The 482,440-nt window shown below is 37.5% G+C and overlaps 1 protein-coding gene and 2 long non-coding RNA genes across 6 annotated transcripts; 1 reads left to right on the forward strand and 2 right to left on the reverse strand.

Annotated features, from left to right (window-relative positions):
• AHR (aryl hydrocarbon receptor) lies at window positions 40,520-84,604 on the forward strand. Its single transcript, NM_001303026.1, is given in 11 exon segments — window positions 40,520-40,695; window positions 52,049-52,236; window positions 66,641-66,744; window positions 70,555-70,644; window positions 70,855-70,978; window positions 71,648-71,775; window positions 73,418-73,620; window positions 74,540-74,649; window positions 75,266-75,407; window positions 78,490-79,750; window positions 82,068-84,604. Coding segments are annotated over 11 exon segments (2,550 nt in total). The 5' UTR covers window positions 40,520-40,630; the 3' UTR covers window positions 82,203-84,604.
• On the reverse strand, window positions 56,404-73,411 carry LOC102159096. Its single transcript, XR_001298986.2, has 2 exons — window positions 73,214-73,411; window positions 56,404-56,631 (listed from the first exon to the last, which is right to left on the reverse strand). It is a non-coding gene; the product is annotated as an uncharacterized LOC102159096 (long non-coding RNA).
• Window positions 81,215-405,987, reverse strand: LOC110255481. 4 transcript variants are annotated; one of them, XR_002335848.1, is made up of 6 exons: window positions 341,593-341,930; window positions 339,329-339,383; window positions 314,019-314,128; window positions 222,645-222,861; window positions 220,864-220,972; window positions 81,215-81,279 (listed from the first exon to the last, which is right to left on the reverse strand). It is a non-coding gene; the product is annotated as an uncharacterized LOC110255481 (long non-coding RNA). The 4 variants fall into 4 exon arrangements; XR_002335849.1 differs by lacking the exons at window positions 339,329-339,383; window positions 341,593-341,930 and adding an exon at window positions 405,761-405,987; XR_002335846.1 differs by lacking the exons at window positions 339,329-339,383; window positions 341,593-341,930 and adding an exon at window positions 319,572-319,676.

The following is a 482,440-nucleotide window of genomic DNA, read 5'->3' on the forward strand; positions in this document are numbered from 1 at the left end:
GTTTGTGACTATCTTTACTGCTTTTAACCAACAATTGCTCAACTCTGTACTTAACCCTTAATTATACCATTGTGTGCCAGCTTGTAAGAATCAAGCACAAGTATCAGGTTTAATTTGTAACCTTTAAAGGTCATTAAAAACAAAACAAAACAAAATGTTCATTGTAAGAATAAATTTTAGATGAGCAATAAGCTGGCAAATAATAAAGCCCTGATAATGAAATACTAAGAATTCTCAAAAATGAGAGCTATATGTTTTTATTAAAAAATAGTGTATCTATATCTACTTTTACTTTTTAATGAGAGGAACAGAAACTTCTGTCTTCGATTCCTTTTTTTTTTTTTTTTTTTTTAGGGCCACACCCATGGCATATGGAGGTTCTCAGGCTGGGAGGTCGAATCTGAGCCACAGCTGCTGGCCAACCCCACAGTCACAGTAATGAGGGATCTGAGCCACCTCTGTGACCTACACCACAGCTCACGGCAACGCCAGATCCCCAACCCACCAAGTGAGGCCAGGGATCGAACCCGATCCTCATGGATACTCGTAGGATTCATTTCCGTTGCACCACGAAGGGAACTCCTCAGTTCTTAATTAGTAGATATTATGGAACTTTACTAAGTTAAAAAGTTTTTTTAATTTCCACTTAAATGAAATATTTTGCTCATTTAAATTATGGGCAAGAAAGTGACTCAAGGTCAAAATCCAAATATAGGTTCTGCCATCACTTTGTCCAAGTCAGAGATTTTGATCTTCTTTGTCTTGAGGTGAATTTTCAGTATGAAAGCTAATTATCATAGTTACAATTACATCCTCTTAACATGGTTACACTAACCTTGTTTTGAGGAGAAAGGTTCCTGTGGTATCTCAGGAAACTTCTAAGTGTGGATTAAAAAGTTATAACTTCCTTCTATGTTTTTCGTCTTTTTAGGGCCACACCCATGGCATATGGAAGTTCCTGGGCTAGGGGTCAAATTGGAGCTACAGCTGCCAGTCTACAGTACCACAGTCACAGCAATGTGGGATCTGAGCTGCATCTGCGACCTATACCATAGCTCACGGCAACATCAGATCTTTAACACACTGATCAAGACCAGGGACTGAACCCACGTCCTCATGGATAATAGTTGGGTTAGTTACCACGGAACCATGACAGGAACTCCCATAACATCTTTTATTTAAGCACTTCCTCATATTTTTCTGTTGTCAACTTGCTAATAGAAATAGTCTTTTACAAAAAAATAATAATTTATAATTAAAAAGGAATTTCAACCTATTTGCTCTCCCCATTCGATTGTGGTGTAATATAGCGGAAGACCCCACCACAGAAAAAAATATATGAAAAAGCCTGTATTTATTTCCCTGGCATGATGAAATTTACAGAGGGCAAATAAGTAGTTCAATTATTTTGGTTATAAAAAAAAAAAAGAAAAGGTTAGCTCTCTCCATAAAGGCAGTGCTGTGTTAGTTGAGAATGCTTTACCATTGTTGTTGATGGATATCGTTTACACATGCTGGTGTCTCAGAAAAGACTATTGTGGTCATAGTACTCCTTTCTGTGCTCTTTATGCATGTAGAGTGTTCTTTGTTGTGGTTGTTACTCAGAGCCTGTAGCTACTCATAACCCAGTCCTGTAAATGTTCAGTGATTCCCGTCTTAGCTCTTTTCCTATGGCCACCTGTCAGCTGCTCTGTAGGCTGCTGTGGTTTCTCAATTCTACATTTCTCCTATAAGCTCACCCAGAGCATCAAAAAGTACACTTTGTCCCTTACCTTCATACTTATGGCTATTGCTCCTTAGCCCACTAAACAACCATCTGGATATCTGTTGACATGCATGTATTGCACATAGATACTCCATTAAAAGTGACAAAGTTTTAGCATCATTTCAGTGATAACGATATTCACAGCAAATAAATCAAGATATACACCATCCTATAATGACATGCCACCCACTCACTCTGATAACCTTAATATCAGTTAACATTTATGTTCTGTGTTCTTATTGGATTTGAGGTACTATATGTGGGAAATCCTCAAGTTAACTATCTTTACTCAGAATGGCTAGAACCCAGGCAAATACATGTTATATTTTTCTTTTCTCTAATCTTAGTTTTTGAGTATATAGGAAATAATCTGATTGTGTTCCACTTACATGGTTTAATCTACATTTTTTGTAAACACACCACCACCAGTCATAAAAGAAGAGCTAATATTAATTGCATGTGCTGATTACTTCACATGCACTATCTCATGGCAACTCTATGAGGAAGGAGTACTACTATTAGGAGTCCTGATTTACAAGTAAGCATGGAGGGATTTATTGAGCAGCAAGGTTAACTGGACTACCCAAGGTCATATAGGTAGTAAATAGTATAACCAGACTTTGAACCCAACTTTTCTAACTCCAGAGCCTAGGCCTCTGCTTGGTCTCCTTTTAACCCCTGCTCTCTATAAATAATGAGCTTACTATGTGCTAGAAACTCTTCTAATGCTCTATATGTATTAATCATTTGATCTTTATATTAACCTTTAAAGTAAGCACAAATACTTTGTTTTATGTAGATAAGAGAACTGAGGCATAAGGAGATCGGCATGCTCATGTTCACACAATTTGTGGGTAAATAAAACTGGGAGCATAAGCATTTTAATTGCAGAATCTGTGCTCTTAACCACTATGTTATATTCTCTTTGATCTTTGAAAAATGCTCACAGCAAAAACATATCATTTCTAGTAATTAAAATCTATGTAATGAAGATATACTTTCAAAAATAGAATGCTTTTTTTCAAATATATGTTTTCAACCTCTATTGCCAATATATTTTTAACTGGATATTTCCTAGAGGTGGCAAAACCTGTAAATCTTTATATTATATACATTTCACATATGTTCAGATTCCTCCCAGTTTTTCATGATTAATGTTTTTCTAGTCCTACATTTACCTTTGGCTTATTGATTCTAAACAGCAATCAAATTAAAAGAAGAGAGATATGTGGGGACTGATAATGGAATTGAGGTGTATGGCAGCTTCAGTTTGGGGAAGGATAAAGAAATCTCAATTAGAAACACAAAAATGAGTTAAAACCCATAGGTTATTAACACCAAGGGTCACATTCACAGTGTGTGAAAATTGATATAAACATGCCAGCGATAGCAAGAGAATGATTCCAAATATGGTGCTCATAATACTAGGTGTAGTAGCACCTCATAATGCTAGGTTCAACAGTGAACTTATTGTAATGCACTGGAGAGAAACATTGTAGCTTTAATGAGGGTGACTATTTGATCCATGCTTGTCATCTCCTCCACTCCCCAAGTCCTATATTATCAGGTAATGGCCCTGCTGTAAATCACGTGTACATACCCAGTGTCAGTAAGTGCTCAATGTTGGGCACAGGGAAGGAGCTCAGTAAGTACTAAAGGAATGAATGAATGAATGCAGATATAAGAGCAGCTGAAGTTTCAGCATACATAAACCTAAATTCAATCTCTTTTGTGTCAGATACAAAGCTTATGGCACCAAGTTTCAGTCTATCTCATCAGATAATGGCAAATGTTGCTGCTGCTGCTGCTGCTGCTGCTGCTGCTGCTGCTGCTACTACTACTACTATAACTCCTACCTTGGTGGTATGGCTGAGTCATGGCTAGGAAGACAACAGTGGCCTGAACTGATGGAATCTGGGGATATTTGTCTGTGTTTACTGATCAATCCAAAATCAAATAATCATTCCCCATTAGCAACTCTGACCCAGTGGATCACTCCTTCCTTCTAGACACAGTTTCTTCACTTAGCTTTTCAGGATCCCATACTTTCCTGGGTTTTCCCGTGGACTCCTTTAGCCAATTCCTCCTCTTCTTACCAACTTCTTGAACTTTTATTTTTTAAAATAATCTGTATTTAGAAGGGCAGACTTTTTAAAATTTAAGAAAGTCCACTTTAGCATTTTTTAAAGTGTGCTTTGATATCTCATCTAAGAAATCTTCACCTAAGATCTCACAGATTTTCTTCAAAATATCTTTATCTTTAAAATATTTTTTTCATTTCAATGTAGCTTTTAGGTCTATGATATATTTTGAGTTAACATTCTCTTATTGGGGGGAGAAATGAATCAAAGTTCATTTTTTTTGCATTTGGATGTTCATTTATTCCAGGATTATTTCATGAAAAGCTTATCCCTTCTTCACTACATTGTCTTTGAATCTTTCTCAAAATCAGTTTTCTAAGAGAAGGAAAAGTCAAGCTACCAACTTAGAGAAAATATTTGGAAATCACATATTCAACAAGGAACTTGCACTAGAATAAAAAAGGAACTCACAAAATACCACAGAAAGAAAACAACCCAATTAAAATATTGTGAAAAAACCACTATACACCATCAGAGGGGGTATTCAGAAGTCATGGGAACACAGAAAAAATACTCAACATCATTAGCCATTGGTGAAATGCAAATTAAAACCATGATGAGTTACCAGTACACACATGTTAAAATGGCTAAAATAAAAATTAGAATTTTAAACGCTGATGAGGATATAGAGTAGCTCACAAGTGGCTGGCGGGAATGTATTAAAGAATAATATTGAGACTGTGACAAAATCTTCCTGCCTTGACTTCTTATAACAAATACACATAATATTTCAAAACAGCTTTAACTTTATAGTATGTAGCTGTCTTACTTGCAGTATTAGTTTAACAAGAAAATCTATTTTAAATGGAAAGATATAGCACATATCAAGATCTGTATAAAATACCAAGGCCATACTTTGGATATGATGTAAAATATAATAATAACTGGGATATTTAGAAAAGATGGTATTGATGATTTTTTTCCTTGTTCCTTATGGGAATTATTTGAGAATGAATAGTTCTTTAGAACTAGCAGGACAAACAAGATCCTCCTCAATGCCAAATCAGGGAACTTTTCAAGTTCAAAAGGACTCTTCAGCTATTGCCTAGAGCCATTTCCTCATTTTTGATGACAGCAAATGAGTGGTTCATTTTCTCTTTTACAGTATTATGCCCTTTAGCTAATTCTGAATAAAACTGCTACACTTGTTTAGTGAGAATTTTTTCAACATTCCTTTATGAACAAACCCACTGTTCATAACCAGCCACATAAGTTCAGAGCCTAAAGACAGCTTTCAAAACACAAATACAAAATAAAATGAAAATGTAATGATGTGGAATCTCCATATTAATTTGCCAGTGATCTATCTTGAGTTGTTTCTAAATCCAACATTAGCTTTTCAGTGACAGCTTAGGCTGTGTAGTGAGACATTAAAGACAGATTCTGAATAATTCACTCATGTTTCACAGGCCAAAGGTCAACTCAAGGTTTAAAACTTTTACTTGAGACCTTCCAGAATCACATCCTGCTTTCCACAGGGCAAGACATTACTAGTATGCTGTTAACCTCCTGGTAAACATTGCCTAATGTATGGCTAAAAATTTATACAGAATATAAAGTTGTTGTGACAAATATTCAACACTATCACCATATATAGCCAGCAAGCACCATTTCTCCTGACTGTATGCATTTGGTGCTGTTTTTGTTGAACAAAATACTTTCCAAACATAAAGCTTTGCTACTTAAAATTCAGGCCAAAAAAAAATCTTTTCCTGGGGCTGATTTATATCTAATATTTCCACCAATGTCTATGTGTCAGTTCATTGTCAACACACAGACAAAGCTCATGCATAGACCATATTTATTGAATTATTTCCTAACACAGTCTCATTGTAATGCAAAATGGTTAGTGCTTAGAAAAACATATAAATCAATTATCCTAATCTGGAGCTTGCAGGAAGAATGTCAAATGAAATTTTAAGGTTTTATTTTATCTGCATATGAAATTGATAGCTGAGATATATGAGTTTATCAAGGACATTTTTCACTTGTGAATTTTACAATGCATGGTCATAACAAAAATCTTCCTCTTTTGTTGGGTATGAGTAACTTCTCTTGACAGTCTTATCTTTAGTTCACTATAGTAGTTCCTAATCCCCAACTTAGAGTATAAGGTAGGAAAGAAGATGTGGAAACAGAATATTTCAGATTTGAAGACTTTGAGTGTGAGGTACTTGTGGGACTTTCAAGTGGAGATACCCACAAGGTACTTGAACCTATGGATATAGTGGTTTAGGAGAGAAACTGTGGCTAAAGGGGCAGATTTGTGTCAGAAGCATTTTGGTGCTACAAGAAGCTATGTAAGTGGGAAGAGAAAACCAAACATGTGAAAGAGTAAAGATGTGAGGAAAGAAACCTTAGGTACACCAACATTTGTGGGAGGGTAAAAGAGAAGTTCATGAACAGAAGAGAAAGGACAAGAAAGGGACATGGTGTCAAAGAAAGCAAGGGAGGACAGAGTTCTTGGAAGCCACATTTGCCCACAGCAAATGGGACATCAGGGAAGATAAGTACCCAAACGTCTCTATTTATTTCAGAAATCAAGAGATCATGGGTGATAAGGACTGAGAGATTTCAGTGGCACAGTGTGATTAAGCAATGAACAACTAGTGGCAGTCTTGTAGTTATCCTGACTTTGTAGAGAAAGAAATGCCATAATTGCTGTAAGCTGTGGTGTAGGTCACAGACGAGGCTCGGATTTGGCTTTGCTGTGGCTGTGGTGTAGGCCAGCAGCAGCAGCTCCAATTAGACCCCTAGCCTGGGAACCTCCATATGCTGCGGGTGTGGCCCTATAAAGACAAAAAAAAAGTTATAATGATTTTTAAATGAGAAAGAGAGGTGATAGCTATACAACATTATGAATGCACTAAGTACCACTTTAAAATGCTTAATTATATGTGAATCTTATGTCAATAAAGAAAATGTTATAATGATAGAAATTTTAACTTTTTACCGAAAATTGTATTTTTGCTACAGACATCACATGTGTTGGTAAACAATTTTGAAATATTTGTATTACAGTTTAAAGGACTCATTAATACTACCATTATTATCCATAAGAGCAAAGGAGCAGAAAATAAACTTTGTGGAAATGCCAGTGTACACCTGTTTCTTTCTGCTCAGAATATTTCCCAAGGTCTGCCCATTCTCAGAGTCCAACTCATTGACCATTTTTTTATATAAGCTGTCCCCATAGCCTAAAAATAAATCCCTTTTTGGCACCCCTGTCAGAACACTGAGGTTCTGCATAGTTGTAATTGCCTGTCCCTCTGCTAAATGGAAAGTTCTTTGAGGGCAAGATCCTGCTTTCTTCCTCTTTATATTTATCAGTATATAGTATATGCTCAGTTATCACTGGTTATATTGAAATTTATTGATTTGAATTCCTTAAAATTGATTATTCTTGATCAATTGACTTTGCAAAATCATTGTTTCATTGTAATTTTTTCTCAAATTCTCCATCCATTTGGAATAAAGAAATTGGACATAAAAACCTAAAATTGGACCTGGCTATTTCTTGAGGTAATATAAAAATTGAGCGGTTGGAAAGATATTTATTTGTTCATTATCTTTCTTTAAAAAGCATGCATTTCTTATTGCTTTACTTTGAAATTAGTCATTGGCCATTTGTTTCTTATTATAAACAAAAATATTTTCCTAATTTCTCTTCTATGTCTCTTTAGTCTACACATCATAGTCAAAGCAACTTAATTTTCCAGCAAATACCTATGGAATATAAAGCATTGAGCAATACCCTGTTGATAAGAGTCACTGTTCTTGAGACACTTAGTTATGGTCAATATAGATCAAACACACACTCATGAACTCATCTAAGGAAAGTGGCAAAACCATTATCCAAGGTAAAATTATAGACAATAGGAGGAATTAGTCCTAACCAAATTTTTTATAAAATAGTTTTCTTCCATACCTTATATCACATTATTTACCATGAAACAAAACATCAAATGGAATGAATCAGTATGTGATGCCAAAAACTGAGCCTTGAGAAGTGGCTAAGTTTAAAGTTGTGCAGATCCTGCATAGACAGGGAGAGAAAAAGGAGGTCAGTATCCTGAGAGCCAAGGAAAGAGATTCCTTATTTTGAAAATGGGCAAAAATAATCTGGGTGTCCAGGAAAAGATTAGAAAGTGCTGAAGAAGTAAATAATGACAAGGTGCCTGTCATGGAGTTGCAGATTTATTTACAACCTCATAGATTTGAAAAGAAAATACAGCTTCTTCCTATCTCTGTAACAATCAGGTTGTCTTCATGACATACACCTGCAAGGCAGGAAGAAAAAAATTTCAAATTTGGTCCATCCAAAAATGAAATCCATTATAATATTAATCTCAAATGAGCAGTATCTTAGAGGCTCTCTTCTTTGTCCTTTTCCAAAACGGTTTTTAGAGTTTTGCAGTGTGCCCTTTATTTGACATTGTAGATTCAGTGGAAAAAAAATGCCTCTGACACCTCTGTTGAGAAGCAGCTGAATGGTCTACTGCCTGAGCCTAGGGGCACTGAGCAGTGTTGAGAAGCAGCTGAATGGTCTACTGCCTGAGCCTAGGGGCACTGAGCAGTGTTCAGGCATCTGCTGTGGAACTTGGGGTCTGGACACCTTGAATTTGGTCAAGGCATAGTGGTCTTCCCGCAGACTCAGCCCCACCATAAGCTTCCAGGTACTTGACAACACAGCTACTGAACCTCGACTATTGAGCTCCGTGGAACAGCTCCCAGCCTCACTCTGCTTCCACATGCCCCCCTCAAGGCACACAAGCAGGATGTTCTGATAGGGAATATACAGAAAGTAGATATAGAAGGAAGCCCAACTCAGGTCTTCTCTCTGCCTAATGACTCTCCACCAGCAAGTTATTTGCTACTTTGGGTCCAGATTAATACAAAGCCTTTGAGGACATCCTGGCTCATATCAGACACCTTCTCCCATTAGGACTGGAGCCTGGAAAGGGGAACTCTAGCTGTAAGTGCCTCTCTGCCTTCCTCTACCTGCCCCTCCCTTTCTCTTCCTATCAACCCTTGGGACCAAAAAGATTTTCTCTCTTCCTCTTTCTTTTTGACTAGAGCTTTTTTTTTTATTTTTTATTTTTTATTTATAGTCAATTTTGCTAGGCTGGCTTTTAGACTTTTTAAAAGGAGAAATAAAATAATTTAGAAAATGTCCTCAAAGTCTGGCTTCAAGACTGTTGTCTACATATTGCCTTTGGGAAATTTGTCTTTTCTTTCACCTTTCTGCTGCAACTCTCCTCATCTCCCTTCACTCCCAAGACCGTCTAGGGAAACAGCTATTCACAAGGAAGTAAAAAAACATAAGCACATTACATTTTTCTAAATGTGACATCCATTATATGTAGTCTCATATAATACAATGCTAGTGGGAAAATGTCTAGATTATATTTCCATGCTTTTTGAAATTCTTTTAAAAGAAAACTAAAGTTTGTTTGACCTTTGAAATTCTACTGCCAATTTTTAAAAATTTATTTATTATTATTATTTCCACACACACACTTTTTTTTCCCACTGTACAGCATTTCTTTCAAAAAAATTTTATTTAAGAGCAGATTGGGAGGTACAGAGATTCCCCATGTCCTCCTGCCCCCACACATGCATAGCCACCCCTATTATCTGCATCACTTACCAGAATGGTAGATTTTTTTTTTTCCCCAAGGATAAACCTACATTGACATATCATAATGACCCAAAGTCCATAGTTTACCTTAACATTCCCTCTTGGTGTTGTATAGCCTATGGATTTTAACAAATGTATAATGATAATGTATCGTCACTATAACACAGAGTATTTTTACTGCTCTAAATTTCCCCCACACACACACCTTTTTCTTTTTCAGCTACACCCAAGGTATATGGAAGTTCCTGGAATCAAATCTAAGCTGCAGCTGCAACCTGCACCACAGCTGTGGCAACACTGGATTATTAACCCACTGCGCAACAGCAGGAACTCCTAAAATGCCCTTTTGATTATTTTTTCTGTGTTTGCATATTTTCTTTCTAGGTAACATTCCCTAGATTTACATTCCCTAATTTTCTGGTGTTCTAAAAACACAGTGTTTACTTTTACTATTAAGTTCATATTAATTTCTGCATCCAAAAGGTAAAATCTGAGTTTATATAAGTTTCGAACCAAATGTATTAGCACTTAAATGTCCCATTTGAGCTTCATTGTGTTTATTTATTTTCTTTATGGCACTTCGGTTCACAGCAATGATTTTAATCCAAAATATTGGCCTTTCAAAGTGCCAGTTCTACCATTTGTAATCCATACCCTACTTCTTCATAGAACACTGTTTGGTCTTATCTGTAAACTTAAGATGCCTTTTATTTCCCTGATAGTATTTGATTACATTTACCTATTGAGTTTTTAAGTGTTAAACAACATCTTTGTGTTTATATTAATAGGTGGTTCATTTTTTCTGAACTCCTTTTGGTAGAGTTGGTGATTCTACTCCAGTTCTTTTTAAACTCTTAAATTAAATTATAGATACATTTTTTAGCAAAGGAAAAAATTTAAATTTGAGGTTATACACTGCAAGCTCTAGAGTAAGTGAACCAAAAATTCAACTGTGTGACTTAATCATTTTAAAAGTGGTAGGCACTGTTTTGACTAGAAGTACAGTCATACCAGTGGGAAAGGATGTTTGAACTAGAAGGTATAGACATAAACTCATTTTAATTTCTGGGCATCATCCTTAGCTGTTTTATCAGATTACCATGTATAGCAACTTGCCATTCTGTGGTTAATCACTTCTAAGACTATAAATGTCGAGAAATGCCAGACTGTCACCTTAGACTCCAAAGTGTGAATGTTTTGTGTATATGTGGTTTCATACCCAAGTGAGTCATTCTGCCAAGAACCTTGAGAATATCAGTCCCGTCTAGACATTTCAATCTTAGTGACTGACACACCAGCCCTAGCATAAGATTATGTATCATTAGAAAGAGGATGTAGGTTTAAAATGGTTCTGTGCAAATACAGATATTTTATTCTTTAACCCACAAAATCTTGACTAGCCATTTCCTCTGCAAAACCTTTCCATTCCATTTTTTATTATCAATTGTATCAACAATAGCTCATCAGTAAACCTCTTATCTTTACAATAATCTCTGCCTGTCCTATTTGTATTTCCAGCATGTACTGTGATGCTTGCTTTAGTAATGTCATTAAAAATCTGTTGAATTAACACTGACTTCAAGAATTTACAGGAAAGCCATAGTGTTTGCACCTCTAGTATTTATTCCAACTGTTCTTTTCTTCAGTCTTTTCCCTAAGTATTTCTTGGAACTTCTAGGAATTAGTCACTGGTTTACACAATGTCGTCTTATTTTATTAACTAGCAGATATTAAATAGTTAGAATATATGAATGTTACTGTTATCAGATTCTTTGTTTTATAAGACAATCAAGTTAAATGCAAGATATTCCTCAAGTCTGGGGAAGTATTTTTGGGAATATCAGTCAATTTAGCATGAATAAATCTGCTTGTGATAGTCATGGTGATTAAAATGGAAGTTTGGAAAATACTCAAAGCTACCCCTTAGGCCCTAATCTCTAGAAGCTTTTAAATTTGGAATCAGCTGGTAAACACATTACGAATCCAACACACTTTTCGTTAAATATTTTGAGAGCAAGATATAGAAGGATATATACTAAAGATATAGCCTACCCAAAATTAAATGGATATTTTTTCTCTTTAGTGAGAAAAGGGCTAATTCTTCATTGGATGAGGACACAAAATTCCTTTGAAATCACCAAGAGTAGCATTCTTTAGAAGGATAGATATGAACACAAAAATTATAATGGTAGGTATAGTAGATGCAAACTATTGCAGTTGGAGTGGGTAAGCAATAAGATCCTGATAGCACAGGGAACTATATCTGGTCACTTGTGATGGAGGATAATGTGAGAAAAAGAATGTATATATACATATGAATATGACTAAGTCACTCTGCTGTACAGCAGAAATTGACAGAAACACTGTAAATCAACTATAATAGAAAAAAATTAAAATCTTATCCAAAAAAGGGGGGTAGGTATGAAAATGTATAGAAAGGAATATCCTATTTGTGTGGGGGAAGAGTATGATAGTACCTTTTGAGTTTTGAAAATATAAAAGAAAAATTGCCTAGTGCTTTAACTAGACCAAAATTCAGGCTGCTCTTCAGCTATATTGGCTGGTATAGAGCTGTTTCCCTGCTTTATTTCCCCTGCGCATTTTCATGGACAGTAGCCTCCTTAAAATCAGGCCACTAACTGGCAAATGCCCAGGGGTCTCCAGTTGTTAGGGCTTGCTTCGGTTCTGATTCATCTAGGCCCTTACAGCGTCCCCTGCTGGGATGTTTTTGCTTAGGTCTGACAAGCATGATGTGTGGCATGATTTAAGGCAAACCTGAATGAGTGTTCAGACCAGCACTCCAGGGAACAGACAGGACAGAGGACCCTGCCCCTCCACTGCCACTAGGCCAGCGTCCACACCTGAGGGACAGCTTCACTCCTCTCAACTCTAGTGCTCCACAAGAGATCTCCACTGCTCCCCAGTGACTCAGATATGACTCCTTTGTGTTTGCAAGCTACCTGCCCCCAGAAAGCAGCACCTTGTGCCTGTGGCATCTGTCTACCTCCTGCATATCCCCACAGTGTAAGCTCCATACTTCACACCCATGAAGCAGCAGGGCACAGAATGATCATCAGTCTACATGGTTGAGGTGACTTTGGTGTCAGGCAGGGGCGTGCCACACCCAAGCAGAAGTAGTGCCGCTAGCTTGGCCACAACTTGCTAAGACTGACCTTAATTCTCCCTTGAGGGCATCTCTTTAACAGACAGAGTATCAAGACAGGAACAAGCCTTCTGGACTGCCCTGTGCAATACACAAAAACACAACAAGTGGAAGACATCCCCCCCTCCCCTATACTTAAATAAAAACCTGTAAACTAAATAAACATTCTTTCATCTAGGGAAAACTTTTTTCCCCCTCCTTTTTAGTATTTTCTCAACTTGCGCCCCCCCCCTTTTGGTCCAATTTTTCCCCTATAATGTCTGTGTCATCCTCATTCTTAGCTCCTTGTCTTTAGCCAACCATAGCAGACGGATGGCCTCCCAGAGACACCCAACGTCCCAACTCCCGAAATCTGTGAGTCTGTTATGTTACATGGCAGAAGAGGGTAAAGGTTGCAGATGGAATTAGTGTTGCTTGTCAGCTGACTTTTTTTTTCAATTTTATTGGAATAGAGCTGGCTTACAAAGTTGTGTTAATTTCAGGCATACTGAAAAATAAACCATATACATATGTAAAGCATATACATATATCTATTCATTTTAAGATTCTTTCCCTATATAGATTATTACACAGCATTGAGTAAATTTCCCTGTGCTCTGCAGTAGTTCCTTGTTATCTATCTATTATATATACAGCATTGTGTAGATAGTAATCCCAACCCCCTAATTTACCCCTCCCCCGCCAGTGTTTTCTTGTCATCTAACTTTAAGATAGGTAGATTGTTTGGAATTATTTGAGTGGGCCTGATCTCATTACAATCTTTTACAGAGGCCCTTTTCCTGCCTATGCTCAGAAAGAGAGATATGATGACAGAAGAAGGGCCATAAAGATGCTACTTACAAAGGATTTGCCCTGCCATTGCTGGCTTTTAATGATGGGGGAAGGAGCCCATAAGCCAAAGAATGTGAGCACTTCTAGAAGCTGAAATAGGTGAGGAAATATATCCTGTCCTTGAGCCTCCATAAAAGCATGCAGCTGTGTTGACATCTTGACTTTTAGTCCAGGGAAACCCGTGCTGGACATCTAACCTATAGGACTATAAGCCAAGTAATTTATATGTTTTCAGCCATCACAGTTGTGGTGATTTGATACAGTGGCAATAGAAAACTCATACTCTAACCCTGTCCCTCCCCCCATACTAAAATAAAGAAGTTTATGATAATGATTCAGTTCTCTTGAGTCACATTCTCTGGAGCCAAGAAAGCAGAAAACTCCCCCTCAATTCCCTTTCAGTTTGATAGACTTTTGCTTAGGTGTTAATCTCGGTCTGGGCTTTCCCTGACAACATTTTCTGAAGTTCCTGAGAAAACTGTCAGGGTGAGGCAGGCTTTGACACACAACAGAAAAATAGTAGACCCTTCGATGCTCTGCAAGTCATACATAAGTTGAAAACCAAACCTCTTGAAAGAGAAATTCATACCCAGCTCCTCATCTCAACATCTGTTAGTTTGGACTTGCTTCATCATGAGTGAAACACATTGGAGGCCTTCCTAGAAGCCAGGGGGAGCTGTGTCTATGGGAAAGTCTGGACCTGATGGATACCTGAGAGTGGCTATGTGTAGAAGCAGAAGTTGATAGCTGTTCAGTTTTCTCTCCCATCAACTCTGATTAGCCTAGTTCAACATCATCACCTAGATTCAGGTGTAGAGAATCAGAAAAGGGTCTGATCGGGCCACCTTAACATAAAGGCTAAAGGAGAGTACCATCCAAGACCAGAGGGGTGGCAGCTTTGCTGGTTACTAGACCAGACAGTGTCAAAGAAGCCAGGTAGGAAAATGTGAGGAGGGGTTGATGAGCGCAGATAAATGTGCCTTTAGGCATTGTACAGATCTTGGGAGTGAAGTATTGGGGTCGAGGGGCCAATTTCCCACATTCAAGCAATGGAGGTTTAAGCAATTCTAATTCAAATATTTCAGGAGAATCAAGATTTTTTTTTTTGTGGCCCACAACCTAGTAAGGTATAGATACTGGTTATAGTTTGGGGTTATGGCTAATGCAAACTATATCCTCATGACAAACTCTAGAGTTAAATTACATTTGGGGTGTTATACTGATATGGATAATGGACTTCATTTGGATGCAATATCCCCCAAATAGCATTTCTGCTTTGAGGGAACCAATTAACTATGATGTGTCTGAAATTAAAGAAATAAAACAACACTTCCTTTCATATTCTCTGACCTGTTGTGGAGAGAGCTTAGGAAGATTGTCAGGAAAAAAAAAAAAAAAAAGAATGCAGTCTTACTAAAGCTTGCCGAACAAGCTAATTACTTGAAATCATCAAGTAGATTCTAGTAACAAGGAATGACCTTTAAGTCCCTTACCTTGTCTGGTAAAATTTTTGAAAGATTAAGTACTTTTTTTCAGAGACTGGGGAGTGGGTACTAAGACATATGACCTGAATCTAGGCTTGGTAACATTCCTATGGAGAGACCATGTCCATTCCCTTCCTTTCCAGGCCCACTGATGATGGCTTTCCTTGTTCCCTTATTGGATCAAGTAGTAAGAGCTATACCCTTGCTTCCAATGTTTTGTTCATGTCACCAACCTACCCATGGGCCATCAGACTCTTTTCCTAAAAGTCAAATGTGACTTTGTCTTTTTCCTGCTCAAAATCCTTTAGTTAGCTCCTGGTCCATCAATAGTATCACCTAAACTCTTACAGTTGAGATTTACACTTTTCTAATAAATAGTTCTTACCTTGCTTTCTATTCCTCTGTCTCCTACAGTATCACCCCTCTCTCCACTTTAATTCCATTATATCTATCTTAACTGCAAGTGTCCAAACATTTCTTGTATCCTGCCGCTTCCATAAACAGAAGAAAGAGCTTGATGTTTTCAATGGGAAGATTCAGATTTTAGTCCATCATTTATAAACTGTGACTTGGGGGAAGTCACTTTCCCTCTCTTTTTCTTGATTTCATCATCTGTAAAGTAGGAAACTAAGTTGCACACTTACCTTACAGAGCAGCTGTCAGGGTCATATGAGAAGGTAGGTGAAAGCACATTTTACATTGTAAATTAACATCTGAATGAAAGCTATAAATATGGCCATTCTCCTTCCCTATTAGGTACTTAGTTCCTCTAGGTAATTACCCTGAGTTCATTTTGCTATCTTCAAAATCTCATAATTGGCTTTCAACAACTGTGTAACAAATTGAATTGAAACTTACCGTATTATAGGCTCCAACATTTACACTATGCATCATTAAAAGTTTGTACAGCATAGGATTATGGAGGACAGTAGAATTCTCACACTCTTCCAAGTAAATCTGAAAGCCTACAGATGAGAACTCTATTTCAGTAGTATACCTTCCGTTTTCAGATTTTAATTAGGTCAAAGAAATTAGCAGTGTGATGGTAAATTCTATTATCACTGCTTTTCTGACGTTAAAACTGATCATATTATTTACAAGAATTCTAGGAGCCACATGATAGGTAAATATGTAAACACGATTGCTTTGTAGAAATTTTCATACCTTTTATCAGTAATAAGATCCATAATACATGAAGTTTCCAAGATGCATTTTTTTTAAACCAAAGGGGGCAAAATGAAGAGAAGGAGGAAAAGAAAAAGAAGAAAGGCGATTCCTTTGTTCATTCCTTGCCTTTTGTAGTATGGAGACCCTTCTTTCCTTACAGGTGACAGCTGGGCAGGAAAAAAATCAGAACACAGGTTTTGAAAGCTAAAAGTTTTCTTACCAGTTCATCACCTCCAAACTTTTTGTTTTACAGAAAGAAACCAAGGTGATACAGGAAACATGTAAAGATGATTTTAAACTAGCGGTTTAAAATCTGATAATGGCAGATGAAGTTTTTGCTAAAGGATCTGACAGTTATCTTCAAATATATCTTCCTTCTAGAAAAGCAGACACTGCTGCTTCTGTTTCTTATAATGGTATCTTTATTTCCAAGGGAGTCTCTCCAATGTGACAGGAAGTGCTCTTCCTAAAGCCATGAATAATGGCCTCTATGCTTTGTCAGGCACTGTAGCGACAATGCCTGGAACAATACCCTGGTGCCCTCGCAGAATTAATGAGCCTCCAAGGCTACTAATTTACTAGGAGAGAGTAGCTTAGAATTCAGGAAGATGCGATTCTTCTTTATTATATCAGTGCCCTTTTATTTTGTTAACCTAGTGCCCCTAACATTTCCCGCCATTATACTTCTTTCCTTCCTTTTATTCCCAAAGTCCCTACATGAAAAGTGTATGCTTTCCACATCCCTTTACCTCTCACCCCTTAATTTGCTTTTTTGGCTGCTTTCCATAAACCAATATTCTCTGTATCAGGGACTTTCCTTCTAGACAAAAATCAAATGTCTTTTTCTTAATCTTCCCCTTCTTGAATTCTTTGTCAGATTAAACATGTTTGACTATTGCCCTTCCTGAAACTCTTTCATCACTTGAATTCCAGAATCTTAAATGGCAAACTCCCTGACCACCCCAACCACCCCTCTAACCGACAGGTCATTCCTCTGTCCCCTTTCTGTGGATATTCCTAAAGCTTACTGCTTTTCTTACTCTCATCTTGTGACACACTTACCGATGTTGACAGTCTCAGTGATCACATCCACATTAATGATCCCCAAACCTGGGTCTCTAGCCTGGATCTCTAAATGAGCATTCTAATCTTGTAATCCCAGCTGTTCTTTTAAGCTCTTGCCATATCCCAACGTCTCTAAAACCAAACTCGCCCTCCCACTGACTAAATCATGCCCCATTTCCAATATACCATTAAAAATAATTTAAAAACTACCAATTTCTAATTTCTCACATTTCAAATATATATTTCTGCTCCTACGTTAAAAATATATTTGGGGACTTTCCACTGTGGCATAATGGGTTAGAAATCCAGCTGCAGGGGCTCTGGTCAATTTGGAGGCAATGGTTTGATCCCTGCCTGGAGCACTGGGTTAAACAATCTCGAGTTGTCACAGCTGTAGCATAGGTCATAGCTTTGGCCTGGATTCAACCCCTGGCCCAGGAGCTTTCCATATGTCATGAGTGTGGCCATAAAAAATAAAAATAAAACAAAAAAATTTGAAAAATTACAGCATTTTTTTATTATTTATTTATTTATTTTTTTTTTTTAGTGAATGCCTCCATTTCTATGCCTGCTGTCATCACCTGAATCTATCCATTTGTCTATTATTATTCCCTGTTTAATCTGCTTCCAGACAAATTTACTTATAAATGGTCTATATGAGAACACTTCAGTGCCATTTTTCACTGGATTGGTTTTTGTTTATTTGTTTTCTTGTTTATTTTTTTGGCTGCTGCGTACAGCAGCCTGAAGTGGGCTCTCAGTTCCCAGACCAGGGGTTGAACTAGGACTGCAGCAGTGAAAGCACCAAATCCTAACCACTAGACCGCTAGAGAACTCCCTTCATTGGATTGTTTATTACATGATTCTGAGAATATTAAGCAGTTCCACTTACCTGGCTTAAGGCTAAATTAATCATAATATGCCTGACTTCTCTGTAACAAAATGGGAGGATCAGTACAACAGAAACCAATCCATCTTTTGTTTGTACTTATTTGGGTTGGGAGTAACTCCTTGAGGAATTAAGAAGGTGGGGAAAAATATCCTCCTGCAGTGATGGTTTATTCAATAATGTCTTGATGCCAAGGTCATCCTTACTTGTAACAACTATTAATTCATGATCTAGATTTTGCCAGAGTTACTTCCCTTCACACAGCTCAGCTTCCAACAACATAGCACTTTGCTGCTCTGCTTGGAAAGGTTGGCTTCTGTGCCAAACGTATGTGTCGTTCTGTGGACTTTATAAATGCGATCTGTTTTAAAAGCCAAATGTGGGTAATTGTTTCAGGGAATAGGCATCTATGTTGTAACCTTTGAAGAATGTTAACAATCTATTATTTTTCTTTACAATTTTTAAGTCCTCTTGCTTCATATGTTTATTGATTTTTCAACTTTTGGATTCAGTAATTTGACAAGTACTTTTGAGATGCTCCTCCTGGATGCCAGGTATTTTGGTTCGGAGAATAAAATGTTAAATAGGACAGCCACAGACGCTGCCTTTAGAGAGTAGAGAAAACAAATGCTAAATGAGCAATGACAAGGAAGTTGAAGGAGTATCCTGATAAGGGAAGTACTGAGTATTGTGGAAGCATATGGTATTAATATTACCATCTCAGTTCCACTACCTGTTGGCAGTGAGATCTTAATAAAGTTACTGAACCCCTCAAAGGCTCATTTCCTCATATGTAAAATTGTAGCCAATAATAATATTTGCTTTGGAGATTTGTTATGAGATTGATTTTTTTAAAAAGCACTTAGTACAGTGTTTGGCACATAGTAAGCACCCAATAAATGTGAACTGCAATGATAAAAAACAGTTTTATATTATAATATCATTTTATGGTGTTCATTTATATTTCTAAATTTTAAATTTGTTTTAATTTCTTTCTGTCTTAATTCTCAGCACCTATATTTTTGATTTGTGACTCAGTGTCTATAAAGCTTCTAGATGTCTGTCCATTTATTAAAGCCCTCCGGCATTCTTTTATCCAATGAATATTTATTGGGTCCCATTCTAAAGCAGACCCTGTGTCAGACCCTGGTAATAAAATACTGGGCACAACAAAAAGGACCCTTGCCTTGAGGGAGTTTACAGTCTTTTCAGACCATAAGCATTGGAGCATCACATGGAGAAGTACAGGAAGACAAATGTCCCAGCATGTGCATAAATACATTTAATGATGAGAGATAACAATCTTTGACCAGAGCAATAGTAAACAAGGTTCATGGAAATGTTATGCTTACTGTTATAGCCCCAGATCCTAAAATAAACAGAGTAAAGATCAACCTTAAAATTCAGGCTGTTGTGTTTACAATAACCTTTTGTTTACTTGCTCTATGAAGTAGCCAACAAAAATATAAATTACAATTTAAGAAAGGGCTCTATTATATAAATAATGAGTTTTAGATATGGTCATGGTCTTTAGATGTTATATATGTATAGTAAACACTCTGTTCGCATTAGAAACTCACTATTCTATTTCAGTCTAACCATGCCATCCATAGCACATATGGTTTTTCCAGTGAAGAAAAGTAGGCATCTTAAGAAATACACTGCTGGGAACTTCCACTGTGGCTCATTGAGTTAAGAACCTGACTAGTATCTCTGAGGATGTGGGTTTGATCCCCAGCTTCCCTCAGTGGGTTAAGGATCTGGTGTTGCCATAAGCTGTGGTGCAGGCAAGCAGCTACAGCTCTGGTTCAACCCCTAGCCTGGGAACTTCTATGTGCCACAGGTGAAGCCCTGAAAAGAAAATAAAAGAGAAGAGGAAAGAAAGGAAAGGAAAGGAAAAAAGAAAAGCAAAGAAAAGGGAAGAAAAGAAAAGAAATACACTGTTGTGTTCTTTATCTCTAGACCCTAGTACAAAGTTCTTAAGTCAAGGATATGAGTATTGGAATCCATCTTTGTCGTAAGACCTGGGCTGGTTACATAAATTCCCAGGGCCCAGTTTTTTCATTAGTAAAGTGAGGTTAATGACAGTATTTTCCTTAAATGGTCAGAAGAGAATGTGGCACATATGGAGAACCCAGTAATACTAGTGATTATATGTTAGCTGCAAGCTCTGGCTAAGTTCAAATAAGGAAAAATGAAGGCCATTGAGGCCATTTTAGGATAAGATTTAGAGTGATGAGCTTTCCTGGTTTGCCAGACACTGAGTTTCATCTGACATAGAACTTTCAGTGCTAATGGGACCGTCCCAAGCCGAAAGGGACACTTGGTTACACTAAATCCAGATTCGCATATGTAGAAGGCAGTGTGCTGATCCACAGGGATCATCCCCCATCCAAATGACACCATTAATCTGACACTGGAACAGCTAATATAGTTTCCTACTAGCTAAATTGCATGGATCAGTGATGAAAACTGTGATGAATTAAGGATCATAATAAATCTAATCTGGGGTACTGAAGGTTTTCAGCTTTCACTTTTTTAACTTTGATGGTTAACAACCCTTTGGTGTTTTCCATATCCCACAAGCAGAAAGCCCAGGAATAAGGTATAGTTCCTCAAACACACTCCCCTAACAGGTTACTAGGGAGATCTGCCTTTAAGTCTTGTTAAGTATGTAGTCTTCTAATTCTACTACCTCCTAAAATAGGTTAAAAAGTCAGAATTTAACACCAGTGCTTTAGCAGGTGCTTAAAAAATAGCTTTAAGGGAATAGAGTTGAAGGTGAGAGAAGGACATGGGTGTGATCCTTATATGTGTGCTAAGGGCAGCAGCATCAGTGTAGGTATAGGAAGAGGAACAATGCTAAAGTAATAAATGGCTTTCTTGCCTTTTTTCTTATTATTCCCATGAAAAATCTACATTTTATAAAAATGTCCTGCTCATCTTATAAATCTTAGACTTTTTTTTATTTTTTTTACTTTTTGTTACTGTTATTTTTTATTAGGGTGTAGTTGATTTACAATGTTGTATTATCTTTGGGTTTATGACAAAGTTCCAAAACATTGAGTAGACCTCCCTATGCTATGCAGTAGGTCCCTCTTTGTCATTTCCCCTTTATAGAGTAGTGTACATGTGCCAACCCCATCCTCCCAATTTATCCCTCCCCCTCTTAGTTTCCACACTGGTAACCCTAAGTTTGACCTCAAAATCTTTGAGTCTGTTTTTGTCCTACAAACATGTTCTCGTGTATGATTTTTTAATTAGATTCCACATATAAGTGACATTATATGATATTTGTGTTTCTCTTCCTGGCTTTACCTAATATGATAATCTCTAGGTCCTTGCATTTGTTGTTGAAAATGGCTTTATTTCATTCTTTTAATGGCTGAGTAATATTCCATTGTATATATGTACCACATCCCTTTTATCCATTCATCTGTCTACGGACATTAAGGTAGTTTGCATGTTTTAACTATTGTAAATATTGCTACAATGAACCCTTAGGCATATGTATCTTTTCAAATTGTGCTTTCCTCCAGATAGATGCCTAGAAGTGGGATTTCTGAGTCATATGGTAGTTCAATATTTAGTTTTTTGAGGAACCTCCATACTCTTCTCCACAGTGGTTGCACCAGCTTACATTCTAACCAACAGTGTAGGAGGGTTCCCTTTTCTCTACACCATCTCCAGCATTTATTGTTTGTAGACGTTTTGATGATTGCCATTCTGACTGGTGGTGAGGTAATACCTCATTGTAGTTTTGATTTGCATTTCTCTAGTAATTAGTGATGTTGAGCATCTTTTTATGAACCTCTTAATATGTTTTCTAGCACATATTAGATTTTCACCAAAAAATTGTTGTTTGTTTTTGTTGTTTGTTTTTTTGGCCATGCCTGTGGCATATGGAAGTTCCCAGGCCAAGGACTGAATCCATGCCACAACAGTGACCAAAGCCGCTGTAGTGATAGTACTGGAACCTGCTGCACCACAAGAGAACTCTGAGATTTATTTTTTTAATGTTCTATTTTTTTTCTCTCTTCAAATCAGCATTGATTGTAAATTTACAGATTTAAAGAGAACTGGAAACTTCCAGAGTAAGTTGTCACACAGATGAATTTTCAGGTTGGCATTTATCAAATCTAACATCGAACAGTCCCCTTTGCAAATCTAGCTCTGGGACATAACATTGCCAGTTTCCTGAGTTCAGACTTCTGTAGACAGAGTTATTGCCAATTGTTGTAATGTTGAGATGGAAAAGGCAGCTACCATAATTAGCAACTGTTCCAGTAAGTCATTCTCCAGCTGTCTAGGAGTCACAATCCATAGTCTTAAATAGATCTATCTTCAGTTTTATTATCTTAAGGTTATATGTGTCATCTGTTGGTTTGGGGTAATTGAACCAACATAGAACCTAGTATGGGTAATTGTTTTTCTCACAATGCACTTAAAAAAAAAAAAAAGATGCACAATTACTGATTTGGTTTTGTTCCGCAAACTCAGAATTCACAAATAATTTTGTGTTTTAACTATAAAATCATTCACATTATTGTATTTTCAACATTTAAGTTGGATACCAGAGTCCAACTGAGACTCTTAGAGATGTACAGAGGTCAGTTTGCCCTCTCTCATTCCCTGGTTGCCTCTGAATGGAAAGCTGCTATGGAGAATGGGAAAAAACTAATTGTTGGGGAAACTGAGTCTATTTTCATCAAATTGAGAAAGCAAATGATTGACCAAAGCAATCAACTTAATGAGGTTGTTTTCACTCTAAGCATAGATACACTAACTTGAAATAATTACAGAAAACAAAGGAGAAAAGGAGAAATGCTACATTAAGAAATCCCACACAGGAACATGTACAAGATAAGACACACCTTAGTTCTGAGCTTCCTACTTCACAAGGGAAAAAAGAGAAACATGATTACTTCACTTTCATTGTTTGGAACAATGACTCTCCAATTAGTACTCCCTAAGGGTGGTTAAATGCAAGTAGCCAGGACCAGGACCTCTTAGTTCCAAGCCAACAAGAGCAACTCTACATTAACCTATTTTCCATTTAGGGATAAGTCACAGCCTTTAGATTGACAATCTATGTGACTTGTTTTGATTTTTAACTTTATAAATGACTCATCTAATTTAAAGAATCACATAGTTCTAGAAAAGAAATTTTTTCCTGGTTCAAAGTTCTGGGAGTATGGAATATTTCAAAATATTACAAGATATGGAATACTTAAAAATATATACCAGTCTTTCATAAAAACACAGAGGCATATAGAGTAACATTTATTTCCAAAAGTGTTTCTTGGTTTAAAAAAAAAAAATCCATGGCATGACATTAAAATGTGATCCTGTAAAACAATGACAAATAGCCTTTATTTTTGTATTATAATAAGCTCCTAACTGGTCTTATCTTTTTCTATTCATTTCCAAAATGCTACCACTCATTTTTCTAAATATAAATTGTACATCACCTTCATTAATAACTACTCAGTGAAAATCTGTGAACTTGTCAAGCTAAGACTGCTCTAAAAAATAAAATCTAATTAAAAAAATTAAATTCATGGACCTCATAGCCACACACACAAAAAAAGCCTTGCCACAGTTTGTAAGGCCCCTTATGTTCTGCTCTCAGACTATTTTTCCAGTTTCATTTGACAATAATTTCCTCAAGATAAGTAAAGTTTGTTTGTTCATTTGTTTGTTAGTTTTAAAGCCAGATTGACCCTTCTAGACCACAATCTTAAGACAAACATCACAAATTCACATAGCAAACTTTAACATGGACAAGAATATAGCTTCAGAAATTTCATTCAACCATTGCTTTCAAGCACCAACCTACAAACTCATGGGAATTTGTTCATATGCTAGAGAATATCTGGCAGCACAATTATCCTCTCAGCCCCCTTTTAATCCTATGACAAAGTGGAACCAATTCTAATTCAAGGAACACACCATGCTTATCTATGCCACCCTGACTTTAACATGCTGTTCCCTTTACCTGGAATTCTCTTCCCCTTTCATATCTTTCAGATAAATTTATATTTCATCTTTCAAATGCTTTCTCAGGTGTCACATTTTCTTTGTGATTTCCATGACAACCATCCTATCCCCCAACCCAAAGGAAGCCAAACTTGTTCTCCTCTGTGAGTTACAGTTATTTGTATGTTGTCTCCTCAACTGGATTAAAGTGAGCTTTTGAAGAAGGGAGATGTTCTGTATTTATCGTCGTCTTCTTAGCACACTTATTTCCTAGGACACAGTAGCTTCTTTATAAAGATTGTACAATTATTGAAATACACAAGAAAACACATTTCTGACTCTAGTGGATCCTCTATCCCCAATCTAGCCTCTTTGATTAATTTGTTTTAGTTGTGTATAAACGGCAGAATGAAAATCAGATCTGGCCTTAGTCCCCACAATGACTATACTACCAGTTAAAACAAGATAAAAATGTCCAAAATGGGTTAAACTGTCTGATTGCTAAAGCATTTTTACCCAAAGAAATGAGCAGAATTCAATCAATTGATAAAAAATATCCTCATTCCACAATAGGAACTAGTTAGAAACATGACTATGTTTAACCTTTCTTAGCATTTCTTTTCAAAGGAGATAGAGATTGAGACTATAAAATATGGAAAACATATTTAAATTAGAAAGAAAGAAGGGGATTAAGATGGCGGATTAGAAGGACTGGAGCTCGACTTCTCTCCTAAAAACAACAAAATTTACAACCAAATACTGAGCAATCTTCAACCAAATGGATCGGAAACTTTCAAAAAGATATCCTACTCCAGAAGACAAGAGGAGGCCACATCAAGAGGTAGGAGGGGTGATTATGTGATATAAGCAACACCATACCTTCCCACCATACCAGGTGGGAAGCCCCACAGACTGGAAAATAACTGTTTCACAGAGACTCACCTACAGGAGTGAGAGTTCTGAGCCTTACATCAAACTCCCATGCGTGGGGGTCTGGCACTAGGAAAAAGCCCCCGGAGCATCTGCATTGAAAGCCAGTGGGCTTGCATGCAGGAGCTCCATGGGACTGGGGAAAACAGAGACCCAATTCTTAAAAGGCATACACAGACTTTCATGTGCACTGGGTCCCAGGGCAAAGCTAAGTCTCCATAGGAATCTGGGTCAAACCTGACTACAGTTCATGGAGGACCTCCTGGGAAAACAGGGGTGAATGTGGCTTGCTGTGGGGAAGGACACTGGAAGCAAAGCTCTCAGGAATATTCATCAGCATGCCTTTCTCTGGAAGTGGCCATTTTAGGAGAATTGGGCCCCACCCATCAGTGCTGAAAAGCCCCAGGCCAAACAAAAACTGGGATCACAGCCCCGCCCATCAGTAAACAGGCTGCATAAAGATCCCCCCAGGCACACAGCCACCTCTAATCTCACCCAGAGACAAAGCCCCACCCACCAGAGGGATAAGAATCAGCTCCACCTACCAGTGGGCAGGCAAAAGTCCCTCCCAACAGGTACAAACTTCAGCCACAAGGGGGGGCAGCACCAGAAGTAAGAGAGGCTAAAATTCTATTATCTGGGAAAAGGTCACCACACCAAAAACCTATAAAAATGAAAAGACAGAGAACTCTAACTCAGATGAGGGAGAAAGAAAAAAATCCCAGCAAATCAGCTAAGTGATGAGGAGATTCTCAGCTCCAGGAAAAAGACTTTAGACTGTTGATGCTGAAGATGATGCAAGACATTGGAAATAAACTGGAGGCAAAGATGGATAACTTACAGGAATCACTGAGCAAAGAGATACAAGATATAAAACTTAAACTAGATGCAAAATACAATAACTGAAATAAAAAATTCACTAGAAGCACCTAATAGCAGAATACAGGAGGCTGAAAAATGAATAAGCAAGGTGGAGGACAGATTGGTATAAATCACAGATAAAGAACAGAAGAGAGAAAAAAGATTGAAAAGAAATGAAGAGAGTCTCAGAGAACTCTGGGACAACGTTAAATGCACCAAATCCATATTATAGGGGTGCCAGAAGGAGGAGAGAGAGAGAAAGGGACGGAAAAAATATTCTAAGAGATAATAGCTATAAACTTCCCTAACATGAGAAAGGATCCACTCACTCAAATCCAGGAAGCACAATGAGTACCATGTAAAATAAACCCAAGGAGGAATACACCAAGACACATATTAATCAAACTGACCAAGATTAAAGACAGAGAAAATTTTGAAACCACCTAGGGAAAAGAAACAAATAACATACCAGGGAACCCCAATAAGGTTATCCACAGATTTTTCAGCAGAAACTCTGCAAGCCAGAAGGGAGTGGCATGATATACTCAACGTGATGAAAGGGAAAAAATCTCCAACCAAGATTACTTTACCCAGCAAGGCTCTCATTCAGATTTGAAGGAGAAATCAAAACCTTCACAGGTAAGCAAAAGCTAAGAGAATTCATCAACACTAAACCAGCTTTACAACAAATACTAAAGGAACTTCTCTAGGCAGAAAAGACAAGACAGCAACAGGAAACAAAAATACCACACATAACAAGGCTCACCAGTAAATGTATATATACAGTAAAGATAGGAAATCATCCATGCACAATTATGCCACCAAAATCAGAAATCATGAGAAGAGGAGAGTACAAATGCAGGACACTGGAGATGAACTTGCAATTAAGAAGCCAACAACTTAAAACAATCTCATTTATATATATAGACTCTTACATCAAAACTTCAGAATAACTGCAAACCAAAAATCTACAGTTGATACACAAACAAATAAGAAAAATCAACTCAAATATAACACTAAAGATAGTTATCAAATCACCAGAGGAGAGAAAAAAAGAAGGCAAGAGAAAAGAACAACAAAAATAAGTCCAAAGCAATCAATATCATGGCAATAAGAACATACATATCAATAATTACCTTAAATGTTAATGGAATAAATTCCTCAACCAAAAGACATAGACTGGCTGAATGGATACAGAAACAAGTCATATATATACGCACTCCACTTCAAGAGACCCACTCCACTTCCAGGGACACATACACATTGAGAGGATGGAAGAAAATATTCCATGCAAACAGGACTCAAAACAAAGCTGGAGTAGCAATACTCATGTCAAACAAAATAGATGTTAAAATGAAAGAATATTTTAAGGGACAAGGAAGGTCATTACCTAATGATCAATGGATCAATCCAAGAAGATATAACAATTTTAAATATCTATGTACCCAACCTTAAAAAGAGAAATCGACAATAACGCAATAATAGTGGGGGACTTTAACACTCCCAATGTTAAAGTAAAGAAATGGACAGATCACCCAGACAGAAAATCAATAAGGAAACACGGGCCCTGAATGAAGCATTAGACCAGATGGACTTAATAGATATTTATAGGACATTCCATCCAAAAGCAACAGAATACACATTCTTCTCAAGTTTACATGATATATTCTCAATGATTAATCACATCCTGGGCTACAAATCAAACCTTAGTGACTTTAAGAAAATTGAAATCAAATCAAGCATCTTTCCTGATCACAATGCTATACGACTGGAAATCAACAACAAGAAAAAAAACCTGCAAAAAACACAAACACGTGGAGACTAAACAACATGCTACTAAATAACCAATGGATCACTGAAGAAATCAAAGAGGAAATTTAAAAATACCTAGAAGCAAATGACAACGAAGATACAACACTCCAAAACCTATGGGATGCAACAAAAGCCATACTAAGAGGAAAGTTTATAGCAATACAAGCCCACCTCAGGAAAGAAGAAAAAGCTCAAATAAACTACCTAACTTTACATCAAAGCAACTCGAGAAGAACAGACAAGACCTAAAGTTAGCAGAAGGAAAGAAATCATAAAGATCAAAGCAGAAATCAATGAAATAGAAACAAAGAAAACCATAGAAAAGATCAATGAAACGAAAAGCTGGTTCTTTGAAAAGATCAAAAAAATTGATAAACACTTAGCCAGCCTTATCAAGCAAAAATAAGAGAGGACTCAAATCAATAAAATTAGAAATGAGAAAGGAGAAGTAACAATGGACATCACAGAAATGCAAAGGATCCTAAGAGACATATAGATATGCAACTATATGCCAATAAAACGGAAAACCTAGAAGAAAAGGACATATTCTTAGAAAAATACAATCTTCCAAGACTAAACCAACATGAAATAGAACAGATGAACAGACCAATCACAAGTACTGAAATTAAAACTGTGATTTAAAAACTTCCATCAAACAAAAGTCCAGGACCAAATGGCTTCACAGCCTAATTCTATCAAACAATTAGAGAAGACCTAACACCTATCCTTATGAGACTATTACAAAAAATTGCAGAGGAAGGGATACTCCCAAACTCATTCTATGAGGCTACCATCACCCTGATACCAAAACCAGACAAAGATACCACAAAAAAAGAAAATCACAGGCCAATTTCACTGATGAACATCAATGCAAAAATCCTCAACAAAATACTAGCAAACCGAATCTAACAATACATTAAAAGGATTGTACATCATTATCAAGTGGGATTTATCCCAGGGATGCTAGGATTCTTCAATATCTGCAAATCCCATCAGTGTGATACACCACATTAACAAACTGAAGAATAAAAACCATATGATCATCTCAATAGACACAGAAAAAGCCTTTGACAAAATCCAACATCCATTTCTGATAAAAACCCTTCAGAAAGTGGGCATAGAGGGAACCTACCTCAACATAATAAAGGCCATATATGACAAACCCACAGCAAACATCATTCTCAATGGTGAAAAGCTGAAAGAATTCCTGCTCAGATCAGGAACAAGACAAAGATGCCCACTCTCACCACAACTCTTTAACATAGTTCTGGAAGTCCTAGCCACAGCAATCAGAGAAGTAAAAGAAATAAAAGGAATCCAAATTGGAAAGGAAGAAGTAAAACTATCACTATTTCCAGATAACATGATACTATACCTAAAGAATCCTAAAGACTCTACCAGAAAACTGTTAGAGCTCATCCATGAATTTGTCAAAGTCGCAGGATACAAAATTAATACACAGAAATCAATGGCATTTCTATATACTAACAATGAAAGAGCAGAAAAAGAAATTAGGGAAGCAATCCCATTTACCATCACATCCAAAAGAATAAGAAACCTAAAAACTACCTAAAAAGACAAAAGACCTGTACTCTGAAAACTATAAGATACTGATGAAAGAAATCAAAGATGACACAAAATAGATGGAAAGATATACCATGTTCTTGGATTGGAAGAGTCAATATTATTGAAATGACTATACTACCCAAAGTAATCTACAGATTCAATGCAATCCTCATCAAATTACCAAGGACATAGTTCACAGAACTTGAACAAAATATTTTAAAGTTTGTTTGGAAGCACAAAAGACCCAGAAAATCCAAAGACATCTAGAAAAAGAAAAATGGAGCTGGAGGAATCAGGCTCCCTGAATTCAGACTATACTACAAAGCAACAGTCATCAAAACTGTATGGTACTGGCACAAAGACAGAAATATAGATCAGTGGAACAGGATAGAAAGCCCAGAATTAAACCCATGCACCTACAGCCAACTAATCTTTGACAAAGGAGGCAAGAATATACAATGGAGAAAAGACAGCCATTCAATAAGTGGTGCTGGGAAACCTGGACAGCCACATGTAAAAGAATGAAATTAGAACACTCCCTAACACCATACACAAAAATAAACTCAAAATGGATTAAAGACCTAGATATAAGACCAGATACTATAAAACTCTTAGAGGAAAACATAGGCCATACACTCTCTGACAGAAATGACAGCAATATCTTCTCAGATCCACCTCTTAGAGTATTGACAATAAAAACAAAAATAAACAAATGGGACCTAATCAAACTTAAAAGTTTCTGCACAGCAAAGGAAATTTTAAATAAAATGAAAAGACAACCCACAGAATGGGAGAAAAATCTTTGCAAATGAATCAACTGACAAGGGATTAATCTCCAAAATTTATAAACACCTCCTACCTCTCAATACCACAAAAAACAAACAACCCCATCCAAAAATGGGCAGAAGATCTAAACAGTCAGTTCTCCAAAGAAGACATACAGATGGCCAAAAAAACACATGAAAAGATGTTCAACATCACTCATTATTAGAGAAATGCAAATCAAAACCACTATGAGGTACCACCTTACATAGGCCAGAATGGCCATCATCCAAAAGTCTACAAACAATAAATGCTGGAGAGGGTGTGGAGAAAAAGGAACCCTATTACACTGTTGGTGGGATTGTAAATTGGTGAAACCACTGTGGAAAACACTATGGAGATGCCTCAGAAAACTAAAAATAGAACTACCATTTGATCCAGCAATCCCACTCCTGGGCATCTATCCAGAGAACACCATGACTCAAAAAGACACATGTACCACAATGTTCACTGCAGCACTATTTGCAATAGCCAAGTCATGGAAACAACCTAAATGTCTGTCGACAGAGGAGTGGATCAAGAAGTTGTGGCACATATACACAATGGAATATTACTTAGCCATTAAAAGGAACGAAATACTGGCATTTTTAGCAACATGGATGTACATAGAAATTATCTTGCTAAGTGAAGTCAGTCAGGCAATGAGACACCAACATCAAATGCTATCACTGACATGTGGAATCAGAAAAAAGGACACAATGAACATCTTTGTAGAATAGATACTGACTCAAGACTCTGAAAAACTTATGGTTTCCAAAGGAGACAGTTTGGGGGGTGGGGGGATACATTGGGGATGTGGGATGGAAATCCTATAAAATTGGATTGTGATGATCATTGTACAACTATAAATGTAATAAATTCATTGAGTAATAAAAAATAAGATTAATGGGAAGACTATTTTTTTCACTTATAAGAAAGGCATCATTCAAACTCATGGGCATTCTTAGGACCAGAGATATATAATATCTAGATGCTTATAGAATATGAGATTATTGCTTCCTGTGTTGTTTACCCAACAGAATCAATATTTCACAAAATATATTTAGACCAATGTTATTTGAGTTAAATTAATGAGAGCATTTTTTTTTTGATTTTTTTTTTTATTTTATTTTCCCACTGTACAGCAAGGGGGTCAGGTTATCCTTACATGTATACATTACAATTACAGTTTTTCCCCCCACCCTTTCTTCTGTTGCAACATGAGTATCTAGACATAGTTCTCAATGCTCTTCAGCGGGATCTCCTTGTAAATTTATTCCAGGTTGTGTCTGATAAGCCCAAGCTCCCGATCCCTCCCACTCCCTCCCCCTCCCTCCCCCTCCCATCAGGCAACCACAAGTCTCATCTCCAAGTCCATGATTTTCTCTTCTGAGGAGATGTTCATTTGTGCTGGATATTAGATTCCAGTTATAAGTGATATCATATGGTATTTGTCTTTGTCTTTCTGGCTCATTTCACTCAGGATGAGATTCTCTAGTTCCATCCACGTTGCTGCAAATGGCATTATGTCATCCTTTTTTATGGCTGAGTAGTATTCCATTGTGTATATATACCAAATCTTCCGAATCCAATCATCTGTCGATGGACATTTGGCTTGTTTCCATGTCCTGGCTATTGTGAATAGTGCTGCAATGAACATGCGGGTGCATGTGTCTCTTTTAAGTAGAGCTTTGTCCGGATAGATGCCCAAGAGTGGGATTGCAGGGTCATATGGAAGTTCTATGTATAGATTTCTAAGGTATCTCCAAACTGTTCTCCATAGTGGCTGTACCAGTTTACATTCCCACCAGCAGTGCAGGAGGGTTCCCTTTTCTCCACAGCCCCTCCAGCACTTGTTATTTGTGGATTTATTAATGATGGCGATTCTGACTGGTGTGAGGTGGTATCTCATGGTAGTTTTGATTTGCATTTCTCTTATAATCAGCGATGTTGAGCATTTTTTTCATGTGTTTGCTGGCCATCTGTGTATCTTCTTTGGAGAAATGTCTATTCAGGTCTTTTGCCCATTTTTCCATTGATTGATTGGTTTTTTTGCTGTTGAGTTGTATAAGTTGCTTATATATTCTAGAGATTAAGCTCTTGTCCGTTGCATCATTTGAAACTATTTTCTCCCATTCTGTAAGTTGTCTTTTTGTTTTCTTTTGGGTTTCCTTTGCTGTGCAAAAGCTTTTCAGTTTGATGAGGTCCCATGGGTTTATTTTTGCTCTAATTTCTATTGCTTTGGGAGACTGACCTGAGAAAATATTCATGATGTTGATGTCAGAGAGTGTTTTGCCTATGTTTTCTTCTAGGAGTTTGATGGTGTCCTGTCGTATATTTAAGTCTTTCAGCCATTTGGAGTTTATTTTTGTGCATGGCGTGAGGGTGTGTTCTAGCTTCATTGCTTTGCATGCAGCTGTCCAGGTTTCCCAGCAATGCTTGCTGAATAGACTTTCTTTTTCCCATTTTATGTTCTTGCCTCCCTTGTCAAAGATTAATTGACCATAGGTGTCAGGGTTAATTTCCGGATTCTCTATTCTGTTCCATTGGTCTGTCTGTCTGTTTTGATACCAGTACCACACTGTTTTGATGACTGTGGCTTTGTAGTATTTCTTGAAGTCTGGGAGAGTTATGCCTCCTGCTTGGTTTTTGTTTCTCAGGATTGCTTTGGTGATTCTGGGTCTTTTGTTGTTCCATATAAATGTTTGGATTGTTTGTTCTAGTTCTGTGAAAAAATTGAGAGCATTTTTAATAGCTGCTTTTCATATCATAAATATCCATTCTCAAAAAAAAGAAATAATATTAAATATACTTAGTACAGTTTGAGTTTCTCAATGACTCTATGAGGTATGATTGAAATGCGCATATGTGTGTATCAACTAAGCTTCAGGACAGGAAACGGCATAAGCTCCAGGTACTTTAAATAGATAGAAATTAAATACAGGGAATTGAAATCTTAAAAGTAATTGGAAAGGCTAGAGATGAAGGCCCTAGGCTTGGCATCGAGGAATGTTTCCAGAATACCGCAAAACTGATATATTAGGGGAACTACTAGTTCAGTCAGAAAGGTGAAGCATCCAGAATTAACTACAGAATTTGCGTTCAAAAGCACACAGCTGCAGCTACAAGTAAGAACTGGGAATTCACCACGGCTGTTACCGCAACAGCCTCCCAGAAACCATGAAACACAGAATTTGGCGTCTGAGAACCCATCACACAAAAATCATGTCTTCACCATCTCACTTATTAGCAGAAACAATTCAAGCAGCAGGAAGATGACCTCCACTTGACTTCTGCCTTCTAATTCTCAACCAGTGCATCAAATTGGCTGAACCTAATTTGCATCTGCAACTTTAATTATACAGGAATCTGGGAAATGCAATTTTTAGCCTTTGAGCGTCTACTGTACAGAAATGCACTCTCCAAAGTGGAGAATGGTTGCCATCTGGCCACATCCACCTTACGCAATTCAAAGACTTTAGAAATTTCTTATCCAAGGTCACAGAACTAGCGAATGCTAGAGCAACAAACTTGAATTCAAAGATTTTTGGCCACCTGCCCAGTGCTCTTTCCACTACATCAGTCTACAGCACTGATTACTCTCTGAAGACATTTGCCAAAGGAGACATATTTTCAAATCTTGTGCTAATTATATTTTTCAATGAAGCATTAATTCAGGCATCTGTGAATATTGTTACCTTTTAGTCTTATGTCAAATCTAGTTCTTCTTCCAAACTCAGACTTAATCTTATTTTACAGTACTTACAGTTAAACCAACACTGCAAGGGTTTAATACCTTTGAGTATTTTTCTCAGCAGGCTTGCTGCTTAATCCATTTAATGTCAGAACAACACAAACCTTCTTATTAAAATGGGGGAAAGGACATTATTAGAGTACATTAGTGGCTTTCTTTCTGCTGGGTAAGACAGCCAATATGTCAATATTTGTACCTTATCTTTATTTTAATTTGTGTTTTCTGCAAGAAAGGGTACAAGAAAAACATTTTAAAACATTTAAAATGTGAGATTTGGGAAGCTAAATACCCTTGAATTTTAATCATGCATAAATGAAAAATAGAAGAATGAAACGTCTCTTTGAGGAATCTTCCTAAGTATGTACCACACTACTGAAATTAAAAATACGGAATATGCAAATATAATAACTGGACAAATCAAAAAATTTTAATGCATCTGTAATATCTCACTAATGTAAATTAAATCACTGTGTTCATTCCAAATACTTTTAAAGCAGCTTTGGGACTTTTTTTTTTTGGGGGGGGGTCTTTTTATGGCCGCACCTGCAGCATATGGTAAGTGCCCAGGTTAGGGGTCGAATTGGAGCTGTAGCTGAAGGCCTATGCCACAGCCACAGCCATGTCAGATCCAAGCTACATCTGCAACCTACACCACAGCTCATGACAATGCTGGATCCTTAATCCACTGAGCCAGGCCAGGGATTGAAACCTCATCCTCATGTATATTAGACGGGTTCGTTACCACTGAGCCATGACAGGAACTCCTGGAAATACATTTTTATATTACATTTAAAGATCTAAGTACAGAAATCTCTTATCTACACATTGAAAGAAAATATAAATTACTAGATAACATGTAAATTTAGGTTTTACAACAATACTATGTTAAAATTAAAAGAAGGTAAATTCATGTTATGCCACAAATTCAATTTTTGCCCAGGTTAACATTTAACTCTGTGCTATTCAAGAATAAAAAGAGTCAAAGTTTGAATTTTATATCTTTCATAGACTTTCCATCTACTGTTCAAACACTCTAGCAGGATTCAGATTGGTATTTTTACTAATACAGGTGTACATTGTGGTGCTGGTGGTGGTGATAATTTGTTCCAAAGAATTATGCACAAAGTTTGCATAAATCTGAACATTACAAAAGTTTAGTTTAAATAAGTAAATATGGAAAAATACAGTATCTAATAAATTAAAATTTGAAAATTCTGTTCTGTGAAGTTTAAAGATTGTTTACATTATAAACAATCGAGTTGGTATTCCATTACATACCAGCATACTCCAAAATACTTATTGACTTCCATGCTTTTTTCCAGAAACACATTTGCTCTATGTGATCCTTTATTTATAGACTCAGATAACCAGAATGAATTCAACACAAAGCAGGGAATAAAGGAATGTAATAGATTTGTCCAAAAGCTGGAAATAAATTGAATCCTTCTAACCCAACCCACCAGGGCTCCTTACCACTGTAAAGACAGATGGGAAGTCAATCTATGTTCAGTCAGGAAAGCAACTCAAAGTTTAAAGTTTTACAAGGAAAATTCTTCCACCCTGCCTTAGGAGGGAAGGGTGGAGAATCCCTGCTACACAGGACACTCCACCCTCAGCTACATCCCCTTGATTAATTATGTAACCAGATCTTCTTTATCATTATCAACTTACCAATCAGGTAGTGCCAGATTTTTCTGATGCTTGGTATAGAGTTTGATTTAGGAGGGTCCTACAGACCTTACTTATTCTACTTGTTTTACATAGCATTTCTGTGAGAAGATTTAAATTGGAGTCCAGGTTAACATTTTTTCCCAACAGAAAAACAAGCTATTAGTATAGCATGCAAGTCTTACAGATATAGATCTTGACTACTGATGCATTATAACATCTTAGGTAAGTTAGAGAGTATAAGCAGAAAGTGGATAAAGAAGACATTTCAAATTTATAGTTGAAAACAAGTGAAAAATATTGTAAAGAATCAGAAACTATTAGCATTTTAGTACATATAACTGACTGGTGGATACAGCCAAATGAATATTGTGTTTAGCTTAAACCAGCTAAATTCTTGAAATGCGCAATTAACTATACATATATTCCTCAGTCCAAAGATGCTTTAAAATGGGAGTTTTACAGACATTTCATTTGAGTCTTCTTTCACTTATTTTTCATCTGTTACCTGGAATATCAAGGGTTAGAGCAAGTTCTAAGCTTTATCTCATTTAAGAGCTAGATAATTAATATATCTGTCCTGGTCTCCCTTAAACACTGAAACAGTTATCAGGCTTCAAATAATTATCCTGTCTCTGAATTCTAAACTTGAGGATAGATGAGTATTTGTCTTGCTCTTTTTTTTCTTTTTTCATTATAAAAAGTTTTAACATATGGAAAAGTTGAAAGGATAAAAAACAGATACCTGTATTCCCTTCACAATTGTGTGCATGTATAAATATACATATATATGTGTATTTATACATTTTTTTTCTTAAATAAGTTGCAGACATCAGGACATTTCATACTTAGTTGCAGCAGGCACTTCCTGAGAATACAGATCTCCTTCTACATAGTCACAATATAACTATTACCACTGAAAATCTTGATGTCCAGGCCACAGCCTACATCAACTAAATCAAAATCACTGGAAGGGGCATCGGTATTTTTTAAAGCTCCCTCGTGATGAAAATTGAGAATCACTCTCTACAGAACAATTAAATTCAAGTTAAACATTTCCACAAAGACTATAAGGCTTTGGGGTTTTTATTAAATACACGTAAGAATGTGCTAATCTTTTAACGTTTAGCAGATCTAAATTATAGATCTTTAGGATTTTTTTTTCTTTTTTTTTTTTTTTTTTTTTGGCTTTTTAGGGCCACACTCGCGGCATATGGAAGTTCCCAGGCTAGGTGTTGAATTAGAGACACCACAGCCACAGCAACGCTGGATCCTTAACCAACTAAGCAACTCCAGGGATAGAACCCACATTCTCACGGATTCTAGTTGGGTTCACTAACCACTAAGCCAGGAAGGGAACTCCCTACTTATCTATTTTATATATAGCAGTGTATTTATATTAATCCCAACCTAATTTATCCATCCCCCTCCGCCCCGCGCCCCGCACGTTTCCCCTTTCCTAGCCATTAATCTGGTTTTGAAAATTCAAGTCTGTCTCTGTTTTGTAAATAAATTATTTTGTATCTTTTTTTTATTAGATACCACATATTAGTGATCTCATATACTTGTCTATCTGACTTACTTTACTTAATATGATAATATTTAAACCGATAACATTCTTTTCATGAGTTAAAAATCTTGACATTTCTTATAATAAAGCACTACCCCTAAGTAAACAGAAATACTTTTCACCAATAACAAATTGTTCCTACTTTTTATGGTAGTTCCCTTATCAGTTCATATTAGCATTACCCTAAAAAGTCTTACCTTTTTTTGGCTTCAGACAATGACATTGTGTAGACTACCCAAGCAAGAATAGAGGCACTAAGCATTTAGAAATAGACCTTAGATATTTATGCCTGTTCTTTTATGTTAGAGTCAAGGTAACAATTTGTAAATGGTTTATTTTTAAGAAATGAATCAAACCAGTTCAAAGTGAAATACATCACATATTTTTGACTGGAATAGAAGTTAGGAGATCTGAAATTAGGCTCTGATGAGCAGACAATTTTATCTCCCTGGGGCTGAGGTTTCTCATCTGTAATGGAGGTTTTAGCTATGCTAAAGATTTCCACATTATCCCAGTTCGTGGTACTCATAGTGTCTCAGAAATGTTTTCATGGTGTTGAGGCTAAAAGAAACACCTAACAATTCCATTTATTAAGTAGTTAGGTCCAAACTTATTATGTAGGTCTGTCCTTCTGAAACAATGGAATTACATTGGAAACTGCTATCCTCATTTCCTGTTCCACAATCATTTTCCCATGGTCCTTGTTCTTATAAAAGCAAGTGACAAAAACCCTACCTTGCAAAGATATGATGTCCTCAAAAGGAATGAGTACAATTTAATATTGAAGTTCTGAATACTTAAAGCTAGTGATTTGCATGGTGTCCAACTGAAGTCACTATGTTGGCCTTGAAACTGTTAAACATCCCATGAGAATGCCCGTTGGAGTCTATTGTGGTAACCTTGGGCTACTTCAGGACACAGCGTGTGGAAGGTGGTCTATGCTCTAAAATATTTGGTATAGCTATAATGTGTGATCCAAGATGTGGAAGCAGAGTATGAGTGAAACAGATCATTCTGAACGGCTGGGGTAAGAAGCTGCAAGATTGAAAGGAAGGTAAAAATTGTAATAAATATCTGTCCATATGAGGTGTACTTTTCTACCCATGTCACATACAAAATGTGACTCAGAATTCAGCTCAAGCTTCCTCATGGCAAGCTCCCCTGGCCAAGTCAAATTCACCTAGTACATATTCTCAAAATAATCATTTCATAGTACTTTTCACAGCAGCAATTATACATTTATTTGCATAACTTCTTGATAAATTCTTCTCTCTCTCATTAGAATGTAAGATCTAAGGGGCTATGAATATGTCTGGCATCACCACTGCATCCCATAGTCTGGTGTTTTATAGGAGCTAAAACCTTGCTGAATGAAATGAATGAATGAACTTACTCTTACAGAGTAACTTTGCTAGTACTCAGGAGACAATGCTAAACAAAAACAGAAAAGTAATATACTCTCAGGGAATATTGCAATGGAGAGGTACAGGATTCAGTGTGGTCTCCTAGTAGATTCTTAGCACATATCCATTACTCTCAAAATATCTCTTGAATGAATAAAGTGTGGAGGGGATAATACCCACAAAATTTGGGTTAGGAATCACAAATGATATGGCATTTGAGCTGGGCTCTCTCTGTTATTATTAAAGAATAAGGTGGAGGGAGATGAATTAGGAATTTTGCAAAGCACAAAATTTAATAGTATTTGCTGGAATATTTAGATATAAGTGGAAAGAGAGTTGAAGATGTTTCATAGGTGGATTAGAGAAAATTTTCAGCTAAAGAAAACAATGAGTTCAATTTATCAACATTGTGAATCTGAGGTAAAACTCACCAGGTGGAAATGGCTTGATGACGTTTGAAAATGTAGGAATGGATATGGTGTGAGATGTCATCTGGATGTCCCAGTCTGGATGCCTTTCTGCTCCTGACAAGCAAATGTACTCCTCTCACTGTGCTCCCTACTCTGGTTAACAGCGCAGAAGGAGTCAGAAATCTTGGGGTCATTTATGATCGCTCTCTCTCTCCATGTATTTCCTTATTGTCCATCTTTTCTTCCTTTTCTCCATCCCATTGTCACTTCCCTGGATTTTACCTGGACTATTTCAACTCCCTTACTACTCTCCCTGCATCCAATCTTTCTCTCCTGTAATCCAGTTTGCACTTTCCTTCCAGAGTGACTTTTGTGAGACACCGGAATGTTGCTTTTCTGCTATGCATCTTTAAAAGGCTTCCATTGACTACAGAATAAAACCTGGACTCTTGACCAAGACTTTATGATTTGATCCTAGAATTCTTGAATCTCATTTCCAGTTTTCTCTCCAACCATACCAGACTACTTATCCTTAAATGTCTCCTGCAGCTCTTCTTCCTTTCCACCTTATTGAAATCTCAGTATAGAGTAACAAAGTTATTCTGGCTGGGCAAAAGATATTATACTGTTTATTGTGGAGACAAAAAACAAACCAAAACAAGAAGACAAGAAAACGCCTTGCCTTCAGGTTGAACTCAGATGTGGCCTCCTGAAGCTTTCTCTAGGAATATTTATAGTTCCACTGGTTATCTGCCAGCTGACAGTAATTCTTAGCCAAAAATTGAGTTACTGTCTCTTTTATAGGTAAGGTTAAGTTCACTATTTAGCACATCTGTCCTTGAGATTGTCTAGTTACAAACAGTTTGGCTACAAGTAATTTGTTGTCAAGTATCTTTCTGAGTATCTTTCTGGGTTGGAAGTGTGTCCACATAGCCCTTACCTTGACCTCAATAAGATGGCTACTGGGGGGTGTCATTACGTCTTACGTCATCACGTGTCGGGAAGGTGGTTACTAAGAGAATGTAATGAGGGCGGGGCCAAGTAGGACGGGGCGGGGCTATGAGGAGCTGGGCGGGGCTGGAGAGGGGTCGGGGGCTCTTCTGCTATTCAGCCGGTGCGAGCAGCGGCGGGAGGCAGCGCAAGGCGAGGCCACTCGACGCTAGGTGCCGAGAGCGTGTCCGCGACCACCGGCTCGGACAAGAGGCAGCCGCGTAGCCAAGCGGAAGCTGGTGGTACCGGGAGCGGAGGCCGGAGCCCAAGCTCCCAGGCGGGAAGCACCCAGGATCGGGGAAGCCCCGGGAGCAGCGCGGCGGCGCCTCCCTGACCCAAGGGGCCGCAGCGACGGTCACGGGGCGCGGCGCCACAGCGCGCGACCCAGGCCGGGATTCCAAACAGGCAGCAGAGGCTCCTCCTCCATTCAGGCCGCCTCACCTGCGGGCAGCGCCGCGCCCCCTCCGCTGGTATAGACGGCACCTGCGCCGCCTGGGTCACCGGTCTCCGCCCCTCGCCCCCCGGCGCCAGGCCCCGGCGGCGCACCTGGACGCGCGGAGCTGCGAGACCCAAGGCTCAGGCCGGGTGCGGCGTCTTTGCCACCGCCCAGGGAGCGCGCAGGTGGAGCGGGCGCGGCTGTGTGCAACCGGGCCCCGGCCGCTGCCGCCGTCCGGGTCGCCGCCGGGTCTCGAAGACCGGGCTGTCTGCGCTCGGGGAGGAGCCGCCGCCAGCCAGGCACCATGAACAGCAGCAGCGCCAACATCACCTACGCCAGTCGCAAGCGGCGGAAGCCCGTGCAGAAAACGTGAGTGTCCGGAGTGCAATCTCGAGGCGGGGTGGGCGCTCTGGTGCGCGGGTGTGGGAGGCGGCCCCACCCCGCCCCCAAATCCCCGCGGTCAGGGGATTAGGTCCCTTCTAGGCGCAGTCGGTGGAATCGAGATTTGGAGGCGGGTCGAAAGACCCGGGCTTTGGATTTTTCCGTGTTTAATTATTGCATTCAAAAAATTGTACCGCTCTCCAGCGCACACCCACCCTCTCACACCCCACTCGTTTGCTGCACTGTTCACTGTGCTGTGGTTCTATTATGTTGACAGCTCTGGTCTGCCTTGTGGGGTTGGTGGATTAGTTAACCTAAGCTTGTCTTGAAATCCCCTTTCACATTTAATATCCTCCTCGCTTAGGTTAGAGGACGGTCACCATTCTCACTCCTGGTAGGGCGAGATGCTTTAAAGAGCTAAACACGTGCTTTCTGCAAGAAGGGGGCCGAGTGCCTCTGAAGGTATTTTTTGGTCCAGTGCAGCGGGCTTTCTGTTGCACTCTTATTTACTTATTTGGCAGTAAATTTGTATTGCTCAGCGTGAACATATCGGTAAAATGTGTAGAGATGGTAGCAGGTTTGAGAGAGTAGTAGACAGGATACAGGAGCGGATTTGTATTTTCAGCCACCTTTTGGGGGAGCTTTCTTATAACTTTGGAGGTGGTTTTAGGGTCTGTAAAGTAAAAGATTTGAAGCTGGAATCGTTGAAACAGACGTTTTCATTCTTAGCATCTTTCTGTAATTCCCTTTCCCCTCCACTTCCAAGTTTTGTCAATTCTGATAGATTACAAACTTGGACTTTTTGTTTGTTTTGGTGGTATATTTGTGTGAGATGGCAAATTCTTTAAAGTAATTGTTGTCAGGAAAAAGAAAAATCTGTGCTCGAGACAGATTTACTTTTGTGAGTTGGCAGTATTCATGTGTTTATTTCTCATTATTATCCCTGAGTTATTTTACTTCACATTTTTCAAAATTTCAGAGACAATTTTAAGAACACACTCATTAAACGTTTACTCAAAACAAATCAGAAGTGTGCATTTGGCTTAAAACTTAATTTAGGTCACTAGTCCAAACCAGAAAAATAATAGATTATGTTTAGTATTCAAGACCAATTTAAAAGTTTCATTATTCTGGAGTTTTAATTTCCTTTTAGAATCTCAGTGATTATAGTCCTTCAGATATAGACTTGGCATTAACAAAGGATATTTATCTATAAATAGACTGATTAAAATTTGGAAGTCTTATTCTACATGTGGCTGACATTAGGATTACTGCTGAGTCAGCAGTTTTCTATCTTAGTTCTGTTGACATTGGTTTACAGTACTTGCCCTTTATAGAGTGGTTTCTTATGTAAAAATTTGTCTAATTTGAGTTAGACAAATTGTCCTTGATGGTTATTTAAAATTGAGAGGCACCACAAACACTTCATCTATGTATTTATTAATATAGTAGTACACTTGGCATAATATATAATAGAAATGTCATGGGTTTTACATACATGAACAGAAAACCTGAATATCTCCCTGATGGATTTTTAAGTTATTGCATTTCAACCAGTGTTACAAAAGGATCCAGATGACTTTTTAAAAAAACAACAACCAAGTGTTTTAATTTTGTTTTCATTGTCAATTTTAACATTTTTTGACTTTTCATTAACATCGTATTGAAGAATTTCCCTTTAAGCATATTACTGTACATTTTCTTTCATATATGTAAGATGCACCTTTTATTATTTTATCTTAACATTTTAATATATTTTCTAAGACTTCAGTACATTTGCATTTAATAATCTTATGTAATATAGTACAAGCGAAGCATTTCCACATTCACCCTTGTTTTATTTTAGTGTAAATGTTTATCAGATCTTTTTTGAGCATCATGCATTGCCTCTAATCATATAAATGCATTAAAATTTCACTACATTGCTCCATAAGAAAAGCCTAGTGCTAACATTTACAGAATCACATGAAATTGTTTATATAGTTTTTACTTTAGTGAAAAATGGTTAACTTAAAATGCACTTAATCAAAGTTCAATTTAAGAAGGGAGCCGTAAATCCAATATCAATGAGGTTTTTTAGATAAATTACTAGTTTGTAGCTAATAGGCTCTATAGTATGTTGCCACATTGTCAGAAAATTTCATCTTGTTTGAGCTGAAAATGTTATTGAGATTTAACTTTGACCCCTTAAATGAGCCATTGTGTTTTACTTAAAGAGAAAGTATGTTGTAGCATGATTATACAAGTGTTAATAAAGTGGTCATTTAAATATACAATTCCATTAAATTTAGAATCAAGTAGGTGACAGTTTTAACCTGAAGCTCTTCCACTCTCAATTGAATTTACTACCCTGGATAAACTCCCCCTAGTGGCAGAATCCAACATTGACATTATCTCAATGTGAAGTACATCTTAAATGTGTTAAATATAATCCCACTAAAGTATCTTGTACATAGTAGATGCTCAATAAATGTTTTCTTTCTTTTTGGAGTAATGAAAGTTAGAAAATGAGAGGATCTGAAGCAACCTTGCATCCAATACATGTTCCTAAAGCAAATTTCAAAGATACCTTTAGGAATAAATTCTACTTAAACTTTCCTTAAAATAACACTGCTCAAAAAATGTTAAATTTACTTACAAATATTTTTTCTTAAATCCTGTTCTCATTCTATTTTCTTTGGAGATGAAAGCCTTTTGCCTCATTTTTAAAATAAATTTGTCTCATGGAGATAGGTTAAAAACCCACTATTTAATAGAATCTGGGTTTTTTCACCCTGATGTAAAAACTTTGGATGTATTTTTTATTTTTCAATTTTTATCAATACGTAAAAAGTTTTAGTGGTACTTCAATTTACCATACATCTATAAAATTAGTACCGAATGTTGGTAAATATTAGGTGCTGAGTAAATTAAACCTACACTTAATAATTATATCAGCAGTAATTGGTGATGCAGCCAGCCATCATGAATGTCAGAATTAGAAATAACTTCTTAGCCTCAGTTGATCCTTTTTACTTTGTTCACACAAAGTAGCCTTAATATAAAAGCATTGTCTTCCTTGCTGTTGGCTGTATTACTGTTCATTCTGCTTAAACCTAATGAACCTCAGGTATATAATATCTACTTGGTTGAATAAAATTATGTAGTATCTTACTGAAAATGTTTGATATATAAATGTATTTTGATACCATTTCCTGAATAGCTTCTAAAATAAAAGGACAGGTCTTTTCAGTTACATACTTTTCTCCACTGTTGTTTACCTTTCAGATAGCTTTGTTCAGATAGTTTGTTTTTAGTGACTATAGAGGCTCTTACATATTGGAACTATGAAAGTGTTCAGTTATTGGTAACATTTATCAAAAATAAATATTGAAAAGAGGAAACAGTGAGATATAAATTGAAAAGGTACTAGATCTAAATTAAACATCAGGTCTAGTTTCCTTGCTTCTATAGATCTGGGCCAGTGATTGACCAATAAGGCAGGACAGTGAAAACTACCATTCTCACAACTAAAATTTGCAGAAGAAAAGTGCTAATGATATAGGTGAAACAGAAACATAAATTCTATTCTTTAAATAATTTTAGTTTACATGATCATAGAGTAATCAGTTCTCCTGTGGGACAGTAAGAGGCAGTATATGATTATGTTCTCAATTATGGATAATGAAATGTGCTACTCCACTGGTGAATAAACTTACACAGTACATGCCTATTGATGCATATAATTTAGACAGTTACTTAAAAATTAGTACCATGCAAATCTTTAACAACAGTACCTTTCTACTTCCACACTTGTTTTACGATTGGTTTTTCTTTTTGCGTTCTGGTTTAGTGTATCCAAAAGCTGCTGTTTGCTGGCACTTGTGACGCAAGCGTGCACAGTGCTTTACAGACATTTTATTTCATCTTATAATAGTAGTATGAAAAAGTATCATTATTTTAGTTTTACAGCTAGGAACCGAAGATTCAAATCTCTAAGGTAGTAACTGAAAAGGCTAAGTTTGAATATTGGATTTCAGGTCGTTTGGCTCCAAAGCTTATGTTCTTAGCAACTTCACCATACTGTCCTGGTGAATAAGTTCAGTGATGCATAGGTTTTATCCATATACTAAGAATTTCCTTAGCGCCCACTGTTTCTTCTCAAATAGTGTTCTGAAATAAATTTAGTGTCCCATATATGATTTGTGGTTGCTTATCTCCATACTTGGAATCATGCCCTTTCTTACTAGTCTTTCCTCCTATTTTCATTCATTCGCTACTACCTCCCCTCCTTTAAAACTTTGTTTTCAATGGCTGCATAGTACTCCCTTCCATTAATTCCCGCTATTTGGAGGAGGAAATTCTTTTATTTCCAACCTTTAAATATTTCAGCTAGTACTTCAGAGAATACCCATGAGATATGTGCATTTCTATGCAAATTTTTAGTTCATTCCTTGGGAAAAATTCCTATAAGTGGAAGTCTGAGGTGCAAAGGTATGGCTAATCTTAAGGTTGAGCCAAATAATGTGCCTTGAAACATGCTCTCAGATGACTCTATTAATAGTCTATGGGAGGAATTCCCATTGTGGCGCAGCAGAAACGAATCTAACTAGGAACTGTAAAGTTGCAGGTTCCATCCCTGGCCTCGCTCAGTAGGTTAAGGATCTGACATTGCCATGAGCTGTGGTTTAGGTCGCAGATGCGGCTCGGATCTGGTGTTGCTGTGGCTCTGACATAGGCTGGCAGCAACAGCTCTGATTAGACCCCTAGCCTGGGAACCTCCATATGCTGAGGGTGCGGCCCTGAAAGGACAAAAGACAAAAACAAACAATCAAAATAGTCTATGGGAATGCCTATGCCCTTGTATTTTTGCTTTAAAAATATTGTCAGCTTCATATGCAAAAAAAAAAAAAAAAAAAAAAAAAAAAAGGTGGTGTAGGTAATTGAACTTCTCTTTTGGAATTATGCATGTGGAATAATGGTTGAGTATGTTTGCAGATTTTTCTACTTGAGGTTTCTTTTACATACAGACTTCCTTGGTCTTAAATTTTCAGTTTGCTCCTTTACCTTATTTTCAATGAAATGCTGTTTTGGAAGATATTCATATTAAATAACATATGTACATTAAAAAGTCAGGAGTATGTGTATAATGTTAAATGTAGTCTACCAGGTACTATATGTTGATGTTTTATGATAATAGGTATGGTTATTAGTGCTGTTTTTTCACTCCTTCATCTTCCTAGTTTTAGAATTTATAATTTTATCACAGTTTTAGATTAAATTCACTTACAGTGTTTCATAATTTTTTAATAAAACATTGTTTCCTGTAAATATTGTTTCCTGATGAGTTAAGTAACATACTGTGATTACATTTTCCTTCCTGATCACCATTGTTGGTGATTTGGATTTTTACCTGTTTTTCATCTTCATGTTATTTATATGTGTGCTTAGCTATCTTTTAGGTTTATCCAAGACAGATTTTGTGTTTCTATCTTTGTTTTTCTTGTTGGGCATGATTTTATGAAAGAGAAGGGTATTTGCAGAAAGTCACTTACTCTGCCATCATGAAACTGGAAGCTATTCACCTGTCTTTAAGACCTGATTTAGATGCCACATCTCCATGATATCTTCTCCCATTACTCTATCTGCACATATGCTCCTACTTTCCTGAACTCTACAGTATCACCCTTATGGCACCTGCATTATTGAACAACACATTATGTTTGATTTTTGCCTTGTTACAGAATGAATCTCCTCCTAGTAAGAAAGATAAGCTCTTTAGAGATGATTCTGTCTTTCATTTTGTCTTTGTAGCAACCAGAGCTTCCTATTACCAAGCACATAGTAGGTACTTGAGAATATTTACCAATTTAAGGATTGGCCGCCTCTTTAAATTTTTAATGTTTTAGTGATTTTGGTATGGTAGATGTATTCTACGTGGGTTCTGATGGAAATACACACACACAAAAATGTGTGAATTCAAAAAAGAAGAGAGAAAAGGAAACATCTGTAATAATTTGTTTTGAAGATTGTGGAAGTAACAGTGATTTTTAGGGCATATTTCATGTTCCACATTTTCATTGTTAAAATCTTGTGCTAAGGATTATATGCTATTTATACCTCGTCACTGCTCCTTAAGTACAGCAAAAGAGGGAAAGGTAAACAGTGGTTAGAGTGGCAGTAGAAGAGTTACTGGAGAATTCTGACTCATTACAAGGGACTTCTAACCAGAATTCTCTCAGGTTTTTGTAGACATCTTTTTTTTTTTTTTTTTTGCCTCATGTAGGGAAGTAAAATATCTGGCTGTATTCAGCTGAACAATGAAATTCAACTTTATTCGTATCACAGATCACCACTCCAATATCACTTTAAGCTTGTAGTTTATGATTATAAACATTCAACCTTTATATTCAGAGATAAATAGGTATGTGCTGAAGCTGTGGAGAGGACATGAAGAATGAATGGCTGTAAGAATTGGGGTTAATTGGGTGTAGGTGGTATGTTAGATTTATTGAAGAATATTTTAATTTCCTGGCTGTTGGAGTAAGAGTCATACCTCCACAGTAGATGCAGAGAAGGTGTGCCCAAGTTCTGAAAAATATGAACGTGAGGACAGCCAGAAACAGGGGCTAGAAATAAACAAGCTATTGGTAAGTAGTCTGAAGCAGTGAGAATAGATTAAATCACCCAAAGTAGAAAGCTGATAGAGCAAACTTAGTACTGTGATAGGTAATTTCTATTAGACAATGTCACCTTAACCTCATAGGATTATTGGAACTATTCCTTTGCAAGTCATTTTGAGGTTTTATGGTAAATGTTGTATAAAAAATGTAAACTTTACAGTTATAGTAATTGATGATTAAACTAGGTTATTATATTGTTCACTTTTCTTTCAAACGCTGGGCACAAGTGACGAGCCAAACAGAAATTTTAGCCTGGGATGTTTAAAAGGCTTTAAAGATATCACACAAACTGGCCTTGGTCTTGCCATTGGGCCTGTTACCACCAGTATTTAAGACATGCAGGGCTTCTAAAACGGAAGCGTGGCATGCAGTCAGCTAAAGTTTTGATTTCACAACAATTTTGATTTGCAGGTTGGGACAAGATATTTGAAGTTAAGGTTTAAGAAATAATAAATTGCTCCTTGGCCTGATCAGCATCTATAGTCTCTCTCTTTCTGATGTCTGAACTTGACAAATCCCAAATCCTATCTTATGGGGGGACATTTCATTATATTTCAGATGTAATCTTTTATTTAAATAGATGGCAGATCTGCTTCCTTAGCACAGTAGGCACCACATCAGTCTCATAATAGATGGCAGTATGGCTTGGCATAGGTTTAAAGACAGCACAAAAGTAAAAGCACTAGCATAAGTCAGGGCAGGTTGTAAGTGATGTAGAATTACTTTCTATTTTTGAGTATTTGGTGCATCTTTAATATGTGCGGATAGGTAAGAAGTATTTTCACAGAATAGTTCTGAGTAGTTCTCACAAAATCGGTGAAAAGGTATGTCACATCTATTGCTTCAGCTTAAAGCTGAATTTGAAATGCCAAATCCAGTGGATCCTTCTCAGCCCTGACCTTATTTAATTCCTTTGTTCATTTGACTTTGTTCTGTGATCTCTGAAATAGTCTCTGCTTATCCTTTTCATGTCTTGCCTGTCATTCCTCCTCCATCCTCTTTGCCCTCGCCCTTTCCTCAACCTTAAATATAAATATAACCTTAAACCTTAAATATAAATGAGGTCTGTCGTCAAGTCTCTTTTCTCTCTGTTTGGCATACCTCCCATTAGGAAAAATCTTTGTTACCCTACGTTACAGATCCCAGTCATTTGCAACCTCTCCCTTACTTCCTCTACCTAGGAAGTCAGCAAGTAGTTCAGTTCAGTGAACATTTGAGTCTGACTATGTCCCACGCTGTGTGGTAGGCACAAAGTGCTGTGTTTAAAAATCTCAAGTCAGGGCTTACTTCTTATCCCTACTATCACTCCTTTTGGTCAGGCTCCAAACATTTCTTTCCTGGATACTTCTAGTCAGCAAACATTCCTGGAGAGTCTATTCAGTATCAAGTACCATGCTGAGCACTGGGGGTACAAGATGATTAACTTTACATAGTAATAAGAGCGACAAACAAGTATATGCAGCATAGGTTACATAACACTTGACTTAGGAAATTGGATCTCACACTAAATATTCCATAATGTGCGTAATTATACATTAGAGCTGTGACCAGTTTTGCATTGTGTAAAGACGTAGTCTCATCTAGGATAGGGTTGAATGCTGCAAAGAGCCAGCACAAGATGGGCAGCATATCACATGGAGAAATACCTCTAAACCTCTTTCTTCTGCTGTTATTGTCATTTCTTTCTGTGTCATAGTAGCTTGTCTTGCGTCAGCATTTGTGTTATTCTCTTCTCCCCAGTGTTGTATAGTCATTACTGGAAAGCTACCAAGAGTGCAATAGTGGATTTCATTTTCAATTATGAGAAATGCTATCTCCACAGAATATTCCTTAATGGAACGGTTGTTTAAGACTTTTGCATAAAAAGTATAAAGTAGTAGTATGGCAGGAGTCCATTGGGAGTAGGTCGGGGAAGACTTTGCAGATGTGATCTAATTGAGCAGTACCTCGAAGCTGGTGAGACAGAGCAAGGGGATTCTGTGGAGTCACAAAAGGAATAGGGAGGAGCCATAGAAAGATCAGATGAGTCTGGTTCTCTAGGTTCGGGAACATGGTCTGCATGGAGCTACTGAAAAACTTGAATCAGAGGAGTGACAGATTTATATTTCAGAAAGAAGTGCTGGCTTCAGTGCCATGTGCCTTGCATTACATCCTCTCCATCACCATAGTCAGCTTGTTAAAACACAAGACTGGTCATATAGGAGTTCCTGTCATGGCTCAGAGGTTAACGAACCTGACTAGTATCCATGAGGATGCAGGTTCAATCTCTGGCCTTGTTCAGTGGGTTAAGGATTCAGCGTTGCTGTGAACTGTGGTGTAGGTCACAGACATGGCTTGGAGCTGGCATTGCTGTGGCTGTGGTGTAGGCCGGTGGCTTCAGCTCTGATTCAACCCCTAGCCTGGGGACCTCCATATGCTGCAGGTATGGCCCTAAAAAGACCAAAAAAAAAAAAAAAAAAGACTGGTTATCTAAAACCTGGCTGAAAACTTAAGATGACTCCCAGATACCAAAGGTCAGTTCGATACCATTTCTGAGGGGGCACTTGTGATTTCCTCTTTCATGGACTTTTTTTCATCAGATACCCACAAGGCTCACTCCTCCCCTGTTCATGTCTGTTGATGTTGAGATGTTCATGAAACATCACATCAGAGACCTTCCCTGGCTGTCTGTCAAAACCAGCACCCATCACTCCTTACTTCCTTATCTTGGTTTATTTTTCTTCTTAACACTTACCAGCTTGGAAAGTTATGTGCTTGTTCATTTATTTATTCATTTATGTATTTATGTATCCTCCCATCAGGATGTAAGCCTCAGAAGAACAGGAGCTTCAGTACGTTTTGTTCACTACTCAGTGTTCTGTGCTTGGCACATGGTGTGTGTGGGGAGGTCACTATCTGTTGAAGGAATGTGGCCCTGGCCAGCTCCGTCCTTGTCTCTCTTGCAGCTGGTGCTTCACAATTCAAAGGCCCTGTGCCAGGTCACCATTCCTCACCATGCTGCCTCCTGCAGTCCTGTTCATCTTACAGAACCCAGCTCCATCTCTTCTAGCAGTTGTTCATTGTACTTAGCTCCTATAACACATTTTGAATATGTGGAAGAATGATTTCCTAAACTGCTAGGACATGATAGTTGCAAATAAATATTTAACAGATGATGAGTCAGAGGAAAATTATTCAATGAGGTAGACATGTATTAGAGATAAAAGTTGAAATTCAGTTGATTAATTGGAGAAATGCAGTAATTAGGTGTGACTTGAATTTGATTATACATGTAATATGATTAGGGAAAAGAGCTAGATAAATAGTCACCAATTTCTATTAAGTATGCAATTATTTAAATAGTCTGGAGAAAGTATCTAGTGGAAAGTATGCCACTTTACCAATTTATTACTCTTATTTTTTTGCAGGAATAACATGAGGTATAATAGAAAAAATAGAAACAGACAAGTTCTGAAGAAATTACTGGTTAGGGACAGTAAAAAATGTGTTAAATTTTCACATTACTTTCTATAATTTCTTTGTATAAAGCATTACTTCTTCATGTTGGCTCATACCATTAAAAGCATAAATTATCTAGAAATGTTTTGATTGAATCAACTTAACAGCATTATACTCAAGCCAGTTTATACTTTTTAAGATACTGTAATTTAATTTGAATTGTCACAGATGTGTTTGTCTTCTCAATAAAACTGGAGGAAAAAAGTCTTTGTCAAAAGAATTCTCTGAATAATTATTTTTCTGGCAAATGGGAGGGTGTAGTAACATGATCTAAAAATTATGTTGTTTGGTTTTTAATATCCTCTCTATTTATATTCACTTTAATGAATTTCTGTTATGAAATCCTGGCTAAGGCCTTTGTAATGAAGTTCAATTTCTTATTTCTGAACTCAAGTTCTACTCCTAACCATAAATATCTTTTCACTCAGATGAAAATTGTGCTGAATGTTGGGATTATATTGAATTTTTTAATTGAGTCACAAACTATGATAACTAATAATTAAGTCAGATTACCCACCAGTTACAAAAGCAAAATTTATCATTAATCACAGTTAGCCTCTAAGATTTGTCACCCAACAAATATCAGTAACTAAAGTCAAATATTTTCTTGCCTTAATGTTGGATTTGCCCATTAGATGGCTGGAGGACCTTGCAGAGGGGCTGGACCAGGTTTGAGATGTTTTCACTGACAGGATGAAAGTATTAAATATTGGAAGCTAAGCATCATGAAGATAAGTTTTTATTTAGGGTTGCTCCTATTTATAGCAAAAGTGACTTTTCCAAGATGATTCTTGTGGAAGATAGCAAAGGAAGCTTAATTTTCACATAACTTCTTGCAGTTTTCTTTTTTCCCCTGTAACAATGGCTGTGAGAGGTAGAAAATCCTAGTAGATTTTTTCATGGAAATCATATACAATAAATATATAAGGTGTATAAGATGTACTCAGCATTTTCCTGTGATGGGTTCATAAGTTTTTAATAAAACATGAAGGAGTTTACCCATTCCTTTGTTTTTCTTAATTAAGGTATTCAAGAAGCATTTTGAAAGGATTTATATGAACTTGAAGTAGATTTTAGATGTTTGTTTTGTTAAAAAAATATTCGAGGAGATTTTATAATGCAATAGAAATTTTTGCTTTATAGATTTTAATGCATTTTATGGTGCTTTGTTTGTTTTTCAGTGTCAAGCCAATCCCAGCTGAAGGAATCAAGTCAAATCCTTCAAAGCGGCATAGAGACCGACTTAATACAGAATTGGACCGCTTGGCCAGCCTGTTGCCTTTTCCACAAGATGTTATTAATAAGCTGGACAAACTCTCAGTTCTTAGGCTCAGTGTCAGTTATCTAAGAGCCAAGAGCTTCTTTGATGGTAAGACAGAAGGGTTTAATTTTTCTGTAATCACTTACAAAATATTTAGGTTGAGTATGGCTGTTTCTGTTTCTCTGTTGAAAACTGCAAAAAAAAAAAAAAAAAATCATAATGTGAAAGGTTTTGCCTGTTGCTGTATGGTAAAACTTAAATAGCAAAGCCAAAACTTGAATGTTTCTAAAAATCAGTTTTCCAGATTGATTTATCAGATGCTGCCACTTAAGTGACATGTAGTGTCATCTTTTGACAGTCATAACACTCAATTAAGTGTGACACTTTTCCAGTACTTCTCTTTCCAACTCATTTTTTTGAAGTCTTTTAACTACTAAGCTATATTTTACTGGGTTTCATTCAGCATGTTTCATATATACATCATTTTTATTTATCCTTTCAAAATGATCTATACTTATACTGTGTTATATTAACTGTGTTTTGCTCCAGGAAAATGTAGTTTAAATTTTTTTTTTCCCCACTGGAGAAATTAGAGTCAGTAGAATTGGATTTCAGTCTCCATTGTGCTGCTGACAAGCTATCTGTCTTGAGCCTCTAGGCTTCCCTGTACCTCAGTTTACTCAGCTGTAAAGCTAGGGATTTGAATTAAGTGATATTTACCTTCTAATCACCTGGTATTTCAGAGTCATAAAATATTATAAATGGAAGTTTTTGTTTGACAGTGATGTTTCATTGTGTCTTCTCATGTAAAACAATTCTGTTTCTCCTTTTGTCTGTTTATATGTCAGAAATATAATTTTTAGGAACTGTTGAGTATTTTCAATATATCATGTTATTTTACAAACAGATAGTAAAGCATTGACAATAAAATCTCAGTGGCTTATGCCACTGCTACTTCAAGTCTAACATGCTCACAAATCACGTAGGGCTTCTGATGAGATGAAATCTTACTTAGTCGGTTTCAGCGTAGCATAGATTTTGCACTTCTCACTCGATGTCAGATGATGCTGATACTGCTGCCCTTGACACATTTACAGATACTTGAGTTTGCAGTTTGTGTTTAAAATATTGCAAAACACTTATTTCCCTTTGGGTTTATGTTTGGATGGTTTGCTATGTTTAGTCTGGACATCTTTTTATTTGTTGGTTTGTTTGCTTGCTGTATGTTCTTCATTTTGGATAAAAGCTATAATTTAACCATTGTGATCTGGGCAGTATACACTGATTTGAGGATAATAATTTTAGGGAAAATTATGTATTCGGAGATTCATAGTAGACACTTAAATTTTCTCTATTCTGTCTATAAAAATACTTCAAATTTTCAATTTTCATGTATACCAGACTCCTCATCTTTGAGGTGGGTTGTGTGATGCTCAGCGGTGTATGTGTGTGTGTGTGTGTGTGTGTCTGTGTGTTTCAGTTATATAGTCATTTTTATGATAAAGCTGGAACTAGAACCTGGTTTCCAGATTTCCTATATGACTTTTGCTGACCATATCTCAATTGTTTCTCTTTTCTAGGAATCATTTATATAGAAGAATCGTAAGGACTTTTTCCTAGATTTGTGATTCTCAAAGTGTAGTCCCCAGACAAGCAGCATTCATGTCCCATAGGCATTTGTTAGAAATGTCAGATCTTAGGCCCAGCCTAGACCAACAAAATCAAACTCTGATGCTTTGTCAAGTTTGGGAGCCCCCGTCATAGACCGTAACCTCAAGGTCACTCCCAGCTTCTTGGGATGCAGTCCTGATGTTCAGTATTTATTTACATGCTGTGCTGACTGTTTGACCTTGGGGTGGGAGGGTGCTTCCATAACATGTAAGATGCGGCCTCTGCCCTTAAAGGGTTTCTAGTCTAGAAGTCAGGGAGGCATGGTAAAGATGTATTGACATAAGTCATTTTGCCTTTTCATTTCCTGCTCCTTAATAATGGGAAACCAAATTATTATATATTAAAAAGAAAAAAAAATGTACATGTTGTTCCCTGTTTAGAGGCAGTGGAGCAGAACTGAGGCTGCTTGGAGAGTGCTGTTTAAATACTAACATACTTTCTGCTCTTTAGGTGTCTGTGTGTGTGTGTGTGTGTGTGTGTGTGTGTGTGTATACCATTATATTTAATATAAAAAGCTATATATGCATATTTTTATGATTAGTTTTGTATCCTGTTTAATACCTTGAGTAAAAGTGATTCCAAAGTCTAATTGATAAAGAATGCCGTAGTTTAGCAGGGCTCATTATGGAGTTCTTGCATGTTAAGTATTTTATTAGCTCTTTATCAGGGAGTTTATTTTTTATTCTGGTTTAGTGTATTTGACAGTAGAATCTTATTACTCTATTTGTGTCATTCCTTCATTGATTATATTATCTTTAATTTTAGATCATTTGAATTACTGGTCTTTAGTGTACATCACGGCATCAGAAAAACCTGAAAAACTTATTTTAAAATACACATAAAAGGCATACCCTTTTTATGCTGATTCTGTGTAGGTTTAAGTAGAACCCAGGAATCTGTATTTTTATAAGCATCCTAGATCAGTCTAAGGCAGTGAATTAGCCTAGTTTTGATTATGCTCTGAATTACTTAAAATTCTTTTTCTTTGCCTTTAGGAAGACATATCCAAATGTAAAAAATTTTAGAAAGACTATAAATGCGTTTTCTAGGGTTTCAGTGGAGTGTGTACTCAAAGCAGTTTCATAGGGGTTGTTCGGTACAGCAACAGATTTTGATGGAAGGTGAGGGAAATAATCAGTGAATAAGATCCCCAGTGTTCTAGGAAGGCAGTGCAGTATTTTGAAAGAACACAGAGAATAAAATTTTCAAGTAATCCTTATGACCTGAACAAATACTAAATGCAAACGAGAAGACGTGAATCAATCAGACAGTGATCAGGATTTTTGAGTGCTGTTAAAACCACTCTCCCACTATTAGAGAAAGAGTATAGCGCAGGGAAGGGAAGCTCTAAGTGAATAACAGGATGCAAACAGGGGGTGTGTGAATTCCTGCGGAAAGAACAATATAAACGAGTAATCATACAATCTTGTTAGAAAGGAAACTCAAGTTTTACTGTAACAATAGATATTTTTCCAAGAAAATACATCTATTTATTGCGAGTTTAAATAATCCACCTTGGATGGGATCTTCTTAAAATTTGGAGACATGACTATGCTTCTATGACTATCTGAAAAGCAACACTTAAGTTTTAAGTACAACATTAATCTTTATACATTTCTAATTAATCAAAACATTCTAAAGTATAACTTTGAAACACTTGAATCAGACTCAGTCCTTATCGTAAAGTTGGAAGCCATTTCTTTGATACTATTAAATTGAAATGATTTAAAATTTTTTTATTATAGTTGATTTACAGTGCTCTGTCAATTTCTGCTATACAGAAAGGCAATCCAGTAAAAATTTCATAATTCAAGACTATGCTTTATTCTAAATACTGTGCACTGTGCTGAATTCATGAAGAAGAGAAAGGGGAAAAAAGGCTTATGCCCTCTAATAGCTCAAGGTCAGGTGTCTCAGAAACTATGAATTATACAGTATGTGAGATCCTTTAAAAATGTGCACATTAAATATTTATAATGCAGCATTTAGGGGGCATTTTCAAGGAAGGGAAAAGGACTGGAAGTTTTGCTACTTTTTAGTTTTAGTTTCAAATGAAGGAGTAACTGGGGGAATCTTTGAATGTTTCATCCACGAAAACTCTTGAACTGTATGGATACCAGACAGTAAAGCTCAGAGAATTGTTTTGCAGTTTGTACTCTCTACTTATTTTACAGATGATGAAGTAATCATTATAAAATTTTCATTTTCATAATGTAATGCTTTATTGTTTGATGCGAATGTGTCATATGTTGCCTCTTTTGCTCCTTGAGAATATTGTGTTTACTGCTGCACCTTAAACAGTGAACAATGCTTGTCCCAGAATAAGCGTGCAGAAAATGTTTACTAACGCAATTGTACCAACAAATATGGTAAACAATGTAAAATTCTTATTGAAGTAGTATTTTTCTATTTCTAGATAATCTTTCTGTTTATAGCCAATTATTGTTTCTATTATTTTATTTTCCGTTTCTAAATATACAGATCAAGGAATGTTTGTATTTAGGAATTATAGCAGTAAGAAATTTTTTTAGAGTCTTTACTAGATTGATTGGCTGGCTCATACAGTGAAACATGTAGAAGTATTTAAGAATTCAATCTTTTTTGAAGATCTTTTTTGTATCACTGTCCCTTTCTGCGTGCTTTCAGTGCTGTCCCTTTGTTCTTTCTCCATCCTCTTTGCTCCTTTGCCTCCACTTGGTGTCTTTCATCTTGATCCTGGGCCACTGGTCATTTTCTTCTTTGCTGGATATTCCTGTTGTATTTCCCAGCAGTCTGGCAATCTGGATGTATCTTTAATCTTTGTCAGTGTAAATGGGATGTACAAATACTACTCTGGATTTAAAGGGAAAAAAAATCACTCACTTTATTAATTTGAAAGATTAAAAATTTCAGATGACGATACTTTTTGATTTCTGTGCAATGGACATGTTTAGACATGTTGAAGGATTAATAACAACAATATCTTAATAGATGAAATGACAGAAGCTATTTAGGTTCTCTTCAGTTTCATCAGTAACATGGCTCTCCTGGGTTACCTTCTGTTCTTCCCTGCTTCACTTTTTAAAGACTTCTAAATTATGTTTCTTTGAAGTATTTCTATAGTCTTTTCTATTTTTAGAAAACAAAATTTAAAAATTCAAAATTGCTATTTTCTGATGTTGGTAATTAAATATAATAAAGTGCAATTTTTGCCTCTCTATAGATTAAATCAAAGTAGAGGGGAGCCTGAAGACAGTTAAGTGACCTAGGCGAGCTATGAAGTGGCAAGTTGGTGTGGACTTAGTCTTGCAGATACAGACTGAAAGCCTAAAGTGTTTAACATCATGTTCACACTTTTCCACCAAATTTCAGCATGTTAAAATTAAAGCATCCTTTTATAATTAAAAAAAAAAAGTAGAACATGAAAGGACCCAAGTCCAAGACAAGTTTTAAACACAAATATCATATTACCTCTGAGATGGAAACTATTGAATAAATAATGACTATGACCAGTAATAGTTTGTTAAGGGAGACTTAGACATGGGTGGTTATATCCCACCTTTGAAATTGGTTGATATGACAGGATTTTTGCTCCTCTATTGTGTCTCTTAATCCAGGATCAAACAGTAGATATTAAGCTTGTTAACCAACCTGAATCAGTATAGTAATGTTTTATCCTTAGGAAGAGTAATTTCAACAGGTAAAAATTTGAGTTAGATTTCATTATCATTTTTTAAAAAACATTCATCATCATGTGTTTAAATTACTGTATTTTTTGATAGCAGTCCCCAAAATTGGCGAAAATGACTGACTAATCCACATTCTCTGTTGAGACACAAGTATCTGAGGAAAAAAGACAAAGAATCTTTTTCTGTGAGATAATAGTAAGGGTAAAGAATATTAGTATTTTGTTAATTCAGTAAAATATTCGGAGTAGTTATTGTACCTTAAAATGTAGTCATTAACTATGAATCTTTTACTCATTGTGTATCATGAATTATTCTTTATGATATCCTTATAATTGAGATGTACAAATTTAATTTGTGGAAAGGAAAACTTAAAACACCAAAAAGGCGATTTTGTCTGCGTTCCATTAATCCTGACAGAAGTGAGCTTGGGGATCTGAGTTTCTAATACCAAAGTCCTGCATTTGCAACTGTAATAAGAAATAGCTTTTGGTTATTTAAGAAACTAGATAATGTAGGAGCAATAAGTCGTGAATCACTATACATGCTTAAAATAATCACCGTTTTAATTAAAGAGTGTAAATATTTTACATACTGAAATATTTAAATTCGCAAGCTCTAAAGGTGCAGTGAGAGTAGAGGAGGACAACAGTTAACTTACTTTATGTGTTCATGTAATATTCACCCTCATTTGTTTACCGTGGACCTTTGTTGATTTTATTTTAAATTAAAAATCATATGTTCTCTTTTCTTGCTTTTATAGATACTTTCATTTCTAGTTCACTAGGATTTCAGAAGAGAGATATTGTGTTTATTCATCTTCAGCTTGTGTTTCTCTAGATTTCAGTCCTGTTTTGGTATCTGTATAAGCAGAATATTATCTTGAAAAACAAATATATGTATGCATGTATATATGCGAGGAACAAGCAGTAAAAATGAATTAAATAAGAAGCCCTTTCAAGAGTTGATGCTTTATAAAGTTTATATACGTGCTTTTACTTTCCCAGGATTTGTATACTAATTTTATCTACTTTTTTTCAGAAATTACTGTATGCCAAATAATTTACAAAAGTTTCAGTATCACAAAAAATGTGATTTCTTAATTGTAGAAATGTCCACAGTAGATTTGTTTGCCTAAAAGATCAGCACATTTGAAATCATCAAATAGTGTTGTTTCATTAACCCAAGGTGTTAATCCATTTTAGATTGTAATTTAGAATTTAGAATTCATGTTTGAAAACATGAAACTAGTTCATGATGCCTTCTATAACTAAAACTAAACTTTAGAGATTCTTTTAAATTTTAATTTATGGACTTAATATAACCAAATCTATGCAAAGTGAAACATGAATGAATAAAAAGAATGGAAGAACATTCTTTATTGAGTCAAAGTGCAGTGGTATTCAAATCCTGGCTCTTACATTTAATAACATGACCTCTTTGAATTAGGAATCCCTCTTTTCCTCCGATGTTCTCATGTACATTATAAGAGTCATTAAATTCCTTGAATGAATGAATGAACACATAAGTAAATAAATGAAAAAATAATTTTATATTTTATGTGATACTTTCATGAGTGTTTTTTACTTTGACAGTATTTTTAAAAAATACAGTGAAGGAGTTCCCATCGTGGTGCAGTGGTTAACGAATCCAACTAAGAACCATGAGGTTGCGGGTTCAGTGCCTGCCCTTGCTCAGTGGGTTAACGATCCGGCATTGCCGTGAGCTGTGGCATAGGTTGCAGACGCGGCTCGGATCCTGAGTTGCTGTGGCTCTGGCATAGGCCTGTGGCTAAGGCTCCGATTCACACCTAGCCTGGGAACCTCCATATGCCGCGGGAGCGGCCCAAAGAAATAGCAAAAAGACAAAAAAAAAAAAAAAACCAGTGAAAAATACGTATCAGAGATTCAAACTAAACCTATACTCACTATATCCTTTATTATATGTTTTCCTTCTTTCTTGTCTCTTTTAAATTTACTGCCTTAATGGGTTTTCTCTTTGATCACTACCTAGTGTTATATGACTATAGGATTCTTGATCCTTAATTGCTTGGCCATAAACAATTCTAGTTGGTCACAGATTTATGGCTTTTGCTTTTTTTTTTTTTTTCCCCAAGGAAGATTATCATTGGGGGAATATTAAAGCCAGCCAGCTTTCAGCAATTTTCTCCCCCCCCAATACAGATTTTAAATGTCTATAGTTAAATTGTTTGTTTTTTTTGCTGAGGCTTTGTTGATCTGGGAAATAGAGATATATAACATCTGCCATGTCATTCTGTTGTAGAAGCTATGTTCACATATTATATAAATAACTTGAGAGTCTGCAATGAAACATAGTTACATTACCACTAATCATTTTTATTTAGTGTTTATATTTATGTGTTATTTTTAATGGTTTAAATTTTTTAATCCTATTCTTATGTATTCGTGACCTTGATCAACCATTTTTAATCAGTAGCTGAAATTAATTTATTCATAGCGGGAGATTTAGATTTTGAAGTCATCGTAATGTCCTTGGAATAGTATTTTAAATCAGGAAAGTAAATAAAATATTCCTGGGGAAAGCATATAGAATAAGAGGGAAAATACCAAAGATGAAATGTTTTAAGGATGGGTAGAGATAGAGGAGAGCAAATCTGTGTGTGTGTGTGTGTGTGTGTGTGTGTGTGTAATGTGAAAATGTATTGAGGCAATAATGAGTTTGCTTAAAGATGACTTCATTTGGTGCTTCAAGTTATTGAATTAGAGGGTGAAAGAGAAAATTTCACATGAAAGTGTAAACGTAAATGAAGTTAAAGTCCGTACAGAAAAATAATAATACTTCAGGAGGTAATTCCTGTTTCTTGGTTGTCCACTGATGACACAAAGCCATTCAGGTGTCAGCAGTGTAAATTGAGAAGAGAGACCAGCAGTCAAATTGGATCAACTTAATGACCCTAAAATTGTCTGTACTGAACTCTTCTGGTTTCTTCTAGTCTTAAATTTGCCCACATAATGTGGGAGTGCCTTTCTGGTCAGTTTTACAGAGTATTCTGTTGTCCACTGGATTTTTGATGGTGTCTGGTTTCCAGTGTCTATAATCTCTAAGTGATGGAGGCAGCTTCCCTCTCTGTCCTGGCCCAGTAGGGGGAGATTGTGTTAGTGACGAGAGCACCGGCAAGCAAGAGACTTGGAGGCTAGTTCAGTTAACTAACCCATGGCCTTAGGTAAGACCTTTATTCCACAGTCTTCTCAGCACACACGATAAGAATCCTTGCATGCCTGATGCATTAAGTTTATAGTGGATTTATCCTGAAAAACATAAGAGATTTGTGAGCCAGATTTTAAAATTAAGCTTGTATTCATTTGAACCTTGAACACCATGAGGGTTAGTCGAACGTTGGTATATAACATAGTCTGCTCTCCTTATCCATCGTTCCTCCATATACAAAACTCCACATCTGTGGATTCAGCCAGCTATGGATCATGTAGTACTGTAGTATTTATTGACAAAAACCTTCATATATAAGTGGACCTGCCCAGTTCAAACCTTGTGTTGCTCACAGGTCAGCAGTACATAATAGAATTTTTTGTTATTGCCCTGTCTGTTTTCATTTTTATAGAATTGAGTTAGAGTTACCTACTGAAGATATTCGTATTAATAATGAACTCTTTAAGCAGAGGAATGATAATTTTAGAAAATATGAGGGAATGAATGAGTTCCAGAATGTTTGTAAGTTATTTCCTTAATCCAGATTTTCTAAGTCACTAGTTCTCAAAATGTGGTACCTGGGGACTTGATAGTAATGGAGACAGTGGTGCCCCATCCTAGACCTACTGAATCAGAAATTCTACAGGGTGGGGGTCCAGCAATGTGTTTCAGTAACCTCCTAGATGATTCTCATGTCTGAAGGTTTGAGAATCATTGTTCTGATTGATTAAATTCTGCTACTTAGAATGGAATTTTAATTCCATTCTTGTTTACGAGGAGGAAACAAAATGCAACTCATTCCCCACCGAAAAGGTGAATTCATTGCTCTAGTTGGTTTCATTAATCCAGGTGACCTCACATTACAGTTACAGTAGAATTGCATATAACTAAACATAAAACTGGCTAAAAATGTGAGTAACATCTTTGGAAGTTTGTTTCCATTCAGTTGAGAGTAAGAATAGATCTAACTTTGAAGAACATTTTTTAACTTTAGAATGATTTTTTTCTTTTTTAGATCTGCTAAAAAGTAGTAATCACCAGTTTTGCAGTCTTCATTCTAAAGATCTAAACTAACATTTGCATTTTAAAAAACTGAATTCACTTTTTTTCTGCCTTGGTGATTAAAAACATCTAGACAGAAAAAAAATCTATGAATAATATCAGAAAGCAATGAACTGTGTGTGTGTAATCTTTGTCTCCTAGAAACTTAGAATATAATACAGTTTTTTAAAACTTTCATTTCTTCCTTCTTTTCTTCGAGGGGACAATGTTTCATGTAACCAGCAGACAGACAAACTTCATGTTACTAAGAGGAAATATCTGTCTTTTTCCTCAAATTGTCTAGAAGAAAATCTTTTTAGGTAAACTTATATATAAGATATACTTATGTAAAACTTGGGAATTATTTGTAAGTATTGATCCATACTAGACTTGGAATAGCCTCCTTATATTCAAGAAATACTACATTATTTAACCCTTTCTAAATGATAAAAGTTTATGAAGTCTCTTGAATTTTACACTTAAGTGATAGCTTAGTTCTCTCTTATGCTTATGTCATTATAGGGATGGGTCCTGCCAGATGTAATAAAGGGATTGGTAAATATTATTATAGAATAAATTTAATTTAAACCAACAATTAGAGGTTAAAAAGACTTATTTTTTTTCCTGGCAAGATACTTACCATTTCCTCTTTCTGTTTAAATGCACACTGTAGTGACAAGATACAGAATATAGCTTACCACATGCCAATATTTGTTCTCCATGAATTTCTCTCTTGAACAATTCAGGTCGTGTTTTTTCAAGGGGAAATATGTGGCTCGTAGGGGAAAATGGGAATATGAGCTTAGATATATAAGGAAGGAAAGTGCAGTATTAGGAACTATGGCTATGGTTAAATGCATGTGGGAATAAGACTTGATAAAGTCTTAAATCAAGCTGTAATATATTTATACTCTGAATTCCACAATCACTTACATTCTTGTATAATTGTTTTCTTAATCTCTCAAAGAGGAAATAGTTAAAATATTTTGATGTTTTATTATCTTAATATTCCACTGAATGCTGAAAGTCAGATGCTTCCACCTTGGAAGGTGTTTTGCAGATGGGGGAAGATTTTAACAAATGTCTGTTCAGTGCAACAAATGCTTCCCAAGTAGTAGAACTGGCTCATGACTTTGCTTCAGATATTATGTTTTGTTTTTATGAATTTCCATGTATTTCATTCCAGTGGTACAATGATTAAAGTGTCTTTTGCATCTGATTATGCATATACTTTGTGTAACAATTTACAAGTTTGAAGTACCTTCAGACCTATGATGTATGGTCATCACAGCAGTACTCTTAGCCACTCATTAATACTCCCTGTTTAGAGATGAGAAAATACTCCATTATCACTAGAGTGTAACTTTTAACCAGCTTTTCTTCACGGTTTGAGGGTATGTAAACTCGGCATATAGCCCATTATCTCTGGCCTCGACTGCCGGCTATAGAATCAGGCATTATCCAGGTACTCTACGTGTTATGTCAGCCCTCACAAGGACATATCTCTGGAGGTATCATTATCTGGATTTAAAGATGAGGAAACTAAAAGTCACAGGTAGTTATCATGGGGGAGACATCTGGGAGGTGGTTAATAATAGCTCAGACACTTAGGATCAGGCGACCTGGGTTCTTATTGAGGTTCTGCCACTTAAAGCTAGAACCTTGGGGAAGTTTCTTCACCTCCCTAAGTCTCAGTTTCCTAATACAGTGAAAGGACGATAATGTCAATCTCATAGAAACATTATGCAGATTAAATAAGATATAATAACATGCAAACTGCTTGGCATACAGTGTGGACTCTAAGTGTCACTGATTATTACTAAGGAAATTATTTAAGGCCACTCAGCTGGTAGGATGTCATTTCCCTCATTTTATTACTCTTCTGTTGCTTTCTAATCAGGGCAAGAAATGTTACACATGAAAGTGAATAGTATTAAAGCATCTTCTAGTAATTTTAATAAGGGAGAGGTGGTAGGTTTGAGATTAAGAAGTAGAGTAAAAACTTCATGGAAGGGCAAAATTATATTATTTGGGTCAAGTGGCTATGATATAAATTTTCTAAACAGTAGATGGGTACCCTTCTTGGACCCATAATTGAACAATATTTACTTAAATTCTTAACTGATTAATAACCTTAGAGAGCAACAGAAATACTCATTTATTTTTAGAAGAACCCTCTACTGATCCTTCCCCAAAATGCACTTACCACTTTTCTTACTTTAAGCAGTAGTTATACACATTAAATATTGTCCCTCCAACATTTAGAATTGTAAGTAAGCATTGTTGTTTGAAAAGAATTTATTTTTTCTCTTTAAAGAATTAAAGTTCCTCTAATACTTTATTTAAGCCCCATCTGATACTCAATATTTTTGACAGTCTTTTCTAGTTTTTAATTTCCATAGCTTATATAAGCTCTATTTAAAGGCAGAGTCTATGTCTAATTACATTGGCTAATATCCCTAGTACAGGATAGAAACAAATAGTAAATTACGTACATGAATGCCCTCTTTCATTTCTTCTTAAGCTTCTCAGGATTCCAGTAACTCTTGTGGGAACTGACATTAATGCCGTTGCTTAAAAGTTAATTTTATGAGTTCCCTGGTGGCTCAGTGGATTCAGGATCTCGCATCGTCACTGCTGTGGCTCAGATTTGAGCCTTGACATGGGAACTTATGCATGCCTCAGACACAGCCAATAAAAAGTTTTTTAAAAAGTTAATTTTAAAAAATCCGTAAGAAAATTCATATATATAGAATATATATGTGTGTGTGTGTGTGTGTGTGTGTGTGTGTGTGTATTTTGTCCTTTTGCCATTTTCTTGGGCCGCTTCCACTGCATATGGAGGTTCCCAGGCTAGGGGTCGAATCAGAGCTGTAGCCTCCAGCCTACACCACAGCCACAGCAACACGGGATCTGAGCCGCATCTGCCACCTACACCATAGCTCATGGCAATGCTGGATCCTTAACCCACTGAACAAGGCCAGGGATCAAACCCGTAACTTCATGGTTCCTAGTTGGATTCATTAACTACTGAGCCATGACGGGAACTCCAAAAATTTGTATATTTTTAATTTAACACTTAATATCTATCCATTTTAAGGATGAATTGCTTCTTTCATAATGTCAGCATCTGGGTTTTCTTGTTTTCTTTTTAATAGCAAATCTTACTGATATTTGGAGTGAATCTTAAATTGTGCCCCATGTTGGCACTTTTGGAAAAGTAGTAGAATGTAGTTAACCCTGACATTATGAAGTTTTAATGCATTCAAGTAAGTTAATACACCAGAGAGTAAGCAATAGCAGAACTTACAGGGTAGAAAAGACCTCTCTGTCTTTTACCTTTCAACAAAAGAAGATTAAGCCTTTCCTCTGGTATTGGTTAACTGTTAGATAAGTTCATTTACCTCACACTATTTTTTGGCCTAAGGAAATCTGTTCTGTGGCCTTTTAGAATTGTTATATTCAGAGGCCAGACCTTTGGCCTTTTTTATGTTTCAAGTTATGCAAAGGCAAAAACTTGGCATAAGATTGCAGAGTGACACATGAACTGATGATTTACCAGAAAATACATTTAAAACATGAAAATGTTTTATTTGTGAAGCTTTGCTCAAAATGAGAGAAAATCTGGTTATTAATAAATCTCCAGTTTATAACTGAGCCAAATTATCCTTTTGCCCAAAAATCTAGTAAGAAATCTTGACTGTCAAAGTTGTTTTTTCTTAATGGTTTCTCTTATTTAAATATCATAGGTTGACAAAAAAGATCAGAAAAATAGGTATTGCAACAGTGTCTAAAAGTTTATACTTTATAACAGGGCAACCCATAAGCTCTGGGAAATACTGCTAATAATTAAAACTACCTCACATGTATTGTAATTATCCTGCACAACAGCCCTGCAGGGTGGTCTCTTGTTTTTTTTTTTTCAATTGTCATTTCACATTTCAGGGGATGGACTCAAAAAGCTTACACATTTAGTAAATGGCAGAGCTGAGATTTGAACTCAGTTCTGTCAAGTACCAATGTCTACGTGTTTTATCTGAGAAAATACTTGAAAGTGCTTCTGAAAATGCTAACTAGGTAAATGATAACTATTATTATATCTCTTTAGCTGTGCTGCCCCCCAGACTGTAAGTACATACACAGTGAGGGAGAGAGTTGGGAAACTGGGGAGGTCTAGCCTTACAGCATGATGCCTCCAACAGTAAGCTTCCCACTGGCCACCAGACTCCCCTTTAAGTAGGTAAGCCATAGGCAGTTAGACAATGTTAGTGAAAGAGAAGCCGCTTGACAAGATGTAATAAGACCTGGGAATACACATAAAAATACATGTGCACATCATTTTTGTGGATGACTTTAAAATAGTCTAGTGGGACAAAAAAATATAGACTTGAACAAGAGGGATCCACATCACAAAGATGTTAATTCTCCATGAACTGATATATAAATTTTATACGAACTTAATAACAATACTAACAGTTTTTTACCCTAGGACTAGACCAGAGGAATCTTAAACTTAATGGACATGTATTTCTTAATTAGGAATTTGGTTGATTCATTCTCCTCGCTACCACTAGTTCCCAGATGTTAAGATAAATGTATAGAAAAAATATTTTCGTAGGTTAGGTTCTGAGGAACCTTATTTTCCTAGATAGACAAGAATCTGAGAAGTGTTTAACGGTGTCATGCAATTCTTTGAAACCTCCTACAGACTTAAAAAATAATTTTGGATGAATTCACTGTATGATTTTGGCATAAGACTCTGACAGGTAACATTGGAAACCACCCTTTGGCAAAGGATTATGTACTTAGTCATTGTAGTACCAGTAAACTAGTATTGCAAATTGTTTGATGTATAGAGGGTTTTTTTAAATTATTATCATAGCTCTTTGAAATTACTTATTTTAAAAACTATCTACTATAGCATTGTTTGTCCCCTTTTTCCATAGTTTCATTAAAGTCCTCACCAGCTGACAGAAATGGAGTCCAGGACAACTGTAGAACAAAATTCAGAGAAGGCCTGAATTTGCAGGAAGGCGAGTTCTTGCTACAGGTAAAATATAGTAAATATAGTTCCTCATCATTACAACAATTCTAAATGGAAAATAAATTGTCAGCCTTTTATGTATTTCCAGTTTATTTAGGATTCGCCCAGAATTTTGTACCACTTTGATCTGAACTGCAATAGTGGTGTAATGCTAATATATGAAAAAATGAAATTTTATGATGTTGATTTTTTAGAGGCCTAGTTATTTCTTTAAATAGCAAGAACTCCAAGAACTTCTCATTGAAGACATTCGACTTATGTATAAATATTCAAGATTATAGTTCCATTAAAATAATTAATTTCATTTGTTTAATAGTTTAAAAGGATGCATTTGTAGATTACTCTCCAGGAAGAAATAGCACATACTATAGGATTTTCTCAGAACCATACCTGTCTCTTAACTCTTACGAAGCAGATGACCAAAAACATTGTAGGCATGTGTAAGTGGCATATTTCATTACATGCATTTGCTGTAATGGCATGTAAATATATTTCCAGATGCAGTTATTAAGTAGTTACCACTTAGACGTAGAGGATGTTTCCAGAGGCACAGTATACCTTTTGGCTTGAAACTTGGAAGAATTTTTTTCCTTTGGTTTTAACAAAGGAAGCACGTAAAGAAAATGTTATACAATATTTAACAAAAACTTAAAAAATATTTATTTTCTCAATTAGCTTACATTTATTACTACTTAATAAGGAATTAAAAATAAAACAATAACTGGTATTTCAATGTCTATTACTTACTTTAGCTGGTAATTTTAATATATTTAAGCATGTTCTATCCATTGCTACTTAATACTGTACTTATTAAAATCTGAAGTTTCTTTTTTCTTTTTTTTTTTTCTTTTTGCCTTTTCTAGGGCCACTCCTGCGGCATATGGACGTTCCCAGGCTAGGGGTCCAATTGGAGCTGAAGCCTCCAGCCTACACTAGAACCACAGCAGTGCCAGATCCGAGCCTAGTCTGTGACCTACATCACAGCTCACGGCAACGCTGGATTATTAATCCACTGAGCGAGGCCTGGGATTGAACCTGCAACCTCATGGTTCCTATTCGGATTCGTTAACCATTGCGCCACAATGGGAACTCCTGAAGTTTCATTTTTGAACTAACAGCAGTAGAAATTATAAATAACAGTATTAATCACAGTTTATTTCCTTACTAAATGGTAAGTGAACCTCAACATAATTTTCTGGTAGATAGGGCAAGCCTTTTGACTAAAACTGACCAATAATAATCTCTTTTATTAATATGTAATTGTCAAATCAATTCCTTTTTTTAATTTACTAGTGTAGTAATTCATTGTAAGAAACTTAAGATCATATTAAATAATCTTAATTTATTAAGATGGTAATCCATTAAGATGGTCCCACATGGTATTTAAGATTATTTAATATATATATTAAATTGCATATATATTAATTGGTATGTATATATTATTTTATTTTGTTTTATTTCTGACAATTAGCATTTGTCTAAAAGTGTTTCCTGTCATACCCTAAATTATCTTTGTGTCACCTGGCATGCACCAGTGAGCTTATTGGAAAGTACTGAATTTGTTTCACTGTTCAAAAAACATGATGTTCTACAAAATAATATACATATGATCAGTGGATACTATTTTCGAGAAGGAAGGTATTTTCAAGATGAAGGAAATACAGTAATGTATATATACTGTTACTGCCAACTAAAATTAATGAATGCTCAGTTTTAGAGGTGCTCAGTCATGTAACATTTAAGTTCCTGGTGGGTGCCATCATCATTCTTCATCCTGAGGAAATTGCAGATATCAAGGCATAATATCTGAAGTCAAGGATCTTAGATCCCAGTTGTGATTACATGAGTTATAGCCATGTAATAACTGGTCAGTGACACATAAAAGCAGCACATCATGGTAGTTAAGTGGGCAGACTTTAGAGCCAGACTAAATTTACCCCTGGCTTGGCTTTTTCCTGGTTGTTTGGTTTGGGCACATTACTGTGCAGCTCTTTACTTCAGTTTCCTCAATTTTAAAAGTGGACCATGGCACCTATCTCGATGGCTGAGGGAATTCAAGTGCTTGAATACATAAAAAACATTTAGAAAAGTGGCTGTTAAATTGTAGTGCTCGTGTAGGTCGCACATGCGGCTTGGATCTGGTGTTGCTATGGCTCTGCGTAGGCCGGCAGCAACAGCTCTGTTTAGACCCCTAGCCTGGGAGCCTCCATATGCCATGGGTACGGCCCTAGAAACACAAAAGACCAAAAAAAAAAAAAAAAAAAAAAAAAAAAAAAAGTGCTGCTCTTTATAATCTTTGTAATCAAGTTCTCAGAAGTATAGTGTAGACTAGGGGTCTTGAAGTGGAAAGGGAATCAGACTGAAAAGGAAGATGGTCACTGTGTTTCTTTTACCTCATCTGACAGGGAGGGTAGGCTGAGCATCATAAGCACAGGGGCAGCATCTTACTCATTTTTGAATCTCGGTGCTTAGCATGTGATTGTTTGGTACGCAGTAGTCTATTAAGTGGTGAATATACTACTTGCTATCATTGATATATCTCTTTATAGTTCACAAAGCATGATCATGGAAATCTTTACCTGCTCATTTCAACAACCTTATAGTAACGGTGCCTTACACTGATTGAGTGCCACCTCTGTGCCAGGGACTGAGTTGGATGGACAGTCATCATGTCCATCTGATAAACTGCCTGTTTTTCACACGGTGACTCTAAAATATGAAGGGGTAAACAACAATGCCACGCAGCTGGTAAGAGACAGAGAAAAGAATCCAGTCCAAATTTTGTCTGACTCCAAACTGTATGTGGTCCTTTAACCAAACCCCTACCACATCTCCTTTTACATGAAGAAGAGTATTTCAGAAGGGTTTAACCATGATCACAAAGCAAAGAGTAGAAGGAGTACTGAATTTAACTCAAGCAGAAAATAGTGAAGGCTTTAGAATTAAAGCAGATGATAACAATGAATATTTAAGGGGACTCAACAATTTTTATTGCCTTAGAGTATAGAGATATTAATTAACATTGGACTTGAACAACCACTAATAGAATAGAAAAAGAGAGTATAACTTCTAAACTAAAAGAAAGAAATAATAATAACAACAATAATAATAATTGGCGCAAAGCAGGCAAAATGGAAAGAAAAAGCAGCATAGTACAGGGGGAACAAATAGAAACAACACATAAAATTAAAGTGTTGAAACTAAATATACTAATTAAATTTAAATATACTACATTTGCTGTATGCTTATCTTGCATGTATATATTTGCATTACATGTATATTTTATGTATAGTCCATTTGTATACTTTTTCCTAATAAAATGTTTTTGAATATTTTATAATATTTTGAGAGTATCCAAATTTCAGACTGCATCAGTGCTTAAACTATCTTTGCACAAAGATTTTCTCCGTCAAATTTCTCTTTAGGTTCTAATCAACATCTTTATACACTGTCTTCCTTTGAAAAGCAGTGTGACAGATTACAATAAATTATGTTTCTATAATTTGCTTAAAAAACATGTACAGTAATTTAAAACAAAATCTAAAGCATTAGTGAGAAGAAGAAATCAATACTAAAGTTTTTGGGATTGAGTATTAAATTAGCTCTAAGCTTTTCTTTGGCTAAATCAAATGGAATGAATAGATTCTTTTCACTATTGTGGTGTGTGGTGTTTTTCTGTGTTGGCGGGATGTAATAATTTTAACCATTTTAAAAGTTTTTCATCAATAAAATAACAGCCTTAACTGAAATCCATATTGATGGGTAACAGTATTGTTATTTAGTCATTTATTAATTTTATAACTTTTTCCTTTGTAGGCTCTAAATGGCTTTGTGTTAGTTGTCACTACAGATGCTTTAGTCTTTTATGCTTCTTCTACTATACAAGATTACCTGGGATTTCAGCAGGTAAATATATTTTTCTTGGTCATTAAAATTTTCTTTTTTAGAAAGTTAACTCCTACTTTTTATTTATCTTGGATGCCTGGAGCGCTTTACATTTGATTTGCATTCATCATCACTAATAAGCATCCACTAATCTAGCTAAGTTTTGAAATTAGCCATATTTTTTAAAAAATCAGTACTACTTGTTAATTTTCTTGTATCTTTTTCCTTCAGTCTGATGTCATCCATCAGAGTGTATATGAATTGATCCATACTGAAGACCGAGCTGAATTTCAACGTCAGCTGCACTGGGCGTTAAACCCTTCACAGTGTCCAGACTCTGGACAGAGAATTGATGGTAAGAATGTTTACCAAAAGATAGCATTGTGATATTTTGATATAGTTCTTTATCAGGAAGCAGGGAACATTTAGGGGCATAGAACTCCATGGTGAAGGTTGGGAAGAAGTGGAAAGACGAATCTGTAGCTGAGGGCCAGAACCAGGTCACAGAGAGCCTCATGAGAGATAATATCCATTGATGATGTCAAGTGAGAAAGTCTTGCCATATACTCAGTAATATATTTTATAAAATAACTCTTATGCTATTGTGGAGAAAGGGAAGGAATGTACACAGTTGATTCTGGCATGTGTGTAAACTGTTCTGCGTTTAAAGTGCACCAAATATAGAAAAAGCAAACTAGCATATACAAGGATGAAAAAAGCCTTTTTTCAATGCAAGCAGTTTTTTTCACTCATCTGTGAAAGAGTTATAAAGGAAAATAGGCCTTAGAAAATATATAAATTGTTGACAGTGGTAGCTCAAGAGAAATAAAACTAAATAAGTAAAGTTCTATATAGTAAAAATATTATTCTATAAAATGTAATTTATTTTAACTTTCTTTTCTGAAATGGTTTTTGTATTCAGAATATAGACTCTGGTTTAGAAATTGACACAAATTTCAGTTATTCAAATATTTAATTTTATAGCAAAATGGACAGTCTGTGTGTATTGCTATTATTTCTACAGAAGCGAGTGGCCTCTCACAGCCAGCAGCTTATTATAACCCAGAACAGCTTCCTCCAGAAAATTCTTTTATGGAGAGGTGCTTTGTTTGCCGACTAAGATGTCTTCTGGATAATTCATCTGGCTTTCTGGTAAGGTACAAAATCTTATGATATTGGCATTTACTAAGTTTTAGAAAATAAAAAACAAAAGTGAAACATATTTAATTTGGTTATATTTGAGTTTGGGGTATAAAAATATACTTCATTAAATAATTTAATGAAGGAAAGCAACTTTTAGAAATCTTTTTAGATTTTTTGACATATCTTCCACGACTCAAAATCTCTATCCTTTAAAAGTATGCAGTAACAAAGACTGAGTGCAGTAACATGGAACCTGCATTTTGCCCTTTTTTTGAACTTTTTAGGTATAAAATAGAGAATGATGTAGCCCTTCTTTAGCAGCAGACTGCTTTCAAGCTTTGGATTGAATGGCTGCTAGAAAGAAAAATTACCATGGCCTTTTCCAGAAGACTGGAATAACTGGCATGTAGAAAAATGGTTGTCTGTTCATGACTGCAGCCTCCTCATCTGGTATGAGACACGGATGTAAACTCCTGAGTAGGATAACCAGAGAGCTGCTCAGGCAGGACGCTAAGGGAGAAGATGGTTTTGCCTTTTGGTTGTCTGTATCCTTAAGATGGTGTACTCCCCCAGGCACAAAAGAAAACACAAAGCATGTTGTATATTACTTTTGTGAATTATCAGGAATTTGAAATAGATGATCACATCTTAAACATTGGCAAACAATGATTTTTGATGGTCTGTTTATATTTGAAGATAATTTTCTGACCCACAGTAGAATTGTACTTTCCTAGTACTGATGATGAGTTAGTATGTATTTCTGAGGTGGGATTTCTTTGTGTAGATGGGGTTTTTCTTGTGCTGCTGTGATTTTGATGACAGGGTCATCTCTTGGCCTGGTCAGTACTGTTTTAAGCAGCCAAGTTGATCATGGTCATGTTTAAATTGTCTGTTTCCTCTATCTTCTAAACTTAGTCTTTATCTTTAATAGAGTTCTGCATTCTTTATATGGTTTCATGATTCATTTCAGTGGTTTTTTGTTTGTTAGCCTTTTAGGGTCGAGCCTATAGCACATGGAAGTTCCTAGGCTATAGGTTGAATACGAGCCACAGTTGCCGGCCTATGCTACAGCTTATAGCAGTGCTGGATCCTTAACCCACTGAGCAAGGCCAGGGATCAAACCCACATCGTTATGGATACTAGTTGGGTTTGTTACGGCTGAGCCACAACAGGACTCCAGTTTTGTTTTGTTTTGTTTTGTTTTAATTGTGTTTTATGTCTATGTAAAAGATTACCATGAGTTTTGATATACTCTGAGTTGTGAAATATAGCTCATGTGTATTTGAAAATTAATGTGTACCATATGACTATTCAGTTGTTTAGGTGGTTTTGAGTGCCCATTGGGCATGGACTTGTGCTAGGCATGGATGATAGGGCAACTGCAAGCTCAGAAAACTACATACATCTTGCTCTTGTGACCTATTAAAGCAAGGAGTGGATCACTTACCAAACCCTTGAGGATGGTCCCCATTACCTTTTAGGATATTTCTAACAGGCTTCCTGTGGAGAAAGGAATTAAAGAAGCATTTGTCAGCTTCCTGAACTTTTATGGAATTTTCAAGAACACTGGAAATGGCTGTGATTGAGCCTTTTAAGAAGGAACCATTTTAAAGTGTTAATTTTAATGAATCATTGTTTTTTGTTTTTTAAGGCAATGAATTTTCAAGGTAGGTTGAAGTATCTTCATGGACAGAACAAGAAAGGGAAAGATGGATCAATACTTCCACCTCAGTTGGCTCTGTTTGCAATAGCTACTCCACTTCAGCCACCATCCATACTTGAAATCAGAACCAAAAATTTCATCTTTAGAACCAAACACAAACTAGACTTTACACCTACTGGTTGTGATGCCAAGTAAGTGAAACTTCTTCAGGTTTATTTTACAAAATGTGTATTTTATTGCAGTAAGTCTGTCTTAGCATATACATGTCTTACATATAGTGTAACTTATTATAGTAGCTATTATTTCATACTTTGCAGCATAGCCTTTTAAAATAAAATGATTCTTTTTTTTTTTTTTTTTTTTTTGTCTTTTGTCTTTTTAGGGCCACACCCATGGCATATGAAAGTTCCCAGGCTAGGGGTCGAATCTGAGCTATAGCTGCTGGCCTACGCCAGAGTCACAGCAATGCCAGATCCGAGCTGCATCTGTGACCTACACCACAGCTCACGGCAACACTGGATCCTTAACCCACTGATCAAACCCGCAACCTCATGGTTCCTAGTCGGATTCGTTTCCACTGCGCCACGACGGGAACTCCTAATTTTATAATTGTTACAATATTCATTGTGATTTCTGTATTATAATGTGTTTATATAAATAAATTCAGTATCCTTATGACATTTATTATTGGCCTTTTTATATTTTTAATTTGGACAAATTGACTTTTAGTCCTAGAAGTTTAATAACTGAAGTATGTTACTGCTTTTCTCCTTCCCAATATGGGAATGCAGGTAGGTTTGAGATACCCTACCCTTCAAAATGAAGCATAGTATTCTAGAATTTAATTGAAGATTTTGTGTTTCACCTGTATAGTCCATTAGAGTCATCTTTAGCCATAATTTTCATGGTGTTCCGGAGAAAAAGAAGTCTCAACATGAAATTTTCAGCCATAAGCAAAAAAGAACAGAGAAATGTTTGTTTCTACTTGCTAGTGTGAAATTCTGAATGTCAGCATTGTACAGAAAATAGCACATGACTGAAAAATTTATGTTGGCTACCTCCTTATGTTAAATTTTAAATTCATTCTTATTCTCCCTTTTTTTTAAACAGAGGAAAAATTGTTTTGGGCTATACTGAAGCAGAGCTGTGCATGAGAGGAACAGGGTATCAATTTATTCACGCTGCTGATATGCTTTATTGTGCTGAGTACCATGTACGGAGTAAGTTGTAGCTCCTTATGAACCTGGCTGCAAAAACAGTTTATACTCTAGTGCATGTTTCAGATTGTTACTAATGTAATGTGTTTAAGGGAAACTATTTGGATTAGCTTCTACTCAGGATCATACTACTGTGATTAACCTTAGTTACACTCTTTATTCATTAACTGTTCTACAGCTGCCACATAGGAATATAGTAGTTTACTATGAAAAATGCCTACTTGACCCCATATGCTCAGGAGTTTTTTTTTTAATAACATCCTTTTAAATTTATAAATTTATGTTAATATATATTATACTTTAAAATTGTATACTAAAATATTAAGCTGTAGGAAATGAACCCTTTTTCAGATGAAAACAATTTTATCCCAAACTCTATATTCTCTCTATAGTTGGTTTCATGTGGTACTAGAATTGTCTTACTTAATCTTTCCTTGAACAACTTAAATAATAAATTTAGTGTGAAATAGGAAAAAACTAACGATTTTGAGGCATTTTAATATTCTGTGCTTAAAAGTTGTCTATTATCTTTGGTGATATGTGAATTACAATCAGAAGTATTACAGAGATTTTCTTTGTTGATTTTGGATTTGATAATTTTAATTTCTTTTTATTTTAGTGATTAAGACTGGAGAGAGTGGCATGATAGTGTTCAGGCTTCTTACGAAAGACAATCGATGGACATGGGTGCAGTCAAATGCACGCTTAGTTTATAAAAATGGAAGACCAGATTATATCATTGCAACTCAGAGACCTCTCACGTAAGCATAAAGATCCACAATGTTTCATGTTTATATTTTTTATTTTACTCATACTTTTGTTTATAAGTCCTCTTATATGAAAGCCTAACAATAAATTCTAAGAGAATTTACACTGGAAAAAATTGAAAAGCTAATATATATAGAAAGAAGAAGACAGGTGAAGGGCATTGAGAAAACATAATTAACAAACTTTATTAAACAACTAAGTATGTAGAGCTACAGAAAAAGAATAATCAAAACTCTAAGGGTTTATCCAGGGTGTATAAAGCAAAGATGAAAAGCCAGTGCCATCTATAACTAAAATAAAAATATAACAGTGCTTTGTTTAGCATGTTTGCTAATAAGCAGGCAGTGGTTTTTAAGTTTTTCATATATTCTATAAAGGAGTATTTTGTCCAATACTTGCATTGCAAATGTTTCTCCACTCTGGAGAACTGATTTTTGTATGTGGCTTTGAGGGTAAGGATCAAGATTAATTTTTTTCCCCTGTATGGATATCTATTTGACTAGTAACATCAACTGACAATATTGATGTCTTGAAAAGACCGTCTTTTCCCTGCTCTACTGCATTTCAATCGGGATTTTATCTGTGTTTCTGTTTCTGAGTTCCATTGGTCCAATTGTCTATTTTTGTACCAAAGTCCATTGTCCTAATTATCCCATATCTTGATAGGGCTTGATTTCTGATTGTATGTTCTCCATCTTGTTCAGAAATTTTGTTGTTCTCTTTCAGGAGGAGAGTCTTAGCCCTTCTTTACCCTTTGTTATTTCCATATATATATTTTTAGAAATCACTTTTCAATTCCTGGAAAATCTGTTGCGATTTTTGAATGGGACTACATTGAAACTATAGTTTCTTTGAGGGAGAATTAACATCTTTATACTATTGAATCTTCTAAATCCATGAACATGGTGAATGGTTATATATGCATGGTATACATGTGTATATATGTACCCATGTCTTTATCTAAATAATGGGTTGTGTTTTTCTTACCAGAGTCTTATATATTTTTTATTAATTTTATTCCTAGATATGGTTCCAGATAGTGTATGTGCAATTTTTAATATATAAAAAGTTGATTTTTTAATACCGGTTTATATCCATTGACCTTAAGGTAGATATAAATTTTTTTAAGGTTTTCTACTCTATACCATGTTGTTTGCAAATAGTTTTTTCTTTTCAACCTTTAGACAAAAGTGTTGTTGTTATTTTTAATTCTCTTATTGTACTGGCTAGGCCCTTAGAAAAATGTAACGGAAATAATGACAATTCATTTTTTGTCTTATTCTCAACCATAAGGATGAAAGCCTTTAATGTTTTATCATTCTGTATGATGTTTTTAAGTAGTATTTTGTTATTTCTACAAATACTGGGGATTTTTTGTTTGTTTTAAATTTAAAAGCTTCCCTTCTCTTTATTCAAAGTACAACCATGAATGGGTTTCTGATTTTATCTGATACTTCCTCTACATTCATTAGCATGATGATTTTTCTCCTTTATGCTCTTATTTTCTTTTTACTCTATAAATTTTATAGTGATATTCTTTTAAGAAACACTTCCTGATATTAGGAATTCATGCCCTCTTTTAATCAATATTTTTAGGCATTAATTTTACTGGTCTTCTCAAGGATCCAACTTTCGGTTTGTTGATTTTTTCCTGTTGTACATTTATTATCCATTTCATTTATCTGCTCACTCTTATTTCCTTCCTTCTTCTCTCTTTGGGTATATTTGAATTTTTTCTTTTTTTTTTTTAATGTATGCACTTAAAGGGAAACTGGTAGCTTAAGTATGGCTTTTAAAGATGGTTTCATGGTTTATCATTCACCTAAAAGTATGTGCTAGTATTTATTTCTATTTTTTTATTCATAAGTTATTTTTTTATTTTTAATTTTTTTTGCCTTTTCTAGGGCTGTTCCTGTGGCATATGGAGGCTCCCAGGCTAGGGATCTAATCGGAGCTGCAGCCACCGGCCAGTGCCAGAACCACAGCAACACAGGATCTGAGCCGTGTCTGTGACCTACACCGAAGCTCATGGCAATGCCGGATCCTTAACCCACTGAGCAAGGCCGGGGATCAAACCTGCAACCTCATGGTTCCTAGTCGAATTCGTTAACCACTGTGCCATGATGGGAACTCCTTATTTATAAATTATTTAGAAATACAATGTTACATACTTTTCGATGTTAGGGGATTTTCTAGTTGTCTTTTTGTTAATTGACTTTTAGCTTAATCCTCCTGGAGTTAAAGAACAGTCTCTGAATGGTTTCAACCCTTTGAAATTTTTGATGGCTTATTTTATGATCTAATATATGGTTAGTGTTGGTGAAAAATCCCAGATGCTCTTGCTCTTATCAAGAATACATATTCTGTTGTATGAATAGTGTTCTTTATGTATCATTAGTCTGGTTTGTGTTTTTGGCCATTTGATATTTTGTCTGCTTGTTCTATTCGTTATTGAGGTTGTTTTGCTTTCTTATTACTAATGAGGTAGGACATCTTTTTATATCTTTCTAGGACATTTTTCTGTTGTAAATTAGTTCACATTGGCTTGCCTATTTTTCTGTGGAGTTGTTTGCCTTTCTCAGACTCATTGGAGTTCTTTACCTGAGATGGAATATTAAAGTTTACGTGTGTGTGTGTGTGTGTGTATGTATGTGTATATATATATATATATATATAGTATATGAATCTATAGATATTACATTTTTCCATTCCCTAACTTGATTAGGAATTCTTTTATGTCAGTCTTCCTTTAGAGCTTCTGGGTTTTCTATTTTATTTCAACATGCCTCATTTTTATATTTAGATCTTTATTTCACTTGGAATTTATTTTTTCAGGTAGGGATGGAAACTGAGTGTGAAATGAAGTTTTACTAAGTTTTTTGGAGAAATTCTAAATTATTTAATTTTGTCTAAAAAAAAACAATTTTATATACTTAATCAGAAAAATTCCTCTCAAAGTTCATGGTTCCCACTATCAAACACAACTATAGTGTATTTTGCTTGCTATTTCTCTTTTAAATGTTCATTATACAACTCATCCTAATATATGCAAAACTTTCTTGTGCACAATTTTAGAGATGAAGAAGGAAAAGAACATCTACGAAAACGCACTCTGAAGTTGCCTTTTATGTTTGCCACTGGAGAAGCTGTTCTCTATGAGATAACCAGCCCTTTTACTCCCACAGTGGATCCCTTACCAGTCAGGACTAAAAGTGGTGCTAATGGAAAAGATTCAGCTACAAAGTCATCTCTAAGTAAGGATTCCCTCAACCCTAGCTCCCTCCTGAGCGCCATGATGCAGCAAGATGAGTCTGTTTATCTCTGCCCTGCTTCAAGCAGTACACCTTTCGAAAGAAATTTTCTCAGTGAGTCTCTGAATGAATACAGTAGTTGGCAAAACAGTGTTGCACCAATGGGAAGTGATAATGTCCTGAAACATGAGCAAATTGGTCAGTCCCAGGAAATGAACCTGACACCCTCTGGAGATCATGCCGGGCTCTTTCCAGATAGTAGAAATAGTGACTTGTACAGCATTATGAAACACCTAGGCATTGATTTTGAGGATATTAAACACATGCAACAGAATGAGGAATTTTTCAGAACTGACTTTCCTGGTGAAGATGACTTCAGAGACATTGACTTAACAGATGAAATTCTGACCTATGTGGAAGATTCTTTAAATAAGTCTACCTTTGGAGGTTCAGGTTACCAACAATCCTTGGCTTTGAACTCAAGCTGTATGGTACAGGAGCAACTCCAGTTAGAGAAGCAGCAGCAGCAGCAGCTACAGCACCATCAAAAGCACATAGCAGTGGAGCAGCAGCAACAACTGTGTCAGAAAATGAAGCATATGCAAGTTAATGGCATGTTTGCAAACTGGAGCTCTAACCAACCCGTGCCTTTTGGTTGTCCTCAGCAAGACCTACAGCAAGACCTACAGCAGTATAATATCTTTCCAGACTTACCTGGAACCAATCAAGAGTTTTCCTACAAATCTGAGATTGATACTCTGCCTTACACACAGAACTTTATTCCCTGTAGTCAGTCTGTGTTGCCACAACATCCCAAGGGTCCACAGTTAGACTTTTCTATAGGGAATTTTGAACCAGCCCTGTACCCTACTACTTCTTCTAATTTAGAAGATTTTGTCACATGTTTACAAGGTGCTGAAAACCAAAAGCCTGGACTAAATCCACAGTCAGCCATGGTGACTCCTCAGACATGCTATGGTGGAGCTGTGTCCATGTACCCGTGCCAGCCGGACTCTCAGCATAGCCATGTGGCCCAGATGCAGTACAGCCCAGCAATGCCAGGCCCACAGGCCTTTTTCAACAAGGTAAGGGTTTTATCAAACTGAATAAACACTTTCTGTGATTTTCCATCCATGATAAATAGAAATGAGTCACACATGTTTCATGTCACTGAGTTTAATCTATTTTCTGTAGCATTCATGTGACCGGGCGGTGTTAATTATAGATTTTATAAGCCATTACTTTGTCAGTCTGTTACAAATACAAGTATGTCATAATTACCTGAATTGTAAAGGAGAAAGAATTAAGGACTAAAACAATATGACTATGGCCTTAAGGTCCCAGGTGAAATTAGTTAAAAATATATATTGTTTAGAATATTCTTAATTTTAAAAAATTATGTGGCCTTTTAAAAATTCAGACATCAAAAAGATACTGAATTTTTAAAAATAATATCTTCAAAGCTCAATTTTTTTATTGGCATTTAGTTGATTTACATTTAGTTTCAGGTGCACATTTCATATACATGGTTTGACTGTATGTGAGCTTTTTAACAGAAAATGGCTGTTAAGTTTTTCTCTGCCTCATTCCTAACATCTTTCAATTACATTAAAATTTACAAGCAGTCTCTGACAGCATTGCTGTTAAGTACACATGGGTAGGTAAATTGAGTACAGTAAATTGTAGAAAAGTTATGAAAAATTGCATTTTAAATAGGGCATTAGGATGAGTTCTTTACAGTGTTTTCTTCCCCACTGCTTTGTATTATTTCTTGATGGATAATAAGAGTGCTAGACCAGAGTTCCCACTGTGGTGCAGTGGGTTAAGAATCCAACTGCAGCAGCTCTGGTCAGTGAGGAGAAATAGGTTTGATCCCTGGCCTGGCATAGTGGTTTAAAGGATCCAGTGTTGCTACAGCTGCAGCTCCAATTTGACCCTGGCCCAGGAATTCCCATATGCCATGGGTGCAGCCATTAAAAAAAAAAAAAAAAAACTAGACCTATATATTCTAAGGAATTATTAAAATTACAAAAGTTAAAATCCCATGTGTAGCTCATATATTTCTGTTAGCATTGCTCTAGACAATATATTTAAAGAGAACTGCTAGTGTACATTGTGTTACAATGGATGAGAGTAAATTATTCAAAACTTACCATCTTCTGGGCTAAGATTACCTTGCCTTTGAAAACCTGACAAAGTTTAGAAGTAATCTATTTTGATTTCTGAACACTGATGTTACACAGATTTTAGAAAGGTAAATTTCATTCAAAGAATTTAAGGGTATGATTATAATCCATTATTTTCACTAACTAAAAATACAAAGGCTCTATAATCTATAAAAACCCTATAGAACTTTCTTCTTTTCAGTAGCAGTTATGGAAATCAGACTAATTTCATTGTAAGAAGACAAGAGCAAACATTTTATTTTGGTTAGTAGTACGTATTATTGAAAGCCTATTAGGAATTAAAAAAAAATGGTTCTAGAAATCATACCTGCAGTGTATTATGTTAGGAATATTAAAAAATTTCTTGCAAATCAGAACTGACCTCTTTTGGAGAAGTTCTGGGTTATCTGTAGTCCATTGCAGTAATCCTCAATATAATTCATTGGTACCTAGAATTTAGATAAAATCTGGTCAAAGCAAACCAACTTATGACAGAAAATATAACTATGATTCAAGACTGGTGCTCTCTGATCCATCGATTCCGATCCAAGCTAAAGGCAATTCACTAATCAAATACTATCAATGTATGGAGTGCCATATCTGAAGTGAGATAGTGATACCTCTCATCTGTACCATCTAATGGAGAAACCAAATGGTTATAAATGCAACTGATACAGAGTGTGTGCTCTGAATGTCTTCATTGACTGATTTAAAATATAGCAGCAGTAAAAAAAAAAAAAAAAGAAAAAAGAAAAAAAATCCAGGAGTTCCCGTCGTGGCGCAGTGGTTAACGAATCCGACTAGGAACCATGAGGTTGCGGGTTCGGTCCCTGCGCTTGCTCAGTGGGTTAATGATCTGGCGTTGCCATGAGCTGTGGTGTAGGTTGAAGACGCGGCTCGGATCCTGCATTCCTGCATTGCTGTGGCTCTGGCGTAGGCCGGTGGCTACAGCTCTGATTGGACCCCTAGCCTGGGAACCTCCATATGCCGTGGGAGCGGCCCAAGAAATAGCAAAAAGACAAAAAAAAAAAAATATATATATATATATATATATGTGTGTGTGTGTATATATATGTGTGTGTATATATATATATATATATATATATCAGCAGTGAAGGAATTTGAAGTTTAACAACATGCAGGACACAGATTTTAAAGATTCGTTTTAATATATGTAATGACTGAAGATATTTGAAAGATCTCTTCTAAGAAGTTGCATTGCTGTTTTTGTTTCCAGTTTCAGAGCGGAGGAGTTTTAAATGAAACTTACCCAAATGAATTAAATAGCATAAATAACACTCAGACTACCACCCATCTTCACCCGTCAGAAGCCAGAACTTTCCCTGACTTGACATCTAGTGGATTCCTGTAATACCATGCCCACTTTTCACCTTGGTTTTTGGATGAGTTTGTGAACCGTTACTGAGTCATCAACCTGTCAGTGTTGGACATCAGCAAGTTCACAGGGAAGCATTGATGTGTGTTGTTCTGTTACTCCAAACCAAATTTTAAAGTTTTTATAAGAGGAGTAAATTACATATCTATAGTCATTAAAATTGAAAGTGTGGGCCCACAGAGGAGTGAGACCCCATCTACATTTTACAGTATTCTGAAATAATAATATCACAGAATCTATAAAACTTCAAGGGGACTTTGTGACAGTTTTAAATAAGTCAGAATAAAATGAACTGCTTTGAGTTTTGAACTTATAGATTCTTATTACTGTACCAAATATGAACTATTTCATTTTTAGCTTCTGCTTCTATCTCAGATGTTAAAATGAGTGGTTTGGTGCTTTTATAAAAAGATATTCTCAGTACTCTCCTCCTTCCTTGGTCATGTAAGTGCCTCACAATTTTTTCTACCTATAACACTGTAGGAGTATATTTTATATAAAATATACTTTCTCTTTTTAAAAGTAATAATATTCGGCACACAAATATTATTAGTATTTCTTAAATTCAGTCATTTTTATTAGTCCAGGCATGTTTTAACTGCACTACTCACCCACTTTCTTCAGGTAAAGGACAAATAATGATTGAAAAGATAATTATTTATTATATAATCTAGTTGCTTCTAGACTTTAATGTTGCCATGTGCCTTACACTGAACAGTTTTGAAAGTAAAAATGTCCTTCCAAATTATTTTTAATGATCATATAAATATTAAGACAGCAGCACTAAAGTTTCAACTTTTCAGAAGTAATAAGAGATAGACCACCATTTGTCTTTATTGAAAACTCCACCCTGATAGTTGACTGTTGCAGTATAAAAAAAATCTGCTGTTAAATGTAGCCCTGTTTATTAACTGAAAATGAAAAGAAGCAGTTTTATTTTTAGCTCTTTAAGAATAAGGCACCTATTTCAATGTGTATAAATTCTTTAAAAACTGTTTTAGCTCTATAATCCTTTAAGATGGTATAGTATATTAACTATAAATTTCACTTCTTAGTACAGTGGAAACTTTGTTTTTCTCATATTTGAGGAGTGTTAAGACTGGATGTAGTGATGTTTGGTGTAAAGTATTGAGTGAAAAGAATGGTGTGTTGTGTAGTTTATAAAGAACAAAATTATTGGTAAAATATTTCTGTCTTTCATTTAAAGATAGTGCATACCTTCTATATGCACATAAATAATTTGAGTCACCATATTTTATTAGTGTCATTTTCAGAGAGCAAATAATGAGTCCAACTTCTTTTAAAAGTTGGTATTAAGGCAACCATGCAGTTCTCTTAAAATATGAGGTTGTTTCTATTATAAAATGACCTTTATTGTCAGTAAGGCAAATTAATCACTCTACTAATAATTTTATCATCCTCAGTTGACTTGCAAGTGCAACCATGGCCTTTCTTTTATTTAAACATGAGATCTGAAAGGCTCAGTCACATTTTGCATGTAAATAAAACATGGAGTTCCAACCTGAGATATAGTATTAAAATACATTTTTTTTTCGTAAATTAATGTATATAAAAGTGACTTTGGACAAAATATCTATGTCAGTTCTATGCATTTTCAGTCAAAACGCTGAACCTGTAGTCAATATGTGTTGAAAAAATAGATTTGTCTAAAACATTTCATAATTTGTTTCCAGCATAAGGTGTCACTAATGATTAGACCAGTGGTCCAGATTAATACTCCATTTTTACGTTTAAACCTTACATTAAAAGTCTTCATATAAATAATTTTTGTTAGTTTCTTCCACACATTACTGGATGAATTGTTTAGTGAAAAACATAGGCTTTTTCAATTGTGAATACGATGACAATCAATTATACACTTATTATAAAATTTTTAAAAATTCAAAGAAATATTGTATATTTTTATCTATATAAAGTAACTAAAGTTTATCTAATAATAATAATAATAAAATCACATTAAACCAAACACACCTTTGTCTGTATTGCTAAGTGCCAAACAAAGAATGCTTTATGTACTGCTATACCAAGGGATTTATTTTTAGATGATGTATACTTCTAAGGATGTGGATGTGTTGATTTGATCTTTTCCTGTGGCAGGTGGTTCTTCCAGTACCTGAAGATTCCCCAGTGTTCCAATGTATTATAGAGCTTTCAATCATTACTGTGCACATAGTGTTTTTCAGTATTACTCAACTTTAGGTAAATGTTTTCATGGGTGTTCTCTCCCTCAAGATGTTACTGCTTACATATGCCATGCATACATTTTTGTTTAAAGTATGATTTATAATATCCTTATCAAACAAAATTGTATACAATAATATATATGGTAATAAAATAATCACCAAGTATGAATAATATGTTTTAATGAATATTTGTCTTTCTGGTCCATATAAAGGAATTGACTTATTTGCAGTTTAGTATTATAGGATTATTATATATATTATAATTATGTTAGATTAAGTCAGTCTATAGTATTTAAAGAAAGAGTAAGTCAATAATTCATAAGCTTCTTATCAAGTTCCGCCCCTGGATAATTTGATCTTTACCTGATGACAAAAAAAAAAAAAAATACTTGTAACTTCATAGATGAAAATGCTTCTGAAATGAACTCTTCTTTTAAACTGTGTATTATCAGTGATACAGTCATGTTAGTATCTCAGATTAAAATCCAGAATTCTGTTTTAATAGACAATATTTTAAGAATATTTATGAAAAAACTTGAGAACAATCCATGTTATAGTTCAGGCTTAAATTAGAAAAATTATTGTCCAAACTTATGTCTGATAAGTATAAATGGCATGTTAAGCCTTTGGTGTTCAATTCATAACTATTAAACATTCACCAAGAATTCTGAATTTAGAATTATTTGAAGAAAAATTCCTGAGAAAAGTTGTCACTCCAGTAACAATTTTATACGAATTTTATGTTCATTCTAGATACTTTTGTCAACAACTCGATATAAACGTAGCAGGTTAGCATCATTCTTATTTCTGAACATATGAGAAAGACTAACCTGTCTTTTGTCTAATAAGTGTATATATTCAACTATTTGAAAGATCGAAAATGAAGTTCAGATAATTGTATTTCTGATCTCTGCTCTCAGTCAAATGACATCCATCAACATGAATGACTTCACCCTGACTCCTTGTCACCAAGCCTATCAAACAGTGACCCAGGGACAGGCATTAGCTACTCCTAAGACTAGGAAATCTCTCTTGAATCTTGTTCCCAGTGTCTGCAGATGACTGCTTCGAGTTCTACTACTAACCGAATTGAGACCATCAAAACCCCACAGCACATCCTAAATGTGCCTGTACCTTTCCTGAGTAATACCACTGTCCTCTGTCTCTGAGGCTGACCTCCAGTGTGTGAGCAGAAGCCCCCCCTGCCTCCAAGATAACCCCCCTCTCTTTTCCTCTCTTTCACGCAGCTGCTCCAGTGCCCTTTTCCAGGTACATTGCTCTCTGCTACTGGCTTCCCTATGTACAGGTCATCCTCTATCCTAGGGAAAAAAAATGACTTGATTCTGCATCTCTTTTCTTATTAAATTACTTCCTGGCTTCCTTTCTCTAGGTTGATCTGAAATCTTTTGTTTTCTTCCCTTCTATTACCCTGCTCTGTTGAAGTTCACTCAACTTCCTTCTTACTGGAGGCTGATTCTTTATGATGCTGCGACAAAATTTTACCCTCACTGAAGCTTTTTCTTCCCTTAATTTCCATGCTGTCAGTTGTCCTGCAACCTATCATTTCTTCATTTTCTTTTGTTAGCTACTCTCTCCTCCTTCCTACCTGGCCACAGGCTTCGTTCTGACCACCATGTGTGGTTCTCTCTACATATTGTCCCTTTGGAAACTCAGCCATTCTGCACTTATTACCTTTATGGTAAATCCCCTCAAATATGTGTTCTCACCTCTGAAAAGGGGCAAGATAAAAATACACCTTATCTCTGACTGACGTTCATTCCTGGAGCATCTTTTTCCTCTTAACAATAGCATAGCAAAGCTAAGCACACGGACTTGCAAGTCAGACTGCTGCCTTCAACACATGCGATGTCAATCACTGGGAAGGTTTCTTATCCTCTCTGAGCCTGAGTTTTTGTTTCTGCAAAATAACAGGTAATACTTGTCTCACTGGGTTGTTGGAGGGCTTAATAAATAAATTTATGTAAAAATAGTTTTCATTGGCCAAAACTGGAACAACTTCAGCAACAAAATAATAGCGTTGGATTATGACCCAAAGAATAAAATATCCATGAGTTCATCCTGATAGAAATAAATGACTGAATAAATAAATGGGGAAGAAGGGGAAAATCTTCCTTACAAAAGAATCCCAAATGTAGATAGATAGCTATGCCTTCCAATAGATGGAGCTTCCTACCCCTCCCCTTGAGTGTGGGCTAAACTCAGCCACTTGCTTCCAAAGAAGAGGGTACAGAAAGGGAAAAAAATTAGAAGTTTCCACTGTAGAACTCTGGCAAGCTCTACGTAAACAAGTGATGGCTAAATAAGTGATGGCGTTTGACACCAATGATAGGTCGTGGTGTTCTCCCTGATACAATGCTGTTCTCTGTTCTGTGGTATTAACACATAACCCTGTGTTACCATGAGAAAAATGTCAGGAACTCCCAACTGAGAGACATTCCACAAGACTCCTGGGATACAAGTGTTAAGGTCAAGAAAAGCAGACTAAGACACTGTCACAGATCAGAGGAGACTAAGGCAGCATGACAACTACATACAAAATACAACATGGTATCTTGGATTACATTCTGCAATTAAGTGGGGGGGGCATTATTGAAGAACTGAAGAAATCCAAGTTTGGTTATTATTGTACCAATTTCATTTTCTAGTTTTACCTATGTACTCTAGTTATATAAGATGTTAAGTTTAGATAAACATGAATGATGGGAATAAAGGAACTCTGTCTTTACAGACTTCATGTCAACTAAAATTATTCCTAAATAGCTTACTTTAAAATTATTTCTATATTTAAAAAACACAGTTTTTGATGGTCACTTAGCAAGTTTGTTGATTGTCACAGTTTGTTGATTGTCACATAGCAAGTACTCAATAAATGTCTGCCTTTCCTATTTCCCTGTGATACCCAAACCACAACTTCTCAGTTGGCAGTGAATCTATACTTTGACATTAGTCCTCATTCTCCCTACTGTTGATTTCATGAATGTCTTGTTTTTAGTCTCAGGTTCAGTGTTTCTTTCTACTTTAATCTCTTGATATATCATCCTTATCCTTCTAGCCTTGTTTCCATAACTCCTACACGTCAATTAAATAACCTCTTTTTCCAGTCCAGCTAAGAACAGTCCCATCTCAAACTTAGAAAATTCGTAAGTGCCTTATTTTTGTCGACTTTGAATTTCCTCTTCTAATCACACCATCTTTTTTTTTTACTTTCCCAATCCTTTTTTCCTTGTTCAGCTAGCTCTTTGCCCGCATTTTGGCCTCTAGTCCATGAGTACCTATTGTTCTTTTTCAGTCCTTTCAGTCCCTCAGTATCAGTATTTCAGCAGTATGTTTGCTTATAACCTGGAATTGCTCACTTCCTTATTGGTAACTACCACTCCAATCCATAGGCCTGGCCAAAAAACACTTTCTTTTCCTGATAAGCAGTTTTGTTAGAAAAAGTGAAAAAGCTGAAATAATGGCCTCACCACAAACTTGCACCACATCTACAACAGAGACTGACAATTAACCTAACACCATAGAATCTCCCCTTCTTTGTAAGACAACCCTGACTTTTCTGTGCTCACATTGAAGAAGAAAGACTCTGTTTTCCAGCCTTCTTTATGGATAGGTGTAGGTAATGTAAGTACTGGTCAAATATATGAAAGCTAAACTTTTGTAATACTTCCAAGAAAGCTGCTTAAAGAGACCCACAACTACAAGGAGCCTTTTTTGTCTTTCTGCTTTTTTCTCTTTCTGGCCCGCACATGTGGGTATGATGAATGGAGACCAAGCCACTCTCGTGAATGGTGAAGACAAGAAGCCATCAACTAGGATGGTGAAAAACAGAATGAGCCAGGGTCCCTCATGACTTGTAGCCACATCTTTAGAACCACCAAATGAACCCTGCCTGCCCACCTCCTGACTTCTTTTGTGGAAGAGATAGACTTCTGCCTTGGTTAACCCATCTTTCTATTATCTACCTCTTCCCCCGTGTAGTATCCTCTTTTCTCACCGTCTACAACGACATTATCTCCACAATGACACTATCTCCAACTTGACTCAAGACATTCTGATATAATCTTCAGTTTCCTCTTTCTTGACTTTTACATTTCTATCTATCAACTGTCCTCCCAAATTTTCCTAACGCTCATCTTTTTCCTGCATTTTCAGTCACTGAATGTGTTGATTTCTTTAGCATGGAAGCATCATCGATTTTCTTCTAAGGACAATAAATCAAACTACCACTTCATTCTTTTTTCTTTTTCCATCCTCCCATTCATTCGTTCATTCTTGTTTTACATCTGAAGAGAGCAGCTGGCTAAGACTTGCTTTCTTCATTACCGACCTTTTATTTCTTAAATTCTCAGAGTCTGGATTTAGCTATTACCAATTTTTATATGCAAATGTTCTATTACCTCAAGAAATCTTTCTTACTTGATACACTCTTATATTTGGTCTCTCCTTCCTTCTATAACTACAGGCTTTTTTTTTTTTTTTAAGGTTCAGTCTGTGTCCTATTGCCTTACCTCTCCATACTTTTCTCTTTATAATCTGACCTAATCATGTCACTGTATATAACTCAATGTGTAGCCTAGACCTCTCTTTGGAGTTCCTGGTGTGGTTTGTACAATATGTAATATAATAAGGTTTTTAAAAATATCCCACAAGTACCTTTAAATTGTCTTTGAACACAACATGTTACTGGTGTTAGGTAATCGTCTTTGAATTGTCCCTTTCCCTCCTAAGTCTAAATGATTCTCCTATCACTTTAGTTAACACCTGCATCTCCATCTTCTAGGAGAGCAACTCCAAATCCTCACATCTGCTCCTCTCTGTTACCCCAGCAGTCAGTTCCATGAGACAATGGAATTATTTGCCTCTGTACTTACACTCTGTATGATTTTAGACTGAAACCATCATTAGGAAGTCAGATGGGATGATCTTCCAACTCACAGTAAGGGAAGAGAGACCATGGGAAAAAAACTTCAGCCAGAGATGGAAGAGGAATGTGTGGGAGGGACTGGTGGTAGAGACTGAGAGATGTTTCGAAATTAAAAACAAAAACAGTTTCAACAAGCAAGGGTTGGGAAGGTTATGGGGGGAGCAGAGGATCATTCATTCATTCATTCAACAAACATTTGGCCAAACTCTCCTACAGGGAGCCATTCCAGGTTGATATTAAAGCACCCAGCTAAATAATCTCTATCTTAGTCCCTATGATCCAGGTCCTCGGGACTTAGAGTCTCTAATCTCAAAAGAACCATAAACAGTATATCTTACTGAGTATTCATGGTTCAGCTGCATCTAAATCTATGAGGAAAATTAAATTTTCGGACACCCCATGCTCACTGAACCAAATCTGTGGGTCTGGGAATCTTATTTTTAACAAGCTCCTCTGATGATGTGTATGTACACTAAAATATGGAAACCACCAGGATGGTCTTACCACCTAAGTGATAGACTAAGGATGCCTGCCCCAGTCTACACTGTACCTTGAGTGACCCCAGCTGACCCTCTGATAAGCAAAATCATCTTCATAGGTGAACTGCCCTACTCTCCTGGTATGTGACTTAAGGCTATCAGCATGTGTGCTTGGATAGAATTTAAGCCCACCAACAGCTTCTCCGTCCTGTTGAGTTTAGGCTTTTAAAACTCTCTAGCAGAACCAGTACTGGCTTCCTTCCCCTACCTCCAGCCTTACCACCACCATCTTGGACAGGGTCCTCAGCCTCTGGAGACCAGCTTCTGACACAAGTGCCTCTACTTCTAGCACAATTTTTCAAGAGGGACAGACAGAGCCCTGTTTGTAGTGTCTCAAGTATGTAAGCCTCCACTCCATGAAACAGCTCACAGTTTAAGACCAACAAGATTTGTGACAGAACGCAAACTCACATGTAGAAGAATTTATAAGCATCAGGGATTAATAGATTAGAAAAGACAAGACTGGTCTGCGATGTGATTACCTACTTCGAATAACGAATGCGCTGGCACGGCAGAGGAAAAGATGACTGTCATTTATGGTTTAGAAGTTAATCAAGGTCAGTGCTAACAGTTACAAGTTAACAGATTTTACCTCAATATGAAGAAGCCTCTTTATTATTGAAAATGCCTGGGGATGAAAGAGTCTGGTTTGAAGTGTAATGATCTTCCTGTCTCTAGAAACACTGCTTATAGTTTATGCTGAGAAAATCAAAATTCTGTAGGTATTACACTTTATCACTAATGTTTCTCTCTACTTCTGAGAATCTAGAATTCCATGTAAGATGTGAACTTTAAGATGATGTATTTCATGCACCCATTTTATGCTTGAAAAAAAAACCCCAAGGCCCAGATAGTATCCTGTGTGAGTTTCAGTTAGATGATGAAATGATCTACATTATCTGAGTTCTGTTCCAATGTTTTTTTCCCAACAGAAAAAGATGGCTTTATTCTCCACTGAGGGAAAGCAAAATATTTGAATAACTATTTTTTAACTTTGATGTATGAAATTTTTGGTTTCCTTTTAATCAGAATTATAGTTCCATCCTCCTTTCTGATAAAGCTAGACATCCTCTTGCTTATGGAATGTCTGAAAATGTATCCTCAACTCCATTTCCCCATCAGACTGTGTCTTCAAAAATACTTAAACTACATATTTGTTGACATTTTAGAGTACTGAAATCTAATTTGGGGACTCTGGCCTAAGAGTCCTGAGAACTGAGACTGAAATCTGTTTCAGAAGTAGGTTAGCATGAATTCAGACTAAATCCATATCTATTTCAAGGGTATTAATTTCCATTGTCTGTGAACACGTTTCCTTTCTTCCTTATTAAAACAACTGACACGAAGAAAGTCCAGACAAGCTGCCTTTGAATATTGAATGATTCATTACACTTAAATGGCAATAGAACATTTTACCTTAATGTCAAGAACTATGAAGGGTCTGAGATGTTACTAAATATTCAAGCTAATAGGTTAACCAGCCTCAGAAGGACATATGATTCCTAGGTCAGAGGCAAAGGGCAATTTATTACTTAGGGCAGTAACAGCAGCCAGAGTGTCAGCATTTGTATCGGTTCCTCACAAGACAGATAATCCTTACATGCAGTTACAGGAAAGGAACCCTGAACATAGGGAATTCATATCTTTCATGATGGGGGTACATGCCCTGACCCTTTGCTCTGAAGGGACACTGTCACTACCCTCTAAGGCTGTTCACCACACAAACATCCTTGAAAAGACTGTTCAGAACAAAAGCTGTCAATGCCCTTGCATGCAACATGTGCAGAAATACAGGAGACCCCAGGAAAATGAGCTCTAGCACTTCATCCTGATGGGTTCTGCTTGCTTTTGGAAGTGAAACGTTCTTTCTTCATCTCTTGATGGCCTCCCTGTTCTGACTGCAGAGACAACTGTTATTTCAGAGGGAGAAAAGGGCAAACTTGAAACACTTTCTATCCTCAAGTTACATGATTCTGAGTCTCTATTGCAATAGCTCTCAAACCCTGACTTTAGATCTCTGCTCCAAGTCTTTGTAAAGAGCAATACTCTGTGATGCTTAAGATTCAAGGGAGGGGACAATGGGTTCAAAGTCAGGTTCTGCTGCCTTGCTAGAGATGGAGTATGAAGGGCTTATTTAACCATTCTGTGCCTTTGTTCCTTTCTCTGTAAAAGGAAGATAATACAGTACTTTTGTCTCATAGAATCTTGATGAGAACCAAATGACATTGTACATGCACAGTGCTCAGTCACTGGCACACGATAATAAGGGTTAAAGAAATTTTAGCGCTTATTGATTTTGTAGTCTGTATTTGTTAGGGGAAAGACTGACTTGGTATAATGAAGACACCAAAGAATGAGTTGTTTCAAAAATAGACTTCTGCCACATGTAAGCAGACTCTTTTCCATGAAGCCATCCAGGCTGCTTGAGACAACTCTTCCAAAATCACTATGCTACAAAAAATACTTTTCCAACTCAGAGAAAGGAAAGGAAAGAACTCATCCAGGAACTCATCAAAAGTTGCACATATCACTTACTTCTGGCCATATTCAGTCATACAGTCACACCTGGCTGCAACCATCTCCCCAGCAACAATTCTAATTTTCATGGGAAAGGAAGAAACAGAATTTGGTGGCAACTGAAAGGACCCAAAGGGGAAAAAATAGCACATCTCTATTCCATTTGAATTTTGAAGCTATTCAAAAATAAGAAAAAAGTGTCAACAGAGAAAAATGTCATTATTAGAAACTATAGCTTAGAAGAGTCAAGGAGGAATTGAGAATGCCATTTCCCAGTCTTTAATCTAGACTTTAGAGTAGACTCTTATGGGAGATTTTCAGCTTGTTTTTCCATATCACTCCCTTTTTCAGTTCCAGAGAGAGATGAGGGGGGAAAGAGGCAAAATTCCTCATGCCCAGAACCACTGATAGATTTGTTTCACATACTTGAGGAAAATGGACAGTGGGGTCACATACTCAGCTTTTCTACCATGGGAAGAAATAAGGCATGAGACAAGAGACTAGGAGCACTCATCTGTTCACATGGAAACTCAGGCAACATGAAAAAGATTTCTCTGTCCAAAATATGACCACCACCACCACCATCATTGTTATCCAGGTAATATAATTCGGCAAAAAACTTCTGTTAAGGTTTCCCACTGCCCATTATTTTGTTCACTGAGATGCAGAACAAAGTCAGAGTTTAGACTTAGAAAAGGATTCATCTCTTCTGGCAAAACACTGTATAGTTGGTTTCATTTACCTCTTTGTGCTGCCAGGAAGCACAGAAATCAGTTTTGTACTTCTAGCAGCTTCCTTTTGCCTTTATTTTAGGCAAAGTTATTTGTGCTTCAGCCCAACTGCGATCCCTGCTTCATGACTTCTCTCTTGGTACCATTACTTGTTTTAAGTTTTCATGGAAGCTGCTACAAATACTTTTATAGCAGGATATAAATCATCCTTATATAGATGCAGCCAGTAAATGCAGTGATGTAGAAAAAAGGTTGAAGAGGAATGCGCTATACATGAGTGCTTTTGGATAAAATGTTGGCCAAATAAAGTTGTAAGCATTTACAGGAGATCGATTGGTCAGGACAGAAGTAACCTTAAGATGAAGGGATGGACAATGGTTTCATTCTCGTCTGCATTTCCAGCGGCTGTGACATTTTTTTCATGATCATTCTCTCTGCCACTGCTAATTTACAATTATTTTCATGGGAGTTCCCATCGTGGCGCAGCAGAAATGAATCTGACTAGGAACCATGAGGTTGCAGGTTTGACCCCTGGCCCCACTCAGTGGATTAAGGATCTGGCGTTGCCATGAGCTGCAGTGTAGATCACAGACACGGCTCGGATCTAGCATTGCTGTGGCTCTGGTGTAGCCAGCAGCTGGGACCCCTAGCCTAGGAACCGCCATATGCTGTGGGTATGGCCCTAAAAAGACAAAAAATAATAATAATAATAATAAAATTATTTGCATTGTCCGTGAAATTCTCTGCTTTGTGACCCCTCTAATATTCTCAGTCATGGTTGTCTTATAGCCTCTATTGTTTCCTAACCTGTGGATAATCTGCTTTCTTTTCTGGACCTGAGTAAACTAAAAGGGCCTAGACTTAGGAAAGACTTGGGAGAATTGATGTGTGGGTATATGAAAAACACTCCTATAAATAGTGGGTGAGACTGTGCAAAGTTGGAAGTGCTTTCTTTTGTAGGTGGGGTCATTTTGAAACTTGAGTCGTTACCCACAGGCTGATGAGAAAACTTAAGTTACACACTTAAAGATGAGAAAACTGAGGCCAAAGAGGCAACATTGCCTGTGCAGGTAACACAGGCAGTAATGGGTACAGAACCTAAACTTTGTATCTCCTAATTAAGAGCACGTATGAAAAGTAAATCCTGTAAGTCACCAGGGCAGCACCTTGCCGTGGTGCTTAAACCAGCCTATCTCACTGACTCTACATTGAGAAGGTGAATATAACCATCTCAATTTTACACACAATGAAACTTTTAAAAAAAGCAATCAAGCACAGCATTGTAAATCAACTAAACTTCAATTGTATAAAAAGCAATCAAAACAACCAAGATGGTTGTAATAGATAAAAATACCCCCCCAAAGATGTGCATATTCTAATCTCCCAAATGGATGGCAAGAGGATCTGCATAGATGCTACTGAGGTAAGAACCTTGAGAGTGAGGTTATCCTCGATTACCCTAGTGGACCCAATGCAATCACAAGAGTCCTTATAAGAAAGCAGGAGGGTCAGAGGCAGAAGAGGAGATGCGACAAAAAAAAAAGGAGAGAGGAGAACAAGAAAGAGAAAAAAGAGACAGAGAGTTAAAGATACTCTGCTGCTGGCCTTGAAGATGGATGCCATGGGCCAAGAGATGCAGGCCCCCTCTCAAAGCTGGAAAAGGAAGGAGACCAGTTCTGCCCTAGTGCCTGTAGCAGGAAGGCAGCCCTGCCAAAAACTTGATTTTGGGGCTTCTCATCTCCGGTACTGTAAGATAAGTAATTTATGTTGTTTTAAGCCACTAGGTTTGTGGTAATTTGTAACAACATCAATAGGAAACTCATACAGTGGTTATAGATTTTAAGAAGGCAAGGGAGGTATTTGCTAAGAAGATATGTATTCTTAATCCTATATTATAATCATAATTCAAGAAGAGGGGAAGAGCTGTTCTCTGTACCTTTCTCTCTGGTCATTCTTTAGGAGAGGCCAGGAAGGACTGGCAGCATTTCCCATCCCTCCTCTCCACCCGCAGACCCATCTTCCTCTGCAAAATCAGATGATAATGGTGCCTGATGAGCTCCAGCCTCGCCTTGGCATTGCAAAGAAATGTGGAGAACATGGCCAACAAACATGCAGTTGCATTACAGATTTGCCTTTTCCAGATGGTTAGCTCATGTCAGAAGCCAGGAAATATATTGCTTACAGCCCTGCATGTGTTTCTGAAGAAGAATCCTGATAAATGTGTCTGATCTTTGCAAATAACAAAATTGGCATGATTCATAGGAGGAAAATGGCTCTACTCTAGTGTAGTAAATTAGATATTACTCAAGCCATGTTAGTTAGACATCTTTAAATGTTTGTTCTTACTTTAAAATTAATGAAGCTAATTTAAGGATGCTGTTACAACTATGCATCTAAGGTGCTTGCATACTGGAAAAAATATGTTTTTACTGACCATGACATTATCACACAGTAGGGGCTAAACAAACATCAATAAAAGAGAATAAGTGACCCAGAACTGTCAGAAAGCTTTTTTTTTTTTTCTGAACACGTTGTAGCATATAGCTGTTCAGTGCTTTAGTTGCATACCAATTTCACATCCGCAATCAGAACTGATTCCAACTACTACACAATAAGGTGAGTTTTTGAGGAAAACAAACATCAGAAAAGATTACACAACACCACACAGCCAGTAACTCATAGCATCAAAACGGTGATAAGTCATCTGACCTCCAAGTTCAAAATTTTTTAAAAAATATCTCAGGTTGGTCTTTAATAGCATACAACAATCACTGAATCACTGTTTTAACTACATATATCAAGCAATTCAAAGTTCCCTTGTAGCTCATATGCTACTCTGTGGATTAATCCTCAGACAGTAAAGCAGGAATACTTGTGTGGAATTTGTTGAGGACAGACTATTGAGGATTTCTTATAGTTGAAGAAACTGAAGCTGGAATGTGAGTTAATGCTTATTTTATCTAAAGTGTACCTCATTTGTCCAATAAATTAATATAACTAGTTTTGAGAATGATTTGGCCATTGGGCTGACCTGTCTTTGAAAAGGTTTCTCTCCTTCCTTCAAAGGAGATATGAAACTAAATGTCTCCCACTGAACATTCATTTCAGGTAGGATATTCAACATGGTTCTTTGCTCTTGACAGGATTTCACCTTTCCTAGAAAATTAATGTGTTCACAAGGGTCATTTACTAAATTTAGTCTTACATTTGTGCAGCTATCAAAGAAAAGTTCTAAACTGCAAATTGGACTTTTAAAAAATTACAAGAATACCTCACTTTAAAGGCAAAAGAGATGAGAACACCAAGATAAGAGATTTCCCTATTTTCCTTAAATTCACAAACCACGGCATATGGAAATTCATTTAAAAATAACCTTATCAAACAGATTATATAGTACAGAAAAGAATTTTGATTTCTGATTCCCTTGCATGTTATAAACATCCACTATATACATTTTCATTCGTCTTTTGGGGTTTTGAGGAAGCCATACTTCCATTTTATACTGGTTTGAATACCAGAATCTTATTCTGGCTATGGGTGTGCAAGAGCTATGAGTTAATGCCTATTGTTTTGTTTTCTAGAACATTCTTCACAATGACATTTTTTAAATTGATTTTAATCTTAATAGCACATTGAGTCAGTGTTGTCAGAAACTACAAGATTTTTTCAGGGATGTTTTATAGAATGTTAGTCACATCAAATGCAAACATGTGGATGTGATGATCAAATAAGTTTAGGAAACACTAGGCAAAGAAAAGCTAATCAGATTCCTTTATTACAGATCTGTAATATGTTACTGTGTGTTGGGGGGTGGTGTCATAATTTTTCAAGAGAGGGAACTGGTATGCAATATTTTCCAAACTTATTTGACACTGGAACCATTTTCAGACCTCATCACATGACATTAGTATGCCAAGGAAAATTCTTTGAGAAAATGTGATCAATGGGAAAAGATCCCAGATTCTTCTCTTCGATTGTTCCTATGCCCCAGCATCCTTATTTTATAGATGCGATTTGGAATACCTATGATGTATCCACTCACATTGAAGTTACCTGTCGTTTCTCTGCCTAAGCACACAGATTCCTCTAATTCGGCCTTTCACTATGTGGAAGAGTTTAATGTTATTTCTACACTTGAGGTACTCACTGTAGTATCTCATCTTTTTATCACCTAAAATATATTACACATTTTTCTTTTGATCCAGCTTGACCATCAAAAAACTCTTTGTAGTTTAACCATAACTATTTTGACCACATGTAGAAAGCACTTCACTGAGTTTAATTTGGGAGGTTTTGATCTTAGTTTTTGTTGAGGGGTAGCAGGAGAAGCAGTCTTATGAGATATATTATGGTAATTACTGTAGGGATTGTATTTAAGTCTCTTAGAAAAGATCCATATGCTTTTTTTAGTACTTGAACTAGGAAAACAGCATGTTTTCTCCTCATCAAACTATAATTGACTGTCTTTATTTTGAACACCAGGAAGCTTAAAGCCAAGTCAGGGCACAACTGGATCAATGATTTATGATCTGAGAGACTGCACATTTGTGTTATATTTTCATCTCTCCCTAACTTGTGTTAACCTCTCACTCTCTATTTCCTCTACTGTTATTTTGCATTTATTCATGATATACTATTTTATTTTATGTGTGTTTGTTTTAGTTGAATTTATCTTTTTTTTTCTTTATGGAATGATGCAATAAAAAAACAAAACAAACATTTAAAAAAAAGGAAGAAAAATAATTCTGGTTCCAATCTTAATTACTAGAAGCTGTGGTACAAGACATAACTGATACTGGGCAAGTATTTAATATTCATAGTTCAATTTGGAATACATGTCAACGAAGTTCATGGTAACTGTATTTTTTTTTTATGGTGCCAGCATACACATTAGAGGATCAAAGTTCTTCAATCCTCCTTAAATGCTTCAGTTAAAAATCCATGAATATCTAAAGTTTTGACATAACCAAGATAGTTATCAATTGGGATGTCAACCAAGACAGCAATATAGGAGGGACCCGAATTCCCCTCCTCCTGTGGACACACTGAATCCATGACCACACCAAGAATAATTACCTCTCAAAATATGTGAAACTAGGAAACAACTACTACACATCAGGCAAATGAGAAAATACCCCACATCAAAATAGATCAGAAAGGCTGAGATATATGTTTGCCATAAACACTACCCCTGGTCCAGCACCATTTAAATGGAAGGGAACTCCTAACTCCCAGCTTTCCCTTGAACCAAGGGTTTGCTCCAAAATTTAATACCTAATTTTTAAGAATCTCAACTGAAGGGCAGCCCTTCCCCAACATATAGCTCTTAAATCAATGAAGCTTGTGTTCAATAAGCCTATAAAAACAAAGGAGTAGTTTTTAATGGATGTGTAAGCATTTGATATAGAGCTACTCTCTCAGAGTTCAGTACAGAGGAAGCAGGCAAAATTACCCATCTTATTGTCTTGTCCAAAAGGAGTCCATCTGCACATTTTGAAAACTTCTGCCTGAAGTTTAGGCTTTTGATTTAACACACATTTAGGGGCTAGCTTCAGTAGTCCCTGGAAACCAGGGAAACTAACAAACACCTCTCTTACTGATTCCTGGTAGCATGCTCCAAGTCACCAGTATCTCCCTAGAAGGAGCTTGTACATATGTGTTCCACTTCGTGCAGCTGCTGCCCAAGGTTGCAAGTCCTTGGTTATATCTGGCTCTGGTAGCCAACAGGGCTTCTCTTCGCAAATCCAACAAGACTGTGACAATCACAGGTATCTTCCTATACCATGGACCCAGTACAGAGGAATCAGGGGGAAAAAATGCTTATCTCTAGTTTTTCCCTGAAAAGACTTAACTACGCACATTCACTTCTGCCTGAAGGTCCACATTCTAGGCACTGAATGTGACCTTCCCTCTTGGATACTGACAGGTCTTGGCACACCGTCAACTACTAGGAGTCACTAAGAATAAAGAGGGAAGCTTGGACAATTAAAAAGTCTGAGGAATTTAAAAAAAAAAACAGTATCTCATGCTGGACTGAGGGAAGAGGTATCTCCTATATAAGACCACTCTGTCAAAACTGGAAAAGGTGGTCCGATCTTAATGATTTCTTTCTTTCTACTAATTTTGGGTTTTCTTTTTCTTCTTTCTCTAGTTGTTTTAGGTGTAAGGTTAAGTTGTTTATTTGATTTTTTTTGTTGTTTCCTCAGGTAAGTTTGTATTGCTATAAACTTTCCTCTTGGGACTGCTTTTGCTGTACACACATAGATTTTGCATCACAGAAGATCTAAATACATCTCTCCAAAGAAGACATAAAGGTGGCCAAAAGTTACATGAAAAGATGCTCAACATTACTTATTATTAAAGAAATGCAAATAATCAAAATTATAATGAGGTATGAACTCACACTGGTCAGCATGGCCATCATCAAAAAGTCTACAAATAATAAAAGCTGGAGAGGGGAAGAAATAGTGGGAATGTAAATTGGTATAGCCACTATGGAGAACAATATGGAGGCTCCTTAAAAACTAAAAATAGAGCTATCATATGCTCCTCTAATCCCACTATTAGGCATATATATGGACAAAACTATAATTTTAAAAGATCCATGTACCCCAATATTCACTGCAGCACTATTTATAATTGCAAAGACATGGAAGCAACCTAATGTCCATCGACAGGTGAATGTATAAAGAAGATGTGGTATACACACCCAATGGATATTACTCAGCCATAAAAAAAGAATGGAATAATGCCTTTTGCAGCAACATGGATGGACCTAGAGATTATCATACTAAGTGAAGTAAGCCAGACAAAGACAGATATCATATAATATCACTTATATGTGGAATATTTAAAAATGATACAAATCAAATTATATGCAAAACAGAAATATAAACAGAAACACAGAAAACAAACTTATGATTAACGAAGGTAAGAGATAAATAAGGGATTTGGGAGTAACATATACCCATTACTATAAATAAACAGATAATCAACAAGGACCTATTGTATTAAATGAAGAACAATATTCAATATTTTGTAATAAAATATAAGGGAAAATAATTTGGAAAAGCCAACTGAATTACTTTGCTGTACATCTGAAGCTAACAACATCATAAATCAGCTATACTTCTATAAAAATAAAATAATTAAATGAAATTAACAATTTTTGTAGGATTTTTATTTTTCTATTATAGTTGATTTACAATGTTCTGTCGATTTCTGCTGTACAGCCAAGTGACCCAGCCATATATATATATGTACATATATATATTCTTTTTCTCTTATCCTCCATCATGTTCTATCATAAGTGACTAGATATAGTTCCCTGTACTATACAGCAGGATCTCATTGCTTATCCACTCCAAATGCAATAGTTGAAAGAAAAAGAAACTGGGAAAGGTGGGTGTTTTATCTCATGCATAAAAACCAACACTGACAGTCAACTAAAATGAAGAAACAGGAATATATTTCAAAAAAGAGAATATGATGACTCTCCAGTAACAGATCTTAGTGACACAGATATAAGTAATTAACCTGATAGAGAGTTCAAAGTAATGATCATAAAGATGCTCATCAAGTTAAGGAGAGCAATGCATGAACAAAATAAGAATTTCAACAAAGAGAGAAAATGTTAAAAAGTACAAAAGAAAAATCATATAGTTGAAGAATATAATAAGTGAACTGATAAATTCAATAGGGAGGTTTAATAGCAGACTAAAACAACCAAAAGAAGGGAATAGCACACTTAAAGACAGGACAGTAGAATTCATCTAATCAAGGAAAAAAAGGAAAAATGAATAAAAAGAATAGAGATAGCTTAATAAAATTATGGGATGCCAGAAAGCAGACTAATATTCAAACTACAAGTGATCCTAGAAGGGGAGAGAAAGGGCCAGAAAGCTTATTCAAATTAATAATGACTGAAAACTTCCCTAACCTGGAAGAAATAGACTTTAAGATTCAAGAAGCCTACAGAATTCCAAATAAAAGGGATAAAAAGAGACTGATGCTGAGACATATTACAACTAAATTGTCAAAAGTTTAAAACAAGGAAAAAAAAGCTTAAAATCACTGAGACAAAAATCAACTTTTTACATATCAGTGAACCCTATCATCAGAATTTTTGTAGAAACTCTGCCAGCCCATAAGGAGTGGCATGATACAGTCAAAATGCTACAATCAAAAACTGCCAACAGGAATTCTCTACTGCGAAGTTATATATCTGAATTAAAGGAAAAATAAGCTGTTTTCCAAACAACCACAAGGTAAAGGAGTTCATCACCACTAGACCAGCTTTATAAGAAAAGTTAAGTGGGATTCTTCAAGCCTAAACAGAAGGATGCTAATTAGAATCAAAACAGATGATAGTATAAAACTCATTGGTAAAAGTAAACATATAATTAAATTCAGAATAATTTAATTTTGTAAAGGAGATGGATAAATCACAACTCTACTACAAAGATTAAAAGACAAACATATTAAAATAACTATAATTACCATAAGTTTTAATGTATACACATAGTAAAAATATATAAATTATGACATCAAAACAAAAAATATGGGGGGAGTTAAAATTTAAAACTTTTGTGTGCATTTGGAGATGTTAGCTTAAAATAGACTGTTACAAATATGTTTTATGTAAAGCAAAACTTAGATACACAGAAGATAAAGTAAAAGGAATCTAAGCATATCACTATAGAGAAACATGAAATCACAAAGGAAGAAAGAAACAAAGGATTATATAACAACCAGAAAATAACTGACCAAATAGTAAGTCCATACCTACCAATAATTACTTTAAACAGAAATGAACTAAACTCTTCAATCAAAAGACACAGAGTGACATGACCCAACTCTCTGCTGTCTATAAGAGACTCACTTTAGCCTTAATGACAGTACAGGTTGAAATGGTAAAGATGGAAAAATATATCCCATGCAGATAGAAACCAAAAGAAAGCAGGAGTATATAAGCTATACTTATATCATAAAAAAATAAACTTTAAACCACCAACTGTAAATAAGAGACAAAGAAGGTCATTATATGATGGTAAAGGGATACATTCCCTTACCGATGCCATGAATTCAGCCCCCCACCCTGAAAAGCAAGACAAAAAAGAGAGAGAGAAAACAATCTCATTTATAAATAGCATCAACAAATAAATAAATGAACTACTTAGGAATAAATGTAACCAAGGTGAGAAAAGATACAAATACTGAAAACTGTCAGATACTGATGAAAATAAACTGAGGATGACACAAAAAATAGAAAGATATTCTGTTCTCATGGATTGCAAGAATATTGTTAAAATGTCCCTACTACCCCAAACAATCTACAGACTCAGTGGAATACCTTTCAACATTTAAATGGCATTTTTTCACAGAAAAAGAAAAAACAACTCTACAATATGTATGGAACAACAACAAAAAATCCCAGATAGCCAAAACAATCTGGAGAAAGAAATAAAAACCTGGAGGCATCACACACCTTGATTTCAAATTACATTACTAAGCTATTGTTATTAAAATAATATGGAACTGGTATAAAAACAGACATTTAGATGAATGGAATGAGATAGAGAACCAAGAAAATAATCTTTCATATAATGTCAACTTACATTTTAAAATGGATCCAAAAATACTCAGTGGGGAAATAATAGCCTCTTCAATAAATGGCATTGGGAAAACTGGACAGTCACATGCAAAACAATGAAAGCAGACTCCTATCTTACAACATAAACATAAATTCAAAATGGATTAAAGACTTCAAAGTAAGACCTGAAACTTTAAAGCTTCTGAAAGAAAACATAGGTGGTAAGCTCCTTCAGTTCAAACTTGGCAACGATTTTTGGGATTTCACACTGAAAGTAAGAGCAACAAAACCAATAACAAACAGATGGGACTGCAGCAAACTGAAAAGCTTCTGCCTAGCAAAGAGGACAGTCAAAAAAATGACAAATCCCATATCCAGCAAAAAGTTAATATCCCATCTATACAAGGAAGTCATACAACCCAATAACAAAAAAATCAAATAACTCAATTAAAAATGGAGAAAGTACCTGAATAGGTATTTTTTCTAAAGACTACACACGAATGGCCAACACGTACATGAAAAGCTGCTCAGCAGCACTAATCATCAGGGAAATGCAAATTGAAACTGCAATGAGATATCACCTCACACCTGTTAGGATAGTTATTATCAAAAAGATGTTTAAAAAAAACTGGCAAGAATGTGGAGAAAAGGGAACCCTTGTACACTGTTACTGGAATGTAAACTGGTACAACAACTATGGAGAATAGTATGAGGCTCCTCAAGAAGTTAAAAACAGAATGGCCATATGATCCAGCAATCTCACTTCTGGGTATGTACCTAAAGGATATGACACCATTATCTTGAAGATAGATATATATTCCCTTGTTCATTGTAGCATTGATCTCAGTGCCCAGAAAGGAAAACAGCCTGCATTCTTCAACAAATGAAGAAAATACTGTATATACATACAATGGAATATTCTTCAGCCCTAAAAAAGGAAATCCTGTCATTTGCAATAACATGGATGAACCTGGAGGACATTATGATAATTTAAAGCTAGACAGAAAGACAAATACTGCATGATATCACCTATACAATGAATCTTAAAAACAAACATACAAATAAGAGAGTAGAAAAGTGGTTTCCAGGGTATGGGGGATATAAGGAGAGATTGGTCAAAGGCCACAAACGTTCAACTATAAGATGAATAAGGTCTCAGCATCTTACATATAACATGATTACGATAGCTGATAATTCTGTATGATATAACTGAAAGTTACTAAGAGAGGAGAACTTAAATATCTCACCAAAAAAGAAAAAAAATTAAAAATACAAATAAAAATGGGACAGGTTAAAAAAAGATATTTATGAATGTATAAACTGACCTCTAGAACCATCCATAGATTTTCCCCACTAGCTGTAAAAAAAAAAAAAAAAAAAAAAATTGCCCTTTTTGTCTTGGTGTGGAACAGGGTTTCTCACTCATGGCACCACTGACATTTGGGGACAATTTTTCCTTGTGGGAAGGCTGCCCTGTGTATTGCAAGATACTTAGCAGCTTCTCTGGACTCTAGCCAAGAGATGACCATAAAAGCCACATCTCTAGGTGTGAAAATGAAAAATTTCTCCAGATACTTCCAAATGTCTCTAGGGATTGGGGGGGCATAGGTGGGGGTAATCACTCTTGGTTCAAAACCACTAAAAGAAGGAGAATTTCCAAAAAGACAGTTTCCAGTGTTGGAGATGGTCCTGAAAATGAAATGGTGGTTTCTTGGAAATCCTACCTAACTCCTATTTCTTTCTTTTTTTCCAAAAGCCCCCAAGCAATTAGGTAAGTAGTGGTGTTTGTGGTTGATCTGGTATTTTTCATCTTATACTCTCTTGAATTGTACAAAACAAGAAAGTCAAAGTACCATTTCCCCAAATCACTCTCAAGAGGTAGCTCTTAAAAGAAGCTGAATTGCAGACACTTTTTGTCTTTGTCAGTTATGCTCAAAGATCTTTCTATACTCAGGCTTTCTATTTTCTGGTGCAGGCTGGAAGAAGGCACCTGGGTGACCAGTGCTTTGGAACTCAAGTGGGGTGACCAGGATCAAGTAGGCATTGCACAGTATCCTACCTGGTACACCCAGGCAGAGCCTGCTTGTGTACCAGGGAAGCAAAGAATGCTTCTGCAAAGAGCAAGTCCAAGTATCAACCAAGAGGCACACCCTGACTTCACTAGGCTCTTTCCTGGTTGGAAGTAGACTGTTTCACAGAAAAATTCAGTGACTATTGATTGATGTGGGTCTATGCTCATGTGCATCTATGGTATGGACTGGCCAGAGACCCTCTTTTTCTTTTGTAAGTTTATATAATTTTTCCCTTATAGTTATTTTACAGTGTCCTTTCAATTTCTACTGTACATCAAAGTTACCCAGTTTTATATATACATATAAAAATATATATAATATATATATAATAGTATATATAATAATATATATAATATATATAATAGTATATATAATAATATATAATAGTATATATAATAACATATTATAATATATATAATAGTATATATAATAACATATTATAATATATATAATAGTATATATAATAACATATTATAATATATATATTCTTTTTCTCACATTATCCTCCATCACATTCCATCACGAGTGACTAGATACAGTCACCTGGACTATACAGTGGATCTCATTATTTATCCACTCCATATGAAATAGTTTGCATCTATTAACCCATTAGTACCAAAACAGACCTATAGACCAACAGAACAGAATAGAGAACCCAGAAATAAACCCAGACACCTATGGTCAATTAATCTTCAACAAAGGAGGCAAGAATATAAAATGGGAAAAAAACAGTCTTCTCAGCAAGTGGTACTGGGAAAACTGGACAGCTGCATGTAAATCAATGAAACTAGAACATACCCCCACATCATGCACAAAAATAACTCGAAATGGCTTTAAGACTTAAATGTAAGACAATACACCATACAACTCCTAGAAGAGAACATAGGAAAAGATTCTCTGACATCAACCATATAAATGTTTTCTTAGATTAGTCTCCCTCTTTTTCTTGAGTTTACATTCACTGGACAGCTCAGGCAATTATATTTTCTCCAGTATAAACATCATTTATATTTCCTACAGTATTACAGGTGGAAAAGAATTTAAAAGATTCTCTTATTGCCACTCCCTCTTTTCAAAAATGAGGCCACTAAAGCCCAGGTTAACCGCCTTGCCTGATATAACATAGCTGGCCATTAAAAAAATGCCTACATGTTGTGAAAAGAATAAAGTGCAGTTTATTTACATGCTCAAAAATTTGGGAGTTCTCGTCATGGCACAGCAGAAATGAATCCAACTAGGAACCATGAGGTTGCGGGTTTGATCCCTGGCCTTGCTCAGTGGGTTAAAGATCCGGTGTTGCAGTGAGCTGTGGTATAGACTGCAGACGCAGTTCAGACCTGGTGTTGTTGTGGCTGTGGCGTACGCCAGCAGCTGTAGATCTGATTAGACCCCTAGCCTGGGAACCTCCATATGCTGTGGTTGTGACCCTAAAAATAAAAAAAAAATAGGACTTTATTACTACAGAATGAGGATCATATAGTAGTACTTCTTGATCTGGAACAGGCATAGCAATCTACCCCCATCTCTCACCCCTGTCTTGTTACAATGCAGATTCTAATTCAGTAGGGCAGGGAAGGGCCTGCTAATGAGCACCCAGGTGGTGCCCAAGCTGTTGGCCTATGCTTGTGAATATTAGCAATATCGGCGTTGACTTCTGCCTCTGGCAGGAAGGTATGCAAAACTTTATCCCAAGAAATAATTCTTGCCTGCTATGGTAAGTTGTTCTCATAAGAAAATTATTTTGCTATGCCTGAGGCAAATGGAATTTCTTGTGAGGGTCCTTTCAGAAAAAAGGCAAAACTAAGAGGATGGGTAACTTTAAATGTCTTCTATTTGTGTAAATGCACAAATTGTATTCCTGAGTGTCCTTGGCAGAGGAACCTCATAATTGAGAAAGTTCATGTCTGTGTCTCCCACTCAGTCAGAACATGTTTTGCTTCCTCTTAAGTAATAATCAACATTGCAAAATTGCAACTAAGCAACTAGCAAAACCTTTCCAGGAAATACAACTGCTAGCTGTCACTTACAACAAGTTCCCCTCCCTAACCCACTTTGCTCTCTCCTGTAGACGCTCATCCATGGGTTTCTCAACCTCAGCTCCACCACGAGTTTGGGACTGGTTGTTCCTGGTATGGAAAGCTGTCTTATGCACTGTAGCATGTTAGCAGCATCTCTGGGCTCTGGCCATGTCTTAGTTAGGCTGCTATAACAAAACAGCCTAGATGGGCTGAATGAAACACGAAGTACCTATTTCTCATAGCTCTGGGGGCTGGAAAATAGCAACCAGGGTTTCAGCATGATTGAGTTCTTGGTAAAGACCTTCTTCCTTAGACTTAGAGATGGCTGTCCTCTTAGACCTTCACATGGTAAAAGAAATCAAGAACTATTTCTCTTCCTCTTTTCATAAAAACAGTAATTTCATTATAGGAGTTCATGACCTAATTACCTCCCAAAGGCCCCATCTCCAAATACCATCCCTTTATATTGTGAATGAATAAGGTATGTGAACATATGAATTTGAGGGGAACACCAACAGTCCAGAGCACCAGTCCACCAGATACTAGGAGCACCACTTGTGATAACCACAAATGTCTCCAGAAATTGCCAAATGTCCCTTAGGAGATATAATCACCCCTAGCTGGAAACCACTGCTTTAAAAAGTAATAAAACTATGCTGGAAAAGACAATTGGCTTAAAACATAAAATTATGCAATTTTTAGATCTGAAAGGAATCTTAGAGCTGTTCCTGCATCTTGGGCTTATACACTGATTTTAAGTCAGAAAGGTGGTTATCATTATCGGGCACATTTCTTTCTGTTCGAATAGTGAAGTAAAAGGTATTCTCAATGTTCCATTTTTCAATGGCACCAACTTCACTTAAGCAAAATCTCAGATTTTAGGTCAAGATGGGATCTTTGCCAATGTGGTAGAGAGTGGGGAGGAATCAGTATTTGTCTCCATTGTCATCAGTACAAGCTTAGAAAAGGTGAGACCAGAGCTCTACGGAGGCACCAACATGTCCTTGGATTAGGGACTATCCAGCTCGGGTGTGCAATGTCTTCAGACTTCCCTAGAGTGCAAATGTACAACGTTACTTTATGACAAATCCCTACTCACAGCTTCTTAGCCCTCTAGTTAGCCAGCTAAACTCTGCAGCAGCTTGTGTTTACACTCAGCGACAGTCGGTCAGCTTATAATATGCACCCTGGGATTTTGAGAGAGGCTTTCTCACTGCATATTAGGGACAAATGTTTTACTAATACTCTATTGACAAAAGAGAGAGCGTGATTAATTAGACATGTGCCTTTTGGTTTGTCTACCCAAGGAACTACTTGTTATTAGATTTGTTAGCTCACTGTCAAGAAAACTCTGAAGTAAAACACATATGTTAAGTCCTTTAAAAAACTCATTGCATGTTCAGAGATTCTCTAACATTATGAAAACGGGATGGCCTTGAAGTATGTCAGTGTCAACATGAGTTATTTATGGTAGCTAATATTAATAGCCTAAGGCCCCGGCACAAAGCCAGATTAAAGGGGCCCTTTCCCCATCTCCTCTACTGAGAAGAAAAAGGAAAAGCTGGTCTCTCAGCTCTAATCTGAGGATGACATCGCCTTGCAATAAAGAGTCTGCTGCCCTGCAGCTGCCACCACCCCCTCTACTCATACTTCACTAATATTTCTTTTACACCCACCATGTGCCAGATACTAATCCAGGCAACTCCACATCATTTACCTTAATTTTTACAACCCAGTAGATGTGGACACTATTAGGTACTATAAGGAAAGCATGAAGACTAGTAAGAACAACCTATTTTAGCATTCCTTGTGCTTAAAAAAATTACTTTCATTTTTAAAATTTTTTTAAATTTTCATTTTATCTTTATATATCCCTTACTTTCTTGCTTTATTTATTTGTACAGTAGATGTGCTCCCAAAATGGGGAAGTGGATTGCAATCTTCTAAGGTGACTCACTTTCAAAATGTTTTAGTATGGCTCAATATTTAAGATTCATGAAGTAAATGTGTCTGGAATTAAACAAAACATTCCTTGGTAAAATGACTAGTCACTCTTTATCTGATTTTTAATTCTGATTTGTTCCTTAAAAGTTTTCTCAAATGTAGACCTATACCATATTTTCTCAAGCCATCAATGAAATCTAAACCAACAACAGGTCATACTTTTACAGTGGTAACGTAGAGGGTGTAAGAATCAAATATTAACACTAATTTTCAGATCTAAGGGAAGGTACAGCTGTATATCTTGCATGTTTTTATTAGTTTCCTATTGCTCTTATAACAAAATGCCACAAACATCATGTCTTAGAACACCACAAATGTATTTTCTTATTGTTCTAGAGGTCAGAGATCCAAAATCAGGCTCACCCATCTAAAGCCAAGGTGTTATCAGGACTGGTTCCTTCCGAAATAAAAGAAGAAACTACTTTCTTGCCTTTGTGAGTTTCTTGTGGCCACATGCATTCTTTGGCTCATGACTTTTTCATGTCACTCTGACCTCTTGCTTCTGTTTACTACTACTCATCTGATGGCCCTCCTGACTCTTAACAAAGACTCTTGTGATTATTTTGGGCTCACTCTGATAATCCAGGCTAATCTCCCCATACCAAGATCCTTAATTTGATCACATCTGCAAAGTCTCTTATCACGTAGTGTAATGCATTCACAGGTTCTGGGGATTAGGGCTGGGTCTTTGGGGGACCATTATTTATTTTATAGCAATGCTGAAACAAACGTCAAACTAAACTTAGTAAAGAATTGGTGGGGAGCCAACTAATTACCTAAACCAATTTAAGTAAATAAGAAATGGGCCTGGAAAATATTAACTGAGTGATTAATTTTAATCTGATACAAATCTGGGATTTTCCATTGTTATATTAAATCCAGGAGCTAGGCTTCCTGAAAAGATAACTGAGATGCCCTGTAACTGGAACTAGTTCCATGGAAATGAAATGAACGCTAAAGGATGATCCAAAAACCCCAGAACTTTGCTCTATTTATCAAAGACATTGATATATAAGAGCGACATAGAACTTTGGCCTTGAGCTATTTTCTAGTTAGGTTGATTAGCTAGATTTGAACCATTCTTTTTACCCAAGACCCCATTTATAACAAATTCTATACATTTATGAAAAAGGGTTTGGAATTAGAATATAGTGCAGATATCTTCTCACTGAGAAGTCTGCTCTGATCACCTGAGCCAGCTCACTTGACATTCTGCTTGCTATGTAAAGTGCACTTTAAGGAATGCAGTCCTATTATCTGCCAATAGATGTAAAAAAAAAAAATCATTGCAAACTATGGTACATCAGCTGGACTGGTTTATCAACTATTTCAATAGGTCCTATTATGATAGGCATTTTGTACTTTGAGAAAGATATAAAGATAGATTTTCTTCTTGAACCTTTCTTGAACCTAAAAGCACATTTGGTGTGAGCGACACTGGAAGTCCATATACCATGAGATACAACCTCACACTGGTCAGAATGGCCATCATTAATAAGTCCACCAATAACAAGTGCTGGACTAGGTGTGGAGAAAAGGGAACCCTCCTGCACTGTGGGTGGTAATACAGCTGGTACAACTACTATGGAGAACAGTATGGAGGTATCTTAGGAAACTATACATAGAACTCCCATATAACCCAGCAGTCCCACTCTTGGGCATATATCCAGACAAAATTTTCCTTAAAAAAGATACATGCACCATATGTTCATTGCAGCACTAGTCACAATAGCCAAGACATGGAAACAACCCAAATGTCCATTGACAGATGATTGGATTAGGAAGATGTGGTATATATACACAATGGAATACTACTCAGCCATAAAAAGAACAAAATAATGGCATCTGCAGCAACATGGATGGAACTAGAGGCTCTCATCCTGAGTGAAGTAAGTCAGAAAGACAAACACCATATTGATATCACTGATAACTGGAATCTAATATACAGCACAAATGAACCTTTCCACAGAAAAGAAAATCATGGATTTGGAGAACAGACTTGTGGTTGCCAAGAGGGAGGGGGAGGGATTGGGATGCATTGGGAATTTGGGGTTAATGGATTCAAACTATTGATTTTGGAGTGGATTAACAATGAGATCCTGCTGTTAAGCATTGAGAATTATGTCTAGCCACCTATGACAGCATGATAATGAGAGAAAAAATAATGTAAGCATGCATGTGTAACTAGGTCACTGTGCTGTACAGTAGGGGAAAAAATTGTATTGGGGAAATAACAGTATTAAAAAAATGACCAAAAAATTAAAAATAAATAAATAAAAGCACCTGTGGGGTGTTGGTCTCTTCTTCTGGTTTCTGAGAGGGTTTGTGTCTGCCTCAATCAATAGAGTTCAATGAAGGGATCAAGATGGACTGTCCAAGGTTGGCAAGGCTGTTGGACATCAGGTAGAACAATGGCTCTAAGAGCCTTGAGCTGACACATAAGGCAAAGCTGTGAAGGTGTGAGAAAGCCCAGGCCACATGGAGAGCCCACCTGTGAGGCACAGAGGCAGCCCTAGCTGTAGCCAGCCTTCAAGTCATTCCAGCCCAGGCACCAAGTCATTCTGAGGGAAGAGGACTCCAGATGATTCCTGCCCACTGTTGCTCATGTCACCACACCATGGAGCAGAGATAAACCATCCCTGTCCAAGTCCCTTACCCATCAAATCTGAGAGCATCAGGAGATGCTGGTGTTTTATGCTTAGTGCACTAAGTTTTGAGAAGGGTTGTTACACAGCAATAAATAGGTCTTTAACTTAACTACAAATTAATGTAATGGGAATGTAAATGAAACTTTTATGTTCACCTGGAATTGTGACTAAATCCACAAAGCTAGAAAAGTGAGATGTTATATCAATTATAACGAGTGCTGCCCCAAATAGGAGCAGACTAAGAAGCAGCAGAATAAGCCATTCTACAGTCACTCCAACACCAGGGTATTTGAGGACAGGACCAAGAATAAGGTTGGGATAAGGTAGAGGAGAATTGTGATGGATGATTTTTGATTTGTAATAAGGCACTTTCTCCTTCCCTTCCTAGGGTCCTCCGCAATGAATCCAAACCAGATAAAAGGCGGTTCTAGGAAAATCATTCTGAGATACCAGTAGAACCTACCAAATGGGAATGCCTAAGATTGAAGCAGCTACACTTGCTTTAGCCCAGTCATCTGTGTTCTGGGTGAGAAGGAGGTGGAGAGAGGAGGGGGAGAAGGATTATTGTCATATCCTGAGATGACAGTAAGCACAGAAGATGATATAAAACATCATTTCCCACTAAGAAGAAAGAAATGTTATCCCACCTGCACAGGTCCTCAACCTAGGAGGGGTGGGATTTTTAAAAAAATGGATGCCAAGTCCTTCCCCAGACCCAATGAATGAGACTCTCTGGGGGTGAAGTTCCAAGGTATTTTTAAAAACTGCCTGGATGATTGTAAGATGCCAACAGGCTTGATTTATAAGTACTAGCAAAATAAGCTCAGAGAAACTGAAAAGACTAGATTCAGTGGAATGGATTAAAAATGCTTGAGAAGGTCAATGTCAGCATTATACTGGGCCAGGAATGGTATAGATCCTGGGCCTTGGTCTTCTGCTTGTTAGCCCTCCACCCTTGGCTTCTGGGACTCAGATATTTGTCTTTAAAATGGCACTATGATGACACCTACCCTCTGTGATTGCAGTGAGGAACAATGAGATAATTCATATTAGCCATGAGCTTTTCCTGGTAATGTTTAAATATTCAGAAATGAGCTGTTATTCACAAAAGGTTATCTTGGAAGTTTACACTGAAATACTGCCATGTAATAAAATCTTTTTGGATTTTCAAAGCACTTTGTAAACGTATTTTATTTCAGCTATATTTTAGTATCCAAACAACCATGCCAAACTGACGTGCTATTTATCAGATTTTTTTCAATATCAGGAAAAGCTGGGCTTTGCCTAAAGACTAGTCTGTTTTCATTTTTCTTTTATTTTCATTTGGATGCTATGAATCTTGTGGTCAATTTCCCTCTTTGCTTTGGCCATTAGAAAACTAATGTGACCCAAATCTCAAGAACTAAATAAAATTGACTTTATTATTTCCCCCCTGCCTTTCCTTTTTCTTTCTTAAAATCTCAGCTTTTACTTTATATTTTTACATACATTTTACATATGTACATATGTACATTTACATATGTACATTTTACATATATACATTTTATTTTATAAAAACATCTATGTTTTTGTAAGATGACTTCAATACTTTGTGGAATGGGACCAGCATAAGTTAATTACATTAGAAGCACATTTCCATGATGGGATCCAGGCTAACAGGTAATTGGTTGGTTGAAAAATGCAGTTAAATGCAGGGATTCATGAACACATGATATATACACACCTTAATTTTTTTTTTATTTTAACTAAAAACACATAAATGTGCATCCTTGAATTTATCTTTTGATTTAGAACCAATCCTTTGTCTTTAGAAATAGATCTATTAATGGAGCTTGGCACTGTCTTTCTTGTACCTATCATATCTCTAATTAACCACTAGGCCCATATTTTTAATGGAATGGGAACTCAGAGACACTTGTAAAGAAAGCAAAGTGCAGAATCTCTCTAGAATTTTAAAACATTTTCCTCCCTAATCTCTAACAACTTTTCTGCCCACCCTTAGTTCAAATGCAGTTTTTTAATGCATTCTCAAAACATTGTAAAACTTTGAACAGAATTTTCATAGGCTGAGCAAATTTCTTCCTTGTTGCAATTATTTCACTTATAATATTTATAATTATAGGTTTGAGGCAACTAAAAATGAAGCTCAGCCAAGACAAAACTCAACTGCTTGGAAACAAAAGTACATAAAACCTATTAATTGCGAATGGTCTGTGTGTTTTAGACAGAGTGGAGACATGGAAAAGTAACTAAATGAATAGGCCTATATAAAATAAAAAGATAAACTTAGCAATGAGAACACTCAGATATACCCAAATATATGGGCATATAGAGGATCATGAGTGGATTGTCATGGGTTACTGTGTAGAAATCCATATGTGTGCCTGTGTTTTTCTTTCTTCCTTTCTTCCTTTCTTTCTTCTTTTCTTCCTTTCTTTTTTGGTTTTTTTAGGAATCATACCCACAGCATATGGAAGTTCCCAAGCTAGGAGCTGAATCAGAGCTCTAGGCAGGCCTATGCCACAGCTCACAGCAACACCAGATCCTTAACCCAGTGAGCAAGGCCAAGGATCAAACCTGTGTCCTCATAGATCCTATTCATTTCTGCTGAGCCACAACAGGAAATCCTGTGTTTTTCCAAAGATTATTTTCCTTCCCTCCCTCTGGTATTGCTCTTCCAAGGACTTGGGAATACCTTTCATTTGGGTGTAATTTCCAGAACTGATACAATTTGTATATTGGTGGCATACACTTCAAAGGGTATTTCCTAAACTGTTATTTGTTCTTTAACATATGTGGGAATATGTGATATTTTTCCCAAAGTAGAAAAATAAAGAAAGAAATAAAAGGGTTATTCTTAATAGAGCACATTCTTCCTATTCATGGCTCTTTTAAAAAATTCTTGACGGAGTTCCCGTCGTGGCGCAGTGGTTAACAAATCCGACTAGGAACAATGAGGTTGCGGGTTCAATCCCTGGCCTTGCTCAGTGGGTTAAGGATCTGGCATTGCCGTGAGCTGTGGTGTAGGTTGCAGACACGGCTTGGATCCTGTGTTGCTGTGGCTCTGGCGTAGTCAGGTGGCTACAGCTCAGATTAGAGCGCTAGCCTGGGAACCTCCATATGCCTCAGGAGCAGCCCAAGAAATGGCAAAAAAAGGAAAAAAAAAATCCTTGATTGTTTTATCTCAAAGTACAAGATAAATAAGTATCTATTTTGAAGACTGACATTGTAAAACAATGGAGCTTCTTAAAATCAGAAGATAGGTTTAACATTGACTGAGCAATGAAAATTGCTAAATATTAAGGGAAGAGTTAAATTTCTACCCCTTCTGCAGCCAAGTATTACAGGCAGCAACATGTCACCAGAGACTTTCTGTGATTCACAAAAAGGAAAATTCATGGGAGGGTGGGAGGAGGATCATAGTGATGTGGGTGAAATTCTTCGAGGTATACTCACAGTCAAAATTGTACTCAAAATCACAAGTATTTAAGGCAAACGATTTTCTCTAATGGCCATTAAGTCAATCAGTTATATTTGCAGTAATGCATAACATTACAGATTTATTTAAAATATCATGGAATTTGGACCAAGAATATGTACCTATAGGATCGTGAAATACACATGTTAAAATCATCAAGTTTAAAAAAGTAATTTAGGAAGTTCCCGTCGTGGCGCAGTGGTTGGCGAATCCGACTAGGAACCATGAGGTTGCGGGTTCGGTCCCTGGCCTTGCTCAGTGGGTTAACGATCCGGCGTTGCCGTGAGCTGTGGTGTAGGTTGCAGACGCGGCTCGGATCCCACATTGCTGTGGCTCTGGCGTAGGCCGGTGGCTACAGCTCCGATTCGACCCCTAGCCTGGGAACCTCCATATGCGCGGGAGCGGCCCAAGAAATGCAAAAAGACAAAAAAAAAAAAAAAAAAAAAAAGTAATTTAAAAGAAAGTTATCCAAGGTTACCAAATAATGAAGCACTCTTACCTTTCTTCTACTAACTTCAAGACCCCTATATTCTCTGGATATCTATACGCAACCACCACTGCCCAACTTAATGATCAATGTGACGAGCTGAAAAGGGTATTTGTAGAAATATAAGTTATTTGATGATATTAACTTGAATCACAAAGTTCATTCGGGTAAGTGCCCATCTGTCGGCTCTGACAACATGGTCAGCAGATTACAAGAAGGTTCTAAGACCTCCTGGGCAGCACATCTAACACACTGTGTTTTACTATCTTTCAGCACACACAGCTTGTAGGATTTATCATAACACCTCTATTCTAAGATTTAGCTCAAAGCTCTTTCTTCCAATGCAATTTTCAGTATTTTAGTATTCTATGGATGGCACATTTCCAGTAATAATATCTTTCTATTCATTATAAATTAGCATACACATACCCAAGTATTTTTTTATTTTCTTTTTTTTGCTTTTTAGGGCCATACCCATGGCATATGGAAGTTCCCAGGCTAGGAGTCGAACTGGAGCTGTAGCTGCCAGCCCATACCACAGCCACGGCAAAGCCAGATCCGAGCTGCATCTGTGACCTACACCATAGCTCATGGCAACGCCAGATCCTTAACCCACTGAGCAAGGCCAGGGATCAAACCTGCATCCTCATGGATACTAGTCAGGTTCCTTACCACTGAGTAATGGTGGAAGCTCCTACACACCCATACATTTTAAACATGGGGAAAAGCATGAAGCCTTTAGGCAAATTATATACTAGTTAGGCAAGCATATTTATTTTTCCTGCCAGAGGCCAAAGGATTAATGTGAGTATGTTAACTGGCTAATGTTAAATATTAATATTAAGAAAGAATTGGTCATTAGTCACAGAAGGAATGTCAGATAAATAATTAACATTATTTGGATTAGAGCCTAATGAATCAGTCATGGACTGAAATGTTATAGTGACCTGATCTTAGATCTTAGGATTTTATTTTATATATTTATTTTTGCCATGCCCACAGGAGATATTAGAAGTTTTAAAGCACAGAAACACCTAGGAGCATTAGTCTTTTGCCCTCCAGGAAATGCAGTGAAGGATATAATGGAGTACAGCGAGTTAATAACAGAATTTTGATTTAAATTAAACAGGGAACAAGCTACACTTTACTAATATTTGATCCATTGTTTGACACCTGTGCCAGGACTCTTAGTGCCTTTCTGCAGTCACAGGTGATGAACTACCTGTGAGTGTATGAAGGCTGGGAGGGATCTCCATAACCCAGTAGCATCCTTCATCATTCATTTATTCTATTTACTACTTTATTTTGTTCATGTTTCCCAATTACTTTGACTCATTCTACTAAGTTTGGGGAACGAATAAATTTTTTTGAATCTTCTTGACTTTTTCTGAGTAATCTTTCTCAAAATAGATCTAAATCAGCAATTTTTAATGATTCTATGATTTCTCTGAAATTTCCATTATTTGAGGAACACAATATTTTATCATGCCCTCTGAAAGGGCAAACCTTTTTCACTTATAAGTATAATAAGTGCAATAACCCTTTTTAGCACTTCAAAATAACACCAAATGTTCTGTCTCTTCCATTACTGAAGATGTTAATCTGATGCCTTTTTATTTGATTTCCATGTAATCCAAGCAAACAGTACTCTTCAGTATCTGGCCCACCAAGACTGTGAGGTCTTTTGGTCTGCAAAAATCACTCTGTCTGCTTTATAAACTGCTTTAAACCACAGATTCATTTCTTCAGAGAAATTGAAAAAAAAAACTTTTTAAAACAATAGATGCATCTGAAAGAAAACTGAGAAGCTGACATGTTTAATATAAATCTTCTTACAAACCTTCAATTTTAATTAAAGTTTCTACCAAGTAAGCCCCTTATGACTCTAACTCTATCCTGTTTTTTATTAAAAGGTAAAGTCTGACAGAACTTCAGACATCAGATAAATCCTAAAAATCCCTTAGGCAGAGCCAAATGAAAGGAAAATTTCACAGAAAGTGATCCCAGCCTTCCTCCAAAATATCCATCTTTTCTTTCTTTTATATCCCCAAAGGTGTACTTGATCCAAATCCCACACATAACTTAATTTTAATTTTGTGGTACAACTGCTCATAAAAATTTAGCCCACTAGAGGTCAAAGCCTCCTCCCTCTTTCCCAAAGAATGTTTGCATTGTTAACTTTTTGTTATTTGCAAAGGAATAGTTCCTTTCTCCATAAACCTTCTGCGTCTTTAGTGAATTAACCAGCTGTGTGGTTCTAATCACATTTCTCTTTACTGCCACAGCAAACAACCAGTGTTTAGAGATTAAGTCAAACTGATTTAAATAAAAAGAAACTTAGGATAGCTCTACAGCATGATTCCAAATGTGTATTTCCCTTTGGATCATTTATTAACCTCTTATCAGAAAATAGACCAAAGACCAAAGTACTTATTTCACTGAGAAGAAATGTGATGATTCAGTAAGTTGCTCCCTACAGAATCAATAGAAAGCAGATGTCTTATTTTTCCTCCCTGGCAATCACTGCTATATATAAGCCTTTTACATAAGATCATGTTTAGCATGTTTGTATCTAAATGTGGTTTTGTGTTACTGGCAATCACATATGAAAGATAGCTGTCCCACTCTTATTTGATTTTTAACACCAAGTTAAGTGAGATTCATTTCATTTATCACAACATAGAGCCAAAATAAATTTGTCCCAATCTATGCACAGCCATCAGGTTAGTCCAGACCTAGTTTCTTCAGCAAATGTGAAACTATACCCTTATGCTTCCCTAGACTATCTTACCCAGGTTAAGTAAATTACTTCCCAATCAAAGAAAACAGCAAGAATGATCTAAACAATAGGCTATTTCCATCATATGGTTAGCAAAGCACGCCCTACTTTTTTTCTAGATTAAGACCTTATCTTTGTTACTGTAAATGATCATGTCGGGGAACTGCCACATAAATTTTGTAAAATTTGGTTATGATATTATATTTCTTTTTTTCTCATTAAAAATTCATGCCCCAAACAAAAAGACAACAAACAGAATGGGAGAAAATCTTTGCAAATGAATCAACCGACAAGGGATTAATCTTCAAAATTTATGAACACCTCCTGCAGGTCAATACCAAACAATAAACAAAAAGCCCCATCAAAAAATGGGCACAAGACCTAAACAGGCAACTCTCCAAAGAAGACATACGGGTGGCCAAAAAACACATAAAAAAGATGTTCAACATCACTAATTATTAAAGAAATGCAAATCAAAACCAGTGTGAGGTACCACATCACATGGGCCAGAATGTGGGAATGTAAATTGGTGCAACAACCATGCAAAACACTATGGAGAGTCCTCAGAAAACTAAAAATAGAATTACCATTTGATCTAGCAGTTCCACTCCTGGGCGTCTATCCAGCAGGAACCAGGACTCAAAAAGATAGATGTACTCCAGTGTTCACTGAGCACTCTATACAACAGCCAAGACAAGGAAACAACCTAAATGCCCATCGACAGAGGAGTGGATCAAGAAGAAGTGGTACATATACACAATGGAATATTACTCAGTCATTAAAAGGAAAGAAATAATGGCATTTGCACCAACATGGATGGACCTAGAGATTACCATGTTAAGTGAAGTCAGTCAGACAGTGAGATACCAACGTCAAATGCTATCTATCACTTATATGTGGAATCTGAAAAAAGGACACAATGAACTTCTTTGCAGAACAGATATTGACTCAAAGACTTTGAAAAACTTATGGTTTCCAAATGAGACAGGTTGGGGGATGGGGGGATGCGCTGGTGATTTGGGATGGAAATGCTATAAAATTGGGTTGTGATGATCATTGTACAACTATAAATGTAATAAAGTTCATTAAAAATTCATGTCAATACAGGAAAATGAAACAATCACAGGTAAGCAAATACAATAAAGTAAAAATTAATCTGTAATGCCATTAGAAAATAATAATTATTAGTTAGCATTCTGATGCCTATATTTATAGACCTTAAAGTCCATTCCCATTCTAAGGCCTGTCCTCTGCCATTTTTTTCTGCTTGAAATATTCTTCCACAGATCTCTATGTGTGTGCCTTATTGAGGTTTCAATGGTTTCAATTCAAATGTCACCTCTGTGGAGAGGCCTCCCCAGACTTGTCTAGGCAAAGCAGTCCCTTCCCAGGCTCACTGTCGCTTTTTATCACATCACTCTCATTTTATTTTCTGTCTATTCCATAGCACTACATGAAATTCCTTTGTTTGTGGACATAGTAGGTTTCTTGTCATTTTTATATCAGTTGTTATCTCCAGAGTCTACAACCAGTGTTAGGCAAGGCACATGTTTGTTTTTCAGGAAATACTTGTTAGCCTGTTAAATGGAACCAACCATGCCATGAACATCTTTCCATGTCAGAAAATATTTTCCCAGAACGTCATGTGGTGGCTATATCCAATGGCTATGTATAAATAGGTGTGTATGTGTGTGTCATAAATTATTTTTATCAATCATTCTAAAATTTCAGAATTTCAAATGCAGGACATTTTTTTTTTGTCACTGCTTTGCTTCTAAATAGCTTTATTGAGATATAATTCACTTACTTATCTAATCTCACACAGAGATAGCCAATTCCCCCATTTAAGTATACAATTCAATGTTTTTGGCATTATATTATTAAATTTCTTTTTTTAACCACTTTGAATCATTTTTCTTCCAGTTTTATTGAGATACAGCACACTCTCTCTCTATATATATATACAGAGAGAGAGAGACATACAGCACTATATAAGTTTAAGGTGTACAAGATAATTTGATTTACATGCATCATAAAATGACAATAATATGTTTAGTGAACAGCCATCATCTCATATAGATTCACAATAAAAGAAAAATACTTTATCCTTGTCATGTGAACTCTTAGGATATACTCTCTTTTATTTCTCACTTGACTTTCATATACAATATCCAGCAGGTTTCATTATATTTATCATGTTGTACATTATATTCCCAGGACTTATTTAATAATCTAACTAGAGATTTTTACCTCCTGACCACCTCTATAAATCCCCCACACACTTCTGGTAACCACAAATCTGAACCCTTTATCTGAGTTTGTTTTTGAAGTCTGTGACCTATAACACTGTGTTAGTTCCTGGTGTAAGACATAGCGATTTGATATTCTATACATTACAAAAATGTTCACCACAATAAGCATCTTGATAGCTTCATGTGCATGCATAACCAGGATTATTTACTTACAAAAAATTCCTAAAAGTAAGATGGCTGTATTAAAAGGCATGATATTTTTAAAGCCTCTGGCAATATGTATTAAATTATTCTGCAGAGTATGGATCTAATCAACACTCTCACTAGCGATGAAGGCAAGTGCTTATTTATTACAGCCTTGTGAATCTCTGAGTCCTCTCATTCAAAAATCCTCGCCATTGCTATTTTTAATGTGAAACTGAGTTGACATTACAAATATTTCATGTTCATGTTTGAATCAAGGACACAAGGAAAAATGATCTGCCATAAATTTCAGTATTACTTCTCAGCGCATTTATGATGACATAACATTTAAATGAACATTCTTCTGCTATCAAATGGACTTTTCCTTGGTTTTATACAACTATCTTTGTTAGTTGCAAAACTGAAGCTGAATTTAATTGTCTCCAAATAGGCTACTTTAAGTAGTAAATATTATCCAGTGCATTTAAATCCAGTAATGTTCTAAATATAGATCTCATTATTTTTGTTTACATCTAAAAATCATACACGGAGAAATAATCTTAGGCTAGAAACCAGTTTGGTTTGGCTAAGTATTTGGTAATGATTGCTAAATGTCTAAAACTGTTCATAAGAAATACAGCAACACTAATAACATCTGAAAATTACATGGATTTCTTGAGAAAATTAAGTCTATTTTCTGACAAACCTAGGAGAAACAAAATGGAATCCATTTAAGTGAGTTCTCCTTGTATATATACCTAGAGATTTGCCCAGTAATTTATTGACTCAGTGAAAGAAATAAGCACTGAAAGAACAATCTGAAACATGACTGATGTAAAAGACTGTCCATGGAGGATACCAAGAAACACTGCTGTTAAACCCTGAACCCAAAGCTACTTTTAACTCCTAAAAGTAAATACCAGGACCAGAATATATACCCATAGCAAGAATGTTAATAGATCTCAAGGTAGTACACAATAGACTAAATTCATGTGCCTTGGGAAAGAACAAGCACAGAGAGTCACAGAGAACTGTCTTGATAGAAGTGGAACTAGAAACTGAGCTGAATGTAGAACTAAATCAGCACTGCAGCCAAAAAGACAAGCAGGAAGACAAAGGGGTTTCTTGACCAAAGGTGGAAATGCAGGAAAGAGTATTCATTTAGGAGACAGAACATAGGCCATGAGGTATGGGTAAATACGGAACAGGCTCAGGAAGCTGTTGACAAGTCAACCCCAGAAGACCCTAGCTACTAACATGAGAAAGTTCACAAAGAATGTATTCATTGTGAAGAATTAAAGGGCAATAGCAATGCTGCTTATTTTATGGTTTAATATTTTTAGGTAGAATATCTCAATGAGAGTTAAACTTCATTTATCTTTCTCTAGAGAGATGGATAAATATAAAATTAAAAAAAAAAACTATAGAACCAATTGCTTTCAGAAGATATAAGACCTTCTACTATGGATTCCAAAGAGTCTCTTCTATTTTTGTCCTTCAAGTACCATAGATTCCAACTAATCCAAGTGATTTGTTGGCAGATTTTCCTTTCACATTCTTGCTTTGTCCTCATTGTCACAGTCTGAAAAGTGAACATCTTCCCAAATGCTTAAATCTAATTCAGTTAGGTCTTAGCCAAATGCTTCCTTTTTGTGAAGCATCTCATCTACCCTCTCTGGATCAATCTCCTATTTTCTTTGTGCTAATAGTTAATATATTCTGTGCTAAATGATATTTTTATGTTCTTAACTTTAGTCCTCTATTGAATTCTTAACCTCGTGATGGCAGATATCATGCCCATTTTTCTTAAATCAAGTGCTTCAATAGTTTCCCTTCTTTTCAAACATATAATCACTGTAAAATGCTGGAAAGATAGAGTCAAAGATTGCCCAATGTTCTATCAACTAAAGACATATATTTACATCATTGGGTATTGACTTTCAGACTTTTTTCCATGCATTTTTACAATTATGATCTTCCCAAATATAAACTTGTAATAGCAGCTAATGTTAAGTACTTAACCATAAACTAAGTACTGCTTTAGCATTATTCATACATTAAATTTCTTCACAAGAACGATATCAATTAGTTAGCATTTTTATTCCTCTTTAGAGGTGAAGAAAATGGCCCAGAGATGATATGTGACTTGATTAAGGTCACAGAGCTACTGTGTGGTGATTTTAAAAATGGCAGGGTGGAGATACTGCTGCTTTCAAAAAGACTCAAATATCTTGTTAAGAGGAAGCAAAATGTCCCATCATGTTGATGCGCCATAATTTACTTAACCATTTTCTTGATATTGACATTTAAATTGCTTTTATATTTGTCATTTAAAATGGTTCACTGTAATTATCTTTTTGGTGCCCTAGACTTTAAAAAAAAAAATAAAGTAACAAGTTTACTATTGTTAAAGGTATGAATATTCGAAGATCTATAGTGCATATTACTAAATTGTTTTGAAAAAAAGTTTTAAAAATCACAGTGCCTGGAACAGTTTTTAAAGAGAACTCTAGTGACCACATTATCACTAACACTGAATTTTTTTAAATAACTTTGATTAATTTCATGGACAAGCATATATTTATATATCTTGATATCTCTTCCATTGCTAGTGAAAATGAATACTTTAATGCAAATCGCCTATTTATATCTTTTCTTTTGTGAAATCCATTCCAGTTCTTTGATGATTAATTTATAGAACATCTTAGTATTTTTATTATAAGCTTGAATAAACAGTTGTGTAACATATTATGCCCAGTGGAATTAATATAGACTATGTCTACGCTTGTTAGTTTAACTATGTATTTCAGTTATTTTCAGACATATAAAAGTATTAACATTTTCATCTTTTTTTTAATTTTAATTTTTTTACTCTTTTTCAATCTAGGAAGCTTTTTCTTCTTCAGAGACCTATGAAATATTCATGTCGGAGTTCCCGTCGTGGCGCAGTGGTTAACGAATCTGACTAGGAACCATGAGGTTGTGGGTTCAGTCCCTGCCCTTGCTCAGCGGGTTAACGATCCGGCATTGCCCTGAGCTGTGGTGTAGGTTGCAGACGCGGCTCGGATCCCCCGTTGCTGTGGCTGTGGCATAGGCCAGCGGCTACAGCTCCAATTCGACCCGTAGCCTGGGATCCTCCATAAGCTGTGGGAGCGGCCCAAGAAATAGCAAAAAGACACACACACACAAAAAAAAATTCATGTCCATTTTCTTTTAATTAAAAAAGGAGATAAAATTGGCTTAAAAATAATTCTTATTCAACCTCTAGTCAATTTATTGATTTGGCAGTATGGTTGAGAAAATGATCAAAATTTAAGAAAAACATATTTATTTTCTCTAAATATTTAGCTATTTAACAACAAGCTCTGTCTTAGCCACAAATGTGCATTGGAGAGGGTAAAATAAAGAAGCCTTACAAAACCCAAGTATAATGAAAAACCTTACTGCAATTGGCCTAGGTCTTAAGTTTTATGTCACTGGATGTGATTTTAAAAAACTAAAGTTACCATGCCAAGACTTATGCTAGTGCAATATACTGTTGAATATCACAGTTTTTGGACAAGAAGAAATGGAAGATTTCTTTTAAGAGATGAAATAACATAACTGAAGAAGTATTTTGTAGCTTTTGTAAGGGAAAAAAAGTGGTATAATAGACAAGGGTTTCTTGTCCTTCTCTAAGTTTTCTTAGGATGTATCCCATAAGTATTTAGATTACAATGTAATTCAGCCATGGTGGCTTCAACATTCATACATAACTTTCAAAAAATAAAAGCTATATGACTAATACTTAAACATAAAATACTTTGTGTAACGTCTATGCTAAAGTTTAACAATACTCTATTTGGAGAGGAGACAAGACAGCAAAGTAGAAGGACTTGAATGTACCTCCTCCCATGAAAATGCCAAAATCACAACTAACTGCCTAGATGCAAAAATCCTCAACAGAATACTAGCAAACCAACTCCAACAATACATTAAAAGGATCATACACCATGGTCAAGTTGGATCTATCCCAGGGATGAAAAGATTTTTCAATATCCACAAATAAATCAGTGTAATACACCACATTAACAAAGAATAAAAATCATGTGATCATCTTAAGAGATGCAGGAAGTTTTTGACAAAATTCAACATCCGCTTATGATTAAAGCTCTCCAGAAACTGGGCATAGAGGGAACCTACCTCAACTTCAGAAAGGCCACATATGACAAACCAACAGGTAATAACATACTCAACGATAACATCATAATCAACAGTGAAAAGCTGAAAGCATTTCCTCTAAGATCAGGAACAAGTTAAGGATGTCCACTCTTGCCACATTTTACTCACATGTTTTGGAAGTCTTATCCATGGCAATCATACAAGAAAATGAAATAAGAAGGAGTTCCCATGGTGGCTCAGCAGTAATGAACCTGACTAGTATCCATGAGAACATGAGTTTTATCCCTGGCCTTGCTCAGTGGGTTAAGGATCTGGAATTGCTGTGAGCTATGGTGTAGGTCACAGATGCAGCTCAGATTCTGCATTGTTGTGGCTATGGGATAGTCTGGCAGCTGCAGCTCTGATCTGACCCCTAGCCTGGTAACTTCAATATGTCACAGGTGCTGCCCTAAAAACACATGGAATGAAGGAAGGAAGGAAGGAAGGAAATGAAATAAAAGGAAACCAAATTGGAAAAGAAGTAAAACTGTCACTGTTTGTAGATAACATGATACTATATACAGAAAATCTTAAAGATGCTACCAGTAAACTACTAGAAGTCATCAATGAATTAGGTACAGTTGTAGGGATCAAAATTAATATACGGAAATCTCTTGCATTTCTATACACTAAGGAAAGATTCCCATTTACCATCACATCAAAAGTAATAAAGTACCTAGGAATAAAACTACATAAGGAGGCAAAATAACTGTTTACTTCAAAATCTGTAGGACATTGCTGAAAAAAATCAAAGATGACACAAACATATGGAAAAATGTACCATGTTCTTGGATTGGAAAAATGAGCATTATCAAACTACCTATACTACCCAAAGTAATCTAGAGATTCAACTCAATCCCTATCAAATTTACCAAGGGCATTTGTCACAGAATTAGAACCCAAAAAATTTAAATATGTATGGAAACACAAAAAGACCCTAAAAAGCCAAAGCAATATTGAGAGGAAAACAAAACTGGAGAAATCAGGCTTCCTGACTTCACACTATACTACTACTAGCCACAGTCATCAAAACAGTATGGTGCCAGCACAAAAACAGAAATATAGATCAATGAAACAGGATAAAAATCCCAGATATAACCCTACACATATATGGTCAATTAATCTATAACAAAGGAAGCAAGAATATGCAATGGAGAAAAGGCAGTCTCTTCAATAAGTGATGCTGGGAAAACTGGGCAGCTACATGTAAAAGAATGCAATTAGAACATTCTTTAATACCATTCACAAAAATAAACTCAAAAGGATTAGATCTAAATATAAGACCAGAAACAATAAAACTCTAAGAGTAAAAGAACACTCTTTGACATATATTGCAGCAATATCTTTTCACATACACCTCCTAGATTAATGAAAATAAAAACAAAAGTAAACAAATGTGATCCAATTAAACTTAAAAGCTTTGCACAGCAAAGGAAACCATAAACAAAATGAAAAGATAACTCAGGGAATGAGAGAAAATATTTGCAAATGATGCAACCAACAAGAGATTAAGCTCTAAAATACACAAACATTTCATGCAGCTCAGTATCAAAAAACAAACAACTCAATCAAAAATAGGCAGAAGATCTAAATATACATTACTCCAAAGAACACATACAGAGGGACAGAAAGCATATGAAAAGATGTTCAATATCATTAATTTTTAGAGAGATGAGTCCCAGGGCAAAGCAGAGGCTCCATAGGAATCTGTGTCAGACCTGACTGCAGTTCTTGGAGGATCTCCTGGGCAAACAGGAGGTGACTGTACCTCATTGTGGGGGAAAGACATTGGAGGCAAAGCTCTCAGGAATATTCATCAGCCTGTGTTCCTCTAGAGGTGGCCATTTTGGGAAAAATCTGGCCCCACTTGTCAGCATTGAGAAGCCCCAGGGCAAACAATAATCTAGGTGGGATCAGAGCCCCCACCCAACAGTCAACAGGCTACCTAAAGACCCCCCCCCAGGCACACAGCCACCTCTAATCTCACCCAGAGACAAAGCCACACCCACCAGAGGATAGGAATCACCCCCACCTACCAGTGGGCAGGCACCAATCCCTCCCATCAGGAAGCCTACAGCAAACCCCACAACAACTTTAGCTGCAAGGGGTGGCAGACACTAGAAGTAATAGAGGCTACAACTCTGTTATCTGTAAAAAGGTCACCACAGCAAAAACCTATAAAAATGAAAAGACAGAGAACTATAACTCAGATGAGGGAGAAAGAAAAAAAAATCCCAGAAAAATAGCTAAGTGATCTGGAGATTATTAGCCTCCAAGAAAAAGATTTTAGACTGGTGATGCTGACGATGATGCAATATATTATAAATAAACTAGAGGCAAAGAGTGATAATTTACAGTGAACACAGAGTAAAGAAATACAAAAGCTAATCAAGTAGAGATGCAAAATAAAATAACTGAAATAAAAAATTCACTAGAAGCAGCCAACAGCAGAATATAGGAGGCAGAAGACTGAATAAGCAAGGTGGAGGACAGACTAGTGGAAATCACTGATAAAGAACAGAAAAGAGAAAAAAGATTGAAAAGAAATGAAGAGAGTCTCAGAGAAATCTGGGACAACATTAAATGCACCAACATCAATATTATAGGTGTCCCAGAAGGAGAAGAGACAGAGAAAGGGACAGAAAAAAATATCCCAAGAGATAATCTCTGAAAAGTTCCCTAATAAGGGAAAGGAACCACTCACTCAAATCCAGGAAGAACGACCAGTACCATATAAAATAAACCCAAGGAGGAATACCCCAAGACACATAACTGACCAAAATTAAAGACAAAGAGAAAATTTTGAAAGCAGCTAAGGAAAAGAAACAAATAACATACAAAGGAACCCCAATAAAGATATTAGCAGATTTTTCAGTAGAAACTCTACAGGTCAAACAGGAATGTCACGATATACTTAACATGAAGAAAGGGAAAAAACCTCCAACCAAGATTACCCTGAAAGGCTGTCAATCAGATTTTAAGGAGAAATCAAAACTTTACAGATAAGAAAAAGATAAGAGAATTCATTAACACTAAACCAGCTTTACAACAAATACTAAAGGACCTTCTCTAGGCAGCAAAGAAAAGGCCACAACTTGAAACATAAATACCACAAATGACAAGGCTCACCAGTAAAGGCATATGTACAGTAAAAGTAGGAAATAATCCATGCACAAATAGGATACCAAAAACAGAAATCATGAGAAGATGAGGATATAAATACAGGACACTGGAGATGCACTTGCAATTAAGAGACCACCAACTTAAAAAAATTTCACACACACACACACACACACATGCACACATACATACTCGTATATTAACACTTCAGGGTATGGAGATCCCATCATGGCTCAGTGGTTATCATATCCAACTAGGAACCATGAGGTTGCAGGTCCGATCCCTGGCCTCACTCAGTGGATTAATGATCTGGCCTTGCTGTGAACTGTGGTGTAAGTCACAGACAGAGCTCAGATCTGGTGTTGGTATGGCTGTGAAGTAGGCTGGTGTCTATAGCTCCAATTAGACACCTAGCCTGGGAACCTCCATGTGCTGTGGGTGTGGCTCTAGAAAAGACAAAAAAAAAAAAAAATTCAGGGTAAATGCCAACAAAAATCTACAATTGATACACACACAAATAAGAAAAATCAACTCAAATATGACACTAAAGATAGTCATCAAACCAGAAGAGGAGAGAAGGGAAGAAAAAAGAGCAACAAAAACAAATCCAAAGCAGTTAAAAAAACAGCAATAAGAACATACATATCAATAATTACTTTAAATGCAAATGGAACACATGCCCCAACCAAAAGACATAGACTGGCTGAATGGATACAAAAACAAGATCCATATATACGCTGTCTTCAAGAGACCCACTTCACTTCTAGGGACACATTCAAATTGAAAGTGAGAGGATGGAAGAAAATATTCCATGCAAATGGAAATCAAAAGAAAGGTGGAGTAGCAATATTCTTATCGGATAAAATAGACCTTAAAACAAAGAATATTACAAAAGACAAGGAAGGACATTACATAATGATCAAAGGATCAATTCAAGAAGAAGACATAACAATTGTAAATATATGCACCAAACATAGGATCAACTCAATAAAAAAGGCAACTGGTAACAACCTCAAAAGGAGAAATAGACAATAACACAATAACAGCAGGGGACTTTAGCACCCCACTTATATCAATGGACAGATCATCCAGTGAGAAAATCAACAAGGAAACAGAGACCCTAAATGAAGAATTACGCAAGACTGACTTAGTAGATATTAATAGGACATTCCATCCAAAAGCAGCAGAATACACATTCTTCTCAAGGGCATATGGAACATTCTCTAAGATGGATCACATCCTGGACCACAAATCAAGCCTCAGTAACTTTAAGAAAATTGAAATCATGTCAAGCATCTTTTCCAACCCAAAAGCTATATGACTGGAAATCAACAACAAGAAAAAAACTGCAAAAAGACACAAACATGTGGAGAATAAACAATATGGTACTAAACAACCAATGGATCACTGAAGAAATCAAAGAGGTCATTTAAAAATAACTATAAGCAAAGAATATGACACTCCAAAACCTATGGGATGCAGTCAAAGCTGTTCTAAGAGGGAAGTTTATAGCAATAAAAGCCCTCCTCAGCAAGCAAGAAAAAGCTCAAATAAACAAACTAATTTTACATCTAAAGCAGCTCGAGAGAGAACAGACAAGACCCAAAGTTAGCAGAAGGAAAGAAATCATAAAGATCAGAGCAGAAATCAATGAAATAGAAACAAAGAAAACCATACAAAAGATCAATGAAACAAAAACCTGGTTCTTTGAAAAGATCAACAAAATTGCCAGACTTAACAAGAAGAAAAGAGTGTGGACTCAAATCAATAAAATTAGAAATGAAAAAGCAAAAGTAATAAGGGACAGCAAAGAAATACAAAAGGCAGAGGGGGTGGCATCTTCCCAGAGGACATATGAAAGGCATGTTGAATGTATATTCCAGCATAAATGTCAGAGACATGTTAACTTGCTACATTTATCACAACTTCCTCATTCTGGCTTTCAACATGAGCCCAGCCTCTCTTTCCAGCACTCTTTCTCTTGAGACTCTGACATTGCTTTTCCAGTTCTAGCCCATCTCCAACCTGCCCCATTCTCCTGCATACTTATTTATGCATGGTTTCCTTTTTCTAGAAATTTCTTTCTCATTTTTCTGCATTTGAAATCTTTTATGACTTTCAAGCTTATCTTCAAAACACCTTTCATAAAGCTTATGAAGAAAAAAGAGTTGGGATGCCAAGTCCTAAAATCCTTTATGGGCTGCCAATGGAATATGACAACACCTCTGCTATTTCCAAGGGTTGTTTTCATGGGATTCACTCCCCTCAAAATCATAGGTTCCCAATCTCCAAATAAGGATTAGTAACAAATCTTCATATCTCTCCTGATTTAGCACACAGAGCTGGGCCACTTATAATTCACTTTATTCTCTTATCCCTTCAGTATAATGCCAAGAATCAGAGGTGCCTCCTTTTCCAAACAGCCCTATAATAGATGCTGCTTTAGAACCCTAGACACTCCCATAAAGGCCACATCAGCCATGTGAGATGGAAGAAATCACCACAAAGAGGAGATTTAAATTCTTCCATCCTCCTCTGGAATTAATGAATGATCCACTTATTATTACAGTATTTTAAATAAGCGTATTTGAGGACTTCCTTTTTTCTGTCCTGCACTCATTCTTGTATCATTCTTCAATTTTTGGAGAAAGTGGTTTATTTATTGATTCATGTTACAGTGTTGATTGTGAGAATAGGAACAGTTAGTTCTTCCCTAGAGATTAGGGAGTGACACCAGCAAAGCCTTTTCCTGATCTACCACCTGAAAGAGAGATATTTTACCTCTCTTATACACTTACATTATTTTGCCTATAAAATTGCTATGTCTCTATGCCTACATAGGAGACCATAAAACATAAATTCTACACAGGCAGGATCTGTCTTTTCTTACTGGTATGTGTATCCTCTGTAGATACCAGCATATAAGAGGTATTCACTAAATATTTGAGGGTAAAGTAATTAAAATGTTCCTACATTGCAATCATTCTTTAATATAAAATAAACTATGACTTTCTTGAACTGTATTCAAAAGATGCATTTACTGATGTTTCAGGAAAGCTTTTCTATAAAATAATCTCCCTTTAAGACTCTCTCAATATATGCAAACAAAAATTTACAGTAGGACTCAGTGTAGCAAGTTGCTTGTCACCTCATTATATATAATACTTAGAAGGTCTGTTATTCTTGAAAGTTCTTATGAAAGTGCATGGGCCAATTTCATTCTACAACTCTTTTGCCAAGTTCAAAACCACAATATCTTAGCAGCTTTTATTTTTCTTCCAAACACCATAAGTTATTATACTATATGATGCATAACACACTTGCCAAAGCATTTCAGCCAGATTCTTTTGTTACATAAGCATAAAAGCATCCAGTACTAATAAAATCCTATTTTTCTTTCCACTTTTTTTTATAAATTCAAAGAAACAATACATGTTTCTAGGCTTTTGGGTTTAAAAAAAAAAGCAAAAGGCAATCACTAATATTTGAAAAATATTGTGGTAGGCCAAAATTTAACACATGTTCCTCAACTGACAAATTTCTTCATAAATATAATTCACCTGGAATTATATCAGTTTTATAATAATTTTTACTGGTAATAATCTGCAAATTATCTCTTATGGATCCAACATAGTAACTCTTGGTTTCTCTTTTGTTTGTTTGCTTGTTTTTCAAAATGTAGTATATTAGAGATAGTCCTTTGCTCTCTGTTTTGTTTGCCCAGCTACAAGATAATCCTGTGTGTCTGAATTTTGTTTTCTGTAAACAAGTGTAGCTTAACAAGCAGTAGTCTTAATCTTGCCTAAAGATTCTGAATAAGTTTAAGATTTGTACACTGTATCAATTTAATTATACATACTTATAGGAAAATACTAGGTTCTCTTCCTTACTACTTGCACCATTAGTCTGAAAAGTAGACTTACTATAAGATAATAAGCAAGTTCTATGGAACTAGTAATGACAGGAAAGTTAGCAACAGCAGAAGCTATGTACTCAGGAAGAGCTAGAAGATAGGGTTAAGGAAAGAGAAGCTACCTTCTCTTGATCTGCAGTGAATCAAGACTTATTTTCAATTTTACAAAAATTGATTCATAAATGTTTGTACTGGCAGCAAGGAATGTTAATCTGTTAGTGAATTAATATGGAAATTGAAATATGTAGTCGTCTTACTCAAGTTTTTCAATGAAAGGATGGAAACATTCTCTAAGATTCTCCAGAGCCATGTTAAGAAAGAGACATCGTTTTCTATGCCTTAGGAAGTAGTTTCCATCAATAAAGTGACCATTTTGAAGTATGAGTGACTACTTTGCTGAATGTTTAAAGCTGAAGGCAGAGTCAATATGCACAAAAATCACCAGTGAAAAATGAAGAGTTTGGCCGACCTGCTCCCTGGTCTACATGATAAAAGTCATCAGTCTGAGTGGTTTTGTTTTCTACTTGACCATTACCAGATTAAGCTGGGGAGGCAATGTGGATAATAGAGTCAAAGTTCAAAGTAGTCATTATGGTACAATAAAACCTGAGGTTTCAAGTCTGGGCTGACCCTGTCCATCGTATCCCAGGTAATCACAATAAAGATGACCAAAATTTCAGGTTGAAATTCTTCCAGAAGAGTTAGATGACTAGTGACATCTCCTTAATTAACTGGTTATTTCCCGTCTTAGAGGTCCATCAATAACTATGGTAGATATCTCATATTGCCTCACTTCACTATAAAATTCACTGTAACTTCACAGTTTGCTGTGAGATAACTAGAGGCAGTATGAGGTAAAAATGGAGGGGAATTAGAAGCCAGAAACCATTTTTATTTGAAACAAAGTTGATCAATTAATTAAATTAAGATAATGGCATGTATCAATGTGCTAGGTTCTGAATATACAATGGGAAATAAAGAAGATATAGTTCTGACTTCTTTTTGTTTGCTTGTTTTAGGACTACACCTGTGGCATATTGAGGTTCCCAGGCTAGGGATTCAATTGGATCTACAGCTTCCAGCCTACACCACAACCACAGCAATGATGGGTCCTCTACCCAATGAGTGAAGCCAGGGAATCAAACCCGCAACTTCATGGTTCCTGGTTGGATTCGTTTCTGCTGCACCACAGTGGGAACTCCCCTGTTTCTGCCTTCTTTTAACTGATATTCTAGTAGAAGAGATCAACTTTCAACAAGTACATTCAAAAATTAGGAGAAAATATCATGAGAGAACAGCAGTGAGGGACTTACTTCAAATTGGGCGGTCAGGGATAGCTTTTCTGAGGAAGTAACTAAGAAAAATGAGGAGAAACCAGCTATAAAAAGAGAATATTTGGGGATGACAAAAGGCTAAGAGGTGGAAATCTTCACCTGTGGGGAAAAATGGCTGGGAAACAGGAGTAGAAGATCAGGAGCAAAGGTCTGGATTGAACCATGAGGGGTAAAGAGGTTAACAGCCAAATCATGCCAGATGTTGATGGTTGGAGAAGAGGCTTTGTATTTCATCCTGAGTAAAACTGGAAACCAAGTAGAGCATGGGATCAACAAGATACAATTTATATTTCTAAAGAAATTACTCTGGCCACTGAGTGGCATATAGAGAAGGCAGGGGGACAGAGTCAAAGATGGAAGGTGTGTGTGTGCATATGTGCACATAATACATGGATGTGCCCTGTATTTTCTGCAGTCAGGATGTTGAAATTCCTCCCAAGTCATTCAAGAAAACACATTTGTTTTTGAACAGTTCAAAATGGTAGATAATCATGTCAAAAAGTACTTAGAGAGGAAAGCCAGGAAAAATAATTTTAGGGCTTAGTTTCCAGGAATTTCTCCCTTTTCAAAAACATCTATACTTTTCTCATAACCAGGATAGGTTGACTTTGATGCATTATGCATAGTTGTGTGTCATATATTTATATATACAATTCAAGGTGCAATAATTCATTTCCTCTCAGTATGTTTTCCATAAAGGAACACACATTGCTTAAAGCTGAATATATTTTGGGGGGGCAGAATTTGCCATTCTTGCCTTTCTGACATTAATAGGTAGCATTACTACTTCTCATTATATTTGTCAGATAGGGCCTGTGAAAATAATGTGTGGGAATATTTTTTGAGAGGCAGTTGTTCAAAGTACATTCTTTATCCACATCATGGTGGTGTCAGTTGAGGGACTTTCCGGGACTCCATATACTTAGACTGATAGAACTTCTAGAAGCTTGCAGTTTGGAAGGCATCAATAGTGTGGTTTAACTCAAGAGTGTTAAAAAGAGTAATGGGGGGGGCTGGCAAGATGGCAGAAGAGTAAGAGGATGTGCTCACCCTCTCCCACAAACACATTAAAAAAAAAAAATCTACGTGTAAAATGATTTGCATAGAACATCAACTGAATGCTGGCAGAAGAACCTAAACCTCCAAAAAGAGCAAGAAACTCTTGACAGAACTGTGTAGAACAAAAGAAAACAGAGAGAGAGAGAGAAAAGGAATCAGGATGGGTCTAACACTCCCATGAGGGAGTTGTGAAGGAGAAAGGGAACCTACATCCTGGGAAGCCACCTAACCAATGGAAAGATCAGCCAAGTTGGAGGGAACTCCAAGAAGCCAAGAACAACACAGCAGCAGGTCTGAGATCCAAAAAGCTGAGTGAGAAATGCATAGACCATCTGAACCACTGGCACAGACACCACAGACTGAGGTGCTTGGTGGGGGCTGGGTGCTGAGACTTAGGCTTCAGAGGTCAGTCCCAGGGAGCCATGGAGCAGGCTAGGGTTGGTGGTGTGGAGACAGCCTAAGGGACTAGGGAGCAGTGCGCTGATGGGGGGGTGGTATGCTAAGGGAAGAAGAGTGGAAAGCCATGGCAGAGGGAACCTGGGAGAGGGCCCAGAGCCACAGGAGAGGCAAGGCACCAATGTTGGGAAGGGGAGAGGAGGAGGAGTGGCAGGCCACCATAGAAAAAGCCTTGGGCCCCAGTGTGCATGCTTGCCCACTGGATCACAGAGAGCTGAATGCTCCTTCCAGTGCCTGTGCTCCGCCTGTGCAGAACCAGCCCTGCTGGCACCCTTGAGCACTCCCTGCACCATGCCCAGGCTGTGTGGATCTGGCCCACCAGCACCTTTGCACACTGCCAGTACCCACACCCAGCCTTCTTGGAGCCAACACCACCAGACCACCCTGGACTGTGCCAAACTACAGTTTGGGGGCTTCCCCAAATTTACAGAAAAAGAAGAACACAAGCACGATGAAGAAGCACAGAAACCATTCATTCGCAGTTAAAGCAACAGGAGAATTCACCTAAAGAAATCAGCAATGTCTTTTGGTTGGGGTGTTTAGTCCATTAACATTTAAGGCAATTATTGATATGTTCTTATTGCCATTTTATTAATTGCTTTGGATTTGTTTTTGTTGCTCTTTTTTTCTTCCCTTTGTCTCTTGTTCTCTCCTCTTCTGGTTTGATGACTACCTTTAGTGTTGTATTTGAGTTGATTTCTCTTATTTTTGTATCAATTGTAGATTTTTGGTTTGCAGTTATTCTGAAGTTTTGATATGAGTCTATATATATATGAGATTGTTTTATGTTGTTGGTCTCTTAATTGCAAGTTCATCTCCAGTGTCCTGCATTTGTACCCACCTCTTCTCATGACTTCTGATTTTGGTGGCATAATTGTGCATGGATGATTTCCTATCTTTACTGTATATATACCTTTACTATTGAACCTTGTCATGTGTGGTATTTTTGTTTCTGGTTGCTGCATTTTCTTTTCTGTCTAGAGAAGTTCCTTTAGTATTTGTTGTAAGGCTGGTTTAGTGTTGATGAATTCTCTTAGCTTTTGCTTATCTGTGAAGGTTTTGCTTTCTCCTTCAAATCTGAATGAGAGCCTTGTTGGGTAAAGTATTCTTGGTTGGAGGTTTTTTCCATTCATCACGTTAAGTATATCATGCCACTCCCTTCTGGCCTGCAGAGTTTCTGCTAAAAAATCTGCTGATAACCTTATCAGGGTTCCCCTTCTATGTTATTTGTTTATATTCCCTAGCTGATTTCAACATTTTCTCTTTGTCTTTAATTTTGGTCATTCGATTAATATGTGTCTTGGGGTACTCCTCCTTGGGGTTATTTTATATGGTACTGGTTGTGCTTCCTGGATTTGAGTGAGTGGATGCTTTCCCATGTTAGGAAAGTTTATAGCTATTATCTCTTGGAATATTTTTTCTGTCCCCCCTCTCTCTCTTATCTTTCTGGCACCCCTATAATATGGATGTTGGTGCATCTAACATTGTCCCAGAGTTCTCTGAGACTCTCTTCATTTCTTTTCAATATTTTTTTCTCTTTTCTGTTCCACATCTGTAATTTCTACTAATCTGTCCTCCACCTCGCTTATTCATTCTTCTGCCTCCTGTATTCTGCTGTTGGCTGCTTCTAGTAACCCTTTTATTTCAGTTATTGTATTTTGCATCTATTCTTGCTTAAGTTGTATGTCTTGTATCTCTTGGGTCAGTGTTTCCTATAAGTTATCCATCTTTGCCTCCAGTTTGTTTCCAATGTCTTGCATCATCTTTAGCATCAGCAGTCTAAAGTCGTTTTCCTGGAAGCTTAAAATCTCCTCATCACTTAGCTGATTTTCTTGGGTTTTTCTTTCTCCCTCATCTGAGTTATAGTTCTCTGTCTTTTCATTTTTATAGGTTTTTGCTGTGGTGACCTTTTTACTTCTGGTGTCTGCCACCCCCTGCAGCTAAAGTTGTTGTGGGGCTTGCTGTAGGCTTCCTGATGGGAGGGATTGGTGCCTGCCCACTGGTAGGTGGGGGTGATTTCTATCCTCTGGTGGGTGTGGCTTTGCCTCTGGGTGAGTTTAGAGGTGGCTGTGTGCCTGGGGGGTCTTTAGGCAGCCTGTTTATTGAGGGGCAGGTCTGTAATCCCACCTGGATTGTTGTGTGGCCTGGGGCTTCTCAGAGCTGATGGGTGGGGCCATATTTTCCCAAAATGGCCACCTCCAGAGAAAGGCTGAATAATCCTGAGAGCTTTACTTCTAACATCCTTTCCTCATGACAAGCCACATTCACCCCTGTTTTCCCAAGAGGTCCTCCAAGAACTGCAGTCAAGTTTGACACAGATTCCTATGGAGCCTCTGCTTTGCCCTGGGGCCCAGTGCACATGAAAGTCTGTGTGCGCCTTTTAAGAATGGGGTCTCCATTTCCCCCAGTCCCGTGGGGCTCCTGTGCATAAGAGAATGGGATTAAGATGGCAGAAGAGAAGGATTGGAGCTCAACTTCTCTCCTAAAATCAACAAAATTCACAACAAAAGGCTGATCAATCTTCAACCAAATGGACCAGAAACCTTAAAAAAGATATCCTATTCGAGAAGACAAAGAGGAGTCCACATCAAGAGGTAGGAGGGGCAATTACGTGATATAAGCCACCCCATAACTCCCAGGTGGGAAGCCCCACTGACTGGAAACTAACTTGTTCACAGAGACTCACCTACAGGAGTGAAAGTTCTGAGCCCCATATCAAACTCCCACAAGTGGGGATCTAGCACTGGGAGAAAGAGTTCCTGAAGCATCTTGCATTGAAGGCCAGTGGGGCTTTATGGATACAAAAACAAGATCCATATATATGCTGTCTTCAAGAGATCCACTAACTTCTAGGGACACATATAAATTGAAAGTGAGAGGATGGAAGAAAATATTTCATGCAAACAGGAATCAAAAGAAAGCTGGAGAAGCAAAACTCATTTCAGACAAAATTGACTTTAAAATGAGGAATATTTTAAGGGACAAGAAAGGTCACTACATAATGATCAAAGGATCAATCCAAGAAGAAGATATAAAAATTTTAAATATCTGCATACCCAACATAGGTTCACCACATTATATAAGGCAAGTGCTAACAACCTTAAAAGGACAAACTGACAATAACACAATCATAGTAGGGGACTTTAACACTCCACTGATAGCAACGGACAGACATCCAGAGAGAAAATCAATAAGGAAACACAGGCCCTGAATGAAGCATTAGACCAGGTGGACTTAATAGATATTTATAGGATATTCCATCCAAAAGCAACAGAATACACATTCTTCTCAAGTACACATGGAACATACTCTAAGATGGATCACATCCTGGGCTACAAATCCAACCTAGTTAACTTTAACAAAATTGAAATCATATCAAGCATCCTTCCTGACCACAACGCTATACGACTGGAAATCAACAACAAGAAGAAAAACTGCAAAAAACACAAACACGTGGAGAATAAACAATATGGTACTAAACAACCAATGGATCAATGAAGAAATCAAAGAGGAAATTTAAAAATATCTAGAAGCAAATAACAACAAAGATACAATACTCCAAAACCTATGGGATGCAACAAAAGCCATACTAAGAGGAAAGTTTATAGCAATACAAGCCCACAACAGGAAAGAAGAAAAAGATCAAATAAACTACCTAACTTTACATCTAAAGCAGCTTGAGAGAAAAGAAAAGACAAGATCTAAAGTTAGTAGAAGGAAAGAAATCATCAAGATCAGAGCATAAATCAATGAAATAGAAGCAAAGAAAACCATAGAAAAGATCAATGAAACAAAAACCTGGTTCTTTGAAGAGATCAAAAAATATTGATAAACCCTTAGCCAGACTTATCAAGAAAAAAAGAGTGAGGACTCAAATCAATAAAATTAGAAATGAAAAAGGAGAAGTATCAACAGACATCACAGAAATACAAAGGATCCTAAGAGACTACTATATGCAACTATCCACCAATAAAATGGAAAACCTAGAAGAAAAGGACAAATTCTTAGAAAAGCACAATCTTACAAAAGAAAACCAAGATGAAATAGAAAAGATGAACGGACTAATCACAAGTACTGAAATGGAAAATGTGATTAAAAAATTTCCAACAAACAAAAGTCCAGGATCAGATGGCTTCATAGGCAAATTCTATCAAACATTTAGAGAAGAGCTAACACCTATCCTCTTAAACTATTCCAAAAAATTGGAGAGTTGGAGTTCCCATTGTGGCACGGTGGTTAATGAATCCAACTAGGAACCGTGAGGTTGCAGGTATGATCCCTGGCCTTGCTCAGTGGGTTAAGGATCCAGCGTTGCCTTGAGCTGTGGTGTAGATCACAGAGGTGGCTTGGGTCTGGTGTTGCTATGGCTGTGGTGTAGGATGGCAGCAACAGCGCCATTAGAAGAACCCTTGACTGGAAACTTCCATAGGCCGCAGGTGTGGCCCTATAAAGAAATACGACCAAAAAAAAAATTTCAGAGGAAAGGATACTCCCAACCACATTCTATGAGGCCACCATCACCCTGATACCAAAACCAGACAAATATACCACACACAAAAAGAGAAAACTACAGGCCAATTTCACTGATGAACATCGATGCAAAAATCCTCAACAAAATACTAGCAAACCGAATCCAACAATACATTAAAAGGATTGGACATCATGATCAAGTGGGATTTACCCCAGGGATGCAAGAGTTCTTCAATATCCACAAATCCGTCAATGTGATACACCACATTAACAAACTGAAGAATAAAAACCATATGATCCTCGCAATAGATGCGGAAAAAGACTTTGACAAAATCCAACACCCATTTCTGACAAAAACCCTTCAGAAAGTGGGCATAACGAGAACCTACCTCAACATAATAAAGGCCATATATGACAAACCCGCAGCGAACATCATTCTCAATGGTGAAAACCTGAAAGAATTCCTGCCAATGTCAGGAACAAGGCAAGGATGTCCACTCTTGCCACTACCATTCAGCATTTATTTGGAAGTCCTAGCCACAGCAATCACAGAAGAAAAAGACATAAAATGTGTCAAAATTGGAAAGGAAGAAGTAAAACTATCACTATTTGAGATGACATGATAGCATACCTAGAAAATTCTAAAGATGCTACCAGAAGACTGTTAGAGCTCAGCCATGGATTTGGCAAAGTTGCAGGATACAAAATTAATACATAGAAATCAATGGCATTTCTACACACTAACAAAGAAAGACCAGAAAGAGAAATTAGGGAAGCAATTCCGTTTACCATTGCATCCAAAAGAATAAAATACCTAGGAGTAAACCTACCTAAAAAGACAAAAGACCTGTACTCAGAAAACTATAAGACACTGATGAAAGAAATCAAAGATGACACAAATAGATGGAAAGACGTACCATGCTCGTGGATTGGAAGAGTTAGTATTATTGAAATGACTATACTAGCCAAGGCAATCTACAGATTCAATGCAATCCCCATCAAATTACCAAGGACATAGTCCACAGAACTAGAAAAAAATATTTAAAGTTTGTTTGGAAGCACAAAAGACCCAAAAGAGCCAAAGCCATCCTGAAAAAGAAAAATGGAGTTGGAGGCATCAGGCTCCCTGACTTTAGACTGTATAGAAAGCAACAATCATCAAAACCATATGACACTGGCACAAAGACAGAAATATAGATCAGTGGAACAGAATAGAAAGCCCAGAATTAAACCCACGCACCCACAGCCAACTAATCTATGAGAAAGGGGGCAAGAATATACAATGGAGAAAAGACAGCCCCTTTAATAAGTGGTGCTGGGAAAACTGGACAGCCACATGGAAAAGAATGAAATTAGAACACTCCCTAACACCATACACAAAAATAAACTCAAAATGGATTAAAGACCTAGATATAAGACCAGAAACTGTAAAACTCTTAGTGGAAAACATAGGCCAAACACTCTCTCACATAAATGACAGCAACATTTTCTCAGATCCACCTATTACAGTAATGACAGTAAAAACAAAAATAAAAAAATTTGACTTCATTAAACTTAAAAGTTTCTGCACAGCAAAGGAAACCCTAAACAAAACAAAAAGACAAACACAGAATTGGAGAAAATCTTTGCAAATGAATCAACCGACAAGGGATTAATCTCCAAAATTTATGACCTCCTACCTCTCAATACTAAAAAAACAAACAACCCCATCAAAAAATGGGCAGAAGATCTAAACAGACAATTCGCCAAAGACATATAGATGGCCAAAAAACACAAGAAAAGATGTTCAACATCACTCATCATTAGAGAAATGCAAATCAAAACCACTATGAGGTACCTACCACCTTACACCAGCCAGAATGGCCATCATCCAAAAGTCTACAAATAGTAAGTGCTGGAGAGGGTGTGGAGAAAAAGGAACCCTATTACACTGTTGGTGGGATTGTAAATTGGTGCAACCACCGTGGAAAACACTATGGAGATGCCTCAGAAAACGAAAAATAGAACTACCATTTGATCCAGCAATCCCACTCCTGGGCATCTATCCAGAGAACACCTTGACTTGAGAAGACACATGTACTCTGATGTTCATTGCAGCACTATTTTCAATAGCCAAGACATGGAAACAACCTAAATGTCCATCAACTGAGCAGTGGATCAAGAAATTGTGGTACATATACATGATGGAATATTACTCAGCCATTAAAAGGAATGAAATACTGGCATTTTTAGCAACATGGATGGACCTAGAAATTATCATGGTAGGTGAAGTCAGTCAGACAATGAGACACCAACATCAAATGCCTTCACTGATACGTACTACCTGAAAAAAGGACAGAATGAAATTCTTTGCAGACTAGATCCTGACTCACAGACTTTGAAAAACTTATGGTCTCCAAAGGAGACAGTTTGTGGGGTGAGGTGATGCTCTGGGGGTGTGATATGGAAATCCTATAAAATTGAATCGTGATGATCATTGTTCAACTACAAATGTAATAAATTCATTGAAAAAAAAAAAGAGAGCATGCAGAAAAGGAAAAAAAAAATTAAATGGTCTAAATTCCCCAATTGAAGACATAAATTGTAAGACTGGGTAATAAATAATACCAAGGTGATAACACCAAAAAATAAAAATAAAAAATAAAGCAATCCACAATGAAATAGACCTCTGCAGTCTGACAGACTTTGAGTTTAAAAAGGAGATAGTGAAAATACTGAAGGAATTAAGAGAGGATATGAACAGTAATGCAGATTTCCTCAGAAAGGAGCTAGAAAATATAAGGAGGAGCCAAGATAAACTAGAAAATTCCTTTGCAGAGATACAAACTGAGCTAAGGACAATGAAGACCAGAATGAATAATGCAGAGCAACGGATTAGTGACGTGGAAGATAAAATAATGGAAATCACACAATCAGTATAGCAAACAGAAAAGCAAATGAAAAAAACATGAAAGCAATATAAGAAACTTATGGGATATTATAAAGTGGGCCAATCTATGCATAATAGGAATTCCAGAAGGATAAGAAAAAGAAACTGGAATTGATAATATATTTGAAGAAATTATGGCTGAAAACTTTCCAAATCTAAAGTATACTGATATCAAGATACAGAAAGCATAGAGGGTCCCAAACAAGTAGAACCCAAACAGGCCCACAGCAAGACATGATAAAAATGGTAAAAGTTAAAGACAGGATTCTAAAGGCAGCAAGAAAAATGCAAAGTGTTAATTATAAGGGAACCCCAATAAGGCTATTAGCTGATTTCTCTACAGAAACACTACAGGCCAGAAGGGAGAGGCAAGATATATCTAAAGCACTGAAAGGAAAAAATATGCAACCTGGAATACTCTATCCAGCAAGAATATCATTTAAAATAGAAGGAGAAATAAAGAATTTCTCCAACAAACAAAAGCTGAAAGAATACAGCAAGACAAAACCCATTCTAAAAGAAATACTGAAAGGGCTTCTCTAAATTAAAAAAAAAAAACAAGGAAGATTTAGGCTGGGATGGAGGAAACCACAATTGGAAAGCAGTCACTTAAATAAGCCAGCTTACAGATTCAAACATGAAGATGTTAATAAAAAAAAAAAAAAGACATCAAAATCATGCAATGTCGGTAAGGGAAGTTAGAAGAAATAGATTTTTTTTTTATCTTGATGAGTTTGAGCCTATATGATTATCAGGCTAAAGTAAGCAAATATAGGAAGTTGTTAACATACTTAACAAAGAGGGCAACCAAAAATGAAAGCCAAACATTACATTCACAAAAACAGAAAAGAAAAATACTCAAGTGTAAAATAAATGGAAACCATCCAACCAAAAAAGAAAAGAGAAACATAGAGTCAACTGGAAAACAAGGCTTAAAATGGCAATAAATTAATACTAATCATTAATAACCTTAAATGTCAATGGACTGAATGCTCCAATCAAAAGACATAGAGTGGCATATTGGATAAAAAAGCAAAAACCTTCAATCTGCTGCCTACAAGAAACTCACTTTAGGGCAAAGAGTACATATAGATTGAAAGTGAGGGGATGGGAAAAAAGACATTTCATGCCAATGGACAAGACAGGAAAGCAGGAATAGCAATACTCATATCAGACAAAATAGATGTTAAAACGAAGGTCATAAAGAAAGACAAAGAAGGACACTATTTAATGGTTAAAGGATCCATTCGAGAAGAGGATATTACAATCATCAAATATATGTCCCTAATATAGGAGCACGCAGATACTTACAACACATATTAACATACATAAAAGGAGAAATTGATGGGAATTCAATCATAAACTTTAACACCCCACTCACATCAATGGACAGATCCTCTAGACAGAAAATCAATAAAGCAAAAGAGATCCTAAAGGAAACAATAGAAAAGTTAGACTTAATTGACATTTTCAGGACATTACATCCAAAAAAATCAGAATACACATTCTTCTTAAGTGCACATGAAACATTCTCAAGAATTGATCACATACTGGGGCACAAAGCTAACCTCAACAAATTTAAGGATATAGAAAATATTTTAAGTATATTCTCTGACCACAATGGCATGAAACTAGAAATCAACCTCAGGGAAAGAAATGAGAAAAAACTTACTACATAGAGACTAAACAACATGCTACTAAAAAACCAATGGGTCAATGAGGAAATCTAGAAGGAAATTAAAAAATACCTGGAGACAAATGATAATGAAGACACAACCACTCAAAATCTATAAGATGCTGAAAAGCAGTGCTCAGAGGCAAGTTCATAGCAATAGAGGCCTTCCTCAAAAAAGAAGAAAAATCTCAAATTGATTACTTAACCCACCACCTAAATGAACTATAAAAAGAACAAGAAAAAACTAAAGTCAGCAAAAGGAAGGAATTCATAAAGATCAAAAAGGAAATCAATAAAATAGAGATTCAAAAAAACAATAGAAAAATTCAAACCAAGAGCTGGTTCTTTGAAAAGGTAAACAAAATTGACAAAGCTCTGGCTATACTCACCAAAAAGAGGAGATAAAAAACCCAAATGAAATAAGAAATTAAAAAAGAGAAATCACAATGGATACTACAGAAATATAAAAAACCATAAGAGAATACTATCAACAATTATATGCCAACAAATTTTACAACCTGGAAGAAATGGACAACTTTCTATAGACTTAGATAGAGCCTGCCAAAACTGAATCAAGAATAAATAGATCAACTGAACAGACCGATCACTAGAAATGAAATTGAATATGTCATAAAAACACTCCCTACCAATAAAAGTCCAGGACACGATGGTTTCACAGGAGAATTCTACCAAACATACAAAGAGGAATTTATACCCATTCTCCTTAAACTTTTCCCAAAGGTTCAAGAAGAAGGAACACTCCCAAAGACATTCTATGATGCCACAACCACCCTAATTCCAAAACCAGACAAAGACACCACCAAAAAAGAAAACTATAGGCCAATATCTTTGATGACTATAGACGCAAAAATTCTCAACAAAATTTTTAGCCAACCAAATCCAACAACATATCAAAAAGGTCATACACCACGACCAGGTGGGATTCATCCCAGGTTCACAAGATGGCTCAACATATGCAAATCAATCAACGTCATACACCACATTAACAAAAGAAAAGTCAAAAACCACTTGATCATCTCAATAGATGCAGGAAAAAGCATTTGACAAAGTCCAACAGCCATTTATGATAAAAACTCTCCCCAAAGTGGGTATAGAGGGAACATTCCTTAACATAATTAAAGCCATTTATGACAAACCCACAGCAAATATAACACTCGATGGAGAAAAGCTGAAAGCCTTTGCACTAACATCTGGAACAAGACAAGGATGCCCTCTCTCACCACTGTTATTCAACATAGTATTGGAAGTCCTAGCCACAGCAATCAGACAAACAACAGAAATGAAAGGCATCCAAATAGGAAGAGAAGAGGTAAAACTGTCACTGTATGCAGATGACATGATACTAGATATAGAAAACCCTAAGGACACAACTCAAAAAAAACTTGAACTGATCAACAAATTCAGCACAGTAGCAGGATATAAGATTAACATTCAGAAATCGGTCGCATTTCTGTATACCAACACTGAAATATGAGAAAAGGAATACAGAAATACAACACCTTTTAAAATTGCACCCCCCAAAATCAAATACCTGGGAATACACCCGACCAAGGAGGTAAAAGACTTATATGCCAAGAACTATAAAACATTCATCAGGAAATTAAAGAAGATATTCGATGCTCCTGGGCTGGAAGAATTAATACTGTAAAAATGGCCACCTTACCCAAAGCAATCTACAGATTCCATGCAATCCCTGTCAAATGACCCAGGACATTCTTCACAGAACTACAACAAACAATCCAAAAATTTATATGACCCACAAAAGACCCAGAATTGCCAAAGCAATCCTGAGGGACAAAAACCAAGCAGGAGGCGTAACTCTCCCAGACTTCAGGCAATATTACAAAGCCATAGTCATCAAGACACTGTGGGACTGGTACCAAGACAGACATACAGACCAACGGAACAGAATAGAGAACCCAGAAATAAGCCCAGACACCTAGGGTCAATTAATCTTTGACAAAGGAGGCAAGAACATCAAATGGGAAAAAATACAGTCTTTTCAGCAAGCATTGCTGGGAAACCTGGACAGCTGCATGCACATCAATGAAACTAAAACACACCCTCACACCATGCACGAAAATAAACTCACAATGGCTTAAAGACTTAAATACAGGACAAGACACCATCAAACTCCTGGAAGAGAACATAGGCAAAACATTCTCTGACATCAACCTTAGGAATATTTTCTCAGGTCAGTCTCCCAAAGGAACAGAAATAAAAGCAAAAATAAACCAATGGGACCTAATCAAACTGACAAGATTTTGCACAGCAAAGAAAACAAAAAGACATCTTACAGCAAGGGAGAAAATAGTTTCAAATGATGCGACTGACAAGGGCTTATTCTCTAAAATATACAAGCAACTTACACAACTCAACAGCAAAATAGCCAACAACCCAATTGAAAAATGGGTAAAAGACCTGAATAGACATTTCTCCAAAGAAGGCATATAGATGGCCAACAAGCACGTGAAAAAATACTCAACATCCCTGATTATTAGAGAAATGCAAATCAAAACTACCATGAGATACCAGCTCACACCAGTCAGAATGGTCATCATTAATAAGCCCAAAAACAACAAATGCTGGAAGGGGTACGGAGAAAATAGAACCCTCCTGCACTGTTGGTGGGAATGGTAGCTGGTACAAACACTATGGAGAACAGTATGAAGGTACCTTAGAAATCTATACATAGAAATACCATCTGACTCAGCAATCCCACTCTTGGGCATATATCCAGACAATAATTTCCTTTAAAAAGACACAAGCACTTGCATGTTCATTACAGCACTATTCACAATAGCCAAGATATGGAAACAACCCAAATGTCCATCAACAGATGATTGGATTAGGAAGATGTGGTGTATATATACAGCCACAAAAAAGAACAATTTTGTGCCATTTGCAGCAACATGGATGGAACTAGAGACTCTCATCCTGAGTGAAGTAAGTCAGAAAGAGAAAGACAAATACCATATGATATCACTTATATCTGGAATCTAATATAGGGCACAAATGAACCTTTCCACAGAAAAGAAAATTGTTGACTTGGAGAATAGACTTGTGGTTGCCAAGGGGGAGGGGGAGGGAGTGGGATGGATTGGGAGCTTGGGGTGAATACACGCAAATTATTGCCTTTGGAATGGATTAGTAATGAGATCCTGCTGTGTAGCACTGGGAACTATGTCTAGTCACTTATTATGGAGCAGGATAATATGTGAAAATAGAATGTATACATGTATGTGTAACTGGGTCACCATGCCATACAGTGGAAAAGTAATTGTATTGGGGAAATAATTTTTTTTAAAAAAGTAGTGACTTAAATATAAACAGTTTTATTATATGTATAAGCATTTGTGTGTATGTATATGTGTGATATCATTGTGGAGTCAGAATAGAAGCTGGGAAACGTGTGTTTGTGGTGTGCATGTCGTGTATGTATGTGAGTGTGTGTGTGTGTGTGTGTGTGCGTGTGTGTTTGAACAAAAAGATCTAAAGAAGAGGATTTAAAGAAAAGGAAAGCCCTTTCTCTTTCACATATTGAGTCATTTTTTTAGCCATCTGGAAGAACATGATTCTGTTTTCAAAGTCTACCAGCAGATCTACAAAATCCAAGTTTTTTGTTTGTTTTGTTTTGTTTGCTTTTTAGGTCCACACCCCCAGCATATGGACGTTTCGAGGTTAGGGGTCAATTTGGAGCTACAGCTGCCCTCCTATGCCACAGCCACAGCAACATGGGCTATGAGCCGCTTCTGCAACCTACACTTCACCACAGCTCACAGCAATGCCGGATCCTTAATCCACTGAGCAAGGCCAGGTATCGAACCTGCAACCTCATAGTTTCTAGTCAGATTCATTTCTGCTGTGAACTCCTTTTTTTTTTTTTGCACAAAAGCCAAGTGCTGAAACTGTGGAATGAGAAGTTAGAACTCCCCATGTCTCTTTGGTTTCATTGTATCTCGAGGATAATTGATGTCACATTTCATGACGCGTGATGTTCAAAGATGATGAATGACAGGGAGCCTATTCCAGTGTCAGATCCTGTTTTAGTGGTCTCCAGGATCTCTTGGATTTGGGAAAAGAAGGAAACAAATGAATCTCACAGCATAAAATCTTCTAATTAATTAGAAGGATGTGTAGAACAAACTTAAGAAAAAGGAAGCATTTTTCAACTTCAAATCCCTCTCTGGACACATCTCTTTAGGAGGAAGCTCTAGTAACAGGATCAAGATATTATTTTTTTCCCTGCCAAGGGTAGCAACAGAATTTTCCCAGTGGACAACTAATCTAGTCAATTCAAAGACAGGACCTTAGGATATATTACCCATCACCGTGCTTTTAAAATCTAAGTATGTATTTTTAAACTCTAAATACAAAATTGTCTCGATGGTTCCATTTTCAGATTAATCTAAGTCGAACAGATCCTTTGAGGCAGAGCTTAAAATCTCAGGCTTAGAGGTCAGGCAGCTTCCATTCAAATCCTGGCTTAGCCACTTATTTGCTGTATGACTGGGCAAATCGTTAAATCTCTGTCTCTGAGTCTTCAACCTTTAAATAAGGATAAAAATAGCACTGACCTCCTAGAGTTCTTAGAGGGATTTATCAAACTATTTCATGCATAGCACTTAACACAACTCCTTAGTCATTATATTCACCCAATAATAATAATAAATATTAGTATAATGAGAATTAAGGTAACAAGTATTTATGATGAAAGAATTAGATTATTTCACTTTGTATTAAATAATTTGCGGGGCCTAATATGTCGATGTGACTTCAAAATATGTTAAGTTATTCTCAAGTAGAATGTAGTACCCGCTGTGGTGAAGCAGATGAAAATTACATGAACCACCAGAAGTTTTTGCTTCTTTCTTACAGCCCATCTCAGTTTCCCATGGCAATCCAAGCAGCACTTACAATCGCAGTTGAAAAGCAGTTTCCTTTCTATGGAAGTATCTTGAAAAATGCCCAAGGGACATTTTGTCATGATGCAGAAAAAGTTTTTTTTTAATTTCTTTTCCCATCACTCCTATAATTATCTCAGCAGAAAGACAGCTGCCTTCCCTTTCCTCAGTTTGACCCAAACTCTCCCCTAATATACCCCACTGTATCTTCTTTCTCTGCACTGAGGCAGGTATTCTAGCTATTGTTTCCTATTGAATAACCCTCTGTCCTTTCTTGTCCAAATCAAATCAAGCTACAATAGACTATTTTGAGTTCATTCGCTCACATCCCTCCCCTCTTCTCTCCTATTACTCAACATCTACACAATATAAGTGAAGAGATGTAGAGATAAGACCTAGTAACCTGAATACCAAACTCAACCTCCACCTCAGCAGAGAGAGGAGCTGGTGAGACTATGATGACCAGATTTTTTTTCTGAAGCATATGCCCTGCTATTTATTTCTTGGCTCCTTTTCTCCTAAGGCAGACCTCAGAACATAACAAATATGAAAGAAATGTGATCATTTTGTTATTTCGCTCTCACATGGTATTCAAATAAAGTGACATGGAAAGGTCACTAAATTCTTCCTATCCTCAAAAAAGGAACACGATAAGCAGTCTTGAAGAGTGCACCCAGCTTCCTTTCCAAAGGGCACAGCAAACAGGGTTGCACACATCCTTCCTGTTGCCCCAGGTGCTGAAGTTGAAAGTGTTTGAACACTTGGAAATCCTGAAGATATTCTGTGAGGTGGCTATAAAAAGACTGGTCTTGACTTCTGTCAATATAGTAGCAGACACTTCAATTTTATTTTATCTTGAGAGGAAGTTCATTGAGTTGGCTCCCCCCGCCAACACACACACACACCCACAACACCTCAACTTCTCTCTCTCTCTCTTTTTTTTTATACCTGTAAATTTTTTTCTACTTCTGTCTTTCAGGAATAGGTTTTTAGTGGTTCGGTCATTTCCTGCACTTTTGCCTGAATGTGGCCAACCTCAGCAGCAGAGGGTCATGGAAACATCCTCCCCCTATTTTTCTCAGAAAACGTGAGAACCGTTGATTGGAGTTATGAGGGGGAAGTGGTTGGTGCAGAGAGTTGGCCAAGGAGAGAAGCAGAAAGTTTTTATTGATTTAAAAATAATAACAGACCCTATTTATCATTTGACCATGGCAATGTAAGGAATGAAGTCCCTCTGCTTTCCTTAACCTCAAGCAGAAAGTGAGAGTGATGATGGGTTCTAGGAAGCCAGTGTGTTGGGGTTATTTTTCTTCCTGCCTCTTGTCTCCATTGCCTAGAGATATAACGTTGGCTTCTGTCCTTATCATTTTTTTTTCAAATTAAGCAATTCTGGTGAGATGATTTCTTTCATATATACATCAATGCTTTATTAAAATGAAGATCTTAGCAACATCAGTCATGAGGCTCTTAGTTGTAAACCCAGAGGTGAGAATAAAGCCTCAACATTAAGAGGAATTTAGAAATTGCAAAACACATTTAACTCTTTCCTCAGGGGTGAAGCATGAAACATCTCTCACATCAGGATTATTGAAGCTGTGGGCAAAACTGCAACTTGTGCTTAAGCAGGATGTGTTATTCCTTGGCCATATTTAGGCTTTTCTCAATTTCATTTTGTGGTTGGAAATGAGTGAACTAGTAAGAGGTTTGATTAAGTGCCAATGTGGTAAGAACTGACAGCTGGTAAATAGGGAAAGAGTTTCCCTTTCAGCCATGTTGAATTTTAGGTGCCTTTTAAGGGAAATCACCAGGGAGAATTTGAAATTTTCGCTTAAACTCAGGTGACAATTGGAGCGGATGTGTGGGAGTCATGAAGGGAACATTTGGTGATTGACCCCCAAAATTGCAGGTAAGGAGCTCAGATGGAGGGAGAAGAAATGGTGAGTGGAACACACACAATGGAGGAAGAGTACCACTTAGAGGACAGATCAAGTGAGGAGCCCATGAAGGAGCTGGAACTGAAGGGGAAACTGGGTTTGCCTGCTTCTGGTCCCGAGGACGCTCTGTTTAGCACAAGCTTAATCCCAGTTGCCTGCCAACAGAGCAAGTAGTAAGTCTAGATTTCAGCATTTGATCTTTTCACTGACTTTCCCTATCTGAGTTCAAAGAAAAATAACATCAAATTTATAGATTTTAATCAAAAGGACATTTTAGGTGCTCCCCACAAGTGGGGGCATTCACACTCTTCTCTGGGTGGATAACTCTGCTTTGCTTCTGTCTTAAATAAACCTCTTCTCTGTGTGCTTCCCCACACATGCTATGCTTCTAATAAACTCGTTCCTCTTTTACAAAAACAAAATAAAAGGACATTATACTACAAAACACAAAAAGGTAAGTATCCTAGCCATTTATTCACTGATAATTCAAAGCAAATAAATCAACTGTGAAGCAGGGAGCAACAAAATCAGGAAGTGTTAGGATTTTAAAGAACAAGCAACTTCTAAAATGGGCTGTATTTTTAGAATAGATGAGTGAGAGAGCAGGCTTGAGACACAAGAAGTTCTTGTAATAAGAAATAGAGGTATTGAGATGTATGTCCAATATCTCATTGAACAGAAAGAGGATTAAGAAAACGTCCTTTGTTTGGTAGCATTTCTTTGTAGATCTTAGTAGGATATCAGACAGCATGAAAATGACATCCTCAAAGTTGATAGTGGTGAGAAATAAATTATTGCCTGCCTATTAGTAAACAAAAGATATCATAGTCATCAGTGATTACAGTTACCTCCAAGGGTGAGCCAGTGAGCCCTGAGGGAACTCAGGAAGCAAACAAAGAATACCTGCCATCTAGCAGCAGTTAGATGCCATCCACTCCCAACAGGTGAGCTCTGTGAAAACAAACAATACTGGCCCCACAGACCTGAGGGGCACATCAAAGGAATGATTTCAGTAAGCCCAGACCTTTACAACTTCCCATAGGTAAAAAACTGCTCAGTTCCTTAGCTTGAGCTATCTGGTTTTCAGTTATTAGCTGTAATCTTTTTCGCACAACTCCTGTGTATCCAAGTTCCCCCTTAACTACTCAGAGCAGTTTTCTCAGGGTTACTTGAGATGCTACCTCCCAGGCTCAAGTCCTCAGTTTTGTCCACCGAATAAAACACAACTCTCAACTTTTATATTGTACATTTTTTTTTTCAGCTGACAGTGGCATATTCCAAATCAGTCTGTGTCAGTGGGCATACCTACATAATACAAGGGAGGTTTTAGATCACATATAAAAGGAGAGTCATTTGTGGAGAAAATGAAAAATAGTTTCAAAGTTTGCAAAGGGAGAAAAGATCTGATGAGTATTTATCTGGGAATTATGATGTCACTGGTGACCTGAGCAAGGGTAGATTCTATAAAATGCTAAGGGCAAACTGTGGTTACAGGAAGGTGAAGAGTAGACAGAAACTTCCTTTTCCAACAATATTGGCAGAGTAAATATCCTGAAAAAACTATCCTGTTGCAAAGCTCCTAAAAGTAGTAGCTACAAAATTAAAAACCTATTTTAATGCATGACCAAGTTGGAAAGAGTAAGAAAAACTACCAGAGTCAGCAGAGGTCAAAAGTCCTGGGGAGAACCAACTCAAAAGAGTTATAAGCATTGATACCATCTGTTAATTCCAGTAATCTAGAGCTTTGGTTTTGACCTTGACAAACCCAGGTCTCCATTGGCAGGAGACAAGGATTTCCATTCTGGAGCATTATCAGTGAATATGTGAATCAGAAAAAAAAATTTCCTTAAATAAAATATTCCTTGAATAGAAAAAAAAAAACAAAAAACACTGGGAATTCCTGAGCCCAAGTTAGTCCTCATACAAGCCAGGGTCTCACATCTCACTGCCAGCCTAAGTCTGAAAACGACTCAAGAAACTCTGGTCTCAAAGTTTCCCTAAGTGCCTGTCAGTAGCAAATAATAACTTTCTCTTAATGAATCAACAGACCAATAAAGCCTCAGAGAATTTCCACATGTAAAGTCCCTATATCAACTTAGAATTAAAAAGTACAAAATCAATAAGGAAATAAGGAATAGGAATAAATGTCAGCAAAACAATAAACACACAATCAGATCAAGAAAGAGTTCTGGGATTTCCTGTCATGGCTCAGTGGAAATAAATCTGACTAGTAACCATGAGGTTCCAGGTTTGATCCCTGGCCTTGCTCAATGGATTAAGAATCCCACGTTGCTGTGGCTGTGGTGTAAGCCAGCATCTACAGCTCCGATTCAACCCCTAGCCTGGAATCTCCATGTGCCACAAGTACGGTCCTAAAAAGCAAAAAAAAAAAAAAAAAAAAAAGAGTTCTGCATGATGGAAGGGTGGTAGTATGAGAGAAAAAGAATGTATCTGTATGTATGATTGTGTCACTATGCTATACAGCAGAAATTCTACAGCACTGTAAATCAACTATACTCTAATAAAAATAAAAGGAAAAAAAAGCAAGAGTTCTGATATTGCAACAGTCACATTCACAATATGAGAATAGTGTGTAATACACTTAAAGTAAAACAAAAAGAAATCAAATGTATGAATTATAGAAGTGACTAAGATAACTGAACAGCTGGAATAAAAAATCATGCAGTTCCCGTCATGGTTTAGAGGTTAACAAATCTGACTTCTGCGTCCTTCTGAGGATGCAGGTTTGATCCCTGGCCTTGCTCAGTGGGTTAAAGATCTGGCATTGCCATGAGCTGTGGTATAGGTCACAGACATGGCTTGGATCCTGAGTTGCCGTGGCTGTAGTATAGGCCAGCAGATATAGCTCTGATTCAACACCTAGCCTGGGAATCTCCGTATGCCGTGGGTATGGCCCTAAAAAAGCAAATAAATAAATAAATAAACAAAAACTTCAGAATCAACTATAAAACTAGTTTTGACAAATATTAAATATTAGTTATGATATGAGTCACATTTTTTCACCACAATAAAATTAAGTTTGAAGGTTATGAAAAGACTCAATTTTAGAAATTTAAAAATTCTAAATAACACAAAGCAATCAAAATGGACACTAGAAAATTTAAGAACAATTATGAAAAATTCTGTACCAAAACATGAAGCATACAGGTAAAAATAATTCAGAGAGAAATTTATAATCTTATGTAGAAAATGCTTAATGTAAAAATTAAGCATCTAACTACTTTGGAAAATAGTGACAAAATAAACCCCAAAAAACTAGAAGAAAGGAGTTTAACAAAGGTAACAGATATTAATCAAGTAGAAAATAAATCATCAATAAGGAGACTCAACTAAACCACATCTGTTTTTTGAAAAAATAAAACCAAGATGTCTCAACAATATTAGCAAAGTTCAAGGAAATATAGCTTCAAGAGAAACAGACCAGAAAATAGCAGCATGTTACAAAATTTTTGGTCTCTTTCAGCCACACCTGAGGCATATGGAAATTACCAGGCCTGGGACTAAATCCAAGCCAAAGCTGTGACCCATGCCACAGCTGTGGCAACACTGGATCCTTAACCCACTGTGCAGGGCCAGAGATCCAACTTGTACCACCTCAGAGACAACACCACGTCCTTAACCAGCTGTGCCAAGACAGTAACACCCAAGACAATTTTAGATTTATGACAACTAGATGAAATAGGCACATTTTCAGAAAACTGTCTCTTACAAAAATTGACTTATCAAAGAACTAGAAAACCTGTGAGATCCTATAACCACTGAAGAAATTAAACTATTGTCTTCATTAAAAAAAATCAAGTACATAGTTTGACAATAAATTCTACTAGATATTTAAGAAGCAAATGATTTCAACAGCACATAAATTACTCTAGAGAATAAAAAAAATAATGACATATTCCCCTTTTACTTCTTTTATGAGTCATTACCGTAATCTTGATTCCAAAACCCAATAATCAAAGTTTCAGAAGTTATAAACATAGCTTCAAAAATCCTGTACAATGTAATGGCAACCTGAATCCAGCAATATATTAACCAGACACAAACACATTACTATGTTGTCTTTATCCAAGAACCAAATGTTAGGTAACATTTTTAAACTATTGATATGAATTAAGAGAAAAATGCTAAAAACCTATAAAATCACATCTTTTTTTTCAGATAAAATGGACACAATATTCATTCATATTAGAAAGTCTTAGTAAACTTGGAATTGGAGGAACTTTTCCTAACTGGCAAAAGATTATCTGTAAAAATCTCATAGGAAACATAGTCATTGGTAAATGGTGACATCATTCTCTTTAAAGAGAGGAACAAAAGAAAGATGCCTGCTATTACCACACATATTAACATCGAACGGAGGATCCCAGAAAGCACGTGAGAATAAGAAAATGAAAAATATGTAAGGATGAGAAAAGTATAGAAAAAAATCTCATCTGCAGAAGATGTGATTAATTTTCTTCATAGAAAACCCCAAGTAAAGAAATATTTAAGCTATCCAAATTAATAAAAGAGCTTACTTAATTCAGTAACTATGTAAGGTCAATAAACAAAAGTTAAAAAGAAAATGTAAATTGTAGAACCAAATATAGGTAATTAGGAATCAAGTTAGCAAAGTATGGTCAATCCTTTTATGAAGAAATTTATACTTCCTGAAGTATATTTTAAGAGATCTAAATTGAGAGATATAAATACGAGATTCAAAATGTCAGTTATTCCTAAATTGATATACAGAGTCAATCAAATTTCTTCCAAAATCAAAACTGAATTTCTCTTGAAATTTAAAAGACTGATTTGAAGATTTAAGGAGAAGAGTTATTTAGAGTCAAAAAGAAACAACAACAAAATAAAAGCGTAGATACTTACCCTAACTGCTGCCATTGCTTCTTTGATGCAGAAATAGACAAAGAGACCAGTAGAGGTGAAGAAAAAACCCTGGATTATACCAAAGCTTTTAAGAAAACTTGATATATGATAGATTCAGCACTGAGATGTGTGAGCAAAAGATGAATTATTCAATAGTGTGCTCTAGAAATTAGTATCTGTATTTTTAAAAACTAAAAATGGATTCCTACTTCACATTTACACAAAAATCAGCTTTATGTGGATTTAATAATAAAATGTCCAAGTCAAAACTTTTAACAATTTTAAGTGGCAAAATAGGAAGAGATTTATGATCATAGAGTAGGAAAGGATTTCTTAAACAATGACAACAAAAACTAAAGAAAATCTGATTTAATTAACATTAAGAACATCATGGGGAGTTCCCGTCATGGCGCAGTGGTTAACGAATCCGACTAGGAACCATGAGGTTGCAGGTTCGGTCCCTGCCCTTGCTCAGTGGGTTAACGATCCGGCGTTGCCGTGAGCTGTGGTGTAGGCTGCAGACGCGGCTCAGATCCCGCGTTGCTGTGGCTCTGGCGTAGGCCAGTGGCTACAGCTCCGATTTGACCCCTAGCCTGGGAACCTCCATATGCCGCGGGAGCGGCCCAAATAACAAAAAGGCCAAACAAAAAAAAACAAAAAAAAAAAACAAAAAAGAAGAACATCATGGTATTTATCAAACGACACCACAAAATCAAGGAGGAAAAATCTGCCACAACTGGAAAGATATATTTGCAATCAGTATCACTGAAAAACAAGTATCCAGAACTCATAGATAAGTCTTACCTCTTAAACAATTTTTGAAAAGAAAAAAAAAGGGGAGTGTAAACATAAATCAACAAGAAAACACTAGTGGCCAATTAAAATATAAATGAGAAGATCTTCAATCTCATTAATTATCAAGAAAATGAAAATTAAAGACATAATAACAGCTAGATTTGCATGTAAGGAGCTTGGAAGATGTCACTCCATCTGAGCAACAAGTAAAAGGCCGAACTGATTGAAAAATTAACAATCCTTGGATCTATAAAACGGGAGAGCAGAGGGGGAATCACTGCCCCCAAGATTAGAGACACAGACTGGGAAATAAAGCGCATTGTCACTTACCTGAGCAGAGACTCACTAGCAGAAACACCCATGGGAACCAGTGCCGGGTAGAAAAGGCTGAGTTGTAACTGCGGAGTTGATGGAGGATCAGTGTGCATGACTCTGAGAGTGAAAAACTCCAGGGGAACCCAGTCACAGAGGGTACTCACAACATCATGAGATTTACTTCTAGAGCTCAACCGGTTCCCACGGTGAAGATGGGAGAACAATCCCCCCATGCTTCTGGCAAGCGGAGAAGAAAAGGAACCATTTTGATGTAAACCAGAGCACCTTTGTTCTCAACAAGGCCTGACCTCAGGGGAAGCTAGTTAAGCAGAGCCTAACCTTCTGGGTTTTAGGAGTACCACCTGACCTAGGGGGCAGGGAAATCTCAACTTCTTTCAGGTATACCTTCCACGTGGGAGACAGGAAATATCCAACTCCAGCCTACTCTAGTCATGCTGTTCCACCTAAGGAAGAAGGAGAAACCAGAAACATGTCCAAAGGTACAGGCTCACTAAAAGACTGAGACCTAACCTACTCAAGAGTAAGAAAAATAAACAGTGCCACTTAAATTGAGCCAAACCTTAGCAGACTCTTCATCAAAGAAGGCATACAGATGGAACATAAACAAATGAGAAGATACTCACATTATATGCATCAAGGAAATGCAAATTAAAACAGTGAAATAGCACTACACACCCACTAGATTGACCAAAATCTGAAACTCTGACAACACCAAATGCTGACAAGGATGTGGAACAAAAGGAACTCTCATTTCTTGCTGTTGGGAATGCAAATAGTTCAGCCACTTTGGAAGAAGTTTTGGTGGTTTCTAAGCATTCTCCTACTACATGATTCATGAATCATATTCCTTGGTATTTATACAAAGGAGTCAAGTTTTTACCTCCACACAAAAATCAGCACACAGATGTTTATAGCAGCTTTATTCATAATTGCCAAAACTTGGAAGCAACAAAGATGTCCTTCAGTTTGAATGGATAAACTGTGGTACATCCAGATAATGAAATATTATTCCATGTTAAAAAGAAATGATCAAGCCATGACAAAAACATGGAGGAAATTTAAAATGATAATTTAATTAGTGGCTAAAATTAATATTGCCAGGTGAAAGAGTCCAGTCTGAAAAGGATATATACTGCATGATTCCAAATGTCTGACATTCTAGAAGAGTCAAAACTATGGAGAGAGTAAAAAGATAGTGGTTGCCATATCACTTGAATCATCATAATGGATATATGTCATATATTTATCTAAACCCACAGAGCGAACCTAAAGTAAACCATAGATTTTAGATGATTATGTTCCACTCTGGTGGTAGATATTGATAATGGGAGAGACTATGCTTGTGTGGGAACAGGGGGTATATGGGAAATCTCTGTGTCTTCCCCTCAATTTTTCTTGAACCTGACATGTCTCTAAAAAAATTGAAGTCTTAAAAAAGTTTAGAACATAGTGAAATATGATTTTTACATATATCAGATTTACAAAATTGTCCTCTTATACTATGTGTTGTTGAGAATATGAACAAATGGGAACATTTATACACTGATGGTGGTAATACTGACTGTAACAATAATTTTGGAAAACAATTTTGCAGTTACGTAGTAAGTATGGATGTGCTTCTTCTGTTGGAACTATGAATTTCACTTCTACCTTAACCTCGAGAAATTCTCAACACATGGCATAAGAAGATGTATACAGGAATCTTGGCAGCAGAGTTGTTTGGTTAAAACAACATACAAAACAAGTTACAGAAGAATACCAACAATATCGTTGAATTTACATGAAATCAAAACTCATAAGACTAAATCATATACTATATAGGTAGGTATAAATCACGAAGAAACAAAAAACAACCAAAAATTCATGATGATGCCTTTATAAGGGAGGGGCATGGATTAGGAGGGGAAACACAACCTATTTTAAAGACAATATTCTATTTCCTAAGCGGAGCTATGGATACATTTAAATTATCATTTATATATTTTGCATACATATTATTTTCACATATGAACTATTTTATAATAAAATATTGGTAAACCATGGGTGCAAGGTGAAGGCACGGAGGCTGAGAGTGTATGTTCCTTTTGTGAGTGTGTAGACACGTAGGCATGAAAGGAAGAAAAAGGAGAGAAGTAGCTGAAGTAGGAAACAGATGAGAAAAGCAGCTTTGTTTCCTTGTTAGAGAACTACAGTGTTAATAAAGTGAAAAGAAAAAGCTGACTACAGAGGAGAGAAGGTAATTGATAAATCAGGTAACTGAGGTATAGGGTAACATGAGAACCAGATGAAGGTGGAGAGAATAGCTTTCACCAGAGGTGGGTGTTTCTCTTCCCACTAAAACCGAAAGGGTTAGTTTACGAGACATGCAGATCTTGGCCAAAGGAGGTCAAAAAGTCAAGAAGGTGCTGGTTGATGATCGCTGTTTTCTCGTGAACTCGGATTCCAGTTATCTGTTGAAACAAATAAGTAATACAGCAAGTCGGGGCATTGTGGAGACTGACAGAAGTTAAAAGTCATTTCTGTGAGGATGGGAAAGAGGATGAGGGTCTGCATTAAGGGTCTGCATCAAGCTGGAGGCCGTGACTATGTCATCACATCAATTTGCTCCTTCTCTCTAGTTGTGCAAAGATTCTCAGGTGTAAGAGTTGAGGAAAGGTCTAGAAGGAGCTAATCCTTGTGTGTTCCTCAGTAGATGCCACAACAGGCACACCTGGGCTCAAGTAACACATGAGTGAGCCTCTAGAGTTCAGGCAGATGCAAGTCAGAAACAGAAGGCAAGAGAGGGTAGATGAGAGGAGGTGGAGGAGGAGGAAAAGTGTTGGTGGTCTTGATGTGGCCAAATAAGTGGAGTGCTGGAAATAAGGGGTTGAGAGAAATGTGGGAATAAGGAAGGAACTACTGAGAGTTTAAGAATCCAGAAGAGGAAAATAGGAGGATAACTATAAAGCCCAGGAGGAATCTGTGTGTGGTGCTGGTCCTTGGCATTGAGGGGGTCACGCAACTGTGAAGAAAGTGGGTTGGATGGGGTCATCTGCCACTGACAATGAAATCAACCAGAAGTATCGGTGCCCAGAAAGAAAACAATCAGAGTGTGAGGTCCTTGATGAATGCAGAGGAGTGACTAGGGTGTTGGCTAACAGGAGCCAGAAAGAAGGTGGGCGATGGCAGCCAGATGGCAGGAGCCCCAAAGTAAGATAGGTATTCATCTGGGGAATGAGAATGAATGGTTTGAATCTGAGGAATGAGAATGGATGCATTGTGTTGGGAAGCTAAGAGGCTTTGATAATCACCTGTTGCACAGGGTACACAAAGTGTGGGGAAATAACCAGATTCCCTCAAGGATCAAGAGAATGTCAGGTTCCAGCTCTACAATGTTTTCAAATGTGTGCCAGGCCCTGCCTTCACTCTTATTTTCAATTTTTAATTTTTTTCCCTAGCTTTCCTTCCAATTCTGATTTATCTTTGCACTTTGCACTTACCTCACTGATAGCACCTAATCACTATGTACTGTAACAGTTATATATCTGTATTAGGCACAAGATTGCACTCCGTTTAAGGACAGAAACCATGTAATATGTACCCTTAAGTCCACAATATTTAGCACAGTGCTCAGTATGTGAAAAAAAGACTGTGTGGAGTTCCAGCTGTGGCACAGTGGGTTAATGATCTGGCATTGTCCCTGCAGTGGCATGGGCTTGATCCCTGGCCTAGCACAGTGGGTTAAGGATCTGGCATTGCCCCAGCTGTGCCATGGTTCCTAGCTCTGGCTTAGATTTGATCCCTGGCTTGGATTTGATCCTTGGCCCTTGAACTTCTACATGTTGCAGGTGCAGCTGAAAAAGAATTTTTTTTTATGCTTTCAGGGCAGCACCTGCTATGTATAGAAGTTCCCAGGATAGGGTCTGAATCTGAGCTGCAGCTGCCAGCCTACACCACAGCACATAGCAACACTGGATCCTTAACCCACTGGGCAGGGCCGAGGATCGAAACTGCATCCTCATGGGGATACTAGTTAGGTTTGTAAACCCTAAGCCACAATGGGAGCTCCGAAAAAAAAATTTTAATTTAAAAAAATTTAAAAAATTTAAAAGAACTGTGAAAGCCATGGAATGACAAGTGTGTGTTTGTATTTGTGAATGAGTCTGTGTGTGTGTGGGGGGGGTGTGTTTCTGTATGAGTTGTTAGAGATAAAATAAAAATGCCACAGAGAGCAGTTACAACATTTAACGACCTGAGAGGATTTTGTATAAGAAATGTCAGGTTGGTCTTAAACTGAGGAAAAAATCAGCAGAATAACAGTAAACCATCATGGACATGATAAAACCAACACAATCACTTTGTGAACAACAATGAAGGGAAAATGCCAACATGGTCCCCACTGGTGTATTCTGAAATGAATAATCATCTAAATACATCCTGTTAAGTTTTTAAGTTTTCTATAATTGAAGTAGTACAGACTAAGAACTCAATAAAGAGAGCTTTGTATTTTGGTGTTGGAAATTAGAGTCCTATGAAATCAAGTTCATCTTTAAAAGTAGGTTTTAAGAAAACTAAAAGGATTGATAATAGTAAAGTATATATGGAACAGATGTTGCCTCAGGCAGGGTCCTGGATAAAACTGTATTTTGATAAGAGTTAATGAAAAAGGGCGGGGTCATTTTGCAAAATGTATATACGTATTTTCTATTCTGTAGTGTGTAACTTCCTTTTAATTTCATACAGAGTTGCACAGTTTTGACAAGTATTAAGTAGGATTTGAATTTACATTTAATAGGTCATATATCTACAAAAAAATGTTAGATGAGATTTCGGAAGTGCAAATCTTGCTTTCTGTTCAGTTGAAGAATTTTCTATTTCAAACAATTTGTTCAAGTCCTTATAATTAAGTCTGCCTAGAAGATAGCCTAAAGAGATAATAAATAATCATCTAATAGTATTTATGGGAGGTAAATTTGTAAGCTGTAAGTTACTCCATGGTATTGTATCATCAGATACTAATACCCTGGAAAAATTAAAAATAAATAGGAAACAGAATAGACGCTGTTCTCTAACACTTAGGAGGTTTGCGGAATTCTACAAATCACAAGACCTTATTTTTTGTCTTAATATCCTAACTTTTTTATATGAAAAACAAAAGGAGTTTAAGGAAGACATCTGGAATCTGATATTTGGCACAAATGAAACTTTCCACAGAAAAGAAAATCATGGACAAGGAGAACAGACTTGTAGTTGCCAAGGGGGAGGGAGTGGGATGGACTGAGAATTGGGGATTAATAGATGCAAATTATTGCCTTTGGAATGGATAAGCAATGAGATGCTGCTGCGTAGCACTGGGAACTATGTCTAGTCACGATGGAGCATGATAATATGAGAAAAAAGAATGCATACATGTATGTATACAGTATACAGTATATAGTAGAAAATTGACAGAACACTGTAAACCAGCTATAATGGAAAAAATAAAAATCATTATTAAAAAAACCTGATTGATGGCAGAACTGGGCAAAGGTCAGAACTTCTGTGCTCTCCAGGCCTTTATTTTCCCTTCTCCTTTTCTTTGTATTCAAAAACTGAATTCATTACACCAACGCTTGACATCTATGCTTATAAAATATCTTGGCTTTTACACACAAGCAAAATGATTTTTTAAAAATTAAAGTTTTATTATAGAGGTATAGACTTTAATAGAACCAATAAGTAAAGAATACAAAAAATAATGTTTCAGGTGTAAAAGTAATTGTTTCATTAGAGTAACAGATCCAGAACCAGAAATCATATTAGCTTAGACTTAAAACTAAGCAGAGAATTGATATTCATAAAAGTTTCCCAGGAGTTCCCATCCTGGTTCAGCAGAAATGAATCTGACTGGCATCCATGAGGACAGAGGTTCGATTCCTGGCCTCACTCAGTGGATTAAGGATCCAGTGTTGGTGTAAGCTGTGGTATAGGTCACAGACGCAGCTCAGATCTGGCGTTACTGTGGCTGGGGTGTAGGCCAACAGCTACAGCTTCCATTCAACACCTCGCCCAGGAACCTCCATATGCTGTGGGTGTGGCCCTAAAAAAAGCCAAAAAAAAAAAGAGTTCCCCAATAAAATATTTAATTAATATCCCCTCTACCAAAAGCAAAGCACACATTTTTCATAATAAAGAGTTCCGTAGGTGCAAAAATATTCCAGTATTATAACTTGTTTAAAGGACTGAATGCTAAAATGTTGTACCTGAAGTTATACAGAAACAGAATTAATTTATTAGAGAACCTCTTCGGGTGGAAAAGGGCTGGATGCTTACATAGAGCAGATCCTTTCTTTTGACTTCCCCTAATGGCCACATAAACCCAGAATTTCCTTATCTCCTTTCTTCTCAAATTAAAAATCTCAAAATAGAGTTGAAAGCAAAATTCAGAATTTCAAACCCACAAAAATGTTCTGGTTTGGGTGTATTTAATCTTGGTAAACTGTTAAAAAAATATCTGATTAGGTATTTGGTTTAATTTGGAACTAACAGCAGACTCCAAACCAGAAAAATCCATCAAGTTTAACATCTGCTTCAAATAAATTTTGGCTTAAGAAAATTTTAAAAGCCAGTTTTTAAAAAAGTATATGATAAAGCATTACATATACGATTATTTTCTACCACTGAAATGAGGAAAGGTTAAGAAAGCATCCAATTCTAATCTTCAAGTATTAAGTATTTTTTACCTATGTATTCCCATCTTCTTCCAAGAAAGAAGATAAAATGTGGTCACTTCTTGCAGCTGAAAGAAACTGCCAGCCTAATCTTTGCTCCTCGAATTCCTCTCCTGGTGCAGGAACAATTAATAACCTGTTCTAAACAAAGCTATAGGGCTCTCTTCTCTTCTTCCTACTATAAAATAATTCCTAAGAATTTGGCTTCAGGAAAATTCTCTCAGGCTCTTATTCAAAAAGAGTCACTAAGTCCTTTATTATGTACTTGGTCCCTTAATTGCAGAGCAAAGTGTATTTTACAGCATAAGAAGTATATAAAATAAAGGCCAAGTACTTGATGTCAGAACATAACATTTTTTAAAAAACCGTTTTTCATCAATTATCTCATCAAACCTCCTGTAAATAAAGTAATGGGCAGAGATTCAGAGCAAAATTCTCTGGGATGTTGAGTTCCCTGAGATGAAAATTGTAGCTTACTCATTGTTTGATGGCAACAACAGAGATCCAGATGCATACATGTGCTCGATAAAGAGTAAATGTAAAAGTAATGGAATCTTACTTGCTGATTATGGATCTGTGGTGTCATCTTCAGATAACTGTTCTGGTAAGGACTGATTCACAAGCATCATTTGGTGTCTCCCTCTTTTAACTTTGCACACTGCAGATCGCACCAGTGAAGAAGTTTTGTGGCTGCTATGTTTTCTATTCTGTAATTAGTTTATTCATTCTAAATGCATCTTCCTTTTAAAAATTTTTATTGATTGATTTATTGAGTTGCTTTCTAGGGCCACACTTGCAGCATATGGAGGTTCCCAGGCTAGGGGTCAAATTGGAGCTGCAGCCACCGGACTATACCACAGCCACAGTAACTCAGGGTTCGAGCCGCATCTGACCTACACCACAGCTCACAGCAACATCAGATGCTTAACACACTGAGCAGGGCCAGAGATCGAACCCACATCCTCATGGATACTAGTTGGGTTCACTACCACTGAGCCACAATGGGAACTCCTAAAATGATATTTTTCTACAAGAAAAATTGAAGCCTGCCTCTTTTTTCCTTGTTTTCAGGAAATGTAAGGTCTGCATTTACTCTTTGCTTTTCAACAGGGTGTGTTGATAGTTAATAGCACCTTCCACCACCCGGTCAATGCCATTGTTATCCACTTCACCCAGAAGGAAGTATAGGCCTATGCTTTCCTGGGGCTAGTCAGTTTCTATTCTTTTCCTTCAATTACTTCCATTATTTCCAAGGCTACAGACACTTGGTCTGTCTAATCCAACCTATATTTCAAACCCATTTCTTCTCTGCCCGCCACTACCACAGGATGGTAAAAGGTAAAACTCAAATTTCTCAGCATTTCTTTCAGCTGTGAGTGGTCACATGACACAATTCTGTCCAGGAGGGCGCAAATCTGTTCTGAGCCCTCTGTTCCCATCCTCCAGTCTGGAGCATGTGCAATAGAGGGGCCCTCTTACTAACGTGAAGATTAAAATCATATGCTTAAGAAAGGCAAGGCAGAAAAATGTAACTACTCTAGGTCATGGACCATGTTGTGGAAATACCATACCAGCCTTAGAGGACCTATTGTAACTTCTTTTTAATGTAAGAAAAAAATAAAGCTCCACTGTGATTTTGGTTTTATATTACATGCTTCTAAACACCACTCTGATACATTAGAATAATGTATTTTTGATATTGAATTCAATAATATTAGGGTAATTTCCAAAACAAAAAGTCACAAATGATTTCTTTCTAATATGCAAGGCAATAGAAATGTCTCATTAAGATAATTTTGTAAGAAAAGGCAGTTTTCTTTGATTTGTTGCATATAGGTACCAGAAAATTATAGCAATCCTCATTTATCTGAAACAATACCTGTGGGGCTTCTAAACTCAGTTTCATAAATCCAACTCTGGAACATACTGAGAATTATTTCAAAGGATTATCGCATCTGCATCTGCATTCAATCTATTATATGTTATTTTGGTTGAAGTGTATAAAGAAAACCTCACCTTATATTCATATGTACTTGGAAAAGGGAGGAATATTTTAATAACTACTTCTTAAAAGTTAGTTGAAGTATGGGATCTAAAACTGTATCAGTGAACATTTCCTACTTTGTTAGCATTAAAAGCCACTGGTCTCTCTTGCACTTTGAATGGACATTTTACCCCTGCATAATTTTGTATCATCATGCTCTGGATATTTAGAAAATATTGGTTCAATGGGTTATATAGCTCTTCCGAATGTCAACCCATTTCATCATGTAACATTTAAAAATCACATTTAATAACACTGAATTTTGTCAGAAAAGTCTTTAACTATTGGGATGCTGTTAAGCACATAGCGGTAGAAACCAGTTTTCCAAAATTCTTGTTTTCAACGGAAAATTCATATTTTATCACTGACAACAAATATTGCCCATTGTTTTCCTTGAAGTAGCAGGCTCACTACGATCATTTTCAAGAAAATGTTGAAAATCCAGATCAGCATAACTACAGCCTTCTGTCAGTTATTCTTTAAAGTAAAAATGAGAAAACTAATAGTTCAGCTCAGATTTCAGTCAAGAATAACCTTGTCCCTAAAACAATCATCATACTTGGCATACTTCAGGTTTATTTCCTATTGTGTCAAAGAGACTACTAAGAACACATGATTGCAAGGACTAAGATTTAATAAAGTAATATTTGTTGTTTCCCCATGGATAGTTTAAGTGTGTATTTTTACCCCTCACCCTTTTTTTTGGCAGTGAGTATATGGTAGCAAAAAATACAGTAACAACTGGTAGAGTTTTGTGCTACTGTCTTGATTCACACTAAGGCACTAGAAGTTTTATTCACTATTGTTTTTTGTACCATCATGCAAATATCACACAATGAAAAAAGGCTAATAATGTCTTAGTATTGTTATAAAAATAGTTTTGAATCCCAGGGATACACACCACATTTTGAATACTACTCCCATATACAGTAACGAATTGACAAATAATTAAACCAAAAATATACAATATATCAAGAAAATCTATTGCCCTAGAAACCCAAGTCATTCACAAATCAACAAGTGTCTCTGCATTCCTGTACTGAAATGATTGTAATTGTGTTCCAGAGATAAGTCTTTACAATATTTGTCTTTTAATGTAAGTAATATAGGCTAAAATTTGGAAAAGCATGAAGAAAAAAGCTCCCTTCTACCACCACCAAAGATTAACTATTGTTGATATTTGACCTATTTTCTCAACATTATAAGTTTTAACGTACCATTACAATTCTCAAAACATAACTTCTGTTAAAATATTGTTTTGAAGTGATATAATACTTTTCCAAAAATTTCTATAGAGTTAGAGAATCATGTTATTTTCAGTTTTTTTCTATTATAAGTTTTGCTCCCAACACTATATATAGATGCACATTCTGGCCATTTTTAGGTGTTGTCAGACATTTTAATTCGGTAATGTCCTGATATGTGCAATGATGTTTCCTGACTTTAATTTGCATTTCCTTCATCAGTGGTAACATTCAGCAAGTTTTTCATGTATGTATTTGCCATTCATATCCTTTCAGGTGTACGCTATTAGAATTTTGGTACACTACTCTCACACTTTTATAAAACCTATTTTCTGAAAAGTGTTTCTGTTAATATGCCATTTTGTATCAAGATTCTTTTTTTTATAAAACCTATTTTTTCCTATAGAATTAATAGAATACAGCTCATGGGAAACAGAAAAAAATATGAAGAAAACATGAAAGTTATTCATAATCTGACCACTAAGAAATAAATACTGCCAAGTCCTTATTTTTCCACTCTTGACTTCATGCAATTTTCCATAATTGAGTCAATACTGTCTATTCAATTTAGTGTTCTACTTATTTTTTTGCTTCAATACCATATCATGAGCATTTTGCACATTTTTAAGTATTCTTTCTACATCACTCTTTTATCTTCCTATGTTACCCACAGGAAATTAAAGTTTACTTAGGGAAAATACATGCAAAATGATAAATAATACAGTACTAAATTTTTTAAGGTATATGTTGGAAACCTTGAGAGTTTATAAGATGTTATGTAAGGTCATTGAGAGCTGGCACCATCAAGGAAGAGCCATGGACATGAAAGATGTGTTGTGCCTTGAGGAGATGGCAGGCATGTGAACCAGGGAGCAGAGAAGACTGAGCAGATTTGGCAGGGTGGCTAGGTCTGCACAAGGATTCAGAGAGGAGAACAGCGTGATGGGGTCACACTGAAAGAAATGAGAGGATCCAAATTTCAGACAACCATTCAAGGCTGGCAAATGGGTGGCTGCTCTCTGTAAAACCAAAATGTGTTTGGGATTACATAAAATTTCGTGGTTTGTGGGAGAAAGGCTGACTAAACTACAAAACCCTTTTTAAAATTTTATGTATTTATTTTTTATTTCCCCAATTCAGTATTTTTTTTCTACTGTACAGCATGGTGACCCAGTTATACATACATGTATACATTCTATTTGCTCACATTATCATGCTCCATCGATCTCAATGCTAATCCATTCTAAAAGCAATATTTTGCATCTATTAAACCCAAACTCCCAGTCCATCCCACTCCCTCCCCCTTGGCAACCACAAGTCTATCCTCCAAGTCCATGATTTTCTTTTCTGTGGAAAGGTACATTTGTGCCCTATATTAGATTCCAGGTATGAGTAATATAATATGGTATTTGTCTTCCTCTTTCTGACTTACTTCACTCAGGATGAGTGTCTCTAGTTCCATCCATGTTGCTGAAAATGGCACTATTTTGTTCTTTTTATTTATTTATTTATTTGTCTTTTTAGGGCCACACCCATGGCACTGCAAATGGAGATTCCCAGGATAGGGGTCTTATCGGAGCTATAGCGGATGGCCTACACCAGAGCCACAGTAACACAGGATCCAAGCTGCACCTGAGACGTACACCACAGCTCAAGGCAACAAGAGATCCTTAACACACTGAGCAAGGCCAGAGATCAAACCTGCAACCTCACGGTTCCTAGTGAGATTTGTTTTGGTGTGCCATGAAGGGAACTCCTATTTTGTTCTTTTTTATGGCTGAATAGTATTCTGTTGTGTATATATACACCACATCTTCCTAATCCAATCATCTGTCGATGGACATCTGGGTGGTTTCCATATGTTGGCTATTGTGAATAGTGCTGTAATGAACATGCAGGGGCATGTGTTTTTTTCAAGGAAAGTTTTGTCCAGATATATGCCCAAGAGTGGGATTGCTGGGTCATATGGTAGTTTATGTATAGATTTCTAAGGTACCTCCATACTGTTCTCCATAGTGGTTGTATCAGCTATCATTCCCACCAACAGTGCAGAAGGGTTGGCTTTTCTCCACACCCCCTCCAGCATTTGTTATTTGTGGACTTAGGAATGATGGCCATTCTGACTGCTGTGAGGTGGTATCTCATGGTAGTTTTGATTTGCATTTCTCTAGTAATCAGGGATGTTGAGCATTTTTTCATGTGCTTGTTGGCCATCTGTATATCTTCTTTGGAGAAATGTCTATTCAGGTATTTTGCCCATTTTTCCATTGGGTTGTTGACTTTTTTGCTGTTAAGTTGTGTAAGTTGCTTGTATATTTTAGAGAATAAGCCCTTGTCAGTCGCATCATTTGAAACTATATTCTCCCATGCTGTAAGATGTCTTTTTGTTTTCTTTTTGGTTTCCTTTGCTGTGTAAAACTTGTCACTTTTATTAGGTCCCATTGGTTTATTTTTGCTTTTTTTTAATATATAGTGATTTTTATTTTTTTTCCATTATAGCTGATTTACAGTGTTCTGTCAATTTTCTACTGTACAGCATGGTGACCCAGTTACACATACATGTATACATTCTTTTTTCTCACATTATTTTTGCTTTTATTTCTGTTCCTTTGGGAGACTGACCTGAGAAAATATTCCTAAGGTTGATGTCAGAGAATGTTTTGCCTATGTTCTCTTCCAGGAGTTTGATGGTGTCTTGTCCTGTATTTAAGTCTTTAAGCCATTGTGAGTTTATTTTCGTGCATGGTGTGAGGGTGTGTTTTAGTTTCATTGATGTGCATGCAGCTGTCCAGGTTTCCCAGCAATGCTTGCTGAAAAGACTGTATTTTTTCCCATTTGATGTTCTTGCCTCCTTTGTCAAAGATTAACTGACCCTAGGTGTCTGGGCTTATTTCTGGGTTCTCTATTCTGTTCCGTTGGTCTGTATGTCTGTCTTGGTACCAGTCCCACAGTGTCTTGATGACTATGGCTTTGTAATATTGCCTGGAGTCTGGGAGAGTTACGCCTCCTGCTTGGTTTTTGTCCCTCAGGATTGCTTTGGCAATTCTGGGTCTTTTGTGGGTCCGTATAAATTTTTGGATTGTTTGTTGTAGTTCTGTGAAGAACGTCCTGGATCATTTGACAGGGATTGCATTGAATCTGTAGATTGCTTTGGGTAAGGTGGCCATTTTTACAGTATTAATTCTTCCAGCCCAGGAGCATCGAATATCTTCTTTAATTTCCTGATGAATGTTTTATAGTTCTTGGCATATAAGTCTTTTACCTCCTTGGTCAGGTGTATTCCCAGGTATTTGATTTTGGGGGGTGCAATTTTAAAAGGTGTTGTATTTCTGTATTCCTTTTCTCATAATTCAGTGTTGGTATACAGAAATGCGACCGATTTCTGAATGTTAATCTTATATCCTGCTACTGTGCTGAATTTGTTGATCAGTTCAAGTTTTTTTTGAGTTGTGTCCTTAGGGCTTTCTATATCTAGTATCATGTCATCTGCATACAGTGACAGTTTTACCTCTTCTCTTCCTATTTGGATGCCTTTCATTTCTGTTGTTTGTCTGATTGCTGTGGCTAGGACTTCCAATACTATGTTGAATAACAGTGGTGAGAGTGGGCATCCTTGTCTTGTTCCAGATGTTAGTGCAAAGGCTTTCGGCTTTTCTCCATCGAGTATTATATTTGCTGTGGGTTTGTCATAAATGGCTTTAATTATGTTAAGGTATGTTCCCTCTATACCCACTTTGGGGAGAGTTTTTATCATAAATGGCTGTTGGACTTTGTCAAATGCTTTTTCCTGCATCTATTGAGATGATCATGTGGTTTTTGACTTTTCTTTTGTTAATGTGGTGTATGACGTTGATTGATTTGCATATGTTGAGCCATCTTGTGAACCTGGGATGAATCCCACCTGGTCGTGGTGTATGACCTTTTTGATATGTTGTTGGATTTGGTTGGCTAAAAATTTTGTTGAGAATTTTTGCGTCTATAGTCATCAAAGATATTGGCCTATAGTTTTCTTTTTTGGTGGTGTCTTTGTCTGGTTTTGGAATTAGGGTGGTTGTGGCATCATAGAATGTCTTTGGGAGTGTTCCTTCTTCTTGAACCTTTGGGAAAAGTTTAAGGAGAATGGGTATAAATTCCTCTTTGTATGTTTGGTAGAATTCTCCTGTGAAACCATTGTGTCCTGGACTTTTATTGGTAGGGAGTGTTTTTATGACATATTCAATTTCATTTCTAGTGATCAGTCAAAATGCTTCTTTATGTGGAGTTCCCATCATGGTTCAGTGGTTAACGAATCCGACTAGGAACCAGGAGTTTGCCAGTTTGATCCCTGGCCTTGCTCAGTTGGTTAAGAATCCAGCATTGCCGTGAGCTGTGGTGTAGGCTAGGATCTGGTGTTGCTGTGGCTCTGGTATAGGCCAGCAGCAACAGCTCTGATGACACCCCTAGCCTGGGAACCTCCATATGCCACTGGTGTGGCCCTGAAAAGCAAAAAAAAAAAAAGCTTCTTTATGATAGTACACAACAGAGAAACACCTTGTGCACACTGCCATTCCCACAAAAGACAGTGAAAATACTGTGTTGCGGCTGGAATTGTATAGGCCTCCTTTGGTGAATTGCACATATTGATTTTATGCTAGCGACTGATACATGGAAGTTATTATTACCACTCTTTTTTATCAAAGCAGGTTTTTTTTTTTTAAATAAATAAACTAAGTCTAGATTTGCCTGTAGTCAGCACTTGCCTCCCAAGTCATAGGCAAGGAGTTTAAGCTCAGGCCTTTGGATCTCATTCTTGTTCTGTATTTAAATAATGGATCTTAGCCCTGGCTACACATTGAAATCAAATGTGGAGCTTTTAAAGCATTAAATCTGCATTTCCACACCGCCGGCTCTGAATTTCTGATTGAATTAAGTCTGAAATGATACTTAATCACTGCTGGTTTCAAATGTTCTGTGGATAATTGTCTTGCACACCCACGTTTGAGAACCTCTGCTTTAAACCACCACTGCCTTACCAGCATGAACACTGGTGCTCCTTGGATGATTGTGGACAGCGTCAAGGCATTTTCTCTAAGACTTACATAGTTTTGAACTCTTAATTTGGTTCATTTTGGAAACACATGTTCACCTTCTCAAATTTATTTTTCAAGAAATATGTCCATGTGATATGGTTTCCAAACCTTTCAAATATGTGACTGTCTTTTTTATTTCTTCATACAAGAAGAGATAAATATGGATTGTGGGGGAAAATTTTTTACTCAATTTTACAGTTATTTCTCCACACTCTCTCCTGGCATTTATATTTACAGAAGGCAAATCTGATGCAAACATTTTTTCCTTTTTAATTTGGATTGTTTGTTTATTCTTGAAGTTTGCAGGGTTTTCCAGCCTTTCTAGCTTTCATCTCTTCATTTTTTTTTTTCATCTTTGAGGCATGAGTACTAAGAACATCTCAACTCTGAATCAATGTCCTTCACTGACTTCAATAACAGTTTTAATACTCCTACTATATTTAATTCTAAATTCCTAAAATTTATGCCTTGCTTCTCAATTCACCTTTATGACTTCTGGTTCTTTTTTTCATGGAGTGCAAGTGGACTGTGTCAAGCAAGATAAAAAATACTTCTGTTCTTGGGTTAGTAGTCATTTTCTTCAATATATCTTCCTGTATTTTGTTTTTTCTCCTTTATTTATTCTTAATGGAACAAGCTCTGTCTGGACTCAGTGTTTGTTAAGTGATAAGAATGTGAATTTCCTTTCATGATATTGAGTGTCTATTGGAGTCTAGTTATATAAATCAGCTAGAAGACAGGTCAGTGACTATACATTCTAGCCCAATTCTTAGTTTCTAATAGGCACTCTTCATTGTAATGATTCTTATTGTATTGGGCTGATTTGGGCTATTATCCTTCCCAGATTGTGCTGTTCTGAACAGATTTAATAATAATAATAGTCCAGTTAGCATTGTTGCAAGGGCTCCTCATGTCTTTGCCTCAGCATTGCATACTTTTATTTGTAGGGTTTATATCTCCATGATGGAATACAGTAACACTATGATCTTTTCTACCCTCCTCCAGTGGACAGGATGTCCAGTCAAGTTTGAATTTCAAATAGAATTATGACTTATTTTTTAATGTAAGTATGCCCCAAATACTTGTAGGACATACTTACACTAAAAAGATATGTTCTTGTTCCCACTCACTATTTGAGCCAGAGTTGTATGAAAACACTATTCATAGTTTACATGAAATTCAAATTTAATTCAGCATCATCTATTTGTATTTACTAACCCTGGCAGCACTTCATGTTTCTCCACACTCCTCTCAAGTTGTTTTTCTGGAAGCGTCTATCTCTAATTTGCATTGGAAGAGCTGTGCTGGTGGTAGTGTTCTTCATAAAGAAGTCCACCTGTGCAGGAGAGGGACAGCTGTTCAGTTTTCTTGCTGATATTGTTCTGAGACTTTGGAACCAAAAGACAAATGGTTTAGAGATCTATTTTCTTCCAGCTGGGTAGCTTGCTCTGTTGCAAAGATCTGGCAATGATCGATCTCAATTGCGTTTTTCAGTCCTATTCTGTCCATCTTTCAGTTGGATGTAAGAGCTTCCAGATTCCGAAAATTCTAATTTTTGGTGACTTTTTTTAGCTTTCATATTTTTGTGTGACATGTTAGGAAAGGCTCTTAGCCAGAAATTATTAGAAATCAAACTCCTGGCACTCTTTAGAGTGTGAATAGATGTTTGCATGCTTGGATTACAACTTCTGAAGCATTCTCAGAGGCTCCAAATGAAGAAGACAGTTATATTTGGCCAAATGAACCCTGCCACAATGAACACTGATATCCAAATCTACCTCCACAACAGCAAAGCAGTCTTTTCTGGAAAAGGCAATAGGGTTGTTGGGCACAAGATTATGTTGCCTAAGGTATGTATTCCAGGTCATGCTGTGGTTCAATATTTACACTTTTGTCCCTGTTGAGTCCACAAATGTGTGTTGTAGTGCAGGTAGGCCCAGTGTTTTTTTTTTTTTTTTTTTTTTTTTTTTTGTCCCAATAAGGAAGAGCCTGTCTAAGGTCTGCTCACCCCTTGTCTGTTTTACAGCTACACAATGCAACAGAGGTATTTTTTACAAGAATTTCTTCTTCCTGCTACTCTGGGGAAATGGTCAATCATGCCATCCCTAACATCACTTAAAACACACTTAGAGGAAGGGCCATCTGCTATTGGCTGTCTGGCAGTCCTTGGAGCATATAAAAACAGGCTAACTATAAGAAACCATCTTAAGAATTGGTCTTGACACTCTTAGTTCAACCAGTTCCCACCTATCAGATCTTCTTAAATAAGTCATGCATTGAGCTCAGTTCAAAGTCTGACAATGGTTATAGATCTTGCTTTTGTGTTCATATGCAATGCTTCATGCTGTGTTTCATCTTCCCAAACATGAGCCAACACACCTGCTTTGCCTGTTTCATTTCTTCCAGCTGGTCTCCCATTTGTCTTGATTTATGCTCAAGGTTTTTGCCTTATTGATTTATCAAGGAGATCTCATCATTTATTTCAGGAAGATTATCTTTTACAACTGTGCTATTTGGTCAGCAGAACACAAATTTGGTGTTAACTGTATTTATGTGGTCTCTGTGGAACAAGATGATTGCTCTTGTAGGTGAGAAATGTTATTCTCTCTAAGAGATGGGGCTGGATGAGCAACTCGTGTGCAGAGTCTTCTCTTCCATTGCCCTTTGTCAGAGGTGTTGAGATCAACTGGGGTGATGCCACACAACCTACAACCCTCAAAGCTCTTTTTTGAACACCCTGCAGTGAGGATGGGCTCTTCTGAGAAAGCAAACCTGTGGAGGAGAACCCTTAAACTAAAGAGGATTTTTGTTTGAGATCCAGATGTGAAGAGAATAAAGAGTTTTGACTTAGATCCTATAGGGGCTGAGTGTTCTCTGGTCCCAGGCCCACTCAGTTTTGGATTTTGTTCTGTTCCTATTCCAAAGAGGCTCACTGTGTTTCCATGGAAATATGCTCTACTGAGCAAGAGGGAAAGCTGGAAAAATCCTAATATGTAAATGACCAACCCTCCTAATATTACCGTAAGTGCCTCTCCTTTATTCATATGTAAAATGAAATTGGTAATTGTTTCTTAGTTGAGGTAAAGACTAAGCTGCTGAAAGAAAAAGACCTCAAAAGGCAATGACTCAAATTAGCAGTTTGTGTCCCTTTATCTCATGGAACCATTTTAAGGCAGGCATGCTAAGGGGGGTGGGCGAGTCTGCTCCCTTCAGGAGCATGGTTCCTTCCACCCCCTATGTCCTCTTCTACCTTGGCAAGGACACAGCTGGGGCTCAGCAAATCCAGCCAGCATGCGTAAAGAGGGAAAAGAGGAAGTCCAGAACAGGCAATTTCCTGTAAGTCAGTCACACACACACACAGGCCTTGCTTGTCACGCACATCCCGTTGATCACGTGACTAAGTTCTCACCAGTGGGATGTGAGCAGAAGAGTGGGAGAAACTGACAAGCGTGGTCTTGAATGGAGAGGTCACATGTGTGCCCAGGAAAAAAGGGGAGACGAGGATTTCAAGGGTGAATAGCTATTACATAGACATCAAAAATACCAATATCAAAGCAAGACGAAAGATTAATGAAGATAATATTTTTAAAGGGCTAAGCACATCCTAATATAGCACATTACTGAGGCCAGATATTCAATCAACCAAGATTCTCTCCTACCTCATTTATGTTCTTATAATTATTAGGAAAAGAGGAGGGGAAATTAGAAACATGATGTACTGCTCTAAATATAGACATGAGGACAATGGGGAGAAACAAGCCAGGTCTGGGAATACATGAAACACCAAATTAAGTGACTCTCATTCCCAAATAGTTTAATTAACACTAAGTGTCACAGTGAAGTCTGAGTATGGAATAATTATGAAATCTCTAGAAATTGACAAGAATGAGGAGTCCTTCCTATTTGGTTATAGGAGCTATGACTTATACTTCCTATTTCTATCACAGTCTTTGGACATTATAGATGGTAGATAATTGCTAGTTTATTATTTGCTATGCAATCACTTCAGCATTGGACGTCCTAAGGTAATAAGCTTATGATCAGATTAGACTCTTACTGAGGCTTTCTCAGTTGAATAGTTCAGGCATGAATTTCTGAGTCAGGCATTGTCCAAATTACCATGAATTCTCTTTCTGTAACTCTGGAACAGTCTAAGGGTTTGAATGATATGTACTGGATAAAACTTGTGAAATGTCTGAGTCATACAAAATCCATTAAAAAATTTGTAAAAATGATGGGTTATTATTTTCTTCTTTATGTTTTTCTGATATTCCCTATCCTTAAGAAGGAGAAAATTAATGTGGGGAATTGAAGGATGGAAAGAAGACTTGATACAATCATGCCATTTAATAAATCTTCTAACCACAAATGTTACAAAAGGCTTTTCACATTGTCTTTAATAAAATAGCCCAGTGTGCCCATTAGGTGACCTAGGGAAGCAGGTATGATGGTAGTCGTTTTTGCAAGTGTAAATCTAAAGGAATATATGTGGTGCCCAAGACAGTGGTGTGAACATGAGTTGAAACTGTAACATGTCCATTCAAGGACCCAAAACTCATGAAATTCATTGTTCTCAGGAACATAATGAGTGTAGAAGACTGACATTTCCTTTGCCATTGTTTCTTTCTTTAATGCTCCCTGGTGCCCCATATTCTTCCAGGAAACAGCTCCCCACTCCTTCCTCTTAACAAACATCAAAAGGCCTAGAAGCCATTTGTGTATCTATCATGTGTACTCTGTGGAGACCGAAATCAAAACTTGTTTCAAGTTCTCAAATAGGAATTCCGGTGGGCATGGCATGGCTGCTCCAGGATATGAAAGGGAAGGCCATGGTATTCACTTTCCATATCCAGCAAATTCTAAAGTAACCACATATCAGTAATAGATTTGCCTTTTCAATGTGACTCTATTTCTAGAGTTTCCTGTCCTTATAGTTTGTTCAAACACGATACTACATGCTGGGGGGTCCCTGACAATGAATTTTGAGTACAAATAACTACAGCAAGGTGAGAGGGAAGGGACAGTGGAGATTTCCAGTTATACATGAATAGCACTTATTTAGCAAGTGTAATTTCAAAATAGTGTTGCCATGCACTCCCTACCTTAGCATTTGTTCTTACCCAAATCTCATTTTCCATAAACTGTTAGCAAAGGTAATTTTGGCCAAAGCTCAGTAGCAATACTGGTCAACAAGTACAGGATGTGCTATCTTCTTGTCCTAAATACATTAATATGATTTAATTTACCAATGATGGAGGTAAGGGCAATGAAGTAAAAGAGATGCTAATAAAACTAGAGCTTCACTTATCCTACCATTTTGAGAATTTTTTCTTTTCTTTAAGACTTTGGTGAAACATTTAATTTCCTATTTCCGTTTGTCTATAACTCAGCAATGCAGTAGAACAGAGGGAGAAAGTATAACTAATATGTCATATATTAAAATAAGGTAAATGTATGTTCCTGGTAATTATCTGTGTGGAACCCATTTGAACCAATGTTTATGGGTGTTATTTGGCCACAAGAAATTTCAATCTTAATAATTAAATTAAGTCTGGCTTTAAATACTGCAATGCTTCCAGTCAACACAAGTTTAGTTAACTTACAGCATTACGTACTTTATGAAACACAAGTTTTGAGCATTGTTAATAGGTATTACACAAAAATTAACCAATTTAAACTTTTCATATATGCAAAAAGCTACTGTGAATATACTCTGGCAAATGAAACATGAATCCAAGAAAGAAAGAAAAAATAACGTGGAACAAGGATCCAGTAAAACTAATACCTGTCTAAAGAAATGTTGAAAATGAGGCTGTGCAACTTAATGCCTAAGTTAAAGGATTCTTTAAAAAGAAGGGTAGCCAGGAATTTATTTCAGAACAGGGTGGAATTAATAGACTCTGTCTAGAAAAGGAAACATGTACCTGAAATTCATGAATATCCTTAGATTTAAGTATGAAAATAGACTCCTGGTGCATCTTCCCTAAAAGAAAAATATGGCTAGGAACAGGGAACCATGTTCACATTAGGAGGGGAGAGGTTCCTGCTTGGTCACCAAGGAGTCAGCTACAAATTATAAACATGCAAAATAGTGCAGACTGAGTCTGGAAATTTTTACATCATTTTATATATTATCTATAACGTAAAGAATGAGTTGTTCTTTTTCTAGACAGGGAATTATTACTTTAAAGATAGATCATTTCTTTCCTTTTCTTGGGACGTGAGGACTTAGATTGTAGAGTGATTGCTATGGGTTTTCTAACCATACTTCTCTTAAAGGCAATAGTCCCAGGGAAAAACGAGAACAGCACAGGTCCTGACCTTGACAGCCAGAAAAAAATCCTATCAAAATACATCATTATTGGAGTTCCCATTGTGGCTCAGTGGGTAAAAAACCCAACTGGTATCCATAAGAATGCTAGTTCAATCCCTGGCCTTGCTCAGTGGGTTAAGGATCTTGCATTGCCATGAGCTGTGTCTACGATATAGGGTTAGGGTTAGGGTTAGGGTTAGGGTAGACAGAGCTCAGATCCTGCACTGCTGTGGCTGTGGTGTAGGACAGAAGCTGCAGCTCTGATTCAACTTCTTGCCCAGGAACTTCCATATGCTGCAGGTGTGGTCCTAAAAAGAAAACAAACAACAAAAAAATATATCATCCTTCTCCAGTCCCAAAGGCAGCCTGTAGGAAATATATACAGAATTGCTATTTTTGGATGGTGATTCTGTTTCATTTTTATACTGTTCTGTAATTTACAAATTTAGTATGATGATTATTTACATTTTTCCTTTGGAAAGGTGAAAATAATGCCTTACTTTTTACAAGAAGAACCATGAAATACTTAGAGGTACATTGTGAAAAAAATTTTTTTCTACCAAGATGAAAAAGGACCAAAAAAAAGTTTACCGTAATAATGTTCAAAATGTACATTAAAGAAAATCAGCTAATTTTTTGGTCACAAATTTTATAAGATAGATTTAGGCATGGCTCAGATATGTTGAGATACATTATGGAATGTGATATTCTGAAAAAAAATTATTTGGTCTTCTATCAGTATTACCTAGGGTTTCATGCTTGACTGCCTCTTTCTCCAGCTATGCTATTTAGTAGAAATTCTCCATGCCAACAATCTGGTCAAAATCTACTACCTCTAAATACTTAAGATTTTCCCTAATTTCAAATGTCTATCTTTCTCTCTCAAAAAATGTACAAGGGCGTGGTAAGTGCCCTGACATCCTTTCAGAATGTCATGAGAAAAAAGGCAAACCTTTTACAAAAAAATGATATGAAAACTCAGATAGCAATGTTGATGAATAGCTCCTTATGATCTGCAGTGCTCCTGAGAAAAGATGAGGACACAACAATCACTCTTTGCCTGGCAAGCACTTGACACAGAGCCAGCTTTACAAGTTTAACAGAAATAAATGACAAAATAAACACTTGTAAAGAAAATATATATTCTAACCCTTTGAAGACCCAACTGTTTGGAATGCTTTGCCCTTCAAGTGTGATGACTGATAGGATAAGTTTGCACTCTACTGGGAATGGAGGGGAGACCATGCCTCTAACCCTCAGATTTGAAAGGATGTTCCTTTGCCAGTGCTTCAGGAAGCCTAGCTCTGGCACGACCTCAATTATGTGTGCTTCATTCCATTTCTTTGAAATGATGACTCCACACAGACCCCTATGAACTTCATCCAAAGAAAGAGAAAAATCTTTCTACTTGGCCAACTGTTTAATCCATCCATTCTAAGCCTGCCTCCTTCTGGCTCCTCCCTGTCCTCCTTCAGTATCACCATACAATGAGCCCCTATGCTACGCCAAGCACTCTGCTCAGTGCTGGCATCAGGCACTTGCTCAGGTGTCCATGTTGATATCTTAAATTCTCTTCTTTAGTCTTCCTCCCAAGAAAGTACTGCTTTTGGTTTCCATGTCCTCAGAAGTCTTTCTCTCCCTTGCCAAACTACTCATACCTTCAAGGGTAAGATTAGAGGGTACCAAGGATGGCATGGTAGAAAGAGTGTAAACTCTGTATCAGAGAGACTTATCCTTAGAGACTTATTCTCAGACCTTGGCTATTCTGTTCACCAGCCATATGACCTTAGATGAACTCTCACCCTCTCTCATCCTTAATTTTCTCACCTACTGTAACTGTTAGGATGCCTACTTTACAGAGCTGTTAAGAGGAATTTAATGAAATATAACCCAAATTGTCTCGCCTAGTGCCTAGAACATGGGAAGCAATAAATGGTAGTAATTCCAATGCCTAAGAGAGGGTTTCCACATCATTTGATATTGGCATATTCAGAACCACTACCTGACTTTTTCATGCCCCCTTCTGGGAACATGCATTTGGTAGAAAGCCTACTCCATATGTATTGTAATAAGGAATAAATAAATGAAGTTCAGTCTGGAGAGTGAGTGTTTCTCTTCATTTTTATGAGCTTCACTTAAAGTCCCTTTTCCTCCTCTTTTGGTGTATAAATTAATTGCAGTTTTATCTCAGCCCCATTCTTTCATTAAAAGGATTAATTTTGGTCTCTGCCTTTTTTAAATTGAAAAATACCAATAAATTCAAATTAGCCATAACTGAATCATGGTTTTCCTTCCTTTTGCCATTTCCTTGCTTTCCATCTTCTTATAATTTAAACTTTCCACATCTGAGAGTAGGAAATGTGAGTTCCCAATTTTTCCACTGCTTCAATAAGCAGGCTGGAAAATGTTTTAATGGGCTGCTTGAATCAATGAATTTTAATGACTTCCCACTTCCTCCTGAACATTTTCACATTTAGCTCTTGCCTTTTCCTTCAGCATTTCAGTCCCAATCTGAGAGGTTATTAAGCCTGTGATAGTGACACTGGCAAAGCTCTTTCTAAATTTAAATGGTAGCAATGATATTTTGCTGCTAAAATTAATTTTACGTCATCATTTCCAAATAGAAAAACTCATAAAACATTTCTTTCTTTACTCCTAAAGATATGAAAGGTAACCTTTAACTTGTCTGGAAATGCTTTCTATCCCAATAGGTATCCCATTTTAAAAATGTTTTTTCCAAATGTAAATCTTACACAAAGACTTTTCTAGAAAAGGTGTACTCTGGGCATGTTATGTTTTTGCCAAAGTGTCCAGCCTTTGCTTTCATCATATCAGGACTATGACTTGTGAGTTTCCCTTTATCTGTAAGAGAAAGTTGACCTTTTGAGCTCATTAAACTTCCTGGTGAGTCAGCCCTCTTTCTCTCAGGCTTGTATCCTCCCTCAGGACCAACTTCTCACATTCCACCGATTCAGCACCTGCCTCTTTTTCCAGGCTCTTTTTCAAACCTGTTAGACTAGCCCCATCCTTGACCCAGTGATTTCTTTGTGTGGCTAGTTAGTTAATTTTTCATTTATGAAAATGACATATAATTTATCATCCCACTAAAGCATATTAAATGAAAAAAATTACTAACAAGGGTTACTAGAAATGATAATCTCCAGGAAGGCAGTAATGGTGAAATAATAAGAATTTATTTTATCACAAAAATCCAACATTCAAGCAGCTACAAATAGGTAGCGATTTCTCTTTTTTTTTTCCTCTAGGAATTTGGCTTGAAATTATCCAGGATCTACTTTTCTTTATGTATTTCCAGTTCATGATAGTAGAATGGAAATAAGTAGAAACAAATTTTCTACAGACTTTCCAAAGTTTACTTATGGGTTTAGACTGGAAAGGGAAAAGCAGTAACAGGTATTGATTAATTTATTCAGCAGTAGGACTTTGTTGTTTTATTACTTCCCCCTAGTCTAGCATTTACCTAGTTTTGCTTTTTTTTTTTTTTCCTTTTCATGACTGAAAACTCCTTCAATGAAACATAATGTATATCACACTTCTACAGGAACACATGTCACCCTTCACCAAAATTTTTTTTTTTCTTTTTAAGAAAAAGATTTTTTAGGAGTTCCCATTGTGACACAGCAGAAACAAATCTGACTAGGAACCATGAGGTTTCGGGTCCAATCCCTGGCCTTGCCCAGTGGGTTAAGGATCTGGCATTGCTATAAGCTGTGGCATAGATCGCAGACACAGCTCAGATCTGGCGTTGCAGTGACTGTGGCTTAGGCCAATGGCTAAAGCTCTGATTAGATCCCTAGCCTGGGGACCTCCATATACCACAGGTGCGGCCCTGAAAAAAACAAAGAAAAGAAAAAGAAAAATATTTTTTAGAATTAAGGAGTCTTCATAAGGCCTAATCAGAAGGTCTCATTACAGTCCCAAGAGAAGAATGGCAACATATACATCTTCAGATGAGATAATTATTTTCACCTTGAATCCTCCATCCTTCAAAAAATAACTTTTCCCCTTAGTGAGCACCATTTCGTTTTTAAACTGAGTGTATCTTCCAACATTTAATACTTTACTAAACATGGTTGAAATCCATTTGACCTATGAATCATGTTTATCCCTTATGTGTATTTATACCTCTTTTAAAGCTTGGGTTTATGTTGCAATTAAATGAATGGAATATACTTGCAAATCATTACAGGTGCAAGATGCAAATACTACTTTGAAAATATAAATAATTAACTCTTAGGGAAGGTGAGATGGTTTCAAAGGAAAAGTATTGGCTAGAGTTAGGAGATCTGGATTCTAGTTTTAGTTTTGCCACTCACTAGCTGTAAACTTGGGCCAATCATTTAATTTCATTTAAATGCAGTTATCATAAAGCCATAACATTGTATCCTTTCATTGCTAAAACTATAAAATGGTAAAGATAGGTACCTATCTCTTTCCAAGTGAATCTGTCCAACTATCAGAATACATTGACTGATTAAAATTTTATGAGAGAACTAAAGAAACACTTTGCATTTTAAATAACATTTCTGTAAAATTTGGAAAAATGTGTGAAAACAAAGTGGTTCTTCATATCACTGCTCAGACAACTACTTGTAAAAAAAAAATACATGTGCAGGGATCAGAAAGAAATCCAGACATTGAAAGAAATGAATAAAATAAATGGATTCATCTGCATCAGTCACCAATTCCATTTCCTGAGAGAGAAACTCTGTTGCCATTTTGCTGTGACTCCTTTAAAATCATGACACACTAAGAAATATACGTGCTGCCTAAGTATTTCCTAATATAGGCAGATCCTATTATGAAACTACATGCATATCATATTTTTAAAAGGGAAATCATTGTTTTAGAGAACATTTTGAAACATTAGACAGTGGTTAAAGAGCATTCACTAAAATGTTTTCAAATACCTATCCATGACTGCAAATATTTTTTCCTGTCCCATATACAGATAGTAAGGAGAAAGTTATGTTTAGAAACAGGTCAATGGGTTTTCTCAGATAAACTTCCCTCTTAAATAGGTGTAGCACATGCGGGTTTGGGTTTTTTAAACAGTTTTGATTATGACATTTAATTTATTAGTCCAAATTAAATAACCTATGATTATTTTTCTTCAAAAAGGTAATTATTTTCCCCAAAGTAGAATGAAACATATAAAGAACAACCCATAGAGCCAGAGCTGGAACACGTTACCGGGGCCTCAATGCACGAGCACTAATAGTACAGACTGTTCTGTGGGAAAGGTCTCATGTGTTCTCTGAAAAAGCAGGCGAGTTTCTGAAAGCCCCACAGGAAGACCTGAGTGGTAACAATAGAACCATTTGTTCTGGAAAACTGACCCTGAAATGAATTACACTCAAGGTGAGAAGAAGCACTCGGAGTATCTGTGGGGAGCCCAACATGTATGTCACAGCTCCTCAGAGCAAATTTATAGGGCTCTTGGAGGTTACATTTGCAATTCATGGTGGCAAGATGAGCTCAATATTTGACTTAAAGGAAATTAGATTCACCAATATTTAGCTACTGCAAGATTCACATTCTCCAAGCAAAAAGTAAGTGAAATCTTCATGTCAGGGAGCAATGAGAGTGTATCAGTGAAGACACTACGTGAGTCATTTCTTCTGTCAAATCTGTGTCAGTGCCCAATTATATTAACTGCATTAGAAAAATAAGGTTTAAATACAAAGAAAAACTCTGCTTGTGTGTATTAAAAACCACTCATAAAAAGAATCCTTCTGCCAAGAGTCAGTCCACTACTATATTCATAAACATATGGCAGCTCATCATCCTAAGGTCATAGGGTCTAGAGTTAGGCTTCTGGGCTTTAAATCACAGCTCTGAACCTCATTTGCTTTGCTATCCTGGACAGGTCCCTAACCTCTCTGACCCTCGATTGCTTCATCTGAAAAATGAGGATAACAACAGTAGCTGGCTCATTGGGTATTTGTAAAGATTAAATATGTTAAAATATTCAAAACATTTGCCTGCCACAGAGTAAGTGCTATGTAATACCCATTATTATTTTTATTCTTATTCAATGGGTCTATCTCACGAACATGGGAAAGTTTCAAATAAAAATAACAAAAATATTTTCCATCTGAAAAACAATTTATTCAAAAACAATGTCACTGCTGAGTTAAAAGGCAAAAGTGAGAGATTTTTAAAGTGTTAAAAAGATCAGTATTTTGCAATTCCATTCTAAAAATATGTGCAAGATATTTTTAAACATTTGTAAACGCTTATATTGGGAACTTAGAAATCCTTTTAAATGAATCCATTTTTGCATAGAAATCATATGCATACAAATAGAAAGATACTAGAAAAGAAATTGTTGAATTAATTTTAAAAATATATTTTAAAACTTTTCCTGGGAATTCCTTAATGAAAAGGCAGCAAGAAGATAATGAAAAAGGACCAAACAGATGTTGGTTTCCCCTGAAATTTGCCAAACTTTTACAGCATCGTTACAATAGATTTCCATTTGAGTCTCCATAGTTTCAAAGTAAGTGGGACATTTGGATCCAGAAGAGAGCAGAGATGATTAAAGGGTTGGAAACCCGGGCTTATAAGGAAGGGATCACGGAAATGATGTTGGTTGGCCAAAAGAAGGAGAAGGCTGTGCGTGGCTTAATTGCAGTCTTGGTGTGTCTAATACACCTTATAAAGGGGTTGGGGAACAGATGTTGTTGCCCAATGAAAACAGAAAGAGATGGAATGGGAGCAATTTAGCTGTGACTTGAGAAAAATCTTCTTATAGAGTTAACGCATTTTTTTTTTTTTGTAAATAGCTATTGAGGAGCTAAAACTTCGGTCTTGCAACCAATATTTATTCAATTCTTCCTCTGTCTTAGATACTGTTTTAAGTGCTAGGGATTAATTAATAAATAATAATTCACATGTAGACATAGAAATATATATACTGAGTAGGATTTTCCCTTTGTCCCAGAATTGTCCTTGCCACAGACTTGGTGACCTGTGTCTACTAGAATGTAACAGAAGAGAGACAGCTGAGTGGGGAGGGCAGAAGTGGTGTGTTCCTGTGTTCCTTCATCTGTTGTACAAGAATGCACAAGTTTACTGAGGACATCATTGAAAATGCTTAGGTGGGAGGTCTTCAGCTGATATGCTACCAAAGACTGCTCTGGGAGTAAGGGGAGCCAGCAGCAAGATCCTGTAGGATGTACCACAGAAGGTGGGAGAGCACTGGGCTGCAAAGAATGCAGATGGATAGTCCAGCTCAGGAAATTACTCAGTCGGCAGGTTTCCCTTGTAGACCTACCTTCCTACCCAAGAACTGATTCAGCAGCCACCATGTAAATGCCTGCATCCCAGAGGCACCAACATCAGTCTTGGATTAGCCAGAGAAACAGTAGCAACCAGAAACAAAAATGGACACAGAGGCCAGTGATATTATGAATAAAATGTTTAAGCATTGCTTAAGATGAAGGAGTCATCTATTATCTATCAGTCAGAAAGATATTAATGCACACATCTCTAAGCTTCTTTCTAAGAAATGTTGTTCTTAAAGTTCTTCAAGATTTAGATCATTGTTCCTCCATCTGTGTCAGCTAGAAAAACTAAATGATAATTCACATAGTTGGCTTTAAGTGTATTTGTTGCATTCTAATGATTTGAAATTTGAAAATCAAACTACGTGATTTACTATTACTCAGAGTGTCTGAGTAAACAAAATACTGTTTTCTTTCACAACAGTTCTCATACTCTGGCAAACATGCACTTGGCTGTTGGCTTGAGTGGCTAATGTTGTTCAGTACCCCTGCTAATGCCAGAGGCTTGTATTTCCCCCTCAACTACAGTTTGGCTCAGAGCTAAGTCCTCTCTGGGCATTTCCCTGAGTTGGAGGGAGCCACTAAAACTAAAATGCTCTCTCACAGGGTGCATCTGCATCCAGCAGCTGACTGGCACAGAGTGGAAGACTTGGCCCTCTTTGGAGCCTCAATTCAAGATAGTCTGAAGGGCAATCAGCTCCAGAACTCCCCATGAGATTGCCTGAGGCCTTCGTTGCCCCTGAACGTCACCCCAGTTTCTCTGGCTCTCTGCTCTACCTGGCACTCTGACCCCCAGAGCACATTCCAAAAAGCCCCTTTCATGCAACTCTCTGTCTCAGAGTCTGTGTGCTGGGGAATTTGACCTAAGACAAATGACTATATTTAGGAAGTAAGCAACAAATTAGTGATCAATATAAGAGTAATAATTGTGGCTATTAAAAATTAATATTATATAAATTCTAAAATGTAAGCTCATTTCCATCTTTTACCTCAGTTCCATTAATGTAAGAATTAATTCTTTGATCTAAGTTAGGAGGGTAGCAGAGAAATCAATTTAACAAACAAATCTTCTTAAGCTCTCTATGACCAACTCCCAACTTGGGGAAAATTAAGTCCAGTGACTATTAGACTAAATACTATCACAAACTAGCAAATACAGGAAATGCCCCACCACCCCATCTCCTTCTTCTCTCCCAGTATTTCCTCATCTGTGTCTGTTAAGCAAGTGATGATTCATCAGAACCCAGAAGTGGAAAGGCATTGCTACTAACTTTCAAAAGACATAAAAACTATTCCTTCTATTACACAACAAGATAGAAATTCTTATTTATTTTGTTTAATTTGAAAAGCCTTTCTTTAGAGTATTTTGTCTACTTTATTATACAGCCAATGGATATTACTGAAAAATGTGATTCTGTTATAGTGTTCTGGCTTGTATAACTATAAAGAAGTTTTCTGAAATGGCATCCAGGCCTGCTTTCCCTTGTAAACATCACTGGTGAGGGAGCATTCTAAAGTGTGATTTGGAGCTGGCTGGATATATTTTTAGAAAACCTAATTGAGGAAGTTTTTAGGTTGGATTCCCCCTAAAAGCAGACCCTGAGACAATGATTTCAGTCCAAATGGTTTATTTGCGGAGTGAAGCCGTGGTAGGAGAGTGGGGAAGGAAGGAAACCAGCAGAGGACATATTAATGAACAGATAAGTACTCAATAAAAATGGAGCTCAATCCTCCTACAGAGAACACACTTCAAAGTTGTCCCACCTAAGATATAAAGAGGCTGGAGTATTTATCTACCAACTCCTGACTGGTTGATTAAGGGATGCTTACAGGGTGGTTCACTACCCAGATCTTCCAGCTTTCCCTATACACATATGGACCAAGCTTGCTGCTCCTGCCAGAGAAAGCTCTTAGGCAGAGAGTTGCATGCATTTACATTAAGAAACTGTCTTACTAGAAGGGCATTGAGGGAATAAGAGTGGGATATCAACAGCACCCGCTAAAGTTATGCAATACTTTGCCTGAAAGCCTTTGAAAATAAATAGGCCTCTGACAAGACTAAAATCTATCCCTTTTGGGAGATAATAGAAGTGATTGTTAGACTTAATTGTAATTCTAATACTCTAGGCATCTAGAAAAATTAAATGCTATTGATAAATAAAAGCAAGCTGAATATATTTTTGATAAAATTTCACAAATAATTTTATCAAAAATATATTCAACATTATTTATGAAAAGTGTGCTATGAAGAAGTAATACTGTTAAATATCCATACAACCCAAAACCGTCTCTAGATTCTATGCAATCCCTGTGAAAATTCCAATGACATTTTTATAGACATTAAAAAATAATCCTAGAGTTTATTTGAAAACACAAAAGATGTTGAATCACCAAAGCAATCTTGAGAAAGAAGAACAAAGAGGGTATCATACTTCCGGATGTCAAACTATACTTCAAAGCTACAGCAATTAAAATAGTATAGTATTGGTACAAAATTAGACACACAGAACAAGAATAGAGAACCCAGAAATAAATCCGTGCATATATATTCAACTAATATTTGACAAGAGAACCAAGATTACTCGCTGGAGAAAAGAGAGTCTCCTTAATAAATGGTGCTTGGAAAATTGGGCAGTCACAAGCAAAATAATGAAATTAGATCCTTATCTTTCACTACCCACAAAAATTAAATAAAAATGGATTAAATACTTAAACATAAGATGTAAAACCATAAACTTCCTAGAAGAAAACAGGAATTCTTAACACTGATCTTGGCAATGAGTTTTTAAATAAAACATTTATAGCACAAGCAACAAAAGCAAAAATAATGTGGGACTACATCAAACTGAAAGTCTTTTGCACAGAAAAATAATCAAAAAAATGAAGAAGCAACCCATGGAGTGGGAGAAAATATTTGCAAACCACATATCTGATAAGGGGTTAATATTCAAATTATATAAAGAACTCACACAACTAAATAGCAAAAAACAAATAACCTAATTTAAAAATGGGCAAAGGAGCTGATTAGTTTTTCTTCCAAAGATTATATTTAAATGGATAACAATACATGAAGAGGTGTGCAACATCACTGATCATCAAGGAAATGCAAATCAAAACCACAATGAGATATCACTTTTTATGTGTAAAATTAGCTACTGTCAGAAAGACAAGAAACAAGAAATGCCAGTGAGGATATGGGGAAAAGGGAAGTCTGTACACTATTGGATGGAATATAAATTGGTGCAGCCACTATGAAAAACAGCATGAGGATTCCTCAAGAAATTAAAAATAGAACTGCCATTATGATCCAGAAGTGAGTATATATCTGAAGGAAATTAAATCAGTCTCAAGTACTTCTATGTTCATTGCAGCATTATTTACAATAGATAAGACATGGACACAACCTGAGTGACATCAACAGATGAATGAACAAAGAAAATATACACACACGCAACTAGAATATTATTCAGCCATAAAAAAGAAAGAAATGCTGCCATTAGTGACAGCATGGATGAAACAAGGTGTGCTAGATGTAATAAGTTAGACATGGAAAGACAAATGCTGTATCATCCCTCTGAAAAAACCAAACTCAGAGAAACAGAGAACAGACTGGTGGTTGTCAGATGCAGGGCATGGGAAGTGGGGAAATGGATGAAGGTGGTCAAATGGTACAAACTTTCTGTTATGAGTTCAATAATTATGGGGATGTAATGAATAACATGGTAATATAGTTACCAATACTGTACTGTATATTCGATAATTGCTAAGAGAGATAATTGGTAACTATAGTTACCAATACTGTACTGTATATTTGATAATTTCTCATCATGAGAAAAAAAAACTTCTAACTATGTGAAGAAATGGATGTTAACTAACATTATTGTGGTGATCACTTTTAAATATATATATATATATATCAAATCATGTAAATCATACATATGTAAGTTTGTACATCTTAAACTTATATAATGTTGTAGGTCAATTATATCTCAATAAAGTTGGAAAAAATTATCGCAAACTATGAATATTCACAAAAACATGTACTCAAAATTTAAGATAGGAAACGTTCATTTCTTAACATGTTATGATAAAACTAGCTAGGGTCTAGTCCATGATAATTTAATATCTTTAATTGTAAGCTTAATATAAATGTGAATTGATTTTTCCATTGATTTTATAATTCAGCCTTAGAAATCAGTTTTAGTAACATAGCTAGGATTTTCCTCGTAACATGGATACATTTTTCTTTTCTTGTCTCAAGTAGAAAAGTGCAAATTTTCCTAACTTTATAAGTGACAGCATGAGGTTGACCCCAAGGAGGGGCATGTGCTGTCCTTAACTCTCTGTGGTGCTGTCCTCAAAATCAAGATAAATACAGAGGGTCAGAGACTGAGAAGCTGGGAATTAGGCAGGGTAAGGCTGGAAGTCTATGATTGGCACATACTTGCCTGGCACCCAAGTAACCAGCAGACCAAATGCCACCTCAGGAGAGAATCTTTGTGTTATCATACGGCCACCCCTCCAGCTGACTCAGAAAACAAGTCTGCTGGTCCCACAACATGTCGGCATCACAGTTTGTAAAGCACTTCTATTTAGATGGTGTCTAGCAGCTAACAAAGTTCTTTTACACACACTGACTTATCTCATCCTTTAGATATGCGGAGTACAAATGATGAGATCCCTTTTACTGGAGTAGAAACCATGATTTAAAAGAGATTCAATAAATTCCTCATTGGTAACCAAGTAGTAAGTGACAGAACTAAAGCACAGACTTTATTTCAAAGAATAAAGAAAGGAGATAGTATGAGACTTAGAGGGAAAGCATGTAACCTACTCAAATCCTACAGCAAATCTTTGTATGAAAAGCTATATGAAGTTGGAGCTAGCAATGATTTGAAATAAAAATAGTGTCTGTGAAACCCCTCATTGGAAAGGCTGGAAGGAAGATAAAAAATACCTATGTGATAGATTCCACTTCCTGCTTGAATTTTTTCAACGTCATCATATTGCTCACATTATATTGAAGAAAATTACTCAGCATGGTTTCCAGACTGGCCTGCACTTCAGGAGCCATATAGAACCACCACACTGCCTCAGTGCCCCTTTCCTAGCTCTCCAGGAATGCTCCAGCCACCCTATCTATCATCCCAGTCACATTTTATCACTCATTCTATTTCTTCTGTGTGGGATATCCTTCACATCTTTTCTCCACACCACCACCTACTCATCTTCACAAGTTTAATTCAAAGATCATTTTGCTGGAAATGTTTTTTCTGACTTGCTTCTTATCCCATCTTCATCCCAGCCCTAAGCATCTATCTGCGGGTGCATTTACCTATAGGGATGGCACTTACTCAATGTAATTGATTCTAATGTGTGTATTCAAATCTTACAATTGATGGCATGTAAGTTCACTTGACATCCTTTTCTTTGGTGGTAGACAAAATAGTGCATCTTAAAATCAATGGTTTCTTACATTCAATAAAATTTATTTGCACTTGTTTGCATCCTTACTTCTTACCTGATAGTAAAAAGAACTTGAGGTCTGAGATAATTTCTTATTTACTTCATACCCCCATTATCTTTCAGATTGCTATGTATATCATAAGCTTTTCATAACTGTTTGTTAAATAAATAAATAAAGAACCCAGATCCCTAAATAGTTAAGTTAAATAAGCTTTCTTGTTCTGTACTAGGGTCTAAGATAACCTTGATAGGTCAACTTATCTAATTTTAAAGGGTCAGTCTAAGATACATGAGCGAAGATTCTATGATTTGTAAGCCCTGTTACATCATTTGAACTGAAAATCACAAATCCTTTCCTTTTATATCATATATCCTAGAAGCTTCCTGGAATTAGTGTTAAAACCCCCAAATCTCTTGGCAGAACACCATGGTTTTCAATAATGGACTTAGAAATGTAAATGTAAATAGTTATTGAAATGCCGGATCAGTGGAGTCAGGCAGGCCTGAAGTAAAGTCCAGGTTTTAGTATTTATTATCATGTGACCTTGTTGTTTAACTGAGCTGAACCTCAGTTTTTCCTCTGTAAAATGGGACCATACAATTCATTTCTCAGGATAGTTATCAGGATTGATTACATTAACAAAGATAAAATATCCGATATGGGGCCTAGTACAGGTATTCAATTAGTTTTAGAACCATCTTTACGTCCCCAGTACCTGGCACATAACAGAATGAACAACAAAAATAATGAATGGAATAACCCACATGGTCAAGTAAGCAACATAGACTTAGAAATCCTTGAAAAATCCTATTAATTAGGTACTAAGCTATTTGTTCACATTAGTGATGTTAAAATGTCATGGATACAAATTCCTGTATAGTATTTATTCTCCTTGGCCTTCTATCCATGCATGTTCATGTATGTGTGAGTCATTTTAAATTTGGATCTGGCTTTACCTCATCTTCCTTCCAAAACATTTTTACTATAATGAGGTAGAATTCATGACAATTAGACCATGTATTTTCCCACATATAATTTTGGGAACTAGTCTATTGTGTTTGCTTCCAGGCATAGTAATACAATAATCTTTATTTCCCATTAGCTATATCTCAATAAGTCTATCTTATTTCCTCTAAACTTTTCCCATAGGCTTTAAAACTTTCTTTTGAACTTTCTCCAAAAGCTCAAAGTCCTAAGTTGCTTGGCTATATTCTCCTTTCCCTTTTCTCATATGCTTGCCTACATTGGGTCTTTGGGAAGCAGAGAGTCACTCTACCAACTGATGAAGACTAGGCTAGGCATGGAGCATAAGGAAGCCCTTCTAAAGGGTGTGCAGAACTGTGGGAGCAAGGCAGGGAAATAGAAGAGATGAGGAAGGATGGAGAAAGGGAAAGCAAGAAAGAGATTGAAGATTGGTTAAGGGAAGTTGGAGAACCTGAAAAAACAAGGAAAAGAAGCACTAATTATCATGATTTGTTGCCAAGCAAAGACAGAGATCAAGATCAGCAGAGAGGAGTTTTGGCCAGTTTCTGCTTTAAGAGGATAAAATGGAGGGGAGTCACTTTACACCAAGAAGTTTAACAAAAAGCCAGATGTAAAATGTTGAAGTTTCATCACATAAGTCCGGCCATACTGGGTTGGGAAGAAAGTTCTTGGTATCAGTACTGGAAGGGATGAGGATCCCTTTGACTCCTCAGGAATCTAGAAACAGAATCCCAAAACAATAAAATAGACAACTATCTTCTGATCTTCTGGCTCTTTTTGGTCATTTTGTAAACTTGACTGCTCAAGGGAGCCTAACCTTAGTCTTCAAAATCTATGTGGATGGAAGGCTACCTGGGTCAAATGCTCTGATCAAGTGGCCTTTTCTACACTTCTTATAGACACAACTTTCAAATATCCTTTCCGCAAAAGCCCTGTGCTTTGATTAACATGTTTAAGTGCTATAATTATCGGGTATTTGAATGCAGATTAACTCACAGACCCAGATAATGAATCTTGTTCTGTCATTTTTTTTTTTTTTTTTTTAGCCAAAAGTTGAAAGAGAAAGCTTAGAAGAATGTGGAGAAATTCAACTATGAAATTTTGATAGCCTTGGGGCATAGAGACAACACAAAGAAATAATAGTCATTCATTCAAAGAGCACTCATGGCCTTGGTGGAAAGATCAATGCCAAAATTCTGTGATTAATTACAGTTGTTGAAGAAGCTAGAAAAAAATTCACTGTGGTTCTCAGGCTAATTAAAGACAGAACAATTTGAATAAAGTGTCCTAGAATCAAAAGTGAGGTTTCCTGGTCAAATTCTCATGAGATTTGTTGCTACTTCGAATTTTAAGACTTCGTCTTCATTCTGAAGAAGAGTTCACCTTCATCCTGGGGCGGGGGGGAAGGCCTGACTGAATATCTACTGATACCGCATAGAGAAGGTATCAATTATTTTGCTATTTAAAGTGAGTAATGAAACATGAGAGTTGTGATATTTAGTTTTTCTTGCCAGAGAGATGCCATTTCACTGTAACCTCCTGAAATGGTAAAGAGTATTACACATGTGATTAGTAACTTTCTAAAGGTGAGAAACAATCAAATCACAAAACAGGGATGAAATAATTGATATGAAGAACCATCTAATTATACTAATAGGGCACCTTAGCTTCTGAAATCCAGACAAAGCCAGGGTCTGTCTGCTTGAGACCTACTCAAAGAGCTGGCATTTTAAACACAGACAAGGCTGATGACCAAGTTCTTAAAGAACCACAACTTCTCTTCCTCATATTTCTAGGGAGCCTATTGGAGAAGACAGGACTTATACCATAAGCAGAAAAATAAAGTCTTCATTATTAGGCTTCAGGAGGTAACTTGCATTAAATAGTGGTTGTAGCCATTGCCTTCTCTACTGGGCATGGAAAAAGGACGTACATTACGTCAGAGATTTCTTTTTCTTTTTTTGTCTTTTTTGCTATTTCTTTGGGCCGCTCCCACGGCATATGGAGGTTCCCAGGCCAGGGGTCGAATCGGAGCTGCAGCCCCTGGCCTACGCCAGAGCCACAGCAACGCAGGATCCGAGCCGTGTCTGCAACCTACACCACAGCTTACGGCAACGCCGGATCGTTAACCCACTGAGCAAGGGCAGGGATCGAACCCGCGACCTCATGGTTCCTAGTCGGATTCGTTAACCACTGCACCACGACGGGAACTCCACGTTAGAGATTTCTTAAAGTTCTGATTAAACTGAAAGTCAACTTTATAGAACACTAATGCTGAGTTTGAACCTACCACAATTCTTGAAAGCATCTCTTCCTAACACATTACCTATAATAGGTAAAGGAATTAAAGCAGTATCCTTTGTACACATAATAACAATATTTTCCAGACTTTCTGCTACTTAAAGGATGGAAATACCCCTGCTATAGTTCAGTTACTTTGCTAGAGCATAGTTAAATGGGATTTGAATAGTATTCCTGTTCTGCTCACTTTTTTGAGTAACCAAAACAAATAAAATATATGTACGTATATAGATAGAACTTGTGAAGTCTTAAAGGCCAGACACAGTGGAAAAGCCATGTAGTTTCAATTCCAGCAAAACAAACCATATGACTAATTAAATATATATGTTTTCCATTGATCTCTCCACTAATTGCTGAACATTTCTACACATATTTTCAGCTAATCAGCAGTTAGTTCAGGGTCACTCTCATCTGACATTCTACACACTACATATCTTTCTCACCTGTTGCTGAAATGAACCCTTATGGTTTATAGCTTTTGTTTACAACTTAAGCTTCATGCCCTTTTATAAACTCATAAGTCCCTTTAATAAACAAAAAAAAGTACCACTATGAGAACACTGTGTGTTGTAAAAGTGGTCCTATGAGTATGCTATTTTTCTCTTTTCTATGCCATAACAAGATAGAAAACAAATCCAAGGCCTTGTGTCTTTTCCTGGAAGAACTCTGTATGAAATTGAGAGGGTCTCCCCCCCAACCCCACCATCAAATGAATCACCACACTGCTAAGCCATGTCCTACTCTCCCATCCAGTTACTTCTTTATTTCTTCCTCCTTTGTAAAGTTCTCCCCCCAAAAGTCAGAACAAAATGTAGATATCCAGATTTGCTTGCCATTTCAGAACTATCGCTCTCTTCCTAAGAGAAGGAAGGAAACATGAAAATGAAAAAAAGGTGGTCTAGATCATCTTAATCTAGAACGTTTAGAGTGGGGCCACCTGATAAAGGCAGAAAATTATTTCCATATTTTCTATAATTATAAATATTATGTAGTATAGAATGAACAATCTATAAATAAATCAGCAAGTTGAATTTGAACCTTGATGTATTGATTTAGGACAATTACAGAAGTGAAAGAAGGCTATTTAGGCCAAATTTTACCTAACAAATTTTTTAGTATAGCAATACTATAATTTTATGAAACAAAGAAACTTCTTTCAAAAACACACGGAAGTTTTACTTGAAGATTAGCATGAGCTTAAGGTATACATAAATATAAACCATAGGTTTATTATTTTTTGAGGTTCTAAAAGATCAATAATATGCATTTGCTTCTTCCCTGCCTTTTTCTTTTTTTTTTTTGGTCTTTTTTTAGGGTTGCAACCAAGGCATATGAAAGTTCCCAGGCTAGGAGTCGAATTGGAGTGGCAGCTGCCTTCCTACACCACAGCCACAGCAATACCCAGATCCCAGCCTCATCTGCAACCTATACCACACGTTACGGCAACACTGGATCCTTAACCTGCTGAGCGAGACCCGGGATCAAACATTTATCCTCATGGATACTAATCGGGTTTGTTACTAGTGAGCCACCATGGGAACTCCTGTTGCCTCCCCCTTTTAAATAATAATGATTTTATTTTAAGACCTGGTTTGGCTGTAGGCAAAAAGCTGAAGACTTGGAACATAGGAAAGTGATGTGTTGGCTCTCATCATTTTCCCATAACTCATGAATATTAACTTTTTCCAAAAGATTACCGCCCTTGGGAATTTGAGTTATTCTTTCCTAAATCTATTATTTTGCATGTATTGTATTTCCTCTCATTAAAAGAAAGCAACTGAGACTATTCACATAAACTCAGAATTTTTTTAAAAAAAAAAAGGTAAGAAAAAAAACACTTCTAAGTTTTTTCAGCTCCACTGTACATATGCAAGCTGAAGCTAAAAAAAACCAAAACTCTTAAGTCCAGTATTAACAATATGACATTATTTTGATAGATCCCAATAATTGCTTCTGTTGTGTCTTTAATTCTCTTCCTAAATGACCTTCTTATTTAAGCAGTTTATCTTCACAGTGTGTACACACTGAAAACCAATTTCTCGCCCCTGGTGCAAAGAATGACAGTTTGTCCAGACTCACAGACATAAAGAACAAACTTGTGGTTGCCCAGGGGGGAGGGGGAAGGAAGGGAATGGACTGGGAGTTTGGGATTAGTAGAGGAAAATTATTTCATACAGAATGGATAAACAACACGTTTCTATTCTATGGCAGAGGGAACTATATTCAATCTCCTGTGATAAGCCATGAAGGAAAATAATTTTAAAAAACTATGTATATGTATAACTGAATCACTCTGCTACATATCAGAAATTAACACAATATTGTAAATAAACTATACTTCGATAAAATAAATTTAAAAAAAAAATGGTGGTTTGTCCACAAGTGAAGTTTGACACTATGTGAAACATCAGGTCATTGATAAAGAGGACCTGAAGTCCCCTTTGTTACTTCTGAATCAGTATTGCTCTCCTGGCAAGCAGACAACTTCATTAGAGAAGTCAGCCAAGAAGAGTCTTTAAATGGAAGTTGTGCATACGAGCAGCAAATGCATTAAAATGTTGCTGACGGGCATGAAGTGCTTTGATCTGAAGATGGAAAACTCCAAAGCAGGAAGGATTTGAGGCATTTTGAGTCTGATTGACTCTGTGGTTTCTCCAAGCTGTAATTCTATGGGCTAAAATAAAGGCAGAAATGACATTTTGAGACCACAGCTTGGAGGGAAGCATGGTAAATTTCAATGAAAATCCAGTTGGATTGTGAAGTTCGGATCTTAAAGAAGCAAAGGACATGAGAAAATTAATACTGACTCCTGAAATTCCACTGTTTTTATTTAAGAGGTTGAAAAAAAGTGAAGATCCTATTTATTTATTTTTATTCTTAGGAAAAATATTGAATCTCTCTTGCCTAGAAGCATGTGGTAGATGCTCTTCAAAAAAAAAAAAAAAGCAGATTTTGTTCCTTTTAAAATTTAAATGTTGGAAAGAGGAAATTAATGAATAATAATAGCAATAAAGTAGAGAGGGACAAACACATACATAAGTAATGATTTCTTACACTATTATCTTCACAAACAGGTTTATTACAGTGGCCAGTCAATGACAAACCAATTTCACCATAAGTTTGTTTCAACGTGTAATGAACTGAAAAGATAAATGAATGGAGTTCCCATTGTGGCACAGTGGAAATGAATCTGACTAGTATCCATGAGGATGCAGGTTTGATCCCTGGCCTCTCTCAGTGGGTTGGGGATCCAGCATGTAGAAAGAAAATTAAGGATATTTAAGCAGAGCTTGAAACACAAACAGTATTTTCTCTAAAGAGAAATGATGGGATATACTGAATTAAATGAACAATGACATGCCAAATTTGAACACCTAGAAGAAATGGACTTTATAGAAATATACAGCCCATCAAAACTGAATCAAGAAGGAACAGATAATTTGAATAGACCAATCATTAGAAGTATAACAGATTATGTAATTTAAAAAAAAAAAAAAAAAAACTCTCTACAAACAAGTCCAAGGAAAGATGGCTTCACAGGCAAATTCAACCAAAAATACCAAGAACTTATACCAGTCCTTCTTAAAATTTTCCAAAAGACTGAATAAAATAAAACTCCCAAAGAACTTCTATGAAGCCACCATTACCCTAATACCAAAATCATACAAAGATAATACAAAAAAGAAGATTATAGGTCAGTATCTTTAATGAATATAGATGAAAAAAATTTAGTGAACCAAATCTAAAAACATATAAAAAAGATCCCAAGTAGGATTCATCCCAAGTTCACAAGGATTGTTCAATGTACACAAATCAATCAATGCAATATACCACATGAACAAAAGAAAAGCCAAAAACTACAGATCATCTCCAGAGATGAAGAAAAATCATTTGATAAAATTGAACATCCATTCATGATAAAACCTCTAACCAAAGTGGGTATAGAGGGAACATATCTCAACATAATAAAAGCCATTCATGACAAACCCACAGCCAATATAATACTCAAGGGAGAAAAGTTGAAAGTCTTCCCCTTAAAATCTGGAAAAAGGCAAAAATACCCACTCTCACCATTTCTATTCAAATCATATTAGAAATCCTAGCCACAGCAACCAGACAAGAAAAAGAAATAAAAAGTATCAATATTGGAAGGGAAGAGATGAAATTTTCACTAGATGCAAATGATACCATATATAGAAAACCCTAAGGAATCCATGTAAAAACTACACACTCTGATAAACAAATTCAGCAAAGTAGCAAGATACAAGAATAACATTCAGAAATCAGTTGTACTTCTGTAAACTAACACTGAATTATCAGAAAGGGAATGTAAAAAAATACCTTTTAAAATTACACCCCCCCACATAATACCTAGGAATAAACCTGACCAAAGAGGTGAAAGACAGAATAATAAAACATTAATCAAGGAAATTAAAGAGGATTCAAAGAAATGGAAAGATATCCCATGCTCTTGGATTGGAAGTATTAATATGGTTAAAATGTACCACTACCCAAAGCAATCTACAGATTCAATGTGATCCCTATCAAATTACCTATGACATTTTTTACCAAACTGGAACAAATAATCCAAAAATTTATATGGAACTATAAAATACCCAGAATTGCCAAAGAAATCTTGAGGGAAAAAAAACAAGATGATTAAACAGGACACATAACTCTCACAGATTTCAGACAATACTGCAAAACTACAATAATTAAAACAGTGTGGTGTTGATATAAAAACAGATGTATGGATCAATGAAACAGAATAAAGAGCCCAGAAATAAACCCAGACACCTATGCTAAATTAATCTTCAACAAAGGAGGCAAGAATATAAAATGGGGAAAAGACAGTCTCTTTAGCAAGTGGTGCTGGCAAAACTGGACAGCTGCATGTAAATCAATGAAACTAGAACACACCCTGACACCACACACAAAAATAAACTCAAAATGGCTTAAAGACTTAAACGTAAGACATGACACCATAAAATTCCTAGAAGACAACATAGGCAAAATGTGCTCTGACATAAACCATACAAATGTCTTATTAGGTCAGCCTCCCAAGGCAATAGAAATTTTAAAAAATAGTATGCAAATAGAACATAATCAAACTTACAAGCTTTTGCACAGCAAAGGAAACCATTAAAAAAAAAAAACCCTAAGGAATGGGAGAAAATAATTTCAAATGCTGCAACTGTCAAGGGCTTAATCTTCAAAATATACAAACAACTTACATAACTCAACAACAATAAAAATCAAGCAACCCAATGAAAAATAAGACCTAAATAGGTGTTTCTCTAAAAGAGACATGCAGATAGTCAGTAGGCATAAGAAAAGATGCTCAACATCATTATTTATTAGAGAAATGCAAATCAAAACTACAATGAGGTACCACCTCATACCTGTCATAATGGCCATCATTTAAAAGTCTACAAATAACAAATTCTGGAGAGGGTGTGGCAAAAAGGGAATCCTCCTACACAGCTGGTGGGAATGTAAGGTATTGCAGCCACAATGAAAAACAGTATGGAGGTTCCTTAGAAAACTAAAAATAGAATTGCCATATGATTTAGCAATCCCACTCCTGGGATCTATCTGGACAGAACTTTAATTCAAAAAGATACATGCATCTATGTATTCATAGCAGCACTACTCACAATAGCCAAGACATGGAAACAACCTAAATATCCATCAACAGATGAATGGATTAAGAAGAAGTGGTACATATATACAACGGAATACTATTCAGCCATAAAGAACAAAATAATGCCATTTATAGCAAGATGGATGCAACTAGAGATTATCATACTAAATGAAGTGAGGAAGAGAAAGACAAATACTGTATGATATCACTTATATATGGAATCTAAAATAGGGCACAAATGAACTTATCTACCTAATAGAAAGAGACTCAGAGACATAGAGAACAGACTTGTGGTTGGTAGGGCTGGGGGCAGGAGAACAGATCAAATGGGAGTTTGGGGTTAGAAGATGCAAACTATTGCATTTAGAACACAACTAGATCCTGCTGTATAGCACAGGGAAATAAACCCAAATTCCTGCGACAGACCATGCTGGAAAAGAATATGAAAAAGAATGTGTGTGTTGGGGGGGTATAAAACAGTCACTTTGTTGTATATCAGAAATTGACACAATATTGTAGATCAACCATACATTTATTTTTTAAAAATTTAAAAAGAATTTGGCCTCCTGAAGCTGTATACCTGGGTTTTGAATTCTTGCACTGCAGAACTTACTAGAGGTAGGACCTTGGCCAAGATACTTCAATATTCTTTGCCTTAGTTTTCACAGCTGCAAAAGTGCAGATTTGAATAGAACTTTCTTCCAAGATTTATTATGAGTATTAAATTAGTGAAAATAGGTATAAAGTTCTTGGAATCGTACCTGGCACCCAGTAAGCACTCAATATATGCTGGATGTTATTCTGCTATAGCCATGCAGGATAGTAAAAAGAAGAGCATGGGCATCTGGCTTTGGTTCTTCAGTTAGTCAAATTCTCTGGACCCCCTTTCAGCCATTTGTAAAATGAAAGTGTTGGGAGAGCTCAACTCTAAATTTCCTTTCAATTTTAAAAAGTATTGTTTTTAAAACCAATGGGGGTGGGGGTGGGGTGCTACACTGTGCAAAATTTTGTAAGTAGGAAATGATACTATTTTATCAGAATATTTTTAAGGCATTAAATTACTTTCACAAAGATGCATTTCATGGATTCCTGTTAATTCATCTTGTATTTTCTCCTCAACCAAATCCTGTTTTGATTTCACTTGCCAGTGCTCCACTGAAGTGGCTCTGGTCAAGGTCATGATGATTTCCATGTTGCCAAAACCACATGTAGGTGGGTGCCTAAGAAGTAGTTTTGAAAAAACGGACAAATGGATGAATGAGATTTTCATCAATGAATGTGGCTCATTTCAATTATAACTTACTTTCAAATATAATTTACTTGTATGGGAAAAAGGGTCATGGTAATACCAGCCTATTTACTGGAAATTTTACTTTCAATATCAGCATATGCTCTTTAGAGTAGAAATGCATAGTCAGAGTTCTTTACTCAAAGCTATCTTTGAAATAATTAAAGTAAATAATTCTAACTATCTTTCAAAAAATGCCTTTGCAAACATATCAAAATTGTGCCCACAATGACCAAATGAACATTGAGATTTTTCTAAATTAGTCAGATTACCTCCATAGAACTATAATAAGCAATAAGAGAAAAAATTATGATAAGGAGAAGTAGAGTCAAAATTTCTTTTTATCTCTCTCTTGAGGGCATGACTATTTGGATAACCATTGCTTAAGAACAGCTTAAAAATAAGTGCTTTTTTCTTAAACATGTTGTGTTTTCCTCCAAGAGTGAAATATTTGAGAGGTGTCCATAGAAACTATATCTAAAGTGTTCACTTTATTGTCAGTTTGTATTTTCTTTTTTTTTTGTCTTTTTAGGGCTGCACCTGCGGCATATAGAGATTCCCAGGCAAAGGGTCCATTAGGAGCTATAGCTGCTAGTCTATGCCAGAGTCACAGCAATGCCAGATCAGAGCTGTGTCTGTGACCTACACCACAGCTCATGGCAATGCTGGATCCTTAACCCACTGAGCAAGGCCAGGGATCAAACCCGCAACCTCATGGTTCCTAGTTGGATTGTTTCTGCTGCGCTACAACAGGAACTCTCAGTATGTATTTTGAATAATTTCCTTTATAGGTAGAAATAATCGCTTTATCTTTTAAGTTTTATTGAGATACAATTGACACATTATATTTGTTTTTAAATGTACAACAAAATGATTTGATATATATATATTATAAAATGATTATAACAAGAAGTTAACATCCATCACTAAATCATTTTTAGATAATAAAACAATACTTGATTAAGAGTCCCTTAATAATTTAATCAATTGTTTAAATAACTGCCTTGTTTAAATGTAATTAGTTTAAGGGCGATTATACACAGATGTTCTAATTCTTGGGTGGGTCTTCTCTTCCTGTAACTCTGAAGTGACACCTTTACTTTTCTCTACATTCTCACCTCCTCTGTCTTCTGTCTGTGCTTTTTGCATAACTAACTTCATTTTCTGATTGCCTGAAGCAAAGCCCTCGTTGGTATCCAAGGTGAAATAAATATGACTTTTAGACAAAACTGGACTCCTTAAAGTTTTGAGTTCACAATTGATATAATGATGAATAAAAAGAAAAATACTTATCCAATCACTAATGCTCATTTTTGCATGAGATAAATAGTCATGACTATTTTTGTTAAAGGTTGTATTTGAATAGTTATGACTAAATTTAAATACAAAAAGTAATTATTACCTCATCTAATACTGTATAAATTCCATGTGGGCAATGAGAAATGATACAGAAATATATTTATCACTTTGAAATAATTATTAACCTAGTTCCCTTGTGAATAGTAACAAACTAAAAACAAGACCATCAGCCCTCAAATCACCAGAGACCTAATTACAGTTTCAACTCTCCTCATCATGGAATCTTAAACCAAACAGTATCCTTCTGATCACCCTCAGTTGTTTAAATAATCTTCCTTACAGAGGGCCTCTACTGTCTCCTATAAAGCAAGTAAACTTGCAATAATCAATCTGCTCTTGCCTGCCTAGTACAACTTCCTTGTTCCCGCCCCCTTCTGCCTATAAAATCTCTTGCCTTGTATAGTTCTTTGGGACTCCTTTGTATCTCCTAGATTGGGTGCTGCCTGATTCATAAATCCCCCAATAAAGCCAATAAGATCTTTAAAAGATACTCAGATAAAATTTTTAGTGCAACCATTAATATTGTCATTTGAAAAGTTACAAAACTATCTCACAAACATTCTCTATGTGATTCTCACAATTTCATGAGGTGAATAATTTTATTCATATCCACATTTTCTACCTAAGGAAACTGTGTTCTATGAAAGCCAGGATTTGAGGATATTTTTGCAAGGCTAGACTGGGTGCGTACACTTAGATCATCAGGTAGTTGGTAGAATCAGTACTTGTACATGAGACATGAACACATTATTATTCAGTTTCAAGATCAGAGTGTTGATTAACTACAAATACAGGAAGAGTGATCAGTAATAAGGGTGACAAGCTAATAAATGTAATTTACCTTTTGTATTTCAACTTCCACTTTTATTCTTATCAGAGGAATATTTTCTGTCAACTTTTTTAAGGAAAAGGCTAACAGATACTTCTATATTAGCCATAAAAATACTTCTATATTAGCCATAAAAATACTACCTCAGATTCTGTAGAGTAAGACTTAGAATGGCATTTTGTCAGAAATTAAATTAAGCCTATTGTTGGGGGAGGACCCTTATTTACTCTTTACATTTACATTTTTATACATTTTTTTAATGTAGGAAAGAATTCAAATAATTTAAATTCTCATTCCATAAGAATGAAGTAGAAAGGCATTGTCTGTAGGTTCTGACCAGAGTTTATTTCTCATGGTAATATGTATACACAGTTAACCCTTGAGCAGTTTGGGCATTGGGGTACCAACCCTGAGCACAGTTGAAAATCTAAGTATAACTTGCAGTTGGCCCTTTGGATTTCCAGTTGCTCATATCTGCAGTCCCACATCTGCATATTCAACCACCTTGGCTCCTACTGTGCTGTAGTATTTGCTGTTGAAAAAACTTGCATACAAGTAGACCATGCAGATCAAACCTGTGTTGTTCAATGATCAATGGTATGTAAGAATTGGGATGTTTGATTAATGGTTCCTAATGACTTTGCAGAACTTCTTACCACTTGGACATAAAATACATTTGCCTCCTCTTAGGACTTAATAAATACATAATATGAGTATTTACATCATTTGTCTGTTTTTCCTGTTTGTTTTTGAGTTTGGGGTTTTAAAGAGGCAATGTGGCCCAGCAACTGCCCAGTGACCTAGGATGGCTATGCTGGAAATTTCTGCATAGTCTTTGGCCTTAATAACAAGCCCTTGTATGATTAAGCTCCTACAACTACTTTCAGAAAAGAACTTTCTTTTCCTTCATAACCAAGCATTCAAAAGATGCTGGTCTGGCACTGTTCTCACACTTAGACTCCAGACCCACAGTGTGGCTTGGACACGATACTGCTCTCAACCCAAACCTGTCATTGTCAAAGACTAGAGGTTCATTCAGATGATGCTTGAACAAGCAAGGTGTTACTATTTTTTCAATTGATTAATAACTTTCAAGACAGTGGATGAAGAGGTTTTAATCTAGGAATCTCCCTGTGAAAGGTCAAAGTCTTATACAGTTGAGTGATTTTTGATACTGCCCATAAAAATGTCATCTCTTTTCTAAATAGTTTTCAAAAAGTTTATTGGGAGGATGTGATATTTTAGGATGTGTTTGAGTAATAAAATAAGAGAATGCTTTTCAAAGTGGAAGACCAAAAAAGACATGAAGAAAAAAACTGTCCTAAGCATAGATAAAACTTGAGAAAAGCATCTGAAGCTAGAGTAGAATTATCAGACAAGGACAATAAATTACCTAAGACAAGTGGACTTTGAAGAATATGAAAAATGTACACTTATTAACAAGAATAAGGTATTGATTAAAACATTCTAAAACACCTTATATTTGGAACTAGCTATTTTCATTTTAATTTTAGCATAGCATTGAAAAAATGGAATGCAAGAAGGCATTTGAGTTTAAATATTATAAAATGATGTTTGCACCCCTTCTAAAATAGACAATTTTTATAATACATAAATGACAGGAAACAAACCACCCCAATAGAAGCATGAAATGCATGTGGAATGGCTGTCAACCAAAATGTGTGTGTGTTTACCAGTAACTTGAAGTGATCACAATCATTTAACCAAGGGCATATTCTCCTTATCTTTTTTGACTTGGATATGTGAAGAAAGATGTAATTCATATGTTCTGCGTTCACTTACACTTGAAGTTTTAAAATGGGGCTCAAATTCTGTATTTGTATCCCATGAGCTGGTTATTTCTGTTGAAAATGTCTCTTTTCTTGATTAAAGAAAATTCATACTAAATTAGAATCCAAAGCTGTTAATTCATAATATCAACTCCTAGTCTAGAATATACATATTCTATTCACATATGAGAAGATATTCTAAGTTCTATGAACAATCTTCTGGCACAACAAAAGGACCAGGTCTTACATTTTCTGTTGCTATCAATGACCAATGTACACCATGACAACATAATCATATCATAAGGACTGTTTCTGCTTAGCTTCCTATTTCAACAATCAGCATATTTCATTATATCTATCTTATGAGACTCCAGATACAGAAGTTCTTCCTTTATGCCTCTTATCAAGGTTTATGAAATAATTTTTGTTTGTTTTTTGTCTTTTTAGGGCCACACCCATGGCATATGGAGGTTCCCAGGCTAGGGGTCTAATCAGAGCTGCAGCTGCTGGCCTATACCATAGCCACAGCAATGCCAGATCTGAGCCACGTCTGTGACCTACATCACAGCTCACGGAAACACCAGATCCTTAACCCACTGAGCAAGGCCAAGGATCAAACCCACAACCTCATGGTTCCTAGTCAGATTCGCTTCCACTGGGCCACAACGGGAACCTCTGAAATAATTTTTATTTTCACCAAATACAGGGAGCACTATCACTTGCCCTAAAAGAATCAAACAGAATACAAAGCAATATAAAACAAAAACGGTTTTACTTTTCATTAATGTACACATCTCTTTTTATACACTATATCATTCCTTGGTTTCCAGATCAGCTTCTCTTGTCTATTAACTGATGAATTTCCATTTGCAATAGTTTATGTCATTTCCCCCCTCAATAAAGGTCTTCATTGTCAATTTTTGTGGTAAAAAAGCAAAAACAAAAGAAGAAAGATCACAGTGCAGCACTGGAAGCCAGATGTCATGGCCTTTGCTCACAGCTCTCACCAGGCCGAGCTTCCAGAACCATAATGGCTCATTATCTGAGATGAGACATGAGCTGTCAGGGGCTCCTATAACCCTAACAGAAGAAGTTTCTGCTGTGGCTGGTTCTCTGGTAGCTTTTAATTCATCCTCCATGATACCAAATGCCACTTTGGGTGGTAGCCTGTTAGTGTTGACACTTGTTTTTGTATGCCATAGTTTAAAGAACCACACTATGGAATAGCGCCAGAATGTGTCTCGTAACATTTAGTCACAATAAAGGCACTTATATCCCTCTAATTTTCTTTTTGTGTGAATATTATTTAAATTCAACTCTCGTAGGAAATTTCAATTATACGATACAGTGCTATAAAGTATAATCACCTAGTTATGTATGAGATCCTTAGATCTTATTCATCTTATAACTTAAAGTTTATACTCTATTTCCAGTCTCATCCTATTTCTTCCACTGTCCAGCAACTTTTCTATTCTCTGTTTCTATGAGTTCAATTTTTTTTCTTTAAGAATTCTAAATGGAAGTTCTATCACATAGTATTTGTCAGCCTCTGTCTGGATTATTTCACTTAGCATAATGCCCTCCAAATTCATCTATATTGTAAATATCAGAATTTACTCCTTTTTCAAGGTTGATTAATATTCCATTGTGTACATACGCCATATTTTATCGATCTATTCATTTAGTAACAGAAACTTAGGTTGTTTTAATACCTGGGGCTATTGTGAATAATGCTGTGAACATGGAAGTAAAGATATGATAATGATAATGATTTCATTTTAGGGGATATACACCCAGAAGTAGAACTGCTAGATCAGATAGTGTTTCAATTCCAAATTTCTTTAGAAACTTCCATATTGTTTTCCATAATGGTTGTACTACTTTACACTTCCACCAACAGCGTACAAGTGTTCCCTTTTCTCCATGTCCTCGTCGGCATTTTCTAACTCTTGTTTTTTGATAAAATCCATCCTTACACGTGTGAGGTGATATCTCATTGCATTTTTTAATTTGCATTTCCCTGATGATTAGTGAGGTTCAGTGCCTTCTATCTGGATATATTATTTAGGAGAAAAAAATGTCTATTTAGGTCTATTGCCCATTTTCAATTGTTTTTGTTTCTTTGTTTGTTTGTTTGCTATTGAGTTGTGTGAGTTTCTTGTATGTTTGGATATTAATCCCTTATCAGATATTGGTTTGCAAATATTTTCTCCTGTTTCCTCAGTTGCTTCTTCCTTGTGCTAATGGTTTCTTTTGCTCTTTGCTTTTTAATTTGATATAGTTCCATTTGCTTATTTTTGCTTATTTTATTTATTGCTGCTCCCAAATAGTCTTAAGAAATCAGTGGATTCATACCTTTGACTTATATACAATATAGCAGAGGGCTCAAGATATGTAACCAGTCCTTAGAACAAACAAAACTGTTCTGGTTATACTTTACAACTTAGTGAGTTTAATTAAGGTTATTAGTTTCTGAGCTGTTTTAGAAGCTAGGAGTAAGTCCACTGCCTTCTCCCTTGGCCGTTTATTTAATAAGATTAAAATTACATAAAAATTAATTTTCTTGAACCATATGTCAATGCTTATCAAAAGTGTCATAGTAATGTCTTATTAATAAGAACAATATAGATATTCAGGATGTTGTGAATTGAATTGTATCCTCCCAGATATACACTCAAGTACTAACCCTAGGTGCCTGTGAATGTGATCTTACTTGGAAATAGCCTTCTAAATGTAATCAAGTTAAAATGAGAGCAAGTTGAATTGGGGGGGGGGTCTAATCCAATATGACTAGTGTCCTTACAAGAGGAGGAAAATTTGGACATGAACATAGAAACACAAAAAGGAGATGAACACATGAGGAGGGAGACAGAAATGGAATGCCTAGGGCTACCAGAGGCTGTAAAAGTAGAGAAAGGATCCTCCTCTAGAGGATCTGGAGGGACTATGGTTCTCCCAACACCTTGATTTTGAGGTTCTAGCCTCTAGGACTACGAGAGAACAAATTTCTTTCTTTCTTTCTTTTTTTTTTTTCTTTGTCTTCTTTATCTTTTTAGGGCTGCATCCACCACATATGGAGGTGCCCAGGATAGCAGTCTAATAGGAGTTGCTGCCAGCCTATGTCACAGCCACAGCAACACGGGATCCAAATGGCCTACACCACAGCTCATGGCAACACCAGATCCTTAACCCACTGAGCGAGGCCAGGGATCAAACTGGCAACCTCATGGTTCCTAGTCGGATTCATTTTCGCTGTGCCACAACAGGAACTCGCAAATTTCTATTTTTTTAAGTCACCCAGTTTGTGGCACTTTGAGATACTCCAAGTAGCTGGAGATAGAAGTCTTTCACTTCTATAGGAGAGCTCTGGTGGTGTATTACAGCGTAGCAGTGTCCACTACAGTGTACTGTGTTTGCAGTCATAAAATAAATAAATCCATATTTTAAAAAGAAATGAACATATTTTCTGATGAATAAATTCCAAAGGCCTTATACAGAAGATGTACAGTCAGGACTGAAAGTAATGCTACCCAAAGTCAATGTTGCAAAGAACCTTGCTCCAAAAATAACCTTCCAAGAAAGGTTGTCCTCCAAGCTGGCTATTTGCTAAAGATTTCACTATAAGGACTGCTGATCCTACAGACCACTGACTATGAAAATCATGTGCAAATATCTGGCATTTCTAGATTTTGGGCTATTGCTTTTTAGGCCTGGCTTTATAATATGAAAAAAAAAACATGATAACTATTCAAATTAAATAACAAATTGCCATGGGTTTAGCTGCTTGGAAGCAGAGATCATTTTAGATGGATCTTGATAACTCAATGGCCCCCCACAGTATCTGCAGATGGTAGGTGCTAAAAAAGAGTTAAGTAACATGCAGTCATTTGATATGTGTAAGTAGTTGGTTATACATGAATAAGATAACCTGTAGCTAAAAGCTGAGTCAAAGTATTAATACTTTACATTTATGCAGACATTACAGTGTAAAAGTATATTCACATACATTATTTAATTTTCAAAACATTTCTACCAAATGCATGTTATTGTCTCTGTTTTATGGACAGGAAATTAAGGCTCAGAAAGTTTTAAATGATGTGTCCAGGATCACATAGCTAGTGAATGGTGTAAAATCAGTGGGTAGGAGAGAGACTCACAATCCAAATCTCTGTGCCAAATTTTATTCTGTCTCCTATAACATAATCACTTTTTGGGGAAATGCCTACTCAGGTCTTGACAAGACTATAGACTTCACTGTAAACTGTTATGTTCCTGGACACTATTCACTTCAACAGTTTCTGTCCCAATTTGTCCACTTTAATTGGAGTTAAAAATATTTGAAGCCCCTTTTCTCATTTGAACAATGTAAGAGTACATGTGTTAATGCTTACATCGCACCAGAAAGGAATAGTCTCTGTTTTAAATCCAAGAAATTAGTTTTATAATTATATAACCAAAATTCTAACCAGATGGAGTTCCAAATGAATTATGTTAACTCTCTTCTTTCTCTTTCATTCAAATTACAGAAATTTTATGCTAATTTTATCTATACTGTTCTATTCCGAACATACCAGCTATTCTAATTAAACATTTTAAAGCCATCATTTATCATCATTTGATATATAAAAATCATTGTACTAGACTGGGTGCTTTAACTGCCCAGAATTTCTCTATATGCAGGAGCAGATCCACTAACACATCACTCAAAATGATCACCATGAGATAGCCCTGGAGCACTCCAACTGTGCCTTCTGGACCCAAGCTTGTGAATCCCAGTACTATCTCAGGAATCTGGAATTTGGAATTGAGAGTTAGAGACTGGAGGTCATTAAAGCTGTATAACATGACTTCAACATACTAGGAAGGAAGTCAAGAATCCCAAGTGACCAAGGTCCCTAAGAACTGGCCTAATGTGAAATTGGTTGCAAGAGATTCTGAAAGACCAGATAGAAGTAAATCAATCAACAACTAATTATAAAAAATTAAGCCTGGCCATAACAAGACTCAACCACTTTCACAAATGAAATAAAACTATTTAGACATTTTATAATCAATGCCCAACTTCGACTACATAAACTGTGCTATAGAAAACAAAGAACAATAAGTCACATTTAACACTACTGAAAGGTACACTTAAAATGGTTAAGATGAGGAGTTCCCTTTGTGGCGCAACAGAAACAAATCCGACTAGTGTCCATGAGGGTTCAGGTTCAATCCATGGCCTTGGTCAGTGGGTTGGGGATCCAGCATTGCCATGAGCTATGGTGTAGGTCATAGACACAGCTTGGATACCATGTTGCTGTGGTTGTGGTGTAGGCCAGCAGCTGTAGCTCTGATTCAACCTCTAGCCTAGGAACTTCCATATGCCATGGGTGTTGCCCTAAAAATCACAAAACAAAAAATTAAAAAAAATGGGGTAAGATGAAAAAAAATGAAAAAAATGGTTAAGATGGTCGATCTTATGTTTTCTTATCACCACCCCCTTGAAAAAAGTCACAGAGAAATTACCTTGTTAGTTAAGAATACAGTATTTATCCAGTCGAGGTTATCTGTTTCCAACTGATGAGAACACAGTTAAATTTATTAATCATGACAAAGGGATGAGGCACTTAATGTAGCTCTGAATAATAATAAAGTTTACTCTTAAAGAAATCTGTAGATATTAGCAGTGGTGTACCGATAAATGTTTAACAATCATCTCTCAGATAACAAAACAGTGATGATTTATAAAATTAAAGTTGGTTTTCATGGTATAAATATTTCCACCATGCCTATTTTAAATTACCACATCAGTAATCATGGAACTGAGAAGAGATGAATGAGCATAATCAGCTCTTATTCATAAGTGGCATTCAGAACCCCATAGTGAGACAAGGCAAAACAGAACCACCCCAAATGTCTTCTGTGTCTTCATTTCATTTGTGTCAAGAGTTCAAAATGTAGGAAAAAGAAAAGGGAACTAATATTTATGAAGCATCTACTGTGTGCCAGATCTATTTTAAATTATTTCATTATAAAATGTCATGGGGGTATCAGCCAAGATGGCAAATCACAACCATACTCATAATAACTATCAGTGAAAAATTTCAAGACCGACTAGAAAAAAAAAATCTACAACTAAAGACACAAAGAGGAAGTATAACAAGGTGAGTTATGGGGCAGACTCACAATAGAGTCATCCCATACCCCCAGGCAGGCAACCCACACTGGAGAATAACTATATAACAAAGGTTTTCCCAAAGGTGTGAGAGTGCTGGGTCTTTTATCACTCCCTAGCCTAAGGGTCTTGCACTGGGAAGATGAAAGCCAGCAGAGCTTAATTTTAGGAATCCCAAAGGACTAGGGGAAATAGAGACTTTACTCTTAGAGCCCACAAACTCTTACACACTCAGGGCTCAGGGGAAAAACAGTAATTTGATAGGATCTTGAGTCAAACCTACTTGCTGGGATCCTGGAGAGGCAGAGAGTAGCTGTGGCTCACCCTGAGGACAAACACACAGGTGACAGCCATTCTTGGGAGCTGCTTCTACTATATGGACACTGATGCTGGTGGGCACAATGGTGGAATTCTGTCTCTGGATCATTAGCACCAAGACCTGGCCCCACCCAGCAGCCTATTGGGACAAGCGGTGGGATGCCTCAGGCCAAGCAACCAACTGGAGGGGATACAGCCCCACCCATAAGTAGACAGGCTGTTTAAAGACCTCCTGAGCTCACAGCCACCTCTGGACATAGCCTTGCCCACCAGAGAGCCTAGGACCCAGTTTTGCCCACCAGTGGTCAGCAACAGCCCCAGAATCTCTTGGGCCTTGGCCTTGCCCTTAGGAAGCCTTCTCTAGCCTCTGGAGCAGCCTCATCTATCAGGGATCAGATAGTAGACACAAGAAAACCACAATCCTGCATCCTGCCCACAGTGGGTCAGACCATTCTCCTTGACCAGCTAGGCCCTGGCTCTGCCCACTAACAGGCCAACACAAGCTTTGGGATATGCTATATCCAACTCTGTCAGTAACTGACCCTCCCCCAACTATCTGATACAAGCTCCAAGATCCCTGGGGCCTGCAACCAGACTGTAGGAACTGGCTCTGTCTGCTAGTAGTCTAGTACTTCGAGGACCTGGATCTATCCACCAGTGGATAAGAAATAGCCCCAGAACCTTCTAGATCCCGACTCCACCCACCAGTGAGCCCACAGTAGCCCCAGGGCCCCCTTAGGTTCTGCAGGTGACTGCCTCATGACCCAGCTCTCCCAACCAGCAGCCAGTAGTCTTTGCACAAAGCAGAGCCTGGCAACCAGCTGGACCAGGGTCCAAACAAGCCTATCAGGCTGTCCGTAAAGCCAGACCACCACAACAGAAGGACACATGCAGCCCTTTTAGGGGGAAGCCTTAGAGCATACAGCTTGTTTGATGAGAGGGGAATGTGCTACTGGGATGCAAAGGACTTCTACAGAAGGCTACTTCTTCAAGATTGAGAAATGTAGCTAACCTACCAGATACATAAAAACATCAACAGTAACTTAAGCAAAATGAGGTGACAGAGGAATATGTTCCAAAAAAAGAAACGAGCTAAAACCCTAGGAAAACTAAGTAAAGTAGAGATAGACAATCTACTTAAGAAGGAGTTTAGGGTAGTGATTATAAAGATAATCAAAGTAGTAATTATAAAGATGATCAAAGTAAGCAGGAGGAAAATAGATGCCCAGGGCGAGAGGTTAGAAGTTTTGTAAAAGGAGTTAGAGAACATAAAGAACAACTAAACAGAGATGAAGAATACCATAACTGAAATGAAAAACACAATAAAATGAATCAATAGTAGACTAAATGATACAGAGGGACAGATCAGTGGGCTAGAAGACAGAGTAATAGAAATCACTGTTGCTGAAGAGAAAAGAGAAAAAAGATTGAAAATAAATGAGAGCAGTTAAAGAGACTTCTAGGAAAACACCAAACATACTAATATTTGCATTATATAATGCAAGGAGAAAAGCATCCTAACCTGAAAGGAAACAGTTACACAAGTCTAGGAAAGATTCATATAGGATTAACCCCAAGAGGAACACACCCAGACACATTATAATTAAAATGACAAAACATAAAAATAAAGTGAGAATATTAAAAGCAACAAAGGAAAAAACAATTAAAACAACAAAGACAGTCATCAAATCACAAAAAAAAGAGAACAAAAGAAGAAAAAACAAAAATATCTAAAAAAAAAAAACCCTTCAGAACAATTAACCAAATGGCGTACATATCAATAATTAGCATAAGTGTAAATGGACTAAATGCTCCAATCAAAAGATGTAGAATGGCTGAATGGATATAAAAAGAAGATCTATATCTGTCTAAAAGTGTTATTTCAGATCTAAAGACATACAGACTGAAGATGGGGGATGCAAAAATGTTTTCCATGCAAATGGAAATCAAAAGAAAGTTGGGGTAGTAATACTTATATCAGACTTTAAAGTTAAGACAGAATAAGAGACAAAGGAGGACACTGTATAATGATCAAAGGATTAATTTAAGAAGAGATAACAAGTGTAACTATATACGTACCCCACACAGGAGCACCTAAATACATAAAGCAAATATGAATGGATATAAAGGGAGAAATCAACAGTAGCAATAAAAGTAGTGACTTTAATACCTATGCACATCAATGCAGATAATCAATAAGGAAGCACTAGCTTTAAATGACACATTAGACCAGATGCACGCAATAGATGTATATTGAACATGCCACATGAAAAGAGCAGACTACACATTCTTTTCAAGTGAACATGCAATATTCTCCAATATACATTACATGATAGACCACAAATAAAACCTCAGTAAATTTAAGAAAACTGAAATTATATTAAGCATTTTTTCTGACCACAACACTCTAAGACTAGAAGTCAAATATAAGAAAAAAACTGCACAAACCACAAACACATGGAGGCTAAACAATATGCTACTAAACTAAAAGGATCACTGAAGAAATCGAAAAATACCTATAGAAAAATGAAAACAAAAACATAATGGTCCAAAACCTATGGGATACAGCAAAAGGAATTATAAGAAGAAAATTTATAGTGATATAAGCTTGTGTAAAGAAACAAGAAAATTTTCAAATAAACATCCTAACCTTACACAACAGAACTCTGCAAGGATTTTTTAATACCCACAAATCAATTGATTTTATACACCACATTAACAACTGAAGAATAAAAACCTAGTAATCATCTCAATTGATGTAGAAAAAGCTTTTGATAAAATTTATCATCCATTTATGATTAAAAACTCTCTGGAAATTGGGCAGAGAGGGAACATATCTCAACATAATAAAGGTCATATATGACAACCCCACAGCTAACACTGTACTCAATGATAAAAAGCTAAAAAATTCCCTGGTCACCTAGCAGGTTAAGGATCCAGTGTCATCACTGCTGTGGTACAGGTCACTGCTGTGGCATGAGTTCAATCCCTGGCCTGGGAACTTCCACATGCCATAGGCACAGCCAAAAAAAAAAAAAAGAGAGAGAGAGAGAATGCCATACTAGAATGTTTATACTTTATAGACCATGATGGAAGATGATAAAGAAAGGGAATGTATTTATATGCACGACTGGGTCACTTTGCTATACAGGAAAATTGGCACAACATTGTAAACCAACTATAATAAAACACACACACACAAACTGTGATGATCATTGTACAACTAAAAATGTAACAAAATTCATTGAGTTAAGAAAAGGGACCACTATTTTCCACAATGAGCCTTGTAAGACTAAGTTTTTAAGTTCTATAAATGTATGACTTCTAAAAATAAGCAATAAAATGAAAAAAGAAAAAAAGTGTGTTACTAACACAAAAATGTTCTAAGATCAGGAACATTAGAAGTATTTCTACTCTCACCACTTCTACTTAACACAATATTAAAAATCCTAGCCACGACAATTGGAGAAGAAAAGGATATAAAAGAAACTCAAATTAGAAAAGAAGAAGTAAAACTGTATTGAGTATGCGCTCAATTAATGATGCTGAATCACTAGGAGTTATTTCCCGCTGTGGTGCAGCTGGCTGAGAATCTGACATTGTCTCAGAGGCAGCAGGGGGTTCGATCCCTGGCCCAGGAACTTCCATGAGCAGGATCACCTGAAAAGCTTGTAAGAAATGCAAATTCTCAGGCTTCACATAGACCTTTTGAATCAGACACTGGTAGAGTCCAGCCATCTGGGTTCTATAAGCCTTCTTGATGGTTCTGATGCATGCTGTAATTTTTTTTTTTTAATTTTCCCACTGTACAGCAAGGGGGTCAGGTTATCCTTACATGTATACATTACAATTACAGTTTTTCCCCCACCCTTTCTTCTGTTGCAACATGAGTATCTAGACATAGTTCTCAATGCTATTCAGCAGGATCTCCTTGTAAATCTATTCTAAGTTGTGTCTGATAAGCCCCAGCTCCCGATCCCTCCCACTCCCTCCCCCTCCCATCAGGCAGCCACAAGTCTCTTCTCCAAGTCCATGATTTTCTTTTCTGAGGAGATGTTCATTTGTGCTGGATATTAGATTCCAGTTATAAGTGATATCATATGGTATTTGCCTTTGTCTTTCTGGCTCATTTCACTCAGTATGAGAGTCTCTAGTTCCATCCATGTTGCTGCAAATGGCATGATGTCATTCTTTTTTATGGCTGAGTAGTATTCCATTGTGTATATATACCACCTCTTCCGAATCCAATCATCTGTCGATGGACATTTGGGTTGTTTCCATGTCCTGGCTATTGTGAATAGTGCTGCAATGAACATGCGGGTGCACGTGTCTCTTTTCAGTAGAGTTTTGTCCGGATAGATGCCCAAGAGTGGGATTGCAGGGTCATATGGAAGTTCTATGTATAGATTTCTAAGGTATCTCCAAACTGTTCTCCATAGTGGCTGTACCAGTTTACATTCCCACCAACAGTGCAGAAGGGTTCCCTTTTCTCCACAGCCCCTCTAGCACTTGTTATTTGTGGATTTATTAATGATGGCCATTCTGACTGGTGTGAGGTGGTACCTCATGGTAGTTTTGATTTGCATTTCTCTTATAATCAGTGATGTTGAGCACTTTTTCATTTGTTTGTTGGCCATCTGTATATCTTCTGTGGAGAAATGTCTATTCAGGTCTTTTGCCCATTTTTCCATTGATTGATTGGTTTTTTTGCTGTTGGGTTGTGTAAGTTGTTTATATATTCTAGAGATTAAGCCCTTGTCAGTTGCATCATTTGAAACTATTTTCTCCCATTCTGTAAGTTGTCTTTTTGTTTTCTTTTGGGTTTCCTTTGCTGTGCAAAAGCTTTTCAGTTTGATGAGGTCCCATGGGTTTATTTTTGCTCTAATTTCTATTGCTTTGGGAGACTGACCTGAGAAAATATTCATGATGTTGATGTCCGAGAGTGTTCTGCCTATGTTTTCTTCTAGGAGTTTGATGGTGTCCTGTCATATATTTAAGTCTTTCAGCCATTTTGAGTTTATTTTTGTGCATGGTGTGAGGGTGTGTTCTAGTTTCATTGCTTTGCATGCAGCTGTCCAGGTTTCCCAGCAATGCTTGCTGAAATGGCCATACTACCCAAAGCAATCTACAGATTCAATGCAATCCCTATCAAATTACCCAGGACATTTTTCACAGAACTAGAACAAACAATCCAAACTTTTATATGGAACAACAAAAGACCCAGAATCGCCAAAGCAATCCTGAGAAACAAAAACCAAGCAGGAGGCATAACTCTCCCAGACTTCAAGAAATACTACAAAGCCACAGTCATCAAAACAGTGTGGCACTGGTATCAAAACAGACAGACAGACCAATGGAACAGAATAGAGAACCCGGAAATAAACCCTGACACCTATGGTCAATTAACCTTTGACAAGGGAGACAAGAACATAAAATGGGAAAAAGGGTCATCTTTTTATTTTCCAAAAATAATTAAATATGAGGAGTGACCACATTCTAATAAACTTTTTATTTATGGCAGGGAGTAGTAGGCACTCAATATAAATGAGATCATTATTGAAATTACAATTTCAAAGTCAACTATTTTAAAACTTGCCATTCATTTATACTGGATGGTTCATTGGTCATAAATGAATATTTGTAAGAGTTTAAATGTTAAAAACTGAGTTTTCTACAAATTAGTAAAACTGAATTATGATTAATATCTATTGAAATCAGCCTTTTATGTTAGCACAGCACTTCTGTTAGCATAGCATTCAGAGAGTACAAACAGTAGTGCAAGCTGCTAAAGTATTATATTAATGTAATGCAGAGTGTCCTTGTTTCGATAATCCTTCTTCCCAAGAAACTAATCACAGTTCATTTGAGTCCTACTTCTCATGCCTTTGAGGATGGCATGGGGTTATGAGCTCTGCCTCCATGTCCTCTGTCTTCTCTACTTTAGCACAATTATCAACTGCCCAATCTTATTGGAGGCTTGGAAAGAGGCTTTTGAGTCAATCTTGAAAAGGGCCACTTAAATTCTGACCATTGAGCCCCTTGAAAGCAGGATCACCTTGGTGACTACCAAATCTCTCCAAGCTTTTACATTCTCAACTATCCATTAAAAACAACATCGCCAATGTCATACAGAGTCTGGGAGGGGGTTAAATGAGGAAACAGAGCAAAGAGCCTACACATGCTCTCCTCCTTCTGTGCTGAAAGTCTGGAGCAGATGTCCCTCAGCGGACTTTACCGTTTTTAGGTCGAGATCTTTTGGGAATCTGAGGGTGTCTAAGGTCCTGCTGTGATGAGGGAAGCAGGTCCATCCTCACAAAATGTGGCAGATGATTTCAAGGGTTTCAAGGACCCAGAAGACTTAAGGCACCAAAGACCAGTGGCTAGGAAACCCCTGGATGCTACAGAATATCTAATGAGGAACAATGGATGTAAATGTGGAAAACAGGTAAAGGATAAAAAGAGGAAAAATAACTAAAATCTAATAAATAAATGAGAAAAGGAAAAAAAAAGGCAAGATGTGAAAACTTGGTTCGGTCAGAGAGAATATGTAAGAAATAAAGATCAACGTGTTGCTGCTGTACCCAGTCTAAGTTGAATACTTGTTAGTCATGGATTTAAGTAATTTGCAGAGTGCTTAAATAGTTAATTGTGGCCTTAGAAACATTTGACAACAAAGTGTATGCTAATCTGAAATATAATCAAGTTGTAAACACCAAATTGACCTTCCAGATGTCAAAGATGAATAATTCAAGTCAGCCCTTTCTCAGCCCCACCATCTAGTACATTACACTGATGAGGCTTTGCCTTCCTTCTCAGCTTCTCCATTTAGAATTAGGGACCATGGTTTCTGGAGGCTTCTTTGAACCACATACACAAACAAATTAGCTTAATTATTTACTGCTTTCCCAACTCAGATGAAATGATTCTGTTTTTGGTTTTTTTTTAATTACTTCCAAAAAAAGACAATCTCAATGCCAAGCAAGAGCTTGCCCCTGGTGCATCTTCTGCTACTCTGTTGCTCTGTCAGCCCTGATTCAAGGTCAGATTTTTGTATATCTATTTTCCTTCTCTCCTCTATTCCCTGAGGTGAGGCCCCACCTAAAGGAAGGGGCCAACCTAAACATGCACTCTAAGGACTGGTGTCAAGCAGACCTGAACACACTGGAATTTCCCCTCTGGACAAGGCCTCGTTCCCTGTTTCCAGGCATAGGTAAAATTCTCTATCAGCAAAGCCACCAGGATGGGCTTTTACGAAAATTTTTTTTTTCAACCCAGTTCTCCACCAGGATGATTTTTTTTTCAACCCAGTTCTCCACCAGGATGATTTTTTTTTCCTCCAGTAGTCATTTGGCAGTATCTGCACACATTTTTGGTTATCACCACTGGAGGGGAGGAGGAGTTGCTATTGGCATCTGTTGGGTAGAGCCCAGGGATGTTGCTAAATATTCTGCAATGCACAGGACAGTCCCCCATAACAATTTACCAGATCTCAAACATCAATAGCCCTGAAGTTGAGAAATCCTGCTGCAACCCCAAAGCTAGAATATGAAAACAAATTTTTTCTGTTTTCTTTTTACAGGGTTGAATCAGAACTTCAGCTGAGGCCTACATCACAGCCATGACAACACCGGATTTGAGCTGCATCTGTGACCTACACTTCAACTTGTGGCAATGCCAGATCCTTAATGCACTGAGCAAGGCAAGGGATCAAACCCTCATTCTCACAGACTCTATGTGAGGTTTTTAACCAGCTGAGCCACAATGGGAAATCCTAGAGTATGAAGAATTTGACAGGACTGTTTTTATGTGTGATTCTCTTCAGTCCATTCACATCATATAGTTTTTTTCTGAGTACCTTTTCTTAAACTACATGCCCAAATTCCTAATAAACCCAGAAAACCTATTTACATGGGCTATCTAGCAGGATGGAGGGATCAACATGGAACCCTCCCACTCTCCTCACTTAATCTGGTGCTGAGGAAGGAAGACGGCTGGAAGGAAGGCAAGGAAGGAATCCCAGGTGTATTACTCAAGGGCCAGTTGAGTTTGAAAGGGTACTTAAGCTTCCTGAATCTCAGCTCCTCACTAAGAAAATGAAAATGGTTCTCATAAAGGTGTTCAGATTAAACAATAAATAGCCGTGTCTGATTGGCTGTTTGCCAAAGTGGGTACTCAATAAATGCCATTATTGATGTTTCTTATTAATGGATCCCAAAATGAAATGGAGCAGGACCCTATGGTCCTTCCCCCACCATGTCCTCCACCTGCCTTTCATCTGGGGGAAAACTTTAGCCAAAGAATAAGTTTAATTATAAAAATGAGAAAATACAGAAGCAAAGGAAAACAGTCAAATGAGACCAAATAATAAGAGTTTAGTGATTAAGCAAAGTCAAGTACCTTTAGTTCCTTCTCAAGGGCAATAGATAATATTCTGAGCCATGTCCTGTGAGCCCTCTTGTAGATACTGAAACCCCCACCAGATGGAAGAAGTTAACTACATGGTGACCAGACTGTAGCCATGACATCAGCTGCCATGATTCTGAGAACCGGCCTCAAAGAAATGGGAACAAACTGACCCTGGAACTGAAGATTAACTGTACTTAACAAAATCAAGATGATACTAATCAGATACCACATGACCAATTTCAAGATGACTGTCAGAGCTGAGTGTGCTGCTGATGCACATAGCCCTCTCTCTCTACCTATAAAAACTTTTGCCCACTGATTGTCAGTGGTGGGGGGAACTGGCATTTGGATAGAAGTCCACTCTCCACCTACCCAGTTGCCAGCATCTGAAATAAAGCAAACTTTCCTTTCCAGTCTTGCTTCTTTAGTGGTTTTAGAGAATCAAGCAGCCAGATCCCACCTTCAGTAACAAAGCTGTATTTTGCATCATAACCTGCAGAGGTCATTAAAATTCACATTCTCAGGTCCTAACCACAGAGGTTTTGATCTCCTATGGAAGGAGTATTTATAGAGAATATGCATTTTTTTTTAAGACCCAGAGATTCTGAACTACATCGTCTGCAGCCCATGTGTTGAGAAACTCTGCAGCCTAGGAGTTGGCAAAGAACAACCTCAAATATTCTGAACCAGATGCTCTGATTCCTTGAAACTCTATAGACGAGGCAAAACTATAGTATTTCTTATTGCCTTCTTTTTCTCTGGAATCTAAATTCTGAGATAATCAATCTGAAGAGCCTCACTTTCCCCAAGCATATACCCTCCTGTCTGAGAGCCATCAACTAATTCATTGAGGTTTCCATCTCCTATTCCATAAGAGAAAGAGAACACTTGGCCACATGGGCCCATAGATGAAAGATTAGGAGAGAAAAAGTGGCATAGCCTGACTTACCCTCAGAGAACATTGTGGAGTCATGGAAAAATCTGTCATTAGAGTTGAAAAGAGTGGAGTTTCCATCTTAGTCCTGCCTTTTGCTTGCCCCGAGCCTCAGTATCTTCAGCTGTAAAGAGGAATGAAAATATGCACTTCTGTTATTAGCAGGTGCTCTCAACTACCTATTCCACATGGGTTAGTCATTCTGGAATTAGATCCTCCTGTATGTGGCAGACAATACTAGTTATTCATCCATTCTCCAATTCTTGCTTGCTAATGGAAGCCCATCATTTGGCAGGGACAGAAATGTACCCAGATAAAAAGCAACATACCTTACTCTTACTGGCATCTAGGAGTGGCCTGTGCCATAATGCTGGCCAGTAAGACCTAAGATTAATCCAGTTGAGGGTTTCTAGAAAAGTATTCCTTCCCTTTTTTCCTCTTCTCTTTTCCTCATGTTCTTCCTCCCTCTTCTTCTTCCTCCTATGAATATACTTTCTATTAATCAGAGTGTGTTTGTGAGGGTGGAGGTGAAGGTTTGTAAGTAGAGGTGGATCACTTCCATCCAAGAAGACAAAGATCTGTGCTAAGGATGATGGAGCAGGAAGCCTGGGTCTTTGGGGGGTCCTTAACACACTTTTGGGCTTTTCACCTCCAGACTTGATCCTACATGACAAAAATAAGCCCCCTATTTGTTCAACCACTATTGTTAGAACTTCATACTACAAGCACAATCCCTACCCAAACCTCTGCTTTGGAAGAGAAGTGCTTTGTTCCAGAAAGAAGATTGCTTACACCAGCAAAATTCAGCCTCCCGGGGTTAAACCTCCAACTTTTGTAGCTCTCCTATTTGCTGGGAACTTTCTAACTCAGATCTATCCTCTGGAATATTCTCTTCCAAGTCATAGCCTGTTGGGTGATCTTCTGACCTGCTGTTGACCTAAATGCTTCAGTTTTCTTTCTTTGATTTTTTCCCGCCTACTCTCATTTACCTTCCTGACTCTGATACTATCCTTCAAACAGAATAAAATGGTTGGATTTCCATTAATGAAGCTGTTTTGGTCCTCATGGCTGAGACTAAGAGGTGGAGTGAGGTGTAAGAGTGCAAATTTAGGGAAGCACTGTCTCACAGGTCCTGCAAGTAAAGAGTCAGTGTGCTAGAGTAAGTGCCTCCTTAAATTCCCTCAACTAGCCTCATCCTAGTGGCCCTCTCCCCATGCCTCTCCAGCCTTGCTAGCTACCAGCTTCTGGGCTGAACCCAACCTTCGATTTCAGCGTCTATCGAACTGCAGTTTATGACCACAATCTTTTGGTAAGATTTCTGTAATGGATATGGTACTTTAAAAGATGGTATACAATAGAATAGAAAATCCTGGAAAATGTCCATTTTATAGAAAGAATGCCTTACATAGTAAGGGAAGTACTGTTACTTTTCTATCAGTTATACATATAAGTATGTGTGTATGTTATGTATGTATGTATGTGTAGCACTGCGCCATGAGATAAAATGTACTGCTTACTTTGAATTATGGTCCAGCAGTTGGGGGAGAAAAAAAGGTTATTTTCTTTGCTCCCAGCTTATATCCCTTTTGATCTAGGTTTCTCACCTTCACACTAGATATCTGCAAATTTTCACCTGCAAATTTAGCTTATATATGCTCATAGAATATTTAGCATATGTTAGCTACCAGGAGCTTAGGTATGTGCTGAATAATGATTCCCAGAGTCATTATTGTTTGAAATGATGGAGTCCTTTGCAAAGGTATGGGAGAACTCCTCAGGAGTACTTAACAGCTTACCTTCCTCTTTTATAAAGATGTTTACCTTCTTAATATACCCATATGTGATCCTTTAAAGAAATCAACTTGAGCAAATTCCAGGGTTTGGGATCACAAAGTAGGTCAAGCCTGTATTATTACATTAGGAACTTTTGGGAGCATCAGTCTAGTTTTCCAAAATCCAGTTTCCAGAAGAGCCAGTTCTCAACTTTTGTGAAACTTGAAGTTTTTCAGCACACTTAGAGGGAAAAAAAAAAAAAAAAAAAAAAAGCATCCTTGAGTCTTAGAATGACTCATATAAAACAGCGACCTCTATTTCTGCTAATATTTATATTGGTGCTAAAGATTTTACAATGGTTTATTAGAGTTTATGTGATCTATCCCATCTGAGAAGCCAAAATATATGTAGGAGACATCTACCACAATTCAATATAATGTATAATGAAAATGAAAAATGACATGTAGCCTTAAGACTACAACCAAGACAAAGAAGGGGAAAAAAAGTGTATGGAATTGTAGATGCAGCAAATATATCAAAGAGTAATCCAAATAGCTGGTGGGAGGTAGAGTACACCATTGGCTTGTTTGCAAGATGATACTTAATGGAGCTAATTTATCGCTCTTGCACTTTGACATATCATAGCCAGTCATGTCCACACAAAGTACCAGGGACAGGAAGATACAAAGAATTAGAGACTTATTACTTTGGATTTTTGAAACTTCATAGCCCTTCAGGGGAAGTTATATCTAGTCCTTAAATAATAATTCCTTGCTGCCTTAGTACGCTGTAGAATGTGTAGAAACAATGAGTGAATTTTTGAGCAAGGGTATGCAAATTTAGATATGTTTTTGGTTATTTACCTACCGGGCTACTTTAAAAACTGCCTGAGTCCATTAAGAAGTCCAAAAACATTTACTGAAGTGTCTTTTCCATTTACTTTGAATCATATGGAAAATGAGAAAATTCAGGTTCATGTATTTTATATTCATTTATAGTAATACATTAAAATGTTATTAGTAAATAATTCCTCTGTAGAGATCCATTGCATTTGAAACCATTTGGAAAATAAGCCTTTTATCTTTCAAACAAGAAGTTTTGTTTTGCCAAGTGTAAAAGTCTTGAACACAAACTCATTACAAGTGGATTTTTCTTCAATGACACAGCAAATGTTAATAATACAAATGTAAGTTGTACTTTAAGGAGTAAGACAGAGGTGGAAAAATTTTTTCTCCTTAACCTGTTCATTGTTTCCCCTTCTTTGCTTCCATGTTAGAGAATTATGAGCAAGGATGATGCAAAAATCATTACCACTGAGCTAAGTAGCCTTGTATGACTATAGCCTCCAAATTTAATTCAACAAACACTTATGCAGTATATGCTAAGTGCTCCACACATTAATTGATAACCTATATTATGCCAGGCACTTCACAATACACATTTTGAGCTGCTTCCTTTTAGCCAATGTTCATAACTGGATTAGACACTCTTCCTACCCTCATAAAGTTCAAATTCATTAACTAATCACCATTTAAACAAATGGTTAAATCTTTTACCTTTTCTTCTATGTTTCTTCGCTTTCAATTGAATACTAAGTAGGTTACAAGATATTTCATTTTTGGAAATTTATTCCACTTGTCCCCAGACTGGATGATTCACATTGTCTTCAAAATGCTTTTGGGTTTTGATCACACAAGTCCTGACAAAAATGTGTTCTTCAAAATTGCCAACATGAAAAGACAACATGACATCTGAAGATGAACAACTGTTCAATTTCAGTGTATTCATCTTCAAATGTCAATCTTGCAGTCCTCTGGATTTCAGTTTCCTCCTACATAAAGGAGGTTAGACCTAGTGTCAGTGATCACCCCTCCAACTGTCATTCTATAGATCTGTTTACATGGCTTGTTTGATCACACTGGACATTTGTTCATAAGAATCTATGAAACAAGTTTGCCAGAACCAAACTTTTAAAAAGTCCTTGTCCTATAACATACTGTCACATCTGCCCACAGGCAATAGAGATCCTTTTTTTTTTTTTTTTAATTTTTTTTTTCCCACTGTACAGCAAGGGGATCAAGTTATCCTTACATGTATACATTTTCCCCCCACCCTTTGTTCTGTTGCAATCCTTTTGTTGTTAAGAGAGAATTAATGTAGTCTTCTTGTTCTTAGTAGTTTACATCATCTATGATGATATTTAGGCTATAAAAGCTATAAAAAGATTCCCAGGAAAATATGCCAACTTGTGTAAGGACCATGCAAAAGGATTAAATCTCCTGTGTGTAGGGTTATGTTTATGTCTATCTACATACACATATGTACATGTATATCTCTACGCACAGCTCTCTATTTATTTTTTATGTGCATATGCATGTATGTCATATAGTAAGTGCCAGGACTTATTAAAGGCTCTATCTGCATTTTCTCATAAAATCATCACAACATATCTACAAGATAAATATTTTTTTAAAAAAAAAAGGAGTTTTAAACACAGAACATAATTTGCCCAAAGACACTAGTGAGAAAGTGACAGAGCTAGAATTAAAACTCCAGTTCATACAACTGTGAAGGAAGAACACCTACAATTTATATATATATATATATATATATATGTAGAGAGAAATAACTTGTAACTTAAAAATTGTTGAAGTTGAGTTGTTAAGAGATGATTGAAAGAATGTTTCAGTAAGAAAATGTGCCAGTCATGAAGATATAAATTTACCCCTGAAATATTGCTTTGAAACTCTACTACTATCCTTATGCTGATGGAGAAAGTATTTCTGTTAAGGTAAAACTAATCAGAATTGGAATACACTCATTAGAAAACCATATGCAATATGTTGATCATCAATTAATAATTTTCCCCTTTAGTAACAAGAACGTCATAACCAACAAAACATCTGTGGTGATACGGTGAAGTTATATCTAGAAACGTATTAACCACAATACACAATTATGACGGTTCCTCACCCTATACTTTCTTTAGTAAAAATGAAAGCAATTCACATTTCACATGTTCAAATGCCAGTGCACAAAATAAGGACCCCCCAAAATGTCAAAATTAATGGATTACTTTGGATAATTATGTCTTGTTCTCATCATTTAAGTTGGTATTCCCTAAGTATCTTGAGATAGCCAAACAACACTATTAAATTAACAGTAAATAGAATCAAATCTTACTATGGAATATTTTATCACCATCTAGGACTTCCATACTATCCTTCTTGGCATTTATTGTGGGGCCAAAAATTCAATGCAATGCTAGATGAATAAACACATATTTTATACAACATCTATTGTGTTTAAATTTCTGTGCAGTTGTATTTACATTGGTTATTGACAGAGATTTTCCTAACCATAAACATTGCATTAGAACATTTTTTTTTAGGTTGCTGCTTTGCTTTCCAAATTTTTGAAAGCATTTCCAAAGGATTTTGCTATAAGGATAAAATAGAAACATACATATGAGCTTTGGGGATTTTTTGTTTTGTTTTTCTCTTTTTAGGGCCATACCTGCAGCATATGGAAGTTCCTGGGCTCAAACTGGAGTCAAATTTGGGGTCAAATTGGAGGTGCGCCTGCCAGCCTACACCACAGCCACAGCAACGCCAGATCTGAGCCACCTGCAACTACACTGCAGTTCACAGCAATGCCAGATCTTTTAACCCACTGAGCAAGGCCAGAGATCAAATCTGAATCTTCATGCAAACTAGTCAGATTCTGAAATAAAGTCTAGTTAACCAAAGAGTGGTGCTCCATTTGTTTCTATAGTTAGGAAAGGACTGTTCCTATCAGCTGTTACATTAGGCCACCTCTGGCAGGTTACTCAGTCTTTAGGTAAGAGTTTCTCAATGAGAGGTGGAGAAACTGCTATCCATCTCATCCCAGGCATACTGGAATCTTGAGGTTGGAAAGAGCAGCCATATACTTTAAAAATCACGTTGAGTTTTACAATAGATTGCTTAAAATTCTTCTTAGTATGAAATTACACACTGCTAAATTGGCAAAATCTCAGCTGGAATCATTATTTATAGATTTTGTGGTTTCAACTAGAAGGTGAAGGATAAATCATTTCTAGGAGACCATCTCATTATTTATAATTTTTAATAGTCATGAACATACATGGATTTAGCAAGAAGGATTAAATTTTTTTAAAAAACATGTCTTTAGATGACTTTTAAGTCAGCGCTACACATTCTCTGTACTGTGATTTATGATTTAGGCTATGCACCTCGACACCTGAATATATACCATCAGATGCTAAACAGACTGTCTTTTACTCTCATATTTTGCAAGATCTCTGGGAATTCTGGCCAACTGGAGACTCCTGAGATAATTCTAAAACCTTCTTGAAAAAAACCAAAAAACAAAAATAGAACAATTAAGGAGCAGATTATGAAAATAACATCTGCCAAGGAAAATATATCTTTGAGATTCCCTTTGACTAACACATCTCTGTGTCATTTGAAAGTGAAAGGAAAATGAGATTTGGAAGCCCCACCCCACCAAAAAAAAAAAAAAATCACAAATGTTTTGGTACCTAGTATACTGTGGTACTGGGCCTGGACCAATTACACCAACTTACGAGATTCCATTGTGAACATTTCTACCCCGCTGCTTGAAATGGGAGTCTTCCTTCATACCATAGAAATTATTAAATGCTACAAATCAATCACCTAACCTCCACCTCCAAGCATTATTATTAAATATTTGTTGACATTGATGGAGGAGATGAGAACTGCCTAATAACCTTTATTTTTGAGTCTTCCATGTAGTAAGAATGCCGTGTCTTACTGTTAGTTTTATTTGATAAGTTTCTCTATAATTTTTATGACGGGAATTTCATTTTCAACCTGAGTGAAATGGTGTTCTGGCAATATTTTTCAATCCCTAAAGATTGAAATCCTTAAAGGATTGAACTTCTAATTTTATGCCTCGAAGAGAAAGATTTAGATAATATGAGCGTTTAGCCAGGAATTACCAGCTGTTCCGTGTTCTCAGCTTTTAATACCGGCAGGGTTTCCCCAGCAGTGGTCTAGTATGCTTTGAAATGTAGTGACAATACTCATGTATCCAGTCTTTTCCAATCTTCTGGCCCTTGCCCTTTGAGATATATTGCATCCCTTCTCTCACCCTCAGCCTCAAAGCTGTGCATCAGAACCACTTATACACTTTTTTTTTTTTTTTTTTTTTTTTTTTTTGCCACACCTGCAGCATGTGGAAGATCCTGGGCCAGGATGTGACTTCGTTTCACAGATGCAGCCTGTGCCACAGCTATGGCAATGCCAGATCCTTAATCCTCTGTACCACATGGGTACTTCCTAAATTTCTCCTTTTTAACAGCTTTATTGAGATACAATTGATAGACAAAGAACTGCATATATGTGGTCTATAATTTGCTGAGTTTAAACTGTGCAAAAACCATGATACAATCACCATTATCGAGGTAGTAGATATATCCAATACCTCCCAGAGTTTCCTTGTGTCCCTTTTGGGTTTTTTGTTTTTGTTTTTTTTGTTTGTTGGTTTGTTGCTTTTTAGGGCTGCACCCATGGCATATGGAAATTTCTGGCTAGGGGTTGAATCAGAGCTGTAGCTGCTGGCCAGCACCACAGCCACAGCCATAGCCATGCAGGATCTGAGCCTCTTCTCGACCTACACCACAGTTCACAGCTATGATGGATCCTTAACCCACTGAGCGAGGCCAGGTATCAAACCCTCATCCTCATGGATACTAGTTGGATTCATTTCTTCTGTGCCACAACGAGAACTCCTCTGTTTTTTTTTTGTTTTGTTTTGTTTTTTTTAATTGAGGTATAGTTGATTTACAATGTTGTGTCAGTTTCAAGTGCACAGCAAAGTGATTCAGGCCATACACACACCCCCACACCCTCCCCACACACATATATGCTTTTCCAGATTCTTTTCCATTATAAGTTACTGCAATATATTGAATATAGTTCACTGTGTTCTTGATTTTGATAAGTATACTTCATATGGGATCTACCTCGTAGCAACATGGGAAATCAGCATGGAGTTTTCTGAAAAAATTAAAAATAAAACTACTCCATAAACCAGTAATCCCTCTTCTGGGTAAATATCGAAAATAATTAAAATCAGGCTCCGAAGATTATCTTCATTCCCATGTTCATTGCATCATTATTCACAATAGCCAACATGTGAAAACAACTCAAGTATCCATCTACAGATGAACAGATTTTTTTTTTAAATGTGGTATATAGATACAATGGGATAGTAGTCAACCTTAGAAAAAGAAGGAAATCCTATCATTTACAACAATATGGATGAACCTGAAGGAAAGCGCTAAGTGAAAAAAGCCAGTCACAGGGAGTTCCCATTGTGGCTCAGCAGAAACAAACCCGAGGGATTTAGAATAAATTCCATCCTCTTTTTACATATGATTCTATTGCCAGAATAAAATCAGTGATGGTCCTTATGCATACAGGAGTTTCTATGAGCTGTATATAGAATTGTAGTTCACACTTTCCTGGAACATAAAATTAAAAAACATTATCCAGAATCAAAAGTGGTCTTTACTACCCTTAGAAATGATAACAATCTAACACTTCTTCATAGGTGAGTAATGAATGATTTTTTCCAAAACCAACAATCAACCACAAAACCTTGGCTAGCCTAGAAAAGATATTAAGGCTTGAGACTATTAGGACAGGCTTATAATAGCACATGTTGCAGCTCATATACACACACCAGACCAATACGTGGTCAAGCACAGCACTTTATTCTACCTAATCCATTAAATAAATCTTTCTCTTGTTTGTTAAATTATGTACTGTTTATCCCCCTAAAGTAGCTTACTTTGCATCCTGGCACATACTATCCAAGTAGGAGATCTTTCTGTTCTCATTAAAATCTGAAAGAGACCAGAATATACCACTTTTGAAGAAAAGTAGGGGGGAAATATCCTAAATGCCCATGGGCTATATTTCTAGGGTCTTGGCCCCAAGACAGCAGAATATAGGAACAAACACCTGTTTGTGTGTGAGAAAGCTAGAGCAAAGTAAGGCCAGAGAACAGAGACGAAATGTGTAAGCAGGTTTCTAAAATCCAATGTATCAAAGCAATTTAATGTTCTGGCCCAGAATCCTTCATGGTGGCCCAATGGCTGATGATACATTATCTAACAAAGTGCAACAGGGAAACTAAGTGCCCCCCAAGCCCCCATCTTTTGGCAAATAACAAGATGACTACCTCTCCATTTCCAACTACAGTGCAGTTCCCGAATTTGACTGTGCATTGGACTCCCCTGGGGAGTTTTAGAAACTAGTGATACTTTGGCCCCAGCCGCAGAAAATCTGATGGAATTATGCTGAGGTTCACCCTCAGAGCAGCAGGACTTTTTAAGAGCTCCGAAGTTGATGGTAAGAACTAGATAAGTTGAGAGTCACCGATGAAGAGGAACTAAGAAATTGTCTAGGTGATATTTTTCAAACTGTAATGCATGAAGTCACCTGAGGATCTTATTAAAATGCAGGGTTTGATTTAGGTATGGACTAGGGCCTAAAACTCTGCATTTCTAACAAGCTCCCAAGTGATGCGGATGCTGTCTGGGAACCAGGCTTTGATCACAAGGCTCTGGAGCAGGGATTACAGAGATTCTGAAGCAACCTCTGCCATCAGCTGGGTACTTTAGAATGCAAATCCTCAGGCCCAACCCCAGACATACTAAATCAGAAACTGGTGGAGTGGGTAGGAGGGGGGACAGCAATTTGCAGTTTAACAAGATTTCCAGGTGATTTTCTTGTGACCAAAGTTTGAAACCAATGATCAGAGACTTCCAAGTATGGTTATTAGATCAGCAGTGTCGGCATCACCAAGGATTTTGTATGGTTAATATAGGATTTCAGGCCCCATCACAGATTTACTGAATCAGACTCTGTATTTTAAAAATATCCCAGGTGACTGTTATGCATTTTGAAGTGTCAGAAGCACTAGAGCCTCACTACAGTTCTTCCTCAAGTGCCTTACCTAGAATAATTGATAATGAAAGACTCATGTGGAACAAAAAATTTAAAGTATTGATTATAATTGTGATAATACATGGCAGATTTGTTTGTAATTACTAAAAAAAAAAAAATATTGTTTATAGTGACAAGTTTTAAAATATGGCAGAGCCTAATCAAGCAAAAGGACATCACACATGATCTCACCACGGGGTGAAAACTATTGATAACTCTTTATTCTTCCATCCAAACAGCAGTGTTTCTAAAGAGAAAATAAAAATAAATTATTGAAAGGGATCAATTTATCTGCTCACACAGAGATGTGGCAATGATTTAACTGAAACTTACACCCATCAGATCTGCCCATTGTGGCAAAAATATGAGTCTTTTGTTTAGGATAATGTTGGTTTCTGAAGGAGGTAACCTTGCATCCTGTTCCAATGGTCATCTCGGGAATATTCAGAATGTTGAAACCAAGCTATCCTATGCTGCTTCTCAGTTAGAAGGTCAGAGCTCAACAGAAAAAAATACCAACCAGTAATGAAAAACAGGGCGGCCTCTTTTAAGTTACCAGCAGTGAATAAATTCCCAGCAAGTTGAAACACTGATGTGGACTGGTGACCTTTAAATATATAATGAGTAAATAGTTTGGGGGAAAAAGAGTAATTCACATGGATCTCAAATGAACTTTCTTTCAATCTGTAATAGATCAGCTTGTTTTCTGTCAGAGGTCAGACTGTTAAAATTTTAACAATTTTGGCTGCCTAGAACTGCTACAGCCAGAGCTGTCAGATCAGAAGCCTAGCAAAAGAAAGAAACTAGAACTTTTTTGTAGGATCCAAGGTTCCCAGCTCCTTGATGCTAAACCAGACCAGTGAAAGCTAAGAAATGAAACATGTTTTTTTTTGTTTGTTTGTTTGTTTTTAATGGTCCTTTTCCAAGACTGTTTTCAACAGGCACTGTATTCAGCAGGCCCTGCCCACTACCTTAAGAGACTCCTCGATTTAACAAGAACTTTCCTTTACTTGAGAGAATATGTTTGCTTCAAACTCCAAAGTAAGAATTAAACTATACCAGCTGTCTACCAACATTGAGAGAAGCAGCTGGAACAGCTGAGAAGCAGCTCATGTTGGAAAAACTGGACACAGTGGTGGAATATAAATGAAATGAAAGATGGAGAATTTGAGGTGGGAGTGAGGGTTAGGATTGAGCGCTACAGTAGGAAGATTATGCTACCGGCAGTGCCTCGCAAAGAAACAAGGCTGATTGTTCTAGTCTCTTCAGGGAAATGTGGAAACTGGGTCTTTTTTAGTGAAATGGTGACGTGCGTGTACATATTGGCATATGTATTTTGTTATAAAGCACTTTTCTTATACTTCTTCATATTCCTTTATATTATGGTAATATGTATTATTTTAAATTACATGTATAAGTAGATTTGTATATTCCACAGCAAATTTCATTTCCGACAAATAAGAGGAGATTACAAAGGACTGTTAGACAAAGAGGTCATTGTGTCTGACAGAACCTGTGAAATTATTAATTACCCTATCACCAATATAAAGATAATTACATGTGTGACTACTTATTATTATTACCTCAATACCAAAAAAAAAAAAATGATAAATAGTTTTGCCTCCCGTTTGGAAGATATGCTTGGGATACTCTAATTGAAAACCCGTCCATGTAATACATAAAATACTGACTGCTGGAAACCAAAGCCAAAGCAACAGAGGCTAGAGGACAAACAAGAAAGAACTGATATTAATGCAAAATGCTATGAGCCAAAGAAAACATTATTACAGTACAAACCTCAGGTTGAAAGACCCAGGGATAGGTTTTGAGGTACAGCTGAGCTCCATCTCATACAAAGAACTTTATCTAGAGAACTTTAAAGTTAATATCAAAGACATATTTATTTACTATGGTTAATGTGGAGGTTAGCTAGCATAAAATTAGTCTGGAAGGATATAGTTTTCAAGTGGAACAGAAACATTACCCTGGAGTTAGTTTCCAAATGGAGAAAAATTTAACAAGCCCCTTTTATAACTTCAGAAACTGGGAGGTACTTTCACATTGTCACCTTATCCATCTCTGTTTCTTTTCGTCACTCCTATGATTAAGTACCTTAATCATGCAACATAGCAATAATATGTTAAACGCTATCAAACCATGTTCAGATCTAAGTGACATGAGAAAGGGTGTGTCCCAGGACCACTTTGCTAACTTGAGTATGTTGTAGAGTACCTAGGTGGGTGCCCCCTAGTGACCAGGCAGCATAACATAGGAAACTCAGACCTATTTTAAGTCCATACCTTTGCTAGGTTAGGACAGAAGAATACTGGAATCCAAACAGGAACTTCTCAGGAACAGGGTCCTTCAAGGCCAAAAAAAGCAATGGAATCAGCCCCCATTTTTGAAATACCTAACATGGTGACCCACTACATTGAACACAAGAGCAGAAAGAGATTTTTAACCAGATGAAATTTCCAAAGGCCTCTAATTGGCAACAATGACAATAACCACATTTCCTTACCCAGTGGTTCTCAATTGAGCTCTATAGTGGAATCACTCAGAGAGCTTTCAAAATAAAATCTGATGGCCATGGAGTACCTTCAACCAATTAAAAATCTCTGTGACCTTTGTACTTTCAAAGCCCCCTTAGGTAATTCCAATGTTCATCCAAGGTTAAAAATTACCATCCTAGCCACAAACCAGAAATGAAGCTAAATCCAAGGCATTGTAGTAATAAGCTTCACAAGTCACGTGTAGTAATTATTATCACTGTTACCTAAGGCTATCCAATATTGCCCTTAAATTAAGTTCAAAATTGGCTAGTTTGGCCATTGGATCAGATGGGAAAAATCAGCTAAATAAAACACAATTCTTGAATGGAAATTTAGCTTTCTGCCAACTGCATGTTGGAGTATCTGTGGCCCAATTTCAAATGCAAACAAAAGATTTTTTTTCTAACTGAATCATGACATTCATAATATATGGCTTGACTGACTGTGCTTTAAAGATTCCTTTTTGCTTAAAAGTACTCTGCGGATACTTAATGTATTTCCAGAACAGGACTCTGAATGTCAGGCTTAACTCTTTAAATAATCTGTGGGATTTGGAGCACAACTCAGAACTACCTAGGTTTTAATTTTGTCGACTCTAATAAATTAAGTTTAATGTTCTGATTCAATAATATATAGTTTTTTTCCCCTTACCAAGGCATTTGCCCCTGAATCACTTAGATTCATATGGTGATACCATTTATTTTCACCATTTAGGCCACATTTTAATGGCAAAGAATTGCACAATAACTGATTGTTTTGTGTGGTACACAAGAAGTACCTAAAGTACTAAGCTTTTCACAAAGGATAGCACAAAGTTTAACCATCATCCATCAAGTGTGAAGAAATCTCTCCAGTAGAGATCAAGAGAATACCTACTTTCTAATACAAACATTACTTTCCATTTAAAAAACTGCATTTTTAGGAGGTATTCACTAAAGGGAAATTGCTGGCCCTAGAGGCAAAGATGTGATAAGATAATGATTTCTACTCTGTCGTTTCAGCCAAATGGTAAATAAGTCACAAATGAAATAACTTTGGCACTATTAATTCTCAAAAGCAGATTTAGGCAGAGACTTCAATAAGCCTGAAATCAGCACTTAATTTTTCATTTTCTCTTTTCTGGAAGCCTTCAATGGAACAGTTTCAATTCTAAATTTAAGATACGTAGCCAAAAAATTGATTGAAAAAACATGGTGCATGAAAAGATGTTTAGGTAGATTTAAAAAAAAAAATCTGAATATGAACACTGCTTAGAAGGAAAATGAATTTTACACCATCCTTCTTTATCCTTTTAATAGAAAAAGACTCATTTCTTTAGACTTTGAAACAACTTGGTACCTAAAAATACACACTTTTAGTGTTCAGTAGATATTTTGAGAGGTATTGACCAAAGCTTAGAAGTTAAGAACTACATTTCAAATAGAAATAGTTTGCATAGTTTCAATATTCTCTTTTTGTTCCCCATTTCTCTCAGTGATATTGGATTTTAAAGTTATGCTGCTTTCTGTCTTTATAGTCTCAGATATAGATGATTTTTATCTTTAAATTTTGAAATTCAAAGAAATAATATTGCAAGCGATATGTGTTTTCTAATTTATACTTATTTTCTAAGATTTCAGGTAACCTCTTCCTATTTGAGTGATCAAATTATTCATCTGGTATTTCTCAAAATGAAATTAATATTTTAGGTTCAAAATAGATTCATGACATAAATATGATAAATTTTCTAGTAAATAATTCTTTCACAGCCACAAGATCTTAAGGTGCCATAAGTGAAAAAGCATTTGTCTTTCAATTCATTATTTTGCCTGTTAAACAGACTACTGACCAGAACTGAAACCAGGTAGAGAGGAATCAGATGTCCAACTGGATATGTGAGTGTTGTTAAAAGATAAGTTTTAACTACTCTAACCTAATCTGAACACTTGTGAACCAGGTTTGTTAAAGTTAGAGCAAGGTTGAACTAATTTATGTTGGACTGAACAATTTTCACCAATTTTCTCTTGGTTTTAGCCTTGTCCAATGTTTGCCTGTTAAAGGAGACATATTTGGTCTGTGAGAGTGGTGAGCAGGTATGGGAATATACAGATAATACCAAAAAAAAAAAAAATGGGGAGGAGGACTATATCCATTATTGCTTGTAAAGAGACTATGTGAAATGCAAGAGATTATCAGAATTCTGGAACCGAAAGTCAAGTCAGGAAACATGCAATGGATACTTACAGAGAAAGGACCAGATGAATCTGAAAATGGGGAATCCAAGAGGTAGAATAAAATTCAAACAGGGAGGTTGGGTTGATAAACATTGACCATCCAAAGGATATTATTCTAGGAGCAGCCAAATTGGGGGGTGGAGGTACATGTCTAGGCTTTTAAAGAACATGAAACTAAACATTATCCTTGAATGGAGGGTGGGCAAAAATGTACAGATGCTTACCTGGCAAAAAGTGGGTTAAAGTGTGCTTTTCACATGAACTCCTCTGTTCAGCACCCCTCTTGTTCCCACAGGTGCTATGTCTCTACAGCCCTGGGAGCCCAAGGGGCTGGCCTAAACCTTCTGGTTTCCTCTTAGTCTCTGTGGCAGGCTTTAGGGCTGCAGCAACATAAAAGAGTCCTTTTGGGCAGAGCAAATAATTCAGCAGGACAATAGTAAGATCAGGCAACATAAATCAGGCCCAGGTACCTATTCTTAACATCGTGGTAGGGCTGGGCTACACAAATGAGACAAAAAGAGATGAATATACCTCATCTTCTGAACCAATGGCTTCTCCCTCAATGTGGGGGTGCCAGCAACATGTTGGATACTAGAGATTGTGTGAATCTTTTTGAAGTACTGGACACAATCCAGGTTCATTGAACAAAGCAGGGAAGTTATAGGAGATATCTATAATTCCAGAGGAAAGGTCTGTTGTGCTTCAGGACATAGGAAAATGTGTAAGTATGAGTTTTGCAAACTCTTCCAAGTGTTTCCTCTGAAATAAAGATATGATCAGGAGCCCAGGGTTCTAAATAATAACTTTGAGGATGCTGTACAGCTAAATGCTTCCTGTAGGAGGTATGATGTTTTGTCTGAGATCAATAATGTTCTACAAATGGGGTACACTGGACCTCTTTGGTCAGTCACCACCATGATGGTAATAAGGTCAAGAACTTGTGTGGGAAGGGAATTAAAAATAAATTCTAACAGTACCATCCCTCAAAGTGCTTGGGACTCAGGAATATGAGTGGTTTTTCAAGCATGCCTTTCAGAAGCAGCTGAAATCCATGTTAAGCTGGTTCAGCAAAGTGAATTATGACACAGGAAGTGTGCTAATGACCCTGATGGTGCAAGTGACCTTTCCCTTCAGGCTCTTTTAAGGTGGCCCTGGAGCTCTGTCAGGCAATGTAGTCACAGAGTCCGTATGGTAGCATCACTATCACTGTTGTTTACCCAGCTCCCAAAAGGTCTACCAATACCTAGGCTTGCTTTAGAACTGAGACTTCAAAACCAGGTTAAATAGCTAGGACTATTTTGAGATAAGCTCATCCTACAATTGAAATGTTGAACTTAAATATTAACTTTAGCTAGTCCCTCAAATGCAATCCTAGGTTGGTTGTTGTTCTTGTTCTTGAACGGGTAGCTTCTCTTTAAGAGGTTTTTGTAGATGATATTGCTGAAATTTTACCTCCAGGGAAGTATTCACTAATTCAGAAATGAATGAATTGGAGACAACAGTCAATGCATAATTCTCTAAATGGCTTCACTGCTGGCCTTCTATGGAGAAAAAGTTTTTATCAAACATTCCCAGATTTCAAGATCTTTCTAAACCACAATTATTCTTAAGTGTCACTTTCAGTATAATGTTTACGACCTGTTGCCCATTTATAGGAAGTACACCCATGTGGTACCATTTATGCATGACATGTAGGTTTACTACAATAGATGTAGCCAAATGGGACTCAAGTCAAGGTGAAATTTTATTCAAGGACATTTGCTTAAATCAAATCATTTTGCTTATGACAGAATCATTGTATGTTGATCAAATAAAATGATCCCAAGCTACTCCAAGTAAAAAAAACTTGTTCATTGTTCCTATCTCAGTGATATCCATTCCATTTTAGAAAAGTTTGTTTTTACTTGTCTAGAGAACTGAAATGAAACTGCCGACTTCCAGCCTTGGCATAATTGTTTTGTTTTGTTTTGTTTTGTTTGAGACCCAAACCAGTCTGTTCCACTTCCATTATACAGGAGATAATGAGAGGAAAATCAAAATTTTTAAGAACTACCTATTTGTGAAATGAAGTAAACATTATAATTTTGTAACATGAATTGGAACTGACACAGATGTAATTTAAACCAGCTTTACAAATTGAGAGGAGCTAATAGATAAAATTAATTTCTCTTTTGAAAATGAGAGTAAGGGCTAAGTGTAAATTTTAGGGGCTTTTACTAAGTTTAAGTTTCATTTTGTTCTCTCTCTTCGCCCAAAGAAACCAGTTTTTTGCATACTGCAAATATTTGAGTATGTGTTCAAATAAAGATTGCATCAGTCATATGTTTGGGGAGCTATCGGGGTCAGCTTCGCCTGACTGGAAGTGAAGGGTGGGGTCATGATAGGAAAAATACAAGGAGTGAGCTTCATGGCCAAAACCTCAAGGCTCTGCTCTCCTGAAATCATCCAACTGGGAGCCTCAAAGCCCCAAAATCCCCACCAATACACTTCTAGTCTGGGAAGAAAAACTGACCATGAAGTCAAAGAACTGTTCACAACAGCCACAGACCAAAGGGTCCCAGTTAATCTTTTTTTTTTTTTTTTTTTTTTTTTTTTTTGTCTTTTTGTCTTTTGTCTTTTGTTGTTGTTGTTGTTGCTATTTCTTGGGCCGCTCCCCCAGCATATGGAGGTGCCCAGGCTAGGGGTTGAATCGGAGATGTAGCCACCGGCCTACGCCAGAGCCACAGCAACGCGGGATCCGAGCCGCGTCTGCAACCTACACCACAGCTCACAGCAACGCCAGATCGTTAACCCACTGAGCAAGGGCAGGGACCGAACCCGCAACCTCATGGTTCCTAGTCAGATTCGTTAACCACTGCGCCACGACGGGAACTCCCCAGTTAATCTTTGAATTCTGTCTTTACTTATGATTCTAACCATTTTTTATATTCTCTAAATTAATTCATATATTCTATTTTACAACTTTATTTGGTTTGGTCCTCCAGCTAATAGTATTTGTTTTTCAACTCTAAATTTTATTTTCTTTAATCTTTTAATTTCTAGTTTTTATTGTTTCATCTCTAACTTTTTAGGATATGTTACCAATTATGGGCTTTTATTTTTCTACTTTAAATAAAAAAAGTATATATTTTATGACACTTTATCTCACTGTTCTATTGTATTGTCTTGGATATTTTATTATATGCTTTAAAAATATAAATCTTTTTTTCTTTTAAATGTTGCCCAACATTTATAAATGACAAGCAGAAATACTGACTAACAGGGGCATCTGGGTCTAGGGCCTAAGTAGGGAATGTTAAAAGATATTTTTTTCCTTTTATGGGTTTTACAACATCTCTTCCAGATCTTGAAAATGATTCCTAAATTCCCTCCCTAGATCAATCTTTTGATTATAAAATTGGTCTGAAAGGAGAGTCTGACTGCTATCATTACCGTGGATGTGGGTAACTGAATCAATCTCCCAGCCAAAAATATACCCTAAGCATAAAGATAGTGCACCTCTATGGACAGCACACAGGAATACCTGAAGGACAGCATCTTCTTCCCTCACAAACTCGCCAATCCGTTTAAGGAAACTGAGAAAACTTCATGATTTCTGTTCCACAAAACTGCTAGATTCAGGGTAAATTCTGGGAACAAATCACAGTTTACCAGAAGAAAGAAGGCCGTAGTCATGGGACCAGAAGGATTTCAGGCAGTTCAATCCAAGGAGAGAAACTGGCTCACATTTCCCCAGATTAATCTTTTTTACTTCTATATAGAAAATGTCCTCACTGTTACTCCCTTGCTGCTTACATAACATGATCACTTAGAAAATTTAAATGACATCAAATACTAAGTAAGATATTACTTGGTATTCCACCTTGAAATGATCATCAGTAACATTCAGTGCCCATCTTTTCATGCATCTCCTTATGCAAAAATATCATAAACATATTTTAGATAAATGGCATTATTTCTTATATGCTTTTTAAAAATGTAGTCTGTCATCTATTTCCTCCTTTTATTTTTTTTTCCTTATCTTACCCCTTCTATTTCATTCTATTTTCCCAACCTCTGATTACATCGTTTCTGACTAGTAAACCACATTAAAAAAAACAGCTGATAAACTTCCATGTTTATATATATATGTTCATAAACATATATACACATGTTTTCACACACATAGACATACATATGCATGTTGATCAGTAAGGAAAGGCTAAGTCATGCTGCTGTGACAAATGACCCCAAAATATAAACAACAATTATTTATTTCTTAATGATATATTTCCATGTCTAGGAAATTCTGCTCCAAGTTATCTGTACTCCTAGATCCTGGCTGATGGAGAAGTTGTCACAGTTGTGGTGGAAAGAAAAATAATATGACAACACTGGTGTCAGTCAAAAGATATCCTGCCCTAGTCTACACTTTTTTGAAGGCATTGATCTTGCCTTCCCCAGGCCATATGCCTCTTATTGGGCAAGCAGTATGAAAGACCAAAGGTTAATGTTCCTTTTGAGTCCATGCATCCCTCCCAATCTGTACTGTGCTGTAGGTACTAGGATCCCAGAATTCCTGCTCAAATGGCCTCTGTGGGAGAGCCCTCTTCCTGCATTCATCTCTCTGAGGGTAGTCAAGGCAGCTAGGAGCCTCTTAAGCTCAAGAGGTAGCCAACCGTTAGATGTTTTCAGGGAATGCAAATGGAACTTAAAAATGTTGTGGGTTGGGTGTTCAGAGAAATGAGATCAAGACCCTCGTGGTATGAGTCAAATGGAAATTAGCCATCCTACTTTCCTTTACTTCAAGATAATAGTCAGTGTGTAGCACAACTTAATAAACCATACATTTTCCTCTGAATTCAATACTTTTTAACATATAATGAAGATCACTTCTTGATTCTCTATTCTGTTCCACTGATCTATTTTTCCATGTTTATGCCCAAACTATATTGATTTCATAGGTAGTTTTATTCTATATTCTAATATCTGATAAGGCAACTCCCATTTCATTATTAAATTTTTTCTCTTTTTCCAAAATGTTATTGGATAATCTTGGGTATTAATTTTTCCACATAATTTTAAAAGGCATTTTATGCAATTCATTAAAGAAATTCTGTTGGGATTCTAATGGAAATTGTATTACATTTACATACACAGAACACTGCTATTTTCATGTTATTAGTAAGTATTCCCATGTAAGAATATAGTATGCCTTCTACTAATTTAGTTTTTTTAATGACCCTTAATAAAATTCTATACAACTGGCTCTGAATCTTTTCAGTTAAATTTACTGTTAAATAGTTTTCATCACTATTATGAAAGGTTTTCCCATTTCCACATTTTTATTCCTAACATAAAGAAAACATATTGGTTTTGCTTATATTAATTCTGTCTCCATTCTTATCAAATACATTTACTTTCCAGTGACATTTCTTTATAAATATATAATATCATCAGCAAGAAAGAGAAGTTTCATATCTTGTTTCTCAATGTTTTACACATTTTATTGTTTTATTACATTTTTTAGAATCATCAATACAGTGGCAATAGCTGTCAAATTATTTAGTCACTGAATTTAATTTAAATGTATTTTAATATTGCACTATGATAAAGATATTAGCTGTTGGTTTCTGATGAATATTACTTATTTCATTCAAGTAAATTATTTTTTACACTTTCTTTACTTTGAATATTTTTTAAATACCTGCTGGACTTCAGCCCTATAGTCCTTTTTCTGCATAGTATGACATAGGGTAAAGTTCAGCTGTGAAGAGCAACTAACTAAAAATCACAGTGACTTAAAAATATAGAACTTTACATAAATAAATGTGGTAACCCAAAGGCTTGTATGACAGATCCACAATCAATGGGACCTAAGCTCCTTCTATCCTACTGTTCTGCCACCTCAACAAGTAGCTGCAGTGACATAAATGCCTCAGGGTCAAGTGCCACATTTGTATTCCATCCAGCAGGAGAAAAGAAAATGGAAAAGTAAAAGAAACAAAGATACTACCAAAAAAAGCAAATTATAGGTTAGTATCACTTACGAACATAGACAGAAAAATCCTCAATAAAATACTACTAAACAAAATCCAACAATACCTTAAAACAATCATGCATCACAATCAGGTAGGATATATCCAAAGAAGAAAGGATTTTTAATATACATAAATCAATCAGTGTGATAAACCACATTAACTAACTGATGAGTAAAAAAATCTGATCATCTCATATAGATGCAAAAAAACACTTCTATAAAATTCAACATCGATTTATGAAAAAAAATCTCCAGAAAGTGGGCAGGAAAGGAAATTACTGCAACATAATGAAGGCTACATATGACAAATCCACAGCTAATATCATTCATAATCAACAGTGAAAAGCTGAAAGCATTCAGCAACAAGATAAATATGTCCACTCTTGCCAGTTTTATTCAACATAGTTTTGGAATCAGAGAAACAATCAGATAAGAAAAAGAAAGAAAGAAGAAATTGGAGCAATCAGAGAAGAAAAAGAAATAAATGGAGAAGTAAAATTATCACTGTTTGCAACTGACATGATACTCTACATAGAAAATCCCAAAGATGCTACCACAAACTGCTAGAGCTAATCAATGAATTCAGTAAAGTTGCAGGATATCAAGTTAATGTAAAGAAATCTGTTACATTCCTATACACTAACAACAAAAGATCAGAAAGAAAAATTAAGGAACTATTCCATTTACCATCACATCAAAAAGAGTAAAATATCTATGGATAAACCTACCTAAAGAGACAAAAGACCTGAACTCCAAAAACTAAGACAGTGATGAAAGAAATCAAAGATGACATAAACAGATAGAAAGATATATAATTTTCTTGGATTGGAAGACTTGATATTGTCAAAATGACTATCCTACCCAAGGCAAGCTACAGATTCAATGCAAGTCCTATCAGATTACCAATAGCATTTTTCATAGAACTAGAAGAAAAAAATTAAATCTGTATGAAAACACAAAAGACCTTGAAAATTCAAAGCAATACTGAGAAATAAAAATGGAACTGGAGGAATAAGGCCCCTTACTTCAGACTATATTACAAAGCTACAGTAATCAGAATAGTATAGTACTGGCACAAAAACAGACATATAGATCAGTGCAACAGATTAGAGAGCCCAGAAATAAAGCCAGGCACCTGTGGTCAATTAATCTCCAACAAAGGAGTCCATAATATATAATGGAGAAAAGACAGTTTCTTCAATAAGTGGTATGGGGAAAACTGGGCAGCTACATGTAAAAGAATGACATTAGAATATTTCTAACACCATATACAAAAATAAACTCAGATGGATTAAAGATCTAAATATAAGAGGAAACCATAAAACTCCTAGAGGAAAATGTAGGCAGAACATTCTTTGACATAAATCACAGCAATATCTTTTTGGGTCCATCTCCTACAGTAATGGAAATAAAAACAGAATTAAACCTAATCAAACTTACAAGATTTTGCACAGCAAAATAAACCATAAACAAAATGAAAAGAAAACCTATAGAGTGGGAGAAAATATTTGCAAACAATGCAAGCAACAAGGAAATAATCTCTAAAACATACAAATAGTTCATACAGCTCAATATCAAAAAATAAACAACCAAATCAAAGAATGGGCAGATCTAAATAAGACATTTCTCCAAAGACATACAGATGGCCAAAAAGTAAATAAAAAATGCTCAATATCACTCATTATTAGGGAAATGCAAATCAAAACTGCAATGAGTATTTACCTCACACCAGCAAGAATGGTCATCATCAAAAAATCTACAAGCAATAAATGCTGTAGAGGGTGTGGAGAAAAAGGAACCCTCCTATACTGTTGGTAGGAATGTAAATTGGACAACAGTAAGGAGGTTCCTTAAAAACTAAAAACAGAGTTACCATATGATCCAGCAATCCCACTCCTGGGCATATATCCCAACAAAACTATAATTAGAAAAGATACAAGCACCACAATGTTCACTGCAGCACCATTTGCAATAGCCAAGACATGAAAATGACCTAAATTTCCATGAAGAGAGGACTGTATAAAGAAGATATGGTATATATACATAGCAGAATATTACTCAACCATAAAAAAGAATGGAATAATGCCATTTGTAGCAATGTGGATGGACACAGAGATTATCATACTAAGTGAAGTAAGACAGAGGGAAAGAAAAATACCATATGATATCACCTATGTAGAATCTAAAAAAAAATACAAATGAACTTATATACAGAATGGAAGTAGACCAACAGACATAGAAAACAAACTTAATGGTTACCAAAGAGGAAATTGGGGGATAAATTAGGAGTTTGGGATTAACATATAAATTACTACATACAGAATAGATAACCAAGAATGATCTATTGTATGGCCCAGGGAACTATACTCAATATTTTGTAATGACCTATAAGGAATAGAGTCTGAAAAAGATTATGTGTGTGTGTGTGTGTGTGTGTGTGTGCGTGTGTATTTATGCTGTACACCTGAAACTAACACAACATTTCAAATTAACTATACATCAATAGAAAAAAATAAAAAGGGCAAGTTTTCTTCTTTGAAAAGGCTTGCTAAAAGATGAATACACTACTTTTGTTTGTGTTACATTGATCAGAAATTAGTCATATGGCCTTGCCCTAAAGCATGGGAGGCTGAAAGGTAGTCTTTCACTTTTTTTCCCACCTTATATGGTTTTAAATGAGAATTTTATAGGATTCTACTTTTCTCTCCTTGCTTAGCTTATAGATAATATTTTTCTTTAATTTTTAGTGGTCCTATAGTTTGTAATATAGATTTACAGCTAACCCATATCCACTTTCAAATAGCATCATACCACTTTGCGGGTGGTGTGAGTACCTACAAGTAAAAAAATAAACCTAATCCCTCTCACCTGTTCCCTGTATCATTGCTACCATTTTTTTCACTTACATAGGCATATATAACCATATTAATGGACTTATACACACATACATAAGATACACACATAAGCCTACATAATTGAACAAAGTGTTACAAGTTAGATCAGTTAAGAAAAATAAAAATAAAAGCTTTTATATTACCTTTGTATATTTTACAAAGGTAAAGGTAAATATACCTTTGTATATTTTATATTACCTTTTATATTCCTTCAATGTTCTTCCTTACTTTATGTGAGTATGAGTTTCTGACATATTTTTCTTCTCCCCAAAAATCTTCTTACAGTATTTCTTGGAAGGCACGTTTAATGTAGGCCGCAAATTTCCTCAATTTTTATTTGACTGAGAAAGTATTTCTCCTTCACTTTTCAAGGATAATCACAGAATTTTAGATTGGTGGGATTTTTTTCCTCCCAACACTTTCAATAGTTCTCTCCACTGTCCTTTTGTTTACAGTTTCTGAGAAGTTGGACTTTATGCTTATCTTTTTTCCTTCATAGGTCAGTTATTTTTTTCTCCTACTTCTTTCAGGACTTTTCTTTCTCTTTGCTTTTCTTCATGTTTGAAGAGATATGCCTAGGTGTAGATTTATGGCATTTATTTTGTTTAATGTTGTCTGAGCTTCATGGATCTGAGGTTCAGTATCTGACATTAATTTGGAGGATTTCTCAGTCACTATTGTTTCAAATATTACTTCTCTTCCTTTCTTTCTACTCCTCTGGTGTTCCTTTTACGAATATGTTCCACCTTTTATAGTTGCCCTGCAGACCTTGGGATATACTGTTTTTCAGTCTTTGTTCTCTTTGCTTTTCTACTAAAATATCCTCTCACTCAAAGATTCTTTCCTCAGCTGTGTCCATTCTACCAATTAGCCTGTCAAATGAATTCTTGATTTCCATCAGTGTTTTTAATCTCTAGCATTTCTATTTGGTTCTTTCTCAGAATTTCCATCTCTCTGCTTACATTGTCCATCTGTTATTACTGCTGTCTTTTTATCCATGACAGCCTTTGGCATATTAATCACAATTATTTTAAATTCTAAGCTTAATAATTCCAACATCCCTACCATGTCTGGTTCTGAGGCTTGCTCTGTTTCTGTAATTGTATTTTTTTGTCCTTTGTCATGCCTTGTCATTTTATCTTTGATAGCTAGACATGATGTGATGGATAAAAGGAAGTGCTGTCAATAGACCTCGGGTCATGTGATGGTGTGGTGTGTGGGGAGGGGGAGTATTCTATGGTCCTATGATTAGGTCTGTCTTTCAGTGAGCCTGTATCTCTGGACTGTGAACTTCCTAAGTGTTTTCCAGTTTGTTTGTTTTTTCTCTCCCCCTTAGGTGAGACAGGATGGCTAGAGTGGGCTGAAGTTAGGTACTTCCTCCTTGCCAGACCAGCTAGGCTCTGGTTAACTAGTTTCCCCTGAGATCAGGCCTTCTAAAGAACATATTGCCCTTGGTTTATTTTAAAATGGTTCCTTTCCCCTCCCCCTTCCAGAAGTATGAGAAATTTTTCTCCAATATTTACTGTAGGAACCTGGTCAGCTCCTAGAGCTAAATCTCACAATATTGTGGGGGCTCCCCTATGAACGGGCCCACCTGGAGATTTTACCTCTCAGAGTTGTCCACACTGAGCCTCTAGCAACTCAACAATTATAGTTCAGGCTTCCCTACCCCAGCACTGATTCCTGTGGGCATTTCTGATTGGCAGTCAGTAAGCAAGGCATCATGTGTTTACCTATCTGTATTCTCTGCCTCCAATTCTGGGGGCAGTGCTTTGCCCTTTGTCCTTCTTTCTCTAATGGATCCAAGCAGAGACGTTCATTTTTCAGTCTGTTACTTGTAGAATGGAGTAGCAACTTCCAAGTTCCTTATATAAAGAACCAAAAACCAGAAGTTGGAAATACATTCTGTATTCCTAGAAACCATGTACTCAGCTGAAATTTGTATTTTTATCATCTTTGACAGTATGGAGGACACATATTGTGGGATAGCCAACAAGTATCCACTCTATGACATTTGAATCTTTATCCTTTGTTCATCGTAATAAATTATATTGACAGGTTCTCTGATAATGAAAAGTCTTGGAACAAAAGTCATATTGTGTGATTTTCAATATATATCCCCCCAAAATACATTACAAAATTTGACTGAAGAAGTAGAAATTATGAATTTACCATTACCAAAGAAGGTATTAACAACATTTAAAGTTCCTTCATTACAAAAGATCCCAGGACCACTTGGTCTTATGACTCAGTCCCATTCATACTTTAAAAAATTAAAACAGGCAATGCAAATGTCATTGAAATCATGCCATATCATAAGAAGGAAATATTCCCAAATCATCTTATGAAAACAACTTTGTTTTAATACTAACAAGTTGTTAGAGATTGTTTATAAAAACTGTAGATTTATCTCAGTTATACATTTACATGCAAAGCTTTTAAAGACAATAATTACAATATCCATAATAAAGCTGTTGGTTTGGGAGAGGAAGCACCCACTAGGAAAGTCAGGTGTACATTGTAGTGATTTTTTCATAAAGTAGGTCTCCTGAATGCTGGTGGAATAACTTAAGCCATAGCCATCAATTTAGAACTACAGCCTCCCTAAAAGACTTTGGAAAATTGGACCCAATTTCTCAGTTTTTATGATATGATTTAACTGCTGTAAGCCTCAGTTTCTCCATTTACAGTATCAGAATAATAATAGTATTCTTGAGGCAATTAAAGAAGATAGTGTACGTAAAGTATCTATCATGTGTTTGGTTTCTAATGACTGCTCAATATCACTTCTCATAAATGGTAATTTCCATTTCCTATAACCTAGAGAAGTAGAATTTGCAACACAAATGGCTTATCATGTGAAGTTATTTAAAACAACTTCCCAAGAGAAAAGTAATTGCTTTATATCCTTGTTTTGATTTTCTTCACTTTTCTATCTTCATAAACAAAAACCCATTGAATTGAGACAGACATTTGTAAAACAATTTTCACTTCAATCAAGACTTTCTCACCTTTTCTTCAAAATTATATACAGCTTTCAAGTGGGCATAAAATAGAATTATAAACTATAAACAGGAGATGTCTTAAAAAGGGGACATTGAGGAGACCCCTAGCCTGGGAACCTCCATATGCCGCTGGAGCGGCCCAAAGAAATAGCAAAAAGACAAAAAAAAAAGGGGGGGGGAATTGAAAAGATAAAATAAAATCATGAATTATGTAAATAAAAACTCTACATACCACAGAATCCTATGAATTTACAGTGGTTGGGCATGTACTTATATAAAATCACTTGCAATAAGTGCTACAAGATACTAAACACCATGCATTACAAAACTGAATTTTCTGAGCTTCCACTGTGGTACAGCAGGTTAAGGATTTGACTGTAGTCACTGTGGAGGTATGGTTCAATCCCCAGCCCAGATCCAGCATTGCCGCAGCTGTGGCATATGTCACAGCTGTGGCTTAGATTTGATCCCTGGCCTGGAAGCTTCCATATGCCATAGGTGTGGCTGGGGGGAAAAAACAAAAAAACAAAGCTGAATTTTCTGCTTTGGTTCCTATTGCTTTTTTTCTGGCTACACCCAAGGCACATGGAAGTTCCCAGATCAAGGATCAAATCCAAGCCACAGCTGCAAACTATGCCATAGCTGTGGCAATGCTGGATCTGGTCAGGGGATTGAATCCTGGCCTCCACAACAAGGAGATTCTACAGAGATAATGCAGATCTTTAACCAGTGAGGCAAGAGCAGGAACTTCTTGGTTCCCAGTTTTTAAGAAAGGAGGTTTTATGTCTTAATTGGCATTCTCCCCTATAAAAGGCACATGAAGAATATTTTGATGTCTGTTAGCAAGTCAAAATCTTACAAATTCTGAATGTGCAAAGCACCAACACAAACACTGACTTCTTTTCAAAAATCTAAACAGAATCAATAATTCTTTAATTTTCCAAAACTACCTACAGAGGTAACTAGGATGATTTGGATTTAGAGGGCTGTTTTATTATGGGCCATTTTCCTACAGGTAGCTATATGAATTGATTAGAAAAACATTTAGCTGATGAGATTTAGAAATATAACAATCTGGAGTTCCCGTCATGGCGCAGTGGTTAACAAATCCGACCAGGAACCATGAGGTTGCAGGTTCGATCCCTGCCCTTGCTCAGTGGGTGAACGATCCGGCGTTGCCGTGAGCTGTGGTGTAGGTTGCAGACGCGGCTCGGATCCCGCGTTACTGTGGCTCCGGCGCTGGCTGGCAGCTGCAGCTCCGATTGGACCCCTAGCCTGGGAACCTCCATATGCCACGGGAGCAGCCCAAGAAATGGCAAAACAAAAAAAGAAAAAAAAAAAAAGAAAGAAATATAATAATCTGAATGGTAACTAATAGAAAGTTCACTTACATTTAAAATCAAGAAAAACGGGTTATAGCAGGCTTAATGATGAAATTCCTTCTGCTCACTACCACCCTTGATGCGTTCTTAGGCCACAATTAAAGTGACTATTCCTTACTCGTTCTGAACTTCGCTAAAGCCATCTCCAAGTCTGGGCACAAAACTGGAATGCGAAGGCCCTAAGGGTAGGGATAGCTGTGATGGATCAAGGGACGCACAAAACTCTACCTTCAGATGGTTGGTGAATTTTGTCCTGACTTCTTGAGAGAAGTTTATGCTCTCTCACCTATGTTTTACTAGGATTCAGCAGATTTCAGGTGAAATCACCCTGCTGCTTTGCCCTTTTACAGTGAGAATTCTGCGGCAAAATTTGAAACACTGCTCTTGGATTTCTTTTAACTATGCTTGGCCTTGGTTACAGGAACTGAATTTGAATATGAAGCAAGTTATGAGAGGCTAACGTAAGATCCAACTATTAATGCATCTATAAAATTTGCACTTTAAAAACCAATGCAAGAATGAGTCATGCAGAAATGGGATGCAAATATCAAATTTCTCTTGTCTTTTCTAGGGCCACACCCATGGCATATGAAGGTTCCCAGGCTAGGGGTCCAGTTGGAGCTACAGCCGGCAGCCTACACCACAGCTACAGCAACGCGGGATCTGAGCCACGTCTGCAGCCTACACCACAGCTCACGGCAACGCCAGATCCTTAAGCCACTGAGCGAGGCCAGGGATTGAACCTGCAACCTCATGGTTCCTAGTCAGATTCGTTAACCACTGAGCCATGATAGGAACACCCCAAATATCAAATTTCAAAGATTGTTTTAAGCCCACTTTTTTCTTTAGCTTATAGTTTAAGGACTAATACACTAATGTTGTTTTAGAGCAGAAGTTAGCAATTTTTTTCCTTAAAAGGCCACATAATCAATAATTTAGGCTTTGCAGGCAATACTGCCTCTTTTGCAACTGCTCAATTCTACCATCATGGTTACATGAAAGCAACCATAGACAACAGCTAAATGAATGGGCATAGCCCTGTTTCAATAGAATTTAATTCCTAATCCAGCAGACTAGATTTGACTTGCCATCAATATTTGGCACACACCTATTTTAGAAAAACTCAGTCTATGAACCTCCAGTTACAAGACTGATCTGTATATTTCTAACAATAAGATAGTATTGACACTCTAAACTGTCAAGGAGCTGCATAGTTATTCATCATCAAAATATTAAATTGTTTGAAATGCTGGCTAAGAACTCTAGACCCCATGTAATAGCAAGCTTACCATTTAATGGTATCTCAAAGACACTGCAAGCTATATGATTTAAGAGAGAAATTATACAAAATAATGTTGAAAAAATAAAGAGGCCTAACCCTTCATATTTAGTGAGTTAAGAGCATATACTTTCCTCTGAAGCAATCTAAAGAATGATTTTTTGCATATCAAATTCTTTCTAATGTTTCATGGAAAAATAGTTTCATGAAAAAATAAAGGTAGCTAAATACAGTTACAAAATCCAAATACAGCTGAATTGACACTGAGTGGTGGGGGCTTCCACTTTCATCTGACTGCTCAGGAGAGAATATTTATGGAGCTTGTAACTAACATTGGCTGTTGTTATGATTTCCAGTGTGACATAATTGCGGCAAACAGCTTGTACAGAGACACATGTAAGGTCCTGCAGAATTTTTTTTTTCTGCTAGCTCATTTGCTCCATGATTTTTAAAAATTAGAGTAGGAATCAATCTCATGGGAGAAATGGTTCTACAGGGAGCTACAAAGATTTTGAAAGAAAAAAAGGCACATAAACAAATTATTGACAACTCAAAAAAAAAAAAAATGAAGACTCCAAAAAGCTTTTGCATAAAGGCACATCTATTTCTGATGGTGTGTAAAAACAACACCTTATTTATTTACTTATATTTTACAAAACAAAACAAGCTTTCTGTAGTTATAAAGCATTTTTAAATGTCTGTCTCCTCTCTTGTAAACATTCCAGTGTCTTATTGACAAGAGCACCAGAACTATATTCCAAAAAGCTTTTTCTATTCAACTGGAATATTTTATGGTTAGATGCCCAATTCATCTGCTATAGTTTAGCTTTATGAGGCCCAAATGTCTGCTTCACTTAGCTGTTATACCTCTAAATGGACCAGTGCTCTTTAAAATTTAAAGAGTAAGAGATGGATGTACACAAGGAAAGCAACATGTTTTCTAATATACTGTTGCATCATAAAAAAAAAAACAATTAATAGGAATGATTATTCATGAAACATGTTTTCTTCTAAATTGAACTACTTTTTTCATTTGCCTTAAATGTATGACTTTGCTTCAAGTTCCACAGTTTTTTTCATGTTCAGTGGTGAAACCTGCCTTTCCATGACATTTATACCTTTTGAATATTTAGAAACTGCTACCATGCTCTTAATTCTTTTCTTTGAATCTTGATTCATATTTCCATGGATATATGGATTTTCCACAATAAGATAGAAGCATGTAAATGACAAAGAACCAACCTCTTTCTTTGTTTATAGATTCTAAAATCCTTCATCTCATTTCAAAAAGAAAGCTTTTGACTCTACCAATACCTAACAATTAACTCTCATTTTTATCCCTTCAAAAGCTGACAGTTCATGTACTTTAAGGCAGCTTAGCAAATTTACAATATATAAATACTGGGAGAATCAGACTCAATGCCAGTACTTGTAAGCTATAGATGCACAGTGATTATTTTAAGAAATGGATGAAGGGAATGTCCACAGATGTTTGGAGTTTAGTCTGAAAATGTTGTATTTGAGCTATGATGGAAATAAACAAAAATCAGTGCAACTAAGAAATTAAGACATTTTTTTCTGTGGGTTATGATAAACTATGCTGTGTTCCCTAAGTTGTGTATTTTAAGTGTATTGTTAACTTTAAGATCTGACATAGGCCCAAATAGTAAATACAAATGCCTTTTAGCAAAATATAAGGCCAATGAGTTGATTCTTCTACCAAAAAAGTTGCCTGTTCTATGTTTCCAACAATAGGGAAGCAATAGCTTTCACTATCAGAAAATAATTCTCATACAATGAATGATGTCTTCTTTGCATTCTTGCTCAAAATTAACAAGTAGCTCTGGGACTGGAATTATCACATGGATTAAACTTCATAAACAATCTAAAATATAGTTATCACTTAATCTATCAAACATTTTTATCAGTTAACAATCTACATATGGATTGAAGTCAGATTGTTGAGCTTTTATGCATATATAAGTTTAATTCAACTGTGTTGTGCACATGGGATATTGTATCATCAAAAACAGATACTCAAGTGAAGGACAACTAGTATCTGGATAACCAACCTCCACATAAACCAGATTCTGTTATCTATATTTTGCAGTCACAGTATGGGTAAATCGCTACCATGGCTTGCAGGTAACCAAACTCATTTATCAGTTTTAGTAGCATTTTTGTATATTCTGTTAGATTTCCACATAGTTGGTCATGTTACTTACAGATAAAAAGTTTGACCTACTCTTTTTCAATCTCAGGTTTTTTGTTTTTGTTTTTGTTTATTTTGCCTTATTACACTGGGTAAGACCTTCAGTAAAATGTTGAATGTAAGTGTTCAGAGTTGGCATCGTTGCATTGTTTGTGATTTTCAAGGTGGAAGCTCACATTTTAAAGTGATGTCATAGAGGCTAGGATCAAGATGCAGAGGAGTAAGACATGGTGCTCACCTTCTCCCATAAACACATTAAAAAAAAAACCTAGATGTAGAATAATTCACAAAGAACATCTACTGAATGCTGGCACAAGATCTCAGACTTCCAAAAAAGCAAGAAACTCTCCACATAACTGGGTATAAAAAAGGGGAAGGAAAAGAGAGAGAAAGAGAGAGAGAAGAGGAAAAAAAGAAAGCAGGATGGGACCAGCATTCCTGAGAAGGAGGTGTGAAAGAGAAAATGAATCTATACACTGGGAAGCCACATAAATGGACAGGGAGATTAGCTGGGATAGAGGGGGAAACTCAAAGCCTTGGGGAAAAGCATAGCAGCTGGTCAGAGGAGGGAAAAGCAAAGAGAGATCTGCACAGACCATCAGCACCACCACCTGCAACATCATAGCAACATTTGGGCAGGGGCTGGGCACTGAGAGTGGGGCTTCAGAGGTCAATTCTGGGGAGAGGACTATGGTTGGCTGTGTGGAGACAGCCTGAGGGGACTAGAGAGTGGTACACCAAGGACTGGGGAGCAGTGCATTACAGCCAAGGGAGCACAGGAGGAGATGTGGTCCTTCTAGAGAAGCAAGGTGCTGTCATTGTGGAGGGCGAGAGGAGGAGGGGAAGGACTGACATAGGAACATCTTTTTCTTCATGAGGTCTCTCAGGAGGCAGGGCACCTCCACATGGGCTATGGGTTGGGTGCACATCACCATAGCCATCTAGGGCTCCTGAGGTAGGCATGGCCAGCCACCACTGATGGTCCTGTGAATAGGCACTGTCTGCAGCCCCAGTCACCTCAGAGGTTGTCACTGACATGGAGGGCCCTGCAACAGGGTGCCACCCATTGCCCTCACTTCCCTGGGAAGGCATGCACCCAGCCATTGCCACCACCAAGGACTCTGGGTATCACCCCCCCTCCCTCAGGATCACTGCCAGTGCCAAGGGCCTGGCAACCAGACATTGGCTATAGGCACTGCCCATTACCCTCACTTCCTGGGAAGCATGTGTAGGCCATACACATGCACAATCCTATCAAAGGAATAAAGACCTGCACATGCTGAAGAAAAAGATAGCTAGCATCCAAACCAAAAGCAGCCATCACATCAAAAAAAAAAAAAAGTAAGCCCTTACAAGCCACCCAGGGATGCTCCCACATATAAATAGCCCTCCAAGACTATAGTAGATAACTGTTTCCCCTAAACTCACAGAATAAGAAAAATAGAAGAAAAACAAAGAATCAGAGGAACCATTTCCAGTTAAAAGAATAGGAGCATTTCCCTGAAGGAGCAAACAATGAAACATACCTCTGCAGTCTAACAGACGTCAAGTTCAAAAAGGAAATAATGAAAATACTGAAGGAATTAAGAATGGATATCAACAGTAACACAGATAACTTTAAAAAGGAACTAGAAATTATAAGAAGACAAGAAAAATTAGAAAATTCATTTGCAGAGACAAATGCTGAATTAAAGGCATTGAACACTGGAATGAATAATGCAGAAGAATGAATAAGTGACTTGGAAATAGAATAATGGAAATCACTCAATTAGGACATCAGACATAAAACAAAATTTTAAAAAATGAAAGCAATGTAAGAGGTATATGAGATAAAATTAAGTGGGCTAATCTACAGATAATAGGGATTCCAGAAGGAGAAGAAAAAGAAAAGGGAATTAAAAATATATTTGAAGAGAGAGTTCCAGCTGTGGCTCAGTGGTTGATGAATCTGACTAGGAACCATGAGGTTGCAGGTTCAATCCCTGGCCTCATTCATTGGGTTAAGAATCCGGCATTTCCATGAGCTGTGGTGTAGGTCACAGACATGGCTCAGAACCTGTGTTGCTGTGGCTCTGGCATAGGCCGGTGGCTACCGCTCTGATTAGACCCCTAGCCTGAGAACCTCCATATGCCATAGGTGCAGCCCTAGAAAAGACAAAAAGATAAAAATAAATAAATAAAATTAAAAATACATATATATATTTTTTTTCAAAGAAATTATGTCTGAAAATTGTCAAAAATTTAAAGAGGGAAACAGATATTCAGATACAGAAAGCACAGAGGTCCCCAAACAGACCTACACCAAAACACATCATAATAAAAAAGGCAAAAGTTAAAGAAGAGGATTCTAAATGCAACAAGAGAAAAACAAAAAATTAATTATAAAGGAACCCCCATAAGGTTATCAGCTGATTTCTCTACAGAAACACTACCAGAAGAGAGTGGCAATATATATTCAATATACACACAGCCAGTGGCTCTGGCTCTGATTAGACCCCTTGCCTGGGAACCTCCATATGCCATGGGTGTGGCCCTAAAAATACAAAAAAAAAAAAATACTAAAACCATTCTAAAAGAAATTCTGAAAGGTCTCATCTACATAGGAAAGAAGTAAGAAGATATAGAATGAAAATCTCAGTTGGAAAGTAATCACTTAAATAAGTGAGTACATAGAAGAAAAAAAAAAACCTATTTGTGAAAGTGATGATAATCATAAGGAACAGCAAAAGGATAAACATGAAGATGTAAAAGAGGACATCAAAATCATAAAATGTGAGGAAGAAGAGTAAGAAAATCTAGACTCTTTTTTTTTTTTAGAATGTGTCTGAGCCTATGTGACTATTAGTCTAAAACAAGCAGATATAGGAAGTGGTTAACATATGCAAAAGCCTGGGCACCAACAAATCCAAACCAAACAATACACTCACAAGCATAAAAGAAGACAAAATCATCTAACCAAAAAAAGAAAAAGAAAGGAACAAAGGAGAAACATAGAATCAACTGGAAAACAAGGTTTAAAATGGCAATAAATACATACTTATCAATAATTACCTGCAATGTCAATGGACTTAATGTTCCAATCAAAAAATATAGAGGGGCAGTCTGGATAAAAAAATAAGAATCGGGAGTTCCCATCACGGCTCAGCAGAAATGAATCTGACTAGTATCCATGAGGATGTGGGTTCAATCCCTGGCCTTGCTCAGTGGGTTAAGGATCCAGGCATTGCCATGAGCTGTTCTGTAGTTCACAGACATGGCTCAGATCCCACATTGCTGTGTTTGTGGTGTAGGCCAGCAGATGTAGCTCCAAATCGACCCCTAACCTGGGAACATCTGTATACCATGAGTGCTGACCTAAAAAGCAAAAAAATAAAAATTAAATTAAAAATTAAAAAATAAGAATCTACATTATACTGCCTAAAAGAGACCCATCTTAGGGCAAAGGACACACATAAATTGAAAATGAGGGGGTTGAAAAAAGATATTTCATGTGAATGAAAATGATAGGAAAGCAAGAGTTGCAATACTTGTATCAGACAAAATAGACTTTAAAACAAAGGCCATAAAGAAGGATAAAGAAGGACATTATTTAATGATAAAAGGATCAACTGAAGAAAAGTATAGTAGAGTTGTCAATATATACGCTCCTAATATAGGAGAACCCAAATACATACAACAAATACTAACAGACATAAAAGAATAAATTGATGGGCATACAATAATAGCAAGAGACTTTAACATCCCACTCACATCAATGGACAGATTTTCCAGATAGAAAATCAATAAGGCCAAGGAAATCCTAAATGACACAATAGAGCAGTTAGACTTAATTGATATTTTCAGGACATTATAATCAAAAAACTAGAATACACATTCTTTTCAAGTGCACATGGAACATTCTCTAGGACTGACCACATACTGGGACACAAAGCTAAGCTCAACAAATTTAAGAATATAGAACTTATTTCAGTCATCTTCTCTGACCACAATGGTATGAAACTAGAAATCAACCACAGGAAAAAAAATGACTACATGGAGACTAAAAAACACGCTTCTAAAACCTCAGTGGGTCAACAAGGAAATCAAAAAGGAATTTACAAATACCTCAAGACAAATGACAATGAAAACACAACCACAGAAATCTACAGAATGCCTCAAAAGCAGTTCTTAGAGGGAAGTTCATAGCAATACAAATCTACCTGCAAAAAAAAAAAACAAAAAAAATCTCAAATAAACAACCTAACCCACTACCTAAAAGAATTAGAAAAAGAAGAAGAAACAAAACCTTAAGTCACCAGAAGGAAGGAAATCATAAAGATCAGAGAGGAAATTAATAGAGATTTAAACAATAGAAAAAAAATCAATAAAACCAAGAGCTGGTTCTTTGAAAGGGTAAACAAAATTGACAAACCTCTGGCAAGACTCACCAAGAAGGAGAAAGAACTCAAATAAACAAAATAAGAAATGAAAAAGGAGAAATCTCAATGGATACTTCAGAAATTCAAAAAAAATAAAGAATAATTGAATGATTATATATATGCCAACAAATTTGACAACCTAGAAGAAACAGACAAATTTCTAGGAACACACTGCCCATCTAAACTGAATCAAGAAGAAATAGATCATTTGAACAGACCAATAACTAGAAATTAAATTGAATATGCAATAAAAACACTCCCTACAAAAAAAAGTCCAGGACCAGACGGCTTCAAAGGCAAACTCTACCAAACATACAAAGAAGAACTTATACCCATCCTTCTTAAATTTTCCAAAAGATTTAAGAAAAAGTAACACACTCAAAGACAATCTATGAAGCCAGCACCACCCACCCAATACCAAAACCAGATGCCATCAAAAAAGAAAATTACAGACCATCCTCAATAAATATAGATGCAAAAATTCTCAAAAATTTAGCCAACTGAATCTAACACATCAAAAAATCATATACCATGACTAGGTGGGATTCATCCCAAGTTCACAAGGATGGTTCAACATATTAAAATCAATCAATGTCATACACATTAACAAAAGAAAACTTGAAAACCAAATGATCATCTCAGCTGATGCAGAAAAAAACATCTGACAAAATTCAATATCCATTCATGATAAAAACTTACCAAAGTGGGTACAGAGGGAATATATCTCAACATAATAAAAGCCATTTATGACAATCCCACAGCCAATATAACACTCAATGGAGAAAAGACAAAAGGCTCCCTGCTAAAATCTGGAATAAGATAAGGATGCCCACTCTCACTGCATTTATTCAACATAGTATTGGAAATCCTAGTCACAGAAATCAGACAACGAAAGAAATAAAATATATCCAAATTGGAAGAGAAGAGGTAAAACTGTCACTCTATTAGATGACATGATACTATATATAGATAATCCTAAGGATTCCACAAAATACTATTCAAACTGATCCACAAATTCAGCAAAGAAGCAGGATAGAAGATTAACATTCATAAATCTATTGCTTTTCTGTATCCTAACAATGAAACATTAGAAAAAGAATACAAAAAACAATATCTTTTAAAATTGTACACCCCCAAAAAATCAAATACCTAGGAATAAGACTTATACGCTGAGAACTGTAAACCATTAATCAGAGAAATTAAAGAGGATTCAAAGAAATGGAAAGACACCCCATGCTCTTGGATTGGAAGAATTAATATCGTTAAAATGGCCATACTACACAAATCAATCTACAGGCCACATTCAAATTACCCATGACATTTTTCATAGAACTAGTTCAAATAATCCAAAAATTTATATGGAAGAATTAAAGATGCAGAATTGCCAGAGCAATCCTAAGGAGAAAAAAACAAAAAAAAACAAACAGGAGGCATCTCTCCCAGATTTGGACAGTGTGTGTTATTGGCACAAAAACAGACATATAGATCAATGGAATGGAATAGAGAACTCAGAAATAAACCCAGATGCCTACAGTCAATTAATCATAGACAAAGGAGTCAAGAATATAAAATGGGAAAAAAGACAGTCTCCTCAGCAAATGGTGCTGGGAATACTGGACAGCTGCATGTAAATCAATAAAACTAGAACACACCCTCACACCATGCACAAAAATAAATACAAAATGGTTAAAAGACTTAAACATAAGATAAGACACTATAAAAAGACTCCTAGAAGAGAACATAGGCAAAACATTCTCTAACATCAGCCATACAAATGCTTTTTAGGTCAGTCTTCCAAGGCAATAGAATTAAAAACAAAAATAAATCAATGGGACCTAATCACACTTGCAAGTTTTTGCACAGCAACGGAAACCATTAAAAAATTAAAAGACAAGTAGTTATGCTGCAAGCCACACAGGACAAGCTTTTGCACAGCAAAGGAAACCATAAAAACAAAACAAAACAACAGCTTACAGAATGGGAGAAAATAGTTTCAAACAATTCAATTGACAAGGGCTTAATCTCTAAAATATACAAACAACTTATATAATTCAACAGCAAAAAAGCCAACAACTCAATGGAAAAATGGGCAAAAAACCTGAATAGACATTTCTCCAAGGAAGATATACAGATGGCCAACAAGCACATGAAAAAATGCTCAACATCCCTGATTATTAGAGAAATGCAAATCAAAACTACTATGAGGTATCACCTCATACCAGTCAGAATGGCCATGATTAATAAGTCCACAAATAACAAATGCTGGAGAGGGTATGGAGAAAAGGGAACCCTCTACACTCTTGGTGGGAATGTGAATTTGTACAACCACTGTGGAAAACAGTATGAAGGTACCTTAGAAAACTATACATATAACTACTATATGACCTAGCAATCCCTTTCTTGGGCATATATCCAGACAAAACTTTCCTTTAAAAAGACACATGCATTGGAGTTCCTGTCAAGGCTCAGTGGTTAACGAATCTGACTAGGAACCACGAGGTTGCGGGTTCGATGCCTGGCCTCGCTCAGTGGGTTAAGGATCCGGCGTCGCCATGAGCTATGGTGTAGGTCGCAGAAGTGGCTCAGCACTGGTGTTGCTGTGGCTATGGTGTAGACTAGCAGCTGCAGCTCCAATTGGACCCCTAGCCTGGGAACCTCCATATGGCAAGAGTGTGGCCCTAAAACACCAAAAAAAAAAAAAGACACATGAACCCGAATGTTAATTGCAGCACTGTTCACAATAGCCAAGACATGGAAACAACTTAAATGTCCATCAATAGATGATTGGATTAAGATGTGGTATATATAATGGAATACTTCTCAGCCATAAAAAAGAACAAAATAATGCCATTTGCAGCAACATGGATGGTACTAGAGACTCTCGTACTGACTGAAATAAGTCAGAAAGAGAAAGATAAATACCATATAATATCACTTATACCAGGAATCTAATATATGGCACAAATGAGCCTTTCCACAGAAAAGAAAATCATGGACATGGAGAACAGACTTGTGGTTGCCAAGGAGGAGGGGGAGGGAATCGGGGGTTAATAGGTGCAAACTATTGCCTTTGGAATGGATAAGCAATGAGATCCTGCTGTATAGCACTGGGAACTATATCTAGTCACTTATGATGGAACATGATAATGTGAGAAAAAAGAATGTATACATGTATGTGTGACTGAGTCACCTTTCTGTACAATAGAAAATTGACAGAACACTGTAAACCAGCTATAATGAAAAAGCAAAAATCATTTTAAAATAAAAACAAAAAAAAAATAAATAAAAAATTGAAAAGACAACCTAAGGAATGGGAGAAAAATATTTGCAAATGATGTAATTGACAAAGCCTTAATCTCCAAAATATACAAACAATTCATAAAGCTCAGCAACAACAAAAAAACAATTCAATTGTAAAATGGGTGGAAAACCTAGACATTTCACCAAGGAAGACATACTAATGGCCAGTAAGCACAAGAAAAAATTGCTCAACATCACTAGTCACTAGAGAAAGGCAAAACAAAACTGCAATGAGATACCACCTTACACTGGTAAGAATGACCATCATTAAGGTCTACAAATAATTTCTAAATTACATTTTCAGTAGCACATCCATTGCAAACATGTCACTTTCAAGAATACAGCACAAAAAAAGGCTTTAAAAAGTTTCTTTTTCCCTATAATATGCCCCATCTTAAAGGCCAGATATGCCATGAAGGATTAGTTAAGTGAAAATAAATTTATATTTCCCCTCTTTTTGTATGCATTTTTAATCACTGCTGCTTTAACAAAAAAAAAAAAAAAACCTCACGGATAATAAAATTCAGCTCCACTTGTCTACCACACCCTTTACCAGGAAATGAGGGTCAGAAGGTTTTAGTGGAAGAGGAAAAGTAGGAGAAATTATCTCCAATCTTAGGAGGATAATATTCATACAGGAATCTAGAGGGAAAAAAAACAGCCCACAAGGGTGTATTACATATTAAAGATTTACTAAACAACATGCTACAAACACATTTTAATTGTTAAGGCTATGTCAGGGAGTATTCAGTATGGATGAAATTTTACCTGTAGGTTAAATCTTTAGCCAGAAGCTTGGATTTAAAAGTATATGTGTAACTTCTCTATTGATCTATCATGACCTAATTGCAATATGAACTTGTTTTCTTCCCTCCTCTAAAGTTTATTCAGTAGAAGTAGTTTCTTCTAGCTCCAGATGAAAACTCACAGGTTCACTCTTAGATAAACATTCCTATGGACACTTCAAGACAAATAGAAACTCAATTTAGTAGTTAGAATGTCTAATCTGAGAGAGTAATCAAAATCTTTAATATTAAGTCTTCCATCCTCCACCAGCTTGAGCTTGCTTCCCTAAGCTGACTGGCCTGTTTTCCTGCTTCCACGGGTTAGTGGAAAGAAAAGAGAACAGGTGACATTATATGGGCCTTCTTCTGGTTATCAGGCTTCACACTCTCTAGACCAGCAGACTTTTAAAGCTGACTCTCAAAAAGAACATTTTGATGGTCTTTAAAGAGTCTCTGTTTAGCTATTCCAATACAGTTTCCTTTCTCTGAGAGGTTAAACCTTTATTCCAAATGGGTGTGAATTTTCCTCCTTACAGATCCTAGGATTCCCAATCACTGTAACTCTGTCAACTGGTTTGTGTTGTCTCTCCTCATTCCCTCATTCATTCATTCATTCATTCTCTCTCTGCTTCTCTCTCTCTCTTCTCTCTCTCTCTCCCTCCTCTCCCTCTCTCTCTCTCTCTCTCTCTGCAGTGATACATTGGAGCCAGCTCCTTCAGGCTCACTGGAGGAGACTATGCTTATTTCTTTCAGTGATGCCTTGTTGATAGCTTAAAATTGGTCATAATGGTGACCATAGAAATAGATAAATGCTACAAACCGGGGGTCAGGAGAGCACCACTTATTTTATTTTACTTTAAGAATTAGTTTTTCAGGAGTTCCCACTGTGGTACAGTGGATGAAGAATCCTACTGCAGTGGCTCAGGTCACTGCAAAGGTGTGAGTTTGATCCCCAGCCCAGCACAGTGAGTTAAGGATCTGGTGTTGCCTCAGCTGTGGTGTAAGTAGCAACTATGGCTAAAATTTAGTCTCTGGCCTGGGAACTTCCATATGCTGTGGGTACAGCCATTAAAAAAAAAAAAAAAAAAAAAAAGGATTAGTTTTTCAGCACAACACTGGACCCAAGGCAAACACTTAAACATTCTCTGCCCCAGAAATCTATACTAGTACAGGCAAATCACGACATTGCTTCTCCTAATGGCTCCATCACCAACACGGCAGCTAGCCTTGTTTTGCTCTCCATGTATACCTGATGGGAGCCAGACACAGAAAGGTTCAACGCAGAGTCACATAGTAAGCTTCCCATGTGCCCCTGGACATCTCTCACTACCAGGCTTGATGAAAAGTAGCAGAAACTCTGTCTCCAAAGAGGTATGGCTCACAGCACAGATTTCTCCAGGGAAATCTTCTGCCCCAATCCACTTTTCTAATGCACTCACTATATTCTATATTGTCCAAATGACAGAGGGCCCAAGAGTTGTGGAAGTGATGAATTTTGCACTTATAATGTCTTTGAAAACTGACATCTATTTCATCTTTATATCTTGTTCAAAACTCAAATTTGGTATCCCGTTTCAGGAAGTAAGCATAAATAATGAAAAAGAGGAAGGAATCCCAAATAGGTATTTTATACAGAAGGACTACCAAAATAAGGTCAAATGAGAGAACAAGACAATCTCCTATTTTTGACTATGGTTGTTGAAGGTTTTTTGTTTTTTTGCAGGGGTTTTTTTTTGGGGGGGGGTATTTTTGTTTTTTATGTGGTGAGCAGGCATAGTCATGTGTTAAAACTCATTTAATTTGAAAGGAAACAACTTTAACTGAGCAGAACCCTGTGATAGGCTCTATGCCAGCCTGGGCAGTGTTTCTTATACTTAATATACAAAGGAATTTCTTTAAAATGCAGATTCTAATCCAGTAAGTCTAGGTGGGGCTAAAATTCTGTATTTCTAACAAGGTTCCAGGTAGTGCCTATACTACTGCCTGGAACTTTTTTGAATAGCAAAGGACATGGAAAATATACATACAAACACACACACACACACACACTCATGAAATGATTAAAACAATCCTATGAGATGGTTATTATTATCTCTATTTTATCAATAAGAAAACTGAAGTTGAATGAAGTTAACTTGTCCAACTACACAGGTAAGTGGCAGAGGAAATTCAAACCACATTTGTCTTCTTCCCTTAGTCTTTTAAATGGATAATACAGCATCCCTGAAGCTGTTATTGTTATTTTTAAACTAAAATCTGGTTTAAAAAATGAATTATTTTCCCTTATAATATGAATGACCTCCTATTTTTATAACTCTTCATATTCTCCTATTTCAGACTCCCAGAGTTAAAATGATTTAATCAATATTATGTTCAATGCCATGTACTAGTATACATAGTTTAACGATGGAATGTCTCCTAGATGCTTGGTCCATGTCTATGTGATAATAATATCTGTTAAACTGTGGTATTTTGTACTCTAAAGAGGCAATACTGATGAGTCTTCAAGTTACCCCAGGTTTACTGTCTAGTGAACAGATTTCTAAAACAATATTGACTCTCTATCTCCTACACACCTCTGGAATTTGCACAGAGTACTATCCAAGAGTCACAAAAGGTGAGCCTCAAGAAAAATGTGATTAACCTGGGCGACTCCTAGAAATGTGGTAGTAATTACCTCAACCTGCAAATTTCAATTTGAAAAGATAACAATCTTTAAGTCCTAATTGCTCACAAAATACTTGGGTTACATATAGTATATTTGACCAAATACAAAGTTGGTTAAATGATTCTTTAACCTAAATGCTTACACATTTTTTTTTAATTGTTGTCATTGCTGCATAGCCTCAATGCCTTGATCTTTTCCTTTAAGCTTGTTTAAAACTAAATGAAGGAAGGAAGACAGAAGGACGTGAGTCACATGCTAACAAAAATAACAAAACAGCCTTGGCCACAGATAATTTCCTGAAACCAGTATGAGAAGGAATAAGCTATGTGAAAGAAAAACATTAGCAAGTCATTTTGTGAAACAGTAAAATTTCCAAATAAAATTGAAAAGAGGAAAGCCTTTCCAAACTAAACATCTATTCCTGAGCCTGAGGCAATAAATAAATAAATAAAAGGTGGGGAAAGTTCAGCCTTAATATTTTTTTAAAAAATTGTTTGCACTCCAGATTTATACGATTGAGCAGCTGTTTAATAAAGGTAAAAAGAAACATTTGGATAAAATGTTTAAAATATTCAGGAGTTCCCGTCGTGGCGCAGTGGTTAATGAATCGGACTAGGAACCATGAAGTTGCGGGTTCGGTCCCTGCCCTTGCTCAGTGGGTTAACGATCCGTCGTTGCCGTGAGCTGTGGTGTAGGTTGCAGACGCGGCTCGGATCCCGCGTTGCTGTGGCTCTGGCATAGGCAAGTGGCTACAGCTCTGATTCGACCCCTAGCCTGGGAACCTCCATATGCTGGGGGAGCGGCCCAAGAAATAGCAACAACAACAACAACAACAAAAGACAAAAGACAAAAAAAAAAAAATGTTTAAAATATTCAATAATATCTATACAAGGATATAATAAATTGTTATATATTCTGGGGTTCTTTGAGTTTTAACTTTGAAAATATCTCTTTGGATAAATGGAGTTTAATAATTCTCATGTGAATATTGTATCAAAACACCAAAACCAAACATATAAAGTATTTGATTATCACAACACAGTGTTAAAAATCATTTTGAGGAGTTCCCTGATAGCCTAGTGGTTAAGGACCTGGTGTTGTCACTGCTGTGGTTCATGTTCAATCCCTGGCCCAGAAAGTTCCACAGGTCACAGGCACAGCCAAAAAATAAACCCAAAAAACAAAAAAAAAGTCATTTTGATAAAAGTCAGGCCCATCCTGGTTTTAAAACTTTTTTAAAAACTTGAATGAAAAACTATTTTATGTTCCAAAATTGCAATTCAATCTAAAATCAATATCCATTTTCTTTTAATTTTTATTACAGTCAATTTACAATGTTCTGTCAATTTCTGCTGTACAAAGTGACATTCTTTTTCTCCCATTATCCTCCATCATGTTCCATTACAAATGAATAGTTATAGTTCCCTGAGCTATAGAGCAGGATCGCATTACTTATCCAACCTAAACTCCCAGTCCATCCCACTTCCTTCCTCTCCCCCTTGTCAACCATAAATCTGTTCTCCATGTCCATGAGTTTGTTTCTTTTCCATAGATAAGTTCATTTGTGCCATATATTAGATTCCAAATATAGGTGATATCATAGGATATTTATCTTTTTCTGATTTACTTCTTTTAGTATGAGAGTCTCTAGTTCCATCCATGTTGCTACAAATGGCATTATCCCATTCTTTTTATGGTTGAGTAGTATTCCATTGTGTATATATACCATATCCTCATAATCCATTCATCTGTTGATGAAAATTTAGGTTCTTTCCATGTCTTTGCTATTGTGAATAGTGCTGCAATGAACATGGGGTGTATGTATCTTTTTCAATGAATGTTTTGTCCAGATATATGCCCAGGAGTAGGATTGCTGGATCATATGGTAGTTCTATATTTAGTTTTCTGAGGTACCTCCATAGTTTTCTATAGTGGTTGTATCAATTTACATTCCCACCAAAAGTGGAGAAGGGCTCCCTTTTTTCCACACCCTCTCCAGCATTTGTTATTTGTTGACTTGTCAATGATGGCAATTCTGACCAGTGTGATGTGGAACCTCACTGTAGTTTTTATTTGCATTTCTCTAATAATTAGTGATATTGAACATTTTTTCATGTGCCTGTTGGCCATCTGCATATCTTCTTTAGAGAAATGTCTAAGTCTTCTGCCACTTTTTCAATTGTGTTGTTTTTTTTTGCTGTTGAGTTGTGTAAGTTGTTTTTATATTTTAGAGATTAAACCCTTGTCTGTTACATTCTTTGAAACTATTTTCTCTCATTCCTTAGGATGTCTTTTTGTTTTTTAATGGTTTCCTTTGCTATGCAAAAGCTTGTCAGCTTGATTAGGTCCCACTGGTTTATTTTTGCTTTTATTTCTGTTGCCCTTAGGATACAACTTTCTTCTAGGGTTTTTATGGTGTCTTGTCTTATGTTTAAGTTTTTTAGGCCATTTTGAGTTTATTTTTGTGCATGGTGTGAGGATGTGTTCTTCATCGATTTATATGAAGCTGTCCAATTTTTCCCAGCACTACTTGCTGAAGAGACAGTCTTTTTCCCATTTCATCTTACTGCCTCCTTTGTTGAAGGTTAATTGTCCATAGGTGTCTGGGTTTATTTCTGCATCCTCTATGCTGTTCCATTGGTCTATGTCTGATTTTGTACCAGTACCACTCTGTCTTGATTAGTGTAGCTATGTAATATTGTATGAAGTCTGGGAGAGTTATGCCTCCTGCTTGTCCCCCCTCTCCCCAGGATTGCTTTGGAAATTCTGGGACCATTTTCTTAATAAACTATATTCAATAGACTCATATGTTAAGCTCTAAATTAGACAGAGGATGTTCATAATACTTATTAACATAAAATATGTAGAAAAAGCCTTTTAAAATACATGTACAAGAATCATGAATATCTTTTCTGAGTTATTCCTATAAACAACCTGGATATGTAAAAAAATATCCCATGTTCATGGATGAGGAAACAGACTATTACTAAAATATTAGTTCTTTTTAAAGTAATTTAGAAATATGCACAACTACATCAAAATTTCAATTCGAGTTTTGAAACAGACAAAATAGTTTTAGACTTCATATGAAAGAATAGAAAACAAAAAAGATTTCAGAAATTTTTGAAAAAAAAAGAGTAATGGGTAATGGGAGTTTAACTCTACCAAATATTAAAATATGTTATAAAGTTCTAATAATGTGAAGAATATAGAACAATCATATATATATATATATATATATATATGAATCAAATATACAATAAATAAGGCAATCCAAATGAATAAGAAGGGGAAGAGTTGTTGATAAATAGTTTGAAACAATTCCAGAATAATGAAAGCTAAGTGCAAATTAAAAAAAAAAAACAAACGAATAATAGGAGTTCCCATTGTAGATCAGTAGTAACAAACCCAACTAGTATCCATAAGGATGTGAGTTCCATCCCTAGCCTTGCTCAGTGGGTTAAGGAGCATTGCTGCGAGCTGTGGTGTAGGTCACAGATGCAGCTTGGATCCTGCATTGCTGTGGCTGTGGCTGTGGCAAGCAGCTGCAGCTCTGATTCTGCCTCAAGCCTGGAAACTTTTATATGCCTATGCCACAGGACAGCTCTAAAATAATAATAATAATAAAAAACTCCACCTAAAAATAATAAAAGTTAAATAAGCAAATTTGCCAGTCATGGTGGGGGGGGGGGAGGGAGCCTAAGCTCAAAAACGAAGAGATTTCTATAAAGATCTAAAATTTTCAAAATTTTGTCAATCCAAAAAATTAACAGTAAGAAACAGTTGGGTAACATTTAAAATATAAATCGTTAAAGAGCATGAACTAAACATTAAAAAACTGGACATACACACAGCTAACACTTAAAAATAAATTCTCTTACCAATAAACAAAGAAAAAACAAATTTAAAGAAAATAACAAGTTTTTAATTCTTTGGAAGCGTAGAAATTTTAAACAGTAAGAATAGCCAGTACTACACACTTTATTCTTATGTTTCTGAAGTCAGTTTGGAAGTTAACCACTCAATAAAATGATCTACCAGATTACAATTAAAGCAGGTCTTATTCAACATTCTCCCACTATTACAGTTGTTAAACAAATATTCGTTAAGGAGCAGACAAAAACAGCCTGTACTATAATTTTACTAAAATGCCAGTTCTGTCCTTTTAATTGGGCAGACCTCCATGTACATGAAAAACTGACTGAAGCCAGATGTGGCAACCTTCCAGAAGCAGGATCTAGTACCCTAATAGTGAACTCCAGACAACGTGAAATCTTCTAAACCAATGGCTGGTCACAGGATTATTTAAGGATCAAGCACTGGGCCCTATTTTAAGTGAAAAGAGTATAGGCCTCTACATTCATGCAAGTGTGCAGAATGTCTCAACCATTTTTATCCAAACAATTTTTTTTTTCCTAAAAACTTTTAATTTCACCAAGGGATGAAATTTTGCTAATTTATAAACTGCCATCTTCACCAACAAGCACTAATTCCTGATCATCATTATGCTGGTTCCCATATTGGTTATCACCTGAGACATAAAAGACAGAAGCACTTGTATTAAGCACTGATGGGGTTTGGACTTCCTAAGCAGAACTCCAGCTGCTTTCTTTGGATTTTTGCCCTGTTAATTAACACCTGGATCATTTCTTAACCTCACAAAAACTGCATGATTAATATGATGTGAATTATAGACATTTAACACCAGGTGTATTTTCTCTCCTCCCCCCACATGATCCCTGTTATTATTGTATCTTGTATGTTTTCAGTATTCTTATCTATGGAGACCAGAACACAGCTTAGGTTAATATCCACCTTAGGTCTATCAACACTGATTTTGCTTAAGCATTGCCAGTATCAAGTTCTTCAAGCCAAAAGGAAATCCACAGTTGGAGCAGAGTTACACGCATTTCTCCTTTTAAAAATGTCTTGCATATTCTGCTGAGAAAGATTACTTTTAAGTATGTGATGGTAGTCTAATCTTTCGCAATCTCAAATTTATTTCAATAGCCTTACCTCATCTCTCTGGAAGCTAAACAAGGTCAATATGTAGTTTTTGGCAAGGCACTCTGCACTGTTTATGATACCACAACTATTTGGCAATGCTGCCTGCCCATCCCCCCATCAATCTCAGGCAGCCTGTCTCCCTGCCAGCAGCCATCAGAGGAGAGAGGAACTAGTACTTCAAAGGTCTCAGTATAGCTCATAAGAGTTCAGGAGGATTGACCCAAGCCAAGATGAAGATTGTACATTTGACAGTTATGTTTGGATATTATGATGAGATAATCCACAGAAACACAGGATTAACTGAGAGGAAGTCTAAGTTTAACAGCCCCAGAGCAAGTTAAAAATAAAAGTAAAAGAGAATTGAAAAATCCAAGGGGAAAATGCTTGGTTTCTCATAACTTGGTTTCTGTCATAGAAGAAGAAAAGGGACACAAAGCAAACAGTACCACTCAAGATTCAAAGAGCTGACTTTAGGTGACAATAGCATTAAGTATCCAAAGAACGAAAATGAAGAAAGGAGAGAGGGCTACAAGATACTCAAAAGACACAATCAATAAGGTGGTGAAAAACTGAAGGCACTGCTAAAGGCTGTGGCAGTGAGCATGAAGAGAGACTCTGAAGGATTTCAAAGGACACCATAATTCCAGGGAACTAGAAACCAGAAGTCAGCTAGAAATTCACGGCAAATGTCAAATCCTTCCAAAGAAAAATAAGGGAATATTGAATGCAGGTTCAAAGAACAATTAAATATCCTGGTCCACTGCCTATGCAAATTGGAACTAATCTCTTTTACACCTAGATAAGAAAACTTCAGCAAATCCTAGATAGGAAAGTCTCTGATTCCAGGAGCTGGTACCTGGCTTCAGTGAGAGGAGCAGCTATTATCAGATTTTGTGTTTATACCCAGAGTGTTCCAAAAACAGTCTAAGGTATCTTACAGAAAAACAAAATAGAAATATTGTGACACAAAAATAAAAATTAGAAGGAAGTGAAAGAATTCAGGCAAAAAGAAAATAAAATAGAGCTTAAAAATTAAGTAAAGCCAAAAAGGAATAATACTAAATAAATCTTTACAATAAAATCTGATAAGAATGGTTTCCAGGCATTTTTAGTATGAAGTTGATTTTTTTTTTTTTTTTGCTTTTTCAAGGCCACCCTGGCAGCATATGGAAGTTCACAGTCTACGGGTCGAATCAGAGCTACAGCCACTGGCCTACACCACAGCCACAGCCATAGCCACACCAGATCCAAGCCATGTCTGTGACCTACACCATAGCTCACGGCAACACTGGATCCTTAACCCACTGAGCGAGGCCAGAGATGGAGCCCACATCCTCATGGATCCTAGTCAAGTTCATTAACATCTGAGCCACGAAGAGAACCCCCAAAGTTGCTTTTTCTAAAATTAGAAATTTTCATCTCCTCAAGCAACAATCCCCCCAACAGCCATGATAACAATTTTTTAATTTATTTTTTAATTACTCAAATGAATTTATCACGTCTGTAGCATGATAACAATTTTAAATGTGAAGATATTCTTTGATGAATTATTCAACAATAAAGTACAATGAATACAGTTAATAAGATTGTATTTTATGAGTCAAAAGTTTATCCACATGAAAAGCAGTAATACATAAATGTGGAAGACATTATTCTAATGAAAGTATGTGATATTCATGTCAAGTCATGGGCCTTTTTGAAAAGTCTAATGCCCTGACTTAGCAAATCTATTCATTTTCTACAGAGCTCTGCATTTCATGTCCTCCCAAATGCGATGGAAGTTTTAAAGGAAATGCAATGTATAATAAAATACAGCTATTAAAGCCTAAAAAAATTACCACCAAAAGGACATTTTCTTGGAGTCTGCTGAAAAGGCTCTCTGCAGACCTCAATGATCTATTCTCCATTCTTTCTTCACAAATAGCTTCCTCCCAGTTTCTCCTGATATTATCCAGTACATAGTCCCATCACACTGGCCTTAGGTGCAGTCATGTGACTAAGTTTTAGTCCTTGAGCTTTCATAGGAATGGTATGAGCAATCTTCAACAAAGCAGGGCTGTGTGGTAGGAGAGAGAAAAGCTGGATGGAGCCTGGAGCTTTGAGGAACTCAGGAAAATCCTATAGTAGGTCTTTGACTACTAGACTTGGTTTGTAGAAGAGAGCAAAATTTCATTTAAAGCCACTATTTTGTATGACTGGGTCACTTTGCCGTACCACAGAAATTGACATATTATTGTAAATCAACTACACTTGAATTTTTTTTTTAATTTAAGTAAAAAGTAAAAAAATAAAGTCATTATTAATTTGGGGGAGGTTGGTGCCCACATGCTTCCAAGTCTAATCAACACACTATTTTTACCTGTCAACAATTTTCAATTGTAATATTTAGCCTACATTGACTCTTAGAAAAATCACACAATCTGAATAAATTTTAACTTATCTCCTACAACTTTGCAGGTTCATGCCTTATTGTTGCCCTTAGTTCTTTCTGTCCTTTTCTTCTAACCCCAGGCATTTACTCTGACACAGGCTTGCTGGTCTCTGTCATGACTGTGCCTGACTGTAATTAGAACCAGTAATATTCTGATCTCCTGTGTGACCAATATACCAGGCTTTGTTTTCAAATTACTCCTAGGTTAATTCTTTGGTATTTTTCCCCCATCTTTCAATTTCTTGGTTTTTACCTTTGCTTTGCTCAAGCAAATCTTTAAATAACCTCTGTAGAAAAGCTCATAAAGGTTCATGGACTTAGAATTTATGTTTTAAAAGTAACCTCCTTAGAAAACCTTGTGAAAATTTGAAAAAAGCTGTATTTGACTATACTGAACTAAGAATGATGCTCACTGTATCAGTAAACAAAGGATGTTGCAGCCATCAAGCCATCAGGTGTTATGGCCCCTCCCCACAACAGTGAGCCCCCTGAAGGAAATCACAATGGGAAAGCACAGGATACTGGCCCTAGATAGCTGATATGTATATCAAAGGAATAGTGTTAATGAACCCAGACCTGCGCATCTTCCCATGCATAGAAAAGCACTAAATTCATTAAATTTGAGATGTCTGGTTTCCTTTAATTAGCAGTAATCTTTTGATGTTACAAAACTCCTATATATCCTGGCCTTGCCTCTTTGGAGCAGTCCCTCAGAGCTATCTCAGAGTCTGTCTCGCAGGCCTGATGTCCTAAGAAAATTCACCAAAAAAACATAATTCTCAACTTTTAGGTGGTGCATTTTTTTTTTCCATTTAACACCATCACATTTGATGGCCATTGTGACTAAGCCTAGAATATTTCCTCAGAGCTTCAAAGGCATTGTTTCATTGCTACTAGGATTCAGTGTTGTTGGTGAGATGTTTGATGTCAATCTGATTCATTTTCATGAATCATAAATATATGTCCCCTGCATCCCAGCTGTGAATTTTTAATTCCTTTTTTAAAGATTTCTTGTGCTCTGAAATTTCAGATATAAATATTTGTTTCATCATCCAGCAAATTTAATAGACCTTTCCAATAAATAATTCTTATGCTTTAGTATTAGAAAATTTCCTTCAATTTTTCCCACTGATAACTTCCTCCTCTCCATTTTTTCAATGTTCTTTTTCTCCAGAAATTCTGTTAGGTCAAAGTTAGGCTTTATGGCTTGATCCTCCATTTTTATTGTCTTTTCTCTCTCTCTCTCTCTCTCTTTTTTTTTTTTTTGTCTTTTTATGTTGTTCTGATTTTCTTAATTTCAACATCATGATTGCCTATAAAATTTCTCCAGAAATATCTTCAACATAAAAGAATTCATTCTTGTTCTCAACAAGACTTTTTGTAGTTTCCTTTTCTAATTTTTGGATGCGATATCCTTTCAAATTTTCATGAGTATGATAATTAGCTTCTTTTTAAGATCTCTTCTTTTTCCTAAATTATCTGCATTTCTTCTGAAATAGATGTTCTTCTCTGAGTTGTTTTTTCATGCTGCTGGCCTGACACATTTTTTATGATCTTTGGCTGGTTTCTGACAAATAAGTATAGACGATTGGGTTGATTTTCTAAGAATAAAAACTCTGAGTCTCTTAGCCTGTTAACTATTTTAATTATATAGGTCTCTCACACAAAGATGATGTTCAACTCAAAGTTCAGAGCATATGGGCAGACTGGTTTACTGACCGGCTTCATGGTAGGGTGAGCAATAAGGGTAAAAGACTTTTAGGCTGGGGAGGGGACAGAGCTTCCAAAAACCAGAAGGACAAGGACATGATACTGGAAGACATAGTTTTATACCTGCAGTTCATTTGGTCTCTTTAGAAAAGTAGCTTCAGGGTTGTCTTATTATTATGGTTTGTCTTTCTGTTTGCCTGCAAGCATTTCTCAGGCTGCCCAGAAATGCCTGATTTCTACCTGTCTTGATGTGTGGAAGGGCAGAAAGGAAGGGGTGCTGCAATCCTCCTCTTCGTTCAATGGTCAGCCTTTCAATTAATCTTCTGATTTGGTTTCCCTTTCATTCTTCTTTTCGCTGCTCATCACTGAGATCACCTCTGTAGTTTTGCTGCATGGCTCAGTCTTCTCTTTATCATTGCATTCCCTCCTGCCTATTCTGGGCTGCTATGATGTACTTGTTAATGTTGTCGAGTTTTATCTTCCTTGCTTCTTCTAGAAATTTATTGGCATCTTATATTTCTCTTTCCATTCTTTCCATTTTTCTGAGTTGATTCCTTTACTACCATATATTGCAATTTCAAGAGGGAAAGGATAGAAATGCATGTGCAGGGAGTTCCTGTGTGGCGCAGGGGAAACTAATCCAACTGGTATCCATGAGGATGCAGGTTCTATCCCTGGCCTTACTCAGTGGGTCAGGGAATCTGGCATTGCCGTCAGCTGTGGTGTAGGATCTGGTGTTGCTTGGTTGTGGTGTAGGCTGGCAGGTCTAAGCTCAGATTCCACACCTAGCCTGGGAACCTCCATATGCCAAGGGTATGGCCCTAAAAAGCAAAAAAAAGAAGAAAGAAAAGAAATGCATGTGCAAAGTCTGCTATCTTAAATCAGAGGTACTGTTTAGTTGGATCTACTATATCGCACAGGGAACTATATTCAATGGGTTTTTTTTTGTTGTTTTTTGTTTTGTCTTTTTGTCTTTTGAGGGCCGCACCTATGGCTTATGGAGGTTCCCAAGCTAGGGGTTGAATCAGAGCTGGATCTGACAGCCTACGCCATAGCCACAGCAATGCAGGATCCAAGCCGTGTCTGCTACCTACACCACAACTTATGGCAATGCCAGATCTTTAAACTACTGAGCGAAGCTAGGGATCAAACCTGAGTCCTCGTGGATACTAGTCAGATTCATTTCTGCTGAGCCATGATGGGAACTCGATCAATGTCTTGTAATAACCTAAAATGGAACAGAATCTGAAAAATAATATATATATTTATATTCATATATATATAAATATATATGATATGTGTAAAATATATAAATAACTGAATCATTTTGCTGTACACTTGAAACTAACACAACATTACCAATCAAGTACAATTCAATTTAAAAATACAGAAGAAGTAAAAATGAATCTCACATGCTCTGGTTAAAATCTATCAAAACATTATTTGATTCAGAGTCTATTATTTTTTATTTCATTTCTTTGCATATATGTGCATTTATATCTTTCATATATTTATTTATTGCATGAGTTCTATTTATATTTTGGCTATTAACAGAGTGAAACAACTTCACAGCCACCTTAAGTCCTTTGGAAACAAGAAGGTTGATAAATGAGTAAATTTTTTAAATGAGTTTTGATACAACTAAGCATGAAGAAATGCTGTTCTTGGATTTATTCTTTTGTTTCTGGAGGAAAAATATTGCTTAAACACCTTTTAAATGTATTTTTTAAATGTCCACTCAATGACATGAAATAAACAATCCAATAAGAATAAAGCATCATCACAGGTATAGCTGCCAATCCACTGACTGTTGATGCCCAATGGTGACATCATACAAATCCATTCTGAGCCAGAGGAGCAGTGGCACATGGTAAAACACAGAAATAGTCACAGGACTATGAGAAAATACTTCAAAACATCAGTCTGCAGATTGAACATCATGTGTTATAGTTCAGAGCATATTTGGGGCTTTCCTAGTTTTAAAACTCCATTGCTTTTCCATAAACATACTTTATACTCAAAGCCACTGGAGTAAACTCTGTAATGACAGAAGAGTCCTGACCTGAAAGTAATCTCTCCATATTGTTTGGAAGAGGAAGGTTACTGAAGAAACCATTTTAACTTGATTTTAGCTAAAATGTTATCATCCTCAAAATAATTATACCTGTAATTTTTAGAGTAATCTATCAAGATTTTTTGGGTGTAACTGTATTTTGCACCAAAGGAACAAAAACCAAGAGAAATATTTAAATTGGTTTCCTACATAATTTCTATGCATACACACATAAAACCCTGTGGATGTGTTATTGTTCAAGTCCACTGTCTATTTTAGGATCCCTCCACCCGCCTGAATTTTATGTGACTCATTTACTTTGGGCCGTGACTCACTTGTATTCACTGATCAGGCTGCACTAGGGAAAATGTCCTCTTCAGTATGACTAATAAGACTATATCCCTCTTTCTACCCCAGTATATTGAGTGTCTCCCATATGTTTTTCTCTATCCATGCAAGAATAAAGAGAGAAACAGAATCTTATGAATTACCCATTTATGCTTGAATTGATCAAATAAGAAACTTTCCCTTCCTGGGAACATTAATGAAGGAAGCTCAAACCTATTTCATGATGCCTAAGTCAGTCTTTCTCTGCCTCAGCCTTTCTCTATCCATGAAATATAATTGACATCACCCTAAAATTCACCTGAATGAAATGTACAATTCAGTGATTTTTTTTTTAGTGAGGTCACAAAGTTGTACAATCATCACAGATATCAAATTCCATAATATTTTCACCCCCCAAAAGTAAACTCTAAATCCATTAGCTATCACCCCCTAATCTCTCCTCATTTATACTTCCCCCTCCAAATCCCCATCCCTGACAACCACTAATCTACTTTCTATCTCCACAGACCTGCCTATTGTGGACATCTTATCTAAATGGAATTATACAGTATTCAATCTTTTTTTAATGGTTTCTTTCACTTAGCATAAGATTTCCAAGGTTTGTTCTTACCATAGCACCTATCAAAACTACATTCCATTTTATGGCCAAATAATATTTCGTTGTATAGATATACCACATTTTATTTATCCATCCATCAGTTGATGGACATTTGGGTTGTTTCTACCTTTTGGTTACCACAGATAATGCTAATTTAAACATTTATGTATCTGTCTTTTGTGTAAACATATTCTCATGGGTATATGCCTAGGACTGGAATTACTGAGCCATATGATAATTCTATGTTTAACTTTTTGAAAAACCTCTGTGACATATAATTTTAAATTTTCACTAGTAATTTTATTTTTGTAGTACTATTACCGTAGACAAAAGATTTCCAATAATAAGTAAGTCTCATTAAGACAGTTTTGCAAAGAATGCTGTTCATTTGTTTTATCTCAATTCTTGACGCAAGTATCATAACCAGTCCATGCAAGTAGGGTCCATTCCCTTCTTTCCTATAAGTAAAAATATGAGAGGTCTATAAGTAAAAATATGAGAAAGAGTTCTTTAGCATAGGCCTTTATAAGAACAAAAATAGAATCAGCAGAAAATGCTTAAATATTAGGAGTCCAGCCAAAACTGGTATCCTCCGCTGTATAAAGATAGAGGTGCCAAGGGCTTCCTGGATAACATCATTAAATATCTTCCCTGGCTATGAAAGCTCAGAGACGGACTTCCTAGATCATTTTTCACTGGGTTTCCTTTACCTAGAAAGAGGAGAAATGTTGTCTTTTCTAGATGGTTACAATAGCCAAGACAGGGAAACAACCTAACTGTTCATCAACAGATGAGTGGATTAAGATGTTGCACATATATACAATGGAATACTACTCAGTCATAAAAACAAAGTAATGCCACTTGCAGCAACATGGATGAAAATAGAGATTATCATACTAAGTGAAGTAAGTCAGAAAGAGAAAGACAAATATCTTATGATATCACTTCTATATGGAACCTAAAATATGGCACAAATTAACCTTCCTACAAAACAGAAATAGACTCACAGACCTAGAGAACAGATTTGTGGTTGCCAAGGAGTGGGAGGAGGGAGTGGGATGGGCTGGGAGTTTGGGTTTAGTAGGTGCAAACTGTTTCATTTAGACAGGATAAGCAATGAGATCCTATTATACAGCAGAGGGAACTATATCCAGTATCTTGGGATAAACTATGATGGAATATTTTGTAAGAAAAGGAATGGAGATATGTGTGTGTGTGTGTGTGTGTGTGTGTGTGTATACACATATACACATATGAGAATGACTGGGTCACTTTGTCATACAACAGAAATTGATAGAACATTGTAAATCAACTATGTTTTAATATAAAATTTATTTAGTATACATATGTTTCTAAAACCAGAACAGTGAGGAAAACCCATTTAAAAGCTTTTAGAATTGAATGCTGCCCCAAGAATGTTTTTAAGTGCTTTCTCCACCTTCATTCTTCTTTACACTCAATGCCTACCACCTATCATAATGCCTTTCATGAGGCATCAATATTCTTAGCTTGAGGATGATGTCTCTAAGGATAAAGGAGAATATCTGTGCCTCCTGCCCTGAAAGAGAGGTGTCTACTGAAAAAGAGAGAACAGACAGACTTTCCCTCCCTTCTCTAAACTGAAGACTCTTACTAAGCATACTTTCATCATTTAGAATAAATCACAGCTGTAAATAAAAAAAAAGATGATTTGCAAAACTGTGAACTGTGGCGTTGCTCACAATCTTACTGTAACAACATAGATGGACTTACAAAATACCATGTTTTCCTTTACTTTTTTTATGGGCTTTTTGCCTCACCATCAACTCAAGGATAAGAGTCGTTTACTGTAGTGACATCTACAGGCACCTTCAGAGAAAAACATACTCAACTCTGAAATTAAAACATTCTCATTCCCCCAATCAGGAATTCCTGTGTGGGTTCAGACTGATGGCTAATGGCTTCAGCATACTACCACATAGAAGGGAGACCTTATTCCAGATTCACCTGAGTCTTAAAACACATCTATTGTCTCCAAAACTAATTTTCATCATTCATCTCCAATTGGCTTGTTTATGCCTGTTTCACTCACATAAGTTATGCATTTTATGCAATTTAAGTATATAAGGGAGACTACTGAGGTCTCATATGTATAGCCTTGCTGCCCTCATGCTTCCTGAGTGGTAGAAATGTGTGCTCCTGGCCCAAGATACTACCAGTGGAAAGGATGATCAGCTTCTTGCAGATGGCCTGACTTACAAGAGCTGGAAGACTGTAGAAGCCCACGAGGTTGGGTAACCTTGAAAGAGATTTTACCCAAGATGACATTTTACTTGCCACATCTGATTGACCCCAGTTCAAGTGAAGCTGTGGAGTGGTGGGTACAGGCAAAGAGAGCAGATGAAATGGGTTAGCCAGAGAGAACATCTCCTACAGTAAGATCCTGTGCAGTGTCCAAGATGAGGGAGGGGCAAAATGTCTACACTGAAAAGCCCACAATCCTGCCATGCCAGAGAGCACTTGAGAGCCAAGTAAGATCTTCTAACAGCACCAGCTAAGTAAATAAGACTTTTCTGCCTTTATATATTACTCCCATGTCCCATCCAACCCTGAGGCAAAGGATGGCAATTCAGGAAGATATGAAGTAAAAAACAAAAGGGGAACACGACTTCCTTTCCCAAAGTTCTGAGTCAGGACCAAGAGAAAGGGAAAACCTTTAAACTGAAAACAAGAAGTTCAATTTAGACTGTATTTTACTACCTTAAAAATGAAACTGAAAATGGATAGAAATTATCTCCTACATGTGAGTAAGAAAGGAATATTTGATAATGAAATTTTCAAATATGATAGGAGAAAAACTAAGCTCTTCCTAATTTTATACTAGAGCCCAGCCCATGGAGTTGGCTCAGTTGGGATTTTATTTCCTACTACCGTCTTTTCTTTTTCAGCTAATCAGTCAGCTGGTTTTAGGGAGGGCTCGAGTGAAAAAGAAGGATATTTTTGTCCTTGTTTCAAATTCAGGAAAATGTCATGGATATTAGAGTTATTCTAAAGCAGAATTATTTTATTTATAGATTTGAATTTGTATAACCATTTAAATTTCTCTCCCTCATAATAATACTTTATATAGAATGTTGCCTCTGTTCTATGAGAATACAAGGGCAAACTTCTCTTCCAGACTTTTATTTAGCCAGACGTAAACCAGATTTTTGATCCCCCAACTTTCCCACTCCCCAAAGTGAGGCTTTTATTTCCTGATCTGAATAAAGTTTCGTGGCATTGTCTGAAAGTGTCCCCCTTCTGTGAAAGCTAATTTATCTTTGCTGAAGGCTCTTCTGAATTCCCTACCCCTCACCCCCAGGAGGAAGTTCCCATGGCCAGAATGTGCTTTATGTCTCCAAATGGCTTTCGTAGGAGACTGTCTTGCAGACTGATTTACACTGATCAGACGTGAGGATTTTGAAACTTCACAAATATTTACCAAAAGGATTTACAGATACTTGGTATTTTTTTTAATAAACGCCTGTTGATACAACTGCCACATCAGCTGCCTAAAAGATAAAATGAATTACTCATCAGCATAAAATTAAACAAAAGACCCACTAGCAATCCTATAACCTCCTGAGAACCATAGGACAATGAAGATAAGGGTCCAAGGAAAAGGTTCTGGAATTATTTTTTCATCCCATGCAGGATGAATTATGCTGTTCAGGTAAGAGTAATGAAACAGAGGAAGAGGGGAGGAAGTGTTTTCAGGAACCAATTTACTGATAGTAAAGACCAGGAAGTAGTGATATGTGTTGCGCAAATATCCACTTCCTTGTCCCTTGTACACACAAGGTCCAATCACACCTCTGAGTCATCCACCAGCTGTCACTCTCCTGTCTCCAGCAATCTCCCACCTTCCCAGCTTCTTCCACTAGAACTCAGACAATGCTCAAGATTCAAGGACACAGGGATGGGGTGAAGAAGGATTTCTGTGTGTCCTTTTCCCTCTCTGGGCAGATCATTGCCCTTGCCATCACCACCATGGAGTGGGAAATCAGGAGCCAGCCAGTGCCCACTGGAGGTGGCAGAATATGATTTAGGACACAGCTCTGGATGATCTGAGAGGTTTAGTGTTAACAACATGAATTAAGAAAATTTGTTTACCTCTGAGCATTTCTTCCTCCAATTTTCCCACTTTGTCCTTCTCCCCAGCCCCAGCCTTCTTAAAAAGCTCTCCTGGGGGGAAAATTCAGCAACAACCATCCATCCAACTAAGCTTATCAAGAGGATCTCCTCACACATTACCATTTAAGGTTGCTAGCATGCTCTGGGAAATATGAATTCAAAGGCAAGAGCAACACTGAGCATCCTAGGAGCATAATAATTAACGGAAAAATTATGTATAGTGTTTACTAAACCAGAATTAACCAACCAAAAACAAGATTTGAAAGTAAACATATGAAATATATTTTTCTTTTGTCTTTTTAGGGCCACGCCCACTCTAAAAAGGTTCCTGGCTGGGAGTCCAGTCAGAGCTATAGCTGCCAGCCTATCCCATAGCTCACTGCAATGCTGGATCCTTAACCCCCTGAGGAAGGCATTAATCAAACCCACGTCTTCATGGATACTAGTTGAGGCCATTAACCACTGAGCCATGATGGGAACTCTAGACATATGAAATATCTTGAAAGAGACAGGGAAAATATTAAACACAAGAAATGGGGGTTTGGGGTGGGGGCAGGGGAAGTCATATAAAAAGTGGAGATGTTACTAGGGCAATAGATTTGGAAAAATAATTTAGGAAATTGATTAATTATTATGGATAGATACAGCTGCAGAACTAGAAGATTAAGTGGAGGAACTTGCCCAAAGTGGTACAGTATATTCTCCAAAGTATTGCTTAATGCATTTTAAATAACCTTCTATCCATTACAATCTAATATAATCTCCTTTTCAGAATATCATTTCTTCTCCCTATTAAAGTCATAATCTAATTGCCTTCCCCTCCATTCATATTACTAACCTAAAAACATAACATACCAGGGCCCAGTACCTGCATTCAGATGGAAGATGACTTCTCAGTTTTATTTTACATCTCATGTTGGTGGTGGATGCCTGGCTACACTTGTATAAATAAAAGTGTCAATCCTGGTGATTGTTTCCAACCCAAGATGGTTTGGCCTCTGACATTTTCACTTCCCAATAATGAAATTGCCTGTGACCAACACCTTCTATCATGCTCCACCCCCTAAAAATAGCAAATATAGCGCTAAATGGATAATTAATAAATAAATACATAAATCCATTTCACCAGGTACCTTATTATATAGAGTGAGATTTGACATGTCCAAGGAAACATTTATGCTGTATTCTACCATAAATTGCTCAAAAAACAAAACTAAGAGAATGGCTTTAAGAATTTGAAATATTTGTTCTTTTTTTTATAACAGGCCAATGAGTACATTTGAACACATTCAAATTTATATATTCATTTGATCTGGAGCAAAACACTTTGGACTGGGATTAGATCCAAATTCCATATACAGCCTCAGTACTAGTTGGGGATGCCATAACAGGCAGGCCCTCTCAACCCTACCATGCACTACTGCAAGTACTCTGAAGTGTAACAGTTTGAATTACAAAATAATTTCCCTAAGACCCCAGAATTTTAAGTTATGCCTTTAAAATTGTGACATCATATGAGACATATAACATGAATTCCCAGATCAAAAATAGGACATTAATTTCATTCACACTACAGAAGGTTACAGAGGAGTGACGGGAAGAATGAATTGGGGGTTTAGGATTGGCATATGCAGACTAAGGTATATGGAATGATTGGCCAACAGGGACCCAATGTACAGCACAGAGAACTCTAACTCATATTTTCTGATAATCTATGGGGGAAAAGAAGCTGAAAGAGAATGGATGTGTATACACATATAAGTGAATCACTTTGTTGAACAGCAAAAATTATCACAACCTTGTAAATCAACTATACTTCAATAAAACTTTAAAAAATGGGGGGAAAGATTATTAAACACCTACAGTGTGCCAGGTGTTCTTTTTTTTAAAACAGGAAAGAAAAATCCCCATAGTCATGAAAATAACTTAGGTTATTTGAAAGAAAAATTTTACATGAAGAGAATCACTTATGTTAGTTGTTTTATAATCACAACTGTGATATATGACAGCATTGGCTTCTGATGTACTAATTTTAGTAGTCCTTAATCCACAGATAACGATGACACTTTAAAAGATTCATCTAGAGAAAACCCAGAAATATACTGGAAAAGTACTGAAATGCATGTCTTGTGTAAGCAATTGATAGGAAATGCGGATCTCACTCAGATTTAATGCTGTCCTCCTGTTTCTCTTTTACTGTAAAATGTAATTTGCAAACTGTGTATAAAATAATGCTTTTTCTATATATGGGCAGGTGGGTAGAAGAAACCACTTTGTCATATGACGTCTGTAACAATAAGGTTTACAAAATCTGTATGTACTACATTTAAATGATTTATACAGTCTTGGAAAGGGAAGAAAAGAGACAGAAAATAAGGATTTAATTAGCTTGTGGGTTGAGTAACATCCAAGGCCTAATACCTCTCTCTGTAGAAAAAGATGATTTTCTGATGACATAATCCATTACAACATGCAGGATATAAAGAGAGGACACTCCAGAGTCATTAGCCATGCCCTATAAAATAGAGAGACAAGTGTCTGCTTTGTTAGCTCATCATCAAGTTTTGGCCTTTAGTTAAAGATACTCAAAACCAGCTATTTAAGGCATTTACCATTACACATTTGGCCTTAAACCCCTCAGTTGGCTTAAAATCTCTAATTTCTTCATTCTGGTATCTAAAAACATTAAAAGTGAACAAAATTTATAAAAGGGAAAATTAGCTTTTTTTACACTGTGTTTATATAACATAAAAATGAAAAAATAAAGAGGAAGAAGAAACAAAATTTATGACTGGTAGTGATAATATCATTTCCCCCTACAGTTACCTGGCTGTACTGCTTGAGTGAATTATAAACCAAACATGCAAAGAAGAAACAAAAGCAAACATGCTCTGAAGCAATACACTTGCAATCAGAGCTCAAAGAATCCATTAAATCAAGGATCATGACTTCAAAAACAAAAATCACAATATATACAAAGAAATGAGGCAGCATGAGAGAAAGTGATAAGAAACAATGTGTAGCAGATTTAGACTGATATTAAGTTTTAGATATTGGCATTACCAGACACCAAGCCAAAATAACTGTGTTTTATATGTTAATAGAAATAATGTATAAATAAGAAAAGAATAACCAGGCAGTTCTAACAAAGAAATACATAACATTCCTAGAAATAAAAAATATTTCAACTTAAAGCTCAATGTATAGGTTAAACAATAAATCAGAAATGGAAGATGAGAACACAATTGAACTGATAAAAAAAAAAACCTATAGAAATTGTCTATAGATTGAGATAGCAAATAGGGTCAGAAGTTAGAGGACATGGAATAAAATGAGAAGACCTAATATCTTTGTATATCTGAGTTTCAGTAATACAAAAATGAGAGACTGGGGGGAAGCTAGTATTCAAAAAGATAATGACTGTCTTCAGGGAGATGGAAATGTTCTACAGCTAGATTGTAATAACTGATATATAACTCTGTAAATTTACTAAAATCATCAAATTGTGCCCTTTAAAAAAAAGATAAGATGAGCTCTGAAAATAAGAAAATAGAATAAGATATATTAGGCAAACATAAGCCAAAAGAAAAGTAACTTTGCTAAACTGATGTAAGATAAAACAGATTTTATGATAAAATATTACTAGAAATAGATTCACTTGTTATAATAATAAAAGGTTAAATCACCAGGTAAATTCAAAAGTTCTAAATTTGTATGTAACTAATAATATAGATCAAAATACATAAAGCAAGAATCTACAGAACTACAAAATGATAATAAGTCCATTACCACAGTGGTAGGTTTAAAAAACACCTTCAGTAATTAATAGGTTAAGCAGATAAAACTATCAGTAAGGCTGTAGAATATTTGAACAGTATATTTACTTAATTCAACCTAATGGATATATAAAATCCATTATACCTAATAAATTTTTCATGCATAAAAAAAAATAACAGTTGCTAGAAAGAATCCTCAAAAAACTTCAAAGGATTTATATCATGCAGATCACAAAACCTGACTTCAATCCAACATTCAGAGATAATTAGAAAACTATGACATATTTGGAAATTAAAAACATACTTCCATTAAATAAAAAATAAATAAAAACCATAATGGAGGAGTTCCATCTTGGTGCAGTGGTTAACGAATCCGACTAGGAACCATGAGGTTGCAGGTTCAATCCCTGCCCTTGCTCAGTGGGTTAATGATCTGGCATTTCCATGAGCTGTGGTGTAGGTCGCAGACGCGGCTCGGATCCCACGTTGCTGTGGCTCTGGTGTAGGCCAGTGGCTATAGCTCCAATTAGACCCCTAGCCTGGGAATCTCCATATGCCGTGGGAGCGGCCCAAGAAATGGCAAAAAGACAAAAAAAAAAAACATAATGGAAACTAGAGATCCCAATCCCGTCATGATTCAGTGGTTAAGGAACCCAACTAGTATCTATAAGGACACAAGTTTGATCTCTGGCCTCACTCAGTGGGTTAAGGATCTGGTGATGCTATGAGCTGTGTTGTAAGTCATAGATGAGGCTTGGATACCATGTTGCTGTGGCTGTGTAGGCCAGCAGCTGTAGCTCTGATTCGACCCTTAGCCTGGGAACCTCCATGTGCTATGGGCGTGGCCCTAAAAAAAAAAGAAACTGAAAAATATTACAACTGAAAGATAATAAAGTATAGTTATACATATCAAAAGTTATAGAACATAGCTAACGCAGTACTTAGGCATTGATTGCCTTAAGAAATTTTATAAAATAAAACATGAAAATTAATAAACCAAGCAACAACTTGACATAACAGACAAAACCCAAAGAAAGTAGTAAAAAGGAACTAATGAAAAGAAAGAAATAAAAATTAAATAGAAAACAAATGTAGATAACCAAAAATCTAAAAGATGGGTTATTTAAACCAACTAAAAAACAGAAAAACACTGATAAGAATCATCCAGAAAACAAAGGAAATTTTACAAACATTAGAAATGAAGATGGGGTGTAAATGAGAGAGATTAAAAGGTTATCAGGAGTATATTCCAAACAACCTTATATCATTAAGTTTGAAAATTTAGCTAAAATGAACAAATTTTTTAATAGATTAATAAAATTGATTCAAGTATAAATACTAAAAGTACTAAAACAGTAAAATGAATAAAGTTAATCGAGTCAATAATCATCCCCAAAGGAAAACATTAAGACTAAAGGACATTACAGGCTAGTCTGCCAATCATTTTAAGGATCTCTGAGAATCCTGCAAACTTTAATCCAGAACACAGAAAAACAAAGAACACCACCCAACTCATTTTCTGAAACTAGTAAAACTTTGAGACCAAAACCAGAGAAGGTCTGTTAGTGAAAGAAAATTTACAGGCCAAACTCACTCTAGAACATAGATGCACCTAAATAAAATACTAGTAGAACAAATCCAACAATGAATAGAAAACCCTAACCAGCATGATCAATTTGGGTTGAAATGGAAAATGCACATAATATAAGAGAACTGATGATTCAATACATTAACAGATTTTAGGAGGAAAATGATATCATCATTCCAATAGGTACAGAAAAAGCCTTAGATGCGATTTAGTAGTGTCCCTGATTTTAAAGATTATACACACACTAAGAATATAAAGGAATCTAAGGAATGTGATAAACTGTGTCTACAAAAGCTATGGCCATTGTGGTGCTTGATGGCAAAATGTGAATGCCTTCCTTTCATAAGAGCAAGCTAGGCATGCCATCATCTCACAGAAATAACCACTGCACTGTGCTTATCTTGTGCCAAGCATGGTTTTTACATACTCTGCATTTAGGCAATGGATAGAGGATTAGGAGAGATTCAAGATCTCAGTTTAACATATTCTCTCCCTTGGAGATGCCAATAGCAAAAGAAAGATTTTCTGGTGACATGCATAATATATCCATAAAATTTGCTTCCAGGGAACGACAACAGCCTCCCCAGAGACTCTGCAATGCAAAGTGAAACTTGTTTATTGTTCAAGATTAGGCAATGCACTATTTCTGATGAGATAACAGTTTGAACTCTGGAATTAGACTGGCTTCATTTTCTGAAAACAGTGATTCACAGCAGAACACTGAGGAAAAAACTGCGTGTGGTCAGCACTTCCTCATCCTTTAAGGAAAAACAGCATAAACACAGTGAAATATTGTACCACCTATCTAACAGTATCTTTGAAAGGATATTTGGAAGTCAAACATAAACACAACTGGTTAAATCTAAGATAGCCAAGGGTTCAGTTATTCTTATTTTTTACTACATTCCACTGCCTGTATAGCCTCAGAAATACAATGATGATTTTTTGAAAGAAGGAAGGAAAGGAAGAAGGGATGGAGGGAAGGAAAGAAAGAAGGAAAGAAGAAAGGAAGGAGAGAGAGAAAGATAAAAAGAGAGAGAGGAAAGAAGAAGAGAAAATTGAAAGATTCAAAGAGCTAAAGAAAATAAACAACTATTTTTCTTCATTTTATTTAACCCTTTGTTAGGTGTGCCATTACAGATGCTGAGGAATGTATCACACTCAGTGGTCTCACTAAGCATGTGGGAAGTACCTCTGTTCTATCAGGCACAGTGCTAGGCACTGGGTATAAAAATGAACAGGCATGTACTATTCCCTCAAGGGGCTTTGAGTTTAGTACAAATTGGAAGCATCCATGTATCCCTCCAGGCAACTGAAATAGTGTTTAACAGACAGATCAAGAGACACTTTGAAAAATACTATGTAAAAAGTTTAACATTAAAATGAATTTTCAGTCAACAACAGATATGATAAACCTGTACCTGTTTTCTAATAAAGAGAAATGTTCAAGAAAAACAATCAGACTATAATACAAACTAATCATTTGAAGAAATACTATTAAATGACAATTTTGAAGTAGAAAAACATGTATATTCACAAGGTCTTATCTGCAAATATCTGATGTGCTGTCAGAGGAGAATGCCTTTTTTAAAATTTTTTTGTCTTTTTCTATGAAAACCTAGTTTTTTGTTAGCATTTGCTTTCTTAATTTAGCACCTTTGCTTTTATTAAAGTACAATTGATTTACAATGTTTCTTCAATTTCTGTTGTACAGCAAGTGACCCAATCACACATAGTTCCCTGTGCTGTACAGTAGGGCCCCATTGCCCATCCACTCCAAATGTTACAGTTTGCATCCACCAACTCCAAACTTCTCATCCATCCCACTCCCTCCCCACTCTCCCCTGGAAACCACAAGTCTACTCTCCATGTCCATGATCTGTTTCTGTTTTGTAGATAGGATCATCTGTACCATATTTTAGATTCCACATATAACTTATATATTTATCTTTCTCCTTCTGACTTACTTCACTTAATATGAGAGTCTTTAGTTCCAACCATGTTGCTGCAAATGGCATTATTTTGTCCTTTTATATGGCTGAGTAGTATTCCACTGTGTACATGTACAACATCTTTTTAATCCATTCATCTGACAATGGACATTTAGGTTTTTTCCATGTTTCAGCTATTGAGAATAGTGTTGCAATGAACATATGAATAAGCATGAGCTTTTTAATGAATGTTTTGTCCAGATATATGCCCAGGAGTGGGATTGCTGGATCATATGGTAGTTCTATATTTAGTTTTCTAAGGTACCCCATAATGTTTTCCACGGTGGTTTTACCAATTTACATTCCCACCAACAGTGAAGGAGGGTACGCTTTTTTCCACACCCTCTCCAGCATTTGCTATTTTTTGCCTTATCAATGATGGTCATTCTGACCAGTGTGAGGTGGTAACTCAATGTAGCTTTTATTTGCATTTCTCTAATAATTAGTGATGTCGAGCATTTTTTCATGTGCCTGTTGGCCATCCATATGTCTTTTTTGGAGAAATGTCTATTTAGTTCTTCTGCCCATTTTTCAATTGGGTTGTTTGGTTTTTTTGTTGTTGAGTTTTTGAGTTGTTTGTATATTTTGGAGATTAGCCCTTTGTTGCATCATTTGCAAAGATTTTTTTCCCATTATGTGGGTTGTCTTTTTGTTTTTTTAATGGTTTCCTTTGCTATGCAAAAGCTTTTGACCTAAATTAGGTAACATTGGTTTATTTTTGTTTTTACTGACCTTATTCTAGGAGGTGGATCAAACAAGATGTTGTGATTTATGTTCAAGAGCATTCTACCTATGTTTTCCTCTAGATAGTTTATAGTATCTGGCCTTATAGTTAGGTCTTTAATCAATCTTGAGTTTATTTTTGTGTATGGTGTTAAGAGAATGTTCTAATTTCATTTTTTTACAAGTAACTTTCCAGTTTTCCCAGCACCACTTATTGAAGAGACTATCTTTCTTTCACTCTATGTTCTTGTCTCCTTTGCCATAGATGAGTTGGCCATAGTTGCTTGGGTTTATTTCTGGGCTTTCTATCCTGTTCCACTTATCTATATTTCTGTTTTTGTGCCAATACCATATTGTTTTGATAACTGAAGCTTTGTATGATTATCTGAAGTCAGGAAGCCTGATTCCTCCATTTCCACCTTTCTTTTTAAATATTGCTTTGTCTATTCATGGTCTTTTGTGTTTCCATACAAATTTTAAAATATTCTGTTCTGTGAATAATGTCCTTGGTAATTTGATATGGATTTGCATTGAATCTGTAGATTGCCTTAAGTGTTATAGTCATTTTGACAATATTGATTCCTCCAATCCAAGAGCAGGGTAAATCTTTCCACCTGTTTGTGTTGTCTTTTAAAAGCTGGATGTTTTGTCTTGTGCTCAACATTTTTTAATCTCAGTTGTACACACTGGTGATTTGAACCTGAACTCAGTAGTGCAAGCTCTAACCAAAGAAAGACATCATGCCTGAAAGGATAATCAATGACTGAGGAAATAATGGAGGGATGTCCACACTGGACCCCCTGTGAGACCTAATAGAGAAAAACTTAGTTAAGTTGGGGTATTTGACTCTTCTAAGTCTTAAATAGTAGCCAAAATGTATCAAGTGTATGTTACATTTTGGATTCTATGCCAAGCACTTGATATATACCATTCCAATCTGATAGTTTAGATTTTGGCCTGACAAATGCTTGATGTAAATTCTGATCAAACCATTTTGCTTTCTGCCCACTGACCATGGCCAGGTCTAGACACTCAATCCTTTTCATTAAAAAATAGATCAGGAATTAATGAGAGTTTCACAAACCTCCATTCTTACCTTCTTTGCTCCCTAGAACTCCATGTGAATGGTCAGAGTGAAGCTAGGGCCCCAGAGATGCTACTTAACTGTTCCTGTCCTTCGCTGATCAATCTTGTATGAACTGAACAAAAGCTAAAATGTCCCTTTAAATAAGCTGTGAGACCTTCTGGAAAGGTGAACTTTACCAAAATAAATAAATAAATAAATTTATAAATAAATAAGACAAGGCTAGCATACACATGAGACTATTCATTGAAATGACCTTTCAACAAAAAAATCTGAGAAGAGTGATTAAAGGCTCAAAAAGTATACTTCCTTTGATCAACCAATTTTCATGTCTAAGAGCTTTTTCTAATTCAATCTAAGCAGAAGTATACAAAGATATGTGTGACCACAAATATTCAACAGTTTGTTTATTATAACAAAAAATGTGGAAACAATCTAAATTTCCAACAATGGAACAAAGAATAATTCTACACTAGGATAGAATAATAGGTAGATGTTTAAAATAATGTTATAAAAGAGAGTTTCTAAACCTCAGACTTACTGACATTTTAGACCTCATAAGCTTTGCTATGGGGGTGTCCCATGTGCTATAGGATGTGGAGCAGCATCCTGAACATCTACCAAGTAGATGACAGAAGTAAAAATTATTTTCAGATGTTACTAAATGTCCTCAGGGGGTGGAAATTGCCTCTGGTTGGAAATCACTGAAATAGAAGAATATTTGTTGTCATGGGAAAAAGTCCACAATGAGCTAAAAGATGAAAGAAGGAAGCTCCAAAGAACTATGGCAAATACACGGCTCTCCCACTCTTCCTTCACCACACACAGAGAACTTTAAAAAAAAAAGCTGGAAGGAGAGTCACCAAAATATAATAAAAATTATTTCTTGCTGGTGAGATTATAAGGATCTCTTTTTCTCATTTAATATTATCTAAATTTTCTGACTTGAACTTTTTTCCTTCCTTTTTTATTTTTTAAATTATTATTATAGTTGATTTACAATGTTCTGTCAGCTTCTGCTGTACAGCAAAGTGACCCAATTGTACATTTATATAAATTCTTTTTTTTTCCACATTTTCCTCCCCTTTTTGAAAATGTTTCAATAATTAACTTGAATCCCTTAGCCATTGACTCTCCTTTGTTTCAGAAGCAGAAGCTGTCATGTTCATGCTGGAGGCCCATTTAGTGATGCTTATAAGGGCTACTCATTTTGTTTCTTATAATATAAGAAATAAAAGTTCAACAATGCTTTCCTTTCCTACAATGCGCCAAGTCCTCAACAGCAGGAATTAAGGAAGATCTGTGGGTGGGAAGAAAGGGTCTTCCCTGATGGGCACATCCTCCTTACCCAGTCAAGCCACCGGCCTAGCTGCTCAGTACTGTTCGAAAAACATAGGGTTCCAGGTGGAATCAGCCCCTAGTCAAAGCAGAACAAGTAAACAGAAAACCGACATTCCTGTGGTACTGTGCTCAACAAATCTCCTCTCCAGGAGTGTTTGCGCGTGAAGAACGTGGAAAGAAAATAAGCAGAAGTGGCTCATGAAATATTTGCGTCTGAAGATCACAGGCATCATTCCATTTTCCCACATTCCCCTGCCTCAGTTTTCTCTTTTGTGTGCACACATGCAAGCACACACACAAGCACACACACACATACACACACACACACACACACACACACACACACACACACACACACTCACACAATTTCCAGAAAAGTTTTAGTTGGCCATTTGAAAGAGAATGATCTAGATTCTGACATGGACAAGCTCTTTGGCCTCCACAGTTATACCGATGGGATCCTGTTGTCCTTCACCTCTCCTGTGGCCCTTCAGTGTGTGAGGATGTTAGATTACTGATGGGGAGGAGGATACACTACTGAGAAAAGGAAGCAGGCATTCCCTTCATGGCTCAACGGAAACAAATCCAACTAGTACTCATGAGGACACAGGTTCAATCCCTGGCCTTGCTCAGTGAGTTAAGGATCCAGCATTGCTGTGAGCTGTGGTGTAGGTCACAGATGTGGCTTGGATCCTGCATTGCTGTGGCTATGGCATAGATCAGCAGCTACAGCTCCAATACAACCCCTAGCCTGGGAACTTCCATATGCCGCAAATGCGGCCCTTAAAAAAAAAAAAAAAAAAAAAAAAAGTGTGCATGAAGAAGCAATTAGGGACATGACCAAACTCTGCCTACTTTCCAGTTGCACCCTGCATGGCCCAGACACTGACATATAGTTGGTCCTGCCATAAATAAGTTTTTCTCAGACTGGCTGACTAGAATTCAACACTGTATCCAGAGAGTCCACCAAAATATAAAGTTTCCAAAATACTTTCAACAAGGAGTTCCCATTGTGGCTCAGAAAATGAAGGACCCAACACTATCTCTATGAGGATGAGGGTTAAATCCCTGGCCTGGCTCAGTGCATTAAGGGTCCAGAGTTGCCATAAGCTGTGTAGGCTGCAGATGGTGCTCCAAATTGATCCCTCCCAGGAACTTCCATAATATATATATATATATATATATATATATATATATATATATATATATATAATTTCAACATATTAAGTATTCATTCCAAAATATCTAAGTTTCTACCAAAATCAACCACATAATAAGCTGTGATAATATTTTTCTCTGAGTAAACCTCAAAACACAGGATGTGGTAAAAGGAAACCCTAGTACACTGTTGGTGGGAAGGTAAATTGGTGGAGCCAATTTGGAAAACAGTATGGAGGTCCCTCAAGAAATTAAAAATAGAACAAGTATACAATCCAGCAATTCCACTTCTGGACATACATCCAAAAGAATTGAAATCAGGATCTTGAAGGGATAGTTACATTCTCATGTTCCTTGCAGCACTCTTCAAGGTAACCAAGACATGGAAGGTAACTCATGTCCATGGATGCATGAAAGGAAAAAGAAAATGTGGAATATAGATAAAAATGTTTGTGTTTACTCAGCCTTTATACAGAAGGAAATTCTGCCATTTGTACCAACATGGATGAACCTGGGGGACATTATGCTAATTGATTAAGACAGACACAGAAGGGCAAATACTACATGATACCACTTATATGAGGAATCTAAAACAGTCAAGCTCACAGAGTCAGAGAGTAGAATGGTGGTTGCCAGGGGCTGGAAGGAAGGAGAAATAGAGAAGGGTACAAACTTTTGTTTATACAAGATGAATAAGTCCTAGAGATCAACTCTACAATATAGTGGCTATAATTACCAGTATGTAATTTAAATATTTGCTTAAAAGGTAGATCTTACATTAAGTGTTATTATCACCAGATAGCTAGACAGATAGATATGGTGGAAGAAAAAAATTCAGGATTCTTAGGCAACATGACTCAACATTTTCCAATGTTGTTTTGTCTTTTTTAAAAACAAAATTCTTCTGGATCTCTGATTACAGAGAAATATTTTTACTTATAACCCATGAGGATAGTATATATGCTTTAGAAAACGTGCTAGAAGATTATCATAGTTACTGTATTTCTCTTGGACTTGATAACCTTGAGGATTCCTTGATCACCTTGAGGTTCTCAGGGTGTATTTGAAAATAGACTCTCTGAGGCTAGTTCCTAAACAAAGTATCTAGGAAGCTTGCCAGGAGTACTTACAGACACGTGATACAGAAAGGTATGTTTGTGTACCTGAGCCCACTGACTGAGGGTGGGATGTTTTATCCATCAGTGACATATCTTTGGGTATGTGCTTCCAGGGAGAGAAAGTGAAAAGAGGGATGAAGGAAGAAAGACTGAAACTGAGGAGGTTCGGTAAAAAGAAAAGATTTTTTTCATAATACTGTTAGAAGTTAGGCCAAGTGATTCTCTGGGGAGGCAGTTCATTATGAATTCAGTATGAAGATGAACAGAGAATGTTCTCCCCTTTTGCCAAGACAGACAAAATCTTTTCTCTGCCATGTTCGAAGAGGAGAATTAAATTCATTAAGCATGTCTAAGATCCCCCTTGTATCTCATTCTAATTTTTTTCTTCTGGCCTGGAAAACATGACCTTCTTCACAGCTCATGTAGATGGATAAAGACTTGGAAGTGAAGCCTGGTTTTGCTCACTCTAAAGACAACACAATAACCTGTTAGGACAGAGGTAGGGGGAGATGGAGAAGAGCCAAGCCTACTTAGAGTCTTGATTTAGAGGGCTGCCTGCTTCTTCTTAACGTGTTCTGAGTCTTAAAATCCCCTGATAGCAGTGAGGTAAAAATTTGTAGGTTGCTGAGAGGCTTAGATTATGGCTCAGAAGGAAAAATACATACACACACACATCAGGCATGTAACTAACCAAGAAAGCCATGCAAATATCTAAACTATGCAAATCACAAGGTGGTTGATAACCTGTTGAAAGTCAACCATAGCTGATGATTCAGAAACCCCTAAATAAGTCATTACTTTCTTCCATAGAATATTTTCCTCATATTCTACTAGCATTCTCAGGAATGTTGCCACATAGAAAAGACCATATAATCAGCTTGTCAAATTCCTTGTTGAAGCAAAATAACTAAGGATTCATTAACAAACAAAATGACAAATATTAAGTATCCAGATTACCTAGCAGTGCAAAACTCTTCTAAAATCTCCATTTTTTACTGGATATGTAATTTCCCAATGACCTGACAATAACGGCAAAGAAACTGATGTCTTTTAAATCAGATGTTTCCAAAACCAGGTCATCTGTGTCATCAAGTATTGAACATTGCTGGATTTCCATCTACTCCTGAAGCGTGCCTTCATATTAATCCCTAATATGTCCTCCTATCCCCTGCCCTGGTAGAATTCTACATCATAAAAATTATTTCATTTATTTTTAGCCACAATATTCTTTCCTCTGCTACAACTCAAATATCTATGTTTTTTTCAGTACAAAGAAAATAACTTGAATTTTGCTATTTACAGGATTTAAAGTTTCTATTTTTAATAAGATTCTCCAGCACCAGAACAAAGCATCACTTCTTAAACCTCATTCTCAGAATCACCCTCCCATCAAGTGACAGTAGTCAAGGCCCCCTTTGCCCATCAGTGCTGCCTCTGTGAAAGTCTGCCTAAATATGACCCACTATCTATACATCTGTTTAAATAAAAAGAACTCTGTCAATTAGAAAGTTTGAAAATTTGGACATTCTAGTTAACTTTCTGAATAACTACTTCAAACCTCTAAAAGTATATATTTCCAAATACATTACCTTCCAGCTACAATTCGAAGATAAGTAATTTGCCTAGGTTCCCATAAGTGATAAAAATCTAGCCAGAATCTAAAAAGATAGATGTTAGGCTTTAACTAGGCTTCATGTGGTCATGCAATCCCACTCCTGGGCATGTATCTGGAAAAAAAAAAAACATTATTCAAAAAGACACATCCACCCCTGTGTTCATAGCAGCACTGTTGACAATAGCCAAGAAATGGAAACACCTAAATGTCTATTGACAGAGGAATGGATGAAGAAGATATGGTACATATATACCAAAGAATACTACACAGCCATAAAAAAGAACAAAATAATGCCATTCACAGCAACATGGATGCAGCTAGAAATTATCATACTAAGTCAGTCAGAAAGAAAAAGGCAAACATCATAAATATCCCTTATATATGTAATCTAAAATATGACACAAATGAATTTATATATGAAACAGAAACAGAATCACTGACATAAAGAACAGATTTGTGGTTGCCAAAGGGAGGGGATTGGGAAAGGGTAGATTGGGAACCTGCGTAGCAGAGGCAAACTACTATATATTGAATGATTAAACAACAAGATCCTCTGTATAGCACAGAAAACAAAATTCAATATTCTGTGATAAATCATAATGAGAAAGAACATGAAAAAGAATGCACCCACACACAAATATATATATATAGAAAGAGAGATCTGAATCACTTTGCTGTATGCTAGAAGTTAACATTTTAAATCAACTATACTTCTACAAAATAATTTTTAAAAAGATTAGAATTACAAAAAAAAAAAGAGTTGAATGATCTTTAACTACATCATCCTTCTTCTCTTTAAATGGAGATAACTGGATTTGTGAGCATTAAATGAAAAGTTTATAATGCTCCTAATTCAGGATAAGAAATCTAGTAGGTAATCAATATATATTAGCTTACATTAATTTAGTTTTTCCTCTGTATCTAACTCTAATTTTTTTCTACCTTCTCTCTTTAGATGTAAAGATAGCAGCTCCATGTACAGACTGTGACTCTTATCACACAAGGCTTGAGCTGTCTTCTGTCTCATCCTTCATGTGGTTTAGTTTTGGTTATGGAATTTTTTTAATGTCAGATGCTGCTAGGCAATTTTTTCTGGTTTGATTAATTTAGTTCTAGTACAAACAAAAATATATCCAAATGGCTTGGTCTTCACTGTTGCTTTTCTTCCAAAATAAATATATTCTACTTTTGTGTCAAAAGATTTGTGATGTGGTTCCAGACCTTTGCAGAGCTGAGGGTAATCATAAACTTAGTCGTTTAAGAGCTTCACCACTCGTGGTTAGTAGAAATACATAGAGAATGAGTAACAATAAGTGATTAAGTACTGGTTTAAAAAAAAAAAAAAACCCTCCGAATTAATTGGAGGGGGAAATGTACAAGTTTCCAATCATAAGTAGGCAAGAAAGAAATGCAACTTCTTTTTGGAATTCTTTATCTAAATAGCACACAGAAAATATGACCCTGAATCTTCAGGGGGAAACTGATATACCATAATGTGGGCAAAACATAATGTGGAAATAGGTTGTTGAAATTAACCATTCTGAAGAATAATCTCCTGAGGTTTGAGAAATCCTTATGATTTTGGACTAAAAGTTATTAGCAAATGAAAGCATGAACTGCTTTCAATTACAGTTTACCAAGAGGATAATAAAACTAAAAAATGCTAGATTAGGAATATTGGCTTTAGCAGATCTTTTAATATTTAATTTTGAAATATTTTCTGATTCCCCTAGCCCTGTTATCTGATTTTATTTATATAGGCAGTGGAAAATTTCCAGGATCATTGTTTGGGGTAGGAAGGAAACACTGTTCAAAGTAATGGAGTTTAGAACAATTTTCCTTTATCCAAGACTAATTTGGGGGTAGCTTTCTGTAAGATTCCATCTTATTTTATAGGCACATTAAAATGCCAGAGGACTTTATGCGTTGTTCGATGCTGCCAGGGTTACAGTTTCAGAAATACCGGCTAAGCTGGAAAAAAGGGGACACAGAAGTGCTATTAACAATGCTTTTGTTATTAACAGAAGTGTATGAGAAGGGAATTCAGTGAAAATGGCTGGCGTCCAAATCCTATAGTTCATATTTTTTTTCAGCTGAAGCTGTGGATTCTAATCAATGGTTTAGAAGGAATGAGGTTGGTGAATCTCACAGAAGAGTTTTTGAGATACATTTAATACACAAAAAGCTTTTGAATGAGGGATTAGGGCCTCCTTCAGATATTTTACTCATTTCCAGAAAGTTGTCTTCAAAAGTGAATACTGCTTCAAACTGAACAATCACAGTATTTCAACACACCCAAGGCAACTGGGAGGGAGAGCTCAATTATGATGAAAGCCTGTACTATTATGACCTTTCTCATGACCATAATTGATGGATGTGCTTCTGAAACACTTTGCAGGGCTGTTGATATATTTAGAAATGTGCTTGTGACTCATTATTCCATAATTTGGCAGTAAATAGGGGGAAGATTACCCCAGTGGCTGCGGGGACAAGTCACTGCCCCAGGACTTGTCTTTCATGTGGAATCACCTTTGTAGACTGTATTGTTGTCTCCTTTTTGAAGCTGTACAGGCTGGGCTCAAAGCTTCATAAGCTAAGCTCTATTTTGATCAGAATAAATATCAAAATAATCAAGATCAAAATGTTTCAACATCCACTCTTGCAATGATACAATTGAAAAATTCTAAAATACTTTGCCTTAAAATCTTATACTGACCTCTGGCTTCTGCCTAGGAAGTAGAAATATGGAAAGAGGATCACTGCTACCCTATCAACTAGAAAAAGCTGGATAAACTATAAATCTTTTTTTTTTTTGTCTTGCTGTCTTTTTAGGGCTGCACCCACGGCCTATGGATGTTCCCAGGCCAGGGGTCTAATCAGAGCTATAGTTGCCAGCCACAGCCACAGCCACAGCAACATCATATCCAACCCGAGTGTGCGACCTACACCACAGCTCATGGCAATGCTGGATCCTTAACCCATTGAGAGCAGCCAGGGATTGAACCCACAACCTCATGGTTCCTAGTCAGATTCGTTTCTGCTGCACCATGATGGGAACTCCCATGGATAAACTATAAATCATAATTTTTCTTGAACCTAGAGAATTGATATCACATGATAACCAAAGTGTCAAAAACCTAAGAAAAGACAGGTGTCTCTAAGGAGAGAGGGAAAATGAGCAGGAGCTTACTAGTGAGAACAGAAGAAAGCTGGGGCTGCCATACAAGTGGGTAGGACAAATCCAATTAAAATTTTAAATAAATCTCTGAAGTCAAAGAGTAGGCCAGTGAAAATACAGAACCCATGGAAATTACAGGTGCAAGGAGAATTTGTACCATATCAGTCATTCTCCATGACTCCATGTTTCTCCACCAATAAAAAAGAATACCTCTTTTGCTTCCAGGAGCAAAGCCCAAATGTCAACAAACAGCAACTCACTGCTGTAGGTGTCCCAAAAATGGAGGGAAAACTTCTCTGAAATTGGTCTATTGCTGAGGGTAGAACAGGAACTTTAAGAAAAACCCACTGGCAAATGAGATCTCACCCTAAACAGGGTAAGGTAATGCTGGAGGAATGCGAAGCCAGGGAACATAGTAAATGAATTCATACCAACAACAAAACCCAAACCCAGCTTACCTCTGAGTAGACTGACCTAATATCCCAAAAAAAAAAAAAAAGCTTTGCAAAGGCAGGTGGACTGGCTTCCAAACATAAATACTAGTATCTCACTCTCACTCTGCTATTCTACAAATGATAACCACTATTCAATGAAAAATTATGAGACATGAAAAAAGCAAGGACAAAAGAACCCACTAATAAGAGAAAATGCCATTGGCACAACCAGGCAAAACCAGAGATAACTCACGTGTTGGGCCCTTATATAGTGAATTAAAAATCACTATAAGAAGATGTTAAAGGATCCAGAAGGAAAGTCAATGGACATGAACAGATATTGAATTTCAGTGGAGATGTGAAAACTATAAGAACAGTCAGCTGGAAATGCTAGAATCAAATACACAGAAACAGAAGTGAAGAATGCCTTCACCTATCACTTCCAAAAATGTGATGCGGCTGAAGAAAAAGGTCAGCTAATGTGAAGACAGGTCAATAGAAATTATCTCAAGTGAAACACAAAGAGAGGAAATAAAACAGATAAGAGGATCCAAGGGCTATAAATATGATTTCAAATGGCCTAACATAAGCCAGTTGAAATCCTTGAAGACAAGAGAGAGAATGGGACAGAATAAAGATTTGAAGAGATGATGGTCAAGAATTTCCCAGAAGTAATGAGGGCTGTCAAATGCACAGATCACAGCAGCTCAAGAAGGATAAATATGTTTTTAAATAGACATACACACAAGATGTTAAAAACCAAAAAGAAAATCTTAAAAAACAGAGAAAAAGACCATATTACATATAGAGGAACAAAGGTAAAATTGAAAAAAAATGTCTCGATCAGAAAGTATGCCTATGGAATGGATTAGCAATGAGATCCTGTTGTGTAGCGCTGGGAACTATGTCTAGTCACTTATGATGGAGCATGATAACGTGAGAAAAGAGAATGTGTACATGTATGTGTTACTGGGTCACCATGTTGTTCAGTAGAAAAAAAACTATATTGGGGAAATAACAATTAAAAATAGAATAAAATAAAATTTGCATTAAAAAAAGCATACCTAGGTACATAATGGTCAAACTATTGAAAACAAAATAAAAACTGTATATATATATACAGTGGGGGAAAAAAAAGAAAGTATGACAACAAGAAGACACATAGAAAGGAAAAAGAAAAGGTAAGAAAAACAAAAAAAACTTGCAATTGAGCAATTTAGACACAATGAAAATATCCTTCACAAATGATGCCAAGTTACTTTTTCCAGACAAAGATGAGAGAATTTATAATACACATGCACTATAAAATGTAAAAGAAAGTTCTTCAGACATAAAGAATATAAGACAGCAACTTAGATTTATACAAAGAATTAAAGATCTCTGGAAATGGTTAAGATGAATGTAAATACAAAACATTCTTCTTATTTTTAATCGCATTAAAAGAAAATTGAATGTCTAAAGCAAAAACAGTACAGATTTACTGTGTGTTTATATAACATATAAAAAGTAAAATCTACAGCAACAATAACTCAAAGGTTGGAAGGATAGAATTGGAAATATAGTGTTGTAAGGTTCTTGACCATTAAGAGGTGTTGTAGGGTTGAAGTATAGTGTTGTAAGGTTCTTATACATTAAGAGGTATAATATAGCATGCAGGTAGACTGCAATTAACTACAGATGTATACTGCCAGTGGTATGATATGAGAAAAATATTTGTAAAACACATCAAATATAATTAAGGTTAATAACATGGAAATTAAAAAATTAACTCAAAAGCATTCAGAAAAATGGAACAGACAATGGAATAGAAAACCAGTAAAATGATAAATGGTAATCCAATCATATCAAGAATTATATTAAAGGCAAATAGTCAAAACAAACTAAATAAAAATCAGAGATTATCAGAAAAGGAGAAAAAGGTGCAAATATCTGCTGATTATAATATAACCAGTTTGAATTTAAAAACTCACATGGGTTAAAAGTAAATGTATAAGATATACTATACAAACACTAGCCAAAAGAAAGATGGAGTGACTATACTGTCAGACAAAGTGGATTTCAGAACAGGGAATATTTTTAAAGAGTAATATTATAATCCTAAATGTGTATGCAGCTCACAATGAAGATTCAAAATGCAGATGTAAAAGCTGACAGACCTGAAAGCAGAAATGGACAAATACACAATTAGAATTGTAAATTTTAACATTCCTCTGTCTCTGTATTTGGTAAAACAAGTAGAAAAAAAAAAATCAGTAAGAATATGGAAACTGAACAAAACTAGCAACCAACTTAAGCTGAATGGTATTTATAAAACAAACCAATAGTACAATGCCTATTCTTTTCAAGTGTACAAGGAACATTCAACAAGATAGACCACATTGTGACCCATGAAACAACTCTCAGCCAATTTATAATAATTAAAAGCATGTGAAGTATGTTCTATGATACTAAAATAACCTATAAATCAATAATAGAAAAGCATTGAAAATTTCTACTACATATTTGGAAATTAAATAGACATAAATAAATCCTGGGTCAAAGAGAATATCATAAAGGAAATTTATAGCATTAAATATCTATATTTGAAAAGAAGAAAGGGCTCGATTCAATTATCGAACTTTCTACCTTAAGAAAGTAGAAAAAGGGTACAAATTAAACTCAGTTACAAAAATGAGAAGAGAAAAAATCAATGACATTTTTAAAAAGTATATTAAAGAAAATCAATGAAACCTAAAGCTGGGTTTTGTGGGGGTTTTTTAGTTACAATTTTTTTTAAAGGGCCGCACCTGCAGCATATGGAAGTTTCCAGGCTAGGGGTCGAATAGGAGCAACAGCTGCCAGCCTATACCACAGTCACAGCAATGTGGGGTCCAAGCCACATCTGCAACCTACACCACAACTCACAGCAATGCTGAATCCTTAACTTACTCAGAAAGACCAGGGATCTAACCCACAACCTAATGGATACTAGTCAAGTTTGTTACCGCCGAGCCATGATGGGAGCTCCAAAAGCTGTTTTTGTTTTTTCTAAGATCTATAAAATTAATAAACCTCTAAGTAGACTGACAGAAAAAGAAAAAAGGAAAGTGATGGAGGGTAGGGATGAGATACAGAGATCAGTAACTTAACAACTCCAAAGGAATGAATAAATTCCTTGAAAGACACTAACTGCCAAAGTGTACTCAAGATGAAATAAATAATCTGAATGACTATCTATCTCTCTAAGAAATTAAATTTTTAGTAAAACTTTCCAACAAGAAAAACTCCAGGACCAGATGGATTGACTGGCAAATTCTATCAAAAATTTAACGAAAAAATAACATGAGTTATACGTAAAACCTTCCAAACACTACAGAAGAAGGGGAAAATTTCCAACTTATATTATAAAGCCAGAATTATTCTGATACCAAAATCAGAAGAAGAAATTACAGTGAACAAACAACTACCAACCAACAGTCTTAATCAACACACATGCTAAAATCTCAATTTTAGCAAATAAAATCCAGCAATATATATAAAACAGAATAATACATCATGGCCAAATAAGGCTATCCCGGAAATACAGAGCTAGTTTAACATTAGAAAATCAATTAATGCTACTATGTAAACAGACTTAAGAAAAACATACAAGTATCTTAATAGATGCAGAAAATCATTTGATAAAATTTAACGTCCATTAATAGTAAAAATTCTCAGCTAAGAATAACAGAAAACGTCCTCAGTCTGACAAAGTCCATCTATGTAAAGAGTATAGCTAAATCATATGTAATGTAGAAAAACAATATTTTTCCCCAAAGATCATGAAAATGTCAAGGGTAGCTATTTCCACCACTTCTATTTAAGATTATACTGGAATTTATAGTCAGTGCAATAAGAAGAGAACAATAAATGAAAAGGTATAAGAATTGGAAAGGGGAAAAAAGTTGTTATTTGAAGACAACAAAAAAAATCTCAAAGACGCTACAAAAAACACAAGCATCATACTGGCTGATGTAAAAACAATTTCATTTTGATATATTTACAATAACCAAATGGAATTAAATTTCACAGTAAAAATTTTTATCAAGTACATTTTCCATAGCACCAAAGAGCATGAAATTATTAGGTATAAATCTAAAAAGAGTTATCAATATTCATATATTGAAAACTACAAGAGGTGATGAAGGAAATGAAAGACCTAAGTAAATGGAGATATACAGTCCATGTTCATGTATTATTAGAAGACTCAACACTGTTGAAGGAGTCACACTGCCTGATTTCAAGACTTTCTATAAAGCAGTAATAATGAAGGAAGTATGGTGTTAATAGTATCTAATGGAATAAAATGGGAAGTCCAGAATTTTACCCACGCAGATATTGTCAGCTAATTTTTTACCAAAGATGCAAAAGGAATTCAAATGAGAAAAGATAATTTTTTCAACAAATGGACCTGGGGAAACTGAACTTCAATATAAAAAAAATCCTCTATCTTACTCTGGCAGTATACTCAAAATTAACTTTAAATGGATTACAGAATTAAATGTAAAACTGTAAACCATAAAATTACTAGAAGCAAACATAGGAAAAAATACTTGTGACTTTGGGTTAGGCAGTGATTTTTTAGATACAAAAGTTCAGTCCATTAAAAAAAAGAAATTGATAAACAAATTTATCAAAATATAAATTTCTGTTTTTCCAAATACACTGTTAAGAAAATGAAGATACAACAAAATGACTTAGATACAATATTTTTGAAAGATGTTATGTAAATAAACTTTATATAGAATATCTGAACTCTCAAAACTCCACAAGAAAAAAAAGTGGGCAAAATATTTGAACAAAGAAAATACACAAATAGGAGTTCCTGTCATAGCATAGTGGAAAAGAATCCAACTAGGAACCATGAGGTTGTGGGTTTGATCCCTGGCCTTGCTCAGTGGGTTAAGGATTTGGCATAGCCATGAACTGTGGTGTAGGTTGCAGACGTGGCATGGATCCTACGTTGCTGTGGCTGTGCCATAGGCTGGCAGCTGTAGCTCCAACTGGACCCCTAGCCTGGGAACCTCTACATGCCATCGATGTGGCCCTAAAAAGCAAAAGGAAAAAAGAAAAAGAAAAAGAAAAAGAAAAAATATATACAAATAAATGGCAGATATGCACAGGAAAAGCTGCTTAATATCTTTAGTCATTAGGAAAGTGAAAATTAAAACCAAAATATGATAACACCACACACCCACTTGAGTAATTGAAAAATAAAAACAAATAAAAAAATCTTACACAGCTAACAACATCTACACTGGCAAGGATGAGGAGCAACTGAAGCTCTCATGCAGTGCCAACTGGAATGCAAAATGTTACAACCACTTAGGACATTAGATTTGTAATTTCTTATGATTTAAAGATACATGTACTGTATGATCCAACAATCTCCTTGATTTTCACTGAAAAAAAATTTAAAACTTTTGTTCCCACAAAAACTTACACATATGTAAATGTTTACAGTGGCTTTATTCATAATCACCCAAAACTAGAAACAACACAAATGTCGCTCAACTGGCAGATTCACAAATAAACTGTGTTACATTCATATAATGGAATAACACTCAGCAAGAAAAATTAATAAACTATTGAGACACAAAACAAGAATGAATTTCAGCTGTATAAGGTTAAGTGACTAAAAGCCCACATACTATATGATTTCATTTAGTTGTCATTGTGAAAAAGTCAAAATTGTAGAGACCAAAACACATCAATGACTGCCAAGTGCTGAGGAGAGGAACAGGGGGTCTATTATAAGCACAAGCAAATGTTGGGCACTATTAAAACTGTTCTACATCTTGATTTGGTGGTATAAGCATTTACCAAAACTCATAGAACAATACACTAAAAAAGGTAAATCTCACTTCTTACTATTATAAATTAACACTGACTACACACACATTCGAGTGAAATAAAGACCACTGAGGGTTATTTCAGTTACAGTAAACATATTCCAGGAGATAGAAAATATATTAACAGAACAAATATGATATAGACTGAATCCCTGAATCCAAAGTGACAAGAACTGAACAAGTCTGATGATGGTAATGACAAAGCCAAATTTTATAGCCTCTATATCCCCCAAAAAATATGCTCACAGGAATACTTTTATTCTTCTAAGGTCATCCCTTATCACACAGATTGTCATCTCTATAGGGCTTTGTCTCTTCATCAGACCCCCATTCAGAGCCCACACTCACCTTGCTCTTCTCTGTACTTAGCACTCCCAATCTGCCCTTACCAAAATCCCACATATCCTAAACTTCCTTCATGGATGTTCCCTACACCTTCTTGCCACATCTTAAATCTGGATTCCCTTGAGGACCTACTTCCCCCAGAGCCTTCTCTATGTCCTACTGTTTTCACCTTTGGGCTACCAGACCAGGAAACATAGTAATTGTCCTTGTCATTCAAAGTTGCTTTCAGATCCTTGTTCTTTTCATCTCAAAAACAAAACTTTCAGCAATTTATAAGTCACACCTGTGATATAGCACCCAAAATCTTTTCCCCTTGCAAGCATCTACAGAGATCCATCTGATTGCCCCTCATTTCTTGAAGAGTTCAGTTCATGGCTCATCCTCTCTCTCTCCATCATCAGTCTTTTCACAGCTCTTCTGATCCTCATATTCCCATAGAAAATCTGTTATCTTGGCTTTTCAGTTCTTTAACCAGCTCACCTCTAGTGATCTTGTTTCCTCTGCCACTCACTTCTCAGTCATAACTCCCACAGCTCTCCCCCTTCTCACCATCAGCCAATAACCTTAGTTCCTATTTTACTAAAATTAGAAGTACTAAATAGTAAAGGAAACTGTAATGAAATGAAAAGACAGTCTACAGAATGGGAGAAAATACTTGCAAATGATGTGACCAAAAAGGCTGAATTTCCAAACAGCTCCTACAACTCAATAACAAAACAAAAAACAAACAAACAAAAAACCCAATAAAAAAAATGGGCAGAAGATCTAAATAGACATTTCTCCAAAGAAGGCATACAGATGGCCAACTGTATAAAAAAAAAAAAAATACTGGCTCAACATCAGTAATTATTATAGAAATGCAAATCAGATCTAAAATGAGATATCATGTCACACCGGCCATCATTAACAACTCTACAGATAAATGCTAGATAGGATGTGGGGGGAAAAAGGAACCCTACTACACAAATGGTGGGAATATAAATTGGTGCAGCCACTATGGAGAAGAGTATGGAGGTTCCTTTAAAAACTAAAAATAGAGTTATCATACAATCCAGCAATCCCACTCCTGAGCATTTATCCAGACAAAATTACAATTCAAAAAGATAAATGCACCTCAATGTTCATTCCAACACTATTTACAATAGCCAAGACACAGAAACAACCTAACTGTCCATAAACACAGGAGTGGATAAAGATGTTGTGTATGTATATACAATGGAATACTACTCAGCCATAAAAAAGACTGAAATAATGCCATTTATAGCCACATGGATGGGCCTGGAGATTATCACACTAAGCAAAGTAAGTCAGAAAGAAAGATAAATATCTTATGATATGATTTATATGTGGAATTTAAAATATGACACAAGCAGACATCTACATCACAGAAACAGACTCACAGATATAGAAAACAGACTCATGGCTGCCAAGGGGGAGGGGGTGGGGGAGGGATGGATTGGGAGTTTGAGATTAGCAAATGCAAATTTACATATAGAATGGATAAACAAGTTCCTACTGTACAAGGCAGAGATTCAACATCCTGTGATAAACCATATTGGAAAAGAATATGAGAAAGAATATTTTTAAAAAATAAATTAAAAAAACAATAATAGTTTAAAAAAAAAAGCATTAAGAAGAGAATTTCTGCATTCTCCATCCAGTGGTCTACCCACCTAACTGTATCTTTGCCTATGCACTCTGCCTTCCTTGATGTTCTTCCAGATGAACTACATACATGCTTCCATCTAAGCTCAGCAGCCACAGCTGTGAAGGAGTTCTTAGCACGGCTCTCACACTGAAGGACAGTGCTCTGGCAACTGCCTGCTATGCCTCTTGGAATTAATCAACATTCCATGGACCATCTGAATATAATCAACTTTCGATTTCCTCTTTGCAGACTACACACTTGATGTGTTCCTTCTCTTCATTCAGACTGTCTCCTATCCCAGAGTCTCCACTTCCCTCTGCACTGCCAATTGAAGCAGTTTTAGTGTTTTTTTTGATCAGGGGCAAAGTGTACCTGTAGATATATAACCTTCCAGCTGCAGGCTGCACCAAGTACCCACCCCAAATGGGTGTATGAAGCAGTAGAGCAGAAAAAGATTCTGACTGGGATTATAACTTAACCAATTTATGAATCAGAAGACATAATGATTCTCTAACCTCCAAAATTCTGTGCCCTCCCCACTTCCAAGGAGCCCAGGAACTTCCATGATTATTCTGCTTTAGCTGACAGCCCTGACTTGATACATGGCTTGTTGTTTGCCCTTGGATGAATTTCTGGTCAGGTCAGTGCTAACTCTGTGACAGCTGAGTAGACTCTGGTCATTTTCCAAATAAATCAAGAAGCATTACAGCAATGAAGAGAGACAAAAATTGGAAAGGAAAAAATTAACAGAAAAAAATATATAAATTTAGTGATCTCTTCCTCTTGCAGGAACTTGCCCATCTAGCTGCTTCTCTCAGTTTTACATACACTTATGCAGTCTTGGCAGAAAGCAAAGGCCTTTGCTTTTGAAAAGAAAAAGGAGTAGCTTGCAGCATAATGACTGAGTCAGGTCTCACAGGATAAAAAGCTCCTAACTCTGAAGTTCCCGTCATGGCGCTGTGGAGATGAATCCGACTAGGAACCATGAGATTGCAGTTTCGATCCCTGGCATCTCTCAGTAGGTTAAGGATCCAGCGTTGCCGTGAGCTGTGGTGTAGGTCGCAGACATGGCTCAGATCTGGTGTTGCTGTGGCTCTGGCGTAGGCCGGCAGCAATAGCTCTGATTAGATCCCTAACCTGGAAACATCCACGTGCCACTGGTGCAGCCCTAAAAGGACAAGAGACAAAAGACAAAAAAAAAAAAAAGAAGAAGAAGCTCCAGAGCAGGACAATGATTCTACACAAATTACCTTTCCTTCCACCAAGAATACAGGCCTACTCCACCTGATCCACAAAGGATGGGCTCTGCCCTGTGATGGATGGTTCTGGCAAAAGAAACAAGAATGGCCCACTTACTATCAAACCAACCATACAAGCTGGTGGGCAAGGCCAGAGCCCAGTTTTGGAATACAATTGAAACATTTAGCAGAAGGCCTTTAAAATCCTTTCCCAAGTAACCCATCTTCTCCTTAGAGTTCATAAGCCACCTGTGTCACATCTAGTCTTTTACTTTTTTCTCATAAATAATACTTTCTAAACTTATCCCTATTTCTTTCGTTTCTTTTACTGCTCCATTTCCCTTAATACTTTCCCTTAAGCATAAAATGAGAACTCTAAAAGAAAATGTACTAAGCTTGCCTATTTTAAACATAGGTGTTCTTTTATTCTCCTAAGTCAGTAATGTGAGAGTGGGGAAAAAATAAAGAGTGGACGGTCACACAAGTGAGGGCCAGTGCTCAGATGTGAACTTGGAACTCTCATTAGAAAGTCAAAAACAAAGGGGAGTTCCCATTGTGGCGCAGGGGTTAATGAACCCGACTTATATCCAGGAGGACTTGGGTTTGATACCTGGCCTCTCTCAGTGGGTTAAGGATCTGGCAGTGCTGTGAGCTGTGGTATAGGTCACAGATGCAGCCTAGATCCTGCATTGCTGTGGCTCTGGTGTAGGCCAGCTGCTATAGCTCCCATTCAACCCCTGGCCTGGGAACCTCCACATGCCACAAGTATGGCCCTAAAAAGATTTTTAAAAATAAGATTTAAAAAAACCTCAAAAACAAAGGTGTAGTTACCAAAGAGGAAAGGTGGCAGGCTGGATTAGGGGTTTGGCACTGGCATGTGCACACTGTGGTATATGGAATGGATGGTCAGCAGGGACCTGCTGTATAGCACAAGAACTCTACTCAGTGTTCTGTAATCACCTATATGGGAAAAGAATCTGAAAAAGCATGAATATGTGTATGTGTATAACTGAATCACTTTGCTGTACAGCAGAAACTGATGCAACACTGTAAATCAACTACAATAAAAATTTAAAAAATGAAAAACAAAAAAGTCCTTCTTTCCATCAGACCATGCTATTGATAGCACAGGTTATGGAGGAAAGATAGGATATATTATAATGTGTGTGGCCAAGACCTCTAAGAGATAGCATAGAATTTTTTTTGTCATATAGTAGAGGTTCACATTAAAAAAAAAAAAAGACACAACACATTATTAAATGATTTGCAGATTCAATAGGCTTCACCAAACATATTACCGCAATCCTTAAGTCCTTGTTTCACATCCCTGGCAAGTATGGACTGGTACCATACAGATTAGCTCACATAGTTTAGCTGCTCCTAACCAAGGTCTAGTTTCCTTGGGCTTCAGCCTTCAAATGTCAGCCACATCCTGTAGGAAAAGTGAGGGGTAAGCAAGAACTAAGCACCTCTAAGAAGGCAGGAGAATGCTGGGTGTGGCTTTGACATTTATAAGCAACGAGGTCCTGATGTATAGCGCAGAGAACTATATATACAGTTTCTTGGGATAGACCATGATGGAAGATAATATGAGAAAAAGAATATGTATGTATATATGTGTGTTTGTGTCTGTGTGTGTGTGTGTGTGTAAATGAGACTGGGTCACTTTACTGTACTGTAGAAATTGGCACAACATTGTAAATCAATTACACTTTAATAAAAATAATAAAAAGAATTAGAAAGAGCTCTGTTTGGAAGACTTTTATGAAGATATCAAAAGATATCTATAACAACAGCTAAAATCTAAAATTTCCACAAAAAAATTAAGTAGATTAATATAATGTCCTCACGAGTTAAAGGATTCTCTGGATTTCAGACAGGAAGAAGATTTTAGATTTATTTCATTATTAGTTGAAAAGTACCAGATGTTTTATTTTTCTTGTCTGTTGTCTTGATGGGGTAACTTCTTTGGAGCTTTCCTTTAGTGGAATGATTCAGCTATTAGTCTGTTCTTTCTTCAGATCTCAAATATTTTAGTTATAAAACAGTATTTTTAGCATTACTGACTCACAGTTACACGTAACATGATTACAGATCATATGCAGTACATTCATCCCAGCTCTTATGCTTTAGTTCCAATGGTTAGACTGTACGGTCTCTGAAGTGTTAAAAGTTCAAGTTCAATTCCATGCAGCAAGGACACTCCTCACACTGGACCAGGAGTCCCTGTGAGGCAGATTCTTGTCCTTCGCTTCATTGAAACAACCAGAGCCACCATAACTTACCTCAAACTCAATTTTAAATTCATTGGGTGAGAAGCCCTAAGGGAAGGCATTTATTTCAGAGAGAAGCTCCAAATGCACAAGCCTTCTTGTCCTGAATCCAGTGATAACCATGAGCGATAAAGAGATCACTTATTGCCTATATCTTTCAATTTACTTTCCAAATTCAGCATTTGAACTTTCAAAAGATGTTGCTTATCCAATTCAGATAGCTAAATTATGTGCCAAAAGGAAGTCTTAACTTTTCCTAACAGAACACATTTGTCCCTCGTATGTGATTAATGAGTCAGTGCATCAAATTTGACGAATGTGTTTGCTCTAAGTAGGGAATGAGCCATTAGGCATTACACATCCTGAACTTTGGGGAGAGAAGGAAAATAGCTTTTACTTATCTGCTCTTTTATCAGTGAATATGAATCAAAGTTGAGGAATAAACTTTCTAGATTGCTTAATACCTCCCAGATATCGTCAAGGCCTTGACAAGGTAAGTGAAAAGATTTCCATGAGCAAGAAGCAACGGAGAAGGACTTCTGGGGAGTGAACACTTGGCAATTCTAGGAAACTTTCCTTTATTCCAACATTCTTCCTCTTCCTTTGCCTTGCCCTAATCTCTATGTTTTTAAATCCACCAAATATATCTTTCTACTAATAGCTGGTAAACGGGGTTGGGGGATAAGTATAAACTGCATAGCCACAGAGACCTCACATCTTCCTTCCTCTTGGCTCAATTTGCACAGTCATGAAATGTTACTCAAGTCTTGAGGACCTGGACACAGTCATTTCTATTTTGGTGCAACGGGCATGACCCATCCCTACAGATAGAAGGGAATCACCCTTTTTGTGTAAATGTTTGCTTTGTTGGAGATTCCTAAACAGAAATTAATAGTATACAGGAGGACTATTAAATCAGCCATGATAAACAATTCCTAGGCAATGTTTAGACTGGCTCCAAGTCATCCCAAGAATTGTGCACAAGGATAGAACCATGCATTTGGAAAATTTTTTTTTACTAGGACTGCCTATAAAACAAAAGGCAGAGTGGCGATCTGTCAATTAGCTAATCATTCTAATTGATTGTTCTATCAGTGTAGGTAGATAACAGATGAATGACTAAACAAGGGCAAATCTCCATTTTATGTGGTGTAGACAGAGTTAATGCATCATGAATGTTTGACAGTCTTTACTGGCAGTTACAGAACACACTTGGAACTCCTCTAGATATGCTCTTTGATCTCTTCTTTGAAGTCAAATGCCAATATTCTCAATTCCTGTGACATCAACTATCACAACCCCCAGGCTATAAAAGAGCTGAAACTAATCAGGTAGAACCAGCACCAAAAGAAGTTTCAACACAACATAGTCCTGTGGTCAGGAAAACTTTGTCTAGGTGTTCAGGATCTCAGTACGTGGCAGATATATCCTTTTAAAATACATTCATTCACACACACACACCCCTACACACCACCCACACACACAAAGACCATAGAAAGAGAAAAGCAAAGAAGCAAAAAGACTTTTATTTTCCGTGGTCAAAATCAGGATTAAGGCATTATTTAGAGTATTCTCAATAAAAAAAACTGAGTATTATATTTCCTTATGTGAATCAACAAAAGGCTGCAAACTTACCTTGAGCATCCTTAGAGGCTGTCACTTTTGCCATAGTGCTGACCCAGAAACTTAAAGGATATACAGTAACAAAGAGGCCAATTCCTTAGAACAAAATAGCCTATTTTGAATAACATCTTAAAACTGACTTTGAACCAAAAGAAAAAGATCACTTTTTTTAGGGGGAGGGGTAGATTTTACTCTATTTCTTTTGTCTGATCCATACGTGCTGTTAAATATTTACCAGAAATCTGACAGGTATTTCTTAACATTTGTTAATCACAGATAATGTCATTCCATCAACAACTCAATAAACTTCTTTTAAGGCTGAATAAGGTGAGTCTCACTACCTTAACACTGCTAAGCCATCTTTGTAGAACAAATATTTGCTTTCAGTTTCCTATGCCAAGTTGTATGTGATTCTGTAGTCTAAATCTCCTTTTGTAAATGAAGTGTGCCCTCCAGAAGAGGAGAGAACAGAGTCCTTCCTTCTCTCTGCAGATCCTTAAATAAAGGGTTTCATGTCTCCAGAATAATAGACATAAGGCACTTCTGACAAGGGCCCCGGCAGGAGTGTCTTTGAGAAATGTTTTCCTTTTTTTTTTTTTTTTTTTTTTTGCCTTTTTAGGGCCAACCTACAGGATATGGAAGTTCCCAGGCTATGGGTCAAATCAGAGCTATAGCTGCCAGTCTAGACCACAGCCACAGCAACTCAGGCTCCTTAACCCACTGAGGAAGACCAGGGATTGAACCCAAGTCCTTGTGGATACCAGCCAATTTCATTACTGCTGAGCCACAAAAGGAATTCTGAGAAATATTTCAAAAGACAGTTCAAGCCTCTCTCAGATTTTCTCACATCCTCCAGCCTGGAGTAGGCTATGTTGTTGTATACCTACCAGGGCACCAAAAGGCTGACGGTCATATTTTCCATTCTCCTAATTATTGTTGCTTCTTTGTAACAATTTACATAGAAGTCCAGCCTAATTTATTTCCCAGAACCTGCATTTTGTCTTTCCTGACTTTCATGATTACTCTCACCCTGAATCCACTGGGACAGCACTCTGAACATAGGTCGCCCTGAGATGGCTATTAACACTGCCTGCACACAAGCACATCACTGAGTGTGACTAGGGTAGGTCTTCCTTGCATGCAAGGTAGAAAACTGCCTTCATGGAGTGAATTCTCTGATATTACATTTCTATAAAGAGCATCAGCCACCTAACCAGTAAGTTTCATAGTAAAGTACACAGTAAGCATAACTCTATTATTATTACTATTATCAGAAGTCTACTTCTACAGACTATTCTATTCAGAAATGAAAAAAATGACAGTCTCACTTATGCATAAATGACTGGCATCAGTTTCTTCCTGGAAATATATTTTGATAGAGGGAAAAAGAAGGAAAAGAGAAGATAAATTACATTTATTGAATAACTCCCATTTGAATAATTGAACTTGTTCTAGTGCTTTACATAAGTTTTCTCACTTTATTTCCTGCAGCCATGGTAAGCCATAGGTAATGTTATACTCATTTTAGAGAAGAATGAAAGTCTCAGAGGAGTTAAGCAAAGCCCCCTGCCTGGTAGATGATCAGTTTGGGATTCAAATAAGTCATTCTAGAAAAGTAAGATGCTCTAGGCAGGGGGGTTGAGCATGATGTACAATTTTTTAAAGCACATACACACATACAAAATCTCAAAGATTTTATACCCCGAACATTAGGATTGCCAGAACTACTATCATGGCTGTGTAACTTGTGAGAACTTGGGCAAGTTGCTGACCCCTGAGACTCTGTTTCCACATCTCTAAAGTGGAGATCAGAACCCCTTTCAGACGTGTGCTTTAGCAAGCAGCCCGGGTCATCATATTTCAAAATTAAATGTCTAAATCATTTCAAAATAAATGCCGTCAATCACTTTCTGATTGATATGTCTCTAGAATGAACACTGTATGTAACTTATATATGAAAATATCTTGTAAATGTAATAGTATTATTTATTTTGCCTATGTGACAAAAATGGCATCCAGACAATTGGCTGGAAAGTGGGAAAATACTATCACCAAATATCTGTTCTAACTCTATACCCCAAATTGAAAAAACAGTGGTTTTGGTATGATTTTTTTTAATTTATTTATTTTGTTTAATAAATAAGTACAGGGCTAGGGGTTTGACGACCTAGCCCTATACTTATAACCTCATACTTCAACACTTCCAAGAAGGTGGTCTCGGTAACAAAGACCTCTAGATTATTGAATATTTACTATCTTGTGTTGCTGAGAAAATTATGTCATTCATTGTGAGGCTGAAGGAAGATTTTAATTTGTATCTTCTGTCTCCATTGTGCTATCAAAGCTCCTGAAACAAAGTGGATGTTTACTATACATTTGTTAAATTTATTTTCAAATGTTTACTTCAATATCCTGATGATTAAATGATGTAATAGACATAACACAAAGTTTGGTATCTGCTTACTGTCAAAGACTCTACAATCAAGCAAGAGCACCAGCATTTCCTGTGCAACTACTATAAACATTAAATTTAGGAATATCTCGCTTTCATAAAAGTTATGATCATTTATAATTACACATTTTGAGGGGTCGGTTACATTTTTTTCCTATTCTGGATCTGTAATCAAATCTTCACCAAATTAATTGAGTTTTCCTCCACAAAAGAAAAAGAGGTAGAGTTAATAAATACAGATATTTTGCAGAGGTAGTTTGGCATTTGTAGAATAAAGTTCTTTGTCTTGTTTTGTTTTGTTCTTTGCCTTTTTAGGGCTGCACCTGTGGCATATGGAAGTTCCCAGGCTAGGTGTCAAATCAGAGCTACAGCTGCCAGCCTATACCACAGCCACAGCAATGCCAAATCCGAGGTGCATTTGTGACCTACACTACAGTTCATGGCAACACCAGATCCTTAACCCACTAAGCGAGGTCAGAGATCAAACCTGCAACCTCATGGATACTAGTCAGGTTCATTATCACTGAGCCATGATGGGAACTCCAGAATAAAGAATTTTAGAGTACAAAGTAAGTTTCTTTTAGTGAATACATGGACTGCTTTGTTATCTACAAGAGCATTGCTAAGTTAGAGTAATGAAGGATGAAAATATGTTTTATGTGACAGACACTATTGATTGCTACCTAAGATTTACTCTCCCCCCCAACACCTGATACTTTATTCCTTAGGATAGTAATGTGCCAAGACTCAGGTGATATATTATGTTTGCACCAAGTCATGAAAGTCAATCACAAATTGGTTCAAACATTCCTTGGTTTCTGAGCCTCCCTTGCAGCTAAGTATAGCCACATGATCCAGTCCTGGCCATGAAATATTCAGGGAAGTCTGCTGGTAGAAACTCAGCATCTTTGTGTACCTGCTAAAAGGGAACAGACACAAAAGCGATGGCCCCTTTCTTCAGCTTTCTCATTTGCATAAGGCATTCCATAGTTGACTGAAGCTTCTGGTGACCATAAGGTAGCAATCCTAAAGAGAAAAGACAATAAAATAAGAACAATGGAGCCAAAAGATAAAAAGATCCTGGATCATTGATGGAGTCACCAAGGAGCTGAATCAGGGCCAACAAATAATTACTTCAGATTTTTTTTATTATATGACAAAAATTCATTCCTGAGAAGAAAACTGTAATTTCCATATGTGAGGTTATGAAGAATATCTTTTCCCTATAAAATTCTTAAGATGGTAACACTGCATCTATGAATGAGAAACAATCTTTCATAACAAAAAAACAATCCTTTAAAAAAAGCCATTTCAAACCCAGCTTCATGGTTGCCCTCATTTTCCTGCCAAATTCCTGACATTAAAAACTATTTCTACTACCTCAAACCACTGCAATCCTCATGTCCATATAAACAGTTTCCCCTCTCCATCTCCGTCTTTCCATCCCTCTCTCCCTTTCCCTTCCTCTCCCTCAGATATATATGTATATATTTTACATAAAATACATACACGACTTCACTAAATAACTTGCTTTCCTCTGAAACATAATTTTGAGTGTTTGAAAAAGTGATTAATATGAGCAACAGGGTTTCTCGGTGCGCAGGAGATGCTTCTAACATACTTTAATTCCCATGACTATCCCAATGACATTGCATTTTTTTAAAAGAATAAACTGACCACTTTTACTAATTGTGTCCAAATTAAGGACTTAAAGGCAATCTTGGTTTCAAATGAACCAAAACAGGGATACCCACAGAAATAGCAGAGTTGAGAATAAAGATCTCTTGACTAGAGCTTTTCACCCATATGACTCATCAAACACCACAATTAGAATAAATGTGCCTGTAAAACCCAAAAGCTATTCTAATTCTCACTCTTTATACAGACCTGGAAAACTACTTCAATTCTAAATGCCTTAGTTACTAAATTTACATAAAAGCAATTTCTTCCTGTTTATCTTATAAGATGCTGAGGAAATTACCAACACATTTTAAAGTACTGGTCATATCAATGTTTTTAAAATATCTGTTTCCATTTCAAACACTCCAGAGATACCCAGTTACCAATTTGGATAGAACAGGTAACCCTCTTGCTACATAAACTGACAGTATCAGTCACAGAACTAGTTTATTTGGGGAAACATAACAGGTTTAACCTGATGACAGTTATTAGCATAAATGGCTTTTTAAAAAATATCAGCAATCATTCAACCATGTGACAGTCTGAGAAATACAAACAGAGCAAAGAGTAAAACTATAAATTTCCTTAAGATAGGAAGTTCTCGTCATGGCTCAGTGGTTAACAAATCCGACCAGGAACCATGAGGTTGCAGGTTCGATCCCTGGCCTTGCTCAATGGGTTAAGGATTCGGTGTTTCTGTGAGCTGTGGTGTATGTTGCAGACGCGACTCGGATCCTGTGTTGCTGTGGCTCTGGCGTAGGCAGGTAGCTGCAGCTCTGATTCGACCCCTAGCCTGGGAACCTCCATATGCTGCGGGAGTGGCCCAAGAAATGGCAAAAAGACAAAAAAAAAAAAAAAAAAATCTTAAAGATCTAGAAAACTATGCTATGGTTTCAATATGTCTGTAATACTGTAATACTATTCAAAAGAGAGCAGTCAGAATCTCAGTCTAATGGGTCCACTCTGTTCCTAAACCTTAAAATGCCACAATAAGACTATGGCATATAACAGTTCATTCATTTATATATTGCATTTGCAGCAAATCCTTTATAGAATCAATCAGTAACCTATTAACCAATTAATAGGAAAAATAGAAAAACCAAATAGATAACTTATAAAAGCAACTGTCTAGCGTGTCCTATGTTGAGAAAGGAGTAGGAGTAGGAGATAATCAGTATTATTCAACTTACTTTATCATTAAATGTCACAAAAAGGTAAAAAGGAGAGGTGGTTTTTTTTTTTTTTTTTTTTTGTCTTTTTGCTGTTTCTTGGGCTGCTTCCGCGCCATATGGAGGTTCCCAGGCTAGGGGTCCAATCGGAGCTGTAGCCACCAGCCTATGCCAGAGCCACAGCATGTGGGATCCGAGCCGCGTCTGCAACCTACACCACAGTTCACGGCAACGCCGGATCGTTAACCCGAGCAAGGGCAGGGATCGAACCTGCAACCTCATGGTTCCTAGTCGGATTTGTTAACCACTGCGCCACGACGGGAACTCCAAGGAGAGTTTTTCAATTGAAAAAAATTTTCTCACAACGTTTTCTCATAAAATGTCAGAGTTACTACAATTGCAATATAGTCTCATGTAACTTCCCTATGCATTAAATAGAAAAGTAAAAGGAAATTAAGATGAAACGAATTATTTGATAAAATTTTTTTAATTATTGATGAAAGAAAACCACAAATCAATAATCTCAATGGTCAAAAGCTGAAGAAAAACAGAGAAAACTACACAAAGTCACATCATAATCAAATCCCCCAAAATCAATAATTTTTAAATACTTTAACCAGGAGGGAAAAAACACATTACATATTAAGGAACAAAAATAACAATGACATGAAATTTTAGTCAGAAACACTGTAAACCAGAAGAAAATGAAAAGCATAAAAATAAACATAACCTAGATTTCTACACTCAACAAAAATATTTTCAAAAAATAAAGGTGCAATAAAGGCTTTTGCAGATATATAAAACCAGAGGTAATCAATTGCCAGCAGGCATGAACTGAAACAAAAGAGAAATTAGAAATAATCTTGGGGGAGTTCCCGTCGTGGCACAGTGGTTAACGAATCCGACTAGGAACCAAGAGGTTGAGGGTTTGATCCCTAGCCTTGCTCAGTGGGTTAACGATCCGGCGTTGCCGTGAGCTGTGGTGTAGGTTGCAGACGCGGCTCGGATCCCACATGCTGTGGCTCTGGCATAAGCCGACAGCTATAGCTCCAATTAGACCCCTAGCCTGGGAACCTCCATATGCCGCAGGAGCGGCCCTAGAAAAGGCAAAAAGACCGGAAAAAAAAGAAAAAGAAAAAGGAAGGAAGCAAGAAAGAAAGAAAAGAAAAAGAAATAGTCTTGGGGAAGAAGGAAAATGATTTCAGAGAAAAAATTTTTTAAACACTTAAGAATGAAGAACACTAGAAATAATCAGAGACAGAGGAAAGGAGGGAAGGAATGAGGGAGAGAAGAAGAGAGAGAAGGAAAACAAATTACCAAACCAGAAGTGAGTGCGGATATCACTACATAACTTATAGATATTAAAACGATAACTGGGAAAAATGATGAACAACTCTTTGCCAATAATTTTGACAACTTTGATGAAATGGTTAAATTCCTTGAAAAGCATGATCTACCACAGCTCACCAGAAAGAAAAAGATAATAGCCCTACATTTATTAAAGAAAATTAATTTACAGTTTCAAAATTTCCTGCAAAAGAAAATTCCGGACCCATGTAGCTTCACTGTGAATTCTCACACTTAGGAAATAATGCCATGTATACACAAACTCTTCTAGAAAATAAAGGTGGGGGGGAATGAAATTCCCTACTCATTCTGAGGATGTCACTACCCTAACACCAAAACCAGATAAAGATATCCAATTTTTTAAAAATGAAAAACTGAGTTCCCACTGTGGTGCACCAGGTGGATCCACCATTGTCTCTGAGGAGGCACAGGTTAAATTCCCAGCCAGTCACCAGGGATTAAAGATTAAGCATTGCCACAGCTGTGGCATGGGTTGCAACCGCAGCTTGGATTCAATCCCTGGCCAGAGAAATCCCATATGCTGTGCATACAGCTGAAAAAGAAAACAAAACCAAAAAAAAGACCAATATTTCTCATAAACATACCACAAAATTCTTTGAAAAATTTTTAACAAATTTAATCCAGTTACATATGCTAAGAATAAAACACCAGAGCCATATTGGTTTTACTCCAGAAACCAACCAAACACAAACCTGCTTTAACATTCAAAAGTCAGTGTAATTCATCAATTCAAGAGCCTATAAAAGGAAAGATCAAAGTTCCCCAAGTAACTTAGCAGAAACAAATCTAACTAGCAACCATGAGGAACAACTAATTACCCCTACGTAAAAATAATAATAAAACTCATCCTATGCATAAAAATTAACTCAAAATGACTCATGAGTCTAAATGTAAAACCTAAAGTTATAGAGCTTTTACAACAAAACAGAGGAAAAAATTCTTCTGCCCTTGAGTTGGGCAAAATTTGTTATAGGGTACAAGAGTCAAGAATTATACTTTAAAAAAATGAATTAGATTTTGTCAAAATTTAAGGGGCTTTTTTTTTTTTTTTTTTGTCTTTTTAGGGCTATACTCACAGCATATGGAGGTTCCCAGGGTAAGGGTCAAATCAGAGCTGTGGGTGCTGGCCAACACTACAGCCACAGCAACTCGGGATCCAAGCCGCATCTGCGACCTACACCTCAGGTCACAGCAACACTGGATCCTTAACCCACTGACCAAAGCCAGGAATTAAACCTGCATCCTCATGGATGCTAGTCAGATTCATTTCTGCTGAGCCATGACAGGAACAATTAATGTTATACAGCAAAGTGATCCAGTCATACATAAATACAAAATTAAATTAAAAGCCACTTATATAAAGAAAATGACAAAGCAAGCCGTGGAGTGAGAAAAAATTTTGAAGACACCTATTTGTCAAGAGCTATGAAAGGTCTGAGATTTTATACTGTTAGCACTGTTGGACTGTCACAGTTTCATGGATTCCATTAAAAGATGTGACTTCTGGGTCACAGATGAAGGGACTTCAGTACTCCCAGCAGGGCAGGCCCTGCCAGGGTGATGCAAAGCAAGGCCCCTAATGGATGCTGCACACATAGTAGATCTGCATCACAACTCAGTAACACCAAGCTTAGGAATGCACATTTTTTAAAGAGCTGCAAGCAAACCTGGGAGATATAAATTTCATTGTCCTAGACAGCAAACAAAATTTTCCTTTCCCAAAGGGAGACATTATCTGAATTGTCTAAGGATTTTTGTCTATACAAAACACCTTTGAAAAGATAGTCTGGCAAAAGTATATTATCACTTATTTGTAGGATCTAAAAAAAAAAAAAGATACAAATGAATTTATTTACAAAACTGAAATATACTCACAGACATAGAAAACAAACTTATGGTTACCGAAAGGGATAGTGGACAGGAGTTGGGGGGAGGAAAGATAAATTAGGAGTTTGGGATTAAGATATACACAATACTATATATAAATTTAGATAAAACAACAAGGACCTACTTTACAGCACAAGAAATTATACTCAATATCTTGTAATAACTTATAATGGAAAAGAATCTGAAAAAGTATGTCCACATATATGTATAACTGAATCATTTTATACTTGAAACTAACATAACATTGTAAATTAACTATACCCCAATTTTTAAAATGTAATAAAAAAATGATAGTCTGAAATAATAGCTGTTAGTATCTCTACTCACAAAATCTGCAGAAACATGAAAGATCCATAGAGAATTACCTCCCAACAATATCCAACAAAGAACAGTGTCCAGGGAGTTCTCTTGTGGCTCAGCAGGTTAAGGGTTCAGTGTTATCACTGCAGTGGTTCAGGTCACTGCTGTGGCACAGGTTAGATCCCTGGTTCAGGAACTTCCTCATGCTGAGGTTATGGCCAAAAAAAAAAAAAAAAAAAAAAGAACAGTATACCAAATGTACAAAGACCTCTCAAACTTCAATAGTAAGACAAACAATCCACAGTTTTAATGAAATAGTTTCACTTTACCCAAAAGAGAGGGATGAGAAAAGCATGTGAAAAAAATTCAGCATTATTAGTCATTAGAGAAATGTACATTAAAACTATAATGCAATACCCCACCCACCCTCAACAATAGCTAAAATTTTTAAATTCCAAGTCCTGGTGAGAAAGTGGAGAAAATGGAAATCTCAAACACTCTGGGGAGCAATGCAAAATGATATTGCCACTTTGGAAAACAATTTGGCATTTTCTTATAAAATCTAACATACTTGTACCATTTAAACCAGAAATTCCACACTTAGGTATTTACCCAAGATAAATGAAAGCATACATCCACACAAAGTGTATATGATAATGTTTATAGCAGCTTTATCGACAGTAGCCAAAACTGGATCATTGAGCATTAATTTTCCATGAGCCTTCTGCATTTCTGTGTGTCTGGCAAATAGATGTAATAACTACCTTTATTTACAACTATCTTTTCAAGGACCCACATAGATCAAAGAGCCTTGGAAAATATAGTCTCTCCCTCTACGGAAAAGGCAGGTTTATTTTGCTGTACAGTATAATAAAAACAAAGCTTCCTGGGTCAAAGATCAGGAAGGTTTACTGTCCATTATAAAAGATTCAAGTTCCCTAAGCTCAGTATTCCACTCCTATAAAACAACCATCACCTAAAGTTCATGTCAATACATGGGAATGGATGGCTCAGGAAACCGGCACAAATGCTGAGACCCTGGCTGTGCTATTGCAATTGTAATAAATGGTCCTTGGTCTGTAACCCAGAAATCTCATATCTTCTGCCAAAATCCATGAAACAGACAGACTAAGTGATGATCTTGTAGCTAGGGTAAACCATCCATAATTCACATTAGAATCAACCCAGACATCTATCAAATATCTACCAAAATGTGGTATATCCATGAACAGATACTTACTCAAAATAAATACAATGAACCACTCATATATGCACCAATGTGGATGAATCTTAAAAGCATCCACGCTAAGTGAAAGAAACCAAACTCAAAGGACTGCATACTATACAATTCCATTGAGGTAAAATTTACACAAGGCAAAACTACAGTGATAAAAACCAGGTGAATGGTTGCCAGGAGAATTGATTGCAAAGAAGTACGGAGAGTTCTAAGGGTGATAGAAATATTGCATATCACAAATCATGGTAGTATTTAGGTGACTATACTGTCAAAACTCAAAGTGTACCCTTAGGTTGGTGGATATAATTGTATATCAGTTGTACCTCAATAACACAAAATGATTTAACATTCAGCAAACACTTAATGGGTACCTATTCTTTTTCAAGCACCTTTCAAAGAGAAGAAGATGCAACACTGAGCAAGCAGAGGAAGCACTTGCTCTCATGGAATTCATGTCCTAGATGAGGAGTGGGAGAGGACGAATTATAAACAGATGCTCAAAATAAGCAGGAAAATTTCAGGGAATGATAAGTGCCTTAATGAAAAATAAAGCAGGAGTTCCTGTTGTAGCTCAGTGGGATAAGAATCCAACTAGCATCCATGAGGATGTGGGTTCAATCCCTGGCCTCACTCAGTAAGTTAAAGATCCAGAATTGCCATGAGCCGTGTTATAAGTTGCAGATACAGCTCAGATCTGCTGAGCTGTGGCGTAGGCTGGCAGCTGCAGCTCCAATATGCCTCCTGGCCTGTGAACTTCCATATGCCACTAAAAAGACAGACAGACAGAGAAAGAAGAAAAGAAAATGATGTGTTCTAATAGGGAGAGTGACTTTGGGAAGAACTTCCAGTCAGGTGGCCAAAAACATGCTCTGATTTAAATTAACTCCCAAGACAACAATAATAGCAGTTGTCTACAGAGTGGGAGAGGGGCCAAAATGAGACTGGGAGATTAGGGATAAGCGAGGGTTGGTGGGAAAATATGCTTACATTTTATTGTATATCATAGTATTTGAATATTTTGCCATGTGTCTGGATATAATTTTCTCTCAAAAAGACAAATTCTTAAATATATGTTAACATATTCATTCGGGCAAGTGTATCAGAATCCAAAGGGCTTGTCAATCTATTTATTTCAGGGTTCTAGAGTCATCTTCAAAATGATGACTCTTGGAGGAAAAAAAAAAAAATTATGTCTTGCTCCTGTACAGATAAATGATTCTTTAGAGCCAGAAATTGGATCTTCACACCTAAGTTTGGAGCTACTATTTGGGGAATCAATGTTAAAAAATAATCTTCCCATGGAAATTACTCCTTGCTTCCACATGGATCTATAAGTAACTATAACAGCAGAAAAATAAGCTTTTTTCAGAAACTCAAAAATTTCTTTGCTGTCTACATTTACCTTCACTTATGATAGAAGTCTACTGGGTTTTTTTAAGTTCATCCTGGTACCTAAAAAAACAAAAATAACTTTTTATGTATAATTTTAACTGCCATCTCTTTGGTATTCTAGAAAAATTGTAGTAAAAAACCAATGTAATATAATTTTTAATTCAGATATATAAAAACAATATGAAAAGAAATGTGTTACGACTTCTTGCCCCAGGCACAAATACAACTCATAAGAAAATGAGAAAATAGATATAAAAAAGTAAATAAATTATTATTAATTACATAATTATTACATTATTAATTTTTTCTTCATCAGTGGCCAATTCTCTAATTTCATGGTACAGCCTTTTTTTTTTTAAAGTTTAGTGAAGGATAGTTGATTTACAAAGTTGTGATAACTGGTGAAATGTTTCTGACACAAGAACAACCCTTCTTGAATCACAAGTCATTATTATTTAATAATTACAACACTTTTAATAAATCAAAATTCTGGTAATGTTATTAACATCACTGCTGATGATATATTGTCATATTTCATTTCAAAGCTATTTTTGATGACAAATTGATGCCTTTTTCAATTTGGGCTGCTGTGACAAATTACCATAGACTGGGTGGCTTGTATTTCCCACAGTTCTAGAAGCTGAAAAGGCACTAGGACGATTGGTTCTGGGGAGGCCCCTCTTCCAGGTCTCAGGACAGTGACTTCTCACTGTATCTTCACTTGGCAGAAAGGACTAGGGAGCTCCCTGAGGTCTCTTTGCAAAGGCACTAATTCCATTCGTGAGGTTCCACCCTCACAACCTACTCACCTCCCAAGGGCCCTAAGTCCTAATACCATCACACTGGAGGTTAGAATTTTAACACCTGAATTCAAGGGAGACACAGTCAATCTATTGCAATTGCATATAAATAAAAAGAAGCAAAAAAAAAAAAAAAAAAAAAAAAAAAACCAGGAAGGTGAACACCAACAATCCTGTGTAAGACTATTGTATTGGAGGGAAACTCTAGAGATAAGGAAATGGAACTGCAGAAATATTCAATAAGGTGTCCAAATTTATTTTTTATCTAACATCTGCTTAGATAGAACATTTCAGCATTTTAACTCAATTAACCCACTTAAATTTTTTTTTTTTTTTTGTATTTCTTGGGCCGCTCCCACAGCATATGGAGGTTCCCAGGCTAGGGGTCCAGTCGGAGCTGTAGCCACTGGCCCAGGCCAGAGCCACAGCAATGCGGGATCCGAGCAGCGTCTGCAACCTACACCACAGCTCACGGCAACGCCGGATCGTTAACCCACTGAGCAAGGGCAGGGACCGAACCCGCAACCTCATGGTTCCTAGTCAGATTCGTTAACCACTGCGCCACAACGGGAACTCCGACTTAAAATTTTTGATGTAGATGCAAGTGCCATTTTACAGATGAGGAAAGCAGGGCACAGAGAAGTTAAGAGATTTGCCCTGTTCAGTGGCAAAGCCAGGATCAGTTCCCAAACTGGTCAACATAGACTCCACACTTCAGGTTACTAACCACTGCCCTTCTCAACTACTTAGTGACAGACTCAAGGCCAGATCACAAGATTCCTGACCCTAAATCCCATGTTTTTTCTGTATTAAAATATCTGTATCTAGAAAATCAAGACAGGTTTTCCTGATCCCAGTCACTGAGGCTCTATGCTATCTCTACATCAAAATGCTTTCTTTTCTTCACAAAAGTTAGAGCCGGTTGTGTTTCTCATTTTTACGGATGGAATTTCTCTCCTGTTATAGTCATTTTGTATCTCACTGCCATCAAATCATGAGTACTTAAACCACAACAAAAAAAGCCTCAGCATCATGCAATCCTTAAACAAACAAAAAAGGGAGAGAGGGCAAAAACTAACCACATGAAGTGCCTGCTTTTATTTGTCCTGGAAATGAAGGAGTATAAAGCAAGCTGCCCACATCTGTCTGTACAACTAATTTGTAGCACAAACACTTGGCGCTGTTGAATTTTATGGTCACCTCCCTTTCAGGACCCACAGCTCAGGGAAGCAGTGTTTGTTTCACTTCACTTTCTGTACTCAGAGGATGTCATTCCATCCTGTATAAGAGGACAGTGAGAGAAATTTTTCCCAGCATGTTTTGCTAGGCTTCACAGCTGGAAACCATGGGAGAGAAGTATCCACATTATCAAAATAAGGTCAGCACCTGCAGGTACCTGCCACCCCTGCCAGAACTTAGGAAGGGGTGGCCAAACCAGACTTAGCACAATCATCTTCACCCCCTGCTTCTGATCTATGCACAGTGGTTCCCAGCCCTGTTTACATGGGAGAATCACCTGGGAACTGGCAAAGCCAATGCCCAGGTGTCTTCTGAAGAAATAGTTAATGAATTGGTCTGCAGTGCCACTCTAGGCAGTTGGGTTTTTTTTTTTTTTTTAAGTTCCTTCAATGATTCTAATTGCACACAGGGGGGAATGACTTGCCAAAGAAAAAGTGAGGTTAAAAACATTGGCCTTGAATACAAGGAGAGAAGGGATCTCTTCCTCCTCCCCCAAGAAAGGGTTTTTTTCTTCTCTGGATAAACTGCAAAGTAGGGAAGTGACTGGGCACAATTCCAAGACACCTTTTCTACAAGAAGAAATGCTATTTGTAGAGATGCTTAGCCTCTGACTGTCTGAGCAAGGGAAAAGAACGAGAACAATGTTATGGTGGAAAGAGGAGACTGCTGATGTAGAAAAGAAACCTGAGTTCCAAAGGGCCAAGCGGACCGTGCACAAATTAGCTGTGCTCCAGCTGCGTTTCATGGAAGCTTACCCAAGAAAGCTGTTTTCCAAGTGCTGGCCAAAGGCCGGATTGTGGCAGCAGGAGGCAATGGCTGTTGGTGGTGGGGATTTCAGAGGCTGGGAAATATGGGATTTCGACATCAGAGAGAAGGGGAGTGAGGAGACCACAAGCCTGTGCCCTGGGACAAGGTTGGAAGTTTTTCCACAGAGGCACCAAAGACCAGTGCAGACACAGCAACAGCTAACTAGGAGAAAACTAACCAGGGCCAGATGAATAAAGAGATGCAGGCCTTCCCTCTTCCTCCTTCCATCACAAGACCCTGGAGGTACCCAGGACTGAAAGATGGAGTAAGAACAATTGAACTTTGGATGAGATAGGAGCTTGAAAACTCAGCTTGGGCTCAGTTACAGTAGTTGAAATTGACCAGAAATGTATAGAATTCACTCAAGATGTTGACTCAAGTCAGAGAAGTCTTCTAATCAACAAAGACAAAGGCAGAATTGTAGGGGAGGAAAAAAGTTCGTGTTAACTCCTTAAATGAACTGAGATTCCTAAATAAACCGGTTAGATTTGCAGGATAGTACCCATTTTTTTCCATAGGCAGGTCATTTCCACGGAAAGTAAACACCATGTTCACCAAATGCCGCGTCAATGTGCATTCTCCAGGTAGAATGAGGGAACACTAAGAACAGACGCTCTAAGTCTGGCTCCTTTACAATTTCTCTGATTTAAGGCTTAGGGCCATGGGCTAGTGGGCCAAGCAGATGCTGACTTAGCTGTAGTAAGTGAGAGACACAATGCTCACCAAGTGGTTACACTGGTCTTGGGCATATTGCATAACTCCCTCAGCTTCAATTTTCTCATAGAACATCCATGGATGACATCTATTCACGAGGCTGTTTTGAGAATTCCATTAAGTCTTCCACAATGGCTGGCACGAGAGCTACTCAGTCAATGTTCATAAAATTTAATTCTTGGTAGAACGCCTTTCTCGAATAAAACTCTACTCAATAAGCCCCACTAAAGTGAACATAAGTACCAGAAGGGCTTTGTTGAAAGACTTTTATAAAGAAGGCAAAGGTGTGGAGGATGCTTAAGGCTAAACCTCCCTCCAGATTAATGCTTGTGATTTCTGATAAATTTTTAAGCACAATACCTACTAATAACAGCCACACATCATCTCTATAATCCTGTTTAAAAACATCTTTGATGATTATGAAGTGTTCAGATTTAAGTGTGTCCCCATTTAAGATGACAGTGAATTAAATAAACAGCAGAGCTCTGAAGGAAAGAATTAGTAACAAGTATAGGTCCAAAACTAACACTTTTTAGAAAGAAATTCAGAGCCTGAGGGGAGAGAGTGAAACCAAGGGCTTAGAACCCAGCCAGCTGTCCAGGGATCCAAAGACCACAAAGGAGAGAGTGATTAAGGGTATTAACAAATGCAGAGCAACAGGGAATATTCCAGACAGAAAAAGTACACCTTTCCTTCTGAATAGAAGAGAGGGACAGCTGGAACGGAGCCTGGTCACAAAAATCTAGCATAACTGAGAGAATACTAAAAACCTTCCTTTAGGATAAAAGGAAAGTATGTTCTTAAACACTCAGAGCTTGTATCAGTTATTCCTTGCAAAATACACTCTGAGTTCTCTAGTGAGGAGTGTGTGTTTCTTTGTGTTATAACAAGACAAAGAAGCTTATTAATACACCTATGACTTTTTTCACAGATAATTATGTACACATGGCAAAGTCAAGTGCTTTTTGCTCTCTGTCTTTACTTCCAGTTATCCTTACCTGAAGAAAACTTCTATTTGGGCACCAAGATATCCCAAAATGCAAAACAAAGGCTTTTAAACTTTAGATGGACATCAGAATCAGCTTGTAACTTTTCCAAAAAACACATACTTGATTCCCAATTCAAACCATATGAATCAGAAACTGCAAGGATGGGTGGGGTCTAGGAATGTGTCTAATATAATATGTTACATACCCAAAGATATGGATATGCACCTACAATTATAACTACCAGCCATCACCATTCAACTGATGGCAGCTCCCCAAATTGTATGCGTCATTCCCCAGGGAAGGATTAATCCACCAACGCAAACTTTCTGTCAAGATAAAGCTGAGGGCTTTCCACTGTTTCACTGAGTAACCTCTGACGAACTAGCTGGGACAATTCTAACCCATTTCAGTTTCAATTAAATAGTCTAAGTGCATCCTGAACCTTTCCAAAAATAAATATGATTTTCTCAATAATGATTTATTATAAATTAACCAAAGCTAGATTCTCGTCTTAAGGTCACTAGTGGTTTTTGTGTGTGTGTGTGTGTGTGTGTGTGTGTGTGTGTGTGTTTGCCAAAGGTCTACAGCATCTGTACTTTCTGGGAAGCCCAACCATAGCACATGACAAAAATTGACCTCTTGCTTACAGGCCATTTCTCCTACTGTTAGGATTAGTTAATCAGTAACTAGCAATTGACCATCTTTTATAACAGGGCACTCTCCAGGTATCTTGAAAGGTGCTATACCTTCAACCTAGTCTGTGGTTGGGTTTTTTTTTTCTTTTTTTCTTTGATGGGGTCAGATCAGGTTGACCCTTTTATTTTGCCACACCTGTGGCATACAAAAGTTCCCCGGCCAGGGATCAAACCCATTCCAGAGCTGTAACCAGAGCCAGAGCAGTGACAACACTGGATCCTTAACCCACTGAGCCACAAGTGAACTCCAAGTCTATGTTTTTAAAAAAATTTAGAATGCAATTTGGGGAGTCAGCCCAAGAGAAAATAAGCAAGAGGAACAAAATACAACACTTTAGGGAGTTCCCGTCGAGGCGCAGTGGTTAACGAATCCGACTAGGAACCATGAGGTTGCAAGTTCGATCCCTGGCCTCGCTCAGTGGGTTAAGGATCCAGCGTTGCCATGAGCTGTGGTGCAGGTTGCAGACGCAGCTCGGATCCCGCGTTGCTGTGGCTCTGGCCTAGGCCGGTGGCTACAGCTCCGATTCGACCCCTAGCCTGGGAACCTCCATATGCTGAGAGAGCTGCCCAAGAAATGCCAAAAAGACCACAAAAAAAAAAAAAGAAAGAAAGAAAAAAAAAATACAACACTGTGATGTCAAACAATGGGAAAATAGTTTATTTTTAAAGGTGCTACCATGTAAAGGAGGGAAGCCACTGGCTGGACTTGTTGGAGAAGAATGTGTACAAGTGGCCTGAGCTGGATCCAGCAACAACCTAAGTGAAGAAAAGCTGGGGAGAGCATTGAAACTCAATTTGCAGTTCAAGAAATATTCCCGGAGGAGGTCTGTCTAACTGATCAGTGCTGGGGTTCTCTGAAGAGTAGAAGACAATGATGACGGGCACCGGGCCTGCCTCTGAAAGGCTCACACCAACCCACACCCAAGGGCAGGTCTCGATCAATTACACAAAGAACTGTTGGGAGGAAGTGACAGGCTTCTTGGAGGCAGGGGCTTTTTACACAGACCTTACATAATATAAAGAAATTCAACAGGAAGAACTGTGAGAAAAAAAATGGTTTTCCGAAGAAAGGAAGCAGGTCATATCCGGGGAGGAGCAAGTTATCGAATGTGACAAAGCATAAAAAACCTGAAAGGTCTTAGCAGATGTTTTAAAAGTGTTTAATCATATTTCAGAGAATTCCAAGTGTCACTTGGATACATTTGTCTAATTTAATAGTCAGTGTGGAGTCATGAAAATTTATGCTCTGTGGAATTACATAATCAGAGTTGTAATTTAGAAGGAAAATTCTGGCAGCAGCTTGTAGGCTAATTGGAAACAAGGGGAGGAGGGGCAGGAAACTCAGAGGCTGGCCCAGAAGTCCAAGTGGGAAGGACTGAGGTGTGGCCCAGGCCTGGCCTCTACTACAGCTGCAAGTCCTCCCTCTACCCTGAAGATTCTGGGTGAAAAGTGTCACAGGAGTCTTCCTGGTTTAGTAAGAAAAAGAGTGTTCTCTTTTCAACAGAGTAATGAGGATAAAACTGAAGAGTGATAAATAATGATGACTGCAGCAAATTCCAGTGAAAATTACATCCTTAATGCATTTGTTAGATTATATTGCATATAGTTATACATTAATTTACATTAATTTAGACTTTATAATTTACAATTATTTTAGAATTCATTAATTTAGAATTACAATTTACAAAAAGGAAAAGAAAAAAAAAAAGGAGTTCCCATCGTGGTGCAGTGGAAACAAATCTGACTAAGAACCATGAGGTTGTAGGTTTGATCCCTGGCCTCACTCAGTGGGTTAAGGATTCAACATTGCCATGAGCTATAGCGTAGATCGCAGATGCTTGCTGTGGCTCTGGCTTAGGCTCCAGCAGCTGCAGCTCCAATTAGACCCCTAGTCTGGGAACCTCCATATGCTGCAGGTGCGGCCTTAAAAAAGCGGAAAAAAAATAGAATTACAATTTACAATTAATTTATAATTTACAATTAATTGCTTTGTGTAATATGAATATACAACTCTGGAGAGGAAAATAGTCCCATTTTTCTGATTCAGGCAGGTGGATGAGCAATGCCTCATAGGCAAACTCCCCACATGTTCACCTCACCCTCTATTTACCCGTGTTCCTCCTCAGAGTAAGAAAGGCATTGAAAAGGATAATTAACTTGACTTCAATTCCATGGCTCAAACATATGCAATTCTAACAAAAAATCCACTCCTTATCCAACAGAACAACAAAATGTGCATGGAAATAATATGGAATTAGAAAATAACGGCACTGGAAAAATGTTTGGTAAACATGACCCTTCTTAGTTTATAACTTGGGTACATGGCAAAGGCAACATTCATTCTAATGTCAAGTAAGTCTGTCATCACTGTTGAGGAGAAAGGTGTTTGTTTTTGTTTTTAGGGCCACACCTGTGGCATATGGAATTTCCCAGGCTAGGGGCCAAACTGGAGCTGCAGCTGCTGGCCTACACCAGAGCCACAGCCACAGCCACAGCCACACTGGATCTGAGCTGCATCTGTGACCTACAACACAGCTCACAGCAACACCGGATCCTTAACCCACTGAGTGTGGCCAGGGATCAAACCCGCATCCTCACAGACACCATGTCAGGTTTTAACCTACTGAGCCAAGGAAGAAAGGTTTGATGGACAAGAATGCAGTGTTTACTTTCATCAAACTGTGTCCCATCTTTCAAGATGTTTTTACAATCTTACATTCTTTTATATTCAGAACAACTCCCTGTTATTCCCACTATATAAAAAAGAAAAAGCGGAGTTCCCATCATGGCTCAGTGGTTAACAAATCTGACTAGGAACCATGAGGTTGCAGGTTAGATCCCTGGCCTTGCTCAGGGGGTTAACAATCCAGCATTGCCGTGAGCTGTGGTGTAGGTTGCAGACGTGGCTCGGATCCCGCGTTGCTGTGGCTCTGGTGTAGGCCAGCGGCTACAGCTCCGATTAGACCCCTAGCCTGGGAACTTCCATATGCCACAGGAGCAGCCCTAGAAATGGCAAAAAGACAAAAAAAAAAAAAAAAAAAGAGAGAGAGAGAGAATTAAAGAAAAATCAAGCTAGGGAAAGCTTACCCTCTCACAAGTAGCTATGACCCAGGCTTCATTTTTTTTTTCGGCCATGCCTGCAGCATGCGGAAATTTGGGGTCAAGGGAACGAACTCGTGCCACAGCAGGGACCCGAGCTACAGCAGTGACCATGCTGGATACTTAACGCACTGTGCCACCAGGGAACTCCTTCAATTTCTGATTAACTACTTCAGTTAAACTTTATTGGCTTTATTCAATACTTACTCTGATCTTCTCCGCTCTTTGAGCCAAATGTAGTCTTCACCTTGTGTCAGCTGCCTTTGATACTATGCCTAATGTTTTCTAAGGTCCAAAGGGAACTTAGAGCATGTTAAAAAAATACTCAGAGTTTGATGAATGGTAAATTGCTCTTATAAAATAACATCTTGATATGAGTTAACTGCAAATTAATGAAAAACACATGAATTCTAATGCATTCAAACACAACTCATTGGTTCAAAAAAATAAAGGAAAATCTGCTTAGCAGAAAACAGTCTGCCAGCTCCCAGATACTTAAGCAATAAATCATGACAGTCTGAATCCAACACATGCTGGATTGGTCTATCTCCATGCTTTAAAAAAGGCCTTTCCACAAGCTGCTGACCAACCAAGACCCTGAACACCAGCTGAGGAGTTGGAAATTATATTCTAGTGCTCAATTATTGCTGCAAAGAAGTCCAAGGAATGGCAACGTTCTTAAAAAAAAAAAAAAAAAAAAAAGTCACCTGAATCACCTGGGAACTGTAGGTATAAAGACAGTGAACTTTAGCATTTATCAGAATAGTCTATTTTTCTGGTCTGAAGCATCTTGAAGTAGAAAAAATTTCCACTTTTCCAAAAACACCAAGCTCTCCCCCAAAAAGTCCTCCAGGTTGAGCTCACATGAGTCCAAAATTTAAATTTAGATTCAGCCCAGATGTCATCGACTTCCCAGTAGACAACATTAAGAATTTTCTCATTCTCAGGGACCAACTTATTCCTGCCTCCAAAATAGTTTAGGACATTCAAGGTTTAGTTATTCTTAAGTTATGCTCTAGATCATTTAGTGCTTTGAAAGTCTGGAGGCTCACTAATATCATCCTTTTTTGGCTTTGAAATTAAGCCAAAGGATATATAGACTTGATATAGGAGGAAATGGTGCCATAAAAGGTTTTGTGAAAATAAATAATATTCAGAAGGTAGAATTTAAAAAAAATTTTCAGAGTTCCCACTGTGGCACACTGGGTTAATGATCTGGCATTGTCTCTGTGATAGCACAAGTTCAGTCCTCAGCCTGGGAACTTTCACAAGCTGTGGGTGTGGCCAAAACAGGAAAAAAAAAAAAATTCTATAGCAGTTTTCCAGCCATAATGATAGGTGAGGAGTTAGGCAGGACACCTGTGTTAAGACCTCTGTCTTCATTAAGTGGCAGAGACCAAATTCAAACTAACTGAAGCCAAGAAGGAAGTTACTGTTTACTGGGGCAGGCTGAAGACCAAAGACAGACAAAATGCACCAAGGAGTCTTTGTCTCCTTGCTTCTTTTTCCACTTATCTCTCTCATATCAGTTCACCATCACTTTTTTTCATGTGTTGGCTCCACTCTCCTTGTGCAACTTGGCCTCTGTAGGCAGGACGTATGGCTGGTAGCACCCCCATAAACCTCAGGGAAGGATGCTGACTGGCTCTCCTTTTATCACAGGCTCACTCAGACTCTGGTCAGGCCAGGGGATGGGGGAGTATAAGTGACCACACCCAGGTCACACACTCCAGTAGCCAGAGGAAGGACAGTGGGAGGACTTGCCAGGCAAATAATAGCAACAGTAACAAAAACAACAATAATAATGGCCTTCATAATCTTAGAGACTTCTACAGTCCCTGATAGATTGTGGAGGGTTTTAGGTATGTGCCTTCTCTAGGGAGACAGTTGTAGAAATGTTCTTCCCTCCTCAGCACCTGTCAAGGTCTCTTCTCCCAAAGCCAAGAGGCCATCATACTTCTCCCCACGATCCAGTCACATTGCCTTTCCTCTTCCCCAAACACCGCTAAAATTCCTAGTCTGTTGCAAATTATTTGGCCTTAGGCTGGCTTCCAGTCTTAGATTTTACTTCTGAAAACATAAAGTACAAAAAAATAAATAAATAAATAAATTTTAAAATATGGAATTTTTAAAAATTCTGTCTTTATGATGGGTCTTATTTTATCTTTTAAATCTACAGTAAATTTTTTAGCTGTCTTCTGTTCTTCCACAAGAGAAGCAGCTGATTGAGTGAATACACTCTTCATTTAAACATGTATTATCAGGGAAATCTCCCCTGGTAAGTAATTCCATCGTTTCATTTTATAAAAGTAAATAGGATTTTAAGGAAGCCATAGTCCTTAACATATCTAAATGTTTGTATAGTAAAGAGTATATCCATAGAGTTGGGAGACTATTATAGTACCTCAATTGATTACTTTCTTCACAGTAATGCTCAATTAATTTGAACCAAATTAATATTTTTACTCATTACTTTTAATTGATTTGGCTTCTTAGCCTGTCTCTAACCTATTTCTACACACTGATTACTCATGCAATCAACAGGTTTTGTTCATGAAGCTGACTGAAAATACTGGGTGGCCTATTCTTTTTTAGGGGGGAGGGGCGGTGCCAGCAACATGTGGAAGTTCCAGGCCAGAGATCAAGTTCACACCTCCTCAGTGACCCCAGTTGCTGCAGTGACAACACCAGATCTTTAACCCACTGTGCCACAAAGGAACTCCTGGATCACCTATTCTTTAACTATTTCTCTTGTATTAACCCAGCCTGAGTAAGAATAGGCCCAAAAATGTCATTGTCCAGGATCTCTGGATCCAGTACGTAACATGAAATGATAATATTTGCTTTGTGAGTACTTCAAAGCAACTTTATAACATTAGCAAGCTGATGTGAGCGTCTTGATTTATTTACAGTAATCAGAAGAAACAATGGTTTGTATGAAATTATATCCTAATAACTAGAGAGTAAGTGAATATAAATTATGATTATTGTTATTGTCACTGTCATGAAACTCATGTAAAGTTTCCCCTCCTCATAGCTGTTTATCAAAAGGAAAATAAATATAAGACTGATTCTACTTAGATTAAAATCACTGAGTCAATGTAGGTTCAAGCAACTCTTATTAAAACAGAAAAGGGATGTAAAAGATAAGAGGTTTACTATTACAGAAAACTTCTGGTTATTGTGTGCTGCATTTCCCAAGCTAAGATGGAAATTTTAAATATTTACCTTGACTTACACTTATCTAAAACATCCGTGCTATTGAAATGTTACACCAGGCCTCCTTTTCCTCTGATCATGTGTGCGGGCACACGTGCGCACACACACACACATGCACAATTACTCCCATATAAACACGCTGGCAACATTCCTTTCTAATCTTTATTTTTTTTCTATTATTGGGGTACTGGTTTTCCTTTTTGAACAAACTTCAGTGAAGTAGGAAAATTATTTCTACACAAAGCTGGAAGAACATAAAGCTCCAAAATATACAGTCACAGGATTTTCCCCCACCACATATAAATAACATGTTAATCCTATTACTCGATTAAAATTTTTTTAATTTATTTGGATCTGATTATAAGAAAATTTTTAAAATTGTATGCCCTCCTGGAAAGAACAGGAGCTCTCTAATACAATTTTAGTCAACTTGAGTCAATAAAACCATACTATTTCTTTAAAGTATACTATTGCAGCCATTTCTAATCTTTTTACACTCATAACTAAGGATAAAATATTAACTGAAAAGTGTGCATTTCACTTAGAAGTGGTCTTCAGGGGGGAAATTGTTGGAAAAGTCAGTTTAGGGCCTCTGAATGTACTAAATCAGATCTCTGAGGAGGGAGCCAGCAACGTGCGTTTTAATAAAAGGCCTCTAGGCAATTTGATAACTCTTGGCATAAAGAATCCTAAGAGCCGAGCTGGTCCCTGAGAGGTGGGCAAATTTCATTATTCCTGTCCCCTGTCCATTCCACCCTCTCTCCCACTCCGATCATTCAGTCTTTTCCCTGTGAGTCTTGGCACTGGGGACAGCCTGCCCAACAAAAGCCTCAAGTCCAAAATTCAGCCTCCCTCCCTCCTAATCATCCAGATCTCCCTTTCTTCCTAAAATGCCCCAGTTATAGCACATTTGATCAGAAACACAAATTCACACTGAGATGTTAATAGTTTCCCAAGTCATGTTCTTGAAAAGATGTGCGCTACACACAGAACGAATCATGCCCTGAGTTTGGACTTCGGGGTAACATTTCTGCAATAGTATCTGAGGCAGCACCATCTCTGAGTCCCCTCGGGCCTTGATATTGACACTCAGCAGCAATGTTTTCACCCCACTCTCCACCCCCACAGAATTTCATATCTATGTCTTTTCATTAAATTTTTGTTTATGTAGCAAATATTTATTGAACATCTACTATGTTCAATGTGTGTGTCTACTACTGGGTTAAGCTTATGTTTACTTTTTCATCATTGCAATAAATGTCTATAGAAAGAAAAAACCGAAAAAGAAAGGGAAAGAGGAGAGCTAAGTCAAGCTCTCTTTAACTTTCCCCAAACTGCATCTTTTGCTGTCTTGCCGAAGCTCCAATGTTATCCCTCCCTCTATGTTTTTCACTGCTAGCCCACATTAGCTGATTTTTTTTTCCATTTCTCATCTAAAAAGTTTTATTTTATTTTATCTTTTTGTCTTTTCTAGGGCTGCACCTGCAGCATATGGAGTTTCCCAGGCTAGGGGTCTAATCAGAGCTGTAGCCACTAGCCTATGCCAGAGCCACAGCAATGTGGGATCCGAGCCACGTCTGCAAGCTACACCACAGCTCATGGCAATGCCGGGTCCTTAACGCACTGAGCTCGGCCAGGGATTGAACCCACAACCTCCTGGTTCCTCATCAGATTCGTTAACCACTGAGCACAACAGGAACTCCAAAAGTTTTATTTCTTGATTATCCCAGTCTAAAGAAACCAAGGTTTAGAAATAACCTAAATGGTACAGTCGAGCCCACAGTTAATTGGTCTGCAGTTAACACACATTTAAATACAAGGCCAGTGGCCATGTTCTCCTATCCTACCAGTTGACTCTCCAAACTCTTTTGTTAATGTGGAAATAATGAAATTCTGTATTGTATACAATGAATTATTTTGGACTTTCTTAGAGGGTCACTGTAGGGTCTTACTTATAACTCATAAATAAAAGAACAGCCCAACCTCATTGCTAAACAATAAAAACACATACCTCTTCCCAGGATTGATGAAGTATAGCTAAATGGTTTTTGATAGCCAGGGTGCCTTCCAGACTCAGAACCATACATGTCTATACATATACACTGAGTAAATCCCTGGGTTTCTGGCCTGAGGCAAGTCACTCTCCCTTACATAATTTCCAATTCTCTTACACCTGTACTTTCATAAAAAGTTTGAAATCTTCTAATGAGGCAGTTCTCAAGGAGTAGTTGTCATCATGACCAATATCACCTGGAAATGCTCCTTTGGGGGTCCCACCCAAGAGCTACTAAATAAGAGATCCTGAAGGGGTGGCCAGCAATCTGTCTTAAAAAGCACTCCAAGTGGTCGCAGGTACACTAAAATTTGAGAACCACTGTTCTATGGCATTTATCACTGAAGCGAGCACAATCAAATGGAGGTGGAAAATGTGAGGAAATTTCTTCTTTCCAAAAAATGATGAAAGATTTGTTTCAGGAACACTGAAACATCTGATCTGTCAGGGAATACCCCAAGTGAGTACTGAACACAAGGATATTTAGTGAATGGAATCCAGGTCTGGGGATGAGGTAAAGAAAGATCATAAAATAAGGGTCATGCCCAGATGAATTATGTTTTCTTACTAACTTAGGAGTATGATTTTTTAAATCAAATCAACTGCACCAGAAAGAGAAATGGAGGAGGTGAGGAGGAGGAGGGGGCAGGGCTGGAGAGGAGGAGGAAGAGTCAAGGAGGGAAGAAAAGGAGGAGAGGGGGAAGAGCAGCAGGAACAGAGGCGGTTGGAATGTGGCTATGCTTTGGTTGGCTTTGTCTTTTGGGTTGCAAAGTAATTCAGAAGTTAGGCAGTAGAATAATAATACTAGCTAATATTTAAGAAGAAAAAGAAAGATGTGGTAAATGAAGGCAGAAAAAAGGTAAACTATAAACAATTTGAGAACAAAGCGCAATGATATAGTCAAGAAAAAACAGACAAATTTGCATGTATCTTATAATCATTACAATTTTTAAAAGAGTAGTATGTGAACCAGAATTGTAAGGTATCATAATGAATAGAATCATAGATTAGTAGGATTTTTTTTTCCTTTTTCTTAAAATTGACTCTAATGCTAATGTATTTTTTTCTAAGTTATGCTGACCAGAGATTGTAGTGGCTGCAGGTACTCCAATTCAGGGAGTTTCTGTCCCTCCTTTCTCATCCTTATGCTGGCGTCCTACATCACTTGGTGGTGCCAGGAGGCTGAGCACCATGCAGCAGCCTGTGTGTGAAACCACTGACTATCTGTCTATCTGGTCTCACTTGCTGGTCAGGTGTCGCATTAAATCAATCCGATTGACAGGCATCTATTAGAAAAGCAGAATTTCTGAGAAAGAGCTGAATTGCGTATACCCATTTTTGCAACAGTTTGTTCCAAGTAGAGAAGATACAACACCTTGAGTCACCTGAAACTTCAAAGTCACATTTCTACAGCCAATGGTATGGTCAGCCTAGGTGTAAAAACTGGTATTAGAGGAAATTTGTAACATAGACATGTGGAAAGGACAAATAAGAAGGAAATCCCTCAGCATTTTAATCACTAAATCACATAATAAGATGTTACTGAGAATGGAAGAGCATTGGGAAAAATAAGTAAATATGCAGAATGTGAACAATTAAGAAAATGTCAAGAACAAAGAGCCAACTCTTACGAAGAATAAATAATTGGTGAATCATTTTCTTCTTTAGCACCCAAGGGGAAAATAAATAGAAAGGGAAGAAATAGAAAGAAACTTGCTTGAAAATGGCTTGGCAGTATGAAAAACAGCTGGATTTAATTTAGCTTTCCCAAGAAAAGAGAAGAAATATTTGGAGCTAACCCAACTTGTCTGTCCAAAATAACTCAGCTTTCACACATTCATTCATTCCTTCATCAACCAACCTCTACCAAGCGGCCACCACTGGCCACCCACATACCAAACAGGTGATGTGCTAGGCTCAGGAAAAGCAAATCCTCTCTCCTCTCCTGGGCTGCTTCTCTGTCTCTTGCCCCTGCCCCTCCCCCTCATTTTGACACACCAACTCTTCCCTGGGCAAAAAGTATGCACACTTTGGAAGTGTTAGAGCACCTAGAATAATCTGAAGAAATGGAGGCTAAAAGTCCAATTCTTAATGTATCAGTTGTGTTGAAATAATTTCCAGTCCAAGAACTCCTGACTGGGTGCCATGTCAGCACATCAAAACTAAGATAACTTTCTTGTCCATGTTAAATGCTTCACTTAACCAGAAATGCAGTATAACCAGTCACCAACCCCTGAAAGCCAAGCCTACTCTGGGCTCTATACTTATTTCCTTGTTCCTTCTCATCTCAAACACCCAAACAAGTTAACGATATAGCCCCAGCTAATCAGATAGTTTCTATTTTTCTCTTCCTTGTTCTTTATTTTTTATCCTATAAAAACTCCCTGCCTTCTACTCCATTGTGAGGTCCTCTAAGTGGAGACTGTCCATTTGATGAAGTGTTAAATAAATCCTAAACTCTCTTCCTTCACCTTTTTTTTTTAACAACTGGAACTAAATCCTATTTCTTAATCAATCAGAGAGTGAGTCTCAAGATGCTAGTTATTTTTTCTTTGACTAGAAATTAAGATATAACAGGGAATTAAGGAAATCTGCCATAAAAATGCTTCCAGTCTACAGTTAAAACAATTAAGAAACAATACAAGATTGTATACAATAGGGAAAAAAAAACTGATAGCCTAGTAAAATGCATATCAAAAAGAAGAAACTCAAAATTCATACATTGTTTCCCATTTTCCTAGCAAGTTTGACATTATCAAAAACTAAAAGGAAAGCCCCAGACGCATTTTGGTTATCAATGCCAGATATCAAAAACAGTCATTGACAGTGATTATCTACTAGTCTAGCATTTATGAAATACTAAACATCTGCCAGGATACTGGGCACACCTAAGTCAGTTGTCTTCTTTCTGTGTGACGGAATTGGGGTGCCATTTCAAATACGGGATCAGTATGAGAGTGAAGTGTTGATAAATTCACAGCATCAGAATCAGTATGAGAGTGAATTGTGAATTAAGGATCCTGGCCCTTTCTCAAACACTGGGTTTCAAGCTGGCAGATACAGGGTGTAAGGAGAGCAACTCATAACACCCATGCCTTAGACTCTAGATAAAGCCTTCTTCCACCCATACTCAAGCCTTTAACTTGCAGCACACACCCCATAATCAAAACAGTGCAAATGAAGCATCAAATCTGTTAAGGAGACCCCAACCTGACTCAAAGCCTTGGGTGGCAGCCAGTGAATTCCTGAAACTTCAGATAGAATAAACCCCTTGGGTATATTTATCTTTTATGTCAAGCTAGATGCAAAATGAATAAAAAAATCCCTGATTTGATGCAAAAATACACCTAAGCTATCCAACCCTTAACCAGAATTTGATAACCCTCTTTATAATGGAGCTACAAAAAGAGGGAACAATCATACTGTGATCTGAAAGAATGCACACTTAGAGCCAAATCTTGGAGCAACAGTTATGTTGGCCTCAGAGGGATTAATTTAGAATATACAGGGAAAGGTCTGCTTGCCTATGTTTGGGACGCCCTGATACCCAGCCCCACGATAAAATCAAAGTGACTCACCTAATTTCAAATGAGACCATTGCACTGTGAGTGGAGCAACTTCAGACTCAATGCTCTGAAGACAAGATCATAAAATCAGAAATATTAAGAGTTGGAAGGACATTTTTTACTTAACATGTCAATTCTTCTACAACACTCTAGAAAAAATGCCCATAAACTTCATTTGAACAAGGAATTGATTATCTCAGAAAATATGTTTAAGAGACAGTAAGATGACTGAGTGCTTCAAATGATATGTATCCCTTGGGCCTATTTTTTCTCATGCTAATGTTACATGCTAATCTCTTTGTTCATATATGTAGATCCTATGTCCCTACACACCAAGAATCTTAAAGGTTTCTTATCCTGCCTCTTCTGGGATACTATGAGCCAGTAATCTCTTTCTTAATGCAGCCCATCCATTCATACCAGGTAGGAAGAAATTTTACAGTGAGAAGAATATTATAAGTGTAAAATTAATATCCACTCTCCAGTTCAAAAATAGAGTTCATCAGTGTTAAGTTAGAACAATTCATACTGATTATGTGTTGCCTTGGATATATATTATTCTCCTTTATCCTACCTCTGCAGACAAAAGTCATAAAATATGCATGGTCAAAAAACTGGATAATTTCTTAGAAACCACCTACTACTTCCTCTGCAGAAGCAGGGGAGATACCTTAAAAAATCTCTAGAAATGTGAGCATGGAAAACTGGGAATTGCTGTATCTGCAAATCAACCACTGTCAGTTGAAGGGTACAGTTGAGACCAATGGGGCTAACAGTCAAATGCCAAGCAGTATTCTAAGTACTTCATGTGTATTAACTCATTTCCTCCTCAAAATAACCCTATACGGTAGGCTCCAAACTTGGAGAAATACAATTTCAAAATCCGTTCTTAAAATCTATGACATCACCATCCATAAATACTTTGGTACAGCACTAAATTTAGGTCTGAGATCCTGACACTCAATGCAAAGGGGGTGGGGAGCGGGCAAAAAGTGATTGTTTTAGCATTTTAATTATCCAGTAAATTAAATAGTCTGTCTCTTCCAAAGAGAAAAACATCTGAGAGCAAAATTCAAAAAGAGTAAATTGTGCATGGCCTTATGCAAGAAATAACTGGCTTCATCACAGGCTATAAATGTCATTCAGCATTTTTTTATATCTACATTTCTCATATAAGCATCCAGTCAAAGCTGAAGACACGGTGTTGATCTGGAACCCCGTAAGCTATTTCTTCCCACTGGGGTGAGGGATTCTTCTGCTTCTAAAAGGAAATTTTCCTGTTTTGTTTAGCTTAGCCTAACTTAAGAAAGAAGCCTAGAGAACAGAGATCATGCAAATGAATAAAACTTTCCTTGTGTTATTTCCTGTTCAGCGATTAAAAAAAAAAAAAAAAGCCGTAAATTCTGCAATACAACACTCTGTTAAGGTAGCAACACAGTAATTAAACTAAAAATCTTTCCTTGAATTGGGTTCAACTGCATCTGAGATAATTGCCCTCTTCCTCTCTTTACTAAAATGTTGCAGTGCTCTGAGTTCTCCCACTCTGCCCACACACTTCTTTTCTGCATTCTCCATGTGTTGCTAAGTCTCAGCTACCTGCAACCCCCAACACTAATGAAAAGTCAGCCTTCAACTCTACCTGCATCTACCATATATTCCCCTTTTTTCTTCCTGTTACAATGGAAAAAAAATTCTCCTACCAAAACTCAATCTCCCCAATGTATATCCTAAACTACTTCTCCTTCTGTCTCTTAGAAATGTATTTCATCTGCTAGCCCATCTCTATTATGATCTTCAAGCTCTTCTCTAGAGGTTCATCTCCTAAAACATACAAGTATCACTTCGAAGTCTTCTCTTCACCCCATCTTCTACCAGTCCCCCCAAGTCTCATCTCCCAGCCCTACCCAAGCATCTTAAAGAGGCATCTACACATGTTTGCTTTGCTTTCTTAGTTCTTATCCAATTTTTAACTCAAATCTAAATTACTCTTGCTAAAATCACCAATTGTGGGTTTTTCCCAAGGATGACCCCAAACAACTCTGCTAGTTCTCATATAAGCATACTGCTCTTCCAGTCCAAAGGCAGAGTTTAGTATCCTTCCCTTTGACTCTGTTCTGGGTCTCTAACTGCTATGATCAATATGATACAATGGAACAGACGCCCATTACCTTGACCTGGCAGTTTCTGCTCCTACTTCCTTCTCTCAGAGAACTCTATATCAAAAACTAGCCAGCGTGTGGTAAGAATCCCAAGCCACGTGAAGTGCAGGTACTCACCCTCTACCTCAAGGACCTTCACATCATCTGTTCACTCTCCTGAAAGGTCTCAACTTTCTCCCTAATCCACCCTTGGCTAACTTCACTCACGCTTCAAATCTGAAACTAAAAAGTATTTCCTCAAAGATGTCTTCATTTGAAATTTGCCAACTCAAATCAGGCACAAATATTGCAATTTGTCATCAAATATGGTGTTTTCAATTCATAGTGCTTGTTACAACTTTTAATTGCCATTTTATTCTAGAATTATTTTTAATGTCTGTCTCCCCCAATAAACATGTAGTCCTTCAGTTTGCATTGTTCACCAGCATGGTAGGTAGCTTCAAACATGAGCTCCAATGATCCTTGACCCATGGTATTCACACTAGCATTGTACAATACCCTCCCCTTCAGTGTGGGCTGGACCTAGTAATTCACTTCTAATTAATAAATATGGCAAAAGAGATGGAACATCAATTCCATAATTAGGTTGTAAAAGACCGTGAATTGTACCTTGCTAGCTGATTCTAATCTACTGACTTCTCAACTTGCATAAGTTTTGATGAAGCAAGCTTTCATGTTGAAAAAACCCAAATGGTGGGGAACTGAAGGCAACTACTAGCCGATAGCTATAGAGGAACTAAATCCTGTCAACAACCATGTCTGTAGTGGCACTACAGTCTAGGGGATTCTTTGATTATAACCTGCAAAGTAGAAGACTCTAGATGAGTCCCAGGTAGCCATGCTCCATTTCCTGACCCACAAAAATTGTGAAATAATAAGCGTGTTGTTTTAGGCCACTAAATTTTAGGGTAACTTAGTATACAGCAACATAATCACTGTGTCTCCTATACCAAAATTAACAAATGTTAGTGTTTTCAATGTTTGAGACCATGTTCATAGCACTTCATAGATATTCAATCACTTAATAATCACAATAAACTTAGGAAGTAAGTACTATAATTTTCTTAATTTTACACATGAAGAAAATGAGGTAGAAAGGTGAAGTACCAAAAGTTATTCAACTAATAAGAACTAGAGTTAACACTTGGTTTACTCTAAATACTAAATGAATGAACAAATAAAAAATACCTCTATTATTATGCAAATTAAAAAAAATGAATATAGAGGGGCTACTAAAATATTTTCAGCATTATAACATACTATGAAGTCCATTGATGCACATATGAATTCTCACTGTGTCCCAGTACCTTTAGGTCCTATGGTTGACATAAAATATATATTCCTTTAATCCAATGTACACTATATGGATAGTATAGGTACTTTGTACCATTTACAAATTAGTTAAGGAAATCATGAAAAGAGTCTTGTCATTGGCATGAATTTATGGCATGAGATTTAGGGCCAAGGTATATGAATGTGACCATTTTATTACCCATATTATCAGCTTCAGCTATAAGCAAGCCATTTTTCCACCTTGAGTAGCTAGTGGACATTTTATAGAATAATACCCTCTGCTTTGCCATTATCCATTGTGCTGTTTGATGCCAATTCGCTCCAGTTCCACACCTCCAAGCTGGGTCATGTGATTCATGTCGGATGATTTCTCAGCTATGACTTAGGTGTGGTATCCAAATAAAATAGTTCCAGAATATGGCTAGACTACAAAGACATACTTGTCACTCATCCTTACCTTATCCTTTATGAGGAGCAAAAGTGAACTCCAAGCAGTGAACATTTCAAAAGTTTTATATGAATAAAAGAGAAATGGTGAGACTAAACTCTTCAACATTAACCTTATTTTACCTCCTGAGATTCTGTGTGTGTTTGGACAGTAGTGTAATAACAAATACAGTGATATGTGTCTCAAAGGAATGTTTACATGGCCATGAGTCATTATGTCCATCACTTCAAGACTGTTTTGGTAGCTGGCAGGAAGTAGTGTGTATCTTCAGAGCATAAAATTGGCCTCAAAGTAGGTGAGGCCTATGAAAATTTTGATGTAATATAAACATTGTATATCTAAACTATTTAAAAGGTCACCCCACCCTACAATTCTACTTCTGAGAGGGTCCACATGGATTTCTAGAATATTCTTTGGATTTCAACACTTTTGCTGTTCATTTCTGAAGTGGGTGGGAAAGGCAGCATAAAGTCATCGGAAGAGCATTTGCCTTGGAGTTCATCTGTATGACTTTCCTTCAAGTCAGTTCACTGGGCTTTAGTTTATTCCAAGATGGCAATAATCTTAGACCTATCTTTCTTTTGGGATTAGCTCAGTGGAATCCCCAGTGGCAAAGGAAGTTCACTTGACCCATGAACAAAGTGGGGGGTTAGGGTGCTGACCCTCTGCTGTCAAAAATCTGAGTATAACTTATAGTCAGCCCTTCATATCCATGGTTCTGCATCTTCAGATTAAATCAACCCAGATCATGTAGAACTATAGTATTTATTATTGACAGAAATAAACATGTGTGTGGACCCTCACAGTTCAAACTCATGTTGTTCGAGGGTCGGGTGTGGTTCCTTCTAATATATGTGCTTCCTTTCTGGGACAGTATCACTCTCAAAGACAAGAGTACCATCTTCCCCATGCCCATTCCAACTTCCCCAGAGGTTTTTCATTATCTGCACTTCCCCTCGCATTTACTTCCCAGTAACTTCAAACCTTCTGGAAAATAAAAAGCAACTCCTCTGTTCCAAAAGCTGGAGGTCCACTGTCCCTAATAAGAAAACAGAGAGACGGAATAGCAATCTGTCAAGTATAAATCAGCCCTATCCTTCACCTTCTACATCATTCCCAAGAGAACAGACCTACTCTTAGTTCCAATGAGAATGATTTAAACAAAGAAGACCACTCTACGAAAGTAGTTAATATTTATTAAACACTCTTTAAGTCTTTATAGAAACTTAGACGTAATCCCAGGATAATCCTAGAAGTAAATGGAAATTCTTAGACTCAGAAAAGTTAAGTAATTTTGCTAAGGTCATATGGCTCATAATAATAGAGAGAGAATGTGAGACCTGGCTCTTTAGAACAGAGTCCCAGCCACATCTGATTCTAGCTCAAGAAAACATCCTCTCATTCTCCAGCCCTGCTAGTCCATATCAGAGCTGATTTTAGTTCAAGCAAAAATTGGGTACTCAGTTTCCTGTTTAGCACCTTTTCCCCACCTCATTCAATCCCTTTCCCACTCTGCACTAAGTCTGTTTTCTAGAAAAGAACCAGTCTGGAATTGTGAATGTAAGACACCACCTTGCCTCTGTTGAGAGATATTTGCATTTAAAACAACTTGCTCTGGAGTTCCTGCCATGGCATAGTGGGTTAATAATCCAGCTTTTCTCTGTGGAGGCTCTGGTTCAAACCCCAGCCTGACACAGTGGGTTAAAGGATCCAGCACGCTGTGGCTGTGGCAGAGGTCACAGCTGTGGCTCAGATTTGATCCCTGACACATGAACTTCCTTATGCTGCAGGTGTGGTCAAAAACAACTTGCTCTTACAATCGTCAAATGGGTAGCCAGTCCTTATCAAATCTACATACTATATTCTGTCAAAGAATGTATGTATCTCTTCTTTTTTTTTTTTTTTCTTTTCCCACTGTACAGCAAGGGGGTCAGGTTATCCTTACATGTATACAAATATATATAAAAAAAAAAAAGTATGTATCTCTTCTGAAGGAAAAAAAAAGATTTTTTTAAAAAAAACTTCTTAAAATACATATAATCATAAAACTAAGTATAAGCCTTTTCGATGCCCAAGACTTATGTAATAATAAAACAAAAAAGATTACAAATCAAATACAAACAAAAATACAAAATCAATACAATTTTTTAAAATAATAAAATAACTTGTTCTTAATAATGATGATGCTTTCCCAAGGTGCAGACTTATCTCAAATTCTAACAAAGTGCATACATTAAATTATCTATGGTTTTTTATGTTAAACATACCTCAATAAAGAATTTCTAAAAAACAGCTTGCTCTAGTTTTCAGCCTAATAACATCTCAGAAAATTGCCATTATAAATCTTTGAGCCAATGTGGAGAGGCAAATGGGGGCAGAAATATCTAGGCAGATCAGGTGATTTTTCTTACTGGCTCAGAAAATACACCACACACACCTGCCAACTCCACTCAGGGTTCCTTGTCCAGAGATGCCTCTTTTGCAGCTAAATAAGAAATGGAAATTGCATCCAAGCCTGCTGAACTCAGCTTCACTATTAACTTAGGACTTTATAGTATACCCAGAAACAAAATAAATAGATGATGGCTGATACCCTTGTGCACATCACAACCGCACTAGAGAGGCAGAACACACGTATAAAGGCAGGAAACAGGAGTCCCGTCGTGGCTCAGTGGTTAACAAATCTGACCAGGAACCATGAGTTTGCAGGTTCGATCCTTGGCCTTGCTCAGTGGGTTAAGGATCCGGCATTGCCATGAGCTGTGGTGTAGGTCACAGACACGGCTTGGATCTGGCGTTGCTGTGGCTCAGGCATAGGCCGGCGGCTACAGCTCCTATTAGACCCCTAGCCTGGGAACCTCCATATGCCGCAGGAACAGCCCTAGAAAAGGCAAAAAGACAAAAAAAAAAAAGGAAACAGAAAACAACCAAAAGTCATAGCCAATGATGTGGCAACATAATTAACTGAGGCAAAACCTGCTGTGGAAGATTTGGAGACTGGAAAAATCAGTCTCTGCTATGGAATTTGGAAAGCTTTCCAGAAAGAGTGATGACTTGGTATAAACCTTGAAGGATGTGAAGAGAAAAAAGGAAGCATTAAAAGTTGGAGAACCAAAAAACAATAGTGCAGAAGTGACAATGAATACTCCACCAGGTTGAAATGAAGCATCTACAATTCTCTAGTCCTTTCTGCCTTTTCATGAATACTCAATCAGCTTGGATTTGGTGCTAGACACTGTTCTAGCATAAGGAAACCAAAAAAGAAGCCCCTTCGTTTATAGAGCTTGCATTCTAGTGGGGAAGACAGTTATAGAAACAAATAAGAATAATATAAATTCAGATAATGATAAATGCAAAGAAAAAAATGGCACAACGGGATAGAGAGTCAATGAGGTATGCTGTTATGGAATGAGATGTGTCCTCTGAGAATTCATATATTGAAGTTCTAACCCCCCGGATGTCAGAATGTGACTGCATTTGGAGACAGGGTGTTTAAAGAGTTTATTAAGGTAACAAGAAGTCGTTAAGACATGCCCTAATCCAATTTGACTTGTGTCCTTCTAAGAAGAAATTTGGACAAAGACACAGAAAGAGAAGACCATGTGAAAAAGCATGGAGAAAACAGACGCCTATAAGCCAAGGCCGGAGGCCTCCAGAGAAACCAATCCTGCCAACCCCTTGAGTTCAAACTTCCAGCCTTCAGGACTGTGAGAAAAAATATTTCTGTTGTTTAAGCTACCAAGTTTGTGACAGTTTTTTATGATGGTCCTAGAAAATTAATCCAGAAGTCTACATTTGTTACTATGGTCAAGTAAGCATCTCTCAGGAGGTAACCAGTAACATCCATGCTAAAACCTAAATGAATATTGTCCCAAGCAGAGAAAAGAGCCAGAGCAATAGACCTGACCAGCAATTTCACAAGACAGAAAGCAAGCCAATATATCTACTACCTAAGACTCAATGGATGGGAGCGTATGTGATAACTATCAACTCCTGCAAAGTGTAGAAGTTATTCTCTCCTGTTCCACAGCAATGGTTCACAGGTACAAATAACAGGACCAGGAGTGGAGACCTTTGTCTTTTTTGTTGTTTGTTTTTTTGTTTTTTAGGGCTGTACACACAGCATATGGAGGTTCCTAGTCTAGGGGTTGAATCAGAGCTATAGCTGCTGGCCTGCACCACAGTCATAGCAACTAAGAGAGCTTTGCCTTTAGATGGAAACTAATAAAAGGAGGGCAGGTAAATTATGTGTGAGCAGATAAGTCAGTTTTATGTATTCTTTTAAAAATATCTTGGAGTTCCTTTCGTGGCATAGTGTTAACAAATCTGACTAGGAACCATGAGGTTGAGGGTTCGATCCCTGGTCTTACTCAGTGGGTTAAGGATCCAGCCTTGCCATGAGCTGTGGTGTAGGTTGCAGACGAGGCTTGGATCCCACGTTGATGTGGCTGTGGTGTAGTCCAGCAGCTATGGCTCCGATTAGACCCCTAGTCTGGGAACCTCCATATGCCATGGGAGTGGCCCAAGAAATGGCAAAAAGACAAAAAAAAAAAAAAAAAAAATTACAAAGCAAAGTCGTCAGCTTAGGAAGGTAGAAGAGAAATGGTATTGCCTCAAATCATGGGAGGGTAAAGGTATGAAAGAAGTTTGCAGGCTTACAGTTTGTTGGGTGTCCATTTGAGATCTGTGGGTACAATGTTTTTGGGGGGTTTTTTGCCACACCTTCAGCAAATGGAAGTCCCTGGTCCAGGGACTGAATCCAAGCTGCTGCCACATGGCTACACCAAGGCTGCAACACCAGGTCATTAACTCACTGCACTTTGCTGGGGATCGAACCCACACCTCTGCAGCAATCCGGGCTGCTGCAGTCAGATTCTTAACCCACTTGCTAAGTGGGAACTCCTATGGTTACAATTTTAAAGGGAGAAAGCACAGTTGCTTGATATTTTCCAACAATGCTCAACTGTTACATCAGGTTTAGAATAGGCAGGGTTGAGTTCAACTGGGCTTGTGATACTGCAGATGAGTATGAGTGGAGACAAGAGCATAAAGTGTGTTTTCAAGAGACTAATGATAGCACTGGGTTCAAAGTGTCTACACTTCTCCCTTCTCTCCTCCTCAGTGGACTCAGCTGCCTGCAGGGCTTTCAGCTGCCTGCTAAGAGTCTCAGTGGCTAGGTAGAATGAAGCCAAACCATGAAGATTCTTAAGTACCCAGAATGGAAAGCGGACTTAACTTTGAAGACAATGAGTAATTCATGATATTTTGAACAAGGAAATGACTAAAAAAATTAATTAATATGGTTTGTAAGAAAAGGAAACTGGTTAAAGACCAGGAGGTCTCCTCTCTTCTCCTAAGGAATCAAGATTTGTGTGTTTATATACACCTGAGTTATACACCATAGGACAGCAATGCTATCATTAAAGAGTATGTTGGTAAATCAATTTCACTCAACTGTGCAAAGTCTAGTAAAGAGAAATTAGGGAAATGTGATTCTCATATTCTAGGGACTTTTACTAGAAACATGATGACCAACAATGATGAATTTTCCAGAAAGTTTCCCATTCAAGTATTCTTCCACTGTTCCAAATGATACCCTGGGCTTGTTAAACTGCAAGCCTTCATTGTTGTCTCAGAAAAAAACAGTATTACCATAACAACTAGGCCAAACACATTGACATTAAGAGAACAAAGACAGAATGCAGATTAAAACATTATGTAAAAGAGATTCCGGAATATGGATATAGGCAGTTTACTTATTAAAAAAACTCCACCATTTCAGTATTCAGAGGTCCCTCATGAAAAGGAAAAATGACTTGATAAATTCAGACCAACAATTGATCCAGGATGACTTTGTTTAAAAAATTAAGGAAAAAAGACATTGCTCAACTGTCTGGGCTATTCCTGGGAGAGAGTCAAGGTGCATAATAAGCTCAGTCTGGAGACATGGATTGTGGGTTGAAGGCGAAAAATAATTCTAAGTGTCCCTTAGATCACTTTTAGGCCAATTTATTATTTAGGACATGGGCCAAGATGCTGCAGCAAAGAGACCCCAATATACAAGCAGCACAAATAAAACTGAGGTATGTTTGGAGTTCCCATCGTGGCTTAGTGATTAACAAATCTGACTAGGAACCATGGGGTTGCGGGTTCAATCCCTGGCCTTGCTCAGTGGGTTAAGGACCCGGCGTTGCCGTGAGCTATGGTGTAGGTTGCAGACGTGGCTCAGATCCCGTGTTGCTGTGGCTGTGGCGTAGGCCAGGGGCTACAGCTCCGATTAGACCCCTAGCCTGGGAACCTCCATGTGCGGCAGGAGCAGCCCAAGAAATGGCAAATAGACAAAAAAAAAAAAAAAAAAAAAAAAAAAAAAAAAAAACTGAGGTATGTTATTCTTTCATATACCATATCTGGAAGGAGATCACTGTATTCTCAGAGCTCACTCAGTGGTCCCACATTAAGTCCAACCTGTGGTTCTGCCATAATTCAAGGCAAGGATTCTCATATGTCTTGGTATCAGGATCATTTTACACTCAAAAATTATTGAGGACTCCCCAAAGAAATATGTTTATGTGGGTTGTATCTATTGGTATTTACTCTATTCAAAAATAGAACTGAAAAATTATTGAAATACTTATGAGTTCCTTATTAAAATAATGATAAACCTGTTGTATGCTAACACAACTTATGTTTTTAACTATACCTTTTTAAAAAGTGAAAAGAGTGGCATTATTAGATATTTTTTAAAATCTCTTCAAAGATGACCTAACAACAGAAGACAAGATGGTGGTGGTAGTAGTGGCTGTGGTGACTGAATGCTTCTGTAGTCAATCTAGTGCAGTAAGTTTTTTTAGTTAAAATACCTGAAGACAATCTAGCCTCTTACAAGTATGTAGCTGAGAAGAGTATTTTAGTAGCCTTTTCAGATAGTTGTGAATATCGTTCTTTGATATGACAATACAACTCAAGTGGTAGTTTCACAAAAGTTAGCTGCAGCAAGAAGTCTGAAACCATATCAGTGAACTATTTATACTCTGTTACCTTAAATCCATTGGCATAATGGTGATTGCACACTAAATATGTTTGTCCAAAATTATCCAAAAAAACAAACAAAATTTCTTATTTTACACTTCCAATGGATCTTTTACCCATGTGTGGTTTATTAACGTCATGCATTGGTCATTTAGAAATTACTGGTTCACTGCGTTTTGCCGATTTCCAAATGTTGATACATCTCATTACACAATATCACAGTCATGTTCATTAATATCACCACTGATCTCAAGTTTTCAAATATTGAAATGCTGTGAAGTTCATAGTGACAGATACAAACATTCCAATATTCAAATTTCTGTCATCAATATGATTGATGTTCCCCAGAAGAAAGGGGGAATAATAATGTATAAGCCAAACATTTTGTTTTTAAGTAAGTAACCAAAAACCTAAACTCTTATATTCCATTACTCAGAGTTTAGTTCCATGGCCTTACCTAGCTGCAGGGTCAATGGGAAAAGGTGGTCTCTAACTATGCAGCCATATTACATGGAAGAGGGACAACATTAATGAGCAGGTCAAGTACAAGGATCGTCATACCCGAAGGCCTGCAGGTAATGGAGGACATTGTTACTTCTGCTCCATGCCTGGTGACAGGATATAACACTCATCATAGGGAGCCTGGAGATGGGACAGGAGCTGAGGAATTGCTCCAAACTTGGGGCTAAGGAGACAGAACACCAGGAAGAGTCTCCTCATAAGGAGTCACCAGAGTTACAACCAGGATAAGATCCCTGGAAAAATACAGAACAGGGGCAGCAGAGAGAAGAGTAGAACCTTGAAGCCAAAAAAGAGGGCAGACCATCCATGGGTGTTGGTGAGCCTATCATAGGACAAAGATTGACCCCTTCAACTAGAAAGAAACCTTGGCTTGCAGGAATATCACTAACTGAGCTGGGCCAGAAATCGGCTGCTCTATGACTCCTATTGTGACCTGACTTTTTCCCCAGGCTGGAGAGCTGGGGTAAATCTGGGTGGTTTTATGGTGTTTTTATGGCTCTACATGGTCAAAGATTACTCCCATTGAGTGTTGAGTCCAAACATTTTATTTGTATTTCCTTTTTGATAGCAACAAGAACAGAAGAACAGAGCCAATTCTGCAGAAAACACGCTGTTCTGCAAAAGAAAACTGATGTGAATTGAGCGCACAAGGGTAAAGAAAATAGGAGTAAAGGGAGCCCTGATCACAGGTAACAAAATCCTAATAATCACAGAAAGCATACTGGAAGCCAAAAAAAAAAAAACAAACAAACAAAAAAAAACTATTCTTGCAAATCTAGATAAACGGGAAATATGGGACTAAAAAGCATCTAAATGCTGTGCCTTATCTGATATGCCAGCAAACGTACACAGTGACAAAGGAATGGGTCAGAAGGCCTTTGTCTGAGATCAGATCCAGGTCAACCAAGTGGCCATAGGTCCTTGGGCTCCATTCCATGTCTTTGGGAAGCAAACAGAAAGTCTACAGCAAACCAAAAGGGGTTTACCACAAAATAACTATCTGGGGATCATCTTTATTCATGTTTTCTCCAATTGTCTCTCTCAGTGCTTCTACTTTTTTCCTGTATCAGCACTCACTGCCCTACAAGAGAAAGCGGTTTTTTTAATATATATATATATATATATATATTTGAGTATAGTAGGTCAAATTAAAGGACATACAGACAATAAAATAATAGAAATGAAGGATATATCAGAACCAAAGAAGCAAGAGGAAAACATATATCCTAGCCTCAAGGATATATGTGTTTCCTGTGACTGGACATGAATTTTGAATCCAAGATTTTGTGCAGACTGAGCGAAAAAGTAAGCAATAATTTTCATGGCCCTCATTGTAAGAAAGGAGGAAGCAAAATTTTCACTGTCTCTAAATCCTCACGTTTCTCATATGAGTCCTTCAATGGGAGCCATTGAGTTACATTATGGATACTCTCCTCAAAACAAGTTCTGTGGTCAAGACAAACCAATGCACATTTAACCCAAACTTATGGCTTATGTTACTGATTTCTGTGCAGATTTTCCAAGAACCTACAAGATGATAACAAATTCCACATAGAATGAACTAATAACTTTTAAATTATTTCCAATTGACCTGAAGTAAGTCTCACCTAGCAGCACCTGGCCATGCTGGGGGAGGGGGGGGCATGCTACTTCAGTATTTGGCCAGTATATGTTATCTCCAAATGAATCAAAAGGTCCACCTCATCACAAAGGCCCTGGGCATCACCCCTAGCCTCTGAAACAAGTATTTGAGTTTATATCCCAAACCTTAACATAAAGTCCAGACTCTGCCAGCAGTGACTGAAATTGGGGGCACATCTCTTAGCCTCTTGGCTGAGATGCCCTCATTTGTAAATGAAGAATAAGATAGTATCATTTTCTGAGACCCTACTCTGTGTCAGTTGCCATTTAAAATCCATTTTCCCAGGAGTTCCCGTCGTGGCATAGTGGTTAACAAATCTGACTAGGAACCGTGAGGTTGTGGGTTCAATCCCTGGCCTTGCTCAGTGGGTTAAGGATCTGGCATTGCCGTGAGCTGTGGTGTAGGTTGCAGATGTGGCTCAGATCCCGCGTGGCTGTGGCTGTGGTGTAGGCCAGTGGCTACAGCTCCAATTCAACCCCTAGCCTGGGAACCTCCATATGCCGCAGGAGCGGCCCTAGAAATGGCAAAAAGACAAAAAAAAAAAAAAAAAAAATCTGTTTTCTCAGCTGGATTATAAGTTCCATGAGGGAAAGGACAGTATTTCTGCTGCTCATGATTATATCCCCATCATCTAACACAGGTCTGGCATATTGGAGATGCTTAATAAATTTTTTTTAACAAACTAAATGTCCATTATCAACACAATCCTGCAAGCAGGCATTATTCCTATCTTAGAGCTCAGAAAGTTTAACTAACTTTTAGGAAGTCATGGAGCTGGTTAAATAGAATAGCCTGTAGAGCCCCTGAGGCTGCAGCAATGGGAATAGACCAGAGCATGTACCAAGGCTACTCCCAGTTTCAAAAAGCAACAATCTTCCATAATTGATGGTCAGCTTATACCCCTTAACACAGGGCTACCTATTATAGAAGGAAGTCTTGCTCCATGAAATCCCTCAATAATTTTCAACATCTCAAAGCCCCAGAGCTTTGAGCATCAGCCAAGGTGGGGAGCTCTTGTGAGGCAGGTAATCACCAGAACAAGTCACCCTGGAGAGCTCCCCATCTAGAAAAGGATTCTGGTCAGCATCTCCTTCTTCCTGCTATTACCTAAGGGCCCTCAGTACCTCATCCTCATTCCCTCCTGAGACTTAGCAAAGATGAGCATCACCTTGAAGCCAATCACTCAAGTTTAAGAAATTTGCATAGTGGGAGGGAATGGGATGGATGTGCATTTTGGGGGTTTAGGGGGTACAAACTGTTATATTTGGAATGGGTGGGCAGTGGGATCCTATTGTACAACAGGGAAATGTGTGTGATTGGGTCACGGTTTGTACAACAGAACTTGATGAAACATTATAAATTAACTATACTTTAACAATAAAATAAAGAAATTTGCACAGTAAATATCTTCTGATGAAGACTCAGCAAGGAAGCACTGCCAGAGGAAATATCCATTGCCTTCCAATTGGTCAGCATCAGAAGTGAGTTCGCACAGTTGTTCTATTTGAAGGACAGAAGCCAACTCAGGCTGGCTCATGAGGGCTGACTCTTCATGTGCCTTACCAACCCAACCAGGGTGGTAGCCTCCCCTAAGCCATGAGGGGAGGTTTTTTTTTTTTTTTTATTGTCTTTTTGCCTTTTCTAGGGCCACTCCTGTGGCACATAGAGGTTCCAGGCTAGGGGTCTAATAGGAACTGTAGCTGCTGGCCTACGCCAGATCCAAGCCATGTCTGCAACCTACACCACAGCCCACAGCAATGCCAGATCCTTAACCCACTGAGCAAGGCCAGGGACCGAACCCGCAACCTCATGGTTCCTAGTCGGATTCATTAACCACTGAGCTACGATGGGAACTCCAAGGGGAGTTTTTATGCTGTGGAAATCACCAAATGCTAGCAACCAGGGCCAGAGTATTGGTTTTTTCCCACTGAGAGCCTGTTGTTAAGGCTTTGCCAGCACACCACTAGGGGAGGGAGAAGCTGCTGTGGAGCAAAGAGGTAATTTGGTCAAGGCTCAGATGCAAGAATGAGAGAAGGAATTCCCCAAAGCATGAAAATATGCAAATATGCAAAAGTTGTAAAGCAAACATGCTGCTGATAAAGGCTCTCTAGAGAGTGAAGTGTCAAATTCATTTAAGGCAAATGCATTCCACTTAGGTACAGAAGATTCCAACAATCTATTAAACCCAGGATTATCTTGACTTCATTAAAGAGAATGAGGAGCAATAGTGCCAGCTGATCCATGGATAAGGACTTCTAGGTAGTGCTCTTCAACAGCTCTAGAAGCCTCCCAAAACAAAGTGCTTTATGTCATAGACAAGGTCAATTTTTCTACTTTAAACTTATTTTTTTAAATACTCTTTAATTCCTAAAGGTAAGAGAAGTGGGGGGATAAGGTACATATGAAATCGGGTTTATCCCACAGCTTAGCCACATACATATCACTGTCTAAATCATCAATAAAAGCCTCAAACATTCTCTAATTATCCTAATTATTCACTCTAATCAAAGATCAAAGCTTTCATCAAAACTGAAGGACTTAACAGAGTGGAACAAGAGTACAAAGAACCACAAGAAAACAAATGTCAGTCATAAAGTCTCTTTGTTCCAAGCTTAGAAACGTGCAAGCTGACAGAGCTCATGGAAGTCCCGAGGATATATTAAATGTGGCATCACTCACTACTAAATTGGAAACTTTCTAATATAATTTTAAGCAGGAGGAGACATTTTGTTTATTTGCCCTCACTTACACAGAACCCCCAAAGTCTTTCTCTGTATTTTTCCAGGCTGCTTCAACAAAACTCTTCTTCTGATTTCCTGTAACAGGAATAGCAACTGATACCAAATACGGAAAAGGGTAGTTTCTTTACTAAAATGGAGATTTCATTTGTGATATATGCATCCTTTCTCTAGCTATAAATTCCTCTGAGCTGTTAAACAGTTTTAAAAAATCTGTTATAATACAGCATGGTGGCTAAACATTAGGTCTTGGAGACAGCCACATCTATGGGTTTTCTTATTCTGATGCTTTCTAGCATTGTGACCTTAGACATGCTTCTTAGCAGAGATTTTTTTCCTTTGTATAAATGGGGATACAAATGCCTAACCTTCATAGTTACATTAAAGGCTAGATGAGAAACTGTATCTTAAGTGATTAACACAGGGCTTGGCCAAGAATAAACCCTCCATAAATGTTAGTTATTACAGCTCTCTTAGTCAAGCACCTATTAATCTAGTGATTAAATTAACTGGAGCTTGCCAATACCCATGGACCTCTGAGCACTCATGGCTGCTACACACACCTCTGCTTCTCTTGCACACTTCTACTTCTAATAAGTGGCCTTGTCCTTTGTTTTTACATTCCCAAAACTGCCAATTCTGACCACACATTATTTCAATTATGTACAATCAATGAAATTTTAGGTAAACCCACAAATTACGAATGGAAGAAATTGTGAATCATTTCCCTGAAAGATAAAATGATAGTTTTGAAAGATTCATAAACAGAGGTCACTAGAAAAAATACTCCTAGTAGGGAGTTGCCATTGTGGCTTAGTGGTAACAAATCTGTCTAGTACCTATGAGGATGTGGGTTCAATCCCTGGCCTCACTCAGTGAGTTAAGGATCATGCATTGCTGTGTCTGTGGCATAGGCTGGCAACTGCAGCTCCGATTTGACCCTAGCCTGAGAACTTCTATATGCTGCAAATGCACCCTTCCCCCCAAAACAGAAAAAATACTGCTAGTATGTGAGGTATGGATGATTTAACTAGGAATACTGAGAAATGTTCTTTGACACTTTAAAGACCTGTCAAGGATGCTGTTTGAAAAGTATCAGCAAAGTATTCCCCCACTTAAAAGTGAATAACTAGCAATAGAAGATGCATTGTGTGTAGGTGTCTGTGTGTGTATGTGTGTTTGCATTGCGTGTGTGCGTTGAATAAATGAACAAAATGGAAGATTCTGATCAATGCTTAGGGGAGGGGGGGGTGATGAGCAAAAAGAGTAAACTTGGTGTGCCTCTTCCATGTTCTATGTTCCAGTTCTGTCTCTAAACAAACAACAGAGCCTAAGATGGGACTATAGAACTAAACTCAAAGGCATGAATTTGACACAGAATCACTGAGGGCCCTTTCTAACTCAATGTCTCTTGATATCATAGATTTTCATATGAAATAATGATACATGCTTGGTATCCTAGAGGATGAAACACTGAGTGGAGTATGGACATTCACAAGAGGCTCCTTGTCTTGCCGATGCAAATACAGCAAATACCCAAAAGATGCCAGCTCCTTGAGCAGTAATGAATGGGACAAAGCTAGAGCCATGACCTAATCCTACTCCTGGGCCACAGGACCAGGCCAGCTTACTTGTCCTGCTACTTCCATTTCAGAAGGGCAAATTTAAGCAGATCATAGAGACCTAGAATTTAAATCTGATCTAATTTGCTTAAATGTGTGTAGATATAACTGGTGTTCAGAAGAGACATTTATAATCTCAAGTGAGATGAGTCCCAGATGCAGTAGCAACACGTGATTTCTTCTTCGTGTAGTCAATAAGTCAAAATTAAATTTTGTGAAAAACACTCTAGGGAAGGGCCCACATTTTTCTGTCTTTGCCTCACTATAATCAACAGAAAAGAGAGATGGTTTTCAAATGTTACATTACTGCCATTTGGTAGAGATTATCATCTGAGCCCATCAACCAGAGTCTCAAGGCACAGGGAAAACTGTCAACAAAGTGAGATGCAATGCATTAAGATCAATTTGTTAATTTTTAGTGAGGTTTCAAAATGCCCTAGCAAATCACTTAATCATTTTAAGAATGTGTTGTTGCTTCTTCAATATTCCTCCTTCCTGTACATGAAAAAAGCAAACTGACTTTTAATCATTTCCATTCCCCCTCTCATCTTGTTGAAGCGTACAGTAATTCTCCGCTATTACCATCACTAACCAATGCAGCCCATAAAATTGAAGAGCAGATATAATGAAAGAGCATGAACTAGCATGGCAGGATTTTTCAAAGCAACCAGATTTTTTAACAAAACTTACCTCCCAAAATTGGATTCACAATTTTAACTCAGGGAATTAACCTACTGGGGACATTCCTCCTTGGAAGTAATGTTTTCAGTTGTGCTGGATGTCACACACTGAGTTAGACTATGTACAGTGAGTTAGTGAGTTATACTATATACAAAACTGAGTTAGACTATGTACAAAATTGCACTGTAATTGATCATTTTCTTAGTCAACTAAATTTTAGAGCAAAGCTTAGCAAAATGATGGGGAAAGGATTTCAAAGTAGACTACAGACATTCCCTGGAGACATGGCAGGTTCAGTTCTGATCACCACAATAAAGCAAATATAAATCAAGTCACATGAAGTTTTTTGCCTCCCAGTGAATATAAAAGTTTTTTGAGTGTGCAATAATAGCATGATGACTAAAAAAAAAAATGTATATACCCTAATATAAAAGACTTTATTATTGCTAAAAAATGTTAACCATCATCTGAGCCTTCAGAGAGTTGTAATATTTGCTGGAGAAGGGTCTTGACGTTGACGACTGCTGACTGTTCAGGGTGGTAGTTGCTGAAGGTTGGTGCTTCCTGTGGCAATTTCTTAAAATAAGAGAACAAAGAAGTCTGCTACATCCATGGACTCTTCCTTGCATGAATGGTTTCTCTGTAGCAGGCAACTCTGGCAGCATTTTACCAACAGTAGAACTTCTTTCAAAATTGGAGCCAATTTGTGCCGTATATTAGATTCCAGATACAAGTTATATCATATGGTATTTGTCTTTCTCTTTCTGACTTACTTCACTCAGCATGAGAGCCTCTAGTCTCATCCATGTTGCTGCCAATGGCATTATTCCATTCTTCTTTATGGCTGAGTAGTATTTCATTGTGTATCTATACCACATCTTCCTAATCCAATCACCATGCTGTACAGTAGGAAAAAAAAAATTGTATTGGGGAAATAACAATAAAAAATTTTTTTTAAATTGGAGACAATTTTCTTAAATTTGCCACTGCTTTTTTCAGCTAAGTTTTTCTAAATCACTTGATATTTCACCAATCTTCACAGCACCTTCAGCAGAAATAGACCCTGTCTCAAGAAACCACTTTCTTTGCTCATCCTTAAGAAGCCACTCCTCATCTGCAAAAGTTTTATCTTGAGATTGCAGCAATTCAGGCATATCTTCAGGATCCACTTCTAATTCCAGTTCTCTTGCTATTTCTACTACATCTGCAGTTGCTTCCTGCAGTGAAGTCTCAAAACCCTCAGTCATCCATGAGGGTTGGCATCAATTTCATCCAAACTCTTGTTAATGTTGATATTTTGACCTCTTCCCATGAATCATGTATGCTTTTAGTGGCATTTAGAATGGTGAATCCTTTACAGAAGGTTTTCAATTTACTTTGTGCAGATGCATCACAGGAATCACTATCTGAGGTACCTACATCCTTACAAAATGTGTTTCTTAAAACATAAGACCTGAAAGTTGAAATTACTCCTGGATCCATGAACTACAGAATAAATATTGTATTAGCAGGCATGAAATCAAGGTTAATCTCAGTGTGCATCTCCATCACAGCTCTTGGGTATCTAGGTACATTGTTAATGAGAGTAACATTTTCAAAGTAAACTTTTTTTCGAGCAATAGGTTTCAACAGTGGCCTTAAAATATTCAGTAAACCATGTTGTAAACAGATGTGCTGTCATTCAGGCTTTGTTGTTCCTTTTATAGCGCACAGGCAGAGTAGATTTGGCATAATTCGTAAGGGTCCTAGAATTTGGGGAATTGTAAATGAGCATTAGCTTCAGCTTAAATCACCAGCTGCATTAGCCTCTAACAAGAGAGTCAGCCTGTGCTTTGAATCTCTGAATCCAGGCATTGACTTCTCTTCTCCAGCTATAAAAGTCCTAGATGGCATCCTCTTCCATTATAAGACTGTTTCCTCTACATTGAAAATTGGTTATTTGCTGTAGCCACCTTTATTGTTACTCTAATTAGATCTTCTGAATAACTTGCTGCAGCTGCTACAACAGCAGTTGCTGCATCACCTTGAACTTTTACATTATGGAGATGGCTTCTTTCCTTATACCTCATGAACCAACTTCTGCTAGCTTCAGACTTGTTTCCTGCAGCTTCCTAACGTCTCTCAGCCTTCACAGAACTGAAGGTAGTTAAGCCTTTCTCTGGATTAGGTTTTGGCTTAAGAGAATGTTGTGGCTGGTTTGGTCTTCTATCTAGACCACTAAGACTCTCTCCATATCAGCAATAACGCTGTTTCGTTTTCTTATCATTCCTGTGTTCACTGGAGTAGCACTTTCCATTTTCTTTGACAACTTACCTTTTGCACTCACAACTTGGATATCTGGTGCAGGAGCCTAAGTTTTCAGCTTCCCTTGGTTTTTGACATGCCTTCATCACCAAGCTTAGTCATTTCTAGTTTTTGATTTACAGAGAGATGCGACTCTTCCTTTCACTTAAACACTTAGACGCCACTTAGGATTATTAATTGGTCTAATTTCCATATTGTTGTGCCCCAGGGAATAGGGAGGCCCAAGGACAAGGAGAGAGATGGTGGAATGGCTGGTTGATGGAGCTGTTAGTACACACCCAACTTTTATCAATTAATTTCACCATCATGTGTAGGTACAGTTCATGGTGTTCCAAAGCCATTACAATAGTAACATCAAAGATCATTGATCATAGAGAACCATAACAAATAATAAAGAAAAAAGTCTGAAATATTACAATAATTATCAAAATATGACCCAGAGACACAAAGTGAAAAAATGCTGTTGCGAAAATGGTGCTTATGGACTTGCTTTATGTAGGGTTACCACAAACCTTAAATTTTAAAAAACTCAGTATGTGTGAAGCTCAGTAAAATGAGGTATGCCTGAATTGACAAAGGTATTTGAATCCATGAAGACATCAGTTCTTGGGTGCTTTCCTAACTGGTTATCCCCATAGCTTTTCCCAGGGCCAAGCACATAAGAGGTACTCAAGAAATTTATTTCTTTAATTAATGCATTAAAAGAGATTTATTTTTTCCCCAACAGTTGGGAATCAGTTCCAAAAGTTTAATGGAGACAGCAACAGTGCAGGTTGAAGGCAATATCAAACCTACAACCACTAGATATGGAACCAGGGTCTCCTAGAATAAAAGGCCAGTCTTGCACATCTGATCAGAGTAGACATAACCCACAGAATGGGAGTCAGTCTTGTTCTAGGTCAGAGCAGTGCCATCTTTCCAAGCAAAGTAATATACATCCCTGCTGGAAAGGTCTATAACTTACAAGTAAGAGGTAGTATTTTCAGAGGCTATTGAATATTAAATATTTGGAGAGTTAAATTAAAAAAAAAAAAGACAAGAAAAGGCTGAAGCCAGATCTTCTACTGTTTCGACAGTCATAAAAAGATTCTCAAAAATACTTTCGCCAAAAAAGCCACTTTAAGGAACCACATAGGGCATGTGACAATAGTCTTCAAAGACGTTCCTGCTGGCATGTGAGTGTAAGAGGGCAGGGGTCTACACCTGTCTGCCTGCCTGTTTCTCTTGCTCCTAGAGCAAAAGAACAAGCAATGGAAGTAAATCAGGAGAAGCAGGTTAAAATCCCAGCTCTACAGCAATGGAAGTAAATCAGGAGAAGTAGGTTAAAATCCCGGCTCTACATCGCACCATGTGTAAGATGAAATCTCGCTGAGCCTGTTTTCTCTCCCGTAAAAAGAAAATAACCTCTTTTTCACAGGTTGCTGTGATCATTCAGGTCCAGGCAACTGCATTTCATACAAGCACACAAAATGATTCTCCTTATATAGAGAATATTCTGAGAAACATTTCCTTTATCCTAACTTTTTTATAACTTTTTTTTTTCAGTCCAATGAGGAAACTGAGGATGAAACAATTTTCTAAAAGATCTTCAGTGGCTTGAGGAAGCCTTGAGGCTTTAATCAGTTCCAAAAGCTAAAGTGAATAAGTCAAATATCTGGAATGTAGCATTTTACAAATTTATACCCATGGCTTGCTAAAGAGGGAACTGTGTCTATTCATTCTGTCTGCATGTTAGTTTTTTGCCTGTTTGTTGCTTTCTATCAATACCTATCATCCAAAATATGGAAAACTCAGCATTTTCTGCAACTTCTACATATCTGAGCTTACATAGAACTATCTAAATCAGTGCTACTCAAACTTTGATGAATCTATGAATCAACAGGAGAGTCTTTAAAATGCAAATACTGATACACTGGGTCTAGGGTGGGGCCTGGCATTCTTCATTCTGACAAACTCCCTGGTCATTGCTGATAGGGCTGCTCCCTGGATCATATCTTCAGTAGCAAGAATCAATATTCAAGGTCCTGAGGACATATGAACATCAGGACATCATCTGTCTTAGGCCAAGAGCCGTCAGCCACAGTACACTAGAATGACTATCTCCCTAAGAAGCAAAGTGAGAGAATTAGAACAAATACCTGCACTCAAAACTACCCATGTGCACTAAAGCCTGTATTATTATCAACAGCCCAACAACTACTGATAGGGCTGTGTGATGGGGCTGTATTGACCATAAGAACTTGTGAATGTATATGTATGTGGGTGGCAAAAGGAAAGAAGGAAGAAAGAATTAAAAAGTGATAATCATGGTTTAAGCATTCTTCACTGTAATGTGAGATGTATAACCATCTCTGCAGCTCAAAAATGGGAGCCCATCAGGTTGGTATGAATACACATCAACAAAGTCAGTCAGTCATCCACAAGAGGTGGGGGATAAAATGAGACTGTGGAAATTTTAATGCTCCCCTTCTACTTATTGACAATTATGTACAATATACAGGGTCCCTGGCATTTTAGCCACCACAGGCACATGTGGTCAGAAAGATGCAATTTTCCAGTCAATTCAATTGATAACTTAAACATCCAAAGTGAGTTCAGACAATTCCAGAACTACTCCAATGATCCAAGGAGTAACATGATAGTCTCAAAACAAAAGGAATTTTTAAACTAGATAACATTTTAGTCAGACTTTAGAAGGAAAGATGACACTGTAAAAACTGCCACAAGAAACAACTATTTTTAAAACCATTAATTTAGGTATAAGCATTCAGTAATTTCTTGGAGCACTGAAAGTTAACCAGATATAGAAACAAACAAGCCAAGTAACTAAGACGTGTACTATTTCTACACAGGTTCACTAACTATTCAATTTGCAAAAGTGACACTACACAAGTACCTACACAAGTCACAAAATTCTAGGTATCTACAACTACCAAGAAAATCTTGAAGCAGTAATATATTACTAGGTAATTTAGAATAATAAAATTTAGTGTATTTTCAATTTTTTTTTTTTTTTTTTTTTTTTTTGCTTTTTAGGGCCACACCTATGGCGCATAGAGGTTCCCAAACTAGGGTAGAATTGGAGCTACAAGTGCCAGCCTATGCCACAGCCACAGCAACACTGGATGTTTAACCCACTGAGCAAGGCCAGAGATCAAACCCGCAACCTCATGGTTTCCAGTTGGATTCATTTTTGCTGCACCATGACAGGAGCTCTAAAATTATTTTTAATGGCATACCTTACCGTATACACTGAAATATGTCACTGTTCTTAAATAACCTCAGTCAGCATGTGTAACTATCACTTGGTTGTATTTGAGAAGAGTTTCCTATCTCGTGGTTTAACCTTGTCTAGAAGCCCTTCAAAAACACCCCTTCAGGCTTGCTTTCTGAGCCTGTTGCACATTCTCTGGATTTCTTTAATGATGGAATCCTTTGAGGATGGTTGGCAATTTTGAAAATAGCCCAAAGTCATTTGAAACCCAAGATAATGAACAAAGCAGAACAAACACTGTTTGGAGAAAACAAAAGTAAATAGCTGGGGCTGATTCTCTTTTGTAACCAGGAATGGGGTCTGATTATAGTCTGAAGCTAGAGCCACAGATGTGCTTGATCAACAGCATCAGGAGTTCCCGTCATGTCTCAGTGGTTAATGAAACCAACTAGGAACCATGAGATTGCGGGTTTGATCGCTGGCCTTGCTCAGTGGGTTAAGGATCCGGCATTGCCGTGAGCTATGGTGTAGGTCAAAGATGCGGCTGGGATCCAGCATTGTTGTGTCTGTGACTCAGATCCCATGTTGCTGTGGCTCTGGTGTAGGCCAGCAGCTACAGCTCCAATTGGACCCCTAGACTGGGAACCTCCATGTGCCTCAGGAGCAGCCCTAGAAAAGGCAAAAAGACAAAAACAAAACAAAAACAAAACAAAAAAAACAAAACAAAAAACAGCATCACATTGTGATGACACCTATTTCAAGGTTATTTTGATGAAAACTGGTTCAATCCTCTTAACGTCGTGTCAACACATCCACAGGGACTGGGAGAGCAGGGAAATCAAAAAATTCCTGCAATCGCATGTAAAATGTGATGTGACTGTGCCTTGGGTTTTTTGTTGTTGTTGTTGTTGTTTTTAATCAGATGAGAAGACTTGCTGCTCTCATAAGATTTTCAAAGATTTTCATAACTGGCAAACAGGCAGGTTGGAGAGTCAAACGGGTATGTGGACACAAGCCATCCACCTATTTGCAGTGTAACTTTGAAAAAGTTACTTACACTCTAAGCCTCAGCTTCTTCCTCTGTAAAATGGTGATAATACCCACCTTGAACACTGTCTTGAGAATTAAAGTGGGACTTACGGTTGTGGCTCAACTGGTTAAGAACCCAACATAGTCTCTATGAGGATGAGGGTTTTACCCCTGGCCTCCCTCAGTGGGTTAAGGATCCGGCATTGCCGCAAGCTGTGGTGTAAATCCCACATGCAGCTCAGATCCAGTGTTGCTGTGGCTATACTTTAAGCCTACAGCGATAGCTCCAAATTCAACCCCTAGCCCCTGGGAACTTCCACATTCTGCAGGTGCAGCCCTAAAAAGAAAAAAAAGAGAATGAAAATTAAAGCAACTGTGATGCAAAGGGCATAACTCAAATGGCAATCTTATGGATACATAATTATACAGCAATAATGTGACAGTCTTGTAAATATCCTGCTCATTGCAAAATGGCCTTGACTCTCCCTGGACCATTGCATCCTTCCCTCACTCAAGGCTCAGAGGAGGAGGTTGGTATTATTTCCCACACCAACCTCTCCATCCTGTTTCTTCACTTGTCTTCTTGGATTTCTCTAGCATCTTCCATCTCTCTCCCTCCACCATTTTCTTTTCTCCACACTAGTTTGCCATCTTCATAAAAATCTTCTCTCGGTCTTCTATCTAGAATTTTACACCTCTTTTCCTTTTTCTCTCCCTTTTTGACATGTGGTCTACTCCAATGCTTCCAGTTCTTAACTCTCAAATAGCTGTATGGTTTCTGCACACAAATGAAACTAAGCTCATAAAAGCCAGTAGTTTTATTCCCAGGAAGTGACTTCTGTTGCAAACTGCTGGTTGAGAAAGGAGGGTAGTGAAAAGCTTTGTAATGAGGCTTCAGTGGGCATCATCCTGTATTGGAGACAGAAATCTACAGGCATATCTTAAAGATACTGTGGGTTCAATTCCAGGCCACCAGAGTAAAGTGAATGTCACAATAAATCAAGTTATATGATTTTTTTTTTTGGCTTCTCAGTGCACATACAGTTATGCTGATAGTATAATGTAGTCTATTGAGTGTGCAATATAATTATATCCAAAAATCAATGTACATATCTCAATTTAAAAATACTTTACTGCTAAAAATTGCTAACCATCACCTGATCCTTCAGTGGTTGTAATCTTTTTGATGGCCGAAGATCTTTCCTTGTTGATGGCTGCCAACTATTGATTAGGCTGGTGGTTGCTGAAGGTTGGGGTGGCTGTGGAATTTCTTCAAATAAGACAACAATGAAGTTTGCTTCATAAAATGATGCTTCCTTTCACAATTTCTCTGTGGCATCCAATGTTTGATAGCATTTTCCTCACAGTAGAACTTCTTTCAAAGTTGGAGTCAGTTCTCTCAAACACTGTTGCTGTTGTTTATCAGCTGTTTATGAAAATATTCTAAATGTTCTGTGTTGTCATTTCAACAATAGATTAAGTTTGTCATCTTCTTTATTTTTTTATTTTTTGTCTTTTTAGGGCTGCACCCACAGCATATGTAAATTCCCAGGCTAGAGATTGAAACAGAGCTGCAGCTGCTGGCCTACACCACAGCAAGAGCAACTCAGGATCCAAGCCACATCTGCGAACTATACCACAGCTCACAGCAATGCCAGATCCTTAACCCACTGAGTGAGGCCAGAGATCAAACCCACATCCTCATGAATACCAGTCAGGATGGTTAATCACCAAGTCATGACAGGAACTCCCAAGTTTGCCATCTTTTAAGAGCATGCTCCAAGCCACCATAAAACAGTAACAACCGTAGTATCACAGATCACTGACCACAGATCACCATAACAAGTAAAATTATAGTGAAAATGCTTGAAATATCACAAACATTACCAAATGTGACACAGAGACACAAAGTGTGAAAATGCTCTTGGGAAAATGGCATCAATGAACTTATCACAGAATTGCCACAAACATTTAATTTGTAAATATTACAATATCTGTAATGCACAATAAATCGAAGCACCATAAAATGAGGTTGACCTGTATCACAGATCTCTCTAATAAAATATCCTCAGTTTTATCTGTAGAATCAAAACCAGCTTTATCTTAACTAGACTTTGTGATTCTCTTTGCCAACAAAACAGTGTGACAAGCACCCTCAAGATGAACAGATATCCAAAAAGAAATTAAACAGCTTTAAAAGACTTCAGATAGCTTATCTCAGTCCTCAGGCTCCGTGATATCTCATAGCATTCAGTGTTGTCAGCCACATCTCCTCCTTCATAACATTTTTATCTCCTAAGTCTTCTGGACACATCCACTTGAATACAGCATCAGTTAAAACCCATAATTTCAGTAGCCAACTTTTCCTCCCCCAGAAGTTGGTTCTTCCACCCTACCTTCTTGACTTTCAGTGTGTGTGAGTGTATTCACCCAGCAGGTTGCCTACTGTGAAAAATCTGTCCCTGGGAGAAGTTGGGCATCATGAAAGAGAGGTTTCAGCAAGGAGTGACCCACAGCACCTTCCCGCCGCCAAGGGATCAAGCGGTCTCAAATCTTCTCCATCCTCTCCCTTCAGCTTAATCCAAAACTGGCCCAGAGAATTACATTTCTAGCGCCCAGTCTCCTTTCTTGGTGATTTGTTACTGTCCTGAAGACTTAAGTTTCTTGAAGCCAAGAATAATTAAACTTGGTAATTCCAATTATAGTGAGGAAAAATCTCCAATGTAATTAACCCAGAGTTTTAATAATGCTATACATAATTATTCTAATAATGTTATCCACAGTCATAAGCAAATTAGAGTTTCAAAACACCATTTTTACCTCATTCTATATTATACATAGCTATAGATGATATTATAATATGTACACCTACTTATATGCAATTACTCATTAATCAAAGATTTATTGAGCAACCTTTATGCTCAAGTTGCTTAGAAAAAAGTGACTACTGTGCTAAGTGCTTTACCTCAATATTTTTATTTAGTCCCTCACAATAATACTGTAGGCAGGTACTATTACAGATGAGCAAAGACAGGCTCTAGAGGTGCTGAGTGCCTTATCAAAGCCCATAAGAGGGCAAAGGGTTCAAACCCAAGTGTTTCAAACCTGGAATGCAAGCTGTGAACTAGCACCGTTTCTTGTATCCAAAATGCTACAGGAGCAAAGAGACAAGGAGAACACTGTGGGTGGGGGAGGAAGCAGGGTTCTTCTTAACCCACAGCCAGGAGTAGGTTTACACAGAAAAGGGAAGCTGACTGAGTCCCGAGAGCCTCAGGAATAAGAGGAAGGAGGGAGCAGGCAGCAGGGACCCTGCAAAGTCAGAGCCAGGCCCTAGGCATGACTCTATGTCTCAGCTCAAGCAGCTCAATCGGGGCAGTGGGCATGTGAGGACACCCATGCCACCCTCCACAGCTCTGTTAGGTTCGTCAATGGCTTAGACATTCTTTATCTGGGTCGTCATTTCCATTTCTCACTACACTATGAGTCAGTGCTTCCCAACACGGCTCTTTTGAAAAGGCAGTGCACGTCACACCCATCTTACACTGGTCAGCAGTGATGCTGAATTGAGGAACAACTAAGGACAGTTATGCAACCAAAACTTCCAGTTCTCTGGGACTGATAGCTGCGTTATGAAACTGATCTTAGAGGAAAAAAAAAAATAGGCATTATGAGAATATTCAAAAGGGCATGATGAATACCTGGTAACGTGTGTACTTTTTAAAAATTGGAGTAGAGTTGACTCACAATGTTGCGTTAATTTCAGGTGTACAGCAAAGTGAATCAGTTATACATATATCCATTCTTTTTCAGAGTCTTTTCCTGTAAAGGTTATTATAGAATATTGAGTAGAATTCCCTGTGCTACACAGTAGATCCTTGTCAGTTATCTATTTTACACATAGTAGTGTATATATGTTAATCCCAAACTCCTAATTTGTACTTCTTATAAACACTTTTTGCTAACATACTAGATCTTATAAAATGTGCCCCAAGTTCTTTGTCAATTAGTCTTTCATAGAATTTTTTTAAGGCCTACCATGCACCTGGCACTGCTCTGGGCACTAGGGATATAGCTTTGAACACAGCACACACACACACACACACACACACACACACACACACACACACACACACACACACACACACACAGTATCTGACTTCAGAAAGCTTACGTACATACAAATACACCTGGAGAGAAGCACAAGGTTTACCTTGATAAGGACCTAGTCCTCGCAACTAGTTACTCAGAGTGGTAAAGAGGGGGAAAAAAAATGCCATTTCAGTTATCAAAGAGTTTCAAAATGAGTTGGTAATTGGATGAAATTATTTTCAAGTTTTCATATTGTTTTTTTACAAAAATAATAGTTTTCTGTTTAAATGAGGTCAAGCAATATAAAAAGTCACATAGAAAGAAGGCAATAAATCAACCATATCCTGCTTCCCAGATTAGCCTATACTATCTTTACTGAACACAATCCAGACACTTCTGGTAGCTTTAGAGACAGGCAGAGAGAAAAAGAAAATGTTGTATTATTAGGATCACACTCGATGTGTAATTTTTTAAATATTTTCTTTAAAAATTATACTTGAATTAAAAGAAAAAAAAGGAGTTCCCTTCGTGGCTTAGTGGTTAATGAACCTGACTAGAATCCATGAGGATACAGGTTCGATCCCTGGCCTTGCTCAGTGGGTTAAGGATCTGGCATTGCCATGAGCTGTGGTGTGGGTCACAGACACAGCCTGGATGCCATGTTGCTGTGGCTGTGGTGTATGCTGGCAGCTGTATCTCCCTTCAATCCCTAGCCTGGAAACTTCCATATGCCACAACTGTGGCCCTAAAAAGCAAAAAATAAAAAATAAAAATAAAATAAGAAACAGAAATTGGAGAAAAACTGAATGGAATTGTTGAACTTTGAATAAACATTCTCAACAAACAGTAACACAGAGATTCACCAAAGGGAGAACTAGAAATCCCAATGCAGAGGGAGGGGTGGGGTGGGGGCAGGGGAAGGGCAGGCAAGGACACAAGTCCATTTGCAAAGTAACCTCAGTTCTCAGGACCAGCACAGGCTTGAGTTGGATTCCAATACTTTCAAATCTGGATTTTTCTGTAAAACTTGACCCAGAAACATAGGATATTGTGTGAAACATGTTTTTTTTTTTTAAAGACCTATTATAAGAGTCTAAAAAAGCATATTAAAAAACTGCTGCCCCTTGCCTTACACTTCTAACTCATCTCAATATCCAAACCAAGTGCTTTTATTGCTTTTTGTTTTTCAAGTATTTATCTCTGTGTTTCTAAAAACTGTGCTTATGATGGTATTAGATTTATCAATTTTAAGTATAATATATTCAGTTCTTATTTTGAAAGATAACTACTATCCTTACCTCCTTCCACCTCTGTTATTTTTCTTTAAATTACTGTGAGTGTATAAACTGCTGCTAAACCAAGTGGTGAATACATTAAAGAAGGTGAGTCCTTCCTTAATGTACCACTTTTATTTTTCTAGAAAGTAACATTTCTCCAATTTTTATTATTTATTTAGCTTCATTTCTATGTCACTGTAGCTATACCCTCACTTTCAAACAGCCTCTCAAAATAATCCTCCACACGGTCAAATATATCAGCTAGTCTACTGATCCCATTTTTTCCACCTGGAGATTTCCACCCTAAAGCCCTCATTTTGCTACAATGTACAGTTTTTTTGTAGACATGTTTCCTAAAGCCTCCATGATATTCTTGTGATGTAAGGAAAGGAAGAATGATACGTTAAGAATTATTACATAAATATTTTATTTTATTTTATTGTCTTTTTGCCACTTCTTGGGCCACTCCCGAGGCATATGGGAGGTTCCCAGGCTAGGGGTCCAATCGGAGCTGTAGCCACCAGCCTACACCAGAGCCACAGCAACTCGGGATCCTAGCCTCATCTGCGACCTACACCACAGCTCACGGCAATGCCGGATCCTTAACCCACTGAGCAAGGCCAGGGATCGAACCTGTATCCTCATGGATTCTAGTCAGGTTCATTAACCACTGCGCCACGACGGGAACTCCCCACATAAATATTTTAAAGACTTGCTACCTTTGTTTCTTTAGAATTAGTTGGTTTTGTTGCTGTTGTTTTGCTTTGTTTGTGGCTGAAAAAGTTCTCACTGACCTTTCTTGGCTCTTGACCATGGTATTTACCGGCACCCTAACCTTGTTTAGTTGCAATTCAGAAATAACACTTTAGCTTCAACATTTTTTAAAGGTGGCTTATTTTAGGGGTCTTTTTTTGTTTCCTTCTTACAGCCGCACCTGGAAGGTCCCCAGCCAGGGGTGGAATCAGAGCCACAGCCACTGGCCTATGCCACAGCCAAAGCAACACCAGATCTGAGCCACATCTTCAACCTACACCACAGCTTGTGGCAACACCAGATCCTTAACCCACTGAGCGAGGTCAGGGATTGAACACACATTCACATGGATACAAGTTGGTCTCTTAACCTGATGAGTCACAATAGGAACTGCTAGGGGGTTATTTATTTATTTATTTTTTTTAAAGAAAGAGCAGCAACTGCTCCACATTTTATTATTTTCTAATATTAGTTTTTTCTCCCTTTGGGTATATCTAAGTTTTTTCAATGTCTGGGTTATTTTACAGCCGAGTTTAGCTCCCTGAAATTCAATTCAAACATTTTGTAAAGGTTGCTGTGTGAAGGTGAGTGTGTGTCTTCTGAAGAGCAGGTCTGTTGTTTTCATCAGATTTTCAAGGCCATGCTTGATGCCAAGAGGTTAAAAACCTCCGCTTTGTAGAAGAGGTGTGCTTGTGATTTGGAGAATCAAAATAATAAAGTTAGAAGGGATGGGAAGAAACCAACTGGTAATTTAGCAATTAAACCATCCAGGATAGAGAGTGAGTGATCCTTTTCTGGAAGTGGCTCATTCATGACTAAAGTGCCCAGCTTTTCACCTGTCACAACCACTAGGCTACAAGGCTGCCCTGGACCAGAGAGCACAGTTAGGCTCTGTGACAGAGAGGTCTGTTTGTTCCTCATGACACTGCTTCAGAGGCCTCCTTAGAGCTTTAGGCTTTTGAAAAATAATGATGAGGCAACTGAACAGGGCCTGAAAAATGTGACCACTGTAGTTAACCAAGGATGATCTAAACAACAATAGCAAAACCCCACCAAGTACATTCTTCTGCCAACTGACTGTGAATATCCCCTGTGACAGAGGTCACACAAGCCACAACCTGCAGGAACAGGTATCTCTCACCGCATGTGAAGCTGGGCTTCTGGGAAGTGTGTGGGATGGTGCAAAATGCATCAGACAAGGGGATAGAACACTTAAATTTAGTGTATTCTGCTTTAAACTTACCAGGTCTCTCACATGCAACCTAAGGGAATTTAGGGAGAAAAGAACAAGTATTTTATATATATATATATAGCTCAGAAAGAGTCAAGAGACAGATAGTTATATTCAGTTAGTCCTCTCAATATTGGTATTTTTACAGAACAAAAATCTAGGACTCGGAGAGACAACACACAGAGCTTCGCAGAGCTGTAATTCTAACTCCCTTTTAAAAATTAACGTTAATTTTTTAAGAGCAGTTTTGGTTCACAACAAAACGGACTGGACAGCAGAAATTGACACAACACTGCAAATCAACTATACTCTAATTTTTAAAAAAAAATTCACTGTCAATAATGTCCCATTATTGACATTCACCAGCCCTTTTCTTTAAACACACACAAAAAAAGGCATTTTCTTTTTCTGCCATAACTCTGAGATTCTAAATCCCAATCACGTAGAACCTAGTGTATTATGGGAAAATCACATTTAAGAGGCCCAATTATTAATCCTTTCTAAGCAAAAGATGTCTTTGTAAAGTGAATAATTAATAGTGACTTCATTTATTTTTTGAGTAGAGTTTCCGCATAGGATTTTTCATAGTGTGGGGTAAATGTCATCAAAATCTAAGTCCATGTGACAAAAGGACTCTCCTGATGCTCTAAGTTCATTCACTGGGTCACATTAAATTACGTATTCTGAAGAATTGTTTAGGATATACTGTTTCTCAACTGTGTTCATCTTCATAAAGTTCCATGAAAACCAGAAAATAAAAGTTCCTGATCTTGGAGTTTCCATCGTGGCTCAGTGGTTAACGAATCTGACTAGGAACCATGAGGTTGCGGGTTCGATCCTTGCCCTTGCTCAGTGGGTTAACAATCCGGCGTTGCCGTGAGATGTGGTGTAGGTCACAGATGAGGCTCGGATCCCGCGTTGCTGTGGCTGTGGCGTAGGCCAGCGGCTACAGCTCCGATTAGACCCCTAGCCTGGGAACCTCCATATGCCACAGTGCAGCCCTAGAAAAGACAAAAAACAAACAAAAAAAAAAAAACAAAGACCTAAAAAAAAGTTCCTAATCTTGCTTCCTAGCTGGAGCCAGTCAGTGGCAAATATTCAACAACAATAACAAAAGAGAATGGGAAATAGTAGGCAAGAGAAATAGAATTCAGAAGAAAGTCTGGTAAAATACAGACTAACAACTTCAAAAAGATGAAAAGATTAGTGGTTTCAGATTTTGAGTAAGTTAATCTCTCAAAGCTTCAGTTTTCTCATCTGTAAAATGTGGATAATAATCAGACCTGTCTCATGGGACCCTGTGAGAAGGAAACGAGATGTGTGCGGGCCGGGTAGGCCAGTGCCCACAAGTGCTTGTGTTAGAGCTTAGCATGGCAGTTGTTTCTGCTGCTGCAAAGGAATTTTCCCCCCTTTTTTAGCTGAATGCAGTTAAAGTTGTATTTGTGGAAGGTACTAACAAAGTGACTATAACCATGAAGTTTAAATTTAAAAAGAGGGGAACATATGTGGATTCATCTTGACCTTCATTTAGTCTTGCCCTGAGAATCTAATGCTTGACATACCAATATTTCATTTTAGTTTATCGTATTTTTTACAGCCGCACCTGCAGCATGTGGAAGTTCCCAGGCCAGGGATCAAACCCATGCCTCCACAGAGACCTGAGTCAGATTCTTAACCCACTGTGCTATAGCAGGAACTTTGAAACAACAATATTTTAAATTCGAATGAAAAGGCTATGTTAGTCTTCCTTGGGAGGCAGAGTGGCCTGGGCAGCCACAATCTTGTGTCTGGAGCCTGTATTTCATTATCAGAGGCCCATTTTTTTCAACCACATTAAAATCACACGGCAAAAATCTATCCAATCTAAATGGGGAATCTCTCATGAAGAGATTAAAAAGTAACGGAACAAAAACTTCTCTGTTATCACCTCCAGTCACAACTGTGATCTAGAAATACAGTCTGTCTTTGCCCCACTTTCTTCATCAGTAAGGTGGATCATGAGTGTATATATTAAAGTCAGAGTGTCTAAAATGTAACACATAAACTGGATTTTAGATGTTATTCAGTTTGACTTTTTTTTCTTCAAAAACAAACTGGAAAGAATTCCTGAGAAAGAAAATGCAACTAAGGTTTAATTTTTCTCTACAGAATTTTAAAATTCTGTCCACATTCCTAAGCCTTGAAGAAAGAGGCGTCAAACTGAAGTGCTGGACCAAAATCACCCAAGGGGGCAGAACTAGGACAAAAACCAAAAATCTCCTAACACCCAGCTCAGCACCCTTTCCAGCACCTTGAGCTGCCTGACTCACAAAATAATGTTTTTAGAAGCTAGCACACTTTTTCCCCACCCCAGGCTGTCTGGGATCATTATGTTTTGAGGTTGGAACAAAGTCTGGGAATACCAAAAATTCAGCTCCAGCAACTTACCCAGAAGCAGAAAGTGAGGGGCTTTCTGCCAAGGTTATATAAGATCTCACCCCAAAACAACATCCCACTGACAGAAAAAGGCAGCAGTCAGAATCTTGGCATGTGGTCGTAAAGCTCAAAGATCAATCCCATTCTCAGATGTGCCTAAAGTTGCTCAGGGAATTCGCCCCAGATGCTTAAATTCAGCAATGGAAAAAGTCTTTAAGTTACATGGGAGTAATTATCCTTATCCTTTCAAAAAATGCTGCCTTCTTTGAAATATGAATTATATATATCCACTGTAATTAAATTTCTCTGATGGAGAATGAATGGCAATTGGAATTGGGTTTTCCACTTGCTCTGTTTACCACAGGATATGCTTACTCTGATAAATATTTCTTCAACCTATTATTCTAAAGCTGATTATGGTATTTTCTTTTATAAGACCAAATGCTTAGGAGGGAAAAAGTTTTACTTTAAAATGCCTAGGAAGGGTTTGTATAGATCTAACTTTAAATAATCATTATTTATTATTCCATTTGATTCACTAGCAAGGCCAACAAGAAAATGTCTTCCCAAGAGAGCCCAAAATAAAACAAAATGCAATGACCTGGATGCCAAAAAGTGCTCTTTCACCTTCTAAGCAAGCTGTCTGCTTTCTTTTCTTTCCCTGTCCTCCTTCCATTCTCTTTTCTCCATTTCCATCACCATCTCCATTTTCATCATTTCAAAACCTCAAAAGGAGTGGTATCAGAGTTACCGTCGTGGCTCAGTTGTTAACAAATCCAACTAGGAACCATGAGGTTTCGGGTTCGGTCCCTGGCCTTGCTCAGTGGGTTAAGGACCCGGCGTTGCTGTGAGCTGTGGTGTAGGTTGAAGACTCAGCTCAGATTCCGTGTTGCTGTGGCTGTGGCTACAGCTCCGATTAGACTCCTAGCCTGGGAACCTCCGTTTGCCGAGGGAGTGGCCCCAGAAAAGGCAAAAAAATAAAAAAATTAAAAAAAAATAAAACAAAAAAAGGAGTGGTATCCCTTTATTTATTTATTTATTTATTCATTCATTCATTCATTCATTTTTGCTTTTTAGGGCTGCATGCATGGCATATGGAGGTTCCCAAGCCAGGAGTCAAATTGAAGCTACAGCTGCCAGACTACACCACAGCCACAGCAACGTGGGATCCAAGCAGCATCTGTGACCTACACCACAGCTCATAGCAATGCCAGATCCTTAACCTACTGAGCAAGGCCAGGAATCAAACCTGCAACGTCATGGCTCCTAGTTGGATTCGTTTCTGCTGTGCCACAACGGGAACTCCTGCCAAAACAGGAACTCTGTTATCCTTTTAAAAACTAATTCTTTCCCAACTTGGGATTGATTTAAATGTGAATAACTCTGGAATTTAATGTGATGGAAGCAAACTAATAAAAAGTTTCTTTTATCATCACTATCATCATTAATGTCATCATTTGCTAAGATACAGAATTATGCATAGCAAGTACTTTTTAATATTTGCAATGATTTGGGAAGCCAGATTAAGTGCAAGAAGATATTGTCTAAAAAAGTGGAGCACTCTACCCCAGTCCAAAAAACTCTATCAATCAGTCTGTCTACTTCAAATCAGAAGACCAGATGTATACAGAACATTTCATTCAACAGTACCAGGATATACATCCTTCTCAAACACACATGGAACATTCTCCAGGATAGACCGTATGTTAGGTCACAAAACAAGTCTGAACAAAATGCACATTGAAATTATATCAAGTATATTTCTGACCATAATGGTAAAAAAACTAGAGATCAATTAACAGCAGGAAAAGTAGAAAATTCACAAATATGTGGAAATTAAACACACTCCTAAACAACCAATGAGTCAATAAAGAAATCCAAATTATCTTAAAACAATGAAAGTGGAAACATACCAAAATATACAGGATGAAACAAAAATATTTTTAAGAGCGAAGGCTCTAGCAGTAATTATACTGAGAAAAAGGAAAGATCCAATTAAACAACCTAACTTTATACTTCAAGGAATTTGAAATAGAAGGACAAACTAAGCTTGAAGTTAACAGAAGGAAAGAAATAACAAAGATCAGATCAGAAATAGATATCAAAAAACAATATAAGAGATCAATAAAACTAGGAATTTCTTTTTGAAAAGATAAATAAAATTGACAAGTGATTAGCTAAAGGAAACAGAGAGGAAACTCAAATAAGATGAGAAATAAAAGATGAGCTGTTACAACTGAAAATAGAAATGCAAAAGACCATAAGAGTCTACTATGAACAATTACTGGCCAAAAAAATGGGCAGCCAAGAAGACACAGAAAAATTCTTAGAACAGGCAACCTATAGAAAGTGAAAATATATTTGTGAACCATTTAGGGGGTAGTATGTAAAATATATAAGGAACTTCCTTACCCAACTCAATAGGAAAAAACCAAATAACCTGATTTTAAAATTGGCAAAGGATCTGAAAATACATTTCCCAAAGACATGCAGATGGCCAACAGGTCCATGAAAAAGTGCTGCACATCATTAATCATCAGGGAAATGCAAATTAACACCACAGCGAGATATTATCTCACACCTGTTGTGATGGCTATTATCAAAAAGAGAGATAACAAATGATGACCAGGATATGGAAAAGGGGAACCCTTATGTGCTGTTGATGAGAATGTAAATTGGTACAGACCTGTGGAATACAGCAGGAAATTTTCTCAAAAAATTAAAACAGAACTACCATCTGACCCAGCAATCCACTTCTGTATATGTAAATCCAAAGGAAAAAAAAGTATCTTAAAGAGATTTAAATTTCTACATTCCTATGCCTATTACAGTATTATTTACAATAGCCAAAACATGGAAGTAATGTAATTTACCATCAGTAAATGAATGGATAAAGAACATGTGCCATGTATGTATATATGTGTGTGTGCATACATATACATATAAACACATTTAATGGTTTATTATTCAGCCATAGAAAAAGAAGGAAATGCTACTTTCTGGCAACATCAATGAACTTGAAGGGTATTATGTTAAGTGAAATAGACCAGAGAAAGACAAATACTGTATAGTATCACTTAATATGTATAATCTTAAAAAAAAAAACATACTCACAGAACAAAAGAGTAGAATGGTGATTGCCAGTGACGGGGGGTGGGAGGAATGGGGAAATATTGATGACAGTTTACAGAATTTTGGTTAGAAAATGAGCAAGTTCTGGAGAGCTAATGTATAGCATATACACCTGTTAATATTGTATAATTTGCTAAGAAAGTAAAGTAAGCATTCTCACCATAAGCCCCCCAAAAATCTATGTAAGGTGATGAATATGTTAACTGCGTAGTCATTTATCAAATCATCACACCTTAAATATATAAAACTTTGTCTATTATACCTCAATAACTCTGGGAAAAAATTATCATTATCTGTCTAGGTAGAAAATAATTAGATTAACTACTGACTTTCATTTACATTTATAGCAAATCATTCAACGTGTGCTGGCCTTCCCTAGGAAAAAGTCTTTCTTTTCTAAATGAATTTGATCGTCATGAAGTAAGTTAGGCAGTTCCATGTAATTCTCTTCCTTTTTTTTTTTTTTTTTTCTCGGATAAGGACCATCCATGTGCTCTGTTGTTGGTCATGGTAAGGCCATAAGTTTTTATGCCCATTTGTATTTTCCCTTCAGCACTGAGGGCATGGAGCTAGAGTCAGTGAAGCTGCTTCATTTTAAATCCCAACTCCCTCACTTACTGCATCTCAGCAACTGTTTCCTTCCCCACAAAGAACACAGCCATGACTTGTGCTATGTGGAATAGCCCAGGAAATGCTTTAGTGCAATGCTGCTATTCTTTGTTCTTTAATTTATATTGAAGGAAAACAATTCTCCCACATTATGGAAAGGAAGGCAAGCATCCCAGGATCTCTTTACATCTTTATAACAATCCCCACCCTGGTGAGACAAAAATGAATTAAATCCAGCACCCAAGACACACATCACTACTACATGCAACAGTTCTATGTGCCATTCCAGAAAAGCCTTACTAAACAAATCTGCCTTACGATGACATCTGCTGGGAGTTTCTGGCACTGGAAGAAAAAATGCCAAATATCTAATATTAACAGCACTGCCCAGGGAGAAGAGAACTTAACAGTGTCAAGAGTCAAGGTCTTAAATGATCCTACTAATTGGGAACTATTGCTAAAAAATAATAAAATACAATAAACCACAGGTGAGTCCATAATAAAAACCAGATGTTGAGCTACGAAACTGAACTCAAAACATGAATTAACATTCAAACACAATATTACCCAGCTTTTAAACATCCATCTAGAAAGGAAGGGATGAAATATGTGACATTCTTCTTGTATGAGCTTATACTTTAGAGTTCCTCATTGCTAAAAAAAAGGGGGTTATTCTCTTTCAAAAATATGGAAGTATTTCTTGAGCTTGATTATTCTTCATATTGAAGGAACAACTGCTATAAGTTCAGGTCAGACATCTTCAAGGGTTAGTTAAGAGCATATTTCCTCTAATTTCAGGCTTGAATTCCAGTTCAGGGTGTGGCCAAAGCAGAGTGGAAAGACCATCATGGGAATGAACCTTCCAGCAAGCCACTGACTTGTCCTGTCAGTGATGCTTAAGAAAGATGGTGCTTAAATTAAGGTGAATACTAACATTTCCCTGTTGAAGTAACCTAAGCTACAACAAAGCATACTGTTGGGATGGGGTCTCCTATCATTCTTTTCCGTGAAAGAGAAGACATTGAATTTAGGAGGAATTGTAGCAGACCACCAAGGAATCAGAAAATCAAAATGTAGTAAAACATGGAAAAGTTATCCTTTGACTTAAATGCCTCACTTAATTGACTCACTAAGGCAGATTAACATTAGATGCATTTAACCTAAATTATTAGTGCAAGGACCCATCTTCAGCTGCTACTTAATAAAAGATTCATGCAACCAGATAGAAGTATTCATCTTTTGGAGTTCCTGTCATGGTGCAGGGGAAATGAATCCAACTGGAACCATTAGGTTGTGGGTTCAATCCCTGGCCTCGCTCAGTGGGTTAAGGATCTGGCATTGCCATGAGCTGTGGTGTAGATTGCAGACTCGGTTCAAATCCCTCGTTGCTGTGACTGTGGTGTAAGCCAGCAGCTGTAGCTCTGATTTGACCCCTAGTCTGGGAACCTCCTATGCTTTGGGTGCAGCTCTAAAAAGCAAAGTATGTATATATACAAATATATAATAAATTTAAAAAAAAAACAAGTATTCATCTTTCATTAAGGAAAATTCAACTTCATATCACGTTATTTGAAATTGTTATACAAAATTATATTTTCCCTGTTTTGTTCATAGCAATGATTGGGACAATTCTTTTAACATGTGACTGGGCATAAATTGAAACTAAAAAATCCCTAAATTTAATAACATTCAATCTTGAGACTTCCAAAAAGAATTTTTAAAAAATTAGACAAATTGGAAAAGTTTTCTAAGAAAATGCCCCTGAACTATAAGAAAAACACATCCCATAGTCTTTTGTTTCTACTGTTAAGAGCTAACACCCTATACCTGTGATGTTCAAATATGTCTACATTTCAATTTCATTTTCACATTTAAGGACGTGAAGATACACCGTAGTGAATCTAATAAAGTCTGAAGGCTTTGCTTCAAGCAAGACTCAAGTTATACACACAACTGGCATAGGGTGAGAGAACATAATGGATTGCTATATATTCTAAAACCCCCTTTTTTCATAAAAGGAGCCTATTTTGCAGCAACCCTAAGAGCAAAGACTGTGGTCTCACTTTGCTCAGTGCCATATCCCCAGTGCCTGTGCATGAATGTTTGTGGAACTCAACAGGAAGACTGTAACTATAAAACAGCTACTTTCATACTTTTCAGTGACTTTGTAAACTTGGGACCTGATATGTCTGCATCTCAAGCCAGATTTTCCCAAGTCCTTCCTGACTCTCACTGCTTCCTCATTCTGCTCCAAAAATTACAGATTTCACAGGTCCCCCTCCCCCAGCCGATCTAGGTCTTTCTTATATCACTCTGGTAGTAGAAAGAGCCCTCTGATTCTTATGTAGGCCATTTGCTGCCTTGAGCCAAAGACTTGCTGACTGAGTCCCTGGGCATCAGGACTGAGAGTGAGAGAAAATGAGTGAGGGGCAACTACAGCGATCAGATAGGAGGTAAATGTATAAATGAGCATTCAAGCAAAGATCCACCCACAAGGTAATTTTTGGAATAGCTCTGGAAAGATAAGAAAGGGCGTGATGAGAGGAAGCCAGGAAAATTCTAGGATGTTTTTGAATCTGTGTCAAATGTTACTGTGTGTATAAAACATCTAAAAATTCCAAACATTATGCATAATGGAAAAAAAAAACTCTTCAAACAGACTTACAGTTCATTATACTCATCTCTCTTACCCGCTTATTCATAACACTCAAATATCTGAATGCCTCTGCCTGCTATATGAACAAGAAACTAGACTGATTGTAGAGGCCAGGTTAAGTTGAAAAAGTTCTGCCCCTGGACATAATAAAAAATTCTCTTAATGCTATGGCCGAAGGGTTTTGCTGATCATTTTAAAGAGTAGCAAAGAAGTTATTTGCCAATTGAGGAGACAACTATTTTATGCCTTCTTCTACATGAGATGGTCTCTTCTTGAACAGACAATTTCTAAGTAATCTGCAAAGGAAATAGTTTTCATGTAGGCTACATCTATACATTTACCAAATCTGCACTTCTCCTATTCACCAGTCACTACTAAATTCCATCTTCTTATGCTACACCGTCATAGCCCTGCCTCCTGACCTTCTGCACAATCATCCAAAATAAAATGTTAGCTCTTTATTCCTGTGCACACACAAAAATGTTGTCATGGTTTCTAATTGGCTTGCAAATTCAAGCCACTCTCCAGACACCAATCCACACTGTGTAGTTTTATATTCCACTATTTCCCATACCATGGGCTTCAGTCTGTTTACACCCTCTACTACTAGCATGGAATTCTAGTTCCCATTGTAATCACTTTACTCATTCACTTGCCTCCCCTAGAATTCTCTGCTCTCAACTCCACTACCTATTCAGATTCTACCCATACTTCCAGATTCACCTGCAGCTGTATCTGAGAGCTTCAAGTGTTAAAGATCTCTCCTGCCCTTCTCAATGGGACTTAGGATCATCTATTGATCAAATGCACAAGTTAATCATAAAACAGCAAAATAAATAGTTTTAATCATGATAATCAAATTAATATGATTTCTGTGTAGGCAGTTCACCTTCAGTTAGTACCCAACAGCAGTAATCAGCACTTCTCCCCATTAGTAGAACTCAGATTCTCAAAATCAACTGCTTTTCAAAATCATCTCTAAAGCCTATATAAGAATGGAGGTCTAGACCCCTCCCTGAGATTACAATTCAGACGGTCCAAAGAAAATAGTTTCCAGTAACTCTGCACATATTTCTGATACCCACCCAGGTCTAGCACATTGTTTTTCCAAGGAAGATTCCAGTTGACTGCTTATCAATTGACATACAAATGACTCCACAATGATTCAAAGAAGTGATAGGAAAAACAGGCGATTGGGGTTCATCTACTGATTCAAAAAAAAGGCAAAAAGTTTTGCCTTATTAAATTCACCAGCCTGAGAGTTCCCAATGTGGCTCTGTGGAATCAAATCTGACTAGTATCCATGAGGATGAAGGTTTAATCCCTGGCCTTGCTCAGTGAGTTGGGGATCCACCGTTGCCGTGAGCTGCAGTGTAGGTCGTAGATTCGGCTTGGATCCTATGCTACTTTGGCTGTGGTGTAGGCCAGCAGCTGTAGCTCTGATTCAACCCCTAGCCTGGGAACACAGGCTGTGGGTACAGCCCTAAAAAGAAAAAAAAAAAAATTCATCAGACCCTACACAGGTGATTGCACAGCAGGATATTAGGTTATTTTTAGGCAGAAGGAATGGTATATACACTGAGTCATGGCCAATGGAAAGATTTTAGAACAACATAGAAATGCTCATGCCATTAAAATGACTTAGTTAAGCCATCATTACTTCATTGCTGCAGTTACCCAAACTGGCAGAGGTTCCCTATCCTAACTGTGCCTAGAGTAATCTGCCAAGAAATGTATATACACATTGGCCCACTTAACCAGAAATTTGCAGAATGGGATCTGGAGAATCTATATTTTCAATAACTCCAGGTGATTCTTTAGAGAAGAAAGATTTGAAAATCTCAGGCCATTCCAAGGTCTTTCTCTATTCCCTTTAGTCAGATTTTGCCTTAAAGGAGCTGCCTGGTAAATCTTAAGCCATTTCCACTAGACCTTCCTGATAGGAGATCTTTCCAATGGCATTCCAGATATCCATAACGAAGTAATAAATGATGGCTTCGATGAAGACAAAAATTTGGTTTGCGTTAGCTGATATTCTTTCATCTTTCCAATGGCCATCACAATGATGGCTTAACTAAGTCATTTTAATGGCATGAGCATTTGTATGTTGTTCTAAAATCCTTCCACTGGCCATGACTCAGTGTATATACCACTCTTTCTGCCTAAAAATAACCTAATATCCTGCTGTACAGACAATTAAAAAGCAGCTGAAAAGTTTAACTACTTCATTGAGTAAACATCTTAACTGGGTACTCATCTCATGAGCTACCCTTTCTTTAAATATACTTGCAGACAGTTTTCCTTCAATTGCAAAAAAAAAAAAAAATCTCCATTATGAAACTTTCCTTTCAATTATAACACAGGAGATATTTTGATGTACACCAACCGACAAAAAGAGTGTTTGCCAGTTGGTGTGTTTCCCTTATTATGTAAAATTGGAAATGGAAACTGCGGCCTTGATGAAAACACTGAAATTCCAGTAAGTAGGATTAGTCATACTTTTCGTGTACCAGGGTTAGATTTCCAACAGCAAGTAAAAGTTCCCTGAGCTACTAGTAGAAGAAAACATACTCCAATTAAAAGAAAAAAGAAGGAACTACACAGGCTTGCAAGAGCCAAAGCAGGGATGAGTAACATTTGACATTTGAAAGGCTGGAATCTGAGCAAACGCCTTTCTCCCAGAGGAGAAACTTCTCACCAAATAGTTGGCTCATTGTGGTATCTCGCTTTCTTTGAAACAGCAAGTCTCAAATCTTTAGGGAGAAGGCAAATTAATGAAAACCTTTTTGGCTTAACTCCTCACAGCCTGGGAACTGGTGTAATCAAATCAAGAAGTTCCAGCCAACTGAGATTTAAATTAGACCCTGGCCAGAGGAGTGGGAAGGGCCTCAGTTGTAACTGATTGTTGACAGGCCTGGGGCCCCTCCTGTGCTCCCTCAATGAGTGTCTGGGGGCTTTTTACTTCCACTCTTAATAAGGTCTCACTGTTTGAGAGCTAACATTTGGACCTCCTTCTTCGTCTTGAACATTAGAACAGTTACCCTTTCAACTGCAGGAAATATTTTCATATAAACACCAGAGCAAGTAGGTAAAAGGATGAGTCAGGGATCAAAAAAATCTGCACTGTCACCCCCATAATTCAGAGAGAACGAGAGACAAAGGAGCAAAGAAATAGAGTAGACCTTTAGACGTTCCTAAGCATTTAATTAAAGTAAGATTTATACACGTTCCATACGTCTCAGAATCCTTCAGATCAGCGGAGTATAAAATAACCCTTCCGCAACACGATGTTAAGTTTCTTAAATGCCAATGGCCAAATTTAGAGTATTTACGTGTTTTTCTTCCAAACCCTCTATGCACTCCAAGTAATCTCTTTTGAAGCCATCATATCCCCTCACAACTCACACAGAAAATTCAAGTCTTATTCTACTTCTTCTAAATCCTTCCCAATCAGATGAGCAAAAATTAGTAAGGTCTTAGTGAACCTGAGGCTAGGCCTGATGCCCTGCCCTGTTCCACCCACAAACAGGATAAAAACAAGAACCCATTGCCACCCTATCTCCCAAGCTAACAGTGTCCACGAACTTTCCTGGCACCTTACTGTTCCTTACATGGTTCTTCCTCCTCCTAAGTCAGTTTATAATGCATACTCCTGAATAAATGCTTGTATTAGTTTCCTAATACAAAGCACCAGAAAATGGGCAGCCTAAAACAGAAATTTATTGTCTCCCAGTTTTTGAGGCTAAAGTCTGAGATGAAGTTGTTGGCAGGGCTGGTTCCTTCTGAGGGCTGTGAGGGAAGGCTCCATTTCAGGTCTCTCCACCTGGTTTGTAATGGCCATCTTCTCCTTGTCTCTTCATATCATCTTCCCTCTATGTGTATCCCTTTGTCCAAGTTTCCCCTTCTTACCAGGACAACAGGCATGCTGGATGAGAGCCTACCTTAATGACCTCACTTTTGCTTGGTTACCTCTATAAAGATGCTATCTCCAAAAAAAAGAAAAGTGACATGTTGAGTTCCTAGGGATAAGACTCCAAACATAAATTTTGGTCAAAATCCAACCCATTAAAATCCTCTACCTGACCTTAGACAGTAAACACTAATGCCTAACACTCTGAGAAGCAAGGATGCAAACACACCAGGCCATATGTCATCTCAGTAATATCTTTAGAAGGAAGCTTACAGAATGCCCTTACATGCAGTTATCTGTAGAATGCTAAATGAAATTCACAGCAATCTGGTTATCCATAAGATACCTTTTCTTATAAATGTATACAAAGTGTTCTCTATTATACATTATGAAATAGTGAAACTAAAATCTCAACAGAGAGTTATCTTTGGCTTTTTTAGTTTTTCTCTGCTAAATGCAATTACCAAGCTGATGTCTCCATTTTGTGCATTGACTGGTGAGACAACAATATAGTTTTGTCACCCTCATTGAGGTAGGAGGTAGATGGGCCCCTGGGCTGAGAACAGCTGGGACTTATTAGGCCAAGGAAACTGGGCCTTGTTTCTCTTTGACACCTCAAGGAAAATGTCAGCTGAAGGAGCTGAGCTCAGCTGGAGTAGAGGGATAAGATTGTTGGAAGAACAAATCGTCTAACAATCTTAGAAGAGATAAGATTGATAAGAAGAGGCGATCCCTTTGTGGTGCAGTGATTAACAAATCTGACCAGGAACCATGAGGTTACAGGATTGACCCCTGGCCTTGCTCAGTGGGTTAAGGATCCAGTGTTGCCGTGAGCTGTGGTGTAGGTTGCAGACCGGCTCAGATCCCACGTTGCTGTGGCTGTGGCAGAGGCTAGAGCAATGAGACTGCAAGAGGAGTCTGTTGACCGACAGAGTGGTTGGGAGCTCTGAGGAGCCTTGAGACTCAGGCTCCCCCACCACAGGGGAGTGTTTGTGTTTTTTTATGTTTTTTTATAGACACGGTTTGTTTTGTTGATCCATGTGGTCAGTGGCCTTGGGGCTATCTTTGTCTTTGGGAACTCATCCCTTACATGGTCCTGTTTGTTAAGAAAGAGTCTGTCTCCTTCTAGGCCTTGTTTCATTTTCCATATGACCACTTCAATCACTCCTGGAGTTAAGGAGATCTCCCCAATTACACATGCACAGTAAGACTCCTAGGGGTCAGAAAGGGAGGGGGTGCCGAGCCATAATAAATCCTGATAATCCTGATACCATCCTGCCACCCTTTGCTCTGGAATCCATCTTTGCCAAAAGATGAATATGCATATCGGGGAGGGTCCTGTGTCCAGCCAGTTGTGAGAGTTAAAACAAGATAATTGGCCAAAGGTAAACAAAGGCCAGGAAGAACTGTCCTATATAAGTGATTTAAATCACCTCTCTGACGTGCTTCTCATTGAGGCGGGTGCCCACACCCTCAGTCCTCTTTAGGGTGGGTATTACTTCTTTGCTTCTGACTTAAATAAACTACTTGTCTGTGTGCTCTCCTGCATGTTGTACTTTGACTCCAACAATAAACTTTATACCTGTTTCCACAGTCTTTGCCTCCCTGAAGCATTCTTGCTTTCAACAGGGAGCAAGAATTTGGCCAATTCTACTTTCAGCCTCTAGCTAATCTAGTGACTAGGACTTCTAGTTTCATCCAGGCTTCCCAGGTTCAATTCCTGAGCAGAAAGTTAAGATCTCGCTCCAAGCTGTCTCTCCGAGATCACCATCATAGTTCTCAAAATCCTCCATTCCTCTTGGCAGTCACAACCACAAACTCAACAAACGACAACATTCTTATGTCCTTAGTGAGGCTGTTTTCCTCACAAAGAGCTCAACCACATTCCTGCTGAAAGATTCCCAACCCAGGTCAGAGAGACAGGACCACTGTGATTGATTACTCTGATGAGACTCAGGGTGAAGTTTCCTCTTATAAACCTCTTGTCTTGGAAAGAACTTATTTGAGCCCATGAGGAACAAGGATATACTCCTCAAATAAACTATAAACTCTATCATAGAAAAAGTCCTCTTCTTCAAAGAAAAACAGCTTAACCTAAAAACCCAAAGCCCACATCAATAGAGCTAAATTGTTCTGTTTAAGAATGAAGTCAACAAAATTGTCCTAAGATTTCCAGATGCACAGTTCATGTAAATCCATCCTTGGATGAGATCTCGCTCTGAAAATGTAACCAGCTCTGCTTGAGTCTGCTTTCCTTGGCTAATTCGAATTAGAAGTGTATAAAGTTAAACCACATGAACCATATAGACTGAAAATGGACAAATATTGTCAATTTTATGTGGTTCAATGTAAGTCCAGACTTCACTGATTGATTCAACTCTTTCAAAGATCCTTTACCAGGTCCCTGTCATAGAAGAGCATATAGTCTATACGAAGAGAGTTTCCAATACAATTAGGGGAAAACTATTTCTGCTGTAAGAAAATTACAGGGTTTGAAATTATCCTTCCCCTGTAAAAACTAGAGAGAAGAACAAAATACAGGGAATGACTATTTTCAGACATTGGACAATAGGCAACAGACAACTGTGATCCCAGAAAGAAAGAAAATAAGTGAACTGAGTCCTATGGTCACCCAAACTTTCTGCCTAAAGGCAATTTCTGAACCACTGAGCAGGGAGGAGAAATCCAAACTGCAGTCTCACTGAGTAGAAGAGCCAGAGATCACCGTTCAAGAGGCCAAGGTGGCTGTAACTTGCCTGCCAGAATATTTGAGAAAAGAGAGCTATACAGAGAAGGAGTTCCAGAAATCTGAATAGAATCTATGACTATCAATTTGTACTTGCACACTATAAGGCAGAGCAAAGAATGACATCTGAGAAAAGAAAATGTACATAAGAGCTATAAACCAAACAATTCCTAGAGTTTACATGGGGCCATAATCCCACAGTGTAAGTACAAAGACTTATGGAGTATGCAATAGAGACAACAGAAGGGCTCTAAGTTAGAAATGAGTTTGAATTAGCTCTAATATATAGACTACTCTAAATCTACCCTTAAAAGAAAAAAACAAAAAAAAAATCATTTTAGAAAAACTCAAACAGATACACTTTTTTTAGGAAGACTTAAAGAGACAAACAGATAAACTCAAATAGGTCCCCAACCTGGTCAAAAAAATTTTACTAGACATGAAAAGAAGCAAGAAAATATTAACCATAATGAAAAAAAAATCTGTCAATAATAACAGAGATAAAAATATAATATCTGAAATAAAATTTTTACTAGCTAGAATCAACAGCAGATTAGACACTGCAGAAGAAAACATAAGCAACTTTTTTTTTTTTTTTTTGTCTTTTTGCCTTTTCTAGGGCCACTCCCGCAGCATATGGAGGTTCCCAGGCTGGGGGTCCAATTGGAGCTGTAGCCACCAGCCTACACCGGAGCCACAGCAATGTGGGATATGAGCCATATCTGCAACCTACACCACAGCTCACGGCAATGCTGGATCCTTAACCCACTGAGCAAGGCCAGGGATTGACCCCACAACCTCATGGTTCCTAGTCGGATTCGTTAACCACTGCGCCATGATGGGAACTCCGAAAACATAAGCAACTTTGATGACAGCAGTAGAAACTAATAAGAAGCATAGAGAGAAAAAACTAAAAAAAATCTGCAGTGATTTATGGGACAATATTAACAGCTTTAACGTAACTGAAATTGGAGTTCCAGGAGGAGGAGGAAAAATGAAAAGAATATTTGAAGAAGCAATGGTAGAAAATAATTCCAAAAACTGGTTCCAAACTTTATGAAAACTATACTCACAAATCTAAGGGTCTAGACAAAATCTAAGAAGGAAAATATACGAAGAAAATCACTCTGACTGACAACATCATCAAAATGCTTAAAGTCAGTAACAGAGGAAATATTTTAAAAAGAGACTGAGGAATAAAGACACATTAAGTACGGAGGAACAAAGTTAAGAATATCACAGACTTCTCACCAGAAATTATGTGAACTGCACTTCCAGTAGTGGCCCTGTAATGAACCCAACTAGTATCCATGAGGACATGGGTTAAGGATCAGTGGGTTAAGGATCTGCTGCTGCCAAGAGTTGTGATGTAGGTCGCATACGCAGCTCAGATCCCAAGTTGCTGTGGCTGTGGTGTAGGCCAGCAGCTGCAGCTCCAATTTGACTCCTAGCCTGGGAAATTCCATATGCCTCAGGTATACTGTATTCTAGTAAAAGAACATGTTAAAGTTCTGAAAGAATTTTTAAAATGTCCACAGGAAACAAAAGCAAAAATGGAAAAATGGATCTGCATCAAACTCAAAAAAGTTTATTCATCAACGCACACAACCAACAGAATAAAAAGGCAACCTATGAAATAGAAAATATTTGCAACTCACTCATCTGATAAGGGGTATCCAGAATATATAAAGAACAACAATAACAAAAATCAAATAACTCAATTTTTTAACCAGCAAAGGACTTGAACATTTTTCCAAAGATGATAAACAAATATCCAACAAGCATGTGAAAATATGCTCAACAAAACAAATCACCAGATATACAAATTCAAACCACAATGTGAGGTCACCTCACATCCATTAAGACAGATGCTATTAAAAAAAAGAAGAAGAAAACAAGTGTTGGCGGGGATGTACAGAAGTTGGAACCTTTGTTCCAACCCTGTTGATGATACTATAAAATGATACAACTACTACAGAAAACAGTATGATAATTTCTAAAAAAAAAAAAAAAAAGAACTACTGCATACCTCAGCAATTCCACTGCCAGGTATATTTCCAAAAGAATTGAAAGCAGGGCTTCAGAGAGGTATTTGCATGCTCACATTCATAGCAGCATTATTTATAATAGCTAAGAAGTAGAAGCAATTTGAATGTGCATCAAAAGATAAACAGATATATATACAGAATGGAATACTCTGTAGCCTTAAAAAAAAAAAAAAAGAAGAAGAAGAAGAAGAAAAGAAATCCTCTCACACACAACATGGGTAAATCTTGAGGACATTATGCTAAGTGAAATAATCTAGTCAAAAATGGACAAATACTACTCAATTCCACTTATAGGAGATATGTCAAGTAAACCAAACCATAGAAAGGGAAAGTGAAATGAATTTGGACTTGGGGAAGAGGAAAAGGAAGAACTGTTGTTTAATGAGCACAGAAGTTCAGATTTGCAAAATGGGAAAGTGGAGATCTACTTTACAGTAATGCATATATACTTAACACTACTGAACTATATGCTTAAAATGGTGTAGACAGTACATTTTGTGTTTTTTAAACCACAGCAAAAAAACAAAAGAATAAACAAATTTTAACCTGTTAACCTATGAAATTTTCATTTAAAATTAAGGCAAGATAAAAGCCTTCTGAGAAAAATAAAAGCTGAGAGACTTACTTATAACCTTCACTATAAAAAACATTAAAGGATATTTCTCAGGCAAAAAGACAATGATACTAGATGGAAATTTGAATTCACACAAAGGAATAAAGATTACCAGAAATAGTAAATATGCTGGTAAATAAAAAGCTCTTATTTCTCATTTGTTAATCTCTTTAAAAGATAATTGACAAAAGCAAAGACAATAACCATATGAGGTCTTTAACATAAATAGAAATCAAATTTATGACAACAAAAGATCAAGAATGGGAAGGGTGGAGTTCCCACTATGGCTCGGCAGTAAGGAACCCAACTAGTTATCCATGAGGATTTGGTTCAATCCCTGGCCTCACTCAGTGGGTTAAGGATCCACTGTTGCCCTGAGCCGTGGTGTAGGTCACAGGCACAGCTTGGATCTCTTGTGGCTGTGGAGTAGGCTGGCAGCTCCAGCTTCAATTCAACCCCTAGCCTCAGAACTTCCCTATGCTATGGGAATAGTGTTAAAAAGACAAAAACGAAAAAAAGAATGGGAAGGAGAAAAGGTATACTGCTGTGAGATTCATAAGTTACATGTAAAGTGATACAAGATTATTTGAAATTTGGCTATGATAATTTAAAAATGTGTATTATAACTTGTGAAGTAGCTTCTGAAAATATAAAAGTATGGCTAATAAGCCAAAAAGTGGAAATAAAATTAAATCCAAAAAAGATGCTCGACTAATCCAAAAGAAGTCCGGGGCGGGGGGGGGGACAAATGGTTCTTTGTTCAAAAAAAAAAAAAAAGCAAAATGATATATTTAAAACTAATTTATATTGTCATTTGCATTACACACAATGACCTAAACACTAATTAAAAGGCAGAGATTGTCAGACTAGATAAAAACTATATGGCACCAAAAAATTCCTTTAAAATATAAAGAAAGAGACAGTGTGAAATAAAAGAAGGGAAATAGGGCTACCACACAAAAACTGCTCATGAGAAACCCGGAATTTCTTTTTTTTTTTTTTATTTTCCCACTGTACAGCAAGGGGGTCAGGTTATCCTTACATGTATACATTGCAATTACAGTTTTTCCCCCACCCTTTCTTCTGTTGCAACATGAGTATCTAGACATAGTTCTCAATGCTATTCAGTGGGATCTCCTTGTAAATCTATTCTAGGTTGTGTCTGATAAGCCCAAGCTCCCGATCCCTCCCACTCCCTCCCCCTCCCATCAGGCAACCACAAGTCTCTTCTCCAAGTCCATGATTTTCTTTTCTGAGGAGATGTTCATTTGTGCTGGATATTAGATTCCAGTTATAAGGGATATCATATGGTATTTGTCTTTGTCTTTCTGGCTCATTTCACTCAGGATGAGATTCTCTAGTTCCATCCCTGTTGCTACAAATGGCATTATGTCATCCTTTTCTATGGCTGAGTAGTATTCCATTGTGTATATATACCACATCTTCCGGATCCAGTCATCTGTCGATGGACATTTGGATTGTTTCCATGTCCTGGCTATTGTGAATAGTGCTGCAATGAACATGCGGGTGCAAGTGTCTCTTTTAAGTAGAGCTTTGTCCGGATAGATGCCCAAGAGCCGGAATTTCTTTATTAATATTAGAATGGCTGTCAGTGGCTCCCATAGCCAAGAGTTACCAAAACTTTTGCCTCACTCTGTTTCACTAGTACAACTACACAGACTCACCTTCTTCTGCTAACACTACAAATTAGTAGCCAGCCTGGACCAGTGTAAAACTTCTACCCTGAACTCCTACTCCCTGATATATTTTACTTTGCACCAGACGTCATGCCACTGCAGGGTCCTGTTAGGCCATTCTGCCCTGTCAGGGCCACCTGCTTCCTGGTTATAAAAGAACTAGCCCCATATTAAGTCAAACTCTCCATCTGTTCCCCAGCATCCATTCTTCTCCAGCCCCAGTTATTGAGTTCTAGGTCAAAATCCATACAGCTTTATCCTAGGTAGTAACTAAGTGCTGTCATACTCTGTAAAAACAGGCTATGACAGGAATTCGTTTTTGCTTCCACTCGCATAGAAACACATGACAGAAACATGAAAAAACAGAAGGCTTCCATCCTTTGCCTAGCACTGCTCACATTCTCCACCCAGGAAAATTGACAACAGCATCCTCTTTTAAAATGAACATGCTTTAAAACTAAGCTGTTTCTATTACTGTGTCCACATTGGTGACCATGTTTTACTCATATCTGTACAGGACACTACATGTTTTCAGGAGAGTTTCAGCTACTTCAATATTTCTGGTGTTCTCCTCAGACTAAGGGTGTAGAGACAGCTTGCCAGGGATTATATACAGGGTCTATCCCTTATTAGCTTTGTAAACTCGGCCAGTTACTTAAATTCTTTATGTTCTAACTATTAGTATAGCGGTAAATGAGTAAGCTTTCAATTAAAGGGAAAAAAGTGAAACCCAGAGGTATTACATAGGATGCCGAAAGTTTCCTACAGAATCATAGGTCATGGATTACAACTCCAAGATTTTCTATGTATTTTCTCACCACTTCCACTGTTCTGATTCCAGCATCATCTCTTGCAGAGCTTGTTAGGCAGTTTTTGAAATGGCTGGCAATGACTCCCTCCTCCTGATACTCACCCTCTTGCACAGTCTCTTCCCCTTGAGAGTGTGCTGGATTTAATGTCTTATTTCTGACAAACAGAATATCAAAAAACAAATGGGGTAGCACTTCAGAGATGAGATTTTAAAATATTGTGACTCCCAGAGTTCCTGCTGTGTGGCATAACAGGATCAGCAGCATCTCTGAAGTGCCAGGATGCAAGTTCAATCCCCAGCCCAGCGCAGCGGGTGAAAGGGTCCAGCATCCTCATGGACACTAGTTGGATTTGTTAACCACTGAGCCATGACTGGAACTCCCTGTTATGTCTGCTGTTTATTGGCTTTTTTCCTCCACAAAAATGTAATTCCAGGAGAGAAGAGATACATTTTTTTCTGGTGTGTGTGTGTGTGGTTTTTTTAGCAAAGGATCAATGAACTACCCTGCTCTCAGGAATAACCTAGAAAGAGTTTATTCCTGTACAAAGATCGCTACAGTTTCCTCTGAGCATGAAAAAGTTACTGTGGACTCAAGTCATTTACATTACCCTTTATCATTACTCTTTCCTTAACATCACAGTTTTCAAGCTTTTTGAAGCACTAATGAGATTTGATAGTGCCAAAGTCTACAGAGTCTATGGTGACCACACAAGCAAAAGTAAACAATCTCCACTCTAATTCCCTTTTCAGGAGGGCTTTTATCACTACACTAGAACTTTAGAACTAAAAGGATGAAGACAGCCTAAAAGCCAAAAACCACTGATGAAAACTAAAAGCTTGAATGGCACTATGTTATTATTTGTACTAAACAAAATAAAAGCTCACAAACTCTCCTAGGCGAACATATGAAAAGAAATAAGGATATCTGACTGCCACTTGAATGTTATACCCTTACATACTTGCCTTGTCGTGTGGATATATGGAAGAGTTCCAAGGTATTCCTTGTGTTGCAAAGCAGTAATTCAATTTCTTTGTTTACTTTTTATGGGTTTATATGATACCCTGATTTGGAAACCAGTTTGCCTGGTAACAGAAGTGAGATTCAGCTTATCAGGTACCCACAAATAAAGACCTCTTTTATTCTGCTCACTTCCTTCTTAGCTCAAAGGCCCTCCCAACCGTGGTTGGGAAACTGATTCCTGATTCCCAAGGCAGCCTTTGTGAAAAGGTAGGGGTGCAGTATATTACTTCCAAGCAAGCAAAGTGTGAGGTTCCCCTACTGTGTGTGTTAATAGGCTGCAAAGCTTAACAGTCCCAACTGAAGCCACAGCTTGGGTTTTGCTACTTGAAGCCTGATGGCCACATAGCTGTACCCCCATCTCCTGCCTTTTTCCTGCCACTTAGGTGCACGAGCCTTTACACACACACACACACACACACACACACACACAGAAGTGACATGCTTTTCTAAAGTTGCTGTTGGACTTTTTTTTTTTTTTTTTAACTTTTTAGGGCCGCACCCAAGGCACATGGAGGTTCCCAGGCTAGGGGTCGAATGGGAGCTACAGCCACCGGCCTACATCACAGCCACAGCAATGTCAGATCTGAGCCACATCTGTGACTTTCACCACAGCTCACAGCAACACTGGATCCTTACCTCACTGAGCAAGGCCAAGGATCAAACCTGCATCCTCCTGGATGCTAGTCAGATTCATTTCCGCTGAGCCACGATGGAAACTCCTGGACTTGCTTACATCTTAAGAACTGTGTGGGAGTTCCCATCGTGGCGCAGTGGTTAACAAATCTGACTAGAAACCATGAGATTGCGGGTTCAATCCCTGGCCTTGCTCAGTGGGTTAAGGATCCAGCATTGCCGTGAGCTGTGGTGTAGGTCGCAGACGTGGCTCAGATTCCTGAGTTGCTGTGGCTGTGGTGTAGGCTGGCGGCTACAGCTTCAATTTGACCCCTAGCCTGGGAACCTCCATATGCTGCGGGAGTGGCCCTAGAAAAGGCAAAAAGACAAAAAAAAAAAAAAAAAAAAAAAAAAAATTCCGTGTGGCAATAAGAGAGAACAAGGGAAAGTGAATATTTTATACCTGTTTCTAAGGCTAATGCAAATGTTTTCTGTGCACAGCCACAGTTCCCCCTCCTTCTCCTTCTCTCTCTCTCACTCACACATCTCAGAGGAATTTCTGTTTGACAAAAGAAGTCAAAGGCTTGTCATCCCCAAAGAGAGCTATTTATGAAGGACATCAGATTAATAAAACATTAGTCCATGGAGCCTACATGTCTCAGGTTGGGGCTCCAGGACGAGAGGCAGGACACTGATCTGGGGACATGCCAGCCCTGCCAATGTCACTTACTCAGCTCCACATCAGGGGAATTTAGTCACCTGGACATATGGGCAGATGTGACTTGAGATGCTTCTCCCAGAGCTGATCTCTTTGAATCCAGAACAGGCTCCATCCCAAGAAACCCACACAGGTTTCCACAAGTGAGGGAAGGGTGGACAGACATGAAGAAGGGGAACCATGATGTGAGGGATGGTGCCGTTTCCACATTATCCATGAAAACAAGTCACACCTGACTGCCTGAGAAGAAGCCAGTCCCAGTAACTTGTCTCAGCCCCATCTCAGTTCTTTTTGCCATTTCTTGGGCCGCTTCCACAGCATACAGAGGTTCCCAGGCTAGGAGTATAATCAGAGCTGTAGCCGCCTGCCTACACCAGAGCCACAGCAATGCAGGATTCAAGCCACGTCTGCAACCTACACCACAGCTCACAGCAACGCCGGATCGTTAACCCACTGAGCAAGGGCAGGGATCGAACCCGCAACCTCATGGTTCCTAGTCGGATTCATTAGCCACTGCGCCACAATGGGAACTCCCCCCATCTCAGTTCTTGATGGCCACTATCCCTGACTGGGACAGGTTGAAGATTCAACTATTCAGAAAATATTTATTGAGGAGTTCCCTGGTGGCTCAGTAGGTTAAGGTTCTGATGTTGCCACAGCAGTGGCTTCAGTTTAAGCTCTGGCATGGGTTTAATCCTGGTCTGGGAACTTCCATGTGTTACAGGTGCAGCCCCCCCCCCAAAAAAAAAGGAAAAAAGAAGAAGAAGAAGGAGGAAAATATTCATTAAGAGCTTAGTATGTGTTGGGAATGGGCACAGCAGGAAACCACGTAAGCAATGTCCCACCCCCATAAAGCAGCTGGTGCAAACGCTGGAGCCACTCCACCGAGGCGTGAAACATGGCTCTGTCACTTATCAACAGTGTGAGTTTGGAGAAATTTGCTTAATTTTTCTAAGCTTCAGTTTTCTCCTTTATAAAATAGGAATTAAAATATTATTCATCTCCAATAAAATATTATTGTGAGGACCAATGACGTAAGTGTCAAGTGCTTTAGAATACTGTCAGTCACATGCAGTAGACATTAGCTGTCAACTGTTATTGTCACTACAGTCACCGTGCTAAGTGCTGGGGGTACAGAAGAGAACACAGCATGTGGTCTGTACCATCATGAAGCTTAGACTCTACTGGGGCTAATAGACAATAGCCAGACCCTCAACCTCAAACAGCAGATCAGAATCACTGCCCTCAGCCTTCTTCTTTTATGCAGAAGAAAATGACCCCTTTGAAAGATGACCATTAGTTTACCATTCAGCATCTCAAACTGTAAATCTACTTCGTATACACGCAATTTCAAGACAGTTCAGTTTAAAAAGTATCTCATGGAACATATAATCAGGCACAATTTTTTTTTTTGACTCCATTCAAGATGAAGGGCCTGAAAACATGAGGATCGACCAATGTCACATCCACCCCATGGCCCCACACCCTTGTGAAGACACAAGACCCTAAGGTGGCCCTGACTTTGCAAGCAACAGCACATAAAGTGGCTCTAAGTTGACAAGGAAAACCAAGATACATAGTACATTTCATTGCTGTTATCAATATAATCTCCAGAGAGTATCTTTAAGTGCCCTCTAAAATCATATTAATTATTTAATGGAAGCCTCAGGGACAAGGAGAGTCTACCAGTCAGGTTGTATTTATCCTCATCACCTGCTGTTTGCTCTGGGTTTATTTAAAGTCTTAATCATGTCTCCTCTGATGGGGGATTTGGGTTCCTTTGTGGTCACATGTGGAAAATATTATATATCCACATCAAATGTTCATGTGTTCTCCCTTAGTAGAAACTGATGTCATCTCCCTAGAATTAGACCATATTGCCCCTGTGGGCATTTAAGATTCAAGTCTACAGGGAGCCCTCAAGAAAAAAAAAAAAAATCTTTAAATGATCCATGGAGAGGGAAGAATTACTTAGACCTTTAATAGTGCTTTGTAATCATGGCTCAACACCACAAAACAAACAAAAGAACAAAAAGTTAAAGAAAAATATGGACTGATTTGTAATATTATTTTGGTTCCAAAGTTTGTTTTGCTTTATCCATGCAAGAACAATGAGGAGACTCCTCAACACCTGTTAAAAACTGGGAACCCCAATGGTCCCTTTGTGTCTGTGCGAGAGGAGCAAAAAGGATTGTCCCTAGACTCCGGGCAGGCTTCAGGGGACTGTGACCAGTGTGCTGGCACAGAGCCCCTCACTCAAAAAGGCCCAGCACTGCTATGTAATGCTTTTCAGTCACCAGCTTGAATTTCTTTATAAATTTGTTTTTAATTTTGCGCCCGGGGGTGTTCACCGAGTCTTGCCTCTGGCGCCCAGACACCCTCCCTCCCTCCCCCCACCCCTACCCCACCCTCCAACCCCCGATGGGTTCTCAATCGGCTGCCCCGGCCTCTGACATCCTGGATCCTACCCCTTTAATCTCTTCCTCCTCACACCCTGCATCCACTGAGGCTCTTGGATACAGGCCACAAGTCAAGTCCACGGGGCAGGCTCACATTCTACCATTGTGCTCTGCCCCCACCCTGGAGGTACCTCCTGCCCCACCCCTGCCCCTGCAGGGCCACTGTGCATAGGGCAGGTGATTGGGATGGACAGCCTCTGACCCACTGGGATCCAGCTACTATGGGCATCCCCGAGAAAAGGCCACAATACAATATAGTTGGTGGTCCCCATTTCTGGCATGGGGGGGATCCACAGAAGGGATGAATATTCTGTCTCTTCCACGACTTTACTTTTCCCATCACCCACCCCTGAATTTAAAACTCCATCCTAAGTTCCCGTTGTGGCTCAGAGGTTAACCAACCTCACTAGGATCCATGAGGATATGGGCTGGATCCGTGGCCTCACTCAGCGGGTTAAGGATCCAGCATTGCCATGAACAGTGGTGTAGGTCACAGACACAGCTTGGACCCTGCATTGCTGTGGCTATGGCATATGCTGGCAGCTAAAGATCTGATTCCACCCCTAGCCTGGGAACATTCATATGCCGCAGGCGTGGCCTTAAAAAGACAAAAAATAAAATAAATAAAACTCTGTCATGACCCCCGCCCATCTCCACTGGAGTCTGGTAACTGAACTCAACCATTAAGCAGCCAGGGTCCAGAAAGCACCCAAGGGCATAGTTACCTCCATCTATGTCACTTGCACAAATTGTTAGGGCAGATGCAATACTGATCCATCTCAAGAACATATTTATTAATGCTTAAATGTATCCGAGATTAAACAGGAGCAAGGCTGGTTAGTGGAGTCAACTCCAAGCACTTTGCAGACCCTTCCCCACAGAGTCACGAGAACCACATGCTGCTTGTGTTTTCCTGACTCTCACAACCTGGTTTGGCTGAAATCCAGCCACAGAGGATTCTGTGTTCCCTGATTTGCAGTTAATGCAAGAACACAAAATCAACAAGGGAGTAGCAGTGATCAGACAGGAAAAAATATCAGTTCTTCTAGAAAAGCTAGTTTCTATATCTCAAAGCTTAATGTTTAGGTACCTGCTTCACTACATCTGGGGGGAGGGGGAAGGGGGCACAGGAAAGGATGTTTGTTAAAAATACAGATTTCCAGCCTCTGCCACAGACCCATTGAATCTTAAAGTCTTAGGGGAGCTCACTGAATCTGCATTTGTACAAGCTTTTTCTAGCTTTCACACCATTTTGTGTGGTGTGAAAGAGAAAAAAAAAATCCAGATTCCCTAAGCACCAAGCCCTGCAGAGATTCTGATTTAGTAGGTCTAGAGTCTGCATCTTAATGAACAGCTCCCTCCACCTCCATTCCACTCCATCCCCCAAACTCCTGATGCAAGTCTCAGACCACATCTTGAAAAATACTTTTTTTTTTTTTGTCTTTTCAGTGCTATACCCACAACAGGTGGAGGTTCCCAGGCCAGGGGTCAGATTGGAGCTATGGCCACTGGTCTACACCACAACCACAGCAACACCAGATCTGAGCCGTGTCTTCGACCTACACCATAGCTCATGTCAACACCGGATCCTTAACCCAGTGAGCAAGACCAGGGATAGAACCTTGGAACCTGCATGCTCATGCATTTTAGTCAGATTCATTTCTGCTGAGCCACAATGGGAACTCCTGAAAAATACTAACATTTTTTTAAAATCCCCCACATTTTTAGGTTTTTCTTATTTTAGAAAAACTACACTTAAACTTCAAATCTTTTAACATCCAACTAATGTTATTTAAACACATTTTATATGCTATAGCCAAGGATGGGAAGATGATCTGATCCTTTCCTAAAGAAGATTGGAGTGCAGGAAAGAAAAACAGCTAAGCAAGCAACAGCTGCCACACACTTTAATGTGTAAACCCTTGAAGAGCTGAATAATGTCATTGTTTATGTACCATGAATTACAATAAAGGAGAATCCAAGTTCTTACAATAATAGAAGCTGCCATGTATTAAGTTCCTCCTACATGCTAGGTGCTGAGTTAGAGACAATTTTCAAAGTAACTACCCAATGGACTTGCATAGTTTGTTTCCACGCCTCAAGGTAAGGAAGGAGCAAAGGTAGTTGGGTTAGGAACCTAAGGTTTGTTTTCCTTCTGGGAGAAGCTACTCCTTACATTTATACAATTTTTTGAGTTTACAACATATTTTCAATTATAATACTTTAATTGATCCTTATTGCAATAGTAAAAAAAAAAAAAAAAGTGCTTTTATTCCCACCTTGCTGATGAGAAAACTGAATTCTTAAAGGAGAAACATGGCCAGGAAATATGAAAGATCAAACTTGAAACCAAGACTCTGTGAAATTGATGGAATTTCCCTGACACTATATATAATCAATCAGCTAATTTATGCTGGGTTGAAAATAAACCAACAAAAATGAGTGTCTACTGCATAGACATTTCATTCGAACCTTCTGCCTTCTTCACCCCAGGGTAGCCCTTAATGAGCTACTACTGTGCTGCTATGTGGCAAAAGGAGAAAATCCATGATGGGACATGAGATAGCTCTCAAAGCTCCTGCATGGAAGTGACATATATAACTTCTCCGTATTAAAATGGACAAAGCAAGTCACATGGCCAGGTTCAGGTGCTACTGAGAATCTAGACTTCCTTCCTGAGTGAATGGATTTGGCTTATCTAAGCACTTCTGCCACTAAAATTCTGAGCTGTGAAGTAGCATCATTCTCCAATGTCAGCAGGAACACCAACTCAAAGTTTTCATGGCATTCAGATACAGGACATCAAGGATACAGAAAGAGAGATGTAAAGAAGTGCTTCTCCAGAGACTCAACAGTGTTAATCACAAAAAACCCATGTTCAAGTTTGCAGGCTACTCTCTGCCTGAGACAGAGGTACTCACGGGCTCTATTGTACACATGTGCATATTTGTGGGGTCTGGGCATCAGAGAAGTATTATGAATCCAAGCACCAATTATTGCATAAATCAAATAAATCAGCACCTTTCAACTTCTAAACTGTGTGGGCAGTCAGTTGTGGCATGTATTGCAAGTAGTTCATTACTACTGAGAGAGTAAAAAAAAAAAAAATTTAAACTGGCATTTTTAAGTAAAAGTGAGTAAATTGAAGGACTTCCTTTAAGTCCCGGCATGCTTATTCACTTGCATTCTTCTGTTTTTGCAAAGAGAAGAAAGGGATAGAGTTCTAGCTACTTCCTGAAGAACAGAGTTTGACCATGATTTCACCCATGTGTATGTATACATCCCATCTGTGAACTTCAACTTACATGTGTATGGTAGCAGAAAAAAACAAAACAAAACAAACAGGTTGAGAACCACTTATCTAAACCACAACCACATTTATCACTTCTGTATCATTGCAAAATAATTCCATCAGTGTTCTCACTTAGCCAGGCTAACAGTAAGCATCCCAAGAACAAGAACCATATTTCCCCCTTTGCATCTACTGATTGCAGCTTGGTCTCATACCATTGGAAGAACTGGAAGAAATCATCACTTAGCCTAGGTGGGGAATTTTTTTCCCTACTCAGGGCACTGATGTACAAGGGCAAAAAAATCTAGTCATGGAGAACATAGTAATAAAAATTGTATTAAAACATGGAGAACACAGAAAAGAAAATCATGGACATGGAGAACAGACTTGTGGTTGCCAAGGGGGAGGGGGATTGAATGGCATGGATTGGGAATTTGGGGTTAATAGATGCAACTATTGCCTTTGGAATGGATAAGCAATGAGATCCTGCTGTATAGCACTGGGAACTATGTCTAGTCACTTATGATGGAGCAGGATAATGTGAGAAAAAAGAAACTATATATGTATGTGTAACTGGATCACCTTACTGTACAGTAGAAAACTGACAGAACACTGTAAACCAGCTATAATGGAAAAAATAAAAATCATTATTAAAAAAAAAGACATGGAGAAATTTAAAAATCACCTATTAATTTTCTAAGTTGTAAACAGAGTTAAAAGAAAAGGCGAGGATTTCTCATTGGTCTCACTGAGATCTGCAAAGTATTTGTGAATATTTATGGTAGAGCTTACAGACTGCCAAGAAAGAATTAGCTTTAGTGACGCTAATTAGGTCACAGGAAAGCTGTCACAGCATCTAAGGATTCACTTCTTCCCACAACTTGATGCAGCGCTGGGAGGCAGGCTGTGAAGACCCCCACATTACTACTGGTGGTCCCAAGGTCCAGGGAGAAGGGTAGTAAAAGGCTCCCACCTTTCAAATACAGGCCCAGAAGTGAGGCTTCAAAAATGCAAAAGAGGACAGAGTTCCCACAGTGGCGCAGTGGAAACAAATCCCACTAGGAACCATGAGGTTGCAGGTTTGATCCCCGGCCTGGCTCAGAGGGTCAAGGATCCAGCGTTGCCATGAGCTGTGGTGAAGGTCGCAGACGCAGCTCAGGTCTGGCATTGCTGTGGCTGTGGCGAAGGCCAGCGGCTACAGCTCTGATTAGACCCCTATCCTGGGAAACTTCATATGCCTCAGGTGGGGACCTAAAAAAAAAATGGAAAAGAGGAGTTCCCACTGTGGCTCAGGGGTAACAAACCAGTTTGGTATCCATGAGGATGCGAGTTTGATCCCTGGCCTCTCTCAGTGAGGTAAGGACCTGGTATTGCCGTGAGCTGTGGTGTAGGTCGGCTCTGGTCCCAAGTTGCTGTGGTTGTGGTGTAGGTCAGCAACTGTAGCTCCAATTCAATGCCTCGCCTGGGAACTACCAAATGCCACCAGTGCAGCCATAAAAAGAAAAGAAAAAAGAAAAAGAATTGCATGTTCAATACCAGAATAACTTTTACTTCCCATGTTTTCAACTCAAGTGTTTTGGAGCTGCATATTTAGAAAACTTTAAAGTATACAGAAAAAGCACAAGCATACTTTACATATTCTGTTCCCAACTTAAGGCCTAAAACTGAGAGATCTGAGTCCATCTTCATGATGGTAGCTACTCTTGAGCAAGTAAGGAAACAGGGGGCTTTCATTTTCTCTGAAAAAGCAGATGAGCTTCTGAAACCCTCCTCAAAACAGAAACTTAATGTGTATGTTTATCATTCTTCCCTTTGAAGTCAATGGGAATTAAATCTCCAAGATACACGGTACAAAGCAGGGAGCAGTACAAAGCTCATGTAGAAACAACAAAGTGCCAGATAGCTTTCCTAGGATTATAAAGCCGATTCAAATACAGACTCTATTTCCCATGACACGGTCTTCAGGATGAATGCCTGAAATTTATTTGGAAAGGGAGAATGCTTAGTTTTCCCAGGAGGAAACTGGTTTTTCCACTTATGAAGGACAGACTTCTACACGAGGGAAAGAAAGAACATTCGTGCATCATCAGATGTTTACACTCAGGGTAACTGTAGTGAGGTGACACTTTCCTATCAATGCGAATCTTCACTTTCCTATTAATTTGCCTCTTCTCCTTTGGATGTTATCTTCCTGTCGCCTCTGACTGGGTTTGGCTGTAGCTAAAGTGAAACCACAATTTATACCAGTCCTTTAAAAAAAACATGTATGACCCTTTCTATAAATCCTCTAATTAGAAGTAGTCTGATGTGCACAAAATTGCTAGTTAATTAACCTGTCTCCATCCAATCACACTCTTCACTCTGAACTTGAATCCAAGGTTAAGGACATGTGGGTCAGTCAGAGGCAGTGGGACAGCAAAAGCCTCAACCACAGTGCAGAAGTAAAAGGTTTTGTAGGTGAAGACCATGCAGTCCTACAAGCCATTATCAGGGACAAGTACTTGACACGGTTTAATCCTCTCAGCCAGCCTAGCAGGCAAGATTATTGTCATCATTTTATTTCATGTTTATTTATTTTTTTGCTTTTGTTGCCCCCATTTTATTGTAGAGGAAACTGAGGCCTAGAGAGTTCAAATAACTTACTTGCCCAAGTGAGTGTACTTTGTTTGAGGCTCAATCTGTGTAAATTCAAGTCCCCTTTCTTAAAGCATTCATTCTACCCAAGGTGCTGTTAGGAGGATAGATATGAAAGGACAGATAAGAGACTAATGAGGAGTTCCCGTCGTGGCGCAGTGGTTGACGAATCCGACTAGGAACCATGGGGTTGCGGGTTCGGTCCCTGCCCTTGCTCAGTGGGTTGACGATCCGGCGTTGCCGTGAGCTGTGGTGTAGGTCGCAGACGCGGCTCGGATCCCGCGTTGCTGTGGCTCTGGCGTAGGCCGGTGGCTACAGCTCCGATTGGACCCCTGGCCTGGGAACCTCCATATGCCGCGGGAGCGGCCCAAGAAATAGCAACAACAACAACAAAAGACAAAAAAAAGACAAAAAATAAAATAAAATAAAATAAAATGAGTGGCTGTTCATCACTCATGCTGTGCCTAAAAAAAAAAAAAAAAAAAAAAAAAAAAAGAGACTAATGAATGCAGTTCCCTGAGGACTGGGGACCAAAGAGCTGGGAGAGCTGGGGGATCTGAGGGGAGCGGAGAAGAGAGACAAACTTTTCACTGTCTGTCCTTTTGCACATTTTGCATTTGTTTTACTTTGTACAGTCGATCCTCAATATTCACAGATTTCCTATCTGTGCATTTGCCTTCTGGCTAAAATTTATCTATAACATCAAAATCAATACTTGCACAATTTCATGGTCATTTGTAGACAGGCATAAAGTGGCAAAATATTTTGTTCAGGGGAAAAAGCATGCTCCCAGCTGAGGTGGGAGAGAGAAATGCTGGGCTTCTGTCTTCAGTTCTGAAACTGTGGCGCGTCGCCAAAGATGAAGATGGTAGTTTGGAAAAGCACAGAGCAGGAAGCTGCAGCTCTGGGGCAGTGGGTCTGAGACATGGTGTGAATCCCAACTGTGGCATATGTTAGCCAAGTGGCTTTAGGCAAGTCAGCATCACATTCTGGACCTCATTTTCTCTTTTGTAAAATGAAAACAGAAACTACTGGGACATATCATGTTCAGGATTTAACATTTCAATCTACCTATTATAGGTGCATCTAAATGCAGGAGTTCTATATTCTCTAACTTACTGTTCTGAGGAACTTTATAGAACACAACTATCCTAAACAACACAAAAATCATACGGCTTTTGGTCACACCTGCAGCATATGGAAGTTCCCAGGCCAGGGAATGCCACTGCTGCAGCCACAGCAGAAACTCTTGTGTTTTTAATACTATGTGTGAAAGTGTGTGTATGTATATGCTATATATTTGATTCCTCTAATAATGTGAGCACAGAGATTGGAAGGAACATTAGAAAGGTTTACACCCTTAAGTCTTAAGGATGAAGTCAACATCACAGTTCAGGTGTCAACCCCAAATTTCGGGGTCAGGGGGAGGGTTAATATGGGGTAGGAAAGCAAGAAGAGGTCCTGACCAAGAAGACAAGGCCATGGTCAAGATGTAAATGCAGAAGCGACCTCACCCTTTGGATGGTCTAGCAGTGAATACTCATTGAGGATTCAAAGAGTTCTGAGACCAGGAAGTACATCCAAGAGGCCCTGAAGGGTAAGACCTAAGTATTCTAAGCCAAGATAGCGTTCAAGAACAAAATATATATGCAGCTGCTGAACCCATGAGTTCATCCCAGAAGGAGGCCAGCAATTACAAAAGGGGTTCAGATCTCAGCACGTGGAAAGCTACAAAGAGGGTTCAGATCTCAGCATGGGGAAGGGAGCTGGAGCCACAGTTTGGGGCAATTCAGCAATAGAGAATGTAGGAACTGGAAATAAAGGAGTCATGCCAGACCAGAGGCCCTTTTGTCTATGTAGATTTTTTCTGTGGAAAGATTCAGAATCTGAGATCAAATTCTGAAAAGATTCCACGACCCAGAGAAAGGTTAAGAATTTTGCCTTGCCAATACACAGATATTTTATCTTTTTTTATTTCCATCATCAGTCTTCAAGGATTTTTTGAAAACAAACAAACAATACCCTCACCAAACTCCAAGTGGAGGGAGTATGACAGTAACCTCTGAAGTCCACAGTATGTGTGCTGAGGTTACGCTTCCCATTGGCCACTTTGTGTGAGGCAGGGACCCTGAAGCATGCCTGTTCCTGGGAGACAGGGGACTTCTCAGGTGGCAACTTTGGTGTGAAGACTTTTCTGTGGCCTCTTGTGCCCTTACTTAGGCTGCCCGGTATGCAGGGCACTTCCATCCAACCTTCTCTTCCCCTCCTGTTTTCTGCATTCATATCCCTTCCCAGTCTGAGGTCCTCATCCAGCTCCCTTCCCATTCCCTCTCCCAAGACAGCCCCCTCATAAAAATCCTTATATGTTTAATTAATCCCATCTTGGTGTCTTCTTCTCAAGCAAGCACAACTAACAAAGGAAGCAAATGTCTAATGTTTAGTAAAAGTTACCAAGTTATGGGCCAAAAACTGGGAAGCTGCACTTGGTGCTCTCTTATCAGTTTAACTGACTTACTGTCACAGTTTGAGACACACTCTGCTCCCAAGACAGAAAGCCGCCAAGGTTTAGAAGCAAGTCCTGAGCAAATTACGGGTTACTGTACATTACAGACTATATGCTTAATTAAAAGCCTTTAAAGGTCACATGTAAATAAATGTTATAGTCCACAAATGCCATGAGTCTATTCCACTGAGAATCTAAAATACTATGGGGACCTCAAAATTATAAATTAGCCTCACAGGTCCAGGAGCCCTCAGCCTCTGAGCCATTCTATATGCTCTTCCTCCACCTGGATACAACTCCCTGAGTTTCAAACTAGTGGATTTCCACATGTTCTTCAAAATGCAATTTAAAGTTTACCTTATATAGGCTACCCTCCTTGATTTCCCCCAGCCAAATTACCTCCCTATACTCTGTTTCTTTAAGGATTCGCACCTGACTTTACTGAAATACCCGCCAATTAAAAATTTTTTTTTCAGGTCCTGGTAATGAACAGGGGATTAAAAGTGCCTGATACAAACAGATTAGTATCATGATTACCTTGCAAAACAAGAATCCTGGAGAAAGTTCGAGGTATGGTTTGTTTCGTTGCTCCACAGTGTTTTCCAAAACGTACCTCTGTTCCATCTATCCACTCCATCATCCTCAGTGAATTAGAAATATTGTCCCTCAAGCCCAAACCACTATCACCACAAAAACTACACTCAAAGGTAGGAAGAGAAAGCAAAGCCCTCTTGCCACTTGCCCCTCACTTTCCATCACTGAGAACACCCTTTTGGTACGCCTGGGAAATTCTGCCTTTTGGCTCATTGGCCAGAACAGGGTCACATGGCCATTCCAACCAATCAGAGCAAAGAGGAATAGGATTCTGTGATTGGCTTAAACCTTACTATTTTATCCCCTGAATGGAGTCTACCATCTCTGAGCATGCTCACTGCTGCTCCATGCCTAATTTCTTTTTTAAACCAAGGCCCTTTTAGCCAGGAAGACAGAAAGAATGGCTGTTGAGCAGAAAACCACCAGACTCTGGCCACACCTGACTCAGAATTCCTGGATGACCTGCCTTCCTCTGCCACCACACTCTGTAGAATCCCTTCTCATTCCTCTTTGCATGGTCATAAGTGGCCCATAGTAGCATTCAATAAAAGTTAGCCAAACATTTGAGACATTCATTTCCTTTTTTTGAAAAATAAACACAGCACACATTAGAAAACTATAACAATGCTAAAAAATAGGCTTACAAAATAAAATACTAGGTAAATTTTCCAACACTGCCCCTAAAAGATTAATAGGAAGTTATCACAATTGTAGAGAACAACAGATTGAGGCTAAAGAGGGTAAATAACCAAGCTGAAATAACAACATAAACATACTCAATAGTCCGTAGTCACAAACCCAAAACTCCACTGCTCTCTGACTTGGTGTCCCACTATTTAAATGGTGGCCACAGAATACATGACACACTGAGAGGTGCTTGCACAAGATAAAATTAACACGAGTAAAAGTTTACCATGGGTCTCAGAAAATCACAACCAAACATGGGTTTTCGTTTTACATATGACCCACTACTCACCAAAATTCTCTTGCAGTTCTCAGTGACAGACTGAATCTCTCTGTGTTGGTTCCCTGCAACAATTCTGATCACGTTCACCTGGTAGTTTTGTTTGCAATTGAACGTTTAGGCCACAGCAATAGGTCTTACGAGTTTGGTGGATGAGAGGTAAGGAAAGGGATACATAAGGACACCTAGGTTTCTAGCTCGAGCAACTAAGAGGATGGTAGATGGAGGAGCAAATCTGGAGAAAACCCTCTGCCTGGAACATTGTCCCTGCAAAGAAACCATGACTCTGCCACTTACCTTGCACAAGTCTGGGCTCCAAGCCACCTCCTCCAAGAAGCTTTCCCTGAGTGTACCTAAAATGTGAACACCATCAAGCTCCATCCCATTACCCGCCCTATGCCCTTCTGACATTACACCCTATTGTTTTCTGTCCATCTCACACTAGAATATAAGTTCTGTGAAGGGAAGGCCATTGTGTCTCATTCACTCCTGAGTCTCCAGAGACCTGTATGTCTGGTACATGGTAGTTGCTCAGTAAACATTAGTGGTGAAACTGGAAAAGCATGGTTTAAGCACAGGTTTCCGCAGGACTTATTGAGAATGTCAGTGAGGAAAGAAAACAAGGCTCTGTTGCTCAGGAAGAAAATCTTGGCCTTATACAGTTGTGTTGGAGTCAGCAGCATTGTGATGATTGTGGCAAGAGGAGGGAGCAGTGAGCCGTGTCCCCCAAAGGGAGAGATTACTGAAAAAGAAAGCTGAGGATGGATTTCTGGAACCTTCTACATTTGAGGGAGAAGAATAGGAGATGGAAGATCATCTAGAGCATTTGAAGGAGAACCAGGAGGCAGTATTGCCATAAAAGCCAGAGAGAAAACAGTTTCAAGAAGATTTGATTAACAGAGCCCAAAATACAGAAGACCCAAGAGGATGAGGACAGAAAAATGTTCTATGGGAGTTCCCATTGTGTCAGCAGTAATGAACCGTGCTAGTACCCATGAGGACGCAGGTTAGATCCCTGGCCTTGCTCAGTGGGTTAAGGATCCAGCATTGCTGTGAGCTGTGGTGTAGGTCACAGATGCCACTTGGATCTGGTGTTGCTGTGGCTGTGTCATAGGCCGGCAGCTGCAGCTATGATTTGACCCCTAGCCTGGGAACTTTCATATGCCATAGGTGCAGTCCTAAGGAAAAAAAAAAAAGAAAAAGAAGGAAATGGACTTCCCTTGTGGCTCACAACTTAACTACAAGGCGTTGCTTCTACAGTGGCTGTGGCTCAACCCCTGGCTCAGGAACGCCATATGCCACAGGTGCAGCCACTAATTAAAAAAAAGAAAAACTTTCTGTGGCTTACATGTGTATAATACAATCTCCGAGCCTCCTGTAAATATCTAACAAAAAAAAAACAAGATTGCAGAACCAAGTTATTTTTCTTTTGATCCACAATGCAATCCTTTTTTTAACCTTTAAATTTGTATTATTCTCCTTAATGTCTCCAACCCGTGTATTATTGTATTTTACAAATATATATCCATTCATAAATATATAAAATACACACATGGCAGAAGCAGTCTAAAACAATTATTCCTAGTTCATTTTCAAAGTCATGAGTCATTTAAGTTCCAAGTCAGAGCTCTCTGGATCCCATATGAAAAGTTCTGAATAAAAAAACCTGGAAAACATTTCTGACTCCACAAGCCTCACTAGGACAGAGTTCAGATTGTCTGATTCATAACCCCCAGGAGATAAAACCGATCCAGTGCTTGTCCTTACAAAAGCCAAAACTCTTTCCTCAGGACGAAGCAGCCAAGAGCAGGTGGGGGTAACATTAAAATGTAATACAAAGTTCACCAAGACCCAGAGATGTTGGGGAGGGACCAGATTTGCTTTAAAGCACTCTCATCCCTTTGGGGATAGGGATCAGGGCCTGAGAGAATGAATAATGGCCAGAGCAGCTCAGAGCTGAATCCCCTGTCCAGCAGAAGGCTTCCCAAGTCTTTGTCCCAGACTGAACTGGTGATGAGGACCAAGGAGAGGACAGACAAGCTGGTGTCCTTTTGGCCTGTCACTTGCCGTTTGGGTTGAAGCAGCGCTCAGGCTTGCTGTATATTAGAATCACCTGGGAGCTTTTAAAATGCTGCTGTCTACATTGCTGTGGCTGTGGCAGCTACAGCTCTGATTCGACCCCTAGACTGGAGACCTCCATAGCCATGGGTGCGGCCCTAAAAAGCCAATAAATAAATAAGTAAATAAATAAATGAATAAGTAAAATGCTGCTGTCCAGGTATGGGGTCCAAATTAAATAGTATCTTGTTCATTAAACTACCCAGGTAATTCTGACTTGCAACCCAATTTTGAATGTTAATGCAACTGTCTAGCCTAGGATGACTGCTGGGAGGACACTTGACAGACTCAGTTATCACAGGTTCCCCACAGAGGGCCGTGGTCATGGGCAAGTGCAGGAACAGTCCCTGACCTTGTCTTGTTAAGTCATGCAAGTAGCAGCAGTGTCACTTTCTGCATGACCCCCACGTCAGCCCCAAAGGGAATTAGCCTCTTCAACTGAGATGTTGTTTATGGCAAAGGAGGTTCCCCTTATGTTCCTCTTTCAGCCAAATAGAACATGCAGTTTGCTGATCCATCCTAAAGAAAGATTTTGGGTTGTCAAGAAGGTAGTCATTTTTCTATGAAATTAAGTGTTTTTCTATGTTTATATGTGTGTGTATGTTTCTATATTTAAAGTGTTTTTCTATCATTTTTCTATGATTTAGAGCCTTGTGGGAAGCTCCCACTGTGGCTCAGCTGTTACGAGCCCAACTGGTATCCATGAAGATGCAGGTTCGATCCCTGGCCTCACTGAGTCAGAGATCCAGAACTGCTGTGAGCTGTGGTGTAGATTGCTGACACAAGTTGGACCTGGCATTCCTGTGGCTGTGGTGTAGGCCAGCAGCTGTAGCTCCAATTTGACCCCTAGGCTGGGATCTTCCATATGTTGCAGGTATGGTGGTTAAAAAAAAAAAAAAAAAAAAAAAAAAAAAAAGTTTTATGATTAAAAGTGGTGCCCTGGTAGCCTAAACAACAGGCACTTGGGGGAGCTTAGTGGAAATTCAGAATCTCAGGCCCCATCCCAGACCTGCCTCAAACTATAAATCTTTATAGATGGCAAAGAATGTATTAAAATATCTTCACTGTATTAAAATATACACAACAAAGGGACAGACAGTCATAAACTGAAAAATGTTTGAGAGAAACTTGAGCAAAGGGAGAAAACAAATATCTCAAAGAGGAGAAAATTAACAAACTGTTTTGTTTTATGATTACCACCAGGAAGTAGCTAAATTTGGCAAAGATTTCTTTAAATTTAAGGGGAAAAAAAACTGAGGGGGAAACCTAAATCTTAAGAACAAATAATTAAGATTTTTGTAAATCATGTCCTTAGTTCAGTGGGTCTAAAGGATTTACTCTAGGTTACTATCTTCAGATTCAAAATAATACATTTGAATTGAGACATAATTATTGCCTCCTCTTGTTCAAAATTTTACCCTTAGAAGATGCTTGAAAACAAGTATCCCCTCACAATAAAGTCACACAGGTTTAAGGATTATTTTACCACTAGGTGGCAATGTTGATCCAAAAATGCTAGAAATCAATGTAAGCATCCCCTTTTTAAGTATATTTTGTGGTTTTATTTAGTTTTTAAAATTCAGGACCACCAACAGTGTTAGAAATTGCACTACTATGCAATGAAGATCAAGAACTGAAATGTAAACATAGAAAATCATCAGTCAAGAGACAATTGGAGTAGAAAGAAGTAGAGCTTCAACGGCTGAAACAGCACGCCAGCCCAGGAATTCACCCGACGGACCTGCGGGAGAATTCAGTGAATGTGCACAACCTAGGGATTCCTGATCCTGGTAATGCCCACAAGGAGGTCGCTGGCCCTGTAGGACCGAATGCTAAAATATCTCCTTTGCTTGGTACCTTGAGAAGGCTCGAGCGACACACATACCACAAGGTCTGACAGCAGAATTTTTCTGCCTTGCCCTATACCTGATTCCTAGCTATTATCTTTGTGAAATGGAGATTGGCACTTGCCATATTCCTCAACTTGGATTGAGTCACGGGCCACTGCAGCTGCTGACTCTCAAGAGCCCCAGAAAGGAGCTCAGGGTGGAAATCAGGAGTAAGGCACTCTGTGCTCTGGGAAAACTGGCAGAACAGGTCTTCAGGTAGATATTTTCAGGAGAAGAATTTATAAGCCCAGTTCTTGAATCTCCTTATATCTAGAAAAGCATTAAAAATCCTTCATGGTAATGTCTGCTTCTTGTGACTAGCAGCTAATTTCTATAAACTGTGTGTTTGGTTGCATGTACCTCCCCCTTCACCAAAATCACATATATGCTGACATTTCCCTTAGCCTCTCTGGAGCATGTTTCGCAGTTATCTGAAATGCCGCCTCCTGAACTATAGTCCTCATTTTGCCCCAAATGAAATTTAACTCTCAACCTTTAGGTCATGCATATTTTTTAAGTGAGTGTCTGGCCTTTTCTATGGATTTCCAACCTTGCTATTCTCTCAGACTTAGGACTTGGGCCATCCCCTAGGAATCCATGCTGTTGCCCCACAGCCTTAGTGTGATGCTTCCTCCTAACTTGATCCTACCTCAGACAATTCATGTACCCTCCTCTCCAGATGCCACTCCTGCCAAGTCTTGTCTCACCATAAAACTCTACACACAGATGATTTGAGCCAAGGAAATAATTTAGAGGTGTCATCCCATCCATCCCTTTTATCTTTCAAGAGCAATCAAGGGGAGAGGTACAACAATAATAAACCCTTAATACAATTCAAGCAGAAGTGGATTTATTGGGCAGCTCCCAGGGGAGTTAACTCACTGGCTCAGCAGCATTATCAGAAGCCAGGAACCCTCCACTTTCTCTATGCTGCTGTCCCCCGTGTGTTGCTGAAGACGTCCTTGTGGTCCCAAGAAAGCTGTCTCAACTCCAAGCACCGCATCCTCATACACCAAAGTCCAAAGGCTTAGGCCATTTTCCTCTTGTGCATCTTTTACTAAAAATGAGGAAAACATTCACAGAACCCCACCAGCAATTTTGCTTTCACTTTATTAACTAGACGGGGTCACCTGCCCAATCCTCCTTGAGTCTCAGCTGAGGGAATGGAAGTACCTTAACAGGCTTTGACAAATCTAAACCTGAGTCACATGGAGGAGAGACAGGTGCTGGAAACACACCGAGGTACTACCAGGATATAAGGTAGGAAAAATGCATCTCAAGCCAGTGAGCCAGCATGACTTGAGCCATGAAAACAAGCGCTAGGATCTTAATGTGCCTGAGAAGTGGGAGAGGAAGCAACAGGGACATCCAGACAATTCAAAGGACATTCCCTAACATAGCACATCAGTCTCATCATGACCTTCACTCGTCCACTGATGGGCAGCTGATGTTCTCTGCAAGTTTTCACATCAATATCTCAGCACCAGCATAGGTTGCTCAGTTATATGCAGCCTCATTCACCTGTCAAGCTGCTGCAAGCAGCCGTTTCTCACAGTGAACCTAATGAGAGTGGGAGGTCAAAGGCAGGCTCCTAACAGGTCATCCGTTGATTGATGCTCCAAGAGTGAGCAAGCATTATTGTAAGCTCACTTACAGGATCTACACACCATCATTCTGTAATTCTAAGAGCCCACTTTTTGAGTTGGACTGACAAGTGTCAAGACTGAAGCAAAGCCCTCCTAGAACTTCCTCTAAGCCAGTACTGCTCCCACAAGGACATGGGTCAGAAGCATCAGGAGGGGTGGTTAAAACACAGATTGCTAGCCTCCAGGCCTAGACTTTCTGATGCAGTAGCATTGGGATGGGCCCAAGGATTTGCATTTCTCATCAGCTCCAGGAGATGCTGATGCTGCTGGTCCAGGGAGTTCACTGTGAGGACCCCAGCCCGAGGAAAGTCTGGTGACTCCCAAACTATATTCATGGAGCCTAGAATTGCTACAGCCTTGGCTGTAACCATTAATGTGGTTAAAACTTTCTAAGTCCCAAAGATCTAGCTCACTCACCCAAAGCTGATTTAACTTTCATGTATTTCAAAGGTATTACATTACATCAGATGGACTGTAAACATCGGGTACCCTCCCCTCCATCACACACACACACACACACACACACACACACACACACAAACAAGCAGCCTTTGAATCTCAGGTATTCACTTATTTATAAAAGAAAATATTTACTAAATGCTACTACAGGCCACACACTGTGCTAGGCTTTTCTAGAGGAAATTGAGATACATAGAGGCCCTTTTCCAAAGCCTTTGCATGACATCAGAGAAGACCAAATGTTCACACATGTCATGACATGAGTAATCACAAGGAAAGCTTGCAAGGAAAGCCATAATGGAGGTACAAAGTGAGATGAAATTTTGGAAGGTGAAGCCTTGGTTTTTGGTTTTGGTTTTGGTTTTTTGGTTTTTTGGGGTTGTCTTTTTAGGGCTGCACCAGTGGCATATGTAAGTTCCCAGGCTAGGCCTACACCATGGCCAACGCAGGGTCCAAGCCATGTCTGTGACCTACACCAAAGCTCATGGCAACACCAGATTCTTAACCCACTGAGTAGTACCAGGAATCAAACCCACATCCTCATGGATACTAGTCAGTCTCATTACTACTGAGCCACTATGGGAACTCCGGTGAAGCACTGTTTTTAACTCAGAAAAATAAGAGAAGATTTCAAGAAAGATGTGCTAGCTAAGCTGGCCTTTAAAGAATGGTTAGAATTGGGACATAGAAGATGAGGTAAAGGCTACTTCGAAGGGTAAACATAAGAAAAAGTGTTACATATGTAAGGAAAATAAGCAGTTCTGTATTACTGGAGTGAAGACGCCAAATGATAAACTTGACAGGCAGAGTGTTGGAAAGGCTTCTTAGTGATTCAAAGTTTTAAAGCAGGGAATTGAAACACTAAGGAACATGGAAGTAGTATAGAAAAGCCACGGAGGGAAGAGACATGAAGACATGGAGATTTAGGTGGGAGGTATCTGCTTTTAAGAAATAATCAAGATATAAGAATGAGTCAAGGAGTTCCTGCTGTGGCTCAGCGGTAACAAGCCCAACTAGTAACCAGGAGGATACAGGTTCAATCCCTGGCCTCACTCAGTGGGTTAAGGATCCCACTGAGCTGTGGTGTAGGTCAAAGATGCAGCTCAGATCCTGCACTGCTGTGGCTATGCCATAGGCCAGCAGCTGTAGCTCGAATTCAACCCCTAGCCTGGGAACTTCCATTTGCCACAGATTCAGCCCTAAAAAAAGAGAGAGAGAGAGAGAATGATTCAGAAATTCGACTAAGAATTCCCTTGAGAGAGGTAGAAAGTCATTCAATGCCCAATGCCTATTTTTAGATGAAAATATTACTACAAAAATATCCATAACTAGCCCATAGAAGAAAATAAACCCTAGACTGAAATTTTACTTATAAAAAAAAAGCATTCAATCGGGGCTTCCATAATATAAAAAGACAACAGATCAGTAGTGAAAATCTTCTTGGATTTGAGAGGAAATCATATATTTAATGGATTTTTTAGCAGAAAGTCAAATGAACTAGTTGTGACTTTCTCACAGTGATAGAGTCAACCAGAAAGGTCATTTTGTAAACAGCAGCTTTACATCTATGGGTTTTCAACTAAAATTCCCCAGAGCTTTTACAATATTTCCCCGGGTATCTCTAGTAGAGTATAAAATCAATTTTGGTGACAAGGATTAACCATATTTTTATTTTAATAGTTATATATTTATTTTAACATGTGATGAAAAAATATAACAGCCCACCAAACCCATTAGTTTCACAGATGTGATTTTTTAAACACATGTGATTTTAAAAGATGAGACAGGGAGTTCCCACTGTGGTACAATGGGTTAAGAATCCAACAGCAGTGGGAATGGATTGATGTGGAGGCAGGGGCTTAATCTCCAGTGTGGCACGCTGGGTTAAAAGATATAGCATTGTTGCAGCTGTGGCATAGGTCACAGCTGTGGCTTAGATTCAACCCCTGGCCCAGGAACTGCCACATACCACAGGTGCAGTCATTACAAAAAAAAAAGATTAGAGCAGCACCTGTGGCATATGGAGATTCCCAGGCTAGGGGTCAAATCAGAGCCACAGCTGCCAGCCTACACCACAGCAACACAGGATCTGAGCTGCATCTGCAACTCACGCCACAGTTTGCGGCAAAGCCAGATCCTCGACCCATTGAGCCAGGCCAGGGATCGAACCCGTCACCTCATGGTTCCTAGTCAGATTCTTTTTGGCTGCACCACGACTGGAACTCCTACCTATGAATTTTTTCAAAGCTTAAATTCCTGTCATAAAAGTCAACTTAAATAATAATATAAAAAAAAAAGAAGCCAAATGCGGATAGATGGTACAACATGGTTGAACTTTGAAACATTATGCTAAATGAAAGAAGCCAGTCACAAAAGACCATATTTTGCATAGTTCCATTTATATGACACGTCCTCAGTGGCAAATATATAAATACAGAAAAGTGGAAAACCCCGAGGGCTGAGGGGATGGAAGGAAATGGGGGTGATTTTAAAATCTACAGAGGTTTCTTTTTGAGGTGATAAAAAAATCTCTAAAATTAATTGTAGTGCTGATTGCACAATCCTGTGAATATTCAAAATAGCATTAATTGTACACTTAAACTGGGCGAATTTTATGGTATATGAATTATATCTCAATATGTCTTTTAAAAATAAAGCTGAGGAGTTCCCGTTGTGGCTCAGCAGTAACGACCCTGAGTAGGCTCCATAAGGATGTGGGTTCGATCCCTGGCCTCACTCAGTGGATTAAGGATCTGGCGTTGCCGTGAGCTGTGGTGTAGGTCACAGATGTGGCTCAGATCCTGTGTTGCTGTGGCTGTGGTGTAGGCCTGCAGCTGCAGCTCCAAGTCAGTCCCTAGCCTGGGAACTTCCATCTGCTGTGGGTGTGGCCCTAAAAAGAAAATTAAAAAAATAAATAAATAAATAAATAATAAAATAAAATAAAAATAAAGCTGAGAATATAAATCATTTGTGTATTATAAAAAAGAGCCAATCTAAAGAAAATATTAAGTATATAATTGTATTATAGTTATCAAATACTTCTGTTCCAGACCTCTGTTTTATCAGCTCTTTGACACCAGTAGGAATTTCAAATGGCCCTAAAGCAAGAGTTGGAGGTGGTCATTTTATCTCATGTCAACAGGCCGACCATTGAAAACAGGGTTCCCACTTAAGGGCTTAAATACGGGAAATGGCCTTAAAGTTTTTTTAGTATTTTCTTTCTAAGCCTGCTTTGATGGAGAAAAAAAAAATTGCACACCTAGGTGTGCAGACACGTACTGAAGCCCCCAGAGGTTTTATTCCTCTTGACCAGGATAACAAACAAATCAATCAATATAAAAAACAATAAAAATTTCCATATTTTTTTACAGAAACAAATGCTGCTGCTTGATACCAACAGTCCATGGTGCCCCCCAGTGAATTCCTCAAAATTAAAACCCATTAGTCCTCTCATGACAAGACCCCATATACTTGTCAGCTTGAGGTGGTAGGATAAAATACTGTAGATGGGCAGTATTTATTTTTCCGTCTTAAACAACAGAATATTTCTTTCACAGTTTGGAAGCTGGAAATCTGAAATCAACCTGCCACTGCGGTTGGGTCCTAGTGAGGGATCTCTTCCTCCCTTGTAGAAAGCAGTCTTCTCCCTCTATCTGCAGATCTAATGGCTTTTCCTCAGTTTGCACATGAAGAGAAAGATTGCCCTCTCTTCCTCTTCTTATACAGCTGCCAATCCTATGGATTAGAATCTTTTTTTACCTCATTTGACCATAATTACCTCTTTAAAGACGCTCTTTCCTATATAGTCACATGGGGTTTAAGGCTTTAACATATGACTTTTAAGGGAACATAATTCAGTCCAGAGCATCCTACCTTACAACTTTGCTCTACTTTCTCCAGGACTCTACCTCCCTCTCAACACGAGCACATGTACACACACAATTCTTCACCCCCTGTGCCCGTGAATTCCTTTTCCTGTTTGCCTTCTATCCAGTTTGATAACATGAATGAGATGAAGAGAACTACTGTACCTGGAAATACTGGTCTCCAAATGCTCTCCAAAGAGCTGTAAATCAGCAGGAATTCTAAGCTACTGCAGGTATGAACTCATTGTCAGTTTGCCCCAACCCTTCTATGTCAGGGCCAGCCACAGGGATTCATGGAACACACTGAGATTCTCCACTTCTATCTGGCTTACAAACAAAACACTCAAACCCAGAAAGATAACCTTATTGACAGTGGTCGTCACCCCCAGCCAGTTCTCAGATGCCCCCATAAATGTGTAAATTGAAATCACGTTCCTGATGAAGCAAGATAAATCCACATCTGCCAGTCTTTCGTTGCCTTCATGCTCTGCTCAGGTTTGATGTTACCCTGAGAATTTTGCCCTTTCTCTAAGAGTATCTTAATACATATTCAATTCATTCTCCAGCCTTTTGTCGAAACACAGATATTCTCTGCTTATTTATACTGGCTCAAGTTTTAAAAACTCAATTGTGTCATTTGTGTGGTATGCTGGATTTTAAGTGAGTCAAATAGCTCTGCCTTTTATTTCTATGACCTTGGGAAGCACATCAGGAAAAAAAAGTGGACTACTTTTAGCTCTAAGTTACATAATACCCAACAAATAGTGACTTTAGCAAAAGATAATTATCTTATACAATCCAAGACTACAGAGAGGCCGAGCCTGGCATTCTTTCAACAGGCTTTACTATGTTAGGAGTGGTGCCTAAGATTCTCCTGGCCTCTATTTTGTGGTCCTCAAAATTAAATCTGGCTTTAAATTCTCTTTTAGTCACTCAAAAAAATATTGGTTGAATGCTTCTATATTCCAGGATGTTGCTTCCCCAAGATGCTACTTCTAGGGGAAGTATACACATCGACTCTGCTGGGAAGGCCTTAGCTGACAGCAGAAGAGAGACAACATGAACACATAGACTTTAGTGCAAGGATGCAAGGAGAATTCTAAAGAAGATAACATGTCATGGAAATACAGAGCTAAAATAATCACTTTACTCAGGAAGACCAGAAAACATCTTAAGGAAAGAAGTAATAGTTGAGCTGCGCCTAGAAGTCAAAGAGGGAGCAAGGCTTTACTTTTCGTTCCTTACTTCAGAGATTTCTGTGTTAATAGGAATGAATGTGACATTGTCTGATATTCCCAGATCCATGTCCCACCACCACTGCACTTCACTCCTACCGGCCTTAGATATTTCTTCACAGAAAAACTTAACCCATTCAGCTGAATTATACCAGAAAGTCTGAGAGCTAGAGGAGATGGAAGAACAGGTTTGGACTTGAAGATGTGGGTATGTCAGAAGGAGGCATTAGATTTTGATGGTTTGTTTGTTTGTTTGTTTTAACTAAAATGATGGTTTTTAATGGGAACCAGAGGTATGGTTACAATTACAGACAACAAAACCGTGGGTGATCAGGAGTTGGAAGTTTAAAAAATAACGAGGATAATACTGGGTACAGGAGGAAAAGCTGCTCCAGAATCTCAGGAGCCAGGCTAATTTGGCCTCTCCCTGTGAAGATTTTGATGGTTTTATCTCAAGATCAGGAAGCGGTTAAGGGCTTTGCTGGTCTCTGAAGTATATCACAGTAAGCCTCCTTGTTTTGTCTTGTCAAAGCCCATGACAAAGTTTGACTGAAAGGCAGTCAGGCTATTTGCCTTCATAGAACCAAATAGGTCAAGATGATTAAAATAGCAACAGTGAATACTGTAAACTCAGGAGACCAGAGGGCCTTCTTTAAATGCTCTAGACAATGAACGGACCTGGGATCTCCATATGACCCTGGAGCCAGGGTAAAGAAGACTCTAAATGACAGACTGAAGTCCCCGCTTACCTTACAGAACAAGAATATAGGTTAAATTTGATTTAAACAAATAAGCATAAATTTTTCTTTTATCTTGTATTATGAGGGAAATTAATAGCCCCTTTATTTTACATATAAGAAGATGGTACAATACTCCTTCAATCTCTGAGTGCTCAATTAACACAAACAGGTGAACTAAGACTTGGGACAGACAGATGCCAAGGTTGTCCATCATTCAGGGGAAATCTTCCAAGATATGAGTCCACACAGAACAGATTTCTTTTATTGTTTACATTTATTCACAGAAGGGTCAAGGTTGTTGGCACTTGAATAATAATATGTTGGTCCACACTCTGTACACATTTGGTATGTTAATATGTATGATGATGCCTCTGTCCGTCTTTAAAATTCAAGGAGAGATGTCTCATTCATTGAAGTATAATCAACATATAACATTATTTAGTTTCAGGTATACAAGATAATGTTTCAATATTTGTATATATTGTAAAACAATCACAATAAGTCTAATTTATGCCCATCACCATACATAGTTATAGAATTTTTTCCTTGTAATGAGAATTTTTAAGATCTACTACCCTAGCAAGTGTCAAATATATAATAAAGTATTATTAGCTATAGTTGCCATGCTGTTTATTATATCCTATGACTAATTTATAACTTACCTGCCCGCCCCCACCCTGCAAGCACCAGTCCATTGTTCTCTGTATCTAGGAGTTTGTGTTTTTCTTTCTTTGTTTGTTTAGATTCCAAATGTAAATGAGATTGCATGGTATTTGTGTCTAACTTATTTCATTTAGCATAATGTCCTTGAGGTCCATCCATGTTGCTACAAACTTTCAGTGTCTTTTTACGGCTGAATAACATTCCATTATGTGTGTGTATGGTGTGTGTATGTATGTTAGAATGCATTTTGTTTATGCATTCATCTGTCAATGGACACTTGAGTTGTTTCCTTACTTTGGCTGTTGTAATGCTGCCATGAACATTGGACGGCATGAATCTTTTCAAATTAGTGTTTTCATTTACTTTGGATATGTACCCAAAGTGTAACTGCTGGGTCACATGTTTGTTCTATTTTTAAGTTTTTGAGGAACTTCCATAACCATTTTCCATAGTGACTGCACCAATTTATCTTCCCACCAAGAGTGTATAAAAATTCCCTTTTCTCCCATCCTGGCCAAAACCTGTTTATTGACTTTTTGATAACACATTCTAACAGGAAGGGGGTGACATCTCATTATGTTTTTGCTGTGCATTTCCTGGATTATTACTGATGTTGAGCACCTTTTCACATGTTTGTTGGCCCACCTGTATCTCTTCTTTGGAAAAATGTCTGCTCAGATCCTCACTCATTTTTTAATCAGTCTCTTTGGGGTTTTACTATTGAGTTGTATGGGTTCTTTATATATTTAGAATATTAACCTTTTAACAGATATATGACTTGCAAATATTTTCTCCCATTTGGTAGGTTGCCTTTTCATTTTATTGATGTTTTCCTTTGCTGTGCAGATGTTTCTTGAGGTTGATACATTCCCACTTGTTCATTTTTGTTTTTGCTGCCTTTGCTTTTGGTGTTAAATCCAAAAAAATCACAAGCAAGGTTGATATCAAAGAACTTACTACCTATGTTTTCTTTTAGGTGTTTTATGGTTTTAGGTCATACATTCAAATCTTTAATCCATTTTGAGTTTATTTTTATAAATGGTATAAGATAGTGGTCCAGTTTCATTCTTTTGCATATAGCTCTCTAGTTTTCCCAACACCATTTAGTAAAGAGACTATCTTTCCCCATTGTGTATTCTTGGCTCCCTTGCCAGTTAATTGAACATACATTCATGAGTGATTTCTGAGCTCCCTGCTCTATCCTGTTTTTATGCCAAAAACATATTGTTCTGATTACTATAACTTTGTAATATATTTTGAAATGAGGGAGCATGATGCCTCCAACTTTGTTTCTCAAGATTGCTTTCACTATTCAAGGTCTTTTGTGATTTCATACAAATTTTAGGCTTTTTTTTCTATTTCAGAGAAAAATACCTTCGAATCTGTACATTTCTTTGGTTAGGATGGCCACATTAATTGTTTCAACCCATGAGCATAGAATATCTTTCTATTTATTCGTATCTTCTTCCATTTCTTTCATCAATATCTAATAGTTTTCAGTTTACATATCTTTAACCTCCCTGATTAAATTTATTCTAAGATAGTTTTGAGATTGCTTTCTTAATTTGTCTTTCTAATAGCACATTATTAGTGCATAAAAGTGTATCAAACTTCTGTATATTGATTTTGTATTCTACAACATTACCAAAATTATTTATTAGTTTAACAATTTTTTTTTTTTTGAGGTCGCAACCATGGCATATGGAGGTTCCCAGGCTAGGGGTCAAATCAGAACTACAGCTGCTGGCTTACACCACAGCCATAGAAACACTGGGTCTGAGCCGCATCTGTGACCTACACCACAGCTTATGGCAATGCTGGATCCTTAACCCACTGAATGAGGCCAGGAATTGAACCTGCAACCTCATGATTCCTAGTTGGATTCATTTCTGCTGCGCCATGATGGGAACTCCTAGTTTAACAATTTTTGAGGAATCTTTCGGGTTTTCTATGTATTGAATTATGTTATCTGCAAGTGTGATAGTTTTATTTCTTCCTTTCCAATTTGGATAGCTTTCGTTTTTTTGTTTGTCTCAATGCTGTGGCTGGGCCTTTCAATACTATGTTGAATAAAAGTGGCGGGAGTAGGCATTCTTTTCTTCTTCCTGATCTTAGAGGAAAAGCTTTCAGCCTTTCACCTTTAAATATAATGTTAGTTGTGGGCTTGTCAAATATGGCCTGCATTATGTTGGGGTAGGGTCACTCAAAACCCATTTTTTTTAGTTTTAATCACAAATTGATGTTAAATTGTGTCAGATGCTTTTTCTACATCTATTAAGATGATTGTGACTTTTGTCCTTTGTTTCTGAATGTGGTATATTACATTAATTGATTTCAGATGGTGAAACATACTTGCAACCCTGGAATAAATCCCACTTGGATGTATGATCCATGTACTGTATTATCTAATTCAGTTTCCTAATATTTTATTGAGGATTTTTGCATCTATGTTCATCAGGGATACTGGCCTGTAATTTTTTTTTTTTTTGATGTCCTGTCTGGTTTTGATATCAAGGTAATGCTGGCCTCCTAAAATGAGTTTAAAAATGTTCACTTCTCTCCTATTTTTTGGAAGAGTTTGTGAATGATTAGTATTAATTCTTCTTTGAATATTTGGTAGAATTCCAAACTGAAGCCATCTGGTCCTAAATTTTTGTTTGTTGGGAGGTTTTTGATTATTGATTCAATCACTTTGCTAGTAATATTTTATTGTTTAAATTTTCTATCTCTTCATTATTCCACCTTGTAAAGTTGTACCTTTCTAGGGATCTATCCATTTCTTGTACATAGTTGTGTCTTGTGATCCTTTTCATTTTTGTGTAATGGAGTTGTCTCCTCTTTCACTTCTGATTTTATTTATTTGAGTTCTCTGTCTTTTTTTCTTGGTGAGTCCAGTTAAATTTAGTCAGTTTTATTTATCTTTTCAAAGAACCAGCTCTTGATTTTATTGATCTTTTTATTTTCTTAATCCCTATTTCATTTATTTCTGCTCTGATCTTTGTTATTTAATTCCTTCTAATAATCTTGGGTTTTGTTTGTTCTTCTTTTCTTAGTTCCTTGAGGTGTTAGTTAGGTTGTTTACTTGAGATTTTTCTTATTTCTTGAGGTAGGTATTTATTACTATAACTTCTCTCTTAGAACTGCTTTTGTTGCATCCCATATGTTTTGGTTATGTTGTATTTCCATTTTCATTTGTCTTAAGGCATTTTTTTTTCTCTTCTGATTTCATCATTGTCTCACTGGTTGTTCAGGAGTCTGTTGTTTAATCTCCACATAATTTTCAGTAAATTTTCCATTTTCTTCTTGTAATTGATGTCTAGTTTCATACCACTATAGTTGGAAATGAGGCTTAATATGATTTCAGTCTTCAAGAGATAAGTCTTGATTCAGTTGCTAGGACTGTCATTGTCAGTTTTATCTTGATGAAACAATGATTACACACTTATGCCCTGGATAATTTGGAACAGTGGCCATTCCTAAAAAGAATTATCTTCTTTGAAGAAATATATGTAAGTTAGAATAAATCCCTTCTACATTAAGATCTGTTGATGTGTTTTAAAGTGATCTCTGTCAGTATATGATTCCAAATCTTAACCTAGAATACTCATGTTTCAGAAAACATTCATTTGGCTCCATCAAAGGACATTTTCCCCAGCTCCCGCCCCTGTCTCCCATGAGACTACTGAAAGTTTTTAGAGTTGATAAGAATACCTGTGGGATAGAAAGAATAGCCTATGGAATGTTGTTTAGAAAGTCATTTCTAGAATGACTCTTGGAATGGAGCACCACTGGAAGAGCAGGTATTCATGGCTCAATATATCTGGCTTTCCTCATGCTGTGCGTGCAGACAAGTCTGAGGTGGGTGATCTAAGGCCACTAACACTGCACTGGATAACATTATTTCTCATTAAAGCAGCCACCCTGCTCAAATAGTCCTCAAAAAAGGGAACCATGTTTAGATAAAAAGAAAAGTCCCTTGTTGTGATCTAAAACCACTTCTTTCTTTCTTCTGGGTACAGTGGGGGAAAGCTACAACACACAATGGAAAGGGCATGTCTCTCCCACGAACCACCCCCCCAACTCTGGCCCGCCCCCTTCACTACTGGACTTCTAGTCACACCCTCAAATATTTTTATTCCAGACCAATCTAATGTCTTAAAATGAGAAGAAATATTTTGGGAGTGACTTTCTGTCCAAAACAACAATAATAAAGCATATATATACATAGGACTTTGATTGTGCAAAGTCTTCCCACACATACAACCATATTTGATTCTCACAATCAGCCTATAGCATTATTACCTGTAAAAATTTCCGTCATAAAATTCTTGGAGGTATGTGGCCATGTGACAATCCCTCCTCCCCTCCACCTTTGAGAAAGAAAGGGATACACTTGACATCACCAAATGCATAACACACCAAGGCCCAGGCCATGCCATTTACAGGAAATAATCTTTATACAATAAAAAAAGGAGGAGTGGAATGTATGCAATTACTGCAGTCTTTTTTTGCCTTCTGTCATAAAAGTTTTTTCCAAGCTCCTATCTCAGAGACCCAAGTGAGAAAGGAAAGCATTTATAACAGGATAGCATCACTGTATATCAACATGTACTCAACATGTGAGTACAAAGGAAGGAGGCAGTCACCTCACCCTGGGAAGAAGCAGCAAACAGACCAGGTATCTGGAGCCAGACTGTGGATGACTCTCTCCATGTCTGCCTCCCAAGATTGGTGGGTGGAGGAAAGATTTACAATATTCCAATGTTTGAAACAATAGAAGGCTGAGAAAACAGTATGGGCAATGTCTGACATTAAGTAATGTTTACAAATATAAATTAAGTGGTTAATGAATCCGACTAGGAACCATGAGGTTGAGGGTTTGATCCCTGGCCTTGCTCAGTGGGTTAAGGATCCGGCGTTGCCACGAGCTGTGGTGTAGATTGCAGACGTGGCTCGGATCCCTCGTTGCTGTGGCTCTGGCATAGGCTAGCGGCTATAGCTCAGATTAGACCCCTAGCCTGGGAACTTCCATATGCCATGGGAGCAGCCCTAGAAAAGGCAAAAAGACAAAAAAAAAAAAAAAAGAGAGAGAGAGAGAGATTTTGTTAAAAATTTTCTACTTGATATCTATCTCTTGGAATTCTGAACGTTTTATTCATATCTTCTTAAAAGAACTTACTAATTAATTTAAGTCATGACAGGAAGATAGTCATCCTTGAACTTTAGCCTAAACTAGTTCTGAACTATTATATTTGTTTTGCAGATGAGAAAACTGAGGATCAGAAAGCCTAGAACTCCCTCTTTCCTCACATCCTTCTTCACATCAGGGAACACAGAAATTGGTTATTTTTACAGAGTTCTTTCTTTCTCTCATCGACAAAGCAATATTAAATTCTTTCTAATAATACAAATTGACTTGCAATCCAATAAGACGTTTTCACATCAAGTATTTCCAAATAAAGATAAAGCTCTAATTTGTGAACTGTGTGCATGTTGTTAGAAGAATCAGTGAGCTTGAATCCTATTAAAATGGCCCATCAGCCAAAATGGGACAGAAGTATCATACACATGGAGAGAGCAATCAGGGACAGGCAGGTGGACCAGTGCCCTCAGAAATCCTATCCAGAACACCCAGTCTAGCCACATAGCCTCCTGACAGTCCACACATTGGACTGAGCTCTGTAGATATTTGGGCATCTCTCCCACAGACCATGGGTCACTTGTCCATGATGGGTATGGTCCTGTCCCCAGCTGCTCAAGACATCCTATTGGCAGTACACAGAACGCGGACAAAGAAGCAATGAATGAGGAAGAAGCTGACCTTGATCACCTGCTGGGAGACCGTGCACCTGGGACCCTGTAGACCCTGCTAGGTCTGCCCTCTGAGGTAGCCTGGACAAGCCCGCTAACATCAAAGTTGCTCTCCCTGGGGCTTTAACTACTAGGGCTCTGAGTGACCCAAAGGGCAAGAGAAGTGAATAATTTGAAACACTTCTTGTAACGCATTCAACAGTATGGTTGGGAGGCTCTAACCTAGGTCTCACAGATAATAAGCGGTCACTTCACAATCAATTATCTGATTTCTAATCCCATCTCTTTCCACTGCACCATCATGCTACAAAGCTACTGAAGGTGAAGGCCAAGGTCAAAGAAGTGACAGTCTTCAAGGAATAGTAACAGTGGGCAAGAAGAAGGAAAGCTGCATCTCCTTAGCAGGTGATGTGGCTCATGACATCCAGCACACTAACCTCAGAAGCAGCCCTGCATCCAGAGGTGCAGTCACTCAGCAGATGTCCAACCTGGGGACATCACAACCTGGGGGGGGGGGTGTTTATAATCCTCATGCCTCGGGATAGGAGAGGCTATCAAGCAGATTGTATTATGCCCCCTGACGGCTGGCACTTTCCTTTCCATTCTACCTCTGTCTTCTCTAGGTGTCTGTGGTTCCACACATTTTACTTTGTGCATTTCATTTGTTTATAGCTCAGAGGTGATCACTTTCAAGGGTCTTGATATTTGAAAGTGGTAAATGCTTGTTGAGAGAACTGAGCAAAGTCTTGGAAAATAGATAGGAATGGGTCCTGTTGGTAGAAACGAGTGAGATTTGCAGGCAGATGTTGTCTAATAGGCCCAGGTGCCCGCTCACAAGAGCAAACCCTCTGCTGAAGTCTACTTGGATTCCACAAGCTCCCTCATACAGAGCCATCACTCAAAGCTGATCCCCTTCCCTGAGAGAGGGACAAGGGTCCTCCGGGCCCAGGAAGCCACTGAAGCCCCTCACCTAACCCCTCATCTATTCTATTTTCATGTTTGTTCCTGTGGTTTTTGCTGTTTGGTTTTGCTATCATTATTATTATTGAGATATTATTCATATGCCATAAAAGTTCACTGTTTGAAGTATACAGTTCAGTGACTTTCTCAGCATGTTCATAAGGGTGTGCATTTATCTCCATTGTCTATTCTAGAATCTTTTCCTCAGAAGAAATCCCTTACCCATTAGCAATCACCTCCCTCATCCCCTGTCAACCAACAATTCACTTTCTCTCTCTATTGATTTACCTATTCTGGACATTTCATATAAATAGAATCATACAATATGTGGCCTTTTAGGTCCGCTTCTTTCACTCAGCATAATGTCTTCAAGGGTCACCCATATTGTAACATGTACCAGTACTTCATTTTCTTTTATGGCTAAATAACACTCTGCTATATGGATATAACACGTTTATTTACCCGCTTATCCATTAGTAGACATTTAGATTGTTTCTACTTTTTTGCCTAAGAAAAATAATGCTCTTATGAATGTTCGTGTATAAGTTTTTGTGTAAATATATATTCTCTGGTTTAGTTTTTATTTGTTTACAAAAATAAAAATCTTTTTTTTTTCTTTTTATTTTTTTTAAGGCCACACCTGCAGCATATGGAAGATCCTGGGCTAGGGGGTGAATCAGAGCTTCAGCTGAGGCCACAGCCACAGCAACACCAGATCTTTACCCACTCAGGGAACCCAGGGATTAAACCCTCATCTTCGCTGGGTCCCACTGAGCCACAAAGGGAATTCCACAAAAATCTTTTAAAAATACACTCAAATAGAAAGCTTTAGCTTTTACATTATATTGTCTCTGGCATTTATTTTGGCCCTATTGTTATGTCCTGGCTAAGCACTGTGCCTTTCTTATTCTTAAGCATCTCTGGAAACTTAATATTCCCAAGGCAATGGGGTACTTTGTTGAATTGAGGAAGATTTTCTGTGAAGGCATTCACAAGAGAAAGCATATTAATATATTTCAAAATGGCATTAGACAATACATCAACAATGGTCACTCAAAATGATGTTTATGTCCATTATGCTAACTTGCAATTCTCTAATTGAGGAAAAGTTGACTAACTAGATACCAGTTTTCATTCCCTAAATAGACTTTTTAAGAAAAGCCTAAGAAAGATGTATTTTTTATCTGCTCTATGACATTCATTACAAAGCCCAGCAAAATGGCAGAATAAGTTCAAAATAAATAACCGTCAAATAAAAACACTAAAAAGTGAGCAAATAAACATATATTTAATAGCTAGGAGACTAGTTATGGGGAGGGGCAATTATAGACTATTTAGACACCATGTCCTTAGAAAAATGCCAAATATTAGAGATTTTAAAATGTAAAATACTATAAGGTGGTATTTCTAGGAATACAAAGTATTAAGGATTAAAGAATGTTGTCTTCCTGATCAGTTCTGCTAATAATATTTAATTGTTCAGGAGTTCCTGTCATGGCTCAGCAGTAACAAACCCAGCTAGTATCCATGAGGATGCAGGTTCAATCGCTGGCCTTGCTTAGGGGATTAAGGTTCTGGTGTTGCCACGAGCTGTAGTATAGATGGCAAACATGGCTCGGATCCTGCATTGCTGTGACTGCAGCGTAGGCTGGCAGCTGCAGCTCTGATTCAACCCCAGCCTGGGAATTTCCATTTGCCTCATGTGCAGCCCTAAAAAAAAAAAAAAAAAAAATTGATTGTTCATAAGAACAAGAAGCTGTAGTTCCTCTGCCTTCTGGACCAACACGAGCTTCCTGATGGAAGTGCCATCACTCTTGCTGGGTCCAACTCATTGGCAAGAGCTAAGAATCAATGAAAGACAACATGGAAAACAAAGAGGAAAGGGCACAGAAGAAGATGCTGAGAGAAAAGGCAGACAGACAGTCCTGATGCCAGGGGATGTTCACGTGTCACAGATGCATTTCAGTCTCTGCTTCTTCTCTTCCTGACATAACCTGTATGATACTTGGTGGCACCGAACAAATCACTTCAGGATCTGTTGCCTCAGTTTCTCAGTGTATAAATTCAGGCTATCATCACCCCCCACTTAACGAGTTCAAATAGCATGCGAGGTAGAAAGTTGGAAAGGCTTGACCTGTGCCTGTAAAGAATATTTACGGCTCCCTGGAGCAAGGCAGGTTGGAGCTAAAAGTATCATTATTTTTGTAGTCAGAGAGTCAGAATCCATCCTCCATCATGTTTTAAGCCTTTGAAAGAGCTCTTTGTTTTTCTGCCTAAGCTTTGGCCCATGGGGAAAAATATTCTGCTTTCAAAAGGTTTCTTTCATAAACAGGTCATTCTTTTTAAGTGGATTTCACTGACTATGTTTATTAACATGTAGTAACACTTAAGAAAGGTTTCATTTGGTCCTGGGAATAAAGCAGTGTGGGCAGCCTGCCACCCCTTAGCCCAGAAAGAAATATTGTCTAGAACAAGGCCTGGAGCATTCAGAGAGGCCAGCGCTGTTGCAGGTTGCTGCTTGGGTCTTGCATCACCCAAAGCAAGCAGGGCAGACAATGATGCACGCCCTGGAGGAGCCCTCAACCTGGACAGGACTGGTGGAGGAAGCCTTTCTTAGTCACCAAAATGATTTCACCAGAGAGAAATCTCTGTCAATAAAAGCAAAGGTGAAGATAATCGAGTCCATGAACCGCAGAAACTTTAGTTTAACAAGCTGTCCATCCATGTGTTTCTCTCTCTCTGGATGGTTAAATTCTCCCACTGCTAAGTTAAACATTCCCATGTTTGATTTATGTCATGATTGAGGCTGTTAACTCTCCCAGGTTTGGTTTTGTTTTGTTTCTTCTGATCTTACTTCTTACTACATATCTTCGTTCAGGCCTCTTTTTCTTTTCCAAGATACAGAGATCTTCCTGATGAAGGTCATCTTTAGCAATTGCTGAGCCTTAATAAACCGAACTGTAGGGTCACCCATTAAATTCTTTACAAAGGTAAAGTCAGGTTAGAATGAGTTTCCCGGGCCACCTGGAATGAAGACTGTAAGGCAGGATGGGCAGCTGGCTGCACCAGGGTGTGGGGGAGGGTTTTGTGCGCTATCCCAGAGTAGAAGAGGAACTGAGTGGGTGTGGTGGTCAGCTGGGGAGCCCTTTGCCTCCTTTCCACTGAGCCCTTGTCCCTGAGGGCTCAAGAGTCTCCAGCAAAGCCCAGTGTTTGGAGCAAATGTTCTGCCTTAATATAGACTGTATACGACCTGTCCTCTCAAGCTCTAACCCTTCAGGTTTCATTCTAGAACCACCATGAAATTCACCCTGCCATATGAGCTCAGAAACTGACAGAAGGTTTATTGAAAACCAGAAAATTAAACTCTGACCAAGTTTTTATCCAACACCCTCCAAGGGCTGGATGAAGATCTCCACACCTGAGCATGAAAGATGATGCTTCTCACTCCACCACTACCTACCATATGTAATAGCATATTTAAAAAAAAAAAAAAAAGATTTAAATCTTGAAGTGAGTAAAAGGAATTTCAACAAAGTTCAAACTGTTAACAACATGATGCAATCCATTCCCTAAAATAGATATTTTTCCCCCAAAATTTTTTCTATTTGTTTGTATGTCCCTATGTATCGGTGATTTAAGCATACGACTGGCCTGTCTATTGGAGATTCTATCCCTGCCTCCACTGGCCTGCACACACCCACCAAACATCCATCATTTGATTCGTTTAGTTGTTTGCACCGCAAGTTTTTCCACTGGAATAATCATCCTTGAAATGACCATTTCTTTCTAGAAGGAACTCCAAAGAAGCAGGAGGAGATTTTTCTGACATATTTAGCATAGATTCAATGCATTTATTTAATATACATTTCTTGAGTGCCCATGGTGTTCCAAAGAGGACATAGGAAGTCACCTATACTACGAGGATAATTAATGTTATGGGCAAAGCCACATGTGGACAAGATTTTGAAGGATGAGAAGTGAGCTAAATGAAAAAGGCATATGATTCTTGCCAGTGCAGGAAAAACACCTGACAGACACTGTATTAATATACTTGAGCTGCTATAGCAAAGTACCACTGCCTGGGTGGCTTAAATAATAAACATTTTTTTCTCATTCTGGAGGCTGGTCAGTCCAAGAAGAAGATACAGGCCAGCACAATTCCTGGTGACAGTCCTCCTCCTGGCTTGTGGATGGCTGTCTCCTTGCGGTATCTTCACATGGTGGGGAGAGGGAGAGGGAGGAAATTCCCTCCTATCTCCTATTCTAAGGGCACTAATCCCATCATATGAGTTCAACCCTCCTGAACTCATCTAAACCTAATTACCTTCCAAAGGCCCCACCTTTAATACCATCATATCGAAGGGTAGGTCTTCAAAATGTGAAATGAGGGGAGTGAAGAAACAAACATCAGTCCATAACAGAGAGGGAGACAAAGACGATACAGAGCACGGAGGGACTGAGAGGAGAGCCACAAGACTCACCAGCAGGGTATAAAAATGGAGCTCTGATGACAAAGGAGCTATTACCACATTAGGAATTATCTTATATGCTTTCAAAGCAATTTTCATTTTTTTCTGAGAGCAATGGTATGCAAAAAAAAAAAAAAAAAGAAAAAAAAAAACAAAAAAAGGATTTTAGGCAGAGCATACCATCGTGAGTTTCGAGTTTTTTAAGATTCATCCTGACCAGCTGCAAGCAAAAGTGGATTAGAATAGAGAAGTGGCAAGGAGAACAGCTAGGATGTGATTGAACTAACCTAGTGGAGAGTAGGCCTCTACTCATTAAGAAACCTTTGTATCCATCAGAATCACTCACTGAGTCACTTTCTGGGGGTAGAGGAATTGGAGCAAAGGATCTTCTTGAGCAACACTGCTCTGTAGGCACACAACTTTAAAAAGAACCCCTCTTTGAAAAGAAAGATTAGCTTCCTCTCACCTGAGGGAGACTCAGGTGCAGGCCTGAGTCACAGCTTTCAGCCCCAGGTGCCTTTACAGAGTATACACACTGCACAGGTGTATGGACAGTGGCAGGGCTAACAGAGTCAACAGAATGTAGTAGCTGAAGGATGGTGGGAAAACAGAGATGCCTCAGATGACTCTGGAGTCTGCAACTTGGATTTCTGGGGGAGGCTGATGCGTCTAGACTTGAGTCACACCAAAGGTAACTGGGACATCTAAATAGGCCATCAGATATGACCTGCTCCCACTAGACTGCAGGTTCTGTGAGAACAAGAATAACATTTTATATGAGGCTGCCAAGTAGGGTTTACAGTGCACAACCCACATGACCCTGAGCAGCAGCCCAGGAAATGATTCTAATACACAGCACCAAGGGGAACAAGTAAGCAAAATTAAGCTCAGGGGAGAACTCAGCATTTAAGTCTCAACCCCTCATAACATATCACTGAACCAAACGCCATTTTCTGAACTGGGATCAGGGCTTGTGAAGAGTGCCTTTTGCCCAGACTGAACACTGAGAGACAGGGTGGGAAAATGAGGTAAAGCAAACAAATATGGTCAATTTTGGGGATAGATGATGTAATTATATTAACTGGTAATTTTCAAAGCAAACCTCAGTCAGCTACTTAAAAATAGATGGGGTGGAGTGTGGGGGATGCAAAGAGACAGCAGAAAAGCAAGAGGGAGGGGCAAGTTTTAATTCCGCTTTTCTGCTTTGAGTGAGGCACAAACAAGGGCGAATGGCCCTCTCACTATTTCCTGGCTTAATTCTTCCTGCTTTCTTACATCTTCATCCTTCCAAAAATCAACATTTTCAAGAGGAGGAAGAAGAAGGCTCAGGGACTAGAGATTATAAATGAGAGTCAACTTTGATGGGTAAGAAATTCTCCATGTTTCATCACAACTGCCAGTCTGTCAGTTTGACAGAAATGCTATCTAAGCAGCTGCCTTTAAGGAATCACATCTTGTCCTGTAGCAATAACAGGGCTGGATCAAGACACAAGAGACAAGGACTCCAACTCATGTGTTTTGATAATTCCCCAATTTCCCTGGTCCTCTGGTTTCTCATCCACAAAAAGAAGAGGAACAGCAACTCTGAAAATAGACACTCTACAATAATTTTCCTGCGTTCAACCTTATAGTCAATCTCCTGCTATCCTGAAGCACTCGATCCTGAGGACAACCATCCCCTATGTTGTTGAACTACACTAATTGGTGAAATACACTGAGGTTTCAGAAATCTAACATTAAATTACTTGGGGGATGGGGAGGCAAAGCAAGGCAGGTCATGATTATTAGAACACTGGAAATGCTCTTGTTCTTTTAAGATAAAAACGTAGTATCGGGGGTTTTGTGGACCTGTAACATAAATCTGTGGTTAAAAAAAAAAAAAGCAGGTGGTTCACAACATTCAGCCTCCAGTTAGGCTACGGTTTTACTGTAAACAAACAGGCAGCAGTTGCACTGAGGATACGTTGTCAAGCCGGTCGTTTTTCTGAATTTCCCCACAAGAGGGCAGTGCTGCGTAACAATTGTAGCCTTTGAGCGAGCTGTAGGGGACGCTGCCTGGCCCCCCAGTTCAGGTAAAACTGAAGAATTTTGTTTTGTCCCTGGCCATGTTGTAAAGAAAAATCTTAACAAATGCTATCTTTTGTCTTCTCAGAAATTGACAGAGTGATCCTAGCATAATAAATAGCCACAAATTCTCTTGCTTCATTCCTGGAAACGAAGGGACTTGAAAGAGTATCAGACGGTTAGTGACAGGATAAGTTGGATTAGTGAAATCCTTTTTGGTGATCTAATGCACTTTATAGGCACTTTTGGAGACTGTAAAAGTTCATGAGAGACATATAAGTGCTTAGTACAGTATCCTTGAGACATGAACCTGTCCCCAGGGGAAGAGCTGAAATATGTTTTACTGAAGAATATTTTACAGAACAATTTAAACCTTATAATATTCTGACTATGTGAGAAAAGGAAAGTTACTAATCGAACTTTGGAATCATAGTGACTGAAGTCTAAAGAATAAGATGTTTTTCAAAATGCTTCTTTTAGAAACGAATGCTTTTGTAAGCCTCTCTTAAATGTATACTAGCCATGAATATCTCGTTGACAACTTACTACAAGGATGGGTTGTATATGAGCTCGACCTCTTTTAAAGAAATTAAACTTGATTTCAGAAGCAGGGCTTCACATTTTCAGCAGTTACAAAAAAGTAGCTTTGTGGCTTTAATGTTCCCCCTAAATTCTTCATGTCACAACAGTCACCTTTACCGTGAAGCCATATTTGAGTGAATTTCTGAGAGCTATTTCCATCAAATGGAAACGTCATTCTTAGACAAAATGGAATGTGTTCATGAACAATGGACTATCCAAAAATTAAGAAAACAACTCTATTTATAATAGAATCAAAAACAATAAGATTTAAGAATTTATGAATAATTTTAACCAAAGAATTACTAGACTTTTACACTGGAAACTACAAAATAGCATCGGAAATTGAAGATCTTACTAAATAGAAAAATACCCCAAGTCTGTGGATTAGAAAACATTGTTAAGAGCTTCCAAACTTCTTAGGATTACTCCACAAATTCATCTACAGATTCAACAAAATTCCCATAAAAATTTTAGCTGCATTTTGGCAGAAATTGATAATTCTAAAATCCATGTAGACATGCCAGGGATCCAGAATAGCTGAAATAATCTTAAAACAAAGATAAAAGTTGGACGTCTCACACCAACAATCAAGCAATCATCAAGTCTGTGTCATTGGCATAAGTATAGATATAGCTTAATGGGATAGAATTGAGAATCCAGGAATAAACTCATATATTTATGATCAACTGATACTTGACAAGGGTCCCAAGACAATTCTATGAGGGAAAAGAAATGTCTTCCAACAAATGATGCTGAGCCAACTGTTATCCACATACAAAAGAATGAATTTGGACCCCTGTTTCTTGCCATATACAAACATTAACTTAAAATGAATCAAAATATAAGATCTAAATGTAAAAGCTAGAACTAAAAATCTCTTAGAAGAAAACATAGGTGTAAATCTTTGTGACCTTGAATTAGGCAATGGTTTCTAAGATGACATCAAAGCACAAGATGCATAAAGAAAAAAGCACATAAAATTTAAAAGATTTGTGCTTCAAAGGGCACTATCAAGAAAGTGAGAAGACAACCAGAGAATGGGAGAAAATATTCACCAGCAATATACCTAATAAGGATCTAGTGCCCAGAATATATAAACACTCTTAGTGCTCAACAATTAAAAAACAAACAACCCACCCTTTAAATGGGCAAAATTTTGAACAAAGATTCCTGCAAAGAAGATATACTAATGACAGACAAGCACATGAAAAGATACACAACGTCATTACTTGTCATGAGGGAAATGAAAATCAAAACTACGGTGAGATACTACTTCACTCCCACTAGAACGGCTAATTTTTCTTTTTTTGTTGTTGTTTTTTTGTTTTGTTTGTTTGTTTGTTTGTTTTAGTGTTGCACATGCATTATATGGAAGTTCCCAGGCTAGGGGTTAGAACAGAGCTGCAGCTGCCAGCCTATACCACGGACAGAGAAACGCAGGATCCCAGCCATATCTGCAACCTACACCACAGCTCACAGCAATGCCAGATCCTTAACCCACAGAGCAAGGCCAGGGATCAAACTCATATCGTCATGGATACTAGCTGGGTTCGTTACCACTGAGCCACAACAGGAACTCCATAATAATTCTTTAAAAGACAATAACAAGATGTGGAGAAAGTGGAACCCTCATTTTGCTGATGGGAATGTAAAATGGCACAGACACTTTAGAAAATATTTTGGCAATTCTTCAAAAAGTTGAACCTAGCAATTCCATTCCTAGGTGTATACCCTAGATGATTGAAAACATATTGTCACACGAACACTTACACAGAAATGTTTATAGCAGCATTATTTATGGTAGCCAAAAAGTAAAAATAACACAAAAGCCCATTAACAGATGAATAGCTAAATATGGCATGGTAGATCCGTACAGTGAAAAAGTGTTCATCCTTTAGAAGCGCTTATACATGCTACAACAGAGAGGAAGAATTGAAGTTTTCCTTTTCTTTTAAAAAGGCTATAGATTTTGTTCCATTTAAATGAAATTTCAAGATTAGGCAAATGTATAGGAACAAAAAGTAAACTAGTAATTTTCAGTGGTTGAGGTAGGGTGAAATGGATGTGACTGCTGAGGGGTGTAGGGTTCTCTTTCAGGGTAATAAAATGTTATGGAAGTAAATAGTGGTGATGGTCACATAATTTTGTAAATATACTACAAACTATTGAATTTTATGCTCTAAACAGTAACTTTTATGGTGTGAGAATTGTATTTTAATTACAATTAAAGAGAGAGATAATGTTTCCAACCATGACAGAGATGGAAGTGAAAGTGAGGTCATTAAAACACTAACAAAAAGAACAGCACCAGAAATTTACTTTCAACCCAGTCCCCAATAACGCTGTTTGCTGAAGACAAAGACTTGGCTCTTTTCAATATAGACTGATTAGAAAAAGATAGCTATTGACCTAAACAAAAAAAAACAAAAAAAATGGTAATATGGTTTCTCTTTTTTTCAGCAAATACTTCTCTTACTACTTACCACAAACAAATACTCACAGACAGGAAAATTGATTATTAGGATTATTAGTGTGGTGGAGTATTATACAGCAGTGAAAATGAATAAACCTGTATTACATTAACATAAACCTGACCAAAAAGCAAATAGCAAAAGATCATATAAATATGAGACCATTTATATAAAAAAATTTTAAATGAAAAGCCATACTGTACACACAACATATACAATTTAGGGAGATCTATATATTATACTATATACGTGTGTGTGTGTGTATGTATACTATATCCTTAAATATATATAGTATATATATTTATACTGTATAATATATATAGTACTAAGGGATTAATGATTATATAGCACATAATATAATGTATATATATTGAAATTACTAAAACATTAAGTATTAAAGATTCCATAAAGTGTTAAGAAGTTCATGCAGTGATAGCATCTGATCGAAGAAACTGATACTCCTAGAGGATGGAGGAGGATTCTGAGAAAAAGGAGCAGCACACAGGACCATGTCAAGAATGTTAATAATATTATTTTCCTTTATCTGGGTTGAAGGCCCATGAATTTACATTCTTTTATTCTTTATGTTTTTGGCCTGTCAGACATTTTCTAAAATAAGCTATTAAAAAACCTTAATTTAAAAAATTGTCATACAGGTTTTACCATTTGCCATAAAATCACAGCCATCACACTACAGATGAAGTATTGAGAGCTTCTGTGAAGTACTCCACAAGTATCAGAGCTTTAAAATACTTTCGAAAATGAAAGAAAGGAATCCAGAGATGTCCTGTCTAGAGTTCTGTTTCTGTTGTTATCTGCTGAGCATACCTCTTCGTGTTTGAACATCAGTGCAGACCTCATAGTGGGAGCACTAAGGAGTCAGGACTCCTGGCCTGTGACTAGATTCGCTCCAGCCCTTCTCAGCTTATTAGCAGACTGAGCCAGAAGGCAGTCAAACCTCTGATCAAGTGATGACAGGATTGTTGTCAGTCTAAGTGTTTGCAAGTATATGAAAGACTTGTGTACAAACTGTCTACCTGAAACCAGTTCACAAACCTGAAAAATAAAAAAAGTCAGTGATCTACAATTTTAGCTTCCATGACAGCTTATCTAATTGCCCACATGTTTTTTTTTTTCCTCCAAATTAACCAAATTTAATCCTTGGGGTCCTTTTTTTTTTTTTTTTTAATGGTTGCACAATGGCCATAAAACAATAGGTTTTTATTTTAAATAATTAAAATTTTAAAACCCATATTAACAATGGGTTTTTAATATTTTTATAGGGCTACTCTGTAATGTATACTTTTAAAATTCAATCCATTCAAGCTATTACTATGCAAGTAACACACAGAATCAAGTAGCCATGAAAGAGTTAAATAGCAAAAATCCAAGCAGCAGGAAGCTGATGTGTCCAGGGGCATATTAGATAGACTAGAAAACAATCACAGCAAAAAGGGCTTCTGAGTGATGCCCAGCCCAGAGATGTCTATTTTCTTATCTTAAATCTAGAGAAAGTCATAAAATTTCCATCCACCCAAGATTCTGAGGCAGCAATTTTTTGCAAGGCCCCCATTGATTGCAGTGGTATTGGGCAAGAGCCCATCTGCCTGTCGTGCCCTCGTTGACAGCTTTGCAAAGTAACAGTGATCAACACAAACAGCCAGGACAGATGAGATCCAGCTGACGATGTCTTCCTAATGAAAACCAAAAGGTATTTCTGCACTCCAACATCTCCAGCAATTACAAACCAGACCTCAGTTCCGTCCTGATTAAAGAGGTCACCGACCTGCTTGAGAGGCAAGGACAGAGCCAAATTAGAAAACAACACAGGGTCAAGTAAGAGTAAGGGAGAAATGAGAGTAAATCAAGATGGAATCCCTCTCTCAGTCTTTATCCCATGAGAATTTTTAAAGTATATTTTTCATGCAAGTCTCACATGTATATAGAAAAGTCCATAAATGATACAAGTACAGCTTGATGAAACTGCCCAAATCAAAGCAATCCACACGTCACCCAGCTCCCCAGAAGTCTCTCTCATGCCTCATCCCCATCACTCGTTCTCCTCCAAAGGCAACCACAATTCTGGTTTCCACCCTCATCAACCGGTTTCACCTTCCTTTGAACCTTGAAGTACACTCTCTAGTGCTGGGCTTCTCTGCTCAACATAATGTGAGTGACATTCATCCAAATCCTTCTGTGGCAGGTTTGGTCACTGTATGGATAAACCACACTGGATGTCTCCATGGTCCTGTCAATGAGCATTTACTCATCTCAGAAGCAGCAGAAGCTCAGCATCACTCATTCTTAGAGAAAAGCAAATCAAAGCTACAAAGAGTTATTACCTCACACCGGTCATAATGGCCATCACCAGAAAGTCTACAAGTCATAAAGGCTGCAGAGGGTGTGGAGAAAAAGGTACCCTCCTACACTGTTGGTGGGAATGTAAATTGGTGAAGCCACTGTGGAGAACAATACAGAGGTTCCTTAAAAAAGTAAAAATAGAGCTACCACACGACCCAGCAATCCCACTCCTGGGCATATATCTGGAGAAAACCTTAATTTGAAAGGAAACATGGGGCGTTCCCGTGGTGGCGCAGTGGTTAACGAATCCGACTGGGAACCATGAGGTTGCGGGTTCAGTCCCTGCCCTTGCTCAGTGGGTTAACGATCCGGCGTTGCCGTGAGCTGTGGTGTAGGTTGCAGACGCAGCTCGGATCCCGCGTTGCTGTGGCTCTGGCGTAGGCCAGTGGCAACAGCTCCGATTCGACCCCTAGCCTGGGAACCTCCATGTGCCACGTGATCGGCCCAAGAAATGGCAAAAAGATAAAAAAAAAGAAAAGAAACATGCACCCCAATGTTCATAGCAGCACTATATGCAATAGTCAAGACATGCAAGCAATCTCAGTGTCCATCAACAGATGAATGGATAAATAAGATGTGGTACATATATACAGTGGAGTATTATTTAGTCGTGAAAATTAATGAAATAATGCCATTTGCAGCAACATAGATAGACCTAGAGATTATCATATTAAGTGAAATAAGTCGTAAAGAGAAGGATGGATATATGATGTCACTTATACGTGGAATCTTAAAAAAACGGTATGAATGAACTTATTTACAAAACAGACTCACACACTTCGAAAACAAATTTAGGGTTACCAAAGAGGAAACACTGGGGAGAGGGATAAATTAGGAGTTTAGGATTAATATATACACACTGCTATATATAACGTAATCAACAAGGACCTACTTATAGCACAGGGATCCCTACTTAATATTCTGTAATAACCTATACAGGAAAAGAATCTGAAAAAGAATGGGTGTGTGCATATGTATAACCAAATCACTTTACTGTAACCCTGAAACTAATGCAACATTGTAAATGAACTATACTCCAGCATAAAATTAAAACTAAATTTAAAAATTTTTTTAAAGAACCAAAGGTGCTACAGCCCTAGATTTTCTAAAGTCTGAGGGTTTCTTCTGAAATGACAGAGCAGCCCTGATTTAGCAGGTTTGGCCTCCTGGGCTGGCACATCAAAGAAGCATTTCCTTTCGTTTTTAGTTTCAAAGGATTTCAGATGCATTAGGTCAAGTTGTTCTTAATATCCTGTCTCTCTCTTTAATGCCTATGTAGTAATATCCTCTTTTCAGGCAATGTATTGGTGAATTTTGCCTTCTTTAATTTATTCATGACCAGAGTTTATCAGTTTTGCTAGTGTTTCTGAAGAACAACTTTTGGTTTTACTGATTTTCAATTTTATACTTTGATTTTCACTGTCATTCATTAATGCGCTTATCTTTATTATTTTCTCCTTTCTTCAATTTGGTGTCTTTTCCTAATTTTTTAAAATGTTATTGAAGTATAGTAATGTTGTGTTAACATTTTCCTAATTATTGAGATGGATACTTTCACCATTGATTTTCTTTCAGCCTTTCTTACTTCTAAGATTAAGTCTTTTAAATTGAGTTTTTTCGTTTTTTTGGTTTTTGTTTTTTTGTCTGTTTGTTTTTTTTCGTGTTCACACTATATTCTACTCTGCGATGCTGGAACTTTTACTATTTAAAGTACACTTCCCCTCCCCCAGGAGGTCAGACTCTGCAAGTAGGGGCAGTTCGAGGAAGACAGCAAAGCTGAAAGAGGAAGATGGGTGTCACCCTTTCCTCTCCCCTCTCCAACCTGTCAGCTTCTCCCCAGCAACAATGGTCTCTCATCCCAGCAGTACCTGTTGATTTCAGTCATCTGCTTTTTTTCAGCCCTTCTGGTCCAGCCTCATGATCAGGCCTCATCCATCTTTCCCAACTCCCTAGAGCACCACCTCCAAACTTCTGGGTCTAAAGATCCCGAATTCTTCCCTTTGTTCCTTCAGCCCTTTGATGGAAGCTGCTCGCCTCCATTGCTAGCTCTGTGTACCCTAAATGTCCCTTATAAGCTTTCTCTTAACTAATCCCTTCTATTCATTTCTTCCTTCTAAAATAATTGTTTCAGTTTCTGTTGACCTTTTGGGGGGCCACTCCCATGGCATGCAGAAGTTCCTGTTCCAGGGATCAAACCCTTGCCACAGCAGTGACAACTGCCAGATCCTTAACCACTAGGCCACCAGGGAACTCATTTTTTTTGGTTTCTGTTTTCTGACTGAACTCTCACTGAAGTTGTCCCCAAAGCACAGGAAGCAAAGAAGTGAATCCTATTCAAAAGTGGACTCGCACAAAACAGAGACTCAAAGATTTCGAAACCAAACTTAGGTTTACCAAAGGAGACATGGAGGGGGATAAATTATACAGGTTGAGATTGATATATACACACTACTATATATAGAATAGACAACTAACAGGAACCTGCTGTATAGCACAGGGAAATTTAGTACTGTGTGGTAACCTATATGGGAAAAGGATCTGAAAAGCAATGGATATATGAATATGTATAACTGATTTACTTTGCTGTATGCCTGAAATTAACATAATCTTTAAGTCAACTATATTCCAATAATTTTTTTAAAAGTGGACTCACAATCTCATTTGCTTTTCTTCTTCTGTCATGTATCCTTATTGGGAAACAGCCAAGCCAGAAATCTGGGAGTTTTTTGTCATGGTTTTCCTCTCCCTTTGTCTCTGTCTCCAATGTCATCAAATTCGATTGATTCTGCCTCATATGCATTTCCCTGGAATCTCATCCCTCTGTTCCATTTCTGTTGCTACCACTTTAATACAGGTTCAAGTCTTATCTTACCAGGCCTATTTAATTAGTCTCTTGGCCTTATTAGGCCTCACTCTATACCAATGCCTATTTTGATACTAAAATCATATTCTATAAAGGCAAAGTTGTTCTCTTTAAAAACACTCCATAACCTCCCCTTCACTAATGGGCAAAATTCAAATGCCTCGGTAATGCGTTCATCTTCCAGCATGAGCTGATCTTTGCCCACTCCCTCAGCTTCACCTGCCACTAATCCCCACCTTCCAGCAGCACAGCCTGCCTGCCCCTCTGCACACACCATCTGCCTGGACCCTGTCTTACTGGGCTGCAGACTTCCGGAGATGAGGAATATCACTCACACAACTTCCATGAAAAGATAAAATGACATTTGCTTGTTTTTATATTGTCTTCATATATTCATAATTATGAACAACTATGATATTTCACTAAATTGATGGCCATAATTTGATAATCAATTTCTCAATTTTGGGGTATTTAACTATGTGAGTTGTGATAATTTTATGTGTCAACTTGGCAAGGCCACAGTACTCAGATATTTGGTCAAGTTTTATTTTTAGGTATTTCTATGAAGGTATTTTTTAGATAATATTAGGATTTAGATTAATAGACTTTAAGTGAAGCATATTACTCTCCAGATGTGAGTGGGCATCATCTGATCAGTTGAAGGTATTAATACAAAAAGACTAACTTGGAGTTCCTGTCGTGGCGCAGTGGTTAACGAATCCAACTAGGAACCATGAGGTTGCGGGTTCGATCCCTGCCCTTGCTCAGTGGGTTAAGGATCCGGCATTGCCATGAGCTGTGGTGTAGGTCGCAGACGTGGCTCGGATCCCGCGTTGCTGTGGCTGTGGAGCAGGCTGGCAGCTACAGCTCCGATTCGACCCCTAGCCTGGGAAACTCCACATGCCGTGGGAGCAGCACAAGAAATGGCAAAAAGACAAAAAAAAAAAAAAAAAAAAAAAAAAAAGACTAACTTCCCCACAAAAGGAGGGAATTCTGCTTATAGCCTGTATTTGAACTCAAATTGAAAATCTTTCCTGGGTCTCTAGACTTATGGACTCTCCTGCAAATTTTGGACTTCCCAAGCTTTCATAATCACAAGAGCCCTTTTACTAAAGTCAAGCAATCAATCAATTAACATCTCTCTTTCTCCCCCATTTAAATATATAGATACAAGTATAGGCACACACACACACACACACACACACCCCTTGTTGCTTCTGTTTCTATAAAGAACCCCCATTAAAACACTGGTTTTATATTTTGGCTTGGTTTTTTTGTTTGCTAGCATAAATACAATTTTATGCTAGTGATTTTATCTCAAATTATCATTTAGGATTAATATATGAGAATAGGTTTCAACTTTAAAAGAATGCATGTTACAATACCTCTTGATAAAGCTTCCCTAATTTCCCTCCAAAAAAGATTATATACCAATGTACAATGTTGTGTGAATGCATGCCGCTCCCCACAGTCTTGTCAGCACTTTCCACTTTTTAATTTACAACTCTTTAAACGATTCTCTAGGTAGAATATGGCTCAGTGCAATTTACTTATTGGGTATGTTTCCTATTATATAAACTGTTTACATATCATTTGGTCATCCTTGGAGTTTTAGAGGTGTTGTGTGATTTCTTCACAGAAACATTAGGTATGACAGAATAATCCTTGTAAGCAATAGGCCTAAATGTGTCTGGTTCAAGTAGACAAGGAATCTGTTCTTTGCTTATGCAGGTCAGGCTCTATACAATTCCCAGCATCCCAGGTGGTGCAGGGTCTGCCATCTTTAGCTCATAGACTCCAAAGTTGCCTTGCAAAGCACCTCCTTGCCAATCAGCCAGAAAAGGGAGAGGAAAGGGAGAATTCACAGAGGATTTTTTAGGCGAGGCCTGCAAATGGAACACTTCTTTCCAACATCAGTCCAGGCAATAAGCTCAGCCATAGAGCAGACTCAACCCAGAAGTTCTGGGAAATGCAGTCCGGCTGCGTCCTTAGAAAGGTGAGGATAACATGATGGGGTGAGTAGCTGAGGGTCTCAGCCATAGAATAGAGCCTCTGTGCTCAGTGCTAAGAAAGTGGACACCACAGTCAGACACACTCCTCTGATTATCCCGTCAAGCAAGGTATGGAAACATTCTGATCCTGAGTTGTTGTCCTTTTTTTGTTGTTTTTTTTGTTTTCCTTTTTCCAAGCAGGCCATTAAAAAGGGGGCCTTGTACGGCAGCTGTAAGATTTCAGTTAGAGAAACATGTGTAAGTTCCTGGTTGACTGTAGGTTTACAATACAAACTGGATTCCTTTTGTAATTTTTCAGTTATACTTTTTGGGGAAATGTGTATGTATTTTGATCTTCTCATCATTTGCAGTCATGTTCTGTTTGGGGATGTTTATACGTTGTGTTTTTATGAAGTTCCACGTGATTTCTGGCATTGTTTCTAAGAGTTGCAAGCGCTCATTCCTCCACTGTTGAGTAGGATGGCTGCTCTGTTTCCTCCAGTTTGTTCACGGTTTGAACTTTTACATTCTCCTTTAATTCCGGCATACTGCATGTTCTAGAACACCTTCAAGATCCTTCCCAGTGTCATATTCCAATTGTCAAGCTATAAAATAGACCATAGCCAGTTTTCCCTCCCCTTTTCCTTCCCTTGAGTGTTGCCCAATCTTCCCCCACCCCTGTTCCTCCCTGGAATGCCCTCTAGATTTCACCCCCGCCCAATGCTGCCCTCCTTACAACAGATCCATTAAAGCAAAATGACTAATAATGGACTTAAATAGTGATATCAATCTTTACTGGAGAAAAAAATGACCTGGGAGCTTGTTAAAATGTAGATTCCCAAATTTCTGATTCAGAGGGTTTGGGTACCAAATCTTGGCAGGGGGTGGGGGTTCTTTTCTTTTCTTTTTTTTTTTTTTATGGCCAAGCCTGCAGCATATGGAAGTTCCCAGGCCAGGGATTGAATCTGAGCAGCAGTCACAACCCACAACTGCAACTGCAGCAACCCAGGATCCTTTAAGTCACTGCACTGGGTAGGGATTCAACCAGCACATCTGCAGGGACCTGAGCCACTGCAGTCAGATTCTTAACCCACTACACCACAGTGGGAACTCCTGGTACCAAATCTTGATTTTTAACAAGTGTCCTAGGTGGTTTTTAAACAGCTAGTCCCACAGTTAGAAAAAGTGGCTTAACTCCTTATAGGTGCATGTGTACATAAAATCATAAACTATGTAAGAGAAAAACTAATAACATTATTTCAGGCATGGGACAATGGGGAAGAATGCTTTTCTGGAGAGGGTGTAGTTTTCCTTATGCCTCAAAACTGCAGATTCTCTTCTTTATGCTTACCAGTTCTATAACCACCTTTTTTCTTATAGCTAAGAATAAATACTCACTGGCCTGTGGCCTTACCCAAAATCAAACCAAGCATTTTCCACTCAGTCTCTGCACAGGCTCTGTGATTCAGCATTTAAGAAAACTAAAATAACTAGACTTCCCAGTTGCTTTGGGAGGGGCTATTCTTACAGCCATGGGGGAAATCAAGCAGAAATAGCAAGTTTTATGTCCAAATGTGGATTTCTCTAAATGCTCCAGTCACTTCCTTTTGTTAGAGTCCTCTAACCATTTTTTTCATTCTAAAGAAAGGATGTTACTCTTATTATCTTTCTTCCAAAAAAAATAAAAGTTTTAAAATAGTATACAGTTATTATTTTATTTTTCGCCACAGGAGAATTTCCAAGACCCCCTTACTGGGTTGAGTAAGTCAAACCAAACCTTTCTTAATAGCACAGTGAGCGTAACAATAGAAGTATGGCAGGACCGGACAGAGTTAAGTTACATGAGTGGCTTGGTACAGTACTCGAGGCAGTTCACCCCAAGTGACTGCCATTTCAAGCATCACCCTGGAGAGGCCTGATCTTAAAAGCACTACAGAAAAAGAACAATAATTTAAATAGTATTCTGACATGGAAGAAAGTGCATACTCGATGTACGAAGACATGTCTGGTGACGGAGCGAAGAGGGACTGAAGGCCAAGCACAATTGGGATATAAATATTCTCCTAAGAATGGTCTGACATCTCTACAGAATTATTAGTGGCTCTGTTTGATCATCAAATGAAAGACCATCATAAATCAAGAAGACAGAGGGCAGTTTTGATCCAGAGGACCAAAAAATCTTTCAACATCTGGTCTGAAAGAGTTCTGCGCAGTAAGTGCAAATCAGAGATCCTACTGGAAAGAGGATTGAAGTGTTGCAGGTGGCACTTGTCTTCATTCAAGGTACAGGGATTAATGACCAGATAGGACAGCTAATGACCCAGCCAAAGTGGATTATTATTCAGCCTGGCTGGTAGAAATCCTTTTGAGGCTTTCCTTTGTCCTACATTGTTCTGTTTATTAAGTTGTCTTTTTTTTTTTTTTTTTTTTTGCCTTAAAAGGCAAAGGCACCTATGTTCCCTCCCTGGGTTTGTTTGTTTGTTTTGCTTCTTAGGGCCACACCCACAGCATATGGAGGTTCCCAGGCTAGGAGTCCAGTCGGAGCTGTAGCTGCCGGCCTACACCACAGCCACAGCAACGCCAGATCTGAGCCAAGTCTGCGACCTACACCACAGCTCACGGCAATGTTGGATCCTTAACCCACTGAACAAGGGCGGGGACCAAACCCGCAGCCTCATGGTTTCTAGTCAGATTGGTTAACCACTGTGCCACGATGGGAACTCCTCCCTTGGGTATTTTAATTGCTGGAAAATACACATAAAATTTACCATCTTGTCCATTGTTAAGTGTGCAGTTCACAGTTACATTATTTTTACATTATTACTTACATTATTTTTAAATTGTTAAGCAAACTACCACACTGATGTAAGCCAAAATAGAGGGTCCCAGCAATAGGGGAAAAGGATGTCTCTGGCTCTGTCGCCCCTGTGATCTTAGGATGAACAGTCACTCTTAAGTGCCTCCTGCCACAGATTCCACTCCCCCCACCCCACCCCACCCACACACCACTACACAATGATCTCTAGAGTCCCAGGGGGGTCTCAGATGATGTTGGTGCCACTTGTTCTGCGTTGTTACTTCCAGAACTGCTGGCAACCAGAGTTCCCAATCCACCAAAGCAATGCTCCAGGATTCTTTCTTCCAATTACACAGTTCCCAAAACATAGGAGTCTAAATCCCCTAATGGACCCATGAGACTGTCTGTGAACCCCTCTCTTTCTGCTCCACTCAAAGCCTCTTCCGGTGAAATCAGTTTTGTGGATTGAGCCAGAGGAGAGCCCAGTGACAGCTGTCATGTTATTCTCAGTTCCACCTTCCACCCCAAAACCACCACCAAGGTTTTTTAGCACAGACACGTGTCTTCTGAATCTCTTATTACTTAGGATGAGTCTCTTTCTTCCCCTGTAACTGCCCACTGCAGGAGCCCGCTGCACCATCTCAAGCTTTGCTTAACACTCCAGAGCAAGACGAGCCCGCCTTGGCATAAAGCTGGCAAAGATGCGTGCTTCTAGCTAGGGATCATTTTACCCAGGATTAAAAGCACATTGTCAACAGAGTTTGATATTCATAATAACGCCTTTGCTACTGGAAGAGAGTGAATCTTCGGACACTTTCCAGTTTTTAAATAAAGTGACTTAAAAGAGTCACCATCTTCCATCACCTCAAACACCAAAGCTCACACCCACTCAAGTGTTACTCCCTCAGCCACCAAAGTAAAAATAGTGTGATGGAATAAATGCAGAAAAGGTACAGGAGTTCCCTTGGTGGCTCAGCAGAAATGAATCTGACTAGCATCCATAAGGACAAAGGTTTGATCCCTGGCCTTGCTCAGCGGGTTAAGGATCTGGCGTTGCAGTGAGCTGTGGTGTAGGCTGGCAGCTACAGCTCTGATTTGACTCCTAGCCTGGGAACCTCCATGTGCTGTGGATATGACCTTAAAAAAAAAAAAAAAAGACAGAAGGAGAAAATGTACAAAAGTGTCATACTGTTCTATAGCCACAGCAGTAACAGAAACACCTTACCTACGTAGTTAAGTCTTTAAAGTATTCCTATAGCTCGTCTACAGCCAGACACAGTTTAATGTTTATAGCACCCATGCCAGGTTGATAGGGGAAATAGCACAGCTTCTATTTTACAGATGAAGAGCCAAAGAATCTGAGCTAAAATAGCTGGTAAGTGGCCGAGCTAGGAGAATAGCAGTCTCTTGATCTCTGTAAAAATACATCAATGCCTCAGTGTGAAACTTAAAGAGAGGAAAATTGACCCCAAATTATTTCACTCTTCTCGCTATCCCATTTTCCACCCATTCTCACTAGTTCACTCCCAACATTTTCAGTTTGAACCAACTGGTTTTTTTTGGTTTTTTTTGTTTTTTTTTTTTTTGAAAAGGTACTATTGATTTTGTTTTCCCCTTTTTTCTTATAATTTTTTGAGATATAATGGACACTTTGATAGAAATAGTGGCCGCAATAGCACATGGTGGTATATGGAATGACTGGCCAACAGGGAGCTGCTGTATAGCACAGGGAATTCTATCCAATATTCTGTGATAATCTATGTGGGAAAGGAATCTGAAAGAAAATGGATGTATGTACATGTATAACTGAATCACTTTGTTGTATAGCAGAAATTATCACAACTTTGCAAAACAATTATAATTCAATATAGCTTTAAAAAATAATAAAAAATAAATTAAAAAATAAATAAATAGCGGCCACAATGAGAAAAAGTCTATGAATCAGTTAGGAGTCAGTCTATTGTTATGAATGACTATTGTGTGCGTGTGTGTGTTTGTGTGTGTGTGTACTTATATAATTCACCTATTGTGTAAGAAAATGAAAGAAGTAATATTTTATTTTTGCTTGTAAGAAACACAGGAAAGCTAAACTAGCTAACAAAATTAATATGAATCTCTTTAGATGGGGTAGAGGATATAGGAATGGGAGCGAAATTTTCTGAGTTCAACCTACTTTTTGGTTTTGACTTTTACTCCATATGAATGTTTTACATACCAATAAGTAGAATTAAATAAAAGTCTAAAATTAAATATAATCAAAAACCAGTTATCCTAACTATATAGGTGATTAATAACATAATCATATGGAGAAAGTAATGATTCATGTAATTAGAACACAGTACTGTGTGATACATTCCGAGAACAAAAGAACCACAAAGGAATCTTAAACTACTCAGTAGGTTTGTTGCTACTGTGTTGTAATTATAAAAGTGTGACATATTGCAGCTTGGAATAAATGAGTAAATACAGTTTCATCATTAGGAACCAGTAGTGTCACTATGAGAGGAAGGAGATATAAAATGGGATTGGAGAAAGTAGGCAAAATGTATGTTGTTGAATTTGATGAAAAATATCAATACAAGTTCAGAGCTCCCACTGTGGCACAGAAGAAACAAATCCCACTAGGAACCATGAGGTTTCAGGTTCAATCCCTGGCCTCGCTCAGTGAGTTACAGATCCAGTGTTACCCTGAGCTGTTGTGTAGATGGCAGACGTGGCTTGGATCTGGCGTTGCTGTGGCTCTGGTGTAGGCCAGCGGCTACAGCTCTGATTAGAATCCTAGCCTGGGAACCTCCATATGCCATGGGAAGTGGCCCTAGAAAGACCAAAAAAAAAGACTAAAAGACAAAAAAAAAAAAAAAATCAATACAAGTTGATTTTTTTTAAATTACCTTAATTTAAAAATTATCCATTGAAAGGGCCTAGATGTTAATTTCCAAAATACCATTTTTCAGTAAATGGGGAGCCAGGACTGTTGGGAGAAATAATTGATTCCAGGGCTGGGATGAGCCTGGAATGATTCATTGTACCATAAAGCACGAAGGTACTCTGACATTAATAGAACTTGGGAGGTAGCTTGTGAAGTGGCATGGAGTGGCTAAATTTAGAACCGGAGTGGCATCAAAAAGAGTAATGATGGTCAAGGACTTTATCATTTTTAACAGAATCATCCTGAACATGGGATGTTTTGCAGGACAATATCCCAGGATTCTCGCAAGGAGTCAGTGTCATGAAGAACAGGGAAGGTGGTTCTAGATGGAGAGAGCCTTAGGAGGGTTCAAAAAATACTTGGAATTGCAAGTGTTAAAAGACATGCAAAGAGGCACCAGGGACTGGGCCCACCATTAAAAAAAAAAAAAAAAAAAAATCACACCTGCCTTTAAAGGAGAAAATTCAAAACTTCCCAAAGTTACCAAGTTTATAATAGCCTGCTCATGGTGGAAATACAATACAGTAACCTCCTCTTATGATTAACATACTAACAAAGGTCTTGAGATATATTCCAGTGTTAGCACTGTAAAAGTTAAAGATAACTTTGCTTAGGGAAATTAGAATTATGGTAAATGTTCAAATTTACTCTGTGTATGTGTGTGTGTGTGTGTGTGTGTGTGTGTGTGTGTGTGTGTGTGACTGAGTGTTTTTTGGGTTTTTTTAAGAGTCAAAACATTCAGGGTGACAAGTTACTTTTCCTTATCCCAGGGTGTAAAGTGCTTTTTATCTTGATGGGGCCCTGGTTATATGAGTCCTAACAATGGAAGACTATAGGTTTGGCTTCTACAAGAGAATTAACAGCCCATGGAAAGCATAAAGCTGATTGGACCTTAGAGCAAAAAAGGAAAACAAACAAATAAAAACTACAAAGGACAGTTTGGAGACAATCTGAGAAAATTCAATATGGACTTCATGTTAGTTGACGCTATTGAATTAATGTTCATCAAATCTTTTTCCCCTTAACCATGAACCCCCTAAGAAGTTGATTTTTGAAGAACAGTGTGCTCTTGGCACAGCATGTGGAAGTATTTAGGGCTAAAGCACCGAGATTCTGCATCTTGCTTTCAGTGAGTGGAAATGAGAAATGTGATAAAGAAAGGGAGCATTTGTGGTAAGAGTGAATAAATTTATGAAAGGAATATATGAACACTTTTTTTACTCTTTCTTTCATTTTTCTGTGGGTTAAACAATTTTCATAAATTAAAAAAATTATATAATGCCCCCTAAAAAGTCCTATAATGGCCATGGGTTAAAAGAAAAATCCAACAAAAAGAAATCAATAAATCAAATTTTTGTTGTATACTAATTCAATAAAAGAAAAATAGTAATAAAAATCAAGAAGGGTTTTAAGTGTGTCATATGAAAATTTTGAGCAAGTAATATAATTGAATTACAGAAGTTTGTGAAAAATTTTCAATGTCGGTATGTTTTCATTAAATGTAATCATCAGCCATCTCTTAAAACTTTTTCATTATCAAACTGTTGTGAGGGGGGACTCCAGGCTCCAAACATGAATGTGTGAGCATGATTACAATGGCTGATGGGGAAAAATATTATCAACTTGTCTCAGTTATGTGGCAAACTTTCTTTTAAAATCCTGTGCCTTCCGAGAACTGGAATTGCTAGGTCAGGTCGCTAGGGCTCAGTAATGTATCAGAAATCAACCCGGGTAAAGGGAGAGGATGTGGAGCATGTGTCTCACCAGAAGGAACTGGAGAAGAGACCTGAGTCATAGACTCCCCCTCATTCCCCTGGGAAGAGGAAGTCAGCAGGTCAGCGCTCTCCATTCTCACACACGCACAGTTTCAGGTGTCCTGACTGCAGGGCAGGTGCCAATCCTTTTAGAGCACTATTCCCATTGAACCCTGTGAGGAACTAATTACTACCCTCACTTTATAGATGAAGAAACTGAGCTTCCTAAAGGTTAAGAAGCCAGTCCTAAGCTAACAAAATTAAGCAAGACTCCATTCTGTTATCTTCTTTCTTTTTTAAAATACAACTGAGTTCAGTTGGCTTAGGAAGTTATGTTAGTTTTGGGTGTACAGCAAAGTGAATCAGTTGTATATATACATACATCCTTTCCTTTCAGATTTTTTGTTATCTTTTTTTTTATGCTTTTTAGGACCTCATCAGTGGCATATGGAGGTTCCCAGGCTAGGGGTCAAATCAGAAGTACAGCTGTTGGTCTACACCACAGCTCATGGGCAGTGCCAGATCCTTAACCCACTGAGGGAGGCCAGGGATGGAACCCACAACCTCATGGTTCCTAGTTGGATTGGTTTCCACTGCGCCATGACAGGAAACTCCTCTTTTCAGTTATCTTAATTAGAATATCCTGTAGCATGTAATGTTGCAAGCTCCAGGATAAAAAAAAAAAATATTCAGCATTACTCTAGGCTCCGTAGTCTATAACAATACTGATTAAATTAAGGGGAGGCATCTTTTTTTAAAAAAATTGATTGATTTTCCTGTTGTCATTAGGAAGTGGGGAAATCAAGATTTTGTTTGTTCTGCTTTAAATAACTGCTAATGGATAATACACAGATCAAATAACTGTTGATCATTGTGATAAAGAGACACACTTAGAATAATAGATACACTTCAGGCCCTTCGATAAATGGTTAAATGGTTTGATATATGATTTAAAACAGCTTGAAAATTATGGGTAAGTCCAAATGAACCTCACAGCGATGTTCTTATGAAATTTAAAGGAAAATTGCCAGGACATATCTGTACTGCAGTATAATGTGGCAGTTGTTTGTCACATGTAGAACAGAGGCCCAATTTAATAATGGCATTCAATAATATTTGCTTAATGGTATCGTTCCTACTAGTTTTAAAATCATTAAAGACCTGGATCACATCAGCTTCTCTGGTTAAACTAGGAGCCCAATGTGGTATGTGTGTATTTAGAGAGCCAGGAAGGGGCTGGGGAGGGGCCAGGAGAGGGTTGGGGGTGCCCTGTGAAATGAAGCTCATCACTTCAAAGGGGCGGCTGGCAGAGAGCAGGTGGGCAGCTCTCTAGGGAAGGTGGAGGGACAGTTGCTGTGCGGGAACCCACATGTGGCAAGGCAGCAAGTGAGGGGGGCTGGAAGATCAAAAGGAAACCTGAAAATCACAGGTCACCCCCAATCTGTACCTCTCAACTAGGATTACAACGTCAGGCGTTTGAAAGGGAGTGCCCGCTCTTTACAAGGTCAAGAGCCACAGACCCCGGTGAGTCTGTAATGGATCTGATTCAGTTCATTTCATTACTGCCAAGTACTCAATACATTCCAGCCTGAGAAATCAGGTAGTTCCCAAAGCCCTTTAATGTTTGTGGAGGAAATCTGCATTCCACAGGTTCCACAGGCTCTTTTGAAGTATCTCCAGGAGCTAAAGAGCCTTTCCAGAAGGCTGTGCTCGTAAAGAGTGATGGATGCTCTCCAAATCAGCCCCACTTTGTCCCTCCAGTGCTGCCATCCAGGTAGAAAGAGGACAATTTCCTGCCAGTTTGCCCTAAAACAAAGTCACCAATCGTGCAGGGACAGCATTTATAAAAATAACCTGTATAAGTGACACCAGACTCCAACACACCGCTCTGTAAGTCCTGGTCTTTTTCCTTGGTGAGAAAAAGAGAGACTATATTTCTAGGTTTGTGTAGATGGAATTTCCCAGATGCAACTTTAGCAGAATCAAATCAGCGAACAGCACATGTTATGCAACTCTGTAGTTACGGCAAAGGGCATGGTGGGGATTGTTCCCTTATACATTATAAAAAAACCAAAATCATCTAGACATTGATTCTGTTAATTAACTATGAATTCAAGCAATTCTTTATGGCCCTCTGTGTACTGGTTTCTTCCTTTCAAAAGCTCCTCCCTCAGTCTCAACTGAGGCATTTATGAAACATTTTGACTAGTTCAACATAACATCTTAAATGCTGTCTGAAGGCTTAAAAAGTCAGCTCAATGTTTTGTTCATGTATACCTTATAGATTCCATTTCAGAAATTAAATTTCTTGATTGACTTCTACTGTTTTTCTTTAACTAAATACATTGAAAACATCTGCAAAATGTGGTCACAGTTTTGAGGTTCCTCAGAGAAAAAACCCTCTGGTGGGAAAGAATCCTTTTTTTTTTTTTTTTTTTCTTAGCTGTAATCACACTTGCAGGGGTAATATAAGCCAGCATTACTCAGGCCTTTTCCTCCTCAGCTGGTGCTAAAAAGTCTGGACAGCTTAGATAAAAGTATATTTTTCTCTGTGGATAATGTGTGAGGTTAATTACATTTCACATTTCATCTCGCATGGTTCAGTGTGTTCCTCAGCACAACTACACAAAATAACAAATCCACTCTAATAAACATTTTAAGTCATGTTCACTCTGCATGGATACCTAGAAATGTTAGCTTATTTGATTTAATTACAAAAGGGCAAATCAATAAACACCATTATCAGAAAATTTCAAGCTATGCACGCTCAATATATCTATTCATTGAGATGCCAGAAAACATGCCAAATACTCTGGCAGAAAATTCAAATTATCTGATTATATTGGATTAAAACTGAACTAAAACCAGTAGGAAGAAAATATCAATCGTTTATAGTGAAACCCCAACATGAAAAGAGCTCAGAGAATAATTAAGTTTGCTATTGGATAATGTTCAAGATTTATTATTTGAAAAACCAAGTCTTTAGAGACAACAGGGACTAAAAAAAAAATCAATTCAATTATAAAGGTCTCTGCTTCTGACATGCAAGTGTAACTATCTTCTTATGATTTTCAGCAAAGAATAATGATGAGAAATCATTACCCAATGGATGGGTGAGGTGGTTCAACCCAGGGAGGGCCTTGGAAGGAACAGTGGGTCCAACTGTATGGGTACAGGTGTAGGGTGGCAATGCTACCAGCAGTAATATCCCAGGTAGATCATCCTGTGGCAGAATTTTGGCTGCAATTTACCTGTCATGGATTTTGCTCAAGGTGATTCTCTGGCTTTCCCATAGATTCTGTCGGCCTACATATAGTTTTAATAGATTCGATTTTTGCTTAAGTTGACCACAGTTTTACCATTATTTGCAACAAATAATCTTAAACATACAAAATATTATACAGGGAGAGGAGGTATAACAAGGGAATGTAAAGGGTAGATTTATGTGAGTGGAAAGTACAGGGAAGAAATGAGAACACGACTAATTATTCTAGCTGAAAAATTGGCAACTTTTATGAAGTTGTGAAACAGCTGACAAAACAGTTGAATTTTGTATCTTGGGATGACAAGACTGCTGTGTAAAGAGAAATAAGAAAAATTTATGATGTTGGAACATATGACATATGACTATTTCTCAAAAAAAAAAGAAAAGAAAAGAAACAAAGAAAGGAAAAAAAGAAAGAAATCTGGGCAGATGGTTGCCTATTTGAAAGCAGAGTTTGCACTTGAGTCAATTGCCAAATCCACCAACTTCTGGATTTCCTTTTACCTGAGTTAATCCACTTCCTTAATGTTACACTGGCTTGAGTTTTCAGTCACCTTCCACCATCTGTCTTAAAGACATACTTAAAAACTTGAGTCCTATCTGCCCAGTAGAAGAATGAGGACCAACTGCTATGTGCCTGCTGCCTAAAGTGGGACCAGAGAGAGCCTCCTTTGTTATAGGTCTCTCTCTCTATAGAGTGTTAACTGGATGTTATCTTGACTCAACTTGAGGCCCAGGCATGCAAGGGCTGAACTGCCCAGCACAAGTGGCCCTGAATCAGGACTCACTGCCACCTTCAGTTCTCTGGGCAGCACCCACCTCCAGGACCCTCAGCCACCTGTTTTGCTGGAGCTTCCCCGACACAAGCCCGGGTACCTTGCCTCACACCTACAGCATACTTCCTCCCCTGCTTCTCCATTACTGCTGAAGCCAGAGAAGCCAGGAACCCCCTTAAAGATCAAGTGTATGCCCTTGGGTGGAGTTAATATCCTGTAAAAAGTTAATACCCTGTGGGTAAATCTTTAACCAATGGGAAATGGGACTCATCAAATAAACTCTTCTTTCCTAAAACGCAGTGGTTCATGTGGCCTCTCTGAAAATGCCCCTGCGAGGTAGAAAGTCAGGGTCAGTTGCTCTTAACCTCCTCCCCCTCCCCCTCCCCCTCCCCCTCCCCCTCCCCCTCCCCTTCCCCCTCTCCCTCCCCCTCCCCTTCCCCCTCTCCCTCCTCCTCCCCCCCCCTCCTCCTCCTCGCCAGCTCTGTAATGCATTTTCTGGACTGAAATGGAGCAGGACCCTATGGTCCTCATGTCCTTTGCCTGTCTCTTGTCTGCAAAAAAATTTTAGCCAAAGAGTAATTTTAACCAGCAAAATTAGAAAATGCAGAAGCAAAGGAAAACAGTCAAAGAAGACCAGATCATAAGAGTTTAGTTACTAAGCAAAGTCAAGGACTTTGGTTCCTCCTTAAGAGCTATAGATACTCTTCTGAGCCATGTCCTTTGAGCAATTTTGGAGATACTGAAACCTCCACCATGTAGAAGAAGTTAACTACATGATGACCAGATTCTAGCCATGACATAAGCTGCCACAATTCCAAGAACTGGCCTCAAAGACTTGGAAACCACCCGACCCTGGAACTGAAGATTAACTGTTCCTAAAGCAATCAAGATGATGCTGGTCAGACCACCACATGACCAGTTTCAAGAAGACTGTCAGAGCTGACCGTGCTGTTTCTGCACGTAGTCCCCTCCTTCCACCTATACACCCCTGAAATTCCCTTCTAGAAGTCCTGCCCACTGTTTGTTAGTGAGGGGAACCGGCCTTTGGACACGAGTCTGCCCCCTCCCCTTGCTGGCCTCTGAAATAAAGCAAACTTCCTACCAGCCTTGCCCCTTTATTGGCCTTAGAGCAGCAAGCAGCCAAACTCCACTTTGAGCACTTCCTCTGCCTTCCCTGGGACTGCACTACCTAAGGGTATCTGTGGATGCAGGACCCACAGAGGATATCGCAGCTGACTGCACTAGGCCATTTTATATAAGGCACTTGACTATCTGCAGATTTGGGTATTTGGGACCTGGAACAAATTCCCCTCGAATACTGAGGGTCAACGTGTATTTGAATATAAAAGCTTTTATTGACTCTGTTTTCTGGGCTAAAATACTCCCAATATTTCAAAGTAGATCACATCTGTCCCATCATCCTCTTAAATTTCACCCTTGGCACCTAATTTGCCCCCTAAATTAAAAAGGTACTACAATCAAGTTGGATCTGCCAGCTTTTGTCTTTTTTCTTTTTTTTTTAAATATTGATTTTTATTTTTTCCATTACAGCTGATTTACAGTGTTCTGTCAATTTTCTGCTGCACAGCCAGGTGACCCAGTCACACATACATGTATACATTCTTTTTTCTCACATTATCATGTTTCATTCTTTTTTTTCTTTCTTTCTTTCTTTTTTTTTTTTTCTTTTTGCTTTTTTAGGGCTGCACCCACAGCATATGGAAGTTTCCAGGCTAAGGGTTGAATGAGAGCTGCAGCTGCCGGCCTACTCCACATCCACAGTAACGAGAGATCAAAGCAGCATCTGTGACCTAACACCGTAGCTCAGGGCAACGCCGGACCCTTAACCCACTGAGCAAGTTCAAGGATCCAACCCGCATCCTCATGGAGTCTAGTCGGGTTCATAATCTGCTGAGCCACAATGGGAACTCCTGCCAGCTTTATTTTTAAGTTTTATTTATGTCAAATCATTTAGGGGACAGTCTGGGAATTAAAGCAGTATTCGTTTGGGACCAGACCCCAAAAGAGGCCACAAGAGGGTGCCAACAGTATGAGTTTACATCTTGGGGATCTTCTCCCTGTGGTCAGGCTGTACCACATAAGTGACACAAAGCTTTTGTGTGTGTGTGTTCCCAATTTGTGGATGGCTTTTTACTATTCAAAATACTTCTTTTTCAGTCTTGCACACACATGTACTTCAACTAATTATTTTCAGGGTTCCTGACAGCTCTGCATCCCCAAACCCAGAGAGAGATTCTGACCTTTGAAATTATATTAGCCCTTAGGACCCACATCCTGACTGACAATCTTGTCTTTATTCATTAAATATCAGTCTTATCTGGGCTTATAGCAAGAGATTCCATCACCAGAAGTTACACTCTGGTGACAGGGCTCCTTGATCTTTTCCAATAGTTCAGAAAACAAATCAGTGAGTACATGTATCAATTACACTTCCTCTCCCCTTTTTAACTTCTATTTTCCTAAGAATATTGATAAGTGACTGAACTTTTTTGTCTGTTTTTAATATAAACACCTCCTATCATAGGAGAGGTAAAGTTAGAGGTTAGGTAAAAACTGCTTAAGATTCCAGAGAATAGACTTGTGGTTGCGAAGGGGAAGGGAGTGGGATAGATGGGGAGTTTGGGGTTGGTAGATGCAAACTGTTCAGAGTAGATAAGCAATGAGGTCCTTCTGTATAACATAGGGAAGCATATTCAGTCTCTTGGGGTAGACCACGATACTATAGGAAAGAGAATGTATACATCACTTTACTGTACAGCAGGAATTGGTACAACATTGTAAATCAACTATAATTTTAAAAGTGTGAAAACAATAACAAAAATATTTCCATACGTGAAGCATATCATTTAATGTGGGAAAGGCTATTCTCACACAAACACCTTTTATTGAGACACTAACAGTACTTCTGTAGTTATTTTCTAATGCCAAGAGACAATTACAATGCATTTACCTAAAGTCTAAATAACATGTTTTTTTGCCTCATGTCACATATTTCCGAGTCCAAATATCCCCATCAACAACCTATCAACCGATCTGAATCTAGGGGAAATCAACATTTCATTTTCAAATGATAGGGATTAACAAAGACAATGTTTTCTCCAAAAAATGTTTGGACTAAACGGCTTCTTTCTATCCAATATGTTGATGCTCCAAGTTTCTGCTAGAAATCATTTATCTCCAAATAGCAATTTCTACTATTTAGAGAAATAATCAGATACAGGCAGTGTTTAATTACTCCTAAATGAAAACACAGCTCTGGAAATCAGTCCAAGAATTCAAGGAGTGGTCTGATAAAATGCTAAAAAAATAAATAAATAAAATAAATAAATAAATAAAAATACATGGTTGGCTCATGTTAACAGTTCAATTTTGAAAATTGAGAGGAAGAGACTCATAAAAGAGAAACTGCCTGTAAAATGTTTGAAAAATCGAGGTCCTAGGATATAGCAGGGCAGAAAAATGCCATAGATGATGTTGGCTGTGCTCTCAGCCACTCACACCACACACTTTCTGGGGAGGAACACCAGCTCCAAATGCCCATCCTCAGAGGGCTTGCCTGCTTGGAACCCAGGCAAAGAGCCCAGAGCAGGCAGATTTCCTGAGAATAGACCTTTCCTCTAATGTGGATAATAGTATCTATTCCCACTTAGGCTGTTGAAAGGACTAAATAAAATTCAAAGAGGAAAAACAATTACCACAGAGCTGAGCACAAAGTAATTCTTGAATAAATTATTATTCTTTTATTATCCTTATAGTTATGAAAAAAATCACATAAGCCTCCAAGGTTTCTTATTTCACATAACATCCTTATTGCTAAATCTCTTCCCTGCCCGCAACTCTGCAGTTTTGGTCTCATTTGCCTCACATTCTCTGTCGATATGAAAATGAAACAGATTATTTGGTTCTGGTTTTTCAAAGAGAATAATTAATTAAAGCAAAATGTTTTGACTCAAGTCTTTTTGGTGGGCCAAAGCAGAGATACTGGATTAGATATAAACTAATCCAATATTTCTCAGTAGAAAAAATTGCCCTTCATAGAATATTTTAGAAACTTGTAGGCACTTTTTTTTTTTTTTTTTTTTTTTTTTTTGTCCCACTGTCTGAGAAACACTGTAGGTATTTAGTGTGGGGCCAGGGATGCTGGACAGTTCAGAATGACAAAAAAAAAAAAAAAAAAAAAGTCTCATGTTCCACTAAATGTTCAAGTATTTCTCCAGAAAGTTATGTGGATAAGAATATATATATTCTAGACTCAAGCACAAAGTATATATGAACACACTTCTTTAAAAACTCTGAGACCCAGAACAGAGATTGTTTACAAACTGGAATGGGAAGGTTTCATTATTTAACAACTGCTATGTCCATATTGGAATAAATCAGCCACCAGCCCTGCCCACTTTTGTTTTTTTTTTCAGATGAAGAAATGAACATGCCAAGACTGTTTTACAAGACACACATTAATAGAGTTGTCAAAGAAAGTTATCAACCTTTGTAAGAATATAAAATAAGTTTGAAAACTGTAAATATTACTACTGAAAGTTTTTTTAAAACCTTTTTTTTTCTTTTTATGACCACACGTGCAGTATATGGAAGGTCCCAGGCTAGGGGTCAAATCTGAGATGCAGCTGCTGGCCTGCACCACAGCCACTACAACACCAGATCCTAGCCGCATCTGCATTCTACACCACAGCTCACAGCAATGCCAGATCCTTAACCCACTGAGCAAGGCCGGGGATGGAACCCACATTCTCATGGATACTAGTCAGGTTCTTAACCTGCTGAGCCACAACAGGAACTCTCTTAAAAATCTTCTAATGAGAGAGTCATCCAACAGCACAAATTATCAAAGATGGAGCAAGGCACCCAATGTCAGAGAAAGGGTAATTTTTTCTTTTTCTTTTCTTTTCTTTTTCTCTTTTTTTTTTTTTTTTTTTGTCTTTTTGCCATTTCTTGGGCTGCTCCCGAGGCACATGGAGGTTCCCAGGCTAGGGGTCTAATCAGAGCTGTAGCCGCCGGCCTACACCAGAGCCACAGCAACACGGGATCCGAGCCGCATCTGCAACCTACACCACAGCTCACGGCAATGCCAGAACCTTAACCCACTGAGCAAGGCCAGGGATCAAACCCGCAACCCCATGGTTCCTAGTCAGATTCGTTAACCTCTGAGCCACGACAGGAACTCTGAGAAATGGTACCCTTATGAGGTGTATGACAGGTTTTTTTATATGATGAAAGAAAACAAATCTAAATTAAACAATGTATTTTCTTTCATTAATGAATAATACTGTTTTAGGAATAACAAATAAGATGGTGAGAAATGGCAAAAGTCAGCCATGTAATTAATAGCAGTCAAATGAACAAGTCTTCTGTGTAATAATGACAACTTATATAACAGTTTTAAGGAGAAAAATGTAAGAAATTATTAACCATATAAAAGAGCTGTTAGGAGTTCCCAACATGGCACAGTGGAAATGAATCCAACTAGGAACCATGAGGTTGCAGGTTTGATCCCTGGACTCACTCAGAGGGTCAAGATCCGGTGTTGCCGATGAGCTGTGGTGTAGGTCACAGACAAGGCTCGGATCTGGTATGGCATAGGCTGGCGGCTACGGCTCCAATTAGACCCCTAGCCTGGGAACCACCATATGCTGCAGGTGCGGCCCTAAAAAGACAAAAAATAAAAATAAAAATAAATAAATAAATCACTGTCATTAAAAAAAAAAAAAGCTGTTACTGTTTAAAACTTTTAGCAGGAGTTCCCGTCGTGGCGCAGTGGTTAACGAATCCGACTAGGAACCATGAGGTTGAGGGTTCGATCCCTGCCCTTGCTCAGTGGGTTAACGATCCGGCGTTGCCGTGAGCTGTGGTGGAGGTTGCAGACGCGGCTCGGATCCCGCATTGCTGTGGCTCTGGCGTAGGCCGGTGGCTACAGCTCCGACTCAACCCTTAGCCTGGGAACCGCCATATGCCGCTGGAGCGGCCCAAGAAATAGCAACAATAACAACAACAACAACAAAAAGACAAAAGACAAAAAAAAAAAAAAACTTTTAGCAGTAATTAGCAAGAAAAGTATTACCTTCCCAATGCTGTTACTTATACAAAAGGCCGACGTGTCTCTGATTGCAAGTGTTTAAGCAATTCATTATATATATTCCTTGACAATTAATTGCTAAGAGTTGTAGTGAGACACTCAACAAACTGATAGATGCTATTAGTTCTATTTATAAAATTAAGAGCAATTCTTTAAATGATAGATTATTTTGTAAATTGCTCAATTATATGAAGAAGTGTATGTGTACCTCATCCAACAAAAGGAAATATGTTGACCCTCCAAAGGAAATTATTTGAGCTTGTTGGTTTCATATTTGAATACTATCACTGATTTTTTTATTCTATCAAATGAAAAAGTAAGGAAAAAATTAAAATAGTATGAAATTACATGAACTCCTTTAAAATATAACTAAAAGCTTAAATATCCTTCTTAAACTAGAAGGAAATTAGATTATTAAAGGAAAAGAAAGCTTAACGAGCGCTAAACATAGTTTTATGTAATTTTAAAGTAAGCTTGCCTACAGGATTTCCAGATCTTCCATTTTTGCAGCAGTTATAAAATGATTAGCTTATTCCATTGATTTGAAAATATACTCCCAATTAAAAGCTCTTTAAAACATTTGATGATATCATTGAAAAATCTCTATGTCCTTTTACAATATTTTCTGAGCTGTATCCATTTTTAAAAAGAAGTGGAACATATTAATATTTTCAGGAAGAATTAACTGAGCAAAAAATTAGCTTTTGGAGTAAAGCCTAATTTAACTGGGATAACTACAAAAGAATTGGATCCATTAAGGTTTTTATACTTATTTCTTTGGAAAGAACCTAAATTATTTATTTATAGCATTTCCATTTATATATTTTTTTGAAAAAAGTTTCACTGAAAAAAGTGAAATTGTTGCAAAATATCAAAGTGACAGTGCTCTGTAACAGAAGAAAGGAGACATTTTTACAGATTTACAACAAAATCTTATTAAATTAGCAGATATACAAAAAATGTTGGAATATCACTGAGTTTTATTAAGACTGCCTTTAAATATTTCACATTATCATACTCTTTAAAAAGTTTTAAGCATAAATAAGCAAACTAAGTTGAGAAAATCATATTTTTAAATTATTTCCTTGGGTCCTATTATTTTTGTGTCACTCCAATACTCTGGACAGAAGTTCAGAGAAGAAAACTTTTCTTTCTTTTTTTTTGTCTTTAGCCTTTTTAGGGCTGCACTGCAGCATATGGAGGTTCCCAGGCTAGGGTCTAATCAGAGCTGTAGCTGCTGGCCTACGCCACAGCTGCAGCACGTCAGATCCGAGCCATGTCTGTGACCTACACCGAAGCTCATGGCAATGCCGGATCCTTAACACGCTAAGCAAGGCCAGGGATCGAACCCGCAAGCTCATGGTTCCTAGTCAGATTCCATTACCACTGCGCCATGAGGGGAACTTCCAGAAAACTTTTCTATTCATGCTTCCATTTCCTTTCCCAATCCATCCTCTGTTCCCCATTACTTTCCTAAGCTTATGGTCCTCGAGGCCTTTTTCTCTCTTTTAAAAACTTAAACATGTTTCTCTGATATATACATCTAAAAAATACAATCACTGCTCCATTATCATATCTAAAATTATGACAATATGTTACTTGGTCAAATTTGATAATTTCTTTATTGAAATATCTGTGACACTATGGTTTATTTTGTATACTTGTTCTATTAGTTACTAAGTGAGGTATATTACAACCCCACACCATAATTTTGTCTACTTTTGTCATTTATCCTGTCAAGTTAATTGTATATATTCTGAATCTGAGGCTGAATCTGAATCTGAATTAGATGCACACAAATAAAAAATTATACAACCTCCTGATGTATTGATCCTTTTATCATAAGCAAGTGTCACTCCATCTCAAAAAATAACTTTACTAAAAGTAAAATAAAAGAAGCTTAAGGAGATAAGCTTATCTAAGTATAGCTACACCAGCCTTTTTTTTTTTTTTTCTTGGTTAAAAGTTGTATGCACATATTTTCATTCATTTATTTTCACTTTTTCTTTTTCTTCATACATAAGGTATTTCTTGAATATAGTGTTTTGTATTTTAATCTACTGTGATAACTTTTCAATTGAATTCCATTTATATTTAATATAATGTGTGAATTTGGGTTTGAGTTGAACATCATACCTTTTTTATTCTATTTGGTCCATTTATCTTTTATGATTTTTATTTTTTCCATTATAGCTGGTCTACAGTGTTCTATCAATTTTCTACTATACAGCAAAGAGACACAGTCACACAAACATATATACTTTTTTTCTCACATTATTCTCCATCATGCTCCATCATAGTTCCCAGTGCTATACAGCAGGATCTCATTGCTTAAAGTTTTCTGCTCCAAACTTCTGTCCAGAGTATTGGAGTGACACAAAAATAATAGGTGACACAAGGAAATAATTCCAAAGGCAGTAGTTTGCATCTATTAATTCTAGATTCCTAGTCCATACCACTCCCTGCCCCTCCACCATGGCTACCATAAGTCTGTTCTCCAAGTCCATAAGTTTATTTTCTGTGGAAAGTTTCATTTGTGTCATATATTAGATTTCAGACATAAATGATATCATATGGTATTTGTCTTTCTCTTTCTGACTTACTTCACTCAGGATGAGAGTCTCTAGTTCCATCCATGTTGCTGCAAATGGCATTATGTCGTTCTTTTTTATGGCTGAGTAGTATTCCATTGTGTATATATACCACATCTTCCTAATCCAATCGTCTATCGATGGACATTTGGGTTGTTTCCCTGTCTTGGCTATTGTGAACAGTGCTTCAATGAACATGTGGGTGCATGCGTCTTCTTTAAGGAAAGTTTTGTCTGGATATATGCCCAAGAGTGGGATTGCTGGGTCATATGTCAGTTCTATGTATAGTTTTCTGAGGTACCTCTATACTGTTTTCCATAGTGCTTGTACCATTTTACATTCACACCAACCCTTTTCTCCACACCCCCTCCCGCATTTGTTATTTGTGGACTTCTTAATGACTGCCATTCTAACTGGTGTGAGGTGGTAACTCATGGTAGTTTTGATTTGCATTTCTCTAATAATCAGGGATGTTGAGCATTTTTTCATGTGCTTGTTGGCCGTCTGTATATCTCCTTTGGACAAATGTATATTCAGGTCTTTTGCCCATTTTTCTATTGGGTTGTTGGCTTTTTTGCTGTTGAGTTGTATGAGTTGTTTGCATATTTTAGAGATTAAGCCCTGGTCACTTGCATCATTTGAAACTACTTTTTCCCACTCTGTAGGTTGTCTTTTTGTTTTCTTTTTGGTTTCCTTTGCTGTGCAAAACTTGTCAGTTTGATTAGGTCCCACTGGTTTATTTTTGCTCTTATTTCTGTTGCTTTGGGAGACTGACCTGAGAAAAATTTGTAAGGTCAATGTCAGAGAATATTTTGTCTATCTTCTCTTCTAGGAGTTTGTTGGTATCTTGTCTTACATTTAAGTCTTTCAGTCATTTTGAGTTTATTTTTGTGCATGGTGTGAGGGTGTGTTCCAGTTTCACTGATTTACATGTGGCTGTCCAGTTTTCCCAGCACCACTTACTGAAAAGACTGTCTTTTCCCCATTTTATACTCTTGCCTCCTTTGTCAAAGTTTAATTGACCACAGGTGTCTGGGTGTATTTCTGGGTTCTCTACTCTGTTGTATTGGTCTGTATGTCTGTCTTGGTATCAGTACCACACTGTCTTGATGTCTGTGGCTTTGTAATATTGCCTGAAGTCTGGGAGAGTGACGCCTCCTGCTTGGTTTTTGTTCCTCAGGATTGCTTTGGCAATTCTGGGTCTTTTGTGGTTCCATATAAATTTTTGGATTGTTTGTTGTAGTTCGGTGGAAAACATCATGGGTAATTTGATAGGGATTGCACTGAATCTAGATTGCATTCAGTAGTATGGCCATTTTTATGATATTAATTTTTCCAACCAAAGGAGCATAGAATATCTTTCCATTTCTTTGAATCCACTTTTAGTTCCTTGATTAATGTTTTATAGTTCTCAGAACATAATTATTTCACCTCCTTGGTCAGGTTTATTCCCAGGTATTTAATTTCTGGGGGTGTGATTTTAAAAGTTATTGCATCTTTGTATTCCTTTTCTAATTGGTCCACTTGTGTTATGTTACCTTTTCTTCCCTTTTTTACTTTCCTTTGTATTAGTCAACTATTTTTATCATTTCATTTTCACCTCTGTTAGCTTGTTTGGTTATACATTATTTTCCACTGCTCTTATTGTTTATTAGAGATTATAGCATGCACCACGACTTATTACTTGTATCGGTTCCCAGACAATTCAGGAATCTAACAACACTATGACTCCCTGATCCACTTTCCTGCCTTCTGTGCTATAATTATCACATATTTTCATTTTTCCCATTTTAAGCCCCTAAAACATTATCCTTATATACCATAACTAATCATTTAGATTTATCCATGTATTTACCCTTTGCTTTACTCCTCAATCCTTTTTGCACTTCCATCCTTTCACCTGGGATAATTTTCCCTCTTTCTGAAAACTCACTTTAAATTTTTCTTTTAGTATGAGTCTAGTGGTAGTGTTGAATCCTCTTTGTTTTTATTTAAAAGCATATTTATTTTTACCTTTAGGGGGTTTTTGTGTGTTTTTAATTTTTACAGCCACACCTGAGGCATATGGAACTTCCCAAGCCAGGAGTCAGATCAGAGTTGCAGCTTGTGGCAACACTGCCTCCTTGACCCACTAAATGAGGCCAGGGATCAAACCCATATTCTCACAGAGACTGTGTTGGGTTCTTAACCCACTGAGCCATAGCAGGAACCCCTCCCCTTCAGTTTTGAAAGACCTATTCATTGAATACGTGAGTCTAGGTTGGCATCTACTTCCTCTGGGACTTTAAAAGTGTTATTATACTGTCTTCTGGCTTTTGTCATTTCCGTGGTGAATCCAGCTTACTGTTTCTTCTGTGAAGGTATTTTTTCTTTTGGCTTCTCTTAATATTTTCTCTTATTCTTTGGTATTTAACAGTTTTATCAGGATGTGCTGAGGTGTGTCTTTATATTTATCCTACTTGAGGTTAGTAGAGCTTTGCCAATGTGTGGCTTGATATTTTTTATCTGTTTCAGAGAATTCTTAGGCAGGATCTTTTTAAATATTACTTTTGTCCTGTTCTGTTCTCTATTTTGGAGATTACTGTTAAGTGTGAGTGTCTTAGGCCTTTTCAGTGTGTCATGTATCTTTTTTTTCCCTCTTCCTCTGTATGTTTTCTCCTAATTTATCTTTCTGTTCACCGACGCCAAGGTATCTAATTTGTTAAACTCTGCTATGAAATTATTTTTAGTACTTGAATTTTCATTTTATTTCATATAAATTTCATTTTTGATGAAGTACTCTTATTTAACTGAAATAATACCTATAGTCATTTTTAAAGTCCGTGCTGAAAAACTCCAATTATCAAATCACCTGTTGATTTCTAATATAGTTTTCCTTCTTGTTTTACATCCTTTGTATTTTCTTGCACAATAAAATGATTGAATGGGATGATGGAGTCTGGAGATTATTTGAGTCTCTGATTCACATCATATTGCTCCAGAGGGGATTTATTTTATTTTTCTGGAGGGAGGACATGGAGGTAGAGATAGTATTGGAGATTACCTCAATCTGATCTGGGATTTAACTGTTTCAAAACTGGGTTTCAGTCTTTAGAAAGGCTGGTATTTTTTTTTCAAAGATCTCATTCCTAGATACAGTCCTTTTTGACATCCTTAATGGAATTGTGGATATTTCCAGTGCTCCCACTCTTTGGTGGATCCTGAAATCCTCATTTTTATCTCTCCAACCTTGTGAGATAGAGCTCAAAGCTCTACTCAGTTTTCCAGCCTCTTAGCAGCAGCTATTGGACTTCTAAGTCTCTTGGTTTGGTGTCACTTACGACTGCACTCATGTTTTGAGGGGGAAGGTACACACCTCAGTGTCTTTCCCTTGTCTCCAGGATCCTGGTGCCTCAATTTCTGGTTGCCTCCGAAGTGATCTAAAGTCTTAAAACCAATGTTTGTTTCTTCCGCCTAGCGTTTCTACATGTGTTCAGCAGGAGAGTGAGCCTTCAATTAACTACTCTGTTATTGCCAGCAGCCAAAGATCAGTCCTGCTGTTTTAGATCCACTGTTTCACCTGGAAAGCTTCAGGATGGAGTCAGACTTTCTCTACCATATCTAACAATAATGTGCTCTGGGACCCTACAGACAGGCTTCATCACAGCAACTTCTTCTACTCTGCCTGCTAGTCTCAGCGCATAAAGCATTTTTTGACTCTCATCCTTTGGACTAACATTCAGTAATCAAACTTATGGTCATGGTATCAAGGCATTTCCAGGCAGGGACTAATTCAAGATCCCATCTTTCCATTTGATATGAACATTTAATAATAAATTATACTGTTGAATAAGGCTGAAGGCTATCAAAGATTCTATTCTCTCAGGTTCACAGAGCAGTCACAACTTTCATGATGATAATGTATCTGTCATTTGAGATTGCATTCTCATCTATTTTTACATTAATTCCTTAGAGGGTAAATGAGACACAAAGATTAAATTTTGTGATCACAAGGCTTGCTAGTGAAGGCTAAGACTGCATCTATTTATTCTGATAGAGAGGCTACGTTTTTGGTTTTCAACTATGCTCTATTTTTTGAACTGAAATGGTCTCTGCTCCCATTTCAAAAAAATCTAAATAAGAGGTCTGTAATGTTTGTTATCTGACAGCAGTCACTTCAGGAGGTACCATCTGCCACGAGTCCTAGTGCTACTCCAACCTCAGCACCTGTTCCCTTCATAACTCGTACCACAGCTCCCAGCCAGGCTTCTGCAGCTCAGGCTATTGACATTCCAGCACAGACCAGTGGAAAGTGGCCAATCCAACTCCCACGTCTTCAGCCTCCCAGTGCTATCTACAAACGTCTTTTGGTTCTTTCAGTACTGCCCACACGCTTCCTTAAGTGATTTCATCGCCTTTGCCCATAATCTCAAAAGGGAAGTAAAATCCCAGTGGAATACAAACCAGCCTTTGTGCTCCCTACTCCTTTTGAATGCCATGCAGATGCCTTTGCCTTGCTTCCAGGATCATATAAATTTGGGCTGGCATTTTCTTCAAAAATAAGCATCTCTCTCTAAATAAGTGGGCATTCATAAAGACTTCCATCCCCATTTGGGCTTCCAATTCAGCTATTCCAACGTGCACCTCTGTGCAAAGAGCAATCAAGCTCCGAGTTCTTATGCCAAGTTTTGGTGTCCGGCAGCACAGAGGTGCAACATTCTAAGGAAAACCTCGAGTCCTTTCTGCATAAGCAGGAGTTTCTGTCCAATTGGTGTATTCACTTGTGTGTGTCAATACCATAAGGTCCTCAAGTTCATTCCAACATTGCTCTTTGGAAGGAAAGTAGGACATGCCCTGTACTGTTAATGCCAACTTCCCCTTTCAAATATTTTTGCTTTGGTTTCTTTGCTCTGTCACTACTACTACCATGTGATAACTGGTTAATCAGTAAGTAAAAGCAAATGATCAAATATAGAGTTGAACTCTAACATTAACCCTTCAAAACTAGGAACAGTTTTTATTCCCACCCACCCCACCCCATGAGGCACTGCCATCAGGTTCAGATAGGAAAAAAAAAAAAAAAAACGGATCCTGTATGCTATTGATTCTTAAACTTTGTAAGCCAGCATGGTCCCTTGGGACACATGAAAAGGGCAAGATTTAATAAGTGATTTGTATTCCCATGCTTTTTTGAGAAATTTAATTTTCACTTCTGGCAAGTTGTCCAATTACAGAGATGGAGGTGGTAACAAGCAGAAAAGTTATATATGTGAAAAATCCCCTGAAATTAAAAATTTTTCTTTGGGTTATTTATGGATATCCCAAGAGAATTTTAATATTTGCTAGCAGGAGGAATACACCTCTAAAAAAAGAAAATGGATGCATACCAACAGTGGGAAAAGACTGTTACATGTGGAGAAAAAAGTGTCAAGTATATATCTTTATATTTAAATGTGCTATCATTTAGCCTAAGAGATTTCTGTCAGTTCATTCCAGATGTTTCCTTAAGCCTTCCTAATACTTCATTTATCTGTGAATAAAAAGGATTTGCTCTTTCTCATTATTTCTGCAGTTCACATTGAGCATTTCTCTAATGTTTTTAGGACCAGCTCTCATGTCACGGAAAATTTTTAAAAAAATGTTTCAAAACAAAATTCCTATACCTAATTTATTTTCTAGATTAATTTACCTCTCACTCTTTTTTAAAAAAAAATGTTATTGGAATATCGTTGACTTATAGTGTTGTGTTAGTTTCAAGTGTACATTTAACTTGTTTCCATGTCTTTGCTATTGTAAATAGTGCTGTGGTGAACACTGGGGTGAATGTGCCTTTTCAAATTATGGTTTTCTCCAGATATATGTCCAGCTAGTTCTATATTTAACTTATTTCTTTTTTTCTTTCTTTTTTTTTTTTTTTTTAATGGCCGCATCTGCAGCAAATGGACATTCCCAGGCCAGGGACTGAATCTGAGCCGTAGCTTTTACCGAAGCTAAAGCTGTAGCAACGCCAGATCCTTTAACCCACTGTGCTGGGCTGGGATGCAAGCTTGCATCCATAGTGATGCAAGCTGCTGAAGTCCGATTCTTAACCCACTGCGCCACAGCAGAAACTCCTGTGTTTAGGTTTTTTTAAAGAACTTCCGTACTGTCCTCCATAGTGATTGCACCAACTTACATTCCCACCAACAGTGTAAGAGGGTTCCCTTTTCTCCACACCCTCTCTAGCATTTATTGTTTGTAGACTTTTTGATGATGGCCATTCTGTCTGGTGTGAGGTGATACCTCATCTTGGCTTTGATTTGCTTTTCTCTAATTACTAGTGATGTTGAGCATTTTTTCATGTGTTTTTTGGATATCTGTATGTCTTTTTTGGAGAAATGTTCATTTTTATCTTCTGACCTTTTTTGATTTTTTTTTTTATAAAAAGCTGTATGAGATTTTTGTATATTTTGGTGATGAATCCCTTGTTGGTTGATTTTTCTGCAACGATTTTTCTCCCATTCTGTGAATTGTCTTTTTTTTTTTTTAATAGTTTCCTTTGCTGTACAAAAGCTTTTAAGTTTAATTATGTCCCATTTAAGAAAAATTTTTTTATTATCACTACTCGGAGATGGATCCAAAAACATATTGCTGCAATTTATGTCAGAGTGTTCTGCCTATATTTTTCTCTATAGTATTTGCCCTTACATTTAGGTCTTTAGTCCATTTTGGGTTTATTTTTATATGTAGTGTAAAAGAATGTTCAAGTTTCATTCTTTTACATGCAGCTGTCCAGTTTTCCCAGGACCACTTATTGAAAAGACTGTCTTTCCTCAATTGTATTCTTGCCTCCTTTGTCATAGATTAGTTGACTATAGGTGCATGGGCTTTCTATGCTGGGTCTTATTGTAACTCTATGTTTAGCATTTTTGAGGACCTGTCTTTAGCCAGGCTGTTTTCCAAAGTGGCTACACTTCTTTACATTCCCACTAGCACTGTATGAGGGTTCTAATATCTCCACATCCTGTTGTCTATATTTTGGATTAAAGTCATTTTAAAAATGAATAAGAAGTGGTATCTCCTTGTGGTTTTGATTTGCATTTCCCTAATGCCTAATGATGTTGGGCATCTTTCCAAATGCTATGGGTTATTTGTATATCTTCCTCAAAGCAATGTATATTTAGATCCTTTGCCCATTTTTTAATTGGGTAATTTGTCTTTTTATCAGTGAATTGTATGAGTTCTTTATATATTCTAGATATAACTCTCTTATCAGATAAATAATGTGCAAATATTTTCTCCTTGTGGGCTGTCTTTTCTTGAGAGTATTCTGAAACAAAACACTTAATTTGGAGGAAGTTCAATTTATCTATTTTTTTCCTTAGGCTTCTTGTGTTTTTGGTACTGTTGCCTAGTCCAAGGTAATGAAGATTTATTTACTCCTATGTCCCATGGAATTTTGGTAAGATAATATATGTAAATTCTAGACATGTAAATATCAGGAGAAAGTAATTATCATATTTAATATAATTATTCAGAAAACTTAGAGCTCTACCTTCGTAATCTGGCTTCTCTTGTTTCCACCCCCATGCCTTTCTTCCAGATTTTCTTCTTAGTTGGACTGGCTGTCTAGCTTTGATTTTGGACTCTTCCTGATACATTGCTCTGGAAACATGACTTTTAATTTGAAGTATGTGAACTGACCCTTGCTTAATCCAGGTTCTAGACTGTCCAGGAGAGAGTGTCAGAGAATGAGGAGAGAACCCCCTGGAAAAATCAGCTTTAATCAAATACCTACTATTTTTTACTGAGCACCTGCTGTGTGGCATACTCTTAACGAATCTTATCTTGTTGGAATAATTGTAGGCATCAAATATCATCATTCTGGTGTTACAAATGAACCAAATGATTTTCAGGGACGTTTAATAACTTTCCCAACATTCCCCAATTTAGCAATTGATGAGCTGAGATTTAACTGAATATGAAACCTGTGATCTTTCTTGTAATCTCACCAAGTCTCACTCTTGCAGGGTAGCAAAAAATCTGGAAGCTGTATTAGAACTTCCTTCATTCTTTAATAGCACTAAGCAGTATGAAAATATTAACAAGAATAGAATATGTCCTAGACACAGATGACACTGACGAAACTGGAAATCAAGGCCACGGACCTCAAAGACTTGCAATATAAATTAGAATGCAAAACACAAACATGCAGCATACCCTGAAGGCAGTTACAAAGTAACACTGCCTCAATAAAGTCGACATTGTCTCTTCTGGACTAGTTTACAATGTTTATTCTAGTTAAACACTGACTTAACTTTGAAGAAACTTGAACCTAACAAATTTCTCTAAGTTACTATGCTTACAATTCAAACACCCATCCAGGGGACAGTTAGCATTACTTGCTCAGACTGTTGTCTTGAACCACCTATGGCAGAATCGGCCAGGATTCTTTCAAGTGTGGATTCCAGAGCTTCTCCCCACATTTCCTGACATCCAGACCTCCTGCCTGTCATAATGCATTTCAAAGCAAGTCTTCACTAAAAAGCAAGAAATAGCAAGTAAGAGAGCTATTTCCTCATGGCTGGATTTCACTTTTTGCCTTTAGGAATCAGCATCTCCCCCTGAGGTTCTCTTTACTATGAGTCCTAAGCATTATAAAAACAGACGTTTCTTTAAAGCCAGTAAAATGTATATTGCTTGGCACATGATGATAATAATAATAACTAAGACTCCCATGGCAATTATCATGTGTCGGACACTACTCTAAGTCCTTCACCCCTGTATTGACACACTGAATCCTCACCAAAATCTCAAGGTGTTGATACTATTAACGTCAAACTCCCTGCACACATGAGGAAATTGTGAGGCCCAAGGTCAAGATCAGGTCGCTTGAAACTGGTAACAGTCAAAATGGGAACCCACACAGGCAACCTGACTTCACAATCTAAGCTCTCGAAAATTACAATTCTTTTTCTTAAAAAAAAGATTTAAAGCAAAAGATGAAAAAACAACAAACCCATATGTCCATCAATAGGGGACTGGGTAGGAGTTCCCGTTGTGGCTCAGCAGAAACAAATCTGACTAGCATCCATGAGGATGCAGGTTTGATCCCTGGCCTCGCTCAGTGGGTTAAGGATCTGGCGTTGCCGCGAGCTGTGGTGTCCATCGAAGATGTGGCTTGGATCCCGCATTGCTGCAACTGTGGTGTAGGCTGCCAGCTGTAGTTCCAATTCTACCCCTAGCCTGGGAAACTCCATATGCCATGGGTGAGGATCTAAAAAAGGGGGGGAGGGGTAAGACTGCGTAAAGAAATTATGTATTCCCCAGACAATGAAATACAGTGGTGGAAAAAGTTGGAAGAAGCTGTCACTGAGCTAAAAGGCAAGATGCAGAATGCGTAAAGTGCTGCCTTTATGTGTAGAATAAATCTCTTTTTCCAAATTGATTTTTGAAAAATCTTTATGTATTGGAATTCAGACTTTGGTTGTTATAATTTTCTTCCCAGTTTATCATCTGATTTTTGATATGCTTGTGGTACAATTTGCCATGAAAATTATTTTATGTACTTCAATATTAATATTTTCTTTATAGTTTTTGGGTTTTGGATCACCACTAGAAAGACTTTGCCCACTTCAGGAATTCAAATAAATTATCCGAATATTTTCTTCTGGTGATTTTAGGGATTCTTTTTCAATATGAAATTTTTACTGTTTTAAGTTTATCATGATGTACAGGGGAGGTCTGAACAAGCTCCCTATTTTCACAACACTCATTATTAAACTGTCCTCTTTGCCCCACTGATGTGAGATGCCCCGTTTATCATAAAGTGAATTCTCTTACTCTTTTTTGTGGGAGGAGTTTGTGGGTTTATTTTGTCCCTTTGGGGACCATGTTTTTGTTTACAAGGCAGACAGAGGCCTTTGCCTTTGCACTCAAATGTTATTATTTCTTTCCTGGAGATAAATTCATGGCCTATTTAATGTACCATGTTACTGCTAATATACTTCATGGTCCTGGGGGAGTTACAGGAGTAACAAACTGCAGTTTTACAGTGAGGGCTTCAGAAATGGACAGCTAGGGAAGCCCTCTGCCTGTTAATAAAGACATTGTGCCCCTCCCTGGATGGGATTTTCTAATTCATACCACTGTGTCCACTCAACTCTCCAGGTACCTGAGGAAAATAGCAGCCATGGAGACTGGGGTTAAATTCACACTGTCTGTGGCCTGAAAGAGAAAACATCCTTCCTCTGTCCTCCTACTCATCCTTGGCACTGTGTAAAAGTGCAGGCTCAAAATCAAATGTTTCAACTTTCCAGATTCTTAATCTGCTGTGTATGTCTGCTGTTGGCTTCCAGAATCTGCCCATATTCCCCCCAAACCACAACAAAATGGTGGCTTGATTCAGGAAGAGGGTGAGAATGCCACAGGGGCGACTCTAACTCAGGTCACTTTTCACATCACAAATCTCCTGCATGGGCCACTCTGGGAACCAAAGTCCCTTTAATCCCCTAGAAAGCCTGTTTGCATGGGATAGACTTTCTGCCAGTTTTTGAACTTTGCAGACTCCATAACACACCAACTCTCAAGTTACCCACAGAGAGTGGGATAAGGCTGTGGGAGCGCCAGGCCACGTGACCTGCGCACGATTGTGCCAGTGCTCTTGGCTCAATCCCTGCCCTGTGTTAAGCTCCAAGAACCCGAGTGTGAATGTGTGTGCACTCAGGCCTAAACAGCTGGGAGGAAGAACTGGGTCACAAATTAATTTAGGAAGTGTAAAATGCTGAGGGAAGAAAAACAAACCAAGACGGCAAGAACAGGTGCCAAAGGGCATTTGTTCACAATTTCCATCACAATTTCATTTCTTTATGTATGATTAGCCACTAAGCTGCACTAAGGAAAATTTTACACTTCTTTGACCTTTTGACATCCTGAAGAGAAAAAGAAATAACACCTGTTGCTGGAAGATTTTCCAAGAGGGTAGTAGACTCTGTTCTCCAGCAATCTCAACTGCACAACTCTCTCCCCCATGTATGAATTTAAAGATGTGTCTTTTGAAAACCAACCTCTTCAAGCACCAGGTGGTCCATACAAATTTCATTTTATTATAATTTTCCAATATTGTCTGAGGATTATCTATTCTTAAATCTTTTTATCAGAAAGACTTTACAGGAGCTCCTGCTGTGGTGCAACGTTTTCAGCAGCATCTTGGGAGCACTGGGGTGTAGGTTCAATCCCCAGCCCGGTGTAGTGGGTTAAAGATCCAGCATTGCCACAGCTGCAGTTTAGGTGATGACTGTGGCTCACATCTGATCCCTGGCTTGGGAGCTCCATATGCTGTGGGGTGGCCAAAAATAAGAAAGAAAAGAAAAAAAAAAAGGGAAGGGAAGGAAGAGAGATAGGGAAATAAAGAGAGGAAGGAAGGAAAGAAGGAATGAAGGAAGGATTTTACAAAGTTGCAAGCTTGCATGACAACAGTACTGATTGGTTTATCATAGTCCAAACATCTCTCATGTGTCCCTGATGATTCATCAATTCTAAATAGGAGACCCAAAGGGCAATATTTTTAGAGAACAGCCACACAACCCCATTTGCAGTGAGCTTTGCCAGCAAAGCCTGTAGGTAAACACCAGGTTGCAATATAGCCACCAGTGATTGACTCCCTGGCTCTACTCACCCTTATGGGGAATCTACGCCTGCCTCTGTTTCCCCAAAAAATGTTCTAGCAGGCATCTCATATGTCCTTCAGCCTGGTCTCCTGGACTACCCTTTAGCTCTCAGCCTTTTCTTCCATGCCCACTCTGGCGTGTTGTGCTAATTGATGCCTGTAGAAGAAACCGCCAGGCTGCTGAGGCTCTCCTTGTCACATCTGAGTCCAGACTGCAAACCACTGAGCTCTGTACCAAGAAGGCTGTCTCTTGGAGTTGATGCCCAAGTTCCTGACACTTACACACTCATTCATTGATTCCATTTTTGTCTTTTTTTTTTTTTTGTATTTTTTGGGCTGCACCTGCAGCATATAGAGGTTCCCAAGCTAGAGGTCTAATCGGAGGTGTAGCCACCGGCCTATGCCAGAGCCACAGCAATGCTAGATCTGAGCCAAGTCTGCAGCGTACACCACAGCTCATGGCAACGCCAGATCCTTAACCCACTGAGTGAGGCCAGTGATTGAACCCGCAACCTCATTGGATTTGTTAGTCGGATTCCTAGTTGGTTCCTAGTTGGATTTGTTAACCAGTGCGCCACGACGGGAATGCCTAGGCCTGCAATTCTTGAACCCTCTTTCCTTAGAATAAGTTCTAAGAACTCTCTTTCATGTTAACAGGAATTCTGAAAAGATAATCCTATGGATGTAGAACAGTACTTTTATTTCCTTCCAAATCATTGAAGAGGAACAAGAACTGATAATTCAAAGGATGTCTGCACCCAGGACTGTCACTTCTGTCACTTTACAGAAACAGGCCCAGATGTTACATTTCCTATGCACAGTCCAGACTTCTGGGAGTTATTCTCTTCAAGTATTAGATACTAACTTGGCCTCTTAGATCCATCAAGCAGTCAACCTCCTATACTCACCCTCATGGCCATGGGTGTTTTGATTCTATAGCCATCTGTCCCCTCTGAGCCTCATGATTCACTCTTGTCACTTTCTTTGGAGTGTGGGGTGCCCCCACAGCATATGGAGTTTCCCAGGTTAGGGATCAAATTGGAGCATTAGCTGCCAGCCTACACCACAGCCACAGCAATGCAAGATCTGAGCTGTGTCTGCGACCCACACTACAGCTCACAGCAACACCAGATCCTTAACCCACCGAGCGAGGCCAGGGATCAAACCTGTGTCCTCACAGATCCTAGTCAGATTTGTTTCCACTGAGCCACTATGGGAACTCCAGTCTTATTGCTTTCAAGCCTGGCCTTCCACCCAGTGGCATCCTCCTCATTACTCAGAGGCAAGAGAGCATAGTGATTAAGAGCACTTGGGAATTCTCACTTCAACCAAGTCTAAACTGAATGACCTTGCACAGATTACATGCCTTGACCCTGTAACTCTGTCTCTGCAGCTAGAGAATGGGGACAAGAACAGTAATAATAACACTTAACCCATGGAGATTTTTCAAAGATTACATGAGGCAAAATATTTAAAGTACTTCAAATGTCAGGCACTGGGAGTTCCCACTGTGGCTCAGTGGTAATGAACTTGACTAGTATCCATGAGGACGCAGGTTCCATCTCTGGCCTTGCTCAGTGGGTTAAGGATCCTAAGGACAGCCCTAAAAAAAAAGACAAATGTCAAGCACTCACAAAATGTTAACTAGGATTATAATTATTATTCAGGAAAAGATATACCATCAATTATCACTCTGAAGGATGAGTCTGAAGAGCAAAGTTACAGGATGTAATGTAAAAGTACCCAGTTATTCTTTTTTGTTTTACTAAGTTGTAAATTGGCTCTTGGTAGACTTAATTCCATGACTACAACTCAGCAGAAGTAAATCAAGTGACTCCATAAGTTGAAGGCTCTATTGTTGTAACCTTCATAGCAGCAACATGAGAAGGTGGCTCTAAGTACCAGTGACCAATGGACTGAAGGAGAACAGAATCATGACTTCTTTACCACTTATTATTTGAAGCTATTCTATCCATGTAAGAAAATCTCACAAAGTAACATGTAAAACCACAAATAATTCAAGAAATAGAAATGGCTCTGAAAAGGAATGTGTGGACATCATCTAGAAAGCCTAGCTCCTGGAGTTCCCACTGTGACTCAGCAGTAATGAACCCAGCTAGTACCCGTGAACATGTATCAATCCCTGGCTTTGCTCAGTGGGTTAAATGATCTGGCATTGCAAGCTGTGGTGTAGGGCGCAAACACGGCTTGGATCCTGCGTTGCCATGGCAGTGCTGTAGGCCAGCACCTGTAGCTCCAATTCAACCCCTAGCCTGGGAATCTCCACACGCCTTGGATGCTGCCCTAAGATAGATAGATAGATAGGTATATAGATGATAGAAAGATAGATAGATAGATAGATAGATAGATAGATAGATAGATAGATGATAGATAGATAGATGAAACACAAAGCCTCACTCCCAACAGGTGAAAAGTCTCGAAGGGAAAATAAATGACTTAGGCTAACAAGAAAGTAACTCCCACAGGAATGCACACAGGGAGAGCCAGAGTCCAAGCCCTGCTGGGCCTCACATCCACCGGGGCTGTGCTTGCCAACAGTTTGCAGGTGCTCAAGATGTACACTGAGATTCAGAGCCCCAGGGCACCAAAGTTGCCCTGATGAGGTGAGGAGAATTCATCTCAGCTTCACCTCTGAGCTATGCTCTCATTTACACGAGTCCCAAATAACTGCTATGTGACTCCAAGGCTTTGCAGAGATGGTGGGAAGGCCCCTCTTTGAGATGCCCTCTGTATTGTTACCCCTGTATGATCACTTGGCCAGTGCTACCTGACTGAGCTTCTAATCCAGACCCATTCTCTTCCAGTAAGTTCTTAGGGCCTCTCCTTATCAATTACCTGTGCCTGAAAGCATCTGAATTTCAGAGTGAGCATAGCAGCGGCTCAAGGTGGCTCCAGAGTGACTTTGTGAGTGACCAGGGTAATATGGCCAGTGGGCTATAGAACTCCCTCTGAGTCTTACTGCAATTCTCTTTCTCCCTCTGCTTTCCCTCCCTGCATAGTGCCTCCCTCTGTGACACAGCACAAGGCAAGTACAAGCAGGAGCAGTAGTCAGGAAGGAACAAGGTCTCACTATAGCTAATGAAAGATTATCTTTCCCCTCAATTACCCTTCAGCAGAGGGGATTAATTAGTGAATTCCTTAAAAGCTGTTTTCTATGTACTGACTTCAGACAAGTGTAGTTTTGGCGGGATTCCTCTTGCAGTAGGAAACCAGACCTGGCATCTAATCTTTAGTATATTATTAACTACAGGATTGTATGTATCATTTAAATTTTCCTCTCCCTCCTCAGAAGTAACTCTCTCTTATTATCATATCATATAAATCCTAGGTAAAATGTAAGTAACTGTCTCCTATGAAGATATGGATGCCAAGAAGTTGGATAAGCTTCTCCAGAGCACTCTGGGATTGAGGCCTGGAGTATGAAAATTATCTTGACTGCCCTCTCCCCAAAAATGCTTTTCCTACTTTGCCCTTGCTTGTAACCTGTACTAAACAGGGGTTTGCCATACTTGGGATGTTGGCCATGCCTCTGACGTCTATGAGGAATCTCTGTGCCTCTGGTGCCCAGGTGAGACAATCAGCTGTAGGTATCCACGCTCTAGACCACAGGGCACTGCCAAAATGACTAGACAAAGACTGGCTCCTGACACAAGGGTGACCTCTCAGGTGGTCTGTCCTGAAATTTCCATCCAACAGGAATGCCCCAAACTGGATGCTCTCTCCTTGAACTGATCACAAAGAGACCAAAGAATAGAAACAAATCCCATAAATGTAAGATGCCATCAAAAGAACAAACTGAAAAATAGAGGAAGAAATGAGAAATAAATGAAGATTTTTTCCAACAATAATCAATACATAAAATCATTCCAAGCAAGATGAAAATAACATGTGTGTACACAAACACATGCACACACACACACAAATCTGGACAAATCAGTCACAGATTGCAAAGCCAATCTTGAAGGCAGCTAGCATTTTAAAAAAAGGGTGCAGGAGTTCCCGTCGTGGCTCAGTGGTTAATGAATCCGACTAGGAACCATGAGGTTTCGGGTTCGATCCCTGGCCTTGATCAGTGGGTTAAGGTTCCGGCGTTGCCGTGAGCTGTGGTGTAGGTTGCAGACGTGGCTCTGATTCCGCGTTGCTGTGGCTCTGGCATAGGCTGGTGGCTACAGCTCCGATTAGACCCCTAGCCTGGGAACCTCTATGTGCCGCAGCAGCGGCCTGAGAAATGGCAAAAAGACAAAAAAAAAGGGTGCAATGTATACAAAGAACCAAAGAATTACATCAGACCTATCATCCCAAACAATGCAATACTGACAATAAAGTGACATATTTTAAAAAATCATTAGTAGATTTTTATTTTTGTTAGCAGTTTTATATTTACACAAGTAGATATAGTACACAGAATTCCAGATATCCACCCTCTCTCCAGTCTGACCTTCCAACTCTGTATGCAGTTTTCCCTGTTATTAACATCTTACATCATAGTTTATATTAAGGTTTACTCTTAATTGTAGTTCTGTGGGTTTTGACACATGCTTGTGATATGTATCATTATTGGATATATAAAAAATAGTTTCTCTACCATAAAAACTCCTTTGCTTCACCTATTCATCCCTCCCTTTCCTCCTCCCAAGTTCCTGGCAACGACAGTCACAGGGATATTTAAAATTCTGGGGGAAAAAAGCAGCATAAGCAACCCAGATGTCTATGCACAATGAAAATACTGTTCAAAAATGAAAGTGAAATAAAGACTTTGAGTTCTCAATGATAGGAGATGTGTATCACAGGAATGTTAATTTAAATTTTTCAAGCAGGAGTATTATTACCAAACAGAAACTTAGATTTGCATAAAGAAGTGAAAAGTATCATAAATAGTAAAAATAAATATAAATATACTTTTTCTTTTTTTTTACTCACATTAAGAGATGTTTGGCTAGCCTAAAATATTCAACAGTTTACTGATGGGCTTATGGTATATGTAAAAATAAAATGTACAACAATAAAGGCAGGAGGAATTGAAAATACATTGTTGTACAGTTCTTACACCATACGTAAAGAGGTTTAGTATAATTTTTAGGCAGCTGTGCTAAATTAAAGTTGTATATTTTAAACCTTAGAAGAACCATTAATTTTTTTAAGACATAAAGATAAAAGTCACAAAAGAAGATAAAATGGAATCAAAAAAATAATCCAAAAGAAGAGGAAAATGGAAGAAAAATCAAATAGGAAAGATAAGAACAACAAGTAAGATGATAAATTTAATTTAAATTCAGCCATTTAAGAATTAAAGTAAATTAAAATAGTCTAAATGCTAAAATTAAAAGGCAGAGATAAAATATAATACAAAGAAACCAACAAAAACAGTCAACTACGTCGTTTCAAAAAGAAACCTCTTAACACAGGGATCAACATACTATAGCTCATGGCCGATATCTAGCCTGTAGTATTTTTTTTTTTTGAAGACCTTTATTAAGTAGACAACAGAACAAAGAATATTAGCCAGGGTGAAGAGGAACACCCTTTGGCAATGGTAAATGGGTCAGTTCACTATATAGACATAAAAATCTTAAATATGTATGAACAAAGCCTCAAAGACATGAAGCAAAACCTGACAGAACAAAAAGGAAACACAGAATCACAACTGTAATCAGAGACTTCAAAAACAACATTCCTCTTTAAGTAAGTGAAATACAAAGCAGGGGAAAAAAGTAAAGATAAGAAACACTACAACCAAACAGCTTGACCTAGCCAACAATCATTGAACATTCCACCCAATTACAACAGAACATACATTCTTTTCAGATGCACAGGAATGATTCATCAAGATAGATCATATACTGGGCCATAAAACAAACTTCAAAAAGTTAAAAGAATGGAAAGTATTTAAAATATGTTCTCTAACTAGAATGGAAATAAACTAGCAATCAATAGCAGATATATGGAAAACCTCAAAATGTTTAGAAATTAAACATACTTCTAAATAACCCATGTGTCAGAAAAGGAGTTAAAAAGAAATAAACTATCTTGAACTGCATGAAAATGAATAAAAAATACAATTCCAAATTTATGGGATGCAACTAAATCATACTTAGAAATTTATAGTATTAAATGAATATATTAAGAAATATATTAATGAAGTTTTCAGATTAATAATCTAAGCTTTCACTTTAAAGAACTAGACAAAGAACAGCAAATTCAACCTAAAAGAAGCTTAAGAACAGAAACAGTAAAGAGCAGAGGTAAATACAACTAAAGGCAGAAAAACCAATGAAACCAAAAGTAGCTCTTTGCAAAAATCAATAAAATTAATTAAACTCTAGCCAATCTAATGAAAGAAGAGAGAGGAGGCAGAGCAGGAAGAGGAGGGAGAGAAGAAGACACAAGTTAAGAACACCAGAAATAAAAGGAGAAACAGATCCTGCAGATATTACATACATTAAAAGATAGGGGCACTGTAAACCAGCTATAATGGAAAAAATAAAAATCATTATATTAAAAAAAGATAGCAGGGGGAGTTCCCGTCGTGGCTCAGCAGAAACGAATCTGACTAGAATCCATGAGGATGCAGGTTTGATCCCTGGCCTCACTCAGTGGGTTAAGGATCCCGAGTTACCGTAAGCTGTGGTATAGGTCGCAGACATGGCTTAGCTCTGGCATTGCTGTGGCTGTGGTGCAGGCAGGCAGCTATAGCTCTGATTCAACCCCTAACCTGGGAATCTCCATATGCAACAGGTGTGGCCCTAAAAAGACAAAAAGATAAAAACATCAAAGATAGGAGGGGAATACTATGAGAAAATTTATGCCAGGGAACTTGACAACTTAAACCAGTGGCTCCCAACCAATGAGAAACACTTAGCAAAAAATGTGAAGACACAATTGGAAGATTTGGTCTTGGCATCTAGTGAGTAGAGATCTAGGAGGCTGTTAAGCACCTTACTATGCACAGAACACCCTCCCACAACAAAGAATTATCCTGTCCAAATATCTCTTTGGTTGAGGAATCCCGACTTAAATGAAATGGACAAATTCCTTGAAAGACTAGCAATCAATAGCAGATATACAGAAAACTTCAAAATGTTTATAAATTAAACACACTTTGGTTTATCAAAAATTTAAGAAGAAACCAATAACTTGAATAATTCTTCTACGAAAGATGCTAAATTCACAGTTCAATATTTTATACACACACACACACACACATACACACACAAAACCCACAAGACACAAAAACTCCAGGCCCCTGTGACCTCACAGGTGAATTCTAATATTAGGAAGAAATAATGCCAATTTTTATACCAGAATAGAGAAACTCATTTTATGAAATCATTACTCTGTTACCAAAACCAGACATTACAGAAAAAGCAATGACTAATACACTTCATGATAACAGCCATAAAAACATTGAATAACAGTGGTTCAAATGCAACAATTTAAAAAGGATAACCAATGATGAGCAGTGGGGATTATTCTCAGGAGAGCATTATCAATGCAATTCACCATATCAATAGACTAGAAAACAACAATAACATGATCACTGAAAATAATGCAAGCAAAGCATGTGAAAACCTTCCACATGCACTTGTTTTTTGTTTTTTTT

This window comes from Sus scrofa, chromosome 9, assembly GCF_000003025.6.
Source record: "Sus scrofa isolate TJ Tabasco breed Duroc chromosome 9, Sscrofa11.1, whole genome shotgun sequence".
Lineage (NCBI taxonomy): Eukaryota > Metazoa > Chordata > Mammalia > Artiodactyla > Suidae > Sus > Sus scrofa.